Source organism: Aphis gossypii, chromosome 1 (assembly GCF_020184175.1).
Source record: "Aphis gossypii isolate Hap1 chromosome 1, ASM2018417v2, whole genome shotgun sequence".
Lineage (NCBI taxonomy): Eukaryota > Metazoa > Arthropoda > Insecta > Hemiptera > Aphididae > Aphis > Aphis gossypii.
The window spans coordinates 71,777,257-72,337,423 of NC_065530.1; the positions used below are offsets into that span (position 1 = coordinate 71,777,257).

Consider the following 560,167-nt stretch of genomic DNA (forward strand, 5'->3'; position numbering starts at 1 on the left):
GACCGTTCGCGACAATCTGACATCGCATATAGTGTATAAACGACCGATGGTCGTCGGGCCGATTTCAATATTAATACACATACGAATCACGAGTACGCTTTATACCACCAACGGCGTGACAATATGACTTTATAGTTTATATTAAAAAAAAAAAACGATTTTGACTTTTCTGCAGTCGATCCCACGACTGTGCAGCTGTTCTCAGACCGCGTCGTTATAGTATTGTGTTATATAGGTATGCCGTATGCGGTTCAAAAGTTATCGATATGGGTTTTAGTCGGATTTCTATATTATAACAAATATTACTTTTAAGGTCATATTATATATATCGTATAATACTTTCCAGTATGGATTATATATGTATAATACATTTGTTAGGTTCATCTAAATCCACTCGGGCTTAAATAAACTACAACTTTGTACACGTATAGGTATCGTTGACCTATTCCATTGAGTTATCTCACAAATAAATTAAATACCATTCTACTGTTACGTTGTATACACCCCGAATTATTATAAATGAGACAGTAGTTAAAGGCTATATAGGTGCTGTATGTTATTTTTGATTCTAATTAGGTATTTCATAAAGAATATATAATAATTAATTATACTATAATATAATATCATGATGGGCATAGTATTATACGGAGCAAGGCTAATAAAGTTTATAGTTTAAGTAATAAAGATTATGATAGCAATATGGAATATAAATTTAATTGCTACCATAAAGAATGTAAACAAATAGCATCTCGTTCATTACAGTAGCAAATACATCACTTTTTAAATACTTGTGAATTTATAGTTAAATGTATTGATTATTTTTAGTATTTTCATTTATTTCAATTGTTTATTTTAAAGTCTATCGTTTACGTTAATATTTTGCAGTCCCCCTTCAAAAAAAAAAAAAAAAAATAATAATAATAATAAAATAAAATAAATACTTTTACAAACATACACACGTTAACAGGAAACGTTAAACCGTTAAAGATTTAAGTAATAAATTTATACGTGCATTCTGGCGGAAGGAATAATAGTCACACACGTGGTGCATTTGAAATTTGTAAAGTCGTTCGATATATTGTGTCCATTAAGAGCATTCGTCCCCAGTTTCCGAGTGTACGTTCGTTTGCCACGACTACGACGTCGCTGCCGGCTCTGTGACCAAGGCCTACACACGTTCTAAATTTAAATCATCACAACAACCGGAGGCGGCGACTGCTGCAACTATAATACGAGGCATACTACAACGGCAACGGCAATGCCAAATGTCAAATCCGATTGAATCGATGACCATAATCTTACCCTTTTCGGTATACCTAGACGATATCGTCACATTAATATTTTCAAACAAGTTATGGCACTTTTTATTAATGAACTCTAACAACCCTTTAATGTATTTAATATACAATTATTTAGCTATTTAGGATTATAGGTGACTAAGGTTAGGTTAGGTATTTGGTGAATAAATAATTTCCTCTTCCTCCAATTAGATTTTTTCCATCTTTGAGACTTGTAAAGAACTGCCTTTGATTGGGTTAAGCTGTATCGATATACAGAATTATTTTTTATTAAAACACCACGCCAAACATGCGTTGTAGGTAATTATATAACTTTTATTAGTCGCATAATTGTACACTGTATAAATTATAAATTTTCCAGTGAGATTTTTAATTATTAGATAGTCGTTATCTGATGAAATCACGAGTGCGTTGTATACATAATATAGGTATTGAACATGTTTTCCGCAAAAAGTCGATGCATCTTAATACATATTAAAATATGCCATACGCATTTGACCACTAAATAGTTTATAATTTGTGTGTTGTATCCTAATAGACTATAATTTATATACATTTTAATTAAATAGAAAATATTTCTATAAGTTGTATATCTAGTCTTGAAAATTATACATCCCCTTTTTATGTGAATAAGTATATTATGCTTGAATCCCAGCGTATTTGATGATTATTTATAGGTTTAGTTTAAATAGATGGCAGTGAAGAGTTTGCTTATATTATAACTCATTGTGTTTTTCAATTTTTTAAGACATGGATGTACGCCTGTACTTAAGCAGTTCTTATAGATTATGATTGTTGTATTGTATACACGATACATACTTATTGTTTTTAATAACATTATTTTTTGCTTAAATGTGACAGTATATTTCAAAATTTGTATTTTTGATCGTTATAAATTACTTGCGGTAAAATTTCAGTAAAATGTATTAATTTTGAGTTGTGGTGGTCGTTTTCTAGGTGTTTGAATTATCAGAATATAATTCCTAGTCATTACTAAAATGTTTGATTGCACCTGAAAGTACGATTAGCTTAAATTATAACTAACTTTTTATAAATTATAATCGGTTTGTTACTAAACGCGTTGTTAAAACAACAATATTTATTTTCATATGAAACCATATTGATATAGTCGTTGTCTTCATATCTATAAGTAAACTGCTGCAGATATTAGTAGTTTGGTTGAAACATATACATACAAGAAATATAATTTATATTAAATTCAAAACGTTACACTGCTAAGTTGTCCTATTGTATAAATCATAAACTTATTAAACTCTTTAGATTTTCAGATAGGTGATGATCGCACGATGTCAGCACTATACCTTATTAATCAACATATTATATCTATGCAGGTATGAAGTACTCCATAACAATGTAAAGTAGCCCGAAATAACATAAATAACAATAATTACGAAGTTCTCTCGCCGGAGACGCAATAGGCCTAGACGATATCATGTTAAATTATGCGTGTGGATTCTATATTTACACGTCGTAGACAGAGTATTTTTTTATATAAGTACGTATTTATATACTTAAAACAGACATGCTACACATTCAGACACAGTCTGACACACACAAATTACAGTCAAGGTCTAGACGCATTCCTATATGGATCGGTAAGTCGGCACACACGCAAATGCGTATTATTTTATGCTTATATTATATATTATAGGACGCGTCTGAGTTCTACGGGTAAATCATCTGTGATGTATTATACATAATAATTATGTCTTTCTTTTTTCGTTGTCGAAGAATAGCAACTATATACCTTCCCCTGCAGTCTAATGACCGGCGTCAACGACTATAGTAGCAGTAAGTACTAAAAAAAACTCACGACCCCTACGTCTGTTTGATGTATAAGGAATACAATTTGGTGGTGATCAAAAAAAATTATATTAAACGATAACTCACTATACCTACAGTATATACAGCATATTATATATTTTGTGTATAATATTTTTTTCACCACAAACTCTTGGTAGTTATACTTCTGCTAGCAGATGGACGACTGATTGAATATTGTAAGTAGTAATTTATATTTTGAATAGAATAAGTTCAGGTATAAAATATTATTCATTATCGATATGAATTTAAAACTATAAAACATGTTAACAACATAATAATAATTAATAATATACTATTCTCAAATAAAATAATAACAAAACAAATTTAATATTAAAATCACCACTAAAACAGTCATAGCATAAGTAGTGTCCTGTGAAAAATAATACCCATATTGGCAATAATGCTTATTTATTTTATATGTACTTGAAATACTTTATCTTCTATAAGCATATTGCGACTGTCACTTGCAAAGTTCGTAAAACGCGTGTCTACCGATTTCAGACTTGTTCGTTCTCTGAAGACTTTATTTATCTATGCTACCCGAGTAACAATTTCAGGGTGTGAGGTTGGTTAAATAGACCGATAGGTGCATGGAGAGTGCTAATTTTATTTTGAACTGTTTTTTAACTTTGTTTGGTGTCTGGTCCGTTCGATCGACTGAACCGTGCCTGGGCCGTTCACAAATACAATTATTAACCGAGTGAAATTATATTTTGGTGTTAGGTCCGTTCGATCGACTGGACCGTGTTTGGACCGTTCACGAAGAATATTGTTAACCGAGTGAAATAATATTTTGGTGTTAGGTCCGTGCAATAGACTGAACCACGTCTTGACGGTTCAATTGACTAAATTGTGTATTATTGACGGTTAGAGTCTATATATATATATATGTATAAATAACTTATGTTTTTATATATACCTGTATTTATTATACATAACATACATAATAATTTATTAATAACTAATATGTAATAACGAGAATTCAGCAAAAAATGTTAAAATATTAACAAATTGAAGACGAGAGCCGTTTTAGACACGGTCTCAGTTGTAAGATTAAGAAGTCGGTGTTTATACCATGTTATATATTGTTATTATTACGTTGGGGACGTCTGGACGAACATCGCCGTTTAGCACCGCTATTTTATAAATGATTGTAAACCGTGTGTGAATCTAAATTGTTACTCGGGAGCTATTATACCAATCTTGGCTTTTAATTACATCATATCGTACTCTATAGATTCAAAAACGATTGCAAGACCATTTCAATAAAAGTTATATCAATTAATCCTTTGAATCTCAAAAAGGGTTTGTAGTTTCGTTTTTCAGTCCACGCATAGGTTGCTATAGGATAGCTCACAAAGTCACAAGTGCATTTCGTTTCAGATCACGAAAATCGAATATTATTTTGTTTTTATTTATAGTTGTGATTTATTATAGATTGTATTACTATTATAATAAATATAATTAGTAGAAATATGGAATATACAATTTTTCACAAGTATATTAAAAACAAAAACAAAAAGAAATATTCAAATACATTCTTAAAAGCACAATTACAATAATTATAGTTTGCAATTATTATTATGTGCTCACTTAATTTTGGATATAGTTTTGATATTAACACATTAAGTCTTAACCATATCTGATGTACGTCAACATCGTCAGCTTTTAAATATTCGTTAGATTTATTACGATTTTTACACATGATGAAAAATCATAAAGTTAATCGTTATAAATGTGTTCGTACTATACACTTCAACTAAAGAAAAACGGAATTCGATAAAAAGATAGATTGCATTTAAATCGAAGTCGGATAATTATAACAGCTTAAATTACAATATCGTATTAAATTATTATTACAACTTAAGATGATCTGCAGGATAGACCAGGCTCGTATACAGAGGGAGTTGAGGGGCTCACCCCCCCCCCCCCGAAAATTAATAGTTGAGTAGTTTATTTATATCATCATTCATCAATAAATATTGATTGTTGTAAATTTTTTTATGAACCCCTCCTCTCCTCGAAATTTTTTTTTGTATACGTGCCTGGGACAGATAAATACGGTGTCTAATATATAATAATATGCATAATTCTACATCTCATTATGTATTGATTTTGTACACTACGCGAGCTTGCCGTAACATCTTTTTATAATGTCCGATCCCTTTTCGGCGATCATTATGGTCGCGGCGTTCGTGTTCACCGAAACGACTTTGGGCATTATCGAACTGTCGATCACCCTGAGACCGCGCACGCCTATCACGTTCAGCGCGGTGTCGACGACGGACCGACGATCGCAGGTCGGGCCCATCCGGCACGTGCCCACCGGATGATAGAACGACGTGGCAACGTTGCGGATAGCGCACAGCCAATAGTCCCTGGTTCCCCAGGCGTGGGCCGCGCAGTCCGGATACGCGACCGGTTCCAGTTCCAGTCCCGCGTCCACCATCGGTTTGGTTTTCGACAGTTGCACGACGAAATCGATGCCGCGAAGCAGCGTCCGGATCTCGTCGTCGTGCGACAAGTAATTGGTGTGGATCTTCGGGCGATCCAACGGGTCGGCCGACCGCAGGGCCACTCGCCCGGTGCTCCGGCCGTCGACGTTGATCGGTATCGCGTGTATGGAGTCGCTCAGCATGTTCAGATCGTCGAACAGCGTCGCCACCCGGTCCGAGTACCCGAACAAGTTCGACAGCTTGTTCCGTCCGTTCGGCGTGTTCCTCGTGCTGTTGTACGGAAACCTCAGTACACGACCTGCACGTCGGCGCGTCCCTTGTCCGCCGTGTCGACGAAGCTCACGAGGTTCGTCAGGCCCAACGTGCCCACGCCTCTGGACACCAGGTCGAAAGTGGCCCGGACCAGGTCGGCGCTCTCGCGGGCCACGTCCGCACGGGATCTGTTCTTCCGGTCGCTGAACACCAGTCCGGCGAACGAAACGTGGTCCTGGTAGTTGTAGCCCACCGGCAAGTCGCTGACCACCCGGATTCCGTGTTGGCGCAAGTGTTTCGCCGGCCCCACGCCCGACACCATCAGGATCTGAGGGCTCATGATCACGCCCGCGGACAGAATCACCTCGCGGGTCACGTACACGCGTCCCGCTCGGCCCGACGGCGCGACGTACTCGACGCCCACCGCCCTGCTGGTGCCGTTTCCTCCGTCCGCGGACGACTGCATCAGCACCCGCGTCACCCTGGCGTTTTTCGCCACGAACAGATTGGGCCGTTCGCCGGCCGGCAACAGGAACGCTTTGAGCGTGCTACACCTCAGGCCGTCGCGCACCGTGAAGTCCATCGGCCCGTAACCGACGGCCGGCGGCGCGAACCGGTTCGTGTCGTCCAGTTCGGCCAACCGGAGCAACCGGTTGCCGTCCGCGATGGACGAGTACGCCGGGTCGATGGAGACCAGCGGGCTGACGGTGAGCGGGCCGCCGCGGCCGTGCGGCACCGCGTCCCGCCGCCGGCCGCCCGTGAAGTTCTCGGACTTGACGAAGTACGGCAGCACGTCGCCGAACCCCCAGCCCGCGTTGCCCAGCCGCTCCCACTCGTCGAAGTCGCGCCTGGTGCCCCGCAAGTACATCATGGCGTTCATGGACGACGACCCGCCCAGCATCAGGCCCCTGGATATCAGGCCACGGCCCCGTTCCAGGCCGGCGAACAGGCGCGGTTCGGGTTCGGTGATGAACGTCCAGTCGACGTCGCTCGTCAACGCCTCGCCGTACCTGAGCGGCACCTCCGTGTACTCCGGAGGGTCACCGCCCGCCTCCAGTAGCAGCACGTTCCATTCGCTTATCTCGCTGAGGCGGGCCGCCAGTGTGGCGCCGGCACTACCGGCGCCCACCACTACGAAGTCGAACGTTACGTTGCTGGCGCCCGCGAACAGCGTCGGACCGTAATCGCGCTGAAACGTCAGCGACGAAACTCCGTCAGACCAGCTCTGAAAACGGTTAAAGTAGGTATTATAATATATCCGTATACGGTCCGGCGAAATATATCGGAAAAAACGAGAACGTAAAACCGAATTTATAGCAGATAGAATACGGTTGGATGATACCCAGAGAGCACTTTAGGTCGATAATATCAGCTTTTTTGCAAATAGACTATATAGCAGGTTTTGTTTATTAAAAAAAGCGTGGTCAATTGGGTACTACTCTGCTGTAGTGCTGTAGGTACATATATAAGCAGTGCCGCGTGGATCACTATTATAATATGTAGGAGTTAAACTACTTATACAAAAATGTTCATACATTTTTACTACAAAATAATTTATGAATATTCATGACGAATTTTTTATCAATATTTGAACTTCAAATGCTAATAAAAAAAAAATTGTGTCTATGTATTCTTATAATTTGGGATATGCGTTTTATTTCGGCCATACTTGTATAGTTGTGTGTAATACCGCGAGAAAAAATTACTTATTTATAGATTAATTCAATTTTTTTTAAACTAGTGTAATTTTATGACATAACTTGTAGATATACAAACACGACAAGGCTATTTCTAAGTAATCCCGGATCATATAGAATATAGATAATAGATTTGTAATAATAATAAATAATAATGAATTTTGGTCACTAAATAGCCATATAGGTGAATACAATTAGTAGTTACAAAAATGTATTATATAATAAATGTAGGAATGAATATTAGTTACTAAATAGTAAATATTATGTAAAATGCTTCAGGAACATCAGCAATACAATACAGGCAAATAATGTAACGGTACAAAATTGTTTTATTTCGATTGTTATTATAATAATTTATTATACAATTTGTAATGCCCATTAACTATATAATAATTATAATTAAAGCTTAATACTTAAGTCAACAATTTATAATTGTAAATTCTGAGCGGAACGATGGACATATTAATTTTATAATGATATACATTTTTTCATAATAAAAAAATGATTTAATTTATTAACCTTGTTGGTTCTATTTTGTATTTATCGGGGGTAAAAATTTAAAAATACTCAATAATTTTCTAAATTACCGAAAAAATAAATACGAATCTTTGTTAAATTTGTAATATTATTATTAAAATAATAATTAATATTTAGTCATATTGGTAAATACGCCTATATCTGAATCGCTACCACGACACATTTTATTTTAAAAAATGTAGTTGAAAAAAAAAAGCTCAAGTTTTATAATAATAACAATAGAAATAACAACAAAATAAGTATTTTTACTCACCAAATACAACGTAGTGATAACCGTCAAATAAACAAACATTGTTTTGCGAAGTTTTTCAGTTTATGTGTCTGAAGTATTCATGCATATTATACAAGTACCTATAGTCGACTGAATATGATTGAACCGAAAACGCGTAAACACTCACTTTATATACGTATGTAAAGGACATACGATAGAACGGTGTAACTCAGTATAAGTATAATATTCGAACTAAACACAGGTAACGATCGTCAGGTAAACTGAAATTTTAAATAACATTAAAAGTAGGTAAAGAAGTACCTATGTATAATATATTTATCTGTATTATACTTGCTGTATACGTGTATTTATCTATATAATACTACTCTATAGATATATTTATCTATATTAGCTGTATACAATACAACATATTATGAACATTATACTGCGGAAGTTTTATTATTCTGATTCATCGTTGCGAATTGTGAAACATCTGACTAGACGAGTATTATAGATTATAGTATATAATATAACCATAAAGGTATTATTATGTCAGAGATGTATATATACTTCTATTATTCTATCTGTGCTGCGAAATCGATGATATTGTTAAATATAATATATATATATTAAATTATATATTTTATTTTATTTATTTTTATTATGATATTTTTATTTTATATTATTAACCTATTGGTTATTGTTATATTGATCTTCTGATTACATTTTGGTTTCATTTTTGCAATCTAATATATGAAATATATTACACACTTATAATATTTGTAAAAATAACTTTGAGTTTTATATTACGTAGTAAAATAAATAGCTACATTTAAGTTAACATTTCTGCTTATACCTACTTATAAAAATCTCTACAAAAAGTTACTGAGAGCAATGAACTCAAAAAAATATAAAATATAATCAATCGTATTTCACATACTTACCTAAGGTATTTTGGTGTGTTGAAATAATTATACTTATCTGATGCAAATAAAAGTCGTGATCTTATGAATATTCAATAACAATGCAAATAATAGTCATTAAAAATATTTATAAGTATATTTAAGAAAAAGTGGACTTTATGTATACCCCACTGAATATTATATTATTACGTATATTATTCCTAATCTGCATGACTATACCACAACACATTTGTTTATATAAATATATAATTAAGCATAATAGTCATTAAAATTTATTTTTGGTATCAAACTTAACACCGTATAGTAATTAATATGATAAACTCGGTGGGAACAATATTATCACATAAGTATGGTTACCTATAAGACGGGGGGGTTTTTTTAATGGTATACATCGCAATTCAGGACTCAATTCTGTAGCTAACTTAACCCAAAGGTTAGGTCAAAATTTGACTAACTAGTTGAAGTCTTCTTGTAACAGACCCCAATACATCGGTCACTTCAAAAACTTTCATTTCAATGTACCATTTTCGATAGAACTGATAAAAAAATGTATATATATTTATGTATATATATATAATTCATAACTCTTAAACAATAGTTTTTATAATATTCTTTTGATTGTAGGTATATGTGTATTAAATTACTAACTGTTGTCGTTAATTTTAACACTTTGGCATAATGATTAACTTTTTAAATTTTTTTTTAGAATTTATGTACTCAAAATTACCACAACTGCTGACTTAATCATGCAAAACAGATAAATAATTGTAGTTTGGTAAACCGATGTAAAAAAATTAGCTTTGTCCAATTTGTTATACAATATGTGGATACATCAATCTGTGTTATATGAATCATCATTATTATTATTATATAATGTGTAAAAATTATTATGTCAGAAGATTTGATCGGCTCTTCGAAATTGACGTTATTATTTTAATATATATATATATCGTTACAGTGATATTATTAAGGTGATAATATATTTTTTGTATGGTAAATAGGTTCTGTTCTACCTAATTCTAAACGAAAGCGTAAAAAATGGTATACACAATTCATAACTACCAAATAATAATAAAGTATAATATAAAATTAAGTAGTGTAACTATTGACTATAAATATAAAAGGTAATATAAAATTACACAACTGGCGTAGTTAACTAAATGAGTTAGAACATTATAAACAAATTCAAAGTATCAGACCAAATTTCGTCTAGATTAGCAATTTGCTCGAATTATTATTATCTAGTTTAAATAGACTTAAATGAACAAAAAATTTTGTTTCAGTTCTTTATAAATTAAATATTAACATAATATGTTATGACGAATTGCAAGAAAAGTACTATCCCTCGTGATTTATTATTGCCTTAAAATTAGATATACAGCAGTAATCAACATTTTATATACGAAATTGTGGCGATAAATTTGTTTCACAGATAAATATTATGTTCCAGGAATTTCATACAAATAAAATTAGGAATTATCTACGTAAAAACGGTTAGTGTGTTCACCGGACCATCTACTATAATATTATAGTGTAATATAAAATAGTATATATAAAATTATTATTTAGTGGTATTACATGATTGCATCTTAATAAATTATAATTCATGTATTGATATGTGTTATTATTTCAATATTGTATTACGGACTCACGAATTTCACCAAACTTACCATTAAGGACTTGTTTTTGTAATAAGAGTCACAATTTAAAATTTAAATTATAGACATTAATATCTAAAATTCAAGGGTTTATTTTAGCAATGGTTTATTACGATAGGAATTGTGAAAGATTATTGCGTTTTAACAATGAAAAAATTAAAAATATTGTCGGTATCATTATAATAATGACTGGCTTAGATATCCGTATACACTAAAACGAGTAATATAAACAATTGTAATGGCCTTCCAAAAAAATAAGGGATAAAGGGAAAACTATATCTACGAGAATATAACATACATAAGAAAGCCCAAAACACACAATTTTCAAATGTATAACAGTATATAATGTAGTAGGGTCATTGGTCACCCTAATTTTGTATTTAGAAGTTCACATAATATAGTTAACATAATTTTGAACTTGTATTTAATACAATATATTATTATTCAACTCTACTTTCTATAATCTACCATTATCCAATAAAAATTGTATGTTCTACTCTTTATGATCAATCATTCAATCACATAACTCGATAATGATTGTTATGATTATTCAATATTATATTAGTAGGAACTGAGATACGTAGCCTTGTATTTGTAGTATTTTGGCCTGTATCGTATATAGGTCGATCTATATTTTAAATTGTACGCATAAAATGCATGTGTTAAAACATATAACGTTGTGATCCATTTTACGTTAGAAACTCATTATTATTTTAGAAAATACTGAAATTGTTGAAAATATTTCTTTTATTTAATTTTAAGTTATCACGGTACAACGTTTTTAGAAAAAAATATATGTTTACTATATTTTATCGTTATCATTTTTAAAATTTTTACTCTCTTAAAGTACAACATGTAAAATTCAATATCGAAAGCATAAATATTCGTAGAATTTCGATGTATAAAAATAAAATTTCTGAAAAGTAGTTTTTTAATTTTTATAATTTATAAACTCCAACATTTTACATGTCGAAGTAACCACTTTAAAAAATATTCTGCTTTGGAATTATGAATTAAAAATGCACGCTGTCATTAAAAAAAGTAAACAATATAGGTACAAAATGATACCGTTACTGATAGTAAAAATAATATTTAAAAAAAATATATTTTTGACAACTAAATGCTATGTAAAAAAAATTTTTTTCAAAAATTAATGTGTGTATTACGTTAAACGAATCACCTGCTATTGAGTAAAATGTAAATATAACAGGTTAACAGTTATATATATAACCTGCGGTCTTAAAATAATTTAAGTTGTAATCTTTTTTCATAAGAAAAAAATACACACGAGGCACAACAACGAATGAATACGCTTATTATATTATACTGTCACGTTGAATGTTCTAGAATCTGTATAAACTAGTCGAACTTTTTATGGTATTTCTGTACCTCAGTGTTATGTTATCTTCAAAGATCAGTCATTGTTCCATCTTACACATAATTGTGGTATCGCAACAGTCGGAAACTGTTCCACGTTATACTCGTTATAGCACGAGAATCATATTATATAATATTTTATTATTTTCAATATTCTGTTTATTATATTGTTTTGTATTAATTTATTATTGAAATTCATACCTTATAATAATAAGGTATTTAAGTATTATAGGTTTATATCAAAAAAAAAAAAAAAAATGTATTAGCTATGAAATATTTTTAAAATCGTTTCTCAAAATACAATTTCTATTAATACCTATAATAATATTTTAAATTTGATTTACTTTAAATAAGTATAATTTGTATTTTTATAGAAATTACATCGTTGATCTGAATTTGTAATTAAAACTAATAATGACTAATAAAATAATACGATTCAATAAAAAAATGACTATTGATTAATTTACTTTTGGGTATTTTTTTTTTTATTTGTGGTATTGTTTTTTTTTTGTTTACCCATAATTTCACTTACCTATATAATATAGAAATAAAATTTTATTGAATACTAATAAATAAGTACATATATATAAAATATGATATACCTAGGTTATTAATCTAATGAATTAAAGTCATTTGAAAAGAAAAATAAAGAATTGTGTTATAAATTAAATTACATTTAACCTTTAAAATACTCGGTTGCCAATACTGTCAAAACATTTGTATAACTATTAAGTATTAATTGATCTCAAAATCAAAATAATCGGAATAAATGAAATGTAGTTTATAAATAACGGTTTCAAAAAAACTAACTGTGACCTATATTAAGCGCGTTTATCAAGTATAACAAATATTATTGAGTACGCAATAATATTATCGTTACTATGAAATCGCAAAATACAAATTATTAACAGTTTTTTTTTAATATACATTTGAATAAGTGTATGATATGTTTTACATTCGAGGATCAGAAGTATCGTAGTCAAAAAGGTATAATATCTAACGAGTAAAGGACGTGAAGGTAAAATAATATAAGGACCGGAAACAACAATAATATAATATTATGACGTAGTATGTACATTATTATACGCGCGGCAGCTACTCAAAGTGGAATAATAGTTATGTATATATACCTCCTACTGCGACGACTACCTTTAATCGTTTTTTGACGGGCCGTCAAAGGAACTTTCGGGTCGACTCTGTTGTCGTTATTGTTGTGGTCGTTACTGTCATCGTATCATTAATACGCTTGATATTATTATATATGTATAACGCATTATTTAGACGCACGTGCCAGAACAATAGTATTGGTAAAAAGGTTTTTTTTTGGACGCTATGCACACACAACGTTTTATTATATTATTGTACACAAATCCTTTGCGGTACTCGTCTTTAAAATCGTTTCGGGGTGGTGGTAAAATTCAGTGAAAAAGGCGTGACAGCGGTGATTTCAACAACACAACAACTCGACAGTCGACACTGCTGTAAAATAAATATATATAATAATATTATTTATTTAACTAAATAACAATAAATGTTTATAGTACATGTTAATAATAAAAACAATGTCCAGTTAAATATAATATTAATACGAAGTTTGAGACTTTGATAATTGTAAACTGGTATATACATACTTCTTTCCAATTTTATTACGTCGATTCATTATAAGATATTGACTAATTTAACATGACATTTTTAATGACTAGATCTGTAAATATTAATTGTGTTATTTTCATTGTTTAAAAATTTATATTTTTTCTCCAAAATTGTTATTTTCAATATTTTTATTTTCTTATATATACATGAATAATGTATAGCTATTATTTATTGTTGTATTCTTGCATTAACTACACCTATATAAAATAATTTAGAAACCGTGGAAAAATCTAAAGAACACAAAAACTATAATTTTAACTGTTTAAGATAACATTTCAATAACAAATATTTAAAAATTATCAATACATAGATTATTTTTGTAGTTATAATATTTAACGATCTTACTTTTATTTAAATATCCAGATATTTAATAAAATGTAAACTGCCTTTTAAAACTAATGTCTTCTACACTATATACATCTATGTTATTGTAGTTGTATACAACGTAGCGTAGCTACATATGTATTTTATTTTATTATTAATTTATTGCTGAATACTACTATATTGGCATAAACATATTTTTTGTCGTTATACTTACACGCATCGCATGTAAAACAATTTTAATTCCTAAAAATAGGAATTTACGTTTTTTTTAAAAAAATGCACAGTAACTATAATCAAATAAAACTAATTTATAACTACAGCAGTTTGCAAAATAGTTTTTGTCAAATAAATATTATTAAATTATAATATTCTAGGATTGTTTCCTAATAAATAGTGTGTCCAAAAAAATATGTATCTCTAAAAATTTACAGTATAAAAAACTGTATAATTTTTTTAGGCATTGAATTGCCACAATATTATAACAAAGTTATAAAATTGATTACACTTGATAGCTTTGTATCTTTTATTTTCTTTTAAATGTTGGCGAGCATAACATTACTAGTTATTTTTTCTAGTATTTTTTCACTTTATCATTAATTTTTAGGCTTATAAATGAATTTGATTATTTTGTTTAAAATATTAAGAAATATGTATTAATAATAGTTTATATTCAATGATACTTAAATCTTACAAGTCACCCAATTGCATAATGCATAATTTTTCAACAAATCGTATTAATTTTTATAAAATAACGAGATATATTTGAGACAGCTATATTATAAAATTTTTTTTGAAAGTAACTTGTAAATTGTACTGTGTAACTATACAATAACTATGCAAATAGAAGTTGCGAGTTAGGGATATATTACTATATATAATATACGAGTATATTACAAAAATCAAGTAAATTGCTTATAGTTATAAAAAATCTAAGAAAAATAAGGTTCATCTACGATATTATTATAGTGTTTTTTATTATTATCTATTTACATATTGAGCGGTTACTAATGTTTCGCAGACATCAAAATATTAAATTATAATAATATATGTGTAATGTTTATTTGTTTGTGTAAAACAAGATATAGGTACAAGCTGACTAGAAAATATAGATAAATCGTAAAGCGTCTAAGTAATGACCGACACTAGATGATTCATCGGTACATTTCTAACTGATGGTTCGAAAAAAATTATTTTTATATATCCCGCCAAGTCTTCGGAGACGGAAAGTATGCAGGCCAATATTCCATAGTATCTGGTCGGTGACTTGAACGCAGCGTGTTTCATAAGAGCGTCCTTGGCGTTTGTTCCGATGGCGGTCAAGTCGTTTTTGAACTCAGCTGAACCGCATAGATCTCATAATAGAATACAAAACCATATATATATACAAATCCAAACTTCTGCAGTAATATTTTCGAATCATTATTATAAAGAAAATATAACTTACCGGGTCGGCACAGGACGAGGGTAAGCACTAAATTGTATTCGACCGAATCAAGTCTCATAGCCCGGTGACTGGCTATTAACGTGGCGACTATACGTTCGACGCTTGAGTTTGATCTATGTGAACGAAAAAAAAAACCAATAACAATTACTCATAATCATTGACAAACGACAACAACGACATTAAATTTGTACGAAACGTGTTATAAGTGTAACTCACCCGGATAAAAGTGTTATGAGGTTTGTTGGCCAAAACGCCGCCATCAACACGAACGATTGATACCACGTTTTATTGAGTATTTCGTTTTGGTCAGCTTTTGGTAATATAGCTATCGATTCGTTGAATCTACATTGTCTTAGACTCGTTAAAAATATTTGAGCACCAATTTCGTATATGTATTCATCTAAATCATGAGATAAAACGTACGATATATAGATGCGAGCGAATATTACTTTTTTTCACACATGTTTGAATGACCTAAATCGATTATAATTTTAAGAGAAAATTATTCTGAAAACCTGTTGAATTTTAAAAAAACTTAGAGCAAGAAACCAAATACATTATATTTGCATAAAAACGAATTTATTGAACTTGTTAATCACGCGCAGAGATGATGTAACATAATCGGAATTATTAACGAAGTATTACACATCTTACTTCTTGTCTTCCAGTTTTTTGGTACAATGGTATTGATTTCAGGTATTTTAGGTGTTTTGGACTTTCTCGGGCCTCGTTCGTCTTGAACGGCTAAAAGTAAAAAAAGGATCATGAAATCGGCCAGTTAAAAATAATGAAGCCAATAATAATAAAAAACGAACAAACTATACATATGTCTAGCACTAACTATCAATGTCAGTTGAATATAATATAGTACCGTCATTAATATATATATTATCATTTATCAGTGTGCCTGAAGATAGATATTATCTGTAAACGAGATATTTACCGGAAACGTTCATGTTGACTCTCATACATTTTTGAAGTCTACAAAACGGGCACCAGTTTCTTCTCGCCTTGTCCACGATACACTGACCCGTTCCAGCTGAACAAATACAAAAGTGTATATTATTATTAAAAAAAAATAATAATTAAACAATAGCCATCTCAAAACTCAGAGGTAAATAATTAGATAAATATTGTTTCAATATAAATTAAGTAGTCGGGAAGTTTATTATGTGTACATTATGTGTACTTGCGTATACACGGAAAAAAATATTTACCAAATAAATTTGGGTGACGAAAATATAGTTGGTATAATTATATTTTAGTTGGGTTTGATACAACTATATACTGACATTTACTATAAAGTTATAGTTAGAAATTTAGTAGTTGTACCAATAAAATTTAGTCGGCATGATTAAATTATATATAGGTACAACAAAATTAATGGTTAAACAAGCTAAGACTTATAGTTAAAACTATTTAGTTATATTTACTAATAATACTAGTTGAAGTAACTAAAACTGGTGTCTGCATATGTCGATAGCTAAACGTTTAGGCATGATCACTATATTATTTAGTTGGAATAATTATAAAATAAAGTTGTTATTGTCGTTGATAATATTGTGGTTATACTATTATTAGATGCATAAGAAAAACCAAAATATCGCGCGTATCCTTTGTCCTAAGTCCTAACATTCGTATTCGTGCGTCCCGCGACGCGCATTGTGTGTCGTACGTGTGTCAGTACGTATAAAAAATAAAAATTACTACCCATAATTATTATAGGTTCCAATTGTTTTTATATGTTATTATTTTCATTTACCCATCGAGCATCGGCCATCATTACAATAATTTCCAGTTTCCACTGCACTTTTTCAATTACTTGTGATGTGTTAATGCGTGTAATTGTGTGTATAAACTTTTTACAGTTGTTTAGACCTAACTACTTATTTTTTTTTATATTTTATATCGTGCTTGTACACAGTAAGTAGTAACTACTAACTAGTAACGGACTTATAATAATATATAACCAAATATTTTTATACCTTCGTCGGGCTTTTGACGTCCGTTATTGTCATCGACACTGCGTATAATTTATTATTGATCGAGTTTCTTCGCTATGGATGAATTTACTGTTGGCGTGCTGATTGAATGGGGATTTGAAGAATTGATTGATACGTTTAAAGGTAATTATTATAATTATTATTATTTATTTAACAATATTGGGTTTAGTTAATATTATGATACCTATACAGTTTTGAATGTACTTTAAATGTTTTCTAATTCTAAGTTCTAAGTTTTTAACAAAATACATAGGTACCTAAGATTTAAGGTTATAGCTTATATATAGGTAGTATTATCTGACTAAAAAATTAATGTTTCTATTGTAATTAATCTATTAATCTTAGTGTTTTTAAATGTAACTAGATGAGGAAATTGGTAAAGATGAGTTTATGTCATTAACAGAACTAATGGTTAAAGAATTAATACCAAAGATGGGTAAACGTGCATCATTTTATAAAAAATTAACTAGGCTAAAAGAAATTCAAGTGAGTAAATAAATTATTATACCTACCTACCTACCATATGTATATCAATCATGGTAGTATAATATGTTTGTGTTGGATGTCAGGATATTATATAATATAAATGTCAATATAATTGACAAATCAGTCACTGAAACACTTATTGTACCTATACATAATATTTTATATTAATTTATATTACTTGCCTATTTGATTATTTATGTACTTGGCAAGTATACCTGTCGTTAGAAATATGCATTAGAAATTTAAATCTTTATAATCTATATTCAGTATTCTCATATTATGTATAATATAAATTATATTAAAATATAAAACATTAGTTAATACTTCAATATTTACAATGATTTATTGTAAAATGACTAGGCATTTGAACCTTAATTACTTTAAGTACAAAATGTTTCTTATACCTCCCTAATTGATTATTTTTATAAGTTTTTTAATTTAAGATAAATACTTGACTGGGTATCTCATATAAATGGATTATTTTATAATTATTTTAACCAATAGGAATCAATCAAATGTACTGAAGCATCTATACCTGCAGCTATTGCAATATCACCTTCAGTGCCGGAGGATCAAATGAGTAGGCTCTTAAAAGATTTATTTTTCTTAATACACTTGAATATTTTTATTTCACATAAATACCTAGGTAACTATTTATTTTAATTTGCATAAAATATGTTTTTTAGACGAACATGTAAACAATGTAAATATATCTAATATAACCAACTTTGAGATTTATGAAGATGATTTATTTGGTAACACTCTACTTGAATCTAATGATCAAGCAATAATATCACCATTTATAGGTGGTAGTTCTCAAGGTAGTTCTAAATATTTTTGTATCTTTGGTTGTATTGTATTCATTTAATTTATTTAATATTATTATTTAGAGACTGAAAAAAATGTGATCAACCATATTGGCACTTCAAAGAATAATTGCCATCAGTCATTAAGTACTAATGAAATTGTTGAGGTTTATTCATTTATATTAAAAAAAAAAATGTTAGAACTATAGTACTTCATTATTTTTGTTTTATTTTTTAGGCACAAAATGCTAAAAATTATGTTAGTGACATACTCAATAAATATAGTGATGGCAAAGTAGTACTTAATTATTATGATTCTATTGGCACATTAAATCAATATATAAGAAATTGTTTGTCTTCCATCATTATTAAACATGAAATCCAACAGTCTATCAAAATTGAAAAAAAAAGATTTTCACTATTAGCCAAAGGTATTCTTTCTGAAGAGTGTTTAGTTTATTTTCACTGTTACACATTTACAAAAAGACTAATTTTTTATGATTTAAATTTTAAATTAAAGGTATTGAACAATTATTTCCATGTGAGACTAGAGAAACCTATTTTACCCCTTATTTTAAAGATGGAAATAATGTACACCCAATGAGAGGGAAATTATATGACAAATATTGTAATCTGCGAAAACAAATTAAACAAATAAATCCATCGAAAGTTATTGTAACATCACAGTCTGTAGAAAATGATATTTTAATTGATGATGCCGGTATTAATTTCCTATTGTAAGATCATAAATATTTTATATTTATTTTAACTTTTAATATTTAATTATTAGAGTGTAAAGAAAAAATATTGTGGCTTAAGAATAATACACTACCTACCCAGACTCTACATAAATATTGGACTGAAACATCAAATTATAGATTGAAAATAAAAGAAAATTGTATTGACATTTATCCTGCCTTTAAAAGTCCTACTGGTCATTTATTAGTGAGTTTTATGTTTCATTGTTTATGTAAATAATACAATATTGTGCACAATGAAATTAACAAATTATAATATTAACCAGGGTTTTACTAAATTTGTATAACATGTTTATTGTTTATATACTTTATCAAATATGTTGTTTGAAACAACATTGGATTTACTTGTATTTTTATTGTTATAGATTGAAATAGATTTCCAGACTTTGTACCCTGGAAAAGAAAAACTTTTATTCCTTAAGTTTGACATATTTAAAGTCAAGTTAATCAACTATATTGATAAACTAAAAAAACGTTTTTCATTACAAGACGAGTCTACATTACTTTCCGAACTTAAAACCCCATCAAGGCCTGGTAATTAATAATTACTACCTAACTTAATTAATATTTTGTTTAATAAAATTTTTTAACATAAAAAAATACCATTGTCTTTTTAAAGGTAATGATAACATATCTGTCCTCAAACTTTTGCCGCAACTTTTTCAACCATTAACAATCAAGTTGGACAAAAAACGTAAAATAGACGGCAAACATTCAATTTGGAGACCATCGAAGGCTGAACAAGCAGATTCTTTTGTTTTATTTATACCTGTAAGTTTAATTAATACATAGATTTCAAATAATTTCAAGTTTTACTAATTTATATTTTTGATTATTAATTTTTTGGTAAATTTTATTTCAGGATGTCTCTGAATTAAGAAATGTCCATGCCCAAAAAATAGAAAAAGCAATTCAATATGGTACAACATTGCAGCCTTATATAGTAATCGTTGATGACAATGACATTTATGCTGTGATCAACAGCATATATTATAAGTTAGAAACACCGTTAAAGGCATTAGATGTTTGTTACAAATCTTATTTTGCTCTTAACTTACACTATCCTCAAGAAAGTGAACAGATTTGGTTGTTTATCCAAAACTATTTCTTCGATACAACGCTCAAGTCAGATAAACATGTTTTATTTGTTAAAACATTTATAAACGATTTAAATAACATATAATTATCACTTTCTAGTGAGTACTATAAGTACTACACATACACCTAATTATAATATTTTATTTTTTGTTTTATTTTACAATAAGTAATTTAATTTTAATTTAAAAAAAATATTTCATTTAAATAGTTTAATAAATACCTATTACAAACATTAGACGACTTTTGAATATAAAGATGCCTTCTTGTTTTTTGTGCAACACTAAATTCAACTTAAATTCTCATTTGTTAATACATATAAATATTTTTCATGATCCAAAATCTATAGATGAATTTAAATGTAATGAATTAAACTGCTTTAGAATTTTTAACTCTTTTCATTCATTTAAAAATCATTTAAACCAACATAATAATCTAGACACACAATGTATAAACACACCACTGTCCTGTAATTTGCCTGACATAACAACTTCACAAGGAACCTCTGATTCTTTGAATTCTTCTCTGAATTCTTCCATTAAAAATCATAATTACCCTCCAAAACCTTGTCCAGAACCAATTACAATTACTGAATTTAGAGAAACACTTCAATCCAATACAATATTTTTAGCATCAAAATGGTATAGTAATAATTTAATTCCCAGAAAAATAATTCAAACACTATTTGACGACATTCAGTTATTTAACGATTCATTTTTATGTAATTTAAAAACCAAAATTTTAGAAATCATAAATTTAAACCAGATTGATTTTAATGAAACAAAAGATTTGTTTTGTATGTTTGATGAACTTTCCCATACATTTTCTAATATCAAGTCTGAACATCTCCGTTTCAAAATGTTTGATAAAATGGGAGTTTTAATTCGTCCAAAAATGGTTGAAATTGGGTATAGATTAAATGATAAGCTGAGGAATGGCCGTGTTATATTTGAACCTAAGACAGTTACAATGTCTTTTATTCCATTGAGGTCTGTTCTTAAAATGTTATTCCAAGATTGCAATTTATTTCATGTGATTCTTGAATTTATGAACAACTTAAATTCTAATTCAGGATGTAATACTATTTCTAATTTTGTTCAATCACAATTGTGGCAAAGTAAATTAAAAAAAAATCCAGGAAAAATATTAATACCACTATTTTTATACTTTGACGATTTTGAAATAAATAATGCATTAGGATCCCATGCAGGAAATAATAAACTAGGTGCTGTTTATGTATCCTTGCCATGTTTGCCTCCTGAATTGGCATCTTCATTGGAAAATATACTCTTGGTACAGTTATTTACATCCAATGATAGACAAGAATTTGGAAATCAAGTTATTTTTGCAGAACTTATATCTGAATTAAATTTTTTAGAGAATGTAGGGATTGATATATTATATAATGATAAAATGTATAGAGTATTCTTTTCTTTAGGCTTAATTTTGGGTGACAACTTAGGTTTGCACTCAATACTAGGCTTTAGTGAAAGTTTTGTCGCGCGATTTCCCTGTCGTTTTTGTAAATCACCAAAACTAGATTGTCATAATCAAGTTACTCAAGTCGATGGAATGCTAAGAAATAAAACTAATTATGATGAGGACATATCAATAAACAATATTACTCTTACTGGTCTTAAAGAACTATGTGTTTTCAATCAAATAAATTCATTTCATGTGACTCAGAATTTTGCAGTTGATATTATGCATGATATTTTGGAAGGCGTATGTAAATATGATATAGGTATGATCCTAAAAAAAATGATTTATGATTTTAATTATTTCACAGTTGATACTTTAAATAATAGAATTGAATCTTTTAATTACGGATCAATTGATATTCGTAACAGACCACCTCTTTTATCAACTGCTCTATTAAAAAATGGTTTAATAAAAATGTCTGCAAGTGAAATGCTTTGTTTTACAAAGTATTTTGCTTTAATTATAGGAGATTTAATACCATTGAATTCAGACATTTGGTGTCTATATATTAGTCTTAGACAAATAATTGGTATTCTTCTAGAAAAAAGTATAAAGTATGATGACATAGAGCTTTGTAAAACCCTTATAACAGAACACCATGAGTTGTATATGAATTTATTTAACACAAACCTTAAACCAAAATTTCATCATATGGTACATTATCCAATGATAATAAAAAAGTGTGGTCCATTATCATTAATTTGGTCTATGAGATTTGAGTCGAAACATAAGGAACTTAAAGAAACAGCTAAATCAATAACATCAAGGAAGAATGCATGTTATACTTTAGCTTTAAAACATCAGCTTAATGTAGCTTATAGAATTTTATCAACTAAAAATAAATTAATTGTAAATACTACTAAATTAGGACGCCATATTACAATACATGAATCAAAGTTAACTGAATATAATAATTCTGAATTTTTAAATAATAATTTTAATTTTTTAAATGATAATATTTCATTTGTTTCATGGATTAATTTTAAAGGTACTTTGTATAATTATAATAATATGTCAGTCCTTTTACAATTAAGTGAAGATCCATATATTTTACCAACTTTTGGTTTAATCCTATCACTATTTATTGCTCAAGATGTTGATAATAAACCATTTATAGTATGCAATATGTTTGCTTGTAATTATTTTAATGAACATCTTCAATCGTATAATGTAACTTTAACAAATAAATTAGTGTGTTGCAGTATTGAAAATTTAAATAGTGTACATCCAACGGTATGTGTAAAATCAAATGGTTTATATTATATACCTAAGTAATAAAATACATGTTTTTTTTTTAAATACCAATTTTCAATATTATATAAAGTATAAATTTAATTTAGTTACTATAATATATATCTGTAAGTTATACAATATATTATATTGTATAACTTACAGATAATTATTATATTTTTTTTTCATTTAATAAATATTATAAATATGTTAATAAAAACAGTTTTTTTTTTACTTATTTTATTTTTATTTACTTTTATATTACATATTTACTGAACTATTTTAAGGCATTGACTATAATTTTTAGTAAGGTAACTAAAATTGTATTCCCTAGTGCAACTATATATTTTAATTTAATCAGTATTTTTATTTGGTAGTTTCAACTAATTTAATTAAGGTAAATAACTAATTATGAAGTCAAATTGATAAACAATTGTAGTTATTTTACTTATATAATTCAGTTAGAATGCATTAAAACAATAGTCGTCTTAACTATATGAAATAGTTGAAATGTAACTAACCAATATTTAGTTGTGGTGACTATAATCTTCTAACTATAAAATAATAGTATCCGGAACTAAAAATATAGCTATGCCATAGGGAACTATAATTTACAGTTAATGTACCTAAAATTGAAGTTAGATCAACCAAATATTTTTTTCCGTGTAGTTACTCTAATTAATCTCTACAAATAAAGTAGTGTTGCTACGATTAATGCTCTATTCCCGACCACTCGTTATAAATAATATAATAAATTATTATTGCAATTTTTTACGTTACGGCTAATATACTAAACCAAGTGCACATTACAATATTATAACAGTGTTCATTTTTAAATACCTAACGATCAACGTACCGATACAAGTGTATACGATCCTCCGCCTGACACTCCGCTTGAAAAAACAGGAACAACCATCACAGCAGTAAACGCCGTAATGTTTTCCAAATGATTTGTCGCCGCACACCCGGCAGTACACCGGGATTGGTAACGTTCGTCCTAGGTACAATAATTTGACATCAAAAAGAAGACATTTGTAAATAATAAATTATTATTTTCCTTTTATAGTAATTTTTCTTTCATATATCGATTGGAGGATTGTTTATGTACTATAACTATATAAATACGACATATTGTGTGTTGTACTATTATCGCACCTACAAACGTTTAAAAGCGTTTAACTTAAATAAAAAAAAAAAAAAAAAATTAAACATAATTTATAATATATTATATTAGTGAACAATGCTACAATACTTTTATATTTTTAAATTTTATGCACGGGTATTAAAAGTTGAAGTAAATATTATGCTGCGCTAACTCGATAAGTAATTAACTAATAACTGATGTATGTGATAGGTATCGATAGACAAACACGTACGACGTATATACCTTAGGTTCAATTGATTTTACGGACACGTCAACTAACACCAATATGTAAACATCGATGTATAATAATATATAAATATTATGGTTTTCAGCATATAATATGTATGTATATAATATGATTTATATATTATGAAATACCTCACAAAAAAATGTGTTTCTTCGTCATTGTTTTAGACACGCATGTGCATTATTATACAAACACTGTATACATCATTATGTTATGCTGGGCTCTCGGGATAATGACATCCGCAGATAATTGATTTTCGTTATCATCTCCCCGTGCGTTTTCATAATAGATTTTAATATATTGTCATACCCATAAACGGCCATAACGCGCCGTGTACACGCGGACCGTACAGGTCGTACAACGATATATTATACACAATACGCATTATTGCACACGCAGCATTGTCGTTACAATAATGATCTATAATACGCGCACTGCTGCAGTTATTATTGCCGTTAAAAAACAACAAAAATGAGTAATGTCTCGGCCGTACGATCGGAGACTCGTGACGTTTTTTACGCCGCGGCGGTGGGTTTTAAATAACTGCAAAAACACAACGAGTACGGATGTGTGCACAATACGCGTAATAAAATGACGTATATGGTAAGTAGGTACGTGTAGTATATGTTATACTAATACCGTAAAGTATATGAACGAATTGACGTTTTTGTCGTTTCTATACTATATAATATGCGTGTCTGACAGTCAGACTCTGACTATTTGATTACCTATATACATAATAATATATCTATGGTACCATGGTATTTAGAAACTAATAACCATGTAATGTTGTGTGTAAATAGTAAATGTTTATAAAACGCAAACCTGTCGTACGCCGGGTGCGGCAGTCGAGGTTTGATCGTAATCGATCGTTTTAAATATTATAACATAAATAAAAGAGGAGTGATAAATCAAATAATATTATTATAACAGCCTCACACATCTCTCCTTTCAGAAAATCGAACACGTGCTAAAGTGTGATAATATTATAATATATGTATATTAGAGCCAATATATACAATATACACAATCTCTAAAGATCCCGATAGTATAAGAATACAAAGTAACCCATCGTTATCCGAAGATCATGCGAGATTTAGATTATTCGCGTCCGAGTCGGAAATATACATACATAAATATTATCGTTTTTCGACCGCTGTAATTTGTTTTATAGATAATGTTGTTACGCATAACTTTTAAATACATAATAATATATTCTATATACGATTAGAAATAATAGTACATAATGTACGACACATACATTTCCCCGGGTCATAGAATAAGTCGTTATCGTAACATCCTCGGACTACAAAGGATCACTGTAAAACAGTAAGAAAGGCCTTATTGTGAAACGGCGAACAATCGAATGGATCTCTGCAGTGTGCCCGCGCTTATAATGATATTATCATGTAATCTGTACTTACCCATACGAGTTGTGTTATATAAACCACGTTTGATCCTTCTGCGTGTACAGCGGAGTCGCGTGTACGCAGATACGCGACAAATTATTGATGTCGTATGTATAAAGATCTACAAAAATCTATGATGTATAATATTATTAATTATTCGATGTATGTCCAATCGCATTGACCGCCGGCACGTTAAGTACGAGCTGCAGTCGGATCTGCGGCGGACTCGATACCTGCTCGCCGACTGCGACGAAAAAGTTCTGCGTTTCTGTACCTGCGCCAAAGGGCAAAACAAAAAACATGACAATGGGAAAACATACACACACGTCACATACGACAAGGTAGTATAATATTATATTATTGTTATCGTGACATACGCGGAAAACGGCGGTGGGGGTGGAAAGTGAAGAAAATCGCTGTTATTCGAAATCGGTAATGGGCGGATAATTGTGCGAGTGTAAATAATAATAATATACTTACAGTCGGCCGCAAACGAGTGCGTTGTTGGATGGGTGGCACGGGGGAGGGGTGCTCCGACACGTTTTCTAAATTATTATTTATTCAAAAGCCATTCAAAAGTCCCTTCGAGGACGTGCGCGCGCGCCCGCCCGCCACTGCCAGTACATGCACTTATATGTCCACGTCGCTCCACGACCGTTTTCGCGCACGTTTAGATATAATAGATATATATATTGTAATATTCTGCATTTTAGCAGCTGGGCGACGCCGGTTGATCATTGATCCCTCGCCCACGTCCATTAAAGTAATGTTTGCTTTTGCCACCTGTCAACCAGATATCATAAATCCCGACGTCTGAATGTATCCATTAAAAGGAAAAAAACTTGAAAACCTAAAGGGTCACGTCGTCGGTCATTATTATTTTATTATCATTATTATTACATTGTTATTATTGAGAATATACGATTCATTTTTTTTTTCACGTGGCAGTTATATTTCTGCAGCAATGGGTCGAATGTACGTACAATTTATTCGAGTTTTATTTCCTTTTCTTCGAGTGTCACTACTATTATTATTATTTGAACGTCCAAATATAACCGATTAAAATAATCATAATATATCATCTTGATAATCCACGGTGTTGGTCGTTCATAAAATTTACAAAATGTATCATATTCTATATTATATATTTGATACCTATTTTCGTAAATCACAATACTGACCGTGCAATTTATAAAATTTCGAAAACTCACAATTATCTATACAATATACAGAGCGTACTTCATCAATTATTGTTATCTTTTAGTAAATTATTTAAAGGATTATATGAATACAAAGGATTTATAAAAGTCAATGTAAGATTTGGTTATATTATTCCTTAAAAATTCAAGTCATTTTCAATTTATTCCATAATTCTAATAATTCAAATTCGATCAATGTTTTTATTATATTTTCATATTTGTTAAAAGAATGTCATTTTCTACCTAAAAATCAAATAAACACGTTTAAGTATCTAAACAAGAAAATAATATGCCCCTATAGCCTATTACAACGATGAGTAATCAATTGATAATAATTATTGTTAATATTATTAATTAATACTCAAATGTGATAGTAGGAAAACTTTGGTGGGCTATGAGAAGTTGTTTTTTCATATTTTGTCTATAGCTTTGAATTCATTAACATTTAACTCGTAAACTTCTGCAATTTAAATTAACTATCAAAATAGGTATTGATGAAGATTTTGATACGTCAAAGCGGGTGGGGAAACTTCACGCGAGTGAAAATTTGTATAAAATAACATTAAAGTTAAATTTAAATATTTAAATAATAAAAAATATATATATAACTTAAAAAAAATGTATAAGAAAACTCAATCAAAACTAACCATAAAATCTATATCAATAAAAATCAATATACGTGGGTGTGAGTAAGAAATTAATATTCAAATCTATCATACTCATGATTTTGAAATTTATTGTATTGTTAATACAATACTATACACGACAATTTTATAATCGACGCCGATTTTTAAATTGTGTATTTAAAAGTGGGCTCACACGGGGGGATTTATTAGTTAACGAAAAACGAATATTACTTTGTTTGTATAGGGTTGCCAATGGTTACATAAAATAAAACCGTTATTATAATTGTATATAATTTTAGGCTTTATAATATTTGGTGTAAATCCCTCTAATGACTGTATAGTTTGTATTTAATGGAGTTTAAGACGTCATGGTAAAAACACTAGAATTATTTAATTTCTTCAAGGGAAAAGGTATACATACCAGCTATAACATCAATACCTATATCTTCACTCCTCAGTAAGTTGACGTCTGATTTTCTTACAATTTTCGTCAATAGATTTAGAAAAATCTGAAGTGTCATTAGCTACTTAAAAAAACTATGTTGTTTTTATTTAATAGGATTTATGAAGAGATTAATCGACGAATAATATTTGATTTGTCAGTAGCGCAAAAGATATGCTAATTACCTATAGTATATTTATTATAATAATATGTACGTTATACTGTATAATATTATTATCTTAATGACAGCTTAACAGATTGGTACAGGATATAAATTACAAACAGTCATAATATTTTACCAATTGATTGTTCAAGTATAGTTTTTTTAACGCTTTGTGTTTTTATAATAGTACATTAGTACTACATTAATACGACACCAACGCGAAAACAAAAGCTTAAAAACTTTAAAGATTCGAGGTCAATATTCGTATAAAACAACTTTGAAATATTCGTCTTTGAAAACAGACTGTCATTATCGTGCAACTAACGTGAAATCTTAACCTCGTGTAAATTTTCATCATCAAGAATTGTTTTGAACGATTTAAAACAATGATACTATCTATATTGTGTTTGAATGTGCATATAATATTATATTTTTATAGAATGTGAAACAAACAGTTTAACTTTGACTCATTAAATGTGTAACTCGTAATTATAGTCTAGCTATTTCGCTTAATTTAAAACACAATAATATATTTTGGTCATTATAAGACCATAAGAATTTTATGCTGACATATAGTAATTAAATGTTTTAAAAATCACAAAGATAAAAAAAAGTCGTTGACACTAGAACGAAAGAAAAACCGAAAAATCGAACAAAATCAGTAAGTAATTGTTTTAAATATACGATATTAACAAATGACTATAATAGAGGAAAACAGGCTTTATAGTTTTATACAATATCGTTTTTACTTAACTATAAATTGTCCAGAAAAACTATATTTTTTAAACTATGTACATAAAGTATTAAAAATGTTTATTAATTTTTTTTTTTTTTTTTTTATATCAAATCGTGATATTAATATGTAACTAAGTTATATTGCATTGAGTACATTATATTTTATTCAGTTTTTTTATTATTAGATGAACTTTTTAAGATTAACCTTAATAAAGTTAAGTATAGTTGATGGTAAACTATCTACTTACTTATATATTAATGCGATTATTTGTTTTTAAGTAAAATTGAAAGTATTCGTATTTAAAATTGACTTCGAGATATCTCTGATAACTCATTAGTGATTACACATATATAGGTATATAGTATATTATACTATACTATAATGATATATAATATTTAGGACAAGTTTCTCTACGAATATATTGTGGCGCTTAATTATTATCTTATAAACATTTGTAGCGACTAGCGAATGACTCTTGTCGCCGCGTGTTTGACTGCTATAATAAAAACGTATTGACTATATAATAGACTATAGTAATATAGTAAATCACTAGTGTCATTGCCGGTTAGTCTTAACTGACACTTAACCGCTGGCATTGTAAGGAACGGCACTAAGTAATAATTATTATTTGTTGGTTTTAAAGCTTTCAATTGTAAATACATATTGTAATGTTAAGTATTAGAATTTTACCTTTTAATCTGTTTTCGCTTGTCTCGAAAACAATTAATTGTTTCAATAAATATTACAACATAATACTGCAAATTCAATAGATAATAATATATAGTATCGTTAGTATCTATATATGTATAAAAAATAACAATAATATTATATGATTTGATTGCTTTGTTTGAAGAACTCGCGTATTAAGTAATTAAATAATAAATATAATAATCTGCAAATTTGTTTCCTTAAGTACGTTATAGACATACGTCATACCCACATGTAGTTTCATAATTAAATATTGTTTAAATTATATTAATTTATATAAAGTTAGGCGTGGGTTATGGGTAACGCTTTGCTATACATCATAGGTGTCCAGTGGAACTCGTTATTGAGAAAAACACTGTAATACATTTTGTTAAATTTGAATACAATGATATCATACTGTATAGTGTACAGTGTGATATCATTGTATACGATAAAAAGCGATTCAGATCAAAGACTGTTAAATTTTGGTAAACATATAGTTATGGTACCAACTAAAATATTTCGGAAGTTTTTGAATCTCCGAAGCCCCCTAATTAAGTATATGCTTATAGAACCTTTCATCGCCAAAGTGAATATCGATCGTATACCGAAAACCATCTAATTTTAATTCGTGCTGTTATGGTTATAGTTAGAGACTTTATAGAAACGTGCAATATTTTAATAAAAATGTAGGTATATTAGTGTATTATACGTTGTTATACATCTGAAAACGGTTTTTTATTTATGATTTCGATATAATAGTTTAATAATTATTATTAAATACAAAATTTTTTTCATTGTGTTATTTGAGTAGAATACATCGAGATTGATAGATAATTACCATATATGTTTAGTGACGTATTATATAATATTATACATAATGTTGGGAGACAATATTATATTATAAACGATTATATAGATACGCACTAACCGTATGCTCGTATAGTATTTGTTTCTACAACAATAACATTACGAATCGTAATTTATGATGATAGACATTTAATTGTATACAATGATTAAGTCGTAAATATATATTACCATATTTATAAAATAGTTTTCTTTACATTTCATTAAGTATATACAATACATATACTTACGTCTTACACACATAAATTAATAGTAAATTTACATAGGTACATGATGGAAAATAGCAATTTGGCATTTTAAAAGTGAGGACACGCCTAGAATATAATTTCCAATGTTTTGGAAAAAAAACGTATTATCTAGGTCCCGATAATAAAATAATATGTACAATTTTCAACAGATAATAATAATTTCGTGAGTATTAAGCGTCGAACGAAAACTGTGGGCACAAAAAATATAAACGAATTAGTAAATCGGTGAATTTTAATGCTTATATAGCGTATATATTATATACAAATAAAAGACTAGACAAAATTTAAAACAAATAGTCGTCAAAAGTTCTTTTGTCGTAGATGCCATTTAAATTTTAAATGGGTGTCGACTCAAAACTAGAACGAACGGTAATTACCGCAATAAAATTTAAACACAATAGAAGTAGTTACACGATTGACGTGATAAGCAAATAACTATAGTCTTAAACAAAGTTCTATAGGAAGGTAGCGTGATACAATTTTGTACTGAGTGTTCCAAAAATGTGCGCGTTTATGATAAATTTACAGTATCATTATATATGATGATTTTTTACTATACCTATATAATATATTTTTATGTTATACAATGATGGTGTTGCAGTAGGTATATATATCATATATATATATATATTATAATAAAATATTAATATTGTTAGTATTATTGTGTGTATTTTAATAAGTCTAGAAATCGCAAGAAATCGAACTTGTTGACTATATTATATAATATCAATATGATAATATTATGATAGGCTATACTATATATAATTATGTACAAAATTCAATAACGGCGGATGCTGTTCAGACTTCGGTCTATATACACAGGTCGGATTCTATGACGCCATCAGTTTATTGTTGACGTGTCCGTTCAACAGGTGTTGGTAGTTGTGTGCCGGCACCGGAGCCTGAGGAAGCGGAAAACTGAAGCCGCCCAACTGGGGATGATGATGGCTGCCCCCCGAGCCGGAGAAAAGGAAGTGTTCTGCGGCCACTGCAGCGGCAGTCGCAGCTGCCGCCGAATCGTAACTGTGTTCGTGTTTGATTTCCACCGTCGTATGATGTTTATTCACTGAAAACAAAAAAAATTGTGTTAATTCATCTGTTATTAGATAGTCACGTTACTGATTTTAAACCTGTTCATGGAATATAAATTCAGAGACTTAAAAATACATAAAACACACTTACAGATAGCCTACACGCAGGTATCAATATATCAATGCATAAAATAATGTGTTTTAATGGGTAAATAAAATTTTTTTTTAATTTAAATTTTATGTTATTGAATAATATTTTTATCATACATTTCTCTATTTTTACTAAAGAAAAAGCGCTAAAACGCTAATTAACGTATACAATGTAATATTCTCTAATAAATAAAAACATTAAAATATATAAAATATAATTTTGAAATCAAATTAACTAAATCGGCTAAATCCCAATTATTGGTTTTTATCTGAAAAAACATGAAAATGCATAAGCCTAGTTATAAGAGTACAATAGACATTGTATTACTTATTTATTGTTGAAAAATTGGTAAGTCATTCTGAAAACTATTGTCTTTGTTTAGAATAACCATATCGTTTTATAAATATTATACGACACTTAAAGTATTGTTATATAGGTACTATAATTTTATCATTAAAATTAATGAATAATTGCAATTGCTTTTTTTACTGATAACTAGCATGGTTAAAAAATGTCTGTTTATCTTATCTTAAATTTTATTTAGCACTATACATCTATATGTGAATAAAATAAAAAATTATAAAATGTAGTCCAGGTGTAATCACAGCTGCAAATTATAAGCAAAATTTGACATTTTGAACCAGCTATGAGAAATTTGGCATTGAAGTAACGTGTTGTCAATACAACATATATAAAGATAATTTTATGTATGATTAGATATTTAAAGTGGTTGCCGTAAGTTCAATAATTTTATAATATAAATAATATATTATTGAGTATTCAGAAGGCCATGCCGTGAACGAAACGACATTAGTATATCAATTAGAATATGCAAGTAATCCACGTCCCATTATGGTCCCATGAATTTGAATATGAACTCAATGATTTAAAACATATTTGTTACCTATCATAATATAATATTATTTAATACTTTATCACTGTATTGTGGACACAGGGCGAACAAAATAATAAGTATTTTTGTTCCTCCAACTACTAGTTAATTATTTAAAATTGTTTTCAAATGTATAATAATTTATTATATATTATAGTTTGGTACAATCGAGTGTTAACGGCGTTTATAGTGAAGAATATTATAGTTTTATCTCGTTTCATTATCATATTATATATACAACTTTAAGTTTTAATTATCTACAATCTCTTATTTTTATCACCGTTTAATATTATTTTAATGACGAGACGTCTCTTGATATATTTTGTAAACTACTATAATTTCTTTCGTTGATTTTTTTAGCTTCAGGTCAATCGATCATTATTTTTTTTTATCACCCGGTTACTTACACGCCTAGAATTGACTAGTTACTACTCTCCACTATAACTACCTATCATTTCTCAGCCACGAATCTCGTGACTTGTATTACCGTATATACACGAATACGTTCTCTTGTTGTTTAAAATTCAAAATGTTCTTAAAAAGTTTCGTACCATAATATAATTAGTGAACGATTTTGATACCAACCTAATAGATCTATGGCCGCAGAAGTGGATTGTCTGTGGTTCTCCACGTTAGACGAGCCGTTAGAAGAAGAGGAAGACGACGAAGGCTGTTTCTTGGGTTTCCTCTTTCTCGTCTGGATACCATCCTTTCTCATCGTCAGCGGCCTGTTAACTCCGTGTAGTTTGTAATACAGACCGCACGCATTGCACACTGGCTCGCCGTCGTTGTTTCTCCTCCACAAGGTGGTCATTCGGGTGCCGCAATTTGTACATGACAGACCAAGGCGTCTATTGGATGCCTATGAAGAAATTAATTTAAATAAACTATACAATAAATGAATAATATAAAGTATTAAAAATGTGAGCACAATATACGGACGGTTGAAACGAGCTCAAAAAGTGAACTACCTATAATTGGACATACCTGCAGATATTCGAAATAAGTACTCAAATAACAATCATATATACGTGCAACATACCTATTATTTATTGTTGTGATTACCTAATAAACCTTGTCTAAATATTAATTAGTTATTTTTACGTTTAATTTTTCAGAAAAAAAAATGACAAATATCTTTGAAAATTATGTATGTTAAAAAATGAAACAATTTTTTATGATTTAGTAAAAAAAAATGTTGTAATAATAAAACCTCTCGTTATCGCATGCGTGATAATAATTTAATTAAGGATAAAAACCTAAGAACAAACGAAATGCACACACATTCTTGAATAATGATTCAATAAAAACATGTATCAGACGTTGAACTTATACATTTGGATATTATTACAACATTTATAATTGTTAAATAAATTATGAAATTAATATAAAAGAATAGTACATACATAAAAAAAAATTAAGAACCCATAAGCGACACTCCAATGATTTTTTTTTTGAATTATAATTATACAGTTTTGGTTAATTCCTTATGAATTAAGTAATTAAATATATTCATAACATCAAAGTCCATTTAAAATAAATTATTATACATATACATATCTATTATATAATGAACTTTCAATAAGAGTATGTTGCATAAATATATAAATTATAAATGCGTTGAAATTCATTAAAAGTATGTGTGACTTCGATTCTCTATAATATACTCCATCGCAAGAAATTTAATTTAGTTTTATCAATGACGTATCGTAAGTATTTCGCGTCATAATTGTTAATCAACAGTGTATATTATAATATACAATATACGATACTGCTATAATAGAGGTATCTGAACTCACGGTCTCGAAGGCGACCAATCTTTTGGCAGGCTTGACAAGCGGTCTGTTCATGCCGTTCATTTTGTGGTACAACCCGCAAGCATTGCACAGATAGTGTCCGGTGCCGTCGCGGCGCCACAGCGGCGTGGAGATTGCACCGCAGTTGACGCACTCCCGACCGTCTCCGAACTGTAAATCCATTCCGGCGTCTGAAACATAATACATTTTTTTTAGAGTATAACTACATGCTCATTTAGGAGATTTATATTGACTTCAAATTAGCTATTTCTAAAAAAAAAAAAAATAGGTAGGTAACTTATATTTTACATTTATAATAAAAACATAAATTTATTTATAATTTTAAACTTTAAAAAATGCAGGTAGGTACATAGTTTTTTTATCTAATAAATCACTTTTATTTTTAACAATATCAATAATGTTATCAAAATCTATATTATTCAATATATTTTTCTCTGCGTAGTAGGAATATTTTTAAATTTTAATTATTAGCTATAATAAATAACAAGTTCTACTAGATAGACAGTAGGTACGCCTATACCAGCGCATCGGAAAAAATCCCGATATTCCGCCGGTATAATCCGCCACTGTTGGCATTAAATTATTATTTTTGTCACGAGATATAATAATTTAAATTATACAGTTTACGGATGAATTTCGCATTTCGATCTCCACTAACTATTCTAATATATTATATATTTATATAGATACAGCCTGTGTGGAATTCCGTGTAAATAGTTATACTAAAAACAGATGCGACCGAACGCCTAGTGTGACGTGAAAACAAATGATAATAATAATAAAATAACAGAATATAATAATAGTATAAAAAATAATAATGTATAAAAGTATTAAATAAAATAAAAAAAGCGTATAAACATAAGTGTGCGTGCATGAGTGTGTTTTAAAAACCTTATGGCGCCAAACATAAATTACCATACGGAGTGAAGGGGAAGGGGCGCGCAACCGGTTAATGCACTCGGGACTAATTGATCGTGTTTGGTCCCTCGGGTTGAGTAATTTGTCATGTTCCGATCGGATCGGAGGTCGGTGGGGTTTTTTAAAATATTTTTTTATTTGTATTCCACAATATTATATTATATACACCTACAATAATAATAACGCCACCGCCGCCTTCGACGCGCCAACACACAACGGCGACGACGTCGGCGACCACGACGACAACGACGAATATGAAGAAGAAACCGGTAATCGGGGTCGTCGTCGTCGCCAGGAAAAAACGGTAGTCGATCGGTAATCGTCTGGACTGGTGATCCGACTTGTGTGAACATAGGCCAACACTCAAACATACGCACATGCATACCCTTATATAAAACCTACTACTGGAGTACAATGCGGTGACATTTTATTTTACAGTCTAATAAGTTTTTTTTTTTTTCATAAATATTTAAGGTTAATCAATAACCATAGTAGGTATAAGTGATTTTACCTACATGGTTGGTTAACTTGAATAATACGTCGACGATTTTTAAAATAAATAAAATTATACTATATTGTTATTTGTGATGAACATTAATACCTATACTTTACCTAAATATTGCTAACAATTTATTGCGTACTTACGGATTGAAATATTGACTTTTTAAAGGAAACGCCGTCGTCGACGTCAATCCCGATGAACGATAATACTGACAACTTAAGTTTAAAGAAATTCGAAATCATTCATGAATTATGAAAAAAATACAAAAATAATTATAAATTACGAAAAGAAGCAAATAACCTACTTCCCTACACAATAAATGTCAAATGGAATGACACTACAGAAACAAACACGGTTACTAAATTATGTTTTTAAATGTCTAATAGTTTTAGTTTCAAATCAGGACTATTTGTATAATGTTTATTCAAGAGTGCAAGATAATCTAAAAAAATATTAGAGATAAAGAAAAATAACTTATTGTAGGTATATGTGATTATATATCGTGAACATGATTATTCGTTAAAAGTTTATGTTGTTCAAATACTTTATCATAAAAACGCATAATGAAAAAATGACGAGAATCCGATTTTAAATAGCCCACTCCACAATACTTACACCTGCTCTATACACTATAATTGTGCATAAAATGAATCATATAGTAAAGTTCTTCAATCATTCTAGTTTTAATTTTAATATACCTATATTTTTAGTGAGTTTTCAATTTAATAGAAATTACTAAAGATCTTGTGACGCGTAATCATTATTTCGAACTTAATTTTTATATACAAGTATATTTACCAAGTATATGTAATGTAAGTAAACAAAATTATTTTAATCATGGATGATTATAAAATCACATGAAATAAAAATGTTTTTACAAAATTACAAATATATAAATTATACGATAATGTATCATACATTATAATTAAAGATTTGATAGCTAAACGCCTAAACGGATACAGTTTAATATATAATAAATTACTTACTACATTATTATATTAAGCCAGTAATATTTTATAACGATTAGAAATGTATATGTACCTATTTATCAAAATAAAAATATACTATGTTTTAAATTGTTAGTAATAACTAATAGCAAGTATGTAAGTACTAAGACTAAGAGCCTAAGTATATACTTCAACGAGTATTATCTCACCTTAACAAATACTGATAATATTATAATAATATTAATGTTAATTTACCAATGATAATTTCAAAGAAAATACATAGCTTATTTTGTAAAACGATAAAAATACGATGTGCGAAGAACACTAATGAAATCTACAAAATATAATTTTGAATGGCAGTTTATAATGTTACTGTAAACTATGTTGAACGGAAAATAACATCATTCACCGGTCATTAATGTTATTGACCAAATACCTACACGATACAGAGTACAGACGTATAGTTATTGTTATAAATCAGATATTATTTTTTACAAATAATATTAATTATACAAATATCCTGTATCCGATTAATCTTTATCATTATCAATATTACCCATTTCATACGGTTAAATAATTAATGTTATTCACTAAAAAATCACGATAATTCTCACATTTATATGCAAATAAGGTTAATGACCGCGATGAGTAACGTTATAATATTCCAATACAACATCATTTACCGAACTATAATGAATGTAAAAAGTTATAATGATCTACTGAGATATACTATAATATCTCCCAATTTATAATAAGTCGCGACCAATAATTAATTAATATACACACAAGTAAATTATCTGTGCGCATATCAATACCATACTATATTTGATTATGCCGTACAAAATCTTTGTATTGAAGATAATAATTCTTAAACGAAGCGAAAAATTAAATCAGTAAAACATTTGTTTTATTATTACTATAGGATACGTTCTTATTAGACATTTTGCACAATTGTCTAGACGAGTGGTAAGGGTGTAACGATGTTATACAGTTACAATTATACAATTAATTATGTGGTTATACATCTTGATCTCGAATCTCAAATTACGTGTGAATGCATTAACTATCTATATCATTAATACTATAAAGAAAACCTATTAAGAAAATAAAATATAACCTCACGTTTCAACTTTTAACAATTATTATTTTCATCTACAAGAATATAATAAGTACTGCTTCGGTGATAATTAAATCGATATTTTATGAATCATTATGCACGAATTAAATTTATTTGATTATAAACACATTTACATACTGACATTAAGACGCTAAATTGTATTTACTATTCGAAGTATGATTTTCAGAGAAGATAAATAAAAAAATTTTAAATTTGAACTATCGTCAAAGTATGCTATTTATATTCAATAAACATAAAATTATTTTCATATATTATTTTTTAGCTAAAATATTTTTAGTAAATGTTGTTATTTTTAATAATATGGTATATTATATAGACATTATGGAATAGTATACACATACTATGTATTACATCTATATTGTGTATTTACATGATGTTTATTGAAAATATACATATAAATATATCGTATTAAGTGGCATGGTGACACTTATAAGTCATAATAATAAAACAATTTACATTATCGAAGTAAAAAAAGATATGATGCATATATATATAGGCACAATAAACCAACAGACTACAGTGATCGATGAGAACCATCGAGATGTCCATTCACTTTTTAAAATTGATTATCAAATAATAATAATAATAATTATTAACCTAGTAATATAATTTATGATCAACGGTTTATAATATTTTAATCGATATTTTATTATAAATTGTTTTATAAAAATTAACAATAACTTGAAAAAAACAGTTAGATTATAATCTAAAATATATATTTACATTTTACTCACGTATTACGTGTGTACCGAAATACTGAAAAGTAAATATCAAATAATAATAATACATATTTTATACTATATAATTTATAAGAAATATAGAGTTAATAATTAATATTATTCAAACAATGAAGTTTGTATTATATTATTAATGATAAAATTTCATTTTTGGTTTAAGAACAAAAACATTAGACAAATTAAAAGTGTTTTTATTGAAATGTCAACGTATTGTAAATTATTTATATAATAATAATAATTTTCAATTGCTTGAAAATAACGAAAGTAGGTATAAAATGCGTTAAAAAATTATTTGATATTTTAACTTATTTATTAATTCCCAAGTTTTTAAAAGTTTAAACATACAAGTAATAACTATAAGGTTTAAGTATAAAATAATATTACTATCTTAATGTTAGCTTATAGCTTAAAAAGTTTTTTGATAAGGTTTTGGTAGAATATTAACTTATTAAAATGTGAAAATTAGCAAAACAGAAATTGTATTGTTCGATAAAATTATTAACAAATACAGATGTATAATATTGTAATCGGTTAAAATAAACTATGAATGATACATTTTTAAGAAAGTATAGATAAAATTGTTTTCATGACTATAAACAAAGAAATTAACAATACGAACAATATTATATTTTGATATTAATAATTATTGTTATTACCTAATACACATATCAACGTGGTGACTATATGCAAAATTATCTATATAAAAATATGTGTATTTAATGTTTAGATATTGTAGTTGTTTCAAAAATGGTGAAGTATGTAACTATTGATAATATAGAATTTTTGTCACGCTATAAAATAAAAAAAAATAGTTTTATGAAAAAACGGAAGAAAAAGAACAATTTAGTAGGCTAATAGTAGCCATAAATTAAAAATTCTGTATTATCGTCAGATGTTACCATGCAATGACGTATTAGAGAGTGGTAACTGACAACCACGATCTCGTATTTATAATATGTATTATGATTTAACCATAAATTCAATCATATTATTGAATTTAAATTATCTTTTTTTTTTGTTTTAAGATACTTTTAGATTTATAACGAAATAATCAATGTGACGTATTGGTTTTATAATAAACGTGTTTTAATTTTGTATACACTCTTTTGAGCACATCCACAAACATTCGATTTCAAAATTCGATTTTGCACTTTGATGGTGATTTCTACAGATGAAAAATCGAATCTAGTTGGTATTTTGGGAGGATCTAAAGTTATGAAGTTAGAATTCTTCATCAAATGTTCAACTCCAAATTGAAAATGTATTTTTTTTTAATGTAATTAAGATCTTGTTTCAATATTAATTTTTAACTCAACTTTGAAGATTTTCCTAATAAATGCTCAAAATTGAATTAGGTATTTTATACTTGCAAGTTTTAATCAAAATTTAGATATTTTTAATTAAAAACATTTTGAAAATATGATTTTATTCGAAATTTTCAAATGATTTGCAAAAATGTTTGATTTAAAACTTAAGTTATTCGTGAATATTGAAAAAAAAGTCTGAGGTTCGAGAATCTGTTTTTAATTTGAGTAATTAAAATCGTCAAACGCTCGCCGAACAAACGATTACACATTAAAATATAATATATATATATATATTATAAACATATTAGGTATTTTGATAACCGAATGTTAAAATGCCATCATAATATTATCATGATGACGTCAAATTGTCAAATAAAATTTCAATATGCGTTGTTACTTATTATGCATGGATTATAATGGTCATACCGTAGTGATGGGCCTGGAATGCGGTGGCCGTGGGGTTGGGCCACATGATGGCCGCGGCGGCTGCGGCGGCGGCGGCGTTCTGGTAGAACGGCGGTGTGGCCGACGACGGTGACGACGACATCGGGACGACGTTCGGGTGTCCGGCGGCGGTAATGCCGCCACCGCTGTTGTTGGCCGGCGAACCGGCGGCGGCGGCGGCGACGGAGACGTGGTGACTGCTGCCGACCTGTGGCCGGGCCGTTGCGCTCTGCCACGTGCTGTGCGTGGTGGCGCCTTGGACTGCGGTGCCGACAACGGTGGACGGTTGCGACGGCGGCAGCGGCGGTGGCGGCGGTGGTGCGCCGTACTGGTGGTGCGCAAGACCGAACATATTTGGCTTGGACGACGGCACGTACACTATCCGATCGTGATGGTAATGACCGCGGTAACCGTTTTCTGTAACCACAAAAACCAAATCATATTACACGCGTTTAATAATCAATGTACAAAAATAATACAAAATAATGTAACATTTTTTTATATATTATATATTATGCACAGTAAATATATATTTTTCGATGCGTATCAGACCAATAATAATACATTTTTATAATATGACGTATGTGCCTATAGCCATGGGGTGATACTTTTTAAGAGGTGACATATTATTATACTTAAGTAAATTGCGTTTTTTGTCTTTTATTATAATTAATTTAATTGATTGCTGTATTATATAATAAAAATATGAGTTAACTATAAACTTTATACGTACTTATGGACTATAATAATAGTTGTTATCGATGTGTGCGATGAAAAAATATTCATCCAAACGAATTGTTTTAACTATAAAATAACCCAATAAAAAAATTAATTCGTTTGGTTCATTGAAAATCGCCGAATAATTATATAGTTCAAAATTCTACGAGATTAGATGGTCAATTTATGTTATACCAAATAATAAATGTCGCGCATAGACACCAATGACCGTGATGCATTGATAAGAGCGTTTTTTATTAAAAAAAAAATAAAAATCTCTAATCGCTGAATGTCCCCAACGCGACAGTAGGTAACAGAAAAAGATGAGCAAAACAAAATGTTGAAAACAGATAGTAGGCATACAACTATTAATTTATATGTTAAATGAAGAATCGATAAAAAATTAAAAAATAATTATGAATGTCCGATCGTTAAAAAGATATATCGATAACTGGACATGTTCCACAAGTTCTTTAGATTAGGTCATCTACTATAGCTATGCCGACTCGTTAGCTTCTTATTAATTTATACCATCACGAGCGAACCTCGTTTATACTGAGATCAATTTTATAATTTGTTTTTGAAATATACATTTTAAGTAAGAATCTCGATTTGATTCAAATGCAGTCCAAAAATTCAGAAACCCAGAATACAATACTCGTTAACCTAAAAAGACAATTACCTGTAATTTAGCAGATAAATAAAATTAAATAAATAAATTTATTCAAATATGAGTAGTTTTATATTGTAATGTAAAAACATAATCACCCACTGTATTTTACATTCCAAGTAACATAAATACAAGAGGTATTAATGATAACATCATTAGGTTATAAATATCAAACTTAATCATAAGTCATAACAATTATAAAATTGTTGATTGAATGCGATTAAAAAATTAAAACTGTAATTTATATTATATTATTTCATACGTATATATTTATTATTTTTGTTTTTCTTACCACATGAATATTATTTTACAGAAAAAAATAAACAAATTATTTTTTACCTGATGAATGTTGGCGTTTGTATGGCAATAATATACCTAAGCAGCAATTAACAAATTGCATTAAAATATTTATTAGTAAAAATATGCATTATTTATTCCTGAATAAGTTAATTTTGTTTATTAAAATATATTATAATTTATTATAATAAAACAATTGCAATTATATAATACATTAAAAATTGAAAAGATAATTATCTATTTTATTTTCATTTTTTTTTTATTATTTATCATTATTATTATTATTATTTTTTTTTGTTACATAAAATAGCTTTTAACGTGAATTATTAATAATTTTTATTATTTCATACAATTATTTTATAAATGTTACGACTTGAGATCGAAATATTTATTATCAATTTAAAATTTTGTTAACTGAATTCCTAATTATAATCTATAATATATTTTTATCTTTGTTTTTACAATAAAGTGTAATTTATAGAAACCATTATATATTAGAATACTAGATGCTAATCTTCTACTTTTTAATATAGAAAATTATATCAACTATTATAAACGCTAAACAGTAAACATAATATAATATAATATACTATCTTATTAGTCCAATTTTAACTGAATATTTACAATGAATACTGTAAATAAGAGTATCAAGAGTCAAGACAATCTAATTTATTGTAAATATAATGATACTATAAAGTATAAATACATAATTATGGCTGTATACGTAGACAAATAGTATGTTCCATCGATTAGATAACATAATTATAATATTTTAGTTACTAAATCATAGTACGCAAGGAAATCAAAAACAAATGGTACGACAAACAGCTGTTAACTTAGTATGCCACTATATAATTTAATAATAAATAACTAAAAAAAAAGTTAATCTACAAATTAAACATATTTCAAAAGTGAGAAAAAAGAAATAATATCTATGACTTGGTTATGTAAAGTGTTAAACACAATTTTTATTTCTAACATGACAATAGTAGTTATGTTTCTCTCTTACCTTTTGTGTGTGTAGTTATATAATATGCACAAAGAAGAACGATTTTGAAAACTTACTTTTATGTACAACACCAAACTTTTAAAACGTAAATACTTAGGAAATAATTATTATAAATGAAATTTAAAAAGGTAAAAAGAACCGTATAACATCAGCGTTTATAAATTTGTTAAAAATAAAATATAATAATTTATGAGCTAGTTTTCTACGTGCGGTCCGAGAGAGCAATAAAAACGTTTTCAAACCGACGCGACGACAGCTAATCGCGTGCGTAATCGCACGCAGCGGACTAATGATAATTGTCGCGTTTCGTCGCGATCTGAGATTGCCTTTAAAAATTAAAAATACAATAATATATCAATTGTATAATATTATAATATTATATATTGTTTGATAAAAGACGGGAAAACGATAGTCGGACCAACCAAACGCCGCTGTCCCACGTGATATTTTAATATAAATATTAAATATAATATATAATATATATATTATTATTGTGTATGTGTTAAGGTCTCATATACTCACACAAACCTTATATTATTAACATCAATCGAAATTATTTATTATAACGCCCTAAGTGTGTGTGTGTGTGTGTGTGTGTGTGTGTGTGTGTGTGTGTGTTTTTATTGTTACGAGAGCGGGGCTCGCGGCGGAACGACGTGTCAAAGGTCAAGGCGTAAAAATCAAATCGATAACGCAACAACGTTTTCTTAATCGGTCTTATCGGCATTTTTTGATTTTTATAATGTATGTTTTAAATAGTTTTAATTATTACATGCACAGTATATTTTATTTATGTATATACAAGCCGAATGTCAGCCAAGCCAATGTATAAACGCGTACAAATATGAAATAACGATAATATAACAACATAACTTTCTGATTATGATAGGATAGCGGATGAGTATGAACAAAGTTATATTAAACTATATAGTTAAACTCCCCACCCCATCGACTATCATAAGACTTAACTAAAGTATATTTTTTTTAATCATTATATTTTCTTGACAACTCGCAAACAATAACTTTTAATTTAAATACCAACTGTTCATTAAATAATGTGGTAATATCTATATCTTAGATAAATATCGAGAAAAGCAGATATTCATAAATAGTTATAAATTAGGAAATTAAGTCATAACATTTTTTAAGTCTCACAATATGACAATAATGAGGTACCTATTTGAAAAAAACTCAAGATTTCTTATATATTTATTTTGTTGTCAATAAACTACCTAAATATATGTCCTTATATATGAATGAATAGATAGTTAAACGCGATGTTAGTTATATTTGTTATCTTATGCATACAAACAGTTAATTATTCAATTAATATTGAAAAATGTCTGCTAATAATTCAAAAATTTTGAAAATCATGAAAATGTCACATCCCCAGGTCCTACACGTAAGGGCAGGTAGCCTGTATAGGAAAATTAATGTTTTCTTGATAAGCCGACGATATCCATATTGACCACATCAATGTAGAAGCCTTCGTCCCTCGATCCCTGATCACAGTACCATTCTCGGTATACCATTAAATTTATTTAGCGATTTTAAGTAACCATTACACCTACTTATAATTATTATAAATAACTATTGAGTTTTTACAATCTCAATTTAAGGCATTATAAATTATGAAAATAAGGTATATTAATATTGGAACCTTTTCAATAGAATGAAGAACCAGTGTGAAATAAAAAAGCGTCTTCTGTAGTGGAGCGTATATATTATACATACATACATTATATCATAATATATATCTGTTTCAACTATGTTGTAATAATAAATCTAAACGTCGAAACACTGATGAAAAGAAATGATTGGCTATTTCCGGTGTGTGTATACCTACGTCCTACAACAGTATACTGTATACCTATAAAATAGTCAAGCACTTATACAATAATGACGATTATTTTGTGAAGAGACTGAGAATAAACTGTGAAAAAAAAATTACGTTCAAGTTCAACCCAACCAAACCAATACTACGTAATATAGGATTATTTATCTGATGCTTGGCACCTGGCTTCCTATAGGATTTACCTACTTGATCTTATTCAACACGACTTTATATTTTGAAAATGAGTTGTTAAAGATACTGTGAACATACTTCCATAGCCATTAATGAGTAATTACTTAGGAAGTAGGAACTATAAACCATTAGCAAACAAAACGAATAATTTGTTGGAGCAAGTATGAGATGAATTTGGCATTATATTATTATTTTGATTGTATATTTGTTTCTATAATCAAGTTAAGTCGTTTAGAACCTATTAATAAGTTCCTATATACCTAACGGCTATACCATAAACTAAATTTCAAATATTAACTACCATTGTAAACCTAAAAACTTAAAATGTTTAATCATTAATTGAATTGAATCGTTATGGATAACCCTTCAGTATATGTGTGATAATTACTATTATGCTTCGCGTGGATCGTTCTTTCCACCGAGGGGCTGATTTAATGACGACCCTTGTGGAGTCGATGTGGCGAGGGGTGACGATGCAGGTTCCGGTGGTGGCGCAAGGATACACGGGTATAATATATTATATGGGTACAGGGTAGGTACTTACGCGTGTCACTGGAGACGACACCTGCGTTGGCGCCGACTGTGCTCGTCGACGAACATTGGAACATGACTTCATCGCCCGTTCACGGGTTGTTGTACCGACAGTCGCGGCCGGTTGTCACGGGGGCCACCGTGAATTCTTCGCCTGGTCAACACGAACACACAAAAAAAGAGTTATATTATCACGAATATTGTACTACGGTTTTTGCGAAATATAATGTCTAAACTGGGCACTCATCGTGCAAAACCATGTCACGTTTACGTGATGCGTACAACATACGAAATACCTATCTACTTAACTATAATATAATATTAGGTATGTAATAGGTTTATAATATATTGTTATCATGATAATGCGTAGTGTTCGGACGAGACTGGCTGGTCGGCTGTACGATAGGTATTTGCTACGATATTAATTAATATACAAGAGTGAGGGTAAAAAAGTCGTTCGTGGACATATAGTCGCAGTCGTGCGCGTTATAAGATAACCGACAAATAACAATAAACGATTATACGCGTATTATATACATATATTGTGTTTGTATTATTATACATAGATAAGTAGATAAGTAAAGAACTACTAAAACTGGTGAAATATACCGACGACGACGACACCGTCTTCCGGTCCAAAGGTGCATACGCGATATTATTATAGTATTATAATAATATATACATGCACACACATCGCGGTTGGCGGTATCTTCCGAAAACCCGAGGACGGGCAGTCGGCCGTCGTCGTCAGTCCCGTTGTATTACGGGTATCTATCCAATGTAATAGACCGTAGACAAACTCACGCGTCATTGATAAAATATCAAAGTCCTCGTTAATATAAGGTCCCCGTACACTGCAGCGGTGGCGGTAAAATCCTTTTTTCTTGGCGGTGGCGGTAAAATCGTGTCCGGACTCGTTTCAAGCTGTACCGCCACCGCCGCCGCTGCAGCGTGTGAGGGGTACCTTTAATCGGGATGATGTTGCGTTAAACGACTTTTGGAGGGAAAAAATAATATTATGATCGCGACCGCGGTTACGCTGATTATATTTACAAAAACAACGTTATGTTTTATAATCGCAAGGAGATTCTGAATTTGTCGATCGAATCGCAGGCGAGTAGGTACCTGCGTATTGTCTACGCGGACACACATAACGATGTATTAAACGCCGTATAATTGCGTCGTCCGTTGTAATATTATTTCGGTAGGAATGTTTTAACTCGTAAAAACACGACTCGTATACCTATATAATATGTACATGATTACATGAATATTACTATATTATAGTACGCCAACATAATATATTATTATTATTATATATATCATAGAGGCGCGCGCGCGTGTGTGTGAGATAAGCTTTTAACGAAGGGTTACGTCATGGGCGACAAGGTATATAATCGGCCGAGATAAGTGTAGGCTCCTATATAATAATATAATATAATGCTGCGAAATAATAATATGCTGGTGCACAGGTTCGGACAATTAATGTCGGTGTGATAAGAAGGCTGTTTTCGTGTACATAGATAAGGTAATTCGGTGTGGGACTGTGGGCATTGTGTTTCGAAGAATAATTAACTTCAGTATGCTACACGGGCCGGTAGGCAGGCAAGCATATACGAGGCATAATATAATATATTGTATTATAGGTACGAGTCGGCGCTGCATCGTTATCCGGGTGCCTATATTATTATATTATGCTCGCACTACTGCAGGCGATAACACGAGTAGTACAACTTACACCCATCATAATATTGTTAAAATACGCGATATAATAATGTAATGCGTGTTATCATTATCATTGTCGATACTGTAAGTCCGACAATGATGGTCAGCTGCCCTGTGTGCGAAACGACCGAACGATAAAAGAAGTTTTCAATGTTTTCCTATGTACTTTATACGGTTTACACTGCAAAAGTTGCCACTCCACACCCTTTGAACACTGACTTTGAACCGTGCCCCGCGAATACGAGGCGAATAGTTTTATGCACCTCCCCGCGGTTAGGTTAACGCGGATTAGGCAAACGATATTATATTATACCTAGATTAAAATATATTTACGGTGGACGAAGTAACGCGACGTCGTCGCCTCAAATGAATGTGATAATAATATCGTTGATTTACTACTACATAGTAGCCTACTCTGTTATATAAATTGGATACAATCTAACAATAATATTAATAACAACTCGATATACCTGTAACGTACGTGTTTCGTGTATATTTCGGCTTTAACTGTTGTGTTGCGATACTGCCAGCGTATGTCCTCGAGGTATCGCCCGTCCGAACGATTACGAGTTAACAATGTTTTAACCGTTTACCGGTAAAAAAAAAAATCCAATATTTTTTATAAATTATTATTTCAGACGAACGGAAAACTAAGAAAAATAAACGGTATTATATTATAATGTACACGTATACGAAATGTTTTGTACAGCCTTCGGAGGTTTTTATCGTTCTTTGCCGAACACAAATACGAATGAACAGATGCAGTGCGCGGTGGATTGGGCACGTTAATCTAATCGCTTAATAGGTTATAGAATAATCAGATAGATGGTTCTAATCTAACAGTTTGCTGATGAATAATAAAAAACTAAGAAAAAACCTCGTTAAATTGTTATTCTTCGTCGATATACACTTACGCTGCAAAGAAACTGTTTTCGTAACACACGATTGTGATAATAAAATCATTAAAATCTTCAAATAATAAAAATGTTTTGTAGTGATGGGTAGTTGTAGTGGCCATCCACTCGTACGTTTGACCCTTGTCAGTTACCGATTATTTTGGACCAGCCGAACTAGAGATGACTGAAAAATGAACGCAACGGACAAAATTCGTTCGAAACTATAGGTACCTAATGTACCTACTAAAAGTATAATAATATAATAGAACACCAATCATACATCGGGTTTAGAAATTCGTAATTAAAATACAGGTTTATCAACATTATTTCATAAATTTATTTTAAATTCACTTTTCGTATATTTATTGGATCGACCGAATGGTGTTTTGGCAAGGTAGCAGATCATAGATGATTTTAGTCGGGATTTGAAGTTATTTTATCGATAATATATTATATTATATATTTATACGTTTGACCGTTGTTAATAATAAACTTTTTTCTCAAATAATTTACATTTTTATTTTATTTTGTAGAACGAGCATAGTTTTTAATCAAACAGCACACATTATGATTTTGTGTGTATATAATTATTAACTTTATTATAAAGTGTGAGGTCCAAAGTAACAATATTTGATACGAGTACACTGTACACTACCTATTATAATATTATAATATTATATATATGTTTAAACTATAATGATATTTGATTGTACGATTAACTGATATCAGTAATCGGGTACAATGGGTATGATAGATTACACTATTTGATTAAGTACTTCTACCTACTTTATATTATCGAATTTTTAAATATTTGTCCGAAAATTCTACACACCAAATACCTACGATATGGGACCTCGTCCGTTTTACATTAGTTTTTATTTATATCAGTTACATTAACGAAAAAAGATATCTTATCAGTAATATAATATTGTCACGTACTCTGTTGATTACAGCGAGCGTTAATACTATTTGAAATAAATTAGAGCGGTTTCTCGTGTGCGCCCAATATTCTCTCTCCCTATAAATTATAATAAGACATAAGTACATGTAATAATATAAGTAATTATAGAGCAACTAGTATAATCTATGTAATAATAAAATGTCACGTCATTTATAACTATTTGAAATTGATCATCGTTTATTATTAGGATCACTGATATCTGAAAAATGTGCAACTTAAGATTAAGATAATAGGAGATAGAACCGTTTTTCTAAGAAATGATAAATTAAAATTATAATTAGTGTCTTAGTGTCGAGCAATAACTCCGTATCGTTATAATTCACCACGATATAATTTAAATAATCTGTATAATTATATTTTTATTATCAGTTTACAGTTGAAATAATTGAACTAACTGAAATACCTACATCTAAGATATTGTTTGTTTAGGTTTGGTTTTATACCGAGGTACATCGATTTCCCATGGTTACAATAATTTGCGTTAACCCGAATAGGTAATAAAAGATTTTTCTGATCGATTAAAACAAAATTGGTCGTAGACATATTTTTAAAATGACCTTTTTATAGATTCTGATCTGGATAAAGAAGCGCATTATCCCGACAACGTGGATTGATTTTATTCGCATATCAGCCAAAACGTGTACTATTATGTAATATTATTGTACTGTATGTCTATGAAATTAATATGCAACACGACGAAAACATTCTGAAATCAATCTTATTAATTGATATTATTATTGTCTAATATTTATAAAACAACCCGTGAACATAATTTCTATTATTATTATTAGGTATGACGATTAAATACTTTGAGATATTATGTAATAATAATAATTTATGTTCACAGAAACATACGCGACCAAACAAACGGACACTTATGAACGCATTAACACCGATCGTTATTTTTTTTTTTAGTGAAATAATCAACTTGATCGCCAACGATATTCTTGAACTAGACACTATTTTAAACGTTACATATTGTATCATAAAAAATCTTTTGTACTGGATATGCGTGTTATATTAGCCGTCATAATAATACGAGTATATCACGCTTTCGTTTGATATCCAAAAAAAACTTATTATATACATGCGCTCGGTGCACGTAAAAACAGTTTTAAACTGAAAAATCGTATCCATAAACATACAAACAACAAGGATATAATATATGCGTAGGAGGTACCCTAATAACATTTTAAAGTATGTAATTGTGTATTCGTGGTCTATTGGAGTTATGTTCTGGTTACTAAATATGTATGTAGATGCGTGTAAATATGTATATAAGTATGTTTAATAATGTGTATAATATAGTCTATATTAATGTTGTCTTGTAGTAGTGCCCCGACCTAATAAATAAAAACCCGTCAGTTATTTGAAAAGGGCGAATGTGTGTCTTGGGCGTAATGATATTTTATGGTTTTGAGACAAATGCAATAAATATTGGAGTCTATTTAGGTTAGTAATAGATTTAATGTGCAGAGATTTATATTTTCGTTTTATTATGTTTTATACAATGACTTTAGGATATATTTTTCAAAAAATATACATATGAATCGCAATTATTATTAAACCAATGTGTTAGGTAATTTGTTAATTAACATTTTTAAAAAATATTGTATTTCTATAATGATGAATTAAGACTTTGAAATTAACAAAAAAAAAAAAATTGAAATTAAATATTATGATTCAACTTCGCACAAATGAATGATCGGCGTGCAGTGCGCTGCACACATTAAATGATTATAATATATTAGGTATAAAATCTAAACAGTAAACAGGGTTATTAAAAATGACTATAAACTATATTATTACTATAATGTAAAATAGTATACTTTATCCATTAGGTGTAATGGAATGATTACTATGCTTTTATACTAGAGAATAATATTATTAATTTATATTTCCGATTCAAAAGATCAATAAATAAATCATTGAAGAATATTTTATGTGTGTGTAAAATTAATTAATTAAATCTGTTTTATTAATTTAATACTGATCTTACCGAGTCTACCGAACATTTAAATAGTAATAATAGTAATTAAAAAATGGTAAATGGATAATAAGTAGGTATATACCTACCTAGGTTAATTTTCAAGCTATTATACCTATTTATTAAATATAACTGTACTTTGATCTTAATTTCAAAATACAATTTGAGTTCTTAAGGTAACCTTTTATTTTAAAAATATATTACAATCTTATGAATTTAGTATTACACCTATTGATCCCAAAATCAATATTAATTATGAGAAACAGAAATTGTGATTATTTTTTTTATCTATACATATTATTAAATATTTGATAATTTGAAAATAAAATTGAAATATTATTTGGTGTTCGATACTTATATCGCATCTAATATTATAATTTAAAGAAATAATATTAGATACATATTATAGTTAAAAAATTTAAAATAGATTAACATTATGGAAATATATTTTTACATATTTTAAAGTTTCGTTGTATTGTTATTTAAAATGTTTTTTTTTCAGTAATATATGATACTATTATACAGAATTTTATCAGATCAGGACGAGACGGCAAATGTTTTGATAATCGATTAAAAGCCAAATCATTGTATAATAATTTTATATTATAATTTATAAGACATAGGAAAAAAATATGATTATTACCAATATGCTTATAAAAATTATTTATCTATAACCATTGTTTTTATCACCTTATCATAAGTTTATCGTTTGTAACGTGATCTGGGTATTGATCGTGTGTAGATAGAACAGTTTACCGTCTACGGGATTTCTCGAAATGATTATAATATATGACATTATAAACGACTGCAGTAATGACCTAAAATAACTTACCAAGGCCATAAGAAAGGTGCTTTGTATAATAAAATATATGTCTATGAGATATATGATTTATATCATGTATACAGTATATCTATATTTATCAATAATTAATACAAAACCGTACTTAATATTTCTATCTCATATAGGTATATTTAACGTATAAAAATTTAAAAAATACATCGAAAATTGTATCCATTAATATGTTCAATCTATAGAATATATTATATAATATTGTACAGTATATTGTTATATCAAACAAACCGACAAGATTTCGTGCGATAGTGAGAAAAAAACACGTTTTTAAACAAAAAGAACCATTTGCAAATCTATAGACAGTTGACGCGTTTTTTATTATTTTAATACACATAATATCACTACGATGCTGTTTTTAAAAGCATGCCATAAACCTATACAAAATAAAACTATACAAGACAAGTTTTAAGTACCTACATCTACATCATCGGTGTTTTAATATTCAGCTCGAATCTAAAATTCATTGCACCTATTTCGTGTATAATATTATACATACAAAAGGATAAGCTCGTCTTCTGTTTATAAAACTTGACTATACTATATGTAAGTGTGCATGTGTCATTAACAGATTAACCACATACACACACACACACACACACACACAATATGGCGTATATAAATAATAAACTAACATTGATATTATTAATGCACGGGCCAAGATGATTGTGTTAGGATTTATAAATTATATTTTTTAATCTCATTCGTGTGACCGCACAAACCGGTCCCATCAGTAGCGTATAGTGTTATTTAAATCGTCGTGACTGATTTAAAAGTTATTTGAATAACATTTTTTTTTAACAATCCGTCAACAGCCAGTAAATCTAACCTAATACGATTTTAACGATATGAATGTATTGACACGGAGATTCTTGAATGAAACATTAATCATTAGAGTACCAGTGCACATACCTGTTTGGATATTTACTTCTGTGCTAATTAAAATATAATTAGATCAGAAAATAAATGTTTAGTAAAAAATAAAAATATTCATATATTACAATCATTGTAAAATATCAATGGTATATTATACAGTGTATAGAACGTATAGGGTAAAACCGCTAAAAACTAATGATACACTAATACTTCTAGTTTTTATTTTTATGAAAAAAAGTGTTATAACTATCTTAATCCTAAAATGAAATCGTCATGATATTATTATGTATAATATAGTTTATAAATCAACAGTTGGATTACACTCGTTGCGATATTGGTTGGTTGATATATTTATATACCTAAAGGCTAAAAGAATCGAATTCATTAAAATAATTCAAAATATAGTATACTTGTATGGAACAAATTAAATATAATATTTTTCTATTTTATAACAGTTTCATTTAAGTCTCCTATGACATGATAATTACTTATTTTAGTTAAAATACAGAGTAATAGGTTACTATTATAAACTAATAGGTATATAAATTTATTATTTATGGTTTCATAACATCTTTAAAAAAATTATTAACTTTATAATTATTATATAAAAAGTTGCCTTTATTAAAATATTTCAATAGATCGCATTTACGTTGTTTTCGCCATTTAAATACCTATTAAGGTTATTTAACTAGAAATGTCAATAAACAATGACGAGTACATGACGAATCTACATTAAAAAATAATGAATATTGAATGCTATTAAGTTTGATAATATTCTTACAGATTTCAAATTTAAATTTACCTAATCTAGTTAGTATTTAGTACTAATTAATGATTAGTAATTAGTATATGTTATAATTAATAATGTTTCCAAAAGATGCTTTTATAAGATTAATTTTATTCTAGAAAAGTAAAATACAAAACTCGTCGAGAAAATGATAAATTACCAGTTCAATGCTAACGTGATTCATGAATACCCAACACATGATATATTTAAGAAAATACATTATTAAAATCGACTAAATTAAGTTGGCCAATAATAGTTAATTAATCTTAGGTATATTTTGTTTTATTCAAATGAGTGATTTGTGCACTGTTGCGTAACTTTTGTGTACCTTATGATTATGACGTATACATTTTAAGTGTAACGTATAATATAGTATCTAATATAGGTATTATAAAATAATAATTTTTTCATGTGTATTTATCGTGAGAATATATAAATCATGATTCTTAGTAGGTATAGCATAATTAAAATGATTAAAAAAAAAAAATCTAAAACATTTATATTGAGTCGTTAATTATGATCGTTGGATTTTTGTCTTTATTTTTACAGTTGCTAAACACATATACAAAGTATTTTTTCTATTTGTTTATATTAATATATGCGTTATCTCGTAATCATATTGGTCACTGGATAATCTAGTATGGCGTCTTGAGAAATGTTAATTTTTAACAGTCACCAGGAAAAAATTCAATCCGGGCCCGTGCGATAAAAACATCCTCATTCATCTGATAATTCTGATATAATATACAGCAACTCGTCTCGATCATAACGAAAATAAAGTCAAAGAAATTATAATAATGTACATTATTTACAAAATTTTTGTATCTACAGTTTTCATTAAATTATGTTACAATAATATACTGAAAAATAAAAAACATCAACGTTATGAAGATGGAAGAATCAGCACACGCGCGATGACTAAAACAATGATGATGGGTGTACTTGAAGAGTGTTATAGTTGTGAGTCTTATTATGAATCTTTTAACATCTAACAATGGTGTTTTTTTTTAATGTTTAACTTCTACCGGGTTTTCGGTACATACAAAAACTAAAGAGACTTTTGAGTATAATATGATCAGTGGCGCCAAAGTCCAAAATTTTACCAATGACATTAGACACCTTCACATATAATTTTAACACCAACCTATTTCTTATAATTACCTTACCATACGCCAAGTATAGTTTTTATGTTGTCTATTAGATAAATTGTATTGCTAACATTTAAAAATAACACACAAATAAGTAAAATATATCAGTTTCTTTTTATAGAATTATAGAATTTTCTAAATTGTACAATCAATGACAAAGATCATCCCTACAACCTAATAAATACCTAATAAATATATATATATATTGGTACCACTGAACATGATGATCACCGAACTTAAGGAAATAAATCGTCTGCGGCCGTTAAGTTATAACTGCGCTCAATTTTTTATGAAAATGAGATTTCTGTTAATTTTTGGGGTAAAAAAAAAAAAAACAAAACTGCGTCAATTAGACAAGAATAATGATTAAGTAAGCAAAATTTAATAATATTTTAAATTCATCGCATTCCAGAATAATTTTTCTTACGCCATATACGTTTTACATAAAACATACAATATGCTGTTAATTATTGTAATATGTTGTACAAAGAAACAAAAAACGTAAATACGGAAAATAGATAAGCATACTTATCTCCTTGAAAAAATAAATAAAATAAAATATTAACAATACTAATTCATGTAGTAATCTTGTTCTAAGTAACATTACTTTAAGAAATGTAAATCGTGTAAGGTATAATAAGAGTAAATTACAAAATCGATAGGATGAAATAAACCATCATAACACGATAATGTATTAGTCATTAGGTTTAAATATTATCGTATATTTTTAACATAATATGATCATTTGATTTAACGATAGCATAGATAAGTTACAAATAACAAACAGCGCTTATAGTAGATATAGGTACATTGAAATAGTATATTAAAGAAACGATTTTTCTTAATATTATTTCCACTTTAAAGTTTTAAGTTACCTATATAGGATATAAAATCGACAAGCTTAAAAAATTATGTTAGGTATACTTCAAATATTCATGAATTTGAATTTTATGTCTGAAAATTCCGGTAATTTAGATCATTTTATGTACATAATATTATAATAGTGTATGTTTTATAAATTATATTATACACTTAAATAAGTTAAATTTATAATTTATTAAATTATTCAATTAATTTTATTATTAATAATTTAGTATTAAAATATTATCAATACCTATTATCATTAAGCAGTCGTAACACTGAACTGTAAACTTTTTTATTGTTTTGTATTTCTTATTAATCGATACATTTTATATGGACGTAAGCAAATTTTGGATTACATAACATACCGACTTGAATTATAACTAATAACATAAAAATTCGATTAAAATGTATATGTTTAGTATACATACATAATAACTCTTCAAAATAAATAAAAACAATAGGAATAACAATTCTAATATAAAATACTTAGGTACCTACCTATAAATATTAAGTAAAAATTACAATAATTTAAAATTTTAAAACAATATTATGATTTATAAAATCATACAAATTGGGATGACTAAACTAAAAGCATCATATTATCGTCTATCATAAGTAAACTTTTTGACGTTAAAACAAATTTATCTATTACCTATTTAAATGTGTTGAATAATAATTTTAGGTAGCGCGATTGAAAAATAATTAAAATACTTAAAATAACTGTAGCATAATAACTTTACGTATATTAAAACGATATTCTATTATTATGAACAATTAGTTGTATTAAAGCAAATGTAATTATATAATAAATAATAACATAGAAGTAAATTACTTGGTTAAACACTGCGGCAGTATGGGATGTAAATACGACTCGATGTATATATTGAGCGTTGTCACTGTGGGGGAGGCATCATCGTCGAGGCGACTTGACTTAGAAAGAACGTCGTCATAGCTTTCAAGTTTCGACGTTGATTCGAAAAAAAGGGCGTGTGTGTGCGCGTGTGCATGACAAAAGCCACGGGGAAAATTAGGTTGCCATGGAATCGACGGATTTTCCCGACCAATTATTAGGGTGTACGAGCCGTTCCGCCCTCGTCGCGTGCGCATTCGCCGTTCAAATTGCCAACCTATACAGTATACATATACTGTTATATTATTAGGGTTATAATTATGTAATATATAGTATTGCGTTGTAGCATAAAAAATAAGTCTCGCGAGGGTTCGAATTTTTTCGATTCCACCCTCCGATAATCGTCACACTCCGCCTACCACCACGGCCCGTCACCCCTTGTGTAAACAACCGCCTACCTGCTATAAGTATGCTATAATCATAATATTATATAGTAAAAAGGACTTCCGTGTTTTACGTCTCGAAAACCTCTTTTTTTTTTTTATTGCTATTATACTTATACCTACCTAAATATATTATAAAGCCACTCGCGACAGTCATTGCGCGTTGAACTCGACAGAGATGAATTTATATAGCTGATACTTATCTCGTTGGGTTGACAGTTTGCACACGGACGGTCCGGAATTGTATATTATTATTATATAATATGTACAAACGAATTACGATTAGGACACGCGTCTATTATAATATTACACAGAACGAATAACAAGTCTCACCCCGTACGTTAAAATAAATAAATAATAATAATATAATACGCGCCACATGCCGTGCGATATTGACTAGTGGATTAGATAATTAAACTATGTAAATACAAAATAACTATACTATATTATGGTTTATAACGAAAAAAAAACTTTTCTATAGCAATATTATTTTCTGTATAGACAGAATTTGCGAGTTTTTGGCATCGAAGAGAAGAATTTAAAGAAAATGTTATATTATATAGACTGTGAATAAATTAAAATATGTAATCCACTTTTACCGAAATTATTCATTATTTTTTGTAATCGTTTTTCGGTAAGATAAAAACTTTATAGTTTTAATAAATTATTTTATTATATGCCTATTTAGTTAATACTCTTTGAATAATGTAAATTAGTTATTTCCACTATATCCACACGCTGTAATGTAGGTATCCATATTACATGAAGATAGATAGGTACACCCATGTATATTTTAACCACTCTGTATAATTAATAATCATTATTTTCAGTCAATACTTCTATTATTGTACTCGTATACTATGTAGTGACGTTTTTATACGGAATTCTTATTTACCATTCGAGTTAAACAGTCCAATGTTTTGCCTCAACAAAATTATAATCTCTCGCATGTCACGTAAAATTGTAAAACTAAACAATAAGTAGAGAAATCTAAAATCTTATCAACCTGCTGCAGGTCACAAATAGTTCTTGGTATCTACGTCAGATTTAAAATTAAATCAACTCTTACTGATTATAATAAAAACAAATTTAGTAAGGATTTCTGACCAGTTAAATTATAACAAGAATAAACAAAATCTCTACTGTCTCACACAATATCTATAAAGACATACCTCACGCGTCAATATAATATTAAGTACTACCTAATTCGATGTATCTACTGTCAGTTGTTTCAATGACGTTAAAACTATTTTATTATTTAACATTTTAACGGACAGTCGTATTAGACCCTAAAACGAACAAATATACCCTTCCCACGTATTTAAAAAGACCGGTATTTTATCACTTAGTTAAGTATCTATATAATATTATTATAATTATTATTACTTACGGGCTACGAGTACCTATACTAAAACTATTGGAAATAATATCGACAGTAAACCACATGGAATGTTCGTAACAAAAACAGTTGTCTTGCCAAAACATTTTGACAAGCCTTATTTGTATAAAAGTAAATGAAAAAAATAATGGTAACGTTATTCATACATCAAAGGTTAACTATTACCTATCGTTTATCAAAACAAATTAATAAAAAAAACATATCATAATATAATTTCTTAGAAACGAATTACAAATTTATAAACTAAAAACTAATATAGTTTGTATTAATGATAAATTATAATTTAAAAGTAACAATGTAATACATACCTATAACATGTTCTTTAATTTTTTTTAAATATATGACTACATACAATATATTAAATATTTAAATATCCTAGTAAACAAAAATTTTTCATCTTTTTGGATTTTTATAGTAAAATATAACTTTTTTATTATCAAAAACCACTGAACTAATAGTATATCAACTAAATTTAATTAAAAGTTTAAAACTGATACCTACGGCAACGGTTTTTAACCAATTATTTGTTATCTACTAAATCAATTATTTAAAATATTAATATTGTTTATTTGTATTGATATTTGATAAATCATAAATACAAAAAAAAAAAATAATGAATAGAAAAGCATATTACGATGTAAATAATGGATATGCTCCAGACTTATATAGAGGTTTAACAAAATAAAGGCTTTAATTAATAATAACAACAAACAATAAATAAATATCAAACCGTAGTAAAATATACTATATATTTTATATATAATTCTATATACTATATAGATGTATATATTCGCGAAGATTAAGATTAGATAGCTAGTATAAAAACATTTTTTTATAAAACGTTCAGAATTTATGTAGAAATACTTACAAATTTCAGTCGATTTATCTATTCCCATGCGTTGTAAATAATCGGTGAATTGGTGAGTATGACTGCAGCAACAAACAAACAACAACAGTATGACACAGACGACCAAACCACTAAATCGATACACAAATGTAAAATCGGTTTACAATTTGTGTGTAATGTCCATATAAATATCGTGTAAAACGAAACTAGTGATGATAATATTATATATTAGACTCGCGTACGTAAAATGTCTAGTCGAGCGCGCTGCGGATCAACTGATGCCTGATGGTGGTGAAACCGTTCGCTGGCTATCGGTTTGAAGAAGTCTTAAGAGGCGGAGTCTATGCCGTCCGCCTGTCGCCATGTACGATGAATTTTACATTAATTTTTCTTTTCGTTGTCTCTTTTCTCTCACCCCCTTCTCCCCTCTCCGACATCGTGCACGCGACCTACACCGAATCATGCGTTCAGATTTTCAATTATTATTATCATTATCGTTGAAAACCGGGTCCATTAACAGGCCGATCTCGCGCTGTAAATACGAGCGAGGAGGATTAGTGTAGAATTTTGGCTTGATGAAAAAAAATCGTATTGCACGAAATCACAGTCCATCAGAAGATTCAGCTGACAGACAATGTACACATTATTTACTTTTTAAATATACTTACATAGTATACCTATGTCTTATATACATAACTGAAATACCAGTTTTTATTTTTAGTTGTATTATTGTCATATTATTTATATTTTAATCGAAATATATGCTTGGAAATTAGAAACACATAGTGCGAGTATATATGGGACAATATATAGGTTCTATACGGTTCAACAATGTATTATTGATGATATAATTGAGGTTTATAAAACCAAGACACTAAGAAGTCAAACTATGTTAATCATACCTTTCTAAAAAAGCTTTCCACATTAAAACCGGAATTAGCCAAACTCATATAAATTGACATTTTCAACTGCAAAAATTGAAACAGCTCAAATGTGTTCTTCAATAAAAAGTTAAAATAAATAAATCTTTGACGATTATAATAAACTAATACACACCATGTTTGCACTACACTAATAGCCGTTTAAATATATGTTTACGGCTTTATAAGACCATTATCAACATAAGTCATAATGTTACTTGTATAGTTGTATAACATGATTTTGATTAAATGTCAATATAAATACCAAACCTTTTACATGATATTATTATAATATTATTAATAGTATATAGTCATACGGACATGCAGTTTACTACACATTACACAGAAAACTTATTCTTAATAAATTTATGAAAAGAAATTTTAATTTAAATTATATTAAGCCCATGTTAAACGAATTTTTTAAATTAGTTTTGAGATCACTCAATCAAAATAAATTTTAAATTCACTTATGATTTTATAATTATAGTAATATCTATAATATTTAAAATACAGATTATATAATCTTAATCAATGAAGATCCATTAAATATCACCAACATTAAGTTTCGTCGCTAATTTAACTATACTTCGAATTTCGATTAAAAAAAATAAGATTTTAAAGCTGTGAAAATATAATGAAAATATAAATTTTTAAAATGTACACATGCTGTCATTTTGATATTTATTTCCAAATTGTTACGACTTAAATAAAATAAACACTCGAAATAGTAAATTCATTCAATAAAACAGTTGAATATAATTACATTTTTTACTTTATAAAATATATTATAGATAATATCCGAATACATTAGTATTCTTTACTTCTTTATTATAAAAATATAATAACAATATTTATATTTCTAAAAGTTATATTGCATGTTATATACAATATAAAAATGCATCTTCTAAATAAATCTCTAAAAATAAATAATGACCCTATGCTTGTAATAATTTGAATATTTTGTTTCTTTGATCATTCATATATCATGTTAATAAAACTTCTACTGAAGTACTATACAAGTAGATCACAATATATTTTTGAATTATAAATATAAAAACTTATTATTGTTTTATTCAATTACAGAATGCGGAATATAAGTCAGTTTAATTTATTTATTCACCAAAAATTTTCTACAGTTAATACTTCAAATATTATAGATCTGTTAGTATTAATGTTATATTGTTCGTAATAAAATGTTACAGCATTTTTTTTTTATTTATTAAACAGTAACGTTAAAAAATATGTTATTCAACGTTGTTAAGAAACATACATTTTTTAAACTGCAACAATTACTGATTAAATTAAAGATAATGGATTTATCGATATCATTTGAGTGAATTCCATTACACAATACACATTATATTTTCTCTGTTTAGAGACACTGAAATGTAATCTTTTATCTTTCTCTTTAATTATGTGCTTATGTGTTTTAAACATTTTAAAAATTCATTTTGTTAAATAATTTTTTTACTATATTTTGTAATCTAACCAACACCATATAAAATTAGATCAATTTTTCAACTGAGATTAAAAATTTGTTTAAGTTTTAAATTATCTATACTAGTTTAACATGTTTCTTATACAGTTTATGTATATACATATTAAATTATGTAACTTGCGTTGCTATATTTTGTTGTAGGTATATAAGTCATCAACCTATACTTTATATTTTATACAATTTTTTCACACACTATAATATTGTGCTAATTTGATTCGATTAGTTATCGTACTAAAATGATGCCACTAAGACGTATACGAGAGGGGGTATGGGGGAAGGTCAAATCAACTGTATAACCTTTTTTTTATAAAGACAAATAGGTACTTTTATTTTTTTATATAAAAATTTAAAACTATATTCTTTATACTATAAAGAGAATACAATTTATTTATTATTATTTCATTATAGGTAATATATATTTTACATAATAATATAGTGAGAAGATACGCCATAGAGATAATTTATAAATTTTATACACATTAAGTCAGTGTAGTATACTATACACAAAATAATTTTTCTAATTTTTGACCTCTTCATTAGTTATTAATATGACGTTTAGTCAATATTTTACAGTGCTATAACTGATAAAAAAAATTATTCAAAACAAACAAAATAGCATTAAACAGTGGTTTTAGAAAGAAAACATTTAAAATGAAATTCTATAAAGAAAAATAACTAAGAGACAACGTCATTAGCGTTTTTGAAATATATATAAGTTATTAAAAAATTAATTAAAAATTTCAGAAAAAAAAATTTTTGTGCTTAACGATCTGTATGTTATCTAGAATAACGTAAAACTTAATAAAGTTGTTTCAGAAATATTGTTTTATACAAATTTCATAAAATTCGTTACTCTAAAACCACTTTTTAATGTCTTCATTTGTTTTACGTTAACATATATGTTACGTCCTTAGATTCAATTTTTCATTGCTGTCATGTACACCCAGGTCTTTTTTTTCAGAGCATTATAAATAGGTACTTTAAAAAGCCTAGTTTTAGACATTGTTGATCAGATATTTCCTGTACCGATTTCTTCCCCTCCCTATTTACAAAAGCAATGTTAACGCAACTGTTGTGTTTTAGGAATAGGACATATTCCGCTTACAGTTCAATGAATAGCATAGTTTAGGTATTCAAAAATGTAATTAGTCTTACATAATATTTATGGACGTTTCTTTAATAATATGACATTTTTTCGAGTCTATTGCCCAATTTAAATAATTATACTTATGAAAATATTATACTTATTATGCTATAGGATATCTGGATATTAATTTTTCCTGATTCATGTTTTATTTCCAACTTCCAAAATATTTAATACTTTGCTCACATCAAAAATCGTATGTGTGTGATGTAATACTTTTTTCAAATTATTTAAATACAAATAATTTCAGAATTTATTTAATTAGTTTTGTATGCATTTGAAAATATATTTGCGTACCCTATACATGAAAATAATATATAAATAGTACTTGTACGTGTTCGCTAACGATGTTGTCATCATCAGTGCTAAACAAAGACCGAGCCACCGAGGACTCTGATAATACAATAACAATGTTGTTGATATAGGTACGTACCTATACGATATATTTTATGACATTTTTAACTATTTTATACATTACACAGAGTGAATAGTATACATATTGTTTAGTCTATAAGTTATTATATACGTATGCTTTGTACAGTTTAAAATCATAGTCTAGAATCAAGATGAATGTAATATAGAAACTATGAATATGGACCGAAAATAAAAATATGTGTATATTATGCAGGTTAATTACTTATTATGACTTATACTAAAGAAATAAGATGAAATTTTAATTGGTTTTTTTTTTTATAAAACTAATCAAAATATTAACTTGGGACTATATAGCATAGATATCCAGACTTCTTGATAATGTAATCACATAGAGAACTGCATTACTATAAGTATTATAATATAATACAATATAATATATTGTATAGATATCATAAAATTGACAGGACCTTTAATGAAAAGTAAAATAATTTAAATTAAAACACTAGCAACCAACGTAAAAAAAAATCATTAGTTTCAATTTCCGTTGTATCAAAAAAAAAAAAATATAAAAAAGTTTTTAAATGTTACCTTATGTTAGCTTCGAGGTAGATAATACGAGCATAAAATATAATGTATATATAGGTTAGGTCATTTTAACTGTGGGCGTTCGTTCAACATAAACATTAGTGGAGGCTCATTTGCTAATTATTCCACCTAAATAGGTGTTACTAAAGTTTAAATAGATTTATACAGCATGGTCTGAAGTGAATGCTATAAGCTTTGTATGAAAATATAATGAATATTTTGATATTTAAGCGACCACCGCTCTATAATGGTATTAGTGATGTATAAACTTGATTATTTTTCATGTCAAACAAAAACATAAATACATATGGGTACGTGCGCATATTTTATCTTAACTAGGTCACGTAAAAACAATAAAAAACAATACCGAACAAATACCTACATAGTTTGCTAAAAGAGTATTGCGGAGGAAAAAACTTAGAAACAAATTCGATGTCATTAATTAATTAAATAGAAGTGAAAGTAAAATATTTAGTGTGAATTAATATTCAATTAAATAACGTATAAAATGTATTCTCTGTTATGATGATTTCGGTTTAATAAGATAAAAAAAATTTTTTTTTTAAATATACATTTTATTTTTGTTAAGTTTTATTTAATAATGTTCAGTGAAATTTAAAGTATATTAAGTATGTTTAATATCAAAAATTCTTTAATTTTTGCACAAGATTAAAATCTATAATCTTTGATGTAAGTTTATTATAAGCATTATAATTTATAGTACGTGTCTTATTTTTATTATTAATATATATTTACCACGTGCACCGCTGCAATGTGATGTAATACAACCATCATAATTATATTTTTTAATTTTTTGCGATATAACACGATAACAAGATATTTAATATAAAAATTATTTTCCCCTATAAATAGATTATAGAGTTGTATATTTAGAAAAACAAAATAACTAATTTTTAAAACTTTTAATTATACGTATGATGGTTTCCGATATCACCATATTATCACTAACATAACAATCAAAATACAAAATTGTATTAATTTACCTAATATACTCGTAAGTTATAAAGTAAAAAGGAAAGACGCGAATTAAATTAATTTTTGTCAAAAACATTGTACTTAAAAATGTCGTGTAGTGTATAAAACTATAAAATATAATAATTAATAATAAACATAAAAATTTCAAGCACATATGAATAAACCGAAAATTTAAAGAATTTACCTAACCAAAAACACAAAATCAGTTTCAATGAATACCTACTTATTTCACGTAAAAATTCCCCGTTTTCTTTAATTTTTTTTTGTTTTTTTTTTTTTTATTATTATTTTGAGAAGTACTAAGATTCTTTTTATTTTTGATTCCCAAAGAATTAACAAGATTCAATTTTTTACTTGAAATTGCCCACAATCAGAAATCCGTAGTATTTTTACTGCCCTAAAAGACGATTATAGACACACAAAAAAAAATAATAAATAACACACATTGTAAAATCAATACATTTATATCAAAATCCAAAATTAAAATTATAAATAAAAAATATTTTACTTTTTTACTTTGGTATCCATAAAATAATGTATAACCGATCTTCTAAGAGTAAAACTAGTTTTGAATAGATATATTATACATTAAATTAGGTGCATTAATTTCTGATATAATTAATCTGTTCTTATAGTTACAGGATTTAGGTTGTTATAATTTAAAATGAAACCTATCTGTATTTACATGTATAAATAATTGTGTTGCACTTAAATCAAAACCTAATTATTTGACCAATGAACTGAAGATTGAATATAGGTATATAATATCTAAATGTTAAACATAACTATATAAATACACAGAAAATACAATGTATAATGTATTCAATAAATTAACTATATAAATATATAATATATACTTTTTGTGATGAAGATAAATTATAAAATAATTAATTAAAATAACTATACGATTCTTGATACCAAAAAAATTCATATTTTTATATTGAACAATGTATTAGTTAAATTATAATACCAATAATGTTATATTAAAATAATATTACAAGTTTATTGCGACTTTCATTATCACTAAAAATTTAATCTTATTTATAGATGAGCTTATAATTATGTCTGGTCTAAATGTGATGAATCAGTTAATAAATTATCAGATTAAAATATTAAATGATCATATAATGCAAGTTTAAAAACATTTTTCACTCCTCAGTTCTCACCCAAATCATGACGTATTATCATTGAGTTCTAAATATATTAATATATTCAAAAGTATAATATAAAATATAGATACTAGATAGGTATTTATAATATTCATCAGATTGTTTACTTTTTATCAAGCAAAACACATTTAAACGTACTTCGCATTAATTTAATATATTTTGAATAAAAGTGATTATTCTAATATACTCGTACTATATAATATTACTATCTATCTTTATACATAATACGTTTGTACAGTATAGCCAGTATAGGTATAATATCAAATTGCATTTATATAAAATTCGATTATATAATTCGATATGCGTATTAGCGTATTGCTCACATTTTCACAAAGTACCTTTTACAATTAAAATTATTTTGATTAACAATGTTTCAAACAAGAGCAATTTATGACTACTTTAAATCATAATTAAACACTTTAATACTAAGATACTTTAATAAATAAAATAAGATTCAAACTTGTATAGGTAAGCATAATCGAATAACACATTTTTTAAAAAGAAGTATAATTATTATAGAGAGAAGTATATCCTTACATAACTTACTAGTTCTTATGTAAATTTATTTAAAAAAATTACTTTTTGAAAATTATAAAATAATATAATTCAGTATTACAACGTTTTTATTTAACAAGAGTATAATATATTATATACTGTGTACGCTGTTGTAAATGTGCATGTCTTTCTAAAATAATTTAACCGATATGGCGAATAACGATACAAAATAATATTGAATTATTATTAAATTTAGGAGGATATAATATAAAACATAGAAATTATTTCTAACCGGAAATAGATTAATTAATTAATTGATTGATTGAACTTAAATTAAGCTACTGAAACGTTTAATTCAAAAAATAGCTATAACCTACTACGAAATAAAGTTTCAACTTCATATTTTATACGTGGCCAGCACCTATAGGTTAGATAAATTGTTTAAAAATAAAATGTAAAACATCCTATACATCAATAGCTTCCCGTTTGATAAAAACAATATTCACCTAAACATTCAGAGTAAGTCCTGAGATGAATCTTGTTTAATGTCCCTATAGAGTGTCCCTAGAAAAATAGATCATTTTTTTTTACTTGAAATGAATTGGTCTTAGTTCATTTAAGTTACCTTGAAGGTACATCTACACAAGGAAGTTAACTAATTTACATCACAAAAATAGCTGTTTAATATTAGATACCTATTAATTTTATTATTTTATTTATTTGGTTAAAAATTTACCTATGTAAAAAACCTAGGTATACTATAATTATTATGCTGATCATAAATATTATCTAATTGTATATTAAATACAATGTTTTCGGAAAAAAATGAAATCAATCTACCGCATTACAAATAAGTAGTATTAAAATAAATTACTTTGCTGCAATATCAAAAAAGATTTTATGAAATATAGGTACCTACTTTAAAAAACAAAAGATGTATGTTGATAAACCGTCTATACGCTCAGAATTATTTTTCGTATGCAATGATATAATATCCAATAGCATGATATACTTACATCAATAATACACAAATACACAAATTAAAAATGAATACAACACTATTTATTTATTCACAATATAATACATAGATTAAAAAAATTTGGATAGCTCATTATAAACCAAGGTTGTTCACAAACCTCCCATTCCAAAATAACATAATAGGTATTCCTGCAGCAGTATGGATTAAAAGTTAAATTTCTGAGTTTCTATATTATATTTTAATAAGTTATAGTTATAATTTATATTGATAAAATATTACAAATATATAGGTATTAACTATTTATGCTAACATAACATCCCAATTTTAAAAGCGAGAAATTCAGTAAACGAACTTTTGATTAACTATACTGTTAAGTGTAAATATGATAGGTATGTATGTCTTCACTCATCCTCTTATTGTCATATAGGAGAATGTTACATACAATATAATATTTGATTTAAAATAAAATTTATGGTCCTAAGAGTTTCCTAATCCAAGTTTACATCTAAATATTGTTGTCTTATTTCAATTAAATGTAATGAATGGGTAGATTATTATGTATTAATTTATTTTCTATTATGCACTAAAACCTAGGAGCTGAAACCTAAAATCCTTAATATTGATAACTGATATTTTATAATCAAACGACCCATCAGCCCCAATGCCCCATCATATTGCGGTTTAATTCGTTTACCGTCACTAATTAGTGTGATACTGCATATTACTGATGGTATATACTCATAATATTAAAATAAATATATCTACCGCTGTATGTATATTATGACATCGCCGTCATCGTTTTAGGATTTTTTTCGCCTTCTATTGTCTTATCCATCGACTAAAACAGGTTCTGAAGAGCATTCTGGCTGGCAGGAAATAATGATCGTGGAAAAGAGAAGGAAGAATAAAGTTTGATAATTGTAAGGCGGAGTCTGCGGTGGACCAATTGGCGACCATAAGATATTTTTATTATTTTTGCTCTCTCGTTGTATATTTATATTACAGTAAGGTGTTGTTAGTTTTATTATTCTTTTATTATTTTACTTACTTATTTTTAATGGAAAAACGTTCACTATAATATTATTGCAATCAAATCGAACAAAAATAATTATCATATCATAAAAATCAACAACCAAGTAAATATGTGAATAAGTCTGTACATAATATGGTATACCTACAATTATTTTAAATTTATACAATTTATACATAAATCAATGGCAATGGTTTTTTCAAAAACGAAGATTATATATTATGGTGGTAATGTGAACACAGACGCTTCTAAACTAGTACTGACTTTATTTTAATATAATAACAATATCTTAGGTTAGGTATACAAAATCGTTATCACTTATCATAATACAATATCATATCACTACAGTCTCAGAGCTTTAATACACTATCTTAAATAGCAAATATTGCAAAATCCTATAATATTTTCTAAACATAAGACTAGAAGATTCAAAAAAATTATAGGTATACACTATTTTTCGTGTTTATAAGTATTGATATAATCGTACATCTTTGTTATTAATTTAACTAATATTATTATTTTTTTTTTTATGAAACGGATGTTTTATTTTTACTATTTACTAAATATGATATTAATTGTTAATTCTATTACTTAATATACTAATATATACTAATATAAACTACTAATAATTCGTTTTATAATACATCATTAGTCATTATATACCTTTAAGAATACTATCAAGTTTTATGTAGCAATGATTTTTTCTACAACTATATAAGGGTGGTGTATTATTTTTTTGATTTATAAATTGTTATGGTTGCATTATACACAAATCTATACATTAGTAATATAATACGTATAGAGTGCACAAATAATAAAAGGTCAGGTTAATTCGTCGAAGAACCTCTCCAGAAACAGTACTTTGGAGTAAGTACTGTAAATTGATTGTGAAACTCAAAGTAATATGTACTAATAATGTAACAACTAAAATTAATTAATTTAAAACAGATTAAAACGTTTACAGTTAACATGTATGTATAACAACTATTTATAACTTTAATTTCTTGACCAATTTTAGTTTAAAAATTGCAATAAAAATGTATCACTTTATAACATACTATTTGTCTATTATAATTTTTTATACATATATAAATTGTATACATTTAAAATAATATATAATATAATATAATACAATAAAATGTTTGTTATTTTATCGATTATATTAATCAAGAAGGTAGTTTTGTTAGTAAATTCTTATCTGTATAAGCTTTAGATATGTTTTAATAGATAATATAACAAATAAATTGCAAAGTCTATAATCTGCACTCGACATAATATTTTGTGTTTATTATGAAAAGTTTTATTTTAATATTTTTTATGTCACCGAATGGCAAATTGCTGCATAAATGTGCAAAAATTTCAAGCTGTGTTATTCATAAAAAACTAGTGGCATTTAAGTAGGTACTTTTATACTTTTATCAGTTTTTCAATTATTATTTGATATAATAATTGTTATATATACCTTTAAGCTATATTATATTAGGAGAGTAGGTGTTAGAGCCTAAATAGAAAAACCTCGATTATGATGCATAATAAAACTAAATAACGTTAAATACTTGTTTGCATCCAGTAAGTAACATTACAAATCAATTAATTTGGCAACAGCGTGAGAAAATTGATTTTCTATATCTGTCGTGATACAGACTATTACATGCATTCTTTAATCATAACTATATTTGATTTAGATCATTTTTATTGCCTCATCAATACGAGTAAACTCGAAAAGCCATTTTCTCTAAAAGTATTGTTTCCTTACGGTAACAAACAGTGGAACAATATGATAGCATCATGACGTCTAGTTGACGATAAAAATGGACATAATAATGTTCAGGCCGGTAATTGACACTAGGTTCTGCGTCCAAACGCTGCAGGGAAACCGTATCATAACGAGCTTAACACTAGTTAGTCAGTCGGTGACTTCATTTGATTACTTATTTATGTTTTTCAGAAAGTGCAAGTAAAAATTCAAAAGACTGTACTTATTGTCGATAATTATAAAATTAGATATAAAATAAAAAATAAATTTTTGAATCTAACCAGTATAACGACGCAACAGAACAGTGAACCCTAAATAATTATAATATATTTCTTATTCTGTCAATTATGAATAAAATAAGTCCAGAAATTTAAGTTACACTGCGCTATTGTCAATTTTATCGATTCATAATGTCACTGAACACAAACAATTAATCTAATATTTTTAATTGTATTATGTGCAAACGAGGTTTTTCTATTAAACTTATATACAATTCGTCTTTAAATTATATTGATTACCTTATTCATTGTATGATATGAAAATTTTAATTTAGTTTAACACGAATATAAAATCAATAATCATATTGAGTACCCATGCCCCATAGGTATTAGGTGTTGAATACTGAATAGTCTTTAATAAGACTTAATTATCAAGTATCTATATTGAAATTATTATTACTATACTATACTGTTATTAGAATAAAAATAGCAGAACATAGTAATATTCAATACATCAAGAAAAATCATCACCTATCTTAGTACATTAGGAAATGAATTTATGTTAATAGTTTATTTTTAATTAACAATGCAATTTTTTTTTATCGTACGAATAAAATAACGTTCATTACAATTAATATCTCCATTACTCTTAATTATTTATCTAAATAACAAAACAATTCAAAAAAATAAAAAAACACACCACGAAGACATTTTTTTATAAATAATTATTCAATCGAAATTATTAATGTAATCGGCGAATAATAATGTTATTGAAACGGGTATTTTATTGAAAAACACATACAAAATTTTATGAAGCTGACAAAGAAATATTATACATCGATCAATGATTATATAATTATTATTATGTAATAAGTGTATTTAAATTATAAATTATTTTAGTCACATACGTTTTCAAATGTGTCTTCAAAATGTGTTCTTTCTATAGCTAGTTAATCATACAAATAATTTGTTGATTTTAAATTACACGTACACAAATATTATTAAAGGTAATACGATGATATATAAGTATATAATAATAAATAAACTAACGCCATAATAGTACTTATAAATATTACCTATGGGTACATAAATTATGTAAAATATAGGATTGAGTATAAAATCAGTGTACATTTTTGTAACTACTAACCGTTAAATGTTAATAACTATATAGTTATACGTTATAACGTTTAGTCGTCGTCGATAAGAGATCATGACATATACATTCATATATATACATACATACTAATAAGCATAAATTACTGTTTTTTTCTTTTTTTTTTGTAATGACATAATTGGTCATAATTATCATTATCTAACAGATTATCCCGTTTCGATGTCTGTTTATCTACACCCATCTTCTGTAATAACAATATAATAACCATCACGAGTGAGTGTTACTCGTTCAAGTGATGTAGAGAGATCAACCCCGTAGAACAGTATAATATATTATCATATTAAACATAAACATATAATATTTGGTATTTTGGTTTAGCTTCTGGGTATTGTCCTAGGCCATGTGCAGTACGCATATGGGACACCATAGCACACACATCACGCATCACAATAATCCCCTATCAATTATTATATTATTATACACCCGAGTCGTTTTCGGTGGTCCAAAAATATTATTTACACGTGTTAACACAAGCGCACACAGGACACAGATACATGTGCACGCCGACCGACTGACGTTCGTTAATAACGTCCGTGTGCGCAGCGAGTCGAGATTTTCACGGAGGTTTCATTAAAAGCGCAGTATATTATATCATTGCTAAACTAGTTTACAACACTACACGCGACTACACGAGTACGTATATATTATATATAATAATATGTACGCCATAACCACAACGACATACCGCAGCGGCGCATATGCATATTATGTGTATTGAATAACGAAAGGACAGATGTCGATAAAGACAGAGAGATTTATCGCGGGCATTAAAATTTCCAGAACAAATTTGAATAAAAAAAAAAAAAAATGAAAAAAAAAAGTTGATGAAAAAATTATGGCGAGTGGTTTTTAAGTGGAGTCGAGTGTTTTGTACTTTGTAGAACTGCCGCTCTTCGATCAATAATAAAACGGACGTGTGTGTATATGTGTTGTGTATTATATATATTAAATGATTAATGATTTTAATAAAACGTTCATAGAAAATCGATTCAACCTGGAAAAATAATGAATAAGTAGCGGTACACGAAATGTGTTATTATTAAATCTCTGTGTATTTTTTTTAAGTTTTCTGACAAATCCAACACATCCTAACAAATACATTGGTATAATAAAAACGTGTTACTATAATATATACTTTCTACCATTGTTATCACTTACGATTTTAAAATTATGTGTAGCTATACACGCTGAAACGCTGTAGGTATAACTATAATAAGTATACGTATAGTGAGACCTCGGCGACAAAACACTTTTCAAGCCCGCCCAACAGGAATTCTTGTGAAACTTATGAGGGGGACATTAAACATTGCTTCCGAAATAATCTTAGATGTCTCTTCTACAAATGGTCTGTCTAGACAACGAGTATAAATACTTAATGCATTCACCTTTAAAACACCGAAGTGTAGATTTACGATATTATCGGTATCAGAAAAAAATTGTAATATCGATATTTTAATCTAGTTTTAATAAAATATATAACAATAATAAAGTGTATATATCGTATGGTGTACTTGAAATATGGACAATTTAAGAGAGTATAATTGTAACTGACAACTATTATAAACTTATAGAAGTTAGATCCTTTTTAAATCATATAAAATAATACTGAAGTAAGGAAATTATTTTAAACAAATTTTCTATGGTAATAGTTATTACTAATAATCATTCAATAAAAAAATAAAAATAAAATTATTGTTGTATGGGATTTTATTTTATGATAATAATGATAGTTTAATATATAATAATTTTGAGCTCTAAATAAAACATATATATTTTTCACGAATTATAGGATTATACAAAAATCGATTACATACATGATGATGAATATTTAGATATAGTTAAATGCAATGTTATTGATGTTTTTATTGCATATATATTAGTAGAATTATATTTTCCCAAACCAATGAAGTATTGTAATTGTTCAAAATAAATGTTATCAACAATTTAAACAATTTTATATAAAAAAAAAATTTTCATAGTTATACTATTCGAATATACATACAATTATGTAAAATAATACGTTTAACTAAATTATAAGGAAAACTGATACAGTACCTACTTATTTAGGTACTTGAGGTTGTAAAATTCATAGGTGATAAATTATATAGGTACACATCAGAATGATGATCTGAAGTTTAAAAACTAAAACAACCTTTTTTTTATTATAAATTTAGAAAACAACATATTATAGTAAATATGTTTGAAGAATACTTGTCTTGATTTTAATTTTAATGTAATCTAATAGAAATTTTTTTTTATTTTTAAAATCTTATTCATTTTTTGTCATCCTAGAATTTATTTATTTTCATTTAATTGGTCAAAAAGAAAAATGATTTAATAATAATTAAAAATTAATAATATACAATATACATACATAAAATATACGAAATATGAGCCATAAATCATAATAGACGCATGCGTCTTCACAACAACATACAACAGACACATCCAATAATTGCAAAAAAAATAAAAGCAATAATTATTTTTTTTACTTTTAATAAATAATAACATGAAAGGTATATATGCTATAATAATTTATTATTATTATTATAAATTCCATTACTTTTTATGGAAATTTATCAGTTGTATATTTTAATACACCACACATAAAAATACACGAAAACCGAAAGAGTCGTAAAATATCCTTCGATCATAGAAACTATTTCTGATCTTTTAAATAGACATATTTTATAGTTAGAGGTACTTATATCATAAATGTATAAATAAAATACTATAAACAATATACACATACTATTTTGTATTTCAATATTAATCATTTTGGACAGAAAAAAAAAAATTTTAAAAGTAAATGTACCAATAATTAAAATGAATACAATAATATTAGAATATTATTATTTATTACTATATATTGTTTATGGCTTACGAAATAGCTTATACAATAATTTACACAATATTAGTCTTGTCGAGAAAAATTTAGGAATAGATATATTATTAGAAAATATCGTCATATCAGAATAGTTTTTGACGGAGTGTCCGTGTTCATAATAGTATAATATATTCCGAAGGCGAAATACATATAAATAAGCAATTCCTTAGATACTAATAAATAGTAAGTAATAGACACTTTTATAACTGTACCTAAGAGCTAAGCCTAAAACGTATTACCTATAGCAGTTCAAAAAACAATCGAAAATCGCATGTGCGGGGAAAGGAGACGTATAATATGAGCACAGCGAAATTCCTTAAAAAAAAGCTAAACATCCGGATTAGTCGGCTATTAACAAAATCTACAAATGATGATTATTGTAATTATCGGAGGTAAGTTTGTGCCGTTCGTGACGAAATTGTCACGTCAATTTGGAGTGTCGCATTATTACCTATGATATAGGGACAGCTATACACGGCGGTACAGTATATATAGGTACATATATGTATATATATACAATATACATATAGGTATAGCAACTCGGACATATTTTATGCGCACGGAGAAAATATATATGTGACCGAAACGCGAGGAGGTCTCTTTTTATTATTTATATTTACTTAATACTTTTTTTTTTTTTAATGGATTCAAAGACTGTCTCGTTTGTTTGTATGCATATATATATTATACGGATGTATGTGTGTGAGTGTAATAATATAATAATACCAAAGCGGCGGCGGCGGTGGCGGCGAAATCCTCACGGCCCGTTGTTTTAATAACCGTGTCCATTAGCTCGGTACAAGGCAATGTGCTTATAGTCTGGCGCCTCCGGCCGGGCCCGCTGATACATTAAATCGAACCCGGTAAAAGGGAAAAAACACTGTACGCACGCACGGTATACACACTGGTTATATAGCGTATAAACACGCGCGCGAGAGATATTATTATTATTACTAAACACATTTATACAACGTATATACATATACATATTATACGTATATATCGAAAACCAATTTGGCTACACGTACCTATTATACCTGCCTACCTACACCGAGACGGCGATGACGTCCGCAACCCAAAACGACAGTGTATTAATGTCTCCAAATATACATTTACGCGTAGGTATATAATACTATTATGTCCGAAGAGGTGAGGTAGAATTGGATCATAACATTTTAATACATTCTGTGAGTCCTGTTTTTTTTTTTAAGAAATAAAATTGATAATTGGTACTTACTACTATTAGACCGCTGTAGCCTGTAGTATATAGTAAACGGCCGCAGCCGGCAAGTACTCATTAGATTCGGTGTCGTCCTCTGCGTGTCTGCACACTTTCTTCATTGCTGAATGAAGAACGACGTACTCTTAAAAATGTGCAACTGTTTTTTTAATTTTTATACTTACTTTATTCTATCGCCAACTATTGCGTTTTATTTTATAAATTTTAACTCAAATCGACTTCATCTTTTCTTCTCTTGAGTTGACAAATACAATTCATACTCATTGTCTGATATTTTTAATCGAAACATCAAATAGTTTAGGTACCTATTGTCTTATTCATAAATATGTAATAACTTATTAGTGTCCATGTATATAAAATGCAAATAATTGCCTTTTATAATATTTATTAAACTATAGAATAATAATAATGAACATTAAATGTTTACAAAATAAAGCACTTCAATCTTCTATATTCATATTATATAAAGGAAATTAGAAATCAAAATGTTTAAATGTATAGAATGTAGACAAATAAACATAATAATTCACGCATTGTTAATTTATTAGATATATTATAATAAATTGTTATCACGTTAAATAATATATTAATAATAAACATTATTAAATTATATTATATTATATTAGATACTAAAATTATAAAGTTATTTTCATTACTTATAATATTATGTTAAAGTTATAATGAATTAAACTAAATTATTAAAATAATTGAAAATTACAAATAGTATTTATTGTTTTTATACATGTTCTCGTGCATTAATAATATTATGATAATTAGTAATATTATTATAACGATATGAATTATAATTACTTATGATCATTAAGTAAATATCTTAATTCTTGGATGATATTGAAATTATTACAATTAAAAATATAAAAAAATTATTTTTTATCATATTATAATATGTACACAGTATTTAATTGATGACATCAATAAGTTTATAAGTTGATAACTCTAATTCTAATTCAACATTAAATTATAAATATTATATGTATATTGTATATTATGCATTCATCTCTATACAAAGCTTTGGCGACAAAAATGTATGGTTTTATAATGGAAAAAGTACGTACACTGATTTATTTATTAATGAATCATTCAAATACTAACTGCATATTAATGATTATAAGTTTTTTGACCAGTGTAACATTTAAAAGCTCTTTTATATTTATTTGACAATTGATGATCATATTTTCTGAAAATAATAAAATAAAAAAAATTGTGATTGTAATCAGTAATCACTAATCACACATATAGGTATATAGCCATAAATAAGGTACATGGCAATACTTTTTATTTAATATAATGTATTCGTGGCGATATTTTTACGCCAAAAATAAATTCAACTTACTTTATTGTTATAATATTAAAATAAATTGCTTTACCAAAAAACATAACTAGAAATATACTTATAGTGAAATAGGTAGATAGACCGTCTTCGCTGAAAATCGTTATTTTTAATTTACTGAGATACACACATCCATCTCAGTTATTCATTCGATATCTATTATGCAGCAGAGTGGGTCCACTGGTGCACCATTTTAAAGTCAAATATAAAGTATAGTTACAAAAAAATACAAAACTAATATGTCAAACCCTCAAAAATATTTTCCTTTATAACTTTTTAAATAATCAAGTTTACTTATTTTATTTAATTTTAAGTGAATGCATTTTATTTATGTAACGCTTGTATCTAAGAGAGACTACAAATATTACGCTGACATCCTCTTTCATTTGTTAAACATATTAGTAAATTAAACATATACGCATCATCTAAGTGAGTATCGCATATTATTTATTATAATTTATTTACTACTTTTATGTTCGTATATACATATAATTAATGGAACGATCAAGTCCTATTCTTGTATATGCATATACACTATATAGTATATATATTATATATATTTTACTTCGTAACAGCTTATACATGTATATTGTATACATATACACACACATCACGTATGATAATAGTATATTATTGCACGTATTATACATTAAAAATAATAAAGATTCGTCTTACATCAACTATAACCAATACAAAATTGAAAGGACGTATGAAAATAACATGTGAAAATGATATATAGAAATAAATTATGATAATGATACCTATATATTTTGTAAAAAGTAAGAGTTCAATACATACCATTCATAAATTTATCTTATTGCGCCCCTTGTTATAATCTGTCTAACACGAGTAAAACCGAACATTGAAGTAAGGGACAATTAATAAATTTATTATATTTAATCATTGAATACGACAAAAATCAATTCTGAAAAAAGAAGTTCATCGCTCATCTATAAGTGTATTGTATAGTGTATATTTTAAAGGATATGACATTATACCTACATTTATAGTGCTATAGACTATTGAATTTTTATGTTTTAGTTAGTAATAAAGTACCTAGCTTGAATTAATTTTTGATAAAAATAAATTCAATATATTATATATTATATTATTTATTTATATTAATTATTAAATATTAAAATATTACTAGAAGTTATAACTAAATAACTTAAAAGTCAATACTACAGTAAAATGGTGTAAATAATTTGAATTAATCTAAATAGGTATTTTGATCATACTAATGTTGTAAATAATATGTAAATAAAAATAATATTCAAAATATTCAAATCGAGAATAATATTATTTGAAATACATTAATGGAAAAAAAATTAAAAATGTTAAATCTCTCTTAAATAACTTAAAATAAAATTAGTAAAAATATTTGTAAAATTGTAATTGTATAATATCTAGAAATTTCTAATTTAATTATTCATTGAAAAATGCAAGACTCTTTAGTAATTTAACTTTGAATTACAAAAACAAAAAAAAATCGATTAAATCAACAATTACGGGCATTATTGTACAAATCATATATTTATATTACATATTCCCGTTGTACCATATCTATTATTTTTCTATATTATTAAGAAAAGTACTAGAACTTACCCTATAGTATCAAAAACCAGTCACAATATTTAAGCAGTTTTACTGCTCCAAAACGTGATGGCTGATACAATAAATGCAAAATCGTTGTAAAACTATTACATTCATTGCTCTGCTCAGAATCTAAAAGTCTTTATAAAAATATATTATAATTTATAACAATTATAACTAAATACTTTTTTTACCTGTACTAATAAAACACTATTCTGCAACATAAATAGTATAATTTAGAATCATTGACTGTTTTAAGTTGTATGTACTTACGTTATAATTTGTAGGTAATTTGTAGGGCTAATTTTATAAGTATTTTTTATCTAAATACAGCTGTCGAGAAATACAAACAAAATAACGACGGTCGCTACCACACCATTCAGCGAAATAGACAGCCAGACAGGTATTACTTGATATTACTTAGTATTCTAAAATGAAAAAAATTATGCGAGGAATAAAGTAACAAACATTCATTAATTGTATAAATGGTCTATCAACATTTTTCTCCGACCTATTGTCCACTGCCTGGTATAAAATCTAAAACAGTTATTTAAGTATATATACTGCATGCAGACAGAAGTTCGACTTTGATTATTAAGTTTTTGTATATATTTATTATATACATAAATATACCTATTATCCAAAATTGGAGTGGAACATTTAGATATAGCCTCATAGGTATCATCAAGGGGATTGAGAGGGGGCGGCCCCCCTGCGGCCTCTGGCTTTTTCTTTAATAAATGCATATAGATATATATATTATACTAGATAGCGAACATTTTTACATTTTACATGAAAAAAATGAAGCCAGTTTTAATATTTATTAATAATATAAATGTGATAAAGTTACTAATTAATCAGTTATCATCACACAAGAACCTTTAATTCGAACCTTTTTAAGAACCACCGCAGGGGTCAGTTTACGTACGCCCATGGATACAGGGTTAGGATTAGGTAAGAATGTAAGATTAATAATATATCGTTTACAAATAGTATTTGTTTTAAACAGACCGTAACATATCAAACAGCATATCATACCTACTGATGTGCCTATCGGGCTATACGACTTTGGAAACTTTAGCGTGCACTGCCATACCTATTATGATTATTATGGATGTGTGCTTGCTGTGTTTACTGTAATCACCGATGGCGAGTGATGGCAACTACTAAGTACTAACTACAACAGACCATGGATAAAAAAGTATTATCGACGGGGTTATAATATTATTATCATTGCGAGATATACGGGCACTGCTGTAAACTCAAACAAGTCTTGGTTCTACTGCAGTATTATGGTACAAAAATTACTTACGTATAATAAATATTATATTATATTATTATGCATTTATGCGGCACACGTCGTCATCGTTTATTCATTATGCAGCGCGAGTGTTTTACTGTGTATACCTGCAAATAATTGTTAATTTTCTAAAAAAGAAAAGTACATAAAAGTTTATTCAAATGTTATAAGTGCACACGCGAATTTTTATTGTAAAGTAAATAACTATACTTAGTACACTCATTTGAAATTTGATAGTTACCATAACTCTGTAAACGATTACAGCGTGAATGCGAATTAAAAATTACATTTTTATATGTATATTGTATACCTAATATTTACTTTTTTTTGAAAATTAGTCTCAGTTTTTTTATTTGGTTTTCAAATACGCGGTAATAAACTAACGAGTTAGAACAAAAAAAGTCACAGAAAAGTCACCAGTGAGACGTGCCCTGTACACACAGATTGTCGGACACCGTCATCACCGCGGACACCACTCATACGAATGCGACGGACGAACGTGCTACCGCGCGTGTAAAATAGTCATAATAATTTAATGCTAATGCCGTCAGACGGGTGTGGGCACTATTGTTTACTTTAAGTACTTACTACTACTTGCTTACATGTTATTATATTGTTTATTATACACGAAAACATAGGTATTCATTACGACGTTACACTCGTACTGGAACGACTGACAGTCAGCACACGTCACAAGGTTCAGTTAAAAATTACAGGTAGTAGTGCACACATTATATTACCTACTAATTAGGTATAGTAATAACTATTTCATTGTAAAGTATTTCTTCTGTTTTTCGACAGTTAATCGAGTGGTTTAACTGTTTAAGGCTCGCAAACCAAATCACCTCCCACCTATTTCGAAAAAAATATATATATATATTTTCTAAGGTATATTAACCATACGATATTAACTATTAAGTAATATTTTATAAGTTAGTGTTTATTTTATTTTCCGGAGACATTGTGAAAATACAATTAATTATATTCAAAATATAGAACCATTGATAAATATATTATATTATAAATAGCTTTACAATAAATTATTAAATTATAATAATAAATTTTAATTTTAATTTATTGATTAGGCACTAAAAAATATGTATAACTTACTTGCCAATTGTAAGTAGACTTCAATCAATGGTTTGATCATCGATTGAAAATAGTTGAGAAATTTGGAGCAAGTGCTCAATAGTAAAATTCTGTAAAATTGCAATACCTATTACTTATTGTTTTATTGATTATTACTAATAAATACAGTGTTTCATGTAATAGTAACCTGGAAATTGAAACACAATTTAAATTGTACCTACACCAATAAATTTAAGTGATATTTTTTGCGTTTGTAATCGTTAATCACCTATAGGCTAAACATATTTCTTCACAGCAATTTTAACTAACTAAATTATTAATTTTTCGAATGATTATTTAACTAACGTTATATTGTTATTACTTATTATATAATATTATTTGTGAAGGCGGATGTTAAAATACAACGTCAAGAGTCAAGGACTTTGAAGGAATGATCTGATTGTTTAGCCAATACGAGATAAACCAAACTATCTACCTATTTTAAATTTGGCACACTTTTAAAATGAATGAATTGGTTTTTCTATAATATATGCAATATATATGTGTTTTAATTCAGTATTATCAATTACGTACCGTTTCTATTGATTATTGCTACGATAGTACGATGTATTCCACGGCGTTTTCCGTCGAATTAAAAATGCATTGGTTTATATCGGAGTAGCTATACACAGCGGATATAATACGTCGTGTATAGCCCCGGCCTATAAAAGAGCAAAGTAGTAGATCACTATTTTGCAGGCCATCTCCGTACTACTCTACACCTCTTGGTTGCTTTCACAAACATTTTAAATACTTATTAGTTATTACTTACTCATAGACTACTCATCTGAATTATGATTTTTTATGTATTCAAGCACTCCAAAAATATTCTGCCTAGAAATATGAATTTAAAACTATATTTTATGAATATTATGAATTTTATCATTAAAAAAAAATTTTGTTTTTTTTCGACTGTAAATTACCTATATAAGAAGATATTTTCAATAAAGTTAATAGATTTTGAAATAATGAGTGGGATTCATGATAAAAGAATCACCTGATGGTATACAGTACCTACTTTACTCAATATACTATAAACTATAAAGAATAAAGACTACCTATAGAGTTATCAGATTATAAATTATAATTTATATTAATTTAAAAGCAATATATTGAAGAAAATACATTTTTATATTATTATTATTGGTTATTTTAAAAACCATACTACTAATCTTTGATAGTTTTACTAAAAAGACAGTATAACTTCTTGTTTCTGGGAATGTAGATGTCTTAAATTTTAGTATTTAATAGGTACTTATTTGTGATTTGCTCATTATTGAATATTGTTTATTTTTTTATCATACACTAACCTAAAATTACTTTTTTTTTAGTTAATTTACTATTTGATTATATTTATTTTTGTATGTTGTAGTTTGTAGATTGGAAATGAGGTTGTGCTCAATATTGAGCGAAGAATGTTTATGCAGATTAGTGCTATTGTATATTAACAAGGAAATAGTTATATAGATACCAGTGTATGATATAATAAACAGATTTGCAAAAATTAAGAAACAAAAAAATTGTTTTCACATTAATAAATTACAATCCAACAATTTTATACAAATAAAGTATTACCTATATTAAATAATAAATAGTCATTGATACTGATATAGTGCTACATATTAATAATATAATATCATAATGACATAATATATTGAGTATATTGAGTAGGAATTGTATTATTGTAGAAATTATTCAAGGATGAAAAAGTAATTTCCCCTCCTTCTAAAAAACTCTCCACTGGTTCACAGTAACAATTAACAAATATGTATACAAAACAGTAGACAACATAAGGACAATACTTATAAGTTATAATACATTGAACCACATACTTGAACTAGGATATTGTATACTTATCAGTTTTCATAATTCACAATTTCATGTTACTTCATTGAAGTAATGAGGTCCATAGGTAATGAATAATTTTTTTTCAAATGTTTAGTACACATAGAATACCTAAAACGATTATGTACTTATATTTAATTTATCATTTGCATAATATTACAATGTATAAGTCTTTTTATTTACATTTTTATCATAAATTTAAACTTTCTGTAATTTCTGTACATTTTAATTTTTAAAATTAAAATTAGTTTACAAAACTCCTTACTTTATAACATTAACACCAATATTAAGTATTTAAGTACAATCTCAATGTTATAAATATGAAACTAGCCGTCTACATAGATTATAGAGTAAAAGCTATAATAAATTATTCATTGTATATAGTAGATAGAAAATAATAATAGAACAGTGCTTATAAAAATAGTAAATATTTAGACTATAAAAAAAATAATATACCATTCATTTTGAAACGGTTAAAACATAACAGAGACAGAGGATATTGACTTATTGACTATAACATTAATTACCTACCTATTACATAGTGCTTTGGTATAAAACATAGAATTTTTTTTTTTTTTTTTTGATACACCATAAGTTACTAATCATCATAGAATGTGCAAATTAATAAAAGTAAGATAACTTTGAAATTTAAAAGGATATAAAATAAGTAGCTTCAGCACAAAGTACAGATGTAAAAAAAATAATTAAAAATATAACACAATGAAATTAAATTTACAATGAAAAATATAATTTGAATGGGTACATACTGTAAACATTTCATAGTTTTTAAATCCAGTTTTATTGAATATTGAAATTATTTTTCTTAATCTACCTATATTTAAGTTACCTATTTAACATAAAACTATTTAATTTGATTAACCAATTTACAATTTCCTAGATTGTTCATTTAAAAGTAACTTATTCTAAGCATAATAATTAAAAAAAATTAATACACATTAAATAAAATAAACAATTAGCTATATTTCTTTCATCACAAAATCTTATAAGATTATATATTTATAGATAGGTACTATATATATAAAATATATAATTATCATTCATTATCACTTTACAGTGCATGATCACATTGTTATAACAAATTATGTTTATATAACATATTTTTTATATATTAATTTGCAAATGAACAAATATTCTATACGATAATACTAAATTGAAAAAAGTTATTCACAAAAGTATTGCATTAATTTAAATGTTTACTAATTGGTAGGAAATTAATCATCTCTTACATTTTGATTTCCGGTAGAAGTGATCACACTGGTCAGCATGTCTCTAGAGCCCAATTGTTCCATCGATTGCCCATTACTAATACAATTAAAAGAAACAAATCTTATTATCTTAGTTATAAAACAAAATTATTTATTTCTTATAATTAGTAAATTTAAATTAACTGTTTTAGTGTATTTTATTACCTACTGCTCTGAAAGATAAATTTAAGTACTTTAACCCTACCTACTTAATATAACTGTGTTTTTGATTTTTTAGTATAAGTTTCAAATAGAATTTTGAAATACAATACAAGTTACAAGTTTACAACACATTCCAGCCAATATACATAGATAATAATATTAGATATAGTTTTTGGCACTCTTCTAACTTAATACATGTTGTCGCCTACCTTAGATAATTTAACAACATTCAATTACTCATAAAAATAATTTATGGCAAAACATTTTGAACATTTAGTGAATATATAAATTCTTATTAAGTTAATCTTATATTAAAATATAATTGTATTTAAAGGTAAGTTACAAACTCAATCAAGATATCACCAAAAATTACTTTGAACCGGCTTGGTATGTTATAATTACACTTTATTTTTGTTTTTTAATCAATTTATTTATTTATTGGTACTTGTTTTTTACACTAATGTAAATTTATGATAAAATAAGAAATTATTTATTTTTTATATTAACTATGTAATATAATACATAAAACCTATAAAGCACATCTTTTAGATAAAAAATATATAATATATACATATACATTCCTAGCTTATCTCAGATGCTAAATTACTAAATAAATTACTTGTCAAATCTATTTATTGGAACATTTGAGGTAAACTCCCTTATTTTAATTAAAACATATTTTAAATTCAACTTACAATATTACAAATTTACTAACTAGAATAGATGAAGTAAATGTTTTAAAAACATTTAAATTTATTTACTTGGATGAATGACGGTTAAGGTTTGTTGGCGGTGGGGGTAATGTAGGGATGTGAATTTGAGAACCGTGAGGCAGGAAGTGTTCTTGTGATGTCATTGCAGTTTGGTCGTAACCACCAAGATGTCCGTGTTGATGTTTGTTATCCGGAGAATTAGTAAACAAGTGAGGAAGTAGAAGCTTTGTTGTTACTTCTCCTACAACATAAAAGTATTAATCATATTATTATTATCATTGAATACAAATAAAAAATAATGTTTATCTTCTGAATGTTGAATTAATACTTAATTCTTAACTGTTTTTATCCTGTTAATATTTTAAAGTTAACTATTGACTGTTAGGTATAGTGTAAAAGAAAAATATAAATAATATAAAAAGCGCCTTGTAAAAAACTAAACGCAACTTATTTTACAATCATACATAATAATGAATACTTTTTTTTCGTAATCTTTCTATCCCCTTGATTATACGTTTATTAAAAAATTTTAATCTATAATAATATTCAATATATTTTATAATACTTTATATTTCCAAACAAAATATTAAATTATCTCTAAAATTAATAATACCTTTAGATTTTAGTTTTATAAATTACGAACTAATAATGGTTTTAATAATAATTTAATTTATACCTATGGTAAATAAGCTGATAAAGATATTATGACTGAGTTTTGAACTTTATTATAGTATAATTATAGTACAGTTATTAAGCAATTATTTACTTTTTAAAATAAGAAATTGTTATGTGTAACGGAATGTATTTTAAAATTATGTATTTAAAATTTTACAGTAGGTACAATAAATAATAATTCTTTAATATTTTCATTATTAAATCATTTATAAATTATGTACAATTTTATTTTAACTAAATAAAATAATCAATTTATGTAAGATTGTATTAATTTATAGTTTATAGAGTAAAACTACTCAAATCGAGTTCATTTAATTTATATTTCTTATGTAGGTTGTTTTGAAATAATCGTGTCTGATCATATTATGATATTTATAAATAATATAAATAATAATTTATAAAACAATTATTTGATATTAACTTCTATTGTTGTTGTTCTTCATTTCTACTTTAATGGTCAAATATATTACCCGTATAACATTCGATTTAAATATGAATAATATATTATAATAATATTAATATATTAAATTATTAATATAGTTATTATAACATTAAGTATAAACTTTAACTTAATGGTTAAAAAAGTGACTTTTCATATTTTACTATATAAATAAATTAAGTTTTGTATCGTCCATTAATAAAATTACTATTATAGTAGAAATTATTTTTATTATTATTCAGTCGTATAATGACCTAAAACACAATGAATAATAATTATGAAAAAAATAATTTATCACCTATTTACATCGTTTTTAAACTAGGTACGACAAACTCTGCAGTGGTACAATAGGCATTCGTAAAGGTATATTTATGGCAATACTTCAACTATTCAAGGTAAAAAGTAAATTTAAACTTTAATGTTTAGTGAAAGAAGTTTAGAACGTGCAGTGTACGTTGAATACTACAATGTGTCAAAACTCGACTCACTGTTATTATATAGTTGATTTTTTTATGTCACCGTGTTTACCGCCGCCACGAGATCGTTAAACATATTTCCTTATCAGCTGTACACCACTTCCAACTCTTCGTGCACTTCACCTCGTATTCCCTTATGCAAACACTGCAATATTGACATACTGGCTGATAAGGCCATAAATCCCATGCGCGCGGGTCGTGTCACTCACTACCACTGAGCCTCCCCCAAATACACACAACATATTTTTCACCGAAAAAAAGTAAAACAAAAGTCGTTGCCACACAGATAGGTATCTACATATATAATACTTATATTATACAATAACAATATTATATTGTACATTGTATATCGAGCCGATTTATTATTATTATTATTATTATTATTATTATTACCTTTCTCTTTAGACGACGAGTTTTGGCTGAAACCACCGATGGACGGGTTTTTTGGTTTCCTCTTTCTCGTTTGTATGCCGTCTTTCTTCATCGTCAACGGCCTATTGACCTGAAATCACCCATGAGACAATGTTTATTTTCAAACCCTAGTTAGTCATCTGGGTTTCCTAGTTAATATTGACACAAACAGCATACAACAGCCATCCGGTGCACACAATATAATATGGCGTGGGTACACGATACACGGTTGTGCGTGCGTATGTGTATGTGTTTGTATATGTGTGTGTGTGTTTGCGTGCACCTATGACGGAGGCTTAAGGAAAAGGTTTCGCTCTCTGCGGATATTTACACACCGGGTGACGCGATATGAGCCAAAATAGGAGCCACTGACGAATTAAAAGTAATTATTGTTTTAAATACGAGCGAAGAGGAAACTAAAACGCTTGCTAACAAATACCGTGCTAGTTTAGCTGTTTAGCCCGCGAGAAAATGTTTGAAACATTTTATACTTTTATTACTACACCGCTGTGCAGGAACAGTAGGCGGTACACACCCGGTCTGGTCAGAGTATATTCTTTTCGTTTTTTTTCCTCTTAATATACTACAAATGTTTATTGTTTACGACGGACGAAAGCAAAAGCCGGTTAGGAAAGACCGAGACACGACGAACGACAATAGTATTTAGAAAATACGAAAGAGCAAACAGATAATAGCTGTATATTATATATTGGGTCCGTGGGAACTGGGAATCTGGGAATCGAGAATAGTGTCATGTACTCGTATATTATAGTATATCATATACCGATCGCGGAAATTTGAATAATATCTACAAGTTGTTAAACAATATCGAGATAAGTAAAACAAACCTTCAGTTACGTTTTAGAAAACGTTTGTAAATTGTATTAGAACACATTATGTACAAACCCAACGACTGATGGATAACCGAATCGTATGATATATAATATTGTATTATTGTGTGTACTTATTATTATATTTTACTAGCTAATCCTGCACGGCGTTTCTTATGTCAAATTAAACACCCGTGGATCTATCCTTTCATAAATTCCGTATAAACTGCACAGATTTTCAACAAAATGATTTGGGTTGTATTGAGCAAATATAAAGTATGGATTTAAAATTATATCCGATCTTAATAACTATTTCATTTTTTGTACCAATGGGCAATGGGAATAGATTACAAAATATAAATAAAAAAACATTATAGTTTTTTGCTAGTTGACTAAATTCAAACTGTGATGAAAACGAAATACTAAATTATAAAAATATGAATTTTTCTGAATTATTAAACGAACATTTGTGATAATTTAAAATTTTAGTGGATTTACTTAGTCTTGAGCTCCGTTAAATGTAAATTACATACCTATTTTATTTTTAATAAAGTCATTTTATGTGTGATTTTGACCAAATATTATAAGACAAATATATAATTGTAATAACTATTTTACTTACTATTTATTAACCTCTATCAACCCTATATTAATGAACAAATTTTCGTTTTTTTTACAAACAAATTCCCGTATGGGCACTTTTTAAAATGTAAAATGTAGTTGTCTTTTATTGATATAGATTATATTGAGCATATTGCATATCGATACTTGTCGGAAAAATACTGGAGTTATGCATGAAAATGACTGCACTTGTGGTAACCAATAATGATACTGACCGACCTTTACGATAATCTACACACTGCAGGAGCCAACAAAATGAAAAAAAACCACTCTGACTTTGGGTATGACTTTGCAATCGAACAAAACAAATACTTAAAATAATAACAAATATGTATTATTATAATATACTACCTATTATGATTATAATGCCGACTAATGTGTAAAATATGACGACGTGTACACGTCAAATAGGTATCGACATCGTATAATAATAAAGAACAATAATATATATATATCAATACGTCGTACTCACGACGATCGCTTATGAACAATAGCTTACGTTGTGCAATTTGAAATAGAGACCACAAGCGTTACACACTGGTTCTCCGTTGTTGTTTCGTCTCCACAGAGTCGTCGTATTTGTCGAGCAGTTAGCACAGGCCACTCCGGAACGTTTGTTTCCTGTTTGCTGGAACGTGTCAAACAAAATTTCAGACCATTATAGACGACACAGTGACCATAATATGACATTATTATTACTATAATTATAGCGTCGGGTAATTATACGATATTATAATATATATTTTACGCGGGCGACTTTAATGTCAATAGTGAATACATTATTATTGTTCTGTGTACAGTCACAGGCCGCAGCGCGTACGATAGTAGGTATACGGGAATTTTTTTTAAGGGTATCATGCGCTATAATATGCATTAATAATATGTTTATCGTTATTGGTTTATTGCTTATTGTTAAGTAGTTTTCGTTATTGATCACCCCGAATTTGACCTATTGTGTATTGTCTATAATCACATGGAGTATACTACGATGAGTATAATATGAATAGATGATATTACGTGCTCGGAATGGTTTAATCGATCAATACGTTTAAGAGTGTTAAGACGATTATCGGAATACACGACATAGGACCATTTGAAATTTCAATAAGCGCATTTAAGAATATTGTTAGCTCTGAAATCCATACCAAATTACCATAATTATATTATATATGTAATTAGTTTTATCGCTTTAATTAGTGAAGAAAAAACAAATTAGCCAGTGAACATTTTTTCTTCAAATAATTGATTATATGCCCACAGAAAATAAAAATACTACTAAATACTATTATACTTTTATTATTAAAAACCGAATAATTTTGACGGCAAAAAGTATTACCTACCTATAATATGATTAGTATGAACTGTAAATGATTTCTATATTATATCTATGCATCTGGTTTAGATATAGAAAATCAAGATATTCGGGTACCTACAATTTTTATCAATACGTTCTTTAATTAAACTAGTTTCTAATTCTTAGAATTATACAAACATGAATTAAGTATAAGAGTGAGGTTTCAATGATATCATTAAATCCATAAATTATGCGATTAGAATAATTTTAAAATTTGACTTTTAAACTCAATTAGTTTTTATCTGTCCATTTCTTTTTCGACGGTTCGTTTTTGTTTTATTACATATATATATGATATTATATACATAGTATATATATTTTTTGTGATGGCCATAAATCACTCAATCGTAACGATATATATTATAATATATGGTACGATTATTAATCAACTAGCGGTACATTATATTACTACGTATATTATTGTGTATAGTCCACCAGTTAAAAGTATAATATGAATTATACATAGGCAATATAATATACCGGCATAATAATAATAGATTAATATAATATATTATATGTGTCGTCATAATCGGTTTATCGTGTCATTACGTACTTGGGTGGTTTTCTTTTGCGCGGATCTGACCGGCGGCCGATTCACTCCGTTGATCCTGTTGTACAAGCCGCACGCGTTGCATAGATGGTGGCCCGTGCCATCCCTCCGCCACAGGGGCGTCACGTTGGCTGCGCAATTCACGCATTCCTTCATGTCCACGTTCAGGATGCCGTCTACGAAAACCAACAAACGACAATCGTCAAAGCGTGTTTCATTTAGCAGTTTAGTGTCACAACTATACCTACGTATATATAAATATGTAAAAATGTTAGAGTGAGGGTCCCGAGGGTAAAAGAGTAATTAATTCGTATGTATAATTATCTCAAATTAAGACATTTAGAGGATGCTACACTTACATTAGTTGTCTCCGGCTTACAAGTGGGTAACATATACAAGTTTACGTTGTTTTGTAACTTTTTTAATTCAAAAATGAGATTAAACCAATTATGAAACTTAACGGTAAGATCTGTGTTAGTAGAATGATTATTTTTTTACAATAGTTCAATATTTAGCAAGTTATAAGCATTTTTAAATTTCACTATTTTATATAGGTATACACAAAACTCGCTAAAAATTGAATTATCGTAAAAACCAACACGCGAATATACATAGTTTTCTACCTTTAAGTTGTACTGTAGGTTAGTCGATTCACTCTAATTTTTAAGATGGAGACAACAAATACGAGTGTAGAGTCCTATACAGAGTTAAATACAGTACACTTTGAGTTTATACCCAAAATTTGTAATTATATATTATATTATAATATAATATTCATCGATAGGACGTCGATCAACCCCCTTCTCTTGTGAAATTGCGGCAAAAATAACGTAATATATACCGACCGATTAATCGTATTGTCTTATTTAATATTAAAATTCACATAGAGTAAATCACCACCTATACATACGTACTTTGATCGTAGTGTTCGTCGATCCACGATGGTCCGGGGTTACCGGTCTGGAAAATAGCATACTGCTGGGTCACCTGTATGCTTCCATCCGGCGGCCCTAAGCCGACTTCTTGAATTTGCAGTGCGTTGGCCGCTGCTAAAGTTTCGTTTGCAGCGTTTGTGAAGTCTGCCACCTGTTGCTCGTGAGGTCCCCAGAAATCCGGTTGTCCCTCACCACCACCTCCGCCACCGCCACCGCCGTTGACGTCGTCTTGATACTCGGGCTGCTGCTGCTGTTGTTGTTGCATCAGAGTCTGTTGAACGTAACTACCCTTCTGGTGACCGGCTTTTACACCATAATCTCCACCACCACCGTGACTCTCCTTATCATATATGTTAAATATGTCATTCACTGGTTGTTCGCTCTCGTACGTTTGGTACGTCTGGTACGAGTTTTGTTGCTGGTAATTCTGCTGTTGTTGTTGTTGTTGTTGTTGCTGTTGCTGTTGCTGTTGTTGTTGTTGCTGCTGTTGCTGTTGTTGCTGCTGCTGTTGATAGACGTCCGTAACCGATTCTAAAGTCACGTAACTAGAATTCGGATCCATTTTACTCTGCTGTTGTTGTTGGTGATGTTCGTACTTGATCAGGGGTTGTTCAAAACCTCCGCCGCCGCCGCCACTGCCATCTTCAGGAGACTGTCCTCGGTACTCCAAATATCTAATTCGCTGATATCTCTGATTGTGACTTGGAAATTCGGTAGTAGCTACGTACCCATGAAACGTGGGCAACTTTTCCATCGGTATTTGCAAATTCACTTCGGTACCATCCACGTTTCTCCGGAGTCGGATGGCTTCTGCGGGCGGACTATGGTCTTTTTGGTATTCGTCCGGTGACGCGGCCTCTTCGGGCGTGTGAGCAGCAGGCGTACCGTTTTCATTGAACCCGTCCATAAGCACCTCCGTCGGTACGCATTCCGTATTATCAGGAGTACAGTTCCTAGATAACCTAATAGACAGAAAAACAAAATAAAAACAACATAAATATATGTACCTATACTGTACGCAATCAACATACCAATTATATATATAAACATTATTATATGACACACACATATATATTATACATTGTACATAATATATGTAGTGTATATGTATAATATAATATATGTAGGTAATAGTGATGCATTATAAAACGATCAACTAAATAACAGTTAAATGACGGAATTCCATTATAATTACTATCTACATATTAAACGATAATAATACTAGACAAATATGGTATAGTACGGCCACTGAACTTACCCGTTGTGTCCAAAGTCTCTCTGTTGTTGCACTTTTAACTGCGACATGGTGTCTGCGGCATTGCTCTCGTCCCTGGTCTGCCCTTCGATGTTAGGCACGGTGGTTATGTGGCCCGACGTCGTAATGGTCCTGATATGTGCTGGGGCGGGTCTTATCACCCCTCTGGAAGTCCCGTCACCCTCCATGCCCTTTGACATTAATTTATAAAATTTCAATACATGTTATAATTGTATAGCAGCAAAATGTATATTATTATTTATTATATGAATATAATAATATATATATACTTATATGTATATAAATTTATATGTATATCACTTTTAACGTCGTACACATTGCGTCCAGGACGTTAGAGAGGAACAAACAACGGTCATTATCGCGTCTGTGGGTCAAACTCGAAAGAAGTGAGAGTGAAGCCGATGTCGACCGCGACGTCCGGACGGCCAGACCGATCAAACACGATATTTTTTACGTCATTGACAACAAAAACGTAAGCACATATTATTAATATTACCTATGTTATTATTTATAAAAATATAATATTTATGTTTTCTACACAAACGACAAACTCTGCAATAGACGACAAAAATTACTATACGTTATGTGTGCGCGCGCACATGGCACACACACACACACACACGCGCGCGCGCGCGCGACTCACGACTCACGACACACGGCGCACACACACAAACGCAAACGGACTATCGGACTACATATCGGGTTTAGGGACACAACCAGGCCGAGCGACTAGCGTGAGACTGGTATTTTGGCCGTGTGCCGCCACGTCGAGTGCATCTTTTTATCTCGAAACCCGATGAGATAAAAACGGGTGCCCCGATATCTTTGTCGCCCGTTTGTTCGATAACATAATATTATTATACACACAATATATATTCGGAATAGCCGTTGTCTAATCTTACCCCAACTTTCCTGTCAGAGATATCCCGGTTCGCGTGATAAAGACTACAATAACACGAAAAGAATGAATAATTTACCTGGGCGCTATCGTGCCCGACAGTAGCGTTTCGACGACATGATCGTTCGGTGCGCCATTACCGAGCGGAACGTCCGGGCACAACAACGACAACAACGACGATGACGACGAAAAAATCGTAAACACCCAAAACGCCGGGGCAAAGATTTCTACGATCGCAAGACTCGAGTGATTTGCCACGTTACGAGTAATATGGTTTACTACCGTAACCTGCAGGACGTCACGACGAGCTCGTTTATGCGGTGCGCGTCGGACGAAGGTACATTGTATAGTGGTGTGGTTGTCGCGCGTTTTTTTCAATCGAAACCGATTTCTCGGCGAGAAAATCAAATAGAATAAAATACAATAATAATTACGCCCGAACTAGAACAAGTATATCATCGTAATATGCGCAATGACTTGGTGACGAGTTCTGTTATCTATCTCCGAGGGGATTATATAAGGTACACATTACACACTTAAGTTTCGTGTTTACTTTGAGGTTTTTTTTTAGCTTTTCAATTGTACATTTGGAGGCTTATAAATGTTTTTTACACATCGGCTGATGAACACAGCGTGGTGTGTCTATTTGTTTCGTAATCACATTGTATAGGTAGGTACTTCGAATCTATTAATTTCGTTTTAAGTGCCACTGCAACGTTAAGCGTCTTTGAATAACTATATAGATTATTGATGATTCAAGACTGAATATAATAACACAACCGACTGCAACGAAGAGCTACACAATATTATAGGTTAGATATTTAATTTGAAAAAAAAACTGTTCATATAATAGGTATAAACGTGATTTTTTTAAAACCTAACAATACAACATTTAATTTTAATGGTTGTAAATTCTAAAATATATAAATTTATAAATAGGTATAATAGTATATATAGGTTTACAAGCAAAATGTTATCATAATAATTTCCTATATTTGCAATTTGAGTGTATGTTTTCCTCATTAGTCGTTTTTTTATACATACTTATCGGTTTTTTTTTTATAAAAAAATGATATAAAATACATTTGATTTTTATAAATAGTATCACACTTAAATTAAAAATATATTTTTCTTGAAATTCTCATGTATCATGATTAAAACATTATGTCCACGTGGCTATCTAACAGGCGTTTAAAGTTTAAGACAGGAGTGGTGGTGCAGTAGGTAGTTCAAAAGTATTTTATCTTTGAACATTATATCTACTCCACCCTCTATCAGTCTAAACTTTAACGTACATATATAATACAATAAGATAACTACGTGGTCAATATTCAGTTATGAAATACCTACATTTAAAAAAAATATACATATATTTGTTAAAAATTAATATTCAGATTGTATTTATTTATTAAAACATCTAAGATAAATATACCATTTTATACCATGGATAACAATAAAAATTTGAATTTGTAAAAACCAATTTTCGAACTGTAAGAAAACGATAAATTTCCAAAAAATAAAGAAAATCTGCAGAAATGTGATTAATATTTATTTAAATGTATCAGGTTAGTATAATTTGATTTATATTTTATTTTATTAACTAACCTAAACATGAATGGCATTTTATTTAAATTAATTTTTAATTATAATCTACTAAATAATTATTAATTTTTTTAATAATAACGCATTAAAACATTAACCATAGGTAATAGAAAATTACAGTAATTTGACCAAGTTTGTGTTGAACTTTAAAAAAGTTAAAATTGTTCTTTATCAAATAATATAATGCACTCTTCTATAATTTGTATTTTTTTTCCTAGTAATAAACACTCAAATTGCATATTTCCACGATGGTTTTTATAATAAGACACGGTGATGAATAATTTCTCATTAAATAAATCTTGCGAAGTCCATGTAAAACAATTTTGAAACCGTTGAAAGCGTTAAATATTAGGTATGTAATAAAATATTGGTCGCAACCACTCAAACGCTAATTAATCGTATGCATTTATTTATACTGACAAAAATCAACTGAACGCTAAATTCCAATGAATGTCTTAATTATAGCTTCGCAGATAAATACACTCATGTTTATAGTTACTAGGTAATATGATTTCGTATTATCAAACATCATCGTGACTAATATATTTTGAACTAGTTCAATGTATGATCAATCATTAATTTCGCAGAACCTTGCATTTTTTTCGTAAATAAAACATTAATAATATCTACAAAAAGACACAGAATAACATCTTTTTGTCGTGCTTCGCGACGAAAAGTATAAAATATGCATTCGAAATATACTTCTGGTACAACGGATTTTTCACGACGACATGACACGGCGTCATTACGTCCATCTCAAAAAAGAGATCAATAGATGTTTTATTAGAATAATAATAATAATAATAATACAAATTGCTATACTAAAAAAATATCGTTAATGAGATTCGACTTACCTGTGTTTGGAGTACACAGTGTTGGGTTCACGGCACGAGTTTATCGGGACAATATTATATTCGTGAAATTTATCTTTGGTTTTTTTTTTTTTTTATCGAACCTCTGATGTAGAACTCTCCGTTAAAACCGATCTGACACTTGACAGGTACGCTCGTGAAAGATAATTGTCTTGTACAGAACTTCTCGCGTTATATGTTTGGCTCCACCTACGGCGGCGTCCCACTACTGTCGCGCGTACGACACGCCGAAACAAAAAACAATTCGTACGCGCGCGGTTACAAATCGTAACTAGGTAAGATCATAATATTTTATATTTTATTGCCATTCTAATATACGAGAACCAATAATCGTACAAATCGTATAAATCGTGCGTGTGCGTGTGTGTACACTTTTATACGCATTATGTCAGTATGGAAATACATCGATGTCCGTACATATCATTATGTGTGTATATATATACGCGTAATATTATATTACGGCGGCATACACTACTTTTTTGAAGTGGGCTCATATTAAATTGTTACTTTTCAAAAACGGTTATTTTTCTTCTGAATATATATGTATATAGATAATTTAGGTATTATACTCTAGTCACGTACTGCAGCTCTAAACGGCGCGCGAGCATACGTAGTAAGAGAGCGCGTTCGGGTCAATAATATTATAATCATTGATCTTTACTTCGCCATTGTATTTTAGTACAATAATATTTCGATATCGTGTCGTCAACTAAATAAAATGAAGAAGAAAACGCCGATATCCAGATTAGTAGTTTTATAATGTGTATATAAAGTAAAATTCGCTTCGAATAATATTGTCTCCCCACTGAGTACCCAGACACGACAGACGAGCCGCCGCCAGGCTGAATCGTAATTGAAGAAAAAAAAAGATCCTGCTATTATAGACGAGGATTAATTCGACCATTAATAGTGGCCCGACGATGACAAAGGACCGACTCGGTGTGGGTATTTCGGTGGTTCGGTTGGTCTTGTTTGTCGCAAGTACATTTTATAATGCACCTATTATATATAACATCATATATTCACGGGCTTTGTTCAAACACCCTGTAAATCCGTAATCTGTACGGAAATCATTATTTTATACGCGGCTTGATAATATAATATAATGTTGTACAACATACGTAGATATGCGTACGATCGTATTATTTATTACGCTGTTATTCGACAGAAATACGCATAGTTAATCCTTACTCTAAAACCCCGTTTACGGATTCCGAAACCGAAAAGAGCACAACGCAATTGTACTCTACACGATAAAGTGATCGGTGAATATAATATATAGTTTCGTGATAAGAGTTCTGAGGGGTATCCTTCGTGGTATTTTTCCCTCGTAGAATATGTATATTGTAACTTTAAACGTTTAGTTTTCGCCGCCTCCTTAAAAATGGTTCAAATGATGCTTAATAATTGCTTATAGATACATAATTAAAATAAATTATTATTACTTATTATTATTGCTTATTATTACTGTTTCAGTTTAATAAATGATATTAAATGTAATGTACTATGTTGTTTACTTCTATACAATATTTTTCCTCATTTTTAAGATTCTGGCGATTTATTATGATTTTGAAACATTATTTCAACAATAGTTTTAATTTCATTTAAAATTAACAACCACTAAATACAACGACCCAATGTCCACTAGATTTATTTGTGTATGAAAATGTTATAGTAAGTAGGTATAAAAAAAATAAAAATAAATGGAATAAATATATTTGGTCCATTTTTTGATTATTACACTTTCTTGTGAAATAATTTTTCTAGACAATTTCATTATTAAAATATTTGATTTTTAAACTTTTTTTTATCAGAAATTACTCATAAAAAATGACAAAATCATTGCTATTAACACAGATATGGAAATTTTTTTGTTTCCATAAAAGTAACGAATTTTATTAACCCGTCCACCCGCCCACCCATATTATTCATTTATAACTACAGATATAGATAATAAGATTGACTGCTAACTCAAGATAATAGATTAAGCCAATATCAACCATATTTTGGGGAATCGAGTATTTTATAGTATTTTATTTTTATCATAGAATATTCTGGCCATTTTGCGCTTATATTATTGCTTATTATCAAAGATAAATATTTTATACATTTTTCATTTATTTATATAGTTATTATTATAATAATACATAGTTATTTATAATATTATTTATTAATTTATTATACAATTTATATTTATAATTGATAATACCTACGTCCTACACTAATTTCCATAAAAATGACAAGAAAAATGATGGCTTCGTTAGTTATCATTCAATTATTATATCTGTGTTATGATATTATATAATATAGATTCTCTATTTTTAATTATCCAATGTTATATACATGTCATATGATAATTAATTGAATAGATTTAATTTATACATAGGCGATTTTTCAGTGTTAAAAATATATTTCTATTATACCAACTTTTATTTAAGTTACATTACCGCGGATGAGTTAACTTAAGTCTATGACAATATTTCAGTAAAACAATTCAAGTACATACTAACCTATATTGGCACCAAATACAATTTTAAATACTTTTTTCCTTATGAGTATTAAAATTATGGTATTTAAAATAGTTAATGTTTACACATGGTACCTACTGAATATTTTAAATTTTAAATGGTATTTAACACTTAGCAATAAAATGATTTGTTGTTGATTTTTATTACAGTTAAAATGATTTTACATTATATTGAGTTTACCCTTCCATAAAAAATTAGCAAATGAACAAATGTACAGTAATGTAACTCTACTCTATTCAATATTTTGAGATCTGCCGTTGATGAAATACTTGTGTAAAATAATAATATTATTTGTATAATTACATATAGTGAAGTCAGATTATATAAGAATATTACATTATTACCAGTAGGTTCATTTTCATAAATTCTCTATTTTATCTAATAATATATTATAATGATATGTATATTGTATTATGAGTATGTTATATTATGAATACTTACCTATATATTTTTTAATTATGACCAAATTTAAGTATCGAAATCAACAGGGTACCTATAGGTATAATGTATTCCTAATACTATATATAGATACTGTGTTTTGAATAATTTTTTGTTTTAGGTTCAGTAAAACCTGCCGATCGTCGTTAAAGAAATTTATGATTATATACATTAAAAATATATTACAACACAATATCTATCAGAAAAATGAATAGAAAATTGGGAGTTATAACACTTATAACTCAAATGAGTACCTATAGGTAGTAGGTACCTATTCTTAGATATGATACATTAATGCAATTATGAATTAGTAAGTACCTATATCATAATATTATTATTGGTTTAAGTAAATATAAAATTATAATTATTTACATTGAATTATAATAATAATATTTACCAGTGCAAAATTGAGGGGCGCAACAATGATTCTACTATCCAACTACAATAACTTTTTTTTATCATCGTTCATGTGGTAAGATATAAATCTTAGTTAAGCTTCTAAAAAGTCATATTAAGGAATGTATTAAGCGTGAAAAATTCTAAAATGTATTTCTTTAGTGATGTGTATTAAAAATTAAATACAATACTATAAATTTAAATGTGATTAATAACATTAAAAAAACAATTTTTTCCCGAAAATTGTACTCAACACTGAAATACGTCACTTTAAATTGTTAACATTAAAGAATATTGACGTAGAAAAATGTTCGTCGAAATATTATATAAAATCGAATAATATTAGTAAATGAAATACTATTACAAATCATTACAATAATAATATGACATATAATGCACGCAAGAGTAAGAGGAAGTAACAGCTCATTGATAACATATATTTATAATCATATCCACCGCATTTACCAAACAAAAGCGTAGGACGCGTTTTATATCAACCGAGATATCGGCAACGCGTAATAGCATTTATAGTGAATCCGAATAAAAAATAGTAAATTAATGTTGTTAAAAATTCAAAATATTTATTTTAAATATTTTAATATTAAAACAGAAAAATAATGCAATACGGCTTATTGTAACTCACTGCATATAATATATTTAGTCACACAAATGCGAATACCAAAGACAAATACCCACACAGACTATACATATATTACACAGATACGCAGATAATAATGGTATTATCCATAATATTAATACTAAAATACTAAATACCAATAATATACCATTTATAAAAAAAAAACTATATTATAACAGTGAAGAAAATTATATTATACTTAAAATAACATTCGATTGTAATTTAGATAATTTTACTTACATTAACATTGCTATAGTGATCAGAAAAGAGTTCATTTGAGTACCTACGTCACAATATAGTATTTAAACATTTTAAACCCGTCTGGTGTATACTCTATTGTAGTGGAATGAACTTAGGGACCCAGAGTAGTTTTCGATAAGAATCCGAAAATATTTTAACCATTTACATCGAAACTAATAATTGACTGTCTGGTGTATAATATTACAACACGACTAAATGTCAACCTGTACGGTCCAGACAGAGCTAATGACTTACAAATTACAAGTATACGACATTTTTTACTCAAGGACTCAAAAATCTATCACTATATAACAATATAGTCTGTACAGCATAAACTTGCGAACCAGATATATGCTTTAGATTTGTTATAATATATTATTACCACAAATATTTACATTGTATATTTTCAGAGGTTTGTTTAACAAATTATGTGTGCAGCTTATAAATTTTTCATTATTTCTATGACTGTTGTATTGTAGGGTTGTAGAATTAAAATGCATTAGGGTTTTTTTTAATTGATTATTTAAACTTACAGTTATTATTGGTAGTAATAAGTACATCTATAAGGGGGTCAGTTTAATTTACGGGAACAGCACATCTGTTACGGGTAAGTATTCATATTTTTTTTTAGGCGTTGTTATGTATACCGCACGAGTCTGAAGAAAATTAAAAATAATCGTCAAAAACTTGAAAATTTACCTGCGAAAAACGAATTTTGATAAGCACAGGATTCACTTACTATTGTCTACTCTACTCCTAACTAATCATACAAGCACACAACGTATTACTGGGATCTGCAGACGTGATGATGCCAACGGAAGGACGTCTGTCGAAATTAAAATTCACTGCCTACACAGTAAGATCACACAAATTATTACTTTTTATTGATCCTTACAACTTACTATAATTTATCATGCGAGCTTAACAATTTTATATAATTATAAAAGTAGGTTCTACCATGATATATAGCAAGTAATCAACAAAAATATTTGATTATTTGTTATAGTCGGCCGTATCGCAAGTGAAAACGACTTTTCCATTTCGATCGCGACGTTTATCGCATCTGTTTAATCAATATATTGATTGCAACGTTATATTATAATTTATAAGATTTTTATCGACAATAATTACGACTTTTGCACATAATAATATTATCGTAGTATTCAATTTTTAATATTTGATAAACAAGTGAAAAATTCTATTATCATCCATTCACTAATCACCTATCGTATTAAGATACTATCTTTACACTCTTCATTAATTGAACTTTTAATTTGTTTGCCGATATATTCTTATATTTTGAATATTAACTAAATAACATTTACGTAACATAGAATAATGACAAGACTATATGGCTTTATACAAGTGTAAAAAGTAAAAATAAACTTAAGTAAGCAATAATTTCAAAGCCACATTATAATAATAACACATTAAGATTTATTTATTTACAAGCATGCAAATATTTTATCACTCAAAATAATGTCGAAAAAAAATTATTACTTAAATGTTAAAATGATTTATAATGCATAAAGTTTCTGTACTATAATTTGTTTTAATCAACCAGCAATTTTTATTTAATTAATTTTACATAGTTCTTAACGGCTTTTTGTGTAAAAATATATCGATTGATCCTACACGTTTAAATTAGTAAATAAATCGCTCGGAACTATGACTAAATAATTACAATTTTACAACAACAAATATATCTATTATAATAATAATGATGACAAATATTATTTTAAAATTAACATGCTATAATTTTCGGATTCAGTAAATATTTTTTTTTAGATTAAACTATCACTAATAAAAATTTTTCAACAATTTTCTAATCACAATCTCTAATTGATCAAAAACGATGTCTTAAAAATTAAAATAATATTTTTCAAGCAACTGATATTAATATTAACAAATTAAGTACATCATATGTACAATAAATTAAGGACTTATAAGTATAAGAATGTACAATACAGTAAATGGTACTTAACAAATCAGTGTTTTATAAATAGAGATTCAACTAGAACAAAAAATAAAATAAAATATTGTACTTGTGATTAAATAAAATTACTTATATGAGCTTATAAATTTAAGTTTCATAAATTTTGTTTCTTGAACGTAATATAAATATATATGCAGTCTTTGCTTTTTGAAAAAAAAAAACTCCTAAAATAATGTCTTTGAAAATTGCCTACATTTCAATCAGTAATGTATGTACTATATATAATAATGTAATTAGTTAAATAATGTAAATAATAATAATATAAATAAAACATAATAATTTTTTCATTTTGTTCGTTAATGATAAATATAGATATAATAATATTGAAATCAACAAGGTTGATAACACTCTAAAGAATAATCAAGGAGAAATAAACTAACTTTTAGGAATTAACTGACATGGTTAGAACACTAGGCCTATCTTTGTTGCCGGTGTTTATGTTATTATTGTTGTTGTTGTTGTTATTGTTGTTGTTGGCAGATGCTAGGCTTACTATATGTGGACTGTTGATAGACTCTTGCGATGACTCTGACTTGATGACGTCATAGTATGCGGGTGTTATATGTGTGGCTGTTTGATATAAGTTGGTGTATGCAAGACCCGAACTAGCACTGCCATGATTCAAAACACTTCCGGATGTACGGTGACAGTCACTATAGTTATGTTCAGACGCTATAAGAAAAAAATTCTTAATCAGTATTTTACATTAATTAATAACGTATACTATAGTAGGTAAATAAAAATTGCATAACAAAAATTAAAGGGTTTAAAAAACTAAGTGTACCTGAACTCATATTAATAATAACATACTTCAATAACATTATAAAAGGTTTAAATATTCATGAACATTATTATCTAACAGTGTGCAAGTATAGGAAATAACCAGTATAAAAAGAGCCCTTTTTTAGTACTTAGAAGTAGTAATAATAAGAATTATAATAATAATGACTATCATTATTATTATTATTTATCGAGTAAACACTATGCACTAGTAGTGATGCTTAATAACAAATAGTAAATTTTGTCGCTATCATATTTTATAGTCATTATTGAACAGATATTGCGTGCATTATCTACAGATTAGTAATAACTGTGTAACTTTTAACGACCATAGATTTATAATTAAAATTAAATATTCAATACAAGTTCTTCTTTCATATAATCATACCATAACAAAATAATGATAGTAAATAAAATATTTGACTTACGTATTTCTTGTTTAATTCTCTTAGGTTCTGGCTCGATTTTAGATCCACCTTTGGGCTTGCGTTTTCGCGTCTAAAAATTACAATTAAAATATTCAAATTAAATACAAAATAATAAAAAAATATCTATACATTTTATGGCCCAATCATTAGTCGAAAATACATCAATAAAGTGGGCGAGATTAAATTGAGTAATGAATATTGTGAAAGTGAGTTTAAATATAAAATGTCATATTCCTATTAAAAATAAAATAATAATCACCTGAATAGAGTCCTTTTTCATTGTAAGTGGTCTCTTCACGCCATGTAACTTAAAGTATAGACCGCATGCATTACACACAGGTTCGCCTACTTGATTTCTGCGCCACAACGACGTGGTGGCCGTTTGACAATTTGTGCACTGTAATCCTTGACGTCTAGATGCATTTTGCTAAAAAATAAATTAAAAACATTTTTATCGTTATTTTTTGCATAAGTAACACAGCATGATGTTCTTTGCGCTTGTTATATGGCCGTTGTTAAGAGAATTTAAAACATGTAGTACAAAGCGTCTAGTCATCGAGGAGCCTAGACCGGAAGAACCCGTCGCGATTTCAAATTTTGTTTATGAATGAACACACAGATTAATAACCCCGTATCTATGTTGTGACAGATTAGAAAACGGTCATAATAACGTTATAATCTATACAAATGTTTTTAAAGACGTGATAACGGAAGCCGGTGAATTCGATTATTATTAGTAGCACGTGTTGTGGTTAGTGAAACTTTATTATGATTAGAAGTATACATTTCTTCGCCACTGGTATTATATACATCGTTGCCGACCGATATCATAATATAATCTCGAAAGATATTAAAATAGAAAATATTGTTAACTTTAAAATACGTACCATTCTTCTCGTGGTTTTCTCTTCCAATCCGCTGGCTCCAGATGATCTTGCAAAACTTGCGGGCACATGATGATACAGAGGACCCTTATAGAAATCCCCAGAACCGGACGAGCTTGGGCCGGAAGCCACTAGAACAACAATAAATAAATAAACGATGTTAAAATGTACTCATTTTTAAAAAGATTTAAAATTTTTAAGATGACGACCGACCAAAATGAAGACAGTCATCAGAGAGGGAATTATATGTATAATAAAAATAATTTATAAATAAAAACATCAATTTACTAATAAAACGGCTGGTTACCAGGTATTTCTACAAGGGCTCTCGTTGCGTTAGTGAAGGGAGAGAGATCGTCCTGAAACGCTATTAGAATCACTTACCTGGAGAGCTGTAGTTACCCGATCCAGTAATTATAGGTATTTTTTTTATGTATACCTTCGCGTCTATAATTCTTCATGTTTTTTTTATTTTTGAATACCCCAAGACAGAGACAACAAACAATAAGCGAACAAAAGCTTATACATGCAAATCGTATGTTTTTAGGTGCGCGTATAAGCTGCAAAGGATTTTCTTTTTATAATCACTAACCAGCCGTTTGGGTTGTTTCACTAAGGGCCTGTTTATGCCGTTCATCTTGTAGTAAAGTCCACACGCGTTGCACAAGTAATGGCCGGTACCGTCGCGCCTCCACAATGGCGTGGAAACCGCTCCGCAATTCACGCACTCGCGACCCTCGCAAAATATTTCCATCTCATCGACTGCATAATATATGTAGATATATTATATAATATATATATGTGCACATACAAAATACGACACTATGTCAACACGTCTACAGCAATCGACTACACCCTATTTATTGTACAATATATTGAGGGGTGGTAGTAGTAGTGGTGTACGAGAAGGGGAGAAGGCGTGACTAGTCATGTCAAGTATATAATATATTCGCGATGCCTAGCTACGAAGTTGTCCAGAAGAGTTTGCCCGTTTATCAACAGCAACTCCCTCTACCCAATAAAATGTACAAAGACTACATAATAATATATAAATGCAGAAATGACGTGTTTTTAATTTATTATTTATTCGATTCATATAATATACACCGCACTACCGTACAAATCCATTTCGTTTAATTAGAGATTAATCGGCCGCCTTAAACGCGCAGGCAGACTAAATGCAAATACTGAAATTATGCTTTTGTAATTAAAACATTTAATATGTTATTTTTATGACTTACATCATAGGATATACACGTACTCGTATCCCACTTAAAATAAAACACAGTAGAGTAAAAACATAAAATAACGCGGTTTTAGAGAAACGGTCGTAAACTTGAGATCAACATATGTGTTTTGAATAAATATATACTAATCGATATCCTGGGGAGTCGTCTTCATCACACACTTGCAGAGGGTTTTAGCGCCGCGGCGAACGCACACATTAGCGAGTGGGTGATTCGATAAATATTTGACGAGGTGGTCCGAAGGCAAATATTAAAAAGGGCAAAAAAAAAAAAGGTCTATTAGAGGATTTAATATTTAAGGCACGATATTATTTTACTGTCCCTCGTCCCACCCTAACCGTGTCATATACACCAACGCCCCCGAGGTCAACAAGCCGTGTAAACGTCAACAATCGTCCTGTATAGCTCGTGACACGACCCTTCGCTGGCGGTGAACCGATAAACAGTAATATCGTATCGGTGGATTGATTACAATCGAGACGGACCGTCAACTACCCGTCATCCATCGATGGTCGTTCTACAGAGTTATCTAAGGGCAACATGTGTAGAAACAAATAGACGGATGATGATGATGGTGTCAATAACGAGAGGAAAATAAAAAACTTATAACGCGCGCCACCGTAAATGACTTATATAAAAAGAAATACAAGACTAAATATAATATTGTTTTGTAGAAATTTCTGCGAATATTTGAAAAATTCATACCATCACTATTCGCAGAATAAATATATTTCGTAAATAATTAAAATCGTATAATTTACCTACACTCAATATTAATTAGTTTTAAACAGTTGTACGACACAAGCCGGTCGCGCAAGCCTGAAATGTGCGTCCGAATCACTATACGTGACATTAGCCACGTTCGATTAGTACTACGACAATTAAAAATGGCACGCAATTGCGATTAACACGTAAGAAAAAATAACTAACTATAATATATTATATATACATATTATTTTTTGTGTGCGTTCAAATACGAGCGAAACCATTACATATAGTACCTACATATTATTATGTGTTATTTTAGAAGGGCATCTACTGTATAGTGTGGAGGCTATTGATCCTGCTCGGTGCATAATTTTTCGTTTCCAACATGGCCGTTACTGATAACGAGCTTCCGTTTTCCGCGTATAATTCGGGCTCTGGGCATAATGGTTATCAAGGGAGCAACGAAATGTGTGATAAAACAGCAGGGAAAAATACAAAAAAAAAAAATTAACGGAAAACGTACATAGTAAATACAATGATAACGAAACGGTGACTTAACCTAGTTTTTATATTTTAATATTCATTGTCCGCTTGTTATTATATTTGTATAGACTATCGTATTATAGGAGAGAGAATTCAAATAATTATAGTGTATACAGAGTATACACACACCGGCTGCGAGGAAACTACGTCGAACGTTGAATCTATATCATAGAGCACAATTTACAATATTAGAAACGTTAACGATTTCGTTAGTGACAAACACCACCACAACGGGTACACTTTTAGATTTACAATTCGAAAAAAACAATATCATTCCGAGTAAACACTGCAGTATATTATACTGTCGTAATGCGTATATATATATATATATATATAAATGAAACTAAACGACGCGACGTCAACATGTATATAAAATGTATTTGTACACTACAGTTCATTTGATTATATTAAAAGATAAATCCTGACGAGTCAATCTTGCATCAATAGGTTAAAAAATAAATATTGTCAACAGGCAATCGTTTTGTTAAGAACTGGTATTTTTTTTTTTTTTTACTTTTTTTTGTCAACTAGTAAACTTATTTAGAAATTATGAACACAACGGCGTAATTATATAGTGTATAAATATTAAGTATAATATCCGTCAGATTCGTAACCGTGTATGATTTGCCTGTAGATTTAAATACGAAATCTGTATGCGATTAAATTAAAAATTTGAATACCGGGTGGTATAAATATTATTATTTATATAGTGTAATAACAAATATTATATTATATATGTAACAAAGCGGCATATGATAGTCTGCCTATTTGGGTATATTATTAAGTAGCAGCGACAACGGTGGTGGTTTTGGTTGGGTTAGGTCACAACCCGACCTCGAACACGTTTTTACCACCAGCCGACGAACATTAATCAAAGACGGGGGATGCACGATATTTGGACAAGACGGGAGAACACACACGTCGCACAATATATATTGGCACTCACGACATTCGATCACGAGGGGGTTGTGTTATGTGTGTGTGTGTGTGTGTGTGTGTGTATGCGAGGAGCATATTATAATCAATATTTACGAGTATTTATACAAAGTATTATAATATTATTATACATTTTATAGTGTTGTGTATTGATATTGAAAAAAAAAAGGCAAAGGGCAAAAGGCGAGTTCGCGAACACGTGTTACTTATACGACCACACAAATGTATACACGATAATAACATGTAAGTACAGGGTTTCGTGTGTGTGTGTGTGTGTGTGTGTGTGTGTGCACCAGACGGCAGCAGACCGGTGTCCCTAAATGGGCGTTTAATTAATGGCAAACAGATATTATTATTATTGAATCGTATGCGATGTAAACCGAGACGGTTCCCACTTCGATCCTCGAACGCACACATTGTTTTTGTATTATTGCTATTAAAATACGTATACACACGACGGGCAAGCCCGCAAAGGGTTCCGGTCGCTTTGGGTGGGCAGTTTTGCAGCGCGCGCGCCTAGAGAAAAAAAACACCTACCCTATTAATCGGTCACCTCGCCACGGGGGATTCGACGACGACAAAGTCTTCGCTCAATCTCTTTTAAACGACTATTATTATTATTGGTTTTTTTTTTTTACACATTTTGTTGGGTCGTAACCGACCCGGGTCTAGACCGTACGGCACACGCGTATAGTAAGTATTATGGTATATTACATCTTTTGGTAAACACCGCGATACGCACACGCCACACGCATTCGCACACATGCGCGGGGCGCGCGCACACACACACACACACAATAATTATAATAATAAATGTGTAAAACATGTATAATTATGGTATTGGAGTTTTTCAAGTTCACGCGTATACATTTTAACGCTGCACGATAACCGATAACATCGGCGTTAAAGGAAGATAAAATATATTCAAAAACACTATTGTCCCGATGAATGTAATATTATTTTTTTGTCCTAAAGATTTTCTGAAAACGTCTTACAGATTTAAACGTCGGTCATCACATATAAATCACTAAAATAAAATGCATATAATATACTTACGAGCTGACAGCGAAGCGGCGGCCGAGAACGCATTTGGCCGACTCCTTCCCGTCTGATTGTTGATCGTCATTGGAGCGTAGTTTATAGTGCCGTCGGTGTTCGCGTAACCCGCGGCGGCCGTGGCCCACTGGAGCGACGAGGTGTCCCCCGGGCCACCGTTGTTGACGGCTGCGGCGGTCAGATGGTACGGTGTCACGCCGGGTGTGGCAATCGAGTGGTATGATGACGTGGCTGACCGGGAAGAACCTACAGGAGCTGTGTACGCGGAAGCTGACGACGTATGTGTACTGAAACGCTGAGCGAAAGCTGGCAGACCACCGCCATTGTGGTTGGACTGCTGCTGTTTGGTTGTCGACGATGGAGAATATCCTCCGGTTCCGTCTTCGGACACGACTGCAGCAGGGGAAAAACAAGAAAAAGCGGTTCAAGTAACGGCAAATTTCGAAAACGGGCAAGTTTGTATATAAAGTAGGTAGGTATCTAGGTATAGGCGCAGTAAATTATAAGTGGAAATGTAAATATCGTCGGCTTACCTGTGGACCACATTTGGTTGCCGGCCACGGATGTGATGATGTTGTTGGCCTGCTGTTGATTGAGTTCGGGCGAGGACGTGAAATAATGTGGCAGGGAAGTCGAATACTGCAAGCCGCCTCCGCCGTTACTTCTCTGGTACATGGATGAACTGTGCAGAAAACAAAGTATAACGATCAGAAAGCTGCATGGCGCGATTAGTTTTGTCGGACCCGAACGAGTGTGACCGACGGTCGTTAGGGTTACGACTTATATATATTATATATGCGTACAAGTATTATACATATATATATAACGGAAAAGATACTAGGAATGTGTGAGAGAGGGAAAGGGAAGAAAAATATAGTGTACCTATGTTAAAGAGAGAATAAAAGATCAGAGGTACAACTGATCACTGTCCGACGCGAACTGGCCAACACCCGACAAGACAGCCGACCCGATGGTACGTGTCTCACTAAGCTGCGATTGCGACCTTGAGGTCTTGGCCAATGTTTTCACCAGGCGACACGTTCAGCCTTGGCGCCGAGCATCAAAATACGTTATTATGGACTTGTCGGGCGAAAACAGAAGGGGTACGTGGAGGAGAGGAAGAGGCACAAAATTTTCTATTACATTATATACTAGGTACCTACTTTATTATTATTATTATTATTACACTGTCTTATTTAACACTCGATGAGTAACACAACAAGTAACAGGGAGAGGAGGTCGTTACAGATCTCTTAAAAACGCCCCACTGATAAGATTAAAATAATATTCAAATTTACTACGACAATCGACAACATTTCCCCTTACGTCTTGAGCATAACGATCTAAAGGGTTGTAGCCATTTTTGAGATGTATAAGGCCCTGACGAAATAGACCTCACGTCGAGAGATCACAACTGCACTGCAATAGATACTGCAATTTATTTAATACTAAATTGTACCTAATATATAAGATAGATATATTTAGGTATATAGGTGTAGTTTTTTATTCCATTGACATGCCTAGTAGGTTTAGCAGAACAAAACATTTAAAACGACTGCAGCACGATATATCAACGTAACATATATGATTAGGTACAGAAATACAAAACTACGTAATTGTAACTCGAACGACCACGTTCGCTGCAGAAAACAATGTTTTCTTAAACTCGTATTCATTCTACGTTTAAAAATCTTAAATATTTTATTTAATTTACGATGATATTGTATTATATTCTAGGTTATTAATGTATATAAATATACACTTGTTTATGGTAAGTAGTTATGTGACAAAATACAGCAATAAAAGTTAACGTAAATAATGATATACACATCATAACAATTAGAACCCATGGTCAATCGACCGCGTGCAGAATCTCCTTAACGAACTGGTCACAAATTGTGAACAATTTTGAAATTGAAACTACAGACGTGATCTCTGGCTTTAAACATGCCGCTAATGGTGTTCGATCGTACGTGATCGTATGTGCCAAACGTCGGCGTATAGCTCTCGATAAAAACCACGCATACCGAATTCCCGAGAAAACCAAAGAAAAGGGTTTAGCCGAACGCCGGCGCGTTTTTTTAGTACAATTATTAATATGTAATAATTATTATACGTTAAGTATACATTATTAATTATACCTACGTAATACTATGAAATCAACACGGAAAACCGATACCGTCTCATAGTTCATACACTAATCAGTAATCAACGTTTTTCGTTCAAGGTAATATATACATACGTCGAGGTACACGCACACAGGTATTAGGCGTCGTGTCAGGTTACGCGATGTCGGGTATCTGCAGTGTACAAGAGTTTTGGCAGCGATCTAAGTGGTTTATATTTTTTTTCACAAATAATCAAAACAAAAACGTCCCTTTGTCGATAGCAACTGAGAAATAATAATAAAAAAATACGCTCCGGTATTCAATGACACGAGATTACGATAGAACGCGCATAATAATATATAATATTTCCGAAAAGAACGTGTTTAATAATAATATGTCCTTGTCCTCGAGCGCCGCCGCCGTGATCACGTATTATAAACACGATGAATTCGCTGCTGTTCACGGACAGTCTTATAAAGATAAAAAAAAATAAATACAGTAATATACATGTTACATATATATATATTATATAAATAAATAATAATATTTACGTTCATACTATACACCAAAAACTACACAGTTGTTACGAAATTCGTGTTATTATGACATATACGTCAATAGTAATTATTATTATTGTTCTAGTGGTGAAATTGGAAACCGATCAAAAACGAAAGCGGTTTTCAGCAAAATTCGCGAAAAAACTCAACACCAGTTACGATCATCTTATAGGAAATTCGGTCAGTCTTGTAACCACTACTTTTAGGACTGGCTTTTTTTAATTCACTGAATCATTAAATGCGTACAATTTATTAATTATATATTTATAAATTATTAATTTTTTAACGACACTTATAAATATTAATGTATGATAAGCTTCCCTATTATTTTTTAATCCAAGCCTAGCAATAAACGCCCCTGCAGTCGAGTATTATTTGACCGTATCAAACTGACATATTTTAAGTCAAAAATAAAAAAAAAAAAAAATTGGATATGGTTAAATTTGATTATTTGGTACCATAATTAAATCATATTATCTTTATTTCTAAATAATATATATTATTATTAAATTCGATGGTCGACGTTATTAATTTATACATTTTATATTACACGTACCTATAGTATGATATAAAAAGACTAGGCACAGGACGAAATTAGTATATATATCCATTAAAAAAAACCCAGACGTAACAAGTATAAGTTTAAATTCAATTTTTATAAATGGAACGAACTAGGATGCAGCCGTTAACAAAAAGAAAAACGGTTTATAATCATCGCTGCCTACTAAGGACTCAGCTGCTGCCCGCAAGAGGAATCACACTCTATAGAGTATACTCATGCCGGCGGGCACCTGCTCGCGAGACGGGCGGCACCACCCTCTATTTGGCGGTGGCTGTCTGCTCATTCGGACCGGCAAAGTTCACCCATTGTTCACCGGCCGACGAGGTCAAACTTCAAGAGAACAATTATTATAACATTGGTTTTTAAACCGATGAAAAAGTCGCAATAGGTGAGTTGATTCCCGAGACCTATTTTATGTATTAGTTGATTCCCGGGTCATAATTAGGTATGTACGAGTTGATTTCCTATTGTTGTATATCAACTATCAATAAATTGCACGAGTAAAGAGTTTACGATCGTAAAGAGTTCGACCCTATCACACACAACTCGCTCGTATGTGCACCGAGACTACGCGCGAATTTACGAAAAAATTATACTTTTTAAGCCCAATAGAAGTTAGCGATTGCTTTAAAGACGAGTTGTTGGCAAGTATGAAGAATCAAATTTTCCACCAAGTATATAGGCTCAATTCTCCACTAATTTAAATAGAACTATGAATAATTACGAGAGTTTTCATTCTAAACTCAACAGTTGTATTGATATAATACTATACTATATTATACGATTCAATTAAAGGACGGAAACTGATAAATATAAAATATGTTATTATTATGATAAAACAAAATTCTCGTTCGTCAGACACGATAACAGGTTAACGAATTGAGTGTAGTACAATATATTATGTACTTGCCCTAAAATGCAGAGATGAATATTTTTCAGAGCATAATACTATTTTGTTATATTATAAAAATTTGTTCATTTCTCCAATGGAATAGAGTATTGCTCTCTCTCCGTCCATCGGACAATCGAAAACTGTTATCAAGTAGTCTGATACGTGCGTGCAGACAAAATAGAGTAAAATATTATTAAACGCGGTAACCGGTATACAGTGTACGTAATAATAATAATTGAATAAATTATAATTATTTCTTATACGTCGTTTAAAGTGTAAAAACGGCAAAGTGTAAACATACGCCGCCACCGTCGGTTTCCCAGAACGAACAACACCCGTGGGTGGACACGCCGCCGTCACCTCTCTCGGTAAATCGTACGCGACGGCGGCATCGTTGTCGTACATGCGAACGAAATGCCTAGCTAAGCACATCATTGCCATCGCCGATCCTTTGTGAAGGAAAACACTTCAAATTAATATTATTTTTATGATGATCGTAATGCCAATTGCACAACAAGATCGTTCAAACGCGCGACTATTTCACCTCATTATTAATAATCATTAGGTTTTTTTTTTCGTGCTAAATTCTATCCTGTCTACGACACGGGACTTGTACTGACTGCATGTATTTAAAGTAGACGCGATTCATAACACACGGCACACAACCTCTACACCGCTCAATTGTATTTCAATAGAAACGAAGGCGGCAGATTTTAAAACGGCGAAAACTGAACACGAAGAATTTTTTTTTTTTAAAGAAATCTTGCTAACGCAGTGTAGTACTAGTGCGCATGCACGCACAAGTTTTGTACACCTAGGCAGAGTCGTAGTGATTATTATTATTATTATGAATATTGAACGTGGAGAGAAAAAAAAATCCACTATTGCATATAATGTGTGATATACACGCCGCCGCCGACTCTCCCCTCACGGAAACGATGAGTCAGCATTTGAATAAAACACCGTTCGTCGGCAGCACGCGCACCGGCGGACTACAGATCAACGCGCAATTAAATTATAATATTATTAATATATATATATATATTAAGGTACTGCTGGAAAAATAATCCATAGTATACATAGAAAATCAATAACGATCAGATATGTAAACGATCAAATTTTTTTTTTATAATAAAGTATAAAATTATCCAATTAATTCTGATTTAGAATTTTTTTAACTTTTAAAACAATAAATTTGGCCATTTACCTATTATTCTAGGGAAAAAATGTATGATAAATTGATTTAGTATGATATGAATGGACTAACAAATGTATAGGTACATAATAACTTGTCAACATCTTGACAATAATCACCACTGTCTTTTAGTTATTTATTTTTGTAAGTTCAAAAATCATTAATTCGACTAGGTACCTATTAAAACTTCTGATTTCGAAAAAATACCATTTTGGAATTAAATAATACTAGCGAAAACAACAACACTTACAGTACATAATATATTATACATATTATCTGTTATTTATTCAGACGAATTTTTAAAATATTGTCATTTATTTTTTTAAAAAAAACTCGCTCGGAAAACGTGTAATCTCACGACAAAGTCCTTATGCGCTTTATCCTTTTCCACGTTCCCGAGCTGACCAAAATACATAAATATCTATTCACACATATCCGGGACGGGACCAAATTGCATCGGCACACAGTTCTAACGAGGGGGTAGACAGACAACGGTAGTAATGGCAAGACGTAGTGTACATTTTCACGCTAGGAAAACACGGCGAAATCGCAATTTATCTAGGCCTATGCGAGTAATAAAAAATAAAAATGAACTTAGCGACGGCGTGGGGAGGATAGGCGGTGTCGTGTCCTTGGTCTCGAGCGCAAACACTTAAATCGCGTCCATAAAATTAGATGGAAAAAAAACGGTTGCCAGCATAAATATAACATTTTTTTTTTTTTTTTTACATTTCGTTTCGAAGTAATAATGAATTTACACGGTCTTTGCACACGTTGCTGCGCTCACAATGGGCGAGCACACGGAGAACGTGTTGGAACAATTACCATTTATTCATTAGGCCGCCGTCGGTCGTACGAATCAACCGCAGAGGACGGGGGCGGCGGTGGTGGCGGCGGCGGCGGCCGCGACAACACAACGACGGTTTTTATTATATTTCATTCCTCTTGCAACGCTCGTTTTACACTGTACATACTACGACACATACACCACGCGCATACAATTACTTGTGTGTATATGTAGTATGTACATAATAATAATAATATATAACATACATGCGCGTGCATGCACACACACACACACACATACACGGCACACGCATTAATCGTAAATAGTTGGGAAAAATTCCGTGCGCCCTCGAGTGTTTCATTAAAAATAGAACCGAATTTTATTCGGTCCCTACAAGAACGACACTAATGCGATATCCGAATAATATTTAAAATTATCAATTACAAAAAAAAAAAAAACGCGAATACGGTTTTTTGCTAAATTTTTTTTTTATATACAATCCCTCCAACTCCAAATGTAGGTATGTGTACTTACGTGTTCAGGCCACGAAAAAAAAATCAATAATTATTTTTAGAATAAAACCCATAAAGCGCGATTATCAAAATAATAATAATTATTACGTGCACTTCCACGGAGTACCTAACTGCAGTTTGTAAGTCTTTGTGGCCTTGCACCGTTGCAATAACGAGGACCGTTATCGTTTTACTGACGACATAAAGTCCAAATTTGAAATAAAACAAAGTGAGCGGCATCGGATTTTTGTCAATGCAACACATTCAATAATAATTATTGATAAACAACGAATATTTAAAAAAACATAAATATTGTAAATAAATCAAATAAAACATTAATTGATGTTATAAACGTGACAGTGAAAAAAATTGAATTATTCATCAATATGATAATAAAAAAAGTGATGCATTTTTCCTTTATTACTAATTCGTGAACAGTGGAATTTAAAATATAATGTAATTTTTACATTTTAATATTGTATAGTTTATTGTCAAAAAATAAATGCCAACAATTTTTAAAGACGTCCGTTGTGTATTTAATTTAGTAATTTGGTCAGTGATTTATAATTAAAAAGATGATAAATTACGTTTAACAGAATAATAATTATAACAGTATATTTTTTGTAAAATGTCACGTATTTGATTACTAATATTCACGGGCCACAGAAATAAAACTACACACGTGATTGAATAGAATGACAAGAATGCATTTAAAACAATTAAAAAGCTATTCCTCAGAAGTACTGCGTAAATATGGTTTTAAAATGATATTGCAACGACTATAATGGTGAACAAGAACTGTAAAAATAATATTTATAAATATTTATTGTGTTTTGTTACTTATTCGTTTGAGAGCCTGCTTTGGTAAGGAACTATAGAATAACAAAATACATCATATTAAATTATATCAATATAATATTATGTTATACATTAATAAATAATAACAGTATGTCAAATGTGAAGTTATAAGATGAAATAAAACCAGGGCCATGGCAATTTTATAAAAGAATTATGTTCAAAACAATTAAACCAAAAACATTTAAGTCGAGCCCAGTATAAATAAATGTTCTTGACCACCGATCGTTAAAATATAATTTTTGTTTTAGTTAGTGCATTATCAGAGCACGGTTGTCCTCCGATCAAACCTCATAAACGCACATACGAGAATCTAATGTCTACAGATAGCGTTAGAACGAGACGATAAAGAGGTTATTTTTATATGCTGGACTGCAACTAATTGACCAACTACTACTATTTGACATTTAAAAAAAAAAATTGAGAATATTTTCTGGGATACCTGTAGATTTATAGTTTATAATATTATAAATATTTCAAGAAAAAAATTGGTCCATGAGAATTAGACAGACGGCAAAAAATGATAAAATAATATGGTCTAAAAAAAAGGTTGAGAAATTTTTATTGAATCCGATCTACTTCGGCGTTTGTCGTTTTAAGTTATGACGCCGTCGTTTTGAATATCAAAGACCCGAAGATGATCATTGACCTCGATAAAATGTAATGCCGTTTGCAGAATTGCGACAAAAATCTGTTTGTAAATCGTACTGTATAGTTTAGCGTTTACCAAGAGCGGAGCGTGTATACTGCATAGTAATTGTTTTGCTATAGTAGGTGTTTCGTCGGATTTGCTGATGGTTTTGATTTTTTTTCTGAGAACCAATGAATCACTTTTAGTAATATATGTATTTAGGTTTATTTTCTTTCGACCGAGAGAGGCTCAAATGCGACATCAACGCAAATTTTGAAAAATCTTCTGATGGAGGTAAACGACCGAGTAGATGGGGTAATATGCGTTACAACGTGACTTGTGAGCAATAAACAACGGGTCGCGCTACGTATAATTTACTGTCGATAACTTCACAAGTTTTTTTTTTTTTATTTTATTTAACCGTACAAATTTTCACACGACTATAATATACCTATTACGTTTTTGTAATATTTTGGAAACAAACAATATGTTTAAAAATAATTCCATGGACATAACCTATACCACCAAAATATTTTATATTTCATTAAATTTAAATAAGCATAACCAAAATAATAAAAATTGAAGTCATATAATTTTTAATACTATTATATAATATAATATATATTATAACATATACTTTGTACTAAAAGAAATTAAAATCAATATGATGAAAACAAAATATATTATTATTATTATTATATTTAAAATATTAATACATATTGTATATGTATATAATTTAAATATGTTATATAAATTGCTAAAATTATACTTAATTGCTATAAGCCATTTAAATGTTTTTATCGTATTATTAAATAATTAAAATATCGAGGAGAAAAATTAATAATATAATATTTAAAATTCTTACTTCTCACCAGAAACAATTAAAAGTCGTCATTGTAATTTTAATTCTATGGCTTTTATTTTATAAAATTTTAATACTTTAATATTATTTAAAAATATTATAATCAAAAACAACGTGTTAACGTAGAAGTATATTATTAATAAAATCGGATAATTTTTCCTTTAGATCAACAATATGTCATATAAAATGAAAAAAAAACCTCAAAATATAAATTTCAAACTCTTACTGTACTACTAGAAAGGGGTTTGATCATAATTGTCCAATTCAACAATAAGGCAAAACAATACAGTTTTAATTTTTATTCAAAACTACTAATTGAGATCAGTAATTTATAAATATAAATATTGTATTAATATAGTACAATTGACGTATTAAAAAAAATTATACGATAATCAATGTAATATTATATATTTAAAATAATGAATTAATAATTATGAAAGCCCGTGGTATAATAAATTAAAATCAAACGTCCTTAAACATAGGCCAGAATAAACGTTACAATATTGTTATAATATAGTGATGAAATAAAGATTACTTATGAACGAAAAATGATTTATGAAACCAATAATAATATGTACTCCTCAACCTAACCTTCCAACGTTACGGTGGTGAGAGAAAGAAAAGCAATTATTGAAGCGAACGAACGATAATATTGAACTACAGTAATGGCCTTCAAAACGCACACACACACCCTCCTAATGACGTTCGATTTAAAATTATAATTTCGTTCGTCGTAAATTATTTGTCTGAGAACGTTCGTCATCGGTGCTAAATATAAAAATAAATGTCAGGGCATCCCGCGGCAAGAAAATACAAAATCGTTCGACAACAACACGACATTATTATATAATAAACGGCATAAATGTGGGTCATTGCACCGTGGTCGGAGTAATAAAACTCGTAAACGACATTACGCGGGCAACTCTTATCGGGTTCGAAAACCCCGTGGCCAACGTGTGGCGTCGGGTGAGAAAAATACGCGTCGGAACGTTCGCGTATGGTGAGAAAACCGCAAAAGTCAAAAAGATCGCGTTCGGAGGTATCGAAAACGATAATAGTATTGCGGTAACGCAGAAAACGGTTCGACTGGACAACACTCGTCGCCGCCGTCTGGCTACCGAAAGAGACGCGCCAACAATAATATTTATACGACCGATCGAAATCACTGGTGTTCGCATCGATCGCCGGAGAGTGCTGTGCACGCGATCAGGGAGTCATCTCGGCGGTGGCTGATTGCTACCATCGCTGTACAAATATAGTACGTTAAAGCGTAACAATATAATATATATTTTATATTATACGAGAGGCCCCCTTAACCTCGAAAAAAACGATAACGACGATTACGCCACCGGTTACCTGTGTGCGGTGCGCACACGCGCGCGCACGCAAGCCGAAAACCTAATTATTATCGATCGAAATTAGATATCATATTATATATATTATAAAAATAACAATGTACGTTAATCGGACGTCTGACGATACGATTTCATAACGCTAACGCACACGGCCGCTCGTTAATAATAATATAATATATAATATTATATTATCTTTACGATCGTCGACACGTGGGGGCCGATTACGCGAAAGTTCGCGTCCGAAACAGAGACGGGACGAGCCGGACGTGCGGGCGGGAGAGAGAGAGAGATAAGAACGTAAAAACGCTAAAACCGTTCGGCTTACGGGGGACGCGTGGCGGCAGATCGAAACGGGGGGGTGGCGATGAAAATAATAAATCGAAAAAAACTCACCCCGAGATGTTGGAACTGTTGTGGTGTATGACGTTGGAACCGCCGCCGCCGCTGTGATAGACGCCGTGATGGTTTTGCGATGACTGCAAGTGTTGCGAGATCTGTTGATCCGCGGCCGCGGACGACGGCGTGTACGAGTGGTCGGCGACGTGCGGCTGCTGCTGGCACACGACGGTGGGCGATCCGCAGCCGCCCTGCTGTTGTTGGTCGTCGTGCAAGTGGCCCTGCAACGGTGACGCGCTGCCCGAGTCGCTGTGCAGCGAGGCGACGAGATGCGCGAAAGGGTTTTCCTGTTGTCCGGGTCCCGCGACGCCGTCGGACCGGGCCAGATGCAAGTCGAGGAGTTCGCCTTTGGCGGCGGCCGCGGCCACCACCACTTCCTCGTCGTAACCTCCGGCCGAGCTGCCGGGGCTGGAGGCGCAGTGTTGGTCCTGCTGCTGCTGCTGCTGCTGGAGCTGCACGGACAACTGTTGCTGGTGTTCCTGGTGGAAGTACTCGTCGGCGTACACGTGCTGGACCCGGTCGAGCGGTTCCTGCTTGAGCACGATGTGTTCGAACTTGGTGTGTTGTTGTTGTTGCTGCTGCTGCTGCTGCTGGTACGCCGCCTGTTGTTGGTACTCGTAAAAATCTTCGTCTTCGTCGCGCTGCTGCTGCTGCTGTTGCTGGTGTAACTGTTGTTGACCGCCGGCGATCAATACTTGCGGGAAAATCGATGCCATCAGGTCACGGCCGGTGCCGTACTTGGCCTGTTGATAGGTCTGGGCCACTAACATGTCGTAGCGGCTGTTGGGCGACGGTCCGCTGCTGTTACTGTTGTTAACGTTGACACCGGTCGTCGATGTCGTCGTACTGGTCGAACTCGTGCTCGCGTGTAGCTGTGGCGGACTGTCGTGTTGCTGGTGTTGGTGCTGGTGATGGTGTTGATGATAGTTCATATCATCACGGCGTACGTACACGTTGCCGGTCGGCCGTTCGTCTGCCGTCCCGTGAACCGGTTGTTGCTGTAAACGGTCGACGGCGGCGGGCTCCTCCTCCTCCGACCCGAACGACGTCCTACCGACCGGCGCACCATCTACCGCCGGCGACCCGTAGCCGATGCTGGGCGTGCCCGCGCTCCCGCCGCCATTTTCTTCGTCCGCCGCCGCCGCCGCCGCCGCGGTCACCACATCGGTCGCGCCGCCGTCGCAACGCTGTTGCTGCTGTGAAGCTGCCGCCGCGGTCGTCGTGGCCGCCGCCGCCGCCGCCGCCGCCGGCGACGACGACGACGACTCATCGCTCGCGTCCTCAGCAGTGGCGACTACGGTCGTCGTCACGGCGTCGCCGCGACGGCTGTTCAGCTCGTCGATGGTGTCCGCTGCCGCCCTGTCTTCCTCGGCGGACGTGTCGAACTCGCCGACGCAATCGCTCCTTCCGTCGCCGACCACCACATGATGCTGCAGGTGGTGGTGGTGGAGCTGATGCTGGTTGAGTTGTTCCGACGATGATTCCGCCGCTACTACGGCCGATAAGCCTAAACGAAATAAACAAATAAATTTTATAGTTCGCTCGACTTCGTAGAATTCTGTACACGTATATAGGAGGTGTAAGTGACATGTCAAACCGTTCTCGAGTTTTGTCACGCACGTTACACATAGTTATAATGTAGGTACCCATAGTTAGTAACGATTTTAAACTTTCAGCCTAAAATAGAGGGTGAGGGTACGTTTTTTTTTTCAGGAAAATTATCGTTTATAATTTTAGTACATTGTAGATTATATAAATAACACCATAGATAAGAGTTGATATATCAAAATAACGAACTTTATCTATGGATTTTGGACACACGAACTATTTATTATAAATAACAAGTAGGTATAAGAAGTGTACCTATAATATAAATAAACAATATATACAATTTCCAAAAAAGTGATTGGTGGGGGAGGGTGGTATTAAAGTAGGTTAGGTAGTGTTTCAGGCGCTGTACATACTGAGCCCCTGAACGAGAAAAAAATAATGTACCTACTAATTGAGTCTGAGGTTAAGAAACTAATAGTATACGAATTGAGCCCGAGGATTATTTTGAGTAAAATATGAAATCAATTTTTATAAAAACACTTATACTAGTATAATGGTATTTTAAAATATCACATCTTATGGGCCACGAGAGGCTCAGACCCCTCTGGCCCCCTCTTTAAATTCGCCACTGTTTACCAATATAAAAAATGTTATACTATCATCAATGTGTAATGTATATATATATATATATATAGATATATATATATTTTTTTAATTTAAAAATAAAACATTTTGAAAATATACCTACTATTAAAATGTTTTTATAAAAATCTTTAACAATAATCAAAAAATATTTTGTCAATTATAAAAAGTACAACCAGCGTATAATATGTAAATACGAGTGTCTTTTAATTTAATAGCAATGAGCAATAAATAATAATTTTATTACAAGTCATGCATAATGTGAATATCTGTGCGGTACAGTGGTCGATTATAACACAATAGTTATAATTTATAATATTTTATAAAAATAAAAAGATAGGTAAATGCATTTATTTTTATTCCTTATTTGCTGTTTTTCACAAAAGAATATTTTTAAGGTCAATAACACAACTATAAACGTGCGATACACTGAGCAATTTAAAATATTAACATTCATTAATTCATTCATATACCTAATCTTTTTACTATATTAGACTTCACCGTATTCCAATATCATACGAAATTTAAAAGAATTATAAAAAAGAATAACAATTATATTTTATTTTATGCGCCACTAAAATATTTATTTATCTCATACTCTTCGAAAGAAATTTAAGTTACGCATATTAACTGCATAGTAGGTATAGTTAAAAACGTTCTGATCTACAACAAAATTAAACAAAAGTATATTTTTAATTTTTTGTACAAAATTATATTAGATACATGATGTGCTATATAAAAACGCGTACCTACATTACAGCGTAGTAAAAACCTGCAAGTTCTAATATTAAAATCTAATAATCACTCATTAGTCATTATTATACTATTGATACTGTTTTTTTGTGGACCGATTATTATAATAAATTATGGATAAATGATAGTTATTTAAAATAACCAATTCAACTGATGTTAGCAAAAAAAAAACTTTCTATAGTCTACAGCTAGTAGAAAGTTATTTTAATTATAATAATAAAATCGTCCGATTTTAGACTTTTATAATTATTAAGTATAAAAACATTAAAAACGTAGATACATATAAAATTTATTTTACTAATTTTATAATTTTATCAATAATAAATTATGATAATTACTCATTGCTATAGGTGAATAAGTAATTATAGTAACCACACTCTATCATTTGTAAAATATACAACCTTTTAAAATTATAATATAAGAATTATACGCACTACTCAATTTAAACAATATTATGTGTATTATATAGTTCAACACATGGAGTGGCGTGTATAAAAACTGAGAGATAGATTTCTCTAGACTTTTTTACTGTATGAAAAAGTGAAAATGATTTTATAAAACATACCGACACATATATTATTATATATAATATATTAATTGAAATTACCATATCTTTTAGAAATTTCGGTGTGTTCGATTATGGCTCAGTGTTAATTCATAAATAGCAATTAAAATTTAAAACTATAGGGATATTAATACAACTAAATTATTTGCTATTATGCATACTATTCACTAATATATTTACTATATACCTACTATACTATCATTGTGCGTTGTACATTATACAGTATAATAAATAGGTTAGGTACCCATGGTATTACAATTTAATACATTTAAATAATTATAAGCTTTATAGTGTATTACGTGTTTACAATTTTAATGATATAGAACTTGAGGCCCATAAGTATGATATCATCAGTTATTATTAAGACTACACAATGCAATTAAGTGTAGTTAATATTATTATATCTTATAAGTACACTAAAATAAATGTATTTTATATACCTATAAAGTTTTATAAATAGATTTACTTAAGTTTATCAAAATATAAAAGACCTGGTTAGTTAACAAATACATTTTATATAAACAAGTATTGTGACAAGCTATAACTTTTATATATTAACAACTAATTGATCAAGTTATCGATGATAAAAATTAAAATAAAAACTAAAATAAAAAAATAACTTAATTAATTAAAAATATTTTAAGCTTTAAATATCAATCCTATATCTAAATTGCAAAATTTTTTAAATTAATATTATGTTACTTAAATAAAGCTACGAAAGTTCTTATATATTATGTATAAACGTATACAATGAAATATAATTTTGTATTATCTATACAACATTTTATAATAAATATGCTGATAACATTAATGAAACATACTACTACAGTGAAACAAATACTAATATAGGTACACAATCAATATAGTTTAGACCCAATAACTTTATTTGTCATTTACTATTTTGTGGATAATATTAGTTATCAATTTATCATAAGTATATATAAAAAAATATTAAAAATAATTAACACTAAAATGGTTGAAAATTTGTTTAAAAAAGTATTTCTATGTTTGTAATATTACAATAATATCATATACCATAATACCATATAACTATAAGTACGTACACTACATATTATGTAGGTATATATATAGGCTATATAATAAAAACTCTAAGTAAAAAACTGACAAGTACTGACGTACTGATGCAATATTAACACTCTAATATATGCATACTTATATTACTTATAAACAATACACATTAAAACATTTATAATAAAAATTCTCAAATAATGAAATATGTATAATTATAGGTTAGGTTTATATTTAACATTTTAACTGGGTGTCTTTCATAACTGCTCACTTTCAAAAACAACCGCCGATTTAACTTTTATTTAAGCCCAGATTTTGAAATAGATTAGTTAAGATTTTATTTCAATATTTTTGGCTAATAGTTAGTCCCAGACTTAAAATTATAAAATGTGAAACGGATTACCATTAAGTTATAAACAAAAATATCAGATAATTTATATTTCAAACTATTCAACGCTTAGAATAAAAATCAGATAACCAACCAATATTTCATTTATGGGTACTTCGGGTTCGATGATAAACAATCAAGAACAAAAAATTAAATACGATTTTCATCTGGGTATCGAATTCGAACATCTCCAATATGAATAATCTCGAATAAAACTTTACCCAATATGATAACCTTTTTTAATATGGGACTAAGCGTCAGAGAGGTCAAATTATTAATACTGTAGGTCAATATAATATGATAAGGGCGTATATTTACAATTCGTTGAGGGAGGTCTAACAGTGAGGATGGCCAATTCAGCCCCCATCAATACTAGAGTCAAATTACAACATTAAACTAAAATTCAGATGTATCGATATTTATGGGTAATATAATGTTCGTTTGTTTATGAGAAGTATTCAAATTTGTACTATCCATTCGTTTAGTTGAATATTTGATAATAATCGATATTAGTAGATATCTAGATATTAGATACTGCAATATTTCATTTGACATTATTTTAGAAGCAATATAATATATACTTCTAAGTTACAATAGTGTCTTTGGGGACAATTTGTTTACCAGCGTTATAAAAGTGAAGAAAAAAACTAAGCCAAAATTAACCCTACGCAAACAAAGGGTTCCCATGGTTTTTATTTACAGTATGCCTCGTAGTATAATGGAAACAGGACCTCAGGTGTGAATCAATAGCCGGTTTGTTTAGGCCTATACTCTCTCACGCCAGTACGCACGGACACACTTAACCGATTTTCACTTTTCGACACATATACAACAAAAAATACGAAAATCACTTAAACCCGTATACTGAGGTTCCTGTCCTACCCCGCTTGTCTACGAACTTCCTTCGTTTATAATGTAGGCTGCTGGTCGGTAAAGGAATCCAACAGTGACTTTTTATCGCGAATTTCTCGCAGGAAGTGTCCGGTCCAGTGGTCACAAAGAAAAAGATAACGAAGTCGACACTTGTTTCCCCTTTAATTGATAAATAAAATGAACTCCATGGGAAACTACACGCTGATATAAAATATAAACATAATTTTAAAAAACGCATTTTATTAAAGACTTAGTTATTATTATAGTATTCAAAATTTCGTAACTATACAATTACAATTTACAATATACTCGTTTGTGATGTTGACCGATACAGACTGCATTATCGATAATCGATTGACTCCTCTCAGTTTCATACAACGAAAAAAGGATATAATATACACCACGCTCTAACACAGAGATAATAGGACAATAGGTAGGTTGGTCATATAGTCTATATAGGTACTATGATACCAATATAATAATATAATGCCCATAAATCAAATTATGTATAAAATATGTAGAAATACGTATTAAAATCCGATTATAGCAGATAATAATATGAGGAAATAAAATATAAAATATAATGAAAAATATTATATTAGTTTGTAGGTCGTAATGTCGCACACATGTTTACATAGACACCGCACACTGCCTACGTCTATTGTGCAGCAAATTCGTGCCAACAACAATACTTTGTACACAACGAATAATCGGTCGTGGGGTAATATCCTTTATATCAATTTTAAAGTACATTTAATGTGATCCCAATATAATTGTCGGTCAATTTCAAAAATGACAAATTGTAAGCGGCATATTAGTGTAGCTGGTCAGCACGGAATGGATTAGAATATAAGGCTCTGGTCGTATTTTATCGTTTCGGCTCTTCGAATAACATTAAACAAAATAATATTGTAATACATTGAAAATGATTAATGGTTTTATTGATCCCGTTATTGTTATTTTTACGAACAGCATATTACAATTAATTTGTCGATTATACGTGAATATTGTAATAAGAGACAAATTTGTGAATGTCTTATTAAATATATGACGGAGAAAGTTAGGTTTTATCGTGATCGAATTTGTTCCTAATTGTATTAATAATAAATTTTAAATAACTCTGAACACGTAGCTTAACTATAAATTGCCAATAATATTTTCTAAATATCTCAAGTACCTACCTATACAGTATACACATAATAGTAAGGTAGACTATAACCCAAAAAAATAATCGTAAATTCAACTCTTATATGACGTATGTGCCTAAGTAATAAGTAACAACTAATAAATATAATAATAAAAAAACCAACTGAATTTTTTTCATGTTGCGCCACTGATAAGTAATAATATATTAGTATTAATTTTAAGTAAAAATTATGTTTAAATGATACAATTATATTTCACTAATAAAAATAATTAGAAATAATTTAAAATCTTAAGCAAATAAAAAAAATATTAATTATTAATTTAATTTAAAAAGATTAAGTAGAAAAATTAAAGTATATAGACACCAAAATAACCTATAAAAATGTTTAGTTTTCAAAATTGAAAATTAAAATTACTTCAATTCTAATTATATTGAATACTAAATATTTAAAAAAAAAAATAATTCCTTCTTTAATAGTAATTACTAGCTAATCTAAAATTTAATAAACAATTTTTAATTAGATATAATAGATATATTATTAAAATATTTATTATTCATAGAAATAAAAATTAATGCAATAATAAACATAGTCATAAACAATTTTTATATTAATTTTTCTTCATTGTCATAATAATAATTGTAGTAAAATATTGTACATTAAACTATTGAAACTGTACGAATTACTTCTTTTGTGATACTTTGATCCCTATGGTCAATTGTAGGCCTCAGACTAATAACTTAAAGGCTATTAAAACTAAATAATAATACCTATGTCCTATATATTTTGAACTAATTTTAACTGGGTAAATCAAACAATATAAGATATTTAAGTATAATCGTTTATTCTTAATGAGACCAAATGCTTAACAAATATGTAGGTATATACATATATTTAATAAATCAGTACTATAGAAAATAATTTAAATAATTAAATAAAGATTCAAAACGTTTAAAAATAACATCTTAAAAATTTTGTTATTAAACCTGTGTGTCAAATAAATTACTATTTAGTATGTATTTATTTTTATTTTCTCAAATTTTCAAAAAGTACCTAAATAATTTTAATACGTTTAAAATTGAATGTGACGTAATTAGAGCAATATACTTTTACATCACTATTAAAAATCGATATAGCCTAAGCTATAAAAAAATTTCATATCATTGAGTAACGTTAGCCAGAGTTATGAAGCCGTCACGGGAAATGCAAATTTCAATTGCGTTAATTAGACCTCTTCAACATCATCGGGGTAGTTATTTTAAGCTAAACCAGATCCTAAACATGCTAACTATATCTAATTGCAATTTTCGATGACATCCAGGTCTGTTTTTCGAGCATGTGCCATTCCCTGGAGACCATCATTCCGACAACCAGATTTCGTGGCACACGCTATGATCGTTTGTCATCCTATAACAGATTGTTGAGCGATGGATAGAAAGAAAGAGAGAGAGAGAGAAAAAAAGAAAGGAAAAAACCAAAAACAAGTGAAAAAAAAGAAAAAAATGCAACATGTGTCCGTTTGTATGTTTTGTATAATATTAACGCCCACCATAGTCGTTTGTGCACGTGGAGTCCTTGGGAAATACTGCTAAACGATGTACACACTACACACACTGTTTTGTTTTACTATTCCTTTGGACCCACATACAAAATACAGAAACAAATCCAATGTTAGTCTTTTAAACGAAATGACGAATAAAACTAAAAGATTAAAAAAACAAACTTGACTTTCTAATATTTAAATATATTATCGTTACAACTTTGATAACAATACAATACTAAGTGCTAATAGACTAATTCATTAGGTGCATATGGTATAAAACCCATATTATTATATTATAAATTATAATGTAAAGTCTTAATATAATATAGGAGTAAACTCATTACTTCTAAATATAATAAATTAAAATACAATTAGAAAGACATTTTTATTTTAATTTTGATAACAAACCATTTTAAATATAGTATTTGTATATGTAACTGCGTATTTAATAATTATGTTACTATTTTCAATTTTTAATTAGGTACATACTACTATACATTATATTACAATGTGATAAAACAAAAACACATTTTTGCTCAATAAGCACTACTCACGATTCAGATTCAGATATGTAAACTTAATCAAAAAATGAATATTCTTAACAACATAAAATTGGTAATTTATTTGTTGGTGAAACAATAAATATTAAATTTAAAATTAACAATCATATGTAATACTATTATAAAAATGTTTACATGTTATTTATTTTATATAAAATATGGCATTAGCGAAAATATCAAAAAAAAAATATACATTTATATTTGTATACAAATCATGTATACACTATACATGTAGGTATAATACATGTATTACCCTTTCGGCTTTGGTTTGGAATTATATTTAGTGATTTATGATTATGATGGGTGTATTTTGTATAATTTTAAAATTATTATATACTAAGTATCAACTTTAGAGTTTAGATCGAAGTAAAAATAAATCTGTTTAAAACCAATGAAAAAAAAACTATCAAGTATATAATCGATCTGTTATATACTGCAATAGGTGTCGAGAGTACCTCATCATTAAATAGATCACTGCATAGATTTTAATTTATTGATAATTATTGTATAGAATGAAAAATGATTATGAGCAGAGGTAGTCTATAGTGTTTTGGTAACAAAACAATTTTTATTTTAATCATAATATAAAAAAGTTAACAAATATTCGTATCCTTTCCCCATAATTGTTTTAAATGTACTGGAAAATATCTACTTTTGTTCTATCAAAATACAAATCAGAAATTTAATTTGCTATTAAAAACCTTTATATAAAAGTTGATGATCAGAGCAATTTTTCTATTACAAATTATGTCATCAGACATAAAAATTAAAAAAAATTAAAACATAACCATCATTGTTAAATTAATACATTAATTTTTCTGCTTAGAGTCTAAAATTTAAAAAAATTAAATTACATGTAATAATTGCCTAATTCAAAATGTAACCTTTTAAAATGTCTATAGGTATCTTATTCTCCATATTAAATTCTTATGAAATTGTGTTTATATAATTACTGGGGTATTGTTACTTAATCTTTTGTAAACTATTAATGAATATTATATATTATACATTTGTATATATATTATATACTACTATAGATAACCCATTCAACCTTTCAAGTATTTCTTAGAAGTATAAACTTATTCATTTGTATTTATCACAGATCACAATTGATTTTTTCTGCCATTATAACGACAAATATCTCACATTTTAAAGACTCAAGGTATACTTATTGTCAATTTTTATTAAAAATCTTTTTATAATTTTTTTTTACAAAAGCGCTTAAAATTGCATGATATTCAAAATTATCTAAATAATTTAATAGGTGTCTTGATAGGGCTAAACATTAATTGTACCAACTAATAACTGTTTAATATACCAGAGCACAGAGTATTATAGAATACTTAAAATAATATGTAACTATCATTGTTGTACTTAAACTACCAGCTTATTATTTCTAATATCTTATATCTATAAAATAAAGAAAAGATTCAGTTTCTGTTCTGGTTAGGTTGTAATATTATATAAAATAAAAAGTAACAAAAAATTTTTTTTAATAAATTAGATTGCTTTAAATAAAAATAAAAATTACTAATATTCTAATTTAGTATACATTCCAATATTAACCAAGAATTTTTAGTTGATCGTATTTTTTACTTGCCATAGTGAAATTAAAATCGTATACTAAGAGTGCTAATTTGACAACAATTTTTATTTTTTTTGTCAATTTACACGTACGACCTTCACTGGAAACTATTGTTTTTATATACGTCTTATCATTAAGAAAACCTGTTGAAGTTTCAGCCAAAAATTTATCGTTTACCATGTACCCACGTAATATTTTAAACATCATTAAACTAAAAAAAATATTATCTGCATAAATCGAATTAATATTATATTATAATGCAAATTCGCTACATAATATTAGTATATTACTGTGCTATAAAATAATTTTTTCCCTACTATTCCTCTTCCACCTATCGGTCGTAGACGGTAAAAAAATTGTTGGGCTACCGTTTCTAGTTGCACGACAAGTAGGTACACACGTTTAGGAATGCGACAGTTGACCTTGGTTACTTTGCAAGCGGTAACGCCAGGCTGGATACCTTGGCGCACGTAGGCGAAAATATGATGAACAACATATTATTATTATTATTATTGTTGACTAACAGAAAGTTCGTGAAGAAATAATAATTGTATTTTATGTAATTTGAATTATAAAAAAAAAACAATTACCTATAGAGTTTGAGAATACACCTGCCTACTTAAAATTCTGAACATTTTAATAGGTTGAGTACTTGAGTTTTATAGAACAATAAATTTTTTTAAATTGAAAAAATAGGTAATTGTTTTATCAAAATATATCTTATATTTAAAAAAATAATAATAATATGGTTTTAATAGATAAACATTCATCTAAAGAAAATATTCAATTGATTTTATAAACAGTGTATTTATTTAAAAATTTTAATTTTTACAAAATTATGAAAAAACACGAGCAATTTTGTTTAAGGGAATTAAATCTTTATACCCAATATACAAATTTGTAACCATAAAGCCACAATTTTTAATCATCTAATATATGTATATATATATAATGTAATATATGTGAGTGTACATTTATTACATACATATCACATATTATGTACAACTTATAGATTTTACTTTAGTTATTAGTACACAATATAATATATATTGAAATATAATATCGATATAATTTTTAGAATTTAGAGTATTGTAATATACTTCAATCAACATTTTATATTAATTTTACTATATAGGTATTGTTACACTTGTAACTAAAGCATCAATGTATTTATTTTTTTATAATTTTTTTAAAAATTGGTAACTTCTGCAGTAATCTTGTCCCAAAGTGTTGTTGTTGATTCACGACTTTTATTAAAATGTGAAACTATTATATTCAATAATATTATAGTACATCTAGTCATTATAAATTATAATCCTACAAATTAACATGGCTGTTTGTATTGTAGTATAATTATAAATTTCAGGCGTTATTTCTCGGTGTTGGTATTTTGATGATAATTTATAACTGTTCAAAATAACAATATAATACGTAACGTAGACAGATGTATACTTCATGATTTCATGAATGAATTAATTTTTGCTAACTAAATTAACGTTTATGATCTTGAGTTATGAAAACTTTTAATGAGGTATAATAATAACTAATAACATTAAATAATGTATACATACTGTAGTTTAAATAAGTATTAAAATAAAAATTACACAATAAAACACTCAAGTTTTAATAAAGTAGGTAATAATTTAATTGTAAATTATCACATTTACTTTAAATAATGTGTGTTTATATCAATATTATTTAGACGTCGGAAAATAAAAATTACGATATTGCTAGTAAATAGTACCTATTCGATGGTAGTTTTTTCTTAATATTTATAATAAATTAATTTTACTTTTTTTTAATAATTAATAACATACATTAAAATTAATTTAAATGCATTAATATATAAAAATATATCAATATTTATAAAATAATAACACATTTAATATACATTAATAAATCGGTCAAAATATAGTACCTATCGGAAGTCCCTTAAACGTAGTATTTATATGTGATGACTGGTTTTGAATGGGATCTGAGCAAGTGCGTAAAACGTCACGTACCGCCGACGTTCCGTTACCCATAAGACGGAGATGTATTACCCATACCACGCAGGTGCACATTGAACCAAACCATTAAAAATAAAACATTACTATGGGAAAAAGACTAAAGAAAAAGAAATACGTAATATTATTACCGAGTCGCAAAACAAACACGCTCAGCAGAAGAGTTCTCTCTCATTTCAGCAATTTGACGTATATAGTTATTAGTAATACGTAGGTTCTGTTTAACTACAAGGGTCATAATTTTTATAGCAATAAAACTTCAGAATAGCTGATCATGTAGTTGAAGTTGTAATAATATTTTTTCTGACTTCAGAGAAACAATATTTTTTCCACCACTACTAAATGACTATAATTACTTTTTACCAGAACTCTTAACTAAAATAATTTTTTAAAATAAACAAATTTCGAGTTTGAAATGTACTAATTAGGGGATATATTAAAGAGTGATAAGCTTGATCAGTGATCACCAATGAAGTTACAAAAATAAATACACGCTATAGACAGCCAAAGAGGATTTCACAGTCATATATTATACTATATTCTTTTTTCAACAATATAGGCATCATAGACTAGAAGTCTTAAAGCATACCTACCTGAAGAATAATTTATTTTTAACTATCAACACATTTTACATAATTTTTTATAAACATCTACGTATGTCTAATCAAAAATTCTAAGATTGTAAAAATATTTTATATTACATAAAATTAAAATGAATACAGAAAAAAAATGTAATATATTAAACAAAACCGACACAATTAATAATTTATTTCTCATTTTGTATTTTAAATAATGAGCATGGTAAATATTTAATGCCATATTACGAGTATATTATACAGAAATAAAATATATGAAATAATAATCAAGAAGATAAGTGGAAAGGTTATAAAGGTTAGGTAACTAAAAAGAAAAAAAATAATGGGTAGTCAAACCAACAAACCAAAAAAATATTAAAATGTAGGTATACTCTTGGTAAGTTATAAATGATTTATGTGAAACATAATTCTTAAATTAGATTATTTATTCACCCTTAGAATTTCGTTTTAATAATTTTAAATTTTTTACATGATGTTTATAGATATAAATCGAATAAAATGAAAGAATAATTGAAGCAGAAACAAATTGTTGTTCTTAAAAATATTATTTTTTGCAAAAGACTTGCAAAAACAACTTAAATGAACAATAACTAATCATTACATATTCAGGATTCAATATTTCATAAAATATTTTTTATAATATATCAATCAAATTAAATTAAATTAACACAATAAGTTGGCAAGATTCAACAATAAAAACAATTTATTGTTTCGAACGCCTAAGCTAGGACAGTAGTGTATTTATTATAAGTAGGTATATAATTAACAATACTGATTTTAAAGTTATGATAACTGTATTATAAAAAAAAAATATTTTAAATGTTTACTGTTTAGTCTTATGAATCAGCTTTAGTATTTTAAGTTTTTCATAAAAATAAATATAATAAGTAATGATTTACATATATTAAATATTTGAATGTACTGATAAAATTATACAACTATTAAACTATATCAGTAACCTTATATACAAATAACAAAATGTTTATACCAATTATACATAATTATATAAGGCATCTCTCTGGTATCTCTTGGGACATTACGACTATTATAAAATATACCCCCGGAACTATAAAATTTCTAACTATTTGAATATTTGATAGAAATTAATCATTTATTACTATACAAATTACCTATTACAGATGTAAAAAAAATCAAAAAAAAAAATTTAATTGTTTTATATAGAATTGAATCAAACCAAGAACAACAATGAACTTATACAGTAATAACTAATAACTATTCAAAATAAATATTCATAATTATAAACTATAGAAAAGAAAGTTTTTTATATGGACAATCCAGTTAAAATTATTAATTCTAATAAAAATATTCTAAGAAAAATGTATTATAATTCGTACATTATAAGCGTCATTATCGGGCATAAACAATATTTTATTAGTCAATTTTAAATAAAAAATCTAAAATAAATAAATAGATAAAAATATAGATAGTAAGAAAATATTTAAAAAACCCCATAAAATGTATAGAAAAAACTTAGTGAGGAAATTTACTTATAAAATACCAATTAAATTATATTTCAAATTTGTTATGGAATAGTCAATATGCCATTATTTAAAACAGTAAAACAAATATATCAATTTTATCACACAGGTTATAAAAGTATTTAACTATTTTACTTAATTTGTTTGATAAGTACCTATTTTTACATTTTACGATATTCAGCCTGTTAAGGATAATTATTTTAAAAATGAACATTCAATATTTCAAAAAAGTATTGATGTTGTAAAAAATATAATTTTGTATATCAAGTTTCATAAGTTTTAACTTATAAATTATTATAAAACAATAGATTTTATTATATTTTTTAAACATTTTTTATCATTATTAAGTTTTAATTTCATGTTCCAAATTAAGATATTTTTTTGAGAATATCGATTTCTAAGAATCAAATTTTGAACGATCAATTAATTAATCATTAAAACTTATAAGAATTTACAGTTTAAATTCGCTACTGCAAAGAGCAGAAGCACGAATGTAGGGTAGGTAGCTTTTTAAAATGTTGATCTACTACTCTACTTATTTCAACTTTAATTATTAAAACTTAAGATGACTTTATGAATTATAACTTATAAGTAATTAATTATTCGAAATTCAATTTTTATTTTTTTAAATTATAGTTAAATCTAGAAAAATATTACGTTTAAGAATATGAAACTAAAAATGAATTGTTGTCTTAAAATTACCTATATAAAAAAATATAAATAAATCTATTTAAAAAATTTTAATATCTGCTTTTTAAGATGATAATTTTTGAGATTATTATGAAATATTCAATATCCTAATACTTTGATCTGTATGTCATATTATTTTTATTTTTTAAGTTTTATCTTAAAACAAAATATTAAATATAACTTATAATAAAAATATTCTAATTTCGTGTTACTTATGTTATTACAATACATACATTTAGCTTATATTTGAAATGAAATCTATTTAAAAAACTATAATTTTCCATATCAAGAATAACAATAAAATTATAAGTTTATAGAAACTATTAAGATTAAGCTATCAGTTTAAATCGAAAAGGAAAAGTAATACGGTACTTTTATTTGTATACAATATTATCTGTATAAAAACATAATACAAAACATAAAATATACAAATATGATAATAAGTGATTACTAATGAAGTAATAACTTTTACCTTATTGTAATATACTATATCAGTATAAATACTACTACTTTAAAATTTTAAATGACAAAATCGATGGTTTGTACAAAAACTTTACGTGATTTGCATTATTTTTATCTCACTAAATTTGGAAGTTCTTGTTAAAAATAGTATTTTTTACGTTTTGTTAATTATTTTTTATGAATTACAAGAAAAATCCTTAGTTTATAACTGTTTATATTCCAAAATAGTTAATATTGGAAGAGAATTTAACTTGAATATTATAACTAATCTTATTAAATCATAGTTTAATAAAAGTATATAGCATATAGTATGATGTTTTGGGACAAAATAGAATTATAAATACCATAATTATTATCATTTATTTGAAATTAGTCTGTAATGCAAATTTTTTGAACTAAGTTCTGTTTATTTATGTTTCTTATATAATTTAGTTTAAAAGTAACTAAAATAATTAAAAAAATTTAAAATATTAAAAATACATTCAATACAGCAATAAATTTATGTTGAATAAAGATTAAATATGAAGCCACAATTTAATGAAAAAGAAACATTTTATACGATTTAAAATATCGAATATTGAACATAACATTTTGTAATAATGAATCACATTAAAAATTAATGAAATTCTAAATAAAGTGAAATTAACATAATATTTATTCTTGAAATTTAGTAAACTTATTTATAATATGTATACCTCCTATATACAAATGTAATTAATTAAAAACCAAAAATTGTTGAGTGAATTTTTTTAAATATACTATTTTATATTTATTTTTTATGTTATAAGTTATAATCTATAAGAACATTCTAGAAATAAGTATTCATGTTATTATTTTAAATTTATATAAATATGTATAATTTTTTAGTTATATTATGGGTTTTTTCTATTAAGGTAAAATACTAAATAATTTGATACTATTTAGATTGAATGCTATCGAATGTTTTTACATACACTACAGAAAAAAAATCAATAATTAATCCATTAGTCTTTGAGGTTAGAATAAAAATAATAAAAATAAATATTGAATAATTTTCATGCAAATATCCATTTATGTTCTTCATGATGGCTAACATAATCCGAAGTCTAATAGTGCAGAACTCTACTAATGTACCTACCTCTCGGCCGTGCATGTGTGTTTAAGACAAAAGATCAAAGATCGTCCCTCTTATTCATCACGCAACACATTAAAGATGACGCCCAAATAGATTTTATGTAATTAGATCGACAGTAAATAGTTTTGATTTTTATTTTATTTTCCTTGTACACAGCATAAAATTATAATTTTCAATCCAATTAAAAATAACTGATAAGCCGAGATTTTGTACTTATAATAATGACCATCACGGAACCCAGCAATAGATCCCAGACGAACCACATTCATTATAAACGCACGTATATTCATGTATATATTTTTAATTGACTTCTTATCTAAAGCGAACTAATTTTAATTTAATAATAATAGCAAATATACACGCTACTCCTAAAATTATATTAGAACATAACGCTGAGCTTTAACAATATACATTATTGTATCAAGAAAATCCGCAAGATCTATGTTTTTCTCATAGGTCAATTATTACTTTTACTGTACACTAGTAAATGTTAATTTAAAATAAAATTACGTAATTATAGGTACTAAAATGAAACTTTTTAAACTGATAACCCACTATACCAAAGTGTACCTATAATGCAGATTGAAGAATTTATTAAACATACACGTAGTGTAATAATTTATACTTAAATAAACATGTATAGTAAAAAATTATGAAATTTATATTATACAAAATAATTAATGTTAATTTTGAATTTGTGTTCACTATTCATTTATGATTTGTATGCATTTGAAAATAGTTATATATTACAATTTTATTTTAAAAGGATCTTGCAAAAGGAAAAATATGAGATAAATGTAATTCATTTTATACATTATTATTAAAATATTTTGTCTCAACAATAAATATAGCTGTTTCTCCTTATTTTTATTACATATTATAATAGATTTATTAATAGTTTTTACAATCAATGAAATTAAACTAAAACCATTAAGACTAAAATGAAAAATTATTAATTTAAAGCTTAAAAACAACATCAAATTTAACTCAATAATACTATTCCCTCCCCGTTACCTCTCAAACACCAAATTTCACGTTATGATCGCGTTACCGTGGGGAGTCTCACACAACGCTCTTTAACACTTCTAATTTTTCTATTCGTTTATTATTATAAAATACTTTAATAGTATTTACTAATAATTATATATATAAACAACAATGATTAAATTATTTAAAAAGCTATACCTAATATTAATTCCACTTTTCTTGGCTTCTGTGCTAAAATGTCAATAATTTTATCGGGATTTAATTTGGTATTACGATGTAGGTATTGTATAAATAGAGACAATGTTATGATAGTCTCAATGCTAAGCATTTCTCTTGAAACTGGTGGTTATGTAGGGAATAAAAAGAAAAGGAAAAAGTTTATATTATTAATTTTAAAATAACACTTTCACCTAATTTAATGAGTTACTAAAAGATTTAGAAAATACAACAAACACAACAATTAATATTGTAAGACTCGTACAATCCGTAACAGTTAAAATTTGAAACATAAGAATAAATATAACATTTATTTGTACACTAGGGTAAATACTAAATACAAAGTTAAGAAAAGCGGATTAAGAAGTTAAAAGGGCAACAAAGCTGATAAAGACAATATACACCACCGAGTAATGGCTATTTATTTATATTTATTCATACGTTTTTAATAAAAAAATAATAATTAACAACTTATATATAGACATAAACAATTAAATTCAAAATACAATTTAAGTTATGACAAATTTGGTGAAAAAATAAATCTAAATGACAATCGGAAATTTAAAAATAAACAAAACAATACTGTACAACAGTAGTTCTCAACCGAGGTGACATGGACCCAGCTTGGGGGTGACACAAAATATCAACGAGAAAAGAAAAAAAAAATTTTTGCGAAAAAAAATCACATTATTATATTCATATTAATATCAACGTTTTGAACGTTTTTTTCTGTGTACTGTGTACTGTGTTTTTTTTTTTTTTTTTTTAATATACAGCTAAGATTGTTTATTATTTTGAAGTTATAAGGAGACGCAGTTTTTGATTCTAGTGGTTAAAGGTGACATGAATTAAAAAAGGTTGAGAACTACTGCAGTACAATAAAATTGTATTTTCGATCAATAAAATTAATAAAGTAAAATAATATCAAATTCAGTATTGAAAAAAATATGATGATAATTAATAATTCACAAGTCAATTTATATTATATTACCTAACCTACTACTATTCAATTTTTAACTGATTATATTAAACAAATAATGCGTATTGATTAACATTATTATAATATCTACATAAATAAATAACCTTTTTTAAAATTAATTTTATTACTTTAAATAACCTCAGATATTCGTAATTATATCATTTTTTTACACCTATAAAAGAACAGTACATTTATAACAAATTAGTTTATGCAGTGATATCAATATAGGTAATCAATAAAATTTTACACATTGTATAGATATTTATTATTATGAAATATATTTGATAGTAAAACCATAAATATTGATTGGAAAAATGATTTTTTTCCTTAAATACTATTTTTATTTTTAAAAATGGTTTAAATGTTTAAACTTAACTAATTCACTCTTTATAAATTATATGAATATAAACATTATACCTAATAACTATAAAAAATATATTCTATCTTAATTAATAGATTACTTAAATAATCAAAAACTAAATATTATAAATTCTTAAATACTTATAATTTGTGAATTTCATTCAATACAGTTTTACGTGATGAAAAGAAGGAAAATAAATAAAACCTAATACGTCACCAAAAAGTAGGCGTTTCAAAAAAGATCATAAGAGTAAAAAAATTTAGATGATACTAAAGCACTCGAAATTTAAAGTGCTAAAACGTTTATATTATACCTGCAGTTATACACTATACATACAATGGTTTATGATGTAAGCTTTCACAAGTGCAACTATTGCATTTTACATTATCATCATATGGACCCCCAGCACATAGCTGCTGCAATAATAAATGTAATTTAAGTGTAAATAAAATGTTTTCAATAAAATATAATAAAAATATATATAATGTTTTTATTTTAAAACCACTTTTTAATGCTGTATTGTTTTTTTCACGTGAACATGTTTTTATTAGTGAAAATTATCGGTATTCGTTATTAACACCCTAAAAGCCTAAAAAAGTGGTGGAGAAATTGGCTATTAGATTTATTTTCTATATCTTGCGTATAATACACTAACATATAAAGTCCATATATTATTACTATAATACTATGTTACTATGTAACATGTGAAATATGTATTTGTATTATAATGAAATAAATACATTTCTTACGAATATGAACAACTTCATTATACTGTTAAGTGTTAAGCTTTCTCTAAAAAAAGTTTTTTTATAAGTTAAAAAAAGCCACAAAAGGATCAAACACCCACATTCATTCCTTATTGTATACCTGATTGTGTTATAAATATATATATAACATATGTATATTCTATATTATTTAAAAACTATAAGACATAGTTAAGTATAGCAAATAGATATAGGTAGTATTAACTATAAATATAATATCTATATAACATAAGAGCTATATTTATTATTTTTCGGTGGTTTTATATTCAATACAACATTTAGTTTTAATGTCCATGTTATAATATTTTAAAATAAGATCTCAATAGAATATAAAATGTTATGTTTAAAAAAGCTTTCATTACACCTACAATTCTAAATTCTAATACCTAAGCAGTAATCATATTAAACTAAAATTTTATAATTTATGGATTTTTATATTAGCGAAGAAAAAATAAAACTGCTTATTTTTTAAACGTTGTCACTAAGACATTCAATTTTTATTCCATATGTTAATATATTAATCTATAATATGTATTTATTTAATAATCAATTGTTTTGACATTTCCGTTAAAACAGGGTTTTAAATACAAATATAATTTGAATATTTAATATGTACACTGTGTACTGTGTTTAAATGTTCATATATTTTTGATATAATACAATCAGTTTAAAATGTTCAAACAATTAGCTTTAATGGTTAGATTTACCATCCTATGTGCAGTTCTGTTATTATAAATGCCGCTTATATTTGTAATCGTGCCCGAACATTTGAACTCTCTTATCTATAATGACGGCCTAGGTTCAATGTTCTGACGTCATCATTTTATTTTTTCATGTATCATTTCATGTGTGTAAATATTATAAATAGGTGTACCATATAATCATAAAACTAAAGTTATACATCAATAAACCTAATATTTTATTATTTACTTATATAAATTCTTTTAAAACACCAATTGGAATATAATTTAACTATTCAAAAAATGCTTGAACAGTCGAATAAGTAAATTAATTACTGGTACATAGTGACACATGATAAAATATATTACTATATCTAAGTTTTAACAATTATGAAAAACTTATTAAAATTATAACAAATATTTTTACATTGAACATCGTTCTAATAAAATATAACTAGGTATTATCTTTTCATTGAATAAATTGTAAATGTTATCTTAGTCAATTTTACAGTGACTTAGAAACAAATATGGTATTTTTACTTCATAAAAATAAATAATCTATAGTACATAGTACTACCTACATTACTTAGAATAATATTTTCACTCAATCCATATTAATTTAAAAAATAAACGAAAATAAAATATTTGATCACAAAAAAAAAAAAATGATTTGCCCTCCAAGCATATAGTCAATAACGAATTTTGTTTTTATTATGTATATAATATTTTTTCTTTCCCTCTCTCACTAGAAACGTTCCATGAACTTTGCACCGAGCCAGCGATAAGCCAACTCGCGACTGAACACTACTGCATGTACGAGACTGCTCAGCATAAAACAAGACTCAAATGAAACGAAAAAACCTCTCTTATCTATGAAGGCCTACGTGAACCTTTGACACGGTTATCTCGAAGCTCGTTAAAAATCCATTGAATTGCTTCATCATTCGGATAAACAAAACGTCACTCAACGTGAGTACTGAATTATCCGAGAAAAAATTTTTAAGAATTTAATGCACAGAAATATATTTATACATAATAAATAAATAAATATTAACTTCGATAAAACTTGCCTTTGTCTTCACCACATGGCGAACCCTTAGTAGAAAAATTACAGACAGAGGAGAAAAATTGTTTATATATCTACGCGAAAACTGCAATACACGCGGCAAAACCGAACGATCAAAGTGTACTAATACGACTTTTTGTTCTACAAAATATACGAACCAAATAATACACGTTATTATTTATCTTATCGTTGAGTGCATGCGTGTCGGAGGATAAGGTTCTTTTTTATATTTTAATATTATGGGCGGCTCCGACTGATACGACGAAGCATATGGAACGTCATGATTACACGCTATCAAGTTGATGATAAGGCATTAACGCTAAGGTCTGTGGCCAAACATCGTCACCAAATGGTCAGTCACTTAAGTTTTGCTTGAACCCGGTCAGTGGTCAGTGAACTTGTTAAGATGGAATCTTGAGGAAATTAACAAAAGTCATTAAGACAGACATTCCCTCTAATGGCCAACCTTGAATTTGAAATCGGTCAACTCGGCTAAGCATTGAACTAGGTATAGAATAATGTATACAGTGTAAGAAACGAAAATTATCCAACGAAAACTACCCTAAATACAAACCAAGTTTAACGTTTTCATAAATGTATTATAATTCAACTAAAATACGCTAAATTAATTAATTTCAATGAAAACCAAACGTAATAGTTAAATAGGTACTTATAATATATAATTATTTACATTGTTCGCAGATTAAGAATTATTTACCAATGCTGGTAGTTTGACGTAAAAAAAATTATAATAATATTAAGACTGAAATAAAATTATATACTCTGTTAATCGTATAAATACCATGGGGCCTCTCATTGGGCACATCATAAAACATAATATAAATCGAATACAGACCATGGAATAATATGATGTAATAATGTGAATATAAATTTACAGCCACAGGGTGTATATAAAACAATTAAACAGTACAGTTCAACAAATATTGAAAAAATATTTTTCAAATTACACTTCATTAATATTTGTATTTGAGTTGAAAAATATACATTTAAAATCAATTAATTAGCTAGTAAAATATAATAACTTTCTTTATACTTTTTAAGCTAATAGCTGTACGTATTTTTGCTACTATTGGATCATCGTCATACAATTTTTAACAAATATAAATTTATGTAATAAAAAATAATATAATCTTGTTGTCTTGTTTAAAAAATATACAATATTAACTAATATTTTCTCGCTTACACAAATTTAATCACATAATCAAATAAAAGAGTGAGTAACATTTTCTGTGAAATTGTAGATACTTTTAGAACAAACAATATTTCGTTTAAATTTAGGTATCTATACTCCACCCAGTCCACTCTCGTGCGAATTGGAAAATCTTTAAATTTTGAAATTTGAAACAATAGTTCAACATTAATCCGTGTACAATAATAAAAATACGGGAAATAATGAAGTGATGAAATAAAAATAATGCTGGTACCTATAGGCATTATGTTTTAGTGATATTACCAATGGTAGATTAAAGGCAAACAGTAATAGGTCCTTAAAGTTGAGAGAATTCCGTTACACGACATCCGATCGTAAGCCAAAAGCCAATAGGTATATGTTACATAATATTTAAAATATAATAGTGTAAATTAAAAACATTAATTATTATTATTATTTATATTAATTATTTAATGTAAGTTTAGTAAAACGATTGAGAAAGTTCCGTCGGCCATGTAAAAATCGTGCGTGTCGGTTAAAAACTAATAATAAATACGAATGGTTGTAAGTTTTACAAAAAAAAAAAAAAATGTTTATCATCCAACGTAAGACAAGAAAATATAGATAATAGCAACATGTTTATATATTATATTGAATATAGAAGCTACGTCTGTGTACTTACCAAAAGCTCTCAAGTAAGTGGCGTTATTGTTGCTGGCCGGCATGTCGTCGTGGTATCGTCCCGCGGTGCAGATAACGCCGGTCAAACGACGCGGGAGGAGATAAGACAGAAAAGCGCGTATTAAAAAAAAACAAATAAATAATAATAATAATACTCAGTTATCGTTTTTACTATTATCGTACATATTATTACTATTATAATCAAACGTTGGCGGTTTAATGGGTGAAAACTTTCGATAAAAACACGTCACGCTGCGCCCGCGGAACGGTCAGTGGTGGTGTGTGCGTAGTACGGACGTGCGGTGCGTGAATGCCGCTGCGGTGCAGTCGTCGGCGAGCCGAGAGAGTCGGGAGAGCACGAAGTACACCGCGGTCGTACCCACTATGAACGGGCGGCGCAGAGGAGGAAACCCGAAAAATAGCAGGATCGACTCGAAAATCAATCAAACAAAATATAATTTAATATTTTTTTTTTTATGACACTAAACAACGACGCGACGTAAATACTATTTACTCTATAAATATACACGTATATTATGAAGATAATGGCGATCGATGGTGATTTTTTTGTGCTCTGAGCGTTGTACTGCGCAGGCGCTAGCCACCGCTGTTGGACGACGACGACGACGACCGCAACCGGTGGTACGCGTCGGTCGGCGTGACGATCGGGCGCGACAAAGTATGCGATATATTATTATTATTATTATTAGTACGATTTACGGTTGATGAGTCGGTCGGTCCCCCACCAGAAACGGAACTGCCCAGACAACAGCTTCGTGCGTGCGTGCGTCCGGGTCGTTTGGTGTGCGCGCGTGTCGTGTTTCGGACGACACGCTGTGTAAACAAGTCGCGGTGATTTTGTTATTTTTTTTTTTTCGTTTTAAACGATAACAATTTAACTAGAAGAAAACATGCACAAACATCACACGTCTCGGGAGACGCGCACGACAAACCCGCAAGTGAGCAGCGACAAAAATGACGGTTTATTTAATTTGTAGTGCGCTGTTGTGCGTACGCGACGACCACGGTTGCCGCGATCAATCTCGGAAAAGTGAACCGGTTCTAGGATGCGGCGAGCAGCGGCCCCGGCGCCGCGACGCGGAAACTCGCCCAGCCGCCTACCGCGGTTGCCGGAGCGCGTGCTGCGGTCCGGGACTGCCCACTTTTCCGTCACTGGTCCATTCGCACAAGCGCTCTCCGCCGCCGCCGCCGCAGCCTCCTCCGCCGACGCGCGAGTTCCCGCTTTACCACCCTTCCCCTCCTCACCCCTCAACGAGAGACCGCAGACAACAAACGTTGTTACGCGAGATACTTCACGATATATATGTACTACAAACGATTGATTTTCAGAAAAAACTTTGAAAGACTACGAAGAGTATTAAAATAACTTATTACGACGAATACGTTACAGAAACGGGCGTCTGGCGTCTGCAGTCTGCAGAACGTCTATTATTATATTATTATTTTGATTTTAAAACTGTGATACATAGTTGACGTATATATTTATTACCTAATCGCGTTAGCACAAAAGTACTCGTGATTTATGTTAACTTATATTTTATTTTTTATTTTATGTATAAATATTTGCAATTCTCCATTGCCCCGTGTACGCTCCCCTTGCATTTATTAAGAGTACTTTCATATTTTCAATCATTATACGCCGTAGTCGGCTTCAACATACTATAATTCCACTACCGATCTAGTAATTGTATACACGTGGTTTATATATAGATATATTATACTATTTGAATATATGACGTATATAAAATGAATAATACTACACAAACGACCACAATGTACAATAATAAGTACATCATATTTCTAAGAAATAAGAACTGTCGGACTGCGCATAACTAGACTTTATAACCTATTAAATATTTTATTTTAATTATATTTACCAACGTTATGTATATTTACTATATATATTATGTATACATACAAACACACACATACTTAAACATTATATTTTTATAATAATTAATAAGTAAATTTAATGAATTAACCAAATAACAGTCGTATATAAGAATGTCTAATCTTTCTAGGAAATTTTAAGAATGATAATAATTATTAATTATAACCAATATAGTTTATTGATTTACCTTGACATCCGGTGCATAATTCTCAGATACCAGGAGACATGTTTAGACGGTTCGTTGGTGAACGATTCGGAGCAATACTCGCTTTGACGGAAATATTATAAAATAAACACCATTTATAATAATTGTTTGTATATACGTACTCGAACACAGCAAGATGAGAAAACGAATTAATCGAAAATTGGCATGTCAATATTTGTAAAGTGATAGCCGTATCGGACGAGGAAAAAATGGTTAGAGAAATTACAGTTTTCCTAAGACACTAGACAGGCTAAATAAGAAAACACTACGGTGATGTAGTTATTTATTTGCGACTTACAAGTAAATACGGACGCTCCGGACAGCAGTCAAGCAAGTTGCGCGGCGTGACGCGACAACTGTGGTTGAAATCCGGCTGAGAACACGACCGCAGTATAAACGTGGTATAATTTTGTAGCTCACGACATTTTCGATCGGTTAAACTAAAATTATTGATAATAAAACACCTAAATATTATTATACTAATTAATTATAATATAGTCTATTTTAGCCACCGACCGTTTTCTTCGCGCTCTTACCTCAGTCCAAACTCGAGCTATCTGTTTTCGCAATGCTGCTGTACCCTAGTTTTTATACAGTGCAGGTATGTGATACAAATGATACAACGAAGTTTCTATTGAAAAAAAAGTTTTAATATGTATGTGTGTCTCATCTGCTGCATCCCAGCCTCTCGAGTCCGAATATGATAAGTATGTTATTAAATGCGCCAAGGTAAGACGTTCATCACTTACCTACCTATATTCACAGGTTCACAGTGCCTACGTAGGAATGTAAGAATAGACAATATTATTAGTCGCATCTATGACAATTATTTAGAATATGACGTTATATCGTATTTGCATAAATATTACTTTATCTATAAAATAGTTATGTAATCAACGCGCAATACGTACGTATTATGATGAATTTCACCGACGGAAAAATATTTACACACATTCGAAAATTTTCACCAAAAGCTTATAGCATGCAATTTACATAAATGATCCATTAATGAAAATTAGTTATCGGAATAAGTGCCGTATAATTGGTCGGTAGTACATTGGATTTGAATGTTAAACACTTTTAATATTCAATATTCATCACAATCATGTTAATTTTATATTTTTATATCTCTAGAAAAATAATAATTTCTACAATAATTACTCGTAATATGATCGTATGATATAGGAGATAAATAATGATAGTATAGACATATAGACAATATAACACATAAAAATTAAATAGGTACTCAGGGCACTTGAATAAATAATTATTTTTCAACAATATAAGGGATGATATTTATGGTGTGTATTTTTATAAGACAGAAAAATCACTTGTCTGTGTAGTTAAGATTCAAATGTTTTGACAACGTTCAATGTGTACCTACGTGAAATAACACTAATAATTCAATTGTACAGTGTTGATTTTGAGAAAATAAACAAATAATATTTTATATGTATACACGTCGCACTATGACTATACTATATTACGCAAAATTAATAAATAACTATCATATTATAATAACCATAGTCTAACCGAATTATCACATTTAGGTAAAAAGAGTAAGAGGTAAAGGTGGTTTGAGGTTTCACAATTATAAAAGTGTCATGTGACGTTGTATACTACAACACAATTGGATGTTGTATTATAGATGTCAATACTTTGTTTGTTGTGTTTGTGTTTAAAATATAATATAAAGTATAACAATGTTTAAATGCCACATATACCTATTTGTAAAATAAATATTATATTATATTTTGTTTAAGAAAATAATGTTAAGCCCCACAGTTAGTTGTAGGTAACAGATACACCATACACATACTTTTTGCAATATATCTTGTTTTTAAACTATGCCGTAAATTTATGTAAAGTTATTAAAATTCTAAGATAATTTGGGTTAGTAAAAGGGGCCACCTTAATCATGAGCTATAGATAGATATATATTCCGCCTTAACAAAACAAAATCCTGGTATTATACCGATTATGGTATTGAGAAACAGTTTTTAGATTAAAATAAATAAAAAAATTTTCTATAAAAATACATATAATTATACCTAATCTGATAAAAAGGTATTTAAATGTTTTGATGTTCCGTATTTTTATTATAACATATATTAAGGTGCATGTTTATTATAATATTGTCACAATAATAATTAATATTTATAGTTTTTAAGTTCGAATAAATAGTCACGTGGGCATGAATGCATGATTTTGTGTAAGTTATGTGTTTGTTTGTTGTATGATGTATGAATGAACATAATATTATACCTGCTTGACCTGCCTATATCATATATCTTTAAATCTTAGTTTATTATGACGATATGAGTACTCTTCATTTGACGAACACGAACAGAATGACTTGGGTATTTAAACACATTTACAATAATCTGTATGTGTCCACTTTCCACTGTCCATGTACTACTGCAATAATAATAATATTATAACCATTTACAGTTTTATTTATATACTTAATTTGTTTTTTTTCCAACGATATATAGTATGTGTCAACTGACACAATAACAATTCTAAAGACAAAACAACCACTTTAAAATTTATCCGTGATTTACAAGGACCTCTTAAGTATTTTAATATTCTTTACTTTTTCAATGTCATATTTTATTAGCCATGTTTAGATGTTTAGTATATATACTATATAAGTACATTGCAATTTAATTTGTTCGATATTTCCTCTGTAGAAAAATACAAAATTATACTATAGAAGTAGATGTTATAGGTATTGTTATAATACAATTTATTTATTTGTCTATGTGTATTTTACAATATAGTTACGCTAGATTTACACAAATGATGTAATATAATAATATATAGGAAGTGTAAATAGAAATCAGGTTATGAGCAAAGCGAGTTATTTTTGTGGTTACTTATAAGTTATAGAGGTTGCTTAAAGTTTTTTATCCTTTCATAGGAAAACTGAAATTACGCAATAACTGGTTCTTAAGAACATAAGTATACGTGAAAAAATTTTAAAAATTAATAAATTTTTAATCAACCTCTTAAAAAAACTAAAACAATTAATAACAATTTACATGACTTATTTTTTATTTTGTTGTGTGTACACAAAAATCTATTAACTTTTCTTGTATTTTGTATTTTTTATAATAAATGTATAAAACGCTTATAAGACGCGCAGATATTTCAACAGTTATTAGGTTAATTAGATATCTTTATTGTTTAGTGAATTAATAAAAATCTTAAAACACCATTAATACTCAATTTATAATCTTCAAAGGTAATGAGTTAAATTTTTTCAATATTTATGTTTAAAAAAGTGTTTATAAAAAAAGATTATTAAAAAAACTAAAAACTAATACTTATATGATTAACTAATATGCAGGTATACGTAAATACGTTTATTAGTATGCATCCATCTCTATGCATATATTGCATATAATATTTTAACCTAACACGTTTAGAAATAGTCATTTAAAAATTTTTACCAGTTTTAATAAGCTATCAAGAACTATTCAAATATAATATACATTTCACAATATATCGCATAATAAATTGCCAAATAGACATCTCGAATTGTATGATCAGTTTTGGAACCTCAATTTCATCATGTGTACATATACCAAAAAGATTTTATTTTACAGTTTGTCAATCTGTATTATACTATTTTATATCAATATTTTCCCGAATTTAAAATAAATATACTAAATGTACTTACACGGCTTTTCTCGAGACGTTTTCATTATTTTAATCAAAACTATCGATTATATACTTATTATCTTTGATTATATTAATTTATTGACAATTTAAATTTGATTGCAATCAGTCATTATAATACTATAATAGTAATGTAATAAGTAATAAGTAATAAATAATAATAAATATTGAAGTACTTGATTAAAAATATAATAATAAGACTAATTTAATAGATAATATTATATTAATATACATAATATAGGTGGATATATCAAGTACAAATAATAGAGTATTAACTACGCTAATGGATATCAATCAGTCACTCACTCGCTCTTGATATTTCGGTTATCATAACATTCATATTGATAATTCTAATAATTCTATAAATTGTATAGTGGTAGACTAATAAGTATATAAAGCTATTAAGAAATTCAAAAATATATACAGGAACTCGGTATAACGGTTATTAATTTAAGTTATAGATGGCAAATCTTTGGCAGTAGTGTATTAATATTTAATATACTAGTGAGTACCCTAGGCTATAATATGTAATAACCTATAGGACATATTATAACCACTATGTTAAATATCTATAAATACAACATTGAAACTGTATAGAATTTTTACATGATTTATTTAAAATAATACGTAAATCGTATATTACTTGCTATCATTATAAGTAGTGCATACTGCATAGGGCATATAGTTTTTTATTTGAATCTTACTTTTAGATTCTAAATGGAACGATGGAAGTATTTTTGTTAATGATTTTTATTGTCATGCTGGTTATTGCATTATAAGAGTATTCATCTAGAGAGGGTTGGGTACATGGATATCAGGTTTAATCTAGTTGGTACTTTGAAGGCTTAAAAAAATTCTCAGAACTTTTTAACTTAATTGAGAAAAACCAAAAATAAATTATTATCGAAAAATGGGAATATTTATGACAAGCCAGTTTTTTTACCAAATAGATTGTTTTTTTTTTTTTTTATAGTATCTACCTAATTAAAAAATAAATTAACATACCACATACGTATAACTTGAATTTTTTTAAATCTTTATATTAGCATTTTCTAATATGAAATCATTTTCAATATATTTTATTTCTTTGTACTATTTATAGATATTTCAATATTTGACTCGTAATTGATTTTCGATTTATAGAGACAAAATTGTTTGAAAATATAATGTAAAGATCCTCATAAATTGTTTTGATAACAATTAAAAAGTATCAAAAATACTGAATCACAATTTTTTTTATGAGCGTTTAAAGCTCGAATGTTGATAAAATGATAACATTAGATATATAACTAAAAAAAACAAAAATGATTTTTTCTGAATATATTTTTTAATATTTGTGTTGTAATTCAAAAAATAAAAATCGTAGAGACTAAAATATTCAAAACATGAAGATTATATTTCTAATGGTTTAAAAATAATTTAAATATCTTTTTGTCAAGTCTTATCTTGGTTTATGTTTGATGATATTTTTAATTATAGGTCTATCTATTAAGCTCTGAAAATATTAAACAATTATCTTCAAAAATTGTTTTTGTACCGATTTTTTTTTATATTATTTCACTAAAAATTTCCATTATTTTTTTTATAATTAACTAGATAATTCTTTAAATTATTTTTTTTTCAAATATGTGTGTTGAATAAAGTTATACAAGTATACAACTAATATATGCCCAACCGTATAAAATTATATTTTTATGTAGAGTATATAGTATCTATGAATAATGAGTATAATGAAGTCAGTAAACATCTGCGATCTGCTTTATTTTAAACACATATATCTTTATGACTAAATATGACATATTTTATATTATACATAATACATGCATATTTCTTGGTATCTAAATGTGATAAAAAAATTGTGTATACTGTTTAATCTTATAAAGTCAAACTAATAGTTTTTAAAACAAAATAGTATACACAAAAACTGTTGAAATTAGCATCGATTTATATTTCACGGTTGCTTCCAATAATATATGTATAATGTATATATATATATATATATATATAAATTTGTGTTAAAAATCATAATATTAGCTGTGAGTTTAAGTTATTAATTAATAAAACATTGATTGATTAGCAATTAGTTGTATTAATAAATATAGGTTTGACGAATTGAAATTAATTAAAAATGAAGAAATCATAAACATGTTCATCGTATCTATATATAGGTTTTAAACTTTTAAAGTTACAAAAGTTACATTTTATTAGTGTAAATTACATTCCTTTTTTAACTAAGCTGGACGGCTTGAGGGAAAGCGTCTATTCACACTATTTCCAGTATGAACTCATTTATTTTGACTTAATGGTAAATTAATCAGTTATTGATAGACTTTCAATGGATTTACTTCAAATAGTCAAATTATATTTATTGATAGTTCTCGAGCATTGAACTATTAAAATATATATCTTATAAATTCCAAGTCAAATGATGAAATTTATAATTACCTACAATTTAATGGGTTTTATTAAAAAAAAAGCTATAAATTATATGTTTGAATTTTATATGATGTAGATTTATAAGTATAAGTTTCATAGAGGTCAATTATGTGAACTACTTAACCGTCTTAATACCACTCAATAGCTGTAAATATTGGTCGAGTTTACGGACTATATAGTATATAATATAGGTAGTTATTTAAAACTGCAAAGTATTAGGGCACCTAGATTATTCAATTTTGTTTAGTGATATCAATGATGTCACATAATTAAGAGTTAAGACAATTATTGTAGAATTTAAATTCAAAAAATAAAGCCCAAACAGATTTAAACTAATGACTTGATAAAAATATTAATAAAACAATTATTATAGTTAGTAGTATTATGATATAATATACAGTTGGGTAGTTTTAAAATGATAGTTAATTATTTAAATTGATTAAAGGTCAATTTTTAGAAACTCAATAAATGCACAATATCATGATTTTATTGTTTAGATTTTAATGTTTCTCCATTTATATATTCAATTTAATGTGTAATAATTCAAATATTCAATTGATTTATGAATAATAGTGAAATGGGTTGTCAATTAATGTTAAAATGTTAATAGCACTTAACACTTTAATAATATAATATTAATTTTTTTCAATGTCTAAAGTTCTCCCTTTATAGTATAAATAAATTATAAATTTAAACAACATATTTAGTTTGTAACTTTTATTTTTTTTGACAAAAAAAAAACCGTTTAAAAATAAAATATAAAATTTAAGCAATACCTACCGGCTACCATTGATTGTAAATACTAGTACTAGTATTTATAATCAATGGCTAATCTAATATGTAACTACTTACAAATAACATTTAGTTATCAAAACATAGATAACCTATGGGCTTGTAATATTAATACTTGTAATAAAACATTTATTAAATTAGGAACCGTTATAAGTATATAATCAAATAATTGTGATTTAGATTTTATATACAAGATACAAATTACATTACATAAGTAGTATAGGATAAAACATTGGGTATTTACCTATATTATTCCATAAAAATATTGTAAATTTATAACTTCATAAATTATAATAATTCGTATATCTATGTATGTTACAATTATAACCACTTGATTTATAAAAAATAAATATAAACTGAATCTATTTTTTTTTAAACATTATCCTTGTGTTATTACTAAAATATTTGATTATAAGTTATAACAAACCATTGTAGAAATAAATTATATAAAATGTGTAGATACCTTCAAATGTTAAAATAAAGGTGAAATAATATTATAATTATAATAATATGATATTTTTTATTATTTTCTTTTAATTATATTGAATTTCGTTTAGATATATAAAAAACATCATGAATATATTTATATATGAGACTAAATTCCATAAATTCATTAGGTGCATATTATGATGCAATTACCATAACAGGCTGTTGACTGTGTTATAGAATAGTAGGACAGTGTTGTTGAGTATTATAACTTATAGTTTAATAAAAATATAACAAACCTATAAATAAGTTTGTACCTATCTTTAATAGGTATTTATTATTCAATACTTTAAAAGTCATATTTCTAGATTTTATTCTCCATGACAAATACATTAAAAAAAATTAATACATGTTGACACAAATTTCTTTTCATAAAAACATATAATTGTTATTATAATACATTTGTCGTTATTCTTTATAAATTATAGTTATAAATAATTCAACAAAATAGCTTAGCTAATGGTGTTGGTAACAATATATTTTAACATTTAACCACAAATAAATATTATTACTAAACAAAGTAAAAACAAGTAAAAAACAAACAAGATCAGTATTCATATACAGTAGTAGGTATAGAACTACCTACTAAAAAATTTGTCAACATATTATATAAAATTTTATAAGTAATTTAGCACCAATAGCACCTTATTTATCACAGTCTACAGATAAATAAATAATTTATAAGTCCATCAATATATAATATTTCATATTTGTAAAATACATTATAACTATTAAAATATATTTAAATTACTGATTTGATTTATTAATATATTTTGGAACTTAGCAAAAAAATAATAAAGTAATTTTTATTGATTTTAAGTTGTATTTCATTCTTCAAACTATTTAATATATACTATACCTTAATTATAAATATAGATAATAGATTAGTGTTTATTTGAAAAGGATAAAATGTCGTCTTTATTTTATTACTAACCACGGTTTAAGATATATCTTAAACCGTGTTACTAACATCGATAATTTGTTATTTATTGATAGTTAACCTTCTATAGTCATATAATCTAATATAATTCATAAATAAAACGAGTATCTTCTTTTCAAGTCTCTATTTAAATATTTAAATATTATAAACAATTTAAAATAATGTTGAAAAATGTGTGGTACACAAATAGTTTGATATTTCAATTCTCGATTTTGAAAGTAAAAACTAAAAACATGATTTATTTATAGATGCACTATAATGTGTTTGTGTGTGTGTGTGTGTGTGACGTGTGTGTGTATGTGTGTATGTTTTTAAACATTGAAAAATAGAGATATAATAAATTGTTATGTTTTTGAGTATAAAATATTATTAGATTACCTACGAGCGTTTTTTTAAAATGTTTATAAATTATTTTAAAAATGAATACATAAAAACAAAATCAATTGAAATATAATAAATAACAAAGGTACCTAGGTCACAATTTTGAAAACTAATATTTTACATGTATAATATATTATGTTTGCGTGTGTGTATATAATATCTTATCTATGTTCAATATATATAATATCTGTTATGTGTTATGACGGCTGGTTTATATTTTTCGCACGTTTTATTTAAGAAATATGATACACAGCCACGGTTCTAGGACTACATTTTCGTATGGGCAACAGTAGATTTATAATTAAGTTTTAACTGTGAATAATATTTCTAATTTCCTCCCCATTCCCATTACATTTTTAAATAATGAACACCAGAAATTTTGGTATGGGCAGCTGCCCACCCTGCTCATACGCTAGAACCGCCACTGATGATACAAACATTTATAAGTACATATTATTATATAATATGACACAAGACAACAGAATATTATGGAAGTATCCAATAATTTTGGAAACAGTGTTAATATAAATAATTATGAAAATTGAATATCACAAAGTCATATCAAAAAGAGAATAACAACTATAATACAATTTACGAATATGTAAACCAATATAGTTATCTTATTCTTATTTCGTCATTACTCATTCTTTACAATATATATTAAAGTTCACGTTTATACTGAAAATAATTTTTAAAATTATATTGTGCAACACTATAACATGTGTCAAGGTCTTCAATCGGCACATTCCCCATCTATAAATGTGTTAAAGGAAGTAAACGAATTTATTAAAAATCTTCATTTTAACCGACCCCCACGTTACTATTTTGTGAATTATATAAGAATTTAAAAATAGTAAAATCTAATTTAATCACAAATAGTCTCTTTTTCATTACCATTATTTTATTGTCACCAAATAATTAACTATTTTTTGAATTACGATGGTATTAATTGGTGTAAATTGAAGTACACGAGTTAAATTATTTCTACAAGTATTAGATGTACTTCTCATTGTACAATAAAGAAAAATTTCATAAAACAAATTTCAAAGTTCATTTTGCATTATGCTCATGTATTGTTTATATTTTAACGTTATTTAAACATTTAAATTCGATGTTTTCCTTTGGCAAATAAGTTTTTCTTTTTCAAAATTGAATAATAACACTCACCAACAAAACTTCGTTGTCTCCAATAAATTATTAAATTGTGTTCTTAACACTTGATTTTGATTTCGTTTCTAAACACTTAGATATTCATAATTTACACACGTCCGTGTATTGAGTTCTAAGAATTATTATAGATATAATCCACTCATAGAAAGAACACTTATAAATCATATTATTTAATCAGTAGACAATTCAAGTAATTTGACTATTGACTCCATTATCTACGACATCACCAGGTAAATGATGTTTCCAACTTCTAAACAGATACCGTGTAAACTTCCTTAATTGTCTAAATTTACAGTACGTGGCTCCTTGGGCGGATTCTAGTTGTTGCGTCTGAATTAAGAAACCTTTTTCTTTAAATGTTTTTTCCAAGCGCTCTCGAGCCAGTGACTTTTTGCTCTTACGCTTGGAGTCTTTTGATTGAAGATTTAATGTTTCCTGGAGACTGGCAGAACCAGGTAATTGAAAATCATTTATTGATGATATCTGGTCCCTGACGCATAAATTCAAAGGTTCTTCTACAACGGTCGTACCGTAGTTTTTATATATCAAATGACATATATCAGCCTAAAATATAATGAAAACATCTGATTAGAAAATAAAATAAAATACATGTAAATTGTTCAATAATTCGATGTTCTGTTATTATTATTATTAATTGTTAAATTACATTTTATTTTATTTATTTAATAGGAGAATCTAATATTCATAAGTTGAATTGCTGAATGAATTAAATTCTTTAAATTTATTAGGTGTTTAGTTATTATCACGTTATTGTCAAACCACACTGATTACATTTTTCATAAATCTACAATGTAGTATTTAAACATAAAAGTAAATTAATTAATTTTAAAGTCTCGTGTATATAAGGTGTTTTATAACACTGATTATATTGTGTTAACGTGTTTATACTTAATATTTTTAATTTGATAGTATCTACAAGTGTAGTTCGATAAGATTACATGCATATGTTTTTAAGAAGATTAAAATAATATGTTAATATGTTACGTACATAATACGTATAATGGGTGATTCTTTAAACGTTAATACTAATTATTTGGAAATATTTTGTTTTGGATATTTTGAAGTAAATATAAAACACTATTTTTGAAAAACAGTTATACATTTATTATTTTTAAGTTTTCACTTTTTTGAATGAATTTAAATTTTTAATTGTAAATTCTGATGCGTAATATTTTGTTGAGTAGATATTTCGATGTACAAAAAATAAATTACGAGATCAACGACTTGTAGTTTATAAGGTTTGAGTATATTATATATTTAAATTTTAGATAAACGGAGTAGTAAACCAACATTTTGTTGTTTAACTCAGTCTCACTTTACTTTTTTCATCGTAATATCGTACCTAATGATTTGTAACTTTATTTCAACATCCGAATATGAATAATTTTTACCTTTTTTGGTTTCCGTCCCCTCCGCGGTTTTGCATTATCTAACGTCATCTCTCCCATGTATGGTAGATCATCAAAACGGACACTAGTTTGTGCTTCTGGTGGTAGTTTTGATTTAACATTTCCCGTAAAAAGAACAGGTGTTGGAGATGATGAATTTCCTGGAGATGGTTGAGGAGACATCATGGATGCTTCATAATGGTTCAAATATTCTGCAGGTAATGCTTGGTGATGAAATTTTAGTTTCCATCGAGATTTTCTGCGACTTCTGTAAAGACAAATTAATAGTTCAATTTCTATAAGTATAAAAAATATTATCCAATAATAAGTATATAAATTTTTAAAAAAAAGGTTATATTTAATAACTATGTTGTATTCCATAAATCTTTATTCTTTATTATTCAAGTCTAACGAAAAATAATGAGTCATTATTTGATTAATAATTTCAGTACACTAAGTCAATTGTATTGTGTTTTTAAATGTTACAATAATATCTATAAGTGTAATTTATACATTAGAATCATTATTATAATAGCACTAATAAAGCCTATAATTATAGTTGACTAATAAATTAATCTTATTGGAAGACCCAAGTGGCCAAGTAGAATAACATAATAATATAATTAATATACCTATTATATTTGGCATTACTTATCGGTTAATCAAAAATAAGTACATTATTTTGACTATAATCATTTCAAGTTGTATTAATTAAAAATTTATGTCAATTACCAAAGTTATATTTTGTACATTTTAACAATTAAAAATAGGTAATTGTTTATAGCTTTAAGAATTTTAAACTATGATTTTGTAATAAATAATAATATGGTATTAAAAAATGTACCTACTTATTATAATTTATTAATTTATAACTATTGTATTCATATTATTAATTTCAATATTAGTATATAATATATTTTTTTCTTGCGTTTTTGTCAATTCAATATTGAATCGTATAAAAATTTACTTTTTAAATGTTTAAAATTATAAAATTTGTTTATTTAAAAGTAAGTAATTTACATTATATTAATAACAATTTAATTTTATGTTTAAACGATTTAACGTATTAACGTATCCTAGCTTTTTGACATATTGGTTAGATACAATTATTATTATTGCTTTTACAGCTAATTGTTTTAATAAAAATAATACATTTTTAAAAAGTTTTATGTTAACAAAATATTATAATTACGTCATTAGTATAATTGACGATAACTGTTATTTATTCAATTCTGTTTTGTTCAGTTTATTAAGTAATTATCATGAAAATAATTAATTTCAAAAAATATTTCGTTCGTATAAATTATTTTCAGACAAAATATAGATTCCAGAATTCCAGATAGGTACATAAATAATATTATTAACAATTATGTTATTTGTTAATAATATTCATCGTTTAATACTTAGCAAATTTAAATATTACCTATAACATAAAAAACTTGTTGATTCTAAAAATCGAATATAGTAAGGTACATTTGTATTATTGTACTGTTTAGTAAAACAGTCATCCAAAAATCTAAAATACGTCGTAGGTACAAAATTATATACTATGGAGACTAGACTATAGTTATAGTATTACATTTAATATAATAAAATAGAAATATTGAACTATGGACCTGACCTGTGTATACACACGCTCGACGATGATTCACAGCTATTCAACTTTTGTTACGAATTATTTTTTTTTATATAAAATAATACCTATTACGTTATCGATTTTCTGTTAAAAGACGCATTGTCAAATAATGGTGTATCGCAAAACTGCAGACATGTTACATTGTAGACGATTAAGTGGCGTATTTGTATTGAATACGATGTGTATGTGTATACTGTATACCCATTGTAGTATTGTAGGAGCTAAATGAACATTGGAATCTCCCCGCCCGTATTTCCGGTTCAAACAGACATGTATGGCGATATAGTTAAAAAAAAGTTGTAATATTATACTATTTAGGCATTTGGAAATAAATACGGAAGATTTAGAGTGAAAAGTGTTTTGAGACTAAACAGTGATTGAGAAATTAAAACGTATTATTATTTAGGTATTACGTATATGGTGAATAGAATACGTGCTTAAATTATTATAAAACTCGCATATTTTTTTTTTTATCTCAGGGATAACAAAAATGTAAAAGTGATCTTATTATGATTTATGGCCTATTGAAAATGATTTATATTGCGAAAAATAATGTACATTATACAATCACTGTTCTTGAGTATTACAACAATTTTATTTCATATTCTTACACTCGAGTCTCAGATTTGTTGAGTAAAAGAGACAATATTAAAATTGAATACAAATTTAAATAAAAACAACAAATAATAATGAAATTTTCACTGTTTTTAGTTTATTATATTTATCTCGAAAACGGTTCCAAAAAAAAAAAATGTTTTTAGAGAAATTATTTTTATGATATTATCCATACTACATGTGATGTGTTTCGGAAATCTGAAATTGTATGAATTTCCACAATGTACTCGACGGGCCGTCGGCCGAAAAGTCGCACTATCACGTTTTGTTGTTTATAATAGACATACGCTACTTTGTCCTTTGGTGTAATCATCCGATATTCAGATCGGATAATATTTTTATACATAACGGTTTATTAATAACAACATTATGTACATTGTACGTCTTTTCACGAGTTGTAATTTTATGAAAACGATTTCTATTCGTACAACATTATATAATAATATTGATTAACACAATATGATATTTATCATAACGTGTACAGTACATATTAGATATTATAGACCAAATGGAGTACAACATTACAAATAAACATATATAATTTTATAAATGTATACATAACAGCAAACGATTTGGGTTGATAGTCAAAATATGGGGGAAATACCGATAGCCGTTAGTGTCGATGACCTGCCCTGTAATATTTTGACGGCCTGAATTCGTATTAATATAATAATAATTAATAATATTATACTGAGTAACTTTAATAATAATAAAATAATGTATAAATAAATACGTTCAATACTCATAATAGTCTATGGTCTATATTATACTGTTATATATTATGAAGGTACTAGCTATTTATAAACAAACGGGCGCGTGTCTAATAATTACAATTATAGTAGCGTTTAATATGATTTTATATGATAGAAGTTTATTCTATTTTATTAAAAATGTCGAACAAATAATGTTTCAATTTGAATATTGTAAGAACGAAAGATTATTGAGATTTCTGCATTGTTGTAAAATACTGTAATAAAAATAACTAAATACGTTTTATTATTATATTTTAGAATATGCTTGTTTATACCTTAAATCTATAGTATATCATACACTGCCAACTGATGTAGGTATATTTTTTAAAAAGGAAAAACACATTTTTTAAAATATTATTCCGTTTTTAGAAGGGTATTGGAATCTATACTTGGATAAAGAGAGTCAGTACACCTACTTAGAAATTGAAATCACCATGAGTTGAATAGGGATTTATACAATTAAGTTACATTTTAGCATTTTTAAACAATTTAGATAGAGAAAAATTGTTATTTTTGACAAAGTCGAAGTAAATAAAAATAAAGTTAGTTTTCATATTTTTGAATTGCCTAAAAATTCATTTCCAATGAGTTCTGTAAATGTCATAAAGAAAAAAATATTCGAATAATGAAATAGACGAGAGCTTGAGGTGGGCAATAATGGCTTAGCTTTTTCATTCTCACTGACCTTTGTCGTAAAAAATACATTATACACTTAAAATTATATCTGGATATAATAAATCAATGATGTAACATCATGATGACAAAAATAATTATTTTATACGATTTTTTTTTTTGTTTACATTTATAGAAAGTCGTAGACCATAAACAAACAACACGGTCGTTGCTTAGTGTTGGTTTTGTCTAGTTATCTTGATCCAAAAAAACTATTTGTTTCACACATTTAAAAGTTTTTCAAATTTCATCCATGAAACGGTTTTTATACAGTGATGAAAAATATATATTTAATATAATACGCATTTGCATGGTTTGTATTCTTAACATAATACTTCAATCGTAGCTCCTCCATTACCATTGACACGAAATTATTGAAACATTAATATTATTCGAGTAATATAAAATTATAATTTATAAACAATATCAATACTTACGGCCTAAATTTGCTTTTCGCAATTAAATAAATTATTATTAACGGTACATCGGGTTATTATGATATATATTTGTCGGTTGTCATTCGTTGTGCGGGTAAATACGTCATTACATATTTGACAGTTGAAATATATTTGTCAACTGTCATTATCAATTCTGTGATAAATAGCTAGGTATATAAATAGTATACATAATACATAGTACACGGAAGAGATTGACAACGATCATGAAAATGTTACAATGATTAATAATTAATAGGTTTCTTTTTATATATAATTTTTGAATTTATAGTTATACGGATTATTATTAGTTTTAATAAATACTAGGGTGTCACGTGAAAGTTACAAATCGACAGCATATTTTGAACACTTGAAAATTTGAGAGAAAATTCATCATTAATTGCTATTATAAATAGAACATTATCTAATCGCAGAGAAGCAATTTCAATGAAAAAACTAAAAAACTAGGAGTGCTAAAACCTCTCTATTTTTTTTTCATGATGTTATCCTATGGTATGGCCATTGGCCACTATTAAAAATTAAATTAACATGAAAAAAATTAAGGGTGTTAACTTAAAAATTCGGGGTGCTAAGCATAACCAAACCCCCAAATTAGACCTATAAATAATCGATTTTACCATTCTAAATTTTATAATATGTACCATAACCATAACGAGGTTCCCACACACTGTAGCGGTGAAGGTAAAATTCTTTTGTCTTGTTGTGGCGGTAAAATTGTGTTCGCGCTCATTTTAACGCTACCGCCACCAGTACCGTTGCAGTGTGTGGGGACATAAATAACAGTAGTTAATTGTAAAAATAATATATAAAAATATACAAATAAATGTTCCTCGACAACGTCATCATGGTAGTTGGCAATCAGCGTTCGATGTTATTAACACAACAATTTGTTGTAAATTCACGTATATCTATTTTTAGAATTTCTCTAGGTATACCACAGAAGTGTTTCGCGTAATACCGTAATAACGATTATCATTAGTCTAGGAATCAGTGTTTCCCAACATTTTAATAAACCGTTAATGTAACCGTAAAAGGTAATGATATTAACTGATTTTTGAGAAAAAAATACAAATTTACCGATTTTAGCATTTGATTACCGAATAAACAATAGCCGTTTTTTTTTTTACATAAGAGAGTGGGGCATTTCGTATAGTCTGGCCCCAAAAGACGCCCCTGGTCAGTTCGAAATGATACATCGTCGTTTTTGCGTTTTTAATATCGTTATTCAATTAATAAGTCTTGACGGTAACAGCAGCTCCATCTATCGTCATCGTTTTGAACAAAAACTGTCGGTGAGTGTTGCGAGCCAAAAATTATGTTTATAGCTTTTTTTCTCACTAGATAGCGCTGCTATATACGTTTTATGTCTACCGTTTGGTATTTAATTTTACATTTCGATTATTCATTGTATCGCATTTAATGTATCGAAAAAAACCGAGTAAGTACATGCATACCTTTTTTTTATTTACTTAAGAAAATTCATTTATAACTATGCAATAACACGAACAACAAGTAATAGTAATAAAGGATTTAAATATATGAAAATGAAATGGCATAATGGAAATGGGCACCCAATGAAGCTACCTACTTTTAATAAATTTTTTTTTGTGTGAAGTGGTAAGAACTAAGAATTTACTTAAGGAAATCCTCTTTACAGCTTTCTTTATAACCTTGGTGGAATGGATTTTATTATTGTTGTACTTACACACAAAATTTGTTTTGTCTGAATCTCACCTTATATTTGCATCGATTAGCATTTGTACGCACTCGCGAACGATGGCTTGATAGAGGATTATTGAGAATCGAACAGCGTCGTACTCTAAGAAAACTTGCTTAGCAACGGAAAATATTGTGGTGACCGGCTTGCGAGAAAATACCCAGCCAGGTGACATAAAATATCATGGTTATCATCAGGTAACCACTTTCACAAGTGTACTTAAGACGAGTTTCCACAATATACGTGTACGTGCATAAAAACACTTTTCTATGATAGGTTGAAACGTATTAACTTTCTGGTACACCAAAAGGTTACCATGTATACCAACCAATCACAGAAAAGAATTTTCTATGCACGTACACTATGTAGTGGAAACCCGCCTTTATTCAATCTTACACGACTCTTTGTAATAGAAATACCAGGATTATATGTAACCATAATATATGGATGGCGGTTGTGGTATAACTTCAACCTCCTCGGCTATAATATGGTTTAAATTCAATGACCGATGACCGCATTGTATATTTGTATATGGTATGTTTGCGAGCAGACAACCATGATGTTTTATAATGTCATAGGTCAGGTATCCATCTTGATATCAATGGCTACTGCCTTTTTTATGATTTTAACCGATTTTAGGTCTAAACGTTTCTAAGTTGTTGTCCGCAAGTGTTTGTTATTAGTGTGAAAATATAAAACAAGTACGAGTAATTTGCAAACTTCATTAGTTATCATTTTCGATCAGACAAAACGTTGTTTCCGAAGATCACAAAAACCGAGAATGGCACTTAAAGGTAAGACATAGCTATATTTTTTGTTTTATAGTTCTCGACTTTTTGTACGCATCCGCCATTAATCTACATCGTGTTGACGTTGTGACGTTGCCTATTCATAGACTATTGTATGTTATGATCTTTTTCGAATATAGTTTTACGATCGAAATGCGTAAACCGTTAAGATTCTTAAGAAAATATCATAATGGTTGTTTTGAGTCAATATGAGATTGGTATGAGTACTTCGATTAATAAAAATTCCGTTAAAAATATTATATACCTACTGTTAAATTTTATTGGTGTTCTTTAATTCACAAAACAATTATACACGATAAGTACCTCAATAAGAATAACAGAAAATATAAAATGTCTATTCAACAGTTTTTTGCGCATTAAAACATCTTTGAATAATTAATATATATATTTATATTCTTAAGACATTTTAAAATACGTATTACCGATAAATAGATTTTTGAAAGTACAAATATTTTCTTGTAGGTACCTAATATTGGATATTATATATTTTTATAGTATATTAATAACTTACTTTCCAATGTCTTTGCTTGCTGGTAAAATTCCATTGTCTTGTGTTTTAATACCAATACCCTGCATCTGAAAATAAAAATATTAACATTACACTTTTATAGCTATAAAGTTAACGTAATAATTTGTATTCTATGTTAAAATAACTATAGTATAATTTGTTAATTTGCTTTATTTTAAAATTAATTGACTTTTGTTATAATTTTATACTGCAACTATGTAGGTTAAAATCTGGATTAACCTTGAATATTATAGAAAATATATATATTTCTTAAAAACAATCTTAATATGTAGGTATTGCTTTCTAATTTCTATGTACACTAATTTTAAATATTATAATAATTATATTATTCAATGATTGCATTCATGTTTATCGAATTTATGATTATGTATATTATATTATTATTATATTATATTATATTATATGGTAAATTGGTTGACCAATTTTTAATAAATAGAAATATTTTATTCTAAAGTCGAGAATTTTATTTTTCGTCTGTTAAAACTCTACTAAAATTTAAAAATATTAAACATTTTAAATTTTAATAAATACAATTTTATGTAGATGATTCTAATTCATATAATATGTTTAATATAATAACATTATACAATTATAATTAATAGCTACCTATTTAATTTATTTATATTGAATACCTACTATAGTAATATAATAATAAAATGATGTATAGTTATGTGTAGTTTGACACACGGATTAAATTAAATATTTAAACAAAACTAAGTTTAGTATATTAGTTTTTTATTACCTAATAATTATAAAAAAATAAACCAAAATGTTGAGCAATATAAGTGAGCTGTCTAACGTTTGTTTGCAAAGTTTATCTCTCGAATTCGTCATTGTAGGTACCTAGTTACTAAGATTTTACATTTATATAGTATTGATACATGCATATATTATTCACTCACAGGAGCTGTATTATTATGTTATGCGTATACATATAATATTCTATTTGATTTTTATTTATTTTTTATTTTTTTACGTTATACTTATTGTTCTGATTTACGTGTTTAAACTTTTGTTTAAAAAAATATTATTATTATAAACGACTATTGAGTTAATTCTATATTCATTTTAAATAAATAAAAAATACCTACATCAAATTTAAGTTTAAATTGTCATATTTTTTTACTTTAAATTAATATAATTATCGGTTTTCATAATAAGTACCTATGTGTTATATATTTATAAATAATATTATATACATTTTAATTTACTTCTTGATTTCATACATGATGCAATATTTACTATCATTACTTCATAGTAGATACAAAAAAAGTAGATGTATGAAAAATGCCATAATTTAATACTGTTTATAAAATATAGAAAAAACTCAAAAGCATATAAAATTTATGAATTATACATCAAATGCTAAATAAAAAATAAATCTTTTGAAGTACATGGGTGTATTAAGTATAAATTTATTTAACGTGTTGATGTATGAGTTATAATGATAAATCATTATTTGTTCATTATTTTAAACTCTTTTTAAAATGTTTAAAGACGTCTATGGTAATTTTTAAACTCTCAACAGTAAAGATGTTGAGCATGTTTAATATTTTTCATTATATTATATAAAAACATGTACGCAACAAACCGTGTGAATGAAATGAATTTAAAAAAAATAATGACTTATCATTATTTTGATCACGCAGATCGTGCCTTGTGTCTAGTGCGTGGTCGAAGGTGGGTAGAATAATATCAATATTATAGTTTATATAAGTAATAATGATAACGTTTGTCAAAATAAAGTAGTATATTATAACGATTTAATTTGTAAAAACAATTCACACCCTGAAGCCTAAGGGACCTTTTCTATAATCTAACTTATAACCGTTTCAACGTTCAGTGTTCACTTAAGTGTCTAAAATTTTAACACGAGTTTTTTGAACAAGTCTCACTGCGATAATAACATTAATATAATAGGGACATAATAATAATCTTTATAACTTCATCGTTGTTATCCGTGTGTCACGGAACAATATCTCAGGTGCTCGGAAACGGGTTTTATTTTGGTATACACACCTTTATGATCGTCGTGCAGCAGCGTGTACCTTTTACTGCTCATGGATTATTTGAGAATGAATAATATAAATAATTATTTCAATATTGTTGTTTACCGACATTTCTCATTCATACAAAACGAGAACCGGTCAGTGAATGGCACGCACACATGCGCGGGAAACACCTACGACACTATTATATCGCTCTCGGCTGATTTTTTTCCCCGCCACTAATAACATTGACGGATGTTATAGCGAAATATATTACATTATGCATACTACGTATACAGGTATACGATGCATGCAGGCGACTAAGCGATTTGTCTGAAGGCTTACGCAAAACAAAGTAGAAAAACTATGCTATGCCTGAGTGACTGTTGTCCCATTATTGTCGTTTAATGTTTTAACCGTTTGGGTTTAAAATGTTATAATTTTATAACTTTTCTACGATCATAGATTATATTATGATCTAAAATTAGGTGTAACCTACCAACTACTGTTCTACATTGTGCGCAAATGCCAAATACTATGGACAATGATATTTTCAAAATTTCATGTTCGAATTATTGGGGTGTTTTAATATTATACACCACTTTAAAATTAACAATGACTTACCTGCAATGATTGCACATAAGCTTAATATTATTACAATGTAAGGATAATTTAGAAATTATTGGTTTTTTTTTATTATGATATTATTATATTGTGTAAAGTACTTAAATTTAGAAAATCGTGGGGTTGACATATATGGTACCATATTATGATATAATGTTATTATTTTAATAAAATATGTTATAGTAATTAAACATCTATCCAGTATTTACTCTATAAATACGGTTTTTTTTAACACTTAAACCATTAATTGGTTATTGATAATTGTTTTGCCATAAATACATTAAAAACAACTGATTTGACTATAATTAATAGTTTTTTAAACAGTTATATTGTAACAACTTTCTATAGATAAAATTGAGTTTGATATTTTTTACTTAAATTAATTGCTGTCGGTTTGAGCAAGTTACACCTACGAGGACGGTGTTAATGGTGGTTTATTATAACACCTACAAAAGGTCTTATTGCCCTTCTTGCTTTAGTAGTTTAGTTCTATATATTATAGTGCATAATATACCGTTTATATTAATACGTATATTAATTCTTATTTCATGAAGCCTCGGGATAGTAAAAAACAAATAAAAGCGATCATAAATTATGATTGAAATTCTAGAAAAAATAAATAATTAAGTGATTATTTTTGTATTGAAAGTCGTTAAAAATGCTTTATTAAATTAAAAAAAAGGCGCCGTATATTTGATGTTATTGTTATTATTAATAAATATTTATTGTACGTAGTAATATAGTAACTATAATAATGTACAATAAATTGTGAAATTATGTTAATAATGATTGGTTTAAATATTTTTAATGCCATGTTTTGAACATAAAGTTTTGAAGTTGGGTGAAATATAATGTTTTTATAAATCTTTCAAATTGTGGTGTTTTTATAGTAATATTTTGTTTATTATATTTATACAATTCAAAACATAACATTTTTAAAAAGTGCAATTAACAGAAGTGAATTTCATTTATTAGAATCATAAAGAAAGTTTAGAAATGGTTTTTTAAAAAGCGTTCATTTGTGTAGTAAGTACAACAATAGACATCATTTAAAATAAATTAATGTACTCGACAATAAATTATCTACACACCCTATAAAAATAAAATACCTAGGTACCTATATTAAATCCATGCTTTGTTGTAACAATAAAATATTATATATATTTTATTTTATTCACCAAAGCTTAGTATTTTACTATTTTAGTGGGCGTCTATACTGATTTATGTTAAATAAAAGTAATAATAAAACTATTTAGGTACTAGATAGTAAGCTTATGTGTGTGCTCTGTGCAATGTAGATTGTGTATATGCCTGTATGTATAGGATTGAAAAAAAATTAATTGGTATTTTTTTATTGTATGATATTTGTGTTTTACAGTTACTTAAATAAGAATTGACTCTCTAATAATTGGCATCCGTCTGATGTAAATCATGTTTCGATTGAATAGTATAAGGAACAAGATTCTATAAAATATCCTATTAATAATTTTATTAAAAAATAAATGTAGGTAGATCTTCATATTTTTTTGACATTTTTTTTTGATTTGTCAAAAAAAAAAAAAAACAGTTATCTACATAGAAATAACTTAATTTTTTATATTAATAAATTATTTAAAAAAATAAAGTTTATATTTTTAATTTTATTCAACGGTCAATAATATGAAAGTCATTGAATGAATAAAAAGATTATCTTAACAAAAAAAAAAAAAAAAAAATTAACGAAATTAAATTGTTAAGATTTTTAAAAATAAAATGGTCGAAATTTTAATAGTTGGACAGTATAGAAAATATTATTAAATAGTACTACGTTAGTTGGTAGATATTTCTAACTTAACTGAATGAAATATAAAACAAACAAAACAAAAAATATATAATATAATATATAAAATATCTAGTACCTAGTACATTACATTGTCATTATTTATTTTAATTATAAGTACAATTTAACCATTATTTTCTTTTCTTTTGTATTCAATTCACGAATGAACCTAACTTCTTTTAATAAGAGAGTATCTATTTATGCGTATTAAAATAGTAATAAATAATAATGCCTACATTGTAATCGTCTTTAATACCTTATCTGGTTATACTTGGGTTCATTTTTGGCCATAAAATATTTTTATTTCAAGTATTTACTCATTCTTCATACATGATACATTACAACCAGTATGTGTGATTGTTATGCATACAGAATTTTGATTATGTATAAATAAACTTGGCATAGCATGATATATTATGTTATACAAAGTAAAACTTTGTTCTGATTATTAAGCATAATATCTTTAATCAGATGCTTGTATTACTTTTATATTTAGATGAATAAAAGATACCGGCTTACAGCCAACATTTTAATTGAGTAAAATATTGTATTTTTTTTATTGAAAACTATAGTGAATATAAGTTTATATCTAGTGGATCTATTATATGCAATGACAAATTTTTATTTGACACTAAGATTGTTTTTAATAAAAATTAATTAACACAATTAAATATATTAATACTACATAAAATTAATAAAACTATAGGCGATTTTCATGGATTAAAATTAATAAAAATATTACCTAATCTTTTAGTAGGTTCTATTATTTTATTGTTAAAATGTACCTACAAATTAAATATAGTTATTGGATTTAAGCACCAATTCATTATTGCGCAAATTATTAGTAAAGCCATTTAAAAATGTACGGTCGTTTGTTAATGTATTAAATATATTTTGTTTTCTATTTAATATACAAGCAAAAAAAAAAAAAAAATACAATTGTTTTTTATTATTTATAATATGCTTTGAATATAGATAGGCTGCATAATAATATTCTGATCTATTTAAATATAATCAATTAATATTGAATTTGTATAGGTACTAAGGTTTTTAGACGAAAATTATATTAAGAATTGATATTATTGTTTTTTTACAATTTATGTTTACATACACATACACGAAACTATATTACCTATACTATGAATTTATTTATTTTTATTAATTTTAAGCTAATTACTCAAGTATAATACATAGTGTTCGATGGCGTGTAATAAATAATAATTGTATTTACAAAATAACAAATATAAATAAATACCTCAAAATAGTGTACTTAAATCCAATAAAATTGTAAAATCAACACTTAAAATATAATTATAAATAAAAGTTTAAAAATAATATTAATTATTATCAAACATTAATAATACAAGTTAAAAAAAACTGACTAGATAGTTTTCAAAATATTTAAGATTAGTTGAATTAAAATAATATTAAGTTATCTTTTCGTGCACACATATTAGTAATAATAATGTGTACAATTCCGGCTGCATAACGCACTGAACGTTTAGTTTCGGGCTCGGCAGTTACCCGCGGAACAGCGACTCCTACGAAATTCGAGATTGCACCGTATTTGGCGTCCGTTTGAAACCGATGGTACTATATTTAAAACACCCACCTTCCCCTTATAACCACTCCTATTCTCGTTCCATCTCTCTCACCCCCACTATTACACCGGACGCGCGTAGAATATTGCTGTGCGATAGAACCCGAGCTCTGGTTATGGTAAGGCATTTTTTTATTTATAAAGTCGCCTTGGGTATATATCTTCGGTCCATTTTCGGGGTGGGGCGTTAAATAAAACGAAAAAAATAGAAGCACCATCGTAGAATTTATATTTAGATTCCGTATAGTTTCGGTTTCATTTGGACTTTGGCACTCGACCCATATATGGACAACGATTCTACCTGATACACAATATTTTACACAAATGTAATATAAATAAATTGTAAATAATTAATAATATTTTAAGTTAATAGGTAGCTGTATTTAATATTAAAATATAATAAAATAATCCAATGACGGAAATCCTGTTTTAATAGGAAAAGGCAATTTTTTTAATTGAAATGACACGTGTGTCATATTAGGTTCATCAATGTCTAATAGAAATTACATTACTAAATTCTTAGAGCATTTCATATGGCCGTCCTTCAAGTACCTACTCACCGATAATAATTAAGAAAAAAATATGATACAATACACTGTTGTTAGGAGTATATCCGAATATATGGGTGGTTATTATAACATTTAAAACTATTTGTTGTTATTTTTAAAAATTATGGTAATGACTTCTTAAATGTTGAACATTTATTTTATTGTATGGTATTTTAAAAATAAATCTTGTAATATTTTTCATTTAAATAAGAAAAAAAATCATAAAAATTCCTATAAGTATTGAAATAAAAATATGATCTATTAATAATGAGTTGTTCATTTCAATGCTCCGTAATTACTTAATTTATACAGTTAATTGCAACAATTTAATTTTTGGTTTTTTGGTTATTTGTCCTAACTGGCCTGTAGTGATAAATTATATAAGTATCACATAGTAGGTAGTTCGAATCCAAATGTTTTAGTTTTAAAATAGAAATACTCTTTTTATAATTTCACATCAAGTACATAATATTATGAAAACATTTTAAGTTTTCGCCAAAGAAGAGTGTTAAGTTATTATGTGTGCTAAAACTTTAAAATAACTTAATTGTTAATAATATTCTATTTACAATAATAATATCCTTTTAGTAAACTTATGTGTTTATGTGCTATTTTCGCTATTTTATACGGCTTAATTGTGTCAACATTGTGAGTTGAAAAAAAAATGAAACAAATAATTGTTACATAAGGTTAACTAATAGTCTCGTCGGTCTTTCTAAAATTTAAACTCAAAATATTATTTTGTGAAAATATTGATGTTAGATTCAAATTAATTGTATGGCATTTTTGTGGTATTGATATATCTATATTATAATATTACATAATTAACTATATATAATATTATGTTTATTACAATTAATGTACTTAATTAGTAATTTTATAGGTAGTACCTACGTATTATTTGCATGGTCCAATCACGGGGGGGGGGGTTATCGTAATTTACAGTTTTTTTGTATCAGTTCAATGAGAAAATGGGAAAAATTATATAGTACCACATAATATACTTTTTTATCATAACTTATAAGGATATTTTCATAAAGTTATAATTCATGGAAAAAACAAATACGTTTTGACACGATCAATATTGCATGTATATTATGATTTTAATGTATTGTTATTATATTCAACACGGTGTCGTTAAAATACGATAATTAGTTTACGTTTGTTTTATTGTCTTGCGTAAAGAATAATGAAATGATTAAAAAATGTATTCCCAATACAACGCACAACATACAAGTTGATGCAGCGCCCACACTTAAACAGCATCTGGGTCAATCATCGCAATACCATGGCATCTTACACACCTACGATTATGTTTAGTATTTGACCTACCTATAAAACATTATAAAACAATAGTTATCATTATAATTATTAACATGATTGTTGTTTTTATAATATTAATTCTGGAAGATTGACATCCATCGTATAATAATTATATAATAATATTTGGGTACTATCAATGTACGAATATGTACAACATTTTTTGGTTAGTTTGGTTTGTTTTTGTTCTTTCAAATATTTATCAATCGATAAATTATTATTGTATTTGTTGGTATACTAAAAATGTGATTTGTTTGATGTTTTAATAATATTTTTTTAAATGCAAGAAAGACAACTGAAAAATCGAGAAAAAATAAAGAAATATTTTATAGTACCTATATTATCGTTGTATGGAATCGATGTTTTCTTTTAGATATATCAATATATGCAATATTTATCTACATGACCTGAAAGGTTAATAGAAGGTTGTTTTTATATTAATATTACCCACTTTAATAAATATTTCAATAATTTAATTTTAATTATTAATTATTTTTGTGAGTCACTTAACAGAGCTCTGATCGAAATTGTCTTGCTTTTAATTTGTTAGTTTATCATGTCATTAATATTAAATCATTTATATTAAACATAATGATATAATAATAATAATTTTAATCCATTTTGTGTTTTTAAATAAGTCATGTAAGACCAGTGTCTAACTACTATGACGGTCTCTGTGAATGGAACTTAAATATTGTATAGTACATTGTTACTTTGATGCACAAAATAGAAATGAAATTGTTTAGGTAAAATTAGCTACTGGTACGTTGCTGTTTTAAAACAGAGGACATTTTTAATTAAATTGATACGTTTCGTTGTGTCGGTGTCTTAATCTTAATTTTAAACTACTTACCAGGCTGACGACCAGAGTAATAGTCCACACATAGTGTCTAAAGCAATGAATTAAACCATCCGGTGGGCGATAATTTCGCTGCAATTCTTATGCAAACGACATGTTCTATTGATGTAATTTTTGTTTTTAGTGTGTCATTTTGACATTAAGCCAATTCTACGTATAGTTTTATTGTCCGTAATAGTCATTTTAAGTATATATATATCAAAGAATAATAAAACTTTAAAAGGTATAAAATTATATATTTTATTGAAATACGATCATGTAAATAATAATGGTAAGAACTAAAAAGTAGTTCCTATCACTTCACACATAATAACATATACGTTAAAATAATTTATGTCCATGAACAATTTTTGGTTATTTGTTTATTTTAATTATTGAATTTGTTTTATTTTTACCTGTAGAAAAATTGAATAAGTGCTACACATCTAAATTATTTAAATTGTTCATATTTTTTAATAAAATATAGTGTTTGTCAATATGTCAATACATTTTATAAGATTAAGTTTCATACCAATATTTCTATTTGATACTTTGATAGTATTGCTAAGATTTATATTATAATATATTATTGCCACAAATAAAAAAAGTTTATTTAATAGCATTTAAATAATATTAAAATGTTACGAACTATAAAACGTTTAATTTATATACTTAAAATTAAAAAAAAAATAGAAGACCAATACAAGTTGACAACAAATTAACAAGCTAAACACAAAAATTTGTAAATTTGTACTTGTTCATTGACTATATTTTTAAATACTATTCTAATTTTGTATGGAATTTTAAGAGTGCCATGTAGTACCTTATTTTATCATACGATAATATTAAGACAGTATAATCTATTTTTATTATAAAATGTTATGAAGATGATTTTTTTTTTGAAAATGTTGATTTATTTTATATACACATAAATAAAATTCAGAAGGAGTAATTTTTGAGTGATCTATGATATTAGCTGGAAGCGTAAAAAATTTGGGATCTATGATGATTCAAAAATTATGGGAAGTAATCCATTAAAATGTAAGAATAGCATGTACATTGTACAATTTGTATGAGTACCAGGTACCTACCTACTTAACCAAATATTGTATATATTTTATAATTGATACAATACCATTATTAACTATTATAATTACTATTGAAAGTATAATAACTCAGAAATTCATTAGAATTTTGAATTATAACTTATAGGTACAATAGGAACATGTATCAACATTTTCAATATACCTATATTAATGTATATTCTATTGTTATCGAGTTTAGATGAGGGCTAGGTGGCTACAACCACGTGGTGAAATTTTCAATTAAATTGTCTACTTCCCTACATAAAAAAATTCAGAAAATGTCACTGCATGACGTGTATCTAGGTATCTCATACCTTATTATTATAATGCAGAGGTATCCAAACTGTGGGTTGCGATTATTTTTTTAGTGGCTACGTTATATTTTTAAATATTACATTTTTTTTGAAAATGTGTTTTTAAACTTCCGTTTTTCTAATTTTTTTCGTTTATGTTTATATTCAATTTTATAATAAATCGTTATTTGAGGGTATATGACAATATTTCAAGTTTACGGAGCAAATTTTAAATGTTAAACTCATTGCGTCTTTAGCTAACAAATGTTGAAGTGGTTATCAATATAGTAATGAAAAATAAGAAACAATTACATCCTTTAAATTAAAATTTAGATACCTATATTTTATAAGTACATACTTTTTAACCATCCAGTTTAATATCCAGAATATATTTTTATTCTTTAAGGGGTTATTTATAAAAAATGTTTTGTAATCATTCCTGATGCATAAGTTCATTTTTAAACTGATCGTTGACCATGCAATGACACTTTTTGTATCACTTTATAATCGACTATAATAATGTTTCATTTCATATTAACAAAAAGTACTTTATTTTTTAGATTCTGAACGGAGTGATAAATATATAGATTTTACAATGGTGTGTGATTTTTTTTGTTTGCGTATATCATAAATTGTCCAAATAATGCTTCAATTTAAAATTTCAAGGGTAGTTTCCGATGGTAAATTGAATACGTTTGGTGTATTATAAAGGTAAAAAGTAAGATGTTTCCAGTAATTTTCAAAAAAAATCGGGAAAAACAACAAAAAAATTTCGGAAAATGGGAATATTTACGCTAAACCAGTTTTCGATAAAATCGATTTTTTATATGGTTGTAACTCGAAAAAAAAATCACTTAAGTCTGTTAATACTTAACATTTTTATATTAACGTTATCTGTTTTTGAGCTATTTACAGACAATTGACATTTTAGATTTTTCTAAGTATTTTATTTGAAATGTCGATAAAAAAATTTTTTGTGTCCAACAAAACTTGAAAATTTAATACAAGATTTTATAAGTTATTATTGCTATAGTAAAAAAAATTAAAAATCGTTAGTCACAATTTCTTTTTATAAGTGTTTAAAGTGCACATTTTTACGAAATATCTCGAAATCGCGAAAATTTGCCAGTAATTTTGTAGTTAAAAATTCACAACATTTTTAGTGTTTATATCTAAGGTTAAAAAATTCAACACAAATTTCTCATAAGTTTTCTTTAAATAGCTATATAGAGAAAACTCAAGCGACGTTATAGGAAAAAATCTTAAGAGCGTCTAAATTTTTAATTTTAATGAAATTGCGTAACGATGACGATTTATCCTTTAATGATTTTAAATATTTGTTGTTATTTAAAAAGTATAAGTCGTAGATACTTGAAACTTTCACTAATTATTTAGATTGGCATTTTATTTACACAATTTAATTTTCAAAATATTTCGCTTATTTTAAGGTTATTTATAATTATCTGAAATCAATTTTTTTTTTACTTAAGTCAAAATACTTGGAAATTTAATACATAGTTCTTCTTGAGTTAGTCTTATAATGTTTCAAAAACGTCAAGAATACATAGGCACATTTTTTTTTACTATCGTTTGAAGATCAAATATTGACAACAATTCATCAAAATCATAATATTTGCAAGTTATTTTGTAGTTAAAAAATCATAAAAAAATTTGTAAAGTTGCTAAGAGTTAAAAATTGATTACAAGATTTTCCATAAGTTTGGCTTACAATAATTATAATAAGAAGTTGAGCGTTGGCCAATTAAAAAATTAATCTAAAGTTAACATTTTTACGAAATTAAAAATTCACGCATTGAATAACGATTTACTATCAAATAATTTAAAATTTTTGTTTTCCTTAAAAATTATTAGTCACCATAAGTTACTAATCGTAAAAACTTGAAACATACACTATTTGTTTAAATTGGTATTTTCTTTATATGATTTAATTTTAGGGTATTCAGGTCATTAAAACATAAACCATCTTTTTCATTATCTAGTGGAAAATATATCTTAGGCTGACAAATCATTTCCGTTCACAATCGTTTTTCGTATATAATGGTACCTATCAATGCATTTAAATTTAACACGTTCATTAAAGTGACATACTATGAAAGAGGTCTTCTCGATACCTACTGTACAGAAGAGCGTTACCCACTTGACTACTCTTATTTTTCTTAAATGTCATTAAATTGGACGTATAGGGAAGGAATCCATAATCCCTCATAATCCTGGATACCTCACTGTCCTTATCGATGATTTAATTTTAGACCATGTATGGCCGTATGGGTATACAAAATAAATAAATAATTAGTTTATAGTGGGTAGTTGTATATAAATTTATTAATTTATTCTTGCGACTACTTAGTTGCGAACCAGTAAATATGATTAGAGTTAAATGTTATAAGTTACCGCTTAACCGAAACCGTAGTCTGGTCATTACACATATACATATAATGTATGTATATATATAATTATGAGACTTGCTGTCGAGTTAAACGAAATAAATTTGCGGCAAAAACGAGTCACCCAACATTGCGTGGGGGTTGGTTATTTATTTTTTTTTTTAATGCCATTTATGGTATCGCGGTGATGGAACACTCCCAAAGCCCACGCGATTCCTATTCTTCTACAGCATCCGGTTTTAAGAACACATTCGACACTACGTTTAGTACGTAGTACTTTGCCCATGGCGCAGGAATTCGATGGGCGAGGTTTTTTTACAGGTCAATAATTGTGGCGAAATTTTCCTCGATACTTCAACTATCTCGCCAATGTCTCCTGTATATCTCCCCGATCTAATTATTATTAATGATTACTATAAAACAATATCTGTCATCGTAAATTTAGAGACTTTCTAGTTTATACATTTTAAACCAAATCTGATACCTAGAAATGTATGATACAACTTAATGTATATAGAGAAAACATTTTAATTCCCCTTTATAGTAATCTAAAATATTCTGTTTTTTTTTGTCAGTTATATGAAAAGTGTATGTTTGTGTGTGTGTAAATTATAATATAAAGTAGAAATTAGATAGAAAATCGTCTAAGTAAAAAATTATTATTATTTTTATCTGGATAACTTATTATTATGAGGATTATATGCCTAGATAAACAAACAACACTTTAAATAATCGTCAATATTTTATACATTATTTTGAGATATTGTTTAAATTTAAAAAAATAATCTTAAAAGTAGTCACATTAATACAAAAAATACTTAATTATCACGTCATCATTTAATATATATGTAATTATACTTATAATAGGTACTAATATTACTATAATATTAGTAATACATAGTATCTCTACACACAATTATTAATATTAGTATATTAATTATACAATTAGTATATGGATAAGACATCTCATACTTAATAGGCTATCAATTACTATAATATTTAAATGTGATTTCGGTAGTCGCAAAAACCTTATATCAATTTAATTTCAACATTTTTTTATTTTTTTTTGTTATCATTGTAAAAAGTAACAACAATAATTATATTTGTCAGATTATGTTTTAATTTTGTGTTATTATTCAATTGTAATTAATTAATATATATTACTATTATCAGTGGTGAGAATACTACAACTTTGAATGCACGTTATCATTTTGGTATCTAGCGTGAACTTCAATTAAATTTGAATACAATGCATGCACTGTCCATATAATATACATCTAAATTCCATAAATATACCCAAATACCAATCAGGTACATATTAATATTATTACCTGCTCAGAGACGGAATGTTCTGTTGGAAATTGATTATGTTTTTGTAGCAAGTAATTAAGTAGTATAGTAGTATAGTTTCTTACTAATTTGTTTACAATATGCAAATTACAAACTAGTAAAATTAAAATTATGGTGTTCAAATTTTTAATTTGTTGTATATGTGTACAAAATGTACACAGTAATACACTGTAGGTGGTAGTTACTGTATACATAATATTTAATAGGTATGTATCTTTATATAGTTGAGTGAAACATATTATATTTGTACGCAATTAATAAATTATAATTATTACTTTTTATTTTGTTATTAACTATTTTCATCTTAGAGATCTACACGTATAACAAGCTTTCCTATGCTTATTATTTTTCACGAAACATCATAGTATAATTTTACTATTATTTGTAATATGTAATGAAAAAAAGAGTGGTCAAGTGAGTAACGCTCTGTTGTATAGTAGGTCACTATAATTGATGTAGTAAATTTAAATCCAATGATAGGTATCATTGAAAAACGATTCTAAGGGAGATGATTTGTCAGCCTAGCATATATTTTCTAGTAAGTGGTGAAAAAGGTGAATTAAGTGTTAATGGCCTAAATTCACCAAAATTTAAGTTCTTTTATAATTATTGTAAGTCAAACTTATGAAAAATCTTGTATTCAATTTTCAACTCTTAGCTACTTATACGATAATTTTTATGAATTATACTTATAAAATAATTTGCAAACATTCATGGTTTTGACAAATTGTTGTCAATATTTGAACTTCAAATGTTAATAAAAAAAATTGTGACTATGTATTCTAATAATTTTTGAATCATTATAAGACTAATTTATGAGACATTTTTTACTACATTTTCAAGTATTTTGACTCAGCTAAAAATTTTTTATCGACATTTATATAAAAAAAAATAAACAAAAACGAATGTTTCAAATGCCTATAAATAGCATTAAAATAAGCGAAATATTTTGAAAATTAAATTATATAAAGAAAATGCCAATCTAAATAACTGGTGAAATATTTAAGTACCCACGACTTATACTTTTTGAATAATAACAAATATTTAAAATCGTTTGAAGATAAATCGTTATCGTTACGCAATATCGTAAAAATTTAAAACTCAAACGCACTTAAAACGCATTTGTTGTTGTTTTTCTCGATGTTTTTGAAACTGTTGGAAAACGTTTACTTTTTACCTCTATAATGCACCAAGGATATTCACTTTGCTTTCGAAAACCACCCCCAAAGTTTGAAATTGAAGCATTATTTCGACAAGTTATGCTGTACACAGACACAAAAAAAAAAAAAAAACAAAAAAAAACACACATCATTGTAAAATCAACAAATCAATACATTCATCACTTCTTTCAGAATCTAAAATATGTCTCTTATTTTGTTTGAACATGAGAATTTCATTTACTGTAGTATCTATTTGATAGAAAATGAAAGTGAAAGTGGTAAAAAAAGTAGCAACCTAATATATATACAGAATAATCATGCAAAAAGTAACATATTATTAAGTATCTTTTGATTAAAATCTTATTTTTATTGGTTTGTTAAACGAGTGTTAAAAAAAGTGTAGAAATCATGAAGTGGGTGCGTGTAAACATCATAATATGGGTATAATAAAAGTTTAAACTTTATTATATTAGTTATAAATAATTAAATATATTCTATTGAATTAAAACTAATTTAGGAACTTAAATCATGCGAATTAATCTAAATTTTATATTATTTGAAAAATTGGAGAAGATTAACAGGCAATTATGTGAAATGCTTAGTTGACAGCTAGGTATATATAAACTATAATTATATGTTATACTTATATTTTAAATAAGTTTTTGCATCAATTGGTTTTATGTTACATATATAATATATATATATATATTATATATAAGTATATACCACATAATATTATACGTAAAATGTATAACATAATATTAGCCAGTAGATAATCATAGGTGTATTAGTAAATGATAAGTTAGATTATATTATTAGATCGTTGATATTGCCAATAAATAATAGTATTGTGCATTACTATATTCCATAATGTTAACATTAGGTTAGGTTTCATACCAATTATTTTCACATTTACATATTATTATGATTTATGGCATCCACCTATAAGGTGTAAAATCTCTAAGTATTCATAGCATTGGTTTTATACTTACCCATTGGCCAATGCACATTTCGCTTATAAATGCATAATGTACATTTCCAGGTGAAAATTTAGCACGAGGTCAATTTAATTGCTGGTAATGTACGGGTTGATTTATGAGTTGCAATATTGTGTGGTTTAAAACATAAGTTGCATACAATGTGGGATTTGAAGTAAATGACAAACACGCAAAAGATATTTATTATTTAAATATCTAGTATAAGTGTCAAACTTAATAGAAGTTCTCAAAATAGTGATAATAATATTATATAATTATTATAATAAATGATTATTTTTATATTTATTAACTCATTATAAGGGATGCTTTTTTTTATTTTAAATAGATTTTGTAAATCTTAAATTATAGTTTTGATTTTTGTAACCTTAAATAAATTATTGATATATTTAAAATAATAATAATAGCTGTATGATTTTTTTAATAGACAAAAGAAATACTGCAAGATATTAAAGCAATTGAATTGATGAAGACATGACAATTGACTGTAGAATAACAAATCATCAAATTTAACTTTTGGGGACGTCGACTTAGAACTCTGTTTAAGACCTTGTAGCATGTTCCTGGTAGAGCCTATGGAACTAAGAAGTAAGCATAATGAATTCTAAAATTGTTTTTTATACACGATTAACTGTAAAGTTTATCGTAATTTGAAATGCTTTATTGAATTAATTATAAGTACAAGTACATAGGTCATAGATATTAATATTTTAACGGATTTAAATAAAATATAAGTATTATAATTATGAACCTAAACAAACGTATACTTTAAACCAAAACGTAAATTACAATAGCCGAGAGGACATGGTTCATTTCAAATAAACAAATCTATATTTAAATTGTATACTTGGACGTTCATGGCGTCCGTGTGTTGAGTTCTCGGCGAGCAGCGTTACGACGATAATACGGTTTTGGCCGACAGATAGCGGATGGAGAATGTGCAATTTTCAGTATTGAAATTGCCTGGCTGTTTCCATTTATTGCATCTTATCGTCCCACACTTATTCAATTCCATCTATGCGTCGTTGAACAATAAATTTTTTTCTTATTCTATATTCTGTATTGTTTCGTTGCGACTCGGATTATATTTTTTCACTTGAGCAAGACAAAATTATATTTTCAGTAAGCTAATCCCGGATATTATTATTTTTGAGGCAGGTACCTAATTTAGGTAGGTATATAACTCAGATTATATTTCATTTTAAATTATACATTCGTTGTATATCGATTGGAATCGTTATTTTAATGATTATTTATAAAAATAATACATATGGTAGTGTAATTTTTATAATGTATAGGTACCTATAGGTAATTGATAATTATTGCTGTAAAGCACACACAGTATTCTAAATTTGAATAGTTTCTTGACATAATTAAAATGATTATCAGAATTTTTTTTGTCAATAAGTTTTGACAGTTAAAATATTGGGTATACAATTTAATAAAAATGATGCCTATATTATTAAATTTTTTACAATCATAAAATAACTTTCCTCAACTTGCTCATTTTAGTAAAATAGTTACTAATATTTTGTGAGTACCTATACGAAAAATGGACATGGCTTAAAATTTAAAATAAATCAATTTGTAATTATTAAATTACTATTATTTTTATAATAAATAAAAAAACAAACTGTTTTCATATAATGGTATAAGAAAGAATTCTTATAAATTATTCAAAGTATTAATAAAATTTCTATATGATACCGTTAATCTTTCGCTGTGGTTATTTACTCTGGTTAATGGACAATTTATAAAAATAAAAACGATTTGGATCACTCAATTTACAAGTACCTATCTATAATTTAAAAATTGAGATCCTAATGGCCGTAAATCAGCTTCTATAACAGTTACATGATTTTAGCGCCTTCTATTTATTTTTTCAAGTTATGCCAATGTAAAAAACATAGTGTGAAGAAAAACAAAAATGAAAAATAATATTGTAAAGGCAACGCGAGAGTACCGCGTGAACGTCGTCACCGGTTGGGGCGTCGCGGGAAAATCGTCGGCGGCGGGTTCGGTGGTATCCGCGCGCGACGGTACGCTGTTATGTTTAACAGCGTCGGTCCGTGGTCGGCGCCGGTGCTGTGGTGTTGTCGTTGCAGCGTTGTCCCGGTGTTCCTCGTTCAACGTGCGCGCGTACGTTTTTCCGCGGTTTTCGTTAATATTTTTTTTTTGTCATTTGAAGCCACATGATTCGGAAAACAAATAATGACCACGTCATATAATATATAATTTATGTATTTGTATTACATGAACGATGTATCCTCTCGAACTGCACTTTTAGCCGATCGTCTGGCTTGCAATAAAACGTATTTAAATATTTTCTCTTTTGGACGAGTTTTAAGCCACCGTCGTAGCCGGAGTGTTTTGGTTATCGTTATCATATTTGTGCCATTGTCACGGGATCCGCGCGACCTCCACGTGGCGGCCGTTTAAGGACGTACAGGTAAAACACGTCCAGGTCATTGTAGAATATAAAAGTAGTAAAAAAGTAGCAGTAGAAAACTAGAATAAAGCATTTTTCCGGTGTCGGTAAAATATATAATATTCATTCGTTGGTCAATACAAGTTCAACTCGGCGGACAAAAAATTATAATAAATAATAAAATACTATGATATATTTTTTTTACTGTAATGACGTTAGGTATATTAGAGGTTTAAAAAGATTATGTTGCCATGTAATGTAGTTAACATTGGGTCATGGAAGTTCATATATCATAAAAAAACACATTAAAATTATTTATTTCAAAATTGAAATGAACTTTTATTTATTTTTGTATTAGTTTTTTTGTTCTCAACTAAGACATTTTTAACCGAGTAAATATACAATTAGTTTAGGTGGTTTGGTTTGATAAAAAAAAATATTGTAAAATTACAAAAAATATAATTTGGTCGATTAATTAAAATACGAACTATGAGTTTCTTGATGAAAACTTAAATCATAGTTATAAAACTATTAGTAATAGTATGCGTTTAAAGATCATTCAAAACTATGTAATGAGTGCTTAAATATGTATTGTACCTACGCATAAATTAGTTTATACGATTCGAAATGTTCTAGCTGTTTTTCGGATTATTTCGGATTAAGAGCATCTAAATACATGGGACTGTTTGGTTATTATCATTATTTATATTAATAGCGTTAAGTTTAAAATGTGTACCCACCTAACTGTTTCAAATGACTTGTAATGGCTATAAAATTAAAATAAATAGTATATTGTTAATTACTATGAGTATTATCGTTTTTAATATTTGGTGTAGACCTACAATAAATAAATTTATGAAATAATTTATTTGCGTTTCGCGTACAGTTCTAGTCTACCAATTTCAATTAATCAAATTCTGTTGAATAAAATATTATATGTCATGTTATAAAAGTATATGGCGACGTTATGTTTCATGTAACTCATGTAGTAGTGCAGTGTTGTCTAGGTGGTAGCTGGAAGGTATTGTATGTTTAAGTGATTTCTATAGTTTTGTTGTACATAGATGCTGTGTATTGAATATATAATGATTTATTCCCGTAAAATACTGAAAAATAGAAAAAAAATACATTGTTCTAGGGAAAATTTTGCTATTTCTAGTCACGTTGTAATTAAATTGCATGAAATATTATGAGCAATATAAATAATATAATAATAGTAATATAATATTTTGAAATCACATGTATCTTATAATTGTATATTACTTAGAGCTGTAATGTTCTTTTTTTTAAATAATATGTCTAAAATTAATAACAAAAAAAGTGGGAAAGTAGGTAATAGGTAATAGGCAGTATGTTGTATAGTAGGTGTGGAGTGAATCTCGTCATAGTGAAATAAGTCACTGTAATGTAGGCATGTGTTGAATTTGAATTATTGATAAACCATTGCACATACAAAAAACTATTCTGAGCCTATATTGGCCTATATTATTATAAGTATATTTTATGATATATTTATATTGCTTTTAAAGTAATTTATTTTATTATATAAGTATTAGTAATACGGTAGGTTGAATTAATTTTCGATAAAAATATCGCATTTACAAATGCCACTGTGTTTATAAAATATAATATTATATGTTGAATGTCTTAAGTACTCACGAATAATATTTCTAAACAAAACGATATTTATTTATATACATTTTTATTTAGTTATTTTTTGTTAAAAACAAAATAACTTAAATCGTTATTTTCTGTTGAAATATCTAATTTCGTCAAAGTTGAACTTAAAATGTCTATGAAAAACCTGTTTATATATACCTATATGCATTTTTAACAACAAAATTATTTGTAAATTTTCGTGATTTTATTAAAATATCAACTATAAATGCTTATAAATAAAAATAATACCAATGTGTCTTAAATATTTTTAAAAAGCTATAATAACTACTTATAAGGAATCTTGTATTGCATTTTTAGGCTTTTTCATCCGGCGAAAAATTATTTAAAATTTATTAAAGGTTCTGGTTTATTTTAATGTTTTCTACAGCTCGACTACTTGATATTTATATAAATCTGAAATAAAAAATGGTATATAATATATACATACGTATACATACATCTAAATAATAAAATTTATTAAATAAATAAATAATCTATTTTTTATCGACGAATTAAATATAGTACATAAACTATAGTAAATATAGGTACATAAAACTGTAATAATACGTTTTTATTAATCATTTAAGAAGTGTTTGTAACTTACTTCGTTGCTCAACCATATTATTTTAAAATGTTAACGTGACAATAATTATTACGCAGAGAAAAATAGTTTCAGCCTTTCAAGTTATTGATTTAATGTTCATTTTTTTTTAACTTTGAGATGGAAGGAATTCCTCACAATTTAATCTAGTTATAGGCTGTAATATTTGTTTTAATTGTTAGCGGTTTACTTACTTTCTTTGGTTAGGTTTCTTTATTATATTTGTTAGTATAAACAGTCGTATTGTAATAAGACTTTTGATGAATTTATATTAGGTGTGTAATCTTAATAAAATAAATATTTATATTAAGTAAAAATACGTAGGTATATAGTCTTATTTAGCAAGAGTTTATTATTATTTTAGTTTATATTATCATTATGATATTTTAACAGATTGCTGTTCCGTATATACGTATATCATATTATAGTCATATCTATAATTCGACCGGGCATGGTCGGTATAAATAATAATAATAGTTGCAACCTAGAATTCGCATTTATTTCTATGTACAATGTACATTATATAAAATAACAGCTAGTGGTTGGTAATGTTTATGTTTTATATACCATTTTGAGTTTAAGATATGTATATTCTAAGGTATATGGAAAATAATTGTTACATGTTGTATTGTGTCTATTATCTATTATTGTAATACAAATATCGATATGTATAATACGTTTTATTATATTAAAATATATACTTTGAATAATAAATAATAATTGGCTATAGAAATAAAAATAAAAATAAATACATTCCTCGGTTCACTCAGAATCTAATAAATATTTATTATTATTTATTAATGAGATATTTTATGCTTGGTTTTGAATGGATATATGTTAATAATTTCTTGAGTTTGTTGATCAAACATCAATTTTCTGTCAGGAAAATATGGTATCAAATTATTGTTTCTCACTATTTTGTGTAATATAATTTTCCATAATCTATTGAATGGATATTTATTTTAATATTTCAATGTAAAATTTCATTAATTATATTTTATTTAAATGTATCTATATATGTAGCGTATATTTATAATCTATTCATAAATTCATCTTAGAAATCATAATTATTATAATTACTTCAATTATTAATTATCATTATCGATTATTATATTTTGATATTTACTCACGACATTATATAATATAAATAAATAAATATGTTTTTTTTAAATGCTACCTATAGAAAACTGTGTGTTGTCAAACTGCCAATAAATGTCTGTTGTTTAATCCAGGAGTTCTGGAAATATACAAATTAAAAAAAAAATCTAATTAAATTAAATTCTTTGGTTGATAGTATACCAATAATACTTAGATATTGTATATTTTTAAATGGTTATTTTTACACTCGAGTATAAACAATTACATGTTGTTTAATATACATGTACAATACATTAATTTTAAATTTAGGTAAATGTTTGTTTTTTTATAAATCGTAGACGATTATAGATAATAAATCATATTAAATTTGCTTATGACCATATGATAACATAAAAAGTACAATATACCTACTGTATACTGACCGCGGAGTATAAATGCTTAATTGAGTAATAAGTAGAAAAGTTGTTTATATTTTTAACAGTAATTAATTATACAAATACTACACTTTGAATTCAACGTCAAAGTCACAAATTCTGTTAGTGAGTGATTTTTCCGAAAAAGTTAAACATTCTTTACCAGTGTAATTAATAATCGTGTTATTATATTCTGTTTTTGGGCGCTATTTGTTCTAGTTATAAACTTGAAGTATGGTTCGATTTGAAATGAACATTTCCTTATAAGATATTTTTAAATTGCTATATTTTATGAAAGGCTCATCAACATTCTGCTTTTAACGGAAATTACATTTTCTTATTCTCGTGGACCAAAATTTTGTGTTGGTAGATACGTATCAGTCCAGGCTAAAGGAGAAATCGTTTGTGTATATAAATAACAAATGTAAGGTATTTAGAGGTTACCTGAGTGTTTCAATATTTGACATAATACATGCTCAAATATAGAGAGACGAAGGAAATATAATTGCCATTAAAATTTAATAATGGTATCGAGATTACGGTTTTATAATGTATATTTGAACAAAATTATTTATATTTATGATAGTCACGATTGTCTGAATGTTGTATGCATTTATTATTTTTACAGTAAATCTTTTTCTTTTTTTTCCAAAAAATTGTTTAACTACTTAACATAGTTTTACGATGGTTGAAACGTTGAAAATCAGTGAATTGTTTATATAGTACTAATGTTCCTTATTTATATGTATAAAAAGAAAAAAAAACCGAAACAGTAAAAAGAAGTAACAAACATTCAGGCTCATTGTGGAACAAATCAATTTTCTAACTTTTAAGGTACCTATAGTCTATTATTATTATTATTATTATATGTTAAAAACAGAATAATTTGTAATCTGTATAAGTCAATTTTAAATTTCGTTATAATTGCATATTTAAATTTTAAAATATACATTCCTACATTAAGTTATATTGGGTAACTATATAAATATAATTTATAAAGATAGGTAGTTTAGTTACTAATAAAGAATCTACAATTGTAACCGAGTAAGTTATAAACTTTCAAGAAAGAAACTAACTCGGAAGTTACAAAGTTTTTGATTACTGTAACTTAAAAACTAGTTACAGCCCAGCTGTGAAATCGATGATAATTTACCACATTTGAAAAACAATAGTAATGCTCGTTTATATATTATATATTTGTAGTACAAAATCACTGCTTATAGATTTATGTATGATTTTATGTTTATTGAGTTATCAGTAACATCAGGTCATTTTAATTCCTAAATTACATAAATAACTTTTATTAATGAATGAATACATAAAAATAAAATGTATTATATTAATATTTCATATTACGATTGTTTTAAAATTTAAGAAGGCTGATTTATTTAAACTAGTGAATTATAAGTAATACTATATAAATATTAAAAATGTTTACAATTCCATCATGTATTCAGAATTTTTATAATTAAGTTAAACAAGAGATAATAATATGTTTTTATACTAAAAGTAGTTTCATATAAACGTTATTCAATAATTAATAAATAATATTAACAGTTATTCAATCTTCTTAACAAAAATTTCTTTTAAATATTTACATAAAAAATTGATTATTATATAATACCAAATTTAAAATAAAATTTACTGAATAAATTTTAATTAAAAGTAATTTACTATTTAAAAATTGAGAATTAAGTTTTAAACTTGTGAGTTATTTAAAATGGGTGTTTATAAGATGTTATCTATTAAATAGAAAATTTAAATTAAATACAGTTATTTTTCTTAGAAATTGGAATTTAGCCAATATTAATATAACTACTATCCTTTTTATTGTTTACATTAGATATTCAAATTTTTAAACATGTTTGTTTTTACTAGTATACCAGCATGTGTTTATGTTATAACTTAAAAGTATTATATTTTTGTATTATTCAATTTAATCCACTTATGATTTATTACTCAATCTTTGTAAGGATTGTATGATATCTATTAACTAAAAAATATTTTTAGTTTTTAATTTACTGCTATCATTTAATTATGTTTAAAACTAGACTGAAATGTCAGGTTGTATTACTTTAATTCGTATGTAGTGTATTTTCTATTTAATGGATAGTACAGACTTTTAGTGGACCGAATGAAACCATTATGTTCCATTACGTCCATTATTTTTTTTTAGGTTTTATGTAACGAAAGAGTGTACATGACATTGAATGTTATACGACAATGATATATGACTACTTGGATTATTTGAACAATGCGGAATGTAAGCTAGTTATCAAGAGGAATACAGTAGAGAATATTATTGTTGGTTATGTAAAGTTTGATAATTGAATCAGTAAAAGTTTTGTGAAATTCATTTTGATTTTTTTCTAATATGAAAATAATTAACGCACAAATATTCTCAATTGAAACAATTTTCTTGGGCACAGACTAATAAAAAAATGGAACCTTATTAAAATACAAATAAATTATTCTCCGTAAGGAATTTAAGTTAGATTAGGTTAGGTAGGTTCTTAAACTGATTTTACTTACGTTTAAATGTGATTTATAGTGTACATATTAAATAATAATGAAGTCGTCGTGATAGGAGTTAGATATTTTAATAAAAATTGTATTGGTTTTATTTGTGTTTCATCACTCATGTTGTAATTGGTCCTCGTTTTAAATTGAAATTCTAGTTGATGAAATTAAAAAAAAAAATTACTATTTAACTGAAAACTAGAGTAAGCTAAATAACACTCTTAATATTTATACTTTTGGTTTGAATTTATTATATTTCGTATGTTATAATTATACTGAATTATTGTCGGTATTAAATTTTAAACAGATTTGTTATTATATATGTTAGAATTAATATAATATTTATTACAACGTAAATTTATAATTTAATTTTGAAAATTTATATTTATTTTCAGACGTAATTTATTTAAAAAAAGTCTGAATAACCTAAAAAAAAAACCGAGAATATAAATATATTATAATGATAGTTATAATTTATTAAAAATATTTGATAGGATACAGAGTATAGGTAGTTAGATGCTCGTGACACTTCGCTCATTTCGTCGCATGCCAGTATTGTGTTTAATTTTTAATCTACATTAGGGCTATATGACATTTTCTAACATATATTCTAAAAAAATACATAATTTGATATTCACTTAAGCATAATAAATATGTATAAAAAAGTTATAATATTGATACAAAAAAATGTATTTTTAAAATGAATAATAAAATTTGGCTTAAGTATATATTTTTAGCATTTGAAAGAAGTGATGAATGTATTGATTTTACAATAATGTGTGTTTTTTTTTGTTTTTGTTTTTTTTTTGTGTCTGTGTACAGTATAACTTGTTGAAATAATGCTTCAATTTCAAACTTCGGGGGTGGTTTCCGATGGCAAAGTGAATATCCAGGGTGCATTATAAAGGTCAAAAGTAAACATTTTCCAACAGTTTTCAAAAAAATCGAGACAAATAAGATGGAAAAACGGGAATTTTTACACAAAACCAGTTTTCGACCAAATCGATTTTTTATATGGTAGTAATTCAAAACTAATCACTATAAATACTAGAAATGTTCACAAAATGTTTATATTAGTGTTATCTATACACAGTTGAATTTTCAAAATATTTTGACATTTTTATAGACTTTTTATAGACAACTAAAATTTTCAATTTTTCTGAGAATTTTTTTTTGAAGTGTCGATAAAAAAATTTGAAAATTTAATACAAGGTTTCTTATGAGTTGTTCTTATTGTAGTTAAAAAAAATAAAAATCGTCTAAAAAATATTTTCAAATTATTTTGTAGGTATAATCCATAAAAATTTTCGAATAAGTAGCTAAGAGTTGATAATTTAATACAAGATTTTCCGTAACATTGGCTAACAATAATTATAAAAAAACTTAAATTTTGGTGTATTCAGGCCATTAAAACATAAACCACCTTTTTCACTAACCACTCGAACAATTTCCAGTAATAAGTAGGAATAATATCCTAGGCTGACAAATTATCTCCGTTTAGAATCGTTCTTTGGATTCAAATTTAATACATCCATTATAGTGACCTATTATACAGCAGAGCGTGACTCACTTGACCATTCTTTTTTAATTTTGTGTAGAGCTTGCAGAGGTGTGATCTATTTTACTTAACAGGAAAAATTCTTAGTAAACTACTTTAATAGTTAAATTTATTGAAAAGTATAACTATCTAATGTTTATGATTGTGTATTAGATGTAACTATAATTTTTCTAAAACACCACAAAACTAAATAAATATTTTTATTATTTGAACGTAGCTTACATTTTCGACACAATAAATAAAAAACAAAAAATTGACTTTTACTTTTAACTTTGTGGTTCTTATAAATCATTATATTTTACAGTAAGTAATATTTAATAATTAAAAAAAAATTGTTTGTCTAATGTGTATATTTAATTAAATGTATAAAAAGTGCAGGCGCTCACACGTACTTTTATAGGGCGGTTTGTACCTCTATTTAATTAGGGAGTGGGTGTCGGGTGGTTGGGTCTTGTGGAGACGGGAGTATAAATTGACACTCTAGTTGTTTTTAAATATTAAGAATATACTAATTATCCGACAGTCGATCAGTAAACAATAAGATACTATGATGTGATGTGATGTGATGTGAAGATAGTTAAATCGTATTTTTTTAAACGTTTTATCAGAGTTTAATATTCAGTTGAAAAGAAGTGGCAATAAAATCACTCTTACAAATAACATTCATATTATTTTTAAATGATGGATGTTTTTCTGTCAACCTTTCTTTATTGTTCTTTCTATGTAATCTTGACATTTGTCATCATTTGAGTGCTTGTATTGCCGAGGATACGTTATATTTAAAAAATAGTTACATTTTATTAAAATTTTATTTTGGGATTTTAGGCAAATATAGTGGTAGTTAGTATTGCTTCTTAGAAGTTATAAAATATTGTCAAAGTGCTATTATAGGTATTTTTCATGTCATTTTATTTGAAAAACAATATCATGAAGAATCGAATTTATGTGCTATGTCACGGAAAATGGGACCATATTGAAGTATTTCCGTTGTTTTGTAGTACTCTCAGACAACGAAATATAACCCACTTTGTTCGCATCACCTTTGTCATTATAACCAGAAATGCCTGTAAGTGTGCTCTAATACGAATAAGTATATTATGCTATTTTCAATCTAAAATTTTTACATTTATATAGGTACTTTAACATCAAATTTAAAGATAACAGTAATAATTGTTTTAATTATTAGTTATAGAATTACAGGTTTCATGAACAAATCTCGACTTCTCGATTGTCCATTTAAAAAAATATATCTTCAGCCATCGTTAGTATTCATCCAATATTTTATTATAAAATAATGGAATCGTAAAAATGTACCATTGTTAAGAGACCACAAAATATTGTGCTTTTTGGTTCAATTCTGTTGAGAACGAGAGAATAAAGAACATAATAATATATGAACAAGAGCTTTTTTTTTATTTGTTTCCATTTTTTCTCCTACGTACTTACCACCTTGATTATATTTGAACAACATTTCGTACACAGCATACAATATACATACATAAATTCATAAAATGCAAGTTTTTTTTATTTGGAAGTTGATTTTAAATTACTTAGTGTAGTCTCTATTCTACAACATAGTCGAAAAAATGAGAAATGTCCGACATTTTTTCGATAGAATTACCTAGAGTAGCTTTTATTTATTGCAAAAAAACTTTCATCATATTACCTTTACCCATGAAATCGTGTATAATACAAAACGACTTATTCATATATTAGAACATATTTCAACAAATCGGGTAAGTTTTTCAGTCTCTTGTATGAGCAAAAACTTTCTGATCTCCTCGATTTCGACCTATGTAAAAGTTTTGGATTGAAAATAGCATAATATACATATTCGTATTAGAGCACACTTACAGACGTTTCTGGCTATAATGACAAAGGTGATGCGAACAAAGTGGGTTGTATTTCGTTGTCTGAGGGTTCTATAAAACAACGGAAATACTTCAATATAGTCCCGTTTTCCGTGACATAGCACATAAATTCGATTTTTCATGTTATTGTTTTTCAAATAAAATGACGTGAAAAATAATGGCTGTTGCTGGACTTTGATATTCAATATTTACTGGAACCAATGTCACAAAAATATGTAATGGATATAACTCAGAAAACCATACCAATAACTGAAGCTCCCTAGTTTATGTAAATTCATTTTCATATCAGATTTATATGACTGATAAATGATGCAATTGAACATTAAATAATATTAGATAAACACTCATAAAAGTAAAAAGTTAAATTTAATTTTGATAAATAGGAATATACTATAAACATGTATTCTAGATTACATTATTGTATTATATTTAGAGAGATTTACGGTTATTTACCTACAATTGTTATATAAAATATTAGAAATATTAAACTAAAATAATTATTAGTACCTATGAATATTAATTGAAACAATATGTTATTATGTCTTTATCAATACGTATTGAGTCTGAAATAATAATAAAAAAAAGCAAAATTAGTTATAGAGTTCACAATATTGTTTAACGATTTATATTTTAAAATAAATAAATAAGCAATTAATTTTGATTAGTATCATGGCTGTGAAAATACAAAAATTTTCAACAAAGTTAAAATAAATGGTTTCAATCATAAATCTAAAGAAAAAAATACGTAACTTAAACAATAGGCACTTATTTTGATAATATTCAATGAACCTTTTAGAAAAAAAAATAATGACGGGTTTTCTTCGAATATTTAGAACCATTTTCTTTTATTGTAATCAACATTTAATTAATAACTATATTCAACTAACACAGAGTATATAAAGTTCATATTGAGTTGTACAACTAAAACTATTCAACTATTAACTGTATTTTTCGTTATTAAATAATATATTTTTATCAAGAATATTAAATTTATTTAGCTTACAAGTTAATATAACTAGTGCTTATTTTAGTTTAATCCAAACATTCCAAACATTATACTAACAAAATGAAACACTAAGTGAAAAATACCAACGTAGAGAATAGTCATATAGATATTTGATCAAATACGATATGCTTTATTAAATACCTATTTTCTATACAGTATAATATAATAATTACATTTTTTTTAAGTAACTTTTTTCATGATAATGAGTTAAGTTATAATTTATTTAATAGTCACATCAAGTTAAATATTTTTACTAGTTCCACAGATTTAAAATATATTTTATTATTTTACAAATTATTGCTTTAATATATGTATGAATAATAAAAAAAGGACATATAATTTATTATTGAACAATTGAATAATAGGTGGTATGTAATTTAAATGCTAAATTGTAGACTGTTGAAATTTTTAACATCTATATATACTAATTTTATTGTCGATTGTTACATTCTTACTCGAGATCAATATTTAAAAATTTATGAACATTAATAATACCACTATATCAGAGAAACCAGTTCAAGGTTTTAAGAGATGTTTCAGTCGATGCTGTGGTCAATGATCTCTTGAAAAATTAACTTTAATAATACAAAAATCGTGTGTTAGTATAGGTTTGTATCATTGGATGTAGTCCTCCCTTATTGTAATTTGTTTTCTGTCAGTTACTCTTATACGTATTATGTTTACTTATACTAAATCGTCGTCGTGTAGTTTACCAACTGAAAGCCGCTCGACGAATATATAAAACGTTGTCGAGTAAGCCATATTATTATAATTATTAAAGTTCCAGGCTACTCGCACCGCGTGGATAACCGATGAGATTCAATTTTTGTGCGAGGCACTGTAGAAAACGGACTCATTTCTTAAAGTTTATAGTCAAATACTATATTGTATACCTATCTACTTATGGGCGTATGGTAACGGAAAAGTTTATCCCGCATCGGCGTGTCTCGTATAACAATACGCGAGTTTACTTATTATACATTATGTCGACGTGTAGATAAAACACTGCCTCGCGTGTCTCCACAATACTAATGTTTAATATACACATTACACATGGATTAGCCAAAAACTCATGGGGGAGTATTGTCATAAACTTTTTTCAAATTTTCTCGACGATCCTGTGTAAAATAATTGTAAATAAATACAAATTCAGTCTTACAACTCACAATATTATACTACGGTGTTTTTTTTTATAAATTCAGTTCATTTCGTTAAGTGTAGGTACATAGTGATTTATTGTGACTATGTGGCTGTATAAATACAACAATTTCAAATGAGCTTAAAATAAATGGGTTTAATCATAAATTAATATATATATATATATAACAAAGAATAGGTAGGTACTTATTTTGATAATATTCGATGAACTTTTTCGAAAAAAAAAATAAACGATATTTTAATAGCTGATTTTCTTCGGATACTCAATATCAATAATATTATTGTAAATAATTACAACAATAACCGTGATGGAATTTGGTTTTTCGATTATATTTTTTATCCGTTTGTTTACAAAAAATAATTTTTAAATAGCCTCTTGTGATACGATATTATTCTAGTATAATATGTGTAAGTATGGTGATAATTATGATTTAATAACTACTATTATTTTTTAAGTGAAAATAATATTTGTAGTATAATAGATAAAAGTAGGTCTGCATCGACCGATTCAAAATATTTGTTAGTTTTAGCCAAAATTTACATAAATTTTGACTGCAACAATTAAAAAGTAGATCTAATGACAATTGTATTAAATACATTTTTTAGAAAATTTAATTAAAATTATTATTATTTATTTAATACACTCTTTAAAATTCTAGGTTTATTTTAGTATTTTTTAGTATATTTATTTTTTTATTTTAGTTTAAAAATTTAATACGTTTAACTTAATAGACAAGTGTTGTTTATTATACAATTTTTTAATTATTTTATTTTAATTTAAAAGTGATTTTAACATAATATAGATTTTTGAAGTACACGATCAATATGTATGTAAATTATAGTAAATATTGAGTTTGTAATTAACCTAGAAATTTGTTTTAGTACGATATAGCATTAAATATGTGCATTTTTATTTAATTATTTACCACTTGAAAGGTGTTTGAGATGATAATTCAGGAAATTACGATATTGTTAGATGTGTTTTGGGAATATTTTCATATTATCAGTTATTTTCTATGAGGAGTTTCACATATTTTTATCTTTAATTGTTAGACGTCATGTTGTCTGTATTGTCCGTTATTATGGTTCTGATAAAAACCAGACACATTCTTATGATTATCTTATTTTTTATAATAAATATTCATTAAAGTTAAGTAACGTACAAAAACTTGACTGTTACAAAATTCAAACCTATTTAACATAATTTACATGTGCCGAAATAATGATTGCGTAATTTAAAAAAAAAATATTTCACTTAATAGATTCAGCGGATTCCAAACGGTTTTCGTCTATTGTTTGCTTATTTCCAAACGGCTGCCGTCAAAAAAGGTTTAACAAACAGGTAAATTCCTAAACTGCTCCAGAAAAAAAAATTTTAAATTAAGTTAAAGCTCAAAGTCATGTCAATACACCTACATTTTTAAAAAAACAGGAGTTTATTAGGAACATCATTGTAAAATTTTTATCGAGTGAAATAACATGTATGGATTATATAAAAAAAATACCTAATGTATGATTTTTTTTATATTTCTATATATGTATAAGTATACTTATACAAGCATTTTTTAACGCTAAATTGTTATATTATTTTTAAAAAATTCTCAATAATAAATGATTTTTCTATATAATTTTTATAATTTACTAAGTTTACATTAACACATGTTTAACCACACTTCTTTTAAAACAGTTTTAAGTCTGTATGAAATCAAAATGAATTTGTGTTGTGAAAACCGGAGCTGTTTGGAAATTTACATGTTCGTAAAACTTTTTTTGACAAGAGCCTTTTGGAAATTGATCTTTTAGTAAAATGGGAGCTGAATGAGCTACGTCCATTAGATTATTGAAATCACTTATTAATGAAATAATAAAAATATTGAAGTAGAGTAGATATTATGTTTCATTTTATGTAATACCTAATTAATTTAATCGCTAATTAAAATAATTGTATATATATTCGTATATTACTATAAAGTACATACGTTCAAAACCATTTTACTTACTAGAAATTATAGTTCTGTCCATGTATTTGTATAAGTACTTGGCATTGAATAGAATTAGAACGCAAGATCACTTTTAATAATTTAATGTACTAATAATATGTGCATATGGAACCAGTTACCGTATTTTTGTAGGTATATTTTATCTGTATGGCTTAGGTTTTGTAGAAAATCTTTCCAAATACAATTCTGTAGTGATTTTTGATATTTTTCCAATTTAAAATATCTGTTATAATTTTTCTAACCAATACGAAACTATATGAAATAAATAATGTTATATTTTGAACGAACGAGATAATTCGTATAAATATTTTATCACATACCGCTAAAATTACACCGAGAACAATAACAAAAACAATGGTGTTTCCCAATTATCACCGTAAGTAGCTTCATGATATCATGTTAAAAGGGGTAGGAGGTGTAAGCGGAGCAATTCATTATGATAATTGACCTGGGAAGTCTCTAAGGTTCATATACTTGACACCTCCCCTCTCACGCCTGCTATTGAATTCCATTTTGTGTTATAGTGTAATACAATGTATACATCACTACACGAGTACATTTTATTATGATCACTACTCACCCATACATGTTCATAATATATAGATACGCATGCACAATAGCACTTTTATATATTAATATTATCATCATTTTTTAGTGAATTATCAAATGTCATAGTTTTGAATATAATTATAGGATTCATTTTAAAATCACTTCAAATGTTTTTTTTACCCTAACATATTTATGATGCTTCACAAACTTAAAATAGAAATAATTTTATGTTCTACATAAAGATTTAATAAGGTATGGGTTTTATTATATATTTTTCTAATATTTTTTTCTATTTTATACGTGGTTGTTAGAAAGGATACAAGAAACTTTTTATTTTACGAGTGGAGTTTTTAAGATTCTGAGTGAAGCGATGAATGTATTGGACTTTTAAAATATGCGTGTTTTTTTGTATCCTTCCGCTTGTCATCAGTTTTGAACATAACAAAAATATTCTTTTTATATAAATGTATATATTATGGTTTTAGTGTGAACTTTTTATGTAGGATCTTATATAAAATTTTCAAAAATTTTGACTCAACGAATAATTTTTTATCGGCATTTATATCAAAAAAAAAAAAACTAAAACAAAATTGAAAATTTTTCATGCTTATAAATATCTCAAAAATTGTATGGTTAAAATAAAATTATAATATAAAAATTTGGTAAAAATTTCAAGTATCTTCGGTTATTGGTTGTCAAGGTACATCAAATAACAAAATCGATATTGTCAAAAATTTGGTTTACGTAAAAATGGCTGATTTTTTAAGTTTTTATTGTTTAAAATTACACTGAAAATTGAAAATTGAAGCATTTTATGGACTATTCATCGTGTGCACTTGCACATATACACATATAAATTAATACAGCATTGTAAAATCAATACACCGAATAATTACAAAAACGTATATAGTTTTCAATGTTTATAAATTTTATTTGATAATTTAATACAAGGTTGCATAAATAGTTTTTACTCAAACGTACAAATCTAAAAAATACACAGTACGCACTATTTTTATTTTTTATTTTTTTTACATATTTCATGTTAAACTATTAATAAAATTGAAATACGGATTTTGGTTATTTTGTTGTAATTAAAGAAAGATTATTTTTAGGAAATTGAAAATTGTTACTTACCTCATATAACTTATACTTTCAAAATAGAATTTTTAAATATTTAAAATTATTTATGCAACTTCTATAATAGTACGCTTGTATTTATTTTGTTTATATCTTCTAGTAATATTATATGAAATAATATCAAAATAATTATTATATAATTTGTACCAATTTTTATTGAAAATAATTACAGTTCAATCTTCCGTATAGTTGTACCTATTGCTAATGCAAATATAAATATTGATTGCAATATAAATATATATCATAAAATATCCTTAAAAATATAATCTGACGGACAGTTTCCGGTCAGAATATAAAGCAGAGTGACTTTATCGGTTTTTACTATGTGCATATTGCATTTTTGCAAAACAGTACACTGGAAAATTATATTTTTAAACTATAAATAAAACTAAAATGATGTATAAAGAGTGGCATAATTTTTTTTTTCAATATTAAAATATGAATGTAGAAAAATATAATCCTAACTTTATTACTCACGGCAGTATACAAACTTTTTCCACACAGCACTGCCTATATTGAAAGACCTCGTTTTAATAAATATGTGACGTATCAAAATATTTATTTAAGTAAAAGTTATTTTTAAATCAATGTAGCTAATGCGTGTAATTTATGTGCATACTTTTCCATATTTTTGAAGCATGGTATTATATTTATTTATAATATTCAAAAACTGGTCATTGAGAAATGTTCAATAGATAACTGTATATATAGGGGTGTATTAGTAATAAAAGATTAGGTCGGATTTTATAATTTTTGTATTTAGAATAAGTGGGGAGGGGACAAAGTCTTATGGAAGTGTAAGACAAGAGTGTAAAACTACATATAGCCGAGAGCGAATGGAAGACGAGAAGGAAGGCACTTAAAATAATATTTTCTATCAAAATTTATGGTTATTGTTATTCTTGTATTTAAATAAAGAATACCTGAATTTAAATAAAAAAATTAAGAAGAAGAAACTATAGAATACTTACATTAGTTTCTTGTTATCTTAATTACTTTGGAGTTAACCAATTATTTTTATGTTTGTTAATCATAATAAATGTCCATAAAGTATGTATGCTATTAAAACAAACTTTCCTCTATTCAAGAGTAACAAAAAAAATAATAAACTACTAAAATCTGTAAATATGTTAAACGAGTATTACTTATTTTAGTTTTGATTTTAAGAAAAAAAAGTCAACCACAGAGCTAGTGCTTATTAATAATACGTGCGTTGCAAGTTAGGCGATTGCAGAAGCGTGTCTACAGACCAACTTTGACCATTTGTTTCAGTCCGTTTCTTGGTTACGCCAGAAGTTCAGTTTGGCGTATATCAGATGTATTAGTTTTCATTTGTCAGTGGCCGACGGCAGGGGTCAAGGGTGGCTACACACACTCACACTCACACTTAAGCTCTTCGGAAATCGGTTTGTAGTAGACGTTTTTGTCTATATATAATAATACACTTAGTCGTCGTTTTACAACTGATTGTCTGTACTGCAGTATATATATAGATAAGACAATATAGACTTGGTCTTAATATATATATATATATATTTGCACGTGTACTAGTTTGTGCTAGTGTGTATACAGTTTCGATCTCTTCACACATTTACCGTGGCCATATATATTGTATACACTGCACAGACTCCGGGCTATACGCTATATTATACACGCTGCGTTTGACAAGACGAATAATTCTTCGGGAAAACAGAATCTATCGGCAGCAGCGGTGGGTGGTCGGAAAGTCAAGGGGGAAAAAAAAATAAAAGAATAGGAAAAGAACTAGAAAGGGAAAAAAAACACAGAAAAACGTCAATCGCGGAAGTGAAACACGGTCGTCGTTTGCTCTTGACGGCGGTAGGTGTGTGTACAGTGTGTACCATCGCCGTCCGTTGACCAACCTCGTTACCACGCTGTTTCACAGGTCTAGAACAGATCACGTGCATCTTTATGACCATTATAATATCTTACGAATTGTTGGTGGTATCGAATAATAATAAAAAAAGAACCGTCCACGCGTTGATCTCTCATCGTCTGTCACTGGTCTCGTATGGAATTTGCTGTCTTTTTGTGTTTTATTTTATCTCTCGTTTCTTTTTTACATTTTTTCCCGTCTCTTCAACCCTTCTGTATAATGTTCTGAATCATATATTAACCGACTCTCACGTGCATTGTGTATATTATCGTACAGTGCCCCCGCGCCGCGTAATGCGCTTCTCGAACTTCATTATACTTTCCCGAATAATCTCGGGCGGTGCAGTGGTTCGCGTCGTCTATTAATCAATATTACATAGACTCTACCTCGGTTTCGATAAAAACACATTACACGTGGCCTGATATGAGCACTACGGGGTAAGTGTAGAATAATAGGTATAGGTCGTATACATACATACGGCTGAATAGCATGTACTTTTATGTTCACGTAAATTTGTATAATATGACCCTACACTGCTACAATGTCACGTAGGTCAACCGTTACTATTACATAATATAGTATAATATGATACACATAAAAACTTAATATGTATTTATTGTTTTTAACACAAACGTCCTTTTTTCGATCTAGTATGGTATGGCACAATTGTCGGGTGTTAAATCGTTATATTATATACATATTACATTGTATTCCGGTATCTCAGTTTTAATTTTTTTCAATACGTTTTAATTGTAAAATTATTACGACCACACACGGCGGTTTAGCTAGGCAATTTAGCTACATCACTATGCCTTAGATAAATGTTTCATTTTATTTTTAAATAATATTATTATTTATACGATGACCGATTGCAAAATAACATTACAATTCAAATAATATTTACAGATATTATTGAAATTTGGATTTAACGGCTCTTGAGTTTTATAATATCCATCTATTCGCTAGTTGTACATAATATTATGATCACAAACATCTAATGTAAAGTGTATATTACACTGTATGGTTTATATACTGATAATTTCGCGAGATCGTTTAGTCATTATTGTTATAATGCGTATAGTTTATTACAATACTTAGTGAAAACAATATTGTTCTTTATAAAAGAATAATTTTTATTTTTCAAAATTCGAATAAAGCGATGGCTATAAAAACGTGTGGGGCGGAATTAAATATGTAGAAAGCACATACAAGTTATTGTATGATATGATAAAGTAAGTATAATCTATATTATTGACGTGAAAACAATTTTATTATCAAACTCAATGAACGTGTTTAGTTATATTGTATCATCTAATAAATAAAAAAATTGAGTTTTATATCGATTTTATTTTATTAATTTAATTAAGTATCGTGTGTATTTTATTTATAACTCGTGATTTTTATTTTCACTATACATATATAATAATAATAATACACTTCATTAAACCTAAAAATGTTCAACTGTAATTTTAATTTTAGAAATTAATGACAAAATCATTAACTGAAGATTTTCCGTTATTAAATTGAAATGATTTTATATTAATATGATTAATTTATGAATGCAATACATAGTGACTTCACGTGGTGTTTTTGGCTGATTATTTATGAATATTCACAAATCAATTGAAAGCAAACGGTGCAGTATTATGAATCGTGAATAATTAATTTATAATCACTATTGCTGTTATTAATGTGTTCATGTCTGATTTACATTTAGGAATGACTAAATTAAAACAAAAATGTTGCCGCTTGAACTTGGCCGTGATTTTAAAGTATTTATTGCCATGGATAACAACGATGTTTAATGTTTATTAAGTAAATGTGTTATTATGTGTGATGTAGAAGCTTAGTAGACAAGTAAGTAATTTAATACTGTATTATTGATTTTGATAACACCCGATAGTCATAAGAATATTTTCATTCTACCTTTTAAAATCTAAATTTACAGTTTTTCAAATTTAAATATAAAAACTGCAACATAAACATTTTTGTGGCAGTCATAATGATATTTAAATTTATTACATATATACATATATACGCTTAGTTGAACGATTATGGGAGTCAATTGCTATATCCTATGAAATTAATATTATCAAAATATTATATTTATGTATTATACTTGTACAAATCAATTTAATAGTTTAAATAAATAATCAGTTTTAGTATTTATTGTTAACATTTGTTTGTGAAAATTGTATTAATTTTATTTTTTCACTAAAACCATTCTTTGTATTTCATTATCTAGCTATTTGGTAACTTGTATAATTTAACCACGGTGAATATTATAATATATTTATTGATAAAATTGGCATTCAGTCAATTTAATTAAATTTAATGTAGATACTCGTATAATCGTATGTAAGTATTTAGTAATGTACTCGTAGTTCTTTGAACTTGAAACAATTAATTATGACAATAATATGAACATGTAAATAGTATAGTTTGTTACCTTTGACAATTAGATACCTTTTGTCAAAAATAACTTGACATATATAATTTATATAATTTCAAAAATACTTGGTGTACCTATATTGATAATAATTAATTGCATATTAAAGTGCAGTATAATAATTTAATGAAATTGAAGTCTTTAACAAATTTATATATATAACATTTAAATAAATTTATGTGTTCAATATTTAATATATTTATTTAAATCCGTACGTAAATATTGATTTTTCAAATTTAAACGCATTGTTATTTGTTACATTATTTAGAATTTATTATACAATTACGGTCTATTTCGTTGATTTTGTTAATTATTACCACCATTAAGTAAAAATAAAATAATCGTATTCGTATAATTAGCATAAGTATACATTTTGAAATATGCTAACATCGCGTTCAATACAAATGTGGATGTACATAAACATTAGCTTTCTACAATCTAGCATGTTTAATTAGATCAGAGGAAAAAAAAGGAAAGAAATCTGTGTTTTGTTTATTTTGATGATGATACGAAAGTGTAAATACTTCTATACTATTATTGGAGTAAATTTATTGGCGCCGTGGGCTATTTCTATATTGGCTATTATTTGTTCAGGATGTAATGTTTACACATCAGGTTTTGGTTGTGGATATATTATAATACGGTCGCTCGTGAAATACGTAATAGTATAAGAAAAAGATTTAAAATTGTGTATACCATTTTGGAAAGTAAAATTTGGTACCTACATATGGAATATTGATACATTTAAAAATTGTATTAATGACCTAATTTTGTTTTTTGAAATATGCATTAATTATCAAGGATTTTTTAATTCTCAGTGGAGCGAGAATCATTTATAATTTTAGTGAATTATGCAATTTTTTATTTCTGTTCTTCAGATATTTGATTTGAGCTGATATTTTTCTATCATTTAAATGGAATTAAATTAAAATTGCTATTTTTGAACAAAATTCTGTATTCTGTATTATTAATTGTATTTAATTTTACACTCCTAAATTGCGGGCAGAAATATACATGCTTGTGAAATAGGACTTTCTTACTTGTATTACTAATTCTTATTTCTTACCAACTTCCAAAATGTTATAGTTCTAAAATATAATTAATTAGTATAATATCACAAATTAATTATATTAGACGGTTTGGAATATATATGCATTATTCACCTTAAAATTTTTGTTTACGTTTACATATTCAGCATGGAATCTTTATTAACGAGCATAGAATTTTTTCATCGTTCTTCAGCTTTAAAAAGGACGAAATTGGAGAGAATAGGAATGAAGACCAGTTGAATCATTGGAGTAATCGCTTTCTATTACTTCCTTATTACTACTTACATTTATCTATTCATAATTTTCTTTGGGTAGTTATTAATTTAATTTACGTTTGAGTTTTCTTTGAATATTTATCCTTTTACCCTCATCTGTTTCTTAAAATATTCGTATATTTCACTAGTCACTATTCTTTATCGATGTACTTTTAGTTAATTGTTGACTATTTTTTGATTTCTCTTTGTTGTTTAGCCTTTTGTTGAAATCCTTTGCTATGGTGTTTTTACTTTAATATGCATAATATTATGAACTATATTTTATTAAATTCTCAAACCATCATCGTTCAGTCTTCAAATTACTTACAATACTAACTAATATGATTAAGGACTCGAACATAAATCTGACTCTGTTATTACAAAAAAAAGCACAAAATATATAGTTACATTTTTCGTTGTTTTGGTTTGTGATTGAACTCTCTGCGATTGATCGCATTATATATGTATCTCTTTTGTAGTAATAAATTTGAATTTAAACTAAACTACGTAGTATATAATATGTTTATGTATATTGTTGCACCAATGTACAGTTGGGGTATAAATGTATAATAACCTAGTTATTTATAGTGATTGAATTTATTAGGCACACGTCATTGAGTATTACTCTATGGCACACGTACAAAAATTAATTTATGAAAATTATAGGTTAGTCATTTAATTTAAAATATATAAATTTTCAAAATATTATACTATGAAATAAATTTAAAAAAAAATGGCCGTTCATACCTTTGAAATAATTAGTGCAAGGTTCAACAAATCTAGATAAAATTAATTTTATTTTCATCCCAGGGTATTTATACTTTTTTACACTACTTGTTAGACTTGTTCAGATATATCTAACAAAATATACTTAAACGTCCAAACAATGAAATTTCTTCGTATATTCTATTCAAATAAAGCCGCACGACGTTAAACGTTTAATCTCAATATTGTTAAACATGTTTAAGACATTTATATAAAATTAAATAGTTCTTATAATTAAAGCTCGGATTTTTGTGCACTAAAAAATATCGAAATATGCCATGTAATATGCAGTAAAAATCATGAAAATATTCAACAAATATGCAAGAATTTATTTTTATTTATTTAAAACTTGAAAATAAATTAATAATAAAAATAAATTATTTATTAACAAATAATTAATTAATTACATACTTAATGAAAAAAAAAATTGGAAATCTTGTAAACACCATAATGTATTTTTAAAATTACAAGCAATAGATTTTCTACAAAAGTTGCAAAATACTATATTTTCGTTAGAAGTGAAAACTTCAGTGTTTTTGTTTGCTTAAGGAAATCCATTCTTAAATTTTGTTGCAAATCGAACTACTTATTTTTGGCATATTCACGATTTACGGTTCACGGACTAAATGACAAACGACGTAACCGAGTGGTATGTCAATAACTGACTGATACAGCTAGATCAATTAGATAAGATAATAGATAGACATAAACGTTTATCGTAATTGATTATTCATCTTATCTTTACTCCAGTTATTGTTTAATGCCAACAAAATTATTTTTAATACTTTAACTTAACAAAATATTATCTTATACATTTTTTTTCAAATGTCGTAAAAATATGCAAAAAAAAAATGTCGCCAGTATCTTCAAGCTAAAATATGCAAATGCATAGAAACCCACGCTCTACTTATAACCATCATTGAAAAGTTTTAATTTATATAATCAATTTTCAATACTTTTAAATGTGTATACTTTTTTTGAGAAATGTGTGTAAGAGTTGTAGATTTTAATATCAAGGTTAATAAACATTGTGTTTGGTATTATTTAAAATATTAATAGATATTCATGTTTTCTTAAAGTGTATATATTATATATTTTTAACACAAGTATTTTGTAAGAAATTCACAATAAATTAGGTTTGATTACATCTAATTTATGAAATTTGTGTTTGCTAGAGGCTGAAATTTCAAACGCTTACTTGTAATTCTCCTAAATCAATAATTAAGTTCAACAACTCGAGTTTAAATTTAATTGCAGTATTTATTTATTTATTTTTAGTCTGCTCTTACAATTATTGTATAAACATTATTTATAAGATAAAGAAGGTAGTCTTTTCCTCATATATTTTTTATTTATCTTAAGTATTTTAAATATAATTTTCGGAGGAATCAAATTTTTATAATACCGTTTGATAGCTGTCTCTTGAATACGGCAATATATTATACTCTGTCTTAAATGATATTTAAATTATTAAGTATTATTTTTATCCATGAAATTACATTGACTTAGTTATTAAATTATACAGAACATTAATTTAAAAAAATATATATAATTAATATTTATTAATTTATTGATATAGTATAGCGGAAAGATCTTATTTTTAAACAAACAGAAGTTATACGACAAATATTATGAAAAGTTATGATTTGAAATAAAAAATTATTTAAAGTATGATGAAAAATATTAATATAACAATAGACATAATTTTGTAAACAGTACCATTTAGACAAAATCAAATCAAAAAAATAATGAGTTTATTCTGGTTAAATTCATATATTTTTTGATTATTTTTTTGAAAATGGTTAAAAAAATCAGAATTCGAAACAAAAATAGAAATTACCATAATGTTACTTATATTATATAATTAAATGTATTTATTTTTTCTGTTTTCACGATTGAAGAGATGTTCTTCTAACCAATTTTCAAATAATTGAGCGTATTGTGATATTTGATGATTTACTGTCAAAATCATTTCACTTATTTTTTAAGATTTTTTTTCTAACCAGAACATAGTCGTATTTTATTTCCGTAAATAATATTGAAAATAAATTAAAATGTTTATCAAACTCAAAAACTTGATTGTAACTATCGGTCATTTTTATTGAAATACCGTGTTCTATATTTTAATATTAATATTTTGATCGAGTATGTTCAACTTTGATTTATCGGCTTAACACTATGTAAACATTCAATAATATGTATTTTTAGGACAATCGGCGTGTAGCGTTGTAGTGGGGTTGGAGTGTTGCAATCTTTAGAAAATGTTCTATTGTTCTACCCTAACAAACTTGACTATTTTGTCATTTTTAGACATGAATATCTTGTGTCAGTTCATCATAATAAAATGGATAGTTCAAAGTTTAATTTCTTAACATATTTAAAATGTATTATATTTATTATTTTCATAAATTATGAAAAAATAATAAAACTAAGCTCTATAAGAACACTTGCCTATTACAAAATATAATTTCGAAACTTATATTCCGATGGATACTCGTGATTCAGAATACTGGGACGTACGAATAAGTAATAACACTTAGTGATGAGAATATGAATATTCTCTAAGGAATATTCCCAGAATATCCCTTTACCTCTAGCAAAGTTTCTTTAACAAAATAAAAAATGAATTGTACGAGTACAAGTAGAACGATAGTACCTACAAGAAAAACAATATTTGATTAATGTATTTTATTTCGCATCAATTGGTTTAATTGCTTTGTTAACCAACATTATATTGATAAACAATATATTAGATTATAATTGATTATAGAATTAAAATGATCGTTATTCGTTATTATATTTTACTTAGTTAAAAGTTTTCTGTTCTTTTTTTATATTTCACAGATTTATAAACAATTCTAATTAAATTTAATGTTAAAATATTCAGTGGTAAAAAAAAATTGACGAGTTGGTATTATTAACAAGAAAAAATATTTGAGGTAATATTTTGTAAATTAAAATATCCTTTTAAAAATGCCACAAAAATGATGATACATTTAATTAAAAATTTAAAGTTGAAAAGTATGGAGAATATTTACAAAAGATATAATATTCTTGATGAGAATCGGTCTTGAAAGTATTCTGAGGAATTTACGGAAACTAAATTTCCTAAAAGTTGCATGTCATTAAAATAAAACTAAAAACATATTATTATACATTAATTAAGAGTAAAGACAAATTTTGGATTCAATAATTTTTAAAATACCTAAATAGTTGAATTGTTGCGACTTGAGTTGTTTTAGGTTTTAATGTATTTTATTTTACATAAATCTTGGTCCTTGTTTTGTTCCTGAATGAAAGTATTAATTATAGTATACAAAACAACGAAATAATTGAATTTTAAAAAATAGTCACTATTTATATCGAGATATGAAGTATATAAAATCAATGATAGCTGACCTTTACAATAGATGTCATGTGATTATTATAAATGTTGGCCTTGTGTTTTGAAATTGTTGTACAGAAAAAGGCGAAGACGGTAACAGCATAGTAAGTCTTTTTGTGGCTCACAAATAAAAAAAAACAAACTATATATTGGTTTTGTGGCTATATATGCGAGTTTAAAATTTAGATATATAAATAATACTAAGTAAAATAGATGGAATATTAGGTATATTGTAAATATATAAGAATATGTACGTATTCATATGTGTACTTTATATTTATGTCGATGCGTTCAATTATGCATTTTCAATTTACTGCATTATTTTTGTGCCAGGTGCATCAACAGCTGGTAGGTTATTATGCCATTCCGTAAAGGTATATAGCTGGTTTATCGGTCACTGTTCGATCGATGGGCGTATAGACAGGGTTTCCTAAAACGTAATACTGTTGGATAAAAATAAGAAGTTAATTACGATTATGAACATTAAGCATGCGCGAATATATTTGCGCTTGATTTTTAAGAAAAATATCCATGCCTATTATAATTTGAAATGTGGGTATTTATTGAACTCCAAACAAATAGTCTTTATTATTTGATATTTTTCCATATTTTTTTTATCGATCAAAAATTATATTTTAAAATAATATAATAATATATTATATTAGACTGGAATGATTGTATAAAACTTTATCAGTGAAAATGATTGTAGGTACAATTTTTCTGCTATTTCTTTCCATATTTTGATTTTCTTTGTTCGATGATAATTACTTATTGCTGTTATTATAGTGAGATGACATTTAAGAAAACTGTCATCAAGTTATCAAACTATTAAAGTTATATGGTTAGTATTAATTTAAACCATAGACTATAATAAACTAAAAGCCGTAGAGCGCTCGAGAGCTGCAGGATGTTGATCTTTGACATTGGGTGTGGATTACTTGTCAGTCGTCATATTGCCATAAAATAAACTACTGTTAATAGTGTTATAACGTTCAGAGCTTAATCTCTGTTGAATCTGAATAGACGTGAGGGTATAAAATAGCACGAAGCGCGTTCATTACAGTTTTTAACTATAAAAACATATTTGATTTTGAAAAAGTTTCATCGTGTCGAGTTAATACTGTGCTCTATACAAACTATAATTTTTTTTCTCCATAGCCTGATATTTTATAGGGTTCAAAAAGGAAATAATTGTCTATTCGTCTATTTCATTTATTATTCAGTGAAACTGAAGTTGCAGTAATTGTGTTATATTTCGTTTCTATGGCTAAACTTTAGTTAATTATTGAATGAGCTTTGAATTACATTTTGATAAAGTTCTCTAGATAAAATGTATAAAGTTAATGAATAAAGTTGTTTAATTGATACTGGTTATTTTTTTATTGTTGGAACATAGATTTTGTATACGGTCGCTTAACTTAATTTAATATGTTTTATTCTAAACAATTGAATATTTTTTTTCTGGGTAAATATTCAACAGAAACTCAGTAGTATTATTTCTGTGCATAAAAGTTGTGTTTGAAAACTATTTTGGCAAAGTAACATTTAAAAATTAATTGATTATAGTCAGGAACAGTTGATCTTTCATTGATTTTAATTAATGCCAACTTAAATATTTTTTATTCAACTATGATAACTTAGTAATTCAGTTATAATATTATCAATAGAATACAAGATGATATCTACCGTATAAACTTCAATTCAGCGTTTTCAAACGTTATAATAATGTTATAATTATAACATTATGCATGACAAAAAACGATTAAACAGAGTAAAATGGAATCTAATTAACGTACAATTTGTTATTTTATGTGTTAATAAGACGGAGACAACACATGCGGCTATAATGTCTGTTAAATGTAACGTCTAAAAAACGATAAACTTAATTAATGTTTTATAATGTTTTGATTATAAATAACGTATAACGATTTTTTTTTCAAATGCAAACTGTAGTTAAATTTATTAATTTTGATTGTAGAATACTATTTCAGTTATATTATACTACTACTAGTATACTGACTAGCAGAGTCACAGTGTTCTATTTGACAATGACTTTAAATTTTACCAATTTATACTCTGTTTTTGATTTGAGTTGGATGTATACAATATAAATATATGAAAATATTGCAATTCTATTTTAGAAGTATGTTCTAAGAAAAAGAATTAAAATGGTTTTACGATTCTTTATATAGCTATACACTTTATAATATCTACGTCTACTGTACACGGGGCAAATGTGTTAGGTAATTATTTTGACTTGCCGTTGATATTCAACCGATAATTTTATTCGCTATTCGTCGACGATTTTGACTATAATCCTAAAGTCAGTTGATGATGAGAGAGATGAGGTGGTATATATTAGGATTTCATTGATGTTACACTGCGCAAGTAAAAATGTAATATATTAATTTATCAAAGCTTCGTATATAATATTGTAAAATGTTTTATTTTTTATGTAAATAATTATACCTAGGTATAGATGATTTAAAGTTTATTTTTGAATGATATATCAAAGAATGCAATAACATTATCGTAATTAGTCAATCGAGTAATCAATAAGGAGTCAAAAGTTTGTTTAATATTTATTTGTACTAGATGTATAGATAATTAATACGTTTTTCTAAAATTATAATATTAATAATAATAAAATAATCTCAAGATAAACGTTTAAAATAAATTAATTAGAAAAACTAAAAAATAGCGATATTGGGAGTCTTGATATTGTCACATTTCTTCTGAACCATTTCTTCTTCTTATATTATTTTTTAGTGATTGCCTTTAAAATATATTTTAAAATAAGTACTGATTTATTGGTGTATTCTCGTTTTTAGTTTTTATGATAATATGTTGTTAATCTATTGTTATACGATGTATATATACAATGTTATTTATACATTATTTTATCAAATTGAATAAAAAATTATATTATTAGTTTTAAACTTTAAACAAATATACATCTAATCATTTAGTGTTCTCAACATTATTTTCCATTTCTGCAATTGTATGTGAGGTTACTGTTTTTTAGGAGATAAATTGATTTTTAACTATATTTTGCATTATTAACTTATAGTTTGATATTATATTGCATCAAATTTACTTTAAATACTTAATATAATACTTATTTATGTATGATTATAATATTATATAACATGCGAGTATGTGAATATTCATTTATATAATTATATATATAAAAAAAAAGGTTAAGTTATTATTAACATTTAATTTTTAGAAACGTCTTGGCTGGTGTATTTTATGATTGATGTAACATTTCTTTTTTAAAAAATAAGGTAATTCATAAAAACAGTTGTGTATATAAAAAAAAAATATTGGAATTATTATTTTGTTTATAAGTACTACCCCAACGCCTTAATTCCACTCGAAACTTTGATCAAGATAGACTTCATACATTATGAAGTATAATGAACTATTAATAAATATACAGTAAATAAAAAAAAGGTAAAATAAGAGGATCTATTTTATTTAGGGTACACTGAGTTCCAAGCGTTAAATGGTCAGGGCTAGCCACTTAACTGCCACAAGTATACTACGGGTAATACACTTAGGAAGACTCGACCCGCAAATATAATTATATCACTCTCGTAAATCTCGTCCTGTGTACGCTATTAACAGCAGTGTTACACTAATATTATACAATTACTTGTCAATTGGAAACTCACTGCTTGAATTATGTAGTATTAAATTTATTATGCTCTTTAAACTTAAGTTTGGGTAATCAAATAAAAAATATTTATTTTCTTATTAAAATAACTGTTCAATTACTAGTTAATTATTATTACTGTATTATTATATTTTTTTGTCACACGTTGATTGCACTTAAATATTTTAATTTGAATAATTTATTGAGTGAGAACCTGTTTATGTATTACAATAAATAGTATATTGTTGTATAACATATACATTGAATATTATGTAAACATTTTGAAGATGTTAAAATATTTGACCAAAACATATGATAAATTAATATTACTGTATTAGGTTCCAAATATAATATTATTCAAAATTAATTTTACGATTTTTGACTGTATTTTTATTTTTTCAATAAACAAATTATAAAAATTGAACATATTTATTTGAACACATTCAATATGTAACACACTAAATTAATCGTTTATCGTGGATTATTGTTACACAACTTTATACACATAGGTACACGGTGCGTTTAATCACGATATTGTTGTGCGTTCGATATACACTAAATACTGATAGCTACTTTTATGTTGTAGAGTAACATTTATTTATTTTGTATTGCAATAATAATAAATTGGAACATGTAAATTAATTACAGACTCTCTGATCCAGAAATTAAAAAAAAAAGTTACCAGTCACGATAAATCATTTTAAACGTGTACCTACAGTTGTATGAAAAATAAAAAGAGAAAAATAACATAATTTAGTAAATTTACAGTATACGCAGATGTGCATTTATAATAGTAAGTATAGATGTACACGCGTTTGATATTACACAATGTGAAATAATATTAATTGTTTAATACATCGATTAAACGAAAAATAATCTTTTATTTTTTTCAATATTTGTGAAAATTAATTTCAATATACACTTACAGATATAGGTAGATTTATGTATAATATGAGCCAGGGGCTAATCCATTAAAAATGTTTTTGACCCATCGTGAGTTGTTCTTGACAAGAAATAGTTTGCGATAAGATTTGTGATAACGTTTTAATTTTTGTGAAAAAAAAAACTCATCACAATGATCTAACGCTTCAATTACAAGAAACGTCAGAAGAAATGTCAGAAGAAAATTCCCAAAGGGAGAAGTATGTGCCCTCTTATCCTTTCGTTTATTTTACCCGCCTCTGATTAATTATCAAAACGTTTTAAAATGTCTGTACAACATAATTAACAAAATAATAATTAATGTAATAACGTAATATTCAATCTTTAGAAAATATCACATTTTTGTTTTCAAACAAATAATATGAATGGTAGAGATTTTTATCGAATTCTGATAAAATTATTACAGTTATGTGGGCTTAATATTTTCTAAAAACTGTTTTGTCAGAAGATTAAATTCCTTCGAATTAAGATCAATTTTAATAGAGTAAAACTACTAGTCAAAAAAAAAAAAAAAATCGTTAAATTTTAGATTTTTTTCGTTTTTATGAGCTTGCATTAACTTTAACATAATTAAGTATAAAAAATGAAATTTTAAACATTAATAAAAACAGATTTTTTGTTTCAACATATAATTGTAAACCTACTATAAACACGACAATATCCTAAAGATTATTAACCTAGGTATCAGATGTTTTATATAAAATGTTTTTTTTTAGGAAAATATGAGTCCTGAGATATTTGATTGCTTAGGTTAAGTATAACTGGGGTTCGTGAAGTTATTTTATAATACTTCAATTGGATAATTCACGATAATATTTTTATATTAATTTTATCTTTATAACAATATAATCGGGCAGTTATTGTCTTTTTAATCTATTTTAAGCTAAAATTAAGCTGAACCAATAATATTTTAACAATTTTTAAATTTATACATCAAAACAAAGGTAGCAAAAAAAAAAAAAAATTGAAATTAAAATTGAAATTGAATAATATTTTAATAATTTTTCTATACTAGACCATTGAATTAATGTAACAAAAAACATAATTTTTGGGAAACTTTATAACCAATTTTCACATAGTATCTCTTGGGTAACGCTATAGGCTATATTCAACTCATGAACTTGATAAAATACCTCGAAACACAATTCATGGTGTTTTTAAAATTTGGGATCCAAATTCCTTTTTTTTTTTGTACAATAAAGATATTTTATAAACGTTAAAATATTTATATAATATGTATGGGCTTATACAGTTTATTATGTAGGTTTATACACTTTTTTTTTGGTTATTTTAGTAACATGTTACAACATTTTAATAAAAAACAGATGTTCTTAATTATTGAACTCACATGGAAAAGTCGTACCTACCTCTAATACACCACATCATTGCGTTTAAGTCATCTTGCGGAATGACAAAAATAACAAAATTATATATAATTTACATTTATTTTATATATTATTATAAACATTTTTACTGCCTGGGGCACTTCATTAATTATGAATATTATACATCTGAAAATGTGTGGGAGTTTGTTAAGTATTTTTGTACATACAATTGTTAAATTTTTATTACATTAACTGAATACCTAATTACTAAAACTTTTATTAGATCTATTAAGTCAAATTTTATTCATAAAGTATATCAAGTTGGAAAATTTTGAAGTGAACTGGGATGGCCAAAGACGTAATATTACATTATTACCTAACTAATCAAAATTAGATTTATAAGTTTTATTTTTTTGACTAACCGCATATATTTGAATATATAGATACTAGAAATGCAGTATGATGATGGTATATAATAGGCATAGGACAAATGAAAGTAGCTAAATTAGATGTAAAAAAAAAATTATAAATCTATCAATAAAATTATTAAGTTATTTTTATTTATTATGAATCGTCAAAAATATACTTATATGAAATATCTAAATATATTATTTATTATAATATAAAATAAGTTATTGATACTTATAATATTTATTTTACCTATTATGTCATAAATGTATAAAAAATATCTTATATTGTAATTTAAAATTCATAAATATCATTTATAAATTAGAACTACAAAACATAATTTTTATGTAAAATCACCCGAAAAGGCCAAAACATTTCCCTTAATTTAAATTAACATTAAATTAATAATTTTTAATTTTCTTTTATTTATTTGATATATTTTAATACTATTGGGTGTATTTTAATAATATAATTTTTTTTTTTAAAATCTACTACGAATATTTATGGATTGATTTGTATTTATTTTTTTTGACGTCCGATTGTCCCATCGTCCAAACGGCCATTCGTGCTTATCCATATAGTAAGACGTTCACGAAATATTGAAACACGCGTATAAACTCAGATAATACCATTTATCCTTTCAGTACGGAGAAGGCGTGGTTAAATAATACAGCCGAGTACATAATTAATTTCAACGAAACAACTACGGATACTACGGAAATAATACCACTCTGACATGTTGCCGCCTTCCGGACGTGATATATTCATCATAATGTCTTTTGTAACTGCTATGTTCATTCGCTTGAGTCACCTGATAATTATAGTTACATTGAAAAAAAGTAGTTGAAAATTACTATCTATACAAAAATAGGACTGACTTGTTAAAAAAAAAGTTTCTGCGATACACCACTGAAATCTAAGGTATGTATACCACATTAGTCGATATAGTATATGTATGCGTTTACTATAACGACATTTGGCCAAGAGGATCGGATTTTGCATTTTATTGCTTTTTGAAATTGCTGTAATGGACACGACAATTTGAATACATCCACAGTCATTTAACACAGATTATCGGAATCGTGATTCAAGTACCTACCTATTCTAATTTATAAAATTGTTTTTAGGAATATAAAGATTTATTTATAATGTAAGTATACTTATTATTTATACATTTTTTTTATGCGTACACAACTTTCAACTTTCACGCAATAAATTAAACTGTGTGTGTAAACCTTTGAGCTCGCTGTAAATGCGGAGGCGCTGAAACAATAGAAAAACGCAGACAACAATGCGTTGACGTTAGCTCGGTACGTTGTATAGGTGCCTACTTTACCTATACCACTGTTATTATATCACGCTAATATACTAGCAACCTGTGGATAACTTTCCTACAGTTACGGAACACAGTTTTAAATGATAGTTTCAAACATTTATTTAATTTTCACCGTCACGAAGACATGAACTATACGAAGTTAACTTCAACAAGACTTTGTGAAGCGTGCAGTCGAGTCTGAACGCAGTACGCGCTTTGTCTATATCATGTAGGCGTGAGCAAATTCCAATATCTGGTCTAGTCTGAGACTATTAATACTCCAATACTTGGATTGTAGGTACCTTATAATTTTTTCATACATATAATTTACTTACAATTTTTAAACTGTTATGACCAGGTATAAATAAAATAAGTTTGCTGTATACGATTTTAAACATGTACGTTGTTGAGGTAAAAAAAAATATGTCAACAACTTTACTTTATTTTTATATAATCCTATTAAGTTTAAGAAATAAAATACATATTAGATTAGACTAAAACTCACAAAACATAGTACAATAACTCAATAACTAATATATGAAACAATATTTCAATATGTACTATTATATTCATACAACACGGAGAAATAATTATAGGAAAATTTGTATATTTTTACCATGATTTTAAATTCATCAAGTAATATATAAATATTTTATACTGTGTCAGTAAGTTCTCGTTAAGCAAATAATTTTTATAATTTTTTTTCGTGTTTTATTAAAGGAAGAAGGTTATTACAATTTTAAGTTACTACTAGCCACTACTGTTATATAACATACATTATACATTAATCATATGTAATTTCAATGCCCTCAAACGATTTCTGGTTGCCCTGTGTTGTCCATTAGCAAGACTATGGTCTATATACATTCAGGATAATTCATCAAGCATACTCATCTACCTTCTCTTTTTTTTCTTAAATAATACAGTCTGAATTTTGGGATTTTCAAGTATAATTTTAGACCATATTTTTAAATTTTTTATACTATTAAGGAGTATTGTGTGAAGATACTAACTTATTATTTTCAAATATACAATTAAGTATTTAAAAGATATATTTCCTGATAACATTTATATATTAAAATCAAAATTTGAATAAATAAGAATTTCTTGATGTATTTAACTTTGTATGATAAGAATAGTAGTCTACGATAAGGGATTTTGAGGATACTGTGATATTTTAAATATTTTATTATTTTAGTAATTATATTAGTATTAATCGTATAACATCCGGTGACGTTTTATTCGTAAACTAATTTATTGTTAAATTATTTGGATTGTATCATTATAATATGATATAACATAATATTATGTAAATTTAAGTCTAATAAAAATAGAAATTATCAATACTATATTCAATTCCGATAGTGGACTACTTGTTATTGCCGGGTGAATACTTAAATAGGAAACAACATAAAGTTAGAGAATTCAGATGTAATTGGAGTTTAGGTTATGGTCTATAGATATATTTATTCAACATTTGATTAAAAATGTATACTCATATATCGTGATGAAGTGAATTATCTGACTCTAGAGAATAATATTTAATATAATAACACGACCATAAATGGCTTGAATATTTTTGAATGGTTACAATTTTGGGACTGTTTTGCAAAACCACGAATTTATAATATCACACCTGCCACATGATTAATTTAGTAGTACTTATGATTTGTATAGAGCGATCTTTATGTTAATGGAAAGTTTTGTCTTCAGAATCAGGCTAAAAGAATATGATCAACGTATAGTTCTTTCAATACTTACATTAAAAGTTTTCGTTTTAAGAAATACAATTTTTAAAATTGAACAGGTTTCACGTTTTGCTTAAAATTGATCTTATTGGGTTATATGACGGTTATATGTTAAAAATCAAATTTAGAGTAATAATATTTGAATAAAATATAAAAACAATATTTTAGGAATATGTATTTACTTAATAGAAATTAAAAATTAAAATAAAGGAATTGGTATAAATTTCAAGTATAACAACACGTTTATTTTCAAGTTTCAAGTTAAATTTTATATATATTATTTAAATGTATGTAGGGAATATTATTATAAAATTCAAAGTAATATATTTGTATTAAATGTAATATGGTATTTTTCAAAGTGAATTTCCTCTATAAAGTATCCAATTCGTTAAAATTTCTAAATTAAAATGTAAACTATTCACTTTTAATGGGTTTTTTCTATTCAAAGGGTTTTTTAAAATGTGTAATTACTGGTTTTTTTTTTTTTATACAGAAAAAAAGTCTAATGTAACTAATGCGTCCAGATAGGTAGGCGGCTTTGAAACATTTTTATTATTGTTGAATTTTTCATTTTATCTTTATAATAAGCTTATAAAAACTTATGGTCATTTCGAGTATTATAGGAAACAGTTTGGGATAATTTTAATAATTTATAATGCCACGATGGACCGATATATTTCAAAATTATTCATTTGAGCTAGGAATAAATAATAAATAATACATTGTGATGATGGATAATTATTTTAGTTTGTAATATTTTAGATTTGCTATAAATTAATCAAACCTTACCATACTTATCACTCTGATAATCATATCTATATTCCTGTAAATATCATTCGTATTTATATTTTTCGTTGACACAATTACATTGCATTGAAATTAAAGTTAGCTAAACATTATAGCCAATGAAAAATGTAATTGTAATATGGTTTGTTTAAACAAAATAAATTTAATTATATAATATCTTTTAATTATTCTCCAGTTTTCTATTATATATTTATAATTATTAATAAGTAATTACACTACGTTTTATTTCTAAAATTGTATAGAGTTTCAGAGTAAAAACGTGAGAAAGTACATTTAAGCAAGCTATCATTATAAAATAAAGATAAATAATGATCTCTTATCAATTAAATTTAAACAAAGAATTTTAACTTCCTTTTATAAGTGTGTAAATAATTTCTATTTTAATCGATCGATTTAAAAAAATGACACAGTACTTAAAATATAGTAATAACTTTTAAAATTGTTTTGTTTCGAATTAAAATTGTTTGTGACAAAATACCATAAAATAGGTATTAGAAATTAATAAAAACGATAAAATTAACGTTTATAATAAATTTTAATAATTATAATATTTAGAAATATATTTACAATGAATTTCATCACAATAAATTGTATTATATTAAAATTTCAAAAACATACTCAATACAATTTTGTGAATATATAGAATGTAATATGTTGCTATATTTGTGTTCTTAATTTTATACTTCATTATTTTTAAAACGATTTTATTATTCACTATTAAAATGATAAATGATCAGGTTTTGTTGACGTTTCATTCAGGTACTTAGCTTGAAACTGTATACTATCAGTTTTGATGATATTTCATTTCTTAACTTTTAAATCTCTTTGGAATATCATTGACATCATCTAAATATATAAAAGGAATTGTATGTATATATTTATTTATAGTGTAGAGATGATCGTATTTTTATCTTAAGATTACATTTTTTTTATATTCAGCTATCATATAATTTAATTTTATACTCAGACTAAATATCAACTAAAAAATAAATAAATGAGTTCGTCAGTAAAATCTAATGCTATACTATTCAATTTATTGTTTAATGTGGTAATAAATTAATTCAATTAAATATTAATTCTTGATTATAATAATAATTTTTTTTTTTTGTAATGTAGTTGAACACATTAAATTACTTAATATTTATTTATACCATATTTTAAAATATTTCACTATTATGGTCTTATTTTTGGATAAATATCTCAAAATACTTTAATAATAGAATATTTATATCTAGTATTTTTTATAAAATACGTTACTTTGATGCATATAATATTGATTTAAATTGGACATTATTAATTTATTAATAGCAGAACAGCTAGAGATAAAATATACATTATGTAGGTATTCTATATTTTATTTTAAAAAGATGATTTGTACTATTACTGAATTAAATATTACTGTTTGAATAATGAACTGTTTTCTTTAAATAAATTATTGCTAGAAACATTTCACTTTGTTGAGAAAATCTTATAGTAATCATAGAACTATAATATTTCTTTTAATTATGGCATAACGGGAATTTATATATTTATAAGATAATAGTTAAAATGGACAATACAGTACTATTATATCATTGTGATTCAGTAATTGATATAAATTTGTGTTTTGTGTGTTCACTTTAGGATCGAGACTGGCACTTTATTTCGGTGTACTTTATGATCCATCCCTACATCTATGTATCGACTATTAAGATTGAACGCCACGCTGTCAAATATCCATTCCGATACTAAAGTAGGTAAATCGCACCTATTTGCATACACTATTTGCCAACGGCTGACTAGCCATATTTGACATACATCACCTACTAACGTCATCATTTGTAAAGTCTTCTTTTCCGGTTTTTTTTTTAAATTTATTGGCATCACTTAGGTAAGTTCGCTTGTTTGCCGTTTCGATGAAACACTTGGTTTTGCGATACATAATCTAAATGATAGCTTAAATATTTATTTGAAATTTAATATCTAATTGGGTTTACTAATATATAACATATCATAAGATTTCTGTTCTTAACCTACGTAGTGAAGAAATGCATTTGAAACATTTGAGTTTTTCTTATACGAATGAGGACATTTAAAATTCAAAATCTAGCATTTCAGAGTGATACTAAAATTATTTTAAATTAATAAAAAATTTATATTAAATTTATAACGTTAAAATTATTTTATAGCAATCGTAACGTAACGCGTCGTTTATGTATAAATTATTTTTACTAGATATTACCTAAATCATTATCACAAAAACATGTCATTTACTTTTGTATGCGAAGTAGGAATTGTGAAATTGTTTGTCGAACTATATCAAGTTGTCGTTATCAGCAAAACATTTATGCAATAATTGTGTCTGTATGAGAATAAAACGATAAAGGAAGTTCTTTTGTGATTGAAAGCTAACGAAGATAAAAGTACCACATATGCTTCAATATGATAACAATAAAATATAATATATATTATAACCTCAATGGAGGAGAAGCAGTCTCACAAAACTGTCTGTAAGTAATTAAAAACATCATTAATGGGTACAATATATATAAATATATATATATATACACCTTTCGAGACACTAAAGAAGTAGGCACTTTATGATAAGGAAAAATATTATTAACGTTAGCAAAGGCTGGTGAGAAATGAATTTACTGTTTTCACAACGTCATTTTTTATTGCGCCACATCATCGAAGACAACGATTTAAATATTTTTAAATTCGAACGTCAAAAACCATTTGGTTATTACAGCTGTGACTTGAAAATTACTTTTTGGAATAACTATTAGTTATTTTATTTAGTTATTAAGCTATTGTTATAATTTTATTTTACACAATATTAAATAAAAAATAAAAAAGTTGATTAACAAATTTTACGCATCATATAAACGATATATTAATTATTTTTATTAGAATTTCAGCTATAATAGTAAGTAGCCGATAGTTGGAAATATTTGACATGCAGTGCTAATGATTTATAACGACTCTGCAGTTTTCTTGAATTAAAAGACCATTAAAACCTCAAAAAGAATGACGAATTGTCTGCGGACGGATCTAATTTACGGAAAGACGAAAATCGTTTGGGTGATTGTTAGAAAGATTGATTATACTAAGTATATATTTCTTGCTTTTATAGTAGCTATACACATGTGATTAAAACTACATATATCATACATATTTATATTATTATATTGGTAGTAAATCTTAAATATTAAAACCTTTTATTTATTTATTTGTAAAAAGGAAAAATAAATAATTGGATACCGCATGTCTTTTAAGCATAAATAGTAGTAAAATAACTAATACGTTTAATTTTAATCATTTTGATTTGCCTATAAGATTATAATATTACATTAAGTATATCTCGAGTTACTTCTATCTGATTACAGTCTGAAAATAAACAAATACATAATTTTATAAAATATGTAACAATACGAGCACGTGACCCATTAATATCATTCGTACAATATTTTTGCCACGTACATTTTTTAAGTTAGTAGTTGAAATCTATCCATACGAGTGCATACTAGTCACGGGCCACAGTATACCTTGAATTCACCTTTGTAAATTCGTTCGCTTATAGGAATTGACTTTTAAATATTTTATAGTGTGCCGTGCGCCCTGTGTGATGTTTGTTGCTAAATAATAAAAACTTACTGCTTACGCTGCGCATTTAATTAATACCAGCTGTTTATCCTTGATATGATTTAAAAATTATATAAATAAATAAATAATTTATATTTTAATATACTTGTTTAAACATAAAATATTAATTTTTATTAAATGTCGATAACGGGTACATAATGGTTCATTAAAAATCAATGCACTTTTACAACTAGTATGAGGTGTTAGTAGGTAACATAATAAGTGAATCATACTACAAATAACATAATATTATATTGTTATTATTATTGCTGATTATAATAAAAGAAGTATTGACTATGGAACGCTGTATTTGTGCAACTATCTGCTATTTATATTCTACACATTATAATTTATTAGTGATATATACATATGTATATTTTAAATTATCGATCGAAGACCGTGTTTTGTAAATGTCGGTGATGGCGAAGCCGTATAATAAGTTTCGTTTGTGTATGAATGAAAAGTGATGCGTTCGTTTCACTGGAGATTATTGAACGTACAGGGTGGGACTTTTTGCGAGGCAACCGTAATATTATAATTTTATTTTATGTTTATGATATTATTATATATAATTTGCATTATATAAACATGGTTACAATTTTTTTTATTCTTTAACTATATAGAAGAATGTGTTTTCTCTTTGAAAATTCTGACTAATTGATGATTGTATTGTGATTAAAATAAGGTAAAATAGCTAGATACTTTACAGTTTTAGTGTCCACATATTACAAATATTACATAATATGACACGAGCAATGAAACAGTAACGATATAAGTTTTTTATCGTAAGTGGGCATGTTGTTACTGGACAACACTTTGCAGTGCTGTAATTAATTGAAAGCTGATTGGTGATATGTGATTATTTTTTACAATAAATTATTTGTGAGAAAATTGTATTATTTATTTGTATAAAACTGCTTGTACCAGAATCGGAAACGGTTGAAACGAATGGATAGAAGTTCCCATTTCAAAATTATAGATTGTTTTTGTTTTATTTTCTGAATATGAATAACAATAATATTTAAATATTTATTAATATGATTTTTAAATAATGAATTTTAACTTTCCTCAATAAATTAATGATTATAATTAAAATATTTACTTTACATTAAAATGTATTTATAAGACATATAGTGTTATGCTATAATCATACAAAAGTATTAAATTGCATACATGATAGGTTTTTTTTTAATTGTTAACACTCATAATTTTTAAAAGTATTAAATTTTAATTATATGCAATTATACTCGTATAATGTTTTATACTGCATTTATTTTTTTCATCCTTATGTTTGTTGGTGAAACTACTATAAACTTTTGATTATAAAATGGTGATTTTAATTTTGTCATTTTTAATTTTATGATATGAGGGCTGAAACAAAATAGTTTTATAAAAATACGTTGTATAGTATTTATTCTAATTAATCAAAATGTATGGTTTAATGAGCGGCTATAAGTTCTCTACTAGTTTTTATAGGTGTGGTATAAAACGTCAAGTTAATATTGATATAGACGAAATATAAAAAAATGCAAAGTATTGATAGCTTAAAATATCGACCGTAGCGTTTTAATTTCCATAAATCAAAGTGTAAATAATTGTTATTAAAATAAATGTTATGTTAAAAATAATATAATTAGAGTTTTGTGTTAAAAATACACGTTATTTATTAATAATTAAATAACATCATAAAGTGTAATAATAAAATAATAGTTCATAAATAGGTAGTAAATATATGATAACTTAAATAATAATAATTTTGATTGTATCATGGTGTTTAAAAGAAAAAAAATGATTTATGTTTTAATATATATTATAATTATGATTATGTTTATATTTATAATTTTAATAATTTTAAAAGACGATTATTTTCTCCACAAAAATTGATCAAATATATTTTTATTTATTAGTATTTACGAGTAGGTGTTTCAGTAATAATAAAATTTGGTTTGCAGGTATTTTTTCCTTTTCGATGTTTTTACAATAATTGACATTTCAATCTGTTGATATTTTATACTTTTTAATATTTTAACTGTTGAAGTTTCGACCGGTTTCCATTTTTCATAAGCTTTTATGATATTATTTTGCATATAAAATTAATAATATAATAGGTACTTTAAGAACTGTATGTTTATTTTCTTAGCAGTTTGACGTTATATCGAATTTTGTAGTATTTATTTAAAGAAAGTTTCACACTGATGGTGTGAATAGCTGAAACTCAATTTACCTAGTAGATGAAGCCTGCAACGTCAAAGTGCAGAATATTTGGTACGAAACGTTGTGTGTGTCAAATACATTACTTAATTAACGTCAAATGCGGTTATTTCTTATTAGTGTAATTTATTCATCGGCGAAAATATGTCATCAGTACGTATAAATTATGCGTGTGCTCAATTTTCGTTTATACCCCTAAATATCATTAGTATAGATAATATTATACGAGGTAAAAATTATATTCTTACCTCGTGACTTGGCACGATGTGTGTGAGTATATTTTACACTATAAAAGAGCGTAACTATACAATTAATGCGGCTTGTTCGATAAACAGTATAGCAACAATTAAAACCGTAATATTTTAAATTTTATATTGCTTAGTATGTTTAACGTATTTTTTATAGCATACTTTACATATACTTTATTTTAGTAATATTTTAGTTCAATATTTTCTTGACTTATATTCTTAACACTACCGTTGAATTTTATGATTTTAAATCTGCATTTATCTTAGTTAAGTTAATATTGTATAATAGATTTAATTACAATTATTGAATATCACGTTGAAAAAAAAACAGCACATGATATATTGTATTAATCGATTAAAAATTGATAAATTAAAATAAAGATCAATCGTGATTTTTTTAATTCTATAAAATAATAACTAAACATATATTCAATATACACAAAATTGTAGATACACGCATACCTATTACTTAAACTTTCATGAATACACAATATTATTGAATGTGGTTATAATATATTATTATTAAGTATCTATAATTATTTTTCAACAATTTGATATTATTATTTTAGTTTATGAACTATTAGTCATTTATTTAAATATTAAATAATTATTACCGTGCCGAGCTGCGATGCGTGTTAAATTGCATATTTTATTAAATTTGGTAATAAAATGTTGTATTCATTTTACTGCATGGATAAGTCTTTAATATGTACGACATGGCCAAAATGTGTTTATTTCTTATTATATACTATACATAATAGGTACTTGTATAGTTTAAGAAAAAAAGTTTACAATACACGCAAAGAGGGGTTTTATTTTTTGTCACGTACAAGTTTTAAAATGTAATGTCTTTGGTGAGAGTCGACGTATTGTGCACCACGTGAAAATATGTCAAAGAAATTCATGGCCAACAAAAGTCTTTGTAATGTTTTATAGCGGTCCGAATTCATTTCGATTTCGGTTTACAACCCGAAAAAGCGTGTGCAGTGTGATATTCAGCCCCGTGGACCACATCATTCGCATACTCTTTGAAGCTATAACTTTGCACAGACTCACCACAATAAATGTAGAAGTGTCTGTAGTTCCCAACGTCTCGTATAAATTTTCTTGGGATCGCAGTATGCAACAATTTACGAAAACCGAATGATAATCGTTTTTGTTAAAACAATTTAAAAAATATTGATTTTTGTACGACAATGCTATTAATAATATATTATATAAGAAGGAGTAGAGATCCATATATATGATGTTTTTAATGGTTCTATTTTTAGGATGTCCACATCAAAGTTTATGGTAGTACATACGAATCATACGATGCTGTGCATAGTAGGCCCTATTTTTTAGTGAATCTCGACACAAAGTGTGTAGTCCAAAATTGGAAGTGTTCACTGCGGATTTGAGAAATGTGTACTTACTAAATACTTATAATTATAAAATAGACTATTATAATTTTGTTTCACTTAAATTATTTTATAAGTTATGCCTTATATATTAGCAAGACAGCTGATGAGGACTTATCTTTTAAGAATATATCTATTCAATTTGAATTATAATACGTATATCCCACAGAAATAAATAATTTGTTAATTGTTTCCAGATTCATACCAGACATAAGTATATTCTCAGATTGTAAAATAATAACAGATTTGTAGTAAATAATAATATTAATAATAATATACAATTTGATTAATAAAAAAGAATTATTATATAGTTTCGGATGGATCAATCTTCACAATTCACATTTTTACGAAGATTTAGTCATTTCGATATTTTGTTTAATTTTTATCAAGTTCTATGACACCTAACCTTTTTTTATTGTGGTTAATGTGATTACTACTCATTTGTATAAAATTTGAACCTTATTTTGAAGTTGGTGATCCACAGCTATTGTTATTGTTTCGCTGCAACTATAATACTTGTAACCTTTGGAAAAGGACACGACCGGCCATAAAAATTATTGATTATAAAACATACGATATTTTTCTAATGTGGGTAGGTAACAATTGTTAGTGTAATAGGTAGGTCGATAATATTATACAGAGTTTATAGGATGAAGGAAAAAATAAACACATGCGTTTTGAATACAAATGGATTTATTTAAATAAATACTAGTATATAAAGGGCTGAAAATCCATTATATATATTATGTTCCAAAAGGAATTGATAAAAAAAAAAAAACGTTTTTGGTCGTCGAATTTGTGAACCACAAATGATTAGAATAAGACTAACCTAAAATTTCCATTTTCTCAATATCAAATGAATACTTTTTACGTGTATTTATATTTTATATTATATGAATCCCAGGCTAGTGTACTATTAATACAATTAATATTTAATGTCATTGGTCGTATTCGATTTATTATAATTATGAGTATCACAAACTAAATCTGATTATCAACTTTCTAAAGCAGTGGAAGTATTTTTGATAATGTGAGGTATTATTATATAACAAATAACAATTGTACAGATATCTTTAACTATTTGTTACATTTATAAACAATTACTATTTACTTAAGACAGTTGAATATAATGCTAACAAATGTATCTACTTGAAACTAATTGTTAAACCTACATAAATAATATTTTGCTTCGATTTAAAATTGATGAAAATAACGATTAAAAAAATGCGATACTCGGCCGGCAATCGAAAATATATCAAAAATGAATTTTTTTAGAACATCGGATCTGAACTAAAGTAAAACAAAAGTGAACGGGGCACTTTGATTGTCGGCAAAAAGTTTTGGTAAAGACCACTATAATTTTCCAAATAATTTTGCTCATATAAGTCGAGTTTCACGTGTTATTATAAAATACTTACATACACCTTTGACTTGGTGTAAAACAGACAATATTGTTTCTGAATCCAAAATATATTGTCAGCTGTGACCATAGCTGTTTTAAATCGCTCGGGATGAACGTCACCGATAACGGTCAGATAAACAATTATAAGATTACTGCAGTGTTATGCGCAAACACGGAAATCCTAAACGGTTATTATTGTTTAGTTATATACGAATAATTCGGTCGAAAACGATTCGTCGACAGTCGAGTAACGGATCGGCCGGATGTAAGGCTCGAGGAACAATTTACGTCACTAAAGTTGCGGCGCGTGGATATTCTATTATTATTATTTATTAGTCGGTCAAACGAGACCACCACGCGTTTAAACAAAATCGTATATTAATTACGTTAAATCGCTTACACATTTAACTGAATTTCCTTCCCATCCACTCGAACATTTGTGTTGCTGGAATATTTCCATACAAAAATTATATATATTGATATACTTTAATCATTAAAATAGGTATATCAATACAATCGTTATAATTATTAAAGTTTAATATGACTAGATAGTCTATAGAACTACGTGAATATCACAGGCACAACTGACCTCGTAAATTTACGCTACAACAATGTCGTTATATTTTCCGTTTTGAAAAACTATCAGTAACTCAATTGTTTGAACATATTTATTTATTATATTATAATCTCGAGTAATGTGTTTTTAAAGCTCCGCGTTCGGTGTGTATACGTTCGGATATGCCACTGAATCCTAAACTTGTTTCGATAATGTTCATTTTTTTTTCACTCTACTCTATTGCATTTAACGTCAATATAATATTCTGTTTTCAATCGAATGCTGGGTAATGTGCAAAAAGTCAGTATACGTTTGCGAATCGAGCACTAAAGTCTCTCTACCGAATAATTTACGTTTGCAGTATATTTGATTACGAACTGAGATAGTTGTCTATTATCGAAATATTGGCGAAAAATGTTGCTCATGTCTGTTAAAGACAGGTTGAAATGTATTGAAATGGTAATCATTTTACCGGAACCTCATTATTTTGCCCGTTAAGAGAGGTATCCGTTATTTATAGGTTTTACCATAATATGATGTACGCACTCATTAAGCTATGAGATTTCTGTCACGCGTTCAAAATCCTATCGTAGAGTATAAAATATAATAATTATATATATATATATATCAATAATTGTTGACTTCACCGCGTTAAATTCAGCAGCAAATCATCGAGTCGATCGGATTCTCAAGCCAATTCTTACTATTATTTATTTTGAAAGAACGGCCTAACAATGTATTAGAAAACCTGGCTGAGTACCTGATAATAGCCACAGACACAAGACAAAAAAATCTATCTAACGTATTTTGAGCTTTAAAACTTTGATGCTGTTAAAAATTACTACACATCAAATTGGTATATTAATTATTCTAAAGTTGTAACTGCAGTAATACTCGTAAGTACATATATAATATGATTGTATGAAAAACAAATTTTCGGTATTATTCGTTTTTATTTTCACAGATTTCTGAGATTGTTTTTAGTTACGACATAACCCAACCGAGAGACCGGGATTAAATATTTGGCCGAAAAGCTCGGCGATGACATAAAAACAATTACGTCGTGACTGAAAGCTAGTTAACGTATATTCTCTGAAAACAGTCATCGAGAAATTGTGGTTTTTAGCAAAACAATTATATGATTGTATTTTCATAATGTTATTTTCTTTTTTGCATCTTTTAAAACAAATATACAGTCAAAATTATACTAAGATTAATTAATTAAATTATTAAATATGTATATAGGGTCAGCTCTTTGAAAATATACGATCTATATAATATTAATACAATTTTAAGTTTTTTTCCACGATAAATAGGAAAACAGTATTGATTGGGTTGCGTTTGGTAAATTGTTTTTAATTATATTATCTAAAAAATATTCATATTTTTTAAAACATCAATTGTGTAAATATTATTCTAGTAGGATATTTTGCTTTTAGAGAATTTTTCAGTTCAAGTAAATATGAGGTAGGTATATCTTGTGGCATATCTACCTTTGTAACTACATAATGTACAAGTGACACTCAGGTGATCTACATTCTACCTAATGTGGTGAATTATTAAAATATGTTGGATAACTTCGTATTTTATTCAACGGAAAGGGCGATGGAAATTCGGTATGTTTAAACGACATATTCAATTATGAATTGTTATGAAATTCACATATTATATTCATACTTTTATGTGATCATCTTTTTTTTTTTAGATCTGGACGTCTATAGGTAATTTAAATGGAATTAAATTAGAGTATTTTATCTATTTCATTATGTTTTGTTTTATTCGTTGTTAACAAAAAAGATAGCCCAATAGTATCTAGAATAAATCTATTCAATTTGTGTTTATGTATAGCCGTATAGCCTTTTGTTTTACAAACATATTTCATTAAAACATACATATTTTAAATGATACTAAATATATTAATATCATAAAGCAAAAAGATGAGTTAGATAACATTTTCGCATTGAATAAAAAAACTATTATGAAGTTATTAATTGGTTATTGAGTTATTCTGCATGTCTGTGTAAATATTATTTAGTGAAATTCGAATGATTTTCATTTAATATATTTATATACTCAAATACAAATGTAAAATGAAGAAATAAACACATACGTGCACTTTTTCATGAATATTTATGTAAAACAAGTATGTCCTTAAAAATGCTTATATTTATTTATAAGAAGAAAAGATTTAAATAAATCGATAGGCCAATAGAAGTCAGTGTGCTTGCAACTACTGAATACACAGCGGAGATAATGACCTACATATCCATTCACGTGCATATAGTGCATAGTATATAATCTAACAGTGAAATAATGTAATAGAATAGGTAGGTATAGTGTAGTGTATCTAATATAAAAGCATATGTTATATTATATATTGTAGAATAGTTTCTTTTTGTTATGCGATGGCGTGAACATAATCGTCAGTACACCGATAATTTTTTTTATTTCCTTTAAAAAAACTTGTATGTTGGCTGAATATAAACAATAATATAACTAAATCAATCATATTTTTTATAAAACTGAAACTGTTTTTATAACAAAACTTTTTTGTTATATTCGCTTCACGCGATGTATAGTGTTTACCAGAGGTTAACAATTAATATTTTTGAAGGGTCATAAGTACTTAAAATCTGGAAATTGTTCACTGGCAATGAAAACTCAAAGTACATATTTTTAATATAGGTATACCACTTATACTGATTTACAATAAATTTTAAGTTCTTAAGATTATTATTTGTTTAATATACCTATATTATTTCGACAAAAGAACAACAATCGTTTGAGGAAAAAAAATGTTTTTACGTTTGAATATCCAATTTCAATAAAATTCGTGTGCGGTTTACAGTTAATTAGAATTATTAAGTTTTTGACTGAGACTTAATATAATTATAAATAAAACGTATTTGTGCTGCAATTTACACATGCATAAAATACACCTGGTCTACAATTTACATAAAAAATAATAGAATGAAATTTACAGTAACTCCTTCCCATATTAAATCGATAGATTTCACATTGGACGTGACTTGTGTGGAGCGACGTTAATTTCCTGTCAGTCTGAAAGGATTTAAACAGTTAATACTACTACTATTACTATTACTACTACTACTACTACTGTTACAAATAATAATAATAGTAATAATATTTGTCTTAATACTGCGAGTTAGTAACTGGAAACAGTGGAAACACGCCTTGGCGGGCTGTTATTTTCTAAGTAAATCCCGTTTCATATCGGTTCATATAATATGTGGGTGGCATTCAATATATACACACAATATACGTCTACACGGCATAAATAACTATAAGTTTATTAATTATAATCATGTGCGCCAAAAGTTTACACGTAGGTTTATTATATTATTATTTTAATAACGATAATATACACATTATATTATTGCATGAGTTCCAAGTGAATAAAATCGTTTCCCAGCGGGGATTGCTAGTAATCGGTAATAATCGTATGGCGGCGTATTGGCGACAGATGCAGTTTTGAGTCTCGCGGGAGTAATATACGCGTAAATACCACGTGATTTCTTTTAACAGTAGTCATTGCATGTTAGCTCTGTTATGTTTTTGTGTTTAAAAAAAAAGATAAAAATGAATGTTTGTAGTAAGTTTAACACCGCATATCATTTGAAATATTAGGTTGTTATCATGAAATCATGTGTTTAAAATGCTTTTACGTCTTTATCGTAAAAAGACTTAAGTTTTTTCAAAATGTTTTTAACATAATTATACAATATTACCTGAATAAGTACTGCAGTGCTTAAACGAAAGTTTTAGCATATTTTATTTCGAATAAGCGATTAATTTTTATAGAACAGGTACTTAAATATATATTTTTATATTGTTTGATCAATTTGATAATATTGTTTATTAGCATATGGGATTTTTTTTTTTTTTTTGAGAATTTTGATAGGAATAATGATTTTACTTTTATTTCCTAAGTCAAGTTATAATGTCAATGTCAATTATGTTTTTCAAGAATGAATATATCGATAAAAAATATTACGCATTTACACTGTTAATGATTGTTATATTATTAAAAAATGAAGCAATTGTTGAAATGTTGTTATTAGATATACATGAATAGGAGTGACATACAGAGACGTATAAAAATATTGACAAATGTTACATTTATATTATTATTATTATTATATTTTAACTAAATAAAAAAAAAAAATAGTTTAACAATGAAGTATGTGTTTTCGCATAATTTGGAGCATTATTTCAATGCTTATTTTTCCAATTTTTAATACATAAGTGCGTACATATTTAACACGTTTTTAGTGCACATAATTCACAGCCCCAATTCAATCATTAATATAACCATCTGGTCATATTACAAGCTTTAGAAAACCTATATGAATATTTACTGTAATGCTGGTATTTTGAGGGTTATGATTGCACAGGGCCACATAATTTTGGGCCTTTTATTCATTTCGAGAAAAATAATTTATTGACAAAGCATATATTATACTGGATGTCTCAAAAACGCATAAACTAACTTTAAAAAAAATCATAAAACAGTTATATATCGATGAAAATGTATAAAATGTTCTTATATTTATATTTTTTAAGCAGCTGCTAATCAAATTGGAGTGATAGAATTAAAAATGATAAGAAAAGGGCTGCCAACAAAATATTTAAATAGTGGCGTCAGTTTCAAAAGTTGGCTATTATTAAATGGAAGTATGAGACATCCTATATGTAATCACTAAGATTAAAATATAATAATTATTATTAGTGGTGCCTATTAAAATTGTTCAACATTTATAGTTTGATTCGAAAATTAAATCAATAACCTTTAATTGAATACGATAAAGAACGGTATAAAATGAAATTTAATTATTATTACCTATGTAATTATAATATTTTTATGTGTTCTTAATCGTCGCTTTATCGATTTAACGTTTTTAAAAGTTTTTATTTTTTCATTGTTCAATGTTTGGTTTGATCTAATTTGATTGGTTCGAACAATTAGTGTGAAAACCAATTTTTTTTTATTTGTATCGGTGTGACTGAACAGACATTTCACAAGTTTAAAAAACAAGGTTAGTAGACACCTATTATTTATGGCGCAACTGGAATACATACCAACTGGATATTACATATTTAAATGTAATTTCAGTGTAAAAATATTTCATTCAGTTGCAGTTCGCAAATCAAAATTAATAATTTGTGATGTATGAGATTTAGTATTATGATCATATTTCGTTTGGTGTCTTAGGAGTATCTCTTATACATCAAATAATTATTAGATTAATGTTTCCACTATTTCAGTTTTTTATAATTTATTATAAATTGCTTTTTATCTCTGTCTTTTTTTTAATATTAACTCTGAATTCTAGATGGTCTTGGAGTCTTCTTGAAAAATATAATGTAAAAATCATGGTTTAAGTCTAAGTTTTGTTTATCAATTGTCGGGTAGATTGTTCCTTCGGTTTTTTATTCAATCAAAGTATTCGTTTGTAAACCTAACTCAACAAATATTATTATTTTCTATACACAATACAATATTGATAGGTAATACTATTATACTACTAATTTCAAGGTATTTATTACACGAACCTATTCAAAATTTGAATTTTAGTTTCAAATAACTTATACATATAAATTATATATATGCATCTTCGATATTGGCTTATAAATAGAGGTGTTTTTGGAAATTATTAGATACTCCTAAAACTATACTGAATTAATAATTTACTAATAATAACGTGATAATACGAAAAATAATCTTAATAAATGAATGATAATTTACCTGGTACTTTGCTCAAAATCATTATAAGTAATAGTTTATTCTGGAACTTAATTTTCATACATCCATTACAGATTACAGAATACAGTCGTCTATTTAATGACTATGTATACCCGAAATCTATTATATAGAAAAATTAATTTATCGTTTTTTTTTTTTTTTTTTTAATGATTTTGTATTTTATTTGTAAGGAAAAATATTAAAACATTATAAAAAAATGTCTTCCAACTAACATGGTACCTAAATAAATCAAATGATCGAAAATGTTACTTACGATCTAATTGAATTGAAAGGTTTCGTGGTAGGCAAATAATAATAACAATAAAATAAAAATTGAAGTTTCTCATATAAAATAGGGATGAACATTGGCTGTTTGTAAATATTTTAGATTCGTTAATGTAAACGAAAAATATATTATATAACTATGAATTTTCACTTCATAATAAATTAAGATTAATTTAATTGGATAAGGTTGACAGAAAAAAAATAACCTACCATACGTGCTGGTCGTCATTAATGTGGATATTTTCAATAAACGTGTTTTCGACAACTATTAATAATTCGTTTTAGTGTTAACGTAATAATAATTACGTTGCATCCATTAACGTGGATTATATGGAATTACTGACCATTACTACCATTGAACTATCTTTCGAATATTAGCTTACACATTGTTTTTTTTTATGTTTAATGATTGATTTTACTATTGTGAATAGTACTGAATAAGTAATGATTTTTTTTTCATTTTACGGAATAAAAGTGCAATTCTCATTTCGGCAAGCTTAATACAAAAAGACAATAACATTCACATATTAAAATTTAAAATATATTTTAGTGATAATAACAACCTCCGTATACACGGCGGTATTACGGTTAGTCGGTCGTCTCTAGTCGAATAATAGATAGATTATTATAATATGATCAATGATCGGTCGGCTGTAAAATTGCGTTGGTATACAGTGGAATCGCGTTAAACGATTTATAATATTGTATTATGTTGTAGTCTCCATTCTTCCGATGAATCAGAATCGTAAGTCATCGTAATTCGTGTAAAATTTTGGACGTGTTTTAACGGGCCAATTCTACCTACGTGCATGGTAAATTACCATTGGTAATATTATACACACGTATACATTGATAGAACATCACATATTATTGGTCTCCAGTATTAGCGATCTTCTTCTTGTTACTACATACCTCTGTATAGTAATAATAGTTTATTTTGAGAGAGGGGCAAGGTCACCTGTCTGTCCATTGACCCTTCAGATGTCACTTCAGATCGTTCTCGAAATGCTACTACGATTACAACATTCCATATTCGCTACAAAAGGTCTTTGCATATCATGTTCAATGCCGACGTCAGATACCCTTCGAAACTGGATACGAACTCACCTGGCCAACGTCGAAGGGTATCCGACAAGTGTTATATTATGTATTATCATAGTTTCTTAAAATACTGGCTGATATTGTATGACTAAATACTTTGTTTAGCTACTCAGTATATATTTTTAAATAAGGTTGTATAATCGGTTTTTAGTTTACGCTTTTTAAATAAATAAAGGTTTTATCTATACAACCATTTTGACTTGGCATGAAGCGCAGTACCCTAAAATAACGTTGGAATTGAACGTGATAGGTATAATGAATATTACATTATATAGTATACAGTTTACTACAGTTTACACGTATGTACAGTATGAGGCAGAACTATAGTCGACGATAAAAGGCGCATGTACAACCTATTTCATTTGAACGGCCTTGAGCATTTTAGTGTTCAGTCAAATTAAGCCGCATTTATGTCTAAATACCGAAGAACTGTTAATTTGTTTTGATTTTTCAAGTAATTGCAATGACTTGCATGATTTGAGAAATGTACCACACAGGTGAAATATTACAAGTTTGTAAGTATGTACGTTTCACTCGAATGCGCATTCTTCAGTCTCGACTAACTTATACGAACTTTCGGATAAAACGTTGAGATAAACCGATCGTTTATGGTTCGCTTTAGAGTGATTTAAAATAATACAGTGAAATCTTGATAATGTGTCATTCAAGACAATACCTAACTATTTGAAGTTAAGCAAAACAATTTTAGAATTATCGCCCACATATCACATTAAACATAATATTATTATGTATAATAAATAAGGACATCAAATAAATTAAGTATCTTAGTTCTTTTTGTTACACTCTGTATATACAGATGCGTGTACATATCGATCCATGTATCCAAGTATGATCATAATATTATACGAATGAACATTTTCCCTTCGGACACTATTATTATCATCACCACCACCATCATCATCATCATCATCATCATCATTATCATCACCATGACCATCGTAATCATGCCTCATTCACATATATGTATGATACCCCTGTGATAGCGTACCTTTTCGGTTGACGGGTTAACGAATTTTCATTTCAGTTTTTTAGCTCGAGCGTTTATGGTGGTGAGGGGGAAGAAAAAACTCTTAGTAGTGACGCTTTGATTTTGAAGGTACTTTGGCAATCGGTGTTTGAGTGTTTCGATTGTAGTATGTGCATTTTTTTTTATTTTACCTACACACGGAATAAAGACTAAGTGAATGTAGACAACTTGAGACGTTGACTTCGCAAATTATTGCGATTTGGCGATATAGTGTCATTATTATACGCGTAGGTATATAATATAATGTGTGCACGCATCTACATCATCGATGTTACAATATAAAATGTGTATAGGCATATTATGTTATGTAGAATAATCTATTTAGCGATAGGTATTTTTATGTAACATAACATTTTGTTTCTTTTCAAATTTTGGCGGAACAGGAAAGCTTTTTCGGCTCTAAAATGTTGTAGGTTTATTCTAGAAAACACATTTTAGCACTACTAAGATCTTTCAAAAGTTTTACATTTAGCGCATGCTACAACCTATACATGCATCATTCGACCGAAAATTGATTACATTTCGGATATGTCAACGTATCAACATTTTCAATATTTTCAAGAGGATATTGTATAAAAAAACCCAGTGTTCATACATACATGTATAATATTATAACCTCATACGAAAACATAAACACTGCTACTCAAATGACGAGCTCAATGCGTAACTGCGTAACACTATAAATATACAGAATGATTCACCATCCCTGCTCACCTTATTTTCTTTCAACAATGCAAACATTTTTTTTTGGAATTTTCAAATACACTTAAGACTACATATTTTAAAAATCCTGAGATTTTTTGTACCACATAAGATTTTTTTCTGAAGATTCAAATTTCTGTTCAATGAGACCCCCATTATACTGTAGAATGTAGATTATTTAACAAATCATTTTTCTGAAAATGTTGATGTATAAACATCGAAATTTGAACAAGTAGTTAGTAGTATTTAAGTCCACAGTCCATGTATAACAGATCCAATATTACAAAATTTTTATAATTTTGTAAGTCATTTTTAAGGGCTATATTCTTAGTATAAAGGTTTTAATAGCTAAAAAAAATTCAAATTTTGAATTAGTGTTTCTAAAATTAAAAAACAAATTTTTATTGAATTATTTATGGTGAAAATGAGGCAGAAGTTTGTATCGCTACAAGACTCTCTTTAACTAGTATTGAAAATCTCAATAATATGGCCTTTTCGGATATTTAAACGTTTTAAAAATCAGGACTTAAATTTATTAATTATTTTAGAAAAAAAATAAGGTGTGCATGCTAACGAATCAAAATATTATAGTGCCAATAGAGTGAAAACGTTTTACATTTCACATGTGATACGAATTTTATACAGTTGTTGTACACGTACCTAGAGCATACTTATACAGTTATATTTAATGTTATTATAAAAAACAATTATCTAAACTGAAATTCGTATCTTCCTCGCCGTCTTTCTTGAGAATTTTTTTGGTGTAAAATGTAAATACGGGATGTACCGTCAACAGTTGAATTTGAACTAAGACTTGGACATCCGCGTGGTAACTATACGTGGTTATTATGTGGTATATTATCCTAACTCGGTAATTGATGATGCGTTTTCGAGTGTATTCTGTTACTTGTGAATGGTTAGCCACCGTGGAACGCGTGTACGTAAATAGTTTTGACCGTTTAGACAATAACGGTAATTAGTTATCGCGTGTATCCAAAACTATACGTAACAACAGTGAAATGTTTTAGCTACATTTTATGCAGTACCTACCTTACATACGCATTGCAATAATATTATATGATGAGTAGAAACGTCTAACGTTAATAAACTAAATACCGTGCAAAATCGAAACGATGAGAAGTCTGCACGTCAAGATAACCAAATTCAAAACATCTACTAAATATTATATTATGACGATTGGTTGTAGCAATAAGTTAGCTGTTTGTTGATCAAGAATAGTATTCGATGTCGGTCCTTTTATTTTCAGAGATGACGTTGGGTTCAAATATTAACAAACACGAGTCGATTGTTGAAAGATTACTTTAGTTACAATAATAAGAATAAGAATAAAAACCTCTTCTTCAGTACACAAATAATACTAAATAGATTATGTAAAAATGTATCGTTTCTTTGTATATACTGTATTTTGTCTTGATTTTTTTTACGCACTTAAACAAAGTTTTTTAGCTTAAGAATTGTTTATTTTTTTTTTTTTAGCATACGATTATATTTTGTTAACGTTCAACATTAACTCTGTAGTGAATTTCATGTTATATATTTAATCAAACGTGTTTGATTTGTTTTCAAAAATGTATTTATAAATAATTTGACTTTGCAAATCAAAAATGATGATTTGATTTATAATCATCATATTTTAGTTATGATTTTTTTTTTTAAATAAAAGCACCTTTGTAGGAAGTTCATCGATAATTATTGTTAATTGTTCATTTACACACAGATTTTTTAGTAGTAGTTATTGAAATTGTAGTTAATAATTTAATACAATAATACGTACGTTGCGCGTTGTATTGAAAAATGTGAAATGAAAATGACAAGTTTCTTATCTATTTTTATAACTTCCATTATTTTAAGCGTAAAAATATTTTTTTAATTTTCCAAAAAGTTTTTTCGAAAGTGTATTATTTTAATAATTAAATGAAATTTTCCAATATTCTGATCCCTAAGATTGATCATGCAAGTTTTTTTTATACAAATTGATATTTTATATAATATTTGTATACATATAAATATTCTTATTTGGCTTATTTTTATATTGTGTTTAATATAAAACTTTTTTTTTAAACTGTTAACATTTTTTTAGCATATATATTATATTAGAATATGTTTTCTCATTGTTCTCAATTTCCTCACTAATTTTTTGATTTGTTTTAATGAATAGTTTAAGGTATTTGTTAGTTCCATAAAATTACTACGATTGGCTAATTTTGCTAAAATATACTGTATACTTAATGTCAAATTCGAATTTAGATTCAAAAATATTACAAATAAAATAGTACAAATTTTTAGCTTGGATTAAGAAATATTGTAGCTATCAATAAATATCAATATAATACTATGTCAACTAAATAAACGATTTCAGTGTTTACTATGAATCAGATCAATCAGATCAATCGTTTAATATTTATCATTAATTATATGTCTGTTGTTTTTTTTTTAACACATTTGAAATTAATAATTTTTCTGTAGCTTAATCCTAAAATCTCTTCACTTATAATAAAAAGATGGAAAATGTTCAACATAGATCATCAAAAAGACCTGCAAATGCATACCCCTATATCTAATGAATCCTATAGGTTATAAGTGTGTTCAGGAACCTATCGATTTAGACTCAATTCTATGGAAATATCGACTATACAAAATTATTTGCTTTAATAAATATTAGAATTCTTTCTTTTTATTCTAAAATTAAAGATTTATTTTTCGTTCTTTGTTACGAGAAAAAAAATGTGGTTAAGACTCTTTTCTCTCGCGCTCTTCAATTAGTTAACAAGTTTCGGTCTCTCTAGATTTCTTTACGTCTAATCTTGATTGTTCTACATTTTTTAGTTTTAAAATATATTATTCTTATTTATACCTTTACATCTTTCTTTTTTTTTTTAGCAAGTGTTTTTACTATTTTTATTGTAAGTTTGTTTTTAATAACTATCAACTTAAATAATTTTTTTTTCGATTTTACTTATTATTTTTTAAGAGTTTCAGTCCATTAAATAAGCTAATGCTAAAATAAAGAATTTGAATATTTATTTGTTTGTTACTGATTAAATTAGAATTAAAAAGGGCTACCATTTGTCTTATGCTTAATTTTAATATTTTTGAATTTTTAAAGCGTGATAATAAGATAAAAATTGCAGAGAATATAATACATTTTTCATACGATGATTATTTTTTCGTTATTAATACGGTATATTACTATTTTCAGGTGTTTATTGAACTGCTCAAAGTGGAATTTACCTCAAAAAAATAACTACGTAACAATCGATCAAACACTGTAAGTATATATATATATATATACATATTATATAGGTGATACGTATCATTGCTATTATTCAAAATATAATATACACTATACACTAGGAAGTAACACCTGATAATGATTTTAATTTATGATGTTACTTATAATAGCAACGCCGTTTGTTATAATGTATTATATAACTATTATTTATAAATTCTAAAAGTAAATAATATCTAAATAACAATAATTTAAAAAATCAGTCGTCCATCCTATACTATCGACATAGTAATTAATTATTTAAAAATGAACAATTTTGTGAAATATTTTTGCGATTTAAATGTTTTTATTTGCAATGCAAACCATATTAATGTAAATTACATTCTTCTCAGCAGAAAAAAATTAAAGTTTTCATAACCATAAACTGATTTTTTATACATTTACTTGTACCGGTAGATATTATTTTAATTATATTCCTCGTAATAAACTATAATACTATGCATTATTATCATGACCAAAACGACCTAATATAGTAATGCTATACGTTCCAATGTTCCATATTTTTCTGAGAAAGTTTAAATTGAATTATAATTTGTTTACATGGGATTTCGGTGTCGGGTTTTTGTTTTAAAGCGGCTGAGATTTTTGTCTCGGGGGAATCGCTTCGTGATTTTGGTACTGGGGTCACCGAAGCGTGTCTGTTTTTTCCTTATTTTTAAGTTTGAAAAGCGATTAACTATCGTCACGTTCTTAAAATGACTTGAAATGTCAAAACTGTATAATATAATTCTGACATTACTAGACATATACCTATTTTTTTGTTAATTTTTATATATAAATGTACAGAAGACGCGAAAAAACTATATTTCATTAATAGTCCTGAAGAAGGTATTGTATAGGTAAACGGCAACGTATAATATTATGTACGATCAATATTCTATACATGAAAAATTTAACCTTGTTAACCATAACAATGTATTATATGTACTAATTTCTTTTCGGCTTTGAAATAAAAAATACAATTTTTTTTTATTTAAATTTTAACGGTCACTAATGAATATTTTAAACAATTTTCTTTGTTGATAAAATGTATTTGTTTTAAAAAAAAATCGATCTTAAGGCTTGGCTAACGTTGTTGAAAGTTTTTTTTGTAACAACTTTATATGGCATTACGCAGTATGTAATTCTTAACTTTGCCTATACTTATAAAATGTAGTATCTATAAACTTATTTTGTTGTTTCTTTACATTAAAAAAATATATTAGGGAGGATAAAAATGAAAAAAAAAACAAATAAGTAAGATATTTTCATCCATACTTATCAAAGTTGTCCCAAAGGCATCATAATCTCTTTTTAAGTTCAGCGTCAGCCTCTGTGGCTGTCTACGAATTTAATAGACACATTTACTCTTAACGATTCCATTATTTCATAATCAAAAAGAAGTTCACACCACGGGAATTGAGTGCATATTGAATAACTTTAAAACGAAGATCGATTAAAAATGTATTCACGACAAGCATAATTTTTTATGGAATATACACGTATTTCATAAAGAAAAAAACAGAAAATTTGGTCTGCTGTATAGTAGGTATCGAGTGTACTTTGCCATTAAGTAGGTCACTATAATGGATTGTGTTAAATTTGAATTCAACAATAAATCATTGTACAGGAAAAACGATTTTAATGGAGACTGTCAGTATATATTTCTAAGGATATTTTTTATTTACATATTTATATTGCTATTGATTATTCTTTTTTAAAAAACAACTTTTTTGTTAATTTATTTGTTAAAAGCTGTACAATAAACATAATTGATAACATAAACAAATAAATAATAATATAATGATTTGGACTTTTAATGGAAGTATTTCGTCAAGAATTATTAATTATTTATTAATAATTATGATATATTTATACAGATTGTTGATTAAGTTAGGGATTTATTTTTTTTGCCACTGAAGTACCAACTTTATTAAACTTACTGTTTTAACCTAACCTTTAAAATAAAATATTGAAGTTAAAAGATGCTGTACTCTAAAAAGTGATGACCACTAAATAAATAATACCCACATATCATTTATAAAACCAATACATAGGTAATACCTCTACTAGGAATAATATTTCACTGTCCCTAAAAATTATCCTTTAATGAAGTTACCTCTTAATCCTTTAATATGGCTTTGGTTATAATTATTCATAATAGTCTACTTTTAAAAATGAACTAGGAGATTTTTGATTTACCGTTATAGTGGTAACGTTTTTAATATAATATGTATTACTAGTTAGGTTTTTTTGATCTGTTGATCTATATAGAATAAATATAAACTATACTGCGATTGTTACTATCGTCAAATTAGCGCGACAGCAATATTGACGTGCTGTGAATTGATAATGAGCAAACCTATTAACTAGAGGGTTAAATTGTCAAATTTTACTAAAGCTTTTATTGTTCTCTTCTCTTGTATTACTATGCTCTACGTGCATTCAGAATTAGCAAATAGCTGTTATTTCGAAAGTTTTAATTTTACATTTCTCAGTCATTCATTTATCATTGAACTAATGAACATTTTTTTGTTTTTTGATTTAAACGACCTACTTATGTTCCAAGTTTGTTTATAAATATGTGTATCATTACATATTGTCTTTGTATAAAATAATTTTCTTAGTTTTCGCAAGTATTAAATTACGTTCGTTTCATCAAAAGACTTTGAAAAACGTTAAGTAGTCCTTTAGTTAAAAAGTTGATTTACTAATTTTACTTAGTTTAATAACTTTCATAGATTTGAATTAATATTACAATTTTATAAAATTTTTGTATACATGATAATACTTGAGGTTTTGTTTGTGATATTAGTACAACACAGTGGGTACATCATAGTAAATAGCTAGGTTAAATTAATTTATAATTCTATGATAATATTAATTTATGATTATTAATTATGCAGTCGTTAGTTGATCTGGTTCAGGCAACTTACTCAATAATAATATGCGTTTAGTGATCGTAACATATTTTACATTTTTGTTTTGTAGTTAAAAAAAAAAAAAAAAATAATGAACAAAATAATCGGTATTCTAAAGGAATAATACTTAAAATTAATATTATTTGAAATCGTGCAAACGAATAGGATGCTTTCTTAAACAGACACACGTTAATTTTTTTCTTTCTTTATCTAAAAAATTGTTTTGTGATCCTACAATAATTGTGTGATCGAAGCTAAAAAAAATAAAAATGAAAAAAAAAATACATAAAGGCGAAAAAAAGCAACGTTATGTCTGAGACGTCGCTGACAAATCCTCTTATTCGTTCTTCGCTTTCAAGGAGACACTATTACGTGGTATTATCGTGTCTCGTTTGCGTCATATTTAAATTTCAATCATTCGGCGCATGCGTATACCCCGGGGCACATACAAACACATACATTCATAATATAAAAATCGTCTTGCTGTGGTTAAAGAAAAATTTCCACTGAGCACTGTGCAGAAAACCACCTGATTTATTTACTTTTAAATATATATTTTCTTTTTCAAGTTCACAATAATAGCGCCCCAGGTCGAGTTGACGATGACGAGTAGCAGGAAAGATGTCTTACATTCCACTACTATATACTTCCGTTCTATAAATGGCCACTGGATGTAAATGGTATTCATACATTGTGTAGTTCATATCTCCAAGGGGTAGATTGATAATAGTATTTAACGTTACAGGAACTGAAATTTTACCAAAATACCGGTAATTGAAACTAATTGATTTGAAACATTACCGGAATCTTTATTATAATCCTTATTATAGTCCTTATTTTAATGTTTTTGAAAACCAATATTTTAAAAGTGCTAAACACATTTTATTAATTAACAATACTGGAAATGGTTAAAATTTGAAATCCGAAACAGAAACATTTGTTCTTTTGTGGCGTATGACGACCGTTATTGGCTCAGCGCGATCGAGAAAGGTATAAACTGTACAATATATCTGTGGAGGTACATGAACGGCGACGTTGGTGTGCGACGAGTTGGGACTGGAGTAGGCGAGACGTGAGGTCCTTTTGGTGTGATGAATGGCTCGTTAAAATAATAATGTGAGTGACGTCTCGCCGAGGGCCGCGGGAGAGCCGTTGTACTGCCGCCGCCGGTCGAGCACACACAACGCATTAATCACATGGCAACGATTATTGTTTTACTACGGTGGCGGTAGTGCGACGGGTCGTTTTCGGTTCGAATTGGGTAGTTTTGAAGTTATGCAAACGGTTCTTGTTTAATAAGTAAGTAATAATGCACACCGCCAAAGGTCGTATGACGTGTATATAATTGCGGCTGTGGCAATTGATCACACCGCTACAACAGTAGGTAGTTTGCCCACGAGCATTCTTCTCGATGACCGGCTATTATTTTAATGTGTTACGACACTTTCTGTGTAGATTATTATAGGAGTATAGCTATTCGATATTGGATAAAGTTTAGAACGTTTTCTATCAGTGAATTCGCGAATAATTAGCGCGTAATGCGAGCTAACACAAATATGAATTCAGCTGTCGGAATATAGTTCGATGTTTTGTATAATACTCATGGTGAGTTTTGCATACACATAATTCCACGATGGATGATAATAATACCATATCATTTATGCACTGTGCTTGCTCGAACGAGCGTAAATATTCAACACGTACGTCTTCGATAGAAATAGATGTGTATACCTCATACCCACGTCGTGTACTTTGACAGATTTTTTATGTTGAATCTGATCGACCAACAGCTCCATTTCGAAATCCGAATGGGGTATAAACCATAATTTTAAAACGTTGACACATATACTACGCCTGTAATTTAGATAACAACTCTTTGACGTATTATACACAGAGTGATTCATCGCCATTTATGTTCATCTTTTTCTTCTTCTTCAACATTACAGTTATTTATGCTTAACTTTATTGCAAATATTTGTTGTTATGATCAATCTATTAAGATTTGTGATTTATAATTTCTATAATTGGTCTAAGTGTGATAGGTAAATAATAGATTCGATTTCACATTTATTTTATATCTTTGTAAAACTATTTCTAAGGATTTTTTTTTTTAACATAAATATTTTTATAATTTAAAAACGAATAAAATTTTTAATTAGGTACATTAAAATTAAAAAAAAAAATGTATTCATTAAGTATATAATGTACAATAAAAAAAGGGGTTCTCAATTAAAAGACAGAAGTTTCAAGTTTGTATCATTCCAGGATGCTTCTTAAGTAGAACATAAATATCTCAATAATTTTATAATAGTAAAATCAATTACTTATCATAATTTAGAATAATTTATTATTAAAAAAAAAATAATCAGGGTACGCATAATTGGTGAATCATCCTGTATACTTAAATATATATATATGTAACTATTGTAATTTTATCGACTTTATAGATAAGTATATAATAATATATATTTTCACGAAATCGAAACTAAAGAAATCGTTGACCATTTTGAGAAATGTAGGTTTCCCCGACAATTGCTTGTATGGATTGCTGGTTACAATTGATGAGTCTCCGTAACGTCGGTAGAGTGCAATTTAATTTTTTGTTTTGGCAACTCTCGGTTCTTTTATGACACGACATATTCGCGTAAGAGACGAACAATTGATTATAGCGAATTTTTGGATCTTTTCCATGCGATATTTAATAGTGCCAATTTATTTACAGGTCAAATTAATTAAGCGTTAAACGCAATTTTTTAGTAAAGTAGTTTTTTGGAAGTATGTAGAGTATTGCGATCTATAGCATGAAACTATTGGCTTTATATCATATAGTGAACGTGAATGATTGCGAAATCGAATCGTGTTCTAACGATTTAACTGGCTGTACACCTCTATTAGCGCAAAGCTTCCAAAACCGTTAATAACTAGGATGTAACAAAATTTATTGAAGATACGTACTTTATGTCATTTTATTTTTATGTGTGCTCAAACTATTTTTAATTGTCAAGTACAAGTTCTTAATGTGCTCGAGAGTTTATCCTAACCAAATATAATTTACCTAACCCTAACGATTGACGCTTCGGATACTTTATTAGACTGTGCGCAGTAGTATACTATTTATAGTGTATACGTAATGACTTATGAAGAGTGGTGTAATATGGTCTGTGTAAGAAATATATTGCTAGGTATATGAAGTTTCCTTTTCCCAAAGTGCATTAAATTATTACCAACTATGGTTTAATGTTTTGAGAAGAGATAAATTCGATTTCAAAGTCCATTCATTTTGTATATGTGGGTTATTTTGTCGAAAAACCTGTGTCATAAATCATTAATAATGAAATAACGAATCGCAAATCAAAATTTCCGTATTGATTTTCTAGTTCGTATAACTAAATCTCTAGCGTAAAGTATCTCCGAAATTCACTTAGTAGTGCTTTTATTTAAAACAAAATTCACTACTTATCTCAATCACCTTGTATTATTTTTATTTTCAACCTTACGATTTTATTATAATTTATAAACAGATTTTATTCATTTTTGAATAAAATAATAAATATATAAACATTATATAAAATGGATTGTAACTCGATACATTTAATGATTTGGTATAGTGTAGTATAAGTGAAATTAAAAATTGATAATTGAAAATGTATTACTTTTAATAATACTATTCTTGAATGTTATATAAATAAAAGTTTCGTTTAACTTCATAGTTAAATATTAAAATGTTAACATATTAATATCTTGACTGAACCAGTGGTATTCAACCCGCGGTTAGCCATAACTCTGTTCGAGTCCCATAAACACATTTAAACCGTAACATATAGATTTTAATATATTTTTCATAGTATAACAAATGTCATGTTTTTATTATAAATACAGCCCATTGAATTAAAAATAATAATAGGTGACGCAATGCCTAAAAAGGTCAATGACTCTTGATTTAAACATTGATAGTTTTTTTTTATTTTAATGCAAAACAATAATTGTAATTTAAATAAAAAATTATCATTTGTAGTGTTAATAACACCTTTTACAAATTCGTCATTCATTAATAAATTGTAATTGTTATAACTTTTAGTTATAATTTCGATCAAAAGATATGGTTAAAAAAATCTGTGTATTTAATCGCCAAGATGACTGCGTTCCAAAATATGTATAGTCTATAGTGAATTGAATCGCTAATGTTAGACATTTAAAAATAATTTCCGACCGGGTGTAGTGCGAATGGACTAAATTATTCTGAATTATAAATGAAATAACACACATTAGCATGTGGATAAGTGATTTATTATTTTGTGGTGTTCGTTTAATGTGAGTCTGGATTTTTGTGCATTGTATACGTCAGAAACACGTGTACCTAAGTGGCGCTTATAACTTACTGGTTTTCATTTATTAAACATTTTTAAGAATGCACTGTAAATGATAAGATACAAATTTGTTTAAATCATTATAATGCATATTTACCCAGAAATATGTTACATCAACTATTAGGTTTTTGTTAATTATATTAGGTACTATATTGTATAGATTATTAAAATGCAAAAAGTAAATCATAATATTGCTTTAATGATAATCGGTATAATAATTTGTATAATAAGTCATTATTTAAAAATAAATGGCCGTTTTTAGATTCTACAGCATTTTTATAAGTTATAGGTCAATAATATTTTTTAAAATACACGAAAAAGTGGTTTTAAACTGTTGGAACACTTTATAAAATTCAAAAAGTAACATTTAAAATTTTAAAATACCATAAAGTTATGTACTTAGTACATATTATGCAACTCATTTTTAGGCAACTGTACTTTAATATTAATTCTGCCAAAGAGACATTTGGCAAAGTACCAATAACTGCCACATATCTCAATTGATCAAATTATTAGTTGGCTTTCGATTTTTTTATAATATCATAATTTTATTTATTATAATATTTGATAAGTATGCCTGTATCTAAGCTGTTATAACTTATAAGTATATTACTTGTAAAATTAAAATAAGAAATTTATTTTACCCCGTTATCTGTTTGGTTTTCTTTTAAAAATATGCTAGTAAATATTATTAGTTTGTAGCCTTTTCTACTCCGTTATAGTATTGGGTTCGTATTTCTATAACCATATCGTTTAAATTTTCAATCACGAAAAAATAGTAAGTAAAAACGTAAAATACATAAAAAAATTTGAGAAAATGATAACTCGTAATTTGAATACCATTAGAAAAATAATTCAATAACAACGAAAAATGAAACAGTGATAACTGAAACTGATAACATTGCATTTAGACTTATTACAGACATAATTATTGGTGATTGTGAGTTATTATGTCTGGTTTAGACACATGTCAACACTACTCCACAAACATGTGCAATGATTTTTTATTATATAATTAACAGCGATTAAAATTTACATTTTAAGAAAAATTATTTTATGCCGTTCCAGCAAAAAAAAATAGTTAAGTATGAAAATAAAAATAATAGATGAGATACGTCCCCATGCGCTTTCTTCCCAATTCGAACAAATTTTAAACTTTCGAATAAAATAAACTATAATGTTGTAGTTTACAAAGGTCGTTCACAGCGCGGATATGCGTATATGTTTCTTATGATAATATAAACTTGTTAAATATGTAATATACGTAATTGTCTAGGTACAATACGGTTTTATTACATTGTTTACTAATATAAATACATAATTTAATATTTGATAAATCATTTGTGATTATACGTTTTCGAACGAACTATAGTAATAGTTATGTTATATAATTCTAATATGAATAGAAGACTAACTGATTTACGTATAAAGAAAAAAAAATGTATTAAAGACCAAAAGCAAAATTCAATAATTTTACCTACATTCTATATAAAATATCTAGTTAACATGGCAATTTAAGTACACATTTTTAATTTAATCAACATGCAAATTGTAAATGGTTGTAAAAATCATCGTTTTATTAAAAAAAATTCAATATTGAAAAAATTATGTTTAGACGATTTCAAACTACGGCAGTGCGACGACGTGAATAAGTAGAACTGTAATGTTATAGAATAAAGAAAATGTTCTAAGTTAAAATTGTATACAAGATCGAGCACAGTAGAAGTGGATAGAAGGTTTAAGAATGTCTGGGCTCGCGAGAAGTTATCCTGATTTGTAATTATGAACATTGTTTGCAAACTGTCGACTGGTCGTCATTTGACTAGGATTCGACGGTTTGAGGATGACTCGCACGTCAGATACAATAACCAAGCTGTCAGGCGCCAGTGAAATAGTCGAAATATTTGCGATTTCTCAGTCACCACGCTGAGCGGAAGATTTAGAGAGAAACAACGGTTAGTGCAGCTTCGAACCGTACCGCTCATCGGCTACATACACGATAAACTCAGGCCGTGGACTGTAACAAATTGACTAGACAGAGGATACATAAATATATAGGTCAGGTACAACCTATATAAACCCATATGTATATATAAGAGGTAACAAACTAAACCCTCTGGCCAACGATTGGGAAATCAAAGTACACAAAACGTCCACGCGGCATTGGCTTATTGTTATATGTTTGGTGGGGTTCAAAGGTCCAAGAATGGTAATATATTACCTTCGTGTGTACTCGTGACGGACGTATGCATTGGTATATTTGTGTTTCAAAAAGTAATCAGAATTTTTGGATTCCTTTATTTTTTCGATCGTGTTGGTAGTAAAAAATAAATTAAGGCGTTACTTTCGAGTAGATACACGACAACGATACGCTAGTGGTAATAATTTCACTGAGACATGGTAAACCAATTATTATTATTTTTTTTCGTACGCTCCTTTTGATTAGTAAAGTATATAATAATTTTCTGTAAATTATAATATTGAGAATTTATCTAATATCAGTAGATCTTATAACAATTTATTATTTTTTAAGTTTAGATTGGAAATATTATGCACTAGGTATTTTAGTTTGTAAAATAGGTTGTATAAAAAAATATAAATCGTATGTACAGTTCTTAGGTACCAATTTATTTGGTATTAACTTAATAGTTCAATTTATAAAACAAATTATTGTTATTCCATGTTAGTAAAACATTATAGCAAATAATATTATTAAATTCTAAGTTTTGTTAGAATTTTTAGTTTATCGAAAAACTTAGAATTTCTTGTCTTTTCTTTTTTTTTTTTTACAAGTTTTTCTCTATAAGAAAAATAACATATTTTATTCGTTGTAGTTTGCATACAATATCTGATCTTTTGATTACCTATACGCACGAAAGTGGCACGAGGAAACGATTTTTTTATGTTCCGGCTGAATTTATAATACGTTTCTGTAAGTAATCAAATGTTATACTTATTTCTTTTTAATGTGTTTTATAATTTAAGTTTTTGGTACACACGTTATTTAAGTTTCAAACACGAGTAGGTACTATATTATAGCGTACAGTGACACGATGATCACAGACTGAAACTTACGTTAGTATTTGTATGATATAATAATTTTTGAACTTTATTTGATTTACTTCTTGCAAAGAAAATCGCTGAAAACTAGAGATTATGAATTTTGTTAAAATAGTAATTTATACTTTTTTTTTAAAAAAAAAGGGATTGAAACACAAAAACCCATTTGAAATTTGAATGATTATTGATGTTTAAATTTATCTTTTAGAATATAATTACCATATTTTATATTATGTGCACACCAATTCTATACTTATATAATTACTGCAGTTTGTAGTAGTATTATTTAAAAAATAAAAAACGCATTCAGACAAAACATTTAACATTTAAGTCGTTTGTTAAGAATTAAGATATACCAATATTTATGTTTATGAAAAATGTATTTTATATTACATATTTAATCAGTTAGTGGAACATTGTATGTATCATGAATATGAATATTTTTTCTTTGATTTTGTGTTGAAGACATTTTATTTTCATATAATCGAAAATTGAGTTATAAAATATTTAATTTTTTTTGTTTATTATCAAACCATAATAATATTCTAAGGCTATACAAACGCGAGTTCTATTATATTGTTATGTGTATGATAAACTGTAACAATAACGACTTTAAATAGGACAGTGCAGTGATCCTTTTATAGCACAAGATTTATTGTGATATAATAACAACTACCTATTTATTTTAAAGCGATATATTATTATGTCAACATCGATAACATTTGAGGTTAATACGCCAAATGATTTTAAAATTTTTCTCGGTAACTTTTCATCATTAATAATTTGTTTGTTTACGATGAGAAATCGATAGAAAAGCGTTTATTAAGCACCATCGCATATCATAGTAAGTTGTTTTGAACATTTACATTTTTTAGGGGTTGAGTCAATCAAATCTTTATGATTTATAGCATTACGTTTTCTGTTTTGAGACATTCTCGAATATATATTTTTGATTTTTTAGAGAATGATCCGTAATCGTTTTTCGTTTTTCGACAGTCTAAATAAAACGCGAACATTTCTGAAAAACTGAAACTTACAGGGGCGTACTAAATAGGTTTTTTTTAAGCGTTGACCCCCCCCCCCTTCTAATTGAAAAATACTAAACATTATTTTTAATACTTCACAAATATTTCCCTTTTACTTACTAAATAAGTGAATCTTTACTACGTACTTACATAAAACATAATTATGATTTATCTGTTTGTTGTGAAGAAGTGAACTATACTTGTGAACGGTTACCAAATCAAGGTAAAAATAGTAACTGCTTATTGAAACCGCCACCCTTTTAAAAAAAATCCTGACTATACCAATGGACTGGCTACTTAAAACTAATGTTATTATTAACCCGTCATAATAATTTGCTAAATAATTTAATGGATATTAATAAAAATATTATTTAAACAATATCACAATTAGAGTACCTACAATTATTGTGGAATTTCACCTTGTATTGCCGTATAGTAATAAACGTTATATTAAATTGTCAAGCAACGCGTAATAATCGAACTTAACACAACAGCCGAGAAGCAGATCGGAAAGGGTCGCGCCGCCGCTTCGGTTAGCTGTGACGTTATGAGAGGATCGCATGCTGACTGGGCAGTTGGCGAAGATAATTTTGTTTTGCCGGCCGTTGTTGTGGTTAAAATAATTATAAAAAGATAATTTATATTATAATATCAGCGTTACTAGTGCCGGGTAGGCAAAACAACGTCCAGTGAAAGGAGCACGAAATTACACGAAAGTACCTATAATAATATAATGTAATGTATTCCATTCGGCGGATGAAATTCAAAGTGTTGCGTGATACGTTGTACTTCCGTGACGGTTCCGTCGTATGGAAATTATCATATTCACGTATATATATACTTATATATACACAATAGTACTTATTATTGCAAAGTAGGTTCATAATAATAAACCTATTGTCGGGGTGGAGGTAATTTATTTGCGTTGGGTCAAAGACGTGGTCTAACTTCATGGGCGCGGGCTTTTCGCGAACGCGCACACAGTAATAGATTGTTAAAAAATGGAAAAAAAATGTTCACTTTAATAAAGATTTGCTTTTGAAGAGGTAGCATTGCGCAATAAGATGCATATTATAATAATCACGAACGAATAAGTTCTTGACTCTCATCGTGAAACCGCGTTTAATTGAGTTTTTAATTACTATATATAGTAGGATCGTTGGAGATGCATTTACATAATTGCAAAAGCGTTCGAGTACAACAATTGGATATTTATATGTTGACCTTTGATAAGTGAAATGTACCGTTAAAATTTCGTTCAGTTTTCGCGTTAGTATTCAGTACGAAACGGTGTATTTAAACCGGTAGGCGTTAATAGTAATAACAATTTTTGATTGCAAACAAAAAAATAAATAAATTACTAATAGAGCGAAATTAGGTTGCACCAAATAAAAGTAGTCTTCATAGACACGAGTCGGTGTGGTGATTAAGTTTGTATTAATATACTATAATATTATACGTTATACGTGTGATGGTGTGATAGATATTGGAACAAAAAAAAATTCAAGTATAAAATATTATAAACTAAAAATATATTCAAATCAATTTACTTAAGTTAAAACATTCAGTGGATATTAAATCCCTCGACCAAAGAATACAAATGAAAAGTTATTCAGTAATAATTTCCTAAAGGACTAGTGACGTCGGATAGACAGTAAAAAACAAAATATTTAAGAAGCTACCAGAACAGTTAAAACTATTTTGTCGTATATTTTGAGTGTCTTGAAGCAAACAAGATGTTAAAAATGTTTTAAATGAAATGGAAAATGTAACACGTTATAGTACCTATTGAGTAGTCTTTTGAACGATATTACTTTTAACTATAGTTATAAAATTAAATATATATATTTTTCAAAGCAATTTATTTTTCATTATTATTTAATGCTTATATTATATTATTGACAATTGACAATCGAGCTTAAATAATACAATAATCATTATTTATTTTATTATCATATTTAATTTTATGCTGTTTAAATTTTTTTAAACGTTCGAGTTTATTGAATCCATTGATAATTTTAACATTCACTTTTCAACTGTTGGATATTTCGATTTTTCAGGATTATTTTTCTCTTTAGTAATTCTCTGACCTAAACTAGTGTAATTTTGTTATGCATGAGTAATTTTATGGTACATTTTTACTGCAGTATATTAGATAATCAAAATAACAATTATAATTATACTTGGTTCATAAAGACAAAACTAAAATATTTTTTTTTCTGGTATAATGTAAAAATTAAACGTAAAAATAATATAAAACATATAATATATTATGTTATACACATATATTAAACCTATATATTATTTAGTTACTAATTTATGTGAAAATATGTGTTATTGATTCTCATTATAAGTGATCATATCGGAAGTTGTCGACCTAGATGTTATTAAGATTATTCAATAATATGTGTCTGGTAGATGAGCGCCACAGTCGTATATTGGTGAGTATAGGTTCTAGCGCATGAGTTTATTTTTGTTCTATACAATATTGTATAATATTATCTTACTTTTGTTTTTTTTTTCATAATCGATCCAACAGTAACCGTGTCTTATACGGTCCGTTTATATAGGATACGCGTTAAATGTTATTACTTATTAGAATTGTTAAGCCTCACACTATGCATTTCATTACCTAATTAAACACGCGGCGGAGGCGTTCACATTTTAAATCGATCTGCGAGTCTAGTGTGAAATGTGAATGACATACTTGCCCAAATAATAACATATATTATTTATAGATTTATTTTGCTAGCTGCCATCGTTTGATATCGTCTCGTCAATATTAACGACCACGACAATAATTTTAGGACGCGATGGCCAAAAAGAATTTTAATCATTTGCCGGACGACATTGTCCCGCGCACTCTTTGTTCACTTCTGCGGCTGTAGTAACCACCTCAGATACCGAAAGACAAATGTACCGTGATTAGAACTCCTACGGGAGCAATTTTTCGAGAATTTCAAGTCGTTTATCACCGCGAGCTCGGTCCCTATTATATTATATATGATATTGGCGTAGTAGCTAGGCGACTATTAGCACCGTGAAATGCGCCTTTCGCCGCGAGCTCAACTGTAGCAATGATTTATATTGTTTGCAAGGCGCATCGAAATAGCAGAGGATCGGTAAGTACTCTCGTCAGAAAAAAATCCAACCGTTTTGGCGGCCGAGGAGTTTGGCTAGATTCTGACCCAATTAATAATAATATCCGAATGGTAGGTATGACCACTATTGGTTATAAATACTAGGATTTGTATTGTGTGTTTTACGTGGCCAATGAAAAATAAAAGCCCGAGAGGCTTTTAGATATACACTTTATTTTTACGATGTGCAATCTAAACGGAATACAATAGACACGCATTAATACCAGTCGGACTGATCATAAGCATAAAGGGAATAAGGCGAAAAACTAACAATAAAATATCAAATAATTTTTTTATCCATCACTTCATAAACCTAAATAATTAGAACCTATGTAGTGATAGGGATAATGTTTTTAATCAGTTTTACTATATTAGATCGGTCAAAATAGGTTGTAATATATTTAATACTAATGAAAAAAAACTATTTAAATTTACTCTAACACATCGCTTACGAGTATACATAATAATTTAACCATGTTTGTTATAGTAAGTAATAAATAATATATAGTCAAACATGGTAAATTTTAATTGAAAACGTTTTATTTAATGCGTGCCATTTCCTTATAGGTAAATTTTTATAATAGACCTACAAGCAAATTTCAAGCAATTATAATGCACTTGCATTTAGATTAAAAAATAATAAATAAAAAAAATTCAAAATGTTAAGTATACGTAAATATAATACAACTCATGTACATAACATTTATATTTCAACGAAAATTGAACAATTTCGTTATGATGGTTACATTATTCTATAGTCTATAGCCGTTGTATGTAAGTACAACACAATATTATTTCATATTTGTGTATAAATTGAATTTATGTATTGAAAAAAAAAATTATTTATTTATCGCCATTTAACCAAACCTAAGTAGGTTGTTTTAAATTATTATTGGATTTTAATAATTTAATAAATTATTGTTAGCATTGAGGGGCATCGTTACTCACCAATAATTCAATAGTTATTTTATTTTATATTTCGGGTCGAACCCATTACGACAAGAGGTTACATCGGATATAATGTATTATACAGTAATACAGAAACGATAGTATAACTAGTATGGAAAAGAAAAATAATCGTTGATTAAATTATGATGATGTTTTTCCTAATAAATAATAATTGTGTCTAAAACAAAGTCTTCATTCTAAAATGTCTCAAAACCTACTGAAACTTCAAAGTTAGAAAAAAAAATATTTTGTTTTTATGTAATATATTTTTTTGGGCGTTTATTGTTATTTAGTATTTATAATAAAGCAGTACTATAACAGTTTATAATCATCATAAAATAAATATTATTTGAACATAAATTTATAATAAGCAAACATTGTTATTATTTATATAATAATACATTTTGAGACAGATTGAAAATTGAACTATTTTTTTTATTTTATTTTTGTTGCGTACTCAATTGTGTTGAACAATAAACCTCATTATGATTCTAGTTTTATAATTTGTCATATGTATGATAATAATGGTCAAAATACAAAATATACTATTTTAATTTAATGATATTAATTTTTTACAATGTTTCGATACATTATGTCTAAAGTTTTTAGAACCATAGATAAATATTATTACCAAGAGTGGTAGCCACAGATTTTTTTTCTGCGTCTATTAAATTGGGGCTTGATTTAAGTAACTTAATACCCGAGGAATAATAATATTCTAAAAATGGCTTAAATATAAAATGCTTGTATAAAAATAGTTTTTTTTACTCATAAATCTTAGTATAATGTGTTGTCCCATTTGGTAAAAGAGACCAAAGGAAAACGTTTTCTATTTTACTCACATAAGTTTTTAAAAGTACAAAATTTAATAAACTAAAATAAAAATAAAATTCCTATATTTTATTATAAGTAAAACATATGATTATATACTTATTACTTATGCATTAATGCATGTAAAACAAATAAGTAAAAATAAAATTGTATTAGCATTTTAAATCAGTGTGGCATTAATTTTTTATCATTTATTATGTATCAAAGTATTATAAATTCTATAATGATTTAGATTATATTTTATTGTAATTAATTTTAATATTTTTCTAAAAAATGTAGGAAAAAGTTTAGCACCTTTTAAAAATAAATAATAAATTTATTCAACTAATTGATTATAATGTAGGTATCTTGTCTTATTTATATTTTGATCACATAAAACGTTGTCCCGTAAGTATGGGCGATTTATTGAATTCAAGAGAATAATAAGAAACAGTGACAAAACGTTTTGTCTTAATTTTAGGTCGTATATTTGTTTTTCAGTAAAAATGATTCGTACTAAGCGTTGGATTTCTCGAATAGAATTATTTAACGTTAACATTTGACTTTCTTTGTCATTTGTATTTCCAATATCCCAATTATTATTGTTGATTAATAATTATGATTTCAATTTTCAATAGATATTATACCTATTGAATTTATTATATGACTTAAATTCGTAAAAGTGTTAACACAATTGTTTTTAATGTGTTATTTAGGTTCAAGTATATTTATAAAATAAGTATAAATACAATATAATATTTATGTCATACAGGTTTTTCTATCAATGAGAAATTTATCACGTATTCAATTTTTATTGGAATTAGGTAACATTATATCATACTGATAGACATAAAAATTAATTACTTTGTCAAACGATTTTTGTATGGCTTTAAATTAGAAAAATAGTGAATAAAATTGGTGAAAATTATTTATTCCAAGATCACTGTATCAAGATCAATTGTTGTTAAGCAGTAATATTTTTGATATAGTTATATAATTAATGAAATTTGTACCTCGTATCTTTTACTATTATTTTTTGTGTTAAATATGACTTATTCTGGGATGAAAAATATATGGGAGTATGTCCTAGAAAGTTCTGTTTTTATATATTGATATGTAAAACTTGGTATTATGATAACATGATATTGAAAATTAAAATGTATTACGTAGGTATATTAAGTATTTGAGTTTATTGCCCTAAACATTTTTCAATTATTAAGATAAGTTATAACCAGGTGGGTTTGAATAGCTTGGTGAAAAATTAAGTTTGTTGACAAGTTTTGAATTTTTCGTGCAGCGATGGTTGCTGCAGTAATAATTCTATTGATTTTCTAATTTTCCATAGCTTTTAGAATAATATACTCGTGAATGGTGTTTGCGGTTACTGTGTAATTCATGTGATCTTGCTTGTAGAAAATATTGTGTACTGCAGTGATATAATTTATGTTGCAGATGAATCGGAGGCGGAAGGTATATATAACTGGTGAATTATGATTTGACTTCAGACTGCTGTGCCAACGATGAAAGATGGAGTCGTTATGGATCCCGTCGTTCTGGAAGAGGCTCAGCAGCTCTTGTCGCCTGCTTCTTGGACCAAAGGTAACGGAATTCCGAATTTCAGTGTTTGTTTTGATTCATTACTGATAAATACACACGTGTATTACTATAGTATACGTACGTCCGACAAGTAATGATCGCAATGCACATTTTGACACTGCACTTCAAACATCATCGTTTGTCAGACAGACGTGAGACTTATCGCAATAAATTGCATATAATTATATTCAATGGGTTCGGATGGGCGACATTTCGGTGACGAATTTCGTTTAATGGAATTACCTTGTATTCGCATCACGATTTAAATTATACAAAAATCAAGCTCACTCTCGAACCGTCTCTCTTTCCTATTTTTATTTTTTAATTCACGGCTGGAAACATTTTCATTAAGTCTGATGCGCATTAGCTATTCGTCTTGGTGCCACTGTTAAGAACCGGAATATAAATTGTTTTACACTCACACGCATACTGCAATGCGACAAATCGTTTAGGCCGTCGGAACACGATAAAATGACATATTATCTTTATAAACAGTTTTGTTTAAATGCAAATGCAAAAAAAATATAAACGATAATAATAACAATAAAAATGAAAACAATGCTTTTGTTCCTTCTGTTGCAGTCGTACTGTATCGTTTTTGTTTTTCTAGAACAATGAATTATATTCCCAAAGAAAAATTCATATATTTACCTTTTATGTTATAATTATTATTTTTAACCTTTGAACACAGTGGTACACTAGACATGTTTGGTATTTACTGTTCTTGACTATTTTTTTTTACCGGGGAATAGACTTATGCTTTCGACAAACGATCCAAATTAAATTAAAGTCAATTAGGTTATATCAGGAAGAGGATGGACTTCATCAGACAGTTTTTTTTTTTTTTTTTTAATAACTTTTTTTAATTGAAAACCCCGGGCAGTACGCAACAGTTATGCCGACAGGAGACATAATAGCTTTAAACTCATTCCCATTCATGACATTTGATTTATCAAAACTTTATTGAAACCTTAGAAGCTAAAACCCGTAAAAGTACCCCGATAAAAGTAAATTAACTATAAATTACTTTCAAGTAATAGTACTAAAGCTGTAAATATGTATTCATATTATTTTAGTGCCTCTATAAAAATACGTTGGTGGTAAAATATATATTAAAAAAGAAAAATACTTTTCTATACTAACATAAACAACATGTCTAGAAAGTTTTAGAAATAGTCGGGTTAAACTTTCGCTGCCCTTATCAATATAAAATACATAAATTAATTTTTAATGCTAATTAAAACAAAAGTAAATTTATTTATGGTGAACTAACACATTTTTTCCGATCGCGGTGGAATATTGTCACCATGTCGATCATAAACCAGCTGTACTTATTCGTACAAATCATTTTATGCCGATCAACTTAGTTGCCTGAAGTAGATAATAAAAGATCGGATGGAGGTACTGCAATAAAGACAATATGTTCAATATGTGTGATCGTAAAAATTAATATTATAAAATTATTATAATATAATAAATAATATATTTATATTATATATTGGTATGATTAATTATTATTGTTTAGATTATCGTGATAGTATACTTTTACGATTTATTATATGCTATACTCCATCCACAAGTGACGTAAGTAGTATAATCAGAAAAACACGGAGAAATTATCATTAAATTATTGCATTTTTTTTCCTAATTACCTAATCCATTTCTCTGTTTTCAACATCTTCAAACAATAAATATTAAATACAATTAATTTTATTTTGCCAGAAAAAGTATCAACTTTAATTATAAAATCAATTTTTCTATCATAAGAAAAGAGTCAATAGTACTAAAAAATTGATTGCACAATAATATATTCATTTTTAGAAAATTATATTTGATCTGTATTCTGTACACAATTTTATGAATTGATATTGAAACTTGAGTGTGTATAAATATTTTTTTTTTATGCAGAACTAAACTACAAAAATATACGAGTAGGCTGTATCATAACTAAAAAAAACTGAACGCTTAGAAAAAACTATGCTTCTCTGTATATGGGTTACCAAATAATATGCTTAATTTCTAATGATCCAACAAAAAATATACTTGCTCTTGACTAACCCTTGACTCTACTATTTACAATGTACAGCTAAATATTAAATATAATATCTTTCAAAATATATTTCAGGGGTTCCTGGCAATAATTTAAGTAAAATATGTAAATTATTACTATTCCTTATTTTAAAATAAAATGTTATATTCATTATTTAAAAAAGAATTTTTTTATACAAATTTTTATAAAACGGCATTGATAATCAACAATAAGTTATTTATATATTATAATAATAATTAAAAAAATTGAATGATAGTTTTCCGTTTTCTCCAACTCCATTTACTATAAATTCTGAAACTTGTCAATACATTTATCTAAGTCGATAAAAATAAAACATTGATTTTTTAGCATACACCTAGAATGCTAAAATCGTCCATTGTTGTTCTTAAGTAACCCTTTTCAGCGTCGTAAGCGGGAAAATTATCTTTTGCGCACAGCAATATTTGTATGTATAGCGAAACCCATTTTTATTATTTTAGTTTAATTAATATATTCCGTTTACGTAGATGGGTGGTTTAAATTCAATCTATTTCCAATGTATCTATATCATATATTCATCCATAATTATTGTTCATTTATTAAAGAGGGGTGCAGGGTGCATGAATAATGTTATCGTCAATTGTATTCTAAAATAGTCTGATACTAATAGTTTCTGATTAGAATTTTAAAAAAATGTAATAAAAGTAATAATAATTAACTCTAACACATATGCTATAGTTGTATAATATATTTCATAAAATGATAAAATATTCGTTGAAAATATTATTTGATACCGTATTTTGTTTTAAACTAAAACTGTTAATATATATAATATATTCTGTGAAAAATTATAGATTTTCCTAGGGCTCTCTATTTCACAATAAAATGCTAGCAGGCGATTTATCCATTTTTCTGTACCTTAAATTATACCACTAGTCCTAAATATTATTATCATAATAGATTTACTTCTTATAACATTAATAAATTAATAATGCAGAATAATCATTATGCTTATAAATTGCATTTGTGCAGTGCAGAAAATGTACTCTGTCTGTCGTATGCATGTTGAGACTACAGGATGGTTGGTTTTACAGGGGATATTTGTCCTAAGAATACCAGAAAACGTTACAATGTCACCATACTGGAACTGAACCCGGTCGTGGGTCGCGATGACGTCGTCGTGGACCACTGCCGGAGGAGAGAGAGCAGTACTAGTAGCGGTGTTAATGACGCGTTGCAATCGTCCTGCAGTGAGTGCACCGATCGGCCATATAACGAATTAATATGTATAGCTCCCAAATATATATATAATATATATATATATATATATATATATTATATATACATATAGATATGTAAAAGTAGCAACGTTAAACGCGCAATATATTATAGTTCGTATATATCCTATAGAACAATATAGACGTAATAAAAGGGGAGGACGCGTCGAACCGTCCAATATAATATATTATGTATATTATACAGAGCGATTGGACACGTAATCACGTATAGTCAATAACCGTGGCGGAAAAAAAATTAAAAACGTGACCATCCACTCCGTATATTGTATATTATGCCTATTATATTAATTTATATATAATGTCGAACGTCGTTTGATTCGAGATATAGTTTAGTTATTATATTATAATATACCATAGCTGTTATAGTAGTTACACCATCCCCGCGATCCCACGCAGCTCATTGCGAAGATAACGCTTTTAGTAATACCTCAGGAAATATAATAAATAATAATTTTCAATAAAAGTATTGAATAAAACACTATTTCACATTTAACTATCACAGTGTTTGCTGTTGAAATTAAAAGATCCCCTATATTTCCTGGTCAACAATTAAATGATCACCCCGTACGTATGTAATACAAATGTACCGTGTATCCCCAGTGGCATACCACATCATTTTTATGACCTGGTAAAACGAGTGTATTTTAGTTGATATATTTGCAAAATGATGATATATTTCATTATATTATAATATAATATTTATCCCCGGACTGCGAAAAACGCATTTAACGACCGTAACCGAAGTCAGTGAAGAAACAAAATCGTACTGCAAACTATCATCACTCATCGGTGATTCATTTTTAATCGATAAAAATTCATCGTAATTATATTTCCACTAACGTCAAAGTTGACGAACGATCTCGGTACATTACAGTTCTTGCATGTTTATATCAATATATCATATTTTTTTACTGTGTGTCTGCTTATCGGTATGATGATAATTGAGAAAGAATCGATAACCAAATGAACGAAGAGGAAGGGGTTTCTCCAATGTTCTGTTAGTATACAATTAACAATTAAAGTTTGTTTATTATTCATGTCTCAATCGTGAAAGTACAATAATATTGTAATATTTGTTTCCCCTTATTGTTTGTCAATAGTATTCATTTTCCCTCAAATCGACTAAAGTAATGTTTAATTTGTTTTATTTTCACGTCAATAACATAATACATCTTCTAATAAATTGGTCTACCATAATACAATTTGTACCATAAACATTTGATTATATATACATATTAACGATTTTCCAAGCATCTCACTCTCGTTTATTAACGATGCATTTATTTAAACTCTGATTTAAACACCATTTTTTTTTCAAATATAGGTAAGTACTTAGTTTTTATATGCAATTTAATGATCGTCATGTATCGTTAAAAATTTAAAAAAAGGAAAAATAATGAATAAACGTGTGAAAAATATAATAAAAAAAGTTAAATTAATTAATATTACTATAATATAAACATTTTATACTTGTTGTTACAATATTATTTTAAATAATATCTATTTAATATTAGATGTATAATAGTTATTAAGGGTTTATTAAAACTATTACATAAAATTAACACATCAGAAACTAACCGTTAGTACTCTGGGTTATTAGAAATATTGGTTTGATTTAAAAACAAAATTTTAGATTGTGGTGTATAATCAATCCTTAGATGGCATAAAATAATCTGAGTATATGAAAATAATATAGTGTTTAAAATATAAACTTCAACATTTAAAAATAACGATTTGAATAAACGCGTTATTAAAGGAGAAATGAGATTCTTGGTAACTTTCAAATTGCATATAATATGTATAATGTATATATTATTACAGCCTAGTTCATTTAATCGGCTTCATTATTTTCTCTGTTTATTTGTATTATATATATATTATATAAACGTATAGTTTAAAGTACCTATCTATACGCATAGTTTTTTTTTATAAAAATCTAATTATTATTTTTTTAATTATATTAAATTATTTCAATGAAAAAAAAAATATAATATACTCGCATATTAATTTAAAATTTTTAAGCGTATTAAAGACAAAAAAATATATTATGATTTTAGTTATACGTGACTTAACTTGAATTTAATATCAGAGAAATTGCATTAAACACAAGTTGTATTTTATATGGTTTGATAAATGAGAAAAAAATAATTTTAATAATTAGAAATATTTATTAAGCTGAAGCACAGCTACTTTTACTACTTTGATAATAATTAATATACCTAAGTTGGCTATACATAATATATAAAAAAAAATATTTGTATAACTTGAACTTAGATAACAAATTTGTTGAAAAGTATCGATTATAGCATATTACCATAAATGTATTTATGTTTATGTTACATGCATATATTTTTTCTATTTCCTCATTAATCGTATAAAAATTGATTAACTTGACACGTTCGATGTATGATCACTGGTCATAGGAGATATTATGATTAGGAAGTGTATGTACTTCTTGTTAATTCTAAGATGGTCATGGCATGTATCATTTTTCTTGTACAAGTTCGTTATTTTATGTTAAATAAAAATTATTATTTATGATTTTCAGTCAATTATACTAGGTATCACAGATAACCTGTAAATTCAGATTTAATCAATTTATTTTTTTTTAATATAACACGGCACATTATATAGGCAATTTAATAGCATGACATTATTTTGACAATAGTAATCAGACTTAATAGTAATCAGTAATCACATACAAGGCTACAAATATGAAATAATAGAAATTAACATTAATCTGAACTGTTTAAATCCAAAAATTTTTCTTCATAAACGCCAATTTTTAAACATAATATTTAATCTTGTTCTGTTTTATACTTCATTTTTAATACTCGAATTGTTTGATTAAAAACGATTTTTTGAAAAACAATCTCGTGTTGTTATTGATGAAAATTATGCACAATAATCACTATACGTTGTATAGAATTGTAGAATACCTATGATTGGAAAAAAATTGTTCTAGTAGAAACCATGTGTCACAGCTACGCTGAAGGTGATAAGTAGCTACGTTGTTATTAATGAAACAAAAATGATTACTTTATTTTTTAAATAGTTTTTTTTAACATTTTAAATATTAATATAAATTATATTTATGAATATATAGTACTACGATAGTGCGATCAGAAATTGAGAAAAATGAGAAAAGTACAAATACAAATTAATTTTTAGTACTTATATCAATCGATTTATAATTGATTACTATTGTTATTGTCGTTAAAATGTAGTAGTTGACAATACGCGCAACTATAAAATCATAAAAATAGAAATGAAGTGATCATGATGATGTTAATATATTTTTGTACAGTTATGAATTTATGATATTAATTATTTTCTTTTGCCATTACTATCATTATGGTTTTAATTAGGAAAATTAAATTAAATGGATCATTATGAGAGTTAATCAACTTAAAAAAAAAAATATATATATATAATAATAGGTATAAAAGTAGTATTATAGATAACGACTAATTATATTTACTTTGTATGTTTTTAGAAATTAAAATGCGATGATGATAATACTTAATTAGTTCATTAATGTTATATATCTTTAATGCGATTACATCATTCGGCGGTGTACATTATTTGGATAGTGCGTTACCACGCTTTTGGCTCGAAACATCATCTATATCGTATATTAATTGTATTCGTATAGTTCACAATTATTACGTAAATAATTCATTGTTATAATAATTAAAATTTTACTTTATGTTTATTGTGACTTGTCGTTTACTGTATAATATAGGTAGGAATGTAGGATTAATTAACCACGGTAAATAGATAAAAATAAGGTAGGTAAACGAATAAATGTAAATTTTATGAAAATAATATTTTATTAATACATACGTAAACGTAAACGTGTCTTGACCATGGACAAACAGTTGCTTTGTTCCACTTTGTCCACACGTCAAAGTACTGTACCTCCCCACGCATAAAAAAGTCAATTGAAATAAAATCGATTTTAAATCGGGACCGGCCCCACCATAATTTTCTATTGCCAGAGTCATATATACAATACGAATACGAGAATTTAGATATAACCTATGGTGGTCTACTTTTCTTCTACCATATCCTCAACCATTTCAGTTGAATCGAAACGACCATCCGATGAATAATTGGAGAGCTCCCTTTAAAATATACATTTTATAATAGTCACGCGAATAAATTATGAAGTATTGTGTGCGTTTACTACGTGCATTGATCATATATATATATAATGAGTAATAACATATATATATGATCTTAAATGTTTTTTATGTATTCATCGAATGTGTCGAAACGATGATTATGTCGATATTCAGCTATCACATTGCACGCTGCATACCGACAGAACAGTCGCACAGCTCTCTATATTATACACAATGTGCCATGAAAATCCGTTATTTTGTGATTATTATAATATACCGTATACTCTATAGCAGGGGTGGCCAACTCAATTGATTTTGGGGCCACTCTGGAAATACATTACAATCCTGCGGACCACATATACATTTATATATGTATATATATAATATATATATTTTGCCTTAATAAAAAAAAAAAATTGAGTTAAAATTTTAAACAAAATTAATATTTTTATCAGATTAGATTAGAATCATTATTTTTTATCAGATTACGTTGTTAATAATATAAAAACTGTATTGTGTGGGTATTGCAGAATATTCTATTGGCGAAAAAATAATTTTTTTTTTGTAATTATTTGATAAATCTCGCGGGCCGCAAAACTTTCCAAGGCGGGCAGCGGGTTGGCCATCTCTGCTCTATTGTAGGTATACCGATTTTTAACCACGAGTATCGTTTTTATTGTACAAGTTCTCATAACATTATTGTAATAACTGTCGTCAGGCGATAAGCCACTCGTTTAACGTCAAAATCGTTAATATCGTTTACATCCATTTCGTATAATATGCATACATATTATTATAGTGTATGACCCGCAGCCTATCTCGAGTACTGACATCAGATAGACGGAATAGCTTAAAAGTAACAGTATTAATACTTGGCGTGCAAATGAACGAGAAAATAAATCGCAGTACGACGTACTACCACGATATCGAAAAATAATATTTGACACCGCGCAAATATTGAGTGATGACCAGAGGAAAGCATCTGTTCAACGGAATTCGCGGCGATTTCGTTTTGCACGCCGCCGTATTGCCGTGTCCGATACGAATACGCGGAAATTACGTCAATTTGAAATGTTGCGATTTTCAAAAATGTGCTGCCTCCGGCGGGACCGCACACTCGTAATTTATATAACACCAAGTATCGTTATGGTCTATTACGCGCACTCGCCGCTTGTCTGACGTGGGCTCAACATCGCGTTATAAAATTTCGTAATTTACCGTTATTCCGAACGCTCCCATATAATACGAACGGCCGTCTACGCACATTCTTCGGACGAGAGTCCGCACGGTATAGCGAACAGAGTAGATATTTTTACGATAATCCAAATCGCCGAATGGGAGTTTGCGAGTGCACTATAGGCGTCGGTGGCTTGATCTTCAGAATAATATATATACTGCTGCGGTGTAGCCGCAATCATAAAACCGGAGCTGTTCCGTCTTTAAATTGCTCTCGCTCGTAAATAAAACACAAATAAGCAATTTCTCATACGACCGCGTGGAAGGATTAATAGTAATCCACCGGTTATATTTTTTTTTATCTTGTTGTTTTTTTTTTTTTTTTTTTTTACAGCGTTTAGATTTCCTTTCTCGAGGAGGGTTCATGCCGATTTAATTCGTCTGAGGGGGCAAATAAAAATAAACACCACCGACCACTATAACCGACATTGTGCAGCCGGCGTGTTCAATTTTATATATACACGCTGCTCTACCGTGATATAATATAACCTAATAATAACGCCTAATAAAACGTAAATCTATACTGCTGTTGCGTCTATATGATTACCGGACGCTACACGTCAGCCGTATAGCGGGATAACGAGCTGTACACGTGACGTTAAGTATGAAATATTTTACAACTTTATTACTGACCATCGACTAGTAATTTGTCTACACTATGGAATATTACTGTAACAAAATATATAATATCACACGAAAAAAACTTATGAAATTTTAATTTTAATTATCAATCAAATTATAAGTATGTAAAATATTACAATTTAAAAATTTTGATAACTAGCTTTAAAAATAAAATATCCTAAAAATTCATAAAAAAAAATACAGATCTTATTTATAAGTTTGAAAATAGATCAATTCATTTTATTGGAATTGATAAAATGATGCTTCCTAAAATTGGAACTACTAAAAACAAATTTGCTATGTCTCATATTTATAAGATGATTTATAACTTAATGTTTTTAGTTTACTTAACTCAATACTTAACTCAATGTCACAACTTTATAGCGTTACAGGAATTTTTTTACTTAGATCGACGAGAATAATTTTTTGTTGTGAGTAAAATGTATAATTCGTTAATAAAACATTTAAAAGCATCTTTACTATTAATAATATTTATTATAATAGTTGTAACGAATCCAGAATGCAATGGAATACAGAAACCTCAGAGGTGTCATACATAACTTAAGTTATTCAATTTTCCTTTTATTTGATATTATGAATAGTTGATTTACTAACAATTTCAATACAAAACCAAGGATATACAAGAAATGATTTAAGTATAAGTTAATAAATAAAAAAAAAAATGGAGAAATGTGTCTCCTGTGGTTGCCTCCCTAGGTGCCTAGGCTACTAAAATATAAATTATCATACTTTTTTTTTTTTTTATTATTTCCGTCAATAATATATACTTTCAGAATGATTATGGATAATTAATTCAAGTATACTTCCAATAGTATGATTTGAATGTCCTGTAATTGTTTGCATTCGTCGTAATTGAATACGAAATGAAAACAAAAACGAAATTAAACGAAAAAATAATTTTATCCACCTTATAATGGTAAGCTGGTTAGGTTAGGTTGCTAGGTTAAGCTAGTGTTTCGAATAATATTCTGTTTATATTAGTAACCTAAATAGGTTATTTACTCTGATATATACCTATGTATATATATACATTATAAAACACGAATACATTAAATGTATGATTCATTTATTATTATTATTAATTTTTTTTATTATTTACACTATTTTAACGTATATATTCATTTTGTCTTTATTCCTAATAAATAATACGTAATAACGTGATATAATAAATTACTCACAATATTTTTGTTTTAGATTTTACCATGAATAATTAATCATACATTAAACACGTTACAATAGTATAATAACCTAATATAAATCAACACACATTCACTTTATTATGTAGTACATTTAATAATCAGGTCTGGCCAAGTGTATCATAGTGAACTGGTGCACCAGTCTAATAAATTAATTTTTTTACATTCAATTTGTATTAATCACATCTATAATAACTTATTATGGTCTAAGTTAAAGCGATTACCTACTTAAATGAAAAATAATATACTTTGAAACCGCCATCGTATAAGAATTAAAACACTCATTAATTTGTTTATATTATTGCATTAATATTTTAGTTTTAGTCTAATGATATAAACCTGTATTTCTATATGGTGTTCAGATGAATTTGTAATAAATAAATTACTATAAACTATCAAATAAATAATATTTGGCTATTCACTAGTTTCCCTTGTATTTATACAATTTTTGGTTAAAATAAATTAGTGTTTATTTTTGTAATATTTTGTTTTGGAATTCTATATATTATGTAATATTTCTACTGTTATTTTCAAATATTGTTAGTTTGATAAACAATCACGGGAAAAAAAATCGAGTTTATTTACTAAAACCACCACTTGCAGAAGACGAAAATTACGATTTAAATTTTAAAATAACAAAATTCTATTTTTTTATCCACGTCTACTGTAAAGTTTTAAATATAAATTCCTTTTTTATTCATATGCATCAAATTATTTTTAATTTTTTTAGTAGATATTTTTTTTTAAATGCTTGTAGTTTTTTTTTTTAATGTTACCTTAGTTTTCTATCTTGCGCCAATACAATGTTAATCAAATGCATAATGAGTGTATATTTATACGTTAAAATACTGTTGTGTGCGCGTTCTATATATTTTTTTCCAATAAAAAAACTTATAATTTATAGTAAACAATCAAATTAAAATTATTATTTCTATAAAACACTTATCAGTAAATACGAGTATAAATTATCGTATTATAACGTAATAAAGAATTAAAGTAAACGAATAATCTGTATGATCACTATAATAGATATAAGTATTTATAAATGTTGAGTTTTTCTCTTTCATAAAAACTTATATTACGAACACCTAAATACGAGTAATGTAGTGACGAAGGGTTTCGAGTCTTTTATTTTTATATATTTATTATGATACTATTTTGTAATAGTATCTTGTTGACATCATTGTTGATGTCTGCAAAAAAGTGTCTTGTCTTGCATACCGACGATTTTTGACGGAAAATCTAAATTTTTCGCAATATATCATTTGGAATTTTAACACAAATACAATCGTTTATATTATATACATTATACATATATATCTTTACATTTTCGTTTGACCAACCATACAGTGCATATGATTGACAACGGGTTTACCTTCGAATTTATATTTAATTGTATCCGAACGATCGACAAAATGGGTACTTATATCGTTTTGTTTTTTTATTTGACGGCGTAGTGTTTGTCTGCAATATCGTAATGACAAGCACATGACAATTCACCTGCAGCCTTCCACCCCCATACTCGACCGGATAATTGGGCGTAATTGAATTAGCAAAACGAATCAAAAGGAAAATTGGCTGTAAGCGGATTATAAACGTCTGCTGACTGAACCCGTTGCCCTTTTGAATCACAGCCGTTTGGAAGTGAGAGATTTTCAGGAAATATTCAACGTGGTCACACAGTTTTATTTGTGGGTTTCAGGTTGAACTTACAGCGTTCATTATACTTTATCGTAATTATAAGTTTTTTTGATTGCATCCGAATTAATGGGAGGGGGGATGCTATATATTTAACATAAACCCTTATCGTCCAACTGCCATCTCTTAAAAGAGTCTGACATCATGTGGGTTGTAATTTATATTATGATATACTATATTCATAAATTGAACTCCATTTAATTATTTTATATATTTTCTTAAAAATATATATACCTATAAAGGTAATTTTATAGATATAAGTTTTTTAAGAACAAAAAACATTTATTATCATTTTACATATTTTTTAAGTTTACCTAACCTCTACTTTACATTTACGAGTACTAACTATTGTCTATTACATATAACATTTGATAAGAACGAGTACGAAAAAAAACACGATATACACTATAAATACGAAATAAATTTATTAACATTTTAAAAAGTTGTACCTATTTGAATATAGTTCACCTTACATTTTCTTCTCCAATTTTACAGTCTATAGACAGTAACAACTCAGAGCTATACCTAAACTATACATTTTATTTCGGATTCGATATTAAAAATCATACAATGTATAAAATAAATAAATACTTTAATATGATTCATTATATTATACTACTTATCTACTATTTACAATTTATAAATTGATTATTTATTAATATGATATTATATTCTTTAGCCCTTAATGTTCATGTCACGAAATGCAATTCAGACACTTATTTTTAGCAAGCAATTCGGAAGCACTAGTTTGGTACGTATTATTGTATAGAATTCGATAACATAATATTTGTCCGTTATTAAAACCGACGTTTAAACTTTAATACCTGAGTACGATGCCTGATATTATAGTGATTAATTAATATCCTGCTCGTGGTCGTCGCAACTCGACGAAATTCGTGAGGTTTCACGGTCGATAAAAAAAAACAGCAATACAGATGATACCGTCCTTATGATGATATATCATATTATTATAGACTTGCAAGGCATACACTTGTAAGATTTTGACTAATTAAACGGGAAATTCGACGTCTAGACATGTCAACCACGTTATCGATCTGGACCTGTAATCGCGTTTCGAGCATTAGTGCTCCTGCGAAGTTATTCCTAACCTAACCTAACCAGGGCCGTTTTGTCCGATGATTTTATGTGACACGTTACACCGTATTAATGAGTAGAAAACTTTTGATTTTGCAATGTGGTCGAATCAATATTATTGTCTTCTGGTTAAATAATTCATTTGGTTGTGCGTTAGATTAGGTTTATGGTATTCTTATGAAAACATAATAATGTGCAGTACCTATCCGTTTTAATAATTATACACAGGTGCATGTTACTGCATTACATTGAGTTGTACCTGTGATTATAAATATTTTCTTCATTTATTTAAATTTTGACTTGCTTACATTGCAAGTATGTTAGATACGTTCAATTCCTAATGTATTGAGTTTAAATTTTTTAGCGTCCGTGGATTATAATCGTAGGTGTCGCCGTATGATATTATTGCTTTACAGACCAAAAATTACTTATTTGAGTGATCACATCATATTAGTCTGTATTGAAAAAATACACAAAAATGTAAATTTGCTAAATTATTCAGCCAGATGGTGCTTTCAGTATAATTGACCAAACATTAAATTGATCAAAAATCAATGTATTGTGATAAAATTATTTATAAAAATAGAGATTTAATTTTTGGTTATAGCTATTGTATATTATGATATAGAAGAATAAATTTAATTTTAAAAAGCAATATATTTATTAAATCTTTCTACGTTTTTTTAATATAAATGATAAAAAAATTGTTTTAGTACCATAACAATCTTTTTTGTCAATTTGAATATATGTAAATTTTAAGTTAAATATGTTACGCTATTACACATACACATTTGATGTGATATAAAGATTATACCCAATTAGGTATTATAATTTTACTTATCCTAAATTTAAAAGTATAAATATTTTCTATGTTTAAAACGCTTACCTTAATATATATGATATAAATTTAGGTAATTTTAGTTATATAATCTTTAATTTTAAATATTAATGTTAAGATACGATTTTGATTTTTAATACTAAAGGCATGTTCCCAGACTACTTTATTGAATAAAATGTGTTGAAATTATATTGAAAATTTGATATTAAAATTGATTGTAAATAACAACAGAAGAGTAAACTTTTTAATGTACGTTAGGTATAGTTAAAATATGTTATTTAAATAGATCGATAATTTATTTTATTATACGTAGTTTAATTAAATCTAGTTGAAATTAGAACTAGTGAATCTAATAATATGCAACTATTCTCTAATAAATCAATACTTCAAATGAAAATCCAATAAATTAAAATTTATTTTCATTTTTCAAATTGTAATAATTATAATCTATGCTTATTTTTATAAAAATATCTTTGGATTAATGGTTTTTCATACATATTTTTCAGTGTATAGAATGATTATTATCTATTTAATACACTTTTAATTTATTTTTAAATAGGTACTATCAATAAAGTAAATTGGTAAAATATGAAATTTTAAATGATTCAATCTTGAGTACCTATTATAATTGTTGAAAGAGGATATAAGTGCACAGTTCATTTTCTCTCTCTGACCCATGCGCAACATAATATACAAAACGTATTTACAGAGAATCTTTTTTTGTTTGTTTTATTTTTGATTAATCTTAGAGTAAAATCGCCCACTACAAAAACTATAGACAATAATGTTTTTGAGGTTATGACATATCGATTTGTCTATATCGATATTGTTTCAAAACAATTTAAACATTATTTAAATATACATTTTTTTTTTTTTTTTTTGAAAGTCGAATAAATAATTAAATTATAATAATATATAAAACTAATACCTATGTCATAGCCTTAATATTATTATTATTCTCTAATTCTCTATAGTTTTTGTAATAGGTGATTTAACTCTAAGATAACTCAAAAACCATAAAAATTTAAAACGATTTTAGATGAAAGAGTTTTATCTATGCAAGCGTGAGTCTGAGAGAGAAAACAAATATTGCGCTGACATCCTCTTAAGTACCTATCTAATATTGTACGTAGTATTATTAAACTAACGACGAGTCAATTTGGTTCCTGAAAATAATACTATGGCTAAAACTTTAATTTGTGAGTTATAGTGCAATCTACCGGAAAACCTCGAGAGCTTAGACTGCCCAACATTTTCGTCAGATGGCGTGGTTCGTGGTGACAAACTATTGTTTGCTATGTATTCCTAATATGATTCCGAGTGAAGTTTGGAATGCATTGTTATTGTACCTATAGAAACAATTTTCGTCTATTGATAAATCTTTATATTTATTTTTATTAACATTGTACACACTACAGTACTAAAACGTAAACCAGAGGTGTGAAATGGCTCAGAATCTGACCGACATGAAATTTTCTACCGTCACAAAAGCGCGACACGATTTTTACATAATAACCGGTTGCTATAACAACCAGTTGCTGTAAACAATCACCGTCTCGACTGGTAACATTGTCGGTGTCGCACAAATTAACAGAATGACCGACCATAAGACATATACATGCCAAAATAGATAAAGATTTATCCTACGTCTGTTCCAGACAGACTTTTGATTTTTTTTTTCTAAGAATACTATAATTATTCTTCTGGCATTACAGTTGTATAATTCTTCAACATTACGATAACATCTTTATAAATAGAAGTCTATTTTCAATAATTTCATTCGTTATTGAAAAAAAATATTTAACTGGTTTTACTGACGTGATCAACTATAATAATCGTAATTCTTATGTAATGAATGTTTTTTTCATCTACATTGTACTTGATATTAATATGATAATATAAAATTATAGGGCTCGGAACTTAATGCACTTAAAAAATATTAAATATGCATGTACTTACGCAGTGTTTATAATTGTATAAATATGTTTTTCAAATATGCACTTTTTTTCTACTAACAATTTTCATAAATACTATAGTTTTTTTTTTTATTGTGAAATTTTCAAATTATATTACAAAAATATCATTACATATTCTCTAAAAAATGGTAAAAATTAAAAAATATGCTCTAAAGTTAAGATTACAAAATCATTATAAAAATATGCACTAAAAATTTTTAATATTTTATAATGTACCTAATTAAATTCTGAGCGCAGAGTTATTATCCTCGATTGTCACTTACGTATTTATCGACAAAGTACCAAATCAAAGTTATCCCGAGTAAACAATAAACAATATGCGACAATATGAATACATTTCAATATTTTCGCTCAAAAAGCACGATCAGTGTGACCCCCGAAACAGGCCATTTTAAACTTCAATGCCACCTGCCACATTAAAAGGCAGATATGAGGGTAGAGGATGTTCTACGAATCGACCATTTCCAAATTAAATACACCGCGTTTATCCTCATGGACCTTTCAATTTCCTGTCAAACGAGAGCGAGTACGCATATTGTTTGTCATTGTCGTCTTAGCCGGAAGAACGGGGATTTACCCGGTACGCAAAATCTTATTATACCTGTTTACGCAGTACATATATACAGTGTAGGCAGACTATTGATTTTTGTACGATATTCCGATATTCGAATATCAATGTTTCTGAACGTGTTTCGTAAAACGTTATTATTACCATCGCGTTTAGAAATGGTTTTGATTACTCAGTGTCTCAGTCAGACGTATCGCGATTCACGTCGATGATGATCGGCATAAAAGCCGATTTATTTTTATTTGCATTTTTTTGAGGATCCGAGTCAGAAATCTAAACAAATGAAATCCTGTTATCTAAAATTATATTTGAAATTATATGTAAGACGTGTAAGTACAAAATATCATCTTAAATCCAAGTTATATAAATCGTTATTAGCAGGGCCCAGGGGTTTATTGTCCTAGAGGACAGCGAGACGCTGTCTTTGGCTGGATTTTGTATGCTGATGCTTTGTAAGTGGTATAATTATACCGGTATATAAATATAGGCCTCTGTTAAATCTGCTATAACGAGCCGAACTCTGGCCAGCCCGACCCTGGTTATCAGCAAAAACGTGCAAATTAGTTTCCAAGGCGGGTGTGTTAGAATTATATAAACTAGATATCTTTTGTGTGTACATTATGACGGGTAGTGAGTCTTATTGTTGGTTTTCTAAGTATTAATTACTTGTAACAGATAAATCAATGTTTGTAAATAGTTTTCGTAATACACTGCCGAGATGCCAATACATACACGACCTCTATTTAAATATAAACCAATATTATTTAGGCGGAAAACGTTCGGTTTTAATACTAAATTATAATATAATACTTAATATCCACTGCAGGTCGGTTAATTTGTTTTACGACTAAAAAACACGCACGTTAAAATGTAATACCGTCATGAAGATAATTTAAAAAATGTAATTACGTCTAGAACAGAACGCTATAGTTTGGGACGGGTATTACGCTCGTCCATGTATGTAATATGTATGGAAAAAGGACACATTTTAAATAATCAGTAGAACGTTATAATTCTAATTAATTGAATATGGATAACAAATAAATTAATTTCCTTTTATCTACTCAGCCATGATAACAGTAATCTAACAGAACATGCGATTTTGAATATTTTGATTTACATAAGCACAGGCCATATTACCATAAGCTTTACACAATACATTGTTTTCTGCAAATCTATGCATATTATCTGGAAATTATATATGATTCGTTGTTTTATGTTGTAAATTTCCACATTGCTCACCGTACATACCGACTAGAGTATGTTTAGTAATTCGTATATTATTTAGCGTCTTTCAAGTGTTTTCATATAGGTGCCCATCAAAATTTTTTAATTGATTTTTTTAAGTAGAATTTTAGAATAATGTAACTATGAGAGAGCAACAATTATGAAAACAAAAGTTTTTTTTTTGGTTTGTGTAAGCTCAATATATATATATATTTAAAAAAATATTTTGTTATTACTTTTAGAGATAGCTAACTGTTATACGTCATAAACTCATAACTAATTTATATAAATATTTTGAAAGTTGAATAGCTAATATCCAGTTAGTATTTAAATAGTTATATAAGCTTAAATATTTTATTAATAGGTGGGTATTGGTCATTGGAGAGTACCTATATTTTATAAGTTGGAAGAGATATATATATGAGAGCAAACACAGTGAAATACCATAGTTTATATATTATATACATTATATACGGTCATAAACAATAGATATTATCTTCACATTAGATACTTTTTTCTTTTTGTTCATCGGATGTTCAAATATTACGATAAAGTAGTTATTTTTTAATGTACATTTATCACGACGCATTATTATTAAACTTATTCTATAATTTTTATTCTGTATTTAATCGTTATACTTACGCCATACCTATACTTATATAGATTAAAAATAAAAAATGATTTAGCGGTATTCCAATAGAAGTAATATATTTCAAATGAATTGCGTTCCATGTAGTTACGTTACAACTTAATGTAAAAAGATATAGTTATCAAACATTATTATTATACAAGCAAAGCAAGCATAAATCGAACGGTCTCGTCGGTAGTCCCGAGTACATTGTAAGCCACAATAATTAATGTTCTCGTTGCCACGAGATAATATCTGAGTATGTCCACTGGGTAGCTGTACAGTATATATACACGTACGATATTCCCTTCAGATTTCACTGGAAATTACATAAATTGATTGTTGTTATTGTATTTCTATAGCGCAGTTTGTATTTTCCGACTGTGGTAAAGTAAATCACAAATTCTTATAATACGAGTATATTGTGCGTATAACTTTAATACCACACTTTATCCAGTTAAAGTTTTATTCATTCTTAATTATGCTTTTATAAAATAGTCAATAAAACGTCATGAACCATGATGTGGTATAAGTTTAATATATTATGATACATTTAACGAAAGTACTCATTATTTTAAAAACTATTATATTTTTTAAAATATTTTTTTTTACATAATTTTAAATCACTTAAAACATTTTTTTTTTTTAATTTGAAATAATTTGATGTACAAAAATCAAATTTAGAACAAGTAGTTTATGAGATGTCTATTTATAGTTTATAAATAGTACTTATATGGAATGTTCAAAAGTATATGAAAAAATGTTGGTCCCTTACTCCACTCATTTAAACTTTAAATAATTATAAGTTATAACTAATGAATAATTTGTGAAAAATTTAATTTTATAGATAGAAATACTAAGATTATAATAGCTTGCTTAGAATATTAAACTAATAATTTATGTTATAAATTATAATTTAAAAACTAAAAGTTTAAGAGATGATGAATTAAAAAAATATCAAAAATTATTATTTTGACAACATAAAAATTACGTGAAAAAAATTGTATTTTTAAAAAATACAGTAGCATTTAAAATATTTAATGACTGTCTTACGTTAAATGGATCATCACTTCGTATGTGTCATGCTGTCATTGTTATATACTACTACCATGCTATATAAACGTAATTATAACATAATATACTATTATACTGTTACGTGTAGTATCTATCAACGCATATACATAGTTGTATGGGCTTACCATACTATATAATATTATTATTTCTTATTATTATGTCGAATAATTATTTGTATAAGTTATATTGTGCTTACGTTTATTATCATCGCCGTAAATACATTATCCCATTGATATTTATTGATGTTGCTCTCACGTTTACAGTGTATATTATGCGGTTTCGTTAAAAATGTAACTTTAACATGCATTAAGAATATTCCAATTATAAAATATAAAAATTATGATTTATCTGAATAATTTTACAGAAAAAAAAGCATAATAAAATAAAATATATAGATGTATCTATTGTATAATATTAAATTTATTGTATTTTAAAATATCGAAAATTTAAGTATTTAAATTCTGAATATCTGAATATACGTTGTTTATTGAGCTTTTATACACAAAATTATAATTGTTAATTAATGGTATTTAAAGTTATATATTTTGTTAAATAAATAGTATAATAATAGTCTATACACGTATTAGGTACCTATGTACGAGTATATTAACTGATAAGATAAAATAGTGTGTATATGTGGATTTTCGCGAATATTCAAATATGTATGCACTATTAACACGATTTTTGAGCGCATAACATGAGTATAATATATATTAGCAAAAGCTTTCTAATTCTGTCTGTTGTTCCAATATACGTAGGTGACCATAATTCAAGCACGAGTAACCGCTTAGCATTATAGTATTGTATACTATATGTGCTGTATATACATAATTTAATGGCCAGTAGACTATAAATATTACGCTGCTGTAGATGCGATAGAAATACTTTGTATATACATAGTACATACCTAATATATGATAATATTATGTTAGCTGTAGGTATAGCAATAATGTTATTATTGTGATGTCTTTATTTTAGTGCTGTAAAATCGACCTAAAATACGTGCAACGCGAAACGTCGGTTCTAAACATTTAACGTTTCCATATGTTTTGATTAGGTGTCGCGGACCCGAGAACGCTGGTCGCTGCCGAGAGGGCGGGATCGTCGTGGGAAAACCGCTACTTATGCAAGGAACACCGCCGGGCCGGAGCGACGTTTCAGGGAAAGGTTTACAATTTTTTAGAAAGGCCATCCGGGTGGAAATGTTTCGTGTACCACTTCACCGTGTGAGTAAATCATTTATATATGTATAATTTATATGCGTATTAGATGTAGTGCGTCGTAGGTAAAATAAATTATATTATATACATCAAGGACAAAACTGAAACAGAAACTGCGCAACTATTCACAAAATACGCCATGTTGTAGGTCTCACGTATATCGATGGTTAAGCGTACTGGGTTTACACTATACACATGTGGTTAAGTACGTATTCATAAATTTTACTATAGGGTCACGTTTGAAATGTATTTTTACTATTTTTAATATTAAATATCTGAAACAATTTCATTTCAGTATGTGTTTAAAAAATAGTTCAAATTTTTGTGAACGAAATACAAGTATACAATTAAATAAAATATAAAAATAAATAAAATTATAGGTACATAACACTCATGGTTAAGTGACTAAGTGACCATCGACCATTTATTGAGAAATTAGTTTTATGGTCACACATAATGATTTAGACTAATTTTTAAAGAATTATTTCTTAAAAATACATTTTAGCAAACAAACTAGCATTCTTCCATGATCATTTATAATAGAAACGATAGTTTAAATGGTTTTATTTCTGGATCGAAATGGTATAAAGTATAAAAACCCTGATTCTAAAAATGTACCAAAATAAAATAAAACTTATAAATATTAATAAAACCTTATACTTGGGCAATTCGTTGTAAGTGGTTTTTTTTATAAGGGTTTAATATAATATAATAATAATATAATTTATTACATAAGGCTTAGTTATCTTTTTTAACAAATTTCTACTGTTAATTAGGGTTACCTTATTTTTAAAGTCGTTAATAAATAATATTGTACTATCATGTACCACGTGGTCAGTATTTTATATTATAAGGTCAAAAATTTGTACTAAAAATATGTACAATTAATCATCATTAAATATTGTTTTATCGAAATAATAAACTAGTGAATTATTTTACACAGTGTTCACCATCACAATGCTTTGCAATGTTTTGGACGGAAATACTTAAGTTTTAATTTTCAAAATTTATATTTACATAAAAATAACTTTATTTTTTTATATATAGGTATAACGTTCGTGTTATATATGTTTTTATATTGCACATGCGTGAAGATTTCGTAATGTATGAAATTATAACAAAAGTATTATCCTGTATAATATTAATAAATTAATAGATTATTGCACTATATTCGGATATTTTAATTGTATAACACTTGTAAATGTTAGTAGGTACATTGTTTTGAATAATTTTTTATAGGTCGTTGTTAACCATTTATTAAGTTATCTTAATAACTAGAAATTAATGTGACTTATCAGAGAAATAAGTAATAATATGTAATATCAATTTTTACCATGTGTAATATTGAATACATTATACATTTATAACATGTAATCAAAATTTGCAAAAAAACTTAATTTTACTATAATATACAGAGTAACATTAAAATAATGATTTATTTTTTTTATACAATCAATTTTAAGTAAATAAGTTAAAAGTTTTTTTTTATTATCATAAAAATCATTTATCTCAATCAAATTTTAAACTTGCTCGAATGTAAAGCATACTGATAATTGAATAATTTATTTTGGCGTTTGCTGTTAAACGATATAAATTCTATATTATGATGATTGATGTATAAAATATTGTTTAAATAATAGTTTTTCCGCAATCAATATATTCGAAACATTAGCAAATACAAATAATGATGAATATTCGTTAAATAATACTTGTGATTTTTATTTTTTGTGTCTGTGTACAGCATAACTGGTTGAAATAATGCTTCAATTTCAAACGTTGGGGGTGGTTTCCTATGGCAAAGCAAAGTAAATATCCTTGGTGCATTATAGAGGTCAAAATTAAACATTTTCCCAAAGTTTTCAAAAAAATCGAGAAAAACAAAAAAAAAATGACGGAAAAACGGGAATTTTTACGTAAAACTAGTTTTCGACCAAATCGATTTTTCGATTTTTTTTTTTTTGTAACCAAAATCTAAGTTTATTGAATTTAAAAAGGCTATACTGATAATAATTTGTTGAAAATTTGATTAAAAATGTTTAGCTTATAACGGTACTTGGTTAATGTTTGTTATTGATATTACAATTGACAATAAACTCGTTAGCTATATGTATCTGCAGAACATTCGTCGTCAAACATCTAAATTGAAACTTAGAGAACCCATATCAAACGTCAGTTTGTTTAAAACATTACTATCATTGCTCATTTAAAATGAATTACTACTTGTGAGTAATACATACGTTAAGCAAAGCTGATGAACTATAATATTTATAATTCCGTTTATCTTCAATAACATAAAATTATTATTATTTTTTATTATTAGATTTCAAATTTATTAAGTTATTTATAGAGTTCCGTTACCGTGCAGTAACTTTTCATTTTATAAAAAGTATTCAAAGTTTGATGGGTTTTAAATTAAAATAATAACGTTATTAAAAAGTTGGTGGATTGTTAATTTTAAACAAGAACTTATTTATTTATTCATTATTACAATTAATTGGTTTTTTTATTAAATTAAATCAATGTCACCTATGTTTTTAAGGCATTTTAAATAATATTATTTCAGAATATTTTCATATTTATAAGCTCAATCACCCAAATTGAAATTGCGTATTTACAACAGCAGAAACAGCTATTTTTTACTAGATTATAAATCGTAACAGACACTAATGAATGTCCCGAGTCCGAATGCCATCCGTCAATCTACATTTATTCTCGGTGGCAGTCATTACGTCATGCCGACCAGCTGCGGTTTCATTAGAGCATCGCTAGCACCGCTACAGCTGAGCTCTGTCTGTGGTCCAAATTCCTTGAAATTCCTCTTGAAAACTATGTATTATTATAGCTACTCTGTTTAAAGTTTGCTCGGAAGTCCGGCTATCTTGGAAAACGAACTCGGAATTTCGATTCGTGACCGGTAAAAAGAATCGCGCATGGAAACTTACGGGATGATTGTTATAGTTGCAATTATGTACAGAAAGATAGAGCCCATTGCCAATTGTGCATTTAATTATCATACTAATATATTATCCCCTTTTAGCATTATCCCAGTTTACAGTTTTTACAGGATACTGTCCGTATTAAAAATGTAAATGTCATAAATTTACACACGTCATCACTAGAAACCATTTACCTATTCCGCCTTTTAAAACTTTTTAGTTTATTTGCCCTCCCGCAAAGGTGTTTTTAATATCTCTGACCTAAAGTTTTTGCAGGAAAATATTTGTCGTAAGTTTCAGACCTACATTTATTCGAAATAGTTTGATTTGTTTTAAAAATATTCAACAACAAATACAGTCTTAATATATTGTTTGATATTAATACTTTTCTTGGCTATAGTGTTTTTTTTCAATATCTTAGATACGTATTATTATAATATATTTATATGTATGAGTAGTCACGTTCCTTCTAGTTGAATATTTCAATTAGATTTCTGTAGACGTGCTTGTAGAAGGGTCGAACTTTGGGTCTCTCGAGGAAAAACTCGATCTTAATTTTATGCACTACCTACGCGTTACTAGAGAATAATAAAACGTAACATTCGTTCTACTGTTGATTTGTAGCCAACCTGTGAGAGTAGAGTTTTTTCGGATGATATGGTGGAGCAAGTGGTTGAAAATTGAGATGATGGGTTTTTTTGCGGAGCGAGCGACGAAAAAGTTAAATATAAAATGATATTGTGGGGGGGTGACATACTTGAAGCTCCCGAAAAACAATACTCCGGGGAAATCCCCTGTAATTTTCTCGTTCTTATGTTATGTACGCATAGATATATTATATCCTTCAAAAAAAAAAAAACCCGGAAGGCTTGGCCACATTATTTGGGGCAACACTGCTACGAGACCCGGAAAAACCGTAGGTACAGACGATTACAACTCGTTTTATTACTATTATTATTGTTCGTATTTTTATGGCGTGTCGCACGCAAATGAGACCGAGATATTGCGTGTTCATATATACTCGCGAGTATTTTTTTTTTAATATTTTTTTATGTACAACCGAAACAAGGGACGGGCATGGAAAGGGGCCGGTTGTCGGATTGTCGGAAAACGGTCTGACTAACGAATATTTTTTCTGCCCATCTCGATTTGACGATGAAGTTTCTCCCTCTCTGTTGTTTGGCAAAATATTAATAATAACAACAACAATAAACGGAAACATTTTTGTTATACCTTCCTAAATAATGCTCTTGTGTACACCCTGATGTTTACAGGATATACGTAAAAATACACACGAAAGGCCTACCGACTGTTTGATAGTGAAATAAATAAAATTATTATACACAGTCCTCGTTTCACACTTTTGCACTACTAGCGGTAGGAGTACCTGGTTTCTGCAATATACCATTTATTGTATCTTTAGGCCATACATTTGTATATATATTTTAAACTATACTTACATCCTGGTTACGTTTTAAATTTTATATTTAGGCTTTATTTATAATAATTATGTAAAACCACTTTTTGTTTATCGATTACGGTGTGCTTGTGAATCAAGAGTTATGATGAATAAAATTATTAATATATACACGTTCATTGCAGATGAATAAGTCAATTATCATGCATCGTATACATTGCAGCATCGTCTTTCCTTTAAATTAGTCATCTGATCGTTTTTAACTTTGAACGTATTAATAAGATGTCATTATACTCATTAGGTTTATTTGTATGTAAATAATAATAATCATACTTTATAACGATCAATCGCGTTTTTAATATTTAAGCTTATTTTTTATTTTTATTATCAATAGTTAAAACTATTAAAAATAACCAAAATATCAAAAATAAATACTGACATAAATAATTTAAAGTTCAACATATTTTAATTTAATTTTTATTATTACAAGAATATTAATATTTAAATATTTAAGCTTTACCTATGTTTTAATAATATATCTACCTATCACAGTATATAAATATAACATCTAAATCCTAAACATCAACTTATTAATATATATAATATATTTTAGATTCTGAGCATTTAAATGAATGAGTGTGTAGTTTTTGGGTTTTATGAGCAAAGAAAAAAAAAATTCAATTTTTAATATTATTAAGAATTTTGCACGATAGCACATTGGTTCCAGTTAGTAATTTTCAAAATAATCTGGATTGAAAACGACGGGTAACTGCAATATTTATATGTATCAGTTTCTGAAAGAGTAGATCTTAGGTTAAATATTATATTTTTTAAGAAACTGAATATTTGTAGGTACTTATTTGGAATTTTTCAAAAGTGTACTTATATTTATTTAAAAAAAGAATCAAGCATAATATAATTTTCAAATTATTTCAAACCGTTTAATGATCGTCCTTAATTTTATTTTAGATCAGTGTTGGTAATATTTTAAGTCAAAGTTATGACAATTTAGAACAAGGTTCTGCATAAATTTATTTTACAAAAAAACAAATATATTAAAAATACATAGTCACTATTTTTCCAATTCGCGCTTGAAGTTCAAATGTTGGTAATAATAACCATTACTTATAATTTTGAAAAACCCACAACTTTTATTTTATTCATTTACACCATAAAATTACTGTTTTTTGTGTTTATCATCAGATTATATTATAATTATTTAATTAACGTTTACAATAAAAATATATACAATATTTTAAACATATCTGATGGTGTACGTATTGTCAATACGTTAATACCTATTATTGATTTATATTTGTGACACGCAAATAATGTACCAACATGCGATGTGACATACATTTTAAATATTGATAGCCACCCTAGATAGAATGTTATCAAAGACGTGAAGTCTTGTTCATTTCTCCAAATGTCAAGTATACATTTTATTTTCATCAATATTCAAATATCTTTACCTAATTTATCAAATATACTTTTATTACTTTTGGTTCATTTTTTAATTTTTTAATTACTAGTCCTTTTCACATTCTAACATACTGACTTAAATTTTACTTCGATAATAATTTTAAAAACATATTTGAACATACCATGAAGTCTTTTTTTAACACTTTCAGTCAGAATTAAAAACAAAAAAATTAAAGTAGGTTTTATTTCATTGAAACATCTAAAACAAAGTTATTTTAGTTTTTTGAGCTAAGTGATAAATAACTGATACAATTTTTGTAATAAAAGGGAGGATCGAAAGTAAAAAATGTCCAGTATTTTTCAAAAAAATTATGGTTACATACAATTTTTATAAAATTTGTATATTATTATTTTCTACTCATGATAACATTTTCAAATTAGTTTGAATATTTTTGAGTAATTTATAGAAATTTTTCTAGATTTATAGTAATTTTTAATGTTCTAGTATTTTTTCTGAAAATGTCTATAACGTAACAATATAATATAAAGTTCTTTATAAGATATGTGTTTATTAATTGAAAAATATTGAGAATATATTTTGAAATTTTTTTTGAATTAGTATATATTTGTCGAAATTCATCAAATTATAGAAATTTGTATATTAATTCATGGTTAGAAAATAAAAACATTTTTATTTAATATCTAAGATTTGATAATTGTTTATAAGATTGCTCATAATTCTACCTATGATATTAATAATAACCAAAAATAGTTTAATGGAAAGTCATATTAATTTTGTATAAACCTTGAAGTTACAATTTATATGACATTGGATACTCATCTGTAAAATAACTATTTATCCTTAATCTATTTTTGATATTTTATCATAAGTAAAAACCAAAACTCTATATATACTTGTAATTTTTACAAATGTTTATAATTATTTTCTACATAATGTGTTAAAACTTTTTAAATGTGTTAATTCTTTTGGGCTATTTATATGTATTTAAAATTTTAAAAATTTTTTTTTTTTTTATAAATATCGATAAAAATTGTTTGGATTGGTCAGTATGCCCAAAATTGTATAGCAAAATAAGTTACTTTTAAAGCACTATAAATATACCATAGCATATATTTAGTAATATAGACGGTCCTTCTCTGATAAGAATACATCTTCGTATGTAATGGTTTATTATAGAATTAAAATTTAACAAATTCATTACACTATTACAGTGACTTACTTTTCAATGATATTATTTACTCAAAATCTTTTGTTGAGCAAAATGGTTACTTTCTTCTCACCCTCTAAATTTCAAGTATGAATTCTTTTTCTTTTCAAGAATCATAAATGGTTAATGTGGCTTTAAGGATTCAAATTTAACTTAAAATAAAATGTGTATTCAAAATTATTATTGGTATTTAAACTCAAGTTAGTATGATGATCCTCGCTTAAGTTTGATTTACAGCATTTTGTCATGCAATATTTTTGATTTTAGGCGTTTTGTGTCTGGTGCATGCAAGTGCGTAACTCTTACTTTGATCGTTGAAAATGGATTTAAAATAGACTTTATAATAAATTTAAATATATTTTTAAAATTATTATTGATGTTAAACTCATGTCTTCACGTTCAACCGTATATACCTGGTATATTTTGCTCGAAAAACGGTAATGTGGAATCCCCTTAATTAATTAATTTTAATACCAATGTAGTTATTTAACACCCTCATTCAACTAAAACACGCAAGCTTCCTAAAATAGTAGTGAAATAACTATATAAATTATAAACTGTATTGGTACAGGGATTACGGTTATATTATATTAGGAGTTAATTAGTTTTACATATAATTTCTAGGCGACTAACCTTATGAATATTAATTCACTTCATAATATTATATAAGGTACGTAAATACCAAAAAAAAAAAAAAAGACAAAAGATGCCCAAATTAATGAAAAAAAATTCGTTTGTTACATATTTTTTTTTTGCATACATTACAATGTATTTAACTAATTCTACTCTTATGAATATTATTTTCTTAAAAAAGTTTAAAAAGTTTTTTATTAGTTATCCATACAAATACAATTAACTTTTAACGTACCTTAAATTTAACATTTTTAATATTTTTAAAAATAAATAGACTTATTAGCACAACACTTAAATGACTAGTTTTGAAATTTAATTATAACAAATAAATCCAAATTATTTAATGTAACACACACTCAGGTGATTTAAAAAATTGTTATAAATCAAATTTAAAATAGAGTTTACACACTTAGTTTTCGAAACTAAAATAAGTCATTTATATAACGATATTTTGATTTATTTCTAGCATAAAAAATAAAAATATTTGCATCAACAAAGTTTTTTCTTTGATTAAGTCGATTCAGAACAGTATATTTATTGGAGTATACTGTGATATAAGTTCAAAAATCAGATTTGAGACTAAAGGCTTTTTTCAAAAGAAAAAAAAAACATATAATACCTATAATGAACCAACTACCGACAGTAAAATTGATGTATTTAAAATACTCTAGAAGCAATTTATAGGATTAAAATTAAGAGCTAAAAGTTATTTACAATGCATTGTTGAATTAAATAAAAAATATGATTTTAACTTGGTTACAAGTTATGATAAAACTCTTTACCTATATTAAATTTATAAAATTTAAAACATAATTTCCAATTTGGTCAATCAACTCTTGAAATTTATCAAAAATCAAACACTTATTGATTATAAAATAAATTTTATTTTCTATTTTAAAATAGAATGTTTTCTCTTTTTTCATTTTTTTGTGTTTTATTTTTTTACATTGTATCTTATTGAAAGTTATTAATTATTGGATCATTTTGTAAATACGAGTGAAAGATTGCTGTATTCATTTTATCACTTAATAATACATTAATTAATTTCATAACAGTATAATATTGCTCAGTATTTTTTTTTTTTTACATTTCGCTTCTCATTATGACGTGTACACCAACGGTGCATGATTTTCCACTTAATGGCCAAAATAATTTAATTCACTGAAATGTCAAAATATATTCTCGATCCGATAGTTAGTTAATTTGTACGACACACACACATATGACATATAATATAATTTGTTTTTTTTCACTATATTGATGTAAAAGATTGGCACATTGTAAATAATATATATAATATTATATATGTAGGTATAAACATGATAATTTGTCTAACAAAAATATTATTTCTGTTATGAAATATAACATTGCATCAGATTTTGTATCCTGTTCCCGCTTTTTCGGGGTCACGCGCAATTATCGGATTAGTCAAAACAGTTCGTTTTGCTCACTTAAAACTTTTCCCTTCAAAGCCCAACTCAATACTAAATACGACTCTCGGCAAAATGGTTTTATAATATCACACGGACGGGACGGTGTCATTAATTCGCATACTTTGCGTAGAATTTCACCGGATTTTATTGTTGTTTTGCTTTTCATTGAAACAAATACTAAAAACTTTTTGTTATTGCAATTGTTTAACGAACAGCGTGACCATACAATTTTATATTATTATATCGATATGGAGGTGTTAGTTATGGAGGTGATGGTAGATAATGATGGAGGTGGTGCCAAGTAGAGTTGTGTTGGTGACGGGGAAATGTACGCGTGGGAAACATATGCTTGATCAACTGCATATATATTAACGTATTCAGTTCAAAACAGTTGAAAAAAATAAACCCAACTAATAATGAAGATATCTATATGACGTGGAGGATCGGAGCTAGTTTGAAAAAAAATCATTAATAAAATTACATCCAAGTAATTAAGCAAATGGAACACGAAACTCGAATATTCCGTTCGTGTTGTTGGTTTTTTACCTACTTCTGAAGTACTTCATCTCCCCTTTTATTTTTATAAATATTTGTTTTTAATTTGCTAGTTTCTTTTTTTCTGTTTATTTTATTTTTTTTTTTTGTGACTAACTGCAAAGTAATTATGCGTGAAATTTTGTATGCCATGGAAATTAAACATCACATATTTGGTTATTCATTACGTGCAAATTCATTAATTTCATTATGTTATTCGACTGGTTTTTGTTAATTAAAAGGTTCGATAATCGTCGTGAAATTCTAATTAGGCATCAACCAAACCAAAGAAATTCGTTAAGTTCTCGAAATCATTATTTAGTTATTATAAAGTCTCACGTGAAATTAATATTCAGTTAATATTACTATAAGTGAGCATAAAATTATTTGCGATTCGCAATTTTATTATAATAGGTAATATAATTTATATATTTTATATATATAATCAACTTATAATTATGATTTCTGGAAACAACTTTAAGCTAATACATATTTGATAACACATATTATATTATACTACTGCACTAAAGTTAATAATTGATACATAATTCAATAATTGAGTACTGTTTTTCGTTCATATGCTTACATTTTTAATGGCGTTCGCTTTTCTAGGTGTTATTTTAGTAGTAATAATTTACACATAAACGTACCGTTTTTCCTGAACTAGCTGGGTAGATATTTTATTTTTGAAAAAATGAAGTGCTAACGAAGAAATGAAATCGGATTTACACTTGAAGAATTAATTTCATTCTTTTTCTTTACCAAAAATACTTTGAAACCGTAAGAGGACAATGAATATTAACTTTTAGAATGCCGTCTGAAGTTTAACAGGCTTATATTATTATAGGTATTGATTTTTTTTTTTTTTAGAAATGATTTAAAAAATAAGTTAATTATTAGATAATTTTAATTCTTTTAGGGAATTAATTAGAAATGTCTCTGTAATTTTCACCATTGTAGGCAAATATCGTTAATTATCGGTAAATACTGTTACTCTCCGATTTAATACGTTATGTCCCATTTGTATTACAGCATATCATGTATCACTACCACACGACTAGAGCGAGTATGAAGATTGTCGATTACAGTTAATATTTTCATTTTAGTTTTCTTTTGTCAATTTCATATTATATAATATATATAATGTCTATGACTGTCGATGTGAATAATTCGGGTCATAGCCGTTAAGTAACAAAAAAAAAAAAAAAAAAAATAAGAAGAAGAAGAATATAAGAAAAATAAACTATATAAAAAAATGTAGAAAAAATAATACATGTATAAAAAAAGGCTGTGAGTTGTGACAACGGATTCTTTATAGTTTCCGACAGATTCCCAACGGGCTTTTGCTGCCGCCGTCGCTTACGGCACCACGGTGCAATCTTTGTTCCAACACCGTTTCGTTGTCGTCGTCCGCGTGCCATTTATATTATATCTATGGCCCCGAGCCTTCTCTTTTTTACCCTAACCGCGCCGCCGCCGACCCCACCCTTAACTCTCGTTACTCATAGTCTTCCTCTCGAAACGTTTCCACCACGTAACACCGGTTTTAGGGAAATGTCCCATTTCGTCTTAATGCGGGTAGCGGCGACGGCGGCTTTGGTACACGTCCCCTTCACCGTTGCTGTCGATGTCCTACCGTCCTATTTTCATTTCGACGTTGATGGCTCGTTCATAAAAACCTATTGCCGACCGTCTGTAGTAGTGTTTTATCACGTCCAAACACTTTGTACGCGCGCTCGAGTATATATGGATTTACTCAAAAAACGGTTTTCGTCACGTGTTTTATTTATCTTTTGTTTGACGCGAGTTTTCTTTATGATTCCCGAATGATCCATATCATGTAACCCACGTCCAAACGAAAATATCAAAGAATAAACAACAAACTCGCCCTCAAGCTGCAGCTGTAGACAATCATCGGTCGTCGTATTTTGTCAAAATTCCGTAGAAGTGTATACTTTTCATATAGTTTTTATTGTTTTGACATATGGTGGTCGTTATTATTAAAATGAGACAATATATAACAAATCCGTATTATTTTTGGGAAGTTTTTTTTTTTTTAAGACCCATCTCATTGCGTCTGATTATTATAGAAGGTGTACACTGAAGTACATTGTGTCATATGAGTTCTGGTTGGTTGCGACTATGTTTAAATAATTTGAAAATTTAATAAAACCATTAGAAAATCATCGTTAGTATATATTTAATAAGTTAGTATTATAGAAAAAACAGTTAAATGTAAAGTAGATAATATAATTGTCTTCAGTTTACATTTCAGAAGGTCTTTTAACTCAAAGACATTGATACACAAAAGTTAAGTTTTTTTTTTGTTGTAGAAAAATTAAATGATCAAAAGACAAATTTCGAATAAAACCGAAATAAGCAATTCTACTTCTTACTTAATACATTATATATAATATATAATAGAATTATTAATGAATAGGTACAATCATGGTTATAAGACAACGCATTTATATACAATTTTAATACATGGCATATTAAAATAGAATACATTATATGAAATTATTCCAAATGAGCACGAATTGCAACTAATCTAAATATCTTAATAATTATTTTAATTTGCATTTTTGCCACTAACACAGCTAGATGAACCACATTATCATAATTTGTCGGTGTAAAATTCTCATATATGTTCATTATATTATTTAACGTTCAAACTTGATAACTATACACTATAACATTAAATAAATTTGCATTTTTAAACATCATATTATGATGTAATTATTTAATTATTATTATACATGAAATAGTATCAGTATTACATGACCTTAGGATAATAATTTTTCTATTTATTGATCAAATATCCTTAGAGACCAAAAATGTCATGAGGCATTACAAAAAATAAATTCTTTAATAATTGATTTTTAATAATTCAATTTTTTTAAATTTACAGTTTAAGTGTATTTTGATTAAATAAACGATCGAGTCTTAAAGAATTCAAGAGGATATTAGATTAAACATTAATTAAAATCATTGTTATAATTATATACCAGTTATTTTGTTAATATTTTATGATTTTTATGTGTAATTAATACAGAAAACTAAAATTATCACATTAAATCATACGTTCTTAGTTTTATTTTTTTTTAAATACATACTTATAAATTAAAAACATTTCTAATAGTTAATGTATTTTATGATCCCATTAAATTTGATGAATATTCCTTTCTATCGAAAGAATTCAACCCTAAAACCGGTGTGGAATTCAGTAAATTCCAAATACTTGATAATATGAACATTGAACATCGAATTATTAAATTGTTTTTCTAAATTTCTACTGCAAATATTATGAAATTCGAAACATTTTGTAATGTATTGGAATTTAGAATAATACACTCATCGTTCATATTTTTATTTTATTACTTGTTATATTATTATAAAAATTTATTTTATACATTTAAGTATGTTCTACATTTTTCTGTTTTAACTTAAGTGTTTCATAATCCATTATTATTTTAATATCTGAAAAAAAACACATTGAAATATCGTTAGTAACTTGGCTTTGGAAAAATGATCGTTTAAAGTTTTATTGTATTTTCTTTACATTTATGCGAATACTTTGTATCAGTAAAAACCTATAAAACAATTTCTTTTATGCTATTATCTTTTATTAGTGAGTAGTAAAATTTTTTAAAAATACGAGTATAGTAAACGAGCTGAAAATAAATGAGAATTTTTTTCGAATACGTACATAAATATTTTAATTTAAACTTGTAGTAATAACATAAAATCGACATAATATTTTGTAATAGAAATTAGGAATACAACTTTTAAATTTAAAAAAATAAAAAAAAAATGTAAATAAATAAATAATTAATAAAAATACAATTTTTTGCATAAAGCTTTGTTAGATTATGTTAGTTAAGTATTATTTTTTAAGACAAATAAGAATTATATTGGTTGTGTATTAGTATACTTTTTACGTACCTACATAATAAGTTCAAGATATCTACGCATATAAATAATAAAAACAACGAGTGTGGCATGGTCAACCGTCATTAGACTACACGAATTAAGTTACAATATAATGAGATTATTTTGTTTTTTTTTGTAGACACTGTTCATAACAGCGTTTTATGTCACTAAACAGCGTCTTTTGTATTTGCGAGATTCATTTAATTGAAGTTTTTATGAAAAAAACAGTATCGTTTCATGAGCTTTGTTGTCTTGATATTTCTAAAATCATATTTTATGTACATTCAATCTAACCTTTTACGTGTTATACGTGATAAATTTATATATATATATATATATATATATATATATATATATTTGTGTATTGTATATGAATTTGTGCTACATAATATATTATAGATATATATATTTATATTCATATCGTATAATAAAAAAATCATGGAAACTAAATTCCATTTGTACGTTCAATACGTGGTTGAACGATTTTTATCGTGTTTAGGTATACAAAAATAATATTTCGATGCGCGTGGGTATCGTTGCGAGTTTTGATCGGAACAAGTGTGCACGTGGGGTAGGTAAACGTATAAGTGACTAAAGAAAAATTCGCGTGTTCACTATATTGTCGTTCAATGTATATAATACATTTCCCATCACACCCTAGTGTGTCACCAACCTAACCCAACATCAAATTCTAGATAATTCTTTTCTTTTCACCACTGTATGTATATAATAATATTTTTTCTTAAGCTCAAAATGTGCGAATATATGCTCCATAAAAAATGTCTGATTTGTAATAAAAAGAATAAAATATGCTGATTTCTTAAATATTTCTAAGTAGTTTATACATTTGAAAAATGAAAAAAAAAATGAAAAATGTATTAAAAGTTAGTAGGTATTATTGTTTTTGTATAAATTATATAACATACATAAATATTAAACTTAAAAGTTTTTAATCGGGTTAAAATGACTGTGAAAAATATATTTAGTAATAAAATTATTTATGTTATTAAATTGATATTTTTGTATAGAAATCCATTACTTAGTTTGATGTTTTTATGTACTCGTAAAATAAGTAATAGGTATTTTCACAATAATTTCACGCACAAAATTATTGGATTGTGTAAAAAAAAATGCTTTTAATACAAAATATGTCAAACTATGTATATTAAACTTTGCTAATTTTATTTAGAACAGTTACGTATTAATAATACGTATCTAACACTCATGTTGGTAAATTTTATCTGCTTGTTACAAACCATGTATTTACATATAAATCATAGTTCCATACATAACTTATTATGTATAGTATTTCTACTATAACACATATACATATACATACTGTCACTATCCGTTTGACCTAAACTCCAAAGACTTTCGTGCTGCTTCATCAAAAACATATATACAATTTCCGTGACGTATATATACCAATGACATAATAACGTTATAAATTAATAATAGCACTACTTAATTTTTATTTTTTAGCTGGTCAGTAAAGTTTGTGGTGAAAAATTCTAAACTTTTAATTTTTATGTTAAAATTATCAATAGTTTAAACGCTAAATAAAGGCATAGGAAACCACAGTAGTCACTAGTCACTAGTGAGAAAATAATTTAAAAATTAGCTACCTACCAAGTATATTTTACATGTTGCTGAGAATTTTTTTAATGGCTAATGACGTAAAAAATTGATGCCAATTTGATGTGTTGTGCAATAGAAATGTCCGAACGAAATATTATCGAATCTCTCAATCTCTCCGGCAATCGTCAAACATTTGTTTGTTAATTATTATTGTCCATACCCACACACTAGTAACTGTTTTTTCGTCGTGACAATTTCGACTACTCATTTTTTTTTTTTTAAACGATGAGTGCTATACAGACGCAACAAGATATATTCTTTAATGCTACAGTCTTTGCATTCGGCAATGATGTTTGACATGTATGGTAATATCCATAGTCAATGAGCTTTTGACGACAGTGATCGATTATTTTGTTTTTAGACGTTAGCGTCTTATGATGGTATAGCAACCTGTTTGGTGCGTCAGCATAAATCGTCATAGTATAATGTACTTATTTAGACACTAAATATCACAAATCAAATGTGATCGATGCATGATAGTATAATGAGATTTAGGTATGTGAGTGTGAGAGTTTGATAATGGTGCAGCATTGAAGGTATCAAAATATAGTACATATTATTTTATTATTGTGTTTCTTAATTTTATCTTTCGGTGGAACTTCCTTAGCGTTCAATTTTGGTTTTATAGGTAACACTATAATACATTAAAACCTTGTATTTATAATTGAATAGGTCATTCTTTATGGATGTTTGTCACAAATCACAAGTTTGGATGGTTCTTGAGATCATCTTTTCAAAAACTGAGTAAATACAACATACATTATACGTAAAGAAATTTTAATTGCAGTTTTGGATACTTATCGATTGAGCTGCACGTTATTCAATATGACAGGGGTGTATGTAGAGTGAATGTAGGTATACATAAGTAAAAATTAAATACACATAAGTGAAGCTGAGTATGTTGAGGCGGTTCTCTGATTGCAGTACAGGACAACTCTTAATTTTTATGGTTGTGCGTGCATGTGTATTTCACACTCAGACTCAGACTAGGTTGTGCATTTTAGTATGGTTTTAAAAGATTATAATCTCATATAAAATATCTACCATATTTAAACAGATTATATTTTATAAATAAAGATTTAACTCAGGACTTCTAGATTGTACGTTGCATAAAACGATTTTAAATACATTTTAATTCAATTTATATATATATGAGAAATATAATAGCATTGTGCACATATTATTATGCTATTTTATATGGTTTTATAGTAAACATTTAAACATTTAAACAAATATACGAACGAATATAAAAATACATAAAATTGTATAATGTATAGATAGTATATAGCTACATATTAATTTTTACTGAGTAGGTGTAAAGTGGGCTGAGGGAAAATGTGTTATGGACATATTTTAATATTTTATAGAAAAGACAAAAGAATGGAAATAATTTGAAAAAAGTATTCGTGAATATAAAAGTACCTATATAGGTATGTAAATTGTTTTAATATAAAAAGCGCTTTTATATAGTAATAAAATCTAAAATTACACTGTTAATAATGTTTGAAGTGCACGCTGTGCTACACAATTATTTTACATGATATCATATTAAATAGAATACGAAATAACATTCGGTAAACAGTGTACGTAAATGTGCAAGTAACAACAATATTTTTTTTAACACATAAAGACACTTGCACGGACTACTCGACATTTTTTTGATACTATTCGGAGAATATATTAAGTGCTCGGGAAATATGTTTCAAGAGTAACCATGTCTATAAATAATATCAGTAAGCGTTTATTATTTACAAGTTGGATTATTTTTAATTCATAAGTATTCAGTGTAAACGAAACAATAAATTGTGTTCCTTTAAAATGCGTGAACACACGAACTTATCTTATTTTCATTACATGTTGTAAAATTACGCATAGTATAGTGATGTACGAAACTTCAAATGTGCAATTATATAAGTAATACCAAGTAAATTAGACAAGAAATATAATAAAAATAAAAAAATAAACAAAAATGAGAAAATAACAATAAAATACCACGCGAGATATTATAAAAATATAGAACAATAAAAAAGAGTTTGGAAAAAATAAATAAAATAGTAAAAGTAAAAAGTGAAGCATTTGTGAGGTAACGAGTTTAGTCGTTGTTACAAAGAACGAAAACGCGTACCTATTCAAATATTTATAAATCTTGAAAAATGTTTAAACTCGTATAATACGCGTGTGTTAGTTTGAGAACTTTTCTATATCATTCGAGTGTGAAATTCTATCGTACTTCACTGAATTTGTATTCTTTATTTCTTAGAAGTTTATCTAATTTCTGCCTTTTATGTTCTATTCCTCGAGATTTACAGCTGAAAAAATATTATTTCGACTTCAATAATCAAATATACTTGTTGTTTACAAATATATAATTTTAAAAATATAAGATAACAACTAGTCTAAAATATTTTAATTCGACAATCAAAATATCGTTTTATTTATTGAAAACAGATTTGTCAATATTTAGAGTTTAGAATTTATAATTTTTATTTTTACTTTCATCAAGGCACCCAACGATAATTTACCGCCTCCCGCTTTTTTTTTTTTACTTTTTAGACCAACTTTCATCCTAAATATTTTAGATTGTGATAGATATGATGAAAAAAATCTAGTACATAATATGTGTAGCATAGTAATGTAATTTATTATATCTAAAAAACTATTATTTAAACTTTGAATATTGATAAAAAATCTATTAACTTCAGTAATAAACACAAAACATTTAAAAATTAAAAATGTAAGTGAAATTTAATTAGGTATTGAAATGTCGATTCTTAAAGAGTAATAATAATAATATAAGCTACGACTTTAGTTACAAAGTTTAACATAAAAAATTAAAAATATAAAATCCTTTTAGTTTTTATTATATTAATGCATTTATAAATATTAAACCTCATCCTCATCAAAAAAAAATATTTCGTTATCTTGACAATTATCACACGTTAGGTAGGTACGTGATGAGTTTTTTTGACAAATTCTTCTGCCACAAGAGATGCATTTTAGTCTATTTATAGTCTATTTTCCAACCACAAATGTAACAAAAGCACCGTTTGTTTGAAATTTTCTCACTTGTATTTCTGTTACATAGAAGAGTGAATACCGAGAGGTAGATACCTATTTAAAAAAACACTTATGTATTTAGGAAACGAACGCATTTTTGCTCATTTCTTCAAGTTCTCAATCAAGTCTACAATCAGTCCGAAAATATAATTCCACCTTTTTAAGGTTTTCAAAGAGTAAAGTTGTCCATCTGATAAATTGTCATAGAGTTTATCCAAGCAATATCCAAATATCGTACAAATTTATCATAGGCCATCTTTTGTTTTTCTTTATTTCGAAATTTTTAACACATAAGTGTCCATTCTATCTTTTATGACATTATAACCGATAACTTTGACTGACTTTCCAGTTTCATCAGAAAAATGTAACTATTGAAATAATAGCGATAACTAGCTGTCTTATATTAGAATTGATCATTGTTCTAAATTTTAGAATAAAAAATATTGAAAATGGTTAAAATTATATTTTATGAAAAACACCAATAATAATGTAATGTTGACAAGAGTTTTTTATTAATAGTGTATGATTTATTTGATAGAACTATATAATTTGTATTAAATCATATTTTAATAAAAACGTGTTTAACTCTTCAATATTATATTAGATATTTTTTTGATTTTAATATTCGTATTCAACTTGACATTGCGTGCATAAAAACAAAAAAAAAACATTAGTAAAAACAATGCAATCTTGAATGAAAAATGAATCATATAACTTATTTTTAACTTAAAGACATGAATATAAGGAACAGTAAGAAAGAAATGAGCTCCAGGGAAATCAAAATGATCTTGAATAGTCGAAAAATTAAAACGTTATAGGACGAGTAAATCACATAAAATATGCAAAAGAAAATATAATAATATAAAGTAGGTAATATGATTTTCAAAAATAGAATAAAATAACTCGTATTATGTATATAAACTTGTATGGTCCATGGGGATATTAAAGTTGTTAGTATAGTAGTAATACAATTAAAGACTTGACTGAAAGTTCTACACAAATTTAACACAAACAATTTTATTGCCGATACCTACTTTAAATTAATTAGAATCGAGTATAATATAATAATAGGTATGTAAATTTATAAATTGCTTCTTTATAGTTTCTTACATCTCCTCCGATATTAATTTAAATGTTACGAAGAAAAGGTTAGGTTACAAACAATAAATAATATTCGTATATGTAATATGGTATAACAATGTATGGGAGGGGGGCGATTAAGTATTGAGTCATACAATTTAATTTTTGGGTGTGTTACATAGCTATATGGTGATTGTTGGTACTGACTTTGTAGTTCATTCTTATTTTATAATTTATGATTTAACTTGTATTTATACAAATTATGAGTTTTTATAATATTATTGTCATAACATGGTAAAGGAGTGACCTGTTAAGTATACGATATCCAAAAAAGGCAGTTACAATTTATGATCATAATATTTATTTTATCGTATCTTAGAGATGGTATATAAAAGGTTTTTATATTAATTTAAATAGCTGCAATGATTTATTTTCAGTAATCATAAGATTTTATTACCTATTAAAGATTAACAAAAAATAACACTTACGCAGTTTGTCAGGTAGTAAGTTTTTTTTTTTATTATCAGGTAGTTTTGACGTAGTCATATAGAGTCTTGTATTGTATTGAATGATCACGAAGAACTAAGTGTTATTTTATCTAGTACATACGATTGGCGGTAGGCATAAAAATGTATTTTAACAGCATTAATTTATCATGTTGTATCTATATCTAGTACCTACTTTATGCATATCAAGTTTATATGGATGGGACCCGTTTCGCCTAGATAGTAGATATCCGTTTCGACCAAAGCCATTATAGTCGTTTGAAATTGAGTTGGACATTTTTTTTCAAATAATATAATATATCTTTATTTTTTACTAAATTGTTTGTAAAAAGTCATCACAAAATTTAAAAAAAAAAAATACATATTCAATTATGCATTATCACGGTTATAATATATTACTAATATTATAGTACACAATGACATTCAGACAGAAACGTAAATAAAAATAAAAAGCGTTGAAATTCCAAATAATAAAAAAAAAACAAAAACGTATACTTTTATAAAGATTTGGCGACATACGAGCTAGGTATAGAATTAATAAAAAGCATGTGTAGAGATTAAAAAAAATAATGAGCTGTATTTTGTAATGACTTTAACAACAATTTTACTAAAGAATAAAGATAAATTAAATTATTTAAAACCATTGACAACTTAATTTTAAAACGACTAAGATGGCTTTGGTTGAAATAGGTATTTGGGCAAAACGGACCGCGCCCGTTTATATATACCTGCATATATCGTATATATATACCATATTATTCATGAATATATTAATACAAATACAAAAATATTATATATATATAGATTTTAGGTAACGTAATGTTTATATTATAGTTATCAATATTTATATTCACGAAAAGGCCTGTGCACAGGATTTTTTCATGGAGGGGGTTATGGAAAAAATATGTTATTATAAAAAAGCATTTATTTTTATTAATCTGATGTTAATGTTTTAAGTATTATAAAAGTATTTATTACTGACAGGTTTTCTAATAATAAATTATACTTCATAAGTCTTACAGAAGTAAACTTTCTTTTAATTCGATAAAACCAATGGCTGTTGATGACCTAGATTCAAATAATGACATTAATTTAAGCCTCCAAACCTTCACTTATGCATGGACTTGTCCACTAGAATTTTATAATATCCGAGAATTATCTGAAACACTTTATATTATATTTATTGTAATGAGTTATATATAAGAGAATATATTGAAATAATTTTTTAATGTTTAGAAATGACACATATTAACTTAAATTTAGAAAGAACTAGTATTTTATAGTGTATTTTAAGTGTACATTAACTGAATGAAAACGTAATGAGCGACCGACTAAGCTTGTTTTTGTATTTCATGTAGGCTTTTGTAAATGATGTTGTAAGATGCTATCTTTGCTCGTAATTAAATCATAGATTACGATATGGTTCAAACATTTGTGTGTTATATGTGTGACATTATTACTATTAGGTAGGTTATACTTAGTGTAATGATTGGCGTATTTAAATTTATTGGTAATTCTATATAATATGGCATTTAATTTATTTTACTAACTATAAATGTTATCTAATAAATATGTAAAATTAAATGTAATTTGTATTATATTATAAATTATAATGTTTATCAGTACAGTATACTTCACTGCTCAAGTGTTATATTATTAATCTATGATCATAAATCATCAAGTTATTTTAAACTGTAGAATATCTATAGTTTTGTAGCTCAGAATCTCAGAATTTCAAATCGTAATTTTTATTATTTCGTCTAAGTGCTACGTGGGAGAGTTCACATGCATACGTCTATGGTCCCGCCCGAGGGACTGTAGGAAGAGTTCGTGATTTTGCCGTTTAAATGAACGGTGTATATATATTATGTACTGAGAACGTAACGCTGTCAATAATGCGTATTATGTGGTTCTTATACACATATATTCATAACATGACGTGTCTTCGACGTGGTGGAGTTCATCATCCGGAATATACCGCGCGCGCTCTGAGTTATATCCGTCTGATGGTTGTTCGTGTTCAGAAGTTGTGACATATGGTGAAAACTTTGATTCTATCAGTGTATAACTTTTTGAACGCTTCAGGACGACGGACTGCGTCCACTTTTAAAAGTCCAAGATCACACCATCCAACTATACATATTAGTTTTCGTTCAGACCCGAAGCGCAGTCGCAGGTATTATATAAGAATTTTCTTTCTGTTGAGTATGCATTTATTTACTGTTTAGTTGTTTAATCTACAATACACAATCTATTAATGCATAAATTAATCAATTAGTTAATTGAATTCAAAATTGTAATCACTATTATAGTACTATAACCTAACATTGGACACTATATTATGTTATCTATGTAATATTTTGTATTTTGTAAATAAATAAATAATAATAATTATTATTATTATAAATTCAAGATTGGACAGAATCTCAGTTATATATATAATAACATATGTGTCAATGATAGAAATTGTAACTTATCAAGTGTATTGACAATTTTTTTCATGAGAAGTGTATTCAATTTGTTTAGTTAAAAATATACGTAAGACACATTGTTCACTTAAAAAAAAATGATAGGTGATTCTGATAACATAATTTATCACGGATGGTAAACAATTGTCATTACTTTATTTGGTTGTTTATCAGTCATATAACCTGCTAGTGGCTAGTATAAATATTTATAAGTGTTGAACATTTAGTTTGTTAAATATGGGTAATCATCCATTTATAGATTTATACATAATGTTTTTAATCTAATTAAATTGTTGGAATTCTAATAAATAACACAACAAAATTTTTAATATTCAATAGGTTCTTACCCATTAACTATTCATTATTGAATAAATAATCAAAAATATAATAACATAGTACCTAAGTAGTATTTTAATGACATATTATTAAACGTGAATGACTTTAAAGATACAGGCATTACAAAAAATGTAAATATTAATAGTCATGTTAATTTTATTGCTAATAGTTTAGTAGCGTTGAGTAGAGATAAGAGTAATTATAGTAAAATAAGACGTTTGAACTGATTTCACGTATTATAGTTATACACGTGTCTAAAATTGGCAACAGGCATAATAGGTAGATTTTTCATACTATTTGAATTTGTACCTATGCAAGTTATAGGCATGTAAAATACAAATTTGTCTGTACGTCGTGCCCGGGTCGTCAAAAACAGTAAACAAATATAATCTTAAAGCAAATAATAACGACGATTACCTAGGTACATAATTAATATATGTTTTAGATCGATGTATTTTAAAATGTAATAATATTTTCGGACGCGTTTTGCGAAAACAATATTACATCGACACCACACACACACACACCCGCCTACACATACATTCGCATCGTGACGTATACACCTGGACGTTAGCACACATTATATACCATAATATTATATAGGTGTCGAAGGCGATCGTCATTATGTCAATAATACTATAATATTATATTATTTTGTAATACACACACAAATGCACGTTTATTAAAATATGTCGAACGAAACGAGCGCATTACGACCGATCGAAGAAAATATACTGACAATTTTTCGTACAGGTGTCAGAGCGCGGTGGACGATTAATACGTTTCCGCTTACGCGTGTGTAATAATATTATATAGACGAGCTCCCTCTCTCTCTCTCTCACTCTCGTGCGTGCGCGCTCGTGTGTGTGTGTCCGTGTGCATATAATGTACCTATATAATATAACTAAATATATTATGCGAACACGCTTGGCCGTTTCCTTATACTCGACGCACGGGCCGGAAGACGTCCGAAGGCTGATGGTGGGAGGGGGGTGGTGAAGGTATAATGTGGATAGGACGGGATGGCAGGGATAGCGATAATATTGATTTACATTTGCAATATAGAACCACCACACGGAGTACTGGCGTGTACGAAACATCGAGACATCGAATATGCGTGTACGTATTATATATATATATATGTATATACAAAATAAACATACATAATATGTATAGGACGTATATATATATATAATATATTGTATATATACATATATAGAAATGATAGTATACGCGTATGTAATCGTATGACCCAGCGCACTTCCGCAAGTATTTACGACACACGATAATATATACACACGTAGGTATAGTTTATTAGTGTTGTTTATTATTTATGTATAACCGTACGCAGGTACATATACATCCTGACGTGTATTATTGTTATTTTCAATTGACTTGACGATTCCGTCAATATAGTGTCGTCATACATACGATTTAGGTATAATATCTGTTTTTTTTTTTTTAATTATCTTAAAAACGTAATCTACGTGGTATACTTACCGTATTAGAATTTTTCGAGGGACAGAAGACGTATCCGTAAAACGTACAAATCAATATTAATACGTATACGTACAACTCGATATGATCATATATTGTGTACGAGACGGCGAGAGATTCTTTAACGATTATTATTCTTTGCCATTGCGTTCCTCAGTGATTATACGATTGCTTCAAGTTCCAAAGTCATACTCAATATATATGCTAACAATTAGCATTAATATATTTTATTAATTGGATTATGGGACGCCGTGCTCTCTCCCCCCACCGTATAAAAGTCAACACTCAACTACTGCAGCTTCTATATATGTTTATCGAACATAATTACGTCTGATATATATATATATATGAATATAATACAATTGTTTTATATTTAAGTTAAATTTTAGCAGCTGATTATTTTACTCTATATACACATTAGATATATAGACGGTTCTTTTCATCCGGTGGTTTAACGCTGCAGACTACTTTATCGATAAGACATCAACAACTTTTGCCCCTTATACAAAAATATATACGGGATATAATCAAAATATCGTTAATGCCTTAATTTAAGGGTCATTACTTATTGTTATGTGTCGAAAGAAATAACAGAAGTCAGATTTCATAGTTACGCTCAGGTGTATATTATACAAAACTGAGGATCGATTCAATATTAATAGTTTATTAAATACATAATACCGGGTGATCCATTTAACTTAGGATAGATATCTACTCATTTTTTTCGAAAATTACAATATACATTTTTGATTTTTGATTTGAAATTAGAAGTTTTTTTAGTTTTTTAACTAGTAGCTTATGATTTATTAGCACTTATTTGTAGTTAAAGATACCTAATAATAAACTACTCGTCCGAAATTGTATTTTTATAAATCGAAAAACTTCGAATAGTATTCTGTTTCGGAATATGAAATTCAAAATGTATGCTATCATCAAAGTAGAAAAAACTTAAACAATTATAATATTTTGTTCACCCACAAAATTGTTGTTTTGTCATGATTTTAAACTACCTATTTCAAAATGTCTTACTTTAAATGGATCTTTCCGTATAATGAAATTTATTTGTTATAAATTCGGAGAAATAAAAAATTAATAATTTTCTCTGCTAATGTGCAACGTGTATTACGGTAAACTGCAAGAATAAGAGCAACGATTATTGATTTTATATACGAACACTCATTATGTAACATGTTCAAGACATATAATTATTTGTATTTTGTAATTTAAATACTGACGAAATCGACTATTTATATTACATCCGTAATGTTTAAGAAGAAATTAAGTTTTATGGCATTTATTCAGAGCTCGTCTATAATAAATAATAACAAACAAACAGTAAATTTTGTCCTGAAGCTATAATTGTATGTACAAAAACAAAAACTGTAATTGATATTTTTAATTGGAGTAATTTCCTTGGTTTTTCGAGTAAAAAACACACACAAAAGATTTTAATGCTCCTCGTTTAATATTTTATGTAAAATAGTGCCTGAAAATTCTCCGTCCGAAAAACGTAACAATATAAATTATATTAATTAGGGCCTTCCAAACCTACCCGTAATACCTAATATAAATAATAACAGACTAAATACATGGTAAAGACGAAAACCAAAAAAATCAAGTAAGTTAATATCTTATTGTATAAATGTGGCTGTGTTTTTATTTTTATGTACATCCAATTAACTGCTTATTTGTACTATATAATATATAAGTAATATAAAGTTCTTCTAAAGTTTTTAATTGTAATGTATTTTATTCTCTAAATGAGTGAGGTATACTACCAAATAAACTCATGTGTTCTTAGAGTATAATACACTAAAAGTTTTCAGTCATGGCAGATTTACCACAGAAGTTTTTGTTGTTTTTTTATAAGAACGTTAAGGAATGTTTAGCAGCCCATGAATATACATTATACATTATATATGTGTGTATGCACATATTGTATATAATATATATATAATATATATATACACACATTCACAATGAATGCATCAAAAATGGGTTTCATGTTGCCGACGACCGTAAAATATCATGCAATGCAAGTATACAATATTTATCATTATTTCTTTGTATATTAATTCAAGAAACGTTTAAAAAAAAAGTTATTTTTTTAAACTTTTTTCCGAGAAAATCAATAAGAAACACATGAATAAAAAGGAAATTAATAAGAAAACGAACCCCGTGGTGGTCGAACAAACACCCAATTACTATAATTCCGTTTTAATCGGAAATCTATTACTTTGGGACACGGACAGAGCCGGATATTGAAGTACAACGTTTTGTTTTTAAATAATAGCATTCTCCGAATTCTATTATTGTTCATTTGCTTATTACGAAAGAAATCTGAAAAAAAACTCACAAATTACAACATTTCCATATTATGATTGAATGTTGAAAATATTATTTTCGAATTGTATTCAATAATGGAGTACCAAATTATTAATATGGTGCACGTCTTTAGTTCGTCAACAAGAAAAAAAACAAAACATTTTTTATTAAGTTTATAAGAAATTACCAATTCGCCATCATATTATACATATTATAATATATATTATACAATAATACAATCATAGATTTTTTTTTATAATATCTGTTGAAATTTTTTTTTTGAGTTTCTATTGAGTAAATCTTGTTTATAATTAAAATCAAATTTTAATTATTTGCATAATATTTGTAAATTATTATAAAACAGTAAGTTATATAGTGATTGTAGAAATAATGAAGATTCCTATTAGAACTTATCAATCAATCGCTCATAATATTCATTAAATTAGCACGATTTGCTTGTTGACTTATTAGGATATAAACCAAACTGTACTTATGATACATATTATATGTGTTATTCAATGTTTCTGTTAGTTTATTTTAATAAAAATTCGTTTTATATTTTGATAATTATAATAATAAAATGTTTGCGCGTAAATATCTCTGTACAGTCATACATTAATTACTGCAGAATGTATATTCGCAGACGGTTATGTAAACAAAAATATTTCATATAAAACCGCTTCAGTGCTTAGTATAAATATAATATTCATATAACTCTGGAATTGTTTTAGGAACATGTTTTGCAGTATATATATTATACACTTGTATCAGCAAGTGAATAAATCACATACACGTACGTACGTTTATATGAAAAATAGCTGTGGGGTTAAAGTCACGGAAATCTAACATTTTCAGTAGTGTGAGGAGGGTTAATTGAACGTTATATACTATGTTATTATTGTTATATATATATATATACATTGCAGACCGTTCTGAATTATCGTGACTCATGATTTTTAATAATTTTTAGCCGAGTAATTTTAAAATGGGCTAATATGGCTGTGGTACCTGTAGTATACTGTATACAGTGTATCGTGATATTTATTCGATACACGCGTGTACGGAAAAATGGTTTGAGTAAATTGGTTTTCGTTAAATTAACTAATTTATTTATTGTATACAAGGTACATCGATTTTATAATACGTTTATTACGCATTCAATATATATATATATATATATCATTCCTGAGTCCTCCGTGTAAGAACTCTACGAAAATTGTACGTCCTACAAGACGAAATTACTGCCGTTTTCCAAAGACTCGTGTCTGTTCCAATTAGTAATCGGAGTACTTAGTTTAATTTTTCCATTTCGTCGGTATACTTTTAAGCAACGTGAACATTTCAATTCCAGCCGGTTCAATTGTAACTTCAATTATTATAATATTTAATCGTCGTCGTCGTAATCACGTCGAACCCTTTTGCGGAATATACGCAATATGGTCGCGACCGATGCGCCTGGCTCACGCGCGTAATAGGTGTACGGCGGATGCGCTGTGTCAGTGTAACTAAGTGATATAATAACTGTTTACAATAGAACATTTAACATTATAAACACCATGCAAATACATGTTTATTACAGTGGTACGGTTCGTATTGAGCAAACAGTTTACAAGTCATAAACACAAAAATATATCGTGCACAAGGCGGAGAACGTTTCATTGTGTGCGCATCGAACACGAATAGGCACGCAGACACACAAGCTTGTTCGTTTATTTTTCATATTGCCTATTTAATATTATTGCGTAATATTATTATAATCACACGTTTAAACTTTATTAGTTTATATCTAGTATTTTATCGCTCGTTTCGTTGTTTATTATAAATACAAATCCTAACCGAAACTACACATTAACCTGCATATATGAAAGCAGCACGCTTGGCATCAAAGAGTTCCGTGTAAAAATATCAGCATTGTTCAGTTGAGTGTTTTTATTGTTAAAAATTTAAAAAAAAAAAAAAATGTACTTCCACCAAAGCGATATTTAAATTGTTAGCGTCAAAATATCCGCAAAGTTTCATTCCATCAATTTAATTTTAAGTATTGAAAAAAAAAATCCTTTTAAGTAATCAAAATATTAAATAACTTTAAAATTCCGAGTACCTGTGGAAATGAATACGGATAGCATTTTTTTGTTCCAATTTTCTCTTTCATAAAACAAAACGTTCGATGGATATAAAATATTGATTCCAAATAATTAATTCTAAATAAATACTTCAGAAATGATTTTCAATGTTATCTACCTATAAAATAAAATAATATATTTAGGTATCTATAGGTAGAATATTATATATATAAATAAAAATATATTTCCTAATATCTCAAATATTTCGGTATTTTACTGTATTAATAATTATTCCCCGCTTAAAGTGTTCTAAAAGTAACAAATATTATAATTCACGAAAATTATAATATAATTGCATAAACTTATTTCCAATAACATTTTTTGTTTCCCAATAACGTATGTTTTATTAAATATCAATTATGTTTCCATTTATCCAACACAGTATTTTACTTAAACTGCATGAGTTATAAAAAACATTTATTTTTTATAATTTCTTAAATATGTAATGAAATAAATTAATTTCAAGACGAAAAATAATCGTTAAAAAACTATTTTCGATATTGTTCAGTATACCTATAACCTACTTTTAATTTGAATCTCTCGAGCTGACAAGTATAATATCTTATCTTGTGTTCCTATATTTTACCAATATACGTGTTTTAGTCTTATAATTATTGATCATGATTCATGAGGTATCTTTCTTCGTCAAATATTTTTCACGCTCTGCTGGTTCTTTGCATAATATACCTCACTGTGCCCCATACAACATGTGTGACTCCAATATTAATAATATGACGAACGAAATGATGCCGCTTGTATCTATAATAAACTGACTGTAAAATATCTGTAGTTCCCTTTATCTCAGGTAAATTGCCTCGTTAGAGCTTATGACTTTTTACGAAATGTTAACATCATAAATTTAAACTCTGGACAGTTCCTAAGACCTCACCTGCGGAATATACCAACCAATAAAATAATAATAATAATAATAATAATAATATGCTTATGACCATTTGTATTTGTTATGCACTCGCCACCCTTTAAAAGTCACACTATGACTATATCCACCACTTAGCTTAACGTTTCTCAAATAGAGGGTCGTGAAAATGTTTGTTAGTTATATAAATTCTAAGATATTTATAATATTTTATACTGTATACATATAAATTTTAACAATTATAATGTTCTGTTAAGCAAAAAAAAAAAAACAAGCACACACTTTGCACACGCTTCATTATTAAAAATAAATTTGTAAAATTATATTTATTATGAACCTATAAACTGTATACTCTATAGTATAAAGCAATAAATAATAAATGTAGGTGATAAAAATACTTTTGTTTTTTTAAAACTAGGTTTTTATTGATCCAGTGAAAGTGAAAACATGTTGGTCGCTATAGATTTTCAGTTAAAAATGTGAGTTGTGCTGTTAAAAAAGATTGAGAACCATTAATACTTAGCTCGAGGATCAATGGTCAATGTAGAGTTTGATATGATATTAACTTTCGGCTAATGACGATCACATTTTATATAACTACAAAATTTTCTGGTCCACCTGGTTGTATTTTAAATTTTTTTTTGTGGAGATTTCGAATCGTAAGTCAATGTATATCAATATTCAATATACGTATCACATTAATACATTGTTACTCTGATATAGTACTTTTATAATATTTGTTGTAGATATCACTGTCGATGTTTCTATGGCATTGCTCAAAAGATCAGCGCTTGCTCCAAAAAAAATTGTCAATTACTATTACCGAGGGTGTAATAACAACATAAACCCATATTATAATATACATAATACATATAATAATTTTGGTTTTTGATAACACCTCGTGTTACCCGTACGCTGTAAATTAGCAGACGGTTTAAAATAATTCCGCTCCATGAATGTTTATGCATAGGCACACGATTTTTGCTGTTCCTTTGATGTTGGAAGCCTAACCGGGTTCGAGTCAAGTTCGACGACCTGATTTGTCCCGTCGCTTCTAATTTTATGCGCCTAAAGTACACACATACACACGTATATATATATATATTATATCTAATATATGCGTACGCTTATACTGACGGTTTTCAACGTCTAGGCGTGTCTGCGTTTGATGGCGAAGGACAGTAGTTGAAACTTTTGAACTTTAGGCGAGAAATAGGGGAACAACTAAAACACGTCGCTGTGACGTGGGCCGAGAAAATTGTACTATATAATATATATATATATATTACATATACACATATCGTACCTATCTAGAGAATGTATAATCGATCAATAACCGTTTTAGAATCACACCGTATATTATACCTATGAACCTATACATATTGCGCATCGCGTCTTGTTTATTCGTCCGATCATCTATCATTATTATCAAACAAATGCACGCTAATCCACTGCCTACGTATATATATATATATATATATAAACGCACATGGCGAATTCGAATTTATTCTACTGTGTGAGGGTGTGTGTATCATAAGTATCTTGGTCATCATTTCTACAGATGTTAAAACAAATATAATATACTCACAAAAACCTCAAACGCTGGAGAAATAGTATAAGAAAGGAATAATTTTATTCACCGGTGGTATTATATAGTGTAGCCGTGTGATGAAGATGGCTGCCTCAATACCATATGTAAGTGACTAAGGGTTTTTTTCAAGTCGTAGCGATTTAGATTATTTTCAATTAAAATTAAAATCGAATTTCTTACATTTATTATATTTCAAAATAAAGGCTGTTCTTTAAAAATTAAAATTGTAACTATATATCTATGTGGAATTCATTATTATTAATACCTGCGCTGTATACTAATATGTTTCCAGTATCTATACTTCCATTAAATTTTTTATACCTATTACCTATGTAATGTTATACTATATGTTCACTGAAATATACATGTATGTAATAGCCTAATGAAATTATGAAATCAGTCATTGTACACAATATAGACATACAATAGTGACCCGTCGGTCGCTGTTGTGTATAATTTCCAATCATTACGACATTACAGTGTTTGAATTTGGAAAAATGTATACTTTGACTGGGTCTTGTGCAGAACCTGTGTTATAAACACACTTAACCACGGTTATTATCTGTAGAAGATAATATGTTCAGGTGTAAGCATTTGAATGTTTTTATGAATGACCAGAAGGTATCAATTGAGTGAGTAGAGCCATTTTGTTTTTAAAGTATTGACATTTAAGATAATTGTTTTGCATTTTAATTTTCAAAATTTTTGAGATTTATTTTCATTTTTTTTTATGGTAGATTGAATAAGAATACAGTTGTACTACGGAAAGAAATGAATAGGTTCGTCTAACTAATAATTGTAAATCAATTTAAATATTTTGAAAATATTATTCTGTATAGTAATCAATAATATATGTTGTAGTAAAAATTATCGATAAATTATATATTTTTAACTAAAACAAAATACATAGAATATTTCATATGACTATAAATTAATTAAGAAGAAGAAAAAAATTTTGAAAGTTAAACCATGTTAAAAGAATGTCAATTGAAATAGCTAATGAAAGTTTCTATGATTTTTCGAATAAAACCAAAAATTTTAATTCGTTGGAGAATTAAATGTACCTAATTTTATGTAATTTTGTAGAAATTTATATTTCAGATGTTCAAAAAATGTTTTTCTTTAATGACGTTTGATTGTTTTATTTTGGTTTGAGGAAAAACTTATGAAAAGCTTAGTATTGAATTTTTTAACATTAAGTGTAAATAATTAAAATCTTATGGATTTTTAGATTTTTCCCAAATTGACGTATTTTGTAAAAATTTGAACATTTTTTTTTCAATTGAGAAAAATTAAATTTATAAGAAATCTTGTATTCAATTTTCTAGAGTTTTTGAGCAGCCAATTTTTTTTAAATATACATATTACTTGTATATATTTATTTAAAAATTTGAATTTCTGTAGTTATTTAATTTTGAATTACAGTAGAATTTCACGTTTATTGTTCCGGGATTATTTTGATAAGTAATAGAATTAATTTAATGTATTATGAAATTTTTTGAAATTTCAGTGGCTTAAAAAATAACTTAACACTTTTTGATATGATTTGAATCATTAGTCATATCACTCATAACTTACTGTGTTTGATAAAAACCTTTTCCCAACGGATTACGATTGATCGTTCGGATTTTCCAATGGTCAGGCGTCCATCATTCCATATATATATTTTTTTTAGTTAAACTATATAAGTACGTGTTATTGCAATATTTTTTTCATGATCCATTGTGGTAAATATTGGATGTAGTAGTTTCGCGTGTCAAATTCTATATATTGGTACATAATATTATAGCGGATGCTTGTGTTATTGGAGTAGTATTTTTTCTTTTATATTTTTTTCTTTTGTCTATAGATTGTAAAATATTAACGGAAAATTACTCTAAGATTTGATGTATGGATAAAATTGAATTGTAAGCATTCTTATATTTATTATTTATTGTCTTCTATAATTCTACCCAAAACATGTTTTGAAAAATTCAACAAATATTAAGTTTGATAAGAAAAATAATCCATTAGATAAAAAAATAATGCACTTAAATTTTAAACTGATTAAATTAATTAGTTTATTGTTTGAGTTTAACATGACAAAATTTTAAAATACCAAGAAAATTTTGAAGAATATATATTTTTTTAAATCGGGAATGAAATCCATGTAATAATTATAATATTTTAGCCTGAGATACCTACATTGTTTACCGAGGGATCAAATTATGAGATAATTGCATTGCTCAATATAAATTATTATTATTATTATTATTAATATTATATTATTAATTAACCACTATAGTTTTTTCTAAAATTTGATTTCAGTTTTTTATTTTTTTTTTTCTAAAATGTCTATCTAAATGAATCGATAAATGAATATTAGACCTAATTAGTTATAGCAAATATTCATTTAGACGTATAATTCAGTAAAACACAAAATCTATAAAATAGTAATATTCATATAATTACGGTATGACTTATGAGATCGAATTAAGATATAAATTTATTTTTGTTTGCTATCATAAAAATATTAAAAACATAAAACTAAAATATTATGTTTGCATTAAAATTAATAGTCACACCATATGGCGTTAAAGTTATGCGTACTAAAGTGCATTTACCAAGCTCTGAATCGATAATTTTCAATTTGGATTTTCGTGTGGAGTGTATAATTAGATCACAACGAAGTGCGATTAAATGTCAATCTCGTTTTTGAATAAAATAATCTCTGTCGCTGAATTTACACGCAATACAATACTTACACAATTTATCGTCGAGTTAGTATAAAGAAACATGTGAAACGAGTAACTCAAGTACTCTGTTAAGATAGTTAACTGCAACTAACGTTAAGTTATTAATTTATTATGCAGTAATTATAAATCATTACCATGCTGATACACATTCATTAATATTATTTCTGCAAAAAACCATTAATCCTTTTAGAAAAAGTCACGTATTGTCTCTGTCTTACAAACATGTAACATAAAAAAAATCTATATATCGGTTTTTTATTACAGCTAGTTTATTTATAGTTGATATTATTTCGATATTCATCGAATTTTCCGGATGTAATAAAATAAACTGTATTCAAGTGAACATATTATATTATATTATATATTTTCTATGCTTGTGTTTAAAACGAGTATTTATATAAATATTTTTTAAATTCATAAATCATAATACTCAATTAAAAATAAGAATATAAAAAATTCATCTCTCTAACATTGTTTACCTATTATACTTTCTTCTACGAATTCTATTATAATTCATAAGTAAACGTATTCTTATATTACCTATAAATGAACTATATAGTAAGAACCCTGTACATAGATTCACTATGTTACACGCGTGTTAGACACGTGTGAGTACAACGTCCTCTTAATGTTTGTAACTCTTGTCAGAATTTTCTTTCGTATAAATATTAAATATGTAACTACTGTCTATTGTGTACAGGAACACGGTAAAATCATTTTTCTTATTTTAACGTTCATTACAACGAAATCAAATTTTGTATGTTTCTTCCTATATATCAAGTATGAGTGAATACATTATACTATCGCGTAATTATTATTCGATTTCGTGAGGGAAAAAACTTATCAAGTCTTTGGTCATCGTCTCGTTAAGCTAAATAGCACTATCAAAATATTATAACTTCTTATACAATGTAATCAGACTTCAACTGTGATTTTTCTATCGCGTCACTTATATATCCACATCTTCTAGTCGGTCGTCGGGTTTTCACCGAAACCGTAACGGGTTGCAGGAGGTCGGCTAAATAATGATATATTACGTACGTATACAGAGTGCACTGTAGCGACGAGCATGGATGTTTGCGGTGGAGGGTGGCGTTTTGTGGCGATGAGGTGGTATTTGTGGTGGAAGGGATGTTTTCGACGGAAGGGGTCGTGGGTTTTCGGAGGGACGGGCCGGCGGCGCGACGGCGTATAAGTGTGCCGCCGTCGCGCCGCTCGCGTTCCTTTTTAGCGACTACATACACTGCCACTATCCGCGCGTACGCACACCACCGACCGACCGAGTCCATCTCGTCCATGCCATTCAGTCGCACAACTGTTGCTCGACCGACCACGCCGTTCGCGCCCCTCCCCCGCAGCGTACGATCGCCGAAGTCATCCTAGACGATCTCGCCGGAGTGAAAATTTTGTCGCCGCGGATCGTGAATTATTTAATTTGAAATAAAATCTCTAATACTCGCCGACGCTCCACGTGTCGTCTCGTGTGCTGCAACCGTTGTCGTCATCGTCGTAGTCGTCTTCGATACCATCGTTTCCCTCCGATTGTCATCTCCCCGTTGTCGGGTTCTGTCTCGGGATCGTCTCGACGTGAGTGCGTGAGTTTACCAGTGCGCGATTCGTTCGTATCTATTTTTTTTTTTTTTCTATATCACGCCCAATACGAACCGCATCTACGCGTTTCTATGACGCTACGACGATGATGCGATCGACGGCCGGCGAGACGACCGCCGAAGTCACAACGACGACCACGACCACGGTTGTTGTAGCCGTGTACGCGAACCGGATAATGCCGAAATCTCATTGAACCCGACGCGACGTTTGAGTGCTCAACGTATACTCATACGCATTCGTTGTTCTTGTTATTGGTATATTATTATATTATATATTTGACTGGCACGCAGTGTCGTCGTTGTGTAGACGTTACGTCGCGATGGCTCGATATACATTATTCCTTTTGACGACATTTTACTGTACAACGTTTATATTATTGCCTTATAATGATAATAACACTTATTAAATTACACAAGAGAACAATATCACAGATTAGGTGATACATAGTATTATACATATAAAGTTTCGTTGTGTGCACATAGTATATTAGGTATTGTACATGGCGTGATGACTAAGTCAGATTTCGCGAAAACATTAATCGTAGAAATACTACCAATGAGTATAAGTAGTATATCGACGTTCTGGATACACTTAAGCGTTTGCCTTCGACGTTATAATAATTTATTATAGACAGGTTGGTGGAATACACTATGTTCGAGTTCTTCGTCAACGTTTTTCGTAAGTTATCGTTATTATTTATCGTCAAGGTATTAATTCGGCTAGTGTCATTTTGTCAAATTACTCAGAGATAATTTTTTTCTGTCTAAATTGTATTCATTTAGTCAAAGTTTTTTAAAAAATCCTGAAAATGAACGTGTTTATAATGGTTGATAGGTTTTCATCGTACATCGATACGAGACTATTTCGTATCTGTACTTTCTTATATTATATACCTTAATACCTTAATAATTGACATATTTTCGGCTATAAAAAGTTACTTAACAATAGTAGATTTAGTTACGAATTTGACGTATTATCGTGAATAATTCACTTATACAAATGATAATATTAAAGTTGTAAATGAAAATACAATTGTTAATATTCACTGTAGTTGACTAATAGTGTAACGATAACGATGTGGTCTTATATTATGACAATGAAAACATTTTCATAATGAACTACCTATTATGTGTAACACAGATATAAAAACTTTATGATGAAGAATATAATATGGTCTCGTTGAATTAAAATGTTTAGAAATTTTTCACCGCATTTATATTTAGTCTGATTATTTGGTTAAAAAAAAAAAAAATAATTATAATAATTTTGTATTCAACTAATTAACGTTGTTATTAATTATTATGAACACTTTTAAATTATTCCTTACTCCTTTGCGTGCTAATATTTTTATAAATTGTCACCAAGTTTCCTTATAATTATTAAATGTAATTAGCATAAATTTTAGAATTCGATATTTAATACTCGTTTGAGAAACTGTTTCATTTTATTGTCTTTACTTCATTAAGTACTTTCCATTACACCTATTTATACGTTATATAATATAATATATAGTAATATAGATATATACATAGTGTGTACATTTATTTAATATAAAATATGTGTATTGGTTTAATGGATAGTGGACACATTATTATTATTTAATAATATACCTACACTGGAAAATAAAAATATTTTTGACGAGACTATTGAAACATTTTTTTGTACATTTGTTTACTGTTGTATAGTCGTCATTATATTACTATATAAATTCCAAAAATAAAAGCATCTTTACCATTACAGCTGATCCTTTTGAAAAATAACACTTTGTACAGTTTTACAATAAACCGTATTATAATATAGTGATATAATAATGTAATGTATTTCTCCCAGAGGGATTTTTTTTTGTTTGGTTATTTAAGAACATTAGTTTTCTTGGTTTAGATTAACAATATTTTTATTTGTTGCATACATTATATAGACATAATATGATATATTATATTTCTAACAACAACTTTAATATTTTTTATTTTATTCTTTAATTTGTAATAAATATAATTGATAGGTAAAACCATATAGGCACACTAATACACTACGCCCTACATTATATTTTGTTCGATAAAATTAAGTGCTTTTAATAATTATTTAAGCGTTTAAATTAATAAATTAAGTAAAAATATCGTAAATTATTGTGTTTATACTTGGTATTATGTTTGTCTCTAAATCAAGTAAAATCTTAAAATCTAATGATGAGTAATGTTTTTTATAAATTATTCGAGGATCATTAACAATATGTTTAAGACTTATTTATCTATTTTTTTAAAAACTATTATTTATATTTTATTTATACGGTTCGTAAAACTATATGTCTTTTTATGTTGTAGGTTAGAACATATTTTATAATAATATATTATTATTGGCGGCCAGTCGGTTGACTGCTCTTTAGTTTTTGCCTAATTCAATTGTTTTTCAGTATACCATTAAATTATAAAGTTGAAATTCCATTATCCAATTCCAACCAACTTTGATAAGTGATTAAACGATTATTAATGATGTAAACTGTAAACTAAATGGACTGCTTATTATATCGTGGAAATATTATGTTGACCTGTGTATTTTCGACCAGTATAACACGCGTTATATTATATCTAGAATTGTATTATCGATCACAAAATTGAATACGTGATCTAATCGAACAAATTAAATTGTTTCACCGTTCAATTTCGAACCAACTTTTTTAACATTTCAAAGATATTTTAAAGTATATTATTTTTTATTTTTAGTCACATAAAAATTATTCCGTAAATTTTATTCTACCAATTTGCTAAACAATTTATAAAATATTTATAATATATAATAATAATAAATTATGTATAATTTATAAAATAATACAATTAATTATTATTGAAAAATGTAATGAAATTTATTTAATATATAAATAAAATTTAAATTATTCATGATTAATAATTAAAAAAAAAAAAATGAAAATAACAGATAAAACGTAAAGCTTAATATGTATATTTAATTTTGAAACCAATATGAATTATAAAATGGAGGGTATTATTATGTTGACATTTTTGGAGAAAAAAGAATTAATATAATATGACCATTTGGGACAGGAAAAATAAAGGTATTTTAAATTTAGTTTTACGTAAAAGATAATTAATTATGTATAGTTAATTATAGTTATATTAAATATAAATATTAAATTATATATAATTGTTACTCATCATTGTAATCATACACAAATTAGTGTTTCTTAATTTTTCTTTATTCACTATAAAAAGTTATGTTTATAAGTTAAATGTGTTTTATCCTTCTGTATTAATTATCGTGATAACATCATATAAATTATCTTTAATAATTATGAACGTTGAACGAATTATTAATATATATTTGTTTTTTTACTTAGAGTCACTCTTTAAATTTGTTTTTTTTACATCTGTTACAGTAATATAGAAACAGTTACCTACATCTTATGAAGTTATAAAATCATCAGAAAAATATTATTCAAAATAATACTCATTCTACGACATATTTAAATGTGTGTTCTAGATTTAGGTAAACATTATTCATAAATATCTAATGAAGACCAAGCTATTTATTATCGGCCTATGGTACTTCAGGAGTTCTCTGGTTTTCTTCAGTGTAATTAATGTTTCTGAGAGTCACATTAATTGACCCTGCTCAACTTAGCGTCCATTTGATTCTATCATTTATCCAAAATAAATGTCATTTTATGTGCGCTTGAAATTCTTAACTAAGAAAGTACTTAATGCAGGTACAGCATGTTATTTAATTTATTCAAAACGTCTGAATTTTAAAATGAATGAATTTATTTATCTATTAGATATTAAATATTGTGAATAATATTTTTTAATAAATTTATTATAATCCTGTTATATAAATAAATGAATAAAAAAAAGTATACAGTGCCTGGATGCGATTGATTAAAAATAGTATAATTATTATTAATTAAAGAATTATAATTTGTACGGCTATTTTATATTTATTTGTTGTATAACAGTCAATTGTATTTATATACGGTTTTATTTGGAGGGTTACTATTTAAGATTTTATGGTTATTCTCAAAATAATGAAGTGTCTCTAGTACCATTTTTAAAAGTGCATAATCCTTATTTGCACTTAGGTATACATAATAATAATAAAAAAAACCAATTTAAATTATTTAGAGTTAAATACAACACACACACACATACACATATATGTATAAATATAATTAAATTTTACGAATAATATAATTTATTAGTGTTTACATTTATGTAGTTAAAATTAAATACACAAAACTAATTTTTAATTTGCTTACCTAAACATTATACGAATAAATGTAATACATTACTATATTTTAAATCACATATCGTTAGGTATGTTGTATTTTAAATAATTTTTTGTTTACAATTTCTTTTAATATATTCATTTAAAACTTTTAAAACAGTATCTTCTGAATATTTCCATAAATATATAAAAATTATTTTATTATTCAAAAATGTATCTTTAACATAAAATACATAACAACTTAATCTTCTCGTGTATATTTTGTATTGTTTGTAAACAATGTATAAACGGTAATGTATAAAATGCATTAACAAATAAAGAGACTGATTTTTAAATGATGTTAGAATATAGTATATAGTATATACCATTATAACTTCTCTTTTAATCATTTTACGGATTTTTTATTCTTATCTCTTATCTCGTTTTTATATATTTTCTCATTTTCTACTAGTACTTTAATAAATTAACCGTTGTATAAAAATAACATTCCATTGAGATATCCATTAAAAACAATAATGATGAACAACATTTTTCTTGTATCTGTAAAATCTTATTTTAATACTTATAAAACCAAGCTCTTGCATAATTTATTATATTAATAAAATATTGAATAAACGTACATATAAACTAAATATAATTTATGTATAACTCATTTAAGAATACGAGAAAAAATATAGTATTGATGGTACTTAAATACTTAAAAACATAAATAAATTTAATCTATAATAAACAAATTGAATAATAATTATAATAAGAATACTATAGTAAAATGGAGTTATTAAAATGATAAGTATAAGTAATGAGCGTTCATTGAAATTCTTGAAAATTAATTCAACTTTATTTAAATTTTGTTTATGATTTGAACCATCTTAGTGGGTAATAAATAATAATCAAAGAAAATATATAAACCACTGTTAGTCCGAATTATTTAACTATCATAAAAGTTTACAAAAGTCAAAAAAATTATTGCTTATGGGCAATGCCAGTTATATTCTATTAAACATTTTGTAAATAGTTATTTATAAATTAAATGCAACTGTGAAAGGGTGAAAACTGAAAGAGACAAAAGTATCATAGAATAATGTGAAATAAGCTTTATATGTCAACACATTTGATGAAAAAGCTCAAGTTTTAGATAATATAAAATAATTATATATATATATACATTTGTAAAATACATATTATTAAAAAGATTATTAGATACTTTGAAACACACACACACATTAATATATAAGTACCATAATATAATATTATATAAGCAAATTATAATTGATATGATTTAAATAGAGAAGGAATTAGTGATATATAAAATATTATTTATATACAATAATTAATATTGTAAAATAAAACTAACTACAAAAACAATAAAAAAGAAACTATATGGCTTTAAACATGGCTCATATATAAACAAATAAATAACTAATTACTTATTTAATATTTGCCTAAACACTGCTTTAAAATCACATAAATGTTTTCCATTATTTTTTTTTAGAAATAATTTTTACTTCTTAAATTTCACTTCAGAATTTAATATAAATCGTGTTAAATCAATTACATTACTAAACTTTATAATCGACAGATTTATTAAATAAAAACTTTTTAAAGTTGGTATTTTTATTTATTTTTACTTCATCATTAAGCAACATTCAATGATTAGCTCTAATTATATGATATAATTTTAAATAATAATAATAATAATATATTAATTAGCAATACGAAAGTAAATGCATATATTTTTATTTCAAATAATTATTTTTTCGGTGCCCTTACTAGTTTTTAAATTCCGAGTAATCCTATTGATGATAAATAACGAAACGTTTATTAGTTTTGGTCATTGTGTATTTTTAACAATTAAAAACATAAAAGTTCAAACAATGTCTATTGAATATTCAACGTTAACTTGTGATACTCATAACCATGGGCCATATTTTATTTATTTAAAGCGTTATTCAGCTTAACCAGCGCTACGCGATAGCAACACTAAATGAAAACAAAATTGAAAAAAATGAAAAAAAAAAACTTTTGACTAAACACATAACTATAATGGTCTTTGTCAGTGTTTCGAGTTTTCTTTGAAATACAATTTTCCAAAGGTATAAAAAGTCTCTTTCGGGGAACGTATAATTTTTTTATTTTATCTTATTATTATTTTTTTTGAGATATCATAAATCTGTAATAAAACGTTTTTTATTAGTTAAAACATTGATGAACTTCATATTATTATTTATTTCGGTAGAAAAGTAGAAGTTTCAATGAGCTAATTGTATATACACTCAACACAGCAGTAGTTATATAGACGATGAAAAAAGGTATCTCAAACAATTCACACATGAATCAAATAATCCGTATTTTTACACTCCTAGATTAAATTTATCACTGAATTTTTTTTATGTTATGGTAATCCACTGGTTGTAATAAATATTTAAATATGATATGTGTTTTCGGATAACTTAATCTAACGAAAAGTATAATATGCCGATAAGTATAAGATATAGTATACGGTTTACCTTTTTTTACTTATCAATCCGTTATTGGAAAATTTGTAATATTTAGTAAATAATTATTCAAATCAAGATTATCGTGTTGTTTTTGGTTATTAGTGCTGTTATTATGTATACAAATAGCAAATAGCTACTATAATGAGAACAATATCAACAATTCGCTTTTCATCTATTATGATGCAGAGCAATTAAATAGATTATTAAGTTGTTATGTTTAAATTGTAATATTGTACTGTTATAACATAGCTGTCAGTATACTGTGATTTATTATAGCTTTTGAAGTTAATGGTTTTCACAATGTATATTAAGTACCCATGGTTTCAATTGTTTTTTTTTTTTTTACATAAGTTGTGATTTTGACTTAACTTGAAGAAAAAAAATGGATATACTTTGGTAATGAATTGAAGAAAATATAGAACAAATATTACATTTGTTAATCAATAAGCTCGTTACGATTACAAAAATATTGTCTTTTAAAATTTACCGGCTTTTTTTAAATTAATTTTAAAATTATTATGTAATTAAACAAGTCGGATATAAATCGAATTTGTTTAATTAAAGTTGTATGTATATACATCTGACAGAAACCATTTATTTATAGTTATTTGCTCATTAAAATTATTTTGCATGCAAATAAATACATACATATATTTATATAAAATATTTTCAGTCAATAAAAGTTCTATATGTGTAAATTATAAAACTACGTATATAATTAATGTTTATAAAATTATTTTAACACCAGAAAATTAAATTCAATTTTTTTAAAAATATATATAATATATATTATATTAAAAGGATTTTCTATTAATATAATTTGATTTGTGTTTCCAAAGTATTGAAATATTAATAAAAATATAGGTATTCTTAACATATTCAGTGCATTTAAATGTATACCTATGCTAAGTTGAAAAAAACAACGTCTATAAGTGCATTAATAATTACTTTAAATTCGTGCATGTGTGGTTTATTAAAATATTCGCATTGGAAATAATACACCATCCTGTGGTGGTTTATTTGGATCGAGAGTAATCTGAATACTTGATAATATTTTGCAGTTTGATGTGTCTATACTGTTTAGGTCACACACGCCGAATTCCATTCCAGAAATATTCTATTAAACTAGCTTCCACGTGCACGCATTTAAACGTTCCTGAACATTTTTCTTCGTTTGAATATTTGAAAGTGGTCAGCAAAACTATTGTTACCGGAGTACAACGAGTTTTTCATCCACGTTAAAATATGTGATGTGGGACACCAATTTTGTATTAACACTCAAAATGTGATACATTTAATAAGAACATATAGACTGTGACATTAATATAACATCCATGTTATTTAATAAATGATTTACCGATTGATCTTGCAGTATCGTAAATTGTTAGATTCTATCGAAGGGATGGTTAGCGAAATGTAAAATTACTTATTTGTCCCCTTTCGTAGATATTATGTTCACGGAAATAATATTGTTAACGTGTATAGTTAAAATATATTAGAAGTATATGTCGAGAATCGAAAAACCCTTAATCCAACTAATTGTAAACCAGTAAACGTTGAACAGTATAAATGTTGTCCAAAAAAAGGAATCATATCGGGTCTGCTGGCATGTCCCGACAGCAAACCGATAGGGTAAAAGTAATTAGGTTAATTAAATTTAGTTCAATTGAGTTAAAGTTAAGTTGTAAATAAGAGTATAAAAATAATCTGAAAATTTAAAATGAAATATGTAAAAAAAAAAGTATTTAACTAGTTAAAAATAGTTATTATTTTTTTAATTATCACAAATATATGAAACATGGAGATTATATTATAACATTTGTTTTTTATATAAATAGTAACTAATTATTTTGTAAGAAATGTATTCTTTCTCATAGTACAACAGGTGTTTAGTTAGAAACTGTTTATAAGATCACTCTTTTGTATCTTCTAAATCTTAAAATCAAGAAATATTTATTTGATTATTTCTAACTGAAATCCATAAAATACAGTGTGATTAATTAGAAAGCAGTTAAATTAGTTTTAAATTTTAGCCACTGTGGTGGATATAATATATACAAACAATACGGTTTTAACACGACTCGTCAAGTTAAAAACCCAAATAACGTCTTTTTAAGTCTTTAATGTCCACTTTCGGATACGAGTTATGTACACAGTGTTTCGGTTTGCGGTCGTGGTATACCGGATGAGCGAGACGAACACATAGATAATGACGTATGTCGACGGTAACTTATAGTTGTTGGTGATAGGTTGCTTGACGGAAAATTAGCTCGTAACTTCACCACTTACAAAAGCGCGCGTCCCGGAGACCGCGTGAACACACCCATGGTCGTGCTCTGACGGTTTCGCAGTGGCGACTCGCACCCCGACCGCCGCCACCGTCGCCGACGACGACACCACCGCCCCCGACACCGACACCGACACGGGCGCCGACATGACGTCGCGACACGTCGCCCGCGGACCGTGAGTGTGCCGGCCGGCGTACCGCGCCCATAAAGCCATGTGCACGGCGGCCACCGGATGTTGGCGTGGCCGTTTTGCGTCGACATGAACCGCGCCGAAGAGGTGCAGCTGTTCCGCAAGTCCAGAGAAGTGTCGCTGAGAAGCAACGGCAGTGGGACGGGCAACTGTGGGGCGAGCGGGTCGCCCGTCGTCGACAGGGTCGCCTCTACCGAACTGAGACAGCTACACCAACAGCAGCAACAGCAACAGCAACAGCAACAGCAGCAGCAACAGCAACAACAGCAACGACCGCGCGTCGGATGTGGCGGAGTCGGTGGTGGCGGCGGCGGCGGCGGCGGCCAACCGGAAGAGGACGAGCGGCGCCGGCAGCAGCGGTTTGTTGACGGCGGCAAACAGGAAGCCGCACCGGACCAACAGGTCCGGCCGCCGCACCACCACAGACGGATGCCCAGGTTCGGCGAGGCGCATCATCGGCGGGTGCCCACGCCGCTCAAGAAGCGCCGGCAGCCGCGCGAGGACTTCGCCGACCCGCCGACGCCGAGCAGCGACGCCGACGACGCGGCCATCGTCGAGGTGGTCACCGCCGGCGGTGATGCCAAACCGGCCGCGCCACCCGGCGTCCCCGACCCGTACTACCCCATTTACCTGCCCATTGACCAGGCGTTCAAGGCCAAGTACGTGTTCCACCAGCGGAAGGGCAAGACTTTCCAGGAGAAGGTCTACGTGTTCCTCGAACACCCGTGCGGATGGATTTGCTTCATTTACCACTTCGCTGTGTAAGTACGACCGCGTGTCAGCGCTGCACTTTGCGTTAAATACACATAATGTACATTATTGTAGATCATAGAAACGGAGTGGCTTATAAATAATAATAAAAAAAAAATCCCAAAAAAGAAATAAAATCGAGTATGTCAATAAATATAGTGGAATCTAGATAACACTGATTAGTCGTGTGCAAAAAAAGAAAATTCGAGTTATCTTAAATGATTTTGTATACTATACAAAAACTTTATTTTATAATAATTTTATTATTTATTTATTCTATGTATAACCGTGCCTCTTAAGCAAAGAAATAATTTGGTTTTCGATTACAATTATCATTATTTATGTACATACACTGATTATACGCACACGTATTATATTACGTAATTATTACATAATATATTGTATTTCAGTGATTTTCGTTAGTGTACATCGAAAAATTCGAGTTATAAGCCGAAAATGTTGATGATTTTAACTTTTCGAGTTAGTGAAATTTAAAAAATCAAAAAAATTTATCTCACGTAATATTAAATATTAAAATGCTAATGGTCAAGACATTCCTTCGAGTAATCGACAATACAGCTTATAGAAGTTCGAGTTATCGAAGTTTCTTTGTATATATCATTTCGATTTCATAAATTTTGATTTTTCTCAAACTATCTACTTAAGTAGTTAGTAGTTATATTGAAAAATATATTAACTAGTATCTACACTATGTCTTACAACATGTACAAAAAATTCTCGATTAAGATCGTATTACATGAATTGAATTTAATTCATTTTTTATACCTATTTTTCAAACTTAAATCGTTGAGTATGAAAAATAATGAATACGAATAGCACCACATTAATTAGTGAAAAATTGTTTTTTAATTTATATGTCCCACCGTTTTTTATTTTTATATTTTTGGAATCTTCAACTTCATTACAGTACTAAAAAAAAAAAAAAAAATGAGACATGATTTTAAATGAAAATCTTTGCAATTTTTATGACATATAATAACTTTTTTTTTAAAAAAAAATAACTAATTACTAAACATTAAACTCTGCTCTCGTTACTCTTACATATAAAGCAAGAGTATATAAAAGTTAGAAATAAAATATATAATATGTATTGCATTAATTAAAATTAAATATCGATGTGTGGAACTTGTTTACTATTACAGTGAAAAGTACAACTAAAGTATGAAACCCATAATAATTATTACAACATTTTAACCATTAATATATATACTGTCAAAAATAAATCATACAATAATTAAGTATGAAACTTAAGTCATTAATAGAAAAATTGTACAAATTAAATCATTAGAATGAACATAAGTGCATATAACAATACTAAACTATAACATTGTATTCATTATTTTTTTTTATATAAAATAATTATAACAAAAGTTCCACGACAATAGTTAGTTAATTACATTCTACGTTTTGTTACCATAATTACGACTTTCTTATTTTAGAAATGAAAGTCGATTTTAGAGTAAATGCCATTCATCATTAAGATAAAAAAAATATCAGCCGTTTTATTGGCTTTAATACTATTTTGCATTAGAGAAATAATAAACTTGCTATCTAATGTATTTAATATTTTATCTGTGATGGAGATGTGTAGTAATAATAAACAGTGCCTCATATGTTATATTTTATATTGAAATTTTCAATTTGACATTTTCCAAGCACCAACCAGTAATAATTTTAGCTGTCAATTTTCAAAAATCATTAAAAATAAAAAAAAATTCTTGTCCAACGAATTAAAATTAATCATATAATAATTTTAATTACATTTTCGATCTAAAATCCGCTTTTAAATGCGTTTGAATTCGAAACGCAAATATCTCATCAAATCGTAAACAACGAAAACGAACGAAGTTTTTGTGATAGTTAATTTAAATAAATTAGTTTGTTCGATTCAACTTCTTGTACTTTCAATAGAAAATAGTATAGCCTAAGAGAATCTATCGGATGGCTTACGGAGCTTCATTAATTTAAACGATTGAGAAACGTTTTATATATTGTTGTTATGAACTATCTGAATGTTTAAGTATTTATTACGTTATTCACAATGCTAATCAAATTCTTATTGAGACTTAAACTTGGTTCAAATAAATGACTTGGATTGATTTTATTTTATTAGTTTTCGTTAAAAGTAAAGTTTACAAAAACAATAACGCATTGTTTATCGTCGGTAAATTAGTTTACACCAAATATACATCTACATACAACGTCCTATTAGTTAAAATGCTATTTCAATTGCCAACTCCAATACTATTAATTTAAATGGAAGAGTTTATGTTCAAGAATTGATGGTTTTTTTTTTTTAGTACACAAAACAAGATATTATCATGTTTTATAGCTCAACCATACATATTTTGTCAATAAAATTGTTTGTAATCTGCATATTATTAATGTATATGACTTAATTCTACCATAAAAGTAGTAGAGCATAATATTTATGTTTTAAAAATTAAAAATTATTTTTCCAACTTTTAATATTCTGTTTTAAACTAAGACGTGTTTGATTAGGTCAATATTTAAACAAATTATAATATGAATTATATAGTTATAATTCAATAACATCAAATTAAATTATAAATAATTAAGTACGTGGAGTTCATGGAGGGAACGTAAATACGATTTTTTTATTAAAGTAAATTTACGCAATTGAAAATATTTTAATTATACCTTTTTTGTCGCTATCCATTGTATTATTATATTTTTGTTGCTTAATTGGATATAACATGTAATATGTCAAACATTTTTAAAATTGTATTTGAAAATTATTGTATCTATCATGAATCATGCTTTTATTTCATTTTTTGATATTTTACATCAGATATTTAAAGTATTAACAAAATAATCATAAAATCAAATACCTATCCATACAAATATTGTTTTCATCCACTATATTTTAACATAAAAGTTATGTGAATTGTGTTGCACTAACAAAATTTGTTATTCCACAATAATAACCAACTGTGACCGTTCAATATGACTCAAAAGTAGAAATTTTGGGTTAACAGAAAAATAGATTATAATATGCAATTATTTTAAGAATAAATTAAAGTAAAATGTTATAAAGGACCATTTATTGAATACATAGAACAAAGATTAATTAATCACTGATTAATTTCTACATTCTAGGTTTTGTTAGGGAATTTAAAATATCGATTAATATAGACAATTATTTAAAATAAAAGAACCTTGCAATCTATTTTGTACGCAAGCTTAATTTTATAGAATTATTTTGGTACCCAAAATATAAGCTATTTAAATAGTGTAAATTTATTATATTATAGTATATTATTATAATATATTTATAGTACATGATACGCAACTCTGTTGATTTTAGAACAATTAAATATTATATGCAAAATCGATATTATTATGTTCTCATTTCAATTACATTAATCTAGCACGGCGTTGTGAATAGGCTATTTTGCTACATCTATGTCGTGCGTTTTTTCTTGGTAACTTAATATTACAATAATATTTATTAAGTATCTTTATATTTATTTATATCTTATGTGAGGCAATATCTTTGAACGGCTATTTCTTAAGTTTTACCAAACCGATTATCATCATTTTTTTTTAAACGCAAGTGTTTAGTGTATAAATGAGTCATTTATTGAAATAAGTTCAGGTAAATTATTAATTAAAGAGTTATTAGAAATATTTAGTTATCCCTGTGACCCTGTAGTTACGTAGCGACGAGCGCTACTCTCTTTCACACGCACACATATTCATAACCCCCCACAATTCCTACGTCAATTGCTACGTCATCAAAAGCATGGATTTTTTTATAAAAAAAAAAAAAAAAAATACTAAAATTTGTTTGTTTACATTTTTGATGAAACATTTACGGTACACCTGTCACCTGATATCTGTAACTATAATTATTATTTAAACTATAAAAGCCAAATCACTTTAAATTATAAATATTAAATATGTTACATTATTATAAATTTAAAAATATTATTTTTTTTTATAATAATTCAACAGCCACTCTAGCTCAACATTGACGTGTAATTTAGCTAGAAGTTTATTAACATTTAAATACGTAAAATAAATCATGTAAATAAAAATGCATATTTTTAAAGTGAATTAATGAATAATTATAGCAGTTTAGACAATAATAATTTTCTGTAATTTATTTCAATAGAATTATTTATTTTTTTGTCGATCTCATAATAAAATACTATAATTATATTCATATGTTTTTTTAATTATCTGAGTATAGAATAAGTTCTAGGTAAATGAATATTAAATTTATTTTGTTTTTTTTTTATAAAATACCATTAATGAAAATTATTAACCTTACTATAAACATTTTAACAAATCAGAAATTACTAGATCGAATTTAATTCAAATACATAATGACTTTAAAAAAATTAATCATTTGATTAATAATTTTAAGTAAAAAAAAAAATTGGCTTAAATTATAATAATATAATAGTTATGTATTTCTATAGTTTTTACAGTTCTGTTAGGTACTTAAATGTTATAAAAAAAACATAGTAATACTATTTGAAAGTATGGTAAAATAATTATTCTTAAAAAATCCGAAAACCATAATTTGAAGTAATATTTTTTAAAGTTAAAATAGGTAAGCATGCTCGGTGAATTACTCTTTGTATCTATCTATCTCGTATACACACATGTTAGCATGTTAAAATTAACCAGAAAGTCGGTAACCCTAGAATATAATTAGATGGAATATTTTAATTTAATTTATGTCTGATAGACTAAATTCACCATAATCATCAAAAAAAAATATTTACATATTTTTTCTTTTTAATAATACAAAAAAAAATGTTACTGTGACATATTTCAATTAATCAACACACTATCATGCAATATAGTAAAAAAAAATTTATGGTAAGTAAAAAATAAACTACAAACAAACAATACATTAATTTTTGTTATACTTTCGTGAAATTGCACAACTTGATAACATTTATACAATTATACTTGATATCATTAATAAAATGAATTTTGATATTAGTATATTACTTGGTATTTTAAAAATATTTAAATATTTAATTAAAATATATTACTTATAGTACTATGTAGTCAAACCTAAGTATAACGTTTAATGATAATATTATGTAATTCCTAATTTTTCTCGATCTATTATTATAATTAACAGTGTTTGTCTATAAAATATTTATTTTTACTTTCCAAATAAAAGTATTGTTTAAATATTGTTTTTACTAAAGCGTGATTTAATAATTATTTTGATCTAAATAATTGTTTTTATTACTTAGGAGTATTATTGTTTACCTGTACCTATATTACTTTCGAATAACCCGAACATAGAGATTTATTTTAAGCTAATTGTTTTGACTGCATTTGAAATATTATTTTAGTTATCTATGAAACAAATTAATTTTCTTAAATATAACCTGTCTGAATTACATTTCATTATGAACTGACGTAAAAGCTAAGTAAATTGCTTTTATTTTCGATTGTCAGATGCAGTCGGCAAATCAATTCGTCGTGAGTCACAAAAGATCTCGTGGTAGGTAACTATATAAAAGCTTAACACAAAAAATGTGTGTTTGACCTTAACATTTTCAATATTAAATCGATTTTATTGTAGTCTAAACAACATAGAAGGTTGTTAGTTTAATCAAATTAGTTCATAGAGTACAGTTATCTCATACCACGTTTAAAAAGTTATTTTCTATAGAATTGGTAAATGATTTTCTAAACGAATTAAAATATTATTATGTTTGACTTTAACATAATAGTTAGCGTATCACCTAATAGTTTTGCGATAGTTGCTTTATTAACAAACTCGTTTTGTCAATTTTTATTGTACGCTATTGAAAATTATATAAATTTGATATTACGAACAAAACCCATACCAATAATACATCACCAAACATGTCTTATTTTATACTAATATGAATGTGATCTATACTTCATTCAAAATCAAATCTATTTATAACAAAACATATTATTTACTTGATGTTTAGTTTACCAGTAGTTTATGGTCAAGCGAGGTTTGGTGAACTAGTTAATAGATGAGTATTTTTTTTTTAACGAAACATGATCCATTTTTAGGACCTGTTAAGATAAAATAATATTACACTTAATTTTTTTAACCTAACGTTTCTATCGAGTTAAGTGTTTATTAAAATCATGTATTTTTCATATTATTAAAAAAAAATCTATTATAATTTTTTAATGGTTATTATGGAAAGGCTTGGGACTAGTTCATTACAAAATCAAACAAAAAAAAAGGTGGAGATAGTACAAACTATTGCAACCCACGTCATAGAATATTCATCGCCGCCATCATTCGTCACTAAATGAAAAATTATAATACACTAAAGAAAATAATTTTATCTAATTATAATAACTAATTTATTATTTGTAACCAATTGTAAATCAATATACTTATAACTAAAAAAATATTCGATTTCATAAACAGAAATAAAATTCACGCACCGACCATCATATAGTTGGATTAAAATACAAAACTTAAAACACTCCCCTAAGTCTCAAATAATCTATTGATATAACTTTTATTGAAAACAGGTCAGTAGTTTTTGAGTCTATAGAGATCAAATAAGAAAAAAAGAAAAGTTAATTTATATATATATATATAATATACTATATAGGTATCGTATACATATTATAATAAAACCCAAGAAGAGGCCGATTTCCGGCTTTTCACACTATTTCCTTTGGCTTAAAGGTAAAGTTTGTCTTCGAACCGTGCATTAAAAAGGCCACCTGTCTTAACCAGGCAAAATGCGTCAGTTCTCACGCTAAACCTTTTTGGTGGTGTTCTTCGCATATATTATATATAGAAGTATACATTATATTATAATAATTTTGGATACTTTCATTAACGCAGTAACCACGGGCGGTGGAGTATTCAACCAGTATATACAAGCTGGGTGGCGATTAAACATTTTTCGAATACAATTTTAATTAAAACTCTGTTATTCGAACGATATCAAATCATCAGCCCTACCTCCTCCTAAAATTCTTCTTACAGCGTTTGCCTTTACCCATAACACTTTGACGTCACCACAGTTCATCAGCGCTCGGCGTTCGTCCCTCGAGGACTTAGACGGTGACAATGAGCTTAATGTCGTACAGGAAAACTTTTAAATTACATGTGATGCCATCAGTGTCGGCTTGGACGGTGGCGACAGTTCCACGAACGTCGTAATAATAATTGTTAAGTCTTTCGTACGCCAACGTTCAGCCAAAAATTGACCGCTCAAATACCCCAAACTATATCCGGTCACCCAAAATCAGATGTCGAGTATCGCGGATACATATATATTATTGCAGTGTTATTTTTATATAATATTCCTCACGTAGGCATCGTGTTAAAATAATAATAGTATCCGTCACGTTGAGATCGGTTGCGCGTTTCTGACCAAACTTTTAAGATTGTTTTGGAGATCACGAAAGCCATAATGGTATAATAAGCGGTCCTGTCAATTTGACGTGTCCATTTCCAACATAATATGACTATTGAACGTTAGTGGTATATTATGTGCACGAGTTGATATTATAAAAGAAATTTTGCATTAAGCCAACCAAAACTGCAACAAGAGCACCGTCAGCTGCATATCGATAGATTCGAACTTCCGTTGCTGGTCCTAAAGTTGTCTGCAGGGGACACGTCTTTGTAGATGATTATTATTATTAATAACTGCGTAGTTCGGACTTTATTGCGTGTATACGCGCTAGCTGTCGTCGTGGTTTTCTGCCGCGAAATTGTACTGTGGTGCCCGTTACGTTATAATTATACGGTTCAACAACTCTTATTCGTACCCACCCGAAATTCCTTAATGTACACCCTCCCACAATATACAGTAGTAGGTATCAAACCCGAGATTTTGGTCATCTGATACCGAAACCTGGTTTGAATTCATATACCACGGTAATAATATATAATTATTAATGTTGATAGTTCCGTGCAATAGTACGATATTCTCATAATACCGTTGCGTTATTGTTGTTATTATTTTCAAACCAATCTAACTGAAATATCACATTTCCTTAGCTATCGCATAAAAAGTGCGGATTCAGAGTTTGAAATCATAAAATAAATACTATAGCGGGATGACACCGCGGTTTATAATCATATACACAGTAATCAAATTGGACCAAAAATAAAACAAAAAACTTGCAATATCAAGTGTAAACGTGTTTTGTAAATGCATATATAGTATTGTATATGAACCAATTAACAGGGTTTTTGATAAAAAGAAAAACTGCTTAACGACATCGATGCCACGTACAATCTCATACACATAGGAACGTGTTACATCACAAATAATAACAATTTAATCGTTGATGATAAAATCATCAAGGATCGCTAAAATCACTTATTTATAAACCGTTGATACCACGCAGAAATGTGATTATCATTATGAACGGTGGTAAGCTATACAATTACAAAGTTTAAATTCTCTGTGACTCGGAATCAAACTATACTATCAAACCCTATTACGTTGAGTGATTTATTCTAAACTTGGATATAAATATTTATTAAATATTTAAATCTGATGTGGTATTGTTTTAATTTAAGTTTAATTTCTTATAATTATATGGTTTTTTAAGCTATTATATTAAAATCATTATGTACTTTTTAGCACTTGTAGTTCAAACTATGTACCGTTAAACTGATATAAAAAAAGTAATTAATCAAGTTAAACGTAATTTAAAATTAATAAAAGGTTCCGATGAATTATTTAACATTTAACATCAAATTGCTTAAAAACATATAATTTTCCAATTTACATACATTTTTCTGTTTTATCAATAATTTTTATCCCATCCGTCATATTTTTCTGTTTATTTTAAATCATAATAAATTATATTTACAGTGCCTGAAACGTTCTGATTAACTTGAAATCATAATTATTTAAATTTTATTTTTATTTTTATTTATTGGATATTTAACATCATCAATTAATCTAACACAAATATTGTAATACCTATAATGTAGTAATAAACTGTTAGGTAAACCACAGCATTATGAATAAGTCTTATTTAACATTAAATTTATAAAATATTATTTTATTATGTACTATAAACATATAATTTATAAAAATTTCGAAAATACATAAAACTAATATAATATTCACGATTCACTGTTACAGTAACTTTCTGACAAAATATCTACTGCTTAGTGCTTAGTAAATATAATTTATGTATGTATAGAATAAAGATGTATTTCTTATAAATGAAACAATATCAAATAAGGTCAACACAGAGTATTGCAGTATCAGTAATTAGTCATAGCAATTAAAACACCCTTGAACATTAATCATCTTATCATACTTATATCTAATTTCTGAATCTTTCTTATAAATTCAATAAATCGGTTATCCTAAGACTGCATTACCTATCAATTTTTTTTTTTCAAATCTATATGTTGTTAATAGTACTCATATATTGTTCGTAAGTTGTCAATGAAAATTTAAGATTTATATTAAGATTTTAAATTGTGTACTTTGATGCCATCATATTCCATTTCCGTTTTGCAATCATTTTCGTATTGTTATACGTTTTGTCGGTGATACGGTTTCGTATTCCAGAAGTTTGTCTCTGCGGAGAGGGGTTAAAATTTCACTTCCGGTCAAACTAACCTTTAGTTATATACCTGCTTGGCTTTTACCCGTAGTGCTTTAGATACGTGACAACGTGAAAATCCATCACAAGGCATATTGCTAATAGATAGTGATGTTGTCACTCGCCGATTGGAAGTCCTATAATTATAATTTATAACTGATTTCATAATATTATAATATATTGATCCATGTAACAAGAAATGTGCTTAAATAGTCGTCATGAGTTAGTAAAAGGGTGGAGAGGGCTTAAACACATAAAACATTATCGAGACCTTATTGATCCAGTCCTTAGTAAGGGACAAACAAAGACCACGGGTATATATTTGTCTAATTATTATAAAATGATTAAAATGGTAAATGTTTTAATTTTAATTCGTATTAACCGCTAAGTGAATGTTGAAGTTCATTTACAGTGTATATTTTTTCTGGGGCTTTTAAGCTACTTTGGCCGTTTTCAAGGATTTAAAATTAAACGGCGTCTATACTTATTGATTAAAATCCGACAAGAAAAAAATGCATTTAATGAATTCAAACACGAACCTTAACCGTTAAATTATTAAAGGGTTACAAAAACTATTTACATTAGAGTTTGTCTTTTGTCTTTTTACTTTTCCAAAGAAACTTAGCTTGTTAATTGTAAATATAAATATATATTATATATATTTACAGTATCTTACTACAAGTCAACAAAGTTGCAACACAAATTTACTCAATTCAATTGGATAAACAATGAGATCAATAACAAATGTTATAGAATTATATTGTTTTTTTTTTTAAAAAAAAAACATATTTCAGAAATATTTCACTACCTATAATTGAAATTAATAACATTCTAAAAAAGTACAAAACATCTGGTATGTAATTTAACTTATATTTCTATAAAACATTTGATAGTAATTTAAACTTTTTTCTATATTTTAGTTATTATATATCATAAATTGACTTATAGAGCTTATAACAAATATGAATTTCTAGTCGAAATTGTTGTCTATTTTTTGATGGTTTTATAAAAAAAAAAAAGTGGTATTGAGTAAAGTTAGTTAAGATTTTGGAGTAAAGATATTAACTAAATAGAACTTGATTATTTTTTTTTTTTATAAATTTGTTTCACTGTAAGTTATTGACGAATGATAATTGATATAATTCAAATAACTGTAAATATTTTATCTTTTTAAGTGATAATGGTTAAAAACCAGTTCATTCGTTAATTGATACTAATCAAGTAGTTTATTTATAATATATAGGGTTATTGCTATATTAGTAAATGATAAAAACTTGGAGTTATTATTAATAATCATAAGATATTGCATGGGTCAACTATGTTAGGAAGTTTATAGATTTATATTTTATGTATTATATATCATTATAAATCCACTATAAAATGCAATAACTATGAAATACTGGTTTCGAATAATTCGTATAAATTAATATTAGTTATCTTACACTCAAAATCCTGTAGTTATTATGTAGTATAATCTAAATTTATAAATTTACTTTGATATAACTTTAAGTGGATATAGTTTAAAAGACATATTTCATGAATTATATTGTATGTTCCATTTTGTTTTTTATTTGACCTAAATTAATATTATGTTTTTTTAAGAACATTATAAACGGTTGAAAAAATAATTCATATGATGTGAATATCAAAAACACTATTTTACTTTTTACTTGGAGCTTAATTCAAAGTTTTTACTAACCAAATCACTGAAGTTTTCATAATTTTTTGACGTTTGTTTAATAATATTTCTTTTTATTTGTAACATTTTAAACATTTTAATAAAATGCTGTTTTTCTGTTGTCGTTTGTATAATAATTTTATATAGTTGTTTTATTTGTATTGTGCGCATAGTTTAGTAATTAACTAATAAAATTTAATTTATATCAAACAGTTGCATAATTGAGAGTAATTTAATAAAGGATATCAAATTATAATCCTTTAAAGCAAACCTTTAAACTCTGGAGGGGGAAATAAAACTGTTTGATAACTCACTATTTTGACGAACGAGGACACCACGCCACACCTGCATGACATGTTATCTACGTCTTACGACATAACACATTTTACGTTCACAGTAATCCATTTTTTTCTGTTATTTTTAAAATTAGAATCAATTGACCCAGAATAAAATTTTAAAACTATATTATTATACAAGGTATCTTCTAGATATTTATGATATTTTAATTACAAAGCAAGTAACGATCGTTTTAAAATTTAAAAAATATATTTTAATGCTCGCATAACTTGCTTCATAATTAAAATATTAGCAAATTTCTCCCAGGTAACTTGGCTTTATAGTATATATATTTACTCTTATGTAAAAATAACAAATTAAAATTGATTATTGTAAACATAAAAATGTGTATGTTGTCCGTTTATAAAACAGGATATCATGTCGTGAAGATGTGGTGTAGTCTTAAAACGGTTTAATGATCAATATGGTTTGTCGTAAAATTTATCTTTTCTTATAATATTTTTATAATATATGTTCACTCAAGAAATAATCATTAATTCAACATTTTCCTTCCCATTACAGGCTTAAGGCTTACAAAGAACTTACATTGTTGGCTTTGTTAAAAATTGTTTGTTAACATTTTTATTTTTTTCAAAATGAACGATGATATATTTTTTTTATAATAAGTCGTGATGAACCTAGTAGCATTATTAATATTATTATAGCTATTTTTATTATCATGTAAGATGATATGTCGCGATATGATATGTCAATCACCGGATATGTATAACAATAGTGTTATCACTGTTATCGTTTTTATTGTGTACTTATTAATTATTATTACTATTATATAACATCGTTACATACGCACCAGTATTAAGAGTACATAAGAAGGATATACATTTAAGTTAATATATATTTGATTGAAATATCTTATCGTAGAACTTCATGCAAGCCAATAAATTATTGTAAAACTTATTATAAAAACCACTATTATTGGTTTATTTTGAAAAAAAACGATAAATGTTAACAAACTATTTATTACCGAGCCAATAATGACTATTTGTTGTTAATTCTAAGTCTAAAATTAAGAAGATAAATTGTAATTTAATAATGGTCCCACGTGCATTCAATTGTGTATTTATCATAATATTTAAATAATAAAGTATCTTAATCTTATACTTAATTATTTTAATGTACTTATTACTTAAATATTTAATCATTATTTATTTCGTATGGTGTTATGATATTAATATTAGATAGGTGAATAATATTATCATAACTGTAATAATGTTTTAAAATATTCAAAATATAATATACTTATACATAATATATCAATTGGTGCACAATCATTATATTATTTTTTAGGTTAAAAAGGAAAAGTACCCTATAATTCTGTATCAACAAATTTGGATCTACATTATGCAATATACATACTAATGAAGTATGTACGTATTGTGTTAATAAATAATAACTAATAATTACAGTCGAATATAATTAGTTGAGCTCGGATTTTAAAGCATATGCTTTTTTTTATATATGAGATATAAATCTAATTTTTATACATAAATTCGTTTTACGTCATTCCGATTCATTCCAAATAAACCAATTTATTTATTTATTTTTTTAAATTATTCCGGCTGTGAATTGGTTATATGCTACTATAGTAATAATAAAAAAATAAATTAATAAGAAACGTAAAAACCCAGAATGCGTTATAGGTATTGGATTATTAATGCTTTCGTTATCGGATTCATTATTATTAGTATTAAACGTAAATATTATCGATCTAAATATTAAAGCAAGCAGTAGGTACCTATACTGTCAGTATGCCTATAACATCGATATCGATCATTTCAAAATTTAAGATTTAGTGTTGTAATTTGATACCTCTTGTATGAAGTATGCATCGACTCCATCAGTGGATAGAGTATAGTGGTATAGTTCGTTTTTTACATATATTCTGTGGGATAATAGAGTCAGTTTCACCTACTGCAAATCTAGGGGAAGACATAATAAATATTTTTTTTTTTTTAACTTAAATTAATTTTTCAAATTTTTTTGTTTATTTTTTTAACTAATTAATGTTAATTTTTGGTCATGCTTTTTTTGTTTTTTTTTTTTTTTAAATAAAATATTATATGGTTCTCTTTTGATTTTTTAAAACAATCGTGTGCTTTTTTAGTTACTTATTATTCTTTAAAATCAAAGTTTTAATAATCAATTTTAATTTTAATTTTTATATAATTTTTCTTATGAAATTAACATATTATTAATCTTATTACCTGTGTTAATAAACTTGAATAGTTTAAAATTGTATAGTTTTTTCTTTATTTCAAAATGATTTGAGTTCAAAGTCGAGAGTGATTCTCATGAAAATGAAATAGTTTAATGCATTTAACCATTATTCACTTGTAATTTTCAATTTCATATTATAAAATTATGGAAAATGACAATCAAAAACATTTCGTTCATTTTTCTTTTGGATGTCAAGACCACCATTATTTATGAAATCAAATGCTTCTGGTTTATCGAATGAAGCAAAATCAGATTACAACTAAAGGCTCCTTTCCATGAAATTCTTTTAAAATACTTATTATAAATTTAATAGAAACCCATAAACTGTTTTTATTGTATCCATATAAAACTATTATACCAAAAGTTTTTAAAAAAATTCATCAAAACAGTAAGCATTATAAAAAATGAATTGTTTATTTCAATTAGTGTTATACAATAGTCGCATAAATAATTTAACATTTGACTGAAACGTGTATTGCTAATAAAAAGTACGTATTATATGACCTAATTCAATTAATTAAAAAAAAAATAAAATTCGGGCTATATTGTATATAGTAGCAAATATTATTCTTTTTTTCTTTCAATTAACAAAAATATATTAATAAGATATTATTTAATTATGATTGTATGATATTTAATAAATTATTCGAATACTAGCACAACATGTATAAACCAACAATACAATTTGAACACAATGGACAATGCTATCCAATTTCGGTTTAACGATACTAATGGTTTAATGTTGTGTTCATAGCCGAAATAACATGTATTGCACAATGCAATGTCAATAACTAATGAACACAGATAATTTGAATATAATAGTAAAAGAGGTTCTCAAAAACCGGACTACCGGAGGCAATCTTATCTATTTAACAGAGTCTGTGTAATATTATAATACAATGTTATAGGGATTGATGCATGTACAGTATTCCATTATATTTTTTTCTTAAGAACGGTTAAATATTAGTCTACAATAATCATAATAATGTTTATTTATGATATTATAATTCAATAACTTCATCGTAATCGTAATAATTTATAAAATAGTAAAAATACAAGACGTGTATCGTTCGCATTCGAGTGAGTTTATTATTAACTATAATATGAGAATGACTTATATAATATTGATTGCAAATTGAATCAACAATTCAATATAGAACGCAATATTATATATGGTTTATTGTCAAATTTAATTGAATAAACAAATAATTGTATTAATATTTTATATAGTCGTGTATTAGTATAACACAATTGTTATACTTAAAAATAATAGTTATATAAGTATTGTTATGAAACATATTGAACGGGCAATATAAAAATCTTGAATTTTAACTATAACTACACTTAACTCTTAAATACATTATTCTATATTAATTGTTCAATATAAAAACGTAAAATGTTTTACAAAGTAACTGTATTCTAAATATGTGACTGTGATTTAGATTGAATTATAAACAAGTAATTTTAAAATGTTTAATGACATCATGTAGATAAACTTTTGTATTCCATTCATATATATTTGTTTTTTTATTTTCATTCATCATTTATATCTTAGGCAATAATTAAATGAATACATTTTCTTGCATTTCTTTGCTCTACAAGTAGTTTTCAGCTCTTGCGCATAAACAATTTATAAGGAAATTTATATTAAGCTTTAAAGATTTTTAATAAAATCAAAAGTTCTCATGCCTATAAATAGCTAAAAGAACTAAAAAAAGAGTTTAAACATTTTATCTCGTTTATAAAATGATGGAATTTTGGTAAAAATTTAGAGTACCTTAAGTTATTATTTTTGAGTTGAATAAAAAAATTGTTTAAACTAGTTTTAAAATTAAAATTAAAAACCGGAAATCTAAAATTCATTGGTGTATAATAATAAATCAATAAAAACAATTGATGTATACAATATATATATATATATATATATATATGTATTTTTTTGTTTTCAGAATATAAATTTTAGTGATAGGATTATAATGATATAAGTTACTTGTGTCTTCGAAATGGGTTAGGTTTATCAAGGTTAGATTAAAGTTAATGTAAATTTACTACCTATAAAATATATTATGTATGTATGTATTATGCAGCTATTAATTCATGTCATAATAAATGTATTGCAATATAAGTGAATTGAGATTATCTATGTCATACAATTAAGACTTTAAAGTTTGATCCAATGTTACCATTATAGTTCCAAACATACCTAAATTTAATAAGTTTCTACACAACAGTCAAAGTTTTAAAAAAAAAACCTACTGTATAATATCCATAACACGTTTAGAACCGCATACTGTGTATTATTCAATAATAGTTACTTTAAAATTTAGTATGATGACACTCTAACTGATATATTTTATTTCTCTCAGAATTTATTATGACATATCTATAATCGTTATGTATATTTTGTAATTGATAAAATAATTAATATGTAATAGAAAATACTGATAGGTGATTTACTGATTATAGTATTAAAAATGTTGTTTGGTATTTTAAGTGTTAAAAAAGATATAACTTAATTAAACTATTTAGAACAGTTATGAATTTTAATTTATTTCAAATTACGTAGTTTGTAGTAAATTATCCAAGATTAGATAATAATTATAATATTTAATTTTTTGATTCTATAAATTTATAATTAGATCGATACAATGTATTACAATACGGTATAATTTTGAATAATTTATTGCATGGCTTTTGATATGAAAATTAATTGAAAACATGGGTCATTAATTAGTTTAAATTAAACTTAAGTACACCTTAAGCCTCCTAATCATGATACTGTTTACGATTATAACTAATAGAATGTCTATTTTACGATGTGTTTAGTTCATAAGCAAAGGTTAAGTAACTAATACAAATTATATATTTTTATTTATCAATTTAAACTAAGTTCTTTATAAGTTATTAAGTGTATAATTAAGTATCACGTCATATTTTCAATTAAAATTATACATGTGGATATGAATTAATAATATATGACATGTATATTATATATTTTTAGGCATTAATCAAAGTGAATACATATTTTCACTGTATGTATACTATAACTTCTTTTTAATTGTTTGAATGTAGGTATTCCAGCCTTGAATGAATTAGATCAAATAATTATTGTAGATAGATTGAAGTCGTTTTCTAACTATATATAATATATATATAAAAAAAAAAAAAAAATACAAGAAAAACTAGTGGAATCACTTACTGCTTTGTATTATGTATAAAATATCATACATTTATAAAAAAGACTACTACTGATCCTCATTCATCAGTATAGAAAACATTTCCCGTGAGATATATTGATATTGGGCACCATGGTAAATGTTGCGGAAACTTAAAACTCAATACATATAGGTCATAAAATACGTTGCTGAATTTAAGTGGACAGTTATTTATTAATGTGAATTTTGAAAACGAAATGAATGTTACTTGTGTTTTGTTGATTTGGGTTTAGTTTCGGCCTAGCCAGTTGTAAGCGCGATGCCGTAATTATATATTTAGTTTGTACGATTTTTCACTTTGTTGTTAATGGTTTTCTAATGATGTGTGTTATTTTTTTCCTACGGACGGAATTGTGTTGAGATTTTTACTGTCCAAATGAGAATAAGGGACGAAAAAAAATTCGATAAAATAAATTTTCTCATCAAAATTACTCTTCTGTCGGCGAGTTTCCTTCCCTTCATGTCATGCCGGCGTTCTACCTTGACTAATTGTAGTCCCCATCAATCAACCATTTTTCCCGCAGATGAATGCAAATCATTTTATAACTACAATAACAGCTATAGCATTACAATAGAGACGAGTCTACTGTGCACTAAGCATTATTGCCAGTGTTTTTTCACATTAACTAAGTCTTCCCGTGAAAAATATTTTATTTGAAACCAACTGCTGCATTTAAAAACATTGGTTAATTTAAATGAAACAAAAATTGTGGAATTGATAAGGAAATCTGTAAATAAAGTCAAATGTGATTGAATTTCTGTTTGCATAAAAAAATGTATTGTTTATTTAATCTGTTTCAAATTAAACTTTGAGTAATAATAACGTATATATATATATACATGAATAACAGCGTACAATGTTATATCCTAATATTCATTTAGAAGTGTATTTAAAATATATTAAAAAAAGAATATCGTTTTTGATGTACTGAAACTATTCAAATTAGTACACTGAATTTGATGTAAATGTCAGCCATAATAAGTACCTTTGTTATTTCGTCATTACATTTTTACGCATGGGCTGTGAACTTTATTTTTATTACATTTGTTTTTTTTTTCAACTAGAAATATTTTAGGAAATATAGCGTGTCTCATTGAGTCGTACTTAGTTATTTTTTTGATTTTTCAATTAAAATTAAAGTGTTGTTTAGAATGTACTAACACTAGATGTCTACTCATTCTATTTATTCAAAATTTTATTTATTAAAAAAATAGAAGTAAAAACGTATTTTCGAAATATCCAATATAATACACTATAAAATAAATGTATTTTATGTTATTTTTTAATAACTGCATCGAGTATTAACACAATATTTGTCATTAATAAATATATACAACTTTTTACACATGATATATTTTGATGTTATGTTTGAATAGTTTTAATATCAAAGAGTATTATAGAATTCATTACTTGTGTAAATAAGAACACAAAAATCATACAAGAACAAAAAACAGCCTAATGACTGTAGTAATCTATATATTTAAAAACGGATCTTATTATATTTTATATACATATAGGCTGACTAGTGATTTTTATAATATAATACTTTTGGTTTCGGGACGTACCACAAATCGTCTTTATGACCATTAAAATACAACCTGCGTACAACGAATAAACTCAAACACATTTATTAACTGCACAAACTACTTATTTAACATCATTGAGAAGTTATTTATTAATGTACTAGTAATTATATTTTGTTAAATTACTAATCATTAAAAAAATTAATTCATTAATATAACATCTAAAACAATTATAATGTTTAAAATTTAATTTAAAATGTTTCAAACATTAACAACACTATTAATTTTTATAACGTTGCATGAACTACCTAATTCAATAAAATCCACTTAATTAAATAGTACTTAATTAATTTAAAACCATTAATATTATTATGGATTATTTAAGTAACACCTGAAAAGTATCATGCGAGATTATAATAATTAATTTTTAATGATTTTATCATACCAAACATAATGTTTTATATTATTTGTAATTTTTAATAATCCATCCTCAAACGGGCAAGGTATTTATTATTTAATCTTTGATTAAATAAAATGGTTTAGTTTTAAAAAGACTATTAAATATTCCGTATTTGTTTTATCAAATAAAAGACTGGATGTAATCAATATTATACACTCTTGAGAAATATTGAACTTTTTATGTCACATTACCAAAAACCACAGTATGTTATTTTTAGATTCTGAGTGGAACGATGAATGTATATGAATGTATTGATTTTACAATGTGAATTTTTTATTTTTAGTATGTTTGAGTACACCATGAGTTGTGGATAAAATGCTTTGATTAATAACTTTAAAGGGAATTTTGGATAGTACAATGAATCTATAGTTTGTACTTAAGAAAGGTCAAAATTAAAAATTTCAAGTAATTTTTTTATAATCGGGAAAAATTGGAATTTTTACACAAAACCTAATTTTGAATAAATTGTCTTCTTTATTTTGTTATGATTCAAAAATAAATAACCAAAGAAACTTGACATTTTTGACGAGTATTTATAATATAATTTTCTATACATGGTAAAATATTCAAAATTTATTGAGTTATTTGAAGACAATTGAATTTCATATTTTCTTTAACTTTTTTTTATTATAAGTGTAAATACAGAATGTATACTGTGTAAAAATGTAATACGAATTTGCCTAATAAGTGGTTCATTTTCCAATTAAAAAAAAAGATGGATAGATTTTTTGGATTCTGATCGAAGTGATGAACATAATATTGATTTTACAATGATGTGTATGTGTTATTTTTTGTGTCTGTGTACAGTGTACACCATAATTTATCAAATAATACTTCAATTTAAGACTTTGGGGGTTATTTCCGATGGAAAAGTGAATATCCTTGGTTCATGATAGAGGTCAAAAGTAAAAAGTTTCCAGTAGTTTTCAAATAATTCTGGAAAAAGCATAAAAAAAAAGACGGAAAAACGGAAAGTCTTACGCTAAACCAGTTTTCGACAAAATCGATTTGTTTGTATAGTTGTGACTCAAAAACAAATCACTGTAAACTTCTATCTATATGATAAATAAGTACAAAAATAAAAAAAATAAAATAACGACTTAAATTTTTGAAAATATTTACTGTCTAATAATTGATTTAAATATATAATATGTAGGTTCACAATCTCCTTCCAATGACGTATATTGTATATATTTTATATTTTACTTTCGAGCAATGAAATATAATTTTTGTATTTTATACATTAACATTTTTTAATACAGATTAATAGTACAAAATAAATAAATACATGTTATATATCAAAAATCATAAACATCTTATTAGTTATTGATGTATTTTAACGTTTAATATTAATTAGGAAATCACGTAATATCATATTATAAGGATTTTAATATTCCACTTTAGTAATAATAGATATTCAACATTATATTATGATATATATAGTGTACAGAACACGGAGTTTATTTATTCAAAGAACATTTCAAATCCATATTATTAATTAATCATACAAGGACATTCTCCAAGAAAATATCAATATAACGATTTAAACAATCCTATTGACCGACATTTTGCTCTATTAATATGGCCGGGTCGGTACACATGATATTTTCATATTAGATTTTATTTCGTAAAACATTTTTCGTGTACCACAGTTATATCGCAGTGACGAACACGACCGTGAATTATTATTGTATGATATGTATCAATTTTTTTATTTAATAATATTATTTAGATCGCATACCTCGCAGATTATATACGCCACATAAACTTTGCACACTCCTATGTTTGTTAAATTGTCAGAGCACTGCATATATATAGCCCCTCCATAGACTCCTACATAAACCAGAGAAACATTATAGCACTGTTGGGACTTAATTTTGGGGAATGAACGAGTAAATTACACCGTGTATATGAATAGACATTTATGGTGGTGTGTTGGAGTACCAGTTTATTGAATATAATTCGATTTGTCGCTGGACGACAAATATATATACATGTACAAACGTGCGCCGATTTCGAATTCGAACTTAAAAACAATCATTGAAAAATAATAACAAAATATCGCTTTGGTTCAGAAGAGAAACTTTTGTGTCACTTTTTTCATCGGTTTATCACGTTTTGCGATGTACATAGGTATAAGTATAGAACTAAAAGGATCGTTAAAAGTACACGATATCAAATTATAGCATTTTAGATTATTTTTAGCAAGTATATCTACGTATAAACGTATTTGAAAGCATGTACGTATTACCGTCCTCGGAGTTTAGAGAGTCCAGTTCGAGTATTTGTTTATGAGTGATCCGTTGAAAACTGCAATACATATAGTTACAATTACATAGTGCGTAAGAATAAAAATTGAGAGAACTTTTAATTGGTACCTAGTCATTATTTTTAAAAGTTTTCGTGACCTATGTGCATGGCCTATGCACTTGTGCATTGCTCTTTCACACACACATACATATATGCATGCATAAATATATATATATATATATATTAGCAACTCGTCAATATATATATATATATATAAACATATATAGTTACGTGTACAATAATGATGGTGACACGAAAAGTCTCGTATTAAAGTGCTTGTTTTTCATAAGATTTCTATGGGCCACTCGGCATTACATATTATAAAGTTATACATATTTAAAACAAAATGTCACAGAATGAGGACTTAATGAGTTTTCTAGGAATATACATATATTACACATTTCTTCTTTTTGTTTCCGTACAATCACACTCGACGCGCTGTTTCGCTAGACGCACACAAATTATACAAAAGGACGTAAGCAATTCGACGGATTAAAAAAAAAAGATATTCATCAACTCATTAAAACAATTTTTTCGTACGTGTTTTGTTTTATTTTGTCTTTTTTCGTTATATATAATTCAGTACAATGGATAAATAATTATAATATACCTACTCAATGTTCATAATAATATAATGTATATTATGTAGCACATGATATTATATAAATACACAAACAAAGAGATTCTTTTATCACTGTACTGTCATTTTCTCTGTAAATGTATGCGTTAATTTGAAAAAAGTTATATTTCTACAACTTTTTATTAATAATCTATAAGGTCCTCTAATATGCATATTATTTAATTTCATATTTCAAAGTTAAATATTACGATGTATAAAAATTATATAAAAAACAAACCATGTAATTTCACATGTAATAAAAATTCGAATTTTTACATGGCCAAATGGAATGTGATAAGAATACTGAATGAATTATTAGTTTATTATTTATTTATATTATGAATGTGAAATTTCAATTTTAGTAGAAATATTTAAAATGCATTTACAATATATAAATATTTTATTATTTTTTTATTGTTAACTTTTACATTATAAAAGTTTTGCCTTTGCATTTCTAGTACGCTTTTTTAAAAAATAATGTGTGGTCAAATAATATATAGGGTGATTTACTAAGGATTCCCACCTTTTTTTTTTGTATATAATAGAGTTATTCAAAATTTGAGTTTTGGAATTTTTAAAAACATTTGAAGACTATATTTTATTTTCGAATACTTGTGATTTATATACTATTTAAAGATAGAACTGTGATATATAAACTTCTTATAAGCAAACCCCCCTCTCTTTTGAGATATTTTTAAAAAATGTTAATATATCTGAATCGAAAATTTAACGAGAGGTTTCCGAGTTATTAAACTTTAAATATAAAGCATAATGGCCCAAATGTCTGTAACTCGGGTGCCGATCTAATTTATTTCTTAAATATAAACAGTGTAAGTACTAGTTATTGGCGTTGGAGCTATACTGGCACGGACCATTATTCTTAATATTCTTCACTCGTTCGAATTTTGATTTAGATATACAAACATTTAATGTAAAAATATCTACCAAAGCACCTAACAATTTACAGAAAAAAAAGTTATGGTTATCATTAGAAGACAAGTTTATATCGCTGCAAGATAACTTCATAAATAAAAATATTTGATAACTATCTTCAAGTATCTTTAAAAATTCCAAAAATCAAATTTTCAATAACTCCATTATTAAAGAAAAAAGGAGTGGTTGTCTTTAGTGAATCACTTTGTATATAAGCATAATGAAAATTGGAATATTATTACGTTGTTATAATATAATGGTTGTTTTTTTTATTTTTTTTTTGCATATATAATAATAAATCGACATTAACTAAGTCAATACAATATATTGATTTGAATGATGATCAATTATTTACATAGACAGCAATAATGTCATTCTACCCAGTTCTACCTTGTTTCATGTTTTAGAATAATAAACTATAAACTCAATCAATGAATTAAAATTTTGTGTGTCACATAAAAAATCAGTTTATGCCATACTAGTAATGAAAAAAAAGTTAAATGCATATTTACCTAAATAATTTGTTAGTATTTACTAATTAATATTGATGGGTTGTTAAAAAATATTCCTATACTGGCTATACTATGGTGTATATATTATTAGATAATCATAATATATATATAATTTATTCTAAATCTCCTCAGAATCGATTCATTATTTTCCTGATTTCTATTTCAGTGACTGTTACTCAACCTTAATTATTCCAAAAGTAATATCGATGTTTCAATATCATACAATATTGTTGAGGTGTATAAATTGCATCAAAATCTAAATTAGTTCTTCGTTTTACTCGGTTTGGTTTATTGTTTCGCGTTTTATTGAGGTGGCCGTTAATTAGCATGGAACTAGACATCTGCGGTTTGTGAGGAATTTTGTTACTACTTTCGGGCTTATAAATGAATTCAACAGATGGGGAGGGTAAACCCTCCAGAGAAAGACAAAGGAAACAGAGTTGTGGCGGCGTTTTACATTCTAAGTTTTATGTGCTGGCAGTCGTAAAAGAGGAACACCGGCTTGACTCTCAGTCAGCCCAGACCATTAAACCAAGATATAAATTCAATCTAGAGAGTCATGTATATATGTGTATAGTAAAATGTATGTGCATAATCGTCCAGTTTGAGATTTGTCACTAAAAATTCCAGTAGAGCTCGGTTGAATATGTTTTTTTATACTGTTGTTTAATTTGTATTTTATTCGTTTCTAAAACAATAACACCCGGCAAACGAAGGTACAAGAGATGAAAAATCAGAATCGAATAATTATAAATCGTAAATCCTTATACCTGAGATTAGGTTTTTGTCTCGGTCCAATATACTTATATATACTTATATTGCAACGTACCTACGATATATACTCCGTATATTATGATATGTTTATAAAGTAGGCCGTGACGTAGACACTACGTCGTATAAAACGATGGCAGCACTCAAGGTATTTGATTTCTAAGCTCGTCGAAAATGTCACGCATCGATATCCACTAATTTCTGCACTTTTGGTGGATCAACGCGACAAAGATTAATTGAAGCGTAGGTACTTGCAGAATTTTCAAAAGACCTCTTCGACAGTGGGCGGTCGGTGTTTATGAAATGCAGCGTGCCGCCAAAAGGATAGCAATGTATATCAAACTATTTCTGTATGCACACGCACGTGATTTACACATTATGTGTATGTACATTATACATATGTATACATTCGTCGACAATAATCCCGGTATTAACCATTATTTCGAAATAACGTCGTTTATATATGTATACCCGGGATCGGGTTTGAAACGGTTAATTATTAACACATATTTGGTGGAAGAGCCGCGTAAATTGTTTAAGGGATTTCGTAGATTATGGTATAATGTGTGTGCGAACGAATGTGTTCGACGCGCGGCTGGTGGCAGTCTCTTGCAGGTCGACAGAGTACTGCATCAAGTATAGGATCAGGTATAGAAATGGTTGATACGCATTCACTCGTATGGTATGTGTGTGTGTATTCATATATGGACATATATATATATGTTATATAAACTATATAGTGCGGAGAGGATTGTGGGGGTCGGTGTCAAATATATGTAGTTTATAATGTCGCAGAAAGACGAATAAGGTGATAATATTATGGTATAACGATGGTGTACATACGTGCACTGTATATATATAGTAATTAGAACTTCTCATCGTTTCACTTAAATTTCCGACCGATGGAAGAGAATATATGTATGGCATGTAAGATATATAGGTATTATATATATATATATGAATTATATAATAAGAAATGTGTCAGGTGTAAGATGACGACGAGGGTGAGTCACTCTTATCATTCTCTCATATTTGCGGTTTCAATTTAAACCCCATCGAAAACGATCATTTGCATAACAATATCGAGTATTTAATGTGGGATGCGATCGTGGAGATATTGATGTGCGTATACAATGGATATAACATCGAGCAATGTATTTTGAATAATTTAATATGTATGTATATACGATTAGCGTGTCTCTAGACGTTATAGGTACCTACGTGTTATTACCTATACTGTTTACGTGCTATTCGAGTTCAATAAAACGAAATTATATTATTGACTGTGAAACGACGTCGCTGATGCAGTAGTAAATAATTCAAGTGTGTTACATATATAGAATATACAGTTTTATTACACGTTATCATAAATTTTCGTTAACGTGTTTTGATATTTATTTTTGAAAATTAAAAACTTCACAAACGATGACTATTCCATGATATCATATCGCATTGTTATACACCGAATCTAACTGGAGTAAAGCGTGTGTTATTGTATTTCTCTTATTATTTTGACATTGGCCATAGAACATGATGCCATTCTGTTTTTGTTTACAATTTAGCTAGGTATAGTATATTATGTAAAATGTGTATAATCGATTATCACCAAGGTTGTAACGAATACGACATACTAATACTGACGACGCGCCGCCCAACAACAAATAATAAAACCAAAAGGCCCCAGAACTAGTATCCGCCGCCGATAGAGCGCGGTAATACACCTTCCATGTTTGCGGCCCAATACCGAACGCATTGCCCAGCTAATAAAATAACCTTTCCGCGACACACGAACCCGGAGGACAGAGACTATATAAGGGACCTCCGCAATCACCACAATCGAACAGTGCGCTTTGGCCACCTGGTCAGATTAGTGACTGGCTAGTGTGAAAGTGTTTCTCGGCCACCTTCGGGAAGGCTAGAATCACGGACGCACTCGGCCTACGCTAGTCGGACCATTTCCCATACAACCACCGCCGTCGATAGGACCGTCGCCGTTTTCGGCTACCCGTACCGTCGGGAAGGCTAAAACGTGCCAGTTACCGTCATCCGTAGGACCGCCGCCGTTCTCGGCTACCCGTACCGTCGGGAAGGCTAGAACGTGCCCACACGCTGACGTTACCACCGCCGTCAATAGGACCGCCGCCGTTCTTGGCTACCCGTACCGTCGGGAAGGCTAGAACGTGCCTAACCCTACAATTAAAATAAAATCGCCACCAATCTCGGCTAGTTGTACACGCGAATATTAAACGGGCAGAGCGTATGAAATAAACATCGCCGCCGTTATACATATCGTACACTATCATACACGCCGCCGTAATAGTCACCGTACACTATCATACACGCCGCCGTAATAGTCACCGTACACTATCATACACGCCGCCGTCAATACACTATCATACACGCCGCCGTAATAGTCACCGTACACTATCATACACGCCGCCGTAATAGTCACCGTACACTATCATACACGCCGCCGTAATAGTCACCGTACACTATCATACACGCCGCCGTAATAGTCACCGTACACTATCATACACGCCGCCGTAATCTGCGAGACAAATATAATATAACATTGCCGTCGCCGATAACGTAATTGCCACCACCCGTATTATTACGGAATCCCAGTCTCGATTTTAATTACGGTGCAATATTATTTTGCCGCGGTAAGCCAATAGGGAAACACACACGCGTTAGTCATTTAACAAATAAAACTGTAAGTATTTCAAACGTTATAATTGTGAATGGGAAAATCGCGAAGTCATATTATATTCAACAACGTATAATTACCGTATGATTATACGCAAAATCTATGTGTTATGTATGTTATATATGTAATTTGTAAATATTCAAAGGAAATACTGTTAAATAAAAAAATTCTCATCATAAACTATTAATAATATCATTTATATTTGTACGGGAAAAAGATATCAAAATATCGACCGTTACAATTGGCGCCCAACAAGTTGGACTCGAAATCCACGACGCCGAAAATAAGATTTCGTGCTCTCTAAAAAAAAAAAAAAACAATATATATTTTATTTATATTTTACATAATTACTACATCGTTTAAATATTAAAAATGCCGCGAAAAAAGAAGAATGAAGACTTAAATGAGGAGTGGGAAAGAAGATTTATAGAAATCGAAACGCAAATAAAAGAACAAACAAAAAAAATCGAAAAACAAAAGAAGGAAATTCAAAATATCAAAGAAGAGCATAAAGAAGAAATTCAAAACTTAAAATTACAGTGGGAAGAAATACATAATAAAAAAATACAAGAAACAGAAGAAAAATACCAATCAGTAATCGAAGAAATGGAGAACCGATACGTAACCACATTCAGAAATCTGGGAGACAGCTACCAGCAGAATACTCATAATAAAAAAGAGGAAATCTGCAGGGGACCAATAACGGACATTACGAAACCGTTATTTTTTGGCAACCGAAGAGACATGCACCCCATAGATTTTTTAAATAGACTCGATGAATATTTTACATTAAAACAAATTACACATGCGGATGAGAAACTAATTATTGCTGGGGACTGCTTGAAAGCTACGGCGAGCAACTGGTTCTCAACAATAAGGTTTCAAGTAACAAACTTGCAAGAGTTCCAAGACACATTTAAGGATGAATATTGGTCACGGGACATACAGATGCAAACATGGAGCCAATGTCTTAGTGTAAAACAAATACCAAATGATACTAACTATCGAGAACATTTTTCCTACTGGGCAACAAAATTAAGACACCTAGAAGTGCCAAGATTAGCTGAACAAGAAATCGTAAGTAATATTGCCAGTCATTACCCGGGATACCTACGGGCAATACTAATTTCGTTACCAGAGTGTACCATACTAAACGCAATGAAGATATTGGGTACTGAAGACACCGGCGAACTACGGTTCGGGAGAACAGTAATAGTAGTTATGAAAATCGACAACCCCAAAACAGGGAGAATAACAATAACAACCAAAATAGGACTAGAGAAGAAACTCCACGGAGGGAAAGCAACTGGCGACAAACAGGTCGAATTAACCAACCAAGAGAATACCAAGTCACTAGAAACAACCAGGAGAACAACAGGGACACCAATCAACAATGGAGAGACAGACAGGCAATCAATCAAATCAGTGCCACTGAAGATGAGCAGAGAGACATAAACAATCAGGACCAAGTCAGCCATGCCGTTAATAATATACAAGCAAACCTGGGATCAGTAAGCCCATACTTGAAATGTGTCATTGAAGGAGAACCGATAGAAGCACTGATAGATACCGGGGCTACAATTAGTGTTATCAATAAGGAGTTGGCAGACCAAATAATCAGAACTAATGTTGAAATACCAGTGTTACCAATCAGCAGTGTACAAATCAGCAACGCAGTAGGACGAAAAATTTGTAAAGTTTCAAAACAACTGTTTTGTAGCTGCGATATAGGGGACCGACAAATTTTCATTAATTTTATACAAGTAGAGAATTTGAATGAACGTGCTATCATCGGTGCAGATGTATTAAACCAGTACACACACACATAAATTTCACAGATAAAACTATCAAGTGGTTAATTAGAGGAGAACAAAGGACCACACCATTTTCAGAAAATCATTCACCAGAAAAAAATCAGATTACAAATATAGAAATTATCGAAGAACCAGCAGTAAACGTAACACTGAACACCAAAGAAGAGAAGTGTTTAAGCAACTATTACAAGAATATCAGCACATATTTTCAGACAATCCGGGACTAATACGAGACTACGAGTGTCAAATCAAAGTGAGTCCGGGGGAGCCAGTGTACCAGCGGCCGTATCCTATACCGATATCCCGATTGAGTAAGATAGACAAAGAGATACAAAGAATGCTAGATCTTGGTATTATAGAGAAATCCGACTCGCCATGGTCGTCACCCATCATTGGAATAGAAAAAAAAAATGGTGAGATCAGACTTTGTCTTGACGCGAGAAAGATAAATAAAAGAATAATACCAGACAGGGAATGTCCCATGAATATGGAAGAAATCTTGTTGAAGTTTCAAGGAGCCAAATACCTTAGCACAATCGATTTGACCTCGGGATATTGGCAGTGTCAACTTAAGAAGGAAAGTCGGGCCATAACAGCTTTTTTGCATAGGGGACGAAATTACCAATTTAAAGTACTTCCATTTGGACTAGTAAATTCCGTGGCAGAATTCCAAAAGATCTTGGATCAGGTCTTAGGACCAGAAATTTTGGAGTTCACGGCAACATATGTGGATGATATACATATTACTTCTACAACCTTTGAAGAACATATGCACCATTTGAGGACTATATTTAACCAATTCAAAAAACACAATGTAACGGTAAATATACACAAATCCCAGTTTTTACAAAAAAAAATTATTTTCCTTGGACACGTCATATCAGAGGAAGGCATCAGTATGGATCCTGAAAAAATAAAAACAATACAAGAATTTCCGGCACCAAGAAACCAGAAGCAAATACGCGCCTTTTTGGTTTTATTAACTTCTATCGGAAGTATATTCGTGACCTATCGTCATATACTGAAAAACTTAGCCAACTGACCAAGAAGAATCAGGTCTGGACGTGGAGTCAGGAACATCAGGTTGTATTTGACAAAATTAAGCAATGCTTCTTAGAGGATATCATCATTAAATATCCAAATTTTACTGAACCATTTTATATGGCTACCGATGCGTCTAGTACGCACATAGGAGCTGAGCTATACCAAATAGATAAAGATGGACAACACAGGACTATAGGATTCACCAGTAGAACTCTACAAGAGGTAGAGCGGAGATACTACACAACGGAAAGGGAACTTTTAGCCATAGTATTCGGATGTAAGAAATATAGACATTACATATTAGGACATACCACGTACTTATTAACTGACCATCAAGCCTTAACATTCCTTAATACATGCCGATTGTTGAATACTCGACTCATGAGATGGGCGATACAAATACAAGAATTCAACCTCAATATACAATTTGTAGCAGGAAAAAATAATGTCGGGGCTGACACATTAACAGATATGTGCAAGCAGTAGAAAATAAAGTACCGACTCACCAGCAAATATTTATCAACCAATTAATAGTGGACCAGTACAGCAAAGAGTTTATTCAGAAGCTGCAACAATTACCGAAATTACAACAAGAAGACAAGAAGATACAGCGCATCATATATCGTCTACACGAAAACCCACAAATACCGTATACCATACACCAACAATTACTATTCTACACATCGATAAGCAAGGGAAAAGTCGATTGATGATACCAGACCAACTCGCAGTAGCGCTGATCAAGGAAACACATGAACGATATGGGCATAGCGGTGCAACCAAAATATATCAAATACTTAAATCGGATTGTCAACTCAGCCATATGTACAAGACAATTAAACGAATAACGCAATCATGCGACATATGCCAGAAAAGCAAAATATTCAATCAATTGGCTAGGGGACCAATGAAAACAAATATTCCCACAGAACCACGAGAAATGGTATCACTTGACCTAATTGGGCCGTTACCCACAGGACAGTTGGGAGCAAAATACATATTGGTTATGATGGATGTATTTTCGAAATATATTCAGGTATACCCACTGAGAAAGGCGAAGGCAGAGACTATACTAAATAAGATTGAGAAGCAATACATACCTCAATGTGGAATATTTCAAAAAATTCTGACCGATAATGGAACACAGTTCCATAGCCGGGCATGGGCAAAAGGTATGGCCAAACTTGGAGTCAAAATCATTAGAACCACGACCTACAACCCCGAAGGTAACCCGGTAGAGAGGGCCAATAGGGAGATCGGGAGAATATTGAGAACGTACTGCCACAAAAAACACACCAACTGGGTGAACTACTTGAAGAAAATTGAATTCTGGATCAATAACACTACGCACACTACCACCGGATACACACCTAGAGAACTGATGGGCATACCTAAACAAACACTAACACTGGGGGCGCTAATAAATTTTCCCACGAATATTCCGGAGGTCGAAACGAAGATCATGATAAAAACAGCCAGGGCTCGGATGAAGAAAGTGTCACAACAAAGAAACCAGAACATGGATCAAGGAAAAAAATTCATAAAATATCAAGTGAACCAACAGGTGCTGGTACGTGAACACAGACTATCTTCAGCTGAGGATAAAGAAATTAGGAAACTATTCCTATTATATCGAGGACCATACTATATCAAGGAGGTGAGAGAGAATAACACCATAGTGGTTCAGGAAGGACAGAACATGGTGACATACAACGTCAGAAATGTCCGGCCATACAAGCAATAATTAAAGTTGTCATTATTAAAAAAAAAAAAAAAAAAAAAAATTTTTATGTGTTAAATGTTGTGATTGTACATGTTTGGTGATGGAGACCATTATAAAAGTATATAGATATAAATAATAAATGTTTATAGTTAGGATAACGCTAAAATGACCGAATATCGGCGAATCATCTCCGATCTGTTTGGGGAAGATGGTTTTAGTGAAGATGAACAGACCATCAGGGAACAACAAGCGCTGAAGAAGAGATTGAAAGACGCATTTGGGAGTGACAGTGAGTCCGAAGAGAGGACAGAGCAATGGGACGACACCAGTGTAAGTGGGAACGAAGACAACCACGAAACTGATGCCCTTGAACTGGCACACAGCGACATCGACGATGAACCGGTTCAATTACAAGTTGGAAAGATCGAACCAATCTCGCAGGATGACCGAAGACTCGCAAAAGAATTTGCGCAATTTCAACGGCAAATGGCTGCCCGCATCAACAAGCAACGATATAATGGGGAAGTTAACCAATATGGATTGGAGGTGTTTCAGCAAGCCGAAGAGATGTTGCGAAAAAGAAACCTTATCGAAGCTACAATTGCCTCAATACGAGTGGAACCGACGGCGACCAGTAACCCATCAGCAATGACCAAGGACAATGATCAGGCAGAAATCATCCCAAAACCGACCCGGGCGGAACGACGAGCCGCAGCCAAACGCGCCTGGTATAAACGAAAGAGATAGTCTTTTATAAGTTAATAGTTGTATCATAGAGATAATAGTTTGTAAGTCAATAGTTGTAATAGCTGTACCATGTATATAATGTAAATAGTTTTTTTTTTTTTTCTTTTCTTTTCTCTCTTCAAGAGAAAAAAAATACATAAAAAAAAAAAAAAGGGGACAATGTAACGAATACGACATACTAATACTGACGACGCGCCGCCCAACAACAAATAATAAAACCAAAAGGCCCCAGAACTAGTATCCGCCGCCGATAGAGCGCGGTAATACACCTTCCATGTTTGCGGCCCAATACCGAACGCATTGCCCAGCTAATAAAATAACCTTTCCGCGACACACGAACCCGGAGGACAGAGACTATATAAGGGACCTCCGCAATCACCACAATCGAACAGTGCGCTTTGGCCACCTGGTCAGATTAGTGACTGGCTAGTGTGAAAGTGTTTCTCGGCCACCTTCGGGAAGGCTAGAATCACGGACGCACTCGGCCTACGCTAGTCGGACCATTTCCCATACAACCACCGCCGTCGATAGGACCGTCGCCGTTTTCGGCTACCCGTACCGTCGGGAAGGCTAAAACGTGCCAGTTACCGTCATCCGTAGGACCGCCGCCGTTCTCGGCTACCCGTACCGTCGGGAAGGCTAGAACGTGCCCACACGCTGACGTTACCACCGCCGTCAATAGGACCGCCGCCGTTCTTGGCTACCCGTACCGTCGGGAAGGCTAGAACGTGCCTAACCCTACAATTAAAATAAAATCGCCACCAATCTCGGCTAGTTGTACACGCGAATATTAAACGGGCAGAGCGTATGAAATAAACATCGCCGCCGTTATACATATCGTACACTATCATACACGCCGCCGTAATAGTCACCGTACACTATCAGACACGCCGCCGTAATAGTCCCGTACACTATCATACACCCGCCGTCACCGTACACTATCATACACGCCGCCGTAATAGTCACCGTACACTATCATACACGCCGCCGTAATAGTCACCGTACACTATCATACACGCCGCCGTAATAGTCACCGTACACTATCATACACGCCGCCGTAATAGTCACCGTACACTATCATACACGCCGCCGTAATCTGCGAGACAAATATAATATAACATTGCCGTCGCCGATAACGTAATTGCCACCACCCGTATTATTACGGAATCCCAGTCTCGATTTTAATTACGGTGCAATATTATTTTGCCGCGGTAAGCCAATAGGGAAACACACACGCGTTAGTCATTTAACAAATAAAACTGTAAGTATTTCAAATGTTATAATTGTGAATGGGAAAATCGCGAAGTCATATTATATTCAACAACGTATAATTACCGTATGATTATACGCAAAATCTATGTGTTATGTATGTTATATATGTAATTTGTAAATATTCAAAGGAAATACTGTTAAATAAAAAAATTCTCATCATAAACTATTAATAATATCATTTATATTTGTACGGGAAAAAGATATCAAAATATCGACCGTTACAAGGTTTCGCGATTTTAACGATTCACACAAACAATAAATGTAGGTACTGCAGATATCTTAAAAATGAAAAACTGCCATGTAAATATTTCCGAATTCTAGAAATACCTATTTTCTGTTTTATTTCTCTTATCAACCATAAATCAATCTTGTTATTTATAATCTTATTATAAAAAAAAAATATTACATTTATCATGTACCTACCTAAATAGAAAAAAAATTAAAATAGAGTCATACTATGCATATGCAAACAAATAAAACTAATTATAAGTAACATACATATTCTCATAATATGATATATTATAATATATTAATAAATATAAACTAAAATTACGTATTTTATAGATTTATTTAATTGTAATATGTTTATATAGAAGATTATAAATATGTACATTTGATTTAATTCAAAAACATAAAATCATTACCTAATTAAAATTATATAACGTGTAAATGATCTTATTTCATTAATTTAAACGTATTAGAAACAACTAAATTCTGAATTAATATCCATAACGCAGTGAAGGTAGAAGTTTCCTTTTATCACACTGCTACTACGTCTTATTTTTTTCTTTTTACGTCAGATTTTCTTATTGTTCATAAAATATAGCTTGTAATTGTTTTCTATTTTCAATAAAAAAAATTAGTTACAGCTTTTTCATTGTAGTATGTTTTATTTCAATTTAATGACTTAGTCTCACACGAGTTATGGGTAATATAATATAATAATCTATGTTTGATAATGCTCGAGTTTGAGTATTATTTGAGGGTTTTAAGTGATTATACTCGTACAACTTTATTGTATGGAATGGATAACACACCAACATTAAATATAATCTTTTTGATATTTCAGAACAAAGTTAGCTTTTTACTATACTGTTTATTCAATCTAATTATATTTATTGTAGCGTTTTAAAATTTGTTTCCACTGTATTATTGCATATCGTCGTTTAAAAATAATTCGTAACATTGCTCATACATTTCTCAAGAAGGTCCTTCAGTGCGTACGTCATAACGTTGAAGGAAAATAAATATACGTGAGTTTGTGATTTTAAATGTACAACTAATAAAAATCAATATAATATAATTTAATATTTAGATGAAACATCACACATTTTTATGTACGAATATAAAATTATTTTACTGAGCGTTTCCATTTGATTTTTTACCGATGTAGCATTCTAATGATTTAATAACACGCATAATAATATAATGTAATACCATATAATAAAGTCATTACAATATTTATAATCTAATTTTCAATTGCATACAAAATCCACACATTCCAATAGAAATGGCTGTCTGTTTTTGATAGTTCATAATAGTAATCATTTTTAAACTGAAACCATTGTCGATTTATACCAAGATTTTTTTATATTCATATATTGTGTATACATTAAAATTTTTAACGAAAAATATTTAGGTAATTCAAACATTTAAACAGTTTTAATATTATAAACCTATGCGATATTTTTATTTTTCATATATTTTCTGTGTCTTTCAAAATAAATGTTAGTGAAAACACATAACCGATGTCACATAACGATTGTTGTCTCGGCTCTACTTTGCCCCCGCGGTGTAATATTTTTGATATATTTGACGAATTAAATTAATTCAAAAAGTAAACAAAAATAAATCGTTAACGGCTAGTGCAAACAAACATATGTGGCGACTATACACATTACCATTATTATTATATTGTTATTACTATTATTGTATTGCGAAGAAAACTCCGTTTCCGTGGAGATACAGTCGGTACAATATTATATATAGGTATATATATATATTATGTATATTACTTAACCACATTATTTCAAACGTAACAATATACCTCTAACACACACGTTAAAATGATTCACACACATACCTATACGCATTCATGGAAAACTGACATGATTATTACATACCCGTTGTATAATAATTAGGGCGCGTTTCGGCAACGCCACACGTTGCAGTACAAATGGCTTGTTATCTGTCTGTTGATTTTGCCCGTCGTCACGATTGTTGCGGCAGTCAGTCCGTTTACTCACTCACAAACACGCGCACAAAAGCACAATATAATATAATATATTATCTGTACTTTATATTCATATTGCATATGTACCTGGCGATTCGGCAAGCCTGTTCGTCCTTCTTCTTTTTTCTCCTTAAATAATGATTCAGTCGTTCAAAATCTGACATTTGGAATTTTTAAATATACTTCGAGACCGTACTGTCGAATTCTTGAGATTTTTTTTTATTACTACTATTTACGAGTTTCTTATATGCAGATTTTTTTTTGGGAATAACGTTCTCCTTTTTATAAAACAATTAATTGGTGGATCGTTTTTCTGAAAATTTTGACGTATCAAAATGTAAATTTCAACGAGTAATTGTTTGAAAAACAGAAGTTTTTGTCGCAACAGGATGTACAAGAAATCTAAAAAAAAATTACAACCACAATCTTAATACTGAATTTGACTTACGAGAAACGGCCTGGCGAGGAGTATAATGGAGAAAAATATTAGAGAAATGATTTTTTGTTTCGATTTTCGAGGTTAACGCAAACGACAATAATTATACGTAAGTAATGTAGGCGTGATACGTTTTATTACACACACACACGCATCCATACGTGGGACGTCCCACAATTATTTCTTGTTTTCCTTCGTGTTATATACACACTCGTATACATGAAATATGCCTAAGTGATATGGGGAAAGCCACCGGGGTAACGACTACTCGAGGGAATGAAGAAAAAAATATATATGAAACTAATTTCTACGATGGGAGTTGTTTCATGTATAATGTGTGCTCATTGCACCACACACCGCTGTGACTGGGGTGCCAAATAAAAAGGTCTCGGATTTCCGTGGTCATTGTTGCGCCACACGTATATGAGCGAACCTGAAGTTTTCTAAATGCCAATGGGTTTTTTTTCCCTACACACCGCATCATCAGCGAATTTCGAGCCAATCGAGTCCAAAAGTAAAAGCACTGTGCCGCATAAAGGTGAACACCGACATCGATTAAGAGCGGAAAACGTATACGCATTATACACAACGCGTAGGTACTTATAATAGCAATACCATTTGTATTTGTGTGTGTGTGTGTGTATGTGAACAGTATACGTCTACACGTTTTACCTCGTAATTACAATTGTATATAACGTTAGAGCTCGTTTTCACGTAGCGCCGCGCTCATTTCCGCCGGAGCGTTTAAGTCTAGCTAGCTTTTAAAGAAAACCGCCGTTGATTAACCGCTCACACTATACATACTGTTATTAAAGTTATACATTTATAACTATTTATTTACTAAATCATACAATAGAAAACGAGCTGTTTGTAGTATCCAATGATTATTGAAGTTAGGCTCATACCGGGGTGACGTTTATTACCTGGTGGAACGACATGCATAATAGATAGCTGGGTTGAGATTTATCGTTTGAGAAAAATATCATATCTTTGATTTATGAGACGGATAAACTATACGAGTATAATGCGTGTTAAAAGTGATCAATCGTTTGTTTTTGATTTTACTCCGAGGGAATTTTTGAACGGAAAAAACGATTATCGTCAAATATTATCAGATTTATATAGTATATAGAAAGTGTAGTTTAACATCATAACGAAGTTTTAATAGCATAACGTTATTATTTTTTTTATAAGTACATTATATAGATACCAATAAATGATGTCCATGAAAATGTACCTTCTCCTATAATAGGTAACACTTAGGAATCCGTAATTCTAAAACTAAAACCCAGCATAGTTTAGTTTATTTGTATATAGTTATTAAAAATCTTCATCACAAATAAATCAATAATACTAATAAACTCTTTGATTACACTCTTATTCAAATAAATTTGAATTTCAATATCCTATTTTACATAAAAATCAAATATTTTTTTAAAAATGGAAATAAGAATTAATAAAATACATTTAAATTATGATATGATGTACCTAGGTACTTATAAACTATTAATTTTTCTTTTACCGCCTGCTCCCACTTCATAAATAATTTTATGATGCGAAATAAAAAGAATCGTTCTACTCTTTCAAATCGAGGGGCAATTGCGTCCCCATGATTACTAAGTTCTAACTATGTGGCCCTATATATTTCACATAAATAATATATTATTTGTATCACATCTAATTACTAATAATATTTATAAATTATATGCAAATTTCAAATTTACTACTTTAATAATAAAACAAACTATATTATCTTTAGTGAAATAATGGTTATTAATTATTTTTATTATTAAGTATGTATATTTTTTTTAATTTCCCTGGTCGTTTTCGTGTTTAATGTCTGTCTGCATATTTAATAATATATTTTTTAATATAAGTACCTGGCTACGTAATTAATTATTATAGTATAGTATGATATATTATCCAAACTTTTTTTAATATTATAACTTAAAAACATATAATATTATCATAATATCATACTGTCTTTCCGTTTAGTTAAAAATGTATATAATATTTACTCTATCGTTTTTGTGCATGATATTATACGAATTATGAATAATTATTAATTATTACTCTTTTTATGAACAATTATATTTTTTTCTTTAATGGTAATTTTGCAAATTGCTATGATAAATTAAATAGTAAAATAATATATGTTAATATATGTTAAAAATAATATTATGTTGAACTATGATTCTATTAAATTATTTTAAATTATTTCTAACTATTGTGCAATATGAGTCGCCGTAGCTTAAATTAGCATAAATAATTATTATCGATTACATATTTTAATAACCATTCAACAAAATTTAGTTTTTATACATTTAAACAATAAAAGTGTTTAATGAGTAAATTTAATTTAATTTTATTTTTTTGTGATTGATTTATAATTATTATAAGATGTTGTGTTATAATATCTTCTAATATACATATGGATCGTATAAAGTGAAAAGTGAAAAACAAAATGTATAACAGTATTAATATTACATTATACCGACGTACATAAAAAATGAAAATGATTTTATTTTGATAGTTTTTTTTTTTTTTTTAATGCGATACACATTTTTGAGTTGATAATAAGATGCAGCTAAAATGCGTTTACGAGAAATAAAAATATATATTATATTTTTCCTTCTATACGAGTTTTAAAAGTTAAATAGATTATATTGGCAATAACGACCCTTCGAGCATACGATTCTATATCGACCAGTTTGGACACAGACCTTTTTCCATGTAACCAAATGACCTTTCGAATATTTTGTATCATGTCGTTTTTTTTATATATACATACCCTCACTTATACCACAACGCTCACCTCGTTCATATCCCATAAGGTCTTTCGAGCTTTCGTGTTTGCTTACAATTCATTTTATTGGAGTTCTAGAAGTCTTTTTACCCCGCTTATATACAATGACAAAAAAAAAAAAAACAAAAATGTGTAGTTAAGGTAGTAAAACACATTGATATTGTTTCACCCAGACTGTCGACATCGTTAAGAACTAAAAAGTATAATAAAGAATGGCGTTATGTAGAACATTGACGGCGGTTAGTTTATTTTCGATATCGAACAATAAATATTGTGCTAATAAAAAAAGGTATTCGTACACGAATGTCGTAATAGTACCTATGAATAAAACATAAAAATCGTACGTTATAAATCGTCAATTATATACACGTAGGTATTATAGTAAACATTGTACGCACGAGCATCGGCGTACAAACGAATAAATCGCGCAAGTTCAAATATACAAAGATGCTGATTACATAATGTGTAGGTGTACTACACGTGTATTAAAAAATAACAATTTCGAAGTTCTAAGGAAATCGAGGATACGCGCGAACTACTTTCATATACCTACCACACTCACTGGTTCCTTCAAATTCCCATTGACGCAATTTTCCGTGATGTATCGTTACAATCAATCATCCGACCTCAATTTCAATAACCCGCACTGCTCATCAGCAACTGCAGCTAATTTGTTTCTTAACGATGTTCAAACACAACGCGGTACACGTCGATAACGCCCATATTTAATATTATTTTTTTTTTAAACGCGTTACGACTTCTCGTGATATCCTTTTACATCATAATACCACGGCTACCTTGTGTATTTTTTTTCTATTTCTTTCACACGAACACGCACACTCTGGTGAAAAACATAATAAATCACTATGCACAGTAAACAGTACCACCGGGTGTAATCACGTATTATAACGTGACCACGAATCGAGTGACGAGATACGATGCAATAGTATATAATATTATCTGTGTGTGTGTGTGTGTGTGTGTGTTACGTACAATAGTGTAATTTGATATGATTTTCGAGCGTCGGATGCTGTGACGCGGTCAACATAATTCGCGTGGTCGACGTAATAACAGTAATTTATCGTGTGCAGTAGCCGAGGACATTGGGAATTATAACGATATGACGAATGGCGTACAATTCGGACGGAAATGTTTTTGTGCGATACATCAGCTGCCGCGCTGCTGCTGCACAAGAGGGCAGGCATAATGAATAACTCCGATGGACGGTGTGCGCCCTATGTGATTTATAAACGGACGTTGAGTGTCGTGTATTTTGGTATACGCGGGTCATATTTAATATTTAAGTGGATGCTCTCGATGCATTACTATTATGCGAGTATATAATGTGACCCGTTGTACCTACTACACAATAAAAGGATATGCGTCAGGGATAGTCCGAACGTGTTGACTGTGCACGTATACGAATTACAAACTACGGTATATATTTTATTTTCTTCGTGATTAAAAATAAATAATAATAATAATATGTATAACAATATAATAAAGTGATATGGCACAGAAATGCGATTTATGTAATCAGCGATGTTAGTATATGGATGAAAGTGTAAGTGACATGACGAACGGAGTGATGGATGTAGATATTAGTAATATAGTTATACTATGATGTAAGTATTTCTTAAACTATTGTGATGTTTTTATAAACTTTTTTAAGCGTTACAATCTAATCGATATAGAGGAGATCAAAAATAAAAAACTCGAATACTTTTAAAAATAAATAGGTAAAACAAAAAAAAAAAGAAAACCTCGGTGTAAGTTTAGTATGTTTATACTTTAAAATAAATCATGCGGATTGTTACCTGAGGTTCAATGTCACGTTTATTATTCGACAAGAGCGCATAATATGGCCGTGTATTGTAAGTTTTATAAAAATAGAAAACAGTTAATAAACTCAAATCACCGGTGCCGTTTTATTACAAAAGTATTTACATTGAAACTTACTACGTCTAGAACAAAAAATAATCAATTTTCAGTATTATTCAGGGTGACACGTGATCTGATATATTATATTATACATCAGTGGGAACAATAACGGAAATTTCAATATAGTATAATAATTATAAATTAAATTTCACGAGTGACTTTTTACTAACAAATCACTTGTAATATCACACGTCATATCACGTGTTTGTTTTTTTGTTTTTTTTTTTGGTGAATGTCGGCCCTAAATAATGATTTCGTTTAGCGCATATCATAACACCCACGTATGTACACGACATACGCCATACGAATCCACTGCACACAATATACGCGCTTAATACTATTGTATTCAATCGGTCAAAAGTTTGTTCCGAGTTAATATTTGACCGACACGCATTCTCATCACGTTTGCCACTACCATTGACCGCTACGTTGTGATAAGTGTTTTTTTTTCTACCCCAACGAGAGTCGTGCATAGCGTATCGTGCGCGCAAAATTTGTCTAATGGGATTGTATTGTTTTTTTTTTTTTTTTTTGGTCACTTTATCTCTTTCTCTTTCTGCCATCGGTTCGGGTCCTTTTTCTTTCGTGTCCACCATAATTAGTGCGTGTACACTGTGCATATAGGTACCTACGACCGACACCGCATAATATATTATATTATATATTTATATATCGTGTGCACGTGTGTGATGTATATGTATATGGGTGCATGGGCACTCGCAAGCGCACGCGCTTGTGTATGTGTGTACCGTCAACGATTGATTGTGGTGAGTGGAAGTGGAAAATAAATCGAGCTTCACAAGAAAATTACCTCCAACTGCGGCGGCGGTCGTTTGATCGATATTGAACTCGACTGGCGCGCGCGATGCATTCGTCTTTTGCAGGCGAAAACATCGTCCATGTACGATGTATATAGGCGTATATGTATTGTTATTATACATTAGGTTACTATAGCTGAGAGTCTGATGTTTTACGGACGATTAGTGGACGAGATTCTGTGCTTTAGTCGTATATGATTTTGGCGTAAGTCTAGGCGGTGACGATCGAGTTGAGAGGGAAAACAAAAACGGTAAAAGCAGAATACGAGCGTATATAGAGCGTATACCGATTATCGGGCTTACAATATTATTATGCCAAGACGGCCTTTGCTGAAAGCAATATAATTTTCTTTTTCTGTTTTGTTAAATATCTTATTTTAGTCGTCCTGCGGTGCTTACCATACGTCCTGGCTGTGCAAAAGAACTTTTCCATTTCTCGTACCTACACTTTGTTGTATCGCTGTATTTCGTATTTGTATAATATTGATACTTAAAACGTGTTTTGTATACACGATATCCCACATTTTGTCAACAATTTAAATATATATATATATATGTATATTATCGTTATATCTGCAGATTTCACTATAGTTTTTGATATTATATTGTGATTTAATTTATTTTTATAATAATTTTTTAAGCACTATACATAATATATTATGCCATTAATGATTATACTCATGTTTATTTAATAACCCCTGGGCCTTCACACGAGAATAACCAGTGAGGCCCAGTATTCTTTTTTTTTTTTTTTAAATAAATGAATAATAATAATACATTAACTATTATTTACATAGATTCGGTATATTATATTATTTACTGAAAAAAAAAGGTCTATGGTAATTACTTATACACGCTTAAATGTACGATTCACTCGTGACCCAAACAGGTGTACAAATGTAAATAAGATGGTAAATTATATTATACAGATAGTGTTAAGCTCTTGATACTGTGTAATAAAGATAAAAAAGCTATCTATTAAATCTTACTATAATTGATTTATCTTAATCTTAAAAAAACAATTATGTATAAAAAAGGACGATTTTCATGCTTTAAATTTTATCAAAAATATATTTTATACTTATATTAACGTAGAATACAAATTGATTATAATTTAAAAATAGCATGTACCAGAATCACTAGAAAATCATATAGTTAGAAGACTAACGACTACTTATTATTAAAATAAATGAAAACTGTTATGTTGATATTATAACTCAAAAAAAGCATAGACTTATAAAAATGAAACTGATTTTTTTACATTCAAATTATAATGACGAAGACTCATATCACAAATAGATTATTGATTAAACAATATACTAATGTTTTCTGCTTTTATTTACAAAACATCGTTTGACATACATATTATATGTAAAATATACACGTGATTATTTCGTCTGCCGTTTTGAGTTTCTATCAATCTATTTCATTTAATTATAAAGAAAAAATTCTTTTATTAAATTAAGCGACCTTGTACTTATATTTGACCCAATTAATATTAGATTAATTTGTAATACAAGTGCTTAATAAGTATTTTAATTCCTTTTACATACAACATAATTTATAACGGTAATGTAAATAGAGTGAAATGGAGAGTAAAACAAACGACTTCATCTCTTAAACTGTTGTCACATATTCGACATGCTAATTGTACTGTATTCAATTATTCGGTTTAAAATGATTTACATTTAAATTTTTTAAATTTACGCAATAATGGACAGCGATATTAGTTGTATATACAGTAAAAATTGTTAAATGCAAGACGATTTCTCACAAGAAAGAAATCATTTTAACCAATATTCAATAATTAGCCACGTGATTATTATTCAAATCGGCACGTATGTGATAATAAAATCAGTGTTTGAAATGTTTCATGAAATATGTTAATAAGTCACTTATTATAATATCAATCTGCAATATGGTTTTATTTAGTCATAATAATAATACCATCATACTGTCAACAATAAGTTGTTTCTTGGGAGGGGGGGAACAAAGTTTCTCCATAATGATATAAATATTTGAAAACAAGACCCTAATATAATACATATATTGACAGCATGTGGCACTTAATATATTTATCAATGATCATATTACATATATACAACTAACGAACTATGTCATTTATTGACAAAAATTGTTGTCAATTTAATCAAGAAAATTAATAATATTTGTATAAAAAAATTCAGTGTTTTACGATTTTGTAATATGTTTTGCATGAAATATTGCATACTTCAAACACTAATATTACAGTATACCTATAATATAGTTGTGATATGAACCTAGCTTGTTTCAAATAGTTCATTTAAAAGCAAAATATTTTGTTACTTTTGTTGGATTGGTGCTTCAGTCACGGAGCTAGTGTAAATTGCGTTTTATATACTCGTGTGTATTTCACAGCGGTCATGTTACTGTTGATTTATTATATATTATAACTTGTGGTATAGTTGTTTTTAAGATAAATTTAAATTTTATAGAAATAAATTAACGTTAAAAAATCTACTTTTTGATAATTTAAAGTGAAAACAACAGTTTTAAAATAATTATATATTTGTTTTCATTTTTTGAGTTTTTAATTAGATTTATTGTACGACCTAAACACACATTGTTAATTTCATTTTAAGTCTTAAAAATATATACTGCTTTAAAATATGAACTAAAAATGTATTCTGCAGCAGTTATCTAAAAAAATAAATACTTCAAAAATATTGGTTCATTACAGCTTCAAATCGTCTAAAATAGTATTCTTATCTACTGTTAAACTTAGAAAAATCGTGGCGATATCGACGATTTAAAAAGAAATAGTTAATCTGCTTGGTTTTATTTTAAACAAATAAAATTTGCATTTAAGTTTATTAAGTAAATCTATTTTAAATGTTTGCATTTTTTTCTGATATAACATTAACATTACACAAAAATGCAAAACAAAAATATCCATAAAATCCTTGCATTTTATATTGTACATGTACCTATAATACAATTTGACCTTGTATATAACAGGTGATTCATTAAAAGGTACTATTTTTAAACAGGAATTTACGACTGATAAATCGTGAGTCGTATCAAACTGTCGTGATATTTTGGTTTAATGTTATTTTACATTTCATCATGGAAAGACTTAGCCCCGCACAATGTCTACAAATTATTCAACTGTACTACGAAAATCAGAGTTCAACATATACTGTTTTTCGTAAGCATAGAGGTAAACTTACATAGCTACGCTAATTAACAAAATTGCCTCGTTTGGATTGAAGAGCAATCTGAAGAGATCCAAAAGCTTCCATTAAATCTAGAAAAAACAACTGTTTAACATTTTTTTACATCATTGGTCAAATAAGTCCTTGTTATTATGTTAACCACACTTACTACCAATATTTAAAAAACATAATATTAGAAAAAAAAATGAAATAAATGTATACATAATAATGTAAAAATAGTTGTTTTTTTTTGGATGATCATAAAGATAGACTAATAAAATAGAATTTTATAATTTTTTTATTTTTGAAAAAAAGTACTTTTAAATGAATCACCCTTTAGCAAGGTGCTTGCCAATGCAACAGTAAAAAAGCTGTACCTACATAATATTAATGTTTATTTTTTGCGTAAGCATTTATTCTTTTGAATTTATTATAAATTGTTTTCAACATCCTTTATCAGTGCGGTGTAAATGTAAATATTTACCTCAACACAAGACGACCATTTTATCGGCTTTAATGCTATTTCTAAGTCGGCTCTTATATATTTATTATATACCTATCTCATATCTGCGCGAGTAAACTATATTATATATGTGTTTTGTTCACTCCGGATTTCTGTCGCTCTTCGTGTTTATAGAGATTATATCTTTACCACCGTACAATGATGATAATAATAATATTCGAGTACGAAACAAATCACTGGGCTCCTCTTTTTGGCCGTTCTTACCACAAACTATTGTACGTTCACTCGGATCGTAAAAACCACACGCCACCGATTCGTTTTCGACCTTCTCTTATTACACGCCCGTTCTATACATTATATATTATATATAAAAGCACAGCGACGCGTAACTATGACAAACCGATTTTTTTTTTTTTTTTTTGACAGTAGCGATAATAATAATAATAGTAATAATAATAAGTGCAATGTGGTATAACACGTCGTAATGAAAGGCTGGGAATCGCCGTTTTCGTTGTGACCGATAAAAACCCGTGAACACCCATGTCCCTCCCGCTGTGCTCTGCAGTGTATAACCATAAAAGGTCGTTAAATTTTACGTTCTTTCAGCCATGCCATATATTGTGCGCAGGCGAAGAGATGTAATTTTGATTTTCCATCAAGAAAAAAAAAGACCATAAACTTTTCTCATCTGCCACGCTGACCAGTCCAGGCCTTTATATTTTGAGAGGAAATGATTCAGGATAAGAATTTTTTTTAATGTGACAGAAGAGTTTTAGCTAAGCGAAAATAGAAAAATAATATGCTATTTGTTAACCCTCCGCTGCACCCATATCAAAGTAAATAATAAACCTTCCGAGTACTGATCTCGTTTTTATATACATTTTTCAGCATATATGCCTGATTTTATATTTATTATTTGCGTCTTTTTATTTATTCTACTCACAATTCCTAAACCGCTAAAGAGGTGGTCTGCAAGATGGTTTAAGTATTTGGTCGTAATCATAAAATGTATTATTATTGTGCAAAAATACAGTGAAATTATTTTTATTCTTTTGAAGTTAACCTATTTTTTATCTTGCTTTTAAAAAATTATTTATAACAAAAGAATATACCTTTATTATAATATTATTATTTTTCATTGTTAAAATGTGATAAGCGCATCGTCATTACTAAAACGGTCTTTCCTTTGAAAAATATGTATAATACACGTAGGTAGTAAATTTATAGACGTATCATAATATAGTCATTACGAATAAAAATGGAGTCAATGAACTTTAGATGTTCCAATTTACAAACTTTACAGATGTCACACATTAATTAACACCACAACTCAGTGTTGTAATTAGGAGGGGTAGAGTGCGATATCATTTCCGAGAACACATAAGTACTCCCAAATCGTGTATTAATTATTATTAATATAATAATATGACAATAGTATCATAATTTAATTTCAATAATCAATTATAAAATTCAATCAATAAATAATACGCATAACTAATATCCAAAATAATGTAACTTCATAATATGAGTTATTTCGATACGAAAAAAATAGTGTTTTAATGTTATAAATAAAAATAATATATACATGTGTGTATATAGATAAACTTTTATCTAGAATCTAGATAATAGTGAACTACATTATGGTTAGCGACCGTGACAACTGCAGTTTTCAATTTATATTGCTTTACGTTTGTCATGTTCTTTTATCGCTTAAATATGTAATTTTAAGTTTACATAATATTGTATTCATAAATGCATTGTACACATCACACATGCATACAATAATTGCATTGAAAAATGATTGAAATACATACAACAACATATTATCATGTGTAATATCCATGTATAAAAGTATTTCGTAGCACGACCAAATTATGCTTTTGGTACAACGTAATTTTTACTCGTCGTTATTGTTGCACCTTCGATCTATAGTTTATCACATTATTAACAGAAATAATTTAATTTAAAAACTGTGCAAGTGTTGGATACAATCCCGAAGTTTAATTGCACTGTGACGGACGCGACTTCCGCTAAAACGATACTACACGTGACACGTTTTGCACATAATAAAATTATATAATATGTTATATTATTATAACAACGACTAAGTGATAGTGGTTTCAGTAGGTAGTACTGATAGAAATAGAATGGTTAAGATCAAAATGTGGGCCACGTTTAATGAGACGTTCTGCAAAGGGCCCGTTTATTGACTTTTTGTCGTTTAGACATTATACGCACGGAACTATTTCTATTTAACGACCAACACTCGTGTTTCCGACGTCTAAAGTCGGCATTTATACAACGCATTGCATGCAGTATGACCTTTGCAATCTGCATCTCTGCAAGTGAAGTAAAAATACAAAAAAAGTGGAAAAATAAGTAACCGCTCTGATGTATAGTAGGAGTCAAGTGTCCTACATTGTGCAGGTCATTATTACAGATATATTATATGGATGTGTTATACTTGAATCCAATGATAAATCAGCGTGCTTACGAAATCAATTCTGAGCGCAAACGATCTGTCAGCCAATAACTATGTAGGTAAATACAATGCAATTAATTAGAATAGAATTTTTTTTTTTTACTGAACCGTAATCATTACGGTTTAAATTATAAACAAGCAATATGGTATAATTAATCTAAATATATTGAAAATGTCATTGCGAATATAAAATATAATAGTATATGTAAGAGTTTCAAATTTCCATGAAAACATTTTTAGGCTATAAAACAAAAAAGAAAATTGCAGTTATTATTCGTTTGATATCGAATGTCATTCAAATTTTTAACCACCTTAAAATTGAAGGATAAATCATTTTTCTTCTATAAATTGTATGTAAAAAAAAAAAAAAACCTAAATTGAAAAATCAAAACATCTTTTTATCATCTATTTAAGAATTCAAGAGAAAAGGTTTTTACTTTTTTTTTTTTGTTTAAACAAAAGAATATTTACAATCTCTAATATTTATATACAGTAAGTTAATTTGGTAGCACAAGATAACAGCAACATAAATAATGCAAGGAGGGAGGCACACCAGTGTGGAAACCCTCTGATACATAATTTGAAAACAGTAATTTTATAGACTTTGAATTTTTTAAATCTGTCGTTTAAATCAAACATCGACTGATTGTAAGATTACACTCAAAGAAGTAAAAAATCATTTTTTGAATATTTTGAACCAATAACGTATTGCTTCTATTTTTAAATTCAAACCGTTAACACAACTTTAATTATACACTGGTGTCAGCATTTAGAGTCAAAACCAAAAAGAGAACATCGATAATTTTCTGATAAATTAGTTACATCATCAGCAGTGTTTCCTTGTGTTTTTTGTTATTTCCTCATATAACAATATGCACAAATGTTTATTATTTTACATCGTATTTTGAATTTAAACACGACTAACGTGTATATGTTATTAGTAAACGTCGATTGTTATTCGATATACGAAAGTAGGTTAAACACATTTCGACGACCACTGCCACCGTAACGGCCATACAACTTTAATACGTTGCCCTCGATTTTAAAACTTCACCTCAGACAGTTGTCCACTATATTCCTTACTATATTATCATTATTACATTTAACGGTATCGGTATTCTTAATTTTTCATTATCTTACATCAAACCTTGGTTCACTTATATTATTTTCATTTATAGGCAATTTCGATTGCTATTGTGCTATGAAATCGCCATAACAATCGTTGTAAAGCGTGTCACTTCATATAATGTAATTAGTTATCTTCTATAGTCTATACTATATTATAGACTCCTTAGAATTCTTCGTAAATATATTAATCCATATTCTTACCTCGTTACACAACGTCTAAAGTGTCCACGTAAAAATAAAAAAAAATACTATATTATTATGTACAATGTGATTAGCCAAGCATGATTATCGCTGTTTTTCCTTTAATTGTTAATTTAATTAACCTATTTTAAAATACTTTGGTTTTTTTTTTATATATATACGATTTAAGGAGTTTCTTGCGACAAGAAACAATGCCTTTTATATTATGAATAGTTATGCTGATGATTTATTCAAAACTATTGATATAACTAAATAAATAATCGAATTTTTCTGAGTTATTAATAAGTATATTATAGGTATACCTATTAAGAATAAAAATCACTAAAAATTATCTAAAAAAATTAAAAATAAGTATGTAATATTAAATATAGTTCTTATTATAATGGGATAATTTTTACAAGTTATAAAATATTATCTATTATCTTTAATACATAAAGTGAAATAATTCAACAACTACTCGTTAAAATTTCGATAAAGAAAAAACAAAATAATTAACAGTTATCGGATTAATAATTTAAAGGAAACAAAAAATTGTTGAAATTAATATCGTCCCATAGGACACTAATTAAATGGTATAAAATATTAGCATATTTGAAAATATATGATTCTTAAGTATATTAAAAATTTTTAAAAACAGAATTTGAATAAACTCACTATTAAAAAAAAAAAAAAACGCGAGTTAACATGGTTGATGAAACGACATATATAACGATCTCAAATACAAAAACGACATTAAATACATAACGACCTCGAGCTAAATTTATTGGCGTTTTATTCTTTCAAAAAATGTACGTACTTATAAAAACATCTTAGCATCACTTATAACTCTAACGAAAAGCTTTCAGAAAATTACTATTCAACGGAATCCATTGAACGGCATGTGTGGCACCCCAGTTATTTATGTACGTGTGTTGTTCATAGTATATTATGCGGTATACGCCAGATATTCAAGATGTTTAAGCTTTCCTGATGTATTCTAAGTCTAAGAGACTTCCAGACAAAATTGTAAACCTGCATTTCGGATAAAAACGGCGTGCTAGTAACCTTGCGCATATTTCTATAAGACGTATTTAATAACAATATTATAAATAAGATTATACAAAACTTATATGTATATACTATTAAATTGATGTTATATTATTATATTATAGTATAATATATTGCAAACGGATAGGAAACACTGATCAAGTGCACTGCGTTCTCGTGAACTATTTGTAGGTAAGAGTGATTGTGATATTTTATAATATATAGCGAACTTTAATGTGATATTATGAGAATATTTTATAATATCCTCTGACATATCCGTTCAGTATGATTTGTGAAAATTTATAATTAAACAAAAATAAATAAATAAATAATCAAAGTCAAAAAGGAAGCAATCATAGTCGACTAAATCTTTTTTGTCATTGCCATCTAAAATCGTTTTCTTGATACAGTAATCGTCTCCAAACGAATTTTATTTGCCTAGCCTGTACTAATTAACGCCACGTTCCATTCTGTCTGTCGTTTATTTTTATTGCATAACTTGTATACCATATCGTAATTCATTGAGTTTTTCAAATTGTCACTGTAGAAGATCTACGTAAAGAAAATAATTACCTTCGTTTATTATTACTTTTTTTTTATTTTTTTACATTATCCGACGGCTCGCAATTTGTATGGCTACTAAGAAACAAATCATAATGAGGAAAAAGACGGTATATCGCTCACTTAATTCCCCATCCATTGCCAAGAACGATTGCCATTCATTGCCACACTACTGTGGTGGATCGTCAGACGAATATTTGAGCCTGCGTCTCCCCATATGAATAAACATTAAAGCATGAAGTATAATTAAATTAAATAAGAATGTATGAAAAATATGAAAAAGTATGTATATATACCGAGAAAAAAACTATTGAAATTTTTAACGCGTGTATATTAAATTTTTATAAAATATAATAAAGTGGTGCACATATAAAATATTGTATAGTATATTAGTATAATGATTTTAGGTGACCTAGTCACAGTTAGATGAGACGATTATTCGACAGCCACATAATACTGTATTTATTTTCCCTGCATTGTTATGGGACTGAGAAAGTTAAAACAAAGTCGTTATATTTTTGATGTGGTCGAGTCTAACTTATCAAAGTTTACACTGTCTCGTCGTTATCGTTTATTTATACGAGGCCATCTAAATTGCCACTATGTTTCGAGTTTTTTTTTTTTTTGCATAATATACATATTTTGTTCGCTAAGTTTTTTTTTTATTTAAAGTAAAAATAAACACAAACTTAATAACAAATAAACTTATTTTAATAGTTAAAACTATCCAACTCTAACTATAGACTCGCAGAGCCCGATAATACACTCGTCACGACTATTTAACCTTACAGGGCGAACGGTTTTTTCGGGATGGTGACGACGACGATAACGCGTACCTAATAACGCAGAACTCTACGCGGTGCCGGTATAAGACGTACAATATTGCTACACAGTTAAGTTTTCCGTGCACGTACAACGCAAGTCGTGTCGTTTTCAAGATTTATGTTAACAATAACAGTTTTGTGGCAGCTAAACTTAAACGATCCGTATCGCGTGATTGTTCGAAGACGACCATGACGTTTCGAATGATAAAACCACCTCCCAGTATGTTTCAGCTTCACTGATGGCATGTATTTCGACGATATTAAATTTATTTTTTATTTTTAAAATCTGTTGAACATTTTTTTTGGATACCTACAATTATAAATACCCTCCTTTAAAATTAATTTGTTGATAAGACTGTTGTTATTTTGGTTTTTTTTCTTTTCCAAGAATTATGTGATATTATTTACACTTAATATTATTTTCTTGAGTAATTAAACTTATATCATCTACTATAATTCATACACTTTTGTATGTATAATATGTTTGATACGTATAAATAAATTTCTTTTCAAAAAAAAATCCATCCAATAATAATTTTACCGTTAATTTAATTAAAAAATATTAGATGAACATATCGTTTTATAACGATAGTCATGGGCTGTTTTATATAAATACGATCTTTGTATTTGTGTTGCGTTTAGTCAGATACTAATGCTATAGTATTATATTAGATATACGAGTATAGTCGTTAGACTTTGGTGTATAAAACGTGTTTTGAATACCTTCTGACAAAAATCTTTAAGTAACTTATTTATTAGACTTCTAATTCATTAACATTATTGACCACTTTTTTTCCCGTTTAAATGGTCTGTAATTACTGTCAGAGAAATAAATGCGACAACCGTAAATAGGCATTGTTCACAATGACAATAATTTATATGTACATGTATATTAAAAAATAATAATAACTGTAATAATGATGAATATCTTTCTATGGGATAAAATTTTAAACATTATTAAAACCCACGATGGTGTAAAATCAAAAATAATAATATGAGAAAAGATTTTACTTTTTTTATATACATTTTTGGTAACCAATTGTTTTGTACAAGTTTTAAGAATAGTTAGATATTACAATGCAAAAAAAAAAAAGACATAACCTATTTATGATTACGTGCACGTTGGCACAATATTAAGACAACAAAACTTTAATTACGTTTTGGATGGTCGTGATAAGAATATTTTGTGTTATATGTATATAATTTTAGTCAGATGTCTATGTACGTAGACGGACATTAATATTGAATCGAAAAATATAGTTTGCAATTAATGGGATTCTTAAATAAATTTAATTAATTACAATATTATTTGACACATTAGTTAACTATTTAATATTTAAACAGATGAAAAACACTGCATATAATATAAGCAATTAGTGTACCTATTAAAATATCTAAAAATAAACTCTTAGATGATCCCATTTATTATCAATACAACAACACTACTTGTTAGGACGACTCCGTTCTTTTAACTGATCACATTCAAAATGGTAAAATATATATGAATTAAGGGGAGGGGGTCTTATCAATAATAGTATATTATCGAATGATAATTTTTAATATTATTGGAATTTAAAAATAAAATATGTATACTTTTATTATTATTAATATATTATAATATGTATATTATTGAATAACAAATTCAGTTTATTTCAACAGTGACCTATTTTATACCCATTGCACTTTTGTAAACTGGAAGGTTTTTTTTTAACAATCTATTACCTGCGGCCTTCAGTATAATATATTATTGTATTTGTATAGTGTATACAATATAATCTATTTTGTGATGTAGTATTAATTATTAAACAAGTTTAAAAGTTAAAATAACATAAGACAAACTTAAATCCAAAATTATTATTTATTTATACTCTATCTTTACGCATAATTAATTATTTATGAACGTTTAATTACATAAAAATGAAAAGCACGATTCTTTTAAGCAATCAACATATTTTATATGGTTGTAATAATTAGAATTAAATAAAAGTATCGTACCCAAGATATATTTCTATTCAATTCTGGCAAAATGTTGTTAGACCATCTTACTGTATGCAATTTAGTCTTCAATGTATTAGAAAAAAAGTTAATTCTGACATTTTTCATTTGATAATAATAAAAGTTTGAGATTTTCAACTACTTTTAAGACATCTAAAAAATAAGCAATTTCTAGTTTAATTTTAACTTGACATAAAATATGTTTAATAATATTTCAAAACCAAATTCAATATTATTGAAATATTGACCTTAAAATGACCACTCATATCTTCAATATACCGTACGCAAATGTTTTTAACTTTTTATCATGTACACAAAACAACATTACGGTCAAATATTAGTTACCCAAAATATCAGATACCTTTGAAATAAAATTCTTCAATAAACTCGCATAACCCACATTTCAATGTATTTTTTTGCAGAAATATTAAATTTTATTATCATTGTATTTACTCTATCAACCGACCGTTATATTGTTATAATTGTAAGTAAAAAATACTTTAATTTTGATTTGATATATTTTATATTAATTACATTTTAAATATTCACTTCCATGTATTCTCTATGGCTACTGTTAGTTATAACTTATTAATCATAATTAAGATTGATATGAAATAAACGTTTGACGTTTGGCGGCCCTGGTTGATTGTAAACCACTAATTCCCTGAGGCTTTTTCTCCATTTCCTCTCCCTTGAGCAACCTACCAGTTCGCTTTCAGATACCTACCTACTTATAATATGTTTAGAGCAGAGTAGTTAAACTTGAATACAAAACTTTTGATTTAATGATTCCCGCCGCGATCATAAATTAACGCAAATTTGCTCATAAGCATATTATATATATATTTCAAATAATTCATTCAATAAGTACTTTTCGTAAAGAATAAGTATTTGAGAAACTATTTAAAAAAAAACTTAAAACTTCAATCAACGCGTATTGTGTTTATATTGAAATAGTTTTTTTCCTTTTAGTAATTTATTTTTTATTTATGGTAAATAATAAATTACTGATTTTTAACTTAATAATGTATTGTAAAATTTTAATTTAATTATTAGGTGCCAGCAATATAGTTTATTAACTGTATTCTCGAAAAAAAATATCCTAAACTCATTATAGTAGAATATAATGCATATCATTGTACCTACTTGTTGAGCAAAAGCGTTTTTTTTTCATTTTTACTTAACATGTGATATACTTTATTTATGAATATCGATCAGTGTAAAAAATAAATATATACACGGGAATCCATTTTGGAGAAAAAAAATCAGTATTCACGGCCCGCTGTAGTAATAACGATTTGAGACTTGTTAGTTGCTGTCCGCACGCGTGATGATAATAAATGAGTAATACCGCTCGGATATTCAGTTAAATATTATTATACACGGATATTCGTGAAAATCATGAAAATAGAAACCTCTGATAATGACGATGATGATGATGACGTATCACTCATTATATTATATGCGCCCGAGTAAAATAGATAATAGAGATAGTCTGTTGGTAACAGAGGAGTCGTTTGCCGCCACCACCGCGATAAAAAAAAAAAAAAAAAAAACACTGTAGGTGTGTGATGAAAAGAAAACTTTTATTATTATTATCATTATTATTAAGACGAGAAGGATATGTGTTCGACGATATTTTACGTGCGATGCGAGTGGAACAAAATGGGAACAAATCGTTCGAATGAAGATTGATGAATATTAATATAGAACTGACATAAAATAGTAGCAAAGTGATTAATAATTGAGAAAAAATAAGTAACACGCGCCTTTATAAACAGACATTTTATGTATTATGTGTATATATAATATACATATACTGTATGTAATAAACTAATATATATATATATTATATTATTATCTAACCTTTAATAGATATATATGTCACTCGTTACTAGTAGGATTACGTTATTACGTTTTTGTGGAAAACTGATATATTTATTATAGGTATAATATATAAATATATTGTACGAGTCTAGTGATTTTTCTTATAAAATGACGAGTGATTTATAATTTATTACTTTAGTAGAATCAATTGATCTGACTGCAGTATGAAATACGCGTAATAGACTTATGTAGGTACTAAATTTAACCATGCTAAAAACAGATTTAGATGGCAACATAAAATATCTAACAGTGATCACAATGATTTATGTATAGTGTCAAAATTTCATGTCTTGTAAAAATCACTTTATGTGAGATTTTGAAAACAATATAAACAATAATAATAACAACAAAATTAGCTATAATATAATGTCCAATACCAGATCAACGGTATGTGTAATATTATTGTTTTATAATAATAATAATTGTACCTACATAAAATATTGAGTTTTTATTGAATTATAACATACGTTAATAGTTATTTTTATAGAAATATAAATCATAAAGTTTGATACCCATAAAAATGAAGATTTAATGACGTTGGATAATATTGGTTTGTTTGGATGATGTTGTAAATTAAACGAAATATTATTTCATTACGCAGCGCATACGTTTCGGTTATTTTTGTAAAAACAAAATGACCCGATCATCAAGTATCAGAAATGTATGTATGTAATATGACGAAATAATAGTTTAAAAAAATAAAATATGGGTTTATTTTTTTTTTAAATATTTTATTACATATTGTTGTAAAGCTTTTTCTGTTATTCTAGTTTTTTTTTTTTTTTGTAATCATTTAATGTTTATTACTGCTCTGCAGTAAATAATTTAAAAACATTTAAATTCCATGGAAAATAGGTTCAATCCTTTATTTTATTTTCATTTTTCTTCTCAAATTTTAGTACCTACTTATATATAATTTTGGAATAATTCAATTTAGTATTTATCTAAATAAAACTGTGCAGAAATATGATGGTAAAATATTTTTTGAATTCATGAACTATGAATCTCAATGGTGCAATCACTAAAATTATTGTATAAAGACTAAAATAACTAAATTAGATATTAAATTGAGTCTATTAATTCTTGCAATTGTTGAATTAATATAATATGTACTACCTAGAAAAGATTTTAAACGCCGAAGTTACCAGATTTGTGTACATTATAATCTCTCTCAAAAAATACATTTTTAACGTATTTTAATTCGTGGAAATTCATTTTCAGACCCATTTAATAAATACAAGTCTATTAAAATATTTAATGCGCAACATGTATAATATTCAAAACTATTCAAACGTAAATATTCATTAGAATAACCTTTGTACTGTTAAAGCTGATAAACTGAAAAACCGCGGGGTACACTTATACAACATATAGCTACGGGCATGGTTGCATCACTTATAATCCATAATTCTTTTCCTTTCTATTATACTATTTATACTTATTACTTATTATAAAGTATTGTTTGTTGATATTAAACGAAAATTCTATTTCCGCTGCAAACATTTAATAGCAGTTTTAATACTTAAGATTTGATATAGTTTAATATTCAGTAACGGACGTCTAACTTGTACATAGTACATCCTTAAAGTTTTGATGTTTGATTGTGGATTATAATTGATGAAACGTAAAAAGAGCAATGAGATAGCATTATTCTTATAATTTAAATATACAAATATGTTTGTTATAAATATGATATAAAAATATGATCACTAAAATTAACGCAGATAAAAAATAAAAATTGGATAAATAAGCGATCACCAAAGCATCAATCCATGCCAACTTATTTTTAATGACTATAACACAGTGAATTATAGTTTTATGTCCAGTGATAGATTTTTTGCAATATGTACTACGTACGAGTACTGTCTTACAAACATCGACCTATCACCTATCGGTGTATTATGTAGTATTGTAATAATAATTATAATAATGCAAAAACATTATGGATTTTTAAAAATAATGTTATAAATTAATTGCCTCAATTACTCAAACCACCTAATTTTACATTTCTAGATTCTTAACATTTAAGACTCTTTTGATAAATTATCTTGGTCCTATTTCACTTTCATCTTATGTAACTGCATAATCAAACTCCTGTCAAATAGTTTGATAAACCTGCCGACCAACTTTGCATCCAAATATAAGACTATTGCATCTGATATCATTGATAAAAAAAATAAAAATAAATAAAATTGAGTTCAGTAACTTAAATTTATCCAGATTTCTATTGTCTAATTCAACCAACTCTGCATAAGTCATTTGCTATTACCGATCAGCCCTACAAACTTGAACTTAATAATTCTCCGCTTTATATTTTACATTTCACTAAAGGTATTTTCAATCTCTCACACTTACTCTTCAACAACACAAAATTAGTTTCCAAACGTCTAATTTTGTTTAGTCTCTTTAAATCCATTAATATTCCTCTCAACACCCTCTTTATTTTTAATACTAATTATGATATAGAAAAATAAATATTATTTTCATATTAGGATCTGGTTTTATTGTATAATATAGATATGGATATGTTAAAAATGAACCTAATAATCATCGAATAAGGACTGTTTAGTAAAAAAAATATAATAAAAACAATACCGATAAAAAAAGAATGATACTATTAGCTATTATATTATGATGATAATTAAATACTAACAAAGCACATATTATTTTAATACCTATTATTTAAAAAAAATTATATTCATGTAAATATATAATAATCAATCATTGTTTATAAATATTGTATTACTTATTATTAAAATCTGTTCTGGAAATAAAATAAACCGTATTAATTATTTATTTACTATTTTTTTTTTTATTATTATTATTATGATTATTGGTTTTATTTAGTAAAACCAATTAAATTAAAAAATAATTGTTAAATATTTATATGATCGTTGGTTTTTTATTTTATTTTTTTTTTCAATGTGCCATTTGTAGAAATTGTATGTAAGAAGTTTAAACAAGTTTATTTATTTGTTCTGAACGTTAATAAACTAAACGCGTTTCGCTATGTCCATTGATGGAACAGACGGGGCAAAAATTCACAATATTACAGAATTCGTTTGAGAGGCTATATTAAGGCATTGTAAATGTTATCTATTCGTTTATAGTTCAAACACGTTTGACTGTAAATTAACGTTCAAAATTAAATTTGAACATTAAATGATTCAAACAAATAATAATTTAACAAACAAATGTTCTAAAACTTTCTTAAAATACATTTCTAAACAAATAAATACTTAATTAACTGATAAAATGAACTTTATTTACAAGTATGTATATTGATGATTTAAAACAAACTTCAATTCAAAATAAGTTTAATATTATATGTTTGGTATAAATGAATTTATTTTACAAAATAAACGTCCTTATATAATATTATAAAGGAAAAATAACTAAAGACATTATATTTCGTGATCCTGTAAGTATTTTATCTATAAATATTGGTTCACATTTTAATTTTAAAATTCATATCTATTGATGTAAATTTTTACTTTAAAATAATATGCTTAATAATTAATAATCCTATTTAATTCGTTAAATTATAAAGTCATCGAATTTATTTTACTCGTATCACGTATAGGATAACTCACTACCTTTTTTTTCAATAATGAAGCTATTTATAGTTTGATTTTTGAAACTTATAAATTATAAATATAATTATACCATATTTTAAATACCTGAGATTTTTTAGTTAAGCGGTGTTCTGAGAAGATACAAACTTTTATTTTTCAAATGAATAAACCCCCTCCTCCTTGAATACTATTCATTTTAATCAGGAAAATGAACTAATAATTTTTACATATCAATATCAATAAAAAAAAACCGTGTAGTTAAGAGTCATTTAATTGTATGTATTTAATAGGTTAATAATACATATAATGGTTTTAAATCATAATATGAGGCCTAGTTTGACTTAGCAATATTAATAATTAACATCGATCCAAGTTTAATAAACACTAGATCAATAGTATATCTATTTTTCATTTTTTTTTTTTTAAAACCATTTTAAGAACTATTACTTTTAGTCTAAACATCCTAATAACAGAGAAACACGACAGAAGTTTGTATCACAAAAACATACTTCTTTAGAAGTAGGTATAAAAGATTTATCTAAAGAATTTGAAAATCAGATAAAGTAATATACTTTTAAGTATATTTAAAAATCCCAATAATAAATATTTCAATAAATTAATTATTGAATGAAAAAATAAAGATGAGCAAACTTGGTTAATAATGTATATACAAGAAGTTACTATTGAGTTTTATCTTTTGAAAGAATATAAAAAAAAACTTTTTCTATTATTAAAAAATAATAATGAATTATTCTTCCGTAGTATTTCATAATTTTGAGCTACTATTGTCAACATTTACATAACTATTTTTTTGTTTACATAGATGTTGATTTATCTTGAATGGTTTTAATATAAGTAAAAGGCACTATCAATCACAGTTGAAAATTTGCAGAAATTCGGAACATCTATGATCTACATTTTTTTAACATAAAATATAATATAATATACAATGAAAGTCACTAAAACTAGCATAACTTAGTAAAAAATACTACTTACAGCAAGCAAAATACTAGGTCCCAGTTTTTATGAAAATAAATCTAATTATAGAATAAATTTTCGGTATTATGCTCTTAATAATGTGTGTTATCTTTTTTCTATTATGTATATTTTTAGGTCAAATTTCTCATCAAATCTTTAATTTCATCAATATGTATTACTTACATTTTATTAAGCTTTATACATTAATAAATTAACACATATAATATTATAATATATAAATTCTACGATAAGATATATATTCTTTAAATTATGAATGTATATAAAGATACAGTATAAATATAATATGAATATTATATATATTATTTATATGATTTATAATATTATATAATAATACAATATATTACTATTGGTCAATGCGATAAGCCCGAGAAACTTTCAGTACGACATATTCAATTTATTTAAAAGATCTATACGATGGAAATATTTAAATGTGCGTACCCGTAACACCTGTGAACTAAGTTTGTTTAACGCGGTAAGAACTTTTTCGGTTAGACTGATTGATTGGAGCATCTTAGTAATATACACCATTATAATAACACGTATATATGTGACGTAATTTAGTTAAAAGTTTTTTTTTCACAGACATTTACCAAAATGTTCTTCACAGTTTAATCGCGTCGAATTCAAATATATATTGATGTATTACAATGAGATACGTATATTATTATTAAAATCAAGTTTACCTAAAGGCTTTTTTAATTTCGGAAAACTAACGCTCAACGTCGAGACGTATAACGTCAATTAAATATGATACATTGCTCTGAGGAATTTCAGATGCCGCCGTCACGCTTGTGGGTACCGACACAATTGTAATAATAGTCAGTGTGGAGTATTATGCGAGTATTTATACACTGCGGAGATATTAAATTACCGTTCAATGGGGGGCGGTGAAGATCATTAGATTACCTACGTGATATATAATATTATATAATATATTATAGTAATTATGTATAGTCACTAGTCAGTATTATGATATTAATTCGAAAATCGGAGCGGACCACGGGAAAAGAACTAAAGGGAGCTATAAAGTGAAATCAATCGTTGACGTTTTTGCGTCTCGGTTCATATAATTTACGATTCGAGGTGAATAGTATATAATATAAGAATCGTATAATAATGTCGTTATGAACAAAACCGCAAATTATGTAATTTGTCACGAGCTATATAAACCATCGTACTAATTTATATGTGTCGAGTCATGAGCGTAGAAATAAATTAAAAACTACATTACACCTTGAAAATCGTTGCAAACATGCTCTTGTTTTAACCGTACCTGCGAATTATAAACTTAATATTTTTTTCTCCTATAACATTTGACACGCGTAACACCCTGTATATGTATATGCGTCACGTGTGTGTGTGTATAGCTTTTCACGAATAAATCCGTGAGTTCGATTTTCTTCAGACGGATTTGCGTTACTCGTGGGAAAACATTAAAGCGAAAACGACGACGAACGGGAGAAATGGCAGTGCGCGATTTATTTATTACGGTGCGATGAATTTCGTGTAAGAAATGAAACAAAACAAATCAAATCTCCTTCTCTACCTACGTTTTCGTCGCCGTCGTCATCACAATCGTCGCGTGTTGGTGCGAAAACACTTGTCAGCTACTATATATAATATACAATATAAAAGTATGCACATTGCACATGGTGTACCTACGTACAAAAAATATAAAACGCGTTTACGTGAAAGCTTATATTGACGTTCCACGTGATTTTTAGCAAACCCTTTATTATATGTATACCTATAAATCAATCCAAACGACATTATAATGTATAACTATATGAATATGTGTGCGTGTGTGTACTAATGGATATTCCATATTTACAACAGTTTGGAACTATATAATAATAATTATAATAAAAATAAAAATAAAAACGCTACCAAAAACGTAGTAATTCTCAGTAATTCTCGTTCATTTCGTTTATTTAACGTGTTCGCTTGCCCGCGTTTAAAAAATAACATATAAGTAAAAACTATTATAATATTAAATAGATACAAACGGAGTATAACTATAATAATATCTAGTGGCATATACGCGAGTTGTCATATTTTTGCGGAATTGAAATATTACCGGACATCACGAATGAAAAATGGAAAGCAATAACGATTTGTAAATGAAAAAAATAAACGTATACGTTTGCACAGATGTAATTAATTTTGACCCGACTTTGGCCTACGTATTATGTTTCGCGCCCATCCGGAGACACCACCTCCGGTATATTATATGCACCGCCACCACTTCTGCGATTCTGCGCTAATGGATAACGGGAGAAATGCGAATGAAAAGGATTCGGCCAGCGATATTAATACCTGCAGGTTCCCTTCCTCGTGGTAGACGAGGAATTTATTTTTTATTTTTTATTTTTTTATCTCCCGTGACATACTGAAATACCCATATCAAAAAAGTATCAAGTCAAGTGTGTATAAAAATATTAAAACATCTCAAGACAAATAGATTAATATGTTTGTCATAAAAAACAAATTATTTTTATTTATATTTATATTCATAATTTAATAAAATTTAATTTAATAATATTACAGTTAATGTTATGTAAATAAATATAATATAATTCATTAGAATACATTTCAATGGGAGCTATATTGTATAATGTACAATATAGCTCCCATTCAACTGCACACAGTAATAAGATATTTACCTCTTATATTTAAAAAAAATATATATAGAACTGATTATAATATTTAATAGTATTATATGAAATATCTCTAAAAGATTATAAAATATTATTATGATATAGTTATGTTTAGATATACACAAGTCAATGTACCTATATTGCCTATTTGATACGCCGTGCTATAAATTATATTATAGTTTTCACACTGCAATTTTCTGACAACACCATTTATTTTTTATTATAAATATTGTGATACATCATATTATATGAAATAATTAAGATTTAATAAAATATGACAAATTCAATTTTTAAATAATTATAAATATAATAATAATTATACATTTCAAATGCTATTTGATGTGTATTATAACCCATTAAAAACAATAATTATTATAATATTATTTTTTTTTTTTTTTTAATTGCAACAGAATAATAAAAACAATTTGGTTAGTAAAACGTGTGCTGTAATTTATTTTTACAAATTTTTCACATTATTTAGTGTTTCAATTTTATTTTTTGCATATTAACACACTATAGCCACATACAAATTATTGTAAAAGTTGAAAAATGCGCTCTTCAAAAGACTCTTAACATGGAATATCCTATCAAAAAAGTAACTACATAAAACCGAACATTTTTTAATTATATCAACTTCATATTATTTTATTGACATAATAATTAAAATAATACAAAAACACGTTATACAACTATCTGACTACAAATCAGTTTCAGAATACTGAATCTGAATGAAATTGCTAATTCATCGTTTCTTTTATTTTAAGTTAAAAATAAATCTATTTTTATGATTTAATAAAGTATGATATATATTTAATATACCTGATAATTTTTGAAAAGAATTTAATTTATTTTATTTTCATAACTTTTTTTAATCAGAATGAATTTTATTGCATTTAAAAATTCTTTATATTATTATTATTATTATTAAATTATATTGGTTAGCTTTGAATTATAAAGAAATTCAAAATTATTTAGTATACTTCACAGCGGTTTATTATTAAGAAACTATACAAAGTGAACCAACATTCCTATAAGTTTTCAACAGAAAACGTTTTGTAGTAAAGCTGTTTTGAAACTTACTTAATTTGAATTATCTTCTACAATAATAAAATCAGTCTCGTCTTTATGGCAATGAATGTTTATTTTTCGACAAAATCATATATTATATTTATCTAACACTTGCTAGTTTCAGATGATATCATAATACAATATAACTTTATGTATTTATATGGGGGCAGTAACAAACGGTTCTGTCTAACGTAGCTTGTAACTGTATATATTTTGTATATTATAAACCATATTTATAATATTATCTGAATGAATTTAAAGTAGTATAAAAAATAAATAATCTATACCACAATGGCGTAATACTGCCTAACAATAATAAAGAAAAATAGACTTGGATTCGTTATTGATTTGTCGTCAAGGGATGAAATAAGACTTATCCACTGTATAATCTCTTAAACAATTCCCTATTTTTACGAATGTCGCCGGTTTTCACCAAGAATGAACTTTCCGTTTTGTGCCAAATTAGAAAAAAAGCTGTTCTCTTTTAAACCAGTTATAAATTATAAAATTATAAAATTTGAGAACCATTACGTAATGATTTAATAATATGATATTGATTATCGTTATGTACTATTTTTTTCAAGTTATTATATAAGTACAATAATATTATAAAGACATTATTGTATCGACAAAATAAGTCAACAAATATAATTTTATCTTATACTTAAATTAGTGATTACTTAAACAAAAATAATTTATTTCATAGAAATAAAATGTTTTTCCAAAAGATTAATTTTGTTCATATAATTTTTCCTGGGTCATTTTTTTTAATAATTTGAATAATATCTTTATTATATTATTGTACTTATGTAATAACTTGAAAAAATCATGCGTAATGCTTTAAATAGTTTTAGGTGTACAATTATTATTTAACAGTATACTATGTACCTATATTAAAGTTATTAAAAGTATAAATTACTTTATACTTAGGATGTTTTACCGCAAACAATTTTTGTAATTTCAAAACATTAATCGTATAAATATAAACATGAATCATTCTACTTTAAAATAAACTATTAAGATAGGTACTTAATTAAATTTTCACTTGTTTTGTAAACTCATTTCAAGCTAAAATAATTGTATAAAATATTGTTTATAAAAATTAAATATAATTAATATTTTAGATTTTTCCTGCCATTAAACAATAAACATATTTATTATTACTTGAAAATGATTATATATCATTTTTTATTGCACAATAGGTAATATTTACGATACATAGTACAAAATACTTAAACATTTATAGAACCGGTAGTGTGGTTAATTTGATGTGTTTACCTAATCTATGTTTATTATTATCTAAATATTGTTTAAAATAAATTAAACTTTCCCCCACCTCCAACAATTTTACTAAATCTCCGCCTATGACCAATGACCACGCATTATAATCTCATGCTGCGTCTGTGGTGATGGAGCAGCAGATGATAATATTTTGACGTATATACTGCGATATGATTATATAATATGACATTATGATCACGATATTAATATTATATATGCATCATCGTCAAACGTTTCCGGTGCTCTTTGGGTGGATATGTTTATGCAAATTTATGCAATGATGATTTCGTTGAACTGCCGACTTCGCTCTTTCAACCGTTAAAATAATATAATAATATAGTGTACCAGCCTGAAATGTGGGTGACAAATTTTCTGAGGATGTCGACGGTGGACGGTGATCTACTCATTCCAGGCTGATGTTTTATCGCAGCGAGGTTGGAACGCGTGTCAGACTTTGTTAAATTCCATACTGGTGAACTCTTGACATTTTTAGCCATTTGTCACAATATATATATAAATAAATGAAAATAGTGAAGGAAAAAACTTGTTACACATCCTTTCCGCTAACGAGACAACTTAATGTTCTATTAACGCAGTATACAAACAAACATTTTTGTATAAATAAAACTTCAAATGTCGATCAAAATTCACAGATAATAATTATTAAACAAAAAATAAATGTTAAATATCAATAACCAATAATAATATTTATATGAATTTGAACATTTATTTGAAACTACCATTAATATAATAGTATGAAGTTCTGTATTTTATTTATATTTTTAGCACAATTTTATATAGGAAATCATTTATACAAATAACAGGTTGCAAACTTGCAACAATCAAATTTACATTCCTTTCAAACATTTTTGTCACCAATTTGCACTGATTTTATAAATGTTTTTAACTAGAAATATATTTATGTGTAGAGCAATATAAGGGACCAGAATTCCATTGGAATAGTTTTTGATTTTACGATTAAACCAAATCATGCAAACTACAAAAGTTTAACATGGTAATTAAATGCTAAATATTTACCTAACAAATAACAAAATTAGAAAATTACGATATTTTCTAATTTCGGGGAATTCGGCGTAAACGCGAGGGCCGTTACTCGTTTGTTTATAGTGTTTGTATGTGGTACTTTTAATATTTAACAGGATGCACACGTATAGATACATACCTACATAATAATATTATTGCATTAAAGTCGACAATTTTTATTTTTCAATGATGCAGCACGCGAATAGCCTGTAATCAAACACAATGATAAACGGTGAAAATCACGTTTAAGTTAACCTAACCACCGTTAAAGTAAACCGCCATTATGATTTTCAATCAGCATTTTGTGACAACAACTTGCAAACAAACACGATCAAAAATAAACTAGGTTTTAATATAATCACCCATAAAGTGTTTACTTAAAAACTCATTATGCGCAAAAATCAGAACCACACGGGTTTGTTTATTTTAAAATTTCGTGCCGATATCGACCGAATTATTATATTCGTGTAGTAATAATGCAACGTTCATATCGTCTGATGTGTGCGCATGCACATCAAAATATGAATCAAAATCGTCTACGTGACGAGTTTTTCTAATAATTACATGCTTATTGGTATGTGCATATAAAGTGTATATGTTATATTTCGATTCATACATTTGTATTAACGTCCTGAAGATATTAATATTTTTTTTCAGAGACACGTTACTTTAACGAGATTACTGATTAGGTGTTAGATCATCATTTTCATAGCATGAAATCTAATGAATTATTTTTCCATTACAGGTTCATGGTCGTATTGGTGTGCCTGATATTCAGTGTGCTATCAACGATCGACGAGTATTCCGGGTTTGCGAACGAAACTCTATTTTGGATGGTACGTATTTGAATATTTTATCTTTTATTTTAGAACCCGATAATAATTAATATAAATCAGATTTTACAATGTTGATACAACTGAAATTGTTCTGCTTGATAATGTATCAGAAAATATATATTTCTATAATGTGTGAGTAATTTATTGTTTGTTTTCCACACGCAACCGCATGATACGTGTTGTGAATATTATTATTAGGTAGAGTAAAACTTCTCGATTTAGCGAATAACGCTTAGGCGATAACACATAATACAATATAAATAATATACAACATTTGCCATCCGTTTCTAACGAAATTCATAGTAGAACAAAAAACTAGAGCACAGACCATGTAATATTATTTACATACATTGTTTATGGTTAGATAAGATATATGTATGTATGCGTATAAAGAAATTGAATCCTATTAAACCTGACTGTAAAAAAAAAAAATGTTAAACACCACCAACAGCCACGTAATTTCATTACCTCTCAAAACATTTTAGTTGAAAATCGATTGTCTGTAGGGTCATTCGGATATTTATTTCATACAAAAAGATAAAATATTTCGAAATATTTAAAAACCATTTAAATTATTTCACATTAATTTTTCTTTGGAAATCACTTTAGAATAATTGACGTGGATGATTTTTTTTTTAATTATTATTATTTCTAATTATAGTCTTATAAACTTCGAAAAATAGTTTGACTGTATAGCAAATTTTCATTTGGATTTCAGCAGTCTGCATAATATATGATGAATTTTTAAATTTAATATTTTTTTTGCTTTAATTGTAAATAGTTAGTAGATACCTTATATATAATAAACACAGTATTCTGTCAATTGTTTTCAACCGGCACTTTATTTTTTTTACGCCGTAATTAAAAATTTTGCACTTTAGTATTCATTAATGTTTCAAAAGTATATATATATATTATAAGCACATACTCACATACGTGCGCTCATTGTCCTTTGAATCAAAATTAACAATATATAAGACTGAAAGAATATGTAAATTGCGTCTGATAATGAAATGTTTCCAGTTCAATATATATTATTTACATATTTGTGATCTATCGAATAGAGCTGTTTTGCAATTATATTTAGTTTTTCCTTATTCACTAAAAGAAAATTAATTTTTCCACATATTTTTACAACAATTTCATATCATATAATATATTGTATATAAAATATGTGTATGTATTGAATGTCATCAATTCCCTATAGAATATAAAATCTGCCAACTGTACGAAAATGGCCGCAAAAGTCGCGGACGACGTGTCTCAGGGGTTATATTAAAGACGCAAAAAGTCCCAATACCTTCCTAACCTAAGTAATAATAAAGGTACTGGTCTACCAGAGAGTCATCTCAAGATGAAATTAAATTACTGACATTTTATTCTTCGTTTTATTTTCCAATGAAAGTCTTTTGATAATTATTTATAGCAATTTGGGTATTAGGTTTATGATTTTTCAATTTTTGATATAAACATATAATTACTAATATGATTTGAAATAGAAAAAAAAGCTTATGAAAGATAATAAAACGGTTTACATGTAAATCATAATTTTTATTTATTATATTACTTTATATTATACATTTTATAATTCATTTTATTTTAAATAACCAAAATGGTCTGGTCATTGTTCAAAAATAATATTATGTCATATTATTTTATTGTATTGTTGACAAGTTTAATTTTGTTCCAATATTTTATTTTAAAATCCATTTTTATTAAATATCTTCTAATACTGGTTATTGACATCTGTCTAAAATGACTAGCATAATACGTTTTAATGTATTTTTATTAAAAAAAAAAGAATGGCAGCACATAGGTGACATTTATTGAAAACACCATACTTTTCAGAAGTATTCAAATTTCAATATTCTAATTTTAAAATTTCTCACAACTCTGCAGTTAATCCGATTGAAGTGTTTAAAATTCATTGATCAATATCATTTCAACTTTTTTTTATTGTTAATGTCTTCGATTTTTAAGTTTTTCTTTAAATATTAATATAAGATATATTTTTATATTCTTTAGTACCTAATATTAAATTTTATGGTGCTCCACAAATGATCACAAGTTTTTAGTTTATTAAATGATCCAAAATGTTGTACGAGAGAAAAGTTAAAAAGATAATTTTTAACAACCCCTTAAGAGAATAAAATTTTCAATTTCATCATTTTATTTTATTTTCATTTAAATATGAATAAAAAAAACCAGCCAATTATTAGTTTATTACTCAAGATGAACGGATTACTGACATAAACCAACTGTAAATAAAAATCGTTTTCTCGGTCTTACAATAAATTATTTAAAAAGTACTAAAACCGAACCATAATTATTTATAGCATACATTTGTTAATTGTATAATGTCGTTAATTACACTAAGCCTTATGTATTTGACCGAAATCTCAAACAAAGCAAACAGTCCACTGACAAAACTATTTATTATTTTAAAATTAATTTATGGTGTCTGAAGTTTTTAAATAATACATATTTTCGGTTTTTTTGTAATAGATGTATGAACAACTTATGAGGAACTTAACTTGTATTAAATTTTCAAATTTAGTAACGAAGTTAAAAAATATATAATCAACAACATACTCGTACATTGAAAAAAAAAACGGTAATATTATATCTTTCTTAATAAATATAATAACATATATCTATGCGTGTAATTAAATTTCCAAATACAAAATTTTAATAAAAACAAACAACATTTGCTTTATTTAATATTATAATAAATTATTTTATAATTTGTATGCCGAGTATTTATTAATATTTCATTTAATAGTTATAGAAACTGATTTACTTTGAAATACATTTTTAATACTAAACAAAAATGTACATACTACATAGTGATTTTCCTATGAATTTCTTTTAAGACTTCTTAACGTTCCATATAATTTATTATTTATATTTTCAAAAATATTCATAGAGAGATAAAACATATTTGAAATATTATTCAAAACATATACATCGCATTTTGTCTTATTTATATTTTAGGATTTACATTTTTTGACCATGGAATACATTTTAATAAAATATATAGTCAAACATAACTGAGATTTTTGAGAACCTAAACATTTAATTTTTTAGACCCTATTTATAATATATTAAATATAATATGCAATATACAATTAAATATATATAATTGACTAATATACCAGAACTGTACTGTAACATAATGCGTCCACTTTGACCATATTTTTTTGTCTTACAGTGATTGATTTTTAGTTTATTTTCTAATACGTGTTGTAAGAATTTCTTGCAAGAAAAAAATACCATTTTCCTGGTAGATAATTATTTATGTTATAATATCTAAATTCTATAAGCTCCCACCGCTGCACAAGTCACGTATGATATGTTGTATCAATATTGTATGTAAATGTCAATTATGTTATATTAATTTGCCTAAGCGTATCATTTTAGGCCAAATATACTACGATTCTATATAGTAGAGGTGGCCAACATTAACGTGTTATCGAGCCACATGGAATAACACAATTATGCCAAGAGCCAAAATAATTATAAATACATTTTATATAATTTGATAAATTTTAATAAACACTTATCAAAAAATTAAAATGTATAACATTAGTAAGTAAATTTTCATTTTATAAATAAGACGCGAGCTACATCTGATTATGACGAGAGCCGCAATTTGGCCATCCCCGATATATAGGTTCGTTTTATCAAAATTAATTTAATGAAAAAGTCGAATGTCAACTAAATTTTAAATTGATGATCCATCAAATAAATAATATGTAAAACAACAATAACTATATTATTAGTTGATTTAAAAATAATTCAATTTTATTTCGTTTTCTCAATTAAATTCCTTTATAATAAACTAACTTTTATTATTCTCTCAATATATTTAAAAAAAATAGTAAAATTTGTTATTTCGTTATTTTAAATGTATACATATTTTAATTAATGATAATTGTACGGAATTGTATAAATATATAAATAGATACATACATGTACAAGTATGTACTATATTTATGATATATATATTTAATGCCTAGTCAAATAAAACGATACAATTTTTTTTTTAAACACTAGTATAACTAGAATACATGTGTACATTTATACTTGACGGATCTTCCTGAGAAAAAAATGAACAACATTGTATGTCATAAAAGTAAAAAAATATATAAAAGGTTATGTCGTTTCAACATGACAGACGCAGGAAAGGGCGTTTCTGAAGACTTTATGATTGCTTTTTTTTAGACGCAATTAAGTTATACCGGTGAATTGGTTTTTAACTTTGGCTTCTAAAAAACTTAGATTCCGTTTTATGTCATGTCATAGACTTTTAAAAGCTCTTTTCACTGTCATACATTCAAAGTAACTTAGCAAAACAGTTGTGGCAGGCTTGGGGCGTTGGTAACGTTTTAAATTACTACTATGTTATTTAGCATGTCATTATATAATTTATAAAAACAAATTCAATTGTCTATTATACTAGCTAATGCTGCGCATAATATTCATCATACAATCAACAGATTGAATCTGTTAAAATGTGATGACATTTAACATGAACATATACTTCATCAATATTACATTCTTTTAAAACTCTTAGTCCATATATAAAATAGAATGTTTTTTAAGTTCATGAAACTTTATTCTTTAAATATTTCAGACAAATTAGATAAATATAATACTAACATAGTTAAATACAATTATAACTATCTGGGTGTATTTTTTAAGTCGTATAGGTAATAGGTACATAAATTCCACACATCTGTAACAGTGTAACAGTGTAGCTGACATAAACAGTCACTTATATAAATATAAATAAATATAATATACTATAAAGAGTAAATATGTTTACTTGGATTAGATTATACTACCTATGGTTATATAAAATATAATAATATAATATAATGTAGGTACCTACCGCTATTAAGTATATTATATTTCTAACACTGAAATTTCTGAGTTAAAATGTGTAACGACCATTTTGTATACTGATATATTAAACATAATCAAAAAAACATTTTTTAAACACTATTAAAGGTATTGAAAATGATAATAAATAAAATTATTGTAACGTTGTTTATAGTTTATTGTATGTAAGACATAGCACGTAGGCAATAACTAAAATACTACGTTTCTAGATTTTTCCATTCGTATAAAATGTCTATTAAGGCATTAAGATACATTACAGTGCAAAATTACTTTTCTCTGGAGATATATATATATACCTACCATCATAAAGAAAATACATTGTGTTATTCCCAGTTCTCATATAAGTGATTTATTTGTGTTATTGCTGTGCACTTTTGAGAGCTTTTATGCGCCACTTAGAACCGTTTGTACACACCATGCATTTCAAATCACTCGAGAATAATTATTGGATTTTTTTGTATAAAATACAATTTTTTTGTTCAGCGAGTTGGATTCATGAGTATGCTTCTAAAATATTTTATTCCAAATCGATTACCACCGAATTATGAATATTTACATAGCATAATATAATAAGTAGAGCTAGTTTGTGTACATTTTTTTTACGATTTTACAGAATATATTTTTTATTTTTTTATTATGATTCTTGTTTACTCTAAGAATGATTTGAATTTTTATTTAATATGTCAAGCATTCAAACAAATTAAAATAGAAATATAATAGGTAACGAAAGCTATTTAGATAAATGTAGTACGCTTGCGCTCTTTAAAGTTCATAACAATTTATTCCAAGTCTTATAACAACTGTTAATAAATATAAACGGATCGAGACAGAAAAAGAACAATTCATCAACAGTACCTCAGTATTTTTATTTATATTTTTTTTTTTTTTTTACTTAATAAATCTCTGGGTAATTTAGTTTAAGACAACGGAGGATATTATTTTCAGGAATTGTTAGATTAGCTTAGATTGGAATTTTTAAATGGGGCTTTGTGACTCCATCATTTACAGTAGATAAATATAATTATATTATAGAGATGGTTGTGAAACGTTGGTTCTTCACTAGATTTGGGCTAATAAACATTTTAAGATGTTTTTGCAGAAGGCAAAGGCGAATATAAATTAATAATATTAACTTTCTTTCGATTTAGTTTGGTATAGTTGATCTTTTTTTAAATGTCACACCTATAAAATACTTTAGTGATGGGTTCGAGTATATAAAGTTCTTATTTAGTCAAAGAGATGGAAAAAAGCTGCAATTGAGCATGAAATTCAATTGAATGCGTTTTAGTCTGATTCGTTGTAATCTTCCAGTTTTAACTCAAGCAGCCGTTTAGTTTAAATGCGACTGAATTTATTTAGCAGATCTACAAGCAACACTTCTAAAACGGTTTGAAGTCATAATCGACGCGTCTTAATAACTAATAAGCATTGCTGACGTGGATGTATATAACTAGCTAATAGATAAGAAACATATATCGTTTATGATTAAAAATTACAGCAATAGCTGTACCATTACAATACGGATAGAAAAAAGGCTAAACGATAGTACATGATAGAAGTCTAAATATTCAAATATTTTCAAAATCGTGCCCAATAAGATTCGTCGAGTTTTTAAATAGAAATATATACTAAGGTCAAGCAAATCGCCTGTTCTTACTAAGCGCTGTATATGCGATAATATTATACGCACTGACTTACGAATAGGAGTTGAAGAAAAAACCCGTGAGAAATTGTAACATCTGTCAGAAGGGTTTTCGGACAGTTTGTATGCATCTACCTTTATACTGGTTAAATCACCTAAAGTGATCATTTCCGTTTTATCGTTTTATTATGCATTTATTCGCATTTTTATGTTTGCATTCACAAAAACTATCTTAGTTATAAGTACTTTACTAAATATTACTTGTATTTTATGTTCTATATACAACCACGGTCTCTATATTTTTTTAAGTGTATTTTTGTAGAATACTTATCAAGCATTATAGTTACAATAAAACTCAGTTACATCACTCGTTTGGATTTCGGTTTAGGCTAGGTTGAAATATTAAAAACAAACAATCTATTTTTACTATTTATACATGTTTAAAAAATTCCGGAATTTAAAATTCGAATAAATGCACGATTAAAGGACGAAATAGAAAGTGAACATTGTCGTTGAATTGCCCGGTTTGTATACATACATATATGTGTGTGTGTGTGTGCGATGACATTATGCGTATGGAAAAACTCTATAGGTGCGCTGGTAAAAGCAGGATCGCGTTAGCTTTCGTATGCAGAGATCATGCATGAACCACCCGTGCATATACTCGCACACAAAACCACATTGCAAATTATGCGAACTATACACTAGTGAAGGCAAGTTTTTTTTTCAGTTTTGATTTATGAACGTAGATATTTCCTCACATTTTTCATGTGTGTTTTTTTATTTTTCGTTCTTTTTAAAGTGAGTATAAAAGTCTTGAAGAGATAATGTACGACCGGCGAATACCTAGAACCGTGTCGTTGCTCCACGGCCGTCTTCAAGTAATATTATGAATAATGATAATCTTTCAGTATACATGTCTCTTTCTCTTTCACACACACACACACACACACACACACACACACATATATCATACATATGCAAACGTTTGCAACGCTTTGTCGTCTCGTACATAAACACGTGAATGGGTTTCATGAAATAAAATAAAACGAACACCAAGATTATCGAAATAATCCAATTGCACCTCCCAATAACGAGCGAGTTGTGTACGTATACGTATTATCACTTTACCATTTCAATATTCATGTTTATTAATTATCGTTTATTTTCATGGAAATAGTACGTGTGAAGGTCACGTTTAAATAATTATACGCGCAACGCTGATACATACATTTTTAACATATTATGCAAAAAATTTAATGTAAAATATATGTACCTATTTCTTTTAATTTTAAACACGCGCAATCTAAATTCTGCTTCGAGTACAAGATTCATTTATTCATATTGAACAACGTTGGGTAAGTACGTATAACGACTTGTGAAAATTCAAAATAAGTGTAATATGTCTCGCACACATTAACCTCGCCACTGCATAATCTACTGCACGCCGCACGGGGCTCCAATGATATTATATTATATTATACGTTTATCGTGCGTGGTGAATATCATTTATAGGTCATACGTAAAGATCATTGCGTACACGATTTAAAAAAAAAATAGATTATTTAAATTTTTTTGAAGTCCGATTTATTCAACATATTATACGAATAAACGAATATAAACATATAATGATGAATGCGTGGTAAATTAATTATCAATGTAGAAAACGTATCCGACTTAATGTACTTTAAATACCTATAGTCAATGTTCAATACCGTAGTAAGTGGAAGGCAATTAATGAATAAAATAATTATTCATATCACCGCTTGTTGGTACTACATAGTGTCATAGTATAAAGTATGTTATAGTATCATTGAGCTCAGCTAATATAGATCTAAAAAAATATATATTTTAACTCCTCCACTTAAATATTCTTTCCGGTGTTTTCACTATCGGTATTGTAAAATCTTCAACATTTATTAGAAAAGTTAAATATAAACCATATTCTATATCGATATATTATCCATAAGTTTACCATAAACACAAAAATAGAACAAAAATAATTTGACCATCTCAGTTTTTAATGTTGAACCATATAATAGTAGCATAATTGGTTAAACAATACCATTATTTAAATTTTATAATAGCTAAATATGAATTACATTTAAAAAGAACTATATTTTTAAAAGTATCTTGTAACTTAATATTCTTAACAGCGTTGAGACTTATTTAGTACACATATGAACACATATAATTTAAGCAATTCCTATATTAAATATCAGATGTCAGATTGTGATATCAGATTGTGTTCACAAAAGGTAAATCGTTCGCAACAAATTTTACAAATTTGAACGTATTTTCGTTGCATTTGTCAATTTTATTTTTTTAACCTATGAAGATAATTGTATTATAATAAAAATATCAACCAACTGAACATAGCTGTGAATGAATATTTCAAATATAAAAATAATTATTAGTAAATATTCGAATAAAAAATAAGATAAAATGAAAATTTTAAGTAATAAATATTTCATATGGATATGTTTTTTGAAAAAAAAAAGTGTGTTTATAAATTATAATGAATAAGGTTCTACTGCGGTGATCTGAAATGCACTCGTTTTGAAAACGATTTTGCGTAGTACTTTTCGCTCAATTATGTATACACGAATTGTTATTCGTGTATAATATTATAAAAAGGTGAACCAAACCACTGTATTATACTTGTGGAAATATTCATATTTGATGATATAACATTTGTATGCAAATTATTTTGTTTTCACAAATAATTATTTTTTTTCAAATTCCACAAAACAGAATCATATTATGAACATTTATTATAGAAACGTTCGCTTGCAATAATGATAAGAATATAAGATACGAGATATTTACACAAAATTCAATTTATTTATATTACTACACATTTTATTATTAAATATCTCTCAAAAACTTTGCCAGAATATTTTTATAGGAAAAATAATAATTTTGATTTTTACCACCCAGTTATAACATTTGAATTTAGACCTTTGTAATTAATCAAATATTTGAAACATTTACGTATGTCTTTTGAAAATTTTAGATTATAATATTAATGTTCCAAAGATAATTTATTGTTAGTTTATATATATATATATATATATATGTGGTTAACCTATAATTCATATGAATAATATGATTTCTTTTTGACAATCGATTCTCAAAAAAGAATTTTTATATTCCTACTTCATATATATGAATGAAATTAATTGTAACTGTATTTGTCTGTAATTTGTTATATCTTAAAATTAAAAAAAAATGTAAACAAGTGGGTACCGATCTGCTGTATATTAGGTGTAGAATTAGTCACAATTATGGCTATGTAAAATTTGAATTCAATAATGTATAGTATTCTATTATATACGAAGAACGAATATGACCGAAGACAATCTATCGGTCTTTATCACTAAGTATATTTCATATTCGTGATATATTTTTTTGATATACACAGTTCTTAAAAACATTTATTTTAGTTTTAATAAGTTAAAAAGTTTAAATAACTTAGCTTCTAGTATAAACTATGCTAGCTTAATGACTTTTATATAAAATACATAAGATATTATGACAATTTGTATTATATTATTACTTATTAGTAGGGTTCGGATTTTAAAGCATTTGCTTCTTTTTTTTGTATATGAAATCGAAATCTAATTTTTAAATATAAATTCGTTTCACGTCATTCTGATTCCAAATAAACCAATTTATTTTGGCTTTTTTTTATGTAAATGTTTTTTTTGGGAATTTCAGCTGTAGAATTTTCATATGTTTATTATGCGACTATAGTAATAATAAAAATTTAAATTAATAAGATACGTAAAAACCCAGAATGCGTTATAGGTATTGGATTATTATTGCTTTCGTTATCGGATTGTTTATTATACGTATTAAACGTATAAATTATCGATCTATATATTATAGCAAGCAGTATCATACGGTCAGTATGCCTATAACATCGATATAGACCATTTCAAAATATATGCACCGATCACTTCAGTGGGTTTAGAGAGTCGTTTTCTATGTATACAAATTTTCCGTCGGACAATATAGGAGTCAGTTTTAATTCTACAAATCTAAAGAAATACATGGTAATTAATTCTTTTTTTTTTAATCTAAATTCTTTTTTTAATTTTTTTTATTCATTTTTATAGCTAGTTCGTGTTTTGAATTTTTGATCATGTTTTTTTTTCATTTTGATAAAATCCATGTGCTTTTTAGTTGCTTTTTAGGCTTTAAAATCCGAGCTCTACTTATTAATTATTAATTATGATAATAACATACTTTTTTACCATATTTATATAAATATATAAAACTCTTAACTCTAATATAATCGTTTTATAAATACCGTAAAATGGTAAAAATAAACGTATAGTATAAATAGATAAAATATTAAAATAAATCTAAAAAGGTTATTGCGTATAATTAGATTCATAACAATAAAATATGTGAAAAAAATTGTGTAGTTCCCACGAATGTATAAAAACAAATTATTGACTTCGATATTTATTGTTTAAATAAATAATTTCATCCAAATTTGAACTTCATATGTCTATAAAAAATAACTGTTTCCAACATATTTTTTTATAATTGATAATTTCAATATAAAATACTTATAGGAAATCTTGTATTAAAATTTAAAAACTTAAGGATATAAAACGAAAAGTTTTTATAAATTTTCACCTACAAAACACTTAATAATGTTTTACGATTTTGTCAACATTTCAACTTCAAACGCTTATAATTTTTTTTGTACAAATATAATAACAACTAATGTGGTTCTTGTATTAAATTTTAAAGAATTTTAACCCAACAAATAGATTTTTTACCAACAATTTACTATAGAAAATAATTTTAAAAAAATTTTCTACCATTTTTATCCTCTTTACTTTACTCTGCCCCACCTCCCTCTCAAAAAAAAAAAAATACCAACTATATCCAATTTACTACCAGAAACCTCTCTCCCACTTTTACAAACGAAGCATTTTTACTTCTCCAAAGAGTGTTTACAGCCACAAAAAAACACACATTATTGTAAAATCAATACATTCATCGCTCCACTCAGAATCTAAAAAGAAAAACTTGCAGAGGCTTAGGGCATATAAGCTTTGAATTTATTTTAAAACTTATATTTTGACCATATTTATAAATAATTTTGTATGTTTAGTGAATAATAAATTATAAGAATATATATGTTATTGGAATGTTAACAATTATGGCAATGATGACAATTCCTTGTACGAAAAATAAAATATATAATTGATTAGAAATTGTTCTAATTTATATCATTTATTAGGCAATGCTATCTTGCATTGAAAATCCGGTATCGGCTATACAGTCACATACAGATATATTTAACTACAGGAATAATGTCAGCATAGCTATTGCATAATATATTTATTATTTATTGTAATATTTATGTATTGTATATTAAATGCTAGTAGTTATTATCTTTAACACATACTTTTAAATTAATTGAAATAAAATTTAAATATTGGTATTGGTCAATCATTTTATGAGGCAAATGTATTTTAAAACCTACAAAATAAGACGAGAAAGCTAAAAAAACAAACCATGTACTAACGACTTAGAATTTGGAAAAAAATAATTTAATAATTTAAACATTTCAAAATAACTATAAATAAATATTTGGTTAATCGATCAACCGATCATCGAAAACAAAAAAGGTACCTAATGCGTATAAAAATCCAGACAAAATCTTGAAAAACAAGCTCAAAAATTGTTTAAAATATCGAAAAGAAAATATGATGTACTTATTGTGGAAACTGGTATACACGCGAGCTAGAATTTGTAATAGTAAATATCACTAGGTATGCAAAAATAAAAATTATTGTTATTGAAATTCATAAAAAAAAAAAAAAAAAAATGGTTCAAATGTATTATTTATTCTGGTAATTATACAAAAAGAATGTAATACTTGAAATTCTTAAATTTAATTTAAATATTAAAAAAAAAAAATAAACTTACTGGTTTTTATAAGATATTTTAATAATTTTTTTACTTTTTCTAAATATTTAATATTACTGCGTTATGTGTATCATGCCTGATATCGTTAGGAAATTACATTATTCGCTTCCTTTATTTGGAATTTTCAACATTTCCGGTAACATTGAAATCAAATTAAATTGTAAATAATTTGTAAGTAGCCGAACTAAAAATTACTATTAGTTTATAAATGATAAAAACTTTTATTTAATGTGATATTCAGATTTATAAAATCGTTAAACTACCTAAATTAAATTAAAATATTTTAATCATGACACATATTTACAAATTTTGTAGTGCCTACCGTTTTTGACATTTTCTAGAGTATGTCATTACGTCATAACATAATATGTTCTTCAATAATTTTTTGAAATTGAGTTTTTAGAAATATATGTATGTAACATTTATCCCTAATTAGGGAAGTCTTAGAAAAACGTATACATCCTTCCAAATTAGTCCGTTTTTTCCTGTATACTGTTGAACGTGATTAAAAGGTCCACGTTAAGAACACTCATACTTATAATAGTGGTAAATCATGACAAACACATAGTTTACGTGTCTTCTTATGACTTAATAGTTTTGTAGCCTACCGATCATGATATATTATATTCATTTTAACATATCATTTTCGTTATTATTAGTAGTAGTATCTATAAGTTATATAAAAATAACGATAAATACAAAAAATCTGAACGACCCCGTGGCACTTGGTTCTTAGTAGGTACCATAAAAATATCGTTATAAGTTATCGATGTACTTTATAAATTCATATTATATACAACATATATACATAAATATATATAAATATATGATTCATATAGTTGATACCATTAAAGACTGCTAACCTCAAAATACATTTATTTTACTTAGATGTATACTTAGTATTGATGTATTAAATATTTAATAATGTAACGTCATATAAAATCATTATAGGTAGCTATCTACTATCTACTACTTACATTTTTTGATATAAACATTTTTGTATATACCCTACTGTCATTTACATTATTACATTTTTTACACCTCAATTTGAATTTTATACTTTGATAGTATATATTATATATTATATATGTTCTACCTCTTGTAATTCATCTGGAATATTAAGAACAATTTTTTTTTTTTTTTTATTTTAAATAAAATCGCTGTAAAATATTTTTATAATTTATAAATTAAAAAATATTGAAAGATCAAACAATTTTCAATTAAATGTAAGACTTGTATCAGTCATTAGCATATATACATTTTATAGATTTAGTTTTACGTACCAGTTGGGTTTTTTTAAAAAAAAAGGAATATACATAACATAACGTTCTACCTCCGATGTTAGATATCCAACAAACAATTCAAAAACTTTATATTTTAATAATTTAATATAATAATAATAATATACCCAACACATGAAAATATGTATATCGTTGGTAGTAAATATATATAATGGAATGTGGCCTTTAATGTTATTCATATGGCCTAGAAATTGGTTTACGGTTCACTGACGTTTTAAAGAAGCCTTTCGTGCAGGTACTAGCATTTTGATGATCATATGCTGACAATAATAGCACAATAATATAATATACAAACTGCTCACAAATAATTTAGTAACGACACACAATCCTTAAAATATTGTATATACAGAATACACACGTCATACCCATTATACACATATCACCACACTTATTACAAATGTTTTTTTTTTTTAATATAACACTTAAATTTAAAAGAAATATATTTAAATATAGTTTCCAATAAGTATTAAAATACATTGTAATGAGAGATCTTTTGAACCGGATTTTTTTAGCAAACTTTTTTTCTTTTATAAATGAATATTTTTAAACAATGAATAAATAGTTTTGTAATGAAAAAAGTTAAAGTCAAATACACAAATAAAACATGAAGTGTACTTAGGAAATTTTTGTTGGTATTTTAAAATGTATTTTATTATTTATTAGATATGTTTTTCTAGATTATATATTTGCTCTAAATGTGTATAAGATTATATCGAGTATATACACTTACGTGTAAGTCAGCGTTTAAATATCTACACAAAAAGATATGATAATTTTTTTTTTAACTTTAAGAAGGAAATACATTAAATTATATTTATTTTGTACTTTGTATAATATGTAGGTTTAATATCAAACGTACGTAATTCCATTATTATATTGTTTTAAAGTTCTGCAGCTAAGATAGCTAGTATATTATGACAAAATTATATACAAAACAATATTATGTTTTTTCCAAAACTCAATTATCTAAAAAAACTGCAATATAAAAATATTTTATAATCGTAGCCTAAAGATAATTAATATTTTACAGTACATACAACATAATCGATTGATGAGTTTAAAATGTGCGTACTAAATGCAATATTATTGAAATGTAAAAAAAAATAAATATATTATTCACAACTTGTATTTCTACATGCCGCTAGACGGTCGATATCTCGATTGACGTTTATAATTGTGTTATATTTTATAATTATGTATGGAATGCATAACAGTGAACCTATAACCATGAGAAAAAACTGTTAAGCCATCATACATGTACTAAAATAATTTTCGAAAATAACCATTATTAAAAACTTATGGAACTTGCAACAAAAATCAAATATAGGATATTTTATAATAATTTGTTCCGAGGTAAATTATTTGTGTACTTATTATATTGATGCAATATATATACTTGAATGAGACAACTACAGGTTTTAGATTTCACATATTATATAATTATTGTAGCGATACCAACAGCTATATCGTATACTTTGGCGATATAAGACAGGCCTCGAATGAGGTACAGCAACATAGGCGATTGACTGAATTCATAAAAAAAAACACTGTTCGCTCGTTCATTTTGATCGTTCAAACATTCGTGGCAGTTTACAGAGCTTAAAAATGTTAGATTACAACTATAATTATTATTATACTGTTCTAATATATTATGGAAATCTAATATTATGGTTTGAGAAATAGATTTCATAGTATAAAAATTAAAAATAAGTATATCAAACAACAGTAATAATTAATTAGAAAACGCGTTCACGTTTTTATTTATTATATAAAAATAAAATTTAAAACAGCATATAATCAAAATGGTATTACCCTGATGTAATCTATTGTTGTAGTTTCTACAACGCAATGTCTGAACACAGTACTCGTATTTTAACTACACTGTTTTACCTTAGTGTGCAAAACTTAAAAACCCACATTATAGAAAAATATATGATTTTTCTTATTGTATTTAGCTGTATTTAGCTTATTGTAGTAAAAAACTATTTAATATAACAGTTTTAAAATTTTTAACAGATTCAACATCAATTATGTTGAACAGTACGAATATAAATTTGACTACCCTGTGATATATTCAAAATACAAGAACCACATCTTGCATTTTATTTATAATTTATATTAATATTTATAGCATTATTGAACTATTATATTATATTATAATATTATCCATTTTAATCATTTCAATTATATTCTTTTAGAGACTTACGTCTATCAATACAAGGAAAAATCCTTAGTGATAAACGTTGCAGTGTAATAATAAATATTAATCATGTACATATTATCTACAAAAACTGCTAAATAAACATTCATTATTATTATTATTATTATTATTATTATGATTGAGAATAATAACGACCCCCCTCCCCAATTGTGTTTTGTACATTAGGAAATAAATTTAAGATACTGTTTATTAGATACCTATCTGAAATACTTTTATTATTATTATAGAACAAATCGCTTACAACTATTACAAGACATTATTACACAATAGACAATGATTGCATTGCCACCACTTTCATCTATGTAAATAAAATATAAATAAATAATAACTGTCAATTTTTGTTGTATTACACAGGAAATTTGTCTAGTCGTGTTCTTCGGCGTCGAGTATATGATACGATTATGGTCAGCCGGTTGCAGGTCCAAGTACATGGGCACTTTCGGCAGGTTCCGTTTCGTCCGGAAACCCATATGCATCATCGGTAAGAAAACATTTTATGATATACCACATACGTAATGCATAAATATATATAGCTATGTATAAAAATATTTATTACATAGCACTCGAAATACCTTGGTATGTCGAAAGTTTAGATCAATATTATTTTTCCAAATATATACAAAATTAAACCACCATCATATTATACCGTATTACATTATTATGGTATACGAGTAGATGTTAGTTATTTAAACTTAAAATATAAACTATTTTCGTAAAATATGCTATACAGACATAAATCAAACTATGATCACTTACATAACTCTGAACATATTATATGTTACCATAATATTACTCGGAGTAGTGAATATTGTTGTATATCTTTGGGAATTTGTTAAATGACTATCGCTCCAATAACCGCAAGTGCTCGCATTCCAGTTACCTATTGTATTTCTGAAATCGCAATAATATTTATATATAATTACAAAATCAGGAATATAATGTTAACGTGGATCCATTTAAACGCTTATTTATTCTTCAAGAAAATAATGGACCCCACTGAACATATTCGTGTGGGATTACATTAGTTTATGATTTGAAATACAAATTCATTAAATAGTTAAAACAATCAAAAAAATAATAATAATAATAGTTAAATAAATGTAATATTGTGAATTATTACAATACAATATTTTTTTCACATAGGTAACTAAAACATAAATATAAATAAATAAATAATTATTTACTATATTTATACATGATATAGTATATTAATATTATATAGAAAATAGTTTTAATAATTAAAATAATAATAATACAATACCAGTATAAAGCTGTACAGTACTAAAATATTAACAATCTAAAGCCAATATCTAATTAATATGTATTAATGTAACAATTAGTACGACGTAATAATCCTTTATATTTGTTTATATACCTATATTTTTCTCTTGTAATATAATAGTGTACGTGTTGCTTCACTACATAGATAAATAACAACTATATGGCATAGTATAGGTAATTATTGGAGTAATATAATGATTATTAGACTATGATTTATGAATTATGAGTAAAATATATTTAAATTTTTAATATGAGCCTAAATTATTTTCTAATAGGTATTATTTGTATGAGAGTTCAACAATTAAACTTTTTATTGAAAGAATTTACGGAGTTTCTAAAAAAAAGATATATTAAAAGCGATTAGGCTATAAAAAAATGTATAGCAAATAGGCTATGACCTATATTTGACCTTTTTAATCTGGACGAAAACTACCTATCAAATTAAATCTTAAACATTAGTAGTATGATTCTCATGAACTTAACTTAACGTTTACTCTCTTCTCCCTCTAAAATCCTGCTCAAATTCAAATCTCAAATTCATAACCTCCCGTAAAATAAATCCTAGTTGTACCACTGTGTATATATATACTGTTTATATATATTTTAATTTAAACGTACGCCCTTATGTATACGTAATAAAAATGTTATATTTAATTGGTTGAAATCAACTATATAATGTAGTAAGATGTAAGATTTTTTAAAAATTAAGGAACAAATTATTTTCACATGACTATTATTAATTATTCTCAAGTCAGTTAATATTCTAAGTACATTAATAAATTTCTCATCTCAGGACTAACCTTCAGGAAAAAGTACTGTATCGTATGTATAACAAACAATGCAAACTAGTTTACCGCGTGTATTCAAATATGTTGGATGATATGTATATTAAAGAGAAAGGGTGATAGAGTAGTCTCTTGAGATTTGAGAAACACCACTACCTATTATTAAAGTTTCTTCACTTAATTTATTGCTAACAAAAATGTGTTTTTTTATTTTTTAACATAGACTTGATAAATAGCTGATCCTTAAATGTCGAATTTGTTGAAATGTTAAAGACATATTTTACGATAAATAGTTTGATATGCTTTTTCAAGATCAAAATAATAACAGTTGCACATTAATAATTTAAATAGGGTAATTAGTTGTAGAATAGTATGTCACATCTTTAATAACTTTCCAATTTTGTTTAGAATCATTTCTGGCTCATTATAATTCAAATTTGTAATGTTTAATTTCAGCTTTTTTTTATCGGGTCACTTATGTAATCTATTCTCGAGAAACGATAAAATATACTTTCAGTTGTTTTCTCAGAGTTTTTGATGATTTTTTCTATGAAAAACAGTTGTTTTCTCCTTTTTTTCCTTATTTCTACAAATGTTTTTATTGCAAGATTTACATTAGAATCACTCATTGTTAATAACCAATCATAATTTTTTAATGAAAATGATAATTTTGCATGATCATTTAGTTTTATAATTTTTAAATTCAAGAATATTTCTGTTGAAGATTAGGCCGCTTATATTTCATATAATACTTATGGCTACAAAAAAATGAATTACTAAAAAGGTATGAGCAACAAATGCTTTAACATATTTTGTTAATGAATTATGGGCAATTTAAAAGTACATGATCTAAACAAAATCCTTTTGTAGTAGACCTAGTAATGCTTCAATTTAAACAATTGTATATAAAATTATTATTTTGATTATCTAATTCTAATATTATGAAAACTTCTTCCACATTTCTATTAAAATTCTTAACACTATTAAGATTTATAATACTTAATGACTGACCCTTATTAAATAACACATCATTCCATAAACTGTTATAAGTAATTATTTAATTTAGTTAAAGGAAAAATTACTATTACGTATACCTATTTATATCAATTCGAAAAATAAATATTATTATATTAAAATTATAATATGATTATAATATCTTTCCAAAATAATTTTTACATTTAACAGAATTTTAGGCATAATAGTGGACAAAAATAGAAAATTTTCGTTAATTAAGAGCTTAAGTATAGTGAATATAAATAGGAGTTTTATGATAATTTAATATTAAAAATTGCAAAAATAAATCAATAAGTACTTAATCGACATATTATTCTGTAGCTTGTATTCATGTTCATATCATACTTCAAACAACCGCATCTCTAAATGGACAAGGCGTTTGAAAATCAACATTAAAGTTGATAGTCGGTAAACGTGAATAATACTATATTATCTACGTAAAACAGATAATGTTCAAGTATAGTTCCACCATACAAAAATCCCAAAAAAATATTCAGCTAAATAGGCACTTAAGTATGCACCTTGATTCATGGTTAAATTTGAAACACGATGACAGTCAGAAAAATATACAAATCAAAACATAAATTCTCAAGTTATAATATTATCTAATTGAAAGACATTCTATACTAGACCTAGCAAAAAAATGCCTTCTATGTATAACTATCATCAAACCAGTTATTTGGTAAATTTGGACTTATACCTAGCACAATTATTTTGAGATTATGCCAACCAATCCAATATAAGAATTCAAGTTATTAAATAATGCCTCTTGTTTTGTTGTATCTCACAAAAAACTGATTTGTCAAGAATAAAGTAATGATTCATCTATCAAGATTTAAAGATAAAATCAATTAGGATAAAATCAAAAAATTTACCAATTAACATGCTGAAAAACTAGAGCAGCACACCAACGCAACAACTAAATAACTTGTCGACAATTCGCAAGACATTAAGCGACTAAAACGCTTGAAGCCATACAACTTAGTTTAAGAGACTTAGGCTAAGGAAAAGGGCTATATTATTGGAAGTATAACCCCAAATATGTCTATGTATATTGTATACATATATATATACATATTACTATTATATTGTGTATTATTTATTGATTATCAAATATACACCCATTATGCATTGTATTTAAAAAGACTAAGGATTGTTTAAAAACAAAAAGTGTTTATAAACTACTTATGTTTTTTTTTTTTATATAATATGACCTTTTTAGTATTTGTAAATAAACCATAGTTATTGTTAAATATATTATCCAATTAAATCCAAAATTATTTAAATTCATCTCACTATAGCTAAAAGATAACAGATTTGAAAAATGGTTGGAACACAATGATGTAGCATTATATAAAATATATAGATAGGTACTTTATAAAACATTTAGATCATTAATACTTATTATTGGCCATTTCATTTTTTTATTTCAGAAGATCCTGCTATTTCTTGTCCAAGTAAATCGATAACATTTATTTTACTTTTTATCAAGTCTACCAAAATAACTCCCTGTTGTAAACTGTTGAACTTTATTAATATATATTCTAGTATATATCCCATCTTTTTATTTTAAACTTTTTTTAAAATTCTAGTATCCGGTTTACTAGAGTTGAGAGCGTTTTATTAAAAGTTTTTGATTTTTAATGAGTTTTCTAATCTAGTGGTTATAGCTTGGCATCTAAATCACTGATCATATAAATATTTATGTTACTATTATACATTTATACCTTTTATTCGTGATATACCTACATAGTATAATTATATTAGTACAATATTAGAGCACTATAATACTTAATTTGCTGTAAACTTGTAACTCTCTAATACAATTAATAAAACTTTTTATAAAGAAATTGATACAAGTATCGACCGTTTTTACAACAAAAATGTTTCCACTTCTTCAAATATCTACACACATTTTAAGATTTTAATAAATATATGATAATTTGATATGTGAAATTCAAAATCCAATTATAAAAAATGGGAAAGTCTATGACGTTTCGATACTTCGTATTATAAAGGAAAATACAAATCTGTTTTCTAGATATTTTATTGACAAAAGAGCACATTTTTAGCGAAATAAAAAAACTGTTTGTGTGCTAAGTTCATTATTCTGTCAGTTCAGTTATGCGGTCGAGTTAACCACGATAATAAATAATAATTAACTATTTAACTCATACAATTTACACAGTGCACACGTTAACACATGAAAATACTCTGTAATCGACTACTTAAAAGCAATGAGTTTTCAACGTCTTCCAATATTGTTTCCTTAGAACGATTTTAGAAAATTGCCAATGGTGTGTTCCTCGCAAATTTTAATTGTTGCGCAATATTGGCAAACAATATTATCATATTGCTTATAATAAGCTATTAAGTTGAATATAACAATGCGTAAAAATCATCATTTTAGATAATATTGATTGAAAATTATGCAAAATCATTCGATATCAAATGATTTAAAAGTATTAAGTTAAAAAACGTGTGTTTTAAAACATATCTTGTATGATTACAGTACCTATATGCGGGTATGTATAAATTTGACAAACCCGATTCCTAGTTATAATATGATAATAAAATCATTATCCCTATCTAAATCTCTACAATGGTCCATAATATGATATGTCAAACAATCGTCAAAATTATTTTAAATAATAAATGCATAGTTATAGACATAGGTGTATTATAATACCATCAGTTTGTGACGTTCGTGATAGGTTCATATTAAAATAAAAATATAACATGATCTTCCATTATTGTATGTAACGAACAGGCGTTAATTTAAATGTTATCAACGCTGTCAGTAAATGCGTATATAACTGCATCTGCAGCGGTCTTCAGTATAATAATGGCATTATTATGTAATAATTTTAGACATGAAGCAATTTGATATTGTATGTAAAAAAAAATAATGCACTGTCCGTTTGTAATTGAGTCTTGTGGAATTTAACATAAAACAACATATATAGTATATACATTACGTATATTGTGGCAATTATTTAACCAATGGTTAATACAAGTGCAGCATATTTGCATTATGTGCATAGTATATATTGCAACTAAATAATATGCACTATTATAATAAAAAAAAAAATAACACTTAATTTTCAGCTTTATATACCTTTATACATAACATATTTCATTATAATATTGTTGATGTACAATGTACATACATACCACTAACAATTATTAAGTTTGTTATTTAGTATACACCTACGTGTATAAGTATAAACTAAAGAAAAATTAATATTGAATATGTATTTGTTTTTAAAATGTATTACTATAATAATTTAGCAACTTATAAAATCTTTTATAGTCTATGAAAAATTAACTTTACAGACACTTCAACAAATAAAGCTAAAATTAAACTTGCCATGTCTGGCATTTATTCAAATACATATTATATTGTAGTTCAAATTTTATAAATTATTAATAAACTACGTTTATTTTTTCACAGATCTAATCGTTGTCGTGGCGTCAATCGTGGTCTTATCAATCGGTTCCAATGGCCAGGTATTTGCCACATCAGCGATTAGAGGCATTAGGTTTCTACAAATATTGAGAATGCTTCACGTGGACCGTCAAGGTGGTACATGGCGGCTTCTCGGCTCAGTTGTATTTATTCATAGACAAGTGAGTTTTTAGGACATTCGAATTAAACAATATTTACAAACCGATTGAAAGTCAAAATACCCATACTATATTTATTATCAATTATTATTATTATTGTTGTTGTTGTTGTTGTTGTTACTTGCGGAAACGTCACAGTAGTCTGTAGACACGGTAAAACTCACGAAATAATATTAATAATATTTGGGAGATTCGAATAATAATATATTTTCTGGGTCCGCGAAGAATTTCTAAGCAGATCGAGACTGCGGCATTCTATTGCAAATTATAATGTTATAGCTAGGAACCAAAAGTTTTTAATTAAAAAACTTTAATTAAAGCCAAACAAAAGAGAAATGTTTTCTGATGTGAACCACGCGAGCTGCATTATGCGAATCGGTTGCGGCTGTTAATGTATATAGGTATATTTATTATATTGTTGTGTGTATAATAGACAGAGAGAACAGAGAAAACAGTGTGAAAAATTGACAACTACATGATATTATATCATAATATACTGACGATGGTGCGGTATTCGGTCGACCTATTGTTGTTGTTCTTCTTCTTGTGGTCGATTAGATAGAAGATAATTATTGTGTATTATTATAACATTATACGTGTATACGTGTAATAGATGACATAAAGAGAAACTATCTCGAAACACAAATTTTCGGTTTGACTCGATTAAAACATGTTTTGTTTGAGTTTTTCGACTTTCGATCGCTACCGTGACAAAGTTTTCCACCCTCTTGACTTTCGAAACGTTTACTGGTCATATTGTTATACAAACGACAGGAGAGCACTATTGCGATCGCAATTTATTTTGATTGCGACTTTTTTTTTTTTTTTTTTTTTTAATTGTTATTATTATTATTGTTTTAGGAGCTCATCACTACATTGTACATAGGATTTTTAGGTTTAATATTTAGCAGCTACTTTGTTTACCTCGCTGAAAAAGATGCGGTCAGTAAGGATGGTAAATCAAGAAATGATTTTTCCAGCTACGCCGACGCACTCTGGTGGGGAGTGGTAAGTTTCAATTTATACATGAATTTTTAGTGGCGATTTTAGAATTTTTCTCTAGTATAAAATAACAGTCATAAAAAATAACTAAGTAATAATCAATTTTATTAGTATATATTTGAGAGTGTACCCACTATATATTTTACTATATGTACAAAGTTTAAATATTAAAAAAAAGTTTTTACCAGTGTATGTTCTATACAGTACCTACCTATTTACATATATTTTGCAAGTTTCATTAGGTTTTTTTTGTCTAATCTAAGCACATATATTTTTAATACAAGTATGAGTTTTTAATGAAATTATTTAAGTTTTTTAGACATCAAGTAATTTAATTATAGTTTTTGTAAGTTTATTGTGTAATAAAAATAAATTGATCTAGTAGGTATTCGTATGTTAAAATAATGCACGAGATTATAATTACTTTCTGACAGTTCAATGTCTTCAAATCAAATTAATTTTAATCCAATTCTTGTTTCTAATAAAAATATATTGGTTTTAATATTTTAAATACCACGTTACTAAACTTAATATTATAGTAATATATAACTTCAAAAGTTATTCAAATAAATAATATGACTTTTAAGATGTACCTATTAATTAATTAATTTTTCAATATTATCTTGACCTACAAAAAATAATTAATATATATTATATAAATATCAATACGTAAAATAAAGTCATTTTTTATTTGTTTCCATCATTCTAGATCACTGTTACGACGATAGGTTATGGTGACGCAGTACCTCAGACGTGGATCGGCAAGATCGTAGCCTCGTGTTTCAGCGTATTCGCGATTTCGTTCTTCGCTTTACCAGCTGTAAGTGTATAGATTAATACATAAAATATATTATAATCTGTGTGTGTGTGTGTATGTACGTATATGCGCGCATTTATGCATGTAAAAATAAAACTCTTAAATAATCTACTGAATGGATTACATTTCTGTTATTATAAATCATCAACATATATATATATATTTTAAATTAGAATAAATAAGAAATTATTATCCATAAAATTTGTCTGGGTTAATAAATAGGTTCTTTATGGTTTTATCCTCGTCAGTGCAAACAATGGAATCATTTCTGAATAGCCTTAAGTGAAATGTCTAAGATTAAATACTAATTAAATTAATGGCGTTTGACAAAACATATAGTTAATGGAGGAAATATTATTAAAACTACTTGGCTTATGTGTATATAAGTAGGTACTTTACTCGGCCAAAATGACCGTACCACGAAATTAATGGAATTTGCTTAATTAAAATATTATGATGGAAATAAAAGAATAACTAACTGAATTTCCTATCTCAACTCTTTATATCATGAAAAAAAACGTGAAACGTCATTTATATATGTATTTTTTTTTTTGTGAACTTTAAGCATTTTACTAGGAGAGTATTTAATGGAATGAAATTGCTTAACATTTTATGTTTACGGCACGCGCATAATGTCAATTACACTATTAATAATATTGATTAAATTTACAGTAGGTTATAGGTAACTATATATTATACCATGAATAATATTATACTAGATATATAATGTATAAAATGTTTCAATGTTATCACGCTGTATGATAAAATAAAACATATTTCTTTCTCCAAAATAATTAGCAACGGTTAAAAATAAATAAGAGTACGCATTATATTGACTATTTGTTTTATTTTTGAAATTAATTTTATAATACGATTATAATAAATCGTTTGGTGTCCATTATTAATATAGTTATATCTTCGACTTTATAAAATAGGCATACGTAAATTTTGGAATTATACAGTTCAGTTCTAATTAAGTCCAATTTTTCAGCAATTGACACTATAACCATAATTGTTATGACACTTCTGACTAATTCTGTAGAATTTCTGTAATTCTGACTAAGTATATTGAGTTATTTTTAGGATTGCTTAAGGTTGTTTGTTTTAGTTGTTAACGCGGAACTCAACTATAACACGTATGTAACGTTAATATTGATACATTAAAATCGTATTATATTAAAAGTACAAGTAAAAAAATCTATCAGATAGAATTAAAATACAAAAAGAGTTTTGTTTGTGTGATTTGGAAAATAAACTAAATTATTAAAATGACTTTAAGGATATCATTTGGGCAAATTGAATATTTTCATTTATACATATAACCTATTATCATGGTATAAAAGAATTTGTGTGAATAAATGACTTAACTTTACGTTTTTCCGAGTAAAATATTAAGCAATTTTTATAGATATTAAGGAATTTTTATGTTTGACTTCAATTTTGGTTAAAAATTGTTGAGTTGAATACTTACGAAAATACACTTCTTTTTTCAGTGTAATATATTTAAATAATATATTTTTTTTTAATAATATTATTTGTAATATATTTTTTTAATATTTTTTTGCTTATTTTAACTATTCTGAATATTATATTTAAACGGTTTTAGAACAAGATTATTTTTCTCAAAATTAATTGTATCCCTCCCAAAAAAATGTACAATATGTGCAATTTACAACCACCCTATAAAATATATTATGATAATCTGGTTGACGAATATATTATACCTCATATTATTAAGTGTGATGATGGACCTATAATATATATATTATAGTTTATGTTCCTATATATAGTGTTGTACTCGATTAACATGGAATATCCGGCAAATGGCGATACCGCATGACCTTTGTCAGCAAAGTAATGGAAACCACATTTCAATTAGACTACAATAGATACCTAGTCATGTCATAACAGACATCATGTGCCATAGATATAACAGCAAATCAGTGGCTTGATCTAAAACTCAACTAGGGGAGGGTTTAATTTTTTTTTAATCCATCTAATTGACACAGATGAGTACTTATCTTCCACTCCCACATTAATCAATCTAGACATTTTTTTATATTATTATTACAATAACATTAATTTTCAATTTTATTTTATGCATACTTGACAATTAATATATTTTATATTTATATATATGAATAAATAAAAAAAACCAAACCTTCCACCTCTCTTAAACACGCCACTGTCGCAAATTCACCGTTTACCTTTTAAAATTAACACTATGTATAATATTATGATTAACGAATTGGCAAAATTGTCAAAAATTTGTAAAACCTAAGTGAATGTTTGGCGATTAGTAATTTCCGATATAATATAATAAAAATAATAATATTTAACGTCATATGTTTAGTGATACATATAATACTGTTATAAAGTTACAGTACACAGTGTGTTTACGTCCCGATTTCTAATCAATTAATCATTTCGTAATAGTAATATAGTTATATAATATATAGGTTTATGTATATATTATATTCTCGTATTACGCCATGTGCACCACGATAAGGACGATTTAAATCTGCTGTACATGTCATTTATAGATAAAACACTTTATGGATTTCTGCATATTATATACAATATAGGTGCGCACACATATGTTTATGAAACAGTTAACCCTCGCGCCGGGCTCGCGTAAATATTCTGCAGGAAATTAACCTCGCTCACGTCGTGAAGATATTATATTATTTAAAACATTGTCCCTCATCCATACCGTTTAATACGTTATATAATATATAATTTATTATAGTTAAGTCTATTTGCGAGACTGGGCCGCGATCAGTGGGTCAAATTTTTACGCATCTCCCCGCCGAAATTAATATGTTAATTTTGCCCAAGTTATCTAATTACTCTAATAATTTCACAACCTACTGTAGATAATTATTTTAAGGGATCAACCATTATACGATGTAAGACTAAAACAATATCGTTTAGGTAATAGTTTATATTGTTTGTGCCATATCAAATTCCTAACAGTTTAACGAAATAACGGCTTTTTTTCGAATAATCATCGTTTGGACTACCGCGAAACATAATAATTATTATATCGAACAATCTGGCGAAAGAAATTTAGTTCAATTGTGTTTTTTTATTATTTAGATACCTAGTTTATCTTTAAATATTAAGACATAGCAAGATTTCTAAAGGTAAAGAGTATATATAATCTTATTAAGTACGATTATCTCTTTTATATAATATAATATACATCGTAGAAAAATTTCAAAAGAATCCATTCATACGTTTTCTCAAATATTATATTTTATTTTAATGTTATAATGGAGTTTTAAATACCAAATAGCTTTCGATAATGATAATAATATATAATATACATATATATATAAATTACTAAGCTCATTAACAAAGAAAATAAAGAAATTTAATAGAAAACAATTAATAGTTTACGTACTAGTAAATAACATTTTAGTCTTGCATGATTCTTTAAAAGGTGCATTTCTCGAAGTTCGCTTAATTCAACAGTAAATAAAAAATTACGTTATATTACCTGGTATTATTAGGTATTTAGATACCTACTGAATTGTTCTAAAAGACGTGAACCATCGATAAAACCTCTTAAATAATTCAATATATAATGAGATAAAATAAAGTAAGTATTATATAGATAATACTTAGATTAGAATAAAGAACATACTAGAGTTTTCAAATATTCTGTAAAATTAATTTTATTGCTTATGGTTTTGAGAAAATTGCGTGGATTTAAACGACGACCATTTTTAAAAACTATACGGATATGATGGTAACTTCCATAGATTTAGAACTGCATAACAAGCCTATAATTATAGAGCTGGTGCACCACAATTCGTAAGATTATATAAAAAAAGCAAAACAGAATAAACCAACTCCTATATAAATCAATGAGATAGTTTATCGCATAAAACCTTCCCAAAGTATCACCAGATAAAACCAAGAATACTTAAAAATGTATTTACAACCAAATCAATATGAAAATGACAATTAATATGAGACACAGAATAACACTAATTCTTTAAATTAGTAGATGTATCTTAGTGGTAATTTAATAAGACAATAATCGTACTCGGAAAACTCACATATCTGAATAATCAACGTAATCTTTTATATCCTTGTGTAGATAGATAATCAACAACACAACACAATTCATTAAATTTTTAAAAACTTCTTTAAGAACAAGATAATCTCTGTATTGCGAAATACTGTTAAATAATTTTGTATTACCTATCGGCAAAAAAAAACCAACAAGAAAAATAGTGTTTATAAATATAATGAATACTAATCTGGAAAGGTCACTTACCTTGCAGAATATAAGAAGTTGTAATAAATCGACCCAACGAACTATCAATGAAACCATCAAAATGGTTCGATTACTCAAATAGGATTTTGTAAATATTAGAAGCACTTATTTCTAAGCAATCTAAAACATATATCAAAAAACTAATGTTGATCATATCATAAGTCATTGAAAATTTAATGTAGATCCAATTATCTACTTGTAAATTAAAATTCAAAAAATTCTAACATAAAATTAAAAAATGAATCATACTAGTTTCAAAAGAATAGTCTAGAAAAAACTGGATATCTTATTGAAAAATATGTAAAAGTGGATACATCTGAGCTGAATGTCAAATGAAATACTTACCTTGATCAACAAGACCACAAATTTAAAGAAAACAAATTACAAATAACAGATTTAAAGCTGTCTAGAATAAAATGACTAAACCATAAGACATAGACAACATAAAATGAGAAAATTTTACTTGCCGAATTGAATGCGAATTATCCAAAAAATTTATTGAAATATACAACAACACTAAAATATATGCACCTAAGTATTCATAATATAAAATCGATACAAATCTCAACTTACTTTTCCACTATTTATTACTTATATGAATAGAATATAGTTTATATATGTAGCAACACATATAAGTAGCTCAAAGAGTTGATGATATTTAGACAAGCAAACAAAAATATTTAACTGTATACCTATAAATAAAACTTTTAAAAAATAAATTCCAACCAGCTTAAAATGAAAAAATCATTTTCAATATATTATAACAATTGTGTGTTTTTGTAATTTATAATATATGTATATTGTATATGCGAATAAAACCTTATTTAACGTATACAATCATGATAAACAATATATGATTTTGAAAATATGAGCATAATGGATAATAATATTATATAATAAATATAATGTTGACTTACACTATACTCATAACAAAAAAAAAGTAAAAATCTAATTTTATCTTTATTGTGGAGAGTTACGACGTATAATTACTTAAATGTATACCCTCCCTCCTAATTAAAAATAACGGTGGTATATAATATTATAATACTTACCTGAATTATAATAAGAATTAGCATTATTTTCTCATAACCCAAGCTTACTATCATGAATTATTACTGTGTGTAAATTTAAAAATATATAACACCTTATATTTATATTTTATTACGCTTAAAAATAAATTTAAAACTTTTAATGCGTTTAACAGTTTAACTATTCTACTATAAATCATGACTTGACCAAGTATCGATAAAACGAAAACGATGGAAAGGGACTAATGTTTATTAAACACTATTAATCATTATAACAAAATATTTTTTTTTTTGATAACTTTAAATACATCCGTAAAGTCTGCAAAGGGTTTGCCAAATCTATCTTACACAATTAACAAGTAATTCATACCATTAAATATAATCACAATTTATGTGTATTATCATCACTAGTCATATAATGTGGACAATGTGATAATTACTTAATACGTGTTTATAAATATGACTGTATAAGTATCAAAGTGACTAAGCCTATATTATATATTATTAATCATTATTGCTTTCTATTTGATATTGGACTATTTTATTTTTATTTAGACAAATGTTTAACGTGTATGGTACTTTAGAATCCAAATATGTGTACATATTTTCAATATTATCTATCAGATATATTAAATTATTTAATTTAATAGTTAAATTCCATTAAATGTATTTATCATTTTACAATTTAGCTTAACAATAATTTGTTTTTCTCAACAAACCACTTGCTTTGGAAAATTAAAGTTACAATGCACTATTTATTTCTTAATCTGTCCAAAACTTCAAAGAACATGAGCAGTGACCGTATATCGCGGTTCAAAGGCATGTTTCATAATCAGAAACTCGAAAACCGTTTTTGTGAATTGTTGACTGTTGATGAAAATAGGTACTGTAACTCGGAATATTATTAATGTTCAGTAGCAATGTTTCCTGAATAAGAATATTATATCTAAATGTCACAGTGCATATGACTCAAATATGATTTATAATTATTTGTTTGTTCTCAATGCGTTTTTTCCTTCTAAATGTCCTATAAAAATGTTACCGATATATCAATTATATAATATATATATATATATATATATATAATTATTATAATATAGCACACTCTCTTTTCATTATTATTTAAGACATTTAAAAAATATATTACATTTTAGAAAATATTATTTTGCTCATTACTTTAAATTATGTTATATTAGATAATAATATCGTGTGAAAAATTCGTTTGGATCATAGTTATATAAATATATATATATATATTAATTATTATATATTTATTTCCATATTGGGCAGGGCATCATCACGTAGATAAAATCTATTTAATTAACTAAAAATTATTTTAAGTAGCTTTTTATCTACTAAGTTTTTAATAAAATTTTTATCTGAGATAAAATTATTATTTACATAGTTACCTAACCTAATATAAGAATTCCAATTGAATGTTTTCTTATGAGAAGTGTTAATTTTTAATGTTATTGCCTATTTATTCGATTTTATTTTATAGTTTCATTTGTTATTATTATATAAATAAATTTGATTTTTATAAAGGTTGAACAATTTATATAGAACCTTGAGTATAAATATTAAAAATTGTATGAATTTATAAGTAAAACAATTTGCTAATTTTTAAAATATTGATAAAATTTATTAAAATTCTAATTAAACGCTTATAAAAGTATTTGTTGATTTACGCTTCACTTTTTTTCTATAAATAACAACTTATGAGGAACCTTAATTTTAAAGTTTTTGGATGAGCGATACTACGATAGTTTTTTTTATCGACAATTGAAAAAAAATAAACAAAGAAAAACCAAAAATATCAATTGACAATAAATAGCTCAAAAAAAGTTATTTTTTTTTTAAACTTATTATAACATGTATAACAAATGATAATGCCAACACTTGATGAAAATCAAAAAATTTAAGTTTCTACGGTGTTTCATTTTAGAATTATAACAAAATAAAAAAATTCAATTTTGTCCGAAACTGATTTAGCATAAAAATCCCCGTGATTCTTAATTTTTCCAATTATTAAGAAAAATAATAGGAATTTTTACTTCTGACCCCTCCCCTTCTAAATAGTAACTAGTAACTAATTATTTATCAGAAACCATCCCCAAAGTTGAAAATCCAAGCATTTTTACTGTCGGAATAGGGTGATAACATTGGTAGACAAAAGAAACTCGCATCATTGTAAAATAAATACATTCATTATTGTGCTAAGAATATAAATTTTAGATCACTAATCTAAAATAAGTTAATTCAGACTTATACAGAGAATTAAAATATCGTAATAATTGGTACCATAAACTGTTCGACAAATTTATTTTTTCTGAATATTACGTCAGTAATACTTTACATAATACGTTAAAAAATCGTTACTGCAGTTGTATGTTAAACCGACTTAGCATTAAATGCAAATTTTGTTTTTTTCATTTCTAATAAAATATATTACTTTGTTCGAAATTATGTAAATTTTATGATTTTTCAATAGAATAAAAAAAATCTGTACATATAATATTTAAAATCAAAATTTGAATAGTATTAACCGATGGGTATAAGTGTGTATACATATAATCGCAATCTTTATTATAACAAACTTTATAATATATATTATGTGTATACATGTACCTCCATTATAATATAAAATCGTATCCTTTACACGTCGTTCGTTTTTGAAATTTCAAACAAAAATCTTTTCTTATAAATATATACACCATATTAAGCACTATACAAAATTATATATATTTCTTTTTATTGAAATATAACCCATGAATCAAAATCACTATAATATGAGTAATATATGTTATGTGTTTTAAAATAAATAATGTTATAATATGGTCTAAGAGTTTATGTACAATCAAATATTATATACTCTAAGACTAGTAGGATTTATTAATTTTAATATTAACTAAATATTATGATAATTAACTTATTATATTTAAAAAATATAGTAAACTATAGTAGAACAACTGCTGCAGTATAATATGATTATGATGGTTATTTTATTTACGATATAATAATTTGCGAAAATTCTATATACCTTAGGGACCATTGCAGTATTGATATTTAATAGCTTAATCTATTTTACATTTAGTAATATTAGAATACACTTATGTCATATTATGTTACAAAAAACATCACAGACTTTGAATACTTTTTTTTCGTAATATTACCCTAGTACCAATAAGCTAAACCAATAAGTTAAACATAATATTATTTGATTTATTTTCGATTTGGAAGTCATTTGAATAAATCATCTAATAATTCTTAAGGATTTATCCCAACATTATATCATTATTTAACTTATGTAAGCTTTCTGTTTTTCTAATAGTTAATCATTATTCATTACATAGATAAAAGTTGCAGTCTATTTAAAAACCATAATTACATAATCTTACAACATAAAATAAGCTATAGGAATAAAATAACTAAACTCATGACTTATAATCAAATTTCAAAATTGTTAACACCTTAATATTATACATATACGTAATATTTGTCTATTAATTTAATTCATTTCGATAAATAGAGAGATTTTATTGAACAAAACTATTTTATGTTAGCTCAGATAGCTTCCAATTAAGAAATGTTGGATTTCTTACGTTTTGTCGTTAAATTTTTCAATCTATGTTGGGATTTTATTATTCCTTAAAGTATGAACAGCATTTGTCTGCTAGGTATATTGTATATAAATTATAGTATACATCTCTATCGTATGTTTGAAAACTGTTTTATAAGTGTCACGCATGCAATTATACAGGGCATATTGGGTTCTGGATTCGCGTTGAAAGTACAGCAAAAACAACGGCAGAAGCATTTCAACCGACAAATACCCGCGGCTGCGATGCTGATACAATGCCTGTGGAGGTGCTACGCGGCGGATAAATGTTTCAACAGCCAAGCCACTTGGGACATTTACATCAAGGAACCGGGACACCAGAAAGACAACTCGTCGTTGAGCAAAGTTAGTCAGCTTTACACCCGACTTGTGTGTCGATCGCGGTACAGTTGTATAAATAATAACATGTTATGTTTCGCGTGCAGTCTTTGATCATGCAAGTAGCGAAACGCGCCAGCGTCTTGAAGCGGAAGAGATCAAAAAGCAAAATGGACACACCTGGAACGACAAATAATAATAGGGATTGCCCGCAAGCTCAAACTTTACCCCCACCGCCTAGAAGGGACAGTGACGGCGAAGTCGTCTTCTACATAGAAGAACCCAAAGCGAGTACGTATGCGCACACGTATTATTACTATATTATTTTCGTCAATACTTACACGTTCGCCGTGCCCACCCATCGATTCGGACGAGCTATTACGATGTTCTGGATGCGCGTGATTTTAAATCGGAACAATTGTAGAAAATATGCCTATTAAATTTAATAATTTCCCAATCGTCTGAATCATATTATTTCGATAACATAAAGATACATTAACATAATATTATAATGCGATTGTGCCGAACTATAATATAATATGTAATAAAAAAAAAAACAGTGGATTTTAAAGTTAAGTAATGTTTTATAATAATATAATATAATAACATGATCTTTCATCACGACCTTTCGTTGATCTTCCGCTTCGGATATTTCACCGTCAAAAATTCAAATACAATTTACAAAAAAAATGATAGTACAATTATAGTAAAATTTGTTTTAATCAATAATTTGTATAATATACCTTACCTACATATTATTATATTATTCTCAATTAAATTCATATTATTAATTCGATAGGATTAATATGAAAACACTTACATTTTTGAAAAATATATATAAAGAATATATTTATTTGTGGGCCAATTATAAATTTTGATTTAACAATAAATAATAATAAGTATCATTTTAAATCGTCATTGAAAAATCTTACACCAAGTGCAAATTATAAAACTATTAAGTGCATACAACATTGTTAAATTTATTTTTAATATATTTAAATGATTTATTTGAATTTACCCCATTCTCTCATAATATATTTTTATTACAATTTTCATAATCATTATCTTTTGTGTGTTTCTTGACACGCATAGCTACTCCAAATCGCGTGAGAAGAGAAGCTAGAGGATATGTTAGCCAGACGAGTTCCGTAACGGAAGCTGCCAGCGATGAAGTCGATTTGGAAATGGAACCAGAAAGGGTGACCACGTGAGTTTAACATTTTATGTTATAATATTATATGACGTCAAAAGAACTTTTATTATTTGCAAATATGATAGTATGTAATAATAATTAATAATAATGTGATAACGAGTAATAATATATAGGTACTATTGCTTACGCTTTACCGTTTTAATAATATGACAAATGTATGATAAATTCTTTAAGTTTTTTTTATTTAATAGTACCTAATTATTGTATGAAAAAATTCAACGATTTCGTAAATTAGTCAAAACTCATATTTAAATGTCTTCCTGATTTTTATTATTTTTTTATCTCAGTGTTGTTAAATTTAAACATATTACCTAAATACTTGACAAATTATGTCTAAAACAAATATAAGTATGTTTTAAATTAATATTTGTTATATAGGTTAACCGACGTACACAAAAATGCTATTCGAGCTATTAGAAAAATCAAATATTTTGTAGCCAGAAGAAAATTTCAACAAGCTAGAAAACCATACGATGTACGTGATGTTATCGAACAATACAGCCAAGGTCATTTAAATATGATGGTTCGGATAAAGGTAAAATTAAATTTTTCAAACATAATTATAAATTATATAAGTACACACTTAATAAAATATTCCAAGCAAATTATTAGTGTTTTTATGTTTTAAATTATATTGTACAAAACGTGATATTTAAATAAAAAATAAAATTAATTAATAACTGAATTTCTTTTATTCTATTAATGAATGTAGACCAAAATAACGATTTTAAAAATTTTTTAAACAGTTAATAGTTAATATAACTATATACAACAATGCATAAAATATTTTATTTATACCTTTCATCACATTAAATAATATTATGATTTTTTTAATTAAAGCAAGAACTTTTATGCATTTTTTCTCTTTAATAGCACTTATTTTTCTAATACCAAGCACACGATTTTCATTTTTTATAAAATAAACAATATTTTAACTGCATATTATACCATTTTGGAAGTTCCCTTGTATATTTTTGTAGTTTTTAAAGAATAAAACTCGTTTTTTTTAGCGTATTTGTACATTGATTTCCATAAACAAAAACCATGCATTTTTCATACATAAAGGCGCAAAATTCTGATACGTAAAACTGTAAAAGCATACAATAAGTATAGTAATATATATGTATGCATACATAATATATGATTACGCATGATATTATAAACATGACTGTGAATTTTTGCTCTAATTTTTATCAAAATACAAAAAAACAAAAAGTTAGCTAAATACATTTTTTTTATGTCTTGTTAATACAAGTTTATGTATAACATGGTATATTTTGCGGTTTATTATTTTATAGACAAATGGGTCAAATAATAAATAAATAAAGTAAACTACCTTTTACCAATCGACGCTCGACTAAATAATATAAAGCATAACCAATAACAAAACCCACTATTGTATATAATTTTATTATCCCTTTTAAATCGCTGAAATATTATGAGAGCACTATAAAAAACAGTAATTTTTTTCTATACACTATTTTTTTAAGCTTAAAACATATAATTGTTTACTTATAACTTATAAGTTATAATAGTGTATAAAAATGATTATACTAACGAATACTTACGTAAAATGTATTTTATAAACAGTGAAAATAAAAATCATTATTCAGTTTCATTTTTATAATAAGCTTTAATCATTACCAAAAGAAACTACAATAAAATTGTCCCGTTATTACCCACTACCAAAGATCATATTATCCCATTTCTCGATTATTATAAATACTTAATTTTAACATTAACCAGCGTTTAACGTGGCAGTTGATTTACTGGAAAAATTAACATCCTTCCCGTACTACTCATTAATCAGCCAATATTTATATTATTTTTTCCAACATTTAAAAACATCATTAGGTAGTATAATATTATGGCTCAATTTATTGTTGAAAGTCTTACCCCTTATTTCTCCACATAATATAAAGACATAAAAATAAAAATATTTCCTATTTTTCTCCTATTCGTGTGAGATATGCCCTACTACCTTCGTACTTGTTCAAATACACCCTAAATGAGCCCTCCCTCTGTAGCTTACATATTTCTCAAGCTATCTGTAACATATCCCACTCATTTTTTTTAATTGTCCATTTGTTTTTTTTTTTTTTTGCTTTAATTCATTTTTTAAACGTCCCAATTAATAATCTTCGGTCAATTGTTTCCTTTAATTTTCACTTGGTTATTTTCTCAAAATATTCTATCAGACTGTATTTAAAATTTAAAATTTAACTGTTTTATAATTTAATAATTTAATGTATATTAATTTTTTCATACTAAAAATTAACTATCATTAACTATCATAACTATTAGTTTACTAACAGTTTTATACTTAAATATGTACTTTACTCAAACACTGGTCTCATTATTTCAGGAATTGCAAAGAAGGTTAGATCAGACACTCGGAAAGCCAGGCAGCTACTTAGCAGGAATTGACCGAGCAGGCAATGTTAAGCCTATGACAATTGGTGCTCGTTTGTATAGGCTAGAACAGCAGGTAAAATTTAATTGTTTATACGATAAAAACTTGGAATATTTTTTTTTCGTTTGGCCATTTAAACTATTTACAGAATGTCATACGACAGCCAAAAGCATGTCTTGTGCTGGGTCCTTCCCCATAGCGGTGTTATATACCTGCATTTATGGGTGGGGGTTTAATGTTTTAATTTTAAAAATTGGATGTCTTGATCTAAACATAACATTTTGTAAACTTAAATGAATTATGTTTCACAAATTTCTTTACTCTTTATAAAACAAGCGATATTATTAGACTATTATTGAGCCACTGTGCCACGGTAATACGAAACATGACAATTTTCTAATTAATGCCTGAATAAAATACAATTAATTTGTACATAGATATAATATATTTAAGTTTTCTGTTATTATTAACCAAAAAATTACAACTCATAATAAATTAATTCTTTCTAAGAATTTCAAGAAGGTTGTCACCAAACTTTCTCCTCTACGTTAGTACACCACTGTTTAATCAACACTAAAACATAAGCGTTATTTTAAAATGTATTTTTTAGATTGATTAGAAATTCAATTCATTTTTCAACCTTGTTTTATGTTTTAGCTGTCCATTATGGACAAGAAGCTGGACCAGTTGGTGTACCTTTTAAACGTCCAGACGCACAGACAACAATTTCCGGCTTTAGAAGAACAAGTGTAAACGTTTTAAAAAATTACCAAGACGTCTCCTTTTCATAGATCACCCGACCAATGTTATTATTTTATTAAAAAACAAAATTAACTTCTTCTTACAATCACGCAAAATTAATTTATACACATATCCGTTCGACTTAAAAAAGCTTTATCTGGTAACTATATCCTTTCGATAACGTGGACCACATTATTGGTTGTTAAATGACAAAAACTGTAATAATAATAATAATAATAACAATAATAATACTATTTAGGCGAAATTAAATATTTTTATGAAAAACCTTGTCTGAAGCATTCTTATGACGGAATCTAATTTTAGGCTAATGCACAATAAAATATAATATATTATAATTATATATAATTATCGTTAAATAAATCTAAAACACTATTTTTCTATGTCTATTTAATACAAAAATCGTACTTGAATTAATATTATAAATATATTTAAATATTCTAATACAATGTTAAAGTATATGCTTTGTCAGTAATTTAGTGTAAATCACTTAAATCAATATCTTTCGAAAACACTTTAATAAAAAATTTAATTTAGTTGTTAGATTTTTTTTATGTAACGACTGGTGATTCCTTTAGGCTTAATTAATTCGAATTTTTTACATTCTTATGATTATATGGATATTAATAGGTATGTTGTAGTTGGTAAAAAAAATTGAGCTTATAGATGTTTAGGAATAGTTTTAATCTAATAATCTGTTATTTATTGAAATTATATTTGTATATGTGGCAGAGCATAAATATTCTTCACGTGATTATTTGATAGTAATTCAAAAAGCAATAATTAAAAATATTTACTCGGTGTTCAAACGATGAATAACAATAACGACGAATCTAAACCCTTAATGTAATCAACATTTATCAAGTTTGTTTTTATTTCACATTTCGAAATCGTTTAATTTCAAAAACTCCTTGTTTTATATAAATCATATTTTCTTATTTTAATCTGTAAACCGTATCCTTGAAAAATTCCTGGCGCGCACAGTGACCAAAATTAGTTTGCAAATTAAACAATCAAGTATAAGACTAAAATTAAAACATATTATTTTTTCATAATAGAATACTTTTTTTTCATTTTCTTTCTTTATTGGGACCAATAAACTCCAATAACAAGGATAATTTTAAAACGTTATATCAAAAAATTCTAAAAAAAAAATATATATAATAACTATGATAAAAGATAAAATTGAGTGTACCGTATTATTATGTATATTGAAAAAAACATGTTCTCATTTCATTCGAACACCAATAATATCATAGAATTTTAATCAAATGTTATATTATTAGATTGTATATTATACAAATCACAAAATAAATATAACTATACCTAACTGTTGAGTTTGACATATAAAAATTTAAATTTAAATTTAAAATTGTTCTTCTTGATTACTAAATTTTAGTGTATAGGTTACTAGGTGTATACTGTATACTGTATAGATATAACTCAACGGTTTTTCGTTATTATCATTTATACGACTATATGAAAACAACCCGTTTACGTTCAGTTTCGAATCGGAATGAGATAAATATATAATTTATTTGTATGAAAATTTAATTTAATTTACTGGTCCATTGCTATATTATATTTCTGTACACTATAATAAGACAATAGGTTATATCTAAGTTATAACTATTATTATTAAAGCAATAGTTTTTTTTTATTACCTATTAAACAAAATTGTTCTTGTTTCATACCTGTATAGTTGTTTCTGATATTTTTTTCTAAACAAATATTTCACCGAACCTTACATATTTTGGTCTATGAGTTCTTAAAGTTTCTTTACCCAATCATATACTTTAAATATTTATTTAGATATCTTAATCTGTTTACAGAAAAAATTAATAAATATTGGAGTTATTTCACAGTCGGCACATTGCGTTTTAGGCTGAGTATCAACAGGAAAAAACTTTATAAGAACACTATTACATTCTCACGTTTTTCACTTTATACTTTTATTTTTTTTTTCTAAAAATATTTTCTCGTGGATTGAATATAATAAAATCCAAACATTTTTTTTTATTTTAAATTTTTAAAGACATCTTACTGAATAGTGGGTATTCGATTTGTTATAAATTGACCAATGCATAATATTGGGAAAACATTTTGTAAAGCAATCTCTAATCTTGGGTCTAAATAAGTGCCTTTTAAACACAGTTAGTAATAATGTTATTAGTTTAACCTTACAATGTGGTTATAATAATAAATTTCATTTTTTTTTCTGGACGTATGTCTTCTAAATTATATATATAATGTTCGTTTAATCAATACGACAAAAATAAATCATAACGAGTATTATAAACTATACCTTTTTGTAGTACGTACGACCTATTTCTACCACATCATGAATGTATTTTTTATTTCAATCTATAAAAACGATAATCATTAATCAATATTATGATGATCAGTTCGTATATTACCTACATAGGTTGAGGTAGTAGAAGTATTATAATGTAGGTAGTAATATTTAGATAACAATTTCAATTGTATTAACGAATTTTCTCATTTACAGGTACTAGACTAATAAAAATAATAAAAAAAAAATGGAAAAAAAAATAATAACTATCAATATAAGTTTTTAGATCGGTGTAGTCATTTTACACACCGATTCGTTATAATACTACAGAAATGTTCTTTTTTTATGATGTTTTACTTTATTAGGCGCATTCGTTTTTTTATACGGACACTTTTGAGCTGTAGACTAGTGCAAACAATATTTATAATATAGATTCGTCTACCGCGACTGTAATTTATATATTATATAAATCACAAATGTTGCTACTGTGATCATTAAAGTTTAAATATAATGTTGATAATATTTTAATATAGTGTGCCCTTATTATTATATATAATATATTTAGCATGTTTTTTGTACATTTGACTTCAACAAAAAATATAGAATTGCTTTATTTTTAAAATAAAATACTAAATTTAATAAAAAAAATAAAAAAACAAACGTCGAACTTATACTCTCGTTGTTTACTACTTTTGTTGTACATTCATTTTCATTTTAATTTTAGGTACAATTTTCGAGCTTTAGTCAATTTTTTTAATCTTGTTAAAATATTATTATCTATTTATGTATTATATATAAATGAAAAACAAATTATTATATTTTCAGTCTCTGTATTTATGTTTTAATTTTTAGAGATTTTAATAAAGTATAATACAAGAAATGTTTATGATAATATTATTATTTAATGCATTCCATTACAAACAAGCATTTCAAATCTTATACATTTATTACTATATAATTTTGTTCAAACGATATAATTTATTTGTATATTTATTTACTTTTAACTTTTATTACTAATTAGTTTTTAGTTGTATTATTAAAATACATTATGCATTTTATTATACTTTATATTAATTAAAAAAAATAATAAAGCTATAAACATATGTTGTATTGATTGTTAGATATACCTGTGAACCTATGTCCTATATACCAGTCCTTTGAAGTGCAATGAAACTTTGAGGAATCTATAATTTTAACGAATTTTGTCATAATTCTAACTTTAAAAACTTGTGAAAATATATTTTCAATATTATTTGAATTTATAAATGAACAATCTATGAAGAACCTTGAATTCAATGTTTATATATAACAACAAAAACTAAAAAATCCCACAAAGTTGAAAATTGAGCATTTTTACGAAGTATCTAAAAAGAAGAATTAAAATATCACAATAATTCAACAATAGTCTATGAACAGTACAATAAATTTAATTTTTCTAAATACTACATCAGAAATACTTTACATTATACGTTAATTGTTACTGCAGCTGTATACTAAACCACATTAAATTCAAATTTTATTTTTATATTTTAAGTATAAAATATATTACCTACCTATTTTGATTGAAATTATGTTCATTTTATATGGTTCTTCAGTAGGATAAAAAAACCCGAACATATAATATTTTAAAATTAAATTTTCTGGTTCGCGTAAAAATTTCTGTTTTATTTTACGTATTTTTGTTGAAAAATTTTGAAAATTATTGGTTTATTCAGGTTATAGTACTTTTAATACAAAATACTAACTTGAATCCACTTTTTACCAGAAACCACCACCAAAATCGTAAATTTATGTATATTTACTGCTTTAAAAGAGTGAAAAGTAATGACAGACAAAAGAAATATATATCATTGCAGTAGCATATTTACGAGAGAGAGATATGAGATATATATATCCCCCCTTGACCATTTTTTTTAACTTATATCACTGCATTAACTCGTATGAAAAGATAAAAAACATATTTAAGAAATTCTATGAAGGAGGTAAATATTCCCTACTCACTAATGAAATATTTGTTGTGCTTATTAATTGTTTAAATACCTATTGTATTTTATTTTAATTTTAGTCCAGATTAAATGGGCTTTACATTCATAACAATATAAAATTGAATGTTGAAGAAATTATTGACGAAACAGCTAAAAAAAACTTAGAAGGCTACCGTTTATTTTGTAAATGATAAATTAATAAATGATTCATTATTTAATTCATATTACCAATGTAATAATGTAATATATTATATACTATAATTATAAGGTTTATGCGCTTACTATGAAAATATATAATTATTAGGGCTCGGATTTTAATGCATATACCAGATACCTTATTTTTTTTTTATATATGAGATAGAGATCTAATTTTTGTACATAAATTCGTTTCAAGTCATTCTGATTCCAAATAAACCAATTTTTCGATGTGTTAACATCTTTACGCGCCACCCCCCCGAAAAAAATGGGTTTAGAGTAAATTGGTATAAATTCGATGTCACAAAAAATTGTAACAGAAGTTTAATGGTTGCCCATGTATACGTGCCGCTTGAAATTTAACAGAAAAATTGTGCTAGAGTGAATCTGTGAAAACTGAATGTCACGAAAAAGTATAACGGTAAAACATGGCTAAAACTAGCTTAGAACGGGTAAAAGCATATCGGTAGCGTCAACGTACAAAAAATAAGACTAGCCCTAAAAAAAGAAATCTCCAGAGAGTGCTACATAGCGGCAAAGAAAATGAAGAGCCCATATTAAATGTTAACACATCAATATTAAGCGTCAGATACAAACTCTGACATACCTACATTTTTATATTATTTTTTTTTTTATTTTTTTTTTTCATGTAAATTCTTTTTTTCTTTTTTAAAAAATATTCCAGCTGTGGATTTTTATATGTTTACTATGCTATTGTAATAAAACCAATGAATTAATAATAAATGCAAAAATCCAGAATGACTAAATGGTTGTATTGGATTATTATTGTTTTCATTATCGACTTGTTTAATAAACGTATTAAACGTATATCGATTATCCATTTACATAATAATATAGCCTTCAGTATCCATACGGTCAGAATGCCTATTACATCAGTATCTATCGATTCAAAATTTAAGATTTAATGTTTTCATTTAAAACCTCTGATAGAAGTATGCACCGATCACTTCAGTGTATGTATTGATATTACATAGTTTGTTTTCTATGTATAAGAATATTCTATCGGACAATAGTGAATAGTCAGTTTCTCTAGGTACAGTAAATCTAGAAAAATACATGGTAAATAAATATTTTTTTTATTTAAATTATTTTTTTATTCATTTTTATGTCTAGTTCATGTTAAGTTTTGGTCAAGGTTTTTTTTTTGTTTTCAAAATAAGTATACTTCTTTCTTTTTTGCATTTTAAAAACAATCATGTACTTTTTTTTGTTGCTTATTATGCTTTAAAATTTTAGCCTTACATATAATATATATTAGGTATGAAGTTATAATAAATTGATAGGTACTGGGTAGTATCTTCATGTATTTCGAGTGGAGGGAGAAAAACTATTTTAGTCATATTTCACCCCTCAAATAAATCTTAAATACGCTACTGCATCATTGTAAAACCAATATGCAGTATGTCCCATGAGTCCCGTATCACTCTTAATATCTCCATGGAAAATCAATTTAATTAAACGCGTTTTTTATTGCAATACTAAGTATGGAAATTCTGATTGAATGGCATAAAATTCAATTTTTTTTTAAAAAATTAAAAAAAAATTTTCATGCATTTAAGAATTTTAAATTTTTAAGATAGCCATTTTGTTGAATAACTTTTTTAAAACAGTTCAAAAGAAAAAAATATTAAAATTGAATACAAATTTACCAAGTTAAAGCAAGTTATGTTTTTGAATAATTGTAACAAAAAAATCAAGTATTTCACATTTCAATAATAAAATTTGTATTTCATCATGACAATACTTTTACAAACCTAATTAAAGTTTTGATTTGAATAGAAATAAAAATATCCATGTCTTATCGTTTGCTGAACAGCGAAACTGGTTACCTATTTTTAAGTATTTTAATTATTATGAAGTGAACCTAAAGATACGAAATTGGACATTATCTTACAGTTATAATTAATACGATTTATAATCCGTTGTGTTCATTGCCTGATCTCCGTCATAAAATTAAACAAAATATTCAAAATATCTAACCTGAGATATTACCCTTTAACCTTAGGTCCAAAAACTTCAACTCTGTGTTACAAATAATGGAGGTCACTTCAAACATTTATAAAAAAAAATGTGATGAATTATTTTCGTATTTATATAATAAAATCTTTATTTATTCTATTAACAATCAAGTTTAAAAATATTATCTTAATTTTAATATTAATCTTTCCTAAAAGCTCCACTAATAATTACCATAATCAGCGTTCCAATCGAAATTGATTAAATCGAGTAATTCATGTTTTGCTAGGTAACAACTATTATTATAATTATTCAAAAACATAACTTGCTCTAACTTGGCCAATTTTTTAAAATGTTAATATTTTTTTCTTTTGAACTGTTTTAAAAAATATGTTCAACAAAATAGCTATCTTAACAATTTAAAATTCTTAAATGCATACATTTTTTTTTTTTTTGAATTTTTTAAAAAATAAAATTGAATTTATGCCATTCAATCAGAATTTCCTTACTTAGTACTGTAATAAAAAACGCATTTATATTGATTTCTCATGGAAATATTAAGGGTGATACGAGACTTATGGGACATATTGTATGCATTGCTCCACTAAGAATTACATTAATAGTAAACAAAAAGTATGAAAAAAAATAAACATTGACTTCTCCGGTGAAGGCTTCACCGTGTAAAGATTATAGTGCGCCATCTACTTTGCCGAAAAAACAACTTATTTACTGATTTGGCGTCCGTGTGCTTAGGTACTGCTTGGTACAATATTATACTTGATTCAATGCAATGGAGGTATAAACATTTTTTTAAGATTATTAACTGATATTTTAATACGTAGTATTGGTAGTTAACAATGTTTACTACTGTTTAGTAAAATACTATTAACATAGACAATAGTATTAATTATCAAAAATCCATTTCGTATATTATTATTGAATTATTTAGAATTATAATACATATTTTAAGACAATTTATTATTGTTTATTACAGTCCCTTTTAATATATGCATAGGCAATAGAGTACACAGTGTTGTGTCGACCTTCTTATCAGTAAGTGATAAAATACGTACGGGAACTGGAACTGGCGTTACTCGAATTGGCGGTTAAATATCATGTAAACATTGTTTGTACTTTTTGTTTTCCATTATCTGGACATTGATAGCCTGATTTACTGATTTTACATTTTTACTGATTTACTGTGATCACTGATCACTGTGATTTGAGATTTCTTATTTCTATTTGGTAGGTACCTACTAATGTAATAATGTGTCAAGCATCCTAAATAAAGAGAATGTGGATTATACAAAGTTGACAGATATTTAGCTAATAATAAGTAGGTAATTATTATAGTATTTAGTTTAAATAATTTTTACACCGTATGATATTTTTATGTAGCTTACTTGTTTGTTTTCATTTATTCGTCAAGTTTTTAATATTTTGTACTTACATATTTTTTAGTCATGAAATAATATTGAATTTGACAACACACATCAAAATGAGCGAAAAATCATTCAAAACTGTCAAAGCTAAGTTGCTAGAGTGCAACAAGTTACCAGAACCAATAAAAGAAATATTAAAGGTAGTGACACTATCTATTTTATTTGAATTTGTATTTTTTTTATTATAACAAAATGAGTTCAAATAACTAAATCTTTGTATTATTTAAAATGTATTTAAAACTATCAATATTTAACTAACAAAAATTTTCTTTCACAATTATTTAATATTTTATTAAATACTCACTTTCTAGTTTCTTATAATTTGTGGCGTACTAGCTAAAAATATTTAGGTGATAATTAACTGTATCATCAGCCTATCTTGACATACAATTTTCAAGATATGTTTTTATGCTGTTAAGGCGCATACTTTTTTGTGATTCTCTTTACCATTGATTTTTAATAAACTAATTAACTAATTACTACTATCATTAATTAATACTTGACATTCCAAATAACTTATTTATGTATTTAATAAAAAAAATCTGATACTACATAACAAATTTAAATGCCAAAAAATGTTTATATTTAATAATAGTATAAAGTGTATAAATATTATTATATATATTTTATTTACCTATCATATTAATAAATAGTATAGCTAACAATTATTTAATGTAATTTTGTTTAATTAGAACAACAATTCATTAAAAGACTTGGATGAAAACAATTTCAATCAGTTATGGGTTTTGATACATGATTTTGTTAAGGAAATGACACAAGTTGAAAATATAACACAGGATGCAGAATTATTGTTATGTTATCAATGTATTTTAGACCTTGTCAACTATACAATTACATGCGCAGATGAAGACATACTAAGTGTATGTGAACGTGAACACAATTATTTGTATAAAACCATACTGGCATTTCAAAAATTTTACTCAACAAATCTCAAGTATAAGGTAAATATTTAAATAATTTAATATTATAATTTTGTAAGACCTTTTATTACTATGCTAATGCTAAATAATAACTAAGTAACACTAAAAACTAATAAGTAATTGTATAATGCTGTAATACTAAACATTTTTTTATTTCAAAACCATAAAAATGAATGAAGTATATAAAAAAACAAATTACTTACTGCTCACAATAATTAACATAATATATATATTCTATTTTGCTTGTTAACTTAATTATTATGTATTGTTCTCCAATAATAAAATTTACTTATATATTAATAACTCAACATTTTTGATAAGTATATAATATGTATTGATAAAAATAAATTTCAAATTTTTTAAATTCAATTACACATTATTATTATTTTAATTCCCTTGAAGTATAATTTACTAAATGACTTTTATACTACAATTTTTAAACAGTAATCTATTATTATAAGTACATATAAAACTGATGTTATGCATGATTTTAAAATTTTTAATTAATACCTTTCTGAATATCATAATATATTTTGTTGAATATTTTAATTATTTTTTTAGTTCAAAATAGATATAGTGAAAATGTGCTGTAGCTTCTGGCAATTTGTAACTTCTTCACCAACACAAATTGGATCAGATAATTCAATCAATTTGGACTCAATTTTAACCCAAAATTTTGTTTTTACTTTAAATTATATATTTGATACTATTAAAGTGACTACAAAAAAAATGGATATGGTAAGAATGTGATACCTACCTACAATATTTAATGTATATATATATATATTTTGAAATAGGTATTTTAAATTTATTTTTATTTCAATGTTGTAGAAAGTTTTATCTACTTTACTGTGGGAATTTTGCAAAATTGTGAGCACTTTACCTTCCAATATAAATGGATTAAACTTCATGGTTCCCAATTTAAAAAATCTAATGAAGTGTACATTGTTTTTGGAGACTGAAACAGGAAAATTGACTGTAGCAGATATATTTACATGTAGTCAACAACTATTTCATGTAATATTTTAAGTAACAAATTATTTGATACCAATACTTATATGCAGTAGCGTGTTAATGTTTTACTCATGTATATATTTTTTAATTAAGTAAAATTAAATTACAAAAATCTACTTATCCTATCATCAATATCCAGGCCCGGCTCAAGGAGTAGGCGACATAGGCCCACTCCTAGGGCGGCATTTAATATTTTTATATTTTAGATGAAAAAAAAGTTATTTGATGTAGCATGTAAGGGGCAGCAAAACTCAAATTTTCCTAGGTGTGTTTAAACACTTGTGCCGGTCCTGCCAATTTCAACATTTTTAATTGTGTGATTATTTGCCCATGTCAAAAAACTTATTCTTGGTTTTATTTATTTATTTATTTATTTTTTAATACATTCACATACACTGTTTATTATAGGTAACTCATGTCACATAACTATTAAAATGTAAAAATATATTTTTTATATTTTCTGTAGATATTTCATCAAATAATTAAACAAATTTTAACAAAAGCAAACAAGTCTTTAGCTGCAGCATATGGAGAAATATATTTTATGGCATGGATAAATTCTAATTCATCCATACGAGAAGTAATTTTTTTTATATAAATGATTTACTATTAATTAATAATTCTACAATAAGTATATAATTACAGGTTATTGAAGAAAAAATATTTGACTTAATATCCAAAACATTAACATTACAGCGTATAGGTTTATCTTTTAATACTTATCGTAATGCTTTAACTCTTTTGCAAAGTTTGCAAAATCACAGAAAACATTTAATGTTCAGCAAAGTCATCACTAAGCTATATACTCCTGTAATTTGGAGGCAACTAACGGTATATTTTTCAAATTTACTTTTAAAGTAACTTCATATTTTTATTTTTAAAACTATTTATTTTTCTGGCACCTACTCAAATAGAGTGAATTTAGTGTGGTTAGATGCAACGCTACTGACATTTTAGCAAGAGCTTATCCCTTAGAAAAAAGAGGAGAAGGTCGAGAAGTATCATCAAGGTTTTTAATAAAACAACAAAATGCATTTTTGGATTTATTAGTTGATGTTTGTCCTCAAGTTCGAATAACTGCTATTAAAGTATGTAAATATATGTTAATGATGCTTATATTTGATTGCTAGATGTATAATTTTTACTTTTTATTTATTGTGTATATAAAATTAATTTAACTTTGTTGCAATGCACTAATATTTTAGTACACAGACTTAATTAACAGAATATCTAAAATAATAAACTGATCCTATTCCACTAAACTAAGTAATGCAATAATAAAATCACTAATTACTGTCACTAAAAAAGTAAAAACTAAATGTTTTAAGAACTTTATAAAACAATATTTATGTCATCCATTTCATCTTTAATATTTATTTTTAAACTATTTTTAATAACTGAATTTAAAATATTATAAAATTATGTTATTTAAGAAAAAAGATGTTTTAAGATGATACAATTAAAATTTAAAAGTGTTGTGTTAAAATAAATTCAATGAATTTGACTTATATATGGTTTGATTCTTTATAGGGCATTTGTAGCTGTATGAGATATTTTTGGAATTCATTTGAAGATGAACAAATACTTGAATCTTTTAAAGTTTTTATACGTTTAATTGATGAAAGCGTGTTTGAAGTACGAAGGGTTTTATTGTATGGATTTTGTCAATTACTTGATGAGTTTAAATCTCACAGTTATTTTAAAAACCCTTTTCTTATTACAAAATTGAAAAATACATTTTATGATGAAAACGAAAAAGTTCGACGTGCTTTTATACATCTTTTATTAAAAATAAAAAAGGTTGATTCTCATTCAGACACTTCAGATAAAATCAACTTTACTAAAATAGTTGATTTAAGAAATATTGCTTCTGCACTTGCTGTAAGTAAAAATATTATATGTTATTATAAACCTAAATCTATAAAGAATTTTAAATGTTTCGTATTATATTTTCATTTTCTAATTTACTATAATTTTGATTTGTTTAGCGTGAAGATAAACAAAATGGACTTTTACTTGTTGATTTAATTTTTGATAATTTTATTGGAGATAAAGTAGCAGACAAACATACAACACTTAGAAGATTTTATACATTTTATAAAATTAATCCAAATGCTTTTCGTAAACTGATTATTTATTCAGAAAAACACCTAGACTTTAATAGTGCTTGCAAACTTATTTTATCATTGTTAAAAACTGTTTATAGTGCACTAAAAAAAAAAGAAGAACGTTTAAAAAATATAGACAAAGAAAACGATGTGCCCCCAAAGAGGCATAAATCAAATGATGATTCTGGTAGTAAAATTAATGTTAAATAAAAATATTTAATGAAGTATTACATTAATAATATTATATTCTAGATTCAGATAATGATTCAAATAATTCATCTTGCAGTTCAACAGTTAGTAATAATGAAGAGGAAGAACAAAATGAACATAATAATATATGTTGTATTTTGGATTGTGTGAACTGCCTTATGATACTTCATCGTAATGAATTTAAGAATGAAGAAAACCATCAACAAATAAAAGATATTCAAGATTCTTCTATCACATGTTTAATTAAAATATTTAAGTTCTATAAGGTAATCATTTTTTATTATTATTTTTTTGTTATCTTTTTAAAATTAAAATAAATTAGTTAATTAGAAATGTAATATTTAATCTGTTATTGCATTATTTATAGGAAGGTGATGCTTACTACAGTGCAATGAGCTTAGCAAGTTTAATGCCTTTGTCAAAATTGACTCCTCATGTATCCATAACAAGTACAGCAGTATCTACCTTAAAACAATTACCTTATGATATAAACCAAGCAGAAGAAGAAATTGACATGCGAAAAGTTGATTGTCTGGTTTATGCATTATGCATGTGGAAACGAGGCTATGAGATACTTCAATTTGTGAATGTTTGGTTTGATGAAGCATTCAAAACTTTAAATCTCAATGAAACACAATATCCGGTATAGTTTTGTTAAAATAAAAATCACAATGTAAATTTCAATATTAAGTAATAATATATTTTTATACTTTAGGATTCTAAAATCAGTAGAGGAAAAAAGGTCAGATTCCAAATAAATTTTGATGAATGTAAACCAATGACTGGTATCTTATTAATAAACTCAATACTTACCAATTTACAAACACAAAAAACACTCACGGATTCTGATGTCAATAAAAAAAATACCTACGATCTTTTTTTGTACCTGAACCGTGTTAAGGTAAGTTAAAACTTATTTTTAAATAGTTTATATCACAATAATTAATTTATAAATGGTTATTTTATTAATATTTTACTAAGTTTAGGCAGACTACACATTTATATATGCATTGCTATAAATTGAATGATTTGAGAACCTATGAAATATCTATGTACTCATAAATAACAATAATAATAATGCAATTATAAATTTATAAAACTATGCAAAATTAACTTAATAAAATAAATTCACTATTATTATGTTTATGGCTTAAAAAATATCAATATTATATAGATAAAAATATGTTATAACTACATCTATTGTTTTTATTTTACCAACAAATAGCATACCACAATTTACATTCAGCAGTTCGACTTAATATTAATTTAAATATAACTATAACTATATCTTGTTGAATTTTTATGATACTTAAAATGAATTATGAATATTTTAAAAATTAATATTTTACAATTTAATAATTAGCTTATAAATTTAAAATGTATTTAAAAACCAATAAGAGAACACATAATATTCTGTTTTGACTTCTTCTTTACAGAAACTTATGCCCATATTTTTTTGTTTCCGTCTTACTAGTTTGCAACTTAGACAATTTAAACTGAATTTTCAAATTCAGCTTTATAATTTTAATATTAAAGTAAATTGTAATATAAAGTATAATATAGTCAATAATGTATTGTTAAAGTTTAAGATGGGTACCAAAATTTTCTGTATTTTATTGGACTTTTTTTTTAAATTTGAAAAGATTTCTAATTCTGAAAATGCTCATTTATTTGTTTTCTAAATTGAAGTGTTAATAAAACACTGAGAATGTTTTTATTCCTAAATTTTATTATAAATCAATCACTTTAGTATGAAACTAATTAGCTAAATACATATTCATAAATGTTATTATATATGTAGCATTGTAGCTAGACAGTATTTAAATTTTTAAATTTTAATATAAAATATAATTTCTATTTTAAGGCAGTTTTTCAATAATTTCACTTACACATAATTATTCTAAATTAGCATTTCTAAACTTTTTTTTTTTGTCGAACTCCTTAAAGATAGTAAAAATGATTGCGAATCCCCTTAATACTATATCATATTTTCAATTTATGTTCGCGGACCCTCTCTAGTACACGCAGGCCACAGTTTGGGAAACGCTGGTATACAGTATATACTATTATTATTAAATCGAAAGCGCTATAAGTAAATAAACACTAATTTAGTAATATCATTGTGTCACATAAAAAAAAATCATGTATAATTTATCAAAGTATCAAAAAAATGCAAAATTGTTTAGTAATCTAAACTAGCTTTTTCTAAACTTTTTCTCTGCCGAACCCCTTAGAGATAGTAAAAATGATTGCGAACCCCCTTAATAAAAATAAAGTTTTCGTTGTTGTTTATGCTATTATAGTATAAAATAGTATTTTAAATTACGTTCACGGACCATAATTTGGGAAATGATGTTCTAGATGATATGATAAAATGGCCAAATCATTTAGTACTAATGAATACTATGAACTTGTTAAGTTAATAAAATAATGTATAGTAATATGTTGTTTAAAATAATTTATGCTTTTAATAGTTCAAAAAACACAATAAAAAGTTGAAAATTGGTCCATTGCTATATCTCTTCCATAAAATTGCTTCTGTAATAGGTTCAACTATGTTTTTTATCTCTTACCTTTAAATAAAAGTAAAGTAGTAATAATTGAGCTTACTATGCTCAATCTAAGTATTATTATTTCTTTATCGTATGAGTCAGTTTTGATATAAAGTCTAACACTATTTGTTTAAAAATTATAATAAACTGATTTTCTTGTATGAATCTTGTATTATTTTACTGATATGTATGTACATTTTACTAATTTATTTATTTTTTTTTTTTTTATTATTATTATTATTATTAACTAGACTGCAATTGAAAACCGAATATCCTCGGATAATGTTTTAAGTAACTTATTAACAGATGACGTTTTAATTGAGTTATTCTTATTACATAATCGATTACATATAATTTATCACAGTCAAGAAAAAGATATTGATGAAATTATAAAGTATCAAACTTCTATTTTAGATTGGGTTTCAAAGTTAGTATTTATAATAATAAATAAGACTGATTAACATATTGTTTAAATAAACAATAATCAATTGAATTAATTAAAATTCCAGCAATCTACTTATTTCTGATTTACACCATAAAGATGAAGCTACTATTAAATTTACCGTTAAAATAATAGAAATTGTTAATAAAATGACATTAAATATGTGCTTAATGGCTTTTGTGAATGCTACATATCTGGATGATTATATTACATTTTGTGCTACTGTCTTGCATAGTAAGTTAATATATGCAATATACATTATTTTTTTGTAAAAAAATATTTATTTATTTGAATGTGACTTAATATATGTACAAAATTATATTTTAATGTTTAGATTATATAGGTCCTTGGCTTTTAACAACAATGATTGCAACTTTAGCACATATCTCAAAATATTTTAACTATCAAAAATATGTGGGTAATCTTTCCAATGATACATCAATTCTGACTAATTGTGTCTGTAGTATCATATCTGTTCTCAGTGAATCTAAGTTTAATGCAGATCGTTTTATTAGTGTTATTGGGGTGAGTTATTTAAAATATTTTATCTGGAAAAATAAAACAAAAATAAAGATATGTCTTTATCAGCAGCTATTCGTTAATGATATTAATACCTTAATAAATATCTTATGATATTACAATTATTAATTTATTAATTCCTATTTATGTTGTTGTAAAATCCAGAATTCAATAAAAATTAGAAATTCTAGTAATAACTATTAGTAACTAAAGATGGTGGCAAAAACTCAATTTTATTAATCATACTTAGCTTAATTTGTCACACCAAACAAGATTTTATTCATTAACATTGTTTAATAAAAGTCTAACTGGTTTAGATAACCATATTCAGAATAATATATTATACAATTTAAATATTACAACAGTGCACCATGCTCAATTAATAAATAATAATAACTACTGAATATATTTTTTTTATAAATTGTTTAAATACATGTATTAAAACTAAATTATTATTTGTTGGAAGATGATATTAATACTATTAAAACTAGTATTAACGGAGAAATAATACATACAAGTTAGATGATAGTAAAATAATTTGAGTTATTACTACATTTTCAGTAAAATTTGGATTTTACTAACTGCTGCCTGAGTTACTCTAAGTTCTTACTACAACATAAATTTATTTATTTAAACCTATTACATTTTTAAAGCAATATATTAATATTGAAAATTAATAACTATATAGTGAAGATCATTTTTGAATTAAACCGCTTAAACTGTAATAAATTGCTAACTTAATATTCAATATGTTTAATAATTTTTAGGATCCAAAAATATTTCGTAATAACTTGATTACGCAGATTTTAGAAATTTATAAAATGAATACAGTAGAATTCAATCAAGTTTTTATGACACTCATTGAAACTATAATGAATATTATTGCTAATCAAATTAGAGAAGTGAGTTTTTAAACAATTTTTAACATTATTAACTCCAATTTATTTTTTCATATTCTAAAATATCATATTAATAATGTGATTCAATAATAGTAATATACTCTTCAAATATTTATATCTGTAATGTTTTTTTTTTTTTCATTTTAGATTGACGAAATTGATTTAAATGAACAGCTTACAGAAATGCCATTTGCTAGTTATCAATTATCAGCACTGGTTTTAAGCAATGCAAAGTTAAGAAAACATTTTTCATCTAATGCAGTTGCAATATTCTCATCTAACGTATTTAAAAATGTAACTATTCAATTTATAAAAATACTCTTTTATTACCTCTATTATGAAGTTGTATTTATGGTTTTTTAATTTTACTATAGGACTGTGTCTTATTGTTGTCTGCAATATCTTTTGTTTATACTTTATCATTTCAATTAAGTAAAACAATAACAATTGATCTTGAACCAGTTGTAAAACTGCTTTACAAAACTTTGATGGAGCATAACATTACTAGGACCCCGCTTGGTGATAACTGTACTATAAATAATACAAATGCAGATCGAGGCGTATCTATTTTGGAAACATCTAACTTCAGTAATGAGTAAGGGATAATTTAATGTATTATATTATGTATAATAATTATGTATATTCACAAAAATGATGGAATAATTCAATTTTTATTACAGAGTAACAAATTTCAAACAAAAAGGTCGCAATGTTTTAATTGCAACTGCTAAGCAACTGCATGTTACTTTATCTGAATAATACTAATAAGTTTTTCCCTAAACAAGGAAAAATAGTCTTATTAAAAAAAAAAAAAACAGCGGTAAATTAATATACATATATTATCATGTTATCATGTTTAAAACCAGCAAAGAAATTGATGTTTGCTAATTTATATTAAAATATTTTTTTTATTAAATATAAATAAGAAATATTTAAGATTTACAATGCCTGATGTTAGAATTTTGTTATGCCCAGGTATGGTTAAAATACTTGTGGAACAAAATAAAATAAGATATTTTTTAACATTTTTTAATTTTTTTTTTTTTGTATAGATTTATGTTTTAAAAATGTAAATTATTAATAAGAGCCAAATTTGTGTTGAGAGTAGTATACTTTTTTTTACTTCTAAACATTTTGTATCTTGCATTACAATGTATAATTATAAATTTTAAATACTTATAAGCCATATTTACAATTTATTTAAACTATAATACACATTTAAAGGTAAGCCATAGAGGTGAGGACAATGAATAGTACAATTCCAATTTAAATAACATGGCATTATTGTATTAATGTGTTTATAAAATATTTTACTTTGACTCGTGTAATCCAAATCTATGGTATTGAACTTTGTAAACTATGTATGTTAGCCTTAGCAATACACTTATCACAACGCTTTTAGTTAGATTTTTTTCATTGTTCCTTTTACTCTAAATCTTCTAAGCAAATTTTATCTTATCAACGTTTTTATTTGAATGTATATGGCATAACAATTAATATGTCCATGTACTCCTATTCTCACATCTCTACCTTAGCAGTACTTACACTACTTATGTACAGTTCTTATTAATTTATAATATTTAATTATAAATATTATAGCATTGATATATTTAAAAGTATACTTATTTTATGTATTATAATTATATTCCATCATTATAACGTTTAACTGTCATAAAATTATTACCTGTGTATTTCTGTACTTGCTATCTATCTTTTGAAATTTAAAGTACTTGTTATACTTTTTTTGTAATAATTTATATTTTAAAAATTTAATTAATTTTTAAGTATAATTATAATACTATTGTAATTGATTTTATGGAGTTAATTACATAATTAAAACATCTATAGACTTCTTTTTTTATCTAATTCCTCAAACTGTGTAATCATTTTGCGACTTACCCATTATTGAAAAATAGATTAATTAATCAAAAAAAAAAAAAATACTATTAATTATTAACTTATGATTTTATCATATTCCAATTTTGATACTTGATTTGAGAAACTATTAAAGTAATTTATTTTACTTTTAGTATTACGGTAGGTTTATGTAATTTTTACCAAAAGTATTACATTTATTACATAATAAATAGTTAAAATTGTTACAATAATATATTTTATGACATATTATGTACTTATTAAATATTGTATCAACTTATATATTAACCACATATCAGATATAAATATTAAATTTGCGTTATTACCTTCCTCCTGATTGTTGAAAGGCTCTTGAGGTGATGTATTCGAGAATATGATCAAATACAACACTTTTGAGTGATAAAACAATTTTTAAGGTTTAATATCAGAAGAAAATAGTATAAGTTAAAATATTGAGTATAGCCAGGTGTGATCATATTTTCTCTTTAGTCAACTTAAAAAAATTTTAAATACATAAATAAAATTAAATGATATTGTACTTTTTGATGTCACGTGTATAGGTAAAAATTTCAAACAGCTAAATTATTAGGTAGGTATCAAACTGCCAATATCTTACAGAAGGACTATGTATGAAATATATGTGTTGTGTTTTAACTACAACAACTAAACCCTTTAAATTGTTTAATCATTTAAGTTTTTGCTGACATATAAAACTGTATACAGGGTGTCCCGTGAGGATTTACCCATTGCGATATCTCGTTATCTGTATTTGTTACCACTATGGTATTAAATAATTCACTGTTTTTCTAGAAACTAGAAAAAATATTAAAAATCAGGAAATTAATGAAATCAAAATGTTGAAACGTCAATATTTTCAGAAAAATTAACTCTACAAAATGGCTATCTTCGATTTTATTGAAAATAATTAAATAAAAAAATATATTTTTTAACTTTTTTACCAAAACATTAAAATAAATTAAAACATAAAATATTTGTAGTTCTTATTCCTGTGAGTCTTATTAAAAAATCAGAATTATGATATGTCCATTATTTCAGGAGATATCGCAATGGGTAAATCCTCACGGGACACCCTGTAGATCTTTTTTAAGATTAAAATAAATTTTACCTCACCAAATCAAAAAAAAAATTTTTATTTTTTAAAAAGGTCGTTGATTGCCTATTCTACCAGAGGTAAAGCATTAATCGGTAAGGGAAAAGATAAATTGCCTATGATTATGAGTGGAGACTTTAACGTTAATTTCGCATCGGATAGATCAGAACCATTAACACAATTTTTGCGTGAACATCTCAATTTATCGACGAATAATAATCCAAAAATTCCAACAACGCAGTGAGGAACCATAATAGATAATATTTTCACACGATATCTTAATAATGTACAATCAAAAACTTACATAACTTATTTGAGCTATCATAAGCCCATTGTATTATAAGTTAATTATAAATAATAATAAAATAAAATTTTATAATGAAAATAAAATTATAATGTTTTTTTTTAATTTTATTCAAATAGGTAACACCTATAATATCAGTCGCATGACTGAAAAAGTTTCACTTCATCCTTGGGTACTTGATACACGCATGAATTTTTTAACGACGGACGTTGCATGATCACAAACCATAGTGGTAGTAGACATTGGTGAACTCGAGCCGCTTAGGTATTGAATAAAGGTAATAAAAAACAACCAATTGGACCAATATTGTACTTAAAAATAATTTTAAACCTAGCAAACACAAATTGACTTTTGAATAATAATTGTAACTTTTTCTAAAAACTAACATATTCTTTTCTAAATACGATTCCATTTAAATATAGATTAATTTATAATAATATAAAATGTTAGGTTATTGTACAGAACAATAATATATTTATTTTAATTTATAATAATGATAGTTGTAAATCTTTTTCATAAATAGTTGAATTTATATCCTTAATTTTATAATAAACAACATCTGACTTAAAAACCTTTTCAACTGTAAATATTTCCTTGGACCAATTAGTTTTTAACTTATTTCTATACCTATACTATATACACTTACAATTATTATTATTAAACTATACTAACATGATTTAAATAAATATGACAAATCCATTGTACGTGATGTGCTATGCTTGTGAATACAGCTACTGGTTTATTTGAATGTAAATCCTTGATACTTAGTACTCCAGTTAAAAATGGTACGTGGTTATAAGATTCATAAATTAAACCCGAACCACCAAATCCTGTAAGATGTTTTTCTCCTGCAACTAAAATTTTAAAATATTAATACGTTTATTCTTTAGTTTATAAACATAAATTACATTAGGTAGGTATGTTTTTATATTTTTTCTAGTAAAAAATACTATATAATTATTTATTTAACTCAATGATAAAACTTTTCTAATCTTTTAATTAATTCACATCTGTTAAGATTATCTCATGAGATACCTATACTCATGTATGATAATATATGTACCTACCTAATACTTATAATTACTCATTTATGATTTTAAAAACAACGAATAATTAGAAAATAGAAAACAACTATGATATTTTATTATTATTTATGTGACAGGATAACTAAAATGTTAAAGCACTGTTCACGCTATATTATCTGGTTTTAAACATAGAGCTTGAATGAACCGAGAATTTAATAATATTTAGTTATATCTACACTCTTTTATTGATCTTAAAATTATAAAATGTTTGTTTCGACTATACTAGATTTAGTATTTTGATTGTTTTAAAGAACTCTTTTGAATTAATTTCGCTGTCTGGTTTTTGGACCTAAACTTGTTCCAATAAAGCTTATATGATGAATTCCTCTCTTTGTTTTTCATATATAGGTACACACATTTTTCAAAAATTATTATGTGTTTGTTGTGAATGTGCAATTAATGCTGCATGATTGGCATAATAAATTGGCGAGTCATCTTTTTGCCATCAAATATTCGTATGTCAGTCTTGTGTGGCCAAATCCGGTCCGATTTAGTTTTTATTGTTTTCTTCACTTTTTAATTTTTATACTTATTTATTTTAAGTATAAATTTAAACGAAATTATAAATATTTAAACAAAGAATAACGATTTTAGTTATTTTATTGTAATTTAAAAATATTATTCGTAGGCGCTCCCCCTGTTTCGCCGTGATACCGTCACAAAAAAAAGGTCCTTATTATATTTTATACAAACAATGATATTTTCCATTATTAGGTTTTGGCAAAAAATTAATTTAACTTAACTGTACTATTACTAATAGACAATAGTAAAATAAATTATTTTAATAACAACTTAAGTATATCATATAACATTTACTTGGTTATTCAATTAAGATAATAAATCGTTGTTATTTAAAATAACAATTTAATTAATTTTTCACTTATAATTTTACCTGTTATGTAGATATTATATTTGAACACAATTTTTGAATATCTAATTAAAATGTGCTATTAATTCCCATAATAATTATAAAATAATAATCGATTTTCATGAGCATTTACAGGGATTTGAAATCCTATCCAGTTACATTAGGGGGGGATTGCCCAACTTTCAGTTTGAAGATGCATAATAAATAAGCCAATTGTGGCTCGGCGCGGTGCAGTGGCTGAAATTAATCACTCATGTGGTTAAGAGTAAGCAACGGCCGCTGCCACTAGTACTCGGATGGGTGACCACCTGGGTACGTAGTGCGCAAAAACCTTGCCACACATACACGTGTTCCTAAACCGACCGTACCAACCGTAAAAACACAACCTATCCAACCAACCCTTACCCCTACCACAGTTCATAACCACTACAACAGCTAATGGCCTTAGTCGCCGGGCTTAAGTTCAATAAAAAAAAAAAAAAAAAAATAAGCCAATCGATATTCGTCGAAACCATTGTCATTCGTTCAATATAATTTTTGCTATTAGATTATGGCTATATAAGAATCATAAGTGTTTTATTACCTGATTTATAATCAGTGCAAAATTTATCTCTGGTCACGTAATATTGAAATCCATTTGTGTACATTTTCTGACACGTCTCGCGGTCAATATATGGTAAAATAAATAATTTTAATATCGATTTATCTTGTCCCATACCAGTCATATTAGAATTAATTCCTAAGCCAAACATCTAAAAAAAAAAAAAGATTATACAGTTTTTATTAAAACGGTGTAAGATCATTAATAATCAACATCAACAGTCAATATTATTAAACATTTATAAAGAACATAAGGTAAATTAAGAATAACTAAGCGATTCAGGATTGCTTGTATAGAATTGGCAATTAGGTAGGTAATTAGTTTGTATAAATCGTTTTAAATATTCGTATGACATATTTGTATAATCCGTTTTGTTTTTAGCTTATTATTGTATAATAAAGAAATTTACTGATGACGACAACGATATAGGTTACTATATAAATTACCAATAAAGGTACCTAACTATAATGTAGGTAATAAAGGATTACTATTAAATAGTTGTTATTGAATGTCTTGACTATTTAGATAAGTTACTTTAATTATGTAATTATGATTTTTAGTGTCTTCTGGAGTTACGAATTCAAATTCATGTTTATGCACATATCCATGATAAATATGTCAATTATCCTAAATAGATCGCGATATTAGACAGCAAGCAATTTATAAACAATGTGTTTACCTTTCCTAAATCTCCATTGGAAAGCAAATTTGTTGTTGACCAATCGATAGAAGCCGGCCAAACACCATTACTGATGGCGATATTGGTTGCCAACACAATTACAGAAATGTCATCAGCATACATTCCAAACGGGCCATCATAACTTTCCTTCAAATAAATTGATTTGATCTAAACATTTAAAGATTTTATCATTATAATATTAATATTTTTAGTAAATTTTTGAAAGTCAAAGTTTGATATTATTTACGAGTATATTAATTATTATTTACATCTATAAACTGTGTATATTTATTGTCTATTACAGAAAAATTAGTAGTTTCTTTTCCGACGGCAATTTTAGTACTAAAGTTTTCATTCAATAAAATTTTCCTTCTTAACCCCTTTTTCCAAAAACAATGAGCAGCTGCAAAAAATTCAATTTTTTTAATTAATATGTATTATTGTATTGTAATAAATTATATTGTATTATTTGTATTATATAGTTTTTACCAGAGACAACTAAATTTGGAGCAATTAATGTTCCTCCGCATATTCGGTAATAATGACCATCGTTATTTATTTTATATATTTCCACATTCCAAGGTGCTGTTACAGATGATTCTTTCACTCTATTTGTGATTAGTTCTTCTTCTTTACATGTAAGAGTATACAATTAATACACAAATTAATACATAATTGAGCACAAAATAAAGTAATATTTAAATACATAAATTAATACTCTGATAACCAAAGACAAAAATTAAGCTTAAAAACTAAAAATAAGTATTGACAGATTGAAAATATATAAACAAAAGTTTAATAAATCCATGTAAAATACTAAAATAAGTATTTATGTACGGAAATAATCTAAACCTAAATAATTAGGAACTGAGTTCCAAAATTTTCAATTTGTCTTACACAAAGACACAAAGTCAGTATTAAAGTATTCTATACGAAAATGTGTTATATTTTAATTACGTGATGTACAATTGGCAAGTAGTTGACCATTCCATTGTGCGTTTTGAAGACAAATCAACTCATTAGGAGTACTCATTACTTCTTGTCCTCTTGATAAATTATTTGAATTTATGACTTTACATGATTGTGTTAATATAGTACCAGGTTCTGATGGCATTGAACAATTTACATTGTTTCCATTCAGTGAACATTTAATATCTAATTTATCTGACACCATAGGAGGACATTTTTCTAGTAACATAGAGGAAATATTAAATTATAAATTGTAAATTTTATATCATCTTAAATAATTGATATTTATAGCTAATTATCGTTTATTGTCTTATTATTATTTGTTTACATATAATGAATTAATACAATTATACAATTCTTACTCGAACACAATGTTTCAGATGATTTTGGCATCCACTGTCCAGACTCCGAACAAACCATAAATTTGTGCGGAACAGTCTTATAATATCCTTCTACACAGTCCATTTCAACTATGCGGTACTGATCAACAACATCCCCATTGGATACGGGAACGTTTTGAATTAAATCCTTATAAAAATACTTGGTTCCCTCGATGGTCGGTATCACGCAAGTTTTGCTAAAAGTAAAATAAATTAACGTAACAATTATATTATGTTAAACCCTTTCATTTAACAATTAAAGTGTTTCTGTTTAAAAATAGATATAAACAATTAAAGTATCTTTTTAAAATACTTATATTCCTTGAAATATTTGTAATATTGATATTTAAATAATTAATACCCATAGGTCAAAAATTAAAGTGTAAGTACTTTTGATTGGAAGAATCTTCTATCGACTCTTTTGGTCTGTTTAATGCAATAACTGTAGACGATGAAGTATTTGTAGTTGTCGATGCTATACTTGGCAATGCTATGGTTGTCGACGCTGTAGTTGTCGATATAGTAGTTTGTTGCGTAGTTGTCGATATACTAGTCTGCTTTGTAGTTGTCGATTCAGTAGTCTGTTCCATAGTTGTCGATTCTTCAATAGTTGACTCTGTATCAGTCGATTCTTCTATTGAAGTGTTTTCAGAATTTTCGACAGATTCTATAACTAAATCGGTACATTGTTCCTCATCAGAACCGTCTAAACACTGATTAACACCATCACATTTACTTTCTATATTTATACAAGCACCATATTTGCACTTGAATGCGTATTTTGGACACCTTTAAATTTTAATATGTAAAATATCAATGCTAATTATTATATGATAGTTATATATCAGGTGTAGCGAACCTATTGCACACATGCCAGAAGTGGCTCGTTGGCTAAAGTTCAATAGCGCATCAAGTACATGAATGTATGCTTTTTCTTTAATTTTACCTAGTAAAAAGTCATTTTTGGCACTCCAAAATTTGATTTCAAATTTTGAAACTTGGCCCGAAAAAGGTTCGCCACCCCTGTTATGTACTAAATATATGTTCATATTTTTAATCATAATTAACTCACGTGGTTGATCCACATAAGATTTCTGTTTCATCAGATCCATCAGTGCAATCTTGTAATCCATCACAAATAGATGTTATATCAATGCATTGGCCGGATTTACAAGTGTACTCCGTTTCACTAGAAGAAAAAAAATTGGTATGTTAAGAATAATATTTATTCTATAATTGATTAATTTTTCATGATATTATTGGTACCTATATCTACATTTTAAACACACTTGGCATACTCAAAAATGTATTATTTAGAATAAAGGTTATAGGTATTTTTTAAATATATAATAATTATAGCACAAGCTTAATAGAAACGTTAATTTTTTAAGCGACTTAAATAAAAGACTTGATATATTTATTTTTAGAAATACGTTATCACTAAAACAAAAACTACCACTTACCTACATTAATAATTAATAAGTAATTTGATTTTATATGCAACGTATACTATTATATTGTTAATTTTTATCTACAGATAAAACTAATTTTAATTTGAATATATACTGAAACAAGATAAGTTGTTTAGTATCTATTAACTTTCATAAAAATTTCAATAATTTATTCGAAATTTATAAATCATCATAAATTAATCACATGCTTAAGTGTTATTAAAATTATCATAACCTTTTATTCACTTATTTATAACGTTTAGGTTTTTAAAATATGTTATTAAGTTAAACCATTATACATACAATCAATAGTTTTTAATAGTTAAACTCTTATACTAACTCTGAGCAAGTTGATTCGACTTGACGTTTGTTGAATTCTTTGTTACACAAAGCGACCGTTCCTAAAATAATCAAATAACATAATTTGTGTATAATAAACTGTTGTTAAATATTAATATGGGTATATTTTTTTTAAATTCAAACAAAATAGTTTTTGAGTTTTTTAACTTTGTGTACTAAGCACAATAAGTCCATGATAATGGGTCTGAAAAATATAGGGGCCATGATGATTTTAAAATTGTAGTAATTTACGAATAAATCAATCTTCAACATTTTATAGTTTCTAAATATTTTCCGGTTTCAAAAATATTATAGTCAATATTTACTACATCTATATAATATTTTAGTGATACCGTTTTTAAGGGCTATTATTTATAATGTATAATACCTATACATTGTATATAGTATACGGTAGACTTTAATAACTCAGAAACTATTTATTTAAATTTAAATTTAAATACCTAGATATGTCCACCAACATTTTCAAAAAAAAAAATCATCTGCTTAATTTATAGTAAAAAAAATTTAATCTCATTTGAAAAATAAAATTGAAAAGTAAACAACTATTTTAATGTACTTTATATGCATATCAAGTGTCCCTCTTAATTAAAAATTAAAAATTGTTAAACTTGACATTGATTTCAATGATAAAATATCATGTATACGGAAAACAATTTTGAAAGAATACGGTTTTGAGAATTTCAAATGTCCATAAATAGCTCGAAAAGAGTCAAACCGTGTATAGAATGTAGCAATATTTAGGTAACATTTAATACCTACGAATTGTTTAGATTCTTACTTAAATACTATTAACATTCACTGAAACGAGTTTATAGTGATAAAATATACGTACCCAATACGAAATGTGAATATATAACCAGGATAAAAGTATACGTTGACTTCATGGCTGACGACGAAAATATTGCGGCAAAGAATATTATAATATTCACAAATTATGTTATAGTAAATAATTCACTCAAAAAATAAAATAAAAATACTATTCATTATACAATTCTGAATGATTACCGAGAAATACACTTGTGCATTGCATATAGAATTAATACTTTTGAATTTTTAGCGATGTATTGACTGCTAATAATATTATACATCTGTTAAGTAGGAGTTTCATATTAATAATGGTTCAGATGGTATTAGTTGAAGCTCGAAGAACCTCAAGAACCAAAGCTATAATTATTATTTTGAAGAAAGGTGGGAGACATGGATGTCGTTTCCCCCTATGATTAAGTTTTGTATACTTACATTGCACATTTAGAAAATTTTATTACAAGCATTTATCAATTATTACCAGTGGCGTATTTATGGGGGGGACTCAGAAATTTCAGATTAGATAGAACTTAGGTATTACATTATCATTATTAATATTATATTTATTATGTACCTATTCAGTATTCTATTTCATTACTAATTTTGTAAAATAAAAAACAGCTAAAACCATAACAGAAATTTGTATTTTGTAGTTAATTTCTAATTCTTGTTTTCAATAGGTTGAATCGGAAAATTTATACCTTGGAAAAATACTGTAATGGATAGCCATTTCTCATAACGGTCATAACTAATAGTAATAGTGTGATACTAAGAAGAGTGGTATCATAATATTATATATACAGTCATACGGATGTTTATTGTTTATATGGTTATATATATTGTTATGTTTTTGTTTTTATCTAAAATAAGCAATTATCCCACCTTAGATAATATCCACCGAATCCCACCGACTCTAACGATACCCATCAACTATCGGGCTCTTGAACACAACGACACTCTCATTACGTGTGCTTTTGGTAGCGGTTATACGTTAAGGCCTAATAAAGGCCGTAAATGCTAAATAGTATAGATCATCATACAGACCTATCTCTCATTCCTGCATTCATCGAACTTGACATCAAATAAGGGTAAGTTAATTTACTATACCTATATAATAAAATCCTTACATGCATGTATGTGAAATCATATATACATATAAGTTATTCAGACCGGTATGAATGGTGAATCACGGGGCGATTGTAAACTCCGCCAAAATACCGGTCAAGATAAAAAGGTATTAAAAGGTCTAATGTAAACTTTGCCAATTTTTTTTCTTACCTGTAATGGGTATATGTAAACTCTGCCAATTTCAAAATTCGAAATCAAAAAAAAAAAAAATGACAGTGTTACAGGATGCTATAAATAGGTACGCTAATGGAGTAATATAAGACTTAAAATATTTACAAATTATATCACATCATTTTAGTTTACATAATATATGACATACCGTACTATATATTTTTGGATTTTTTGGTATAATGATTATTTATATTTATTATGATATCTTTACTTTAATTTAAATGTTTAATGTGGACGAGTATTAATTATTATTATGAAAAATATGATTTTATATTATTAGGTATAACGATTATTTAATATGATTTTTTTACTATGATGTAAATATTTAATGTGAACGCTATGGTATAATTATATTATATTATAATTTTTATTTGATAATATATCATATTAATTTTATACTACTACTTGATTTTCTTCACTGGCAGAGTTTACATGAGCCTAATTTTACCTGTTTTTTTTTCTAGCGGAGTTTATAATAAAATAAGGTACTTGTGGCGGAGTTTACATGCGTCCGAATCGAAGAGAAAAATGAGAATGCTATTGTTGAGCTATTCGATTTAGGTCGAATACCTAAGTAAATTAACTTGCTCTGAAATTTTTTTTATCTATAGTTGTCAAATTAGTGTCTTCTTGAATAGTAAGGATTTGACTGTCCAGAATTCAGGTTTTTGTTTAATCTACGTTTATATTCCAGCATCAAGTACATATATACCTATACGTACAAATTATATCCTTATTTTGGTAATTTGGTATTATTTAATTTATAGGTGTATACTTTGTTATACGTTTTAATAAGTAAGTTGTATTTTAAGTACAACAGAATACAATTTTAGTATGAATCATACATAACATATTATTATAACTTATAAGCAATTTATGACTGCCCCTCTTCATCCAATTCCCATAACCAATTCATATAAATACTTCAAAACCAAGGACATACTAAAAATATACGTACATATTTATAAATTAAGTTGTTTTTCAAATTTAAAATGATAAAATTTATTTTTTAATGGTCTTAAGTGTATGCTCAGCTATGTATGAAAAACTGGTTACCTTATAAATACATATAGAACATAGGTATACGTGTTATAAAAAATATAATTACAATATATAAAATATTTAAAGATTCCAAATTCTTCCAACCTTGGTGCTCCTAACTACGTCATAAAACGTGAGATGAAAATAAATCTTTATATAGGTATCTGGTATTCCCGGAAGACTGCTAAGATAAATTACTTAGAATTCCTGAAAACATCAGATAATTACCACCGCACCGATTTCTATATGTTTCGAAGCTAATTTAACTTTACCATTTTGAGTTTCTTGACCACACATTGATGTTTTTGTTTCTTTTTTTAAATTATAATTTAGGACTTAGCAGATACGATTTGTATAATGAAAATTGAAAATCCAAGGCTCAATCAGTCTCGAATTCGAAATTATCATGTTACTGACCCTGCCTATGTAATTATATTATAATATTCGTATAGTCTGATCAATGAACACGCAGTATACTATTACAATATAACTGCTTTATCGTGTGATAGTTCTGTGGTAAGATGGAAGAAACTGATACGTAATTTTTGTTATTTTTTAGAAAATAAATTTAAAATTTAATTTTGATGTAAAAATTCCAGAAATATTTATTCTTCTCCATAAATATTGTGACCATAAATAACACGGTAAGAAAAACACCTAAAGGAAAACTAAGCATATCACCTGTTGCACCTCGTGAAATAAACTTATTATAATATTATAGTGTCGAATAGTGTAAGTATATTAAGTAATGAGTATCTAGATACTGCCTTACCGAGTTTTAGAACTTTTATCAGCCAAAAACCGTTAAAACAAATTTAAAAATTTAAATTTCATACCTACTTAATTATGCCAGAACATACTATTATGCATTAATGGTATATATTTCGGGGCCTTAAAGTTTTAGGCACCCCAGGCCTAAAATATAAAAATTATAATATGTCTTCCTATTCTATGTTTAAGAAAAAATATAGGTTTTAAAAATAAAAATGTTATTTTAAAAATTTTTAATAGTATAGGTAGATAATTATATTATCGAAGTGAAGTAAAGTTGTGAGTTACACTGTTCAGTTTCATAGATTATCTATCAAAATACAGTTCAACCTACCGAGTTATACTCGGTATAACTCACTGTTTCTATTTATGTCTTCTAATATATCAGTATAAAAAACTGATAATGAACAAAAGTTTTAATTCTTGATTTTCAATCATTTTCATAAGCCCAATCTATGGATTATTAAAATTTCAGATGGACAAAAGTTATAATTCTAATTTTTTTTGCTAATTATATTATATACTTATGATCTATTGGACGCTCCAGCCTGACTCATAAGATATTTATCATTTATCAATAAAATGACTATTTATGATGTCTACATATATTTATATGTATAGTTAATAAGGAAAAACATTAACTATCGTGGCGAGTGAACGGCCAAAAATATTTATATACCATATACATTATACTTGTATCATAAAATTAAAAAAAATACTATTTATTTTATACAATGTGTTGTCTCATTACAATACAATTCTTAATCTCTTGCACAAATAACTATTTAGGTTTTCAATTTCAAACTTTCGTTTAAGTGTATAAAATATTTTTCTAATCTTTCTAATTTCACAGATCAAGAGCAAGTGGTTATTGGTCAGAATTATATACGTTATGCTAGTACTGTTATTTTTTCATCTTTACTTAATTTTGTTTTGATTTTATCAAATTATCATTAAATTAACAACACTATAGCTCAATTTAATGATTAAAGGATTTTTATAGGTAAACAAAAAACAAAAAATCTAATAATATTTATATTTAACTTACTTACCTACCTAAAAATAAAGCGATACTAAATTAATAAAATACAAGTTGGTACAACGTACAAAACTTGATTAAATCATCTTCTCCAACAAAGAATCTCTATTATAAAGTAGAAGCAGTATTGCCCAATGTTAAGTTTTAAACTATAAAATAACCTACGATTTTTTTTTCAATTTTTGGTTTTGCTAAACCACGTATTTATTACGATTTCTTCACAATGTTTCAACGGCTATTGTAAAAGTTTAACCATATACATTGACAATTGTAACTACCTACTATATATTCCATAAAATACATCTTGAGTAAGGAAACTTGTAATTATCAGCGTCAAGTTTTTCTACTTTTTCAAATCCGAAGTAGAATTATTAAATTGACAAGTTTTTTTTTTTTGATAGGTACGTGGCTTTGAGTATCAAATGTTCAAAATATATATTACTACTTAAATATAACTTAAAGTATAAAGCAATTTTACTCTGCTATATTATAATATAAGTGTAAGTAAATAACTATTATATAATAAAATGTTAACATTTGCAAATCAACCAGCTTCTAATATTGTAGGTATATTTCTAACTGTTAAATGTACCTAAATATTATAATACACGTTTTATTGTTAGATCTGAAAATCAATAATGTTATAAACAATTTATTGTACGTAATTTTTAACACAATAAGTTTCCAGTTTAATACGAGTCTTGCACAGTATTTTTTTAAAATTAAAATTGTTTGGTGTAGAACGAATGAATACACCATCGGACTATAACACGATGTATTCACTTACATTGGAGAAGTCTTTCACGAATCGGCGAATCCATTGAATATGGTGACTTACGTCCGTAAAAACAGCAAATAAATCATTTATGTTTGGATCCGTGACACTCACTATTCCAGTTAAAAATTGTAAAGTACCATGTTTATGTGTTAAACCTGAACCAATGAATATTTCAGTAATATTTTGTCCTGCAATTTAACCAAAAATAATCATTATGCATGTAGGTACGTACAAATAAAAACCGTTTCACCGATGTAAAATACTTATACCAGATTACATGGACAATTATTTAACATTTTATGAATGAATAGTAAGCTATTGATTCCTTAAATATAATTATGACTTGCCAATTATATTTTAGAAACCACGAAATTAAACAATTTAAATTTAATCTGACCAGCAATAATACATATAATGTAAATACCGATTAAAATATAATAATTAAAATAATTAATAGATATTCAGAAATTTTAAAATGCATTTTTACTTTTACGTAAATCAAATCAAATAAAAAAAATGTGTCTTTATCCGAAACCACAATACAATTTACAAAACAGCAAATAAATTTTCAACATTTATAAGTAGCTTTATCATTAAGTACCTACCTATTATGAATTTATGCAAAATATACTTGTTGATTGTCATAATTTTATATTACCTAATTCAGAAACAGCGCAAAATTTATCAATAGTCACTAACGATTGAAATCCATTGGCATACATATCACGACAAGCATTTTTTTCAATATATGATACATTAGCTTTTAATAAAACAGAACTTGTTTCCGTCATTTCCGTTTTTCCCCAACCAATAACCTATAAAATAAATTATTTATAATAATTCTTTTTACTATTAAATAATTAAAATTACAATGATTGAATTTTCAATCCATATATTATATACACACTAAATAATCAAAGTATTGTTATAACAGACAACTGTTATTTTTTTTCAAATTGTGATTCTAAGTAAAGTTACAATAAAATTACAGTTAAATTTTGTCATTTCTGTTAGTTTTATTTTTGTTCTAGATGTAACCGATAATATCAGTTAAAAATTGTACGAGTATCTAAAGCAGAGACGGTGAACCTTTCTGTACTCACGTGTCAAATAAAAAATGTTGTTAGATTTTATTTTCCCTTTATGTCAACTAATTTGATGACTTTTCTTAAATCTAAAAAGTATAAGCAAAATTTAACATTCGATGAATGTAGTTGACAGTTGCGTATGTCACGAAGTCACGGAGTCATAGGTTCACCATTTCTATTAAACTTATTCAAGTATTCAACAAAATTACCTTTCCTTTAGATCCGTTTGTAACAGTGTATTGATTGGACCAATCGATACAAACTGGCAAAACAAAGTCGCTGATCGTAACTTGAGTACGTAATACAATAATAGCTAAATCGTCGACATAATACCCAGAAAACCCATAATAACTCTCTTTTAGATAAATTAAATACACCTAAAATGTTTTGTTTTGTAAAAATATTTAGAACCCAACAATGTTTTGTTCTGAAATGAGAAATTATACTTACATCGATAATCTGAGTAAAATTGTTGTCTTTTATAGAAATATCACTAGTGTACTTTCCAACGGCAATTTTATAAGTATTATATTTATTCGTCAATATTCTATCAGTATTTCCTTCTTCCCAATAACATCGAGCAGCTATAGACATTAAAATATATTGTTAATTTTTTATCAAATATATTTTCCTGCAAAGATTTTATACCAGTAACAACTAAATTTGCTGTAATTAATGTTCCGCTGCATATTAATTCATAATATTCGTCATGGTGACTGTAATTTCGTTGATATAATGCAACATTCCAAGGCACTGTTCCATATTCTATTTTCTCATCGCTCGGAGTATATAACTGACCACAAGCTACAATCATATATTTTAATTTAAAATTAAATTAATAACTAATATAATAATAATAATATAATAATATACTACTATAATATTTAGTTATAAAATAAAATACGAGTATAATGTCGATGGTTTTAAAAAAAATATGCAACTATAACAGGGACGTACGCAGAAAAAAAATGTTGGGGGGTGCTTTTGAAAAAAGTTATTGAAAAGTAGAACTTTTTTTTCAAATTATTTTGCACCCATCACATTGATATACAATAAATATATTTTTATTTTTATTCAAATTATATTAATTATTTTAATTTGTTAGTATTAAATTTTTATTACAAAAACTAAATATTTCAGAGGGTGTTTGAACTCCAAAAACACCCCTTGTGTACGTCACTGAACTATAAATACACATGTCTAAAGTTCAACTTATAGACGGAAATCCACACGTTCATATAATTAGCAGTTTTGTATTAATTAGATATACGATCGTGTGCGGATATATATACATATAACATACATACATACACATACATACATACATACATACATATAAGTATTGTATTTATTTTAAATACCTAAATAGAAAAGCTTCAACATAATAATGTCAAAAGTTATTTTTAGATATTTATTATAGACTGCATAATTGTGTTATGTATTTTATAGATTTTAAAATGTTATAAAAATTATATTAATTAATTATTATAAATATCTAAACTTTTACGATCTCTAAAACGTTTTAAATTTAAACCTACATTCAATCATATTAATTAGGATTGCAAAATCAATAACTTTAGATATCGATAAGACGATAAATAAGAGTTCAAAATATTAATATACAGTTTAAATACTTTATAATATGCTTACTATAATTTGGTAATTTTTTTTTTAGTTATAAACATTGAATAATTTTGAATTATTATATGAAGTTTTTTTTATAATATCATATTTTAAAATGTTTATTCTACTCGTATATTCCAATTTCCACGTGTTTTAGTGCTCTAAGTTCAGGGCGCTGATAATATTAATTAATAATCATAGTAACAAGAATAATGAAAAAATACAGTTACATGGAATACACGTATATAGATCATCATCACTCCACGTTGCATCTTCCAGGCAAAGTAATTGATTTGAGAGTTTTTCTTGTTTGCTTGATAATGTATGAGTGGCTTTACATGTTTGATACAATATAGTGCCAGATACTGCATTTAAACAACTAATATATTTACCCTCGAATGTACATTCAAAATCTATACTATCTGATTCCATAGGTGGACACATTTCTAGTTACATCAATAAAATATATAATTAATGCACATTCAGTAGTAACGATAATTAAGTATATATTATTACCAAATATCTATCAGACTAAATATTTTTTATTTAAAAATTATTTTTTACATAATCTGCATTGATGTAAAATATACAATAGAATAGGACATAATAAGTACTTACTCAAACATAATTCATCAGTTACAAATGGTCTCCATTGTCCGGATTCTGAGCACACCATAAATCTATAAGGAACAACTTTGTAATACCCAGCTTCACAGTCCTCCTCAACTATGCGATATTGTTCAACTGCAGTACCATGAGATAGAGAAACATTTTGGTTCCAATCTTTATAGAAATATTTTGTACCCTCAATTGCCGGTATCATACAAGTTTTTCTAAAAATCAATTTAACAAGTATTCAATCTTCCAGACACCAATTATCATACTATTCTATAATTGTATACGTTTTTTCGATGTATAAATAATAGGAATTAATTGCTTTCCTAACCAATAAGGTAGATATGCTTAAAAAAAAATGCAATATAATAATATATGTTATTTAGCTTATTTCAAGTAATATTTTTATTTTTTAGTATTTATTTTGGAAGATTAGAGATCAATTTAACTCGAAATAGGACTATTAAAGAAATTATACGAGTAACATACTTAATGTAAGACTGCTTTATTGGTTTTGTTGTGTCATTTTTTTTAGATATTTCACTCGTAAATTTTGATATTGATGTAGAGTTGGAACAATCTTCTTCATCAGAACCATCAACACACTGTTCGAAGCCATCACATAAATAATTATTACTTATACAAGCGCCATATTTGCACTTGAATGTATACTGTGGACACCTTTAATGTAAAATGTCAATATGAATCATATTTTATGTACTTAAGTTTTTTTAAACCTCAATCGACTTACATGACTGTTTCACATAAAAGTAGTGTTTCGTCAGATCCATCACTGCAATCTCTTATTCCATTACAAGTATTTGAGACATCAACGCACTGGCCAGATCCACACCCATATTCAGTTACACTTTTTGAATTAAGGTAAACGTATAAATACATAAAATTTGTAATATAAATTATTATTTCATAATATTTGATATGACAAGTTGTTTTATAAATTCCCGTACAATATAAATTTATTGTATAGGATAAATAATATGATTGTTACTTATTATATTATTGTAGCTACACATTGAATATAAGTAGACATTTTTTTTTTAGTAAATTAAATTCACTCCGATACAATTGAGACTGAGCTCCTAATTATGTATCGCTATCAGCACTGAAAGGCACTGGTTTCTGCTGTGCAAAAACATATTTTATATTGTACATAAAATATAATTCAAGAATAAAACTTATTATAGATAATAAATACAATGTAGGTATAGCCGTATAGGTACGTTTCTTAACACGCGACAATTTAAATTATAAATAAACATAATAAAAATATGATTTCAAAAATTATTAATTATACAGTATAAATTATAAATGGTAATTTATCATTATTTATTTTGAAAATATAATATATAATATGTATATTTACCAACCCTGGGCAATAAAATATGGTTTGTCGTTTTTCGAGTTTTCTATCACACAAAATACTCATTTCTAAAATAATAAAATATTACTGTTTATTCATAACAGACAAGTGTAAAAATAATAGAATTACCTAATAGATATTTTATTTTAAAGGCGATTTGCTAAATATATTCACCCAATTTTTTTCAATAATACAATTATTAAACATTTCATATTACTTAAAGACCAAATTTTAAAAGTCAACCCTACTTTTATAATACTGTAAATTATTTAACAGATCATTTTTTGAAAATGTTGACGCATCAAAATCGAAATTCGAACGAGTAGTTTATAAGTTTTTTTAACTTTGTGTACCAACAATAATAAGTCCTTAATAATGGGTTTCGAAGATATAATAATGGCCATAGTGACTTAAAATGTTGGTAGTTGATATTAATCTATATTACATTGTTATGTGTTATTATTTTATCACATTATTTATATTACATTTAGATATTTAATTTTTTTATAAAATTATTTTTAAGGAATATTATCCTTAATATAAATATTTTAATAATTGAGAAATAACTCATTTGAATATTCAACTAGATATGAAAAATTTAGAAAACTAAATTATCCAGTAAATAAATCTATTACCACGGGATAACAATCCTTAAGTAATAGAAAAAAAATTCCAAGAATGTAAAGTCTCTAAGCATACTCGAATTTAAAAATTCCCAAAATTATGATTTGAATAAATTTACAATTATAAATAGTGGTGATTATTGGTAAATCACTTATGATACTATTTTATCACTGTCAAAAATCCATATTTTTTATATTTTGAGCAGAGCGATAAATAATACATTCACGACTTTATCATATGTTTTTTTGTAGATGACCACACAATAAACTGTCAATAAAATAATATAATTTTTAAAAATGGAGGTAATTTTGAATATCAAATTGGATATAATCAAAATTAAAAATTTCCAGTACTTATTTTTACTGTTGGTAAAAACAAAAAAAAATTAAGTATAACGGAGATTTTTACTCAAGTCCAATTTTCATCAAATGTTTGTATTATTGTTTTCATTTACAATAAAATATTTCAGCTATTTTTGAGATACCTATTTTTAATTTTTTTTTAGGCAAAATTCATAAAATTAGTAAATTATTTTTTAGTTAGAAATTCATAATATTTTTTGTTTTATACCCAAGTTTTTAAAATAGAATACAACGTTCTTAACTGATTTTTCAACCTATATGTGAAAAAAAATTCTACGGAAAAGCCAAATCAATTTTTTTATAAGTATATCAAGTTAAAATTATTACGACATTCGACAATTATCCGTAAAATTATTATTTCTTCTCAAACAATTTCTGATATTTTATTGTGTATTATTTTAATAATTTGTTTATATATAATACTTAAATTATCGATTTTTTTATACTTAGTATTTATTCAACTATTATAAATAGATATAATAAATAGGTAAGGTTGGATACATGTATTGATGGATTGTAAGTAATATATTTAAATTACATACCAAAAATAAAACAAAAACATATTAACCAGGAAAACGAAGCTTTCATGGTCATCAACGGTGAACGTACAAAACAGTCGAAAATACACTAAATTTAATAAAATAACAACACTAAATGGATAGTTTTATATTAAAATCAATTATGTATTATAATTATTAATTTTTGATCGATTTATATATAACTGCTTATAATAATTACTGGTAAAATCTTATACATTAACTAAATATTAATATGGTTAAGCCAGTATAAACGCCTATGTTCGACTGCAGAATAGTGAATAGCTAGCGGGTTTATTACAGTATATAGTGGGGACTTAGAAGCATAAGAGAAGTTTCTCCCATCACTACCCATCATTCGTTTTTTAAGTATACTTGTGTTATAATAAAATATTGACGTTGAAATAAAATAAAATTAATAATTCAAATGTAAAATATACATTAATTTTGTTTGTCTATTATAACATATATACCTACCTGTCTTTATATTTTAATAAAACATGAGGCACATAGGAAACATTTGAGAGGTACTTGGAGGTGCTTAACACCCACAATTTTTGAATAGATCATCGAATATTTGTGTGAGGAGGGGGCAAAGCCACACACGGGTCACTTTAGTCAACTTAAATTTAGCACCCCCATAAATTTAATCTAAATTGCGTCTATGAATTGAGGTGATTTCTTTATCAACAGTTTTATTTGAAGTTCTACTGGACCAAATTTTTCTGGGCCTAGATGGCTAGATCAAATAGGTATGTTATGTCCATTTAATAAACATGAATCTACTCACACAATATAAAATTATAATAGCAGTTTATGAAATAGAAATCCACTTCATGAAAACACGATCAGTCGATCACACTATGTAAATATGACATATTACTTATACAAAGGTAATGTTCTGTATGCCTTTATATAAACACGTTTTTACAAGTTCTAGTATTTTCAAGATAATAATTTTTACGAGTATCGTCATCCGTTACTCGAGGCTCATATTAAACAAACATATAACTATTGCTTTCATATGATTCTTTATAAATTAATATTAAGTTGATATTACTTCTTTTATTATTTTTACAGATGTGGCTGTAATTTGGAACTACAACAGTCGACATATTCTTTAACCCTAAATATTAGTATTACATTACAGGCTCGTAGCCAGATCAGATTTTCAGATGGAGCAAAGTAAATTTTTTTTCGGGGGGAGGAATTATATACTAAAACAATGTCTTTCTAATATTTTTAATATTTTTAGGGGGGCAACACTCCTTCTCACCCCCCCCCCCCGTGGCTACTTGACTGCTGCATTATTTAAAAAAAGAACCAAATTTTTTTTTCCTGCAGATAAAAATTTGTTCAACTTATAATTAAAAAAATTCAATACAATTATACATAGTATTTTTCTGTTTGTTGTAAAACCATTCTATATGAATAAATAGTTATACAAAGATAAAAAAAAAATTATAATTGATAAATATAATATTCAAAAAAATAAAATATACTTATTAGTTATTTTTACTACGCTATGCAGCATGGGCGTAGATAGGAAGTATTTTCGGAGGGGGGTTTGGTCAGATATACATTAAATTTAATCCACAATATTTTTTTTTAATTGTTTTTTTTTTTAATTTCGGGGGGTATTTGAACACCCAAAACACCCCCCTAACCTACGCCCATGCTATGCAACAGTCGTAAAAGTTCTGTCACTCGCAAAAGTATAATTATTATAAATTCCATAAATCCAATCAACATGACTACTAACGTCTGTAAAAAGTGCAAATGATTCATTTTTTGATGCGTCCTTTAAACTCACAACTCCAGTTAAGAAATGTAAAGAATTATGTTCAAAAGTTAATCCACCTCCACTATCACCTCGATGAACTCCTTGTCCTAAAATGTCAGAGTTTAATAATAACACTAATACGAGTAGAAAAAAATAAACATAATAATTTGTGATATTATATTCTAAAATAATAATAACTAATACCTATTAAGTAATAATCAAAGTAGAAAATTAACTAGATATTATCAAAAACCATAACCATAATAAATACATATTACTTATGTCTATGACAAAAACCCACAATACGAAAGTGTGAGGTTACCATGTTGCTTTATTCACAATAGTATTTACTTCTGCAAAATTAAAGCATTTTGTGTTTATGCATTCTAATAATAGGTAGTTCTTATACATTTTTTATTAAACTTATTAGTATGATTGATTTTAGCAATATTCTTAATTTAACAATTTAAAAAAATAGAGTGGTCAAATGAGTCACGCTCAGCTGTATAGTAAGTCACTATAATGGATCTATTAAATTTGAATCCAATGATAGTTATCATTGTATACGAAAAACGATTCTGAACGGAGATGATTTGTCAGCTTAGGATATAATTTCCAATGGTTAGTGAAAAAGGTAGTTGATGTATTAATGACCTAAATACACCAAAATTTAAGTTATTTTCTAATTATTGTTAGAAAATTTATGGAAAATCTTGAATATTAAATTTTCAACTCTTAGCTACTTATAAATTATTGGGAATCTTACCTACAAAATAATTTGCAAATATTCATGATTTTGAAGAATTTTTGGCAATAATATTTGAACTTCAAATAATAATAAAAAAAATTTTGTTTCTATGTATTCTTATAATTATTGAATCATTTTAAGACTAACTTATGTGGAACTTTGTATTTAATTTTCAAGTATTTTGACTCAGCTGAAAAAATGTTTTCCATATTTTATAAAAAAAAATCTAAACAAAAACAAACATTTCAAATGCCTCTAATGACCTATTATAATGTACCAAGGATATTCACTTTTCCATCGAAAACCACCCCCGCAGTTTGAAATTGAAGCATTATTTCGACAAGTTATGCTGTACACACACAAAAAAAAAATAACACACATCATTATAAAATCAATACATTTATCACATCGTTCAGAATCAAAAAAGATTATGTTTTCTCGAAAACACGAAACTATAGTTCATAAGTCATAATGTAAAATTAATATTTAATAAAAGAATAAGCAATTATATTATTCTTGTACTTAGTCTAAAAATATAATGTACTCGTTAGGGATTATTAGATATAGAACGTTAATGACATTTGCTTTTTTTCTTTTGATACTATAAAATACTATCTGATACGAAACGATACGATACTGATAATTTACAGGTTCTAATAACTCATTATAACTTTTACTACTTACCAGTTTTATTACCAGCACAGAATTTATCAGAAGTAATAAAGTGTATAAAGTGTATAAATGAGCTTTGAGTTCTTTCATACATATTCCGACACGTCTTACGATCAATATATGGTAAGTCAGCTTTTAATAAAACTGAACTTTCTTCCATTTTTTCTGTTTGTCCCCAGCCTACAACCTAAAATAACAAAATTATTGATTAATATATATAACACAAAATTAACAAAGTTCGTGTATGAAGAAAAAACTGAAAGTAAAATTACATTATTCAATCATGAACCAACAATCATACATATCTAACAAACTCTAAAATAAAATTATTAACGTACCATACCAAACGAGTAGATGGATACTTATCATTTATCAATTATTTTAATTAAGTTATAAGAAATAGATTATAAATACTAAAATATACCAAATAATAATACATGTAAGTATCTCATAATCTTTTTCAAACAGCAAATAAGTTATGTTTAAATACGTAACTTTAAAAACAAATATAAATACGGGGAGATTCATTGAGCATGCTCGTTGCTCATCCATCACCTCCTTATATTCATTTATAAATGGTTTTTTTCGATTATGATTTTTGGAATTTTTTAGATTAATTAAAATTCATATACCTATTAAGATATAGTTTTATATTTTGTATGATACTTATTACAATGATTCAGAAATAGCTTACTATATTTACAATATTTCATGTTATAATTAAGTGATTTAGGTACTTATTTATAATATAGCACAATGTAAAAATTCAATAATAGTGCTAAATAAATTTACTTGTCCAAAAGATCCGTTTGAAATGGAATATTTTTTAGACCAGTCAACGCAAACAGTCGAAACTACATTGCTCATCGTAATTTTGATTGGTAGCACAAGAATGGCTAAATCTTCAGCATAATATTCGGACACACCATAATAGCCCTCCTTCAAATAAATCAATCCAACCTAAATTATTTTTAACAAAATATTTAATGAACCAAACCACTTTATTTTTTTAATCTGTGTTACATCAACAATCTGAGTAAATGCATTGTCCTTGATTGCAATGTCTCTCTTATACTTTCCAACAGCAATTTTATAAGTACCATTGTTTATAATTATTCTATTTGTCATCTCTTTATTCCAAAAACAATGGGCAGCTAAAATAATTATTTATGATTTTGAATTTAATATATGTATAATACACATTACCATGTAACTTACCAGACACAACTAAATTTGAAGCAATCAGTGATCCTCCACATATTAAGTCAAAACTATTTTTATTGTTTTTTCGATATACTGCGACATGCCAAGGTGCTGATCCATAATCAGCTTTAACACCCTCTAAAATCAATGGTTCGATTGGGGAATATGGCCGGCCACAATCTATAATAATATTGAATACATAAATTACTAGAAAGAATGTTCTAAAATGCAATCGTTTGGATATTTTACGAATTATGATTATAATACTATAATGACAATTGTTTTCAATATTCTTCTTTTATAAAAGCAATTAATAAAGAAATTAAGACATTCTAAATTTCTCAAAAATGTAAAAATATGTTTGCTATACAGTTATCTTTATATTTAAAGATTGTATTTATAGAATTTGAATGAATCAATAATATTAGAATAATACTTAAAAATATAATTACATGGAATACACGTATAAAGTCGATCACTCCAATTCCCATCTTGTTGACAACGTAATTTGATTGGAGTCTCTATTTGTCCATTTGGTACAGTGTGCGTAACTTTACATTTTGGTGTTAATATAGTACCCGGTACTGATGGGTTTGAACAATTTTCTCTTTTACCGTTAAAAACACAATCCAAATCTAAGCTATCCGAAATCATAGGTGGACATTTTTCTTGAAACATAAATCAATTATTAAATTGTTACTTACAATAATAATATTATATTATAAAATGATAATCACTCAAGTTTCAACAAATACGTCTTATATCATTTGTACAGATATTAATAGGTAAACAATAAATAAGAACACATGCTTACTCAAACATAATTTATCCTGATCTGGTATCAAATTTCCATCATTATTACAAATTTTAATTCTTTGAGGATACGTTTTATAGTATCCTTCATTGCAGTTCTCCTCGATTACGGTATTCATATCAATGTAAGTCCCAGGTGATAAAATAAGATCATGGCCAAATTTATTTCGGTTTAATGAATACACAGTACCTTCAATATTTGGTATCACACATGTCCTTAAAAATTATTATCACATAACAATAACTAAATTATGAATAATTAAAATTTTTAAGCAATGAAATTCATCATTAAAATTTCTTTTCTACGGATATAATTTATTGTAAATTGTGAACCCAAGATTGTTTAATAATACAATAATTTATTCTGAAAATTTATTGTTTTTTTTTAATTCTAATTTAACAAATCATATATGCTATGGTACCTAGTGGAAAAACCTTCATAAAATTGAGATCCAGGTACTTTAGGTTTACATGACTCTTAAATCTTATTATTTATAATTATAAAAATATATATATACCTACAAGTTAAATAATTATCATCTTTAAATTAGAAATGTTTAACATAGAAAATAAACAAATAGAACAATTATACCTACCTCATATTATTGGTCTGTGTATTGTCTATATTATAGGTATCTAGGTAATTTTTGTAATTTTTTTTTAACATTTCTGTATAAAAACCCATTTTTTGAAAAATTTGGACGTACCTGGTTATTGCACCGGTGCCTTCAATTGGAGTAGACGAGGTCGTAGTTTTGTGATCTTCAATGGAACCACAGTCTTCATCAGAACCGTCAATACAATCTTGGGAACCATCGCATTTTTTATGTTTACTTATACAGGCACCATATTTACATTTGAACATATTCTTTGGACATCTTTAACATTAAATAATAATTTAAGCTATTATACTATTTATACTTGTAGAATACAAATATATGTAGGTTTAGTTGTAAACATTTATTTTAATTCTATTCAATACGTACACGACTACTTTTGATTTACACAATTCCGATGTTTCATCAGATTTATCATTGCAATCTGAAATTCCATCACAAATGGATATTATATCTATGCATTCGCCAGATTTACAGCTATATTCCACAGTTTCTCTAAATAGTAAATATACAATTTATTTTACACATTCATAGTTATATTTTAGTACAATGTTTGTAAAACATACAAAATCAGTTTAATATTAAAATACATTTTAATATTTAATATACGTTTTAAAATAAGTTATACAATTTTAATCACTTAATTAAGGTTCAATTCAGAAGATCAAAATGATTTCTAATTTATAAGACTCATGTAGCAAATAATGTATTAATTTCAAAATGATATATTGATAAGTATGCATTTTGTTTGGGAGTGTTTATTGTACCTACACAAATTGTTATAGAATAAAAATTTGGTTTTCAACTTTGTGAATGGTATCTGGGCAATCTGGTAGTACATTTGAGTTGTCAAGAGTGACAATTCCGTGGTTTTTTTTTCAAAGAACTGTAAATAAGTTAAATTTTTATGTATAACAAGTTTTTTGCAGAATACATTTTCTTTATTTGGTTTAAATCGATAACAAATAACCGTAATTTAAGTGTTTAATTTTGTATTGAAAAATAATGATCAAAACACAAACCTCCAGTCACATATTTTCATACAATGATAACGAGTTATTGATGTTGAATCATGTAGATTTAACACACAAGTTCAAAAGCTTTAAAAATTGAAGTGCTGCATCACAATTAGCTATCATTACACTTTATATAATGTGAAAATTATATTCGAGATAAAGAATAATTAAACAATATAATTACAATCAAATTTGAGTAAAATGTCTATAGCAATTTATGTCTTTTAACGTTTTAGAATTACATCTATAACTTAGAATCCTGTTTGCTGTTATTATAATATTATTATCTTATGTATAATAAATTTAATACATACCTACTAAAAAGCAAACCATAAGTTAAATAAATCAAGTATAACCATAAATTATAAAAATACCACTTGAAAAACAATTACTTACTCACATCTACTCGTAGACTGTCTGGTTACTCGAGTTAGTTGAGTTTGTGACAGATTTGAAAACATTTTTAAGACAAGCGTTTCACATTCAGGTAAGTTTTCATCGGAACCATCGATACAGTCATTTTTACCATTACATTTTGCTTTTTTGCTTATACAAGCCCCGTAATTACAACGAAACATAGGACTTGGACATCTATTTTAACATAATATAAATTATAAAAATAAAATAAGAAATGATATATTTGTTAATGTTTTTAAACTCCAAACAGAATAGTATGAATAATTTTCCCATACGTTACATTCAATGGAGCACATAAACTTTGAGTCTCATCTGACTTATCTGAACAATCTGCAAGTCCATCACAAATTGATAATAAATCAATACACTGCCCATTTGTGCAGCTGAACATATTGTCTCTATTAGTATAATGTAACATAAAATATATTTAGAATTAAAAAAAAATAAAATATCATTGAAGTCTGACCACAAATTATTTTTTTTAAAAATCTATAAAGCAAAACAATTTAATTAACATAAAAATGTTAATACCTTAGTCGTACAGTTACTATATAGTATATACATTAATACATTTAATATTTTTATAAACTCAAAGTTCTTAAGTATGGTTAAAGGTTAACAAAATTTTAAAAAATTAAGGTATAAGTATTTGATGAATTATTATAAAAAAATTGGTCCCCAAAATCCCTTATTATGCAAAATAGTGGGGTGGGTGTAATAAATTTAAGGAGTTAATATTCTAAATATTTAATAGTTCATAATTTTAAGTATAAAAAAAATAATTTAAAAATGTGAGCTACTGAACACAAACTGAAGTTCTTTTAACATCTAAGGTGGAACGATATTACCAAAAAAAAATCCTTTACATAGTATTCAAATACTAGCATTAATCTAATTTAATTTATTATACCATCTATCACAGATTCTACAGTATTCACTTATGTAAACCATACTTTTAATTTAAAATTAAGGTAGCCTACTCTTAATAATTTTTTTTTTTTTTTTGTTTGATTTTAAGAAAATTTAGAAAATGATTGTAACATATAATATGAATTTTCAAATTGTTATGATTAATTTAAATTTTAAAATAATCAAATACATAATGGTATTATACATGTTTCTGAATAATTTGTAGGATGACTTTTGTAGGGAAGTAATGATTATTAGTACCTACAGGTAGTACTCTGTTCACCCAAGAGATCAGAATTGTGAAGTGGACGAAATCTCGTCCTCTCCCTCTACAACACCTTGTGACTTTGGCCCACCTAATTATCAGTTATCACCTGTTGCTCTAGAGTCTAAAGGGTAGGCAAGTTAAAGTAAGGCACTAAAATCTATAGATCTTAAGCTATACAATATCGCGTTTTATTGTAGTGTTTGCGATCCATATGTTGTGTTAGACTACATTCCGTATAACACAACCTAGGTATATAAAATAGTTTAAGTCACGGAAAAGGGATTTTTGACGAAGCAAAGTCAAAAATATGCACTTAGTAATCCTGGTCTCATAGCGAACAGAGTATAAGTAGGTATTTTGTTAAAACATCATATAAAGTTACCAACTTTGAACATGGTCCAGTTTGTCGTTTTTTGAATAAAGTATTACACAATACGCCCGATCCTGAAACGAATAATTTGTATTTTAATTATGTTGGTATGTTTTTTGGTATTCTTATTTCCGTTAATACAAATTATTATTTCCTATTTTAAATTATTTTCTTTTATCGTGATGCCATTGTATTATACTACTATTACTATACATAACTTACTAATATATAATTATAATAACGTACCTGTTGTACCCAAAGCGAAGCATAGACATAATGTTAACCAAGACCTTGTCGCATTCATGGTTCTATTCGTCGACGAAAAAGTTACAAAGCTACAAATTATAATACATCATTATACTTTTTATCGAAATAATATTATTTCTTACACGCTCAAATGTGACGACGAAAACATACAATTCTATCACAATAATAATGTATCGATGGCAAAACAACTACAAATTTAAATTATTTACTTATTTAATTATAAACAAAACTAACGAGTAAAGTTATCCGTTCGGGATGCGAAAGTTGGTGGTAACCTTTCAATAAAAATTTGATTAAATTTTCCACAAAATGTTTAATAATAAATCAATTCAAACATTAAAAATAAAACAGCAATAATAATAATAAAAATATGTTAACACAATGTTCTACTGTGCAAGCCGTGTAAAACGTTAGAAGAACGTCTTTTGTCTAACGTGCTTGGCATATCGTATATTACTGTAGCCTGCACTGTGTTCGTCGTGGATACGTCGTATATATTATGTATATGCATATATTTACGCGATTTAAGCTGTCCAGAATGCCGAAGGACAAATTATTTTATTATATACTCGTAAATTATAAGAAGCTACTACTACATAATACATATTATTATTTAGTTAAGGACAAGGTCGTAGCCAGAAAAATATTTTTTTTTTTTTGGGGGGGGGGGGGGTGGTTATGTATAAAAATATTATATTATGTAATAAAATATGAAATTCTAACTATTCAGTCTTATTTCAAAAAAAAAAATTCGGGGGGAGGGGGGTTTGAACCCTGAAACCCCCCCTGGCTATACGGCTTTGGTTAAGGATCATTTATTTATTTACCCGCGGCACTTGACCAGTTGTTTTTAAAATGTTACGCCGTAAGTTATACACTTGAACGTCTTAAGAAAAAATATGTGGTACCCACTTTTTTGATTTCCGTCTTACATACATACAGAGCATAGCAAATTATCGTCCATCGGAATCAGTTGTATGCTATTAGCTTTAATATTAATATTAATAATAATCAGGGACGTAGCCGGGGCTGGGATCTATGAGGTTTAGACCTAACTTAATACTCCCCCTCCCCCGAAATATCAACGACGAAATTTATTAGAATATGAGTGGTACGAATAAGATAGTATTTTAGCAGTGTTTTAATAGTCGTATACCTAATTATTAATAAAATGTTATAGAAAAATAACCAAATTAAATAGTTAGCACACACATAAATATATAATATTATATTCTCGTAGGTTTCTGTTTTTAAGTATTATACACAACTGCACACAAGTACAAAACTGGTTATATCGGTTTATTCGTACGTACATGATCTATATATATGCTAATAACTACAGTTTATTTTCGCAAATTGGGTTCGCTGATCTAATCAAAATAATTTTCAATATAAAATCCTGAAGATTTTTATAAACATTTCTCGAATGAACTTATTAATCTGTACTTCGTTTTTTTAGGTGAATTAAAGAAAAGAAACTCAGAATCCTTAGAAGAACTGAGTAAATTAATAGAGAATAATTTTCTTACTAAATGACAATTGGTGATATTTTTAGGTTATTATATTTAAATACTTCATTTTTAATAAATTTGAATAATCATAATTTTAATTATTCACACATAATACACAGAGGTACCTACACAATTTTCACACTTATTATTTTTAATCTAAATAGTAAGTTCAATAATGAACTAAACACTAAACGTCTAAACAGAACCAATAGAACTGATAACTGATGAATGATGATAAATAAATACAGTAAATTAATAACTTTTCACTTTACAGTATGTCCTGTCGTATATGTACCTTAAATATCTGAGTTCGATGACCAAAGATTGAAATGAGATTTTCGGAAGATGACTGGGGAGTACTAAAGTACACATGTTGAAATAATTTTTAGTCCTTGCATGAGCAATACAAATTTTTTTTCTAAGTCATAGTTGGTTAATTGACCATGGACCTATTGGAACTAAATTTAAAATTGACTAAGTTAATATTGGTTAAATTTCAAAAATAATTTAATAGATTTTTCCTAAAACGGTATACACGTAAATATTCGCAACACATTGCTAGAGAATTCGGTATTTCAAAAACAAAAGTACACGTCATATTCAAAAAATACAATTTACATACTTACATCCTTATAGGGCCAATCTAGTACATGCAACGTTTATGACAAGGCTATGCAAACGCAGATTAACATTTATTACATGGATATATTAACAGAAATTAATATCGACCCCTATAATTTTTAAATTACTCTTTGTGGGTGGGGAAATTCCCAAAGTATTATACCTTATTAATAATTAAATATATCTATCTTATTTTATACTTATTTACTCGGTGAGTTGCATTTCAGAGGAAGCTATATTTTGCTGTAAGGAAGAAAATCTATAAGTTGAAAAAGTTGTTTTTTAATCGCCTTAATGTAATTTTGAGTGACAGATATATGGCTATTTATAATAATTTGAAAATCGATAAAAAATTGATAGTAAAATAATTATCCGTATTTTGCTTAAATAGGGATGAATTAGGTGTTTGAGCAAAAGAAGCTTGGGAATAAGAAAGGTATGATTTTAAGTTAAATTAGTGGTTTGTGTTTGGCACTAAAACCTTTCAGTTATTAACTTAGAAATTAAAATTAATTATTTTGTTAGGTGGAAGAATTCAAGTGATATTGAAGCTCTTATAGTGATTCTACAACTTTCGTTATTTGTTGGGTGGACTACATCGCAAAGTAATTCGCATCTAGCGGTAGAATGTTTGGATTTTTAACAATCGGAAGTTAAGTAATTATTGACCAACATTGAACATTTCTTGAAAGGTGTGGACGATATTTTTTTGAGTGGCCGTAATCTTGGCTATAATGACATTTTATTGTATCCTTTCTTCCGCGGGGTTCTTTCACTTTAAGTTTTGATATGAAGTAGAGATGTCAAATTAAATATATCTTGATTTATTTCGGCCGCTTCCAAGTCGTTAAATAACATTGGGAGTTTGTTTTTTGTTACCTTCTGAAAAACATAAGAACATTTGCCACCAGCCGTAAGCCTAAGTTTTCGATAATAATGTCAACTTCCGTAGTTGGTGTTGATAAGTATATATCACCCTGCAATCTTAGGTGTAACAATTCATATTATAGCTATGTGATTGTTATGGGTTTATCCGTATAGAATATAATTCATAAGATAGTCAATATATGCGACCCATTGCCGACTGTACGTTAGTAGGTACCCCGAATTAATAAATCATTATTTTTCAGGGTAAGTAGTAAAATTTGTTGGGAGATTGAATGTGTCTAGATTACTTTATTTTTATCTTCCAATCAATACTTCTTGTGATTGAAAGATGTGGAATTTGGTGCTTTTCTCAATTAAAAAGTGAATTGTTTTCCTATAGATTGTTTAAAGTTTTAGTACATTTATAGATGACTTGAATAGAAAGTTACCTATACTTTTAAAGGTGGAGGTGACAAAATTTTACTTTCGTTATTTTGCACCTGAAGATTTTGTGTTAATTTGGGTATGTAAAGGCGTACTACATATAGTTTCTTCACTTACGACAAGTAAAGAATGTTTTTAGGTTGTTACGAACAATGGCTTTAGTATTGATAGTTTAGTCGAATTTTCTAAAGATAGAATTGTTGTTTGAGGGTAAATGAAGCCAGAATCATCTATTTCACTGGACGAATTGAATACGTCACTTGACGCTCTGAATGCGATTACTGCTTAATGTGTTTATTTTGTGATTATTTGACATTTTATTTATAGATTTGCCTTTTTATTTTATAGTACCTCGGCAATATCACCCGAGTTCTTATTTAATCGTAAGATAGCAAATGTTGATAAGCTGTAGTCCTGTAGACTTCGTGGTGTATCCTACACGTAGGTATACTAATTGAATAATCGAACAGTTTCAAGATTTCAACTAATTCTAGTATAACGCATTCATACATTCAGTGATGTACATTTTTTTAAAAAATTAACGAAGATATAGGTGGTACAAAAAGTATAGCATTAGCGATTAAGCGTTTCCCGATGCACAAACGACCGCACTGCGCACGAGCACAGACAGGACTATTATTATCATTTGTATAAATTAGTAATATTTTGACAAGAACTGTTCGTTATTCGAAGCTTTAGAAAATGTACCCCAAATAAATGTTTCCATTTCATGAAATATTTAGTTTAATATATTATGTCCATTTGGCATTTAATAAACCTGAGTTCTACTGACATAATTCAAGAATAAGTCATAAAATGGAAACCCAATTCCGGAATAACACAATAGTTTTATGTCGTTAAAATTATATAAATAAAACATTTTTTAAGATCCTTTAAAGACTTAGTCACTGAAAAACTTGTGAGGTGGGCTGGTGGCTCATGTATTAAACTAATTTATCAAATAATCATTATGTAGGTAACTCACCATATTAAAAATCAGTAGTTAACTCCATACATTTTTATAATAATAAACTAAACAATAGAAATAAACTAAAAAATTATAATATGTATTATGTACTTAAATAAATTAACGATACCTACCAACAGGAGTATACTTTGATGTAATTTAAATACCAAACCATTAGCTACCTGTAACAACCTAACCCCCTATATAAAATAATAAAAACTAACTGAATAAAAACAAATTTGTAGCTGTATAATAATAATAATAATGATTAATGACTTATGCAATATTTGTTTATTTATCTATTGTTACTATAACATGATTCTTTACATAATATTATTCAGATTAAATGTTTTATTGTTACCACAGTTATGGCCGTGATTTGGAACTTCAACAGTCAACATATTCTCTGACCACAATAAGTGCAGCAAAAATAACCAAATTTATTCACCTGTATATGAATTTATTCACAGAAAGTATAAGCACTGCTAAACTGCTATCATTAAACACAAAAATGTGCTTGATCGACTAGATTGGTGATAATAAGAAGTTTGTAATCACTTCAAACTTTTACTGTTTAGGAATACTAGGCAGTTTTTGGTAATCCTTAAAAAGTATTACAAATTTTATATTTATATATATGACTAACAAATAATACAAAAATAATTGTTTTATGTTATAAAATACTTAAACAAACTTATTAAAAATATACAATCAATATTGTTATTGCAAAATATTTTAATTCATAATTTAATTAATTCAATACAACTGTATAGTGTATACATTATTTCTCTGTTATAAAACTATTCAAAATGAATAAATAGTTAAACAAAAATAAAAATAATGATTTATAAATATCAATATAATAAGTACTATAGTATAGTATACTATATACTATACTATACTATAGCACTATACACAATATTCAAAAAATGATAATATACTTATTAGTTATTTTTACTACATTATCCAATAGCTCTATAAAATACTGTCACTTGCATAAGTATAATTAGAAAAAATTTCATTAATCCATCCAACATGACGACTAACATCTGTAAAAACTGCTATGGAATCATTTGTGTTTGCATCCTTTACACTTACAATTCCAGTTAAAAAATGTAAAGAGCTATGTACAAAGGTTAATCCAGCACCACTATCGCCTTGATGAACTCCTTGTCCTAAAATGTCAGAGTTTAATAATAACACTAATTTGAGTAGAAAAAAATAAACATAATAATTTATGATATTATATTCTAAAATAATAATAACTAATACCTATAAAATAATAATCAGAGTAGGAAATTAACTAGATATTATCAAAAACCATAAATACAATAGGTAAATGCTTATTATCTATGTCTATGACAAAAACCTACAAATGAAAGTGTGAAAATATCATGTTGTCTTATTTACAATAGTATTTAATTCTACAAAAGCAAAGCATATTGTGTTTATGAATTCTAATAATAGGTAGTTCTTATATATTTTTCATAAAACTTATTAATTTGATTGATTTTAGCAATATTCTTAATATTACTATAATTTTAAAAAAATTATGTTTTCTCGAAAACACAAAACTATAAAGTCCATAATGTAAATAAATATTTAACAAAAGAATAAGCTAATCATTAGTAATCATTAGATATAGAATGTTGATGACATTTGCTTTTTTTTCATTTGATTTTATTAAATGCTATCTTAGTTAAAAACTCGTTTCATGATTTATTAATTTAAAATATACTATTATTATTTTGCATTTTTTGTTTTCTAATATCATTTTTTTCATATTATGGGATACTATTTGTAGTTTTTGTATAATATGGGACATTTTTTTCAAATTTTAGATCATAAAGAAAATTTGTATGTTTAAACAGAAAAAAAGGTACTGAATATAGAATATAATAACTCATTATAAACTTTTATTACTTACCACCTTTAGTACCAGCACAGAATTTATCAAGAGTAACAAAGTTTTGAAATCCGTTTTGATACATATTCCGACACGTCTGACGATTAATATATGGTAGGTCAGCTTCTAATAAAACTGAACTTTCTACCATTTTTTCTGTTTTTCCCCAACCGACAACCTAAAATAATAGGATAGCTGATTAATATAGGTAATACAAAATTAACAAAGTTCATGTACAAAGAAAAATCTGAAAGTAAAATTACATAATTTAACCAATTAACATACATACTCATATATAATAAATTATAAAATAAAATTATAGACATACTAAACCACAGAAATGATGAATATTTATTAATTATTTTAATTAAGTTATAATTATATACTAACTTATATTAAGTTAAGATTATGAAATACTAAAATGTACCAAATTATACTACATGTACTTCAGAATTTTTTTCAGAAGGCAAATAAATTATATTATTAATATGTAATTTTAAAAATAGATATACAGTGAAACTTCTATAAAACGAACTTCAATTTAACAAAATTATCTAGTTAACGAATAATTCTATTTAAAGAATTTTTATGAGGAATAAAAAATATTTGTATAATAGAGAACTTCATTAAAGAGAATTAATGCAAGATCAACAATGAGGGTCGTGGTTCTCAAAAATTATTTGTTAACTAGATAATTTTGTTAAATTGAAGTTCGTTTTATAGAAGTATCACTGTAAATACAAGGCAATTAATTGAGCATGATCATTGCTCACCTGTCACCCTCTTTTATTCATTAATTTTTTTTCAATTATGATATTTGGAATTTTTAATATTAATTAAAATCCAAGTATAGAGATATAGTTTTATATTTTGTATGATAATTATTATATGATACAAAGATAATTTACTATATTTACAAATTGTTTCTATCATAATTAAGTGCTTTACCAATCTATAATGCACAGTCATTTAAACATGCAAAAATAGTGCTTAATAAATTTACTTTTCCAATAGATCCATTTGAAATGGAATATCTTTTAGACCAGTCCATGCAAACAGGAGAAACTACATTGCTCATTGTAATTTTGATTGGTAACACAAGAATGGCTAAATCTTCAGCATGATATCCGGAAGCACCATAATAGCCCTCCTTCAAATAAATCAATCCAACCTAAATTATTTTTAACAAAATATTTAATGAACCAAACCACTTTATTTTTTTAATCTGTGATACATCAACAATCTGAGTAAATGCATTGTCCTTGATTGCAATGTCGCTCTTATACTTTCCAACAGCAATTTTATAAGTACCATTGTTTATTAATATTGTATCTATCAAACTTTCTTGCCAAAAACAATGAGCAGCTAAAAAAAAAATTGTTTGTGATTTTGAACATACCATATAATGCATACCAGCATACAACATACCAGATACAACTAAATTTGGAGCAATCAGTGATCCTCCACATATTAAGTCAAAACTATTTTTATTGTTTTTTCGATATACTCCAACATTCCAAGGTGCGGATCCATATACAGCTTCAACACCCTCTAAAATCAATGCTTGGTTAGGAGTATATGGTCGTCCACAATCTAGAATAATATTGAATATATAAATTACAGGAAGGAATGTTCTAAAATCCAATCGATTGGATATTTTAAGAGTTATGATTATAACAAGGGCTCGGAAGTTGTAGGAGTTGCATATTTTTCTGTATGCTCTCAATTTATAGCAGACCAAGCTAGAAATCCATTCTATACATTGATGAGTTTTAATAAAAAATTAAAAAATGCATTTTTTTTGCATGTCAAATTTAGAAAAAATATGCATACTTCTCAATTTTCGTGATATTTCTATACTTGTTTAATATTTTCTTAAAAAAATTGATGTTTTCTTCTAATAAAATTACTTACGGCAAACACACTGTCGGAAACTAAAGAAGAGTAAATCGAACGGGTTGACAATCAGTGCAATGTCGGAATATTCCAACTATTGCATCACTCACTCGTCCGACAAAGTCTCAGCTAAGGAGGTCTCCGTTTACCTACACTACATAAGTCTGTCCTGGTTGGGTCATACTACAATGCCGATAAAAGACTAAATACTGATCAGATGTTCATGTGATTTATCGACGATTACGGAATGAAGGTCCCGTGTTCTGTCACAGACTTGATCAAGTTGGTTAATTTTGTTTGAATATTTAACATATTTTCATGCATATTTTACAATTTTTTTATGCATATTTTGCCTTTTTCAACTCCAACAACTTTCAAACCCTACCTAATTATAACACTATAATGACAATTGTTTTCAATTATGTTGTTTTATAAAAGTAATTAATATAAGAATTAAGATATTCTAAATTTCTCAAAAATGTAAAAATATGTTTACTATACAATTATCTTTAAATTTAAAAATTGTATTAATAGAATTTAAATGAATCGATAATATTAGAATAATACTTAAAAATATAATTACATGGAATACACGTATAAAGTCGATCACTCCAATTCCCATCTTGTTGACAACGTAATTTGATTGGAGTCTCTATTTGTCCATTTGGTACAGTGTGCGTGACTTTACATTTGGGTGTTAATATAGTACCTGGTACTGATGGGTTTGAACAATTTTCTCTTTTACCGTTAAAAACACAATCCAAATCTAAGCTATCCGAAATCATAGGTGGACATTTTTCTTGAAACATAAATCAATTATTAAATTGTTACTTACAATAATAATATTATATTATAAAATGATAATCACTCAAGTTTCAACAAATACGTCTTATATCATTTGTACAGATATTAATAGGTAAACAATAAATAAGAACACATACTTACTCAAACATAATTTATCCTGATCTGGTATCCAATTTCCATTTCCTGAACAAAGCATAATCCTGTTAGAAGTAGTTTTATAGTAACCTTCCTCACAGTTTTCATGAACTGCAGTAGTCGGATCAACATTAGTCCCAGGTGATAAAACAGGTTTATGATCTGATTCAATTTGGATTAAAGAATACACAGTACCCTCAGTATTTGGTATCACACATGTCCTTTAAATAATTATCACATAACAATAACTAAAATATGAATGATTAGGATTTTAAGCGATTGAGTCCGCCATCCAATATTCTCTATTTTCTAGCTAGGAACACAATATATTATTTATTATCTATATTAACAAATTGTGAACCCAAGATTGTTAAATAATATAATAATATTTTCTAAAAATGTATTGCTTTTATTTTAACAAATTGTAGATGTTATGCAATACTTGAAAGCCCTGTATAAAACTGTGAACTAGGTACTTTGGTTTACATGACTCTTAAATCTTAATATTTATAATTATAACAAAATCTATGTACAGTACCAGTAGAACCTCGATTATCCGTCTCCCAATTAACCGTCTTTCACAGTTAACCATCAGGCCACACTTGCACGGACTTCTTGTGTGTTGCAGTAAAATCTTATTACCTTGTGTATGTATGTATGTAATTGTAAATAATAAAAAATAATAGTAATAATTTACCAATAAGTAATAGTACCTAATAATACCAATATGCATGCCATAATTATTAAAAAAAATAATAAAAAATATGTATGTATGTTTAAAAAAATGTTTGTTGTTCGCTTAACCGTCTTTTCGATTATTTGTCAAAGCTCTGGTCTCGAAACTGACAGTTAATCAAGGTTCTACTGTAACAGCCTTTTAAATGTTTTCACGATAATACTTGCTTAGCCTATCTTAAATGTTAAATAATTACCATTTTTAAAAATAAATATTAAACGTTAAAAATAAATTAACACAACAATACCTACCTCCTATTATTGGCCTGTGTTGGTGGTTTACTAGGTTGCAAGGTAGTTGATGGAATACTAGGTCTCGACGTGGTTTGTGTAATTGGAGTAGATGAGGTAGTATCTTTGCGATTTCCAGTGGAATCACAGTTTGCTTCATCAGAACCGTCAACACAGTCTTGGGAACCATCACATTTTTTCTGGTTACTTATACAGGCACCATATTTACACGTGAACGTATTCTTTGGACACCTTTAACATTAAATAATAATCTAAGCTATTATATTATTTACTTACAGAATATAGATATATGTAGGTATGCATGTTGTACATTTTTTTCTAATTCTATTCAATACGTACACCACCCCTGATTTACACAATTCCACTGTTTCATCAGATTTATCATTGCAATCTGGAATTCCATCACAAATGGATATTATATCTATGCACTGACCAGATTTACAGCTATATTCCGCATTAGATCTAAATAATAAACATAATTTTTTTTTTTACACGTTCATCATTATATTTTAGTATAATGTTTATAAAACATGCAAAATAAGTATAATATTTAAATACATTTTATTTTATATAGGTATATGTTTAAAAATAAGTTATACATTTTTAATCATTTGACTTTAATTGCATAATTGAAGGTTCAATTGAGAAGAACAAATTTATTTCCAGTTTATGCGACTCATATAGTCAATGGCGTAACTACAGGGAGGTGATGTAGGTGATATATCACCCCCCAAACCTTTATTTTTATAATATAATGAATTATAATTTGTAAGATACCTATAAATGTTTTTTTTTTTTTTTTTTACTAATGAAAAATATCTATATCACCCCCCACAGAGTAATCCTAGTTACGCCACTGTATATAGCAATGAATATATTAATTTTACAATGATATATTGATATGCGTTTTGTTTATGAGTGTTTATTGTACACAAATTATTATAGATAAAACTTGGTTTTCAACTTTGCGAATGGTTTCTGGTAATACATTAGAGTTGCCAAAATTCCATTGTTTTTTTTAAATATTTTTTAAAAAAACTAAATTTTTTCAACAAATTTTTGTTTATTTAAATTAAATTAAAAACAAATAACCGTAATTTAAGTTTTTAATTTTATATTGAAAAAATATGATCAAAACACAAATCTCCATAGTCATACATTTTAATACAACTATAAAGTGTTACTGATGTTGAATCATGTAGATTTAACACACAAGTTCAAATGCATTAAAAAAATGAAGTGCTGCATCACAATTAGCTAACAATAAACTTTATATTATGTGAAAATTAAAATTGATAGATATGAATCTATAATAATTGGAAAATATTAATACTGTATAGCATAAAGTTTATGTAGTTTAACTAATTTTAGTTTATATTCAAATTTGAAGATTTCAAGTTCAAGATAAACAATGATTAATCAATCAAATTACAATCAAATTTGAGTAAAATGTCTAGAAATTTATGTCTTTTAACATTTTAAAATTACATCTATAAGTTAGAATCCTGTTTGCTGTTATTATAATATTATTATCTTATGTATAATAAATTTAATACATACCTACTAAAAAGCAAACCATAAGTTAATTAAATAAAGTATAACCATAAATTATAAAAATATAAGTTGAAAAACAATTACTTACACACATTTAGACTGATTAGTTACTTGAGTTTGACGCTCTAATTTAATTCTTGCCAATTCAGATTCAAGTTCAGGTACTATACATTCATATAAGAATTCATCTGAACCATCAACACAATCTATTTTACCATTACATTTTGCACTTCTATCTATACAAGCTCCGTATTTACAAAGAAACGCGGAACTTGGACATCTAAATTAAAGTTTAAATTATAAAAATAAAATAAGAACAAATATATTTATAAATGCTTTTAAACTTCAAATATATTTTTATGAATATTTTAAATAATTTTATTCCATACGTTTTTAACATTGAAGTGCATACATTTTGAGTCTCATCTGACTTATCTGAACAATCTGCAAGTCCATCACAAATTAATAATGAATCAATACACTCCCCATTTTCACAGCTGAACATGTCCCTGTTAGTAAAATGCAATACAAAATATACTAATCATTAAAAGAAAAAAATTATTATTCAGTTAAAAACTATCTTTAAAAACCTATAAAAAAAAATTTAATTAACTTAGAAATTTCAATATCTTAGTCATATAATAGTTACAAGGTACATTGCATATTGATACGTTTAATAATTTCATAAATTTAAAATTCTCAAGTATGGTAATAGTTAACAAAATTTTATGAATCAATTCATTATTATATTATGATAAATTATTAAAGAAAAGAGTGGTACCCAAAGTCCCCTAGTTCACAGAATAGTGTAATAAATTTATCAATTTAATATTCTAAATATTTAAAGATTAATGATTTTAAAAATAAAAATTGAAACCGCTGAACACAAACTTGAAGTGTCGAAGTATTGAACGTTCGTAAAATTTAGACAACACATGGGTGTAGTTGATGTAGTTTCTAACCTATTCTATGGTGCAACGACCTTACATAGTTTTCAAATATTAGGAAAAATGTAATTTCACTCTCTACGCTAATACACTATCTATCACAAACTTCGTAAACATTTTCGTAAACTATATATTTTTTATTAAAAATTAAAAATGGGTAGTGTAAAGTGTTCTCTTAATATTTGCTTTGTGTTAGATTGTATATTGAACAAATTTAGTAAATGGTTGTGAAATATCATTTTAAAATTTAAATTTTTATAGCTAATTAAAATTTTAAAACATAATATAACACATGTTTCCGAATACTGCGTTAAGACGACTGTTGTAGGGGAGTAAGTTTTATGTACCTACAACTATCACTTACTATTGCCATTATCTACTAGGTAATGATTATTATTAGTGCCTATTGCCTACTACCTATATTCTGTTCGTCGAGATCAGGACTACGCGTCTACGCGGCGGACGAAAACTCGTCATTCCCCACCACTACAACACTTGACAACTATATACAGCTACAGCCCAGCTATTTATCATCATTCTGTTGCTTCAGACAATTAGACTTTAGAGTATGGACAAGTTATACATACATGATACATTCAACATTGTAAGTTGTCACGTTTAATTGTAGTGATTACGATCCAAATATTGTGTTCGACCACATTCCGTATTATACCACGTATATAAAATAGTTTTATAAAAAAAAATAGTCAGTTGAAGTCGCGGGTAGATTTTTGATGGAGCAAAGTCAGTAGGTAATATGAGCGAAGTAATCCTGGTTTCTCGGCAAACAAAGTATAGGTACCTATTTTGTAAAACATAATATAGTTACCAACACGGAACATGACTTTGTTTGTCGTTTTTCGATTAATGGATTACACAATATGCCGGTTCCTGAAACAAATAATTTGTATTATAATTATGTATACATCTTAGAATATTTAATTACAACTCGTTAAGAATATTTCAATTATAAATAACTATAAATATTAAAATTAAAAACAATCGATTTTTCATAAAACAAAATTTAAATTTGTAATATTTTTATAGAACCTAGGTATAAGTATTATTATATTCAATTTTACCTACAAGAGATTAAAAAACTCACTATTATTGAAGAATAATAAATAAATTTAATACATTATTATGTATTGTGTTATATTATAACAAAAAAAAAAAAAAAATGTATACAGATGATCATAGTAATATAAATATGTATTATGCATTCGTGTTTATGAAAAAAAAATAAATGTTCACAAGAGTACATGATCACAAGTCAACAACACAATATTGTCAATTACAACGATCACAATGTATGAGAGTCCATTTGACATTAACCGGTTGTTTATACTGTTTATATTGTCTACAATCATATTCATCGATTTTACTAGGAAGTTGGTATAATTATGTTGTATCAAAATTATTGTTTTTTTATCGTGTTGTTGTTATGTAGTATTTTAATACTATATTGATTATTTATAGAATATATATAGAATAGGTGTATACTATATAATATTTAATATTATAATATATATTATAATCATTAATCAATGATAATAAAGTAGGTATAAGGTAATATATAAGCATTAAAATATAAACCTAATTACGTACCTGTCGTACCCAAAACGAAGCACAAACATAATGTTAACCAGGACCTCGTCGCCTGCATTACTACTGCAAATTATAATGCATTATTATTTATTTATTACGATTTACGAATATCTTAACACTTAATAGCAGCGGTTCTTAACCTGTGGTCCGCGCCCCCCTACAGGGGGTCCGCGATACTCGTGTCCGGGGTCCTTGACAGCCTTAAAATGTCGTGACAAGATATAATTATAAATATTTGATTGATATGTTTTATTATGTCTACTAATGTAATTATAATATAAAATATTTATTATAATTTTGGTTATGTTTACATGAGATGTAAAACAACGGTATTAAAAAAAAAATTGGTAAGAGGGTCCGCGGTATCTAAAAATTTTTCATCGGGGGTCCGTGATCTACAAAAGATTAAGAACCACTGCTTTACAGTATACGATCAAATTCAATAGCGAAAACATGCAATTCTATCACAGTAATATTGTATATTTATATCGATGACCAATTGACGAATCAATAAGGTACTAATTTATTATAGTCCCTCGGGGGTGAGTGAAAACCTTATAAGTTTAGCCCCGGCACCCATAATAATAAATATGAAATAATTCCACCAAATGGGGTAACAAAAAACGTAAAAGAGCGGGTAGAAAATTTTTTTACTCATACATGGCGGATTTTGTGTGCCGATCAAAATCAAAAAATCGTGATCGGTTTGAAATGATTTAAAAAGATGTAGGTAGTAGAATTTTGGGAATTACGGAAAGCCTTAACATTTTTATATATAAGTTTTTTCAACATTTTATCATTACTTTATGATTATACGACGTATTTATTATTATGTATGTCGGAGAGATAGAACTAACCTGAGTGGCGCGCTGTATCACTATAACAAAAACCAGTCCGCACTCCGCAAAACAATAACAAATCTAAGTAATAATTATTTTTTTTTACACATACCTAATTGTACCTACTGCGGTGAAAAGTGAAAAATAAACAAAACTAACGAGCGAACACCGGACGTGAAGGAAACCGTACGCTATATAGCCATATAGGAGATAAACTTAGAGATGCGTAATTTGAAGGTAACCTATTGGCTTCGGCTATCAGTTAAAATGTGATTATATTTTCCACGAAACGTCTAATAATAAATCGATTCATTGGCAATAATAATAAAAATAATAGTAATAATATGATTTAATCACAATTCACAACACTCACAGCGTATTCGTACTGTACGAGCCCCCGCAGCCGCACAACACGTTAGGAAGAATTAAGACGTCTAGCGTGCTAGGTATATCGTTTATTACTGCAGTTTACGCCGTGTCCGTCGTGGATACGTCATATGTTTGCATATATTTACGCGATAGTGGCCGACCGGACTCCGAAGGACAAACTAAATTGTAGGAAGCACACACTACTCGTGTAATATTATATTCCATATAATATTATTAACACATGTACCATTCAACACAATTATTATACGTTCCTCTACCTATTTAAGCGGTTGTGCAGTTGTTGTTTTGAAAACGTTGTGTCTTGGGTTATACACTGAAACCTCTGAAACCTTTACGCGTAGCCGCATAGGTTCCTACTCTATAATTTTACATATTATTTCCGGTTACTGGTTTTTACTTTTGTGAAGTGTTGTACACAAGTAACGAAGTACAAAACTGGTTATGTCGGTTTATTTATAGGTATTCGAATCCTAATTCATATAATATAATAATATTTAATATTTTAATATCCAGTACTTATATTAATATCAATAAGTACCTGCAGCGTATTTTCCCGAATTGGGTTTGCCGATTCGACGAGAGACTATCATTAATATTTGTAATATTACTATTTTTTTTTTGCAAGCCTGTCATCGGGTATTAAATAACGATGATAATTATTTTAATAATTATTTATTATAATGAGACTACTACCAATCGAATAGTATTAGGTATCAGGATTTGGAATTTTCTATGGCGATTTATGATGCGCATTAAACGTTAGATAAAAGAATAGTAGTTAGTATACGTAAAACTACGTCTTTAAAATTAAAAAAAAAATACTAGCAGGTACCTCACTAAGTTCTGTTTAAAAATATCAACCTCACAACTCGTTGAATTGTTTGATGATTTGTTATCAATTTTCATAATTCAAGTGTAGTTACTTTCTTACCATGTAGCACCATTAGTTTTTGAAGTAGTGAGGTGCGCACCCAGGATATTTTTTTTGAAACTTATAAATATGCCTACTTTCTCTTACAATGAAAATATTCTTAAATATATTTTTTATTTATCATTATATCATAATACGCAATTTAACTAATATGCATTTTTATTTTTAAAAATTTTGCCAATCCATTTAAACATGATTGTTCCATTGTGTTACTGAGGTAAATTTTGATTCATCGATTTTATCGTATTATAAAAAATAATCTCTCAATCTCAAGAACTTACTTTATAGTGATGGTAACGTCAGTACTGTCATTAGTCATTACGTATTGATAAAACTATAAAAGAGTTAATCTTGTCAGTCGGTTTTCGCTGGTAGTTGATATCTACTATCTAGTATGTTTTTATATTTTATGTGCGGCGTAAACTTGAAAAAGTTCGTTCTGTAGTCGCAGTTTATAGTATAGTCTATAGAAAAATAACTTAAATTTCAACTTTCAAGCATTTTTATGTACACTCGAAAATTGTAACCAGTGCACGTTTTCATCGCAGCTACTTGCGGCGTGACGGGTTGGTTGGCAATTGGCATTGCAGAATGCTCTGTGGCCGATGTGATCGACCCTCTGGTCTTTGGAGGCTAGCTCTGCGGGAGTCAGGTTCTTTGATCGAGTGAAGTGACAGACGACGACGAATAACCGATGCTACGATTCCGCTTAAACCGCGATACAAACGACGTGAAGATGAAGACTTTGGCACGGGGTAAGTGACAATAAGAGCTGGGAACGAGGACGTCAGCGCCGCCGAACTTGCGGAAACTCAATTATGTTTCATGATCCGGCAGCCACCGGATACAATTACGGCCGACGAAACGGCTGTCTCAGTCGGGAGGCGAAATCTATAGACGAGATCTAGGCGAAATCTACGAAGAGTATTATGATCAGCTTACTCTATCTTTTTCGTCCAGCAGCAATTCCGCCGGCCCAGTCGTGATTCCGGTGTTAACGCTACGCTGATTCGGCACCATCAAGATTTCGTTCGCCCCGTGCGTTTGAGTCTCCGACGTCCGACGTCAGAGTGATCGTCATCTGTACCGTCGACGCGCACTAGCCACTCGCCGTAATCGTTGTTCCCGCTGACGAAGCTGCCGGACCGCGCCTGCCAACTACCTATGTGGTCGTCGCATCCCTCACCCGAGCAATCGCCGCAGCGTCACTCGTCTACGGGACCGACCACACTGCAAAGGTATCGTGCACCCGTTTCGATATTTCGTATTCCCCTCCTCATCAAGTGTACTTTCCCCCTTTTTTTTAATCTTGTCTTTCTAAAGGCTACATCTATACGTTTTGTTTTAATTTTATTTACATCAAATTTATTGTGTTCAACATTCAAATCTCATTGATATTTTTTTTATTTATTTCGTATTATCAATTATACCTACCTATCAAAATTATACCTAATATATTATTTTAACCTAATATCATAATATTTACCTTACAAAATTTAAGATTAAATAATTAATATCAAAAAATAGTTATAGCATATGCTATAAAGCTATATATAACCTAACAAATTGTTTGAAAAGTGAAATAAATCACAAAACAAAACATAAATTATAATTATTAGTCATTTATTTCACTTTTAGTATTACGGTAGGTTGATATAATTTACACCTAGGTTTAATATAACACGCAGGTAATTTATATTGATATTTTAACGGCAAATACCTATGTGGCTATGTCTATATAAGAATATCCCTACATTACTCATCCACTCTATTAAAATTTAATATATAAAGACGTAATTAATAATGTGATAATAATATCCAATCACGGAGACAACGAATCGACAAGATCGAATTTCATAGAACTGAGAAAGTCTATACTCGATTTCTTTTGCAAAATACTAAACAATTTTTGAAATTACAGAACATTAAACCTCATAAAATTGATTTGTGCATCTTGCTGGCAGATATATAATGTTAACTGTTAATGGAGGAACTGTGAAGGACCGTTTAACACTAACTATTGTTTTAAATTTGAAAAAAAAACCTTTTTAACCAATAATGTGTCTTTTATAGTATATAAAAATATTAAAAACCTACGACTCGTCTATAATTATAAAAGAACCTTAAAAACTTTTAGTTATCTACTTTCTACTAATAAAACTTAGGTATCTTGCGTATTATTATTTTTTGTGACTTAACTAGGTAATAGTTATCAGTGGTCGCAAGGTATTACATCATGCAATAAAAACGTGTCGATTAAATAGAATCTACGAAACGACCGGATTTAAAAAACAATATGGTAAAAATTATACAGACATAAAAATATCGTCAGGGTGAAATCCAATCAGACGTCAAATTTGAAATTATGTATAACAATTAAACAATATTAGGTACCGAAGGAATGGTCTACTATGCAGACACTGTTACCGCGATTGTGGTAAGAGCCATTGACCGGCTAACCGTGCGTAGATAGATATAAAACAATAAAAGTGACAGGATAGGCCTGTGCCTATCGGACTCGACTAACTGAGTGTATCATTTTGAACCTATCTCGGTTCATTTAATATATAGTAATAACGTATATAAAGGCGTTTTAACCGATTGTAGTTGCTTTTTACTTACGTATAATTTATGTTAAGGAGCGTTTTCTTTGCAGCGTTCTGACACGGTATCAAACGCTGTACTATATTGAACTTGCTATCGCTATGTATTTTGAATGTGACGTGAGTACGTGACGTCGAGCGACAGCACTGGTTTCGGACCAGTCATCAGTGTACCGCGTCAAACATCAGTGTTTGGACGCCGCGACTGAACGCTGAAGAGAAAACGTACCTTCATTTAGTTCAAGAGGGTGATTTACTGATAGTTACTTGTTTTAATTGTTTCTATTTTTCTAATTATATATTATGTAAGTATAATAGTTGAAAAATTGTATTTCCGCTTTATTTATAAAGACATAAAGTTGATTTTAATTTTTACACGACTTTGTTAAAATAGTACCTATAAGATTATTACAAATTCATATGGTTATGGTTTATGACCATCATTGAATTATTGGTTAAAAAATATTTTTGTAGAAAAATATTCTTAAATCAATAATTAAGTATAAAAACGAAATAAATGTTTATTAACTATTTATTGATTTATTATTATTTTAGAAAATATGCCAACGAGTTTACGGTGGTACACGAGGATAACTGGACAGTCAGAAAGGAAGAACGACTGGCATAAATTATGAACATTTCTTATAGAATTTAAATTTAAATATTAAAAATAGCAGCATAAAAATGACCGTCAGAATTGTGGTCCCTCGTGAGGCTACTTTAATACGTCTCACACATACATTTAGTAGGTTGTGAAAATATGTATTCATAAATAAAAACTTAGGTAAATACCTACTAAAAATAAAATAGTAATATTAAAAAAAAATACAATTTAAATAAAATACCAACAAATTTAATTATAATAATCTTTTAAAATATTATACATATACAATGTACTAATGTCTAATTACAATAATAAGTAATAAAAACGAAACAAAGCATTATTATATAAACATGATCACAAAAATTGTTTATGTATATGTGCGTATGTGTGTGTGCTAATATAATAACTAATCTATAATAAAATAACAATAAATAATAAGTTCATGGTGATAAATAATAATACTGGAATACTTAATATGTGGAAAATAAAATGTAATAAAATTTACATAACTATAGAGATAATATGTATGTTAATATTTTAAATATTATTTATAAAAAAGGATAATTAAGGTTTGATATTAACACATACAGCTAAATGTATACTTAAACTATTATGATATCAAATAACAAGTAAAAAAAATTAAGATAATAAGACAACATATTACCCATCTAAATTTCTTTAAAAAAAGGCTCCATCCAACTGTGGCATGTCATTTAAGCTTGATGAAAAATCCATCTCTAAGGAATAATTACCAAAAGCAGTAATACTAAACAAACAAAACATAATTTTTGTAATCCTATTAAATAAATGAAAGATTCAAATTAATTAAACAATGTTAAAATAAATATGATAAGTTTTATTTATTTTAGTATATAAAATACAATACAAATGTTAGAGCATTGTCAATAAATGGCTTCTCTAACCAAGTCATCATGTCTTTGTAAATCTTGTACATTATTTATGTTTATACACTACATTATATAGATTGTAAGATTCAAATAGAATATATTATTGTGTATTCTAATAGAATAGCAAGTTGAAACTTAATAAATTTAATTTAATAATTAAAGTATACTTCTTACTTATTGTCTGGTTCACTATATACTGATGCATCTTTAACACTATAATTGCCTAGGCTGTTTTCATGAGACATGTGGTCTTGAGGTGTGTTAGGATAGCTATTCATTCCCTGACCATTGGTACTAGATCCACTCCACCCAGGAACATGAGTAACTAATAATGGTTTTACATAACCATTATTTGTAACAGGGGTGCTATTATCTGTGAAATAATAAAAAAAAGTAAATTAATATAAATTATAGTAATTAAAAGATGAACATTGAAAGTTGCATAATTATTTATTTATTTAATTACATTAAAAACGCCTAATAGATAAAAAGAATTTCAAAATACTGGTATCAGGGAGTATATGTTCTGAATGTTCTGATTGTGTGGTGAAAAAAGTGTTTATAACTGTATGAAGCAATGTGACATAAGTTAGTTGTAGGAGAAGTAAAAAGAAATTCTAAAATAGACAAAAATTTGAAATATTCAGAAACCCATTTAAAAAGGAATTAATGGACTGCAAGGACACTTTGGATATGGAAGACTTTGCATATAGGTGAATAGTAATGGTAGGTGACTAGGGAATTAAGAATCATAGAAGTACAAGCTAAACATTTATTATTATAAACAAGTTTGAGACAGAGTTGATATTTTGCAAGGAAAGGATGTTAAATAATCATACAGGAGGGGTCTAGCAACTAAAAAGTACAAGGTATGAAAAAAAATGAACAGATTTGAAATATTTGGTGTTGTTTAATGAAGCTTAGGTCATTTGTCACTCTATATAAGATTAAGTTGATGTTAAACTATAGAAACATTTCAGGATTGTAAATTACTTAGAAAATAAAAGTGAACTATGCTGATGGTAAACGAGATCTGGAGAGAGGTTATTTAATACTTATATAAGTTGAAAGTTAAACCAATGGTAGTGAACCCAAAGACTGAAAATGTTTAATTCATCTTTGTAGATTAACGAGTCAATTATATGAAAAATTGTATGTTATCAGCATTTTTTGTCAGTATAAACAAGTAACATTTATTCTACAAAATAGATAATGAATCACTACTTGATGATTGTGTGTAGTATTTTCCAAATGCCATGTCTTTATCGATATTCGGATATAACTTGGTGAGGTATGGCAAATCAAATAGTCTATCTGCTAAATTCCGAATTGATAAATCTTTAGCCGAGAAAGGTTGTAAGCTAAAAACATCATTAGCTGGAAAAAATAGAATTAATAGAATTTAACACTTTTATTATTAACTCTAATATACAACTCACATGCAGTCCAGGCAACAGTTAGTCCACCCAATTCTGAATCTGAAAATCTTAATAAGAATGTACCAGTTGCATATCTTGTTAAAATCTCTTCGGCGTCAGATTTTCTTATGAAACCCATTATAGCTCTAATTTTTTTTTAATGGTGAAAATATAGTATAATACTGTATAAATATATTTAGATTTTAGTTATTATAGTTATTACCCGTCTGTCCAAGGGCCTTTTAGATGTTCTTTAGTTAATTTCATCACTGAATAAAACCATTCCCAAAATGTGAAACTTCTTTGTGGCAATGGTTCTTTACAGAATTGTGACCATGATAGTATCATTTGATTGAAATCCACATTTTGCATTCTAAAAAAAAAATATATATATTTCAGTGATCAGAGCCCAACTTAGGAATTTTGGGGCCCGGGTCAAATTTTCTAATGGGGCCCCAAATAATATCGGGGCCCGGGGCTGCAGGCCCCCTAGCCCCCCCTAAGTTGGGCTCTATCAGTGATTTAATTTTAATTAGTAATCCAACATACCTAAAAGCCTTTTCAGCCAAAAATATTAGGCTATCTTCTGAAAGACCACGACCTGTAGCTGCGGAAAATTTCATGTTTATAGTTTCTGCCACATTTCTCCATGGTACTTTGTCAGGAACATTAAATGGAACCCTACCAAGTTTAGAAAAAGCATTATCCCATACTACAGTAGCCCAAGCATGAGGATCTTGATTCCCATGCACAATGACTACTACTGGTAATGACAAATTCCATACCTATGATAATTAAAAATAAAATGTTAATATACATCATATAATCTGTATAAAATCTAAAATTAAAAACCATGCAAGTCAATTTAGTTAGTAATTTAGAAGTTAATTTACTTAGTCTTTAAATAGATAACAGTAAGGAGTATATTAAATATGAACTCTGATAAATCATTGCTAAAAACAATAATTCTGAGTAGGAATGGTATGTCAGCTTCTATTTCAAAAGGATATTTAATAATTTATTTTTCTATTATAAATAAAGTAGGATGAATTTATTATACATTTGTATTCATCATTTTGCTTTGCTAAGCAAAAGTGCCATAAAAACCAATAAATTAGTTTTGAGAAACATAAAACATGCATGTTTTATTAACTGACGGCATTTTTAAAGAACAATAATTAAGTTTGTAGACCATAGTTTATATTATCAAAAAAAAATGTGTAAAATTGGTATACCTATCAAATGTTGCATCTAATTATTTATTTGTTTATTTTTTTGAGTTGCAGTACTGCTTTTGTTTAGTTGGACAGATAATAAAATAATAGATTTTATTATTAACTTATAAGTCAATATAACTAAAAGACTAAAAAAAACTAGTAGAACATTATAAATATATTTATAATATAAAATGTATAAAAATGATTTAAAACATGTTAACTATTCCAAGAGGTGATTTACTGAAGCTGAGCTATATAAAGTTCTTTAAAGTTAGATGGATAAAAAAAAAAAAAAACTCAGCAAATGGACTAATGTTTTTTTTTTTAAATTTAAAAATACTAAATGTGCATACAAATCTATGGCATACAATTCATTTTAAATATTATTATGTCAATATAGTTCTAAATTAAATGTTAACTCTTATCAAAAATTGAGATTTTGTTTAAAATTGTTGTTAACTTAAATTAAGTGGTCTTTTCAAAATATATTATAAGACTACTAAATTTTCTTATGAAAATTATAAAATCATATTTATTTCATAACTCATTTTGTTTTAATTTGTTGTATTTATAGTATAACTGACATTCTTAAAACATTGGAGATGAATACCGTGTTAGACATAACTATGATTTTAAAAGTGGGACACTACTATTAATATAATGGTAATACGGTGAAGACAAATGTCAAGTTTAACAAGGAATATATATTTAATGTAAGCAGACAATCATTTCCCGCCAATTATTTGTGATATGGATGGGTAAAATGTCGTTTCCAATACTTAAAAATACTAACTGTGTTAGACACGGCATTCATCCTGAATGTAACAATGCCTAAAAAATTGTCTCTAATATGTTCAATTATTAGATTAAAAAAATAATATCAAACCTTAAACATTGAATTAAATCTTACCTCAAATTGAAGTTCATTACCAATAAAAAATGTTGAAGAAAATAAAATTGAAAATTTTTCATCCATCACAGAATCTGTTCCTTTTTTCTCTGTACGTTTAATTTTTTTCAGTTGCATGTTTCTAATATATTTTATACAAAATTATTACTTTATTGGACTCATAAAAAAATAATACTAAGTTTAAATTTACCGGAAATTAGTAGAAAAATGTCTACGCACTGGGTGATACTCCATTTTTCCAATGCAATTTAATAACTCACCACAAGATTCACCATATGGTTTATTTCTTCTGATTATTTGGTTAACTTGAGATTCGTTCACTATAGATACTTTAACCTAGAACAATTTATGTCATAAAAGTAATATAAACAGTATGTAGAACTAAAATAATTAATATACTCAAATACAACACTTTTTGTTGGAAATCTAAAAAAAGAAATATATATATATATTAATATTATAAGTAGAATTAGGATGTTAATGACCTAAAAAATACACAAAAATGCGAAAATTCCCTAAAAACTGCAAAAAATGTACTTAAAAATTATCTAAAAAGTCTGATTAAATAAGTGAAAAAAAATTATTTATAAATAATAAATAATAGACAATAGTATACATTTAGATTTTAAGCATTATATAAATTTGTTAAAATATAAAATTTGAAAAATATCGATTAAATGGCAAATGTGGATGCCGAATCACTACTGACAATATCTCCTTTTACTGTTATTATAAGCACGTAAATTAATACGTCTAATGTCTATGTCAATTTAATTTTGTTTATCGGATTTATTCCATACAATTTATAAATATACCTAACATTCGATAAGCATCTATGATCAGCGTATGTCTAAAAGAGCACTTGTTTTATTAATATATAACACCAAAAACCTCACAATAATAAAATTAAAATTTTTTTAATGTTATACAAATTTTCTTTAAAATCTAAAATTTGCAAAAAAATTACATTAAAAACACCAAAAATGCATTTATAACTAAAAATGCCCTATAATGCAAAAAAATTAGAATATTCTGCATTGGAGGAGCATGAAACAAATTTTTCGCTAAGATAGCATTGTATAAAATTAAAGGAAAAAAAATGCAAAAGTCATCAACATCCTAACTCTATTTATAAGAATCTAAAGGAGTAAAAAAACTACAGTTGAAAATTTATTAAAATAGATTAAAATCAGTGTTCTATGGATAAAAGCCAGTAAGAATTTGAGTGAAGTAGTTTAAAATAACTTTTAATTTTTTAATCTACAATTTTAATTTCAATAAAGAGTTCTACTTAGTTAAAGTAAATTAAAAGTTGGGCCACCAACAAGATAGAAAATTCTTAATCGGCTGCTGCTCATAAAACACAAAATATAAGTACTTGTTATCTTAACCTATCTGAGCATTAAATTCTAAGACATATGATATAAGTTGAATATTTCTCCTCAAATTATTCAATACATTTTGAAGAGTTTAAAAAAGACATATGATGTGATTGGGCCCAGCTCATCATAATTGCTTTTCTTATGTGTAAAAGTTCCTCATATCACACAATGATTCACCTATATTCTGGCCTACAAGAGATCAGTACCGTCACGCTCATGCAGAAGATGGTGCAGGGGAACTATTACCCCTACTATGTGCCACTGTTGGTAAGCGGTTAAATGGGAGATGCACGAAATCGGACAAGTTTCAGTCGAATAATGGTACTGATCTCTTATGGGCTGGAGTATAAAAAATATTTTATTATTGAAATTTTATAATTTTAAGTGTTTAAGACAATAAAAGTATCAGAAGTTCAATACAATGTCTAGTTTTTAAATATTTAAATTTTAAGATATTTTACGGTGCATCATGAATTGGCATAATTTGTAATGACGCTCTATTTAACAAAAATAATTTATTTAGGATTTTCAATATTTAAAAAACTAAACATTACATTGAAATTCAGATACTTTTATTGTCTTAAACATTTTAAATATTTAAAAGTAAAATAAAAATAAAAATTTTGGGAAGGTAAATCATTGTGTGAACCGAGGAACTTTTACAGCCCATTTTACAGGTATAAGATAGGCAATTACGATGAGCTGGGCGCAATGATATAATTTTCATTGAATCATTTAATACAGCTATAGCTACAATAATTTAATATAATTTTTTTTTTTATATTATGTGCTCCTTTAATACCATATATTACAAAAAAAAAAAAAAATACCTAGATACAACATAATGAGAAAGGTATGCGATATGTTATTCAAAAAGTATTAATAGTGTTTAAATAATAAAGTTTTAAAATAAAATGCCTGGAATATTAAAGATAATAATTAGTGGACTTGGATTATAACTCACTCATTAACCAATTTGGTCTTCAACATTTATAAACTGAAATGTGTATTTTTTACAAGGTAAAAAAAAAGATAATAACTTATTTAATGGACATGAAGTATTTTAATTTATATAGCACATACCAAAAAATAGATTTTGAGCATAGTTTCATAGGCGCAATTTCTATTCCCAGAAATTTGAGCAATTAAATAAAACCTTCTGTGTTCTGTTTGGTTTTTACAGAAATTTTAAAATTGTTACTGTTAACCGCTTGCTTAACTATGTTAAAAATCTGCGTTAATTTAAACAGAAACTTTAACTGATTTTTAAATGGTTGATAACTTAAACATTAATATAAAATGCTATATCTAATCGACCACAGGAAAATTGCCTATCTTAATTTAATTTATCCACTTAGTAAAGGTACATAAATACAAACTTGTCTATAAACTGAGGAATAAGCCATCTAATAGTTCATTTGAGCACTTAGCAAAAGGTTACAATTTTTAAAAATAGTAGTCCCAAAAAATGAATATAATTATTATAATATCACAGAATAAGATAAATTTTAAGTTGAATTATGATATTTTTTTAGTATAATATAGTTATCACATCATTATATTTTTAAAATTATAACGAATTTCAAATACCAAAATGAACTATAATATTAATATTTTACTTAAACTGACATACCAAGTGCCATATTTAACATTTGATAATTTCTTACTGGGCTGTCAAGTAACTTAGTTAAATTTTATTAATAATTCATCATTAAATTTTTAATTCCATTTAATTTCTTACTATATTATAATTTATTTGTTAATATTAACAACATAATACTACCTCCCTAAAGTAATTCATATTTTAAGCATTTTTTGGTTTCAAAAATAATTTTGAAGCTATCATAATAAAAAAATAAAAATTGTAGATCAAAAAATACTAAATTAAGTAATAATGACTATTACTGAATGCATAATGAGAATCACTTGATTTATGATTATCATAAGACACATCCCCCCCTCATTTATCACTAGATATATTATAATTAATTATAATAAATTGTTTCATACCAAGGGCGCTGTCTTATGAATATTCAGTTTCCCACCAATCAATAGGCGTACTTCTGCTAAAAATCTTGTATTAGTTTTCAATACTTGAGGTGGTTGTGTTATAATAACAAAAGTACTAAATAATAAATAAAAATTTAAAAAAATTATAACTACAAAAAAGCATTTTTATACCTTGTCACTAATGATGAAAGATACTGTGTAGTCATATTAAGAAGTGTATTAATAATTTCACATGACTTGGGTAATTCAAAATAACGACTCAAATTGACTCTGAATCGATCAGCTTCTTTAATTTGAGAACGAGTTATCCATATTAAATCACACAGTTTCTCACACCTAACAAAAATATTATCACTTAATTAATTAAATTTAACAAAATAAGTAGGTAGTATCTACCAAGTTTGTATGACATCTATATCTTTCATGTATTTATATCCATTACCAGCCAACTGTTGTTGACGTTTCCACTGAATTAATGAATTATCAATAATATAATTTTGTACTGGACTGATCAAGTTTGTTAATTCATTAAGTTTGTTAATGTAAACACAAATAGAATTATTTAGACTTAAAGATTTAGCTTTTAATTGTTCTTTGTGCAATTCTTTTTCTTGAATTAATTTACTTTCAATTTCTGGTAAATCTAAAGTGCTGTTCATTCTTTGACTTTTCGCATTTTGCAAACGTTCTAAAGCATACAAATATTTAATATTCAAAATAGACTAGAGACCTTCAAATTAATTACAATTTATTACTTGACATAATTTTTGAGACTTACGGGTGCATTTAGAATATTCCGAGTACAAAACATTAAACGAATCAATATCGGATTGAATTTTCATGCGAATCTCATTTGAACGCTCGGCATGGTTACTGATCAATTCCATCTGTTGCATGACTCTAATATTTTCCATTTCTTGAGAGGATTTTCCGTTAACGTCCATCTGGATCTAGGTGTATAAGTATTTAATAATATAAAAGGAATGATGGGCTAAAGGATAAATTCTGAAACTTCTTTTACAACTTAACAGGAATCTTACGAGAGAAATTCTTTTTTCCACAAATATTAATATTATTATCAATCAAATTATATTATATTTTTATAATTGCATTTTAGATTTAAGTATTAATAGACGAGTAGACGACGCCAAATCGCCAAGACGGATTGTGCACGCGTTATTAATAATTTAATATAAGTATATAACTGTTATTTAATGGCAGACGGCAGTGCATGTAAGAACACGACACGATACCGATACAGCTGTAGTAACTACCTAAGTACTAAATTGAATAGGTACCTCTACCGATAAACAAATTTGTCAACAACATGAAAAACAAGAAACGTTACCAACCATAATTACAATCTATAATTAAAATATTAAATCAACATCATTTGTAAAATTTCTACAGGTTAGGTTACCATTGAATAAAATGATAAAGTATAAACAAACATTATGTGCGTCGAAAACTTGAAAATAAAATAAATAAAAATTGAAATTACCTAAGTGTTTTGTTTTTCGTCGGTTTTGGCTCATACTCTCGTCGTTTTTCAATTTGTCATTTTTGGATTTATGGCAGCTATTAAATTTAAAATTTGTAGAACATGAATAATGATTAACGAATTTTAAAAATAATTATAAAATGAATGCATTCACGTGCACATGCGTCATGCATGATTGCCCCCCTTCAAATACCTAACCCAAATTTGTAATTTTAGCCAAGTTGTTAGTTGGTAGGTATCAAAATTTAGTGCTTTCAATTATTATAATAAATAATCAAATGCCTTTGATTCGTAATACAAATTTACAATATTAATGAACAATGATAAATATTGAATATAGACCAATCATACAAATTACTGAGTTATGCCATACATTACACATCTAACACAAGATTACGTATAAGAGGGCATAACTAATTACTTAATTGCTAACTAAAATATAACTTAGTCTTTACTTAATCCTTTTAAATTATAATGTTTAATGTTATGTTTAAAATAGTAGAGTGCCCATATGGGGGGAGGTTAGGGGTTATATCTCCCCACTGACTTTGCTTGCCGAATTTCAGAAAACAACTTGTTAGATATTAGTGCTGTTATAAAGTCATTACTCTTGATAACTCTATACTATATACACGTGCGTACTCAATTATGAACTATTTTTGTTTTTGGGTCGCCACAATTTATTTAAATATATTATTACCACAGACCATATGAAATAGGTAGGTACCTATATAATATTTTATAATATTCCGTGTTATTATACTTATTATTGTAACATATATCTCCCCATTGAACATTTTGTGGATACGCCACTATGTAGTACAAATCATATAATAATTATTAATAATACACATTATGGTATTATTAGGAAAACATATATATTATTGTTTAAGATCTTGGCCAGTCTCGGTTATCAAGTTATTTTTAATTATGCAACATACTTTGTAATTAATTATTTAGTAGGTACCTACTTAATTTATCACAAATCACAATTTATATAAAGCAACTTCCCAGATGAATTTATTTTTTTGATAACACTAATACAGAAATATTGTAGGGCGGAGAAATGATTATAATAGGTATGTACACGATGTCACACATCGTGGGTATGTATTTACTATAATATTGTTCAATGTGTGTTTTTATATTTTTATATTTTTGTTTATTATCACTCATCACATTCACACACCCATTGGCCATTGCCTTTTGGAGACTTGAAGTAATAATTTAATGCTTAAATTTTCAATATTGAGGTTGATTAAGGAAAATTAGATTTAATTGGAAATGTAGAACAATGGTATTATACTTCTATGTTGGTCAAAATTAAAATTATTATAATTGTTATATTAGCATTTTTTAGACGTGAATTCGCAATATAATTTTAAAATTAGGGTTCACTAAACATATTTTGTGATATATTTTTTGGATATAGCTGGTTAGGTTACCAAAACCACCAATCTCTTCAGAAATTAATTTTGTATATACAAATTATAAGACTAAAAGAGCAAAATTCCATCATTATTGGAATTACAAATACCTATACCTCCTGACTCCTGAGTTAAAATGCACTGACAAAAACTCGGTTGAAGATCTAGGTAATTTACAATTATTTATTATGTTATGATTAAATATGTATAAAAACCATTATATTTTTCTTCTAGAGGCTAATAATAATAACAATAACAATAGTATACCATTGCCATCACCTTCTTGAGACGAGCCTATGGTTGATGGCATTATGTAAGTAGGTATAATTTAAAATTAAAAAAAAATATATGGTAGGTCAACAATTAAATGGTACAACTAATAATAAATAAGTAGTATATGATCAAAGTAGACTTAGTTCATCCATCCCCTGTACTATTGGCTTGGTGAAGAGAGTTTTTATATAGAACTCTTGGGTAGGTAGTTCTAATTCATAATAATTTAATATTTTCTACAATAAGTAGTTAAAAATATGAAAGCAAATGTCTTTAATGGGTTTTGAGTGGATGGGTTAGTAAAGTATAAATTTTGAAAAATATTAATTCCATCATATTACTATTTACTACTATTTTTTACTGTTTACTATTAGTAAAATTGTATAGTAATAATAAACAAGTAAATTTAATATAATTTTTTTTTCTACACAAATAATCAGTTCAAAACAATTGAATTTCAAATTTTATAGTTAAAGGGATAGTTCATAAAAATATTTGCCAATATACCCTTTTTAAATTGATTATCTTTATTTTTGATTGATTTTTTTTAAATTGTATACAATTATTACCTATTATAATGATTATTATGGAGGGATGTATGCCAAGTTTAAAAAAAACAATCCAACAAAAACGTTATTATTTATTTTTTATTTTACAACCTTAAAGCAAGCAATTGGGAAAATACTTTCTTAGTGGCTCCATATATATCATAAAAAGAAGCTATACTAACAAAATTTCATACTCTTCGCTTCAACGGGTTTGGTTAGGCAATGATGAACCAGTGAGTCAGGGTATATTATTTTATATTTATTTTAAATACATCTATCATGCAATTGTACCAAAACTTGAACCCATTTTCTCCACGAATAAAACAAATAATGCCATTATACCATAATATTCACGATAACCGTTTTAAGTTCCGACGAATAAAAAAAAAATAATGCCGCAATATGAGATCGGACCACCGTAACCGGTGAAACCGAGGTTTAAACTTGAAAGTCGAGAGTCGAAACCATTGAGTAATGGTCGAGACATTGTACTATACTATTTTAATATATTAGGTATATGTATATATTATACACTAACAGGCTTATTATCACACTCAGAGGTATTTTTTAAATTTTTACCTGGTGGTTTTGACTGTGCGTTGATAGATATACCAAACTTTAAATTTCATTTCGATCCTTTAAGACTCTAATGCAAGAACTTAGAAAAATCTTTTTTTAGTGGGTGTCTACGTCATAAACCAAAACTGCTGACCAAAATATTTCAAACTCATAGCTTCTGTGGTTCCGGCTTGGTTATGATGTATCAATCAGTCAGGACAAGTTATTTTATATTATAATTACATAAGTATACAATTTAGGTATTCAAGTTACAAGTAATATTTTATACTTTAATATGTATTTATAATTCATATTTACTTAATAGTTAACACTGACCCTTTTTCCCAAATCGAAATAATTATTAATTCTATTGGTTTATGTCGATAATATTGAAACACGAGAGTCATAAACAAAATACTAGTTATTAGAAAGAAAAGAGATAAAAGTTAAATTATTTATATTATTTTTCCAATCTTAAATAAACAATTTTGTAAAAGGTTTGAATCGTTTAAGCCTTAAGGTATAATAAATTAAATAAAATAAAACAATATTTCATTATAATATTATGTGACATTGTTAAAATTAAATTCACCGCTTTTTATGTACAGTGTGGTAAAGAAGAGAAAAGGTTCAATGATTAAAAACGTGCAGTTGGTATTACTGAACGTTTGATAAGCGGCATAAACAATCACGCGGATTTCGTTTCTGATCCGGCGGCCGCGTTCATTTCGTATCTTTTTAATTCTTTTATTTATTTTATAGTTTATATTTTGATATACGTGCTTTGAACGTTAAGAAACGTTTTTATTTTTCACAATATTTATTAGTTATGAATTTTTTGCTTGACAATTAAATATAAATTAAAAAATCTAGAGGATAAAAGAAAATAATTTATCATGGCTGACGCAGCTGCCCGGCAGCTTCAATACGAGTACAAAGCGGTGAGAAAAAGAATTGGCAACATTAGCTTTAAAATATATATTATTATTTCAGTTAAAATTCAATTTTTATTATTAATTCTAGAACTCTAATCTTGTATTACAAGCTGATGTACGACTGATTGATCGACGTAATCGCGATGAGGCCACAGGTGAAGTATGTTCGTTGGTTGGAAAATTGGAAGGTACAAAGATGGGTGATCGTTTTCAAAGAACCAAACCTGTAAAAGCAGAAGAAAGAAAAGCTAAGTTAGTTCAATTTTTTTTATCAAATTTTATCATATACTAATGTTTTAAAAATTTATTTTTGTTTTGTATTACTCAGGCGACAAAAGCGTGATGAAGCACAATATGACTTTGCTCGAATGAAAGGAACTACACTCTTATCAGATGGCGTTGATGACATGGTTGGAATTATGTACAGACCTAAAACACAAGAGACTAGACAAACATATGAAGTGTTATTAAGCTTCATACAAGAAGCACTGGGTGATCAGGTTAGTTTTTAACTATTAAAATGTCTTTCAATTTTGTAAGTTAGTTCAATTTTTAAAGATAATTATATTTTACAATTTTAGCCTAGAGATATTTTATGTGGTGCAGCTGATGAAGTTTTAGCCGTACTTAAAAATGATCGTCTTAAAGATAAGAAAAAAAAAGTGATACTGAAAGTTTACTAGGGTCCTTAGCTGATGAACGATTTGCACTTTTAGTAAATTTAGGGAAAAAAATTACTGATTTTGGAACTGATGAAAAAGGCATTGCTAATACGGGTAAACTTCAGTTCATATTTACTTTATACATATTTGAAGAGTTGTTTTTTGTAATGTAAATTATTCGTGTTTAGAAGATAATATTGATGAAACATATGGTATTAATGTTCAATTTGAAGAAAGTGAAGAAGAAGATGATGAAGATGTATATGGTGAAATCCGTGAAGGTGATGATCATGAAGATGAAGGTGAAGAATCAAAATTAGATGCTACTATTCATGCAGAAAATGTAAGTTATTCTGTTGTTACTAATTATATATTATTTTTAGACTTCATTAGTTTACATTTTTAGTTGGACAAGCGCTCTGGAAAAAAACCAGTTGAACAAGCTAAAAAAGAAAAAAATTTGCATGCATTGGATATCGATGCTTATTGGCTTCAACGAAGCTTGTCCAAGTATTATAGTGATGCTATGGCATCTCAAGCTAAAGCAGCAGAAGTATTAGCTGTATTGAAAAATGCTGGTGACGATCGTGACTGTGAAAACCAGCTAGTCCTCTTACTTGGTTATGATTGTTTTGATTTCATTAAAATATTGAAAAAAAATCGACTCATGAGTATGAAAATTTTAATAAGTTAGTTAATATGTATAATTTAATTAAATTTTTGTACATAAATATTTTAGTTTTGTATTGTACACTACTGGCATCATCACAGAGTGAGTCTGAACGTGCAGCATTGCGTAAAAAAATGGAATCTGATCCATTTTTAGCAAAAATTTTACGTCAAATGGATACTAAAGAGATAGATGACATTAAAGAAAGTAGTGCAAGTGCTGCTAATAAGAAGAGACGTGCTGCTGATGAAGATGACGATGATATGAATACTGGTGATCCTAAACAACAGGTCGCTGGTACCAGAAAAATTTTGGATTTGGATGATTTAATATTTGCTCAAGGATCTCATTTTATGTCTAATAAGAGATGTCAGCTCCCAGATGGATCATTCAGAAAACAACGCAAAGGTAAATGATCAATAATTTATTCATTATACAGTTATTCATAATTATGTTTTGTATATTTTAAGGTTATGAAGAAGTTCATGTACCTGCATTAAAACCAAAACCTTATAATCAAGATGAATCTTTAGTACCCATTGAAAAGTTACCAAAGTATGTACAACCTGCTTTTGAAGATTTCAAAACACTTAATAGAATACAATCAAGACTTCAAAAAAGTGCACTAGAATCTGATGAAAATTTGTTGCTTTGTGCTCCTACAGTAATTATACACTTAAAATATTAATCAGTACATTTAATTTTATATTTTACATTATACTATTTATTTTTAGGGTGCTGGTAAAACTAATGTTGCCTTGTTATGTATGTTGAGAGAGATCGGAAAACATATCAATAGTGATGGTACTATAAATGCTGATGAGTTTAAAATAATTTATATTGCTCCCATGAGATCATTGGTACAAGAAATGGTTGGAAGCTTTGGAAAGGTATAAAGCACTATAAATTTAGTTTTCACAATCATATTTAATAAATATATATTTATACATCTACATTTTAAAATCATCTAATATCTATATTAATTTTCAGAGATTAAGTAGTTATAATCTAACAGTATCTGAATTAACTGGTGATCATCAACTCACGCGTGAGCAGATACAAGCTACTCAAATTATTGTTTGTACTCCAGAAAAATGGGATATTATAACTAGGAAAGGCGGTGAAAAAACCTTTGTTTCACTAGTCAGATTAATAATAATTGTAAGCATATGTCCATAATTTTATAACAATGTATTTTATAGCTAATGTTTTTGTTTTAGGATGAAATACATTTATTACACGATGAACGCGGACCTGTCCTTGAAGCTCTAGTGGCCAGAACGATTCGTAATATAGAAACTATACAAGAGGATGTTCGTTTAGTTGGACTTAGTGCTACATTACCCAATTATCAAGATGTTGCAACACTACTTAGAGTTAGTCCTGACACTGTAAGTAAATAGATTTATTAAAATAATTGAAACTATTTGTTCAAAATGTAAATGTTTTTTTATAATTTTTACTTTCAGGGTCTATTTTATTTTGATAACTCATTCAGACCAGTTCCATTAGAGCAACAATATATAGGTATAACAGAAAAAAAAGCTGTTAAACGTTTTCAAGTTATGAACGAAATTGTTTATGAAAAAATTATGGAACATGCTGGACGTAATCAAATTTTGGTATTTGTTCATTCTAGAAAAGAAACAGGTAATTATTAATTTTCTTTATTTCATAAAGTGACCAAATTTTAATTTATTATAATTATGTATAGGTAAAACTGCAAGGGCTATTAGGGATATGTGTTTGGAAAAAGATACTCTTGGACAATTCTTACGTGAAGGATCTGCATCTATGGAAGTCTTGCGCACTGAAGCTGAACAAGTCAAAGTAAATATTATCATGTTCACAATTAATTTTTCCAAATAATTAATATTAAATATTTTTGTTTTGGTCTAGAATCAAGAGCTTAGAGATTTACTACCCTATGGCTTTGCTATCCATCATGCTGGTATGACCCGTGTAGACAGAACTTTAGTTGAAGATTTATTTGCTGATCGTCACATCCAAGTACTAATATCTACAGCAACCTTGGCTTGGGGAGTAAATTTACCTGCGCATACAGTTATCATTAAAGGTACTCAAGTTTATAGTCCAGAAAAAGGTCGGTGGGTAGAACTTGGCGCATTAGATGTTTTACAGGTAATATATTTTAATTCTTTGTTTGAAATATTTCTAAGTTTAAATTTTTTTTTTTTGTAGATGTTGGGTCGTGCGGGACGTCCTCAATATGATACAAAAGGCGAAGGCATACTTATTACAAATCACAGTGAACTTCAATATTATTTGTCTTTATTGAATCAACAGCTTCCAATTGAATCTCAAATGGTTTCAAAATTGCCAGACATGTTAAATGCAGAAATTGTACTTGGTAAGTATTTATAAAGTTATTTTGGAATGAAATTGTGAGATTTTGAGATTCATTGTTTTTATTTGTTAGGTACTATACAAAGTGTTAAAGAAGCTGTAACATGGTTGGGTTATAGTTATTTGTATATTCGTATGTTACGTTCTCCTGCTTTATACACTATTACTCAAGAAAAATTGGAAGTAGATCCATTATTGGAAGCACATAGAGCAGATATTATTCACACAGCTGCAATACAGTTGGAAAGAAGTAACCTCATTAAGTATGACAGAAAGTCTGGTTATTTCCAGGTACCTATCACATTCATTTTATTTGTAATATTAACTAAGGAATATCATGTATCAAAATATTAAGTATGGAATATCACTTATAAAAATATTAAATATTACAGGTTACTGAACTTGGACGTATTGCTAGTCATTACTATTGTACTTATGACACAATGGCCACATATAATCAGTTGTTGAAACCAACATTGAGTGAAATTGAATTATTTAGAGTATTTTCGTTATCTGGAGAATTTCGTCATATTGGAGTAAGAGATGAAGAAAAATTGGAATTACAAAAATTAATGGAGCGTGTACCAATTCCTATTAAAGAAGGTATAGAAGAACCTAGTGCCAAGGTAAGAATATTAAGCTATACTTAATTTTTTGCACATTAAAAATTTTAATAAATATTATATTAATTAAAAAACAGATAAATATATTGCTTCAAGCATATATATCTCAGTTGAAACTTGAAGGTTTCGCATTGATGTCTGATATGGTATTTGTGACTCAATCTGCTGCTCGTTTGATGCGTGCTATTTTTGAAATTGTTCTGCATCGTGGTTGGGCACAGCTAGCTGATAAAGCTCTAAGTCTTTGTAAGATGATTGATCGACGTATGTGGCAAAGCATGTCACCATTAAGACAATTTAGAAAAATGCCTGAAGAAATTGTAAGAAAAATCGAAAAAAAGAATTTCCCTTGGGAAAGATTATATGATCTTGGTCCTAGTGAAATTGGTGAATTAATCCGTGTTCCAAAACTTGGAAAAACAATTCATAGATATGTACATCAATTTCCTAAATTAGAATTATCCACACATATTCAACCAGTAACTAGGTAAAATGAACCTATTTACTTAGCTTTCAAAAGCACAACTAATTATTTGATTTTACCGGAATGTTTTTAGATCTACATTAAGAGTGGAATTGACAATTACTCCAGACTTTCAATGGGATGAAAAATTACATGGGAATTCTGAAGCATTTTGGGTACTGGTCGAAGACGTGGATTCTGAAGTGGTTCTTCATCATGAATTCTTTTTACTAAAATCTAAATATGCTACTGATGAACATATGCTTAAATTTTTTGTACCAGTTTTTGAACCTTTACCACCTCAATATTTTCTTCGGTAAACAGTTTGTTTTGGATTTATTAAAATATTTTATCAGCGAATTCAATATAGATATATTGCTAATTGGTATGGTATATGTTTGCTTACAGAATTGTTTCTGATCGTTGGATTGGTTCTGAAACTCAATTACCTGTTTCATTTAGACATTTGCTACTTCCAGAAAAAAATGTTCCACCTACTGAACTTTTAGACTTGCAGCCTCTTCCTGTAAATTTTATGCTCTTTTGATTTATAATATAATAAACATTCTATTGATTTATTATTATCTTAGGTATCTGCTCTTCGTAATAAAGTATTTGAGGAACTTTACGCAGAGAGATTTCATCAATTCAACCCTATTCAAACACAAGTATTCAATGCTGTATATAATAGTGATGAAAATGTGTTTATTGGCGCTCCAACCGGATCTGGAAAAACTGCTATTGCTGAGTTTGCACTTTATCGTCTTCTAAGTCAAAATCCAGATCACCGTTGTGTTTATTTAGTTGCTAAAGAATCACAAGCTGAGCTAATTTATTCTAGCTGGCATGTTATTTTTGGAATTGGTCTTGCTAGAAAAGTAGTGCTGTTAACAGGAGAAATCGGTACAGATTTAAAGGTTAGTAGATTTCCTTAAATATTATTGTTTATATTCTGTGTTGTAAATAATTAGTAGTAACCCTAAAAAATATTTAGTGTTATTTTTATTAAAAATTAAATTCTTTTTTTTATAATATATAAACTTTGACAAAATTGAATCTTTTGGGATCGTTTAATATTTTTTTTTGATGAGGTTCACCTAAAAAAGAAAAAAAACAATGAAAGTTAAATCAAAGATTATTTAATTTTTATAATATTCTTATATATAAATGTGTAATGGTTCATATAAAATAAAATTTGATACTGAATGTTCAGAATCTATTTAAACATTACCTTACATTTGTAAAAAGTTTGTCCATATTATTTTCATAAAAACTGAAACCGTGAATAACTTCTATGAAACAAAAGAATCACCATACATGTATTTTTTGTTTTCAGATGACATTTTATACCTGTATATAAAGATATATTTATGTATAAACCATTAAAATAGTGTATAATATTATATTTGTTGTAAGAGAATTGTTTCTTTCAATAATTTACGTTAAAATAACTATTTACTTTTTATAGTTGTTAGCTAAAGGACAAATAATTGTGACAACTGCTGAGAAGTGGGATGTGTTGTCTCGTAGATGGAAGCAAAGGAAAAATGTGCAAAACATTAATCTTTTTATTGTTGATGAACTTCAAGTAATTTACATACTAATTAATATTATTAATGTATTTAAGTACTATGAATACTAACTAGTAATTGATTATATATTTATAGTTAATTGGAGGTGAAGATGGGCCAGTATTAGAAATTGTTTGCTCTAGAATGCGATACATTGCTTCACAGACTGAAAAACAAATGCGAGTTGTTGCTCTTTCAGCTCCATTAGCCGATGCTAGAGATTTAGCTCTGTGGTTAGGAGCTCCAGCTACTACCACATTCAATTTCCACCCCAGTGTCAGACCTGTACCATTAGAACTTCATGTTCAAGTAATGCTTTCCATACAATTTTTTGACTACAAAATATAATTTATTAAATTTATGTTATTCATAATTTAATACTAATATAATTTATTAGTAAGGCACTTTACCCACGTATGTTGTCATTGTCTTATAAATGTACAACCATTGATTATAAAATATACTAAGTATATTTTATAATCAATGGTACAACATATTAAAAACTGTTTCATGTGGGCAAGGATCACAGCTTAGACTACAGCTCGAGCGATCTTTGCTTGCGTGAAACGGTTTTTACTATGTTGTCTGTTTGTAAGGCAGGACAACACATGCTGGTGAAGCATTTGCTTAATACCATAATATTTGTATATATGTGTATACTAATAAGATAATTTAATTGTATAGGGATACAATGTCACTCACAATGCTACCAGATTAGTAGCCATGGGAAAACCAACTTATAATGCAATACTAAAATACAGTTTAGAAAAACCTGTAATAATATTTGTACCATCAAGAAAACAGGCTCGACTTACAGCTATTGATCTGTTAACATACACTGCTGCTGATAACCAATCCAACCGTTTTATACATGCCGAAGAAGATGATATCAAGCCATTTGTTGAAAAAATATCTGATAAGGTACTATTTTGAAAATATTTGCAAATTTACTTAAAAGTTTTGGAATTTATTGAATTAATATGATTTAGACATTGAAAGAGACTTTGCTCCAAGGAGTAGCTTATTTACATGAAGGTGTTAGTGCTCAAGATCAAAGATGGGTCCAACAGCTATTTTTTACTGGAGCAATTCAAGTGGTAGTTGTTACAAGAAGTCTTTGTTGGGCTTTGAGTATTACATCTCATTTAGTTATTATTATGGATACACAGTTCTATGATGGAAAAACGCATACGTAAGTAAAAAAATTAAAAATTTTGTATTTGATACTATTTGTCTTGCTATTTTTAATTTTCTAGTTACGAAGATTATCCTATTACTGATGTTATTCAAATGGTGGGAAGAGCTAATCGACCATTAGATGATGATGATTCCAAATGTGTATTGATGTGTCAATCATCAAAAAAAGATTTCTTTAAGAAGTTCTTAAATGAACCATTACCAGTAGAAGTAAGTTAATTGTTAAACACTTTGATGCATACAATGTAAATTAATCATCATTTATTTTTAAATGGTTTAGAGTCATTTGGACCATAGATTACATGATCATTTCAATGCTGAAATTGTAACAAAAACTATTGAGAATAAACAGGATGCAGTCGATTACATGACCTGGACATTCCTTTATAGGCGACTTACACAAAATGCTAATTATTATAATTTACAAGGTGTTTCTCATAGACATTTATCAGATTACCTATCAGAACTTGTTGAGACCACATTAAATGACTTAAACCAATCAAAGGTATGTATATTTATATTCTACAATTGTTTTTAATTTTTCTTTAATACATATTAATTGTTGTTTAACATTTATATAATTGTCTGCGAGTTATATTATACAAAGTGATTATTTTATCAAACAATACTCATAATTTCAAGCTATTAAAATTTTTACTTAATTTTCAGTTGAAGTTAAAGTTTAAAATATTTTTTTTTTTTTTTTAATTAATTTAAGTAATATTTTTTAAGTTTTTGCTTTTTTAAATAGTGCTGTACTTTTTTATTTTGGTATTTTGAAGCAGAATATTTTTTAGTCTATTTTGATTTATAAAATCAAATTTCAGATGAGCAGTTATAAATATCTAGCTTAGCTAAGTGGAGTGGATGGGGTACCCCGCAAAATATTGCTCAACTACTTCGTTTACCTAAACTTTAAATAGTTATAACTAATAAGCTACTCGTATGAATTTCAATTTTTATGTATCCAAGTACTACAAATATATAGTTTCGGAATATGGAATTAAAAAAATTATTTTTCATATAAAAAAGTAGATAACTAAAATAAAAATATAATTAAAAAAATTTAAATAATTTTTTTCTTAAATGTTGTTTTATTTTGACTGTAAATAAAGTAAAAAAATTATATTTTGTTTCTGTTATTGGATACTCTCCCATCTCATGTCAATCAGGTAAAAACAAAATCATCCAATTTAGTTATTGAGCAAAATATGTATAGATTCAAGATTGAAAATATAGGTACGAAAAAAAAAAATTTTAAATAAATTTTGAATTAGTAGTGTTGTTTGATAAAAGAATGGTATAAGAACCCAGTATAATATTTATATGTATTTAAATTTAATATTGTTTTTAGTGTATTAGTATTGAAGATGAGATTGACTGTATTCCATTAAATTTGGGCATGATTGCTGCTTATTATTACATTAACTATACAACTATTGGTAATGTAGAAAAAATTGAATATTTGTTGTTTATTTTCTAAACAATTTTTTTTCTAATTATATTTTTAGAATTATTTTCATTATCACTAAACAATAAAACAAAAATTCGAGGGCTGTTAGAGATTATTAGTTCAGCTGCTGAGTATGAAAAAATACCTGTAAGACATCGCGAAGATACCTTACTTAGAAGTCTTGCCCAGCGTTTGCCAAATAAGTTACAGCCAGCTTCTGGTCAAACATCTATTCGGTACAATGATCCTCATGTCAAGGTTAATTTGTTACTTCAAGCTCATTTATCACGTTTACAACTAGGTGCAGAATTACAAGGAGACACAGAAGTCATACTGGCTAGAGTAATTAATATATTATTGTTGTTTATTTTTACTATTTATAAATTTATAAATAGTTTATATAATATGCATATTTACCTTTTTAACAGGCAATACGTTTAATTCAAGCATGTGTTGATGTATTGAGTTCAAATGGTTGGTTATCTCCAGCTGTTGCTGCAATGGAACTAGCTCAAATGATTACTCAAGCAATGTGGGCTAAAGATTCATACCTTAAACAATTACCTCATTTTACATCTGATATTATTAAGAGATGTACAGATAAGGTAGAATTATTTGGTCTTATAATTATAACCTGAAACAAAAAATTAATTTGTATTATTATATTAGGGTATAGAAACAGTATTTGATATAATGGAATTGGAAGATGAAGACCGTATTAAGTTATTGCAGCTTGGTGATAGTGAAATGGCTGATGTTGCGAGATTCTGTAATCGTTATCCTAATATTGAATTAAGTTATGAGGTGGCAAACAAAAACCGCATATCTGCTGGTTCCAGTGTAAACGTCACTGTAAATTTAGAAAGAGAAGACGAAGTCGTTGGACCTGTTATTGCTCCTTTCTTCCCACAAGTAAGTGTTTAAATACTATAAAAATAAAGGTAATAACTCATTTAATAATTGTCATTATGTATTCAATTATTACAGAAAAGAGAAGAAGGTTGGTGGTTAGTAATAGGAGATCCTAAAAATAATTCTTTGCTATCAATTAAAAGATTAACATTACAACAAAAAGCTAAAGTGAAATTAGATTTTGTAGCACCCAATCCAGGTGAGTTATTAATGTAATTAAAATTTTTTTTTAGGTGTAATTAAATTTTGTTATTTTATTTTAGGAAATTATTCTTATACTTTGTATTTCATGAGTGATGCATATATGGGCTGTGATCAGGAATACAAAATGAATATTGACGTTGGTGATTATGATTCTGCCGAAAGTGAGTCCGATTAAACATTAGGATTTAACCTTAAACAATTATTTTTAGTAAGAGAACAACTTTGTACAATAAAAGAAAATGTTCTTGTAATATTTTAATTATTTTTCACAAAAACAACTATTCATTTATACTGTATAATATATAAGTAATCTGCATCATACATTTTTGTTTATTATTTTCCGTTTTGTATATTTGAATTTATATGATAATAATAAAAAAAAAAAACTGAAACATTACGGTTTTCTTTATTTTTCTAATTTTATTTTATTGTTTATTGAATTATAGAACTATTGGTTACTAAAATGTCAAATTTTAAATTCAATGATTTATATATTATCTTATTATGCTGTGCACATGTGTTGGACCTGAATATCTTATTTAGGTTTCACATTTCACGTGCTGGATGTTTTCGGATATTTAATACTAGAATAAAAAATTTAAACAAATGTTTGGGTGTCAAATGTTAATTACCCCTATTATTCAGGTTAATGTGGATGTTTAGTGCTTAGTAATTAGGTTAGAGCTTAATAAAAATTAAAAGAGGGTTAAATTAATATTGGGGTTGTTCTGTTTTACCAACCTCGCAAAAATAACACAATAATACATTTATATACCAAAAACAGTTTATTATGTAAATTGTACAAAAATTTGTTTTAGAAAAATGTAAAGCATTAATAATTTATATTAAAAGAATACGATTTAAAATCAAAAATAGGTATTTGGTTAAAATGTGGCAAAAAGGTTCTTTGTTAGTGTTTAATTTAAAAAGCTCCTATTGATAATAATGTATCATCGTATGTGGGTTTACTACGTCTACTACGAGGGCTGCACATAAAAATTTAAAGAAAAAAATAATATTTTTTACAAATTTTTTCTATTTTATTCTTTTCGTTTACGAAAATAGCAGGTACAAAATGAATATCTATTTTTGCTGTTTATGGTATTTAATAAGAGAAAGATAAAATTTAATTTCGAGCACTATAATATAGTTTTATAATATTATGGTATAAATATTAAATGCATTTTATTATAATAATTACATTAAATAGTACATCCCAAGAAAAAATTATATCTACCTACGGTTGTACTAAAAGTAAAATAATAAAACGATTTAAATAGGTACATAATATAATATATTAAACAAAAAACTTTTTTACCTAGTGATGTAGGCTTGGTAGACTTTTCGCTCAGAAATGATTTTTGTATATAATGATTAATGATATATTAGCATTGAATTTAAATTTAACAGAACTATAATAGTGGCTCACTCGAAACTTAATGTACAACAGAGCAGTACTACCTCATACTTACCTTATTATTTTATTAAATTATTAACTAAATATAATATATTATATAGCTATTTTTGACGCACAATCGTGATGTTTTTTTCAAGTTAAAATGCTATAAATTGTTCAACCGTGTTATACCCCGTTAATATACACCACAAAAAGGATATTTTAAGAATATTATTAGAATAACCTACCCCCTCTTAAAAAAAATCATTCAGGTTATATTGGTCAGTTCCAGGTGTTGTATTTTTTAGAGATTTTTTGGGTGTTACGGGTTTGGGTTCGGATAGCCTTGTTTGTGTACAATTTTTTATACTACACAATGTTTAAGAAATATAATATAGGCAGGTACCTATTTTGTTGAGTTATAATATTTCACTATGTTACATTGACCCTTATTATCCCAATCAGCAAAAAAATTTAATACTGAAAAGGTTTAAACACTGCTGTGTAATCCTTCTAAAATAAAGAACGGAAGAGCAGGACATCACGAAAAGTAAAACTGGATTTTTTTTAAATTAATTTTCTTTATGAGGCGAATTTATAAATTAATGTACACCATTAGAATGAGTCATTAATAATATTAAACTATTCAAATATACCTATTACAAAATTATCAAAATCAAAGGTTTGACCGAATTACTTATACGAATTGAAAAGACTAAAGAACTATATTATTGATACTTTGAATGAAATTACGGACCATAAGAACTTGATTAAAATATAATATTGAATATGACTTGAAATTCGAGTACTTCTCATCCATATAATTTTACGATAGGTTGCTTATTTTTTTTTAAAAAAATAATGATTACTGTAGTATGTACTTACCTACTGTAATAGTAAAATGATAAATATAATCATCATATTTTTCCTTATAATTCATTATATTGGGTGTTCGGTACACTCATTATTTCAAAATCTATTAATGTTTATGAAAATATTTTTTTACCTAATTTTCAGTTGAAAATAAAACATCATTTTTATAAAAAAAAAAAACTACATATATTATTATTATTTTATATTGTTGTATATTTTTTAAATTGTGTGCTTTTTTGAATAGTATACATATTACTTATTCTGAAGCACAATATTTTTCAGAGTATTTTGATATATTATAAATAAATCGAAATTCGGACTAGTCACAGTAGCTTATGAGTATTTAAAGTTTAGTAAGAGGAGTAATAGACATTTTGCGGGGTATCCCAATAGTATCTATTGACTCACCTAAACTTAGGATTTCTTAGTTATTATTCATGACTATTCGTCCGAATTTAGTTTTTATGCAACGAAATACTTCGAAAAATTTTCTTTTTTAGAAAATAGAATTATAAATGTACGTTATCATTCAAAAAAGTAAAAATTTAAAAATTACTTCATTTCAACTGGAAATTAAATAAAAATAATATTTTCAAAAATGTCAATTGATTTTAAAATTATGAGTATTGTTTGACAAAATAATCACTTTGTATAATATTACTTACAGATAATTATATGCACAAATTTTCTGTAAGTAAATTATATTGTGCCTAATTTTTATTTTTATTTTGTTTTTTTATTAAAAAGCGTAATTACAATAGATTTATTAATGTCAGTACAATAAATAATTTTTGTAATAGTTTAAAATAACGGGAAATTACAGAGTTGAGAGGTATCTACTCCGTAATATACCACCTGACTAAAACACAGCATCTGTCTTAGAAATATACGTAGGACTAAAACAACACAGTATCTACCTTTATTTTAAATTTACAGAGTACAGACTTCAAATAAAAACAAACCCAGATAAATAAATGTATAACCCGAGCAAATGCAATATTAGTTTTTTATACATTTATTTATACGAAAAAACCGAATTCAATTTTTATAATAATATTCAGAGAAGACAACGACAATGTCATCATCAGGGCTTACCGCAAACCTCACTATGATAATATCATAACGTTGATTGCAGATTTACCACCTCAGCACTGCTGCAGACACACAAGTGTACAATATTTTTTTTGCAGCACGTAAACAGAATCGTGTTTATTTCAAAAATAAACAATATTTGTTTCTTTCCTTCTCTTTAGATTAAAATAAAATAAAAAAAAATAATAATAATTAAATTATTTAAACGAGGCATTTACTTTTTAAATAACCTGGTGTTATGTATTTTCGTGGAATTTGTAATAGGTACAGTGTACTTGATACGTGTATACGTGTTATATATATATATATTATAATAAATTATTTATAACGATAAAAATAATTTATTTTCTTTGTTTTGAACTTTTAAAAGTTTTATTTTAATAATTTCTTTGATTATTCTATCATATTATAGTGAAAACCATAAGAAAAAAAAAATAAAATGTTTGCATTTCAAAAGAATTGTTGAATTGTTAATGATAGGATTAAATAACGTTAATTCAAAATAAACGCTACTCACGTTATTGTTAATTTAATAATTATTGTTAAATAAGTATTATAATAGGTTATTGTTTTTTTCTGACTTTAAAACTTTAGATCGTAAAAATACACGAACATACATAATTGCATATATACACTACACATATATAGGTAATTATAAGTACCTATATGGTTAAAATTAACAATTTTTTTTAAACTTAATTCTTTATTTAGAAATCTGTTACAAATTTGAATCATAGTCAATAAGCTTAATTGATATAGTAATAAATATAACAGGAATGACGGAGTGAAGATACCTCCCATTGGAGGTACTTCGTCAAGATAGTAGTTAAATTATATTACACACTTTTACATTTTTTTTTCAATTTATCTTAGCAGGTCCCGACACCACTGTCTTTTTATTTTATTTTTGAGGGTTGCCTGGAATAGTTGCGGATGAGAGGTAAGTAATAAGAGGGTCTGGGTGTTGAATTAGTTGGCTATTGAAACGCTTGTAATGAAGTTTGGCTAATTCGGTGACAGTTGATATTTTTTAAACAGAGTGGAGAGATTTATTGGAGATGTAGAATGGAGCTTTTGAAACTGTCTGAAGAATTGTGGATTGAAACTTTTGAATACGGTTTGTATTAGATATTTTAGCTGCACCCCAGAACTGGATGCCATATGTCCAGATGGGTCTCAGAAGGAATTTATAAATTAATAGTTTGTTAGTTAGCTTTATTTTTTTTTGGTAGTTAATAACGAAAGCGGTAATTTAGTGCGAAAATTTTACTTTTGATGTGTGGCGTCTAAGTAAGTCGACGGTTGATGTAAATTCCAAGATATCGTACACATTGGGCATTAGGTAAGGCTTGGTTATTAAGAAATAGTGTCGGGCATGTGCCGTGGCGAAGAGTGAAAGGGTGGATTTGCTTTTATTCATTTTTACTACCCATTCTCTATACCGTGTTTTGAGAAGGAAGAGATGATTTTGAACAGAGAAGCTAAGTTAGGGTCTGCATTGCTAGTAATATAGCTTTGTCATCTGTAAAATCACCGACTAGGGTTTGGTTTGAGTTAAGTTGGTCAGAGGTGAATAGATTAAAAAGTAGTGGGACAGTAACTGCGCCTTGTGGTACATCAGCATTAATTCCTGCTGTAGGGGAGATATAGCAGAGCCTATACGCACTGAAAAAAAACGGTCTTCTAACTAAGGTTTTAAGATTGAGTAATAGTGATCAGGTAGTAGATGATTTAGTTTATAGAGTAAACCTGCGTGCCATAGCTTATCGAAAGCTTGGGAGACATCGAGGAAGGTTCCAGTACAATAAAGTTTTAATTGACGATTTTTAATTGTAATTTATATACATTAGATATTCCTGAATTGCGCTATCTCTATCTATAGATAATTATAACTATAATACATGTTTTGGCTAACTAAGTGCGGTAACTAAAATAATTTAACTTATTATAGAAACGTGACTGTTGATATTGTATAGTTACCGTATATCATAAAATATGTATTTATATAATATGATATAATATTATAAAATCAATGGTATTTAGTATACACTACACATTTTAGAATAAGGTACATATATTTATAACAAATGTAACTTTAGATATTAAATCTTAAATTTGAGAATAGCTTTTTCAAAAAAAGTTATTGTTGTTTTACACCTAGGACATTAAACAAATAGGTACGTACCTACATTATCTTGCAAAGTTGAACGTTGAATACTCGTATTCTACAAGTTTTGACATGTGTGACGTGTCTGTGCCTTACTGCAGCGGTTCCCAAACTTTTACAACCATGACACCCTTAAAAAATAGTTTGTGGTTCGTGGAACCCATATGTCTTTAATTCCAACTCAACTTAATTTTTTTTTTATTTTTTTAAAAAGGAAAATGTGTACTGGCGATATTGTTAACGATTATTTTTTGTTAAAATTAGTTTTAAAAAACAATTTTGAATCAAACTTTAAAAAATAATTTTCCTAAATTTAATAAAGTAGGGTCAGTAAGGCTTATAGAACCGACTACTCCTTTTCGGTGTTGTTGTAGCGTGAATTTTTTTTTTTTTTTAGTATGATAAGATAGTTTCCGTAGAATCAACCCCATATTTTTTTTGGATAGAATTGTCAAAGGAAGGGATCCGTATTCGAATTAAAGTAATTTTTCAAATTATATAACGTAAAACAATATTATTTTAATTAGATAATTATAAATATCATTAACAAGAAAAACAAACAAATAATTTAGTAGGTAACTTTTTACTATTAATATTCATTAACATTTTCCCAAAAATTCTAGTTTCAATTAAACTTTTAAAAAAAGTAAAAATTATAAAAAAATAAAACTAAATTTTAAAAATATTAAAATGATAATAATGTATTTTTCGCATTATCAGAACTAAAATTATCTTAAATTCCAAATAACAACCAATAAGAATAAATAAATTAAAAAAAAAATGATCACGATTCAAACATTTCACAGTATTATAAATTTGATTAAGTAGGTATAAAGTATTAAAGTAGGTATAACAAGTGTGTTAACTGCAAAATTATTGGTTATGGTATTTAACTATTAAAGTAATAATGGAATACATTGCACACAATTTATATTTCATATCACAATTGACGATACTTAAAATTTCATATTTATTTTGGCTCCGAATAAAAAAAAATGTTATACAAACATCGATTAGACTTTTATATGTTTATGCGTCAAATATTTTATTAAAAACTATTTGTTATTAATACTTACGAATCCTGATTAAACGACATACCAAGGCTAGAGTATAGGTGAGTACTATAGGTATCTACAATTAAACTTTTAGTTACAATTAATTCAATAACGTCCAGGTAGTTTTTTTCAATACGACAATGACATACAAAATTAGAAAGAAAAGTCGAAAATCAATTCAATTTTATTGGGTAGATTACAGAAAGTCTCACCATAAAAAATAATTACACGCATTAATTTATAAGTGATTAAAATAAAAATTTCACTGACCATATTGTATACACAGAAGACACAATTTAAAAAATGAACCGCTGATTTGTAATTGATAGTTGTAATCAGTATGGTTATTGACTGAATGCGTTTTGCACGCATATAACATAATAAAATATTATGTATAGGTAAGGTACTAAGTTACTCAAATTTTAATAACGTGTAATTATTAATTTTATATTCAACCATTGCTTGTTTTTGATTCGGGTAACGAAAACTAATTAAATATAAAACGATGTGACCAATTAACCGGTGGCCATTTAATGAGCGACTGTTTTATTGCTATGGAGTATAGACTCGCGGTTGTGTACTCTCAGAATTACCGATTTTAATTAAAAGTTAATGTCCGTAAAAAGTTCACTTTTTATGCATTCAAAAATTGTTTAGTCTTTCATTTTCGTCTGACAGTAGGTGGATTTGGTTTTTACAGATCTCCTTTGAAGCTGCATCTTTAATAAAACGAAGATTTTTCCAGAGCTTTATTATTAAAAAATAGATATTTTTTGTTTGTACCTTTGTAGTGCCTATGGGTATAAAGGTAGGTACGACATGTTTTATACTTGAATATGCATTCGTTGCATTCAACATTCACACAATCACATTTATGCCTATAAATATCTACGTGTATACCCAAAGCGTAATTTAAAAGTTTGAGTATATTTTACGTAGCATAATATTGTATGAGTTATATTATGCAAGTCACAACATTTTTGTTTTAAGTACAGATAATCAAGGTACTCATAAAAATATTATACATTTTAATAATTTTTGATCACTAATAAATTAACAATCTAACAAAATCGTAAAAAAATATTAAATTTATTAATGCAGATACGATGGAAATGTCTTGTAATTTTACTGACAAGTAATTTTACTTAATAATTTTTGATCACTAATAAATTAACAATCTAACAAAATCGTAAAAAAATATTAAATTTATTAATGCAGATACGATGGAAATGTCTTGTAATTTTACTGACGAACGAGAACAAAAAAAGCAATTTTGAAAACATATTATTTTGATTATAATCATCGCGAATTATATGTATAATTCTGAAAAAATGTTAAATATTAAATAAAAATGAACATTAATATAATTCATACTTCAAACTGATTAACTCAAAACATTTAACATTTTAGAAGTAAACAGTGCTTAAAGTAGCAACATAATATAATAAAAGATAAGGCGACTGTTGTTTATAGGAAATGCAAATGTTAAGCATTTTCTATGAATACCTATATGATATATATCATCTGTCTATTACAACATATTATTATACATAAACGAAAATTACTTTAAGTAAATATTTATTTTCTCGAAAAGCAATTGATAACGATAAATAAATAAATAAATAAATATTTATAATATATATTTTATATAATTTTACATTATTTAAGTTATTAAAAACAAAATAAAATATGTATAATTTTCGTTTTTTTTTTATATTATCTATGTATATATTTTTTTTAAATTTTTACACTTTTTAATCGTCAGCATATATTTTTATTTTATATTCATAAGCAAAATCGTATATTTTTCTGAGAATTTTAATGAATAAAATTACATTTTAAAGAACTAATTAATTAGGTAATTATAAATATAATAATTAAATATGTTTTGACTAACAGATTTATGGATCAATATTTTGCAGGACTCCTTTGAGCTCATCTTAACTTAAAATACTTTTAAGATATAGCTAACTAATTAACTAGGTACCTACCTATTCTTTTAGACTGGATTCTTAAGTATTATTCAAATATTGAAGAAATTATTATGCTTCGATAGTTCGATGTATAAAACAAACTGACATTCAAAAAGATAAAAAAAAAAAAAAAATCAATGAATAAAAATAAGGTTTTTAATTCAAAAAATTTATTTTATAAGTAGTAACTTCAAATTCAGTAAAACAATCATATATCCAAAAAAAAAAAATAATACTTTTTAGAAAATGTAGTATTTATTTTATAAATAGGTAATCATTAATATTTATCATTTAACTATTCAAACCTGTGTTATATACATGTTATTCATTATTATTAGAGCTCAGAAGTTGTAGAAGTTACATATTGTTCTGTGTAGATACTCTCGAATTGAGCAGACCAAACTAAAAATTCAAGCTATAAAACTGCGAGCTAAAAAATCAAAAATTTAAAATTCATATTTTGTCAATTTTAGAGAAAAAATGTATATTTTATTTATTTTTATGCTTATATTATGGATATTTAGTATTTTCTAAGAATAATTGATTTTTTTTTTAACTTATGTATTTTAAATAACATTTAATATAAAATTCAATATGTATTATTTAACTTAGGTATTTATTGTCATCATCGTAGTCGCCTATTAATTAATGGCAATGGTACGATGCATTTAATTACGCTAATAATAGGTATCCGAAAATATTATTTTATTGCCTTATTGCCAATAAGTTATACCTATCGGATATCGTAAATGAATATAAATTTATTCGTTAATAGGGTTGTTGTTCACGATTGACATTTGACAGTATTTTTAAAATTATTTTTTCAGTTCAATAATATGTGAAAATGCTAATCAGTTTTCTGTATATTTTAAGTATTGAAAATTTACTTTTCTATAGTAAACATTTGTTTTTGTGCATATTATTAACAAAATTAGAAGTTTTTATTTTTGGAATTTCAAATACATTTTTGGTTGCATATTTTACAATTTTTTCGTGCATATTTTACCATTTTTAGTTCCTATAACATTCGATAGTTATTATAAATAATTTAGTTTTGTTTTGCTTATTGTAGAAAAAGAATATTTAATCAAATAACTTTTAACTTTATAAATATAAAATATAATATACATTTACAATAGATTTGTTTAATAATCAAGTTATAATACAACTATTATAATAACAATGTATTTGAATATATTAAATGTTTTTGCTATTTTATTATTACTTATTAAAAAAAAAAAAAAAAAAAAAAAAAATTGTTAACTATAATAAAATATCAGCTATATAGTCAATTATTGTAAGCAGCAAGAAAAATAAAATAATGATTTTTATAGTTCCAAAGAAATTAATAAAAATAAATTTAATTTTTATTTATTCTGTGATAGATAAATGACAGTATTACTAAGTTACAAATGAATGTTATTTTATTAAAAGCTAAAATTCAATTTGATGAAAAATAGGGTTTAAAACACCCATAATATTTGCTTTTGACATATTATTTACCTTAACTTCTATCGTTCCCGCATACGTTTCAGAGAAAGTTTTAAATGGTACTACGCTTTTATAAAAGCTTCTTTTAGGCTTGTCAGAGATAAGGGACTACGTCTTTTTGCTTTCCTCTTACCCCTAATTCAAGACTTCGGCGTAAATCAAGTACCTATATTATTACTTTAATATAAAGAAATAGCTTATATTCATATTGTACCCTATTGTGTAAATGTTCAATAATTTTCATCTGTAATAGGTGGGGATGATTGATATTACTTTTCCCGAGACAATCGAATACTAGCTGGATCCTCCCATATCGTGTACGCCCGACCGTATATAACATAAAACATAAGCATATTATATTATATATTATATTTTACTGTTGTCTGTTTTGGTTTACTTTAAACTTCTTACACGTCCTTATATATAACTATCAAAAATATCAGAGTTAACCATCACCGGAAGAATTTAATTAATCAACTGAATTATGATTTCTGTCTGGTCGTATTTTTTTCCATCTAGTTAATTATACATCCGAATAAGGAAGTTAGGAAATTACATTTTTTTTTGTCACACATTTAATTAATATTTTTAAGACGCAACTACACATTTTATTGAATCAATAACTTTTTTCTTTGAATAGACACATCACTGTGATTGTATACTTTTTAATTTTCGTATTTTTATAAATATTTTTTTAATCAAATACTGGTTGAAATAATGGTCTGCAAATTACTGGTTATTAAAATTATATGAATAATTGGCTTTATAACATCAGTTCTACATTTATTCTGTTTTATGTAAATCATCATCGGTTTACATTATTTTCCTCAATCATAATATCCTGTTATCAATTTTCAAATTATATTTTTATCTTTATTTTTGTTAATCATAATACAAGTTGGTTCAACGTAAAAATGGTTAATAAATAATCAAGGGTGTAATAGTATAACAACAGGCAGATAATTTATTGCTCTAATGGGTAGGTATACATTGGTTATTATTATCATAAATGTAATTGGTTTTATACAAAAATATTGTTTATCAATGCTGTAATAATACATAACAAAATGAAAATTATTATTTTAAGACGTGATGTATTGTATTTACATAAATGTACATTAGTTATAATTATAAATAAATTGATGCGATTTTTATTTAACAATATAATTTTTAACTATACCTTAATTGCGAAATTTTTCCTAGAATATTTAGGTATGTAATTATAAAAAATGGCCTGTTATACCTCTTTAGTTTAAATTACAGCTGATAGTATAATTTAAATACAATTTTAATTACACTATGAGCTGAGAACTAATTCGCATCAAGTCGTATTACAAAAGTTTATACTAGCATTTTTCTAAGAAATTATAGGGACCTTTAAAAATAATTATGTTTACAAAGATGTAATAATATTATGTCAAAAATTTACTGGAAATTTACAATACATTTTTCTTTTTAATTTTTAAGTCCTTATAACAGTGTTTTAGTTTATAATATAAGAATTTTAAAAGCATAACGTATATATTTAAATAAGTTACCTAAAATATTTTAATTTTAGTTTATCAATTTTTTATGTACACAAAGTAATGTTAACTTATATGTACTAAAAATTACAAAAACAGTATGTACCTATAAAAGGTATACTATTGTGACGTCATATTATACATTACAAAAAATATTTGTATCAGGATTGTGATTATTATGTGATATAAGTTTTTCAATTGTTGTTTTGTTTGTATGGATTTTTTATTAATATTAATTGATATTATTGTTTATTATAATATATACTTTATTAATGGAATAAGTAAAGTAAGTAATAACAATAGGATAAAAACTACAAGGTAAAATAATATATGGCACAAAATGTGGAGAAAGTAATAAATCTTTTGGAAACGATAATTATGTTGAAGGTTATTAAGATATTAAATAAACAATTTTAATTATAGATTCATAAAAACAAACATAAATATTATTATACATAGATTTAAACATAGTAATTTTAATAAATAATTATGTAATTTATTTTAATATTTTCGTGTAAAAAAATTCAATATAGGATTAAATCATATAATCAAAATTACAATTTTAAAATCTGTGCCGATCTTATAAGTCGTCTTTGACCAGAATCGCTTTTTGTGTATAAAATTCAAATTTAACACAATAATATTATAGTGATTCATTCGATACCTACTATACAGCAGATAGGTACCCATTTGCTCATATTTGCAAAAAATATTATTAGATTGTAAATAAATAAATAAGTATTTTTTTTTTATTAAAAGAGCAACAAAATATGTCAACGGCACGTTATAATGTTCTCAAGCGATTCCCTTATCCAGGCACTAACTACGCCTCACAGTTGTTTAACTTAGTGATCATACGAGAGCTGGTGTATTCAACATTGCATCGCTGTTGGTGGTATTTCAGTGGTTAAAATACAGCATTTAAATTTACTAACCTAACTAATGTCATTTAAATTTTAATGTTATAGAATAATAAAAAAAATGTCCACCTTTTTTTTTTTATTGAAAATCCATTGGCTTAATAATTTTGTGATGTGTAGGCGGGAACGTTTGAAGTTAAGGTAAGTATGATAATATGTTAAAAACAAACATTATGGGTATTTTGAAACCTTTTTTTTATCGAATTGAATTTTAGGTTTTAATAAAATAACATATTTAACTTAGTTATATTATCGTATATTTAAAATAATCATTTTTTCATTTTTTTTTCAGTCTATAATTTATTATATATAGCTAATATTTTGTGAAACTGTTATTGTTCTCATAAAAAACAACAACATTTAGAGTATTATAATGTTTAAATCTATTATCATTAAATATTTGTGTTAATGCTTGATTATTATCATAGTATATTGTATAAAGTATATTTATAAAGTTGAAAGTTACTTGCTTTTAAGTGTTAATTTTTTATAGTATAAGTGATACAAAATTTAAAAAGTGAAAAAACAAAAAACACACATATTTATAAAATAAATACATTCATTGTTTTTCACTTAGAATCTAAAATAATATTTATAATACTCTAAGTGCATTTTCTCAATATTGTGATAAACATAAATTTTAGTTAGACAAAATAGGAAGTTCAAATTTTGCATCTTATATTTATGGCTAACAGTAGGCATAGTTGTTTTAATTAATAGGTTTGAACAAAAGTATAATATAGGTACTAGCTGAATTATCTAACTTCGTCCTTATATATAATATATTATTATTATATATAATACATATTATCTATCATATTTGTTCTAAATTTTTTTATAATTACTTCAAACAGTTAGGACAATTCAAGAGAGAAATAACTATGATTTTATAAAGCTTTGTGGAAAAAATGTGTTCATATTTCATTATATTCCTGTATAATCATATATTTATTAATGTGTTTACCATTTGTACAATATTCGGTGATAAATAAAACGAGTCCCACCGCATGTGGTAGAATTAAGTATAAAACATATAATTATAAATAATAATAATTAACCATAGTAAACCATTAATGTATTAATGTAAAAAATAATGTTGGAAAATGAAAAACTAATTATTGAAATTGAATCAGAGGCGTGTTAATGGAAATTTGACCAAAGAATAACAGGCAACGTAAAACTCAAATACTACAAGAGAAATTCTGTCAATGTCCAATGAATATGTATGTTTAGTAAAATGGGAATTTGTAGCCTTTAAGTGTAAAAATACTGTCAACAAGGGTAATAATTATTTTTTTTCATGTTAATTATTTTAGTTTATAATGTATTGTACCATATCTTTATGTATGATTGATAATTTAAATATTTGTGCAAACTTTTGAGTTATATCGATTGTGCAAAATGGTTTCTATAAATATACATATATATTAGAATATTTAAAAAATAATAACTGGAAATCACTTATCATTTCTACCTATTAAGAATCAGGTATAGAATATAATATAATAACTATAAACTTTGAATGAAATTGTATCTACACAACACATCCAACGTGATAGAAATAGAAAAAGAAATTGTGGCTCTAATATAAAAAAAGCCAACTAAAAGATTTATATTTTAGAAAATATAAAATGGAATATCTTACTGAAATCAGAATCAATATACATTTTAAAAAGTGTGTCCATTTATTTGGAATAATTTAATTCATGTATAGACTATTTATGAAAAACATATCATTCTTACTATTATATACACATAATTTTAAAAGTTATCCGAACTAATGCATATGAGAGTATGCAAGTACAGATAACTACTATGTAACATCATATTATACATAATTTATAGGTACAATAGATTGTCATTGTACAATACATTCATAAAAATATGATGACTACACCCAAATAACTCGTTATCTACTCAAGTTTCGATTTACATTAAAAAAGAACGATAAAATATTTTCCAAAAAAGTTTTAAAATAAGAAATAAACTAGTTTGAGATTATTTACCATTGAAAAATATATGAAGAATATACACATATTACGCATAATATAATAGGTATATTAGTATATCAGATAAATTTGCAAGAAAAAATAACAAATTATTTTCCATACTTCCTTTGTATTAAAATATTATTTTTTTTATTAAAAAAAATATTGTTAATATAAAGTTGTAACTATCGATCTAAACAGGGTTTATTATTATTTATTATTTTTTTTATCATGAATTGGTCAATATAATATCTTGTCCGGGTAATATACAATTTTATTTCAATTTTTAAGAGTAATAATAATATTTGATCGATTATAAAAGAATAAAAAATGTAAAATAATATGTATAGTTAACGATAAAAAATAAAATAAATAAAAATACTGTATATATTTCAGCTAACTATGTAATATATTCGACTAACTCTTAAAGTTTAACAGTGCGTTACTTTTTACGTGCTTATTTAATATTTATTAAAAACGGGTTTTTTACGATTAGCTTCTTCTTACTGTTTACTATAAAGCCGTCTTTCCGGTGAATCTAGTTCCGGTTCCATACTTCCATGAGACAGTGACTAAATGGTTCGGCAATCGTTTGCTTGAAACGCTTGACTGTAGGGCCCATATCTAATGTAAGCATTTGATTCACGTACAACGTCACAAATAATTTTTCATACTCAATATTATTCCAACAAGTTTTTGGTCCTACATAAAAGTTTTAAAAATATATTTTGTGATATTGTTTTGACTTTTTGTACTAGAACCGTAAACTGTCAGTCTTCAAATATTTATAAAATGTCCAAGATTGTGATTATAACAGGTGATTTATCAACCATGCTCACTATTTTTTTTCTTTAATAATACATGTGAAATAAAAATGTATGTTGTCATTCAAAAAAAGTAAAACCTTAAAAATATGATAACAATACACATTATCAAAAATAATATTTTTCAAATATTTTGTTTTGGAAGTATGAGGTAAAATTATGAAAAAATATTATTTTCAATAAAGTTAAAACTTTTTAAAATAGCGCTTTGATTGAACACGTTTAATGATCCACAAAAATGTGAATTTTTATACATGCCTAGTCGTATACTTAGAGTGAAATATATATGACTTGAAGGTTTTCAAAGTTAGATTGTACATTTTTTGATTAATTTTTTATTAAGTTATTATTTTGTAAATAAATAGATCTATAATATTAGTTTTAATTTTTTGAAGATGAATAAAGTATGAAATTATTTTGAGACAATTTAATGACATAGGAGTTTTTCCCAAACTCTATATCATAATCACATTGCTAGGGGTAAAAATAATTGGTTTTATTTATGATGATTTTAATAATGTTTTTAATAATATTAATTATTATTGTTATTAATTTTCGTTGATGTCAATCTTTGAAAATTTGTTAAATACCTATCTAAATAGAAATAAAGGAGTGAAAAATAAGTTCAGTTCAAAATCTGTCATCGATTGGGGAACAAAAGCGCTCATATAAATAATGAGATAAATTCGTTCACTTTTCCTCATCATTCCCTATTATACCGTAAAGGTGTACAGTACACATCGTTAAACCTAAGTCGAGTAAGTTGAACATAATTCTTGTATATTAGACTAAATACGTCAATAACTGGTACCAAGATGAGAAGAAAAATGTATTTTTAAGTATATGGGTCTAAGAAGTGACGGTTATTTGTTTTTAAAAATTGTTCATACCTTTGAAACAGAGGTAGTTTTGAAGGGTTGATGGGAGAAATCCTCCTCTTTGGGACTTGGGTAATGTTTAAAAATTTATTGAAATTATTAATAATAAGTATCATAAAAGTTTTAAAATTTAACGAGAATAAAGGTATAAAATAGGTATAGATATTTTCTATCATAATCATAAAAACAATAAATTTTGCATATTTTTTTATTATGTTTTATGTCTAAACGTACTAAATTTGCTATATCCTTTTAAAATGTTGTCAAAATTTCTATTGTTTTGAAAACTTTGGCAACTCTTGGTAGGTCATCTGTTTTATATCAAATATTATATTTATCGTTTAATTTTTTTTTTTAAACCGAGTGATCTATTTAACGTAATCCACTCATTATTTTAAAATGTATTTAAGTGTATATATTTTTGTTGAATCATTAAGCCTCTAAAAAACAGAATTTTTCTAAATATATATAAATATATATATCTAATATATCTAATATATATATATTATTTGTATATTATATTTTTTTTACTATTTTTATCACGATTTTATAAAATTTTATTAATTACAAAATGTATTTTTAATTCCTAATTCCAAAGTACAATATTTTAGTAGATACATCAATATATCGATATTATATTGATATATCAAAATTGAATTATGGACAAATAGCTTATGAGTTATAATAAGTATTTAAAGTTTAGATGAGTAGAGTGAAGTGGTACAAGGGTACTCTGTGAAATTTTGGTCCACTTCTCAGTTTATCTAAATTTAAATTCTGAAAAAAACATCTTATGTTGTTAATACTCATAATATGCACAAAAACAATCTTACTAACAAATAAATATTAAATTCATTTACAATATCTGATAACTTATTGGCGATAAGATAATATTTTCGCATATTATTAGCGTGATTAAATGCACATCGTACAATAGCCGACTACGATGATGAGAATAAATATCTAAGTTAAATACAATATTAAAGTTAAATATTGAGTTTTATATTCCATATTATTAAATATATATATATATATTTCAATTTTTATTAAATGCATAATATTTACGTAAAAATCAATAAAATATGCACTTTTTTCCCCAGAAATTGATGAAATATGCAAAGTATGCATTTTACATTTTTGATTTTGAAATTCTGAATTGTAAATATAGCTTGTCTGCTATAAATCGAACAGTACATAGAATTATAGAACAACGTGTAACTCCTACAACTTCCAGCTTTATTTATAACTAATATATTATTTGTTTAAAATTTGATTTTGATAGATCTAAATACTCCGAATAATATTTTGCATTGAAATATGAGATTGAAAACATATGTTGTCGTTCAAAAGAGCAAAAACTTAAAACATTTTAACGATAAAAATAGCAAAATAATTATTTTGTTATGATTTAAAATATATACCTGTCTTTAAAAAACGTTAGTTTTTTCTGAAATAATTCGCGTTTAAAGTTAATTGGATTAGCCCGGACGTTTCGACACTTATTTAATTAGGGAATTGACTTTTTGGAAATCGGTTGATGTGCGATGGTTCTCAACGATTGAATTAGGTATTGAAATGAAACTGACGAAATGAATTATTCACGTTTATTGGGAGGGAATTGTTCAAAGAATATATCGTTAATCGTTAGTCGTTCACTTGCGATATGCCATATCAAAACACGTAAAATAGGACGTATTGGCGATGTGTTGGGGTTTTCAGTATTGAGCTGGCAACTAAGAGTTTGCTTAATGGTCTTGGGTGGTTAGGTCGTTTGGATTTATTTGTCGTTTACAGTGCATCAGTGCATTATGTCCATGTTCGTGAAGTACTTGCCAACCGTCAGATTCAGCAAGCTGGATTTTCTTTCTGCGGTGAGCACATTTAATGTACTGGATACTTATCGTATTACTGCACAACATTTTTAAATTAAAACCGTTTAATAATTTTTATACCATGATGGTGTCCGTGCAACAAGATGTCAATTTATACGTATCGATGAAAACGGTGTATTTTAACATATTAACGTGTGTTGTGATGATTTAATTTTTTTTCTAATTGGTTTTTTGTGAATATAATATTATATACATGTATATGAATTGTGTCTGGTTAAACAATTATATTAATGTTCAATAGTCATTCGATAAACAAATACGTCGAATTTACTACGATAACAAAATTAACAATCTTCAGTAGTTTTTTCCTTTCTATACCTATTGAACACAATTTAAAAAATAATTTTACAAGAATTATGGTGTTAACATTTACTTGTCACAGCCTAAAATTTTAAGAGTTACTAACTCGGCATTTTTTATTGAATTGGTTTTTATTAAATTAAGAAAGCATAATTTTAGTGAAATATCAGTTATACGTTTGTGATTTAATTTAACAATTGATGTCTATAATAATTTAAAATTAGTGGTACTATAATTTTGTTTTATTTGACAAATTTTATAATTAGGAAATTGTGGGTTTAAATTTGCTAAGGACATTTGAATTATTAGGTATGAATGCACAATTCCACAATATAAAATAATATATTGAATAGATTCCATTTAAATATATGTCAATAAACCATCTGTTTAGTCCTAAAATTAATTCAATTAGGTAAAATTTTATTTTTAATTAACTGAAATAAAATAAAAAAATAAGACGGTAATTTCTAACACGATATTATATACGTATTATGTTTTCCACGTTTTAACTCTCATAAGATGGTTCTTCAACCGTGTTTTTACTTACACTGTTCCGCTGGTTTTACTCGATTAATTATAATCAGAAGATTTTAAGTGAATTCAAAACGTGTATACCAGCTATAATTTATTTCTGGTTTATCATTTTCAGACGTAATATTTTTATTATTTTATATTTTTAGTTCAAACAACCGCCACCCGGTATTGCTTTACCACACTTTATACAATTATGGGTTCATCAATTAAGTTAATATAAATTATTGTTTTGCTGCATATAGCTTGTACTATGTACATATATAGTATAAACTAAAAAATAAGATGTTTATGGTAATATTATAGGTATCATGTGTAAACGTATATAGATATTATATAATGTAATATATTATAATTGAAAATATGGCTAAAGTCGTAATAATAAATTATAATAAGTTTTTAGTTCCAGGAATACCTATAATTTGTAATAAGTATCAATTCTCAAACGACGGACAACTTCAGATTAAATGTATTACGACATTTTACGTTTATAAATACCTTTTAAATTAATATTAATTGATTTTGCATTTTGACTTTAATAAATGTAGCCTGTCTTGATTGTACGTTTGGATGTTTCCATTTTCGTACTTCTTTATTCGTATGGCTTATAATATAGTAAACATACATACATATTACATATTTTTATCACAATAATTTTATGTTTTTTAGCAATAAATGTCAACACCTATACACATAAATAATAATGAAAATTAAATACGTTTATTTACATTATGATACTCGAAATAACCTATTTTTCTCTATAAATAGGTACTAATATTTTAGATAATTTTATTTTTAAGGAGAGAATTGGATAATTGTGTTAGCATACTTTGTGTGTATAATTGCATGATAATTAATTATATTTTACATAGCCCGTTATACAAGTTAAAAAAAAACCTCTTTATTTTCTCTAAGATAAGTAAGATAAATTTCATTATTAGTACACGAATTAATGAATAAGATTAAATATTATATATATATATATATATATATAATATAATATATTTTACAAATTCTGTCCTGTTATTTATTTAAAAATTAAAATTAACGACTAAACGGAGTATACTATACTAGTGGTTTTCAACCTTTTTAACAATGAGGTGTACATCTTTATCTCCTGCAAAATTTTCACGGCACATTAATCCATATAATATTACCAAATACCGATAATAATATCGGTAAATACATACTTATAAAACTGTTAATAGATTTTTGTGGCACAATGGTTGAGAACCATTGAAGTATATAGTACAATAATCAAATAGTATGCTTACCTACTGTAGAATTTAAATTTTAATAGAAGTAATTCGAAGTAAGTATGTATTTGTAATTGAAATAAATCGGTATAGATATAATAGTGTATACCTAGGTAGTTACTAATTAGGTTCTTTTGAATTTCTGTTTTTATATTATTCAAGTTTTTGTTTTTAAAATTCTGATGATTGTATTACCTAGTTGTTTAATGATGTGTATCTAATTTTTTTTTTATCTGTCTGTCGTCACATTATTCAACAATAAATTCTTTAATCTTGAACTTTGATAACCTTCTGATAGAAAATTGTATTTAGTAAATACTCGTAGGAGTTAAAAGTAAAATCATCCTTAATAGTTTTCAAAGTAATCAGAAAAAAATCAAAAAGAGAATTATCGAAAAAGTTTTCGATAAAATCTAAACAAGAGTTGTAAGTTTGAAATTTGATTAAATAAAATTTAAAATACATAATTCCTTGTAAGTTTTTTTTTACTGAAATTAAAATAAAAAGTTGAACATGAATAAGCCATATTTATTTTTTTAGAATTTGGAGTTCTAACGATGGTGTTATTGGATAAAATGTTTTCTACTTCAGCGATTTTCGTTATAAAACATTAAATATTGATTGCAGGGACTTGAAACTATAATATAGTCTGCATAATTATTTTCTATATACAATTAAAATTTCAAATTATTTATATTTTAATCTAAGGTTATCTATAGTATAGATCTATTCACAATATTCCACAGTACTCGATAGTGATTTATAAGTTGAAAATAACTATTAAAATATAGGTAGGTACGTTATAACAATTATTATTATAATATAGTTTATACTTATAGTCGTTAATGTTATAGGTACTTTAAAAATAAAAACTTGATTATTGTTAAAAAAAAATTTACATGATTTAGATACACGATTTAATAGTTGATTTCCATATTTTATTATATTTTATACTCAATGTTTAGTTGATTTGAAATGTTTAGTTTATACAGCGAATTTAAAGTGTTAACAATTTTAAAATAAAGTAGGTATATCATAATATCTTTAACTCTGTATGATGGTTATTTCGTATAATCGTCGAAACCATTTATATTTTTCTTGAAATGTTGATGCATTATGCATAAGCGCCAAAACAAAGCTTCGATAACTGTGAATTTATTTTAGCGAATTTTGGTAGTTTCACTTAATCCACATATACTATAGTAACAAAATTGAGAGGGTCGAATGTATATAAATATTTGTAGGTTATAATATGTTATGTAATATAATATATAATGTTCCGTGTTGAGCCGTCAAGATGTCAATAGATATTAGACAGTATATTATAACATATAAAAACGAAAACTAATGTACCGTGTCAATAAAAAAAAAAAAAATAACATGGAGTAAATGTACTGATAATAGGTATTTTCGCATTATTAAAGAACACATGTTATAGGTTTGTTTTAAAAGAAAATAATAACTCACGTGTTGTGCTTACGTACTTGCATTGGTCGCATCTATTGTTATACTTATCTTGTTATCTATATAATTAGGATGCAATTTGAGTAGTTTTGGATTGTTCTTGAAGAGTCTGATATGTTAACGACGACAAAAATTCTCGATGAGAAATGTGCCATATGACGTTAAAATAAATTAAATGTCTGTTTTATAACGTGAGATCCCGAGTTTAGAGTTCACCGAAAACATACGCGTAATATGTCGTGTCGTTTTCCACTAAATCGTGCGTGTTGTGGCGACCAGAGATGACGGATTGTTGTACATCGCACTCGAAATAAAATTATGCTTTTGTGGTGCTATTATTTTTTTTCTCATTTCATCTGTTTCCCAGAGTCCCTGCGGATACCGGGACCACAGACTACAACTAGCGAGTCCAAATCGAGCGTGGCGACCTAGATTCTTTGAACGTACCTACCCACATAATAATATGGGCTTATTTGATTTTTTTTTTGTTTTTCGCTTTTTGAATAATATACATGCCACAGACCTATTTCAGTTGACCGATAACGTAAGTAATGGTCCTCGCTCATGTTATACTGTATACACAAGTCTCTGTTTTTTCCGATAAAATACATTGACTACTGTTTGATGTTTTTACTTGAACACCAATGAGTGTTATACTTAACTTAATAATTTATATGTAGGTATAAAATAATAATATTTAAATCATATTAAACTTCGCATTTATTTATTTAATTTGTACGGACATAAAATCCAATAAGTCAATTACAATATTAATTAATAATTACATGTTTTCTTACAATAACATTATATCACTTGATAACTTATAGATTTTAAATTCGGAGTAGAGCGATGAATTTATTGATTTTACAATAATTGCTATGTGTGTTGTTTTTTTGTATCTGTTATCACCTTCCAGTGCAGTAAAAATTCTTCAACCTTCAATTTTGAGAGTGGAAAATAAGTTTTTGCTAGAAAATTGGATGGTTCTTTGAGGGTGCTTTCAAAAGAAAAAATGTTCAGTACTTTTCAAAATAATCGGGGTATAAAAATAAAAATAGTTAAGAATAGGAATTTTCATGGAAAACAATTATTATTTTGTTGTTGTTATTCAAAAATGAATAACTATAGATACTTGAAATTTTTTATTATTGTATATATTATGATAGAATACACACACACACACACACACACACACACACACACACACATGTATTTGTATGATCGGCGAATCATGGGGTGCTTTATTTCAACGAGTTTGTTGATTTCATCACTTTTAAATTTAATATATTTATAAATAAATCAACGAGAGTATGGTACTTAAATAGTCGTAATACATTGAATATTATTATATACCATTACATTGTTATTTTTGTAATCTTTAGCTGACCCTGAAAAGCTCTCAGATAGATTTCTGCAGCTGCCGCCATGGATCAGCTCGTTGCAGCTCCCACGAGGCTTTAGAACGCTCGAATTGAGATCATGCCAAGCAAAATGTCCTCTTCGTTCACATCTCCCACACCTACATAAATATAGCTAATAAATACTACACGATGACACGATAATTATACGTAATGAGTAATTGTATTTTATTATTGTGGTGGTCGTGTCCTTGTGTACGAATAATATCGTTGAACGATAACTTTACAAATATACTTTATAATATATTGTAGGTAAGTATACTAATATAAATATTACAATTTTTTACATATTCGGGTGGCCAATTAGTGTCTTAGCTATTTTAAAAACAACTGCGATTTGACATCGTGATAAATAGGCACAATACCAACATTTATAATGTACCACGCACGTCACATATTATTGTATGTTCATAAAATATAGAATATTATAATTATTATTGAATAATATAAATATTATATTGTATTGTATTGTATTAATTATCATAACTTGAAAATATATGATTTCAGTATATTTTTTTATATCTGTATATTATTATTGTCTTAGTTGTAAAAAAACAATGTAAATGGTATATTGATATACACAAACCAATTATAATTTAATGAGAAAATAGATAGGTAAAAATCAGTATAATGTGTAATAAATAATTTTTTTTGAATACTAACGTATTATTTGTAAACTTAATAAAAAAATTTACGGTAGTATTTATAGTATCTTGGTAAAAAAAATTCTGCTCATAATTTTTAACTTTGTAAGATTGTTATTCGTTAGTTAAGTATTACACACAACTCTGTTTAAAAAATAATTCAATTAAAGAGTCAATGATCTTAAAATTTTACTATTATTATTTTTATATCATAAATTGGAGTTAAAAATAAGTTTTATCTAGTTAGGGTTTTTTCCCTTGCACAATCTAAGACAATAATTATGGATCTGTTTAAAACTTTCTATAGATAAACGTGACCTGAATCATCCATAGTTATTTATTTGGATCACTTTTCAATCCTAATCCAATTATTACATTTATATATAGGTATCTTAAGCAAAAAAAAAAAGTTTTTGCACTCAATTTTTTAAGACTAATGGCTTAACACGTTTTTTTTTATCAAACATGATATGAATGATAAGAGTGCTCAAAAAACTTTTTTTCAAACAGTAAAAATATGTTATAAATAATGACTATATTTAATGACTACATTTCGGAGAACATCAATCAAATATGATATCGGCAGCAGTGTTTAAAATTCTAAATATAAAATAAAATAATAGTTTATTTTAAATCAGCAATATTATTCTTTTATAATCAAATATAGTTCTTGTTTTAGACTTTAGTTAGTGTTCATGTTTGTATTAATTATCAGTATTCAATATTAAAATACATTTGAAAAACTTTTTTTTTAAGTATGCATTTTGTTATACTTACTTTTAACATATTCGAGATGAAAAAGGTACTAAATGTTAAATTAAAGCCAGGTTATAATAATCCTTTGTATGATTTTATTTATAGAAATAACTATTTTATTTCAAATATATTAAAGGAATAATACCCACAAAAAAACTAGTTAAGTCTCGATTGTCTTGAAATTATTTCTATAAGTTTTCGTTTAGCTTCAAATAATAATAAAATATTAATTTTGTTTATTCGAAAAAATACATAATAAAATAAAAATGTAATTTTAATTAAATTTTAAAAAATGTACAATACCTATTATACATATGCTTTTCTAACTCAATAAACAAAATAACAATTATTAATAATTAATAAAATAATTGTAGACTACCTTTTACAAATAATGATGAATCTATTATATTTGTTTAATTTGTTTATTAAATTATTTAATTAAAATTAAAACTTTAGTGTAAAAGTTTTTAACACATACCATCATTATGTCTAAGTTATTTTTTTCACGTGAATACCTACTCACATTTTAAAAGTTGTTTAATTTATCTTTCTAAATAACATAGCAGCAGTAAGTTTGCATTGAAATATGACATTTTTTTTTTTACAAGTAGGTAACTGTAGTTAATTAAACCAATAGTAAATTAGAGTTATAGGGATATTATGAACTAATTTGTACCGTTATTTAAAATTACAAGCTTATAGGTAAGTAATTCGGCATTGTTTTATGTTCGGTAAATTTAAAATATTATTTTATTTAAATCTGTTTAATATTTATAAAATTATATAAAACTAATGCTATTTTTATAAATAACATCACCTATAGTAATATTACCTTATTTACATAAATAATATTCAGTGACTTTGTTAAATACCTATTTGCTATTTAAAGATGAAACACAATTCTATATTTTTATTGTTTTAAAGCAAGGTTTGAATTTGAAAAAAATTTCGTTTTACGTTATTTTGAATAAAAACGTTACACAAATTTTGAGTTTATCGTTATTCAACTTTTGCGTTTATCGTTATTCAGATTTAAAACGTTATACAACTTTTGGTTTTTTTTTTTTCAGAACTTAAATTTTAAACGCATTTACGAACCTGTTTCAAAGTAACAGAGCAATAGGGCACCACTATTAGCTATTGGCAATACAATTATTCTATTTATACCTACATATTAAATTTTAAAATTTTTTTGATAATATTTAAGTTAATTATTTTTTTTAATGGTATACTATAGTATATAAATAATGTTTTGCGTGATGTTTTGTTTTTATTGATATATTATATATTTTTTTAAACGTTAAGTTTTGTTTTGTGTTATTTAATTATTTATGTTTATTGTTTTCCGTTTAGTTATAATTACGTTTACAAATTTCAATCGTTTTTTGTCAAATATAACATTATAATCATAATGTTATTATAACGTTTTCAAGCCCTGTTTTAAAGTCGATATTACTTATTACTTTCCAGCTTTTACACCTTAAATTTACATGCCTTTATGTTTAAGGCTTACGATAAAAGTTTAAGTTTATTATGTGAACTACAAAAGAGGTTGACTATTGGATAAGTAAAATGATTTTTGATATAAAATACGACTCATTCGTTTTTGGAATAATGTATCATAACTATATTCTGAACAAGTAATATTACATATTTACATGTTAAATCGACTTTAGGATATCATTGTGGTGACTGACATATGATTTGTTTAGATAAGATACTTATTATTCTGCCGAAAAGGTTTAACTTATATGTATATATATAATCAATGTTTGTTTCCTACCATTTTCTCCTTACATATATTTAGAAATCCTGTATGATTTATAACATGATTTACATTATATATTAGAGTTATGTGTTAATTTAAAATTTTTTTTATTTAAAATGAATAATTATAATAAACAAAAAATTATCATTGAATTTTCTTACACAAATTAAATTTTATCTATCTTAGTTCTTTAAAATTTGACTCTTATTATTTACGTTGATTTATTAGTTTATTTAGTTTATTTAAATATAAAGTTCTGTGTAAAGTTTTATTGTATTTATTATTGAGAATAACTACTTGTGTTAATCATGTATATAAAAGCCTAATAATAATATAGTTATACTAGTTTCATAATTTGCTATGAATTCTAAGAATAATGAATACAAATGTGCTTAGTATAAGCACTTTTTTATTGCCATTTTTCTTTAATAACAATATTAATTTAATAAATTTAAATTAATTATTAAAATGAAAAAGAACCATCGTATTTGAAATAAATTTCATTAATTAATTTCCCTTGCATCCCAATTTAGAATTTTGAAAAAAAAAACGTATTTATTTGTGCATACATATGCTAAAATGTGAGTTCTTTGCTTCTTTTGAAGTTTGGGTGATAAAAGCTTTTTTAAAGTAGGTGCTAGTAAAATGACAACGAAACCCCCCTCTCCTACACTTAAATGATTGTACATTTTAATGGAGCCGTTAGTTTATGCATCATTTGTGCTTATTTGTGCTGAATATTTGTGCTTTTAAAAATTTAAAGTTTCTGAGTTAAGTACTTTTTTTTCTAATGGAGGTATTCTAAATATTTTTCAAGAGAAACGCAATTTTAAAAATCGTATAAAATATGCTAAAATAAATAATCGTTAAAATGAAATCTGAATAAAACATTTATTTTAAATTAACTCTTATAGTTGTTAATTATAACCTAATAAAACAAATTATTTATAAATTAATTCAGTATTGAAATATTTAAGACTAATAAGTATATAAATTAATTAATTATCATATTATTACCTATTATAATTTATAACTGCATACATTTTTCAAAATAAATTTGAAAAAAATCAACAAAAAATGTTTAGTTTAAAGAGTTTTGAATTGGGTTAAACTTACATATTCTTGTAAACCATATTATATTTTACTCTTAGAAATTTAATTAAAAATAATATTTTATCTCAGTTATGATAACGTGGAAAATATTTTCGGAAGATTTAATAGATATAAATTTTAAGGTAACAAATAACGTAAACAATAAAGATAAAACTTAAAGGTACACCTAGTTTATTTACCTTGCTATAGCTTTTAAAAATAATAAATTTTAAGTTTACTATAAAAATAGGTGATATTGTAGTTTATTTTGTGGAGCTGGAAAATATATAATAACCCATCATTTTATACAGTGTATAACTTAATAACTTTTTTTTCATATTTATTTTACATTGTTTTGAATGTTGATATGATTTAAATATTAAGTAGGTATAAATTATAATTTATAAAATAACTATTAATACAGGATAATAGATATGGCATAATCGTACTTAGTATCTATATGTTGTAATAGACTATTTTAATAATAATGTTAGCAGTTACATTAAATCGGTTTTTTAAATTTAATATCTAAGTAATTTTGTTTAATGTTGATGAATAAAAAATACTATTAAAAATATTTTGCTAATCGAGAAAGGCACTCTGACGAGTCTGACGTTTAACTCATCAAACACATTTCGTCTAATTCATTTAGCTATGTTAATTGAATAAAATAATATATATTAAACTTTAATGCGTTTAATTACAAAATAGTTTGAATAACTACATATTTGATATTCTGATTAATATTCGTAGTATAATTTACACCCAATTTCTGTTTGGTAACATATGTAACAAATAAAACTTTTTGACCATATATATTTTACTATTTAAAAAAAATGTTAACTGATATTGTAAAAGAAGAATATTGGAAAACCAATATATTTTTTATTATTCTTCTCAAAATTTAAAAACAACATATAATATTTGTGAGAATTTACCATTACTTTTTATTTAATCAGTATTTAAAATGTCGTTGTAAACATTTGAAATTCTCACATTTTTACGTTATATCCATCAAAGTATAATAACATATAAGATTTAAATTATATAATTAATTTTTTGATAGCTCATATCAATTTGTGAATAATATATCATTAAGGGACACAAATTATTGATACGAATATTTTATTTGACTTTATTAATATTTAATGAGTTATTAATCTAATATATTCATATATTCAGTTTTTACTTTATATTGTATAGTAAATCCAATTTATGACGGCGAGTTATTTTATAAAAACCTAAAATCTGTTTTAGCAAAAGAAAAAATGATATATGTTTTGGCTTATTGCGATCATGTACGTGGTTAAACAAAATATTTAAGTCTCAACTTCAATGTTTTTTTTCTATAGTCTTAATTTTATATTTATTTTATGAGCCATTTTAGATTCTGAGCAGTGATAGAAATGTATTGGTTTTACATTATTGTATTTTTTACGCATTTTTTTTTTTATTCAGAAAACTACTTTTGTGGCCATTAAAGTGGTCCAAAACTTTTTGTAGCCCGTAATCTAAACTACTTTTAGTTTAAAAATCAAACACAGCTGGTACTTTGAAGAAGGAACAAAACACTTCAAGAGAGAAAAATTTATGACGATCACCAGTTTCTAAGTAACTTAATATTATTATATTATATTGTTAAAAATTAGCAAATAAGAACACACATTCTCACATGTCATTTAATTATTATAGAAATTATAAAATATCCTGTCTCAAGTTACTATTAATTTTTTTTTTTTATGTTATCTCCATTCTGTAGTAATATTTTCTATTTTCCCTATCCATCAGTGCTAAGGCATCACAATTTAATGCAGGGTTGTACTTATAATACTTATACATAGTTGTGAATAATTTGAATTGTTTTATGAACTATGGTGTATAATTAATTAAAAGTAAATGCTTTTATGTTATCATCAAAAATAATTTAAATTTTATTAAGATGAAATATTCATTCAATATGAAGTACCTTATGCCATAAGACATTTTTTTTTTTTTTACTTCATAATACAATATGTTAAGTATAAGAAATATAAGAACAATGTACCTATGTAAGTGATGATGATCATAATATTGCTCAAATAATGAATTTAAGAAACCTTCTGGCAAATGCAATTCGAAAGTTTTTAGAGTGATCATATAAGTTAGACTAAATTAACATAATTAAATTATTAGAATGATAATAATAATCTATAATGTTATTATATAATTTCAATGTTATTTATACAAAATATTGGGTAGGTACCTATTAAGTTATTACTTATTATATCCTTCAGTAGTACCTTTTTAACCTTTTTTTCGGGATTACCAGGTATTTATTGACATAAGTTGGGCAAGTTGTTTGATTAGAGGATTTGTATGGTTTTGAAAATAAAGGTCGTAAATTCAAACCGTTAAATATCGCACACATTGATATGTATCAATAACACATACATTTATCTAAAATAATAGAAAATCGAATACTAGTTATAGTATTTAATCGAAATAGCAAAATCATAAGCAATGCAATTAATTTAATAGAATATTTTAAAACACTAAGACTAGAATGTATATTCAATCCTAATTTAAGAATTATCTACTAAGCATACTTTATTTTAACTCGTTATACATATATTGAATTATTTTTATAACGATTTATTCAATAACAATGCATTTGTAAGTATCAATCAAATGTGTGTGGTTTTGAATAATCGACTTTCTCAAATTACCTTTTTAATAATAGAAAAAATGTGTGTGGTATTGAAGGGTCTAAAATGTGTGGTTATGAATGATAAGTGTGCGGTTTTGAACGATGCCCAAAAATTTAAGTTAAATCATCTATAAAATGTCCACATTGTGAACATGAAAGACGGCAAGGTCAACATGTAAGGACTGATATGAAAATGTAAAAGGGTGTTTTACTGCTTTGGTTATAACTCGTAGTTTTTTAAATTGAAAATTTTAAATACGATTATTGTTTTAGATTTTAAAAAATCCCCATTCTAAACTATATAGGTTTTAAAAAAAGTTTACAGAATAGTAGTTTAAATGATAATTTTATGTGGGTAAAAAATAAAAGAGAGTGGAGAAGATGAAATTTGTCATTTAAAAAAATAAGAATAAAAATTTGTTTTGTAGATATGGAGACCAGGTAAGACGTTGATCAATGGTGATGCATAGCGAATGTATTATGTAATTTATTCGTTGACGGTAATAAGTGGACATTTTTATTTTTTAAGATTCATCTATATCAATAATTGTTATATTTTTTAAAAATTGAATGGGCTAGAATAATGTTAGCAAACTAATTTTGTATATATTTAATGGCATTTAAACATTATATATATTGCTTATAAGTTATAAGTTTTCAAGAGTTAGGTCGTCTATGCATAGCATTTCAGGAAATGTGAGACGATAAAATTGTAATTATATTATTGATTTTTCTTTTGAAAATATAATTGCGGTTTACTTTTTTTTTTTACCAATTTGATAATACATACTATTAATAATGAAATTTAAATTAAATTTTGTATTGCATATTCGTAATTGATATTGTATACAAAATATGAATTACGTCGATAACTTGATAAATTATTTAAAATATAAATTTGTTACTTATTAAATTATTATTATTTATTTTATTTAACACGTGAGTGCAGGATAATGGTAGTTTATTACATACACATTACACAAATATAATAAATATGCATTATGGGAGTACCTACATATCTCAATTATTATGATGCAATTTAAATTTCATATTTTCGATAAAATATTCCATACATATTTATATAAATGAACATATTTAAAACTTAAAATAAATAAAATAATTCTCTATATTAAACAAATCGAATAGGTGTCTGGTATATGTATAATATAATGTAATGTTAAGTAATTGATTTTTAAATATTTATCATTATTTATTGTTAGGAATCAATTACATGTACTGAGTACTGACTCTTCTTTTAAAAATGTATGATATTTATAATTTTATTTTATTGTCTGAAATTTGAAATTAGTTTAATATATATCAATTATTTTTCTAAAGCTTCGTTTTTTGAATTAATTTATGCATCAAAATTATAGAGTATTTTATTATTTGTAAACCATAAATGTAATACTTTATAAACGATTTTTGTTTGTAATGATTACAGAAATATCTCAGTAATATGTTAGTCTTAGTTTAATGGTTGTGATCGTTACTGAAGTTTGATTATATTTTTCAGCACATTCGTAGAGCTATTTCTTGTAATCATGCCATTTCCAGTTCCATAGTATTAGCATATTCGTCAGTAGAAATAAAATTAATGTATCGTCTGAATCAATATTAAGTCTCGATACTTTTGGATAATTTGTTATTATAATTATTATATGTAAATGAGTATTACGATAATAAGTGTTTGTTTTTCCAAAACATAAATACTGTATGCAAACGATCATTTAAAATTATAGGTAATTATGAATAAAATTGAAATTAGCTTATATTACTACATAAATTGTTGTTATATTATAGTATGATGTTGACTTTCATGAAGCATGTACACTATGTTGTAGTAAATTCTCAAAATCCAAAATCGCTTAAAATATCAAATGATTAAAAAAAACTAGTTAAACCTAATAATATCCAATTCGTAAGACGTGATTTTAGACCGCAGAATTTATTGGCATTTTGATCAAGTACTTATGTACCGAATAAACCGAATAAAAATAATAGCATGACCTTTAAGTTACTTGCTGTATACTAATCAAGTCTCTATACCAAAACGGAAAAAAATAATATACTAATTGAGTTAAAGGTACACACAGAACATATACTAATTGAATTCGGAGTTAGAAAACTAAAAATATAGTTATTGAGTTCAAGTTACCTGATTTTTTTCGGAGGTGTTTCGTTTTATTTTGATCGGTGTATGTGTATTCAAACATACTGTAATTTATGGCTAACGGAATAAATACATATTACAGATTGAATAAATATTATGCAACTAAAATATTCATGATATTTTTATTTTTAAATATAATATTTAATTAAAAAATTTATTTATTTTTTAAAAATACATTATATTTAAATTAAATATCATCTTTCAAACATTTTTATATTATGGTATAAAATATATGTTTGTTCTTTAAAGTTGACCAATAATAATATATAATATTATATAATATTATAATTTTATATAATATTATAAATCATTCGTATTTCTGATTAATAATTTTTCATATAGTTATTTGTCTATCTAAACATAAGAATAACAGTGGTGTTCACAATTATTATGAGACTATGTGTGAAAACTAATTAGAAACTAGATATAAATAAAATTGTTGGAATTTTTACTGTAGCTTGTAGAAAAAACTAAAAGTTTCCTAAAGAAATCATGTTCTTATGAATGTCCTTAGGTTTAACTAATTTTTATTATACAATTCCGGCTTTAACTGATTTTAGGTATTTATTGCAACATATTATATACCTTTATAAATAATGTGCAGTGCAGTATTACTATTAATTATTACCATTTACCAGTATGTTTCTAGTAAGCCGTGGTTTATACATAGAACAGTGTGAAAAATAGTTATGTACCTATTGGTTTTCTAACTTATTATTACAATACAATTTATTATAATAGTCACACATAATTTGTGACTGAATGCACTAAATATGTATAGAGACTGGTAATAAATACAATACCTAAATACCTACAATATTTACGCAGTCAAACATAAATTTAATTGATAATTATATCGTATCATCAATAAGATAATTTACACAGACGTTATGATGAATTTCCTTTCAAGTTTTTAGATAGTTACATTAAACATTTTTTTTTGTACTCAATATTAAATATTAATCACTCAATTTTATTATAAAATTATATTAGGTACTTAATAATAATGTATTGCTTATTGTAAACTATTCATATAAGCGATATGGAATAAAAGAAATTAAGATATGGAATTCTGTACATTGATAACATACTAAGTTATGTAGGTAATTAAAATTATTAAGTATTGTAGGCAGAACTGTATTAATAATTGATCGTTTATCATACTGTGAAAAAACTTTGAAACTCAATGTAAACCGACATTACGTATATATATTTCTCAAACATAATACTAATTTATAAATCGAAAATTTGTAATTTTGATAATGCTACAAATATATTACAGTAAATATTTAATTTATAGTTGTATAATAAATGTTAAAACAGTATGTATAATTATTTGGGATGTTGACTTTATATTACACATCAAATACCAACAACTTTTCATACGTTTTTATTACCTTAAACATAAATTATTATCATGGCTTTAAAATTAATTTTATTGAATTTCGGCGAGTTTTATTAAAAATTAAAAATAATTGAGATATAGTTTTTATTCAAGAGAATTGAGTAAATACATTATTTTATTTTAATTTAAATATTATATGAGAAATTCAGACGTTACTCTAAAATTTGTTTTTATTACATATTTGATTTAAAAATAATTAATTTGACCAAAATATTGATATCTTTATGATATTTGAATCGTCATCTATTTAACTTATTAAAATTTAAGTTCTCAAAATATATTGATAAAATATCAAATAAAAAATATATTTGTAAATATTTTAAATTACTTATGATAATTTTTTTTCAGAAAAAAAAATATGGATTTCTTTTAAACACAAAATTCTAAAATTATGTGATTAAAAAAATAATTTGAAAATAAAAAAGTATACTTTGAAAATGAGTTATATTGAATGCAGGATATAACTAGGTACAGTATAATATATATATACCATACTATATAGCTAATGCAATTATGTTGTAACAAATCCACAAGCACGTATGATAGAGTCTGCATCTGTACAATAAACCTCTGGAGAAAATCATTACGATTCAATTTCAAATAGTCGGAAAACGTTAAACGGATCATCCCCCGTTTTTGCCTTCGGCCAGACGTGTTTTCGGCGATGGGATAAGTCAGCTCGGGTATCGCGCGAACGGAACACATTTATCACATCGAGTTGCGCGTTGACGTTTAATTTCGTGACAAAAAGACAGACGAAAAACGACCATGGATAGCAGTATTTATCGTACAAACACGTATAAAAAGACATTGTAACCAAAATAGCAACACCATTAAAAAGTTCAGTTCGAATATTGTTTAATAATTAATTCAAAAATCAATAAGACATTTTCGTTAAGGTTGTTGTGGATCGACTGATCATAATTTTTATTAGCGTCCGTAGTAGCACACCTGATAACCGCTTCTGGACGCGATTATAGGTTAATAATAATAATAATAAGGAAACAAAGAGTTCTCAAAAATCTAAAATTTTGTATTACAGAAATCGGATATGGTGATAACGGATGAGGGTCACTTTGGTGGAAAACGGAAATACCCTATAATATGATAAGGCACTTACTATATTGACACAATAAACCACACTGTCAGCTACAGATTTGTTTTTTTATCAATGTTAATATACGGTTTTTATAATGGTAAAGTATTATACAAACGAAATAACTAAAGACACTGCAAGTGGTGTCGAATTTTTCAGGGATTCATTTCCTGTTGGTGTTCATACAGCTTTTTTACACTCATATAATGTAAATATAGGTACTATTTATGTTTGTTTGTAGTGTGAGTTTGACAAGAGATACTGTTTGTGTGAACAAAAATACACAGGATACGTTAAAAACGTACTGCATTAAAAAGACTCGAAATAATTATTGAAGAGTTTATTGCACAAAATTAAACGTCTAATTGTTTTAAACTAGTCACGTAATTGGATAATTATCATTTCTTCATATACCTATGTCTATAAAAAAGGTTTGCTTAATAACCATACCAAATATGTATTAAAATATATGTGTTACCAAATCGTATAATAAGTGTTATCCAAAATTAACAACGCCTTGTAATACAGTAATAATGACCTAACTTATTTATATAAATACTATAAGTATAAAAGTATAAAATATTAGAAAATAGTATGAAAATTACTCTTAAAATTTTATTTTTGGAAAAATATGATATAACATCTGTAAAATTATTTTCAATATATCTAATATTTAATATATTTAATATATAATATATATATAATCTTAATAATTTTATGCATAAGGCAAGAAGGAACACATGCCGTTAAACTTCAACTAAAATACATCCATAGTTTAAACCATGATTGATAATTAAAATCTTATTTTTTTTAATATACACATGATATTATACGATTCGTATTGTAAGCCATTTAAAATTTAAAAATTTAAAATTATTAACAATCTTTGGTTAAAAAAAAAAAAATATCAAATATAATAGCGATAGGTAAATTTTATGAATAGTTTTATTGTGTTCTATATAAATACAATTATGAAGGTATATAAATTATTAAATTATTATTCTCTTTTATAGAAAATATTTTGATATTTGTTTGTACCAACATACATTTAAATTGTAAAATATTTTAACCAATTTTGTTTTTGTGTAAAAATTTACATTGATATTGTATTTTATAAAATTATTGATTTGTTTTATAAATCTATCAATAAATTCAATTTGATTTGAAGATGAAAAAAAATTGATGAAATCATATAAATGTCATTATAAGAAAATAACAAGTATTTGGTATAACTTTTGATTGTTACGTCCTTGAGATTTAATTAAAGGGGTATAACTAAACAAAACATTTTAGTGAGTTTCGTGTTTGTACTTGAAACACACGAATCTATTTGGATAATTCATATAATATGTGTACACTTTAATCTAGTAAAATATAATATTATTTTATATTATGTAATGATAGGTATACGAGTTCTAACTGGTGAAATAATTTACTTTTATCACCTCTAACTAAAAAGTAATTAATCTTTTTCTTAATCTAAACTTTTGAAATAGGTAGAGGCAATTTAATAATTAATGAAGTCGAATTGATGTTAAGAATGCACTCATTAAAATTATAACATTTTACCTAATTACAAAATATAAATGAATATAATTTAAAACTTCAATTAACAAGTACTCAGTCTTAAATATAGTATAACAAAAGATAACAAATACCAAAAACAAATAATAGATAAATATCAAAATAATAATAAATGGAAAGATTAGATTAATTCAATAACAAAATAAGAACAATGATTTAGATATTATGAAAAAAACGAAGAATTTTAATTTAAAAATATTTAAGACTAATAAACTTATCTATAGCACTTTTCAAACCAAAATTGTGTATTGAATAATAGTTTTGATAACGGTTTCTTTCTATTACAAATAAGTCGAAATAAAATAATTCTTATCACCATTAAAGTATATAAAACACCAAAATACAGCATCGTATAAAGATTTTAGTGTTCTGAATATTAAAAAATCATACATGAAATCATCTGTCATATTTCAAAAAAAAAAAAAAAAAAGAAAACATAATATTCCATCAGTAATTTGTCTCGTGGAGTACCTTGTACGTTAAATATAATTAGGTATATTGTAATATTATACACTAGCCCCAAAAACAGGCTCTCGCTAACAATATAAATTTGTCAGTACAAAATTACTTAATATAAAACCAAAATATTAAGACAAGTTATCACTACGTATACTTGAAAACAATATTTCTAAATGGTTTCTTTTTAAGTTTAACACTGATTTATTATAATACCTGTCCTTTTTTTTACATAGTTATGTCTTTTTTCTTTTTTTTCCACTTAATAATTTTTATTTAGTTTCATTATTTATGATATAATATATTTTGTATAATATGTTACTAAATATACCAATTGATTTATATTTTAACTTATTATAACTAAGCATCTTATATTATTAACAATTAATCTATTATATTTAATAACTTTAAGCTTCCACATGAGTACTTGATATAATATATATAACAAATAAAATGGCAACTATTTTAACTTACTCTAGTTTGAGAACAATTGAATCATATAAATTTAATATTATATACCTTAGTTGTTGTGTCGAAAATATTTTAGACATTAAGAAATAAATTGTACAATAATGATCTTTATTTTTATATTGTTGTGTTAGTTCATTGAAAGTCCGTGTTATGTGGAATATTATACGACAATTATACGTTAGGATTGACGAATAGAGATTGAAATCAAAATTTGATTAATCTAGATTTTTTTTTTTATTCTATGATAGTTATATTTATATAATTATTAATAATGACTGAAAATGTGGTGAGATTAGAATTTTAGAAATAAATATGTATTGTGGTTGTTGTATTTGAATATATGTAATATTTATTAGATAAGTAAAGTTATAAAATTAAGTTTAAGGAAAAGAAAAACCTAATGGCATAAAAACTTTGCTAATAAGAAAGAAAAAAAAATAATCAACAACGCTGAAAAAGACGCAATGACATTAAACACAATATACTTGTATATATATATATATATATATGATATTAATAACCTAATAATAACATTTCGTTTAGTTAATGATCACACTATAGTGTCATTTTCAGCGTCCTTTTAAATTTTTGGCTTTACCGATTATCGGATTACAGAAATGTCATAATATTATTAATTGTAGTCTTGTATATTATTATCAAACAGTAGCAACATGTTTAATAGGTATTGTAATAAATAAAACATAGTTAGATGAATAAGAGGAAAATATGACAGGGGATTATGTCGTGATTATAATATGTCAAAAAAGTATAAAATTAAAATAAAATTCCAGCCAAGGTTAATTATTAGAATTTGCAAATAGGTATATGAGTAATTGATATTTATAAACTTATATACATTTTATTTATTAAGTATTCGTGTATTAAATATGCTAGGTATACCAGGTGACCATTTAACGTGTAACATTCATTATTTCAAAACTATTAGTGTACTTGAAAATACATTTTACACCATTTTAAGTCATCATAAAAATAACGGTTTAAAAAAACATCATATATTTTTTACCATTATTATTTTATCATTTTTTAATGAAAATATGTATTTTTAATTTCTCACAGACCAGCGAGATAACGCCCATAACGTTATGTATTATAATATTATTTCGAACTTAACAAGTTTAATATTATAGTTTTATAATGTAAAAAGAATATAGGTTGTATTTTACAATTTAAGTTGTTAGTTAAAACGGTTTTAAGAAGTTTGTCAGAAAATTTTTTTTCTTAGTTATACGTATACCTTCAGTAAAAAATCTATTTATAATATAGCACTAGTTCGTTTTTTCTCGTTTACTACTTTCACTCATATTGTATTAACGCCGGTATTCAATATAGTTTATTTTCAATAATAAATAATGGCACTCTATACATCAGAAAACTAAAGGTGTCATTTATCTGGAGTCTTGTTATTATTATATATATATATACATTTGGCAGAGCTTAACTTGAAAAGCATATTGGTATACATAAAGAGTATGATTTATTGATCCAGAACATTATTATATAATATAATGCAATTGCTCTTAAATATTTTGTGATCTTTTACGCTAAAAAAAAAAATCTTTAAAAATGACAAGTGAAAACGCTGAGAACTAAAAATGTTGATATTGATTATGTGTTAAGTGTAAATATAGCTATATAATAATGAAAAATGATTTTTTTAAAATGTGACCTTAAGGATCGTACATATTTTCGCTTAAAAATATGATAATAGTAGTGTAGTTTTAATTTAGATTAACTCGTTATGTAAGTTGTTGATAAAAGAACAGTTTTCGTAAATTAATTTTATGTTATATTGAATATACCTTTAATTTTATTAGAAAAACAATATTCAGGGTCACTTATTGATGTGGTATTATCTTGAAGTTCTATATAAACCTACATTATGTAACTGGTATAATATAATATTTAAAATAACTTTTTGTTTATAATTGAAATGGTTTAAAATATTTGAATGACAGACATTTGGTGCTTAAAAGAAATTTTTATTCAATCCAAAATACAATCACACACAATTTGATGTTATTTTTTTATTTTTATTTTTATGTTTGATTATTAATAGTTTGTAAAATTGATATGATGCTATATTGTTAAAGAATAAATGTAATTGAGTATATATTGTATTTTGTTTATCTTATATTTCCATTTGTATTAAAGAAGGATTATTTATATAATTATATTTATCTTTAGTATTCATATTTTCAGATTTATATCTTAAATTATAACTATAGTATTGGTATTATTATTTATAGCAGACAGTTATTTTTTCACCTTACAGTAAAAAGAATGAGTAATAAAAGAGAGTAAGGTTAGGATGGCGATTAAAAATTTAACACTAAATAATCAAAAGACAATTATACTGAGCATATTTTATTGTGAAAAAAATAAATAGAGCTCTTCTAAGCATTGATTCACAAATTAACAGTTTAATGAAAGGAATGGCAATCGTATCGGTAAGCCTGTGTCTACCCCGAACAAAATGATCACGGATCACACTAAAGGCTTGGTGATCTCATGACAATCAAACTCAGTGTAGCCTTTACTAATGCAATTATTAAGTATAAAAATAAAGGCGTTAACATTATAAAAGTATAATATTATTATATTTATTTATCCTTATGGTTATTGCTGTCTTATATTATAATATTTTTCATCTAGATTCAAATTATTTGAACGCTACGTGATCTTTTCGTATTCCACCTCAGGCACGTGTGCCATGGATTTGTCATCCTTGATCTAGACCGTACGGTTTGTAATAAAACAATAATATATTTAAACATTTCAGAAAAAAAATCTTCCGTTCTGCTATATAATAATACAAAAATAATATTAGTGTAATACTGTTACAATACATACATTTTAATATGCATTAATTTATTAATATTTAAGTGTTTTACTATATAATTGTGATAAATTATATTTTTTGACATATTGCTGTTTTTTCATTATATTTATTAATCATACGATTTATTCATGTTACTTTAGTATAAAACTAAAGAAAAATAACACTTAATCGATTACGGGTATTTAAAAAACTCAAAAAATATATTATTAGATATTAAAATAAAATATGTTGCATAATTAATTATGTATTTAAATCAAAATATGGAAGCACAAAATATC

The 560,167-nt window shown here is 27.0% G+C and overlaps 12 protein-coding genes and 5 long non-coding RNA genes across 40 annotated transcripts; 7 read left to right on the top strand and 10 right to left on the bottom strand.

Moving 5' to 3' along the window:
* Nucleotides 1-4,626: 4,626 nt before the first annotated feature.
* Nucleotides 4,627-8,596, bottom strand: LOC114127166 (glucose dehydrogenase [FAD, quinone]-like). The gene is given in 3 exon segments (XM_050197105.1): nucleotides 4,627-5,888; nucleotides 5,891-7,076; nucleotides 8,339-8,596. Coding segments are annotated over 3 exon segments (1,848 nt in total). The 5' UTR covers nucleotides 8,378-8,596; the 3' UTR covers nucleotides 4,627-5,265.
* Nucleotides 8,597-15,270: 6,674 nt separating this feature from the next.
* On the bottom strand, nucleotides 15,271-26,466 carry LOC114127181 (nuclear receptor subfamily 2 group E member 1-like). The gene is made up of 7 exons (XM_027991352.2): nucleotides 26,351-26,466; nucleotides 24,392-24,532; nucleotides 16,619-16,714; nucleotides 16,330-16,419; nucleotides 15,892-16,075; nucleotides 15,676-15,788; nucleotides 15,271-15,583 (listed from the first exon to the last, which is right to left on the bottom strand). Exons 1-7 carry the CDS (start codon nucleotides 26,352-26,354, stop codon nucleotides 15,357-15,359), a joined length of 855 nt encoding a protein of 284 aa, XP_027847153.2. The 5' UTR covers nucleotides 26,355-26,466; the 3' UTR covers nucleotides 15,271-15,356.
* A 115-nt stretch (nucleotides 26,467-26,581) lies between these two features.
* LOC126549287 (uncharacterized) lies at nucleotides 26,582-27,252 on the top strand. The gene is made up of 2 exons (XR_007603436.1): nucleotides 26,582-26,676; nucleotides 27,049-27,252. It is a non-coding gene; the product is annotated as an uncharacterized LOC126549287 (long non-coding RNA).
* Nucleotides 27,253-31,204: 3,952 nt separating this feature from the next.
* LOC114127170 (GATA-binding factor A-like) lies at nucleotides 31,205-60,359 on the bottom strand. 7 transcript variants are annotated; one of them, XM_027991328.2, is made up of 7 exons: nucleotides 60,092-60,359; nucleotides 57,364-57,658; nucleotides 46,451-46,591; nucleotides 41,170-41,604; nucleotides 35,177-35,364; nucleotides 33,963-34,239; nucleotides 31,205-32,369 (listed from the first exon to the last, which is right to left on the bottom strand). In XM_027991328.2, the coding sequence occupies exons 3-7, from the start codon at nucleotides 46,512-46,514 to the stop codon at nucleotides 32,134-32,136; spliced, it is 1,200 nt and encodes a 399-aa protein (XP_027847129.2). In that variant the 5' UTR covers nucleotides 46,515-46,591; nucleotides 57,364-57,658; nucleotides 60,092-60,359; the 3' UTR covers nucleotides 31,205-32,133. The 7 variants fall into 7 exon arrangements, with proteins under 7 accessions (XP_027847129.2, XP_027847127.2, XP_027847131.2 ...); XM_027991326.2 differs by lacking the exon at nucleotides 57,364-57,658; XM_027991330.2 differs by lacking the exons at nucleotides 57,364-57,658; nucleotides 60,092-60,359 and adding an exon at nucleotides 48,644-48,914.
* Nucleotides 60,360-77,380: 17,021 nt separating this feature from the next.
* Nucleotides 77,381-81,280, bottom strand: LOC114127186 (uncharacterized). 3 transcript variants are annotated; one of them, XR_007603444.1, is made up of 4 exons: nucleotides 81,019-81,280; nucleotides 80,790-80,884; nucleotides 79,490-80,654; nucleotides 77,381-77,731 (listed from the first exon to the last, which is right to left on the bottom strand). It is a non-coding gene; the product is annotated as an uncharacterized LOC114127186 (long non-coding RNA). The 3 variants fall into 3 exon arrangements; XR_007603443.1 differs by lacking the exon at nucleotides 77,381-77,731 and having other exon boundaries at nucleotides 79,233-79,905; nucleotides 80,516-80,654; XR_003592662.2 differs by lacking the exon at nucleotides 77,381-77,731 and having other exon boundaries at nucleotides 79,233-80,654.
* Nucleotides 81,281-84,711: 3,431 nt separating this feature from the next.
* Nucleotides 84,712-96,954, bottom strand: LOC114127168 (erythroid transcription factor-like). 5 transcript variants are annotated; one of them, XM_027991324.2, is made up of 8 exons: nucleotides 96,812-96,954; nucleotides 93,440-93,627; nucleotides 92,161-93,143; nucleotides 91,250-91,422; nucleotides 89,842-89,970; nucleotides 87,874-87,982; nucleotides 85,939-86,131; nucleotides 84,712-85,073 (listed from the first exon to the last, which is right to left on the bottom strand). In XM_027991324.2, exons 2-8 carry the CDS (start codon nucleotides 93,622-93,624, stop codon nucleotides 84,983-84,985), a joined length of 1,863 nt encoding a protein of 620 aa, XP_027847125.2. In that variant the 5' UTR covers nucleotides 93,625-93,627; nucleotides 96,812-96,954; the 3' UTR covers nucleotides 84,712-84,982. The 5 variants fall into 5 exon arrangements, with proteins under 5 accessions (XP_027847125.2, XP_027847123.2, XP_027847121.2 ...); XM_027991322.2 differs by lacking the exon at nucleotides 96,812-96,954 and adding an exon at nucleotides 94,435-94,859; XM_027991320.2 differs by lacking the exon at nucleotides 96,812-96,954 and adding an exon at nucleotides 93,772-94,381.
* Nucleotides 96,955-96,979: 25 nt separating this feature from the next.
* Nucleotides 96,980-102,362, top strand: LOC114127169 (uncharacterized). Its single transcript, XR_003592661.2, has 4 exons — nucleotides 96,980-97,104; nucleotides 99,917-100,105; nucleotides 101,700-101,924; nucleotides 102,075-102,362. It is a non-coding gene; the product is annotated as an uncharacterized LOC114127169 (long non-coding RNA).
* Nucleotides 102,363-103,330: 968 nt separating this feature from the next.
* LOC114127162 (box A-binding factor-like) lies at nucleotides 103,331-145,403 on the bottom strand. 3 transcript variants are annotated; one of them, XM_050198615.1, is made up of 8 exons: nucleotides 144,266-145,396; nucleotides 120,356-121,865; nucleotides 110,180-110,328; nucleotides 109,647-110,039; nucleotides 105,749-105,918; nucleotides 104,532-104,699; nucleotides 104,273-104,342; nucleotides 103,331-103,736 (listed from the first exon to the last, which is right to left on the bottom strand). In XM_050198615.1, the coding sequence occupies exons 1-8, from the start codon at nucleotides 144,306-144,308 to the stop codon at nucleotides 103,447-103,449; spliced, it is 2,793 nt and encodes a 930-aa protein (XP_050054572.1). In that variant the 5' UTR covers nucleotides 144,309-145,396; the 3' UTR covers nucleotides 103,331-103,446. The 3 variants fall into 3 exon arrangements, 2 of the variants coding, with proteins under 2 accessions (XP_050054572.1, XP_050054571.1); XM_050198614.1 differs by lacking the exon at nucleotides 105,749-105,918 and adding an exon at nucleotides 105,160-105,287 and having other exon boundaries at nucleotides 144,266-145,382; XR_007603556.1 differs by lacking the exon at nucleotides 103,331-103,736 and adding an exon at nucleotides 105,160-105,287 and having other exon boundaries at nucleotides 144,266-145,403.
* LOC126549454 (uncharacterized) lies at nucleotides 110,323-112,572 on the top strand. The gene is made up of 2 exons (XR_007603557.1): nucleotides 110,323-110,801; nucleotides 112,397-112,572. It is a non-coding gene; the product is annotated as an uncharacterized LOC126549454 (long non-coding RNA).
* A 9,690-nt stretch (nucleotides 145,404-155,093) lies between the features above and the next one.
* Nucleotides 155,094-170,783, bottom strand: LOC114127192 (uncharacterized). Its single transcript, XM_027991367.2, has 4 exons — nucleotides 170,551-170,783; nucleotides 164,847-164,911; nucleotides 157,683-157,947; nucleotides 155,094-156,834 (listed from the first exon to the last, which is right to left on the bottom strand). Exons 2-4 carry the CDS (start codon nucleotides 164,909-164,911, stop codon nucleotides 156,457-156,459), a joined length of 708 nt encoding a protein of 235 aa, XP_027847168.1. The 5' UTR covers nucleotides 170,551-170,783; the 3' UTR covers nucleotides 155,094-156,456.
* Nucleotides 170,784-182,960: 12,177 nt separating this feature from the next.
* LOC114127183 (potassium voltage-gated channel subfamily KQT member 1) lies at nucleotides 182,961-432,283 on the top strand. Of its 7 annotated transcripts, none has more exons than XM_027991354.2 (17): nucleotides 182,961-183,338; nucleotides 220,513-220,621; nucleotides 240,451-240,519; nucleotides 258,243-258,389; nucleotides 261,510-261,665; nucleotides 279,076-279,244; nucleotides 391,452-391,542; nucleotides 407,921-408,047; nucleotides 414,101-414,276; nucleotides 415,135-415,281; nucleotides 415,985-416,095; nucleotides 425,169-425,372; nucleotides 425,453-425,636; nucleotides 426,438-426,552; nucleotides 426,937-427,093; nucleotides 428,924-429,046; nucleotides 429,629-432,283. In XM_027991354.2, exons 4-17 carry the CDS (start codon nucleotides 258,311-258,313, stop codon nucleotides 429,722-429,724), a joined length of 1,935 nt encoding a protein of 644 aa, XP_027847155.1. In that variant the 5' UTR covers nucleotides 182,961-183,338; nucleotides 220,513-220,621; nucleotides 240,451-240,519; nucleotides 258,243-258,310; the 3' UTR covers nucleotides 429,725-432,283. The 7 variants fall into 7 exon arrangements, with proteins under 7 accessions (XP_027847155.1, XP_027847156.1, XP_050057367.1 ...); XM_050201380.1 differs by lacking the exons at nucleotides 182,961-183,338; nucleotides 220,513-220,621 and adding exons at nucleotides 235,652-235,730; nucleotides 235,790-235,995; XM_027991355.2 differs by lacking the exon at nucleotides 220,513-220,621.
* On the top strand, nucleotides 306,750-309,755 carry LOC126550272 (uncharacterized). The gene is made up of 3 exons (XR_007604326.1): nucleotides 306,750-307,385; nucleotides 309,101-309,341; nucleotides 309,429-309,755. It is a non-coding gene; the product is annotated as an uncharacterized LOC126550272 (long non-coding RNA).
* A 4,946-nt stretch (nucleotides 432,284-437,229) lies between the features above and the next one.
* LOC114127175 (condensin-2 complex subunit G2-like) lies at nucleotides 437,230-447,708 on the top strand. Of its 2 annotated transcripts, none has more exons than XM_027991343.2 (20): nucleotides 437,230-437,520; nucleotides 437,642-437,762; nucleotides 438,315-438,584; nucleotides 439,125-439,301; nucleotides 439,395-439,580; nucleotides 440,044-440,157; nucleotides 440,223-440,408; nucleotides 440,492-440,665; nucleotides 441,108-441,458; nucleotides 441,566-441,872; nucleotides 441,938-442,161; nucleotides 442,263-442,538; nucleotides 442,611-442,796; nucleotides 444,699-444,874; nucleotides 444,957-445,123; nucleotides 445,224-445,414; nucleotides 446,176-446,310; nucleotides 446,455-446,601; nucleotides 446,682-446,902; nucleotides 446,988-447,708. In XM_027991343.2, exons 2-20 carry the CDS (start codon nucleotides 437,679-437,681, stop codon nucleotides 447,064-447,066), a joined length of 3,651 nt encoding a protein of 1,216 aa, XP_027847144.1. In that variant the 5' UTR covers nucleotides 437,230-437,520; nucleotides 437,642-437,678; the 3' UTR covers nucleotides 447,067-447,708. The 2 variants fall into 2 exon arrangements, with proteins under 2 accessions (XP_027847144.1, XP_027847143.1); XM_027991342.2 differs by having other exon boundaries at nucleotides 437,230-437,516.
* A 2,184-nt stretch (nucleotides 447,709-449,892) lies between these two features.
* On the bottom strand, nucleotides 449,893-477,500 carry LOC114127198 (uncharacterized). Its single transcript, XM_050209532.1, has 34 exons — nucleotides 477,157-477,500; nucleotides 477,014-477,102; nucleotides 476,784-476,841; nucleotides 475,496-475,618; nucleotides 475,200-475,394; nucleotides 474,157-474,282; nucleotides 473,878-474,048; nucleotides 473,172-473,386; nucleotides 472,810-473,025; nucleotides 472,373-472,537; nucleotides 472,178-472,308; nucleotides 471,947-472,114; nucleotides 471,167-471,341; nucleotides 466,437-466,497; nucleotides 465,800-465,916; nucleotides 465,538-465,729; nucleotides 465,052-465,266; nucleotides 464,664-464,879; nucleotides 463,459-463,614; nucleotides 463,261-463,394; nucleotides 463,020-463,187; nucleotides 462,381-462,537; nucleotides 461,709-461,910; nucleotides 456,823-456,920; nucleotides 455,971-456,031; nucleotides 455,252-455,368; nucleotides 454,570-454,968; nucleotides 454,162-454,376; nucleotides 453,788-454,018; nucleotides 453,320-453,460; nucleotides 453,100-453,233; nucleotides 452,831-452,998; nucleotides 452,134-452,302; nucleotides 449,893-450,451 (listed from the first exon to the last, which is right to left on the bottom strand). Exons 1-34 carry the CDS (start codon nucleotides 477,180-477,182, stop codon nucleotides 450,255-450,257), a joined length of 5,406 nt encoding a protein of 1,801 aa, XP_050065489.1. The 5' UTR covers nucleotides 477,183-477,500; the 3' UTR covers nucleotides 449,893-450,254.
* A 4,548-nt stretch (nucleotides 477,501-482,048) lies between these two features.
* LOC126549385 (modular serine protease-like) lies at nucleotides 482,049-492,598 on the bottom strand. Its single transcript, XM_050198411.1, has 14 exons — nucleotides 492,139-492,598; nucleotides 491,282-491,344; nucleotides 490,507-490,564; nucleotides 489,116-489,235; nucleotides 488,815-489,006; nucleotides 487,512-487,634; nucleotides 487,173-487,403; nucleotides 486,192-486,406; nucleotides 485,830-486,045; nucleotides 484,779-484,943; nucleotides 484,585-484,715; nucleotides 484,354-484,521; nucleotides 483,372-483,528; nucleotides 482,049-482,619 (listed from the first exon to the last, which is right to left on the bottom strand). The coding sequence occupies exons 2-14, from the start codon at nucleotides 491,337-491,339 to the stop codon at nucleotides 482,420-482,422; spliced, it is 2,034 nt and encodes a 677-aa protein (XP_050054368.1). The 5' UTR covers nucleotides 491,340-491,344; nucleotides 492,139-492,598; the 3' UTR covers nucleotides 482,049-482,419.
* Nucleotides 492,599-496,881: 4,283 nt separating this feature from the next.
* Nucleotides 496,882-506,143, bottom strand: LOC114124139 (signal transducer and activator of transcription 5B-like). 3 transcript variants are annotated; one of them, XM_027987324.2, is made up of 13 exons: nucleotides 505,995-506,143; nucleotides 505,272-505,443; nucleotides 504,890-505,181; nucleotides 504,665-504,829; nucleotides 504,494-504,608; nucleotides 501,292-501,437; nucleotides 501,102-501,222; nucleotides 499,524-499,759; nucleotides 499,198-499,347; nucleotides 498,996-499,120; nucleotides 498,781-498,933; nucleotides 497,731-497,929; nucleotides 496,882-497,414 (listed from the first exon to the last, which is right to left on the bottom strand). In XM_027987324.2, the coding sequence occupies exons 2-13, from the start codon at nucleotides 505,435-505,437 to the stop codon at nucleotides 497,327-497,329; spliced, it is 1,956 nt and encodes a 651-aa protein (XP_027843125.1). In that variant the 5' UTR covers nucleotides 505,438-505,443; nucleotides 505,995-506,143; the 3' UTR covers nucleotides 496,882-497,326. The 3 variants fall into 3 exon arrangements, with proteins under 3 accessions (XP_027843125.1, XP_050053515.1, XP_027843124.1); XM_050197558.1 differs by lacking the exon at nucleotides 505,995-506,143 and adding an exon at nucleotides 505,534-505,804; XM_027987323.2 differs by lacking the exon at nucleotides 505,995-506,143 and having other exon boundaries at nucleotides 505,272-505,803.
* Nucleotides 506,144-509,510: 3,367 nt separating this feature from the next.
* Nucleotides 509,511-520,251, top strand: LOC114124140 (putative U5 small nuclear ribonucleoprotein 200 kDa helicase). Its single transcript, XM_027987325.2, is given in 34 exon segments — nucleotides 509,511-509,741; nucleotides 509,824-509,987; nucleotides 510,064-510,235; nucleotides 510,317-510,383; nucleotides 510,386-510,511; nucleotides 510,586-510,740; nucleotides 510,804-511,068; nucleotides 511,137-511,475; nucleotides 511,538-511,731; nucleotides 511,802-511,957; nucleotides 512,058-512,228; nucleotides 512,288-512,458; nucleotides 512,537-512,717; nucleotides 512,782-512,897; nucleotides 512,967-513,209; nucleotides 513,270-513,438; nucleotides 513,508-513,725; nucleotides 513,827-514,060; nucleotides 514,135-514,544; nucleotides 514,615-514,836; nucleotides 514,929-515,046; nucleotides 515,111-515,437; nucleotides 515,989-516,108; nucleotides 516,188-516,400; nucleotides 516,776-517,012; nucleotides 517,081-517,283; nucleotides 517,348-517,498; nucleotides 517,569-517,793; nucleotides 518,643-518,730; nucleotides 518,800-519,083; nucleotides 519,170-519,346; nucleotides 519,411-519,653; nucleotides 519,729-519,852; nucleotides 519,917-520,251. Coding segments are annotated over 34 exon segments (6,444 nt in total). The 5' UTR covers nucleotides 509,511-509,696; the 3' UTR covers nucleotides 520,033-520,251.
* Nucleotides 520,252-560,167: the final 39,916 nt, after the last annotated feature.

Coding starts and splice junctions, on each gene's coding strand:
- LOC114127181 (XM_027991352.2), bottom strand. Junction 16,420..16,618: donor AGTCAACATGAACGTTTCCG/GTAAATATCTCG, acceptor TTTTACTTTTAG/CCGTTCAAGACGAACGAGGC. Junction 16,076..16,329: donor AAAAAACTGGAAGACAAGAA/GTAAGATGTGTA, acceptor CTCATGATTTAG/ATGAATACATATACGAAATT.
- LOC114127170 (XM_027991326.2), bottom strand. CDS start 46,514: ATGTTCCAATGTTCGTCGACGAGCACAGTCGGCGCCAACGCAGGTGTC. Junction 41,605..46,450: donor TGTCGTCTCCAGTGACACGC/GTAAGTACCTAC, acceptor TTGTGGTTACAG/AAAACGGTTACCGCGGTCAT. Junction 32,370..33,962: donor TGCGGCCATAGATCTATTAG/GTTGGTATCAAA, acceptor TTTTGTTTTCAG/TGAATAAACATCATACGACG.
- LOC114127168 (XM_027991320.2), bottom strand. CDS start 93,813: ATGACCGTTGTTTGTTCCTCTCTAACGTCCTGGACGCAATGT. Junction 91,423..92,160: donor CGACGAACACTACGATCAAA/GTACGTATGTAT, acceptor TGGTTTTCGTAG/ACGGCATCCTGAACGTGGAC. Junction 87,983..89,841: donor TCTATTTCAAATTGCACAAC/GTAAGCTATTGT, acceptor GGGTGATTTCAG/GTCAATAGGCCGTTGACGAT.
- LOC114127162 (XM_050198615.1), bottom strand. CDS start 144,308: ATGCCGGCCAGCAACAATAACGCCACTTACTTGAGAGCTTTTG. Junction 104,343..104,531: donor TGAAAAAGGACTCTATTCAG/GTGATTATTATT, acceptor TGTAATTTTTAG/ACGCGAAAACGCAAGCCCAA. Junction 103,737..104,272: donor GAGAATTAAACAAGAAATAC/GTAAGTCAAATA, acceptor TTTTTCTTATAG/CGTCTGAACATAACTATAGT.
- LOC114127192 (XM_027991367.2), bottom strand. CDS start 164,911: ATGCAGGGTATTGGTATTAAAACACAAGACAATGGAATTTTACCAGCA. Junction 157,948..164,846: donor GCAAGCAAAGACATTGGAAA/GTAAGTTATTAA, acceptor TTGTCTTTACAG/AAGTCGCAGAAAATCTCGAT. Junction 156,835..157,682: donor GGGGACGGAAACCAAAAAAG/GTAAAAATTATT, acceptor ATTATATTTTAG/GCTGATATATGTCATTTGAT.
- LOC114127183 (XM_050201263.1), top strand. CDS start 323,871: ATGTTGGCGTGGCCGTTTTGCGTCGACATGAACCGCGCCGAAGAGGTG. Junction 391,543..407,920: donor ACGAAACTCTATTTTGGATG/GTACGTATTTGA, acceptor TGTATTACACAG/GAAATTTGTCTAGTCGTGTT. Junction 425,373..425,452: donor ACAACTCGTCGTTGAGCAAA/GTTAGTCAGCTT, acceptor TTTCGCGTGCAG/TCTTTGATCATGCAAGTAGC.
- LOC114127175 (XM_027991343.2), top strand. CDS start 437,679: ATGAGCGAAAAATCATTCAAAACTGTCAAAGCTAAGTTGCTAGAGTGC. Junction 442,162..442,262: donor AAATATTTAAGTTCTATAAG/GTAATCATTTTT, acceptor CATTATTTATAG/GAAGGTGATGCTTACTACAG. Junction 442,797..444,698: donor TGTACCTGAACCGTGTTAAG/GTAAGTTAAAAC, acceptor ATTATTAACTAG/ACTGCAATTGAAAACCGAAT.
- LOC114127198 (XM_050209532.1), bottom strand. CDS start 477,182: ATGTTTTCGTCGTCACATTTGAGCGT. Junction 472,538..472,809: donor ACTTTATACGTGTATTCCAT/GTAATTATATTT, acceptor ATATTATTATAG/ATTGTGGCCGGCCATATTCC. Junction 454,377..454,569: donor GAAGATTCTTCCAATCAAAA/GTACTTACACTT, acceptor TTTTACTTTTAG/CAAAACTTGCGTGATACCGA.
- LOC126549385 (XM_050198411.1), bottom strand. CDS start 491,339: ATGCAGGCGACGAGGTCCTGGTTAACATTATGTTTGTGCTTCGTTTTG. Junction 490,565..491,281: donor CTTCGTTTTGGGTACGACAG/GTACGTAATTAG, acceptor TATTTGTTTCAG/GAACCGGCATATTGTGTAAT. Junction 489,236..490,506: donor CAAACAAAGTCATGTTCCGT/GTTGGTAACTAT, acceptor TTTTACTAACAG/GGACATGTTCAGCTGTGAAA.
- LOC114124139 (XM_027987324.2), bottom strand. CDS start 505,437: ATGGACGTTAACGGAAAATCCTCTCAAGAAATGGAAAATATTAGAGTC. Junction 505,182..505,271: donor GGAATATTCTAAATGCACCC/GTAAGTCTCAAA, acceptor TGTATGCTTTAG/AACGTTTGCAAAATGCGAAA. Junction 499,121..499,197: donor AAAGGCCCTTGGACAGACGG/GTAATAACTATA, acceptor AAAAAAAATTAG/AGCTATAATGGGTTTCATAA.